Here is a 576,716-nt window from a genome sequence, read left to right on the forward strand (position 1 = left end):
TGCATTTAGATGGCCAAGTCTTAACTGCTGGGCCATCGTCAAAGTCTCCTTTGTTGTGCTAACATCTTGAGCAGAAGTGCTGGATTTAAACTCCCTAGATATCACCTACTGCATAATGTTGGGGGAATGTTTCCACTGCTAAGAATTTCTACATTTCTGATGGTGCCCTGGAGCTGCTGGAATGGTACAGATGGACAGATTAGTTCCTGTTCAGTCGCCCAGTCTTGTCCAACTCTTTGTGACCCCACGGAGGGCAGCGCGCCAGGCCTCTGTCCCTCACCATCTCCTGAAGTCCGCCCAAGTTCATGTTCATTGCATCGGTGATGCCATCCAGCCATCTCATCCTCTGACGCCCTCTTCTCCTCCAGCCCTCAATGGACTTTTCCAATGAGCCAACTGTTCGAATCAGCATACTGGAGGGTCAGCATCTGTCCTTCCAACAAGTTTTTAAGGTTGATTTCCCTTAAGACTGACTGGTTGGACCTCTCTGCAGTCCAAGGGTCTCTCAGGAGTCTTCTCCAGCACGTCAGTTCCAAAGGCATCAATTCTTCCGACAAATCCGTACTGGTGTATAAAAATTGAATATGCTTCACAGAATTAAACCGGGAGAGAGAAATATATCCTGGTTCATGGCTCTTCTCCCTGAAGATCATTGCAATATATCACATATGTATGACCATACACACACGTAGCATCTTCCCAGGGAGCAACGCGGCAAATCTCAACCCCATATGAAGCACAGAGTGAAGAGCATGGAGGAAGATTGCATCCAGTGATACACTTGGGTTGGATAAGACCAAACATACAACTCTGGTTGACTTTAGAAGGAAGAGCACTTCCTCTATTATTTCCTTTTCTTTCTTTTCCATGCATCATTTTTTTTTTAAGATTCTTTTGAAAAATTATGGACCATTTTTAAGCTCCTTACTGAATTTGTTACAATGTGGTTTCTCTCTTATGCTTTGGCTTTTCTGGCCTGCCAGGCATGTCCGCCAGGCATCTTAGCTCCACAAACAGGGATCAAACACTCACTCCCTCCAATGGAAGGAGGAGTCTTAACCGGTAGACCACCAGTGAAGTCCCCATGAGTCATGCTTATGACAATTACTAAACCAGCGCCATCGTGTTATCAGATAATTCTTGCAAAAGACCTGTTTGCTGGTAATAAATACAGTATTCTTGACTATAATACAGGGGGAGGCGGCAACCTAAAATTCTAAATAATGATCTTTAATATTCAACCTACTTATTCTTCCTCTTCTTTACTTCCTCTCTCTGATCAACCAGCAAGATCTATTCAAGTTGATTTGGGGTTTGTCGTCAGGCACAATACAGGAATAGTTTCTAAAACACAAAGATGATAGAATAATAGTATCAACCGGGTCTCATTCCCTGTTTTAACATGCAGTCACATCACAGACAGATATCTTTTCCTATTTTTTTTTCCTTTTTTTGACAGTCTCTTGACCATTTTCCTAGTTTTTAGCACTTCCATAAGGAGAAAGGAAGCGGAGCTGAAGCTATAACGTGTCAATCTGAGACACCGAGTCTTGTATTAGGCCCATCCGCACCTGGGAATGTTTAGATGATTCCTGCTCCCCTAGGATGGCTCAAAGTCCCCGGTCCCACAAAACCTGCATCCCCACAAAACAGCAGAGGATTTCGGCACGTGTGAGCCATGTCGTCATCTTCCTGTCTGACGGTCGGCATCACACACTTCACCCAAATATACACTATGAGAGAGTTACACCAGGTGGGTTAGATCACAGGATATTGGAAATTATGATGTGCTAATGGGAACGTTACCTTAAGAATAATAAGACACCGGAGTGGGGGCGGAGTTCCCTGGCGGTGCAGTGACAAAGGATCCATCTGCCGATGCAGGAGATACAGTTTGCATCCCTGATTCAGAAGGAACCCTCATGCCTCAGAACAAATAAGCCCGGATGCCACAACAACCGAAGCCCACGTACCCAAGCATCCTCGAGCCCGTGGTTTGCAAGAAGAGAAGACACCAAAATGAGGTGCCTGTGAACCACTAGAGACTACCCCCACTCTACTTGAAAAAGCCTTCACAGGAAGGAAGACCCAGTACAGTCAAAAATAAATAAATAAGACTTTTTTAAAAAGAACGTTAAGACACCAATTTACTTCACATAGGCTTCCTCTGTGGCTCAGCTGGATAAGAATCTGCCTGCAACACGGCAGACCTGGGTTCTATCTCTGGGTTGGGAAGATTCCCCTGGAGAAAGGAAAGGCCACCCACTCCAGTATTCTTGGGTTACCCTGGTGGGTCAGATGGTAGGGGTTCTGCCTGCAATGCAGGAGACCTGGGTTAGATCCCTGGGTTGGGAAGATCCCCTGGAGAAAGGAAAGGCCACCCACTCCAGTATTCTTGGGTTTCCCTGGTGGGTCAGATGGTAAGGGATCTGCCTGCAATGCAGGAGACCTGGGTTTGATCCCTGGGTTGGGAAGATATCCTGGAGAAGGGAAAGGCTACCCACTCCAGTATTCTGGCCTGGAGAATCCCATGGACTGAGTCCATGGGGTCGCAAAGAGTTGGACACGACTGAGCAACTTTCACTTTCACTTCGCATGACTTTAAATCTGAATGCAAATGATCTGCGATCATTCACCTTTCTTTTAGCTAGCATGGACTGAACATTCCAAAGGAAACGATGAATATAAGCCAGGGTGAGTTGATTCTTGGCTTTGGATAACCTGTGTCAATTTGGTAGCCATTTGATTCCCCAGAGTTAAATTACTAAAGAATCCCACGCATGTCAGAATTTATGGTCTGCCTAGAATTATCACAGCTTAAAGCGGACACGTAATACACGTCAACTCACTGAACAGGGGCTTCCCTGGTGGCTCAGACGGTAAAGCTTCCACCTGCAATATTGAACAAGAGAGCCAAGAATACTCAATGGATAGTTTCTATGATAAATGGTGATGAAAAAAATAGATAACCATGGGGAAAAAATGAAACTGGACCTCTATCTTATATCTTGAAATAGATTAAAATGTAAAATGTACAGCCTGAAACCACAAAACTCCTAGAAGAAAACACGGTGTAAATACTCTTTTCTTAAAGGATTTTTTTTGGTGTGAACCATTTTTGAAGTGTTTACTGTATTTTTTCCAATATTGCTTCCGGGTTTTGTTTTTGGTTCTTTGGACATGAGGCACGTGGGATTTTAGTTCTCCCATCTTAGTTCTCCAACCGGGGACTGAACTCACACCCCCTGCAATGGAAGATGAAGTCTCAACCAATGGACCACCAGGGAAGCCCCAGAAATACTTCTTGACACTGGTCTTGACAATGATTTTTCTGGCATAAACAACAACAACAGCAACAAAAAACCCACACAGGACTAAACCAAAGAGAAAACCTTCTGCACAGCAAGAGAAATGATCGATAAAATGAAAAGGCAGCATAACGAATGAGACAAAATATTTGCAAATCATATTATATGTGTTTCAGTTCAGTTCAGTCGCTCAGTCGTGTCTGACTCTTTGCCACCCCATGGACCGCAGCGCACCAGATCTTCCTGTCCATCACCAAGTCCCGGAGCTTACTCAAACTCATGTCCATCCAGTGGGTGATGCCACCCAACCTTCTCATCCTCTGTCGTCCCCTTCTCCCACCTTCAGTCCTTCCCAGCATCAGGGTCTTTTCCAGTGAGTTCATTCTTCTCATCAGGTGGTCGAAGGATTGGAGTTTCAGCTTCAGCCTCAGTCCTTTGAATGAATAATCAAGACTGCTTTCCTTTAGCATGGACTGGTTGGATCTCCTTGCAGTCCAAGGGACTCTCAAGAGTCTTCTCCAACACCACAGTTCAAAAGCATCAATTCTTCAGCACTCAGCTTTCTTTACAGTCCACCTCTCACATGCCTACATGACTACTGGAAAAACCATAGCCGTGACTAGACGGACCTTTGTTGGCAAGAGATTAATATTCAAAATATACAAGAAACTCATATAACTCAGTAGCAAAAGAACCTACAAATAATCTGGTTTGAAAACAGGCAAAGGACCCGCTGAGGCAGTTTTTGAAAGAAGATGTGCCAACAGCCAGCCGATCCATGAAGAGGTGCTGGAGATCTAGACGTCACTAACCATCAGTGAAATGCAAATGAAAACCACAGTGAGAAGGACTTCCCAGGTGGTCCAGGGGTGAAGACCCCATACTCCCAATTCAGGGAGCCTGAGTTTGATTTCCGATCAGTGAACAAGAGGCCAAACGCTGCAGCTAAAGGCCCTGCATGCCACAGCTAAGACCCAGTATGGCCAAATATATAAATTTAAAAAAAATACACAATAAATATAAAGTTGCACAATGGGAAATCACTTCCTGCCTGTTAGAACAGCCACCATCAAAGAGACAAGCGATAACAAATAGGGACAAGGATGCAGAGAAACAGGGAGCCTTGCGTGTTGTCGGTCAGAATGTAAACGGGTGCAACCAGTATGGAAAAGATTATGGAGTGTGCTCAGAAAACGAAAACTAGACTTACCAAATAATACAGCAATATCAGTCCTGGGTACATAGCTAAAGCAAAAGGGGTGTGTCTGTAGATTTATACATGGCTTTCCTGCTGGCTCAGATGGTAAAGAATCTAACGTAGGAGATGCAGGTTGGATCTCTGGGTCGGGGAGATCCCCTGGAGAAGGAAACAGCGACCCACTCCAGTATTCTTGCCTAGACAATTCCATGGACAGAGGTTACAGTCCATGGGGTCTCAAAGAGTCAGACACTGCTGAGTAACTAACACTTACACACACCCACACAGACACACACACACACACACACAATTATGAGCTTCCCAGGTGGCACAGTGATAAAGAATCCGCCTGCCAATGTAGGAGATGCTGGTTGGATCCCTGGGTTGGGAAGTCCCCCCCTGGAGAAGGAAATGGCAGCCCACTTCAGTATTCTTGCTTGGGAAATCCCATGGACAGGCAAGCCTGGCGGGGTCGCAAAGAGTTGGACAAGACTGACCATACACACAAATAATGACAATAAAGAGGAGTAACTATATGGATTAAGGCCACCTCTAAGAATCTTTGCTGTCAAGAGTTGATGTACAGGTTTTCTTTTCAGTCAGTTTATTTTACAAGTTTTTGCCAAATAACCAAGTAAGATGGTGCGAAAATTCTGCAAAGCACATAATTTTCTGAGGATGCCACCTCAATGACCAGGGTTAGTTAGGTTTCAAGACACCCAGTGCACTTTTACTGAGAACGATCTGCTTGAAGTCATCTTCCATTCAGGCTATTGTGAGTCATCACATTTCTTCAGTACAAAGTATTTTATGCCAACATTGTGGAAGAGCTGAAGGTGTCTATCACACTAAAACCCCAAATTTGCTGTTGTGGCTTATTCGCCAAGTCATGCCCGACTCTTTCGAGACCCAAAGGACTGTACCCTGCCTGGCTCCTCTGTCCATGGGATTCTCCAGGCGACAAGCCTGGAGTGGGTTGCCGTTTCTTTCTTCAGGGGATATTCCTGACCCAGGGAGCAAACCGTGTCTCCTACACTAGCAGGCACATTCTTTACCCCGGAGCCAGTTTTAAGTGGCCAAATTTACAACTGAATCAACAACAACAAAAAAGCTATGTGGCAAAAAGTTGGACTAAAATACATGTTTTGGGTTCATGGAATGAACCATTTTAACTTCAGATTCGACAGCGAAAAAGCTTTATTGGAAACACTCTGATGTTCTTATCATTGTGCCTATGCTTGGAAATTCCTAAGTCAAATAGTGAGTAACTCAAACTCAGCAGGAGAAAGAGAGAAGAAATAACAAGAGTAGCACTTTCCACTAAATAGGCTTCAGTTGATGGGAAAATTTTAAAACAATGTTTTCCACTAAACATCACCGACTCCTTCCCATTTTTTTTGGAAAACAATACCATGGCTAAACTCCTAAAATATATTTTAAAGTCTACTGGTGTGGCTGCTGGCAGAAATCCATGCTATTTTCTCATACTCATTTTGGATATATTTTGTGATATGGTCTATGCCTAGCGGGCATGAAATTTTAAATAGAAATATTTCCGAGCGCTGCAGCCAGGAGTGTTGGAATCATAAAGAATTACACTGTGTAACTGAGCTATATTATTCCAGAAACTAGTTCAGCCTGCTGAATGATACTGATGCTTAAGGGAAGTTTTGTAACCACATACTGCATTTTCCAAGCAGAAAGCAAAATGCAACCAGAGCCAAACATACACAGATGCTGCAGGAATTAGAGGGAAATTAACAAAAATTAAAAGATTTTTTAAAGGTACATGAGGTTAAAAGTTAATAAAAAAAAGACCTAGGGTGGCTTCTATAGGGACTTCCCTGGTAGATCAGGTGGTAGAGTCTGCCTGCAATGTGGGAGACCTGGGTTTGATCTCTGTGTCAGGAAGATCCCTTGGAGAATGGAATGGCAACCCACTCCAGTATTCCTGCCTGGAGAATCCCATGGACAGAGGAGCTTGAGGGGCTACAGTCCATGGGGTCACAAAGAGTCAGACACGACTGAGCAACTTACCTTTTAACTTTGATGGGTTCTTTGGAAAAGAAGAAATAGGGTGGATAAATGGTTTGCTATAATAAATGTAATAAAGTGTGCAGAGTCCATATGTATAAGAGATGATCAGAGAAAATCTTAGCTAAGAAGGATATTATTAAAGAATCAAAATCAACTTCTTTGGTCCAGTTGGCGCAAATGCATTGGAAAGCTTGAATGAGAGGGATGATTTCCTGTGCCTGCATTTTTCCACCAAGAAGACAGAGACATTGGAAACCAACTATATAATCCCAGAGAGCCCTAACTTCATTCCTGGCTTCACCCACTCACCTTCTCAAAGATAGCCTTTCCATATGACTTCACTCACAGTTTTCTTCTTTGAAATCACAACTAGAGAAAAGCTTGCATGCCCAGCAATGAAAATGTGGCACAGCCAAAAATAATATATAAGTATGAAAGACAATAAGATTCACTTGCTAATATTTACCCTGTTTTAGGGCACAGAAAAAGGGAAATAGCCCCACATTTTATTATGAAGCTAGCAAAGCACTTAGCAAGACTCAGTGAATATGAGACAAACAACAAATTGGTAAATTTTTTTTTTTTAAATTTTGACCACACGACGTGGCTCGCAGGATCTTAGCTCCCCAACCAGGGTGTGAACCTGCATCCCCAGCATTGGAAGTACCACATCTGAACCTGCTAGGGAAGTTCTGGTAGAACTGTTTTGAACTAGCAAATAGAATCCAGGTGATGTTTAAAGAGAAACTCACTGTGATGACTTGAGGGCTATTTTCAAGAACAAATGTAAATTCTTGTATCATTTGATTAAACCTACAACCATCACCACCATATATCTGAAATCGCTACAAGGGCTGAAAGGTATTGAATAAAGGTCATTTATTTTTCATTTAAGGAAAAACCCCAGTAGAAAAGAGCTTCCTTATATATAACATCCATCTGTAGAGAATGTTAAGATATACTGGCCATAGAGTCTGTTGGGGTTTTTCTGTAAGAGGTTATGGGGAAATCCCAATGAACTTTCTGGCCAATCCATGATTTCCTACACATATGTGTATTATGCATGGATTATCTAAACAAGGGCTTCCCTGGTGTCTCAGCTGGTAAAGAATCTGCCTGCAATTGCGGGAAACCTGGACTTGATCCCTGGGTTGGGAAGATCCCCTGGAGAAGGGAAAGCCTACCCATTCCGGTATTCTGGCCTGGAGAATTCCCCGAACTGCATAGTCCATGGGGTCGCAAAGAGTCGGACACGACTGAGCGACTTTCACTTTCACTTTATCTTGATTGAACGCAGGTCTCCCTCATTGCAAGCAGATATTTCACGGTCTGAGCCACCAGGGAAACCCGTTTATGGGACAGAAATTGGTCAAGTATACCTGCCTTACTAACCTCAGTTTTTCTGTAATGCCCATATTTTGGTGTAGATACAGAGTGGCACGAACATTTTTTAAAAGCTTTCTGAAATCTAATTTCAACATCGGTAAAATGATGATGTTAATGGCAAATTGCTGGGTTATATGAATCGGAAAGAATATGCATGTGTATCGTTCCAAGAACAGAGTAATAGCGAGAAAATACATTGATGCCAAAGCTCCAATCCTTTGGCCACCTGATGTGAAGAGCCGACTCACTGGAAAAGACCAGGATGCTGGGAAAGATGGAAGGGCAGAAGGAGAAGGGGGTGACAGAGGATGAGATGGTTGGATGGCATCACCGACTCAGTGGACATGAGTCTGAGTAGACGCAGGGAGTTGGTGATGGACAGGGAAGCCTGGTGTGCTGTGGTCCATGGGGTCGCAAAGGGTCAGACACAGCTGAGTGACTGAACTGAGCTGCCACAACTATTGAGCTCGTCCTCCAGAGCCCAGGAGCGGCAATTGCTGAAGCCCAAGTGTTGCAGCTACTGAAGCCTGGGCACCTAGAGTCTTTGCCCTGCAGCCAGAGAGGCCACTGCAGTGAGAAGCCCACCCACTAGAGATTAGCCCTTGCTTGCCACCGCTAGAAAAAAAAAGCCTGCACACAGCAACAAAGACCCAGCACGGCCGAAAATAAATAAATGAAATTGTAAAACGTGGTCCACGTCAAAAAAGGCGATCTTTAAAAAAGGCAGCAACCAAAGTACTGAAGTTGAAACACAGGTATTTCTATAAGTGTGCAAATGTAAAGAACATCATCGTATTTATGTGGGGAAAACAGACACCATATGTATGATGAATGTCTTCAACAGCACGTTCCTTTAAGTATAAATAAATGGGTCCCCCTTTCTCCTGCGTATCCAGGAAGGTGGGTGATGGAGGCTGACTTTTCTTCTTTTCCTCTGGGGTTTGTCACCATGCGCCCTCGAAAGGCACCAAGGAAGAAACGGTTTAACTAATCCCACGGGGAAGTACTCTCCCCTTGCCCAGTCATCTGTGCAGTTTTCGAGAAAGAATGTATCTTAACGCAGTTTCCAGTTAAGATGGAATTTTGTGACCCAAATAAATGAAACAGAAATTGGAAAGCCAATGCAAGTTTGATTTATGGTACTCATGGCTTAATATCATTGACTTCTATGAATAGAATGCCACTGAGGTGAAATGACCAGAACTGAATTTGCCACAGAATAAAGAAAGAGGAAAAATATGTAGTTTACTTTTTGTAGGAGTGGAATTCATGACAAAAACACCAATAGAGACATTAATGAGCAAGGGACAGATAGTAATTTCATCATTGCCCATGCATGCATACATGCTATGTTGCTTCCGTTGTGTTCGACTCTTTGGGACCCCATGGACTGTAGCCTGCCAGGCTCTTCTGTCCATGAGATCCTCCAGACAAGAACGCTGGAGTGGGTTGCCATGTCCTCCTCCAGGGGGTCTTCCTGAAAGGGATAGAAACCACATCCCTAAAGCCTCCTGGAGTGGCAGGCAGGTTCTTTATCACTAGCAAACCCTGGTTATCCCATTATTGCCCATACTTACTTTTTTTTTTTTTAATAAAATATGATGTGTTGTCAGTTCAAAACTGGCAGATGCACATGAAATAATTCTAAAGACTGAATAATGCACCTGGTTCAAATTGATCGACGCGCCATTTCTTAGAATTCCATTAAGGAATGATTAAGGGATTTTACCAGGCAAGGTGAAAATAAGAAATGACAATGTGAACAATTTCAGGGGGAAAAAATCAAACCTTCATGGAAAAACATGATTCTTAATGTAACAGGAACGAAACATCCGTTTAGACGTTTGCAAATAGCATAAGTTCCAATGGGCTTCCCAGGTGGCTCAATGGTAAAGAACACGCCTCCCAATGCAGGAGACGCAGGAGACGTGGGTTAGACTCCTGGGTCGGGAAGATCCCCTGGAAAAGGAAATGGCATCCCACTTCAGTATTCTTGCCTGGAGAATCCCACGGACAGAGGAGCCTGGTGGGGTATAGTCCCTGAGGCTGCAAAGAATTGGACAGGACTGAAAACTCACAGACACAATTTGTGTAAACAGCTGAAGAACACAAGAGCAACTCAAGCTTTTACTGAGAGAGGTTGAGGTGATACAACAGAAAAAATATTATGGTTTCCAAAAGCTCAATTCAATGAGTCTTTTTCCATAGCTCCATCGAAATAATGAAAAACGAAATAGAAAGAAGGCAGTCTCTTGAGAACGTCCATTCTGTACAGCTATGCATTGAACGTGCAGATTTCTGATTTAAAAGTAAAACCAGGCAAAGTTGTGTCAGTTTAGCTACTGGCTTATTTCTGCCCGTGTTTTTAGAAGAAATACGGGCTGGGGCGGTGGGGAGGGGGAGACACGAGATACATTATTAATGGGATGAACTGCTTCAGATGTATATATTTCTGATGAACTGAAGGTGTCTCAACCTGACCTCATTTCGAGAGGAATAAAGAACGAAAATAAAATATGCTCTTTCTCCTTCACATTTTTTTTTGGAGTCTGACACATTTTGTATTCCCAGAAATGGATATGATAGGATTAACAAAAAAGAGTAGAGACAGCTGGCGATGCTGAGATGGGATTTTTTTTTTTTTTAAGATGAATTGTAAAACCTACTTTGGAAAATAGAACAGAGTATATTTTGAAACCATTGTGCCTTACCTAGATATCTTACTATTCAGCAGATTTTCCCTCTCATCTGGGTGGTGGTGGTGTTCAGTCACTCAGTCGTGTCCAACTCTTTGTGACCCCATGAACTACAGCCCGCCAGGCTCCTCTGTCCATGGGATTCTCCAGGCAAGAATACTGGAGTGGGTTGCCATGCCCTCCTCCAGGGGATCTTCCCGACCCAGGGATCAAACCCATGTCTCCTGCATTGGCAGGTTATTTACCATTGAGCCACCAGGGAAGATATCTTATTTGGCTACCCCTAGACATATTTCCATGTGTTGAAGGTACTTTTATTTTTTATTTCTTTAACGGGACTGTGGGCTCATGGGACATTTTGAATATTGTCTTCTGAGGTCTGTTGGAACCCTGTGAAAACATGTGACTGAAATGATAGCTTCATAAAACTGTTCTGATTTCACAAAAGGGTGATAAGATGGGATGAGATTGGTAAAGTCTATACATTCAGTCAGAGGGAGCCTTGGCCTAATTCTAAGAAGTCTTCTTCAAAGAAGAGTTGGGCAGAACCAATAAAAGTGGACCTTAATACTTAGGTAAGACTCTACTATATAGATATAATTATCTATATCCACGGGGCTCTCTGCAACATAAATTCTAGAAATGACTCCACCAAGCTTGAGAAATGCGGCTTTGAGATTAAATGACTTCGTTTTTTAGGTAATGCATTAGCCTTTGTCTCTAGCCATTGCTCCTGATAAAAAAAATGGCTCAAGGTTTTATGTGGTTCTGTTGTATTAGCAAATTTCTTGCTATAAAAAAGTCCATCCTAAATTCACTTTTTCCCCTATCTCCTCCTTTCTCCTTTCTCTCCCCTCCCCCGCCCCATACACCAACAACAAGACAACACCTTCCAACTCAAAGTATTTGATCGCCTGACTGCGGGATGGTCTACTTGTTAGGTCAGGGTCCAGCTAACCATGGAAAGACCCTTCACGTACGTCCTGGTTAAAACCAGACAAAGGGACCACAGAAAAAGTACAGTGTGGACCTAATTAAACTTAATAGCTTTTGCACAGCAAAGGAAACCCTAAACAAGATAAAAAAAAAAAAAAGACAACCCCCAGAACAAGCAAAGGAAACCCTAAACAAGATCAAAAAAGACAACCCCCAGAGCAAGCAAAGGAAACCCTAAACAAGATCAAAAAAGACAACCCCCAGAACAGCAGAAAATATTTGCAAATGAAGCAACTGGCAAAGGATTAATCTCCAAAATACACAGACAGACATGCAACTCAGCAACAACAAACAAACATAGAACTCAACAATGAAAAAGAAGAAAAAGAAAAAAGGACACAACAGAAAAACTGGAAGAAAACCTCAATGCACATTTCTCCAAAGAAGACATATGGATGGGCAAGAAACACATGAAAAGACGCTCAACATCACTGATTACTAGAGAAATGCAAATCAAAACTACAATGAGGTATCACCTCACACCAGTCAAAACGGTCATCATTCAAGTCTACAGACAAAAAAATGCTAGAGAGGGTGTGGAGAAAAGGCAACCCTCCTACACCGTTGGTGGGAACGGAAATTGCTGCAGCCACTATGAAGAGAAGTATGCAGGTTCCTTAAGAAATTAAAAATAGTAACTGCCATTTGATCCTGCGATCCCAGTGCCTGGGCATAAATCCAGACAAAAGTATAATTTGAAAAGATACACGCACACCAATGTTCATTGCAGCTCTATCTGCAATAGCCAAGCCATGGATGCAACCTAAATGGTTATCTCAGATGAAGGGATAAAGAAGATGCAGTAAATATGTACAATGGAATATTACTCAGCCATACAAAAGGATGAAATAATGCCATTTGCAGACACATGGACGCACCTAGAGATGATCACACTAAGCAAAGTCAGTTGGGTAGATAAAGACAAAGATCATGTGATAGCACTTCTGTGTGGGATTTAAAAATACAAATGGACTCATAGAACAGAAACAGACTCACAGACATAGAAAATGGGCTTAGAATTATCAACAGAGAAGGAAAGGAAAGATAAATTAGGAGTTTGCAGTTAATAGCCACACACTAATATTACAAAGTAGATAAACAATGATATCATGTAGAGCCCAAGGAGCTATACTCAACACTATGTCATAACCCACTAAATATAACATAAAAGATATACAGCTGAATCACTTTGCTGTACATCTGACAATATTGCACATCAGCTACACTTCAACAGAAAATTGAGGGAATTATTCCTTAAAGTGACGAAGGCAGCACAGAATATACTGACTCAAAGGCGTTCCTTTTCATAGCTGTATAAAATTCCCCGGTATATATGTACCACTACTTTCTTATCCATTCATCTGTCAGTGGACATCTAGGTTGCTTCCATGTCCTGAAAGTGAAAGCCGCTCCATCTTGTCCGACTCTTTGCAACCCCATGGACCGCAGCACGCCAGGCCTCCCTGTCCATCACCAACTCCTGGAGTCCACCCAAACCCAAGTCCACTGAGTCAGTGATGCCACCCAACCATCTCATCCTCTGTTGTCCCCTTCTCCTCCTGCCTTCAATCTTTCCCAGCATCAGGGTCTTTTCAAATGAGTCAGCTCTTTGCATCAGGTGGCCAAAGTATTGACCTTTCAGCTTCAACATGAGTCCTTCCAATGAATATTCAGGACTGATCTCCTTTAGCATAGGCTGCAGGGGACATACGTATACCTGTGGCTGATTCACGTTTATGTATGGCAAAAACCAACACAATATTATACCGTAAGGCAATTATCCTCCAGTTAAAAATAAAAATCTTTTAAAAATCTAAGAGAAATGAGTAGTGATGTCTGCAATATACTGCACAGACCTAAAAGGTGAGAGGGGAGACATAAATAAAAGCAAACAGAAAAAAAATACCAAAATTTTCACCCATTTCAATTTACTTTTTGAATGATGGCTGCTGGTAGAATATTTTAAATTATACACCTGGCTCAGAGTTTTGGCTCACTGTACATTTCTCTGTAAATAATCTTGGAAGAGGCTATATACTTGAAGGCAATTGTAAACATTACAAGACAGACATGTCTAGACTAGCATTTTATTATTTGTTTTCAGTTCATCATACCTTTTATTCTTTGGATTGGGTCTATTTCAGTATTTCTTTGTAGGTGTATTATTGGCTTTCTGGGTCTACTTATTGTATTAATTGCTATTCAGTGGTTTCCAATATTCTAACGTATCACCTGTTGAGAGTCAAATTTGCTGGGCTATGTAAATTAGAAAGAATATGCATGTGTATAGTTCCATGAATAGACTAGTAACTAGAAAACACACTGAAGCTGAAACTCCAATCCTTTGGCCCCCTGATGTGAAGAGCTGACTCATTGGAAAAGACCCTGATGCTGGGAAAGATTGAGGGCGGGAGGAGAAGGGGACGCCAGAGGATGAGATGGCTGGATGGCATCACCGACTCGATGGACATGAATTTGAGTAAACTCCGGGAGTTGGTGATGGACAGGGAGGCCTGGCGTGCTGCGGTCCATGCGGTTGCAGAGAGTCGGACACGACTTGAGGACAACTCATCACCAGCAATTCTCAAACTGTCCAGGGCTTCAGTGATGGCTCAGCGCTAAAGAATCTGCCCTGCAAGGCAGGAGACGTGGGTTCGATCACTGAACTGGGAAGATGCCATGTGCCTCAGCAAAATTAAGCTGGTGCTCCACAGCTACGGAGCCTGCTTCCTACAGCCCAGACCCACAGTTACTGAAGCCCACGCGCCCTGGAGTCTGTGCCTCACAACAAGAGAAGCCCCTGGAATCAGAAGCCCTCACACTCCAACTAGAGGGTAGAGCCTACTCTCCAGAACTATAGAAAAGTCCCGAGCAGTGATGAAGACCCAGCACAGCCATAGGCACTTCAAATTCATCCATTTAAAATGTAGATTTCAGCAACTGTGATCATTTTTAATTACTTAAATCCAAAAAATAAAAAAATAAAAATAAAACAAATCCCTTTTATAGTCATTATAAAGTTCTTTCAAAAGAAACTAAGATTTTATCCATCATTGAGTCTTTATATAGCACAGGCTTCTTCAAAATATCGGACAAGAAAAGGCACAGGGCCTTAATACCTGCGTTACAGCATTTTGACCTCAACGGAAAAAGGTAGTTAATTTTGGTGGAATGTTTGATTGTATCTTGTTGCAAAGACTCTTCTGTCATTTTCCGCTATGTTTTCACCTAATGAAAGATGAAGAGTGGAGTATACTTTAATAATATAAGTGCTCATTATAAGCTATTTGGATTAAGAACTATTGCAGAGGTGTAAAGTTGTTATCAAATTAATGCAAAACATTTAAACTATTTTTTTTTTTTTTGCAAAACGCTTTATTTTTAAGCAATTTAAAATATATCTAGGATGAGATAAAAGTCCCTGTGCATCTATATTAGATGAGACTTCAAGGGCTGTACAGTCCATGGAATTCTCCAGGCCAGAATACTGGAGTGAGTTGCCATTCCCTCCTCCAGGGGATCTTCCCAACCCAGGGATTGAACCCAGGTCTCCTGCATTACAGGTGGATTCTTTACCAGCTGAGCCTCCAGGGAAGCCCATTTTCACAGTCGCTGTGGATTAGCAGTAATTGCTGAGAAGGCTTCTCTGTGTTTCTGGAAGCATTGACATGTACTCTTTGGGAAACCACAGTGCACAGAGGTCTTTGGACTGCCCTGAATCCCGTCTTATGTGGGTATAGCCTGTTCCCCACGCCTTCCTCATGATACCACGTGTTTAAGACCTGGCCATTTGCTTTCAAGTTAAGATCATTCTGAATTTCGCATAAGTGTCTTAATAGTCGGGTGTCATGTTTTCAATGGAGGGCAGTTCTTGATACTGTTCTAATTCAGAAAGCCAATTTGTAGTGTGCTTTTTCGTAGGTCGATAATATAAAACACTTTTAAGCAACAATGCTGTATTCTAATCCAGTTTCAAATTGCTGGGGTCTGATAGCATATCAATAAAAGTGTCTGCCAAGAGCTCATTTACAAACAGGAAAAAAAAATACTGCACAAATGTTGTTGATACTCAACATAGATGAGCCAATTCAGTCATCTTAATGTGAAAAGAGGATCAGTATGGTAACTGGATATAGGGCTTCCCTGGCAATCCAGGGTTTAAGAATCTGCCTTGCAATGGAGAAGACGCGGCTTCGATCCCTGGTTGGGGGACCAAGATCGCACATACTACTGGGGCAACTGAGCTTCGTGCACTGCCAACGACTGAGCCTGAACTCTGGAGCCCGCAGAACAAAACTCCTGAGCTACAGAACAAAAGAGATACCCGAGCGCCACTGAGCCCTAGCAGAAGAGATTTCGCCTCCTGCAAGAAAATTCCTATGAGCCACAGCTCAGATCTGACGCAGTCAAAACTCAAAGAGAAATACTTTAAACATTGGATAGATTTTTTTTTTTCCCCAGGGAGCGGATGAAAACATAAAATGAATACAGTGCAAGGTCACCTGTGTGAGCAAGTATATCTTTGTGGGCGGGAGCAGGTCTCAGAAGATCAGAGAGGAACAAGGCTGTCTATACTCAATGTCCACTCTCTGGGAAAGAAAGGACAGAGAATTAGCAGAGCGCAAAGAGAGAAGCAGAGAGACATAGGAGAGGGAAAAGGACAAAGGGAAGGGAGAAAGCCTAGAACTGACTCACTGGAAAAGACCCTGATGCTGGGAAGGATTGAGGGAGAGAGGAGGGGACGACAGAGGATGAGATGGTTGGATGGCATCACCAACTCCATGGACGTGAGTTTGAGGAAGATCTGGGAGTTGGTGATGGACAGGGAAGCCTGGCGTGCTGCGGTCCATGGGGTCGCAAAGAGTCGGACACGATGGAGCGACTGAACAGCCCCAAAAAGACAAAGGTGAGGGAGGAAGCGATGCCTGAACTTGAGTCTTGACACCCTCGGGGAGATGAGTGCAGACTTAGCAAAAGTGGTGATGCTGAAAACAAGAGTCTCTGGAGGCTACTCCTCACCCAGGGACCAGGGAAGCTGTGTTTGATCTTCCCAGAGGTACCTGGGTCCTCTCTCCAAGGGGGAGGCAAAAGACCCCCACAGGCATCCCACCTGGGGGACCCGAAAGCCTGATGCTGCCCTTGGGTCTATTTACTCAACAGGAGTCCTGCCAGTGAGACTAGCATGTCATGCAAGGCATCAGTGGGAACCCGTGGGAACCCATGGGAACGATAACAAGTAGCTTGCTCAGCCCTGAGGTGGTCGGGTGGGTTGCTTCCTTGAAGGGGGTGAGGGTGGCGTCCGATGGGTGTCTTGTGCAAGGTGCATGCCTAGGACCTTCTTTTGCTCCCGGCCCCTAAGAAGTAGCAGTTGGTTTGTAGCCCCTTTTGTGTCTTAATATTGTAAATGCGCCCCACCTGTGCAAGCATGCAGTTAATTTCAGACCCTTTTCGTCTCTTTGTTATCTGTTGCCCCAGGAGACGTTTGTCCAGGTGCCAGCACTATACCAAAGGGTCCCAGGTCTCAACCTGCCTACCCGACGCTCACTGCCCAACTGTAATCCTCAGAAGCAATCACCATATGGAGGAATTCTCCTCGCCCGCTCTCCACCCCAGAAATAAAAGCTCTGGAAACTCGGCTTCCACGATTAATAGACTCCTGCCTAAAAAGCTTAACACAATGAGCTCCTTGCTAATTCCTCCAGCTTCATATAATTACACATTTGTGTAATGAGGACCAAAAAAAAATAGATATTTCAAACTGCTCTGCTTTCATATTCAGAATGCTGAATCACTGGCATTTTAAGATCCATAATGAATGCACTGTGTGCGATCAGTATTTCAGAATAACAGAAGCTTTCCTAAACTTAATGTTCCATTGACATAACGTAAAGTGATTACAATGCAACAGACTTAGAAATTAAAGGCTACATCTCCTCACCTGTGTGTTTTGCTTTCAAGATACGTCATGTGCAAGGTCTGAACTTTAGCAAAAACAACTGTAATGATCGCTATCTCCTGCATTGTTTGTTTTCGTCTTTTACTTCTGCAGACTTACTTTCTGTGTATTTTTATTAACGCTCAAGGCAACTCTAATTGAGAAGAACAGGGAACCATATATGTTGTCATAGGTATTTGTCCACACAGTTAAGGGCTTCACAATGCTTTAAATCGTTGTTGCTATTGTTTAGTCACTAAGTCCTGTCCCACTGTTTGGTGACCCTGTGGACTGTAGCCCACCAGGCTCCTCTGTCCGTGGGATTTCCCCGGCACGGATATTACCAAAGTGGGTTCCCCTTTCCTTCTCCAGGGGCTGTCTTCTGAATTAAACTCCGTTGTTTTACAGTAGGCACGCGAGATGCTTTGAAAACATCCAAGTCCAATAAATGAAGGTGAAGGAATCCAAGAGATCAGCAAGGAGCCTATATTGCTGTTCTGCTTTGATTGACGTTAGGAAAAGGTGGGTGATGCTGGGTGCTGTGTTTCACAGATATGCGAAGGATCTTCCACATCCCAAAGTGCATGAAAATTATGCTGAGGAATGGACCTCACTGGGGTCACGACTTCGAAAGTCCACGGGGAGCCAGGTGGGAAGAAACACACAATGGAACCAGAGGATCCAGCCAAAGACCCTCAAAGTCTTGTCATCCCCCCTCAGTGCAAAGTCACTGATGGTACTTTTCAGATTGGGCCGCAGGTGCTGCTACTGGTAAAAAACCCACCTGCCAGTGCCGGAGACACAAGAGACTGGGATTCAATCCCTGGGGCAGAAAAATCCCCTGGAGGAGGGGATGGCGACCCACTCCAGTGTTCTTGCCTGGAGATTCCCATGGACAGAGGAGCCTGGCGGGCTGCAGTCCATGGGGTCTCAAAGAGTCAGTCGCGACTGAAGTGATTTAACATGCACACAGTGCAGTAATGCCATACAACCATCTCATTCTCTGCCATTCCCTTCTCCTCCCACCTTCATTTCCCAGCATCAGGGTCTTTTCCAGTGAGACAGGTCCTTGCATCAGGTAGCCAGAGTATCAGAGCTTCAGCTTCATCATGAGTCCTCCCAGTAAATATTCAGGACTGATTTCCTTTAGCATGGACTGGTTGGATCTCTTTGCAGTCCAAGGGACTCTCAAGAGTCTTCTCTAGTTCCACAGTTCAAAAGCACCCATTCTTTGGCACTCAGCTTTCTTTATAGTCCAACTCTCACATCCAGACATGACTACTGGAAAAACCATAGCCTTGACTAGATGGACCTTTGTTGGCAAAGTAATGTCTCTGCTTTTTAATATGCTGTCTAGGTTAGTCATAACTTTTCTTCCAAGGAGCAAGCGTGTTTTCATTTCATGGCTGCATAGAGAACTCTTCTAAAGAAAATGGTAATAATCACTTTGGTTTCCTGGGTAAATAGGGTAGAAATAAGAGGGGAGAGGGACTTCCCAGGTGGTCCAGGGATGAAGAATCTGCCTGCCAATGCAGGCATGGGTTCCACCCCTGGTCCAGGAAGATCCCACATTCTGCAGAGCAGCTAAGCCCCTACACCACAATTACTGGGCCCACCTACTGCATCTACTGAAGTCCACGAGCTTGGAGCCACTGCTCCGAAACAAGGGAAGCCCCGCTCTGCAGCTAGAGAACGTCCACACAGAAGTAAAGACCCATCGCATCCAAGAGTGAGTCAAACAAACGAAAAAGAGGAGAGAGAGTGGACACATCACAGTCACAACTTCACAAACTGCGGATCAACACTTGCACTGCTCGGTCAAAACAAGAAGCTACCCATTCTCAATGTGGGGCTGGCATCACGTACCAGGAAAACCTGGGTATCCTGGCAAGAAGCCGTGTCCTATTTTGTGACAGCCAGATACAAAGAAATAGGTGCAGGCTCTCAGTTATTCCTAAGTGGCCCACCTCTCAGCTCCCCACTTGTTCCACGCCTATGGAACACACCGCTCTGGGCACGCACTCGAGAAAATTCTGCTGCGATTTGTGAGATGAAGCTGCTTTGCTGGGTACACATACTGAAACTCAGATTTCTCAACTGTTTCATTAGGAGCCTGGTGGGCTACAGTCCATGGGGTTGCAAAGAGTCAGACACCACTGAGTGACAGACAGGACTGAATGACTAACACTTTCACTTTCATTAGGAAGAACTGGTTTTCATTTCTACACTACAATATGTCTCATACATGCAACTTGCAATGTTTTTGTTGCTTCCTGTTCAGAAAAGACCTAAACCCCAGAGGTCATTTCCTAGTGTTTAGATTCATTGCTTTGTTTGGGTCAAAAGAGCGATTCTATCTTCTGTAAATACAGTAGAATCTCATAGCTATAATATTCATGAGTATCTTTGATTCCTCTTGTTGCAAAAAAGACATACACCTAGAACATGTCATGTATGGATGTGAGAGCTGGACTATAAAGAAAGCTGAGCACGGAAGAATTGATGCTTTTGAACTGTGGAGTTGGAGAAGACTCTTGAGCGTCCCTTGGACTGCTAGGAGATCCAACCAGTCCATCCTGTAGGGAATCAGTCCTGAATATGCATTGGAAGGACTGAAGCTGAAGCTGAAGCTCCAATCCTTTCTTTGGCCACCTGAAGTGAAGAGCTGACTTACTGGGAGAGACCCTGATACTGGGAAAGATTGAAGGCAGGAGGAGAAGGGGACGACAGAGGGTGAGATGGTTGGATGGCATCACCGACTCAATGGACATGAGTTTGAGTAAGTCCAGGAGTCGGTGATGGACAGGCAGGCCTGGCGTACTGCAGTCCATGGGGTCACAAAGACTCGGACAGCATTGAGCGATGGAACTGAACTGAACAATTAAAACATCTCATTTTAATCAATGCAAGATTTTCATGATCATGTTCATAAGAGGTGTGAATGTGGGTATCAAACATTCAAACATAACTGAAAGATATTCTGAGCATGGGAAGGTAGATTTTCGCTGATATTTTTAAGATCATGTTTTTTTTTTTTTCACAAAGGATTTAAAAACATCTAGTTCTTACCATGCTTCTATGGTCAACGCACTAGAAATCATATGGTGACCTTCAAAGAAGCTATCTGTGGTCATACCCAAAGTGTGGCAGAGAGTACAAAATTTAAAAGGGATTTGTGAAAATACAGAGCAATTTGTCTTCAAGGTCCCTCACATTGAGGAGGCATCAGGGTTCCTCATCCCAGTTCTATCTTAGTATCTTTATGTGAGCAAGTCTGCCCAGGAGGAAGGGGTGAATTTGCTAACACATAAAAAATTCATTCCTTCTCTCAGTTCACAGTCAATGATTAATTGTCTCTCCTTCAGAGCATCCATTAGTTTCAGTTCAGTTCAGTTGCTCAGTCGTGTCGGACTCTTTGTGACACCATGGACTGCAGCACGCCAGGCTACCTCGTCCATCACCAACTCCCAGAGTCTACCCAAACCCACGTCCATTGAGTCGGTGATGCCATCCCACCATCTCATCCTCTGTCATCCCCTTCTCCTCCTGCCTTCAGTCTTTCCCAGCATCAGGGTCTCTCCCAGTAAGTCAGCTCTTCACATCAGGTGGCCAAAGGATTGGAGCTTCAACTTCAGCATCAGTTTTTCCAATGAATATTCAGGACTCACTTCCTTTAGGGTGGACTGGTTGGATCTCCTCGCAGTCCAAGGGACTCTCAAGAGTCTACTCCAACACCACAGTTCAAATGTTTCAGAGAAGTGTAACGCAAAGGAAAATAGTGAAGATTCTCTTCTCACTAGATCCCAAATTGAGGTATTTACCCAGGAAGGTCAGATACAGGTTCTTGGACAAAGTAGAGGGAAATAATAAACCTCGGGTCTAAGTGCTTCAGCCTCATAAGCTACCTCCTTCCAGGACTCCCCTGGTGATCCAGTTGTTAAGAACCCACACACCAATGCAGGGGACACAGGTTCCATCCCTGGTCCAGGAAGATCCCACATGCCTTGGGGGTGACTTAGCCTCTGCGCCACAACTACTGAAGCCTGTGCGCCTACAGCCCAAACACCACAAAAAGAGAAGCCACCGCAATGAAAAGCCCGCAAACCACAGCTAGCGACTTGCCCCCGCTAACGCCGTGTGTAGCTATGAAGACGCAGGGCCGCCAAGAATGCGTGAAAAGAGAAAACTCAGTTTTAAAAAGACTCTGAAAGAGTAAGTCAGTTCTCTGGGTCTCTTCCATGTACATGTGTTGTTAAACTTGGATTTTTCTCCTGTTCAAAAAAAGAGCATGAACGATGAGGATGGTATCAACTGTTTTCAGGACTAGCATGTGAAGATAAAAAACATGGTAAGTGTGACGATTTGCTTTTATGCCTATGTGACAATACAGAACATTACACTCACACACACACACACACACACACACACACACACACACACACACACTCTAGTGGCTAATGGGGATGGTGTAGTGAGAAGACACTCCTTAAAAGCCATGGTATGTCCTTTGGGGACGATGAAAATGCTTTGGAAGTAGTTAGTAGTTAATAGTTGTAACACATTATGACTTTACTGAAGGCCACTGAATCGTATACTCTCAAATAGTTAATGGTCAACCTTTATCTGAATTTTACGATATTAAAAAAGAAAAAAAAAACCCCTCTGTTTTAGCAGTTAAAACATAGTAACCTGTATCATTCTCCCTACCAGCACACCGTTAACCTGTCTGCATTTATTCCTTTCCTCTTGTTTTGAGGGGTAGAACACAAGAGCTTCTTAAAACGTTCAGACACACACACAAACTCAACACGCTGCATTCAAAGAAGAGTGCACTCAATATTTCATTTAAATTATGACCAACGCACTTCTCTCTCATCTCCCCTTAGTGACCCGCTGATGACATTGCCAAGCTCTGAGCACGCCTGCCAATTTTTTTATGAGGCAAACGACACATTGGAAGTGATGGGAGAAAAACGACCTTCAAAATCAGATTGTTCTCTCTACTTCGGGGCATAAGGATCTCATAATAATAAACAAGTTCTTTCCTGCCTCAGTGACTAGAGGGTACAAATGAAGGCTTAAAAAGCACTAATATGCTCAGTCCTATTTGGTTTTGCCCCCAACCAAAGTTGGGCTGTTGAAAGATGCGGGGGAAGATGCACAATGGAGATGAAGACCTGATAGCATCACCAATCAAGTCTTCTTCTGATGAACAGAGAAGCTGACTGTAGCCTATGTGACACTTGCTTCTCTCTTTGGATTTCCTTACTTACAACTGGAATCTAAAACACAAAGGAACTTACACTCATGCACAGGAACTTATACTCCAGTTTATCTTTAAGGTCAAGGACAGGGAGGTGGCTGACATTCAAGGTAAACTATGAACAGATGGGTATCCATTCCCAACAACACGAAGGTTGATGGAATATGAAGGTCAGAATCTTGTCCCACATGAAGGAAGAGGATGCTTCCTGAGGGGTGTGGCCGGTACGTGATGCTGCAAAAGTCATCCCCCTCCCTTTTTTTTTTGGCTCTACTGGGTCTTCAATGGACTTTCCTGGTGGCTCAGACGGCAAAGAACCTGTCTGCAGTGCGGCAGACCTGGGTTCCATCCCTGGGTTGGGCAGATCCCCTGGAGGAAGGCAATGATGACCCATTCCAGTATTCTTACCTGGAGACTCCCACGGACGAGGAGGCTGGCGGGCTACAGTCCACGGGGTCACAAAGAGTCAGACACGCCTGAGTGAATGAGACAGGATTTTCATTACTGTGCATAGGACTGCTTGCTAACTGCAATGCGTAGGCTTCTCACTGAGGTGTCGTCTCTTGCTGTGGAGTACAGATTCAGGAGGTGCAGCTCACGGGCTGAGTTGCTCCATGGGATGTGGGCTCTCCCTGGACCAGGGATGGAACCCATGTCCGCGGCACTGGCAGGCAGATTCTCAGCCACCGGACCACCAGGGGAGTCCTGCTGAGAAATCTTCTAGTCACACTTGCAGATGTGCTTGACGCGGTCACCCGTCTGCCTGCCCCAAAAGACTGAGCTAGATGGATTCCACCAGTGGGGCTCCTGCCTCTATGGTCTTGCTCAGATTTGGCCAAAGGGGCGCCCCACCAGGAGATCAGAGGGTCGGGTGAAAGGCATGTGGTTTGAGAGTATTCATTTTCTTGGCTTTCTCCCTGTGATGCTTCACAGGACGGTGGGGTCTCTCAGACTAAGATAACTCTTATCACGATGCTCCTTCTCCATAGGACCATCTCCTTTAGGTTTTGATAACTTCTGTCTTCTTCTCTCGATGCGCTTCTGAGCAGTAAGATCTCCACTGTTGCGATTACTTGCAGCCTCTTTGTGGTTCCCCTTAATCCAGCTACTCTCTTATATGCAGTCTCTGTGCATTTTAAGTGGCAACATGGACACCCCAAAATGAACCTTTCTAATCCCAGAACCTGAGAACATGCTGGGCTCCCCTCATAGCTCGGTTGGTAAAGAATCCGCCTGCAATGAAGGGGACCCCAGTTTGATTCCTGGGTCGGGAAGATCTGCTGGTGAATACGTTATGTTCCATTGCAAAGATAAATTTTGGGACGTCCTTGGTGGTCCACTGGTTGGGAATCTGTGCTACAATGCAGGGGACATGGGTTCGATCCCTGGTCTGGGAAGATCCCACGTGCCATGGGGCAACTAAGCCCACACACCACAACTACTGAAGCCCAGGTGCCCTAGAGCTCATTCTGTGCAAGAAGAGAAGCCTTGGCAATGAGAAGACCTCACACCACAACTAAAGAGTAGCCCCCACCACTTACCACAACTAGAGAAAGCCCACACACCGCCATGAAGATCCAGCATGGCCAAAAACAAATAAATAAAAATTTAAAAAAAAAAAAAAACTTTGATGATGCAACTAAACTACTTGATCTTAAAAGCAGGAGGATTTCACTAAGTCATGTCTCACTCTTTGCAACCCCATGGACTATAGCCTGGCTGGCTCCTTGGTCCATGAGGATTCTCCAGGCAAGAATACTGGAGTGTGTTGCTATTCCGTTCTCCAGGGTATCTTCCTCATCCAGGGATTGAACCAAAGTCTCCCGCATTGCAGGGAGATTCATTACTAACTGAGCTAAAAAGGAAGTTGCTTGTTTTAATCACAAAAGTCGTTATTAGAGGGAGGCAGGAAGACCAGAGTCAGAGATGAGATGGAAAGAAGGAAGAAGAAGCAGCGATGGGATTCCTGGCTTTGAAGATGGATGAAGGGGCCACATGTCAGGAAAACGGGCACCTACAGAAGTGGGGAAAGGAAAGGAGATGGATTCTCCCCCAGGGTCTCCAGACAGAATGAAGCCCTGCCTAAGACTTGATATTAGTCCTGAAAACTCCCTGTGTGATTTCTGACTTCCAGAATGACCACTTCTGAGCGTAAGATAATATATATGTGTGATTTCAAGACACCAAGATTGTAGTCATTTGTTACATAACCAGAAGAAAGTAACACACTGTGTAAACTTTTCATTGAAATGATGCAATTTGAGCATCATGGCCCTGAGTTGGGACCCTGAACGGATCAGTAAGTAATTGATGAAACTGGCTGAGATGGGTTAATACAGGATATCTGTTTTTCTTCTTCTGACTTACTCCGTTGTGTATGGCAAGCTAATGGCACCCCACTCCAGTACTCTTGCCTAGAAAATACCATGGACGGAGGAGCCTGGTGGGCTGCAGTCCATGGGGTCGCTGAGAGTCAGACACGACTGAGCGACTTCACTTTCACTTTTCACTTTCTTGCATTGGAAAAGGAAATGGCAACCCACTCCAGTGTTCTTGCCTGGAGAATCCCAGGGACAGGGGAGCCTGGTGGGCTGACATCTATGGGGTCACACAGAGTCGGACACGACTGAAGTGACTTAGCAGCAGGTCCATCCAAAGCTCTGCAAATGGCATTATTTTATTATTTTTTATGGCTGACTAATATTCCATTGTAAATATAATACAACATCTTCTTCATCCATTTCCTTTTTTTGGACATTGAGGTTGCTTCTGTGTCTTGGCTATTGTGAATAGTGCTGCAGTGAACATTAGGGTGCATGTATCTTTTGGAACTGTGGTTTTCTTGGGAAGGAAACTCAAAAAAGAGAGGATATATGTGCATATATAGCTGATTCCCTTTGGTGTTTAGCAGAAACTAACACAATATAAAGCAACTATTAAGTGAAGTGTTAATTGCTCAGTCGTGTCTGAGTCTTTGCGACCCTATGGACTGCAGCCTGCAAGGCTCCTCTGTCCATGGGATTCTCCAGGCAGGAATACTAGAGTGGGTTGACATTTCCTTCTTCAGGGGATCTTCCCAGCCCAGGGACTCAACCTGGGTCTCCTCCACTGGGGGCAGATTCTTCACCATGTAAACTACCAGGAAAGTAAAAATACTCCAATAAAAACAAACAAAAAAAACTACTCCAATAAATACTCCAATAAAAAGCATCTATACTCCAATAAAAACAATGGAAACTAACACAACAAACAACTACATGCCAATAAAAATAAAGAAAAAAAATTTGAGCATATATACAAGCTATTTTACAAACTCTGCATACAAACATATATGCAAACTCCAAAAAAATTAAGAAAAACCAAATTTGAACAAAGCCACAAAACTAACTCTGAAAAAAAATAGAAAGAAATGGATAGACAGGAATTAATTTTTTACAGTACTAGCATGCTACCGTCTGCAGAGTCCATAAAGGATAAGAACCATCTCACTGAATGGTTGCTCCCTGCCCCCACATTCAGGATCCTGCGAGGTGATGACTGCCTTTGTGACAGCATCATGACATCACCATTGTGGCATCCCGAGCTGTTACCATGGAGATGTGGAGATGCAGGCTGGGGAAGGCATTTGGGGGCTTAAGGGTGAGGCGGCAAGACTTGGAAGGAGGACAAGGGAACTGGGAGATGGTGTAACAATGTGTCAGCCAATCCAGGTGAGCTGTGGGGTCCCTGAGACCCCATGGAGAGGACTTGGGGAGGCAGGGCTGGGTGGTCAGTTTCTCAGGCCCCCTCCCTGGGAAGCAGTACACCTTGCTAAGACGACTCTCAACAGCGGAGTCAACCGTGGACTTGCTGATGCTGCAGAGGGTTGACAGCTCAGAAACAACAGTACATAAAAAAAAAAGGAAGAAGAAACAACAGTACTTCCCTAAAGCGATAGTCACCCAGTCATGTCCAATTCTTTGTGACCCCATGGGCTGTAGTCCACCAGGCTTCTCCTCTGTCCGTGGGATTCTCCAGGCAGGAATATTGGAGAGGGTTGCCATTCCCTTCTCCACGGGATCTTCCTGACCTAGGGATTCAAACCTGTGTCTCCTGAGTTGGCATGTGAATTCTTTAGCACTGCCACCTTGGAAGCCCAAAACAACTACACACCAATGGATACTTTACCAGCTGGGCCTCCAGGGCATCAAAATGTTATCCATGCTCTCAGAAAATAAAGGACTGGGGAGACCTAAATAGACATGTCTCCAAAGACATACAGCTGACCAACAGACACATGAAAAGATGCTCAACAATGCTAATTATTAGAGAAATGCGAATCAAAACTACAATGACCTACCAAATCACACCCATCAGAATGGCCATCATCAGAATGTCTACAAATAGCAAATGATGTACAGGATGTAGAGAAAAGGGAGCCTTCTTGCACTGTTGGTAGGAATGTGAATTGGTGCAGCCACTATGGAGAACAGTAGGGAAATTCCTTGGAAAACTAGGAATAAAACTACTCTATGACCTAGAAATCCCACAACTGAGCATATACCCTGAGAAAACCATGATTCAAAAAGCCACTTGTATCACAGTGTTCACTGCAGCACTATTTACAGTAGCCAGGACATGAAATTAACCTAGATGTCTGTCAACACATGAATGGTAAAGAAGATTGTGGTATATAGATATACAGTGGAATATTGCTCAACCATAAACAGGAGGTAGCTGAACTGAGGTGGATGAACTTTGAGCCTCTTATACAGAGTGAAGTAAGTCAGGAAGAGAAAACCAAACACTGCACGTTAATGCATATATATGCAATCTAGAAAAAATGGTAGAGATGAATCTGTTTGTAGGGCAGGATAGAGGAACAGACATAGAAAATGGACTTGCGGACATGGCAGGGGGTAGGGAAGAGGGAGGGTGAGATGGATTGAGAGAGTAGCCTGATATTCAGACACTGCTATGTGTGAAAGAGCTCGTGGAAAGTTGCTGTGTAGCCCAGGGAACTCAGCCTGGTGCTCTGTGATGACCTAGAGGGCTGGGATGGAGCTGGGCTGTGACCGAGGCTCAAGAGGGAGGGGACATATGTATACTTACAGAAGATTCACCTTGTTTGTTGTACGGCACAAACAAACACAAAAATGTAAAGCGATTATACTTCATAAAAAAAATAAAGGACTTCCCTCCTGCTGAAACCGCAACCCTAACATCATAACGCTGATAACCAACAGGCAACTGCTAACAAACGTCTGACTATGTTGCGGTCATTGTCGTGCCTCTAAGAGGTGGGTGGAAACATAATTTTTATCGATGAAGAAACGGAGGCCCATAGACATTGAACACCGTGTTCCAGGTCACAGAGTGAGTGAAAAACTCAGGAAAGCTGACTCTAGGGTCAATGAGCTTGCCCACCATGCTATTCTGTTTTGAGGATGGAGTTCCCCTTGCTCTGGTTGACAAAACCCACGGGAAGATGTCTTCCTGGCAGCCCACTGGCCTTATCTCTTCCAAGTATGGTTCCAGAGGAGACCTGTCAAGACGATTATCTCTGGAGCCTGTCTTTGAGCCTCCTTTGTCTTTCTTCCCCTCTAAGTTCTCTCCTGGGATAACTACACTCATTCGTAGGACTCCAAAGGGACCGATATCTGATGATGCCCTCAACCCGTGTGTCTAAGGACATACACTCTCCAAGATACCAACACAATCTTTCAACATTCCGATGGCCATCGTGTCTCTTCAAGTCAACTTGCTGTTCCCCTGTATTTGGAATCTCTGGGTTAATCTCCACCCCTGCTGCTTTGATGCAGGTCCTCATTACTGCACCTTCCAGCTCTGGATGTTAAGTGTTCAGTCGCTCAGTCGTGTCTGACTCTGCGACTCCGTGAACTGCAGCACGCCAGGCTTCCCCGTCCATCACCAACTCCTGGAGCTTGCTCAAATTTATGTCCATTGATTCCGTGATGCCACCCAGCCATCTTAACCAACAATCACATCTTTGGTGAGTGTTCCTGAATGTATCCTTTGGTCCAGTTTTTAATCCCATCAATTCTTCTGCAGGGCAGCTGCACAAACTCTAAAGGCCACTCTGATCAAGGTACTCACAGGATGGCAAGTATCTCGGTGCCCTCCTCCCCTAAAAAAATCTTCAGCAAGAAGCTCTTTCAATATTTACTGCTTCCTGGGACTTCTCTGGGGGCCCAGTGGCTAAGACTTTGTGCTCCCAATGCAGGGGGTCCCAGGTTCAATCCCGTGTCAAGGAACTAGACCCCATATGCTACATCTAAAAGCTCACATGCCACAGCTAAAGATCCTACATGCAACTAACACCCAGCACAACCAAATAAATAAGTGATTTTTTTTTCTTTGAAAAATAAAAGATGTGTCCCTTCCCTTCCCCTTAATTTTGCTTCCTTGCCATTTCTGCCAAGTATCTGTCATGCCGCGTCACAAACTGCAATTGTACTAAATTCTCTGCACCCCTCAGAACAGGACTCGTTACACTTTGCCACTGTTGAGCCAGCCATGTGGGATCAAACCCATACCCCCTGCAATGGAAAGAGACATCTATGGATCACCTGGGAAGACCTTCCCCAAGCATTTCTGAATAAATCTATGTGTCTAGAAGCTCAATAAGGGGCTAGGTCAATTTCTACAACTAAGGAAGAGTATAACTATTTTCTCTTTATTTGCCCAGAAGTGGTTGAAGAATCTGGGTGGGGGGAATGTACTAATAAACTTAGGAAGCCATTCGAGGGCGTAATATTTTGAATAACCCTCTGCTTATGGCATTTTAAATCTCACTCAAACCCTCTCCTTCCTGCAATAGTCTTAAAACCGTCCTTCAAAATTGATTGATGTGGCTCTCTTATTCCTAAAATTCATCAAGCAGTTAGGAACATATTTATAAATAGGTTCCATCGCAGGCCTTTTACTGCACACAATAAGTAAGATATCATCCATTTTCCACGCCCAGAGGGCTGAATGATCATTTGTGAAAGCAATCGCCCCTTGAATATGGCTTCTAATAATCCTGTCCATCAATCATGTATTTTTTTTTCTTAATTCATCCACACACCATTTTAAATGCAAACACAGTTCACCTTCCCAATATCTATGAAAATGAAATCCCATCACAGATGAAAATTTATAGCCCTGGCTCATAAGAGTTCAGAGAGCAATATTCCCAATAGTTAAATCTCTCCAACACAGTTAAATAAAGTGAAGTGAGAAGTCTAATTGGCTGTTTCCACTCAGCCAAGGAGTCTTCACGGCTCTTATTCACTGTCAAGTGAGAATCACCAGGTGCCCGCCTTGGCAGCCTAACGGATATTGAGCTAAGAACTGGGAATGACACAGAAAAGAAAGATTAATTCAAAAAGATGTGTGTGCGAGTGTTCACTGCAGCACTATTTACAATAACCAAGACATGGAAGCAACCTAAATGTCCATCGACAGAGGAATGGATAAAGATGTGGTGTGTGTGCATATTTATGTCTTCCATGGTGGCTTATATGGTGAAGAATCTGTTTGCAATGCAGGAGACCTGGGTTTGACTTCAGAGTTGGGAAGATCTCTTGGATCCCTTGGCATGGCAACCCACTCCAGCATCCTTGCCTGGAGAACCCCATGGACAGAGGAGCCTGGCTGGCTACAGTCCATGGGGTCGCAGAGCCTGGGAACGATCGAGCAAATATATATTCAGCAGAATGATTTCCAGGTGGCGCTAGTGCTAAAGAATTCACTTGCTGAAGCAGGAGACATGAGAGATGTGGGTTCAAGTCCTGGGTGGGGAAGATCCCCTGAAGGACACGGCAACCCACTCCAGCAATTTTGCCCAGAGAATTCCATGGACAGAGGAGCCTAGTGGGCTACAGCCCACAGGGTCGCAAAGAGGTGGACATGACTGAAGTGAGTCAGCAGATATGTTCATGGGGACATGTACATTCACACACACATGCACACACATATAGACTGCAGACGGTGATTGCAGCCGTGAAATTAAAAGAGGCTTGCTCCTTGGAAGGAAAGTTATGACCAAGCTAGACAGCATATTAGAAAGCAGAGACATTACTTTGCCAACAAAGGTCCATCTCGTCAAGGCTATGGTTTTTCCAGTAATCACATATGGATGTGAGAGTTGGACAGTGAAGAAAGCTGAGCGCTGAAGAATTGATGCTTTTGAACTGTGGTGTTGGAGAAGACTCGTGAGAGTCCCTTGGATGGCAAGGAGATCCAAGCAGTCCATCCTAAAGGAAATCGGTCGTGAGTGTTCATTGGAAAGACTGATGTTGAAGCTGAAACTCCAATACTTTGGCCACCTCATGCGAAGAGCTGACTCATTGGAAAAGACCCTGATGCTGGGAAAGATTGAGGGCAGGAGGAGAAGGGGACGACAGAGGATGAGATGGTTGGATGGCATCACTGACTCAATGGACATGAGTTTGAGTGAACTCTGGGAGTTGGTGATGGACAGGGAGGCCTGGCGTGCTGCAATTCATGGGGTCACAAAGAGTCAGACACGACTGAGCGACGGAACTGAACTGTTAACTGATTCACATTGCTGAATACCAGAAACTAACACAATATTGTAAATAAACTGTACTCCAGTAGATTAAAAAAGATCACTATAGAAAGAGATGTGAGATATACAAATATAAATATATGTGTATATATATAATGGAATATTAGTCATATAAAAGAATGACAAATGCCATTTGCAGCGACATGGATGGACGTAGAGATGATCATACCCAGTGAAATTAGAGAAACACGATATGGTACCGCTTGCAGGTGGAATCTAAAATGTGATATGAATGAACTTATCTATGAAATAGAGACAGAATCACAGACACAGAGGGGTTGGGGGAGGGTGAGATTGGAAGTCTGAGATTACAGAATGCAAACTAGTATATACAGATGGATAACCAAGGCTGTGTACAGCACAGCAAACTACATTCGATATCTTGTAATAACCTATAACGGAAAACTGAAAGTGAGTTGTGAAAGTGAAAGTCGCTCAGTGGTGTCTGACTCTTTGTGACAGTCCATGGGATTCTCCAGGCCAGAACACTGAAGTGGGTAGCCTTTCCCTTCTCCAGGGGATCTTTCCGAGCCAGGAATTGAACCAGGATCTCCCGCCTTGCAGGTGGATTCTTGAGCAACTGAGCTATCACGGAAGCCCTTAATGGAAAAGAATATGAAATATATCTATATAGATCTCTGTATATATGTGTGTGTGGTCTGCTGTGCTTCGTCGTTCAGTCATGTCTGACTCTCTGCGACCCCATGGGGTCGCAAAGAGTCGGGCACGACTGAACGATTAACACTTACCCACTGACAAGCATCCTCTGGGCGTGCAGAGATGGACGGGGGTGGATGTGTGCCTGTATCCCTGGGGAGGTGCGTGCAGTAGGCAGCAGGCAGACGGATGCATGCCGTTATTTTAACCCGATCCGCGTAATCACAGCTTGACAACCCAAGCTCCATCCAACCCTTTCTCCTAATGCCTTCGCAAACCCCAGGGTAATTCAGTCCCACCCACTCCCCTGCCTCCCCGGGGCCACCTCCATGGCAGTGATTACAGGTTTTGATGAAGATAAAGCATGTCTGGGTCTTTCTATTGAACAAGCTATCATTAGCCTGGCCACAAAGGTATCGCTCTCCCCAGAGCCAAAGGTCAGTGGACCTTGGGAGTGATGGATCTCTTTTCGCCTGGATGCAGGCGCTTGCTTGGCAAATATTAAATAGCTTCTCAGAGCCACTGAGAAGGTTTCTAATTGCAGGCAGGCTGTCTCTGAAGAATAATGTGCAAGGCAGAGAGAGCACAGAGACAGATTTTGTGCACAGCAAAATAATATACAGCAGGGGAAACCGCTAGTCAGACATTACCTAGCTCCACAAAGTATCAGTTCAGTTTAGTTCACTAGGCTCCGTCGTGTCTGACTGTTTGCAACCCCATGGAATGCAATACACCAGGCTTCCCCGTCCATCACCAACTCCCGGAGCTTGCTCGAACTTATGTCCATTGAGTCAGTGATGCCATCCAACCATCTCATCCTCTGTCGTCCCCTTCTCCTCCCACATTCAATCTTCCTATTTCGTAATTACCAGTGATGAAAACGGTTGTTATTTACAAGGTCATCTCACAGCTCCCTTCACAAATGTCTGTTCATGCAAAGGAAGTAATTGCACTCAAGTTAAACAGCTTAGCAGTGGATCGTGGTTTAACATGATACGACCCCATGTGCAGTAGGCAGCATCTTTTTCTTTTCCTTAAAACAATAAGCCAGCATTTCCCCGGTGGTCCAGTGGTTAAGACTGTCCTCTTCCACTGCAGGGAGCATGATATTTATTCTCTGATGGAGGAAGTTTCCCTTGCTGAGAGGGGCCGCAAAAAAAAAAAAAAAAAGCGAGAAACCTTTTATAAAAGGTACAGGACAATGCAATTATCTTAGATAATAAAGATAATGCAATTTTAAAAATATGAAGACTGTATAATAAAGCATAGATATAAAATAATGTATCTTTTCAGTGATTTTTTTTTTAAAGGAGGTTATTGAGAAGAGAAAATCTGATTTTTGTTATGGACAGGGTGTGAGGTGATTGCGTGACTCTGAGCATTCAGCTGCTCCAAAAAATATACTCTCAACTCTAAAATTCTAATATCCTCACTTATAAAACAATAGGCTTGAAATGAATGCTGGAAAGTTCTGTGATTTACGGGGAATTCAATGGGACCTGGGCACTACACTAAGAAATATAAATATGTTAGATATAGGTGTTCGTATAATGCCATTTGGTATATTGGGGCTTCCTTAGTGGCTTGGATGGTAAAAGCATCCACCTGCAATGTATGAGACCCGGCTTCGATCCCCGGGTCGGGAAGATCCCCCGGAGAAGGAAATAGCAACCCAATCCAGTATTCTTGCCCGGAGAATCCCATGGACAGAGGCGCCTGGCGGGCTGCAGTCCACGGGGTCGCAGAGTGGGACATGACTGAGCGACTGACACTTTCAGTTTCACAGGTCAGAGGTGAACCTATGCTGACACAAGAGAGGGTCCAGGTGTGCACGCTGGATTCCTGCGTAGGACGATGGGCGTGTGTGTGTGTGTGTGTGGCTGCGTTCATTTTCTGATACTATGCATAGATTCCTGGGTGTCCCACTGACCTTTCCATAAATCTGCTATTCTTCTCACATTCCCCTGCACAGACCTTTGATATATATATTTTTTGATGGCATTTCTAGAAGGGAGGCACGGAAATCTATGACATCTTCTTCCAGTTAACCTCCTACGTAAGGGATTTCCCCTCCTTTGCTTTCGGCACTAGGATAGCATTCTCTCAGCACACATCACGAAAGCATGTCATAGCTAAGTCACTTCCTTGAAGGTCTGTTACATATTCGGTGCTACTGAAGTTTCGTAGCTCTTTTTTAAATTTTTTTTTAAATGTGGACCAATTTAAAGTCTTTATTGAATTTTTTTACAATGTCATTTCTGTTTTGTGGGGGGGTTTTTGTTTTTTTGGGGTTTTTTTGGTCATGAGGCATGCAGGATCTGGTTCTCTGCTGCTGAATGAGATGGTGGGATGGCATCACGGACCCGATGGGCATAAGTCTGAGTAAGCTCCGGGAGCTGGTGACGGACAGGGAGGCCTGGCGTACTGCCGTCCATGGGGTTGCAAGTAGTCGGACAAGACTGAGCGAGTGAACTGACTGATATGAAGGCTGATGACCCCCCAACACAATCAGGTTCTTGGCTTTAAAAAAAAAAAAGATACAGGACTTCCCCTGGTGGTCCAGAGGTTAGGGCAGCACACTTTCAGTGCACAGGTGTGGGTTCAATTCCCTGGTTGGGGAACTAAGATCCCACATGTCATGAAGCATGACCAAACAGTTAAAAAAATTTTTTTTCTTTAGAAAATGCTGAATAATAGTTATTTCCTGCATCTACTTTTTGCATAATCATATCTATGGTAATATCAATAATATAATCACATCAATGGTAATAAATACCTATCACATGCACTGTCTTTTCTTCAAAAAAAAATTTTTTTTTTACTGAAGTATATCTGATTGACAATGTTGTGTTCAGTTCAGTTCTGTCGCTCAGTCGTGTCTGACTCTCTGTGACCCCAGGGACTGCAGCACGCCAGGCCTCCCTGTCCATCACCAGCTCCTGAAGCTTGCTCAAACGCATGTCCATCGAGTCGGTGACGCCATCCAGCCATCTCAGCCTGTGTTGTGTTAGTGTCTGTTATAATAGCAAAGTGATTCAGTTTTATATATAGGGCTTCCCTGATAGCTCGGATGGTAGAGAATCCGCCAGCAATGCTGGAGACCTGGGTTTGATCCCTGCATTGCGAAGATACCCTGGAGAAGGGAACGGCTATCTGCTCGAGTATTCTGGCCTGGAAAATCCCATGGACTGTATAGTATAGTTTTATATATATATATTTTTTATATATATTATTCACATATATTATTCATATATATATTATTCATATATATTATTACATATATATATTAATGGTTTTGTATGTATATTATTCTTTTCCAAATTGTTTTCCACTATGGTTTATTACAAAATATTGGATATAGTTCTCTGGGCTATACAGTAGCACCTTGTTTATCTATTTTACATATAGTGGCATGTATCTGATAATCCTAAACTCCTAATTTTATCCTGCCCTCTCTTTCCCCTTTGGGAGCCATAAGTTTATTTCCTCTGTCTGTGCATCTGTTTCAGTTTTGTAAATAAATTCATTTGTCTCATATTTTAGATCCCACATAGAAGTCATATCATAAAGACATCTCTCTGTCTCTGTCTGACTGACTTCACTCGGTATGATCATTTCTGGGTCCATCCACGTTGCTGCAAATGGCATTATTTCATTCTTTCTGTATGGCTGAGTAATATTCCATTGCATGTACATACCACATCTTCTTTATCCATTCCTCTGTCGGTGGACACTGAGGTTCTTTCCGTGTCCTGGGTACTGTAAGAGGTGCTGCTGTGAACATTGGGAGGTGTGTATCTTTTTCAATCAGAGTCAAACAGGCAATCCTATGTTGTTACATAACCATGTAGCGATTTAAGAGTGAAAGGGATGGAATATCAAAGCCCACGTTTTCATCTCAGCGCTTCTGTTGGACGACCCTCAAGACTTTGGACGGTTTTAGACAATTTGATGCTTCTGTGGCTCACTTTCCTCAGATATTAAAAGGGAAGGATGACAGGACTTTTCTTAAGATGTTACAAATGGCATAATACATATCGAATGCTTTGACTGTATTTTAAACACACGCGTCTTGTTTACGGGCTTCCCCGGTGACCCAGATGGTAAAGAGTCTGCCTCTGATGCAGGAGACCCAGGTTCGATCCGTGAGTGAGGACTACCCAAAGAGACTTAACACATATCTTGTTTATTATTTTTATAGAGGAGATCCTGACAGAGAGAGTTTCCATTGTTTGTCAGTTTTCTCAGGGACAAAAAACGAAAACTAAAACCAAAAAACGGCTACGTGGAAAGAGAGTAAATTCCTGCCATTGAGTCTCAGAGAATTCCTTGAAACCTTTAAAGGCAGAGAAGAGAGATAATATTGAACCCAACGGACTCACACTTGTTAGGGGCGATTATTCTTGCCAGATGCAATTTGAGTCCCTGTTATGATCAAATAATAGAAACCCTTTTTATTATTAAATTTTTACTCTGGATATAGTCCTCCCAAAAGGGGGGAAAATACCATTACAGAAGATAGCATTATCATTTAGATACAAAATAAAATACTATATACACGACTTGGCAATAAGCTCACAGCAGTTGTTATGCATTAAAATAAAAAGCAAAAAAAAAAAATCACTGTTTCCAAATAATGATTACTTGCAAAGTACAGTTTTGTGTTTTTTGCTTATTTTTTTTAAAGTAATTGTCCTTTTGAGAGAATGATTAAATTTAATCATGTTCCATACTTTGTAATGTTTCAACAAGGGATCAGGATTTCCCTAAAGGGCATATCTTGGGCTAAATTGTTTATCTATAATTTGTCCTCAAAATGATCTAACAAAGGAAAAATGTGTTCTGTTGAATTTCCTATTTAAATGACTCCTGAATTTCTTAGGGCAATGACATTATACTGAAGTTTCATTCTAGGATTCAGATGTGTACAGACACATGGGTAGGCATGCACAACGCTGGCCATTAAGTTAATTTTTAAACTATGTCTGACTTTCCTTTTAGACATCCTTTCACCACAGCTTTGAGGTGTCTCTCTCTTTCTCTTTTCTTGGCTGAGATGGGTCTTAGCTTTGGTACAGGAGCTCTTAACTCGTGGTGCGCAGACTCCCTAAGGCAGGCAGCTGCCCCGTAAGGCAAGGTCGGTACCTACCCCGTATGGGTTAGCTGCCCTCTAAGGCAGGGAGCTGCCCCCTAGCATGTGGGATCTTAGCTCCCCGACCAGGGATCCAACCCGCGTCCCCTGCACTGGAAGGGAAGCCCATGATGTCTCTTCAAAGCCCCCTTCCTCTTATCTCCACACTGAGCCATCACCGCACTTAAAACATCAATCATTCAGCAAAAGGGAAGGAGCCAAGGCATTGAAACGGGAAACTCTGTACTTAACGTTAGTTACTGTCGTGGTGATGGGATAATGCTATTTTTGTCTTCATGTTGTCGACATTTCAAAAGTGTTCCACTTTCGATTTACCTTTTAAAATAAAAAACCTATTTTCTTCCCCTTTTATACGCTGTCTTCATCCGGCAGTTACAGGATTTTTGCCATATTATGATCACTTAGCATTAATGCACGTTTTCCCTCGAATTCTTTAGAAAATATTAACTTATACTTACACAAAAAAATCAAGGGCTGTTTTTTCGCTAATGATAGAATATTCTGTATCAATTAATAACTGCTTTCTTAAACATATAATATCTATATCCTATAATACTATCTATCTATAACCTATATACACTATAACCTATATCTATATACTATATATAGTATCTATAACCTATAATAATGTATATAATATTATATACTGTTGTACAATGTTATATACCATAGTATATATACTATGGTATAATAACCTATAATGCTATATATAATATAATATCATAATGTATTTACAACCTGTGCATTTTTTTACCTAAACACATTTTGGCCACTAATTTCATTATAATTTTTAACGTTCGTGGCATTTTATTTTTTTAAATTTATATGGGAGTATAGTTAATTGACAATGTTACATTAGCTGCAGGCCTACAACAAAGTGATTCAGTTACACATATACATGTATCTACTATCTTTCAAAATATTTAACCACATAGGCTGCTACATAATATTTATCAGAGCTCCCTGTGTTATATAGCAGGTCCTGTTGGCTGTCCATTTTATGCACAGTGGCGTGTATATGTGATGTCCCAAGTGGACATCAAAGTGAATCCGCCACACATATACATGTATCTATTCTTTCTCAGATTCTTTTCCCATGGAGGTTATAACATAATAGTGAGCCGAGTTCCCTGTGCTATAGAGCAGGTCCTTGATAGCCACTGTATTTTGCAAAATAACCTCTTCTCTTGCTTTTTCTAGGTGCTTGGGAATACCTAACATAGAGTACAAACCATCTTTCCAAGAAATTATAAGTATTAATTAAAAGGAAACTGTCTCTTTCACGTACACTCTTTATTCAGGATATACCCTTTTGCCAGGCACCAAAAAGACTTTGTCTCTTCCGACTTTATGCTGAGAAGGTATACAGTGAGAAAGCAGGAGAGATGCCAGTAACATTTACCAAAAAAGTCAGAGAACCTGGTGCCAACATGCCTGGGAAGAATCCAGAATATGAATAAAAATTATTAGCTTTTTTGGGGGGAAAAATTAATAAGAAAATCTATACAAGTTTTGGTTCACAGCAAACCCTGGCTTCACCATACAACTTATAAAAATGATTGTGATCTTTTTTAACAAGGGTGCAGATAATCAGTGCTACTGGCTCTGGGGGCCAGATGGTCAGTTCTGAACTGATAAGATAAAAGCAGACGTTGGCCACTTCCCAGGTGGCACAGTAGTAAAGAATCTACCTGTCAATGCAGGCTATGTGGGTTCTATCCCTGGATCAGGAAGATCCCCTGGAGGAGGGAATGGCAACCCACTCTGGTATTCTTGCCTGGAGAATCCCATGGACAGAGGAGCCTGGCGGGTTACAGTCCATGGGATTGCAGAGAGTTGGATGCAACTGAGCAACTAACACAGATATTGGCCCCATTCAAAAGAATGTATCTGGATTTCACTAAAACTTTACAAAAACAGGTCAGAGGGCGTGTGTGTGTAGTTGATCAACCTCTTCAATAGATGCCACCTAAGAAGGGAGAGAGTTCCTTGCACTGCAAAGGCATCAAGCCAGTCCATCCTATAGGAAATCAACCCTGAATATTCATTGGCAGCACCAATGCTGAAGCTGAAGGTCCAATCCTTTGGCCACCTGATGCAAAGAGTTGACTCATTGGAAAAGACTCTGATGCTGGGAAAGGCTGAGGGCAGGAGGAGAAGGGGACGACAGAGGGTGAGATGGTTGGATGGCATCACCGACTCAATGGACATGAGTTTGAGCAAGGTCCCGGAGATGGTGAAGGACAGGGAAGCCTTGGTGTGCCGCTGTCCGTGGGGTCGCAAAGGGTCGGACACGACTGAGCGACTCAACAGCAACAACAAGGAAGAGCATCCCCGGAGAAGGGCATGGCAGTCCACTCCAGTATTCTGGCCTAGAAAATCCCACGGACAGAGGGGCCTGGTGGGTGACAGCGCACAGGGTCACAGACAGTCGGACCCGACTGAACGGCAAACACACACGCGAGAGTTGTGCAAACAGATTTCTCGCCATTTACGCAAAGCTGATGCTTCAGGTGAAAGCAACCACCACGATAAGAGGCCAACAAACCAAAAAAAAAAAAAACAAAAAAACTGAAAATATCTCCAACCTTCCAGAGGAGGACGGGGGTGGTTCTTAACCCCTGGGATCTCCCACCCATTCCTGTCTCTGCTTCCCCGTATCCAGGGAGAGCGTACAGATTCCAGGATGCTCGGTGCACAAGCGTGCAGAAAGCCATTGGTGGTGCAGAGTTTTCCCAAGAGAGAACTTCACTCTCGGTGGTACAGATGGATCTGCTTGCAGGGCAGGAATAGAGATGCAGAGAAGGGGTGTGTGGGCATAGTAGGAGAAGGAGAGGGTGGGATGGACAGAGAGAGTAACACTGACATATATACACAACCACGTGTAAAACAGGCAGCGAGACGGAAGCTGCTCTCTAACACAGGGAGCTCAGCTCGGGGCTCTGTGATGACCTAGAGGGGTGTGGGGTGGGAGCGAGGCTCAGGAGGATGGGGATACATGTCAGTGATTCTATGAATGTCGTATCATTATATGGTATGACTCTATGTCACATCGTTGATCCACCAGTCCATCCTAAAGGAAATCAACCCTGAATATTCACCAGAAGGACTGATGCTGAAGCTGAAGGTCCAATCCTTTGGCCGCCTGATGCAAAGAGTTGACTCACTGGAAAAGACCCTGATGCTGGGAAAGATTGAGGGCAGGAGGAGAAGGGGACGACAGAGGATGAGATGGTTGGATGGCATCACTGACTTGATGGGCATGGGTTTGAGCAACCGCCGGGAGACGATGAAGGACATGGGAAGCCTTGGAGTGCTGCAGTCAGTCCATGGGGTCCAAATGGTTGGACATGCATTAGTGATGGAACAGGATCCAATCTGGAGGACCCTGAAACATGGGCGTAAACTGAGGAGGAAAAAGCCATGGCTCATGGCTGAAGCAGCAGCAAGTTCAACAGCTGACCCTACATGAGCATCACTGACCTCCTGGATAAGTGTCCATGATCACCACAACTAAAGAGGCTGAAAGGTAAAGACCGAAATCCAGGTACAGTGTGATAAATCCATAGGTATGCCTTGGAATATGTTCACTAGATAGATCCAGAAACATTTAACGTGTTTTGTTTTTGCTTTTGTTACTGTATTGAGCAGTTTGTATAAGTTGCAATTCTTATCTCACATAAATAGCATGCTTTAAATATTGCTATTTGATGATTTGACTACGTGTGGTGTACGTGCTAAGTCATTTCAGTCGTGTCCAAGTCTGTGCGACCCCATGGACTGCAGCCCGCCAGGCTCCTCTGTCCATGGGATTCTCCAGGCAAGAATACTGGAGTGGGTTGCCATGCCCTCCTCCAGGGGATCTTCCAGACTCAGGGATCGAACCCGAGTCTCTTGAGTCTCCTGCGTTGGCAGGTGGGTTCTTTACCACTAGCATCACCTGGGAAGCCCTGAAATGACTATACTTCTTAATTATCCAGGTTGCCCCTGTGGAATCCAGCCCCGGGGTGCATTTTTGGAAGACAGCCTGTAACTAAGCAAGTGGGATGAAAGAAATCATAGAAACAGGTCAGGTTTTAAAAATTAAATTTTATTCTATGAGTTCAGGGAAGCTAAACCAGCACAAAATGAAATCCTAGGCCAAAAAAAAAAGAAAAAAAAGAATTGGAAAATGAGTTTTAGCCTCAGGGGAAATATCAGAAAATGACTAATGTGAGGAAGAAATCCACAGCTCAGATGGAGAGAGTGGGGCAAGGAAAAAAGGAACGGAAATCACTAATCAAAAACGTACGACCCAGTCTTCAATAATGAATAAACTGTAAACAGGAAACTACTGTCATCTGTGTATGTTGTGGTTAAAAATAAAAAAAGAGAGAGACAAGTATTGAAGAGTAAAAGGAAATAGATAATACAAGAGAGGTGATTGTATTTGTCAAGCTAGGTGAGATTTTGGCTACTTGGGAGAGACATGGAGAAGGTTCCTTTCATCGACCTCTGCCAGATGGTTCTATTACTTGTGGTTAAAGACAGTTTGGCTTTCCTAGGTGGCCCAGCAGTAAAGAATCCACCTGTCAATGCAGGATTCGTGGTTTCAATCTCTGGGCCACGAAGATCCCCTGGAGAAGGAAATGGCTACCCACTGCAGTCTTCTTGCCTGGAGAATCCCACGGACAGAGGAGCCTGGCGGGCTAAAGTCCATGGGGTCAGAAAGAGTCGGACACAACTGAGCATGCAGTCTTTTGCACCAGCAGTCTACTGGTCTCAACAAAGAACAAATACATCTCTTTTCCTTTTAGACAGTGAAAGTGAAAGTCAGTCGTGTCCAACTCTTTGCAACCCCATGAACTATATAGCTCATGGAATTCTCTGGGCCAGAATACTGGAGTGGGTAGCCTTTCCCTTCTCCAGGGGATCTTCCCAACCCAGGGATTGAATCCAGGCCTCCCACATTGCAGGCCGATTCTTTACCAGCTGAGCTATCAAGAAGTCCTCCTTTTAGACCGATGTCAAATAAATGGAAACAGTGACAGGTTTTATTTTCTTAGGCTCCAAAATCACCATGGATGGTGACCGCAGCCATGATATGAAACCATGCTTGCTTCTTGGAAGGAAAGCCAGGACAAACCTGGGCAGTGTATTAAAAAGCAGAACCATGACATTGCTAACAAAGGTCCGTCTAGCCAAAGCTGTGGTTTTTCCAGTAGTCACGTATGGATGTGAGAGCTGGACTATAAAGAAAGCTGAGTGCCAAAGAATTGATGCTTTGGAACTGTGGTGTTGGAGAAGACTCTTGAGAGTCCCTTGGACTGCAAGGAGATCCAACCAGTCCATCCTGAAGGACATAGTCATGACTATTCATTGGAAGGATGGATGCTGAAGCTGAAGCTCCACTACTCTGGCCATCTGATGTGAAGAGCCATTTCACTGGAAAAGACCTCGATGCTTGGAAGATTAAGGGAAGGATGAGAAGGGGGTGACAGAGGATGAGACGGTTGGATGGCCTCCCTGACTCAATGGAATGAGTCTGAGCAAACTTGGGGAGATGGTGAAGGACACGGAAGCCTGGTGTGTTGCAGTCAAACAGCTATAGGTTGCAAAGGGTCAAACAAAACTGAGGGACTGAACAACAACTCTTAGAACTGCCTTGCTATCCCACCTGAGAAATGGCCATCTGTCTTAGAACCTGCTATCTAGAAGAAGATTTTGGTAAGAGTAACATAAATCCAACCAAGTCTGTCCGCAGGGTTGCAAAGAGTCAGACACGAGCGAGCAACTAACATTCCACTTCATAGCTAGCTTTGACCAAAGATCGTTAAGACTTTCCTGTGCCTTGACACTCCTGGTGACCTTGCTGAATGTTCTGTATTCTTTTGATAACCAGGTGGTAAACATTTGGGAAAATGCTTCTAGTCCTTAGGGTTAATCCTTCAAACAGCCCAGGGTACACTAGAAAGACTTCTGAACTATTGAACGGGATAGCATTGGGAACAGTTTTGCACAGAACACTCGTGTTTCCTATTAGCTATTTGTACATTGCTACTCTTTCTTTGAGGGTCCAAAAAGGTGTATTTTATATCATCTGTGTTCATCTACTTTGCTTCTACCCTTCTGTTTGATAGTTGGACTATTTTTGTCTCTGTCTTCCATTCTCCGTGAATTCCTTCACATTCTATTTTTTTTTAACCATTCTCTTCCAATTTCCAGATTCTTTCTTAATCACTTCTAAACTATGTTTAATTCTGGTTATCAAAGTATACTGGACTTCTCTCATAGCTCGGTTGGTAAAGAATCCACCTGCAGTGCAGGAGACCCCAGTTCGATTCCTGGGTCAGGAAGATGCGCTGAAGAAGGGATAGGCTACCCACTCCAGGATTCTTGGGCTTCCCTTGTGGCTCAGCTGGTAAAGAATACACCTGCAATGTGGGAGACCTGGGTTCGATCCCTGGGTGAGGAAGATCCCCTGGAGACGGGAAAGGCTATCCAGTCCAGTATTCTGACCTGGAGAATTCCATGGATACAGTTCATGAGGTCATAAAGAGTCAGACATGACTTTTTTTTTTTTAAAAAAAACCAATTTCCAGATTCTTTCTTAGACACTTCTAAGCTATGTTTAATTCTGATTATCAAAGTATATATTAAAAAAATAAGATCTGTAGCTTTTCTTTCCAAGATATACATTTGGCTCCCTTTCAGATTTATTAATACCATCCATGAGTTCGCAAAGAGTCAGACATGACTTAGTGACTGAACAACAACATCATCTCAGTTTAATTCTTCCTCTTCTGTATTCATTTTTTTTTGATGAGCATATCATATTTTTAGCAATTAATCACTGTAATTACCATAGTGATTATCACCTTGTATTACAGAGTAAGGGTATGTGATGACACCAGTAAAGATCTTTCGAGCAGCTCACTCAGGTCTGATTTTGCACCTCAAGCATAAAACCTAATGGAAAGTTCTATGTGCAAACTTTTAATTTCCGCGTTTGATGCCTTGAGTCAGGCTATTATCACACACTGGAATCTCTTTGCTTCATTTTTTTTTTTTTAATTGAAACCTTCACTTGCCTCTCATCTTCAGATGAAATGCCCACACCCTGAAGAATTTATACCCACATCCTCCAAGGTTTAATTCATCGCTTCCTTTTTCCTTCATTGTATCTCGTATGTCTATTTCTTCTATTTTTTGGCCACACTGCACGACATCTCGGGATCTTGGTTCCCCCAACCAGGCATGGAACCCGTGTCCCCTGCAGTGGAAGCACAGCGTCTTAACCACTGGACTCCCAGGGAAGTCCCTTAGATGTCCATTTTTATAATTGGTTTGAACTCATCATTTATATATGACACTCTCGCTGAACACGGGCCAATCAGAGGAAGAAAGTACACAGGGGTGTTCTCCACCTGTCTGCTAAACACAAAACTTTCCACACAGCAGGAGTCTCCCGTGTTAGATGAATCGAATTCTAAGTCAAATAAATTCTTTTTGAAGTTGTTTAGGTATAATCTGAACCTTGGAGGATTTCAGTATTTTGAGTCGGAATTGGAAACAACAACAAAAAAAGAACACTATCTTTTTTGAGAGACATCTAAATATTTCTTCATCTAAATACATGACTAAAACAGATTAAATTATATATGTTTTGAAATATTCACACGGCAGAGACAAAGCTAGCATTTCCTTAAAAATTAAAGGAAGGAAGGGTGGGAAATGAATAATATAAAGAGATGGAAAATTATTATGTCATCAAATGAATTCATTTCAAGAAGCAAAACAACTCTATTGGAATTTTTAACACTTTACCCCCTCCTTGGTTTATATGATGGGATTGCCAGTGATGTGGGTTCACACCAAAGGCCATTTTACTTAGAAATTAGTATTGCCTTGTGCCAAAAAGGAAAATGTGCATGATGGAAATGAAAGCAAAAATAAACAAAAGGGACCTAATCAAACTTTCAAGCTTTGGCTCAGCAGAGGAAACCACAAACAAAGCGAAACAATCTGTGGACTGGGATAAAATATTAGCAACTTATGTGACCGAGTAGGGATTGATTTCCAGAATGCACAAACAGCTCACATAAAACTGAAGAACTAAAACAAAACAAAGCAATAGAAAAATTGGAGTTAAGACCTACACAGACATTTCTCTAAGGAAGACAGACAGATGGACAAGAGGCACATGAAAGATGCTCAACATGAGCAGAGAGAAATGCAAATCAAAACTATATTGAGACATCACCCCGCACTGGTCAGAATGGCCATCATCAAAAAGTCCACAAGTAGCAAATGCTGGAGAGGATTGGAGAAGAGAACCCTCCTGTCCTGCTGGGAGCAAGGGTAGAGCCACTGGGGAAAACAGAATGGATTTTTTTGTAAAATCTAGGTTTCCCTCATAGCTCAGTTGGTAAAGAATCTGCCTGTAATGCAGGAGACCCCGGTTCGATTTCTGAGTTGCTAAGATCCGCTGGAGAAGGGATAGGCTACCCACTCCAGTATTCTGGGGCTTCCTTCGTGGTTCAACTGGTAAAGAATCCGCCTGCAATGCGGGAGATCTGGGTTTGATCCCTGGGTTGGGAAGATCCCCTGGAGAAGGGAAAGGCTACCCACTCCAGTATTCTGACTTGGAGAAGTTCATGAACTATACAGTCCATGGGGTCGCAAAGAGTCAGACACGGTTGAGCGAACTTCATTTCACTTCACTGAAGATAGACCTACAATACTATCCTCTAATCCCACTCCTGAGTATATACCTGGACAAAATCTTAATTCAGAAAGACACATGCACCCCAGTGTTCACCGCAGCACTATTTACAATAGCCAGGACATGGATGAAAACTATCCACTGACAGATGAATGGATACAGATCTGCCCATGGGATTCTCCAGGCAAGAATGCTGGAAGGAGTTGACGTGCTTTCCTGCAGGGGATCTTCCCAATCCAGGGATGGAACGTGCATCTCTTAAGTCGCCTGCATTGGCAGGCGGGTTCTTTACCACTAGAGGCACCTGGGAAGCTATATCTCATGGACAGAGGAGCCTGGTGGCCTACAGTGCCTGGGGTTGCAAGAGTTAGACATGCCGGAGCTACTAAACCACCACCGTACACATACACACACAGACACACAGACACACACACACACTACTAAGCCATAAAAAACGGCCAAAAGGATGCCATTTGCAGCAACATGGATGAACCCAGAGATTAGCATACTAACTGAAGTAAGTCAGAGAAAGACAAACATCATATGATATCACTCGTATGTGAAATCTGAAAAGTGAAAGTCCCTTGGTCTTATCCAACTCTCCGAGACCCCATGGACTGTAGCCCGCCAGGCTCCTCTGTCCATGGGATTCTCCAGGCAAGAGTACTGGAGTGGGTTGCCATGCCCTCCTCCAGGGGATCTTCCTGACCCAGGGATTGAACCTTGGTCTCCCGCACTGCAGACAGATCCACTACCATCTGAGCCAGCAGGGAAGCCCAAATATGAATGGAACCTGAAATATGGTATAAATGAACCTGTCTGTAAATCAGAAACAGACTTACATAGAGAACAGATTCGTGGTTGCCAGGGAGAGAGGCAGGGATGGACTAGGGCTTTGGGATTAGAAGAAAGAAACTACTCTCTATAGGGTGGATAAACGAGGTCCTACTACAGAGCATAGCGAGCTATATTCAATATCCTGTGATAAACCATATGAGAAAAGAATTTTAATGAGAATATACACACACATACATAATAATCATTTGCTGTACTGTAGAGATCGGTACAAAGTTGCAAATCAGTTACACTACACTTCCATTAAAAATTTAAAAAGTTAACTATATATGACTTAAATGTGGAATCTAAAAAAGTAATACCAATGAAGTTATCTACCAAACAGAAACAGACTCAGAAAACAAAGTTAGGGCTACCAAACGGGAAGAGGGGAGGGGATAGGAGTATGTGATTAGCAGATACATACCGCTGTATATAAAGTAGGTGAGATACGCGCCACTGCATGTAAAATAGGTGAGATACATGTCACTGTAAATAAAATAGGTGAGATATAAACCACTGTATATAAAATAGGTGATACGTATCACTGTATATAAAACAGGTGGGATATGTGCCACTGCATATAAAATAGGTGAGACATGCCACTGCATATAAAATAGGTGAGATTCGTATCACTGCATATAAAATAGGTGGGATACATGCCACTGTATATAAAGTAGGTGGGCTACATACCACTGCATATAAAATAGGTGGGATATGCGCCACTGCATATAAAGTAGGTGAGATACATATCACTCTAAATAAAATAGGTGAGATATGTACCACTATATATAAAACAGATGATACATATCACTGTATATAAAATAGGTGGGATACATACCACTGTATATAAAATAGGTGGGCTACGTACCACTGTATATAAAATAGGTGGGATACATGCCACTGTATATAAAGTAGGTGGGCTACATACCACTGCATATAAAATAGGTGGGATATGCGCCACTGTATATAAAATAGGTGGGATACATGCCACTGTATATAAAGTAGGTGGGATATGCGCCACTGCATGTAAAGTGGGTGAGATACATATCACTGTAAATAAAATAGGTGAGATACGTATCACTGCATATAAAATAGGTGGGCTACGTACCACTGTATATAAAACAGGTGGGCTATATACCACTGTATATAAAATAGGTGGGATATGCGCCACTGCATATAAAGTAGGTGAGATATGTACCACTGTATATAAAACAGATGATACATATCACTGTATATAAAATAGGTGGGATATGTACCACTGTATATAAAATAGGTGGGATATGCGCCACTGCATATAAAGTAGGTGAGATATGTACCACTGTATATAAAACAGATGATACATATCACTGTATATAAAATAGGTGGGATATGTACCACTGTATATAAAATAGGTGGAATATGTGCCACTGTATATAAAATAGGTGGAATATGTGCCACTGCATGTAAAATAGGTGAGATATATACCACTGCATATAAAATAGGTGAGATATGCATCACTCTATATAAAATAGGTGAGATACATATCATTGTATATAAAGTAAGTGAGATACATATCACTGTATATAAAATAGGTGAGATACGTGGCACTGTATACAAGATAGGTGAGATATGTATCACTGTATATAAAATAGGTGAGATACGTGCCACCGTATATAAAATAGGAGATACGTGCCGCTGCACATAGAATAGGTGAGATATGTGCCACTGTATGTATAGTACAAGCAAGATACATGCTGCTGTCTATAAAATAGGTGAGACACACATCACTGTATATAAAATAGATAAACAATAAGGATTCACCATGTAGCCCAGGGAACTAGACTCAATATCCCGGGATAAGGCACAATGCAAAAAAGAACACGAAAATGAACATAGATATCCTTTAACAAGCACTGCGCTGTACCCCAGAAATTTACGCAATACCGCACACCAGCAAACTAATTCTTTGGAAAAACCCGAGTTTCTCTACATGTGGGTTTCCCGGCTGGCTCAGCTGGTAAGGAATCCGCCTGCAGTGCAGGAGATGGGGGTTCGATCCCTGGGTGGGGAAGATCCCCTGGAGAAGGGAAAGGCTACCCACTCCAGTATTCTGGCCTGGAGAATTCCACGGACTGCATATGCATGGGGTCGCAAAGAGTCAGACACGACTGAGCGACTTTCACTTTGTCCATGTATAAGACTCCCCCTGCACGAACCAAACTTTAATGAAAAGACTTGCCTCATTCGCTACATCGCTTTTGATTGATGACGCGGATAGAAGTAAAAAGGCATAAAATCATCGGGTTCCATCCATCTACCCTCCATGTCTTTTTCCTTTCTTTCTCGTTTCAACTTCTGCAGCAGTTGTTGATTCCCGAGTCTCAGTTCCTGACAGTGAGAGAAGATTCACAGGTCACATATCTTTGTGGTGCTCCACCTCTTTAATGGCAGAAAAATATTTTCTTTTCTTCTTTAACTTTATTTACGTGTTTGGCTCCACTGGGTCTTACCTGCGGCACACGGGATCTATTGGTCCGACCAGAGACGGAACCCAAGCCTCCTGCATTGGGAGTTCAGAGCCTTAGTCTCTGGAACACCAGGAAACTCTCTACTTTCTTTTTTTTTTTCCCCCTATTTATTTTTATTAATTGGAGGCTAATTACTTTACAATGTTGTAGTGGTTTTTGTCATACACTGACATGAATCAGACCTACTTTCTTTTAAATTATACAAATATTATTTAAGAAATGTCTGCAAGAAATAGCAGGAATCCCCCCGCCAGAAAAGAAACAGAATAAAACTTCCAATAGGAGCGTCTTATCGTTGTTGATTCTGAATACATAAATATCTAAGTGTGTGCTTTGATATATAAATATGCTTTTAAAAAATCAGATAGATAAGACATAATGTGCTTTAGGTTTGAAATGTTTGCATGGTCAACACACACACACACACACACACACACAGACACACACTCTTATTGTTGACATAAACTGAAAAACTAAAACTATTTGGATATATAGGCTCTGCTCCTTGCTCATATTTTAAAAAAACACCATGAAATCCATTGCTTTAGGAGGCAAAAGGGCTGTTGGGCGAAAGGTTCCATTACTGCTCTCTGCATGCGTAATTTCATACCCCGTGTCATTATCTATTTATGTACAGATTGTGGAATTGTCACTGGCTGGTCTTCCTACTTCAGTATGGAAATCTCCAAATCTCCATGACAGAGTTCAAAAGAGGTCTTTCTTATATGAAAACGTGCCTTAGAAGTGCTTTCTACCCAATTTGAAATATTCTTTTATTCACTATAAAAGGGCCATGGATTTCAAGGGCAGAAAATGCCATTCAGATCTGTCAGGGAGAAAAAGTCCCTGCAGAAATGATTTCTCTGCTATGTGTATTCATTTATGACATTTCAGGACAAAGGTCATTTAAATGTGTGGTTGTGGAATTTTTAAGTTCTCACGCCTGCAATTGGCAGAGGAACAGAAAAAGTGACTAATCAGACTGAGGTCATTCTCTGTGTGACCTAGGATCCTTAAAAAAATAATAATAATTGAAAGCTGATGAAGTGAACGCAGCTAAGGAAATCAACCCTGAATATTCATTGGAAGGACTGATGCTGAAGCAGAAACTCCAATCCTTTGGCCACCAGATGTGATGAGCTGACTCACTGGAAAAGACGCCGATGCTGGGAAAGATTGAAGGCGGGAGGAGAAGGGGGCAACAGAGGATGAGACGGCTGGATGGCTTCACCGACTCGATGGACCCGAGTTTGAGCAAATTCTGGGAGGTGGTGAAGGACAGGGAAGCCTGGTGTGCTGCAGTCCATGGAGTCGCACAGAGTCGAACACGGCTTGGTGACTGAACAACAAGAAGGTGGATTTATAATGGGACCCAGACTTCATTTTTAAGTCTCTGTCTGCGGGTGCAGATAGCATCAAACACTTTTGCGTCCTTTCAAGAATATAAATTGTTTCATTGCTGGCCATTCCCTGGGACTTGGTGACTCACTGTCAGGGGTCAGAGATACGTCGTGGGGCTGTGCGGCTGAGATGAGATGCGCATGTTCAGTGTTGATAAAAATCCCAGGCCCTTGGTATAACGACGGCCTCATCAAACAGCTCCCCGATACAAACAGCCTCCCAGGTTCTTTGGAATCAAACAACTTCGGTCTCTTAAGGGGACGTAATCGTTCTGCCTGACCTTCCTTCCAAGGTGCAGCCACGCTTCCAAATAGTATGCATCCAGCTTTCCTGGGCCCCCGGGGGAGGTTCAATTTCACACAGCTCCCTGGAAGCACCAAAGATTTTCAGGATTCCATGCTGGAATTCTGCCACACCTGTGATGCTCATATCAGGAAAAACGAAAGGAAACTCTTCATTGCTTCTTCCCAATCTAGCATGTGTAATAGACGTGGATGTCTGGAGAAAACGGATGGGTATGGGTTTCCTTTGAAATCATTTTACTCCACCCGCAATACAGGAGATGTGGGTTCGATCTCTGGGTCAGGAAGATTCCCCGGAGAAGGAAATGGCAACCCACTCACTCCAGTATTCTTGCCTGGAGAATTCCACGGACAGAGGAGCCTGGTGGGCTACAGTCCACGGGGTCGAAAAGAGTCAGACACGACTGAGTGACTAACAGTTGAGATTCCCAGGTGACGCTAGTGGTAAAGAACCCACCTGTCAATGCAGGAGACTTCAGAGACACAGGTTCGATCCCTGGGACGGGAAGATCCCCTGGGGGAGGGCGTGGCAACCCACTCCAGTACTCTTGCCTGGAGAATCCCATGGACAGAGGAGCCTGGCGGGCTACAATCCATGGGGTCGCAAAGAGTTGGACAGGACTGAAGCAGCTTAGCACGCACACACACACACACAAATATCAGGCTACATGCAGAGACGCAGATGGAATCTGGGCTAAACCACCCAACCAATGCAACCTGCAGACGTTTACTGCCCTACAATCCCATCTCCATCAAAAGTCTCACCTGCTGTAATCCCACCAAGCCCCGCCCCCCCAACATAGAAACGGGCCCACATCACTTATGTCGAGAGGGAATCAGCCACTGTTTGCTTTGGTCAGGTCCTCAGGCTCATCAACAGCGCTGGGGTAGGTTCCCTAATTTTTCCAAATTTGCAGAGTCTATCCCGTGAATAATCGGGCAAACCATGATAGTGTACGCCTACAGCAATTATGATGGGATATGTCAATTTATATCTCAAGTAAACAAACAAAAAAAAGAGTACAGGTACTGAAATCTAAATTAGAGCCTTCCAGCTCAATCTCTCTTCATTCAGAGAAATTCTAATGAGCTTCTCACGTATGCCATGTGCTTTGTTGAGTTCCATAGATGCATTAGATGACAAAAATTTCAACTGACCGTTTCCCAGCTATATTTGGGAAGACAGAAAGTAAGAAAGCAATTAGAATGTGGTTTAAGTTCTATGGTGGGAGAAGCCCTGACTTCGCAGAGGGCTACCAACTCATGCATTACCTGAGTAGATTGTTGGTGTTCCGTCGCTAAGCTGTGTCTGACGCTTTGCAACCCCATGGACTGCAGCACGTCCGGTTCCCCTGTTCTTCACTATCCCACGGAGTTAGCTCCAAGTCATGTCCATCGAGTCGGTGATGCCATCCAACCATCTCATCCTCTGCCTTCAATCTTTCCCAGCATCAGGGTCTTTTTAACGAGTCGGCTCTTCGCATCAGGTGGCCAAAGTACTGGAGTTTCAGCTTCAGCATCAGTCTTTCCAATGAATATTCAGGGTTGATGCCCTTCAGGATGGACTGGTTTGATCCACCTGAGTGGATAGAAGGGGGACATTATCATTTATGCCCACATACATTTATTCTAATCCGGGCACTCATCCCATTGTAGAGGACCCCTACCATGACTTTGTTTAAATCTAGCCATCCCTTCTATAATGAAATACCATTACATGGGGGGTTAGGGCCTCAACAATATGAATTTGAAGGGACAAATTCAGCCCATAACATGTATATATCTAGAAACATGCCAACATCTAGAAACATACATGCCATGTATACCTAGATAAATTGTCTTTACTCACATATATAGTATATTCATATAACTTTATATATAATATATATATTGACTCCACACTCCCAACGCCATTGCCATGGAGAAGCAACACTCTTCTGTAAGTCTGCAAAACTAAGATTTTCATTAATAAACGCCTAACATCTTCTTGTTGCATGAAAGGTAAGTTTAAGGTTGAATCCAATTTATAATTCTATCATTGATTAATTCTAGCTAATTATATGCCTTCTTGATCTTTGATACTCCAAACAGTAAAATAAGCATATTATATGAATAATTATATATATATTATGATGATCTATCAATCATCTATACAGTCATCTTTTATATCTATCCATCTATCTTCTTTATCATCTGTCTATAAATCCATCTATATCTATAGGTCCATCTATCTATCAATCAATCTATTTATATCGATCCATCTATCTACTTGTGTATATATCTATTCTAGGTGGCATGATGCTAAAGGATCCAACTGCCAGTGCTGGAGATATAAGAGGAGAGGGTTCGATCCCTGAGTTGGGGGGATCCCCTGGAGAAGGAAATGGCAAGCCACTCTAGCATTCCTGCCTGAAAGATCCCATGGACAGAGGAGCCTGGATGCATACAGTCTATGGGGTCACACAGAGTCGGACACGAGTGAAGCGACTGAGCACACGCATCCACCTATCCACCCAATGCCCCATCTTCTCTGTGTATCTAGGTATCTATCATGCATCCATTCAGTCTTATCTACCAGCCATACGCATACACACCAGCCACCTAAAGAAAATTCACTCTCAGAATGACTGTCTATTTCTTCAGCAGGTGAGTGGCCCAGGAAAGATTTCCACAAAACCTGAAGAGTGTTTTTGTAACATTCCGACCCAAACGACGGGGAACACGAAACACCAGAAGCAATCTGAGGCTTCTCGAGGGCCCCGCAGAACTCAACAGCCTTTGCAATCTGGACGGACAGGAAGAGAAGAGAGTCCACCTTCCAGTCAGGAGAAATGAACCCGTTTGAAGACTCCGGGCAGAGAAAAAACAGATAGGATTTCTTCTGATTGTATGTGCTATGCTGCATTTCAGCCCTGTCCAACTCTTTGCAGCCTCACGGATTGCAGAACGCCAGGCTCCTCTGTCCATGGGGATTCTCCAGGCAAGAATCCTGGAGTGGGTTGCCATGCCCTCCTCCAGGGGATCTTCCAGGGGATGTGCATTGCAGGGTCTCAGCTGGAAATAAAGCTCTGATTGGCAGGGCTGGTTCCTCTTCATGTCCTCCCTACACCGAGGCTGCCTTGGGGAAAGCGGCAGCTGGATTAATTTACGAGGAAGCAGTAAATGGTGTTCCCAGGCCACACTAGCACAGCCCAGATGCTCTGTAAATAAAATGCAGCCTTTGCTTGCCTCTTACCTCACAGGACTGACAGCTACCAGAGGCTCGAAGAGTATATTCCTCACAGGACCAACGGCTCTCTGGAGGCTGGCAGAGTTCTTACAAATTTCGACCATGAGGAAGTATATTCCAGATTTGAAGACAGGAAACTAGACTATTGTCCTCTTCAAACAATGGCCTAGATGACAAGAGTCGATGTTGTAACTCTGTCTCTTGTTGTTAGAAATAAAACCTCTTTCTCTTTCTGGCGGATTTCACTCTGTCCAATAGGCTCGAGGTGCATACACATCATGGGGACTGACTCAATGCACGTGTATAGCGTCTAGAGAGGTGGTACCCATGAGGTGGTACCCACGGTACATGTTCCTGGGCGGTGATGAAGATGCAGACGAAGAGAACAGACCTGTGGACCCACTGTTGGAGGGAGAGGGTGGGACGAATTGAAAGAGTAGCAGAGAAACATATACATCACCGTCTATAAAAAAGGTCAGTTCAGTTCAGTTCAGTCGCTCAGTCGTGTCCGACTCTTTGGGACCCCATGGACTGCAGCACGCCAGGCCTCCCTGTCCATCACCAACTCCCAGAGTCTACCCAGACTCATGTCCATTGAGTTGGTGATGCCATCCAACCATCTCATCCTCTGTCGTCCCCTTCTCCTCCCGACTTCAATCTTTCCCAGCATCAGGGTCTTTTCCAATGAGTCAGCTCTTTGCATCAGATGGCCAAAGCACTGGCGTTTCAGCTTCAACATCAGTCCTTCCAATGAACACTCAGGACCGACTTCCTTTAGGATTGACTGGTTGGATCTCCTTGCAGTTCAAGGGACTCTCAAATGTCTTCTCTAACACCAGAGTTCAAAAGCATCCATTCTTCGGTGCTCAGCTTTCTTTATAGTCCCACTCTCAGCTAGTGGGAATTTGCTATATGACTCAGGGAACTCAAACTGGAGCTCTGTGACAACCTAGAGAGGGTGGGATGGGGAGGGAGGTGGGGGGGGGGTTCAAGAGGAAAGGGACACATGGATACCCGTGGCCGATTCATGTTGAGGTATGGCAGAAACTGGCACAGTATTGGAAAGCCATTGTCTCCCAATTACAAAAAAAAAGAAAAAAATAAGAACATATAAAACCTCTTTCTCCAAATAAAGATATAATGGTATCAGATCAAATGTGGCAGAGGACAGACAGAAATATGCTGCTCCGGGGGCACTGACAAATGTGCACGAGAGGTTGTCTAGAATTTATAAACACAAAGGGCTTGCTTGGCACACAAATTTAGCCTGGCGGTCACTCCCGATGTCTGTGGATCTTTAAGGAGGCCGTGACCCTGGACATCAAGGCAGGAACCAAGATGACTTCAGCTCTCGTCTACTCTCCCATTAGAGATAGAGATGACTTAGGCATCGGGGAATTAAATCAGGGGGCGGGGGGCCCACAGGGGATGATGGATTGTGGACCTGGAGACCTCTTGCCGACAATCAAAGCAAACAAACGTTTCACCTCAGACCCTAAAACTAATTACTGAGTTGCCTCTCTGCAGAGAAGACTCTGGAGTTTCTGAATGTGAAAGAAACCGGGCCCAGATGTCAGACCTGGGGACACTCACATGTTCTCATGGGCGGCTCTATGCTCCTTCCTGGAGTTTTTAACCCATCTTATGAGAACACACACACGCACAATCGTGCATGTATTATATGAGAAGTAAAATATTGCCTGCCACAGTGGTAAACCAAGGATGCTGCAGACAGCAAGTCATCACATTTACAGCTGCCCAACACATAGCTATGAGGGAACTCAGGAGAGAAACGAAACTCCGTGGTGGCTCAGACTATAAAGAAACATAAGTGAAAATGAAAGTCGCTCAGTCGTGTCTGACGCTTTGTGACCGCATGGACTATACAGTCCGTGGAATTCTCCAGGCCAGAATACTGGAGTGGGTGTCGTGGACTTCTCCAGGGGATCTTCCCATCCCAGGGGTCAAGCCCAAGTCTCCCATATTGCAAGCGGATTCTTTACCAACTAAGCTACCAGGTAAGCCCAAAAGAGAGTATACTGGCCCCAAACAGCTGAGAGGCAGATCAGAGGAATGGTTTCGGTGAGCCCAGAGTTTTGCATCTTCTCGTACACAGAAAAGCACTAAATTCCTTAACTCGAGATGTGTGTTTTTGCTGACTCACTAAATCGTGTCTGCCCAACTCTTTGCAACCCCATGATCTGCAGCATGCCAGGCTTGCCTGTCGTCCACTCTTTCCTGGAGTTTCTGCAAACTCACGTCCATCAAGTCGGTGATGCCAACCAACCATCTCATCCTCTGTCGTCCCCTTCTCCTCCTGCGTTCAATCTTTCCCAGCATCAGGGTCTGTTTTCAATGAGTCAGCTCTTCGCATCAGGTGGCCAGAGTATTGGAGCTTCAGCACCAGTCCTTCCAATGAATATTCAGGGTTGATTTCCTTTCGATTGACTGGTTTGATCTCCTTGCTGTCAAGGGACTCTCAAGAGTCTTCTCCAGCAGCACGATTTGAAACCATCAATTCTTCGAGATGTCTGATTTTCTTAAAATTCACAGGAGAAGGGGATGACAGAGGATGAGACGGTGGGATGGCATCACCGACTCGATGGACATGAGTTTGAGCAAGCTCCAGGAGATGGTGATGGACAGGGAGGCCTGGCGTGCTGCAGTCCATGGGGTCACAAAGAGTTGGACAGGATTGAGCGACTGAACTGAACTGAACTGAACTGATGTGAGTACCTAGTACTTGAATTTAATAGGAAGAGATGATCAAGACATTTATTTGTGGGAAACAGTATAATTCTTTTGTGTGTGCTCAATCAGGTGTGTCTATTTGTGACCGTATGGAATGTAGCCCACCAGGCTCCTCTGTCTATTAGATTTCCCAGGCAAGAGTACTGGAGTGGCTTGCCATTTCCTTCTCCAGGGGATCTTCCTGACCCAGGGATGGAACCCAGGTCTCCTGCATTGCAGTCGGATTCTTTACCATCTGAGCACCAGGGAAGCCCATTCCTGATGGCCGTGCCTATTAAACGATGATGAAGAGAAGGAAGAAAGATATTGAAATACATTGTTCTCTTGGGCAGAATTCCTACCTTTGGGGCACCAGGGACCAGTTTCATGGAAGACAATCTTTTTCACTGACCACGGAGGGTGGGATGATTTCCGGATGATTCAAGCACATAGCGCTAACTGTGCACTTTATTTCTTTTATTATCCCATCATTTCCACCTCAGATCATCAGACATTAGATCCCAGAGTCTGGGGACCCCTTCCTAAGAGAAAGCACCTGATGTAAATAACTTATTCATACAAACCGGAAAGGAAGCCAGGGAAGCAAAAAGAAACAGGAAGAAGTCAAACAAAACTGTGCTTTGGGTGGGGGCTCTGCTGGTGAAATAGGGGAAGAATCCGCCTATCAATGCAGTAGATGTGAGTTTGATCCCTGGGTCAGGAAGATCCCCTGGAGGAGGGCATGGAAACCCACTCTAGTATTCTTGCCTGGAGAATCCCATGGACAGAGGAGCCTGGTGGGCTACAGTCCACGGGGTCACAAAGAGTCGTCGGCCACGAATTAGTGACTAAAGAAGAAAGGCTTCAGCTGGAGAGTTTATCCTACAGCGAGCTCTGGGGTGTGAAGGATGGAGATGCTTGTCAAGATCCTATAAAGCACCCAGCAGCCCCCACAGCCGAGAAAGATCCAGAATCAGGTGTCGACAGAAACTGAGTTGGAAAACTCTCCAAAGGACATTCTTCCGGAGAAGAATGAAGCTGTGTGCAATCAGTAGCCAACGTGCGTGGCAGCCAGCGTTTGTGTTTGTTGACCCCGTGAAGGAAATCCGGGAGGCTGACAAAAGTCCCCTCTACCGTTGAGCTGCCCGCATGGACAACTAATTCAGAAAGGGCACCAGGTTTCATATCGGTTTCAAATAAATGGCAAGGTCACAATTCTTTCAAACTCATGAACTTCGGTTTTCACTCAATGAGTGGCTTCCAAACACAGACAGCAATGTGATGGTAACCTAGGTGTCAACTACACACCAGCGCTTGCCATGGACACTTGCAGTCCACATCTCCAAGGATTAAATCAGGTGCTGCTGCAGCCACTGACCTTCAACACCCCCTGAAGGGAGTTGAGGGTGGAGAGCAGACAGGAGGCAGCCATGCTTCGGGAAAAGCTGGCAGGACCAGGTTTTCAGACAGTGAGATACTCTTAGGAGCTGCTTTTATGAGCCCAATTTTTGTATCTCCTCCCATCTAGAAAAGCTCTAAATTCCTTCATGGTGATGACTATTCCTCCTGATTAGTGAAAACTTCTGCAAAAAAAAAAGTGCTTGATTACATGTATTCCCCCTCACCAACATCCCATATATACTGACCTTCCTTTTTGTCTCTTGGGAGCCGTCTCAGAACTATCTGAGGTGCTGTCTCCCAGGCTATCGTCCTCATTTTGCCCCCGAAAAAAACACTTTACTCGCAACTCTCAGCGTTTTGCATTTTCTTTTTAGTAGCTGGAAACTTTGTTTTGCCAAGGCCTTTGTCCCAACCGCAGAATTAATGAACCCACTGCTGGGAAATTCGGATGGAGCTGACGTGCCTGCCGGAAGTGACTGCGGTGGACGGAGGTTTCTTTGCAAACTCTCGAAGTTTGATTCCCGTGGGATTCCATTAGCATAATTGAAGGTAGGATTTATTTTGTTCTCGTTAAGTGGAATGAAAGGGACTGATTATATGCTGCCCTTCTTGGGACATTAATTTAATCTTGAAATTCTTAAGAGCAGGGAGGGGCCACGCTTTAGTATTATACACAGTATATGTCCTGGGTTCCCTTGAGGAGGGGGACCACGGCTTTGGTCCACTTGAATTATTCATGAATCTGTGCCATATTTTTATGCATTTAGGTAGTGAGACGATTTTCCGTTTTTATCCGTGATGGATAAATCAGAAACACGAAGAAATAAAGCACAGAGTACCTCTTGAGACTCGTGCGACGACCGACAGCTGGCCCAAACAATATGATGTTCCATTTCTTTCTTGTGTGACTTGGAAAGTACACAGTAAGATGTAGACTAATACCTTTTTTTAAGGTATTAGTTTGGGAAACGGAGTTTGGGTAAATCACTCCTGATAATTTGTTATTTCGTTCATTTCTAAGCCAATATTTTAATTTTAAAATATATGGGAAAGGTACAATATAAAATATATTAAAATTAAACATATACATATACGTGGGGCTTCCCAGGTGGCTTAGCAGGTAGAGAATCCACCTGCCAATGCAGGAGATGCAGGCTTGCTCCCCGGGTTGGGAAGATTCCTTGGAGGAGGCATGGCAACCCACTCTTGTATTCTTGCCTGAGGAATCCCATGGACAGAGGAGCCTGGTGGGCTACAGTCCATGGGGTTGCAAGCAGTGGGATGTGACTGAAGCACCAAAATACGCATCCATGCATGCATGCAAACATATACATAAAAGCTAAAATTTGCCCTGCTTCTTAAGCAAAAACATATTGGCAGAAACACATTCGCTAAACAACTAAAATAGGATCTATTCTTCATGACTATTTTTCAAGAGTAAATAAGAAAAAATCAACGATACCTAGACTATCCAGTGAAGAGATTGTTGTGGCTGTTTAATCACAAAGTCATATCCGACTCTTTGTAACCTCATGAATTGCAGCACGCCAGGCTTCCCTGTCCTTCACTGTCTCCCAGACTTTGCTCAGATTCATATCCGTGAGACAATGATGCTATCTAAATATCTCATCCTCTGCCGCCCTCTTCCTCTTTTGCCTTCAGTCCTTCCCAGTATCAAGCTCTTTTACAAAGAGACCTTTCCAGTGAGCGACAGGCTTCAGTTTTAAAAATTTTTTTGCCTCACTGCACAGCATGTGGGTATTAGTTCCCCAACCAGAGATCAAACCCTTGCCTCCTTATTAAAACCAGGGAAGTCTTAACCACCAGACTGAGGAAGTCCCTAGAGATAGATGCTTCTTATAAAAGTGTTGAGGCAAACAAAGAAACAAAATTGCTTCTAATTTGATCATTTTTTGAAATGCCGAGAATCAAGTTGCTTGTGTCTCTGTGTGAGTGACCCGGCTCCTCTCGGAAGTCTAGCTATAAAAATGTTGAATTATGGCATGTCACTGCTAGGATGAGCTACTCCAGAAAAACTTCAGAGCAGCAGGAACGCACAAAATGTGATGTCACAGGGTTGCAGGAAGAAAAAGATAATGATTTAGAGGAACTGACAGGAGAAGGATCAGACCCAGATGAGGCTGAAAGATGTATGTTCCCTTAAAATGGAAAGGAAAAAAACCAACCAGGGAATGAACTACTCAACTTTTAGGAAGTCTTCCCAAGATAATCAATAATTTGATTTCAACAGGGGAATTATAACCTCCTGGTAGCTGAAAATAACTTGGGTCATTCAATCAGGTTTTGACACTTCTGGATGGATGTCACGCTTAAGAAGTGTTACTGAGTGTGGCTGGCATTTCAACCAAGCTGTGTGTGCAATTTGCTCAGCTGGGTCTGACTCTTTTGTGACCCCACGGACTGTAGCCCGCCAGGCTCCTCTGTCCATGGGAGTCTCCGGGCAAGCATACTGGAATGGGTTGCCATGCCCTCCTCCATCAGGCAATGTGTAAATAAAGTATAATAAACGGTCATCCTACCTTTGGGGATGGGTCTGAGTCCTGTCGCCCAGGTGTCAAGTCTAGAAAATTACTTTGTTGAAACCAGGTACAAAGACACCCACATCCAATGAGACGTGCTTACCATGAACCTTGGTCTTCAGGACTCCTATGGAGTTGAAATGGTCATCAAACCTCTGAGTAAAGAGAATAAAATCCAAACAAAATGAGTTACCACAGACACAAAGAATGGGTTTGGGGTTACCAAGGAGAAGCTGGGAATTGGAGGGATAGCCTGGGAGTTTGGGATTAGCAGATGCCAACTATTATATGTAGAATGGATCAACAAGGTAATACCCGAGAGCCCAGAGAACTCTATTCAATAACTTGGAGTAAGCCTGAGCCACTCAGTCGTGTCCGACTCTTTGTGACCCCATGGACTCTGGCCCTCCAGGCTCCTCTGTCCATGGGATTCTCCAGGCAAGAGGACTGGAGTGGGTTGCCCTTTCCTTCTCCAGCCTGGAGTAAGCTATAATGGAAAAGAATATGAAATATATATATTTTACATAGGCTTCCCAGGTGACTCAGTGGTAAAGACTCTGTCTGCCAATGGAGAAGACCTGGGTTCAATCCCTGAGTCGGGAAGATCCCCGGATAAAGGAAATGGCAACCCACTCCAGCATTCTTGCCTGGAGAATCCCATGGACGGAGAAGCCTGGCGGGCTACAGTCCATGGGGTTGCAGAGAGTCAGACAGGACTGAGCATGCAAGCCTGTGAGTGTAGCTGAGTCACCCAACTCTACAGTACTAATTAACACAATATTGTAGATCAACTATACTTCAATTTAAAAAAAAAAAGGCGTATGCATCTGTCATGTATCTTTATGCTCAGCTAGGGTGCAGGGCTTAAAGTCCATTATATAAATGTGTGAATAAGCAAATGAATGGTTAAAAGAGGATACGGTAGTGGAGGGCCCTTTAAAAACCTCTTCTCTGGGAGGCAAGTTCAAATCTTTGCCAGCCCCGTGCCTTGGCCACAGAGTAATAGCTACAGTTTATTGAATCGCTATGTCGTGCCAAGCATTTTCGCTTCATTAATTCGAATTCTCACAAAAGCCCCCCAAAATACATGCTCAGTCCCCTTGCCAAGAATCTAGAACTAAGAAGGGCCAGCCTGTATTAGACTTGGAATCCAAGACTATCTGACTGTTAAGTCTGGGGGATTATAATTCATAACTGGTTCTTTGGGGTGATAACAAAAATAATTTATATAGAAATGTATTCCTGGGCTTGCCTTGTGGTTCAGTGGTAGAGAACGTGCCTGCTAATGCAGGAGACACAGGTTCGATCCCTGGGTTGGGAAGATCCCCTGGAGAAGGAAATGGCGACCCATTCCGGTATTCTTGCCTGGAGAATCCCATGGACCAAGGAGCCTGGCGGGCTACAGCGTATGGGGTTGCAAAGAATCAGACATGACTTAGCAAGTGGTGTGTGCATGCCAAGTCGCTCCAGTCGTGTCTGACTCTTTGCAACCCATGGACTGTAGCCCGCCAGGCTCCTCTGTCCGTGGGATTCTCCAGGCAAGAATACTGGAGTGGGTTGCCATGCCCTCCTCCAGGGGATCTTCCCCACCCAGGGATAGAACCCGTGTCTCTTACATCTCCTGCATTGATAGGCTGGTTCCTTACCACCATCTCCAAAATATGAGGAACTTATAAGCCAGCCCTAAGGAATCAGTGGCCCTCTTGCTTCCTTTCAACCCCACCACTGGTTCAGATGTACATTTTCCCCACCTTATTAGTAGAGGTTACACTTTAAGTGATAAATCTAAATGGCTCTTGCAAAGTATGTGTGTTTCAAGGTCCAAATCTCTTTTCTCAACAGCCAACAGTAATGCCTTACACGACAATAGTGACAAGGAGATTAATTAGCCTCCCTTCTGCAAAACACTCTGTGCTTCTGTCGCCTGATATATTTTTTTCCTTGGATGTGTTTCCAGTGAGAGCAGGAAAAAAAAAAAAAAATGGAGAAGTCTGGGAACAATGCCTGGAATATTATTAAATTATCCTTGTCCTGTTCATTGATTTACAACCTGTGGGACTTCAGAGCCTCAGAGCATTTTGTGTTCTAATGATAGTCCCAAGCTTCCACCTTTGTGTCTGTTTCCCTTTGATTTAAAATGTGCTTGCTGAGTCTCTTCGGTGATGTCTGACTCTTTGCGACCCCGAGGACTGTAGCCCACCAGGCTCCTCGGTCCATGGGATTCTCCAGGCAAGAATGCTGGAGTGGATTGCCATGTCTTCCTCCAGGGGATTTTACCGCCCAAGAGACCAAGCCCACGTCTGCATTGGCCGGCAGCTTCTTTACTGCTAGAGCCAATTGGGAAGCCCATTCGTGGTAAAGTATTATTTCTTTAAAATCTGGAAGGAGCTGGAATCACCATGATGGCTCATTTTGCTTCTGAGTAAATTTAGGGGCCAACGCATGACATAATCAATGTGGCTGGAAGTTAAAAATCATGCCATCTGACATTATTCCATTTGTATTTTGAAGAGGGCAGTTATAATTTACTTCATATTTATCTCATGTTGTCATCATTCACTGGATTCTTTCATCTCACCCTTATTTTGCTGGGCTTTATTTATCTCCTATTAGAGTCGTTGGAATCATGAGGAAGTAAATCACACCACAGGTTATAATGAGCAGTTAATATTCTCCTATAAATTATCTTTATTTCTTCCAAAGTTTTACTCAAAGATATATACTATGTGCCACCAGTCAACAAAATGGGAAAAATGCTTTCCTGACACAGAAAATACAACTATGAGTAGCTTTTGGCATCCCACGTTAAAAAAAAAAAAAAAAAAGCCCAGTGGGTTCCATACCCATGTTAAAGTGCACCACGGTCGCTTCAAATTTGGGGTGATATTTCAGTCATTTCTTATTTTATTGGGAGCACCTTAAATTAACATGAATAATACATGTGGTTAACAGATTTATATAAGAAGCCAGAGATCTATGTTTACACCCTACGTATCTCAGAGTGAGTTGATGAAAAACTGAATCATTCGATTTTTTTTTTTTTTAATTTTATTTTATTAGTTGGAGGCCAATTACTTCACAACATTTCAGTGGGTTTTGTCATACATTAATTAAAAACTCACTGACTGATCTGAGCTACATTCTCTACGGCAAAAGCGGGAGATACAGCTTGCTTCTTTGCCTGTATTTAATCGCTTGCAAAGGCATGGCCTGATTCTCAAGCACTTTTTTAGAGATGATCAGTGTGCCTACTTATAGCATGATCGTGAAGTCACACATGTAATAAAAATTTGCATTTTTATTTATTTCTTCACTTTGGCTTCATCACATGGCATGTAGGATCCTGGTTACCCAACCCAGGATCAAACCCACGTCTCCTGCATTGGGAACATGAAGGGTAACCACTGGACCGCCAGGGAAGTCTGAAAATTTGTATTAATACATTAAAACCGCTATCCTTATATGTTCCCGTGTCTCCTAGTTTATATAGTCTATGTCAACTTGAATAGAACTTGCATTCTACTGTTACGTTAAGACTGTATAAATCTCAATTATGCTGAATAGGTTCATGGTACTTCTCAGGCCTACTATATACCCTTCTACTTTCCTGCTTACTCATTCTATCAATTTTTGAGAGTTTGATATCAAAACTCCAATGAAAAACTTTAATTCACCTACTCAAAAAATAATTGTAATATATAGTGGAACTATACGTAACTTGGTTCTGTATTTTTCCAATTCTTCTGCAAATGTGTTATCATCGTAGTTGCATAATTTAAAAAAAATAAAAAGGAAAGTGGAAAGCAAACAAAAAAGGATGAATGCACAAGAAACGAATAAAAGTGCTAAACTAACTTTGAAGAGAATTTGAGTGGAGGGGGACAAGTGTGGAAATAAAAAGTATATATAGGCTTCCCTATAGGGAAGTATAGTGTATATAGGGCTTCCCTGGGGGCTCAGATGGTAAAGAGTCTGCCTGCAATGCAGGAGACCTGGGTTTGATCCGTGGGTTGGGAAGATCCCCTGGAGAAGGAAATGGCAACCCACTCCAGTATTCTTGCCTGGAGAATCCCATGGGCAGAGGAGCCTGGTGGGCTGCAGTCCATGGAGTTGCAGAGTCAGACACAACTGAGTGAGTAAAAACACTATACGTGTGTAAAAAAGTCACCATCCTTATTAATGGCCAGAGTCTGTCATCTTTAGCCAGTGGGAGCCCATTCAAGTTGGCTCGTGCGTGTTTGTGACACCATCCTAGAAGTCTTAGGCAGCTTTGCTTTCTAGTAACTGCACAACTGATGGAAGGAATTCTTTATCGATGCATTTCAGGTGAAAAATTAAGAGAGATGGGCATAAGGAAAGAATCCCTACTTTTCAGCCCCTTGTGAGTGAATGGGTCTCAGTGATGGCCACCAAGGTCTTAAAGCATCTCCAAAAGAGAAGACCACGTTGACGCTGGTGGAGAAATTCAATAGAAGGAATGAAGCTGTATTGCTCCAAGCTTCCCTCTTTCAGTTCCCCAGGGGCTCCAGGCATCCCTGGGCTGGTGGCCGCCTCCCTCCCATCTCCACCTCTGTCTTCACGTGACTTTTCCTCTGTGTCCATGTCTTTCCTTTTCTGTGACTTATAAAGACCCGGCCATCGGATTTTGGGCCACCCCCATCCAGGAGGACCTCATTTCCAAATCCTTCGCTTTACATCTGCAAAGACCCTGTTTTCAAGTCAGGTCCTGTTCTGAGATCAAGGTGCCCCAGGGTTGATCCCCTCCAGAGTCTCCAGCGGAGGGTCCTTCCCACCTCTTCCAGCTTCTGGCGGCTCCAGGCATCCATCCCTAGGCTAGTGGCCGTCTCCCTCCCATCTCTGCCTCCGTCTCCATGTGGCTTCTCCTCTGTGTCCATGTCTCTCTTCTTCTGTGTCTTATAAGGACCCTGTCCCTGGGTTTAGGGCCACCCTTGTTCAGGAGGACCTCATCTCAGACCCTTCACTCCATCCCGTCTGCAGAGACCCCATTTCCAAATAACATGGCGTTGTGAGGTTCCAGCTGAACATGAATTTCTGAGGAACGTTAAGAGTATTGAAGCAGCTCGGCAATCTAGATCCGGCAGAGGTAGTTGCAACATAGGTTCAGCCTACCTCGTGGGGAGCTCTACGGCTAGGACGGCCTGAGTTCTCCCAAATTGAAGTAAGTGGCTCCCAGCTTATGGTCCTCCAGCAACCAATCAAGGGTCAAGGTCCTCTCCTTGGTGGGAGGCACAGACTTGAGGGTAGGCAATGCCTTGTAGTCCAGGGTTGTTCTCAGAAAGGGATGGAACTTGGAGCAGCCAAACTTCCAGCAGAGAGGGACTAGTACGCAGCTCTGAAAACAGGATCTGTCTCCCATGACACGCAGTCGCTCAGTCGTGTCTGACTCTGGGACTCCATGGACTGCAGCCCGCCAGGCTCCTCTGTCCATGGGATCCATCTTCCTTGAACCCACAGTAAGATCTTGATGTGAAGCTATCCCAAGTCTTTCATATTTCCCTAAATAACTCTCAGGGTCAGTCACTCCTTGGCAACCATTTCGGGCCAATTTAAGGATGCTCTAAATGCCACAGGTACAGAGTATAAGATACTAAGTCCAAGGGCATATTGATGTCTAGTTGCTAAGTCGTGTCTGACTCTTTCCTGACCCCACAGACTGTAGCCCACCAGGCTCCTCTGTCCATGGGATTCTCCAGGCAAGAATACTGGAGTGGGTTGCCATTCTCTTCTCCAAAGGGTCTTCCCAACCCAGGGATCGAACCCAGATCTCCTGTGTCTCCTGCATAGCCATGCATGTTCTTTACTGCCGAGTACCACCATTTTTCACATTAATAGGCTTTCTAGTTGAGTCTGAGTAAATAATTGCCTGTTCTCTGTGATGTATCCCAGGCCTGACATGACTCTGATTTTTCCTTCTTAGCTTTCTCTAATCAGGAAGGTTTCAACAATGCATCATGTCACCCTGCAGGTATCCATGACCAGGAGGGCACAGAAGGTTGTGAAAATACTCAAGAAACAGTGAATGTTGTTGTTATTGTATATTAAGTTATAACACACAACCTGATGTTGCTAGACCCATGAGCCTGTAAATATACTCTGAAAGTGAAAAATGAAAGTGAAGTCGCTCAGTCGTGTCTGACTCTTTGTGACCCCATGGACTGTAGCCCACCAGGCTCCTCCACTCATGGGATTTTCCGGGCAAGAACACTGGAATGGGCTGCCATTTCCTATTTCAAGCTGCTCAAAATAGTGGAAATATACATTTCCAAAAGCATATTTTAATGCAATTTCACTCTCCCATTGTGTAAACACAGACATTGTCAAAAAAAATCTATCCTGCACCAAAAAGCCCAAAGGGGGCGAAAAAAAATAACCTGCCTCTGTCTGCTACCTAGAGATAACTATTCTTTTTTTTTTTTGAACTATTAACATTTTACTTTATAAACTGCCAATCATTGTGGGTTGTAGCTGCGGTTTTGTTGCTCAGTCGTGTCCAGCTCTTTGTGACCCCGTGGACTGCAGCATACCAGGCCTCCCTGTGGTAACCAAATCCCAGAGCTAGCTCAACTCATGTCTATTGAGTCAGTGACGCCATCCAACCATCTCATCCTCTGTCGCCAGCTTCTCCTCCTGCCTTCAATCTTTCCAGAATCAGGGTCTTTTTCAAAGGAGTTGGCTCTTCACATCAGGTGACCAAAGTATTGGAGCTTCAACATCAGTCTTCCCAATGAATCTTCAGGGTTGATTTCCTTTAAGATTGAGTGGTTTAATCTCCTTACTGTCCAAAGGACTCTTATTATATTATATGGCGTTTTATCATAATATTTACATATTCTCACATTTTTTGAAAGATATATTTTTTCAATTGATAAATATTATAAAGAATTTTCCCTTTGCTATTACACACTTTTTGGTATTACCACAGTAATCCACAGAAAACATTTGCATATAGTACAAGTAATTTGTGCAGTGATCTACTGCTATATATTTAGAAAGCTGAAGTGTCCTGTTTATAAGCTATAATAGGTGATAGTGATAAATATTCTCATCAGAAAACTTAACTCTGGGACTTCCCTTGTGGTCCAGTGGCTAAGACTCCACGCTGTCAATGCAGGGGGTCCAGGTTCCATCCCTGGTCAGGGAAATACATCCCACACGCTGCAACTAAAATTTCCTGTTTGCTGCAACTAAGACCTGGTGCGGTTAAATAAGCCAATACAAACAAATAATCTATATACAATATATATGCATATAAAACCCTTAACACTCTGCCCGTCATTTTCCCAAAGAAAACTGCTAAAATAAATACACATCATCTTGCTTTAAAAATGAAAAAATCATGCTGAAACGTCTTCCAAAAAGGGCAAGCCACAAAAAACTGCACTGCAGCAGATCTCAGAGCTCGAGTCTTAGGGAAATAGATGCTTAAAAAAAATTGTGACATATGAGCAAACGCAATAGATCTTGACTCTTTTTTTGAATGGCAGCAGTATGCATTATTTTAGCTTCTTATTTCATGGAAGTTTGGAGAACATTAATGTGTAAAAATGGATGTATGGCATTCACAGTCTAGCTTTCCTGTGAACATTTAAAACGTTAAAGACCACTTACTATGTATGAGTTTCTCTATAATAGGAAATTAACCACTCACGCAATTAAGGCCTCTGCTTGAGGTTCTCCGTCTGACTTTGAAGTGCTAATAAGACAAAATTACCCAAATCCAGGAAAGAAATTAAGAAATGTGAAATGTTAATTAAATTCAGAGAGAGAACTACTAGGAAAAGCAATGTGAAATGGAAATTAAACAAGGAGAAATAAAAACATATATATATTTAGATAACAGGAGAAAATAAGGATTCAAATGAAGCACAGAATTAAAAAATAGATCTCTACAACTGCTTCAAGTGATTTTTTTTTAATGAATTCAGTGATGGCTTCTGAGAATATGTAATTCTTTGTAACCCTATGGCCTGTAACCCTGCAGACTCCTCTGTTCATATAATTTTCCAAATAAGAATACTGGAGTGAGTTGCCATTCCCATCTCCAGGGGATTTTCCTGACCCAGGGATCGAACCTGGGTCTCCTTTCCACCTGGGTCATGTCTGAGGGAAGCCCCCTGAAAAAGCAAATAAGCATCTAATTCCAATAATTGTGTGGATGTTTCCTTCACAAAACCAAAGATCTGAAACCACACGTAATTGAAACAGAAATTCCATTTATTGCAAGATGCCACAGAAATGCCTTTTTTTGGATGTAATTTGGTAACTAGGATTTTTTAATAATCCTGAGCTTCCTTTCCAAGTATGAACACAGTAATTCAAATGAAACAGAAGCCGAAAAGACAAGGTCTATGATATTATCCTCTCAAGGAATTCTAAACCAAATTTAGTTCCATAAATTTTCCAGGCAATTTGAGTTCTGACAAAAATTCAGTGGATTTGGGATCCTTCCAAACTGGCCCTGGGCACTGCAGTGAAATGGCATTTATCACACGTTTCCTGATTATAACATTGTTTTTCTGTCTTTACCTCTTTTAAACCAAATCTGTTTTTAACATTCTGGGTTGTCTTTTTTTTTTAATTAGTGCTTTTAACACTCAGCAAGCGGGAAGAAAATCCAAACACATTTTCGTAATACCACATATTTCTTTTTTTAAGAGTATGCAATAAATTTTCTTTTCCATATTAACTGTCCTTTGCTTTCTTTATCTATAGAAATTTTGAGGGCTTCCGTGATGGCTCAGCGGGTAAAGGATCTGCCTGCAATGCAGAAGACATGAGAGATGCAGGTTTGACCCCTGGGTCGAGAAGATCCCCTGGAGGAGGAAGTGGCAACCCCCTCCAGAATACTTGCCTTGTAAATCCAATGGACAGAGGAGCCTGGTGGGCTACAGTTCATGGGATCACGAAAGGGTTGGACAGAACTGAGTGACTGAGCATGCAATATACACTAATATATAACATATATAAATATATACAATTAGTACATATAATTTGCATATGTATGATTACAAATTATATATGTATATAGCATGCGGATATATGCTTATAATATTTATTTGTATATATATTTCATCATGCCATCATGATGTGTTTCCATCAGCAACTATAAAGATATAAGCATAATCCATTGTTTTATTTTCAAGTCCCCCGGAGGAGGAGGTGGCAACCCACTCCAGTATTCTTGCCTGGAGAACCCCATGGATGGAGGAGCCTGGTGGGTTACAGTCCATGGGGTCGCAAAGAGTCGGACATGACTGAGCGACTGAGTAAGCATGGAACCCGCTCCGTCTTCTTTTGTATTAACTGCATAAGGAGAGGAGTATTTCAAAAAGGAAGACGTTAGCACACCTGCACAAATTCTCTTCCGAAATGTGTGTATGAGGTCTTTCCTGCAGATTTATCATGGTAGACCAGTTACCAACACAGTTTTGGAGGGCCAGAAATAAAACGGACTTATTGGATTGTTCCTTGGAAGGACTGATGCTGAAGCTGAAACTCCAGTACTTGGCCACCTCATGTGAATAGTTGACTCACTGGAAAAGACCCTGATGCTGGGAGGGATTGGGGGCAGGAGGAGAAGGGGATGACAGAGGATGAGATGGCTGGGTGGCATCACGGACTCGATGGACATGAGTTTGAGTAAAGTCCAGGAGTTGGTGATGGACAGGGAGGCCTGGCGTGCTTCCATTCATGGGGTCGCAAAGAGTCAGACATGACTGAGTAATTGAACTGAACTGAACTGATTGAAGTTAACAGTCTCCATGGAAGTTGGTGAAAGAGGAAGGGTATAATGGACCTTCACTCTTTCTAAAGTGTATTATGACTTGAAACCCTCATCTAAAGTGATTCTCTAAGAGAAAAGCATGGGGGTGTGTAGAGGCATCTAATAAGATTTACAGATTTGCAAAGTCTACACAAGAATAATAAAATCTCTGCGATTGTATGCACAAAGGATCCTATTTTTCTGGCGTCCACATGCTTATGTAAATAGAATCTCCTCCTTCCTACTAAGTGTGGACATAACTTTTTGAGAAATAAATGGAAAAATTACTGAACGGTAATAGGTTTATATTACTTAGAGTAAAAATAAAACACAATTTTGTACTGAGCATTCTCATCTATATATTAAGTCGTTTGGCTAAAACAATTTATAAGATTCCTTTCACATAGGAAGATTTGTATCTGATGACAATAATTACCTGATTTGGCTGTAATTATTTTGTTCTCCAAGATAACACTTCTTTGGGCTTCCCAGTTGGCTCAGTGGTAAAAGGAAAAAAAAAATAAAAAATCGCCTGCTGAGGGAGGAGACACAAGAAACTTGGATTTGATCCCAGGGTCAGGAACATCCCCTGCAGGAGGAAATGGAAATCCACTCCAGTATTCTTGCCTGGGAAATCCTATGGAGAGAGGAGCCTGGCGGGATACAGTCCACGGAGTTGCAAAGAACTGAATACAACTGAGCATGCACACATAATAATAATTATACTCCTTTGCCACACTTTATCATTTATTAATTTGGAAATTTTATTTTTGATAATAGGATGTGTTATTTGACAATATCTATATATTACATACAATATACCCTTTTCCCATATGGTCTTACCTTCCTCCAAAGTGGTAAGAACATAAAGATGTGCATCCCTTAGAGTATCTTCTGTTGAATTTCAAAATCTATCATTAGAGCGGATTTTTTTTCAGCTGCAATTCATGCATGATGAACATATTCATATTTACAGAGGTCCTAAAAAGACGCAAGACTTTGAAATCTCCCATCCTTCTAGAAGTTGCAAAGAGAGCATCATTTTTTAATTTCAAGCTTGCTTCTGTTCTGGAAAAAGAAAACTGCTGAGAAAATGAAAATCTAATTAACTCTCGGGTTTGTAGGAGACACGTGTGAAATTTAAAAACTGTGAAAGGCAGCACTTATCTGTCTTCATTTATAACATGTCTTGTCATCCACCTGCAAGGTTAGTCATTTCTAAATATTTCACCTGGAAAATGCACATTGGTTGTCACAAAAGCAGGCAACGATGCTGAAAGTCATTTTAAGTGGCAGGAGTGGGTGAGGTTGGGAATGCTTCTTAGAAAAATTCAGAAAACAACTGGTGCTCATTCTTCATTCTACTGCAAGCAGCTTGCTTTGGGTTGCTAACAATTCTAATTCTGTAATATGCCACTGAACTCCAAAGCCATCTAGCAATTGCAATGTTTCTAAAAGGTTTTGGCAAACATTTAAGGACGGATATTAGAGGCAACCACCCACTGCAGTAAAAAGCATTAATATCCCAGATCTGCATGCAAGTGTTGTACTGTGTGATCTAGCCAGACTGGCCGTCTAATAACAAGGGGTTAAGAAGGAGTAAGTGATTAAATTAGAACCTCAAATGGCAACTGCATGACAATATTCATTTTGGTCTTATTCAAAATGGCCAAGATGCAGGAACAACCTACATGTCTGTGGATGGATGAATGGATAAAGCAAATGTGAGAAAGAGAGAGAGAAGGATGGAGGGAGAGATAGATAAAAGGATGGATGGGCAGATAGACAGATAGACAGATGGATAGATAGTGGAGATAATAGCAGAGATAGGTAGCTAGATATATAGACGATAGTAGACATAGTAGATGAGAGATAAGATAGCAGAGACAGATACATAGATAATAGATTAGAAGGATGGATAGATAGATAAAAGATGAATGGAGAAACAGATAGCAGAGATAGACACACAGACAAGGGAATTTTATCCGGTCTTGAAAAAGAAGTAAATTCAGCTATATAGGATGACATTGATGGACCCTGAGAACACCATGCTAAGTGAAATAAGGCAGACACAAGAAAGCAAATACTGCAAAATACCGCAAAAAGCAAATATCTCTCACTGGCTGTTTGTTGTTCATTGGATAAGTCGTGTCTGACTCTTTGTGACCCCATGGACTGCAGCATGCCAGGCTTCCCTGTCCTTCACCATCTCCTGGAGTTTGCTCAAACTCATGTCCACTGAGTCACTGATGCCATCCAAGCATCTCGTTGTCTGTCACCCTCTGCTCCTCCTGCCCTCAATCTTTCCCAGCATCGGGGTGTTGTTTTCCAGTGGTTTGGCTCTTGCATGTAGAATCTAAAAGAACGAACTCATGGAAGCAGAGAGGATAATGATGGTTTCCAGGGGTTGGGAGGTCTTCCCTAGTGGCTGAGCCAGTAAAGAGTCTGTCTGCAATGTGGGTGGCCCGGGTTCAATCTCTGGGTCAAGAAGATCCCCTGGAGAAGGAAATGGCAACCCACTCCAGTATTCTTGTCTGGAGAATCCCATGGACAGAGGAGCCTGGCGGGCTACACTCTGTGGGGTCACAAAGAGTCAGACACGACTGACTGACTAAATTTTCAGGGCTTGGGAGCTGGTAGAAATGGGAAGATACTGGTCAAGGGATTAAGAAGTTTCAGTTATGCAAGGAAAACATGTGGAAGCAATTTGATGTATCTAATTAATAATACTGTACTGTGTACTTGAAATTTGCTGATGCAGTAGATCATGTTTCTATCACAGGTGGAAAAATTGCAAGTATGTGAGGTGGTGAATACGTGCATTGCCTTGATTCTGGTCATCACTACAAGTAGATACATAACTCACATTATCAAGCTTTACATCTAAATATATAGGATTTTTACTTGTCAATTACACCTCAGTGAGGCTAGCAAAACAAACAAAAGAGTAAATTGCACCACATTATGCTAGCAGGATTGGTGTGTCGTAGAATTACATCGAAATCAGCACAGTGGACGATTCATAACAAAACACTCATACTCTTGTCTTCAGGGTCGTGTTAAGAGTCCTGTGCTGTGGAATCTAGAAAGATGGTACTGATGAACCTATGCACAGGGCAACGATGGAGACGCAGATATAGAGAAGAAAATTGTGGATGCAGTAGGGGAAGGAGATGGTTGGACGAACTGAGAGGTGAGCATGGAAAAATACACACTACCATGTGTAAAATAGATAAAACCAGTGGGAATCTGCTGTGTAACACTCAGGACGCCCAACCCAGGGCCCTGTGACAACTCCGAGGGGCGGAATGGGGTGGGAGGTGAGAGGGAGGACCAAGAGGAGGGGACATGTGTATACCTACGGCTGATTCATGTTCATGGATGGCAGAAACCACGCCACATTGTAAAGCAACGCTCCTCAAGTGAAAAATAAGATCACACACACACAAAAGCAAAGCCATGACAAGCAGAACAAATGGAACTTTTTAGAATTATCAGGAGGCCCTGATACGGTCTTCTGCCTTCTTTGAAGGCTTCGAGAACCATCAGTTGCTTATTTTGGATATGTTATTAACCTGGTAAGTGACTTCAGCAAACTCACGAAGCTCTAAGGGTCAGAAGATCATGGCTACAATTTGCCTGTCCTTCCATCAAATTGTGAATCCTATTCAGAGTATGCAAAGCAAATAAATGAGGCTTTTGAATTGTGGTGCTGGGAAAGAAGACTCTAGAGAGTCCCTTGGACTGCAAGGAGATCCAACCAGTCCATCCTAAAGAAAATCAGTCCTGCGTGTTCATTGGAAGGACTGATGCTGAAGCTGAAGCTCCATTACTCTGGCCACATGATGGGAAGGGCTGACTCCTTGGAAAAGACCCTGATGCTGGGAAAGATGGAAGGCGGGAGGAGAAGGGGACGACAGAGGAGGAGATGGTTGGATTGCATCACCAACTTAATGGACATGAGCTTGAGTAAACTCTGGGAGTTGGTGATGGACAGGGAGGCCTGGCGTGCTGCCGTCCATGGGGTAGCAAAGAGTCGGACAGAACTTAGCAAATGAACAACAACAGCCTGACCCTCTTCGGTCATGAAGACATGAACAGATATTATGTGAGGAGAGGATGGAACATTCCCAGCCCTGGTAGGGCTTACCCTTGAGATCCTGTGATATATGTCAGGGTCACCTCCTGACTGCAGGAGAGCTCGAGAAGAAATGCAGATAAAACACACCGATAACACACTACTTCCTGGTCTCTACTCACAGTCTGGGGCTGGGTGGCTCAGACTGGCCCCGTGACAACCTTTCCCCGTCCCCCCAGAATTCAGAAGTGAGGAGGTCAGGTTGCAAAGCTGTGACCAGCATAGAGTGTCTGTAAATGCTTCTGGAAGTCACCGTCACGGACATGCATTTTCAAGGGGTGGCATTTTCTCTTTCTACCTTGTACAACATGCTAACCATAGAGTGTCTATAAATGCTTCTGGAAGTCACCGTCACGGACACGCATTTTCAAGGGGTGGCATTTTCTCTTTCTACCTTGTACAACATGCTAACCTCTGCTTTTGCCCTAATGAGTGGTCACTTCAAAGCAGGCGAGCTCAGCGGTAACCATCTGTAATGGTGTTTCCAGGAAATCTTAATGAGCTAAATTAATGCATGCGCGAGTCATCTTGTAAATGCTCCAGCATGTATCCACCCTTTATAAATATCAGGTCTTAGGAAAGACAAGAGGCTTACACGTTCTCTGTGAGCAGTTAATTGATGTGAGCAGCTCACCCACACTTCCAGTGTTGCTCACGGCTTCAGAGTGGCGGCCAGCAAGGGCTGTCAGACTAATGTTGCTTTTAACTTCTTAACTTAAAATGTCACGAGATAGTCTGAAACGTAGTCTGAGTATGCAAGCGTGCGACCATGCTGTCCCCGCCTAGGTTTTCCCTGGACATAATCCCGTTTTCCAGCCAAGTGTTCCCTGGATTTGATGACCCTTTTCAAACAAGGATTCTTATTCTTCCCTGGCAGCCCAGTGCTTAAGACGCCGTACTTCCACTGCAGGAGGCGTGCGTTCAGTCTCTGGTAGGGGAACTAACATCCTCCACGGCACGTGGTGTGGCCCCCAATTAATCAATTAAAAAAAAAGAAATAAAGATGAGACCAGGCTCTCCCTGATCCACCCTCCATCCAAGTCCGGCTTCAACCGGGCAAAGGCCTGCAGTCAGCAACCCCGTCAATCCTTTCACTTACTTTGGAAGGCAGGATGTGTCCATACGAGAAAGCAAAGTGGAATTTCTCCAAGTACATCGCAGGAATCTCTCAATGGAACTCACGGTCCATGTAAATCATCCAGATCATGCACTTTAGAAATAACTATGTGTTTTATTTATTTTGGCCGCGCCTGTTCCCGGAGCAGGGATCGAACCTGCGTGTCGCTGCAGGCAGATTCTTTACCAGTGAGCCAGCAGGGAAGCCCCCATTTCATGCATTCTCGAACGGAGTGAGCTTCTCCCTTCAAGAGGATTTGCAAAGAGTCCTTGAACAAGCTACAGATGAATGGCTGACCTATTTGCCTTCCAAGGATGCCTGGGTAACTACATCACAATTTTAATAAATAAGTCTCAGATAGAAAGGCCAGAGAGAAGTTAGTGATGTATAGCGTTCCCTCGACCATCAGCCTGAGGATACGATGCTTCAGCTACCAGCCTATGAGTAAGACCACAGTTGGCAGCAAAGTCCAGCTTGCTTTCTCTGTTACCTGGGTACCACTCAGAGTCCATTGAAAACTGCACTTCCCTGTTGACTTACTCAGTTCAGTTTGGTTCATTTTAGGGGCTCAGTCGTGTCCGACTCTTTGCGACCTCATGAACTGCAAGCATGCCATGCCTCCCTGTTAACTTACTACTTGTTAATAAATGAAAGAGTAATGCAAACATAAAGCAGAGCAGCCCATGGTTGAGAGCTAAGGGTCATTTTGATGACCAACCTCCAGCCTTCAAGGGATTTTAGTTATCCTCATCAAAACGCTCCTATTGCTTTATTTTCTTTCTCATCACGAAATTTATTATTTTTTTCCCCGCCTAGAGGATAACTGCTTTACAATGTTGTGTGAGTTTCTGCCATACAACAAAGTGAGTCAGCCACGTGTATACACATAATTCCCTCCTTGGTGGACCTCCTTCCCACCTCATCCCACCGGTCTAGGTCATCACAGAGCACCAAGCTGAGCTCCCTGGGCGATACAACAGCTTCTGACTAGCTGTCTATTTCACACATGGTAATGTGTAATATATATTTGGGCTTCCCATGTGGCTCAGCTGGTAAAGAATTTGCCTGCAATGTGGGAGACCTGGGATCGATCCCTGGGTGAGGATGATCCCCCTGGAGAAGGGAAAGGCTACCCATTCCAGTATTCTGGCCTGAAGAATTCCATGGACTGTATAGTCCTTTGGGTTGCAAAGAGTCGGACACGAGTGAGCAACTGAACTGAACTGAGCTGATACACACACACACACACGCACGCACGCACGCACACATATAGTGGCACTTGTGGTAAAGAGCCTGCCTGCCAATGCAGGAGACGTAAGAGGTGCAGGTTTGATCCCTGGGTCGGGAAGACGCCCTGGAGGAGGCACAGCAACCCACTCCGGTATTCTTGCCTGGAGAATCCCAGGGACAGAGGAGCCTGGTGGGCTACAGTCCATGGGGTTGCAAAGAGTTGGACATGACTGAACGACGCACGTTTTCATTTCTTCACTGTGTAAAAACAAAATTGAAAAACATCTGGAATTCAGCTGGGAATGTCAGGAAAGTATGACACTGCACAGAAAAGACAGTGATTTGACCCCTGGTCTTGGGGAAAATGTCATTTTCCCTTTCCTAGTGTCTGAGCCTGGAGGGTGTCATTTCCACCTGCCTCTCCACAGAAAAGAACCTAGAGCCCCAAATTCCCAAGATTATCTTCTTCCACAGAAAATGCATAATACCCTTTATCTTCTTTCTACATGTGCGTCCTTTAATTTATAAAGTGAAGTATGCTTCTTCTCATCACTGTAAAAGCGTAATTATTTGAACGTTCTAATATGTGAGGTTACAAAGGACTGAATGCCTTCCTAAGATAGGAATTTTGTATAAAACCTAATTCATATAACTTTATAGAGACTTGAATGAGCAGGGATTACAAAATAGTCTGTGAAATGGAAGTGTCTATTGTGGGAAACCTGAGCGTCTTTCTTCTCCACCACTCGATCATATAATACTAAGTATGGATTAAAAAAAAAAGCTTTCCATGACTGGACCTTCCATATGCAATTGCTGGGCCTTACGTAATGTCAAAAATACAAAAGACGACACAGTAGATTCATAGGTACGGATTTATATATAAGGGTGCTGTGTGCTCAGCCATATCCGACTCTTTTCCACGCCACGGACTGTAGCCCCACCAGGCTGCTCTGTCCGTGGGATTCTCCAGTAAAGAGTATTGGAGTGGGTTGTCATTTCATCCTCCAAGGGGTCTTCTTGACCCAGGGATTGAACTCAAGTCTCCTGCATTGGCAGGCAGATTCTTCACCACCATGCCACCTTGGAAGCTTAAGTGCGAAACCATATATGTGAGTCCGCCCAAAGGGACTCTGTGTTTCTGACAATCTCTTTTATTTTCTCTACTAACCCAGCTTCCCTGACAAGGGCTTAATTGCCAAAATACATAGGCAGCTCAAGTAGCTCATTAGCAGAAGAAAATAAACAACTCAATTTTTTTAAAAAGTGGACAAAGGATCCAAGTTGACATTTCTCCAAAGACCAAGACAGCCAATGAACGCATGAAAAGATGCTCAATATTGCTAATTATTAGAGAAATGCAAAGCCAGATGACAGTGAGGTCTCACCTCACACCAGTCAGAAGAGTCAGCATCAAAAGACTACAGACAATGAATGCTGGAGAGGGTGTGGAGAAAAGGGAACCCTTCTACACTGTTGGTGGGAACGTAGATTGGTGAGGACCACGGTGAAAAATAGGATGGAAGTCCCTTTAAAAGCTAAAAAAATAGAGCTACCATATGAGCCAGCAATCGCCACTCTGGGACATATATGTGGAAAAGATGAAAACTCTACTTTGAAAAGGTACATGAACACTCATGCTCACTGCAGCACCATCCACAGTAGCCAAGACATGGAAATAACCTAAGTACTCATCAACAGGTGACTTTATAAAGGAGATGTGGCACGTATATTCAATGGAATATTACTCAGCCCTGAAAAACAGTGAATGGGGATGGACAGGGAAGTCTGGCCTGCTGCAGTCCGTGGGGTTGCAAAGAGCCAGACACAAGACTGAGCGACTGAACTGAACTGAAAAAAAAAAAACCAACAATGAAATGATGCCATTTGCAGTAACATGGATGGACCCGGAGATGATCATACTCAGTGAAGTAAGTCAGAGAAAGACAAATGCCATGTGAATTCACTTACACGTGGATTCTAAAAGATAATGCAAATGAACTTCTTTACAAAGCAGAAACAGGTTAATTGACTTCAAAAGCAAACTATGGTTATCAAAGGGGAAGAAGAAGGAGAGGTAAAATAGGAGTTTGAAATTAGCAGATACCCACCACTATATACAAAACAGATACACAAGGGACTTTCCCAATGGACCAGTGGTTAGGATACCACACGTTTACCGCTGAGGGCCCAAGTCTGATCCCTGGTTAGGGAACTAAGATTCTTCCAGTTGTGCAGTATGGTCAAAAAAAGAAAAAGAAAAATAGAGAAACAATAAGGATTTACCATATACCTCAGTGAACTATATTCAATATCTTGTAATAACCTGTAATAAAAAGAATTGGAAAAAGGATCTATCTATCCACCTATATCTGAATCCGTTTGCTATATATCTGAAACTAACATGAGATTGTAAATCAACCATGCACGTGTGTGTGCTCAGCTGTGTCCAATTCTTTACCACCCTACGGCCGGTAGCCCACCAGGCTCCTCTGTCCATGGTATTTCCCAGGCAAAACTCCTGGAGTGGGTTGCCTTTCCTTCCTCCAACGGGGGATCTTTCCAATCCAGGGATTGAACCCTCATTGGCAGGCAGATTCTTTATCACTGCGCCAATATATTTCAGTTTCAAAAAAGAGTGGGCATTTTGGTAGAGATACGGAAACTGCTAAAAGGAACTGCTCAGTCACTTAGGCGTGTCTGACTCTTTGCGACCCCATGGACTGTAGGCCCCCAGGCTCCTGTGTCCGTGGGATTCTCCAGGCGAGAATACTGGAGTGGGTTGCCTCATCACAAAGAAATACTGGAAATTTAAAACTATGGAATGATATATTCACTGGATTCACCCCACAAGAGAGCAAAACAGTAAAATGAAAAGTAGAGATAACTGTTCACAGAGGTAAGAACGGTATCCAAAATGATAATAATAAAAAAAAAATCTTAGGTAAAAGAGTGGAAAACAAACCAAACAGACCACCAGATATCTGATGGATGACATCGAAAGTTATAGCATACAAAAAGTATTTCAGGAAAAGATGAGACATCCAAAGGGGCAGAATAAATATTTAAAATCAAAATGGCCAAAAAAAAAAAAAAAAAATTCTAAAGTTGATAAAAGTACATCACCCAGATAAGATAAGGAGCTTGACGATCAGCAAGCAGAATAAATACATAGAGAAGTGGACCGGCTACAGTACAATCTGTTGAAAAATCAAAGAAAAGATAAATGTCAAAGGAGTCACAGAATAAAGACACATATTCAGGGAAGCGAGCAGAAGGATAAATGCTGGCAATTCTGTGTAAACAAAGGAGGTTGGAAGAAAACAGAATAAAAACGATGAGTTGCTGAATGAACTGCACTGGTGCAGACTTGAGAAACAAGAGCTGTTGATGATATCGCTTTCAAACGTAGGAAATAGTGCAGCGGGAAAAGATGGAGGGCAGAAGGAGAAGAGGGCGCATCAGAGGACGAGATGGCTGGATGGCATCACCAACTCAATGGACATGGACTTGGGCAAACCTCAGGAGATGGTGAGGGATAGGGACATCTGGTGTCCATGAGGTCACAAAGAGTCAGGCAAGACGGGGTGACTGAACAACAAAAAGTGCAAAAAAATAAATAAAGGGAGAAAATTCACTCACATCTTGCAGCACGGAGCAAACAAAAATTCTGTAAAAATATGGCAGACTTGCGATACATGACTAATAAAACTTTCCTCACTGACACATTTGTAACAGGATCTCAGAGAAGTTTGCCTTGTATCACGATTTTCAAGCGCACACAGACATTCGCTAAGATAAAGTGCTATGCCCTAAAAGAAACCTCAAAAATCACCAGTGGGTTGCAACTATGTGACGTATACTCAGAGACTAAAATGATATGAAATTAGATGTCATTAGCAATTGAGTGGGCTTCCCCAATGGCTCAGCGGGTTAAAGAATCTGCCTCTACAATGCCAGGAGCTTGTAGACACAGGAGCTGTGGGTTGGATCCTGGGGTCAGGAAGATTCCCTGGAGAAGGAAATGGCAGTTAAAGAGGAAAAATATCTCAAACACCCTAACAAAGCAAGTGGTACGTATACATGTTTTGTGTACATGTCTGAGACAGAGAGAAAATCCATGTATTTAGAAACTAAGAAGATATATATTTTTTTAAACCCAGAGAATGAACACGGAATTATAATACAGTTAGAAAATGTTGACATCCAAAGATGAAAAGAACAGGCAAGTCAATATGTATATGACGCAGCTAAACGGTGCTTGGATTTAAGGAAAAATAAAACATAAACTAAGATTTGACATGAACAAGCTAAAAATAAAAGGAGCAAAATGAAGCCAAAGTAAGTTGAAGAAGCTAAGTAGAAATTATAGAAATAGTAGAAATTGATATTTTAAAAAGCATGCAAAATAGAGATATCACGAGCATTAGGTGCTTTGTTCTGATTTGTTTTCTGAAAATTTAATAAAATTGATAAATGTGTCTGAAGAGTGATCAAGAAAATCACAGAAAACACAAATTGCTAAAGCCAGGAATGGTAAAAAGGCTAACAGATGTTAAAATGATGATTAGGGCACGCCATGAATAACTCTAGGGTAATAAATGCAATAACTTAGACAAAAATAAACATTGCCTAAAAAAGAAAAAAAAAAAAAAACACTTATCAAAAGTGACACAAGGAGAATTTAAATTCAAACAGATATAAAGCCAAAAAAATTAGCTTGAAAAATAATCATTTTCAACTACCATAAAGACACTCCCTGCAGGCCAATAGATGTACCGGTAAATTCTCTAAAACATTTAGAGGAGATGCGGCACCGATACCACAGGAACACTTTTGGAAAACAGAATGCACGCTTTCCCGCTTGCTCTGAAAGTCAGCATACCCTTGATGTGAAACCCTGATGAAACGAACAAGCAAGAGCAATACTGGATGGTAAGCTCTCGAATCTAGAGGTAAGAACGCCCCACAAAATATCAGGCAATGGAACCCAGCAACTCATAAAGAGGTGGTTACATGATGCCTTTGAAAAATGAGCACAAAGTGAGGATTTACACCCCCCCCAGATATCGGATGGCGTCACCGACTCCATGGATGGACACGAGTTTGAGCCAGCTCCAGGAGATGGTGAACGGCCGGGGACCCTGGCGGGCTGCAGTCCACGGGGTCACAGAGAGTCGGACAGGGCTGACAGACTGAAGGACAGCCAGTGACATACTCTAATATTACTTTCAGAATGCTGACATCGAGGCAGGAGCATGGATAAGGATACCACAGGAAGAAACAGAAGATTGAGGAGCAGACTCGAGTGTATGTAAACCGCTTTCAATAAATGATACTAGAATATTATATAGTAAACTGAAAAAAAAAAATCGAGAACCTAGATTTCTGTCTCACAATCAGCCAGTAAATAATTCTAGACGTGATATATGAGCCTTAGTTACGTTAGTCATATCTGACTCTTTGCGACACCACGGGCTGTAGCCTGCCAGGCTCCTCCCTCCACTGAATTTCCCAGGCAAGAATATTGGAGTGGATTGCCATTTCCCAACCTTAGAATGATAAAATTATATTGAATTCTATAATTTAATAGAATTAAATTTGTATATACTATATAAGGGCTACCCTGAGAGCCCAGTTGGTAAAGAAAACGCCTGCAATGCAAGAGACCCTGGTTCAATTCCTGGGTCGGGAAGATCCCCTGGAGAAAGGATAGGCTCCCCACTCCAGTATTCTTGGGCTTCGCTGGAGGCTTAGACGGTAAAGAATCCACCTGCAGTGTGGGAGACCTGGGTTTGATCCCTGGGTTGGGAAGATACCCTGGAGGGGGGCATGGCGACCCACTCCAGTATTCTTGCCTGGAGAATCCCACGGACTGTATAGTCCGTGGGGTCTCAAAAGAGTCAAATGCGACTGAGCGATTTTCACTTTCACTTTCCTACTACATAAAAAACTCCTACAAACAGACAATAAAGGATGAACAATGGAATAAAATGGGTTGGACTAAAATGTGTAATTCACAGTGTGCTATATTAAAATTACCAATAACCCTATGAACATCTGCTCAACATTAAATTCAAGCCATATCTACCAGAGCAGTCTAAATGATAAAGACTGGCAATTCCACAAATTGTGGTGACCACTTACAGCAACTGGAATTTTCAGACTTTGCCTGGGGACTACAAAATGGGAGAACTTCTTTGGAAAACTAGTAGTTTCTTAAAAGTATGTCAACACTCTAAAAAGCCCATCAACTCTGCAACTCAACAAGTCTCAACAACACGAAGTAAGTATGTCCATGCAAATGCATGCACAGGAATGTTTACAGAATCTATATTTGTAACAAGCCCAAACCTTGAAGCAACCTGAATGTCCAGCATCTGGAGAAAAGGTAAACCATCTGAATATTTGTCCAAGTCAGTACCGGCACTAACATGCAATAAAAATGAGTGATCATTGGTATACACAGCACCATGGTGAATCTCAGAAATGTTATACTGACTCTAAAAAACACAATATGTGGCTGATTCATGTCAATGTATGACAAAACCCACTACAATATTGTAAAGTAATTAGCCTCCAGCTAATAAAAATAAATGAAAAAGACACGCAATATACAACACTGTCTAATTTTTTTTAAAATAATAAGAACTGGGCAAACCTTCTCCGAGTGACAGAAGCTAGCCTCTGGTGGCGAGTTAATCAATGAGGAATGGTTACATATGGGGACAGTCAAGAATAACAGAAATATTCTGCGCAAATATCAGGGGATTATTATATGAATGCATAAATTGACGAAAAGCATCAAAATGAGTACTTAAAATCAGTGCATTTTCTGGGTGTCCAAAGGTATCTCAATAAAAAATGCCAAGCAATTGAAAGTGCCCAACATTCACTTTATTCTATTTTTTGGCCATCCTGAACAGCCTTTGGGATCTAAGATTCCCAACCAAGGACTGAATTTGAGGCCACAGCAGTTAAAACAACAAATCTTAACCTCCAGACTGCCAGTCTTCAATATCTTTTAATACAACCTGAAAGAAAGTTATCTCTTTCCAACACAAGCAATGAAAGACAAAAGGCTTAAAATCTAGCACAAATTCGCTTAAGAACCAAATGCAAATTGATGTAACTGCTGTGACATATCTGAGATTTTAGAATGAGAATTAGCCTGCAGTTAGGGGGAAAAAAAGTCCAGTTGGAGTCCTGCCAATACCTTTGGGGAAGTTTCCATTCTTCATTGTTTTATACTTTTCTTCCAATGACTTATCAAAAACACTTTCTTATCTACTGGCCTAATTTTATGTGTTTTAGGAGTAAATTCTTGGGTTTCCCTGGTGGCTCAGCAGAAGAGCATCCGCCTGCCAATGCAGGAGACATGGGTTTGATCCCGGTGTCAGGAAGATCCCCTGGAGGAGGAAATGGCAACCCACCCCAGTATTCCTGCCTGGAGAATCCCATGGACAGAGGAACCTGGCGAGGCTACAGTCCATGGGGTCGCAAAGAGCTGGACACGACTGAAGTGACTTAAGCATAGCACAGGAGAAAACAAAAGCAATAAAAGATTCTGTTCTATATGGGTCAATCTATAGCCAAAAGATGGGTGGAATTAGTGGGAAGTGGTGGGAAGAAGCTGAGCTCCAGATTCAAATTCTATCCCATTTTTATTCAAGCAATGTCAGCATCCTGCGTTTCATTGTGTTCTAATTTGTCGCTAAAACAAACCACAGGCTGTAAGTGGCTTCTTGTCGGGTGTGTGATGACAACCGTGATATCACTAATCATTTCTGGGTCAGCTGGGGTGTTCAGACTCCAGGGAGAATGAATTCCTGACCTCTCTCCAAGTGGAGGCTGCAGCTGATATAAATAACAGACCTGTTTACCAGTGGCAGACGAAAATGGAACTGCAGTCCTACTTACAAATGTCAGAGAAAAATCTATGGAGACAAGAGACCGGCAGCAGCGCAAAGATCATTAAGTTAAAAGGGTCTGTCACAATCTTCACCACACACGGCTTTGCTGAGAATGTGAGGCAAAGCATTTGGGTCTTATTTGGAAGCCTCGAAGTTTTCAGCTTTAGTGTGTACTGAGCGGTTAAAGAAAGAAAAAAAAAAATCCACCTTCATGAATTTTCATGAAATGAGTAGGCTTAAAAATGAACCACTACAGATTTAACCATCACATCACAGAATTCTCAGATTTAAAAGGCACTCAGGAGACCCACGCTGCTATATAATTTCTAAGGAGCTCAAAGCTTTGTATGCTTCTCCCCAAATAATTACATTTATCAGAGATATCTACCAAATGCAAAGATATTTTTTGAGCCTCTCAAGATGCTGTGTGCTCAGCCACGCAGTCGTGTCCAAGGCTATGGACCTTAGCCTGCCAGGCCCCTCTGTCCATGGGATTCTCCAGGCAAGGATACTGGAATGGGTTGCCATTTCCTTCTCCAGGGGATCTTCCTGACCCAGAGATAAAACCAGCATCTTTTGCATCTCCTGCATTGCAGGCAGATTGTTTCCTGCTGAGCCATCAGGGAAGCCCCCCATGATGTAGGTTATGGACAAAGAATATTAGTAAAAAAAAAAAAAAAAGGAAAAAAAGGATGTGTTGTCAGCAAGCCACCAGTCACTTCAGCCACTCCTAATGGTGCATCCTAAGGGGACTCATGGTGGAGGAAAACAGGATACTGGCCCAAGATAGTTAAGGGTTATATCAAAGGAATGATTTCAATGAGCCCGGACTCTTGCATTTTCCCATACATTTGTTCCTTGTTGCTTTTTACTTGCTAGGTCATGTCTGACTCTTCTGCTACCTCAGGGACTGTAGCCCTTCAGACTCCTCTGTCCATGGGATTCTCCAGGCAAGAATACTGGAGTGGGTTGCTATTCTCTTCTCCAGGGGATCTTCCAGATCTAGGGATCAAACCTGTATCTCCTGCATTGCAGGTGGATTCTTAACCAGTGAATCACCAGGCTTCGAAAGTGTTAAATTCATTAGCTTGAGATGTCTGGCATTTCTTTAAAGAATGCTAATCTCTTAAAAGTCTCAATTTAGCACCATTCCCTTCTCCAGGGGATCTTCCCGACCCAGGGAATAGACCCAGGTCTCCTGCATTGCAGGCAGATTCACAGTCAGTGAGTCACCACAGAAGCCCTGTATACTTCAAGTAGACATTGTTACCCTTGGTTCAATATTCTGAAACAGAACTTGGCAGCGTCTAAAATCCAACGTCAGCGCAACAGGAAGACGGTTGATCATTCTGGTACCCACCAGTAACCGCTGATACCAGATTCCACTGATATCAGAATATAGTGATATAGAGATATAGAATCCGATCATAATATAGAATATAGGGAGTCCTTTGGTATCAGACTCTAGCTTCGGTTTCTACCTAACAAACACTCAGCTTTAGAAAAGTGTGTTTGAGCATTCAGCATCGCCTATTATTCTTAGAACATCTCCGTGAACACTGAGGTCATGAAAACTTCTCACACCTGGAAATCATTTTACTTAAGGCAGAAGCATTCAGGAAATGCTGCTAACTTGTCATTTTCATTGTGAATCTTGGCTGGTAGTTCTCCCTTTCGATCCTTCTTCCTCCCAAATTAAGAAAGACAGCCTGTTCCGCCGAGGATAATTTACTTTCCGAAGGAGGCATTCTCAACCACTGATCCATAGGTGAGATGAAAATTCCTGAACGTGTGTTATGTGCAAAGGCAGCTGTGTGCATTTTTCCAGCCAAGGTCATCCATTTTGATCAGACACTTATAGGTGTCTGGGACTGAAGGAGTGTCAGTGATTGCTGCTTAAATAATAACATCATGTCTAACCCGGCTGATACCTTGAGAAATGTCAGAAAAAAAAAAAGCCATTTCTTGTAATTTAGGGAAACCATTTGCCACTTGTTAGAGACCAGAGATTTCTGCTTTCAGATGGCAGCAAAGGTTTATTTAAAAGCAACGTTTTCACCTTTTGATAAATCCTTTCAAGGTTCAGACTGTTCAAAAACTAAGAAGAAAAACTAAAGCAAACAAAAGCGTTCACTTGCTTTTGAATCCCCACAGTTGCACAACTGTGGTTTCATACTTCTGATCACAAAGAAGGTGCACGAAGTGCATTATAATGTGATTTTACACTGGAACAGAGTAGAAAAGTTCTATGTCTTCTTAGGAAAGTATAATGCAGTTTCATCAACTTTATAATTTTGCCAGAGAAGATTCTTGAGTATCCCTTGGACTGCAAGGAGATCAAACCAGTCAGTCCAACAGGAAATCAACCCTGGATATTCATTGGAAGGAAAATGATGCTGTGGCTGAAGCTCCAGTACTCTGACCACCTGATGCAAAGAACTCACTTATTGGAAAAGATCCCGATGCTGAGAAAGATTGAAGGCAGGAGGAGAAGGGGACGACAGAGGATGAGATGGTTGGATGGCATCATCGACTGGATGGACATGAGTTTGAGCAAGCTCCGGGAGTTGGTGATGGACAGGGAGGCCTGGCGTGCTGCAGTCCATGGGGTTGCAGAGAGTCAGACATGACTGAGCGACAGAAAGCATATACTTGGCAGGGGGTATTAAAATATTAAAAATCTCATGGATGGAGGAGACCCCAGGCTATAGTCTATGGGGTCTCAAAGAGTTGGATACGACTGAAGCAACTTCACTTTCAGTTTAATTTTATTTCTGAGAGCTGGTTTATTCTGTCAGTCCACTGATTTAGGATGGGGATGGTTAAGTCTCAATCTGGTCTTTGCAAAAATAACAAGTGAGAACATTTGGGATTGCAGATCTTATTTAAAGAACTGTATCACTTGAAGCTGAAATTAAATATGCAAATGTTAATCATTTATTTTACACAAACCAAACTCACATAAATAATTTCAGATTAACATATGTACAAGCAATTGGCTCTTATTGACCCTGATGAATTTATCAACTCTCATAAATGTTGAACCACTTATTGGACACACACAGTTTTCATGTTTTTAATCATGAAAGTGTAAGAGGTCTTTGATTAAATCCAATCTGGGCTGAAAGAAACAATAATATTAACACTGCATTTTAAAGTTTTCTGGCAAGGAAAAAATCATCTGAAAAGAGGCAAAATCTTGAATTCTTTGGTCCTGCAAACTCCAGCAAGAAAATAATGTATGTCTAATGCATCTCAAGAAAGAATGATGAGACCTTGGAAAATGGTTCAAAGCAACAATAGAAACGTTCTTGGATCAAAGAACAGGGTCGTGAATTTCCCAGGTGGCTCAGAGATAAAGAATCTGCCTGCCAATGCAGGAGATGCAGGTTCGATCCCTGTGTTGGAAAGATTCTCCTGGAGGAGGAAATGGCACCCCACTCCAGGATTCTTGCCTGGAGAATCCCATGGACAGAAGAGCATGGAGGGTTACAGTCTGTAGGGTTGCAAAGAGTCGGATGTAAATGAGCATAGTCTCAGGCTGGGTTCCTATCTGAGAAACACCAGAATTAGGGGGAAAAAATACCTTTCATTTGTCTGTTGAGAGTCACCGTCTGTTTTTCGCTATTCTCTGCGTGCTAAGTCGCTCCGGTCGACTCTACCCATGGGGATTCTCCAGGCAAGAATACTGGAGTGGGTTGCCTTGCCCTCCTCCAGCAGATCTTCCTGACCTGGGGATCAAACCCGCATCTATTAAATCTAACCTGCATTGGCAGGCGGGTTCTTTACGACTAGCCCCACCTGAGCAGTCTGTGCTCTGAGGCTAATCCATTTGGATGAAAATCACTGGGCTTCTGCGAGAGCTGCGAACCAGGATGACAATTCCAATAGGTTTCTCGATTCTGAAATCAGTCAAGTGGCCTTAGCCTGGCTTCTCCAAAGGTCACATCAGAGCTTCCCCTGCATGAAAAAGACCCTCCCTCTTTCTTCCTTTCTTTGGGGCGAGAGAGGCTGACAAGTGCTAGTGCGTTCTCCAGGGCTTCTTCCACAATGAGAAAGAGAAGTTTGCTACTTGATAAGAGAACTGACAATAGACTACATTTTCTGCCTTTCATTTCTTTTTTTTTTAAGATTTTTTTTTTCTAATGTGGACCATTTTTGAAGTCATTATTGAATTTGTGACAATATTGCTTCTGTTTCCTATGTTTTTCTTCTTCTTCTTCTTTTTTTTTTGACTTTGAGTCATGTCAGATCTCAGCTCCCCAAACACAGATGGAACCTGTGTCCCTTGCATCACAAGGCAAAGCCTTAACCACTGGACCCTTGGAGAGGTCCCTAGTTACAGTTTCTTGAGCTAAGGTTTTGTGTCTTCCCTATTGACACTCTGAAACTAAAAGTCTATCAGAAGGCCAGGATTGTGCATATCTTTATTTTGTTTTAGTCGCCCAGTCGTGTCTGACTCTTTTGTGACCCTGTGGACTGTAGCCCGTCAGGCTCCTCTGTCCTTGGGATTCTCTAGGCAAGAGTACTGGAGTGAGTTGCCATTTCCTTCTCCACAGTATCTTCCCTACCCAAGGGATCGAACCTGCATCTCTGTATGTGCATTTGGGCATTTTTCTAAAAGGTCTTTGACTTTTGGTTAAAAATAATTAAAGCGGTATATGTGCTGATTAAGGTCTTAGCCATAAGATGGAGATTGTATATTAATTTTTTGGGGAGGGTCACAGCACGCAATATCTTAGTTCCCTGTCCTGGGGTCAAATCTGTGCCCCTCCCCTGACAATGGAAGCACAGAGTCTGAACTGCCGGACTGCCAGGGAAGTCCCGTATTGCTTCTTAATAATGAATATCATGTACGATAAATATTTTAAACTCCTGGACGTGAGTTATATCGCCTTGGCAACTGGATTGGAGTCAGCTGTACTTGGAAATATTTGCTTAGAAATATTCTTGATTTGCTACCTTTAAACAAATGAATTTCTTGTTTTTATATCTCTGGAAATAATTCAGCTTAATGACCCAATTACTTACAATTTAAATGAGCCTTCTGAACTACTTATATCCACCACCTATAACTTAGAAATGGCACTTTGCTGGGTGTTGCAGAAAGAAATACTGCCATACATTTATAAGGAAAATGTGAAAGAGGATTAAGAGATTCTAATTCAGAGAAGCAACATTCAATATAAAACACCCATTAGAGGTTTAGAGCAAAGCGTAATAATTATGCTAGGGAAAATTTCTGGTCAAATAAGTCAAGTTGTAACGCTACGGGTAGGAAATTAAACATGCAGACAGCCCTATTTTGTAAGTAAACGAAGATTTAATTTTAGGTATTAGACCACGGCCAGCCACTCCAGTAGCCTTGCCTGGAGAATCCCATGGACAGATGGATCCTGGTGAACTATAGTCAATAGGGTCTCAAAGAGTCAGACACGACTGAAGTGACTTAGGATGCACGCTTGTAATAAAAGCAAAATACCAAATGAAGGCGGATTCTTTACCGTCTGAGCCACCGGGGAAGCCCAAATGTATACACTGCAGATTTAAAACCCATAAAAAAAAAAAAAACCCATACAACAAAATCTCAATCCTAATGTCAAGGGAAACCTTACAAAATGTAGCCAAAGAACTGAATTTAAAGTACTGTAAACGAATACGTTCATACAGCCAGAACTCAGCTGTGATGTGTGTTAGTTGCTCAGTGGTGTCTGACTCTTTGTGACCCCATGGACTGTAGCCTGCCAGGCTCCTCTGTCCATGGGATTCTCCAGGCAAGAACACTGGAGTGGATTGACATGCCCTCCTCCAGGGGATCCTCCCGACCCAAGGATTGACCCCAGGTCTCCTGCATCGCAGGTGGATTCTTTACCAGTTTATCCACCAGAGAAGCCCATAAATACTGGAGTGGGTAGCCTATACCTTCTCCAGGGGATCTTCCCGACCCAGGAATCGAACCGGGGACTCCTGCATTGCTGGTGGATTCTTGACCAGCTGAGCTGCCAGGGAAGCCCCTAGCTCTTGCATTAAAACAATGAAAGAAGAGAGGGGAAAAGCTGACTTAAAACTCAACATTCAAAAGGCAAAGATCAGGGCATCCGGTTCCATCACTTCAGGGCAAACAGATGGGGAAACAATGAAGACAGTGACAGAATTTATTTTCTTGGGCTCCAAAGTCACCACAGATGGTGACTGCAGCCACAAAATTAAAAGATGTTTGGTCCTTGGAAGAAAAGCTATGACCAACCTAGAGAACATATTAAGAAGCACTGACATTGCTTTGCCAACAAAGGTCCGCCTAGTCAAAGCTATTGTTTTTCCAGTAGTCACATAAGAATGTGAGAGTTGAATGACAAAGGCTGCTGAGTGCCAAAGAATTGATGCTTCTGAACTCTGGAGAAGACTCTTGAGAGACCCTTGCACCACAAGGAGATCCAACCAGTCCACCCTAAAGGAAATTAGTCCTGAATATTCATTGGAAGGACTGATGCTGAAGATGAAGTTCCAACACTTTGGCCACCTGATGTGAAGAACTGACACGTTGGGAAAGATTGAAGGCAGGAGGAGAATGGGATGACAGAGGATGAGATGGTTGGATGGCATCACTTACTTGATGGACATGGGTCTGAGTAAGTTCTGGGAGTTGGTGATGGACAGGGAGACCTGGTGTGCTGCAGTCCATGGGGTCACAAAGAGTCGGACAGGAGTGACTGATTGAACTGAACTGAAGGTCATTTTACAGAATAGAAATGCTGGCTAAGAGGGTGAGTGATAAGTGATTTTATAGGGTTTGGGAAAAAAATCACTTTTTAAGGGCATAGACATGAGGAATGCTTTCAAAGCTTTGTCTTGATCTTTTTTCTATTTTTATAGTATTCTAGAGACCAGCATAACAGTGGTACTTGAGGACTTACCAGCTGCAGTTACACATATAGACAAACACAGTAGAAAACAGCTGGAATTTATGTAACATGATAAATCTCAACTACTTCCAGGGCCATTCAATGTTGTGTGAATCAAATGAATGGGAAGTGGGTCTTCGAGACACTGTGTTGTATGTAAGTAAAACATTAACTCTCCCTCTCCTCAATGGAACTTCTGAAATTCCAAGCTGGAAAAAAAAAATCACTCTGTCCAACAAATTATTATTTTCTCAAGTCTTTGTCCCTAAGAACAAAAATTCTGTTAGACGAAAAAATTACTACTAGCTTTTCGGATACCAGCATTTGACAAGCACTGGTCAAGTTAAACTACTGGAACTGACTTTTATCTGGATAGCAATTGACAATCCTTTTTTTTTCCCTTAAAAGCGAGAGAGGAAACAAATGGGTGTTGTGGTGATTTGGTCACTAAGTCATGTCTGATTCTTGGGATCCCCTGAACTGTAGCCCATCAGGCTATTCCGTCCACGGGGTTTCCCAGGCAAGGATACTGGAGTGGATTGCCATTTCCTCCTCCAGGGGATCCTCCCAACCCAGGGATCGAAGTCTTATCTGTGGCCACCTTCTCGCAAAAACAGCAAAAAAAAAAAAAAAAAAAAAAAAAAAGTCGTAAAGTTTGCACTTAAATCCAAAAATATCTACTATCTCACCATTTAACAACAACAACAAAAAAGACTGCCAATTGCTATCCAGGTAGAAAGCAGTTATATTAGTGACTCGGTGGTGTCTGAATCTTTGGGACACCATGGACTGCGTGTCATGGAATGGCCTCCATAGACTGTAGCCCGCCAGGCTCCTCTGTCCATGGGATTCTCCAGGCAATAATACTGGATGAGTTGCCATTTCCTTTTCCAGGAGATCTTCCGGACCCAGGGATCGAACCCAGATATCCTTCATTGCTGTCAGATTCTTTACTGTCTGAGCCACCGATAAAAGGCATTGTGGTAATAATTTCTGGTCTGGTGGAATTTTTTGCTCTGAGGTACAAAGCCTTGAGAAATGAATGAATTAATTTATTGGACAGAGTGAGGTTTTTTGTTTTTTGAAGTCACATGTATGCATTGCAGATCACGTAGTCAGCATTCCCCTGAGTGCCTTCCCCTGGAGCTAAACTGCCCTTGCCTGTGAATAGAAGGGCTGATACTGGGGCAGAGATACAGGAGAGATGAGTCTAGCTTCCACCAAAGTCAGGGAGTTGCATTTCATGTGGATTTGAAGAAACATCCAAACATTCTCATGGGACTGTATTTTAGGCAGTAGAACGAGGCACCGGACTGAAATTCGGGAGAATCCTGAATGTCTCAGAGAGAATCTTAGGGGCCCGCTGTTTGGTAAACAGAGGAGATTGTGTTGAGTCCAACTGCAGACATTCCTGGTGATATTATTTCACCTGAGGGCGTGAGTGCCTGTGATGGATGTCAAAAGGTAGGGAAAAAACAAAGGCTACCCTACAGTTGGGGCCATCTCATGAATAACAAAGCTAATAAAATGACAGAGAACTACTAGTTCTATTTTTCCATGAAAAAATGATGGATGTGATACATGATTTCAAGCAAGAATGAACCACCCCACCCCCCACCCCTGTGGTCCAGTGGTTGAGCATCAGCCTGTCAATGCAGGAGACACAGGTTCGATCCCTGTTCCGAGAAGAGCCCACATGCTCTGGGGTAACGAAGTCCGTGTGCCACAAGTACTGAGCCTGTGCTCCAGAGCCTAGAAGCCGCGAGTACTGAAGTGTGCACGCCCCAGAGTCCACGGTCTGCAACAAGAGAAGATGCCGAAATGGGAAACCCGTGCACCCCAACCAGAGAGTAGACCCCAACTGCTGCAACCAGGCAAAGCTCCTGCAGAGCAATGAAGACCCAACATAGGCATGAATAAATACTCTAACAGATTAAAAAAATAATAATAAAAGGATTTTAAAAACACAAAATGAAATAAAGCAAGAATGAAAACTTGCATCTGTTTGGGAGACTGTCGTCCTTTCTCAGCTCGATCAAGGCTTGTATGTTAGTCCAGATACAGGGACAAACAGACAGGATAGAGTTGAATGCACAAAACATTTATGACAGGAATTCTGGTGAGAGGACACGGAGAGGGAGCCAGGAGGGGCTGGGGGCAGACATCAGACCGTGGTGAGTATCTGACCCCTGGAAGGAAGAAAGTGAGGTGGAGGTAAGGAAGCATCTTGTCTACCTTGCAGGGCGGTTCAAAGAAAATTCTGGAAGACGGTGGGAGGATTCTCAAAGTCTAAAGTCAGCGGCCAAAGGCATCATGTGACATCAAGAAAAAAAGAAAAAAGCCTGCCTTAGTCTCCCGGCTTCTTCCAGGCACTGGCAGGCTGAAATTTTGGTTCAAATGCAGTGACAAATTCCAGAGCTCAGCGACTGGGACCCTTAATGAATAATGCATTCAAACTTGCTTGATTTTTACAGCTTGCATAGCTTTCTGTCACTTGCTTTTGACTTCTCAGAGTTAGGCAACTAAATTTTAGATGCTGGAAGCATGCATTTTCGTCCGGATTAAAGTCAGCAGACGGTCTGGATGGTTTGTCAGATGACAACCACTGGTAGAGGTTTTTAAATCTGGCCAAGCCCACTCTTCACATACCTGCTGATTGGAGAAAGCCTCTGGGTCCTATCTTGGCTTTATTAGTAACTAAAGGAGAAACAGGGTTTCTCTCGTGGCTCAGTGGTGAAGAATCCACCTGCCAATGCAAGAGACCTGGGTTCTATCCATGGGTTGGGAAGATCCCCTGGAGAAGGGAATGGCAACCCACTCCAGTATTCTTGTCTGGAGAACTCCACGGAGGGAGGAACCTGGAGGGCTACCCAGTCCAGGAGGCTGCAAAGCGTTGGACACAATGCAGGATTAAAGAGTAGCCACTAGGCAAGCCCCAGGATAGTTTTGGTGCTGGAAAGAAAATACTTGGATGCCTCCCCCTGGGTTCCGAAAGCGTGTCACATAGGAGAAAGAGCTAGGGTGGGGGGCAGACTGGCGTCATCGTTACTGTTGCCAGGAGGAACTTCTCTAGAGTACAAATCAATCATTCACAATCTTCATCTGATAAAATTATTGCTAATGAGGTCTCTTCAATCAACGAGAGGAGCCATTCATTTGGGAGGCTGCGAGTACACTCCGGAACAAACTTATGCAAATAGTGGCTTCTGCTTTAATCAGATGTAGTCTGGTCGGCCGTGGTGCTCAATAAAACATTAGATATCTCCCGTCCTTTCTTTGATGTGTTAAGTCTCTTGTTCATTATTGCAATAACAAGCTCGAAGCGCTGACTACATGAAAATCATACAGAATTGAATTACGACGAACAGGCATAGCTCAGCTTTAGCTCATTAAATGGTGGGGGTGGGGGGGTGGACTCTGTTCTCATTTATGTTTCAGTAGGATCTATCTGTGGAGACCGCAGAAGTCATCACTGGCATTTAGCAAGAGGACAAGAAGAGATATTGGGGGACAGAAGAGAGCAGTTTCTTTCTGTGATTGCAAAAGGCAGAATGAGGAGAGGTGCTCTGACATTTCAACAGAAGTTAAACTGGATTTCATTGAACATTTAGCATTCAGAAGGGTGGCCAAGCCCTAGGAATCTTCATACGGCAGAATCAGCTGTAACCCTTTCCTTTCTGATCCCACAACAATAAACAAACAAACAAACAAACAAAATGAAAGGGGCATCATTTGTTACTCCTTAATAGAAATAGACATTGAGGGGCTTCCCTGCTGGTCCAGTGGTTAAGAATCCACCTACCAGTGCAGGGGACAGGGTTTAGTTTGCTGGTTCAGGCAGATCCCACATGCCACGGTGCAAGTAAGCCCGTGTTCCACCCTGAAGCACCGTCCCCGCTCGCTGCAACCAGAGAAAGCCCACACACAGCGATGAAGACCCTGCACAGTCAAAAAATAATAATAATAATTTTAAAAGTAAATAAAATTAAAAAAAGAAAGAAGTAGGTGCTGACAGATAATTCACTTCTCCAGCAGAAGGTTTTAGATTACAGAATGCAAATCTGGTAAACTGTAAGGGAAAGTTAGCTTATGTGACAAAGAGTGTATGTGAGTGAAATCGCTAAATGGGTCAAGTCCACGCATGTGATAGAAAGATGCTAAGCTAGAAAGCAATGGGAGAAGTCCATGTGAGATTTTTGTCTTCGAAATTCTGCAGCATAGAACAGGGCTTATGAGGTGCACATTCAGTTCCTCATGAAAGGATGATTTGTTAATCATGTCATGTCAGGCATCTGGGTCTTGCTGGTCAGAGAAGGGGGCTGGGGCAATGGTTTCTTTGGGGCTATACCCTAGTAGGGGCTTCCCAGGTGGTACTAGTGACAAAGAACCTGCCTGTCAATGCAGGAGACATGACAGACTCTGGTTTAATCCCTGGGTCCTGAAGATGTCCTGGAGGAGGGCACAGCACCCACTTCAGTTTTCTAGCCTGGAGAATTCTATGGGCAGAAGAGCCTGGTGGGCTCCAGTCCATAGATTGCAAAGAGTCAGACACGAATACAGCAACTTAACATGCATGCCCAAACTGCAAACAGTGCAGTCAAAAATACTCTGTAAAGAGTAACTAAGCTAAAGGAATCAGCCCACAGCCATGATAACAAAATAAAAGCGTTTTATAACACGTATTCTTTAGCGCATATACATTACTGGTAAAAACACGGACTGCACTGTTGGCATCTGTCCATGCTAAAACTGCAACAGAATATAGCATATGCTAATACCTCTGCTTTCCAGCCTACCCATGATCCAACAGTCATGCCAGTGTACAGCTTTAAAAAAAAAAGTTTGATTTGAAGGCATAGCAACCCACTCCAGTATTCTTGCCTGGAGAATCCCCATGGACAGAGGAACCTGGTGGGCTAAGTCCCTGGAGTTGCAAAGAGTTGGACTTGACTGAGCGACGCAGTACTCGCAGCCACCAGGACTGAAGAGGCATACACAGCTATATTTTACAACCGTCTTACAGGTGTTCCTATGTTATCACTATGCCCACGGAGTTCTCTCTATTCTCTCTACTCAGATCGGTCTGTCATCCCACCAAGAGAGACTTCAAAGGTAGGTTCGTTCAGCAGGCGAAATGCCAATAGCCCAGGAATCCCCTGGCAATCCAGTGGTCAAGACTACATGCTTCCACTGCAGGTGTCATGGGTTCGATCTCTGGTGGGGGAACCTAAGATCCGGCATACTGTGTGGCAGACAAAACAGAAAAAAAAAAGACAAATAGCCCAATTTAAAAAACTGAGAACTGAATAATCGTTCTCCAAATAAGAGGTAAAATGACTACTAAACACGTAGCAAGATGTCCCACATCATTGTCGTTGTTAACTTGTTCACTGGTGTCCGACTCTTTGTGACCCCGTGGACTGTAGCCCGCCAGGCTCCTCTGTCCATGGGATTCTCCAGGCAAGAACACTGGAGTGGGATTCCATGTCCTCCTCCAGGGGATCTTCCTGGCCCAGGGATCGAACCTGTATCCCTTGTTTCTCCTGCATCGGCTGGTGGATTCCTTACCACTGAGCTACTGGAAAAGGCTGATCAAAACCGCAGTGAGAAAAACAAAAAAACACAATGAGATACCACTGCAACCCCACAGTGGCTGAAATTTACTTTTAAAAAAAGATGAAGTGCAGAGAGGCTGTAGAGAAATCCGAACCTTGACAACAGCGCTGGTGGGAAGGTCAGATGGGGTAGCTGCTTCCGAAAGCAATTTCCCAGTTTCCCAAAATGTTGAATCCTGAAACCTCCCCCCTCTGCCTTCCTCATGGACATTGTGTGTCTTCATAAGTGTCTTCTAGGGGGCCAGAAACCATATGAAAAGATGCTCAACCTTGTTAATTCCTGCTGCTAAGTTGCTTCAGTCGTGTCCGACTCTGTGCGACCCCATAGATGGCAGCCCACCAGGCTCCCCCGTCCCTGGGATTTTCCAGGCACGAATACTGGAGTGGGTTGCCATGTCCTTCTCCAGTGCATGAAAGTGAAAAGTGAAAGTGAAGTCACTCAGTCCTGTCCGACTCTTAGTGACCCCATGGATTGCAGCCTACCAGGCTCCTCCATCCATGGGATTTTCCAGGCAAGAGTACTGGAGTGGGGTGGCATTGCCTTCTCCATGTTAATTCCTAGAGGAATGCAAATCAAACCTACAGTGAGGTATCACCTTCATCATCAAAAAGTCTATGAATAGTAAATACTGGAGAGAGTGTGGTGAAAGAGAGACCTCCTATGCTGTTGGTGGGAATGTAAGTTACTGCAACCGGTATGGAGAACAGTAAGGAGGTTCCTTAAAAAACTAAAAGCTGAGCCATCCATATGACCGAGCAATCCTGGGCATATAAGTGGAGAGAACTCTAACTTGAAGAGAAACATGCAACCATATATTTGTAGTAGCAACACTTGCAGTAGTCAAGACATGGAAACAAGATCAATGCCCATCAACAGATGAAAGGATAAAGAAGATTTGAAACATGTATAAATGGAATAGTATTCAGCCATGAAAAAGAATGAAATAATGCCGTTTGCAGGTGGTATCTGCACCTCTCCAACATAGGTGGAGCTAGAGATTATCATACTGAGTGAAATAAGTCAGACAGACAAGGGGAAATGTCATATGACATCACTTACATGTGGAACCTAAACTACAACACCAATGAACTGATTTACAAAACAGAAACAGACTCACACACATAGGAAACAAATTTACAGATATCACGGTGGGGGGAGAAGAGGGGATAAATTAGGAGTTTGAGATTAAGGTATATACACAGTTCAGTTCTGTTCAGTTGCTCAGTCGTGTCTGATTCTTTGGGGCCCCACGGAAGACTGATTTTTAAGAAAGCGCTTTTGGATGCAAATCGTTTAGCACTTGGAAACAGAGGACTCAGCTGTGAAAAGAAGGACATCTTATGACGGATCCTGAGCGTCGATATATTCTAATACAGAACGGGAATGTTTTGCTGGTGCCATGCAATACACTGCAAGGTGAAATATAGTTTTTGGTTAAATTTGCAGGGAAAACTGTTATAGAAACTAGGCATTAGAGCTTTTACAGAATATGGTCTAAACGATGCAAGACCCATCACCACCCAGTTTTACACCACATCACTCAGTTCTTTTAAGCAGCGTGATTGACAGTGATGTGTGTGTGTGCCTGCTCAGTCGCGTCCGAGTCTTTTCGACTCCGTGGACTGTAGCCCGTCCGGCTCCTCTGTCCATGGGATTCTCCAGGCAAGAATACTGGAGTGGGTGGCCATGCCCTCCTCCAGGAGATCTCCCCGATCCAGGGATCGAACCTGCATCTCTTGTTCCTTGGCAGGCAGATTCTTCACTAGTGCTACCCGGGAAGTGTGAGAATGAGACATTTCTGTACCTTTCTCTGCCCAAGCTTTTGAAATAGCTAGCATCCTTTCCTAGGTCTGATTTTACAAGAACCAAATACAAAAAGCAATCTCCAATTTGTGTATTTGAAGCAGTGGAGACTTCTCCAATTGAGATGTCACAAATTCCCAAAGTAATCATTCAGAGAAGTTTTAATTTTTTTTTTAAATGTTCAGAGGATATACTGGGAATTCAAGGGTGTTAATAAACTAGATGCTCACATTTTCCTATCAATAGCTCTACTTGGCTGCCAGTTGAGAGTAAAATATTGGTTGGGATTTTGCTTGAGACCTCCGGGAGGTGAATTGAAAAGAGTGCTCAGTGAGGTGGAAGGGAAGTCTATGAAGCCAGGGAATCTTGCTCTTATTTTCAAATGAGTTTGTCAACAGTCTTGAGGCTGCCTATGAAGGATGGTTGTGCCTTCACAGAGGTTTCCTGGGTGTTGAGGGGGAGCCTGGTCCCCTGGGTTGTATTTTCTCTGTGTGTGTCATACCACTGACCGTCTTTGTCTCATTTCCTTTTTTTCTCAACAATTTTTCTGTCTGTCCTGACACAGAACAGAGTGAGCAACCTACCAGGCCACTCCCAAGGCTTCATGGAGTGATGTTGCCTTCATCTGGGTTTTCTTTTTTCTCTTGCAAAATGTATATATATGTATTTTTTTTCTAGCAAATATCATATATTAATGCACATACGTGGAATCTAGAAAATGGTATAGATGAAGTTGTGTACAAAGCAGAAATAGAGACACAGACATAGAGAACAAACATATGGGCATCGAGTGGGGAAAAGGGGATGGGATAAATGGGGAGAATAGGATTGACCCATATACATGATTGATGTTGTGTATAAAATAGATAACGAATGAGAACCTTTATTTTGGGGGACTCCAAAATCACGGCAGATGGTGACAGCAGCCATGAAATTAAAAGATGCTTGCTCCTTGGAAGAAAAGCTATGACCAACCTAGACAGTGTATGAAAAAGCAGAGACATGTCTTTCCTGACAAAGGTCTGTCTAGTCAAAGCTATGGTTTTTTCCCCAGTAGTCATGTATGGATGTGAGAGTTGGACCATAAAGAAGGTTGAGCGCAGAAGAATCGATGCTTTTGCACTGTGGTGTTGGAGAAGACTCTTGAGAGTCCCTTGAGCTGCAAGGAGATCAAACCAGTCCATCCTAAAGGAAATCAGACCTGAATATTCATTGGAAGGACTGATGCTGAAGCTGAAACTCCAAACCTCTGGCCACCTGATGTGAAGAGCTGACTCATTGGAAAAAACCCTGATGCTGGGAAAGATTGAGGGCAGGAGGAGAAGGGGACGACAGAGGATGAGATGGTTGGATGGCATCACCAACTCGATGGACGTGAGTTTGAGCAAGCTCCGGGAGCTGGTGATGGACAGGGAGGCCTGGCGTGCTGCGATTCATGGGATCGCAAAGAGTCGGACACGAATGAGCGGCTGAACTGAACTGATCATATATCAACACACATACGTGGCATCTAGAAAATGGTATAGATGAATTTATGTGCAAAGCAGAAATAGAGACACAGACGTGCAAAACAAGCGTATGGATACCAAGTGGGGAAGAGGGGATGGGATAAATTAGGAGATGAGGTTTGTTCCGTATACATCATTGATGCTGTGTGTAAAATAGATAACGAATGAGAACCACCTATACAGCTCAGGGAACTATACTCAGGGCTCTGTGGTGACCTCAGAGGGAAGGAAATGAAAAAAAAAAAACAGGGCATACAAGTGTACTTAGAGCTGATTCACTTTGCCATACAGCAGAAAATAACATAGTATTGTAAAGCAACTATACTCCAAAAAAAAAAAAAAATCACTTGAAAAGAAATACAAATCCCTCTTGACCAAAAAAAGGTATAACTCAACAAATAGCCAAACGAGTGAAACTTTGTACTCATTGAAAATGTGGATCAATGCAGACAAGAAAGTGAACATATAAAAAACTTGCTAATAGGTAAACGCCATCATTTACAAAAATACTTTTATAGTGGCCAAAGCAACAGAACATAAAAAAGGCTGTAGAAGTTACTCATTCTTTTCCTAGGAATTTGCAATAAAGAACTGACTTTGAATAAATGAATATTTTGGAGAACTCCTGGGTGGTCCAGTGGGAATGACTCCGCCTGCCAACGTTGGGGACCCAGGTTCGATCCCAGGCCCGGGAAGATCCCACAGGCGCTGGGGCGATGAAGCCCGTGTCCAGCAACTACTGAAGCTCTCCTGCCCTAGAGCCCACGCTCCACAACAAGAGGAATCAAAACAACGAGAAGCTCGCATGCAGCAAAGACCACCGGCATGGTGAAAAATAAATTTCAAAAAAAAAATCTTTAAAAAAATGTTTATGTGCTTTTTCTGATGATGCCATTCCGATACATGCAGTAGAAAAAGAGGGAAACCTAAAAATATTTATAACAATCCTCCCATTTATTACTATGTGACATATTTATATTACCATCCTACAATTGTAGGAGGGAAGAAAGGGGAGAACCTGAGTCATGTGTCCAAGGGGAAATAGCTAGTCAGTGTGGGACCTGGGAACATACAGCTTGTGTTTTAGACACACACATGCACAGACACGCCCGTAACCTCACATAATACAGTGTACACACGTGCATTTGCCTACACCCTTAAAAACAATCTCTAAAGCACGAAGCAGAAGCTGGTCTCTGGTTGTCCTCCAGAGGATGACAGACATGTATATCCAAACGACCTGAGGAAAATTAAACTCGGACTCAGTGGACGTGAATGGGAGCCAAGCCCAGGAAATAGGGAAGGACAGGGAAGCTTGGCGGGCTGGAGTTCATGGGGTCGCAAAGAGTCGACATGCCTTAGCGACGGAAGAACAACAACAACGAACCTTAGTATTCTCATCTTTTTCTGTTTGCAAGGATAGTTTTTCCACTACTGCCGGGACAATACCACGCATATGAGAGATTTGGCCCTTGGGGTGTCCACTTATTCCTAAGCCGATCTTGCCTCTGTCTTTGGCGGAAGCATATAGTGACAGTATCTGGACTCCTAGGGTTCACACGGGGCTAACGTGATGAAACTAAGAAGCTGTCTCAAGAATCCTCTTTTGTCTTGGGAGTGTAGGTTTCAATTACTCTGAAGTGACGGGTACAGACTGTGTTTACCTTAAGATCGCTCATCAAATAGTTTAAGAAAAGTGACGATGGATGTTCCAGTACTGGGTGAAGCATGGATAAGAGTCAATCTGAAAAAAAATGTACCACTGGTTTGTTTCAGAAGGAAACTTAGTATGCTTTATAAACAACTTTGCTTTCCACAGGGAGTTATGAGTGTATATACATATACTGCATATGTATGTGTATGCAACATATACAGTATTTGTGTTTCTATATCATGTATAAAATATATTTCTATGTTTATACATAGTATATGTAGTATACATAATATGCATACATGTATATGGTATACCTATATGTACATGGTATACAGATATGTATATAGAATACATATATGTCCATAGTATACATATATGTTCCTACTGTATACATAATATACATAGTATGCTATATACATAGTATATAAAGTATAGTATACTATTCAATATATTAAATCAATGGACACAAATTTGAGCAAACTCCAAGAGACAGCAGAGGACGAGGAGCCTGGCGGGCTACAGTCCGTTGGGTCACAAAGAGTCGGACACAGCTTAGCAACTGAACAACAAGAATAATATACAGTGTACATATTATATACTTTGTATGTGTCAGTGTTTTTTGGTATTATAGATATATACAGCCATCCCATTATAATAAACTTATATATATGATATATATCGGGCTGGCCAAAGAGCTTATTTGGGTTTTTCCATAAAAATGAACTTTTTGGCCAATTCAGCACAAATATTTAATACTTCGTATAATGCTAGGATTATATATGTACATATATTATCCTAGGACATTCATATGTGCATATATGCATGTCTCTTATAATGTCTCACAAAATACTATCTTTCAACCAGAAGTGAATGTTACTTCTATAAGTTAAAAATGTACAATGTATGTTATGAAAGTGAAGGTGAAGTCGCTCAGTCGTGTCTGACTCTTTGCAACCCCATGGGCTGTTGCCTACCAGGCTCCTCCGTCCGTGGGATTCTCCAGGCAAGAGTACTGGAGTGGGTTTGCCATTTCCTTCTCCAGGGGTCTTCCCAACCCAGGGATCAAATCTGGGTCTCCTGCATTGCGGGCAGACGCTTTACCCTCTGAGCCGCCAGGGGAAGCCCCCAAATATCTATTATACCTGCTGCTAATACTACATATGGATATATAGTAATACTTGCCACTGATCCAGAAACACAGAGAAATTTCTCCAATAATTTATGATTCCATACAAATCTCGGGAAATTGCCCCCCATCATACTTTTCTCCACCGCATCCTGTCTCTTTAGGCCCTGAAGGGGATTATTAGGATTTCAACAACCTGACGCAGTGTGTGTGTGCAGAGGTGTGTGAAGATCATGAGGGATGAAATTTTAGTGCATTCTTTTTACCATCCACATCTCCTGCTTCCTCTGAGATCAAAAGCATCATGTCTGAGACACGCCCTGCCCCTGCCGACCTAAGCAACTTCCTCTCTGTTTTCTCTCCTCCCGTAAATACCAGTTGAATATTCTCTTCAAAATACTCTCTTTTTCCCCAACACTGCCGCCTCCTAAGGGAGATAAACAAAGCACGTCGCTTCTACGTCTCCTGTAGCTTCACAGGACCTGCTCGCGTGTTAGCCGTAAAGAAGCCGAACAAATGAAGGTGAAAGAAAAGAGAAATGATGCCAGGTTGCTGAGCAGAGTTCCTGAAAGTCAACAGGATCTGGTGACGCCTTTCTTCCAATATTTGGTGATGGTTTAGTCGCTCACTCCTGTCCGACTCTTTGTGACCCCACGGGCCCGCCAGGTTCCCCCGTCCTTGGAGTTCTCCCGGCAAGAACGCTGGAGTGGGTTTCCATGTCCTCCTGCGGGCATTATCCCAACTCAGGGATCAAATCTAGGTCTCCTGCACTGCAGGCAGATTCTTTAGCCTCTGGGCCACCAAGGAGGCCCCTTCTTCCATTAGTGCCTGGGAACAAACTTGAAAGAGGAGGCGACTACCAAGGACCCTTGGCGATGGGTATGCGTTGCTAACAACATTCTCAAATCTGCCATCTTGTTTTACCTTTAACTGGACAAACTCTCTGTCCAGAGGTGCAGACTCTGCCCCTGATCAGCAGAGCAACACAGAGAAACTAAGTGAACTGCTGAATGGCACTTGACTTTCCCTTGGCCGGTGGAGGAGGAACATGAAGCCCCCTTCCCCAAATGCCATTTTGGTCCCTGGCTCCTGGGTACCTCCCTCTTATTTAAATGCATGCCTTGCAAGTCAGAGGCTTCCCTGGAAGCTCAGACTGTAAAGAATCTGCCTGCAATGTGGGAGACTTGAGTTCCACACCCCTGGGTTGAGAAGATGCCCTGGAGAAGGGCAAGGCAACAACCCACTCCTGTATTCTTACCTGGAGAATCCCATGGACAGAGGAGCCTTTGTGGGCTACACTCCATGAGGTTGCAAAGAGTCGGACACGACTGACCAACCAAACACATAATGCTTATTCTAATTGTATGGTGTATTATATAAGAAAGTCAGTTTCTGGGGCTTCTTTGTAGAAATACTGGCGTTATGTGGTTCCAACATTTGTCTTACTGTAAACGAGCGTGAAAGCTTGTTAAGGTAAAAGAGAAAAACAGAAGGTACCCTTACGACTTTCGGCATAAACAAGAATTCAGCCATTTTATCCTGACTGTGTGGCTTCCACATGGATACCCTTTCTACTGAATTAGTTTTTGCCATAACTCCAAGACTCCAAAACTCCTGTGAGGAAAGAGGTGCATGCCTTCATTTTCATGACCCACCATGGAAGGTCACCTTTCCTTTAGATTGTGGACACCAAACACCCATAAAGATAGCGTGATCGTGATGTTGCAGACCACTTATCCAGCATCAGAGTACCACAAATTGTCCATTTCTCTCATAAGCCTCATACTGGAATGGTATCTCCAGGGACTATTTTGAACAGTAACAGTCATCCACTGTTTTTCGATATTTTCCTGTGGACCCTTTTCAAAGTCTTTATTGAATTTGTTACCATATCGCTGCTGCTGTCTATGTTGTGGTTTTCTGGCCAGAGGGCATGTCGGATCTCAGGCCCCCGACCAGGGATCCAACCTGCACCCTGTACATTGGAAGGCCAAGTCTTAACCATCAGCCTCCCAAGGGACGTCCTGGCTGTCTTTTCTATGAAGGGAATTTTCATCTGTTTGGCTAGCACACCCAGATCAGTCAATGCTCACAGCCTTTTGCACATACTCTTTGTAGAGGAGATACAGATTGCTACTTTTCCTGGTTACCCTGAGAACTGGTGCAGAATGCAGAATTTTAGCTCTCCACATTATATAAGCCCCCACACGGACACAGACACGTCTGAAAACATATTACAGTATTCCTGCTGGTACAACGGACGCATTTAAATGCAATTGAAAAGCAATTTGCAAGAACAAGATGAAATCTTATTGTGTGACGGGTAACATTTAGGTCTAGAATAACAACGGGACTCCACGTCCCTGCATGCGTGCATACTCGGTCATGTCGGACTCTTCTGCGACCCCATGAACTATAAGGGATCTCGCAGGGAAGTATACTGGAAGGAAACTGCCTTTTCCTTCTCCCGGGAATTTTCCTGATGCAGGGATCGAAACCCAAGTCTCATGAATCTTTTCTGTCCCCCGCACTGGCAGGCAGATTCTTTAACAACTAGCGCCACCTGGGAAGCCCGAAATGTTGACCATGCGAAAGTTAAAGTTGCTCAGTCGTGTCTGACTTTTTGCGACCCTGTGGAATTCTCTAGGCCAAAACACTGGAGTGGGTTGCCGTTCCCTTCTCCAGGGTGATCATCCCGACCCAGGGATCAAACCCAGGTCTCCCGCGTTGCAGGAGGATTCTTTAGCAGCTGAGCCACCAGGGAAGCCATAGGTCCTGTGAAATTCTTATCCTGTCGGAATCAAGCTGGCTCACAGAAGTTTGAGTCGCAGACGTAGTGAGGGGAAAACACTGCATAGAAATCGAGCAGAGATATTAAAGGTGGAAATATATTTCCTAAATGGCAGCGTTAAACAAAGGTGGGTATTTGCCCAGAACGTGGGATCCGGTCTCAGTCCCAGACTGCATTGTTCTTCCGATAATGTGAGAGGCACAGAAGGGGTTTTTCAAACAGACCTATGGGAATGGACACTGCAGGACAATCAGATAATGATGTTCCTGACACTGTGTCAGTCTACATTGGCCGCCTGATCTGAAGAGCTGACTCCCTGGAAAAGACCCTGATGCTGAGAAAGATCCAAGGCAGGAGGAGAAGGGGACGACAGAGGATGAGAGGGTTGGATGGCATCACCAGCTCAATGGACATGAGCTTGAGCAAGCTCCGGGAGTTGGTGATGGACAGGGAAGCCTGGCGCGCTGCGGTCCATGGGGTCGCAAAGAGTCGGACACGACTGAGCAACTCAATAACAACGACAAAGTCTGGGGAAATGGTGTTCCTCCTACAATCCCATCAGAATGACTCCAGTGTACCTGGGTTCACGGGGTTATCATAACACATACTCGCGGGATTATTATAACACATGCTCCACAAAGCACTGACTGAGGCCTCACAGGTAGGTGGAGGCTATAGGAGCGTCTTTGGCTGTGAACAGGGTACCTCTCTGCCTTCATGCCATTCAAATGTTGCACCTTTCCAAAGATGCTTTTAAAAGGCGTCCGGCAAACATGTAGCAGGCACACAGCTTCCTGTTGTATGTTATAAATTATTTGCAACGTCTCCTCGTGCGTCTCCTTAGACGCTGCAACCTTCATACACCAAATTTCTTGTTCTATCTTCACTTGTTCCGGCAAAAGGCAGTGATGGCCGGCATTTTAAAAAGCCATTTCAGCAAAAGTGAGATTGTGAAAGTTTGACGACCCCAAACGAGCCTCCAAATTGTGCATAAAAGAGCAGGGAAAAGCGATAAAAAAAATTGTGTTTTCGGATCAACCGACGTTCTACAAAATTCGATACGCACGCGCAATGCACCAGGGTGAGGGGTATGACTACATGAAAAGCATTTTAAAGTGTAAAGCTATCAGTTTTCTCAAGGTACAGAGACAAGATAGTGATCTTTTTCTTCTTTTTATTTTTTTAAGGGTTTTTCTTCTTTTTTTAAGAGTTTCCCCGGTGGCTCAGATGGTAAAGAATCTGCCTGCACTGCAGGAGATCTGGGTTCAGTTGCTGGGTCTGGAAGATCCCCTGAAGGAGGGCACCACTCCGGTATTCTTGCCTGGAGAAGCCCAAGGACAGAGGAGCCTGGCGGGCTACAGTCCACGGGGTCACAAAGAATCAGACATGACTTAGCATGCACGTATGTTATGTAAGTCCTGTGCACCTTTCATTTGGCAAATAACCCGAGTCCAACGTGTAAAAAAAAACTTCAGAGTTCGAATACACCAGTCACAGTCTTTGGTGCCTTCCTTTCTCTGATAATTAGCTCATGTCATCACGACATCCATGAACTTGAGTTAAAAGTCCAAGCTGCATTCCTTTACTGGTGAAGAGCCTGGACTACCAACATGCCACCTTCCTTGGAATCTAAGTTTTGCTGCTTCCTCGTTGCTTAACCTTCCTGCTTCTCAACACCTTTAATTTTAAAACAGAAATACTCTAGGCGCCTGTTCCCTTAGGCCTTTTGAGGATGGTAACACATCATTGACCCGGGGGTGGTTTGTGCAGAAACTAATGCTTGTGGCTGGTAATTTGTTATGTAAGTGAATACTGAACTGTCTCTGGTCAACAGTTTTCAAGTAACAAAAGATGTGTTAACACGTGTCCCGTCAATAAGTTGTTAAGATAAACAACGGCCAGGTGCAAGGCAAAGTGTGTTAGTCATTTAATCATGTCCGACTCTTTGTGACTCCAAGGACTTTAGCCTGCCAGGCTCCTCTGCCTGGAATTCTCCAGGCAGGAATATTGGAGTGGGTTGCCGTTCCCTTCTCCAGAGGATCTTCCTGACCCAGGGATCAAACTCAGGTCTTCTGAAATACAGGCAGATTCTTTACCGTCTGAGCCACCCGGGAAGGCCTGGTGCATGGGAAGCCTGGACAAATTTGCTCTGAAAGTATAGCAGTAATCTTTCACCTCCTGAGTTGTATTCAAATAAACTTCTTGCTGTCGGACATATACCCAAAGGAGGCTTTCAGATGGAAAGTTTTAAGACACGACAGCAAACAAAACCCAGCAAAACAAGAAGCTGAGGTCAAAGCAATAAACCCAAGCCATTTCATCTCAGGAAATACCCTTCTTGTTACCAATTTCACCGTTCGGAGCACCCGTGTTCAGCGTCAGGCCAGGAGAAATGTCCCTCTTGGGGACACAAAACGTGTTCCCCGGGACAAACCACAAGAAAGCGGTCCACATTCGACTGAGTTTACCAAGGATCATCTACATCAAATGTATCACTTAGCTCTGAAAGCGAGAAAGACGTGTGAAGCAGGGAAAATAAATACGACAGGCCGCCTCCAAAGAAAGAATGGACGCGTAATTATTTGCACAAAGCATTAGAAAATACTGTGATATTTTATTATTAAAAATGCTGCTGAAAAGTTTATACATATGTGTCCAGCCATATATATCTTCTATCATTACTTAAGGCAAAATCAAAAACAAAATCGCAAAATAATAATCCGAGAAACCATTAAACCCTGCGTGCCAGTGAAGTTCAAGAATAAAAGCCTAGGAAAGTTTTTTTTTTTTAACTTATTTTTTTTTCTCATTTTTCTCTTTTTTATAGATAGCAAGTATATTTTATTCTCATAGAACTCTATGAAGATTCTATAACTTCTTTCCATGTAGAAATAAGATATCATTTAAGGTGTATTAAATTGCTTTTGATCATAACCCTTTGTAAAAGCTAAAGTTATTCACTTAACAAGAACTCTTTTTTTTTTTTTTTCCTTATCCAAATGTCACAAGCCTGATACATTACTGTGCATATTGCTAGCAGAAGACGATTGGAAATACTAAACAAATACTGGAATTCACATTACAAACATACCGGTCCCACACGGCTGTCGAATGCCACTTCCTCTGCCGTTTTCTGGACAGCCTATGTGTCGCCTAGCTGGGGTCATAAATACATAGCTTGCAGAAACGGTCTGACAGGAGCTTTAAAACAGGATGAACAAAAAACCTTACCCATGACACCTCTTAGCTCCAAGAGTGTGAACCTCACTCTGTGCAAAGTTGGGATTAGGTACATATTCACGTACGTCTATACACAGACTCACTCTTAAAATCTGAACCAAGATGAACAGCAGAATTTACTGGGAGATTGGTCTGCACTGACTTCCTAAGAACTCTGCTTTTCCGGGGGTTGGGGAGGGGCGGGCATTTTCTAAGACTTTGAAAAAGTACTGCTACAGTTTTAGTCTAGGGGTTCCAATAATCAAAGATTGCACCAAGGGACAAAGAATTTGGACTGTCTTTCTTGAGAACGTGCACTTTAGCTGGGTGGCTCTGATAACCACGCCCCGAGACATCATCTTTGGCTACTATTTCCTGGCGCGGCAATAGGTTTTTGAAAGCCAAACCGTCAAGTCACCGTGGTTGCTACACTTTCCCTTGACAACACCTGCAAGAGATCCCTTAAGGAAAGCTGAAAGGACGATGAGAAAAATGACACGGTGTCAGAGGCGCCAAGATTCTCATCCCCACCTCCCCAGTGAAGAATGGCTGAATATTTCCGTGTGTTATCTTGACAGTCCAGCCATTCTGTTACTTCCTGGAAAACCCCACACAAAGCACTTGCAGTATTCTGTCCCCTTCCCCGGCTTCCTCTCTGTGATCGTCACGGATCAGGGACGGATACACAAAATGCACAGAAGAGAATCGCTTCAGACAAGCATATGCCTTACCCCATAAATGATAGAAAGAATTAAACAACAACAACAACAAAACCCGCTTACTGATCAATAAGGGGCCTTACCAGAAAGGAAAGACACATGCCCCCTCCTTCGATCTGATTAGCTAGGCTGAACAGGTATTTCTGCAGCTGCCGGGGAACAGAGTCCTATTGACTCAGCAGACCTCGGGCCCACCAAACACAAGCTCTCTTTCTCCCTTTGGGCAGGACCCGGGGGGTGGGAAGCGACTCTTGCTTAACAGATTCAAAGAGCCACGACTACAGAACTGAGAACCGCATTCTGTTCCCCGACCCCCTCCCCGCCCCTCCCCTCCCGGGGCCCTGTGATTTCTCTGCATGTGACTGTTTGTAATTCAACAAGCTTTTAAATAGACTCTGTGGAGCTGGGGATCCTTCTTCAGGGGTGGGCAGGGTGCAACGTCATGAAGCCTTTAACAACACAAAAAGAAAAGTTTGCCTTAAACAAAGAAAAAAAAAAAAACAGTCTCCTAAGAATGCCATCGCATGCACTTTCCAGCCCTAAAAACAAAAACAAAAATTAAAAAATAAAAAATGGGGAGAAAGCCCGGTCACAGGGACGGTCAGAGTCCGCCGTGTGACAACCGTATCCTCCTACAAATGAAACACCTTAGAAATTCCCATGTCTGTTGGCCACAAGGATTTAAGAAGAAGCCCCCCCTGTGTGTCTTGGAGGGAACAGAGGTGATATGACTAATGTATATACCGATTTATATACATACAGATCACAATGGAGAGTACAACCTTGCTAAAAGCTCTTTCAAACTGAAAACACCAATAAAAGCGCTTTTTTTGTTTTTTTTGTTTGTTTGTTTTGTTTTCTTTTTCTCTCCGTGTGTGTTTGTTTAAAACTCACAGCTATATACATTTTCTTTCTTTCTTTTTTTTTTTTTTTACAAAGTTTCTTAAATATAGTTCAGGCTGGCAAAACATCTCTTTGCACAGAACTCTAGGTATGTAACTGCATAGTCCGTTCGTTCATTTTAATAATAAAATTCTACTTTTCCTTGTTTTCTGGATTACTGCTCCGTATGCTAGGTAAAAGCCCATAGACTCTTTTTTTGTTGGTTTTTTTGTTTGTTTTTCACTTAAGGAGAGCCATCTGTCGTGTGGCACATAAAGAACTTTATTATTATTTTTTCAACTGTGATTTAAAAAAAAAAAAAATTGGTGTCCCTGGCTGAGTTCCAGAAGGGTGTCACGGGTGGAAACGCCCAGGTCCTCGAAATGTCGACGTCCTTGTCGCTGCGAGCTTGGATGGTGGTGGGTCTTCAAAGCAAGAACTGTTACCAGCGCATGGATAATAAGGTTTCACATTTCATAGGGCCGCAGGTTGATCTCGTGGTGCCGGGAAATGCCAGCATGGGAGGTCTGCAGAGACACGATGGTCGCCCTTTGGGGGTTTCTGTGTGTGTGTGTGTGAGAGCGTGTCTTAAGCCAGTGGGATGAAACACATTCCTTGTCTGGAGATGGTGCGTCTTGGCCGGTCTTCCAGTTGCAGGGGCCCTGGCGAGAGGGCGGGGAAGGGGGCCGGGAGGTCTGCAGAGCTATACCCTGGTGGTGGAGTGTCCGTGAGGGATGTTTGTGCTGTTCTGGCCCGCGCTGAAGGTGTTGAACGTGTGCAAAGGCTGCATGCCCGTGAGCGTGTTGGGGATCATGGTGATGGTGTTGGGGGTCATGAGCGGGATGTCGTCGGGAGAGCGGCGGAGCGTGAGCGTGTAGTCGGGCGGGCAGGTGAGCCTCAGCGTGTCGTGGGCCTGCAGCGACTCGCAGTCGTGGTCGTGTTCCAGCTGCTTCATCTGCAGGGACATGATCTCCTCGTTCTGGATGTGCGCGATGTCGTTGGCGGCGCTCCGCTGCGGGCTGGGGCGCCGGTGCGTCTCGTGGCGCCTCTTGTCCTTCTTGTAGTAGAGGGCGGCGAAGGCCAGGATGTTCAGGAAGAGCAGCGAGGCGCCCACGGCGATGGTGACGCTCAGCTCGGTGGAGTAATCCCTCTTGGTCTCGATGAGGACCGTGGTGTCCTCGGGGCCCGTCTTGTGGGGGTCCTTGGCATGCTTGGGGTGGCTGTTGGCGGGGGTGATGGCCGGGCGCTTGGTCGTGGGCCAGATCTTGGAGGGCGACCGCCGGGTCCCGTAGGGGAAGGAGGTCATGTCCGGAGGGGGCACCTTGGTGGTGGTGGACACGTACTGGAATATCTCGTTCAGGTTGTGCAGATGCGGCACCAACTCCAGCCAGAAGGCCACTTTGGTGGCTCGGTAGTGATCCCGCACGCGGGGCTTCAGGCCGATGTGCAGATAGAGCTGGTCTTTGGGGTTATACTTGGACCAGGCCACTTCCTCGAAGCGGTTGGGTTTCGTGTGAATGAACTTGGTGTCCTGCGGAACGGGCTGATTGGGGTCACTGAGGACAGAAGGGAGACAGAAAAAGAGGAGAAAACAAGGTCACGCTCTTCTGCATGTCACAGGTCAATGTTAATCATGCGAAATGAAATTGCAGTCAGATCATCTCACATGTTTATCCGTTCGCACAAAGTACCGAAGTGGCAATGAGTCTGCTCTGGTTTAATCCACATGTGCCTACCGTTCTGGCTTGGCTGTAAAATCCCCTCTGACCTTAACCTTTAAAATAATTCCCAATGAAAATATGGTACCTTTTCTATAACATTTCTGTATTTTTAATGCATCCACTTGTCTTCCAAGGTCAAGCAGGAAAACCTGGAAATTTTTTGGAAAACAAACGCGTGTCTTGGAAATACTTCACCATTTCAAATTTAAACTACTCTTGTTGGAATATTTTCAGCATTTCAGGCTGAACTACTTTTGGAGTCACTAACCTCAACCAGAGAGTGACCAGCCCCCACAAGGTGGGACAGTGGGCATTTGGCAATACCTGGAGATGTTTCAGGTTGTTACACATGAAGGATGGTGCCATGAATGAAGATAGATACCACAATGACTGTCAAATATTCTCCAGGGCACAGGACAGCCACCACCCCGCCCCCACAACAGCAAAGAAATTTTTCATCCCGGATGTCAACAGTATTAAAGTTGAAAAATCCTGATTTAGAGATTGTTGTCCAAAATGTATACCTTCTCTTTCTTCCTCAAGAACTGCTTCTTAGGTAGATGGATATATATTGCAGTTATAACAACTAGAATAGGTTAAAAATGCAAAAAAAAAAAAAATCTGGCTTCTGCCATTATAAAATGTTAATAAATAGAACTACGCATCCACTGTTTGTGCTCTATTGGAAATACACATATAACTTGAAAACCTTTTGAAGAGTGGGTCACGTGAGGATCCAATAACATTCCATTGATGTCGTAAGTTTGACAAGACAGTGTTTTTAGACATGCTGAAGTCAAGGACTTGAGGAGAAATATCACACGATGCAGTAAATTGTGGGTTTTTATAGATTTCAAGTATACTCGGCAGCTATGAACCTGATATCCCCTGTGATGTACATGAACGGCCACAGGCAGAAGGATAATCATTGATATTTAAAGATTCTCCACAAAACATGGTACTTGAAACATGGTTGCCATCCAACTTTTTTTTAAGGTAACAGAGAATATATATTCTCAAAGATATATTTCAATTTCTTCCAGTTTTTTCTTTAGGCTTGGTAAAGTGATCTGTAAAACAGATTGTGTCATGTTTGCTGGTTTGGAACATCTGAGATGGTGCATGATAAAAGGTCACCTCGTGGACACCAGTGAACTCTCAGAAGTGGTGTGCAGACCTAGCTTGCCCAGGTCTAGTGCTGTGGGTGCCCTCACCTCTACCTTCCCAGCAACACCTTCCTGGGAACACACTTACAAAGCCACTGCCTCTTTGCTTATGCGCCAGAAGGCTGGGGTACCGGAAGGTTCCACTGGAAGACCTAACGTCTGCAGACGTTCCCAGCTGGCGTGCAGGCTTCAGGTGATACCCTTGACCCACAGATGCAGGTATTGCCATAGGAACGGCTTTAGTCTTCAGTCTGACGCTGTCAACATCACGAACATACATTAAGCTCTCTCTCCCGCTTTACAAGTCGGGAGACCTCGAGCAAATTCTTAAGCCCCTCTTTGCCTGATCTATAAACTGGATATGAATATTGGGATTGGAATTAAGTGAGGAAGCCGTAATATTCCTGGTGTAAAGAAAGACCTCATCGATAAGTCAGAATACTTGCAAACTGGCAGGGAGAGGAGACTATATAAATAATATACAGATATATCCACAGTATAAGTCCCATGTGCTCACTCGCCCAGCCGTGACCAACCCTTTGCAACCCCACGGACTGCAGCCCACCAGGCTCCCCTTTCCATGGAATTTTTTCAGACGAGAATCCTGGAATGGGTTGCCATTTCCTCCTCCAGAGGATCTTCCCGACCCAGGGATCAAACCCACATATCTTCTCTACCCTGCATTGGCAGGTGAGTTCTTTAACACTGCACCACCTGGGAAGCCCACAGATCTTATACTGTATACTTTATACAGCATTTACTGCATAAAAGTATACTGTGTCCTAGCATATATGGTACACTATATACTGTACATAGTATCTGCTGCATAAAAATACTGCTTATATGATACACTGTAAACTGGATACAGTATATACTGTTTTAAGCCATATTGCGTATGTCATAGCATATATGCTACATCATATACTTCATATAGCTTATGCTGTGTCAAAGTGCACTGCATACAACAGTATATATGTGTTATATGGTATACTTTGTATATAGTATAGTATACTTTATATACTTATACAAAATTTTATACACTTATATAAACTATAAAGTGTATCTTGTACCATAGTATATACAGTATACTATTCACTCTGTATAGTACATACTATTACTATATGAAAGTATACTGTATACCACAGTATTTATGGTATATTATACAGTATATATGGGCTTTCCTGGTGGCTCAGATGTTAAAGCATCTGCCTGCAATAAGGGATGATCCCTGGATGGGGAAGATACCCTACAGAAGGGAATGGCAAGTCACTCAAGTACTCTTACCTGGGAAATCTCATGGACAGAGGAACCTGGCGGGCTGCAGTCCACGGTGCTGCAGAGTCGGACACGACTGAGCGACTAACTTCCTCTTCACTCTCACATACGCTGTATGCCACAGTATATGTGGTACTTTGTATGTTTATCATCAGAGATGGTTATTTAGCATCACTGACTCAGTGGACATGAATCTGAGCAGACTCTGGGGGATAGTGAAGGACAGGGAAGCCTGGTATGCTGCAATCCCTGGGGTTGCAAAGAGCCAAACGTGACTTAGCAACCAAACAACAACATAGTGTATACAGTATACAGTGTATAAAAGGATACTATGTATATCATAGCTTATATGGTTCACCATATACTGTATATAATATATGCTGTATCACACAGTATATGATATACACAGTATATCACTGTGCATGGTATATACAGGATATATTGTATAAAATTATACTGTATCCTGGGCTTCCCTGGAGGCTCAGACTGGAAAGAATCCACCTGTCATGCAGGAGACAGAGGAGACTTGGGTTTGATTCCCGGGTCGGGAAGATCCCCTGGAGAAGGGAATGGCAACCCACTCCAGCATTCGTGCCAGGAGAATCCCATGGACAGAGGAGCCTGGAGGGCTACAGTCCATGAGATTGCAGAGTTGGACACGACTGAGTGACTAACACTTTCCCTTTTCCCATACTCTATACTATAGCATTTCCTGCATACTATATATACACACATATAGATGCATAGATACATATATGACCTGCAGATATGGTTACATATGTGGCAAGCAAGATAAATAAATTGCAACTGCTGTGTTCCTGTTAGTGACATGAAAAAATATAATAAAAACTACACTATAAGCCTTCTTATCCATGTGTTCATGTATAACCGTTAACGTATTCTAAAATAATCTGCTTTTGTGCTTTTATTTTTACATGTTTTAGAAAAAATGTTGGATGCAATATAGCACCTCGCATTTTCTTGAGTCTTCTGAAATAAAGTGCTGGAAAATTCCTATTTAATTGGACCTGCCGTGGAGACATTTTTATAAAATAAAACTCAGAAAAAAAAAAAACAACTCAGAGGCTGAGAGTAAGAATTGATTTTTATTGTTCTAAAAGCAATGAAAGGGAGCGAGGATTCCTACTGTTTTTGAATTGATCTGATTTCACAGAATCAGGCCTTCCAACACTACTGACCTTTTATTAAAGAGACGGCATCTAGGAAAGAGTCTTCATGTTAAATCTTTGGCTATTTATATATATTTTTTTTGGCATTTGGTGTACATTTGAAAGGTAAGGAAAACAAGTTTATTTTGTTCTCACAGAATAAAGGATTTTGAAAATCTAGATAAGTACGCTTTAGCCCCAAAACAATCTGTTAAAATTCTTGGCGATGCACCGTCAGAAGCCTTAGACGTAGATAAACTCGAGGCGCTTATGGAAGGAAGCTCATCACTTTCCCGTGTCAAACACTCCAAAGAAAGCAAGATCTGTAGGTGGAGTACCAGGGCCTTGTTTTTTTAGACTTTCCTTCAGCACATGGTGTTGTTTAATTCTCACAGGCAAAACTAAAGATTAACATGATTAAAGAGAGAATGAAACAAACGTATCTTCTTTCTAAAGGTCCATTTCACCCGTCATATTTCACTTGTAGCATCATCTTGGCAGTTGACGGTTAAATGCAGGTTCGGGGTCTTGTGGATCATTTTATTTGGGAGAGACGGGTAACATTTCTTTACAAACACCAGTGACCCTTCTGACAGGCTCCTCTGGAAGTTGGTATGAGGTTTTCCTCACGCCTAAAACAAGGTCATGCTTGACTATTTTTCCTTAGACGTCTGAGAAGAAAATTACCCCCTACACCAAGAATCATGTGTTTTGGTCCATCCCGTACCGCAGGGAGTGATGTTCTCTCACTGAGCTTAAAATGCTTTGGGACAACAAAGGTCACTTTTAACATCAGACTTGGGCTGCAACTGTTTCAAAGCCATCTTCTCTGTTTCTTGAGGTTTGCAAAGATTGCTGCAAAAGCAGATGCAGAAACTGATCAGAGAATATGAGCAAAGTCAAGAGTAGAGATGGCATCTGAAAGCCAATACAAAGCATGTCATTCTACCCACTCGACCTATACCAGTATACTCAGACATACTGGAATATGTTTGCCTTTCCTACATCATATACATTGGCTTGTTGGCCAAGCTCCTTCCCAACTCTAAATTCCATGAGGCTCTGAGTCTTCAAGGTAGAATACTTGAAAATACCATTCACGGCTGTGACTCCTGTAGGGACTCTCATTCTGCCCTTTTTATCCAACACACAGAAGCCAAATTGCATTGGTCCTTGATGGACAAACACCTGATTTCTAGTGACTGGTTAGGACCAACCCCATCCCGTCTAAAGAGGGGGAATCCGTGACAAAGAGCTGCAATCTGTGTGATCATTCGTCAACCTTGGGATGAACTCTAACCTTTCCTTGACAGTACTTCTCATGTATCATGGAGCACTCCAAGGCGCTTAAAATACTTAAATTAAGCTCTAGCTTAATACTTAAATTCTAGCTTAATACTTAAATGTTCTGGTGTCACTTTTTTTTTTTTTCCCAGCACTGTTTCGTTTGAGTCTTCTCACCTGGATAATTGAAACGGTCTCCTAGCAACAAGAGCATCCTCTTCTGTCCTCCTTCCATCCTTCCCTCTTCTCTTTCCCTCCATCCTTCCCTACTTCCTTCTTCCTTCCCTGCTCCCCGGCCTTCCATGCTTGCTACACACACCATCCCCACATTGTTTTTCTGTGCTTAACAAAGAGTCTGTGCCGTACCAGAAGTGTGTAGGTTTATGCCTACAACTGAGGCCAGAGCTGTCAGCTGTGGTCAAATGCAGAGCAGCCAAGGCATTCACTTCATGTCAGCAGAGGGATGAGCAACTAGGAACACGGGATGCTGGTAGCAAGGTTCAGCAGATCTGAACTTCCACCCACTGATCACATCTAAACGTGCTCCAGTTCAGGACAATCCTTTCTTCTCAGCCACATGTTGAGACAGATGTGTGAGATGATATTCTTATAACCACAGGCTCTCCCTATGCCCATGGGAAGCGGAGGATGGTAGTCAAGTGTATTCAGTCATGTTCTGAGGATCACTGCCTCAAGATAAGGTGTGAGACCCCTCATGGCATCAGGGATGGTTTATCCATGGCTGCTCCCTGAGGGACATCAGATAAGGTGTGACACTCTCATGATATTAGAAATGGTTTATCCCATGGCAGCTTCCTGACTGACAATAGGTAAGGTGTGAGACCCCTCAGGACATCAGGGATGGTTTATCCATGGCTGCTCCCTGAGGGACATCAGAGAAGGTGTGAGATCCCCCAGGGCATCAGGGATGGTTTATCCATGGCTGCTCCCTGAGGGACATCAGAGAAGGTGTGAGATCCCCCAGGGCATCAGGGATGGTTTATCCCATGGCTGTTTCCTGAGGGACATCAGAGAAGGTGTGAGACCCCTCAGGGCATCAGGGATGGTTTATCCATGGCTGCTCCCTGAGGGACATCAGAGAAGGTGTGAGACCCCTCAGGGCATCAGGGATGGTTTATCCATGGCTGCTCCCTGAGGGACATCAGAGAAGGTGTGAGACCCCTCAGGGCATCAGGGATGGTTTATCCATGGCTGCTCCCTGAGGGACATCAGAGAAGGTGTGAGACCCCTCAGGGCATCAGGGATGGTTTATCCATGGCTGCTCCCTGAGGGACATCAGAGAAGGTGTGAGACCCCTCAGGGCATCAGGGATGGTTTATCCATGGCTGCTCCCTGAGGGACATCAGAGAAGGTATGAGATCCCCCAGGGCATCAGGGATGGTTTATCCATGGCTGCTCCCTGAGGGACATCAGAGAAGGTGTGAGATGCCTCATGACATCAGGGATGGTTTATCCCATGCTGCTCCCTGAGGGACATCAGAGAAGGCGTGAGACCCCTCAGGATATCAGGGATGGTTTATCCATGGCTGCTCCCTGAGGGACATCAGAGAAGGTGTGAGATCCCCCAGGGCATCAGGGATGGTTTATCCATGGCTGCTCCCTGAGGGACATCAGAGAAGGCGTGAGACCCCTCAGGATATCAGGGATGGTTTATCCATGGCTGCTCCCTGAGGGACATCAGAGAAGGTGTGAGATCCCCCAGGGCATCAGGGATGGTTTATCCATGGCTGCTCCCTGAGGGACATCAGAGAAGGTGTGAGACCCCTCAGGGCATCAGGGATGGTTTATCCATGGCTGCTCCCTGAGGGACATCAGAGAAGGCGTGACACCCCTCAGGATATCAGGGATGGTTTATCCATGGCTGCTCCCTGAGGGACATCAGAGAAGGTGTGAGATCCCCCAGGGCATCAGGGATGGTTTATCCCATGCTGCTCCCTGAGGGACATCAGAGAAGGTGTGAGACCCCTCAGGACATCAGGGATGGTTTATCCATGGCTGCTCCCTGAGGGACATCAGAGAAGGTGTGAGACCCCTCAGGGCATCAGGGATGGTTTATCCCATGCCTCTCCCTTTTTGCAACTATGGTGCCACATTCTCCATAGCAGGACCACTTTGGCAGCCCCCGAAGTGAAAAGGCCTCTTCCACACATGGCTGCTCACACCATTATCCTATTCTATGTAAACAGTTAAATAAATTGAAGTACTTTAGATAAATAACCAGTTGTATCATCCATTGGCAAACACCTCGATCACCATCTCTGCCATCCACTCAGTCTCCCGTTTTCTGGTTAACCACACCACTGAATAATGGTCCTCCCCTGACTTACATCTGAAATTGCACATTTGCAGTGTAGGTCAGACGAAGGTCTGAGTAACTTCCTTGTAAGATGACTCGAGTCACTCCCATGGCCTTTCAAACGAGTTGTGAAAACTCACTGCATTAACATCTCCAAGGATGATCTCAGCCACGTTCCACGCAGACCTCAGGAGCAAAAATAGCTCCTGCTTGGATAAAGTCCAGATTGTTGAGACTGACATCCAAGGCCATCCATCAATCTCACCTTGCTACCGCAAGTGACATCTCTACCTGAAGTTTTAGACTCTGGTCAGAAGATGGGGCTATTCCTCCAAGCTAGGTCCTTATTTCTTCTGCACCAGCGACTTTAGTGACTTTATGAAATCCTAAAGTATCCCAAACACACGCCACTAATGGCCAGAAGAGTAAACTGGAGCACTGATCAAGTCCAAGTTTTTTGCATCTCCAAGACTATGTTCCTCAGATGAGGGGCATGGACCACAGGCATCTGACCCAGTGATTTTAGGAAATGGAATTACAGCATCAAAAACCACTCAACACTTTACCCTGATATTCTGATTATAGTTAAAATAGATCTAGAAGATGAAACAAATTCCCTCCGATAAACACTTTCAATATATAGAAGCAATTCAATTTCCCTAAATGAATAAACAAACCAAACAAACAAAAAAAAGTCTTACATTAGAAAAAAAGAAAGCACTCAACATTTCAAACACTCAACATTTTCAAACACTCAACATTTTCAATCCTTAGTTGCTCAAAGATTCTGGTTAAAGTACCCATTTCGTGCAAGTATTTCTCTACCATCTCATGGCATTAATTAATTTCCTTTACCTTTTTCTTTCTTTTTCTTTTTTATAACAGTAAGAGAGAATTCATCTCAGAGCCTCTGGCAGGCGAGAACAGCTAATGAGAGTTTAATGGCTTTATTTGGATTTTTCAGTTTTCTTTAATGGCTCCGTTAAATGGATGATGAATGATCCTAGCTTTCCATTTAAGAAAGTCATGTAAAAACTTTTTTTTCCCCCAAAACACGTAAGAGAAATAGAAAGTGGGTGGCTCTCACAAAGGTAAGTCACAGTGTCATGGAGTTATGATGGGTTAGGGTGTTTCCATCATGGATGGGCATGGCCACAGTGCATGGAATGTTTGTGTGAATGTTCTTTGCTTCAAGGGAAGTCAAAACTTGCCAAGAGCAGCCGCGTATCTGAGTTCCCTGATATAACTGGGCATTTGTCCTGCCTTTAAAAGGAGCTATGTACAGAAATGCATCCCCATCAAATTAAGACATGCTTAAGTCTTAACCCCCAGGTCCTCGCAGGGTGATGTTCTTGCAAACAGGGTCACTGCAGACGTGCCCTCAATCAAGGGAAAACGAGGTTATACCAGGACTTCCACTGGTGAGGACTCTGTGTTTCCACCGCAGAGGGCCCAGGTTCGACTCCTGGTCAGAGAACTAAGATTCTGCAAGCCAAGGGGTGTGGCCAAAAATTTAAAAAAAAAAAGAAAAAAGATGAGGTCATATTGGAGGAGGGGTAGACTCCTAAACCCATATGATTGGTGACCTTATAAGAAGTTGGCCATTAACAAAAAAAAAAAAGTATGGAACAATGGCATCTGTGGCAATGTGGGGCATGGACCTATGTGGAGGTCATCGTATGAAGTGAAGTCACAAAGAGAGAGATAAATACCACATGATATCAGTTATATGTGGAATCTAAAATATGACACGAATGAACTTAGCTAGGAAACAGACTCATAGACATAAGAGGACAGACATGTGGTTGCCAAGGAGGAGGGGAATAGTGGGGAAAAGGATGTGGTCAGAGTTTGGGATTAGCAGATTGAAACCACTATATACAGGACGGATAATGCAGAGCTTAGGGAACTATACCCAATAAACTGCAATAAACCAGAATAAGGGTTTCCCTGCTGGCTCAGTGGGAAAGAATCCACCTGCTGATGCAGGAGATGCAGGTTTGATCCCTGGGTTGGGAAGATCTCCTGGAGGAAGAAATGGCCACCCACTCCAGCATTCTTGCCTGGAGAATCCCATGGACAGAGGAGCCTGGTAAACTACAGCCCACGGGGGTCGTAAAAGAATCAGACATGACTGAAGAGACTTGGCACACAGAAGATGTATTGAGCACTTCTGTCAACTAAAAAAGAAAAAAAACAGCTATACATGTGCTAAATGAGGAGGGCATGGCAACCCACTCCAGTACTCTTGCCTGGAGAATCTCAGGGACAGAGGACCCTGGCAGGCTACGATTCAGAGTCGCAAAGAATTGGATGTGAATGAGCAACGAAATAAGAAAAGCAAAAACAGAATGAAAAAGAAGATGAAAACCCATTAGTGTATATATAATATATATATATATATATATAATATATATAATTGAATTGCTTTGTTGTACAGCAGAAATTAACACAACATTGTAAACCAACTATATCTCAATAAAAAGAAGAGCTTGGCCATGTGAAGACAGACATGCTGACAGAGGACCAGTGATGAGAGACCCAGAGCTTGGAGAGATGTGGCTTTAAGTCAGGCTGAACCAAACAGTGCCAGCAAGCCCACCAGGAGCTGAGAATCATCACAGCAACACCCTCCGACAGGTCTTGGATGGAGGTCAGCCAGCCCCACCTTCAGCGTGGACTTCAAGCCTTGAGAACTGTGCGATAGTACATGCGTGTCGTCGGGAGGCCAACAGTTTTTGGTGCTGTGTTGCAGAAGCCCCAGAGATCTAACAAACAAGGCCACGTAAAAACATTGACCACTTCCCGACTTGACTCAAATCATCTCCCCCGCGGAAGACAGATCCTGGCGGTGACACATGAGCATCTCTACCTGCGGTGGCGGTCACCTTCGCTGCTTGCCCGCTGTCTTCCTTAGATCAAACTCCTAAACTGGGAGCACGTGAAGCGGGCCTTCACACACAACGCGTGCAGCTCAGAAAAAAAACTCGAGTCTTTTCCGAGGAACTTAAAACTGAGAAATCCCACTTCCCACCAGAGAATATTTGGAAACATGGAAAAGGAGGCTTCTCAGCTGACTCGGAAGGTAAAGAATCTGCCTGCATTGCAGGAGACGTGCGTTCTATCCTTGGGTGGGGAAGATGCCCTGGAGGAGGGCATGCAACCCACTCCAGTATTCTTGCCTGGAGAATCCCATGGACAGAGGATAATGCTGGGTTATGATCCACGGGGTCCCCAAATTTGCTAACCCTCTGCACCTCCCGTCATCCTCTCACCAGGGCTGGGTGAGGCTGCAGCGTGGGGGCCCAACTCGGCTCCCAACCCACCCCTCCTCCGCAACGGTGGTCAACAGGAAGATTTAGCATCTTCATTTTAAATTCAGAACCAGGAGCTCAAGGTTAATGACAGAAGCACACACAGGTAGAACACGAGGACACCTCATTATTTCCCACAATCAGGTTACTCGACAAGAGAAAATGAGGAGATTCCGTGATACTGGGAGCTGCTTGAGATGCTGGGGAGTGTTTTATTTCTCTGTCTTCAGAGAATCAGCCCCAGGGAACGTGGGTGGACCCCACTGCGTATGTAACTCTGGTGTATTTTCTGCTGCATTTAGCCAATGAGCTTTCTATATATGTACGTAGAGAGATATACAGATAAATCTAGGCAAATATATGAAATTTATATATAGTAATGAAATTAAAGCGCATACTTATATATAAATTAAATGAATACATTTGCAAATATACATGAAATAAATGTATAAATATTTATATTTATAGACAACATAAATAAAATATATTTGTAAATATATATAAATAAATCCCATAACTCATATGGAGAAATGTTATGTGAGTATATATATATATATATGTGTGTGTGTGTATATATATATATATATATTATATATGCACAAACAGGATTTCTCTACACTTATGAATTAAGTGGTGGCTCAGACAGTAAAGAATCCACCTGCAATGTGGGAAACCTGGGTTCAATCCATGGGTTGGAAAGATTTCCAAGAGAAGGGAATGGCTACCCACTCCAGTATTCCGGCCTGGAGAATCCCACAGACACGGGAGCCTGGTGGTTTATAGTCCACGGGGTTGCAAAGAGTCAGACACAACTGAGCGACTTTCACTATAGCCACCATTTTATGTGGAAAGACGTATATAATATATAGCTATATGATATATACAAACAGTATTTCTATGCATTCATTATCAGATTTATTTAACCCCTCAGCTATGCACTAAAGACAATTTCCCTGGGGCTCATGTGTTTTGATAACCAAACAACTGACCAAACAACTCAAGATCCTGTGTAGACTGAAACTCCAGTCTATGTTTAACGCAGTTTAACATTCGATAAAGCGTTTAACGTTGGATAAAACAGCCAAGTACGTCCAAATCTCCTACAAGATAAGGCACTAACTGGATTTAAAACTCCAACTCAACTTTGAACGGAACAACCAAGTATGTCTAAATCCCGAATAAGACAGGGTTGTACCTACCTTTGAAACTCCAACTCAACTCTGAGTGGAATAGCCAAGTGTGTCTAAACCCCCACCAGAGAAGGTCCAAGCCCGAGATTTGAAACTCCAGCTTGACCTTCACTAGAATAGCCCAGAATGTTTAACTCCTACCCCAGCATGGACCTCGTGGAGAATTTTCAACATGGGAGGGAGCACCGCAGTTAAAAAAAAAAAAAAATCTGGTTTTACAAGAAGGATTCAGGGGTAAAATAGAACTGAGGTCTCCTTCTATGTTGGGGGGGGGCGGGTGGTGGAAATGACTATTCTCATTACTGGGTGGCAGGTGCATGCCTGCCTGTGGACTGTGGTCGAGCTGGTCATGGAAACTACATGCATTAAGGAGGAACCAGACTGGGCAATAGCCTGATGGCGCGTGGGGAGGAGAAGCACGTACCCGGTCTTGGCGAAGTTGGTCCAATACGTCATGACCACCGCGCTGAGCATCACGTCGTTCTTGGAGAAGTTGCAGCTGAAGAGCTCGGTGGGGCCGATCATGGGGATGCCGAAGACGTAGGGGACCTCGTCGCCGTGGGCCGAGTCGGCCCAGCTGGGCTTCATCTCGCTCTGGCAGTGGTGGTAGAAGGCATAGAAGTAGGTGGGCGAGCCGTACTGGGCGTGCAGGTCCGCGGTGGCCACGGCGGGGGCCACCCACTGGTGGTCCGTGAAGAGGGCCACCAGGGTCTTGCGGCGCGTCTCCGGGTTCTCCTTGTCCGCCCAGTCCGTGTACATGAACTTGATGGTCTCCCGCAGCGTGTCTTTGCCCTCCGGGTAGCCGTACAGGTTGTCCACGAAGTTGGAGACGGAGAAGTCGAAGTCGTTGGGCGTCACGCCGTCCTCGTGGTCCACGATGCCGTCCACGAACTTGAGCCCCTCGCCCTGGTTGACGCCCAGCATGATGTCGTAGTTGAGGAACTCGCCCTGCTCCATGAGGATCTGGGGGTCGTCGGGGATGACGTCCCCGTCGATGACGGGCCCGAAGGAGATGTGGTAGGTGGCCGGCGTGATGGCCTGCTGGATGAGCTCGCGGTAGTTCTTGTTCCGCAGGCACTCCACCATGTCCGTGGTGTCCAGCATGTTGCAGCCCACCTTGTCGGCCAGGATACGCGTGTACTTGGCGGGCTGGTAGTTGACGGCCCAGCTGGACAAGGCCGTCCCGCTCTGGATGATGGCCTTCTGGAAGAGACCTGCAGGGGACGACATGGTGGACACGCAGATGGAAAACCCCGAGACACGGGAGGGCAGCCTTCCAGCCGGCCAAGAAGGCTCTGCCTGTCCCGCCGGGGCACGTGCGTTTCTGCATGCGGGAGCATTGCAGCCCTTTCACCACCTCTCTCTCTATCATCTCTCTCTGGTTCTTGGGCCCTCCGCTCCCTCCTCTCGCTGGACTTGAAGGCTGCTCTGTCGCAGACACACCACAATTTAGGAACCTGAAGCTGCATTTACACTCTGGAGGCGGTGGTCCAAAAGATACAGTCCCTCTCCTCTTCCCTGACTATGTACCGTACGGCTCCATCCTTAGATGTTATAAATAAAGCTTCACATGGTGATCACACCCCCTCCATCCCCTAAAACATGCTTTGTGGGTGTAAGAGGTCAAAGGCCGTATCGGGTACTACTTTATTGTGCAGAGGGTTTGGGGGGATTCCATCAACATCAGGTTCAGAGCATGACATTCTGGAATGCGTTTTTATTTCCACGCTCCATACACGGAAGTCGCTAAAAAATTTGCAATTAAAATAAATCCATTACATTAGTTATTCCTAAAGAAACCTCCACTCGAATGCCCCCACTAAAACATACTTTCTTTTCTGAAAAAAAAAAAAAAGTCATTAATCTCAAAATGGCATCCATTCAAAACCCAGACTTTGGTACAATTTATCCTGCTGCATTTTAAACATGTTCTCTGGTGAGAAACGTTTTGCAAACTTTTAGGCTGTTTCACGAGTAAAATTTTGTGTAGCTTAAAATTTACCATCCGATCAGTCTAGTAGTGAACGTCCAGAGATAAATAAAAGTATTTTTAAAAAATGTTTTTTTTTTTTTTTTTTTTTTTGATGTGGACTGTTTTTAAGTGAAAGTGTTAGTCACTTAGTCATGTCCAACTCTCTGTGACCCCATGGACTATTGCCCGCCAGGCTCCTCTGTCCATGACATTCTTCAGGCAAGAATCCTGGAGTGGGTTGCCATTCCCTTCTCCAGGGGATCTTCCCAAGCCAGGGATCAAACCTGGGTCTCATACATTGCGGGAGGATTCTTTACTATCTGAGTCACTGGGGAGAGTCTTGGTTGAATTTGTTACAGTATTGCTTCTGTTTTCTGGTTTTCCTGCTGTGAGACATGTGGGATCTCAGTTCCCTGATCAGATATAAAACTCATACCGCCTGCATTGGAAGGAGAAGTTTTAACGACTGGACTGCCAAGGAGTGTCCATTAAAGTCTGCTTTTTGCTACTCCAGTACAAGAGATGAAGGGCTATAAGATCACGGTATTCTATTCCTCATCCCTTCTTGCCTTTGCCCTGAACCCCCGCAGGATCTAATCCCAGTGCCTCACAAGTTGTTGGGAGAATAAAGCATTCAGCCTGGAGTCGACCCGCTCATGTCCTGTCCTTGTTTAGGGTCCTACGTGCAATCAAGGATGAAGGAAATATCACTGCCATCGGGAAAAATGCAATTCTAAAACTGGAGGGCTGCCCTCCGAAGACTGAAACATGAAATGGATCTGGCTTTGCCCAACACACCATCAAGCTCATCTGGTGGCCAATTTCCCAACATTTATCATTCCACTGGAAACAGGCAACTATTGACTTATACGTCTGCTTCTCAGGATAAATGTCTTAAAGCAGGGGTCCTCAACCTCTGGGATCTAACACCTGATGATCTGAGGTGGATCTTGATGCAATAAAAATAGGAATAAAGTGCGCCATAAATGTAATGAATGCTGTTTGAATCATTCCAAGACCATCCCCCAGCCTCTGGTCCTTGGAAAGACTGTCTTTCATGAAACTAGTCCCTGGTGCCAAAATAGGTTGGGGGACCGCTGCCTTAAAGCATCTCAAGGACACAGTGTCCATATTTGATCTAATAAACACAGTCATAAATCAAGACAACCGGAATTAGGAAAAATGCTGCTAGAAGGAATGTATTTTTTTTTTCTCTCTCTCTCTTACAACTGTTGGCTGTGACTGAGGTAGTGGTGTACGCATATATATTTGTCAAGGAAGCGATATTAATATAACCTGTGATAAAACTCAGAAAACTGGAGAAAATATCACCTATAGTTCATACTATAAAAAGGGGAGTTACTTTAATAATTTTAGTATCTTTCCTTCTTGGTGTTTTTCACCCCACAGGTCTGAACACAGTTACTTCTTGTTGTTGTTCAGTTGCTAAGTCGTGTCCAGCTCGTTGCGACCCCATGGACTGCAGCACGCCAGGCTTCCCTGTCCTTCACTATCTCTTATAGTTTGCTCAAATTCATGTTCATTGAGTCAGTGATGCCATCTAACCATCTGATTCTCTGCCACCCGCTTCACCTTTTGCCTTCAGTCTTTCCCAGCCAACGGAGTCTTTTCCAATTGTGTCTAATACCTGGATAGTACATTGGATGTCATAATTAAGAAACTCTGCCTGCTCCATCAGGGTCTGAGAAGTGCCTGGAGTGGCATCCTTGTCCGCAACAGGGTCAAAGGGAATGTGGTACCCGGTCAAGGTGATGGTTTGCTGAATGAGCCCTTCACACTGGGTGTGCCAGTCTAATGCGTTTTTTAAGCACAATCCTTGAAGCCAATTATCATTCCTTTGAGTAAACGCACATGTTTCTTATAACGTTATTATCTTTTCGGTTTTGTCGCTTTTTCTTTCATTCTTTGCTATGAGAATGCTGTGGTGGACGTTTCAATGAGAATACCTTTTTCCCTTCTGCATGTTGATTTCATTAAGCGCTGTCACTAGAAGTGAAATTTCAAGGTCAGCAGTCCGGGTATGTTTTGAATGGTAAATCCTGATTCTATAGAGCTGGATTATAACTGGAGAGCTGCTTTGTAGAAATGACCCATGCAAGGCACTACCATAATCACTTCTGATCTATTGATTTAAGTGATTAACACTCTTCCTCCATTAGTTTTGGCTGACCTGTGTTTGATTACTGCTGAGGCTGGACCTGACCGTTTTGTAAATCGAGAACTGTGATGACAGCCATTGACAAATGGGAAAGTATAATTATCTTCTGAAATGGTATAGGAATTGTTATCACTAATGACCTAACGTACTCATTTTTCTTTTCCTTGTTGAATAAAAGGTTAACAAAACATAAGCCTTTCATTCAACTCCTCCACAGTCATTTTAAAATAAGAATCAAGAAATTCAGATTTCATTTGCTTGACTGAGTATGAATAGAATGCTAGATTTCTAATTAAAAAAAAAAAAAGATAACCAACAAGTCACAGAGGTCTCCTGTATAGTGCAGGGAACTGTAGTCAATATGTTGTGATAACCTATAATGGAAAACGATACACATATACACATATGTGTATACACATACAAATGATATGCATATACACACATGTATAGTTGAATCACCTTGCTGTGTACCTTACATTGTAAGTCAACTATACTTCAATAAAATATGCATATTAAGAAAAAAAGACATTCAGACTTCAGAAGACTTAAAAATCATCATCAATCACACATTGCTAATGAAGCCATCAATGCAGAAACTTGGCCACAACTGTGCAGGTATCAAAAAAAAAAAAAAAAAAAAAAAAGATGCTGTCACACAACACAATTATACTTCCCCCCTTTTTTTAGCACGTTTATGTGGTACGTTTTTTTTTTTTCATTAAAGACACTTTATTGGCGTATGCTTGATGTCCAATGTTGCATCAGTTTCAAGTGTCCAGCAAAGCAAATCAGTTACACATATACATAATTCCACTCTTCTTTAGACTTTTCTCACATAGGTCTCTACAGAGTGTTAAGCAGGGTTCCCTGTGCTATACAGTAGGTTGTTAATTAGTTACCCATTTTATTAAGAGTAGTGTGGGCTAAATAAAAAATAAAAAATAAATAAATAAATAAAAAATAAAACAAACAAATAAATAAATAAATAAATAGTGTGGGTATATGTCAATTCCAGTCTGCCAATTTATTCCTCCCCATATATCTGCAAAGAAATGTCTTTATAAAGAAAGACACATATTTGTAAAGAAAGCTAGTAGTCGGTGCAGGAGATATAAAAGTGTCAGGTTTTACCCCTGGGTCAGGAAGATCCCCTGGGGGAGGAAATGGCAACCCACACCAGTATCCTTGCCTGGAAAATTCCATGGACAGAGAAGCCCGATGGGCTACAGTCCATGGGGTCGCAAAAGAATCAGACATGACTTAGCAACTAAATAGCACATATTTTTTAAAGAAAGATGCATCGTTTTAAAGAGAAATACATATTTTTAAAGAAAGATAGTGCTGGACTCTTTAAAGAATAATAATTCCCTTAAAGTTCAGGTGGTTTTGATATACATAGTTTCACCATAGATATGGTGAAATTCTTAAACCAGCCAATGACAGAGAAGGAAATATAACCCGACCCTGAAGATTCAGATTATGATTGTCAACGTTCACCTGCATTTGCAAAAGTATCCCAGGTCTACACTTTTTTATTTTGTTGTTCTTTTTGTTTCATTTTTGAAGGAAGTGTCAGGAAGATCCTGACACAGCAGTTATTACACTGCTTCCAGACCTCCTGCATCCAACTCCTGCTCATTTCTATTTTAAAAATCTCTTAAAAAAAATAAAAATCTCTTATGTGTCCAGCAACAATGGACCAGAGGGAATCACCTTGAGTTAAGTTTGTAACAAAGATCTGAGTCTATGAACATATGGCTGCAAGCTGCGTTTATCATGAAACCTACGAATCTGCAGCCATCATCCACATAGGAATTTCGTCTAACACTTCCTCTTCCAAGTTTAAAACTGAAGCTAATAACATTTAAAGTTAAGCAAATAAACTCAGTTAGGCAAATGCAGGGTGTAAGCATTTCTATAGAAGTCATTTTCCTCCAGTGGTGGTAAGCAACGGCTATCGGTCATAAGTCTAAGTGAAAAAAATATCTTGTTAAAATCGTTAATAATACTGTTTGTTGTGTTTTGGTTGCTCAGCTGTGTCTGACTCCTTGCGACCTCATGGGCTATAACCCACCAGGCGCCTCTGTCCATGGTATTCTCCAGGCAAGAACACTGGAGACAGTTCCCATTTCTTCCTCCAGGGGATCTTCCCAACCCAAAGCTGGGTTCCTGCTTTGGCAGGCAGATTCGTTACCACTAAGCCGCCAGGGAAGCCTATACTGCGTGTTTAAAAGTTGCCAAGAGAGGGGATCTTAAAATTCTGATGAGAAGGAAAAATAGTTTTTAACTCAATGGTGATGAATGTTAACTGGACTTATGGTGGTGGTTGCTTTGCACCATATACGAGGATCGAATTTTTACCTTGTACACTTGATAGCAATCATTATTTTAAATATATATTATTAAATATATATAATGCAAGTACAAGTGTTAGTCACTGTCATTTCTGATTCTTTGCGATCCCATGGAAGCCAGGATCTTCTGTCCACGGGATTTCTCAGGAAAGAATATTGGAGTGGGTTGCCATTTCCTTCTCCAGGAAATGTTTCTAATGGTATACATCAATTATACCTCAATTAGAAAAATCAGAAAGCAAGCCAAGTTAGAAAAGGATGTGGATACGCATCATCTGGGGCAATTTCTTCTTTTTTGTAATTAATTTATTTATTTGGCAGTATGGTGTTTCCCGGTGGCTCAGTTGGTATAGAGTCTGCCTCCCAGTGCAGGAGACCCGGGTTCAATCCCTGGGTGGGGAAGATCTGCTGGAGAAGGAAATGACAACCCACTCCAGTATCCTTGCCTGGAGAATCCCAGCGACAGAGGAGCCTGTTGGGCTACAGTCCATGGGATCATAAGGAGTCGGACACGACTGAGTGACTAACATGTTTTCCCTTCCCTGGGTCTGAGTTGTGGCATGCTGGATCTAGTTCAGAAATCCCTGGCTTCCTGCACTGGTTGTCTGGCGTTTTAACCACTGGACCACTAGGGAAGTCCTCTGGGGCATTTTCTACGGAGGTTTCAAGAGGCAACACAGCTCCCCCTGCATGCGTCTTGGATAAGAACTCCAAAGGTGTATATATATTCTCCAAAGTATACTCCAAAGTATACTCCAAAGGTATACATATATATACACTCCAAAGGTATATATATGTACCTACCCACAACTTCCTTGGTGGCTCAGATGGTAAAGCGTCTGCCTACAGCGCGGGAGACCCGGGTTCAAATCCCTGGGTCGGGAAGATCCCCTGGAGAAGGAAATGGCCAGCCACTCCAGTATTCTTGCCTGGAGAATGCCATGGATGGAGGAGCCTGGTAGGCAGCCCATGGGGTGGCAAAGAGTCGGACACGACTGCGAGCTTCCCTTTCTCTCACTTTCACCCGCCCGAAGCCCCCTGTCATCTCCTAGTCCACCCCATCCCTCTCGGTTATCACAGAACACTGCGCTGACTTCCAGATGTCACCCGGCAAATTCCTCCTTGCTGTCGGTCTCACATGTGGTCATGTATATGCCACAGAGGATGAGATGGCTGGGTGGCTTCCCCGATTCAACGCACAGTGAAGGTGGGCAAACCCCGGGAGATGGTGAGGGACAGGGAAGGCCGGCGTGCTGCGGTCCCCGGGGTCACGAAGGGTCGGACACGACTTAGTGACCGGATAGCAACAACAGCAATGAATCGGTAGGATCCCACGCTTCCATGCTATCCCGCATAGTATGCCTGGGGCTGACTTACGCTGAGGTATGCCAGGGGCCAACACAAAATTGTAAAGCAATTAAAAAAACAAAAATAGGTGTGACAGATCAGAATCAAAGCACAGGACAGAAGTCCGGCTTGGGAATTTCTTTGGAAGATCACTGCTTCCCATTATTTTAATTGCATGTTATCATATATATGTAATTGGAGAAGGAAATGGCAACCCTCTCTAGTATTCTTGCCTAGAGAATCCCATGGACGGAGGAGCCTGGTGGGCTGCTGTCCGTAGGGTCGCACAGAGTTGGACATGATTGAAACGACTTAGCGTCAGGAGCAGCAGCATATATATATATAATAAAATGAAATGATATCAATATTTTAAAAAAAGAACTCCGTGGGGTTCACAGAGGGGTTCCGCTCTTGACCCCGGGGTCCCCTGCTCTGCTTACCTTCTGAGTAGTGAGATAAGGTCAAGAGGCTGACGCAGGAGGCGCCCGCGCCCGAGCCGAAGATGGTGACCCTCTTGGGGTCTCCCCCGAAGGCCCCGACGTTCTCCTCGATCCAGCGTAAGGCCTGGATCTGATCCAGGAGCCCGTAGTTGCCTTTGGCCGCCTGGTCGCCGGTGCTCAGAAAGCCTGCAGAGGAACACAGGAGATTTGGGGGTCGTCACCTACAGGATATACGGCCACAGCCTCGCTGCTACTTGGAAAGATGTTTCATGGGACACTTTGTTTCTTGTTTGCTTTTTCTCTGTATATATAGAAGCAACAGAGTTGCACCTTTTCAGGGCAGAAAGGGTTATATGATATAAACGATAGTTACAATGGTTTTTGTTTCTATTGAAAAAGAAAGTGAAAGTCGCTCAGTCATGCCCGACTCTTTGCAACCCCACTGACTACAACAATCCATGGGATTCTCCAGGTCAGAATACTGGAGTGGGTAGCCCTTCCCTTCTCCAGGGGATCTTCCCCACCCAGGTCTCCTGCATTGCAGGCAGATTCTTTACCAACTGAGCTACCAGAAGCCCTGTTTCTTTTGACAGTATAATGAAATGTCTCACCGGGGCTTTGTATGGGGTTGATATATAAGGCAAAATGAAACTAAAATATTCACGATATGTGACAGTATGGGAAACCTATACATTTTAGAGGCTGGCAGTAAAGAGTCCACCTGCAATGCAAGAGATGCTGATTCAATCCCTAGGTTAGGAAGACTTCCTGGAAAAGGCAATAGTAACCCATGCCAGTATTCTTGCCTGGGAAATCCCAAGGACAGAGGATTCTGGTGAGCTACAGTCCCTGAGGCCGCAAAGAGTCAGACACGACTTAGCAATTAAACAACCACATTCATTTTAATAGATTCAAGTCATTACTCTTGTGTGTATCTAGCTTTTCCTTGGAAAAACAAAACAGACTTCAAAAAGAAAAAAAAAGCCTACTTTTTCAGGGAAAAATGTCTATGTGGCACCAGACTTTAAGATTGCGTACACTGTGTATAAAATTGTGTATAAGATTGTGTGCGCTGTGTATAAACACAGTACAGGTTACCTTTTGGCCATGGACATCCTCATAAACATTTCATTTAACTCCCATTCAACGCACAAATTTCAAAGGAAATTAGAACTATCATGACATGCCACTCTTACAAAGTTTGGAATGCATCTCTCCTTTTCTATATTAAAAAGGATATTACAGTTACATGCAGAAACTTACAATTTTTTAATCTCAGCCAAAAGGCAATGCATATTCAAACCTCCCCAACTGTCCCCCCAAAATAGCATGGACTGCGAAACTTTCTTTTAAAAACTAGGAGGATTTTAGTTTTTAGTTTTAATTTTAAAAAGTGTAGCTTAAGGAATGAGATATCACTCAAGGCATCAGATCCTAAATGCCACCTGAAAAGCTGCAAGGAAGACCATCTGGGCATTCTTTGTAGCAAAATGATCAGCTTTTTGATTTTTGAGATCACATGCCCTTTTGGGTTCACACTGCAGAAATATCTTGACCTGGAACCCTCTGCTTTCCTCTGATGCTGGAAGTCTTTGTATGGGACAGACAGATGGTCTCTCGCTCAGATTTAAAACTATGAATATTTTATGAAGCGTCCGCCGAGCTTAAAGACTAGCACAAACTTTAATCCAACTTTACATGCAAATCTGTCTTCAGTAAGCCTTCTGGGGGGCAGAAAAGAGTCATAAAAAGTTCTCCCCCCTCTACCTCCCTTTCTTAGATGACCCTACACAAAGTCCCAATGTATTTCCTCTGTGTTGTTGGTATTCAGTTGGAAGTTGTGTCCGACTCTCTGTGACCCCATGGACTGTAGCATACCAGGCTTCCCTGTCATTCACTATCTTCGGGAGTTTGCCCAAGTTCATGTCCATTGAATTGGTGATGCCATCTAACCATCTGATCCTCTGTCGTCCCCTTCTCCTCCTGTCCTCAATCTTTCCCAGCGTCAGGGTCTCTTCCAGTGAGTCAGTTATTCCCATCAGGTGGCCAAAGTATTGGATCTTCAGCTTCAGCATCGGTCCTTCCGATGAATATTCAGGACTGATCTCCTTTAGGATGGACTGGTTTGATCACCTTGCCATCCAAGGGACTCTCAAGTCTTCTCCAGCACCACAGTTCAAAAGCATCAATTCCTCGGCACTCAGCCTTCTCTATGGTCCGACTCTCACATCCGTACATGACTACTAGGAAAAGTACAGCTTTGACTACATGGACCTTTGTTGGCAGAGTGATTTCTCTGCTTTTTAATACACTGCTCAAGTTTGTCATAGCTTTCCTTCTTAGCAAGCATCTTCTAATTTCATGGCTGCAGTCACCATCTGCAGTGATTTTAGAGCCCAGGAAGAGAAAATCTGTCATCGCTTCCACTTTTCCCCCTTTATTTTCCTCTCTATTGCAAAGGCTATGATAGTGACATATTTCAGGGACTGCTTATTAAATACGCAGGGCCTGTAAGTACAGTGTTTCTATGAAGACAGACTATTTAGGACTGAAAATAACAGAAATGAGAACCAATGCCTTCAAAGACATCCCTAAGCAAACATGGAGGGCTTCCCAGGTGGTTCAGTGGTTAAGAGTTCAGCTGACAAGCAGGAGGTGTGGGTTTGATCCTTGGGTGGGAAGATCCCCTGGAGAAGGGAATGGCAACCCAACCCACTCCAGTATTCTTATCAGGGACACCCGCTGGACAGAGGAGCCTGGTGTGCTTCCTCTGGGGTCCCAAAGAGTCAGACACGACTGAGCAACTGAGCGTACAAGCAAAGCCGGCAGCAACCCAAGAAACCCCAGAGTACCAGCCTCTCAAAACCTAAAACAAAATCGTAAAGGATGAGCTTACACCAACCTATGGGAAGGAAGGAGTTTACCTCCCCATAGTTTGCCCATGTACTTATGCATAATGGGGTGTGTGAACCAGGAGGGGATTGGGAAATAATGGCCTGGTTTAAAAAAAGGCAGCAAGAATGGTTTCCTTTGCCATTGTTGCTCGGAAATTGCAATCATCTGGACTCCCAACCTCCTTGCCCGGGTGCATACAAGGATGTCAGCTGCCAGGATGCACATTTACGGAACGTCACACAAATCCCCTCCCCTTGAGAGTTCACGGGGGTGGCTTCTAGTTAAGTGAAAGAATGGGAGTGTGCAGACATTACCAGATGCTCCCTTATGTAATTAGCAATTCCTAATTAGTCTTTCCTGTTCTGGAACCCCCCCTGCCCCCTGCATTCATCCCTTCTGCATTTTACATGCCTTCTCATAAAATGAATCCCACTTTGCTCTGGGGGAAAAGCCCCTTTCAGCCGGTTTTATGGACGAAGCCGGCTGATAATGACAGTTTGGGTACCGGATAATAACCATAAAGGGAAAGCTTCTGTCCCTCCATTCAGCAAAGAGGTGATTCCTTCCTAAAGGCTCCAGGATTTTTCTGGCAGAACCGTTATGGTTTTAACCCATCACTCCCCCATCCGCCTCTCTCCTACGCTTTGCTCTCATGGAATGAGCTCCTCACTTATTTTCCTGGAGGTTAGACTGCGATTTGTAATGGATGGTAAACCACAAGTTCTTTAGGAAATCAGAGACCCTCGGTCCACAGTGAAACACGACCGTCTCTCCTACAGAACGTGACTGTCCAATAACCTCGATGATAGGAGGGACCTTTAACATTCTGCACCCTGGCAAATCCTACTTCTTCTAAAAGCATCCCATGGAAAGGTTTGATGTTGGCAATTCTAACCTCCTTCCAAAACGTCTGCAGGAAACAGCTTTCCATGTGTCTCTGAACTCCAGAAAGGGAACGTGGGGTGTTTTGAAGCTGGTGTTTCCAAACCATCTGACATGGAATCTTCCTTTACTGCTACAACCAGGGATAGGTTTTTTTCAGTTTTTTTTTTTCACCTTGTATTTTGTATTGGAGTATAACCGATTAAAAGTGTTGTGATAGATTCAGGTAGGCAGCGAAGGGACTCAGCCATACATATACAGGTATCCACTCTCCCCCAAACTCCCCTGCCATACCGACTGCCACGTGACATTGAGCAGACTTCCCTGTGCTGTCCAGCAGGTCCTTGCTGGTTCTCCATGTTAAACACAGCCGTGTGTCCATGTCCATCCCAGACTCCCTGACTGTCCCTTCCCCCTTCCTTCCCCCTGGTGACCATAAGGTTATCAGAGTATTGAGCAGAGTTCCCTGGGCTGTCCAGCAGGTCCTTGCTGGTTCTCCATGTTAAACACAGCAGTGTGTCCATGTCCATCCCAGACTCCCTGACTGTCCCTTCCCCCATCCTTCCCCCTGGTGACCATCAGGTTATTACAGAGTATTGAGCAGAGTTCCCTGTGCTGTCCAGCGGGTCCTTGCTGGTTCTCCATGTTAAACACAGCCGTGTGTCCATGTCCATCCCAGACTCCCTGACTATCCCTTCCCCATCTTCCCCCCTGGTGACCATCAGGTTATTACAGAGTATTGAGCAGAGTTCCCCGTGCTGTCCAGCAGGTCCTTGCTGGTTCTCCATGGTAAACAAAGCAGTGTGTCCATGTCCATCCCAGACTCCCTGACTATCCCTTCCCCCTTCCTTCCCCCTGGTGACCATGAGGTTATTACAGAGTATTGAGCAGAGTTCCCCGTGCTGTCCAGCAGGTCCTTGCTGGTTCTCCATGGTAAACAAAGCAGTGTGTCCATGTCCATCCCAGACTCCCTGGCTGTCCCTTCCCCCATCCTTCCTCCCTGGTGACCATCAAGTTATCACAGAGTATTGAGCAGAGTTCCCTGTGCTGTCCAGCAGGGCCTTGCTGGTTCTCCATGTTAAACACAGCAGTGTGTCCATGTCCATCCCAGACTCCCTGACTATCCCTTCCCCCATCCTTCCCCCTGGTGACCATAAGGTTATTACAGAGTATTGAGCAGAGTTCCCCGTGCTGTCCAGCAGGTCCTTGCTGGTTCTCCATGGTAAACACAGCAGTGTGTCCATGTCCATCCCAGATTCCCTGACTATCCCTTCCCCATCCTCCCCCCTGGTGACCATCAGGTTATTACAGAGTATTGAGCAGAGTTCCCCATGCTGTCCAGCAGGTCCTTGCTGGTTCTCCATGTTAAACACAGCCGTGTGTCCATGTCCATCCCAGACTCCCTGACTGTCCCTTCCCTGATCCTTCCCCTTTTTCGTTTGTTTTTTTCACTGTGTCAGAATTCCCGTTGCAGGACCAGAATGAATGCAAGTGATTTTATATTCCCTGTGAGAGCATACTGCTTTCCTAGCCTAACTGTCAAAATACAGCATGTGATGGATCTCCCTGGTGGTCCATTGGTTAGGACTTTACCTTCCAAAGCAGGGAGGGTGGGGGGTGCAGGTTCGATCCCTTGGCGGGCAAGTAAGATCCCACCATCTTGTGGCCAAAAAAAAAACCAAAACATAAAGCAGAAGCCACACTGCTTCACAAATGGAAGAAAGCCTTTAGAAATGTTTCACATCGGAAATTCTAAAAGCAAAATGAAACAAATTGCAGTGCTTGATATAATCCAGGCAGACCATGGGGTGGGGGTTTCCTAGCGTGGGATGGTATGAGCAACATGATAGCAGCTTGTCAAGTGGGAAATAATCACACACTTTACCAAAGATGGAAGGGTCTGAAGGGGTCAGTGTCCCAGATAAGCTCGCAACCTTCCTCATGTGCTAGAGATGAATTCACAGAAGCCAGTCCTTTGATTGGCCAAACCCGGTGATTTTAAACAAATGGCTCCTTTTCACTGACAAACACCCCTGGCTCCAAATCCTCTAAGCATCTCAGCTGATGAAACATTGGTTTTTGACACTGACTGTCTGAAGTGACACTTGTAAATCAGTAAGCCACCCCCAAGCCCCACCAACAACATTAAATGAATAAGGAGAGGTGCACAAAAGAAGTCACTTGAATTTAGACAGATTTATGACTAGACTGATACTGAGTTTCAATCAAAGCACTGGAAGGAATAAAATAAAAAATCACACACACACACATGAGATGTGCTAAGTGGCTGGGTGTTTATTTTAAAATGTGATTCATGGAAAAGATGCTTTAAGAACCTAAATCCCTTCTCTCATTGCACGTTGAATTCAATGAGTATTGTGTGCATTGTATTTGGTCTAAATATTGCCCTGGAACAGAAAGTTGAGGGTTTTAGGATAGCTAACCTGGATCTAAATGTTCCTCGTTCAACTGAACTGCAAGAGTTTAGGAGACTGGTTCCAGAACACGCAGCTTTCTGTCCACTTCAAGTTGGCTGTAAGAATCCCAGTGGGGTCAGATGTATTAATAACTAAACTTCAGTTGTTTACAACATGACTTTAATGACACAGATGATGTAATCCCTTGAGAAATAATTCATTACCTAAGCATGAAAGATTGAAGGCGGGAGGAGAAGGGGATGACAGAGGATGAGATGGTTGGATGGCATCACCGACTCAACAGATATGAGTTTGAGCAAGTTCTGGGAGATAGTGAAGGACAGGGAGGCCTGGCGTGCGGCAGTCCATGGGGTCACAAAGAGTCAGACACGACTGAGCCACTTAACAACAACAACCACAGTAGGCATTTTTTTTTTTCAATGATCATTAAACAGAAGATAACAACTGCAGCTGCTGCTGCTAAGTTGCTTCAGTTGTGTCTGACTCTGTGCGACCCCACAGATGGCAACCCACCAGGCTCCCCCGTTCCTGGGATTCCCCAGGGACGCTGGAGTGGGTTGCCAGTTCCTTCTCCAATGCGTGCGAGTGAAGTCGCTCAGTCGTGTCCGATTGTTTGCGACCCCATGGACTGCAGCCCACCAGGCTCCTCCATCCGTGGGATTTTCCAGGCAAGAGTACTGGAGTGGGTCGCCATTGCCTTCTCCAAAGTAAACATAGAAGAAAAGCATTTTCATTTTCAAGGTGTGTATTCTGTTTGAATTTAGAGAATTAATCTAGGGTCTCAACCACATTTCAAAAGGAGTTCTACATATGGGTGCATCTATATGTACCTGTTTGCAGAATGACCTAGATTGATGGTTTTGTTTCTTTAGAGTATCATGAGGATTTGCAAAATATAGAAAAACACTAGCTTTTATGATATCAGAATCCCTCATTCACATGTGTGTGTCTGTGTGTATATTTCTCTGTGTGTGTGTGTGTCTCTGTGTGTATATACATGGGTTTCCCTGGTGGCTCAGAGGTAAAGTTTCCCTGGAGAAAGCTGTGGCAACCCACTCCAGAATTCTTGCCTGGAGAATCCCATGGACAGAGAAGCCTGGCAGGCTACAGTCCATGGGGTCACAAAGAGTCAGATATGACTGAGTGACTAACACTTTTATTTTCTTTTATTCATGTACACATACACACACACATATATGCTTGCATTCGAGAGAGAATTCTGTATTTGTACACACAATATTTACTTCAGTGGAGTAAAAGCAAAAAGGAAATGTGTAAATGAAAACATTTCAATGAGAATAGACACAATTTACTTTAGGTTGCGTAGATTAGCTGGACCAGAAATCTGTGTAACGAGAATCAGAGCTAAGGTAGAAATACGAAGCAGGTCAATAATTGCCTGTTTGTGTTCTTTGATGCCTACAGAAAATCATTCACTGGGTGTGTTTCTTATGAGGTGAAACTGAAGCCTTCTTCCTTTGAAAAAAAATATTTCTTTCTTTATTTGGCCATGTGGGGTCTTAGGTGAGGCATGGGGGACCTAGGTTCCTGAGCAGGGATTGAATCCGGCCACCTGCCTTGGGAGAACAGACTCTTAGTCACTGGATCACCGAGGAACTTCCTGAATTTTTACTATTGGATTCATTTATGATTTAGCAAAAGTGCATAGTTTCTAACGAATGGGATGAAACTGGAAAAACATTTAAATTTGGTGGGCGGGATAGGCAAAGCTACTTGGATTGTGTCTGATTTTAGTTTTCATTTTGCTTAAATTTTGCCCAAGTCATAACTAAAGCTACTTCTATGATATTTCATTGTCATCTCAATATTGCACAGGGTCAGAGCAATTTCCCATGTCAGGAGAATAAATCTAAGAGAATGATGACGGACACATGATTTCTACAGCATGTGTTTCGGAACTTGAGGCCCATTACAGTATAAATGGGATTTCTCGCACTATTTTCATAAAGCATATTCTATCCCTGACTGACAATTAACACTGAGGCTACACGGATGTCTTAAACTATTTTAGCTGAAAATATTTGGATCTCCAAAACTAAAACTCATTAAGTTCTGGAAACAAAATACAAAGTGGCAAAACCCTGTTTATTATACAACGCTGATCAAAAGGTGAAGATCATTGACAAACATACTTCATGATGATAAGAATTTGGCAATAGGCAGTCTGGAGCCAAATCCCCTTTGAGCCAACAAGATTTTTTCTCTTTTTTTCTTAAATCAAAACCTCATCCTTGAATATTTATCCAGATTTGTTGATGAGAAGTCTGAGTGCCAAAAAACAGATCCTTTTGAAATGTGGTGCTGGAGAACACTCTTGAGAGTTCTTTGGGCAAGAAGGCAGCCAAACCAATCAATCCTAAAGGAAATTAACACTGAATATTCTTTGGAAGGACTGACGCTAAAGCTGAAGCTCCAATACTTTGGCCTCCTGATGTGAAGAACTGACTCACTGGAAAAGACCCTGATGCTGGGAATGATTGAGAGCAAGAGAAGGGGACGACAGAGGATGAGAGGGTTGGATGGCATCACCGACTCAATGGACATGAGTTTGAGCAAGCTCTGGGAGTTGGTGGCTGACAGGGAGGCCTGGCGTGCTGCAGTCCACGGGGTTGTAAAGAGTCAGACACGATTTAGTGACTGAACAACAAGAAACTCAAACTGGTTGTCAAATCCTTTTGATTTGATCTCTTGAATAGCTCATACACTTCATCACTCCTCAAGGTTGCATCTCAGTGTCCAAGAGGTCTGATTCGCTCACTCAACCTTGATGCTTCCAATCCATTTCTACACCATCCATATAATCATGGCGCTCCCCAATGTATACAAAAGGGCAAAACACATGAAAATCAAAACCTGAAGCCCTCTGACTCTGCAGTTCTATTTCCATAAATGCTTTCTGTAGAAATCTGTATTGGTACAGAAATAGCCACGCAAGGTTTTACAATGTTCTGTTGCTCAGAATTTTCCTCTTTTTTTGGCAAAGAACAACAAAATTTATTTTAAGAAAATGCTCAGAAATTGTTTTTAAAAATTATTTATTTTTTTTGGCTAAGCCTCATGGCATGTGGGATCTTAGTTCCTTGACCAGGTATTGAATCTGTGACCTCTGTGTTGGAAGCACAGAGTCTTAACCACTGACTGGCCAAGTGTGTACATATTGATTATAATTTTGAATGTAAGATGGTTCGACAGCATCACCAAGTTAATTGACATAAATTTGAGCGTACTCCTGGAGATAGTGGAGGACAGGGAAGCCAGGCAGGCTGTAGTTCACAGGGTCATGAAGAGTTGAACACAAATTAGCAACTCAACAATAAAAAACATCAATGACGGCAATCTCAAAATCCATGAATAGATTTGCTGCATGAATTCTGTTGGCTGAATCCATGTAACAGGAGGCTGTGTACATATATAAAATGATGCAGAGTATTTCTATGTGGAAACGCAAGATCACTGCTAAGGTGTCTTCAGAGAAAACGGAATACTTTGCCTTATAGATCCCATTTTTATGAACATAACATGAAGGGTGTGTGAAATATAAACTCTGCAAGGAAATCAAACAGTTCATAGTGTCTGCTTCTAGGAAGGGACTTCCCCTGCTGGCTCTGATGGTTAAAAATGTGCCTGCAAGGCAGGAGACCCAGGTTCGTCGGGAAGATCCCCTAGAGGAGGAAATGGAAAATCACTCCAGTATTCTTGCCATGAGAATCCCCATGGTCAGAGGAGTCTGGCAGGCCCATGGGGTTGCAAAGGGTGAGACACGACTGAGCGACTAACACTAGGAAGGTGGCTATAAGTGACTTTCACACTTACTTTTTAAAAACTATGCTTTCTTCCCATGTATAACTGCTTTTTTAAGCAATTGTACACCAACATGCATACGTATACACACAACACAGCAATCTTGTGTGAAAGTCAAATGTATTAGTGGGATGTCCAGGGCCATCCACTGTGGTACATCTCTACATCACTGGCCATGCTCGACACATGCCCTTTAGCGAACAAATCTACCACGTTCCACGTGACTGTCCCCTGGGAAACACCTTGCATCTCCATCTCTCTCTGCACACATTATCTTCCATCTCTTCCTGAAGGTGAAACCGAAAGTCGCTCAGTCGTGTCTGACTCTTTGTGACCCCATGGAGTGGGTTGCCCTTCTCCAGGGGATCTTCCCAACCCAGAGATTGAACCTAGGTCTCCTGCATTGCAGGTGGATTCTTTATCAGCTGAGCCATTTTCCTGACCTAGGAATCAAACTGGAGTCTCCTGCACTGCAGACAGATTCTTTATCAACTGAGCTACCTGGGAAACCCATCTCTTCCTAGGATGCCTTTTATATGCCTGCCAGGATCCTGTAAGGTCCCTTCCTCCTGTACATACAGCCTCACTTCAAAACTTATTATCTGATCATAGATCACAGTGCCACCCGGAGACCGACTCCATAACCTCTGTGGTCCATGCTATTATGCAGGAGTCAAACACAGATACAGGTAATGACACTTCATCTCTTACCCACCACCAAGGCAGGTCCCTTTTCAAGTTTCTCCTAAAGGACTCTGTTCTTTCAAGTCCGTTCACTGCATTAAGTGAGTTGCGATGATAGAACCTAGCACTTTCTATGACGGGTATCTGCTCCCAGGTCAGGAGCTTGTTAATATTTTGCACTGGAGTCATGCGGTAGGGGGCTTTCCAGATGGTCCTAATGGTAAAGAATCCCCCTGCCAAAGCAGGAGATGTGGGTTCAACCCCTGTGTCGGGACGAAGCCCTGGAGGAGGAAATGGCAACCCACTCCCGTATTCTTGCCTGGAGAATCCCATGGACAGGGGAGCCTGGCGGGCTGCCATCCATGGGATCACAAAGGGACAGAACTGCAGAAAAGTGCGCACACACGCACGCATACCCACACACAGAGGCAATCAGCTTTGGCTTTGAATCTACAGGAAAGCCTCATATTTCTCAGCTGTGAAGTTGACAAGAGTAGATCTTAGTCCAATAGCACAGCTTGAGAAACTAACTGGATGATGTACATTTGAAAGAATCATGCTTCTTGGAGAACCCATATACATTTTGCACTTATATGTTTTTCATGACACTGCAAATTGTATCTAAGACATAAAGATGATTTATATAAAACTCTATGCTGCAAATGTGATATCACAAATCCTTCCATTTATTTCTGTTTCGCTCAGAGAGAGCAAATAAAGAGAGGCATCTGTTGACAAATGAAGGAATGCCACAGGGAGAGTGGATAACTGGTCTACCTTGGTATACTCTATCTGTATTATGCAGATGATAGTATTGATGATAGCCGTGTATGCAAAGAGCTTAAAGGCCCATCTTTAGATGAATGTATAAAGAAGATGTGGTATATTATGCTAAAGCAAATATCTTGCAATAAAAATATTAAAAAGAAGATGTGGTATAGTGTGTGTTTCCGCAGCCCATACACTAAAACTGGAAGAATACAAAGATTAGCATGGCCCCTGAGAAAGCATGACACAAGAATTCATGGATTGCTCCATATTTTTTAGGATACATGTGTAATTATGGCTGATTTTTGATGTTGTATGACAGAATACAACATAGCAATGTAAAGCAATTTTTTCCAATTAATAAAAAAGAAAAAACAACACATTGTTGATTAAAAAAAATGATGCAATGCATGTACACACAGAGGAATATTATTCACCCACAAAAAAGGGAATGAAATCATGCCATTTACAGCAACACTGACGAGCCTAGAGATTTTCATACTAAGTGAAGTAAATCAGACAGAGGAAGACAGATATCCGATGAGAGCACATGTGAAATCCCAAAATATGACACCAGTGAACTTAACTACAAAAGAGAAACTGGCTCCCAGACAGAGAACAGTCTTGTGGCCCCCAAGGGGGATAGGGTGGAGGGAGGGGTGGGGTGGGAATTTGGGATTCCTAGATGCAAATTATTATACACAGGATGGATGAACAAGATCCCACCATAGACCACAGAGTAGAGCGAAGTATATTCAGTACCCTCTGATACACCATCACGCATGGAAAAGAACATGAAAAAGGATATATATATATGTATATAACCTAGTCACATTTCTGTCCAGCAGAAATTAAAACAACATTGTAAATCAGCCACACTTCCAAAAAAAACAGACTATGCAGACGATAAAGAAAGCTCATATGCTCCGACTGCAAAATGTTGTTGGTGAATAACTTTGCCTGAAGGTGATGCATATTTATTTGTTCAGTCTGCGTATTCAGTGTTTGTTATTTATTTCGTGTTTATTGGGTACTCAACGTCTAAAGAGAAAGGCAAGGTAAAAAATATATTACAGCTGCAGGCATGCTGAGAAAATGATGGAGGTCCTTATTCAACCGAATTTCTGATAAACATGCAATGACCCAACTAACGTGATAAAAGCTGAGGGGAAATGATACAAGAGTGGATTTTGACAGATAGTTTGAAACCTTACCGACAGCTTTATTTCATTTGTGAGCTACAATTCATTTTTAACACAAATATTTTAAAACTTATTAGGAAAGTCATATTTTTTTACCATCATAGTATGTTTATGAAACATGCATGACATACATATGTGTGTGTGTGTGTGTCTGTCTGTCTGTCTGCATGCTCAGTTGCTGAGTCGTGTGACACTTTTGTGAATCCATGGACTGCAGCCTGCCAGGCTTCTCTGTCCATAGGATTTCAGAGGATTGCAGCAAGAATACTGGAGTGGGATGTCATTTCCTCCTCCAAGGGATCTTCCCAACCCAGGGGATCAAAGCCCCTGTCTCCTGCACTGGCATTCAGGTTCCTTGCCACTAAGCCCCCAGGGAAGCCCATACAGATTTTGTATGTATGTGCTATTCATGGCACTACAAATTCAGACTTAAAGAAAGTAGGGAAAACCACTAGACCATTCAGGTATGACCTAAATCAAATCCCTTATGACTATACAGTGGAAGTGAGGAATAGATTTAAGGGACTCGATCTGACAGACAGAGAGCCTGATGAACTATGGACAGAGTTTTGCGACACTGTACAGGAGACAGGGATCAAGACCATCCCCATGGAAAAGAAATGCAAAAAGGCAAAATGGCTGTCTGAGGAGGCCTTACAAATAGCTGTGAAATGAGGAGTAGCAAAAAGCAAAGGAGAAAAGGAAAGATATTCCTATTTGAATGCAGAGTTCCAAAGAATAGCCAGGAAAGATAAGAAAGCCTTCCTCAGCGATCAATGCAAAGAAATAGAGGAAAACAACAGATTGGGAAAGACTAGAGATCTCTTCAAGAAAATTAGAGATATCTAAGGAACATTTCATGCAAAGATGGGTTTGATAAAGGACAGAAATGGTATGGACCTAACAGGAGCAGAAGATATTAAGAAGAGGTGGTAAGAAGACACAGAAGAACTGTACAAAAAAGATCTTCACGACCCGGATAACCACAATGATGTGATCACTCACCTAGAGCCAGATATCCTGGAATGTGAAGTCAAGTGGGCCTTAGAAAGCATCAGTACGAACAAAGCTAGTGGATGTGATGGAATTCCACTTGAGCTATTTCAAATCCTGAAAGATGATGCTGTGAAAGTGCTGCACTCAATATGCCAGCAAATTTGGAAAACTCAGCAGTGGCCACAGGCCTGGAAAAGTCAGTTATCATTCCAATCCCAAAGAAAGGCAATGCCAAAGAATGCTCAAACTACCACACAATTGCACTCATCTCTCACATGCTAGTAAAGTAATGGTCAAAATTCTCCAGGCCAGGCTTCAGCAATACGTGAACCATGAACTTCCAGTTGTTCAAGCTGGTTTTAGAAAAGGCAGAGGAACCAGAGATTAAATTGCCAACATCCACTGGATCATCAAAAAAGCAAGAGAGTTGCAGAAAAACGTCTATTTCTGCTTTATTGACTATGCCAAAACCTTTGACTGTGTGGATCACAATAAACTGTGGAAAATTCTGAAAGAGATGGGAATACCAGATCACCTGACCCACCTCTTGAGAAAACTATATGCAGGTCAGGAAGCAACAGTTAGAACTAGACATGGAACAACAGACTGGTTCTAAATAGGAAAAGGAGTACTTCAAGGCTATATATTGTCACCCTGCTTATTTAACTTATATGCAGAGTACATCATGAGAAATGCTGGGCTGGAAGACGCACAAACTGGAATCAAGACTGCCGGGAGAAATATTAATAATCTCAGATATGCAGATGACACCACCCTTATGGCAGAAAGTGAAGAGGAACTAAAAAGCCTCTTGATGAAAGTCAAAGAGGAGAGTAAAAAAGTTGACTTAAAGCTCAACATTCAGAAAACTAAGATCATGGCATCTGGTCTCATCACCTCATGGGAAATAGATGGGGAGACAGTGGAAACAGTGTCTGACTTTATTTTGGGGGACTCCAAACTCACTGCGGATGGTGACTGCAGCCATGAAATTAAAAGACGCTTACTCTTTGGAAGGAAATTTATGACCAACCTAGATGGCATATTAAAAAGCAGAGACATTACCTTGCCAACAATGGTCCATCTGGTCAAGGCTATGGTTTTTCCAGTGGCCATGTATGGATGTGAGAGTTGGACTGTGAAGAAAGCTGAGCACCAAAGAATTGATGCTTTTGAACTGTGGTGTTGGCGAAGACTCTTGAGAGTGCCTTGGACTGCAAGGAGATCCAACCAGTCCATCTTAAAGGAGGTCAGTTCTGGGTGTTCATCGGAAGGACTGACGCTGAAGCTGAAACTCCAGTACTTTGCCCACCTGATGCGAAGAGTTGACTCACTGGAAAAGACCCTGATGCTGGGAGGGATTGGGGGCAGGAGGAGAAGGAGACAAGAGGATGAGATGGCTGAATGGCATCACCGACTCGATGGACATGAGTTTGAGTAAACTCCGGGAGTTGGTGATGGACAAGGAGGCCTGGCGTGCTGCGATTCATGGGGTCGCAAAGAGTCAGACACGACTGAGGGACTGAACTGAACTGAACTGAACATGGCATTACAAACTGTATTTAAGAAATAAAGATGATTTATGTAACTCAACGTTACAAAGGTGAAACATAATTTTACTAGTTTCTTACAAAGTGCACAAATTCTAAACATGCTGATCTGCTTAGACACACCAAGTCTAAGTGAAAGTCGCTTAGTCGTGTCTGACTCTTCGCTTCCCCATGCACTATACAGTCCACGGAATTCTCCAGGTCAGAATACTGGAGTGGGTTGCCATTCCCTTCTCCAAGGGATCTTCCCAACCCAGGGATCCAACCCAGGTCTCCTGCATTGCAATGAATTCTTTACCAGCTGAGCCACCGGGGAAGCTCACCATTAGATACACTATTTCATCCTCAACTTCAGGACAAGCATGGCTGGCTGCTGGGTTTCCTAGTATTTATGACTGGATACTATCTAGGGGCAGATAAGAATTAGTCTGGTTTGTTATTTGTCCATAAAACGCTAACAACTAAAAAAAAAAAAAAAACAGACATTCTTCTTCATCTCTATCAAAATCTAGTCATGCTAACTCATGTAGTCTTAAATGTATACAGAAATATTCCCAAGCCTTCCGATACTGGTTTTCAATGGGAACCTTGGAACTTGGTTAGGAAGCCAGTTTAAGACTTCCTTAGCTGTGCAAAAGCTTATAAATTTGATGAGGTCACATTTGTTTCTTTTCACTTTTATTTCTATTGCCTTGGGAGAATGGGTAAAGATGTGGTACATACATACAGCGGAATACTACTCAGCCACAAGAAAAGAATGAAATAAGGCCATTTGCAGCAACATGGATTGATGCAGAGATGATCATACCAAGTGAAGTCAGTCAGAGAAAGACAAATATATGATATCACTTATACATGCAACCCCACGGACTATACAGTCTGTGGAATTTTCCAGGCCAGAATACTGGAATGGATAACCATTCCGTTCTCCAGGGGATCTTCCCAACCCAGGGATGGAACCCAGGTCTCCCGCCTTGCAGGAGGATTCTTTACCGGCTGAGCCACAAGGGAAGCCCAAGAATACTGGAGTGGGTAGCCTATCCTTTCTCCAGTGGATCTTCCAGACTCAGGGATCGAACTGGGGTCTCCTGCATTGCAGGCGGATTCTTTAACAACTGAGCTATCAGGGAAGCCCCTGAAACATGCCATTTAAAAAATACTACAAATTGACTTATTTACAAAATATAAACAGACTAACACAAAAAAACAACCTTTCGGTTACCAAAGAGGATACAAAGTGGTAGGAACTGCATGTTTGGGATTAAGATACACAGCCTGCTATACATAAACGATATAAACAAAAGGTCCTAGTGTATAGCAGAGTGAACTATATCTAATCAATATCTTGTAATAGCCAAGAATGGAAAATATTATCTATATCCATTTCATCTATCTGTCTGTTCATACGTCCATCAAACTGAATCACATTGCCGTTCACCTGAAACTTAACACAGTACTGGAGGAATAAAAGACTGACAAGATAAGACCCTGGGAAGGTCTGAGAGGAAACACAACACACATTAGCAACAGGTGAATGGCATGACCTGGGAAAGAGCTACTGGGCTAGACAGAAGGTTCGTTTGGGTTTTCTCACTAGATGCTATGGAAAAATCTGAACAAGCTTTTTGGCCAACCCAATGAAATCTCAATCGAAAGTTCAGTTTTGGGTACAGAAAGGTGGTTGTTGGAGAAGTAGGGATATTTCTCAGGACTGAGTGCATACATCCTCTGTGTAACACACACTCAAATTGCCCTTTTGGCTGCATAGTTTGACTATGCTGTCTTCCTGCTGAATTCTCAATTATTAAATATCCTCCTTGGAAGAAAGGCTAAGACAAACCTAGACCAGCGAATTAAAAAGCAGAGACATCACTAAGACGACGAATGTCCAAAGAGTCAAAGCTATGGTTTTCCCAGTAGCCATGTACGGATGCAAGAGAGGGATCATAAAGAAGGCTGAGTGCCAAAGAACTGATGCTTTCAAACTGTGGTGCTGGAGAAGACTCTTGAGAGTCCTGTGGACAGTGAGGAAATCAAACCAGTCCATCCTAAACGAAATCAGTCCTGAATATGCATTGGAAAGGCTGATGGTGAAGCTGAAGCTCCAATCCTTTGGCCTCCTGATGCAAAGAGCTGACTTACTAGGAAAGACCTGATGCTGGGAAAGATTGAAGGCATGAGGAGAAGGGGATGACAGAGGATGAGATGGTCGGATGGCATCACTGATTCAAAGGACATGAGTTTGAGGAAGCTCAGGGAGATGGTGAAGGACAGGGAGGCCTGGCGTGCTGCAGTCCATGGGGTCGCAAAGAGTTGGATACAACTGAGCCACGGAAATGACTGAACACGCCCTTGCTGACAAGGAGATTTGAAAGTCCATTTCTCCAGTGAAGAGTCTACTACAGTACTCAACTTGTAAGAATCCTTCATATTATTTTGGTCTCACTGTGGATGTATTTTTATAATGTAATTTACATAGGTAAAGCAACTGTGAAATGAATTTACTTTAAGAAGGGAAACAGCATGTGATGAAAAACAGAATACCTTTTACCTAATTATTCAAGATTTGTTTAAAAACCAACCAGTATTCCCCACTCGAGTGAGGCCTTGGATCAACCAACATGCTTCTAACCCCAGAGCAATTGGCTGTGGAACTGGAAATCATGGCTAACTTTCAACAGGATGACTATGGAATATTGCATAATGCTGTTTCCAAGAAAACTTCCATTATGCTGATCCTACTCATTTTTGCTGCATAGCTAAATTCTACACTCTTCCCTACTGAAATGCAAGGAACGAAATGGGGGAAGAAAATGTTTAATTGACCACCATAATTAAATACAAACTTCAAATAACACCTGACATTTTCATGCAAAACAACTTATAATTAACAAATTCATTTTGTGTTCCTGAATCTGAGCTTTCCTTTAATTACCAATATTGATGACTTCTAGAGTTATGTCTATGGCTAAACCGCCATGTTATTTTAAAAGCATAAACTGACACCAAACCGTTGATTAGTAATGAGTTATTTTTATGAGAAAATAGCTGATTATCATCTTTGCTGTTGTTGCTCAGTTGCTAAGTCATGTCTATGCATGACTTATCATGACTCTCTGCAACCCCATGGACCGCAGCACACGAGCCTTCCCTGTCCTGCACTATCTCCTGGAGTTTGCTCAAACTCATGTCCATTGAGTTGGTGATGCCAACCAACCATCTCTTCCTCTGTCGTCCCCTTCTCCTCCTGCCCTCAATCTTTGCCAGTGTCAGGGTCTTTTCCAGTGAGTCAGCTCTTCTCATCAGGTGGCCAAAGCACTGGAGTTTCAGCTTCAGCATCAATCCTTCCTATGAATATTCAGGGTTGATTTCCTTCTGGATTGACTGGTCTCATCTCCTTGCTGTCCAACACACTCCAAAGAGTCTTGTCCAGCACCATGGTCTGACAGCATCAATTCTTCAGTGCTCAACCTTCTCGGCGGTCCAGCTCTCAGATCCATACATGACTATTGGAAAAACAGTAGCTTTGACCATACACACCTTTGTTGGCAAAATGATGTCTCTGCTTTTTAATACACTGCCTAGATTCTCATGTAGATTTTTAAAGTCGCCCTCCTTGTCCAAATTGTATATCTGGTAAATTGCATATGTACAGCAGCTGTGTATATGTGAATGCCAAACTCCTAATGTGCAAGCAGGGATTTATAAAGAAAAATCATAAAGTGGGCATCTTGCTATAATTACAGAATGGAATAAATTAATTTTAAACATAGACTTATGTCAGCCTGTGATCATCAACCCTAGCACCAGGCAGAGTGCTGAAAAGTCAAATGAATGGAATAGAAATGAAATGTCATTTCTACCACCTCATGCCCAACTATTGAAGGGCGAAGAGTCTCTTTTGATCTCAAAGACTGATTCTTCGTAAGGTACATGACAGGTTTGGAAGAAACTCACCAGATGCTCTTCAATTTTTATGAAAAACCACATAATAGGCATACGATGTTGGTGGGAATGTAAACTGGGGCAGCCACTTTGGAAAACAGTATGAAGGTTCCTCAAAGTAACTAGAGTTCCCATATGATCCAGCAATTTCACTCTTGGGCATATATCCACACACACACACAAAATTCCTCTAATTAAAAAAGATATGCACACCCCCAGTGTTCACTGCAGCACTTTTTACAATAGCTAGGACATGGAAGAACCTAAATGCCATCAACAGATGAATGGATAAAGAAGGTGTTATACACACACACACACATACACACATAATGGAATATTACTCAGCCACACAAAAATAATGAAATAAAACCATTTCCAGCAACATGGATGGACTTAAAGTGTATTATACTAAGTGAAAAAAAGTCAGACAGAGAAAGATAAATACAGTATGATATTACTTATGTACAAAATCTACAAAGTACAACAAACTAATACGTATAACAAAAAAGAAGCAAAGGAAGAAGTGAAATGTATGAAGACATAACTAAGAGGAATTCATGCATAAACAAGCTACATCTTCAAATATCACCATGGCTGAACCCCCAAGTCACAGCCTTCCATGCAAAATGTCAGGTAAAGGTGAACATATGATTTAATTTACAGAAGATCAAAACCAGTCTACCCATAGCATAATTAATAGGGTCATGCTAGAGATGATTTTGTATAAATAAAATGTAGCAGAAGAAGGAAATGATAAACAAGATTTAGAGAGGTTATGACTCTTTGAGTAAGGCCAAAGGCATATAGTTTAAGAGGGGAAGAGAGAGGAATAAAAAAAAAAAAATTCATTGTGTTCTACTTTTATTTCAGATTATGCGTTACCAAGCTGCTTAATTATTCATGTCCATGGATGAAAACTTCTCTCATGTTAAAAATGATAAAAAAGATTACAACTGCCTTAAAAACTGGATTCAGGACTCCATGAAGTAGCTACAGATATTTAAAAAATAAAATTTTTTTTTTACCCCCCAGGTCAAATTCAGCAGTTCAACAACCAGCATAATCACCAACCCTAAATTTTCTAATGCAGAGAAGGCGCTGGCTTTACGCTCGTGGTCTTGTGTTAGATAAACGTTAAAAGAACAAGCATTTATCTGTAATGTAGACAATGACACGTGTTCTAATTCTTCCCTGGCTTGTGCCAAACGCTGTTTCACAGTATCGAGAACTAAGGAATGTAAAGAATTAAGTCTCAATTAGAATTTATGAAGGCATTTAGTAGAAATTTTCTTAAACCTGCTGTTCTGCTGTTCTAATTTGCCGCATCTGGGGAATGTGTTCTAACTTTTTAACAGGGGTTTCCAGACACAGCTGAACACCTGGGAGGTATTTTCAAAAAAGTTCCAGACTACACCTCCTGAGGATTCTGACCTATTGACTGTGCTCCTGGGATGGGAGGATAATAATTATTCAAATGGCAAGAACAGCTTTGAAAGAGATTCCGTCCTGTACTCAGAACTACGTTAACAAAGGCACAAGTTTATTATTATTTTGATGAGAAAGGCAAAGGCATCTTGGGGAGAGAAGTGAGTTACATTGTGTTCTTTCTTAAATCACACATGGCAGAAAGAGAATGCCGAAAGAATAGATTATAAAGGTGCTGGGCTGTGCCTAGTTGCTTCAGTCGTGTCTAACTGTCCATGGGATTGTCCAGGCAAGAATACTGGAGTGGGTTGCCATTTCCGCCTCCAGGGGATCTTCCCCAACCAGGGATCAAACCTGGGTCTCCCGCACTGGCAGGTGGGTTCTTTACCACTAGCGCCACCTGGGAAGCCCAGATTATAACTATGGCTCAGCAAATTGGCCAGTTTGATGAGTCAAAACATGCAGAACAAAATCCCTGGTTATAGGATGCCCAAAAGACGAATAGAGCTGAGAGATAGTCCATTTGAAAGGTTTAAGTTTGCATTATCACCGTAAAATGTTTCGAGTTTCTCCTCCAATCGTAAGTTAAATCTGATACATACTAAGATACAAAAAACACACAGGCCCACACCTATACGCACAGATGAGTGGATTTCTGCAGAAAGTGAGGGGCAGCTGGGTTTCTCAAGTTGGTACCCAATGTGGTAACGAAATCATCCATACACACAAGTAGAAATTGCTTTCAGAGATAACTATGTTACCATGCTCTGCAGGAAAGCTGAAGAAATGCTTGACTGCTGGTGGTTCAGATGGCAAACAATATACCTGCAATACAGGAGACCAAGCTTCTATCCCTGAGTAGGGAAGACCCACCAGAGATGGGAATGGCAACCCACTCTGCTTTTCTTGCCTGGAGAATTCCATGAACAGGTTGTGGAGTGCCAAAGGGGCTTCCTAGGTGGTTTAGCAGTGAAGAATCCACTTGCCAATGCAATAGATGCAGATTCCATCCCTGGGTGGAGAAGATCCCCTGGAGGAGGAAGTGGCAACCCACTCCAGTATTCTTGCCTGGACAATCCCATGGACAGAGGAGCCCGGTGGACTATGGTTCACAGGGTCCCAAAGAGTCAGACACAACTGAACGACTAAAATCTTCATTTTGATTAGCAGTTGGGACTTCAACATGGAGTGAGTCTTGGTTTTGACTGAGTTACTATCTGTCCACTACAAAAAAAAAAATGTCCATTCTGCTGGGCTGGGCATCGTGGTCCCTTTCGCTCCTGGCTGGGTCAAGATGCTATCTCTGGTTTTCAATTAATTATTTGCTGAAGGAATGGATTTTTCCAGGATGTGGACACCTACAGCTCTCTCTCCATCATACAATCATACAAGTCTGTAATTGGGAAGATCACAGGCGAAGCCATGTCTATTTCACCTTGAAATCTGTAGGAACAGGGTTTGACCATAAGCCCACAATGCCTAGATCTCTGGTGAATGAAACCTTTTGGAAAACTGTCTGTGAGTGTCTGAGTCTGCGATGTCTGTAAGGCTGTGGGTCTGCAAATTCCACACCCTCCCTCCACGACCCAGACACTCAATTGCCTATCCTGGGTTTAGGGACAGGTTTGGGCATCAGATTGGTCGCTGGTGGGTCAGGGTGGAGTTTCAAGTTTGCGTTTGGGTTAAGAGTCAGGTGAGAAAGGGAGGTGGAGAACAGAACTGGGTTTCTGTACAGGTGAAGGATTCAAAGTCAGGACTCAAGGAGTGAAAGGCAAAGGGTTGAAAACTGAAGGTCCAGGGTTAGGATACATTTTCAGTATGGATTCAGGTTCAGACAGATTAAGGCAAGGTCAAATTTCAGACAGACACGGTAGGGGCAGAAGTCAATGTTAACCTAAAGGGTTTGTAGTTCATGCTAGTGGCGGGGGTCAAAGGTCATGACTTAGCTCAAAGGCCACGGGATCAGGGTCTCTCCGTGAAAGTTGTCTTTGGTGTTTGGCTCAAGAGCCAACAGTCAAGGGTTCTGGTCAAAGGTCAAGGGTCAATTCAAAGGTTTACGATAGAGTTAGGGGTTGGGTCTGGGTTTTTTCAAGATTGGACAGAATTAGATTCGTTCTTAATTTATGCGGTGTTGGAGAAGACTCTTGAGAGTCCCTTGGATTGCAAGGAGATCAAACCAGTCAATCATAAAGGAAATCAGTCCTGAATGTTCATTGGAAGGACAGATGCTAAAGCTGAAACTCCAATACTTTGACCACCTGATGCAAAGAACTGACCCATTGGAAAAGACCCTGATGCTGGGAAAGATTGCAGGCAGGAGGAGAAGGGGACGACAGAGGATGAGATGGTTGGATGGCATCACTGATTCGATGGACATGAGTTTGAGCAAGCTCCGGGAGTTGGTGATGGACAGGGAGGCCTGGCATGCTGCAGTCCGTGGGATCACAAAGAGTCGGACACAACTGAACGCCTGAACTAAACTGAACTCAAAGGTTCATATTCAGCTTCCATTTGTATCAGGGCTCAAGGTCAGGTCCACATGCACTGTCATGAGTCAAATCAAAGGTCAGGAATCAAAAGGTCAAAGTCTCCAGCCTAGTTTTAAGGTTTCACTTCCTAGTGAGGGTTGGCGTCAGATTTCAATGTCAGACGAAGGTTCTGTTCAAGTTTCCATGTCAGTATTCATGTCAGGGGTCAAGAGTCAAAGGTCAAGTTTCCTATGGGAGGAGTTAGCATGAAGTGTCTAAGGCAAGAGGTAGAGTCAACACCCTGTAGTTGGTTTAGGGGGAGTGTTCACATCAGAGTTTGAATTCTTGCAGATCCAAGTTCAAACGCAATATATACGCTTTTAGTTGCAGTCAAATATCCATAACAGATAAGGATAGCGCTAAGTCAAGTCCAACTCTTGCCATCCCATGAAAAGTAGCCTGCCAGGCTTCTCTGTCCATGGGATTCTCCATAACAGAAACTCTGCGACTTTAACCATCTTAAAGATAGAAGTCAGTGGTATTAACATACTTATACAATGTTGTACTGACATGACCCCTAGAGCTATGACTTCTAGAAATTTTCGATCACCCTGAACACAAACTCCATATATTATATATATTAGATTTCTAGGTGTGTATATAATTACATTATCCGTACCTTCATTCTATTCAGATATAGAAATAAGATGTGTAAGTGAGCGCATATGAGTATCTGTACATAAGTACAAGCATACGTGTACATACATTGATTTATTTCATTGAACCACTTGTTAATTTATGGACAGGTTTTTGTTGTTGAGTCCCTAAGCTGTGTCCGACACTTTGTAACCCCACGGACTTGAGCCCACCAAGCTTTTCCATCTAGGGATCGCACAGGCAAGAATACGGGAGTGGGTTGCCATGGACACAATGCAAGGATAATAAATCACTATTTCTTCACTCAAAGACATCATTAGGGTTCTTAGTGTCCTGCTAATAAAAACTGGGTATAGGTCGATGTGAAGAGAATCTTTATTAATGCACTTCCAGCATTTACAATCCTGATACATCCTGGTATCAGGATTTATCTGAAAATACATAGAAGAATGTTTATAAGTGCCTTCAAACTGGGCTTCCCTCGTGGCTCAGGTGGGAAAGAATCTGCCTGTAATGCAGGAGACCCAAGTTAGATCCCTGGGTCGAGAAGGTCCGCTGGAGGAGGGAACGGTAACCCACTCCAGTATCCTTGCCTGGAGAATCCCCATGGATAGAGCAGCCTGGTGGGCTACAGTCCACGGGGTCGCAAAGAGTCGGACCCGACTTAGCGACTCACTCTTTCACTTTTCACTTTAAGGTACACTGCTAAAGAGTGAGGCTTTATGCACTTTATTCTCTCCCGAGAGCGGGATGATTCTACACCTGCGACATCGTCCCGGGGGGAATTCTCTTCCATGATGCCAAGTGTCTGACCTCAGAACTGGGACACCGTGGTTTACTGCCGGAACACACAGAGGAAGGCAATAGGAAAAGAGCGTGGAAGTCAGGGCGCGCTCGGGGCCTGCGGGATTTGCAGGACCGGAGAGGAAACTTGCAGAACACTGCTGATGGAGGAAGGGACCATTCAGAAATAGTTTATGAAAATACATAAGAACTTACATTTTTTAAAACTTCTACATTTGTATTCGGGGTATAGACGGTCAACAATGTTCTGATCGCTTAAGGTGGATTGCTTAAGGGACTCAGCCACACATACACATGTGTCCATGTGCCCCCCAAACTCCCCTCCCATCCCGGCTGCCACATGACATTGAGCAGAGTTCCCCGTGCTGTCCAGCAGGTCCTTGCTGGTTCTCCGTGTTAAACACAGCAGTGTGTCCATGTCCATCCCAGACTCCCTGACTATCCCTTCCCCCATCCTTCCCCCTGGTGACCATCAGGTTATTACAGAGTATTGAGCAGAGTTCCCTGTGCTGTCCAGCAGGTCCTTGCTGGTTCTCCATGGTAAACACAGCAGTGTGTCCATGCCCATCCCAGACTCCCTGACTATCCCTTCCCCATCCTTCCCCCTGGTGACCATCAGGTTATTACAGAGTATTGAGCAGGGTTCCCTGTGCTGTCCAGCAGGTCCTTGCTGGTTCTCCATGTTAAACACAGCAGGGTGTCCATGTCCATCCCAGACTCCCTGACTGTCCCTTCCCCCATCCTTCCCCCCTGGGAACCATCAGGTTATTACAGAGTATTGAGCAGAGTTCCCCGTGCTGTCCAGCAGGTCCTTGCTGGTTCTCCATGTTAAACACAGCCGTGTGTCCATGCCCATCCCAGACTCCCTGACTGTCCCTTCCCCCATCCTTCCCCCTGGTGACCATAAGGTTATTACAGAGTATTGAGCAGAGTTCCCCGTGCTGTCCAGCAGGTCCTTGCTGGTTCTCCATGTTAAATACAGCAGTGTGTCCATGTCCATCCCAGACTCCCTGACTATCCCTTCCCCCATCCTTCCCCCCGGGAACCATAAGGTTATTACAGAGTATTGAGCAGAGTTCCCTGAGCTGTCCAGCAGCTCCTTGCTGGTTCTCCATGTTAAACACAGCAGTGTCCATATTCATCCCAGACTCCCTGACTATCCCTTCCCCCATCCTTCCCCAAGGCAAACATAAGTCTGTTCTCTCAGTCTTGTGAGTCTGTTTCTGTCTTGTAAGTTCACGTGAATCATTTCATTTTAGACCCCACAGATGTGTAAATATGCACATGGAGGACTGCCAAAATATTTACAATAGCAATACTGTGAAAATCCTGACCACTGGAATGGAGAACACGTGTGCACCCATGAACACACACACACACACACAGGCTTACACAATCTCCATAACTGCCAATGGACTGAGCTAAGAAGAGGCTCTTGGCTAAAAGAAGGTCAGAATATCCATATTTCATCAAATCAGTTGGCTAAATTACTATGCTGATAGAACATCCTTTTCTGGTAACTTGTGTCCTCCAAAAATGAATTTAAAAACCTTTGAAGTATGCATTTTAAATAAAAACCTTTATGCAAAATTTATTTATTTAAGAAAACAAATCTAAAAACCTTAGACTTTAAAATAATCTTTCTCCTCCTACCACGCGGAATGATCTTATGCTTGATCTCTTTCAACATTTCTCTCTCCTCAATATCTACCTCAGCCAGTAAGTTTTCGTCTTTTCCATCTGCTTTCCTAATTGTGATTTTCCATCATGACGATGGATCTGATAAGGAAGCCCTGGGGTGTTCCAAAATTAAAATAACACAAGGGAAAAAAAAATGTCAGTGAGACACACCTAAAATAGTTGGGTTGACTTAGAAACGCAAAGCGTATAGAATGTGGTGCGTTGGCCAGCTCTCTTATTTTTAAATGCCTGGAGGCTCCTTCTGCTTGGATGCTAATTTTTTTTTAAAGTTTCCCTAGACACCTGCACTGGCTGCCCAGGTAAGACAGCTCTGAGAGACAGATGGAGGAGAACAGGCAAGTATGTTTGGAAAAATCCAGAATGTCACCTCATCACTTTCCCTACCTTGGCTGAGCCATCTGGAGGACGGCAAGACCACACTGTTTCAGGAAGAAATACACCAAAATACACTGCTCCTCATACACCTCTTCTATTCCAGACTGCATGTCACGTAAGGGAAAAAAACAACCTATGTCTAATGCACACTCAAATAGCGGGGCTAGAAAAGATTCTCAGCATCCCTTGTTGGACTGCAAGGAGATCCAACCAGTCCATCCTAAAGAACATCAACCCTGAATGCTCACTGGAAGGACTGATGCTGAGGCTGTTAACTCCAGTATTCTGGCCACCTGACGCGAAGAGGCGACTCACTGGAAAAGACATGGGTGCTGGGAAAGATTGAGGGCAGGAGAAGGGGATGACAGAGGATGAGATGGTTGGATGGCATCACCGCCTCAATGGACATGAATTTGAGCAAGCTCGGGGAGTTGGTGATGGACAGGGAAGCCTGGAGTGCTGCAGTCCATGGGGTCGCAAAGAGTCAGACACAACTAAGTGACTGAACAGCAACAACAGCAAAAAATACTCATTTGTAGAAATGAAGCTGCACTTTTCAGGGATTCAATCAGCGTCTATAACATTCTTTTAAATTTACTCAACTCTCTTATCACAGGGGTGAGATTTAAAAGTCACTTCCATATGTTATAACCACATTTTTTTTTAATTAAAATGTCTATTTTAGGCTAATTCTTAATTGAGCTGCAATTTAAGAGAGGATTTCTTAAGGGGTAAAGAGATGAGTCAAACCCTTTCTTAGAGCTCGCCTAGGATTCACTGTCTTGTAAGAAGCTAATTTTTGTTGCCTTTAGACAATGGCTTAATAGCTATTGTGCTGTGGAAAAAATGGGAGGAAATGGTGGAATCACATCCATGGGAGAACTGGGTGCTGTGGAATATTTTCCTTAGTGTTCAGGACACTAAGAGGAATATAAAACACAGTGGTACTGCTCGGTTCTATTTTCAAGGAAATAGCAGCTTCTCTTGTACAGGCGAGCAAAATGCAATCTACAATCAGAAATCATTTTAAACTACCTTCCTTCCACAGGCTCCAGTATGACCTACCCTGGTCCTGGAGAAGGTGATAAAATGTGATGACTCAATCTCTAAGTCAACAAGCCAGGCTCTTACGTACAACGTCTAAGACAACAAGGCAATGGAAATCTCAGCAGGATCCAAAGATAAAATGTTAGTCTGGAGGTTATGCGAACATTTTTATTAGTTTCTATACAGATCGACTCAATGAACATGAGTTTGGGTAAACTCTGAGAGTTGGTGATGGACAGGGAGGACTGGCGTGCTGGGATTCATAGGGTTGCAAAGAGTTGGACATGACTGAGCCACTCAACTGAACAGAGTACATTATGCAAAATGCTAGGCCAGATGAATCACAAGCTAGAATCAAGATTGCTGGGAGAAATATTAACAATGTCAGATATGCAGATGACACCACTTTAATGGCAGAAAGTGAAGAGGAACTAAAGAACCTCTTGGTGAGGGTGAAAGAGAAGGGTGAAAAAGCTGGCTTAAAATTCAACAATCAAAAAATGCAGATCATGGCATCTGGTTCCATCATTTAAGGGCAAATAGGGAAAAAGTGCAAACACTGACAGATTTTATTTTCTTGGGCTCCAAATTCACTGTGGACAGTGACTACAGCCATGAAATTAAGATGCCTGCTTCTTGGCAGAATAGCTATGACAAAGCTAAACAGCATATTCAAAAGCAGAGACATCACTTTGCCGGCAAAGGGCCATCTAGTCAAAGCTACGGTTTTCCCAGTAGTCACGTACGGACGTGAGTGCTGGACCATAAAGAAGGCTGAGCGCCGAAGGATTGATGCTTCTGAACTGTGGTGTTGGAGAAGACTCTTGAGAGTCCCTTGGACTGCAAGGATGTCAAGCCAGTCAATCCTAAAGGAAATCAGTCCTGAATATTCATTGGAAGGACTGATGCTGAAGCTGAAACTCCAATACTTTGGCCACCTGATGCCAAGAGCTGACTCACTGGAAAAGACCCTGATGCTGGCTGAGATTGAAGGTGGGAGAAGAAGGGGACGACAGAGGATGAGATGGTTGGATGCCATCACGACGGACGTGAATTTGAGCAAACTCTGGAAATACAGGGAAGCCTGGCGTGCTGTGACCCATGGGGTTGCAAAGAGTTGGACACGACTGAGTGACTGAAGAACAAGGAGAGGTGAAGAAAGACCATTTCTCGTCTAAAGACGGATTTCCTAAGAAATTACAGCTAATGTATGGGACATAACGCAAGGGAGAACCCAAACCAGCAAATGAATATAAGGGAAAATACATATCAGAAAAGTTGTGTAGGTCAGTTAGCTTTCCTTACAGAGCTGTCTCAGGCTGCAAAATGACCGTGAATAAGACAGGTAAGGATACAGATGCGAGATGCTGTGGCAACGACTTTGAACTGCAGGGAGGGAGCATGATAAATATAATGAACACATTCCTGATCAGAGATATATTATTGATATTGTGTCTTTTTCTTAACTGAACGCTATGGATCCAAGACATGCCAGTATGTTTTTGCAGAGTGATGCAATTAATATTCCCATGTGAAGTTGTCAGAGATTAGAATTGATCAAGGGTTCGTTACACAACTTATCTTTAAAATTTACTTATTTTCAATTGACAGATAAGCGCTTCACAATATTGTGTTGTACACCAACGTGGGTCAGCCATAAAAATGGGCATTTCACCTCCCTCTTGAATCTCCCTCCCACCTCCTGCTCCCTCCCAACCCTCTAGTTTGTATAACAGAGGACTGGTTTGAGCTCCCAAGCAAATTCCCACTGGCTCTATCTATTTGACACAAGGTATATGTTTCAAGGTTACTTTGTCCATTGGTAAGGCCTGTCTCTCTCCTGCCATTATACACCTGATGTCATCTTTCACGGTTTGCTCCATTAGGATTGTGTCCCAACTTTATGTTTACTACAAACACAAGTTTATCATTACAAAACTGTGGGAAATGATGCATCCTGAGATTCTGAGTGAAGGACAGGTTTTCAGTGAGTTTTATGCAGATACTTTCTTTCATTGTCTCAGTAACATATAGACCAGTGTCTCCGAAGGTGACACTTCTTCAGAACACAGCTCTGACTCAGAGGATGCAAAGAGTAGACGAAGAGAAAGACAAAAATTCTTAGTGCCTGATTCTGCTACGGAGAGTGGGCATGAAAACGGTGCTAGAGAACGCCCTGTTCCTTTTCCAGAAAAAAGCACTGCAGACAACAAATAGGTCACCAGCCCAGGCTGGATGCATGAGACAAGTGCTCGGGGCTGGAGCACTGGGAAGACCCAGAGGGATCGGGTGGAGAGGGCGGTGGGAGGGGGGATCGGGATGGGGAATACATGTAAATCCATGGCTGATTCAAGTCAATGTATGACAAAAACCACTACAATATTGTAAAGTAATTACAGCCTCCAACTAATAAAAATAAATGAAAAAAAAAAAAAATAAAAGCAAACAAATAAAAAAAAGAAAATTAGAAGGCTTCCCAGATATGTCAGGTGTAACACTGAATGTCACAACCCACAAAGGTTAGTACAAGTAAGAGGATTAGTATTTGACCGGTCAAAAGACACATCAGTGGCTGCAGGCATTAGTTTCTAGAAAAAATACCCCTGTCAATGATGAGTTAACCTTGCAGACATCTAGGGTCACAACCTGAGGGGGAAAAATGCATTGCAACTTTCTTCATAAGAACAGAAGACTTCCAAAGAACAGGGCTATCTCCCAAGATCTTTCCTTGTTCTCTGATGTGACTGCAAGCTGATGAAAACTGCAGAGGGTGTCAAAATGGCTGATGCACGAAAATATATCCACCTTTGGAGTCACGGCTGAAAACTGATGAAGGGAAAATTTTAAGACGGGATGATTCAAACGCATGGAGAAAACAAGTTGGGAGCCCTTGTATCAGATTCAAGAGTCCTCTGTACCAGAGTCCTTTAACCCTGGACAGAAATGGATAAATTGTTACCTCCACCATCATTAGATCCATCACGTGGGTGGATTTCAGGATGCTGCACTTTGAGAGAAAGGCAATAAACAGACAACAGAGTTAATTGGTGAGAGGAGTTTCCAGTGTGTAAAATAAGAAGGCAGAAATCACTGGGGCTGACTAGGACTCCAGGTTTCCCCTTCAGGGGCCGTGGGTTTGATAGTTGGTTCAGGGGCCAGCAGAGGATGAGATGGTTGGATGGCATCACCAACTCAATGGATGTGAATTTGAGCAAAAAGCCAAACATGACTTAGTGACTCAACATCACGTCCATCCCAAACTCCCCAACTATCCCTTCCTCCCATCCTTCCTTGAAATAACCGTAAGTACCTTGTCTAACTCTGTGAGTCAGCTGCTTTTAAGTTCAGCTGTATCATTTCTTTATAGATTCCACATATAAGAGGTGTCATATATTTCTCCATCTCTGTCTGATTTCCTTCACTCGGTATGACAACACCTAGGTCCATCCATGTTGCAGCAAATGACATACCTTCATTCTTTTTAATGGCTGAGTCAGATTCCACTGTATATACGTACCATGATGTCATTTGCTACAATACTATTTCTGTTTTATGGTTTGGTTTTTTGGCTGTAAAGCATATAAGATCTTAGCTCCCCGACCAGGGATCGTACCCAAATCCCCTGCAAAGCCTTAACCACTGGACTCAAGGGGAAGAACCAGATTAGTTTTGTTTTGTTTTTAATTAAACTGTGTGCTATTTGAAGCCACTGGATGTCGGGTCTTGGTTACAGCAGCCCTAGGAAATGGATGCAGGAAAATGCAGGCAGAGTTGATCTCAAGCGTGACCTTGACGTTGCAAAGGATGAGACTGGGAGACACAAATGTGGAAACACTCAGAAATGTATTTGCATGGAATCTGAGACTGTCAGTACCCACTGGGTGGTGAATTCTTCTGAATTAGAGTATTTAAATACTCAGAGCTACCAGGTCCTACTTGGTTGCCATGCCTTCCGAATAAGATGCCCACCCTGATTAAGAAATTACACGAGGACTTCCCTGGAAAGAGAGTGAAGAAGAATCCATCTGCCAATGCAGGGGACAGGGGTCCATGCCTGCTCTGGGAAGATTCCAGATGCCAAGGAACAACGAAGCCCTTGAGTCATGACTATCGAAGTCTGTGTGCCCTAGGGCCCGCCCACCTCAAACCCACGAGCAACGTGCTTCAACTACTAAAGCTGAGCACCCGAGACTCAGCAAGATGCAGCTACCGAGACCCGAGGCGAGCCCTAGGGCCCATGCTCTGCAACAACAGAAGTCGCCACAATGAGAAGCCCAGGGCACACAACTAGAGAGTAGACCCCGCCCACCACAAGAAAGAGAAAGCCCAGTGAAGCAAGATGCAGTGCAGTTAAACATAAATAAAGCAATATACACGTAAAAAAATATTTTTTTTAAAATATAAGAACATGAATATTGGCAGCTCACCATGCCTGTTTAAGGGGAGAACTGTCTCATTAGTAGATCTGTGTCTTACTCTTTGTGATCCGATGACTGTATAGCCCATCAGCCTCTGTCCAAGAATACTGGAGTGGGTGGCCGTTTCCTCCTCCAGGGGATCTTCCTGACCCAGGGATCGAACCCACAACTCCTGCATTGCAGGCTGATTTTTTATGACAGAGCTGCCGTGGAAGCCTATAGCAAAGCCTTTATTCGGTGGTTTTTACCTGCAGCTTCTGGGTGACTTACACTCTCATGCTGGCTTGTTAAGCACCATCCATGTGCTGAACTGTGCTTAGTCATTCATTTGTGTCGACCTCTCCGAAACCCCATGGACTGTAGCCCTCCAGGCCCCTCTGTCCATGGGATTATCCAGGCAAGAATACTGGAGTGGGTTGCCATTTCCTCCTCCAGGGGATCTTCCCCACCCAGGGATGGAACCCAGCTCTCCTCAGCCCTGGAAAGCTCTCCGGTCTAAAAGAGGAAATCCCACTGCAGGCGGATTCTTCACCACGTGAGCCACCAGAGAAGTCCGCCCTCCCAACTGATAAACCCAAGATAATATCTACAGGGCCTGGACTAGGCCAGGAGAATTCGAGATGAAAATGTACCTGCAGGAACCAACTCAGACCATAGATGGTTACAAATGCATTGACTCCATGTCTTCTCTACATGCCTGAGGTGACCCAGAAGTTCAGTGGAAAAAAAAAAAAACACTTACATTCCAGGAACTCCACCTTCAAGATTAACTTCCTCCAACCTTGAGTGAACAAGAGGAGCTGTTCACCTCTGACTCACCCAAGAAATTGCGATTTGGCTCCAAGACAAACAGTCACTCATGGTTAGTATAACCGAGAGTGGAACCTTCTTTCACACTGGCAGAATGCTCAGAGAGGAGTCTTCTGGAAAACCTTGAGACAATTAGATACTCTTTCACTTAGATGTTAAGTATCTGCCTGCAATACAGGAGACTTGGGTTTGATCCCTGGGTCGATGACAGAGGATGAGATGGTTGGATGGCATCCCCAACTCAATGGACATGGGTTTGGGCAAACTCCAGGCGTGGGTGATGGACAGGGAAGCCTGGCGTGCTGCAGGCCATGGGGTCGTAAGGAATCAGGCACGAATGAGTGACTGAAAGACAACCACATCTATTTTACATATGGTAATGTACAAGTTTCCATGCTACTCTGCATTTCCTCCACCCTCTCTTTCCCCCACTGTCTGTTCTCCACGTCTGGCAGGCAGATTCTTGACCCTTAGCCACCAGGGAAGCCCTCATGGTCCATTCTAAATGTAGCAGGACTGATTATTTTACAAACCCGTGTTGAAGGCAACGCTGATCATATTTCAAGAGCTTGATGTGACCCGCCACAGCCCTGATAGAGGCAGACATGAGTGACTGCCCAGCATCTCTTCTGAATGTCCAAGATGGAAGGGTCATGATAATTAATGATAAATCCCAAGTCGATGGGAAACAGAAGCAGGTAAAAAGCATGGCATCGCGATGAGAAGATCAGCGTAACACTAAACAGTTTCTAGGAAGGGCTGGAAGCAAAGGTGAGATTGATGGGTTAGGTCAGTGAGCATCTTATAAGAAATACCTCAGACGAAGGACTGAATGTACTAGAAACAGCAAATGCGTGCTGCGAGGCAAACCCCCAGAATAAAATAAAACGGCATCTGGTTCGGGAAGGAAAAATGACATATGATTCATTTGTCAAAGATCCCAGCAGAAGACAGCAGGCTGTTGAATGCCCTGCTGGTGCGCCTGGAGCGATTTTGATTTGGAGTTTCGGTGAGAGGGTGAAAAGCTCTTTGATATTCAAGTGTGAGCGTGTACACACAAACGTACCATTTCAGGGTCCAAGTCAGGAAACCCATGTCCCTGGGGAATTTCGAAGAGGCCGAAACTTCTGGGAAGTACCCTGCCCCGTATTCAAGTTCTGTGCTCCAAAGACAAAATGCGTAAGCACACGGGCAAAATATTACTTGCGAACAGCATAGAAAGTGAAAGTTGGCCAGTCGTGTCTGACTCTTGCGACCCCATGGGCTGTATCCCACCAGGCTCCTCTGTCCATGGCATTCTCCAGGCAAGAACACTGGAGTGGGTTGCCATTCCCTTCTCCAGGGATCTTCCCGACCCAGGGATTGAACCTAGGTCTCCTGCACTGCAGGCAGATCCTTTACCATGTGAGCCACGAGGGATAGCCTCAGTGAAATAAATATGTAGGTTAAGTACTTGGCAGGCAGAGAAAGACCGAGAAGGATTTGAAGGATATTTCTCAAATTTACCGGAATGTTCAGGAATAGTTGGGAACGAATTGAACAAAAAAGTAAGTAGACAGACGCAAAGTAATAAAAATGAAGGAAAACTAGTTGGAAACTCACTTTGAAAGAGAAGATAACTACATCCTTCAAGTTTCATAAACTGTTCTTTTCTCTGGGAATATGTTTTGCAAGATTCATAATGTAAAAATCGATCTCTGTATGACTCAAACAATGAAACAGGCATGGATTATACGAGAAAATTTAAATGGTGTTGACAATGTACACAGAAGCAGAATAAAAAGAAGCAAAATGATTCTATTATTATAATTGCATCCCTGACCTTTTACTATACAATGGAAATTATGCTAGACTGAGATTATAAATAACAGTGTACCTCTGAAATTCATGCTAACTATTATTTTATTGGGCTTCCCACGTGGTGAAGTGGTAAAGAATCTGCCTGCCAATGCAGGAGATGCAAGAGACGTGGGTTTGACCCCTGGGTGGGGAAGATGCTGGAAAAAGGACTGACAACTCACTCCAGTATTCCTGCCTCGAGAATCCCATGGACAGAGGAGCCTGGCGGGCTACGGTCCATGGGGTTGTGAGGAGTCGGACAGGACTAAGCAACTGAGCACTCATGCAAGGCTTATAAGCAGAGTGCTACCTTGAGAAGAATCTGCCTCTCGACTCAGATAAACTAAATGCTGCGATCGATGAGTTATGTCTGCCAGGAGCAAAGGCCAGTCTGTGAATTGAACACAGTGATTCATTCTTAAGGATTTATTCTTTAAATCCCTTTAAACACGGGAAACTTGAGATTTAGCACAGATGAGTGTGAGTCCCTCCAGCTGCCCAAAGTCATACATTATACATCAACTCACAGATGGTGTGTTGATCAAAAATAGAACTCAGCCCCCCCTCAAGTAATCATGGGTGTTCACACCTAGTCACTAATCATAACATTCAGCCAGACTGCTGTTTGAAATACTGTAGATTCATTTCAACAGTGGTAATGAGGATATAGATGGAATTTGGCATGCTTTCATGATTTTTTAAAAACATAGACAACAATATACACGTGTACCATCCGTTACACCGGCAGATGTGATTTTTCATGTACAAATCCAACATACTTGATGGAGTACTGGGTCTGGTATGTTTGAGTCCCCTTCTGTGCAGGACAGCTGGCTGGATTGTGAAGAAGGCAGGCACAGGGCATGTTATCATGGAGCTTAAGACCAAGGACTGAAGTCAGATACACAGTAACGATGAAAAGCATCAGAACAGATGTGAAGTTGAAGTGGAGGGACAAGGAAGTTTAGTCCAGAAAACCTAGAGTCCAGAGAAGCAAGGGGCGAAGGCTTGAGAAGAGGCAGAATGGCTTAGCAGGGCCCACTTTGAGTCTTCAAAATGACATGTAGTAATGAGAGTCCAATTGTAAAGGTGATTCAAACATATAAATGAGTCCTGATCATGCAATCCCGAGAAGGTTTCATGGTCTTCCTAGAAGGCACCTGATTTGGGGGGTCGGAGTGTATGTCAAGTAACCAATCAAGAGATGATGGCTGATGGAGAAGGGATTATTAATAATGGTGGGAATGTTCTGATTCTATTCCTGTGGTTTCCAAGATGGTAGCCATAACCACTATGGCTATGGAATCCTTCTGGTTCAGCTGTTAAAGAATCTGCCTGCAATGCAGGAGACCCCGGTTCAATTCCTGGGTTCAGGAAGATTCCCCTGGAGAAGGGATACCCACTCCAGTATTCTGGCCTGGAGAATTCCATGGACTGTGTAGTCCAAGGAGTTGCAAAGAGTCAGACACGGCTGAGTGACTTTCACTCTGGAGCCTTGGAATGTGGCTTGTCTGAATTGGGATGTGCTGTAAATGTAAAATGCACATTGGATAGCAAATACCTAGCAAAAAAAAAAAATTATGCAAAATATCTTAGCAATAATTTTCTCTGTATTACACGTTAATATTTTGGAAATACTTTGGCAAAGAAAATTCAGTCTTAATCTGTTTGTTTGTTTGTTTTTAACTCTCTTTAATGTCACTATTGGAAAATACAAAATTATGCATGTAGTTCCTGGAACAAATCTTTTTATTGTAATTTTTAAAAATTATTTTTTTTTGGCCACAGCAGTGTGGGATCTTAGTTCCTGGACCAGGGACTGAACACATGCCCAGTACAGAGTCTTAAGCACTGGATTGCCGGGGAAGTCCCCGCAGGACATGTCTATAGACACTGCTACCCTGGAGAAAACTGCGTTTCCGAGACGCCTTGCTTTTCTTGATTTGCATAGAATGCAGACGTACAGAGTGCCAAGAAGCCATGAACCGTGGAAGACACTGGGATGGGTCTGACCTGCCTTCTCTGTGTAACAACTCATCCTTCCATTCTTACGAGGAGGGATGGAGACACAAGACCCTCACCAAACGGGAGTTTGAGAAGGCTAGGATTGTGGGTATTCCCGCTCCGTTTTCTTCTTCTGGGAGCTCTGTCACCGCACATCAGAATATACTCAGAGAATGATAATTAACCCTCGATAATTAGCATTCTCTTATGCCCCAAATCATACATTTACTTCCCCCTTGATCATGAAGGGAGTTACAATGATTCACTGTGTTTTGCACTAACTATTCTTTTACAAAACGACGCTCACGCACTTAAGAGCGGTCTTAATTACCTGCCCCGAATTCTCAAGGATCAAGAACGTTCTATTTAATTACAGCTCCACCAAACAAGAAGGTCCAGAAAAAGATGGGAGGGCGTCATCGACGTTTGCAAAAACAAAAACAAAATCACAAGCACCTCTAGTCCAAGATGGCACCAGAGCTTGGCTCCTTACCTTTCCTGGTTTCTACTCCAGAGTCCCAAAGAAGTCCCGAGATTCGTTTTTCAGGCAAGTGAGCCATTTGAAAAATGATCAGAAGGACCAGGAAAATTAGAAAGAGAAAGCTGCATGTCTGTCGGACGTGGGGGCCAGAGGGGCATGAAACAAATCAAGCCCTACCTTCCTGAGTCTGTCTGTTGGGAAAACAGAGGATGACCCCCACACGCATCGAGGCATCTGTGGACTCTTCCATCTCCTTCCAATATTTCCTGCAGCAAAGTCTAACCTCAAACGTATCAAGGTTCTCTAGTCCAACCAGAGCAGATGGAATGAAGGCTGAGGATCCAGCAAGTGAAAACCCAATGGTGACCTGGGCCAGAGGCGTCTGACCCAGTGGTGAGGGAAATACAATGACGGGAGCAGGTTCAAGACAGAGTCAGGAAGACACTTCCCCGCTGGTCCAGGGGCTGACACTCTGGGCTCCCAGTGCAGGGGGACCCGGGTTCAATACCCGGTCACGGAACTAGATCCCGCATGGTGCAACCAAGAGTTTGCATGCCTCAACTAAAGGTCCTGCATGCCACAACTAAGCCCTGGCAAAACCAAAATTAAAAAAAAAAGAATTAAAAAAAATAGAGCCTATTATACAGAGTGAAGTAAGTCACAAAGAGGAAAACAAATATTGGATGCTAACACATATATATGGAATCTAGAAAGGTGGTATTGATGAAATGATCTGCAGGGCAGCAACGGAGATGCAGCCATGGAGAACAGGCTTATGGACACGGTGTGGGATGCTTGGAGAGAGGAACATGGAAACATCCATCACCGTTTATAAAACAGACAGCCGATGGGGGTTTGCTGAGTGACTCAGGGAGCTCAAACCGGGGCTCTGTGTCAACCTAGGGGGTGGGATGGGGAGGGAGGTGGGAGGGGGCTTCAAGTGGGAGGGAACATGGGTACACCTATGGCTGGTTCATGTGGACGTACGGCAGGAACCAGCACAATACCCTAAAACAATTATCCTTCGATTAAAAACACATTTTAAATAATTTTTTAAAAAGGAGAGGATAGGAAAAGAGGAATTGAGATGGTGATTGGGGGAGAATACTTCCAAGAGACTGATGCTATACAAACAAAAAATGGGGCATATTAGAAGACTAAAGTGTGGTTAAATATTTGCAAAAGGGATCAATCTGAGAACGTTTATGTCTTGGTAGGTGTGTCCAGGGGAGAGGAAGAAGAGAGGTGTGGTGAGTGGGGGCATCTTGACTGGGTGTGAGAAGGATGGGATTTCCAGCATAGGATGGCTTATGTTTGGGCCTTTCTTCCTCTGTGCATTGTCTATTTCTACACCTGATTGTTGTCACAGCACTTTTTGAGTCAATCTGAGCATCTGTATGATCAGGTAATGCCAGACAATGAGTTCTAATTTAACCTAAGTTGTTCCAACTTCTGTGAACACTATGAAATATGACTGGTAACACCAAGCTGTCTCAAAGTTCTCTGTGAACTGTATCAGACTGTATGGGGGAAGTTGATTAAAGTCACCCCTTTTAAGGACTTTATTGTTGGGGGCTCCAAAATCACTGCAGATGGTGACTGCAGCTGTGAAATTAAAAGACACTTGCTCCTTGGAAGAAAAATTATGAACAACCTAGACAGCATATTAAAAAGCAGAGATGTTACTTTGCCAACAAAGGTCAGTCTGGTCAAAGCTATGGTTTTTCCAGTACTCAGGTATGGATGTGAGAGTTGGACCATAAAGAAAGCTGAGCACCAAAGAATAGGTGCTTTTGAACTGTGGTGTTGGAGAAGACTCTTGAGAGTCCCTTGGACTGCAAGGAGATCCAACCAGTCCATCCTAAAGGAGATCAGTCCTGGGTGTTCATTGGAAGGACTGATGCTGAAGCTGAAAACTCCAGTACTTTGTCCACCTGATGGGAAGAATTGACTCATTGGAAAAGACCCTGATGTTGGGAAAGATTGAAGACAGGAGGAGAAGGGGACGACAGAGAATGAGATGGTTGGATGGCATCACCGACTCGATGGACATGAGTTTGAGTAAACTCCGGAAGTGGGTGATGGACAGGGAGGCTTGGTGTGCTGCAGTCCATGGATTCACAAAGAGTCGGACACGACTGAGCAACTGAACTGAACCGATCTTAAGGAATGTTGTCCTGCCACTGAGGGAGCTGGTAGGCTGGAAACTCAGGCAGCAGCTAACATTACTGAAGCAGAATTCTTTGTTTTCTGGGAAATCTCGGATTTTGTACTTAAAATCTCAACTGATGAGATGAGGCTCACCCACATGATGGTGGGTGATCTCCTTTACTGAAATCAACTGATTTTAGACATTAACCACATCCACAAGATCGCATACACTCCAACACCTAGATGATTAAATGACAAGGTACTATATGGTCTAACCAAGGTGTTCCAGACAGTTGAGCATCCTACAGGGGACAGAGGAAAATTCCGCTATCATAATGGAGCTGTCAGGCTCTAAGAACTTCTTGAGAATTATGAGTCAATATTACATAAAGGAAAGCCTGTTGGTTTTCACCTTGCACAAAAGGCACTCCAGGTGTGAGCAAAAGACCACACCATATGACTTCCCTAAAGAAAATCTGTATCCACCCCATATTCCATATTTAATTTGCACTGTTCTAATATTAAGCAATCCTAAAGGAAATCAACCCGGAAGGACTCTGCTGAAGCTGAAGCTCCAATCCTTTGGCCACCTGATGCGAAGAACTGACTCATTGGAAAAGACCCTGATGCCGGAAAGATTGAGGGCAGGAGGAGAAGGGGACGACAGAGGATGAGATGGCTGGATGGCATCGCTGATTCAATGGACATGAGTTTGAGCAAGCTCCAGGAAATAGTGAAGGACAAGGAAGGCTGGTGTGCTGCAGTCCATGGGGCCGCAAAGAGTCAGACAGTACTTAGCAATTGAACAACAATGTTAAGCAATGTGCCTGGGTTTCTGCCTATGGGTTTGCAAGGCAACAGACACAGCCTCAGTGTATCTGAGTAGATACCATAAGGTCCCTTCCGGTCAGTCATGAACTCAGATTAATGCCAATTCAAGAAGTCTTTTGGGGTGCCTCTTTCACCCCCAGATGTTTTTGAAAGCCCATTCATTGGGAGAACTCCATGAAGTCAAGACAAAGATAATACTGTCTTTATTGGAAGAGCAACTTATACAATTTAAAACTGAGAGTTTGCTACTTTAAAGTCCATGTACCAAACTCCGACGAATAGGTGGGAATATGGTTCTTCCCTCTTCCTACTTTGGAAACGACTTACGAGTCATTTTTCAGTTCAGTCGTTACACTGCGTCCAACTTTCTGCAACCTTTTTTACCCAGGGGGCAAAGGTACATTAGAACATTTGGCATGTCTTTACAAGGTAGTGGTACCTCCCAGGAGGCAGACTATAGGGTAGGTAGCTTCATCCTTCCATCATGGGATGGGAATCACAGTGAAAACGAAGGTGCCATCTTTGTCAACAACAAGGTGGGCCTGGGAGAGCCTCTGGTGGATTCTGGCCAGATGCACTCAACTGAATAAAGTCATAATTTATGCCTGCATCAAAGAGTCCACAGAAGAGGAGCGTCCTGGTATTTGGCTGGGGAGTCCTGGTCATGCAGACGGCTTATTGTGAAAACCCAAAAGCTGAATTCCATTTTCACTCAGTTATCTGGGAAATTTGGAGAGAAAACTCAATGTTTACGAGGAAATGCGAGGTATTTGGGGAAACAGAAAGGGCTGAAGAGTCAGTCCATAGCATTGGCTATGGATTCTCAGCTAAATTTCTTCCCTTCTCTCTGTTACCACTCTCCTCCACTGGAGGTCAACTTAAAAATAACAAAACTAAACAGAGAACTACTATATGACCCAGCAATTTCACAACCAGGCATAAACCCTGAGAAAACAATAAAAAAAAAAAATGCAAAAAACCCCACAAGTCCTCCAATGTTCACAGCAGCTATTTACCAGAGCCAAGATAGGAAAGCATCCTCAGTGTTCGTTAACCCATGAATGGCCACAGAAGCTGTGATAGATACTTTCAATGCAGTATTACTCAGCTACAAACAAGGGCAAAACTGGGTCATTTCTAGAGACACAGATGAACCCGGAGACTGTCATACAGGGGCAAGTTGGTCACAAAGAGAAAAACAAATATCGCATTTTCCCGGTAGCTCAGACGGAAACGAATCTGCTTGTGATGCAGGGAACCAGGGTCCAACCCCTGGGTTGACGAGTTCCCCTGGAGAAGGAAATGGCGATCCACTCCAGTATTCTTGCCTGGAGAATCCCATGGACAGAGGAGCCTGGTGGGCTGCAGCCCGTGGGGTCGCAAAGAGTCAGACACTGAGCAACTAACACACATAACGCGTTCATGTGAAATCTAGAAAAATGGTATGGATGATCTTATTTCCAAAAAAAAGAAATACAGACACTGTCCTAGGGAAGAAATACATGGACAACAGGAGGAGAAGCTGGGGTGGGAGGGTGGGATGAATCGGGAGGTTGGAATTGAGACGTGAACAGCACTGGCACTCTGGATGAAATAGATATTTAATGAAAACGTGCCGTACAGCTCAGGGAACTCTGTTCCCTGCTCTGTGGGGCCCTGAATGGGAAGGAAATCCAAAAGAGGGGGGATATGTGTATACATGTTGCTGACTCACTTTGCTGAAATCAGTACAAACAGTGACATAAAGACAACTCTGCAAACTGCTACATTGCTGTTAGTTGTGTCTGACTCTTTGCAAACCCCACGGACTGTGGCCCCCCAGGCTCCTCTGTCCATGAGCTTCTCCAGGCGAGAATACTAGAGTGGGCTTGCCATTTTGTCCTCCAGGGCATCTTCCCAACCCAGGGATCAAACAAGCATCTCCTGCATTGGAAGGTGGATTCTTAACCATCTGAGCCTCCACCAATAAAAATTTTAAAAAAAGAAAACAAAACAAATAGCAGTTGCGTGTGTCTAACTCAGAATCCAGGACTTCAAAGGGCCCTGGGGATCAACTGCCTTCTCTCCTTTCTCTCTTCAATTTAATACATATATGTTTTTAATCTTTTAGTTTCAGCAACACTTGCAATGATGACAAAGAGAGATTCAGCATCAGAGATCATTATCACAGCTAGTGTTTTTCAGATCCCGACCCGACTCTGTTTCTTAGATATCTTGTGAGTTGATTGTTTTGAACCATTAAAACCTAACGTAAGTCAAGACGCTCTCAAAATTGATGAGAGTGTCGACTGACTCGACCAGATACTTGAGAAATATGAAACTGTTCTAAAACAAAGTTAATCAGCTCGCAAAGTGGCATTGGGTTTTGCAAGCATCTAGAGTGGACCCTGGGCTTCCTTGGTGGCTCAGCTGTAAAAAATCCACCTGCCAATGCAGAAGAAGCAGGAGATGCAAGTTCAAACCCTGGGTCAGGAAGATCCCCTGGAGGAGGAACCCACTGCAGTATTCTTCCTGGAGAATCTCAAGGACACAGGAGCCTGGCAGGCTACAGTCCATACAGTGGCAAAGAGCTGGACACGACTGAAGCGACTGAGCAAAGTGGGCTCTAGCATGATCAGCTTCTTATCACGAAATTCTTATCCTTCAGCAACAACCTAAAGGTTTAGCTCTCAGTAACTAGGTTCAGTTCAGTTCAGTTCAGTTCAGTCGCTCAATCGTGTCCGACTTTTTGAGACCCCATGGACTGCAGCATGCCAGGCCTCCCTGTACATCACCAGCTCTGGGAGTTTACCCAAACTCATGTCCATCGAGTCGGTGATGCCATCCAACCCTCTCGTCCTCTGTCGTCCCCGTCTCCTCCCGCCTTCAATCTTTCCCAGCATCAATGTCTTTTCCAATGAGTCGGTTCTTCACATCAGGTGGCCAAAGGATTGGAGCTTCAACTTCAGCTTCAGTCCTTCCAATGTATCCAGATTGGGGAACAACAATCCACTTGGCACCAAAAGAGAAACTTTAACTTATTAATCAGTAACTGATAAATTATCAGTTCACTGACTAGCCACTGTAGGCTGGCATGTCAGCTAAGGAAAAATCAATGAATCTGTCACCAATGAGAGTCTCAAACCCTAATCTTGTACACGTGAATATATAAAGCCTCAGTTTCATTTAAAACAGATCTAATTCCACAGATATAAAGAACAGACTTTTGGACTCTGTGGGAAAAGGCGAGGGTGGGATGATTTGGGAGAATAGCACTGAAACGTGTATATTACCATATGTGAAATAGACGACCAGTCCAAGTTCAATGCATGAAACAGGGAACTCAACGCTGGTACACTGGGACAGCCCAGAGGGATGGGATGGGGAGGGAGGTGGGAGGAGGGTTCAGGATGAGGAACACATGTACACCCGTGGCTGATTCATCTCAATGTATGCCAAAAACCACTACAATATTGTAAAGTAATTAGCCTCCAATCAAAATAAATGAATTAATTAAAATAAGCAAATCTAATTCCAGAAGGAGGTATATTATTTAAGAAATAGAGTATTTGCTGAATCAGTAGAACACAATGGTAATTTCTATGCACATAAGAAAGAAAAAATGAGGCTCGAGCTTAATATGTCAGAGGGAACAAGGTTCTCCTTAAGCGGCCTAGTCCAATAGAAACAACTTCTGGAATGCTAGAGTCTAAAAGGGTTCTAAAATAATAATGTGACCGAATGTAATACAAAATAGCCAAATAATGACAGAAACATATTTAATTAGAATTTTTTAAAAAAACTTTCGTAAGTATTGTTTTTTCAGAAATGCGTGTTAAGACATTTACTTGCAAAACACCTCCAGTTTTTAATAAGACCATCATGAAAAGTCTGAAGTACTGTGATATTTATTAAATGAAAGCAAAAAGGAGGGATTTAAGACTAAGAACACACATTGAAAAGCAAGAGGGGATAGATGGCCACAGAGAAAAAGACAGAAACACTGACAGAGATATTAAAATGCAGGAATAGAAGTCACAGATGCTCTCAAAACTGATGAGTGCTGATGAATTCGATCGGGTACTTGAAAAATATTGAATTTTCCTAACGCAATTTTAGAGACACAGATGGAGAAAACACAGAGAAATCGATTGCTTCTACGACTGAGGGGTGAAGGGACACCTCATGACTATTTTCGCATACCTCCACAAGCATCTTGGCTTTATTAACCAAGGCCTGTTACTGATAAAAACCCAACACACTCTATAACCAGCTGACTTTCAAAGTGCCCGTAAGTAAAATATTAACCTGGGGTTAATCACTCCCTCCAGCCAAAGCTATGGTTTTTCCAGTGTTCATGTGTGGTTGTGAGAGTTGGACTGTAAAGAAAGCTGAGTGCCGAAGAATGGATGCTTTTGAACTGTGGTGTTGAGGAAGACTCTTGAGAGTCCCTTGGACTGCAAGGAGATCCAAACCGTCCATCCTAAAGGGAATCAGTCCTGGGTGTTCACGGGAAGGATGATGCTGAAGCTGAAACGCCAATCCTTTGGCCACCTGATGAGAAGAACCAACTCATTGGAAAAGACCCTGTTGCTAGGAAAGATTGAACCTGGGAGGAGAAGGGGACGACAGAGGGTGAGACGGTTGGATGGCATCACCGACTTGATGGACATGAGGTTGAGCAAGCTCTGGGGGTTGGTGATGGATAGGGAGGCCTGGCGTGCTGCAGTCCACGGGGTTGCAAAGAGTCAGACAGGACTGAGTGACTGAACTGAACTAATGACTCTCTCTCTTGAGACTGGATCCTCAATTTCAAGAGTTGCTTCCAGTGGCCACTTTTAGCATCATAACTGCAGGGAAATTAACAAGGAAGAGGAAAACCCAGGTTCAAGACTGATGAGGTATTTTTTTGCACACAAGTAGGCTTCACTCCTTATTAACTTTAACATAAAGGACATGAAGATATCCTTTCCATTGACAGGATCAGGATCCAAGCCCTCCCATTCAACATTGATTTATTTGGGAAGAAATTAAGTCATAATGTGAAATATTCATTCAACCATCCTTAATTCCACACACCCCTCCCTTTAGCCCTTTATCCTCGCATGTATACACCCAAGCAACTTTGGTCAGCTCTGACCAATTTCCAGGTCCTGTGAGTGGAACAAATAGAGCAAGGTACTGGGGAAGTAAAATTGCCCATCTTGCAAAGATTTCAGGATTCTGTAAATTTAACTGGAGGTCTGAAATCATCAGGAGAGCTAGTGACAAAGAGAAATGTGGATAAATTACAACTGACACTCAAAAAGCAATCCATGTTAACAACAGTGAGCAAACCATGCTGATTCCACTGTGCGAACTGTTTTCATTTTTTCTTAAACACAAAATGAGCTTAATTTCTTAGAATTTCACCTTCCCAAACACATTTAGGACTGATTTTTCCCTCTTGTTGGCAGAAAATAAGACGTTGGTTCTTCCTTTTTTTCTTCAAGTGAGCCTGTCTTAAATAATCTTTTCTTGGTTTTTATTACCACTGATTTAAGGCATTCTTATGTATAATGTTATATACAATTTTATACAATCTTATCATAAGATAACAACTTGGCATAATTTTTAACATTATTAATATAATATTTTAATATAACTTTTTGTCTTCTCTCCCACAAGAGATGGCTTCCATCAAGCAGACATGTGAAATGCAGTCAAATGGTAACTGCACTGGAACCCCCTCAAATGCAGGGTGTACTGATAGTATAGAGCACAGATAAGTGAGCGGAAATGTTTAGTGTTTCTATAGGAAGAAGATATACACATTTAAGAAGAGTGACGATAATTCCAGAACTTTTAAAGACTTCAGAACAAAGGTAAACTATTCAATGCCATACAGTGAGTTTCAGTTCAGTCGCTCAGTCGTGTCCGACCCTTTGTGACCCCATGTACTGCAGCACCCCAGGCCTCCCTGTCCATCACCAACTCCTGGAGTTTACTCAAACTCATGTCCATCAAGTCGGTGTTGCCATCCAACCATCTCATCCTCTTCTCCTCCCACCTTCAATCTTTCCCAGCATCGGGATTTTTTCAAATGAGGCAGTTCTTTGCAGCGGGTGGTCAAAGTGAGTTTAAATAGGTACTATCTTCCCTAAAATTAGTGCCATTCCTTGCCTGTCTATCCATCCATCCATCCATCCATCTGCCCATTCACTAACCCATCTGTTCATCCATCCATCCACCCACCCACCCACTCATCTTTTCATCCATCCATCCACACACTGACTTACTCATCCATCTATGCATCCACCCATCCATCCATCCAACCACCCAACCATCCATATATCCATCGATACATCCATCCATCCATGCAACCATCCACCCATCCATCCATCCAACCACTCAACCATCCATCTATCTATACATCCATCCATCCATCCAACCATCCACCCATCCATCCAACCACCCAACCATCCATCTATCTATCTATACATCCATCCATCCATCCAACCATCCACCCATCCATCCAACCATCCAACCATCCATCCATCCACCCAACCATCCGACCATCCATCCATCCATCCATCCATCAATCAGTCCATCCACCCATCCATCCACCCATCCATCCATCCATCCAATAATCAATCCATCATCCATCCATCCATCTATCCATCTATCCATCCATCCATCCATCCATCTACCCAACTATCCATGCATCCATCCATCCATCCACCTACCCACCCATTCTTTCACCCACCCATTCATCCATCCGTTGAGCTTTTCATACATTTATCCATCTACCCACTAACTCACTCCTCCACCTATCCATCCACCCATCCATCCATCCATCCAACTATGGATCTTTTCATCCATCCATCCATCCCCCACCAACTCACTCATTGATCTGCCCATCCATTCATCCACCCAACCACCCATCCACTCAACACATCCATCTATTCACCCACCCATCCTTTCCTCTAAGGATCCATCAGCCCATTCACCCATTAACTCACTCATCCTTTCATCCATCCTCCCAACCACTCTCTCATCCACCCATCCATCAGTCCAGCCATACACCCATCACCCTATTCACCTACCTGTCCACCCACCCACCCATTGATCCACCTATCCATCCACCCACAGTTCTTTTGTTCTCAGTTCAGTTCAGTTCAGTTGCTCAGTCATGTCTGACTCTTTGTGACGCCATGGATTGCAGCACTCCAGGCCTCCCTGTCCATCACCAACTCCCGGAGTTTACTCAAACTCATGTCCATTGAGTTGGTGATGCCATCCAACCATCTCATCCTCTGTCATCCCCTTCTCCTCCCACCCTCAATCTTTCCCAGCATCAGGGTCTTTTCAAATAAATCAGCTCTTCGCATCAGGTGGCCAAAGTATTGGAGTTTCAGCTTCAACATAAGTTTCGTTCTATCTAACATTAAATAGAGGCTGTAGAGATTTGGGAAAACAATGCAGAATGGCCTGACCTACAGAATTAATAGCAGTGCTTCTTCCCATCCTCCTGCTTAAATGGCATTAAGTGGTTAAATGGGTATTTTTTTGCTACCTGGGGTCTAAGGAATGATGCTAACACCACGGACTCTATGGCTTTGGCAGGTTACCTTGAATGCTTGACACCTCATTAGCACAACCTAAAACATGGCTTTCCAAAATAATTAAGCCTCCTAAATTTGTAATGGGACATGAGTATTTGTACCGTTTTGGCTCACATTCAATGCCACGGTCTTATCTGTTCCCTAAACGATCTCTCCACATAATTCTATTACTCAGCTCATTCCATCATGATTTATTTAACATCTGCCTGCAGCAAAGGTATGCACCATTTCCCTATACAGAAACGAGGTTGTGGAAAGCCAAGAGATACAGTATTGTGCAATTTTATGTAATCTGGCCGAGTTTCATTCTGTTTATCCCCGGGGGCGGCCTCGGGTCAGACCGTAAAGTCAGCGATGCAAAGCTCCCTAACTGGATTTGTTTATGCAAATGCATATTCATTTGGGTAACAGGAACACTGGGAAATGAAGAAGCTGGTGGAAAGTTATTGTTCCACTCCTGTAATTACCGAACCCACATCAGTCATATAGATGGCCATTTAGTACATGCCCACAGCAGGCACACAGAACAATTGGTGCCCTATGAACTTTCAGTAGGCACAACTGTGTCATGAAGCCCCCCTAACTCCCAAGTCTCCAAGGACAGCCCAAAAGGTGGCCCTTTAAGACTACAGTATGAAATGTGGAAGTCCTAGCCATGAAATCAGAGAAGAAAAAGAGGTAAGAGAAATCCAAATTGGAAACAAAGGAAGTAAACCTCTCACCGTTTGCAGACAACATGATAGTATAAATAGAAAACCACAAGGATCCCGTTGGAAACCTACTAGAGCTAATCAAGGGATTTAGTAAAGTAGCAGGATACAGAATCAATACATGGAAATCCCTTGCCTACCTATATGGTAACAATGAAAGATCAGAAAACAAAAATAAGCAACTAATCCCATTTACTGTTGCAACAGAAAGAATAAAATACCTAGGAATAAACCTACCTAAGGAGACAATAGACTATATGTACAAAACTATAAGACGTTGATGAAAGAAAACAAAGGTGATATGAAGAGATAGAGAGATACACCATCTTCTAGCACTGGAAGAATAAATATTGTGAAAATGACTATACTGACTAAAGCAATCTACAGATTCAAGGCAGATCAAATTACCAATGGCATTTTTCACAGAACTAAAACAAAAATTTTTACAATATGTATGGAGACACAAAAGACCTCAGAGGTGCAAAGCAATCTTAAGAAAAAAGGAGCTGGAGAAATCAACCTTCGTGACTTCAGACTATACTACAAAGCTATGGTCATCAAACAGTATGGTACTGGCACAAAAGCAGGGATATATATCAGTGGACTAGGATAGCAAGTCCAGACATAAACTCATGCACGTATGAGGAATTTTCCTTAGTTGGTGGGTTTGAACATGGCTGGAGGGCCTGCAAGTCATGGGCGTGGGGCAACGTCAAAGGTACACACAGGTCAATATTTGTACAAACCCATCAAGTGCATGATCACCTTCACTTGATCATGCAACTGGGCAGATGGCCTCTAAATATTTCAGTCAATCCATCTATCCTGAATATCTTTAATCTCCCCAAAGACAATCCATCCTTACATTTATCCCCAAATAACGAACAAGTCCATTCACAAATATAATGCATTTATGACATACTGCATACAAGCGGATAAGCTGAAGGACTAGCCTGTGAATTTTCTGATGGAGGGCTAGCAGATCACTCCTAGAGTGAGGACATGCCATCAAAGTAACTACAGTCCATAGCGTCACAAAGAGTCAGACACAACTGCAACGACTTAGCACACCCTCCTTTAAAGGGGTTTCCCTGGTAGCCCCACAGTGGTAAAGAACCCACCTGCAATGCACGAGACTTGGGTTCTGTCCCTGGGCTGGAAACATCCCCGGAGGAGACAAGGACAACCCACATCACTATTCTAGCCTGGACAATCCCATGGACAGAGGAGTATGGCAGGCTACAGTCCTTGGGGTAGCAAAACTGTCAGATACAACTTAGTCGATGAACACCAACAACATTCCAACATTCTCCTGAAAACAGCTTGGTATATACAGAATACCAAATTGCCTATTTTGTGTGTTTGTGTGTGTGTTAAGTTTTTCTAATGTGGCCTATTTTTAAAGTTCTTACTGAACATGTTACAATACTGCTTATGTTTTATGATTTTTTTTGGGGGGGTGGCAGCACAGCCAAGAGGCAACCAGGGGTTAAATCCACACCGCGTGCATTGGAAGGTGAAATTTTAATTACTGGACCACCAGAGAAGTCCCTCTTCTTTTTTGAAAAAAATTAGCTCAATTTTCCTTTCAGCTGTAACAAGTACCTCCAATTTCACATCTTAAAAACTAAAAGGCACACAAGGCAAGGTTGAAAAAAAGAAAACTGTCAGATTAAAAAACCCCAAGATGACAAATTTTAGGGGTTTAGGACTTCCCTGGTGGCTAAGACAGTAAAGAAGCTATCTGCAAAGCAGGAAAACTGAGTTCCATCCCAAAGTTGGGAAGATCCCCTGGAGAAAGGAAATGGCAACCCACTCCAGTATTCTTGCCTAGAGAATTCCATGGACAGAGGAGCCTGGCGGGCTACAGTCCATGGGGTCACAAAGAGTCAGATATGACTGAGCTACTCAGCACACACTAAGCATGTAAACTGACTGCCTTGCAAAAACAAGATTTTATAAAGTGATGAAATAACCAAAGGGTAACTCAAAGAATCAGTAGGGTATGTTTTTGAAAAGTAAGTACATATTTATTGCTATATATAAATTCTTATCCTCTCTGGCCAAGACATCATCTGAGCCTTGTCATATGGTCCAATAATTAGCTTATAATGCACATAAATGTTCTATCAAATTTGGCGAATTTATATTGTTTTGGGGTGTTTTCCATAACTTTGAAAATCATCTCAAAACTATTTCCTTTTGAAAATACTCAAATTTTTCACACTAGTAATAACCTTTAGACTTTAGGAGGGAGATTCTTACTGTATAAAAATGTACAGTAACAGTGGACAATTTCCTTTGTGTAAAAATAAGTTAAATTTTCCAATAACAATTTTTGTAGCAAGATGCTGGCTTTCAGAATCTAACAGTTATTTTGGTAGCCTTGTAAGATTGTAAAGCAGTAATTGCGATGGGAATCTTTTGAAGCTGTCAGTACAGACCTATTGTCACTCCATTAATAGAGTCTTTGACTTTTAAAGCATTCTTAGTGAAGTAAATTATAATAATTCCTTCAGAATTTCAACTCTGTTCTCAATGGGGATGGATGTGCTTTCACACCTGCTAAATTCCTGGCTTTGAAATTCACACACACAGAAAGCCTAGCACAGGCTCCCTAGTTGTCAACATCTATATTTTAACACCCTACCCCTTTAAGCTCTAAAAATGAGAATGTTAACTTGCTTTATATTAGGTTCCATGACATTTTCTGGAATATTCAATTCCATAAAAGTCAGCACAGCCATTTACATAAGACATGGGAGTTGAAACAGAAAAAAAGCTAATTCTGATTTACTAAAATGTCAATGTCAATTTGAAATCCTATGAAGGCTGGGATAGAAGTTCTTTGCCACGGATACTGAAAAGCATGAGTCATTGCAACCTTTAACCATGTTTCTACGTTTTTGTGTGTGTGAACCTCGGAGATATCTTCAGGAGGATTAACCGCGTGAATGTCTTATGACGTGAAACAGGATGAAAAACCACTGCAAGGTGATGTTTAAGAACCGGTTGATCTCAACTGTAGATACTCAAAGAGGTGGGTGTCACCTCTTCAAGGCGTGGGAGAAGCCAAACAAAGAGGAATCTCAAAAATCCTTCTTCCAATTCTACTCTACATCAAGATTCCTTGTCTCCATGTCCACGTAAACACGAACTGAAAACTCATCTTGAGTTTTTAGCAGGTGGAGTCTGAAAAAGGGGATGGACAGAGATCCCATTTTTGGCTGCTTCTCCAAATCATCCAATAAAATAATCCACACTACCTGACATCAGCTGTTTATATGTGAAAAGCAATGATTAACCTAGATAGCATATTACAATGTAGAGACATCACTTTGCCCCAAAAGGTCCATATAGTTAAGGCTACGGTTTTTCCATCAGGTCATGTACAGAGGTGAGAGTTGGACCATAAAAGGGCTGAGAGCCAAAGAACTGATGCCTTTGAATTGTGTTGCTGGAGAAGACTCTTGAGAGTCCCTTGGACTACAAGGAGATGAAATCAGTCAATCCTAAAGGATATCAACCCTGAATCCTCATTTCAAGGACTGATGCTGAAGCTGAAGCTCCAATACATTTGATGCACAGGGCTGACTCATTGGAAAAGACCCTGATGCTGGGAAAGATTGAGGGCAAGAGGAGAAGGGGACGACAGAATATGAGGCACTTGGTTGGCATCATGGACACATTAGACATGACTTTGAGCAAACTCTGGGAGACGGTGAAGTTCACATCCTGCTATGATGCAGTCTATGGGATTGCAGAGTCAGACGCAACTTAGTGATGGAATAACAACAACAAATCAATGTATGTTTCCAGACGGCCAACAAACACATGTAAAGATGCTTAGCATCGCTAAGCTAATAATGATTAGAGAAACACAAATCAAAACTACAATGAGGCATCACTTCACACCTGTTAGAATGGCCATCGTCAAAAAGATCTACAAAGAATAAGTGCTTCAGAGGGAGGAGGAAAAAGGGAACCCTTTTATGCTGTTGCTGGGGATGTAAATTGGTACAGCCACTGTAGAGAAGAGTATGCAGGATTCTTAAAAAGGAAAAAGAAAAAAACTAAAAACAGAACTACCATATGACTGAGCAGTCCTACTCCTGGGCATATGTACCCAGAGAAAATTATAATTCAAAAAGATACGTGCACTGTAATGTTCATAGCAGCAGTATTTATAATAGCCATTATGTGGAAGCAACCTAAATATCCATCTAGAGATGAATGAATGAAGAAGATGTAGTGTATATATATATGTGTGTGTGTATATATACACACAGTGGAATATTACTCAGCCACTAAAAAGAATGAAACTGGATAATCTGTAGAGACATGGATGGACAAAGAATGAAACTGGATAACCTGTAGAGCTGGGGATGGACCCAGAGTCTGTAATACAGAGTGAAGTACGTAAAAGCAGAAAAACAGGTATCATATATTAACGCGTGTAAGTGGAATCTGGAAAAATGGGATAGATGTTCCTATTTGCAAAGGAGAAACAAAGACAGAGGCATATAGAACAAACATATGGTAACCAAGCTGGAATGGGGTGGTGGTGGGATGAATTGGAAGATTGGCATTGATACATACGTATCTGTTGTAACTAATGAGAACATGCTCTACAGCAAACGTAACTCTCCTTAATGCTCCGTGGAGACCTAAATGGGAAAGAAATCCAAAAAAGACGGGATATATGTAGACATTTACCTGATTCACTTTGCTATACGGCAGAAATGACACAATATTCTAAAGCAACTAGACACCAATCAAAACTAATTTTTTTAAAAAGGATGCATGCTTCCAAAGAGGAAACGGAGACTCAAACGGATGACAATTAACCCCGAGTGGTGGGCTACAAGAATTCTTTACTCAAAGACATGCAAACTGATGGATCATGCCAAGGTAAGCTAGGTGGATAAATTAGGTAGGACCAGGGTCACTGCAGCTCAGAAGTGGCAGAACAGATGAGCCCCAGTATGTGCTCTGAGCCTGTGGATTGTTTCGAGCTGGTTTTACACAGAGGCAGGAGACCCTGAGGCTCTGAACACAGAGCAGAAGTTAGTCTTTGCTAAGTGGCAGTGATATTTATACAGGAACCCTCCATTTGTCATGGGGTCTCCCTCTCTGTTAGCAGGAATACGCACGGATGAATTTATACCAAAAGAAACTCTTGCTTCTTCCACAAGAAGCAACAAGGAATGCATGTTAGTCTGTTTAATGACCTTAACATTTGTTAGCCTTATTTTTCCTGGTCATCCCCCAGAAACTGGCCTCCACTGACTTCTGCTATTTCTGAAGATCTTTTTTTTTTTAATTTTTATTGAAATGTAGTTAATTAGCAATGTTGTGTTAGTTTCAAGTATACAGCAAAGTGATTCAGGTATATATATATGTGTGTGTGTGTATGTGTACATATATACATTGATTTTTATTGAAATTCAGTTGATTTACAATGCTATTACATTGTAAATTTACCTGCAAATTTATTTACAATGTTACTTTCAAGTATAGAGCAAAGTGATTCAGGCACATATATATGACCTGGGTCTGTGTGTGTATATATGCATTCTTTTTCAATTATTTTCATTATAGATTATTACAAGATATTGAATATAGTTCCTGGTGCTATACAGTGGAAACTTGTGGTTTATAACTTTTATATATAGTGGTGTGTATGCATTAATTCTAAACTCTTATCTCTCTCTTATCTCTCCACCCTTTTTTTTTTTTGGTAACTCTTTCTTTTTTGCTGTTTTCTATTTATGTGAGTCTGTTTAGGTTTTGCAAATAAGTTCATTTGTATCGTATTTTTAGATTCCACAAATAAATGATATCACATCTTTGTCTTTCTCTGACTCACTTCACTTAATGTGACCATCTCTAGGTCTAGTCATGTTGCTATAAATGGCATTGTTTCATTCTTTTTATGCCTGAGTAGTATTTCACTGGCTATACGTACTACATTGAAGATGCTATTTAAGCCTTAAATCTAAGCCATTTCTTGCAGGGTTACTCTAAGTGTATCTCTCATGTGCATAGGAGGCACATATGTTCAAAACCTTCTGGTTGATTTTCTCTTATTAATCTCTCTTAAGTTACACTGGCCCCAGTCAGGAACCTAGAAAATCAGAGAAACCATTTTCTTCTCCACACTCATTTTTGAAGACTCAAGTGACCAAGTTCTGAATACGGGATAAATTTCTCAAGATGACATAAAGTCAGAGATGAGACGGACTTGCCTGGTGGCCCAGGGGTTAAGAATTCGCTTGACAGCAGAGGGCACAGGTTTGATTTCTGGTCTGGGAAGATTCCACATGCCTAGGTCAACTAAGTCGGCATACCACAAGGACTCAGTTCATGTTCTACAGTTCGCGGGCAGCATCAAGAGAAGCCACCACAATAAGAAGCCTGGGCACCTCAACTAGAGAGTAGTCCCTGCTCACCACAGCTAGAAAAAACCAGTGTGCAGAACCAAAGACCCAGCATGCTCAGAACTACCAACAAATAAGGAATAAAAGAGTCTGAGATGACACTTTCGGAGAATTCAAAGCCGCACTTTGGCCAACACGTTATTAAGAACATGGAATATCATTGCATACATTGATTGTCTGAATAAAGGGGAACACCATTAAATTAAAAAGACTTCCCACGTGACCAACTGGTAAAGAATCCGCATGCAAGAGGCAGCAGAAACAAGAGATGCAAGTTTGACTTCCGGGTAGGGATGATCCCCTGGAGAAGGCAAAGGAAACCTACGCCTGTACTCTTGCCTGAAGAATTCAATAGACAGAGGAGCCTGGCGGGCTGCGGTCCACGGGGTCGCAGAAGAGTTGGACATGACCAGTAGACTGAGCATGGCACAGTTCAAGTTGTAGAAAAAACAACAACAACATACTTTTAATAAAGTTAAAGAGATGTGGGTTGGATCCCTGGGTCGGGAAGATTCCCTGGAGGAGGGCATGGCAACTCACTCCAGTATGCTTGCCTGGAGAATCCCATGGACAGAGGAGCCTGGCGGGCTACAGTCCATGGGGTCGCAGAAGAACTGGACATGACCAGTAGACTGAGCATAGCACAGTTCAAGTTGTAGAAAAAAAAAATACTTTTAATAAAGTTAAAGAGTTTGTGGATTTCCATATCTTCTTTGTAAAATCTCCTTGGCTCTACAACATATTTTTAATAAAGTTAAAGAGTTTGTGGATTTCCATATCTTCTTTGTAAAATCTCCTTGGCTCTCTAGTAAATATCTTTAAAAAAAAAAGAAAACTAGAATTTAAAAACAAAAATAAGATTGCATTTTATCTTAAGACCAATACAAATAAGTGCCTTTAATAGAGTGTGCAGGAAATATCATGTAGGCTGGTGGAAACGGGCAATGTGCTCAGTTCTGAATAACCTGCCTACCATGCAAAAATTAATGAGAGGAAATCCCTTCCCTGGAGGAATGCTTGATTTAGAGGGCTCGCAGCACATTTGGGTGATGGACTTGTCCAACACAAATCATTAAAATATAATGGAAAGTTACTAAAATGAGCCATTACAGTGGATGCAGAGAACGGTATAATTTATTCTAGTCCTAGGTACTCTAAAAGGATTGCAACTAAAATAAGAGTGGGCTGCCTCCCAAAGAGTGACAGAAGGAAGAAAAAAAAGGCAAGGTTGAATTGGCAAATTAATTTCTTCAAAGAACAATGCAGTCTCGCCAATTGCTTTTCATTTCAGACCTCGGTCTTTTCGACCAAAATGTAAGATGGTGGGAAGTCCCTAGTAGTCCAGTGACTACTCTTAATGAGTCTGCTTCCAAATACAATCCAGTATTCTTGCCTGGAGAGTCCCATGGACAGAGAAGCCTGGCAGGCTACAGTCCATGACACTGCAGAGTCAGACACTGGGGACCAACATGGTATATTTGTCCATCTGTCCTTCCCCTAATACTTTCTGTTTTATTACACGAGGGTCTCAGTCAAGGACCGCAATTCAGTTTTCATTTTAGACCTGGGTCTTTTCGACCAAAATCTAAGATGGCAGGACTTCCCTGATGGTTAAGAGTCTGCTTCCAAATGCAGGGGATCACCTGGAGAAGGGAATTACAACCCACTCCAGAGAATTGATGCTTTTGCACTGTGGTGTTGGAGAAGACTCTGGAGAGTCCCTTGGACTGCAAGGAGATCCAACCAGTGCATCCTAAAGAAAATCAGTCCTGAATATTCATTGGAAGGACTGATGCTGAAGCTGAAACTCCAATGCTTTGGCCACCTGATGAGAAGAGCTGACTCATTGGAAAGACCCTGATTCTGGGAAAGATTGAGGGCAGGAGGAGAAGGGAATGACAGAGGATGAGATGGTCAGATGGCATTACTGACATGATGGACATGAGTTTGGGTAAACTCCAGGAGATGGTGATGGGCAGGGAGGCCTGGGGTGGGCAATCCATGGGGTCACAAAGAGTTGGGCACAACTGAGCGACTGAACTGATCTGAAAAGTGCCACAGGCACAAGCGCGCAATGCATGATGTTTGGATGAGGGGGAAATTGTTAAAGCTGTAGGGGTGAGTGTGATTCCAATGCAGTCAACCGGAGCTCAGTTCGTCTGGGAAGCCTCACAATGCTCTCAGTGTCTGAAAGAAGGAGACTGAGTGAGGTATGGCTCATTTTCATCCAGCCCTCAACCCCGCTGGCGTTATTTCAGCTGCACTGCTAGGTGGTGCCTGCCCGAGCTGTGGTCTTCAACAGCTTCACACTGAACACCACAGGGATAGACCACCAGCATGACAACCAGAGGCAATGTTTGGAGCTGTCCACTGGCCCAGGTGCTGAAATCCAGCCAGTAGGAGATATGCATTAGGACATCTAGCTTGTTGGCCACATCTCTTCTCTTTTTTTCTTGCATTGAAAAAAGTGAACACGTTAGGTGTTCAGCAGAGTCCATCTCTTTGGGACCCCAGGGACTCTAGCCCACCAGGCTCCTCTGTCCATGGAATTTTCCTAGGCAAAAATACTGGAGTGGGTCACCATAACCATCTCCAGGGGATCTTTCCCACCCAGGGCGATCGAATCTGGGTCTCCCTCATTGTACGTAACTGATAAAACTGGACATATGACAAGGTAAGCCTCTGACCAATTACAATCTTTTTGGGAGGAAACCCCATTTCAAATGTCCTACAACTACATGAACCGATGACCCTCGCTATACAAACGTGTATTTGATGGTTTAAGCATCTCACAGTGTCACTCAGCTTGAATGGCAGGAAGATTGCATGTGTGTTGCCCAAACCCCATTAAAAAAATCCAAGAAGAGGCTTTAAGTACCAGTATCACTAGAGCAGATTTCACATCCTTTTCAGTTAATAAAATTTAATGCCTTATTGGCTTCAAGGAGCCCTGGGGGAAACGTGTCAGAGGCTGCAGAAGAACAAGACTCACTCTGAGATCCTCACAAATGTTACTGACAATTGATCAACCTCTCCAGAGAAACTGCAAAGGTATGACTTTGCAGCTTTCTTGATAGTGGTTTAAAAAATAAAAAGCGGCATCTAGCAACATCTGCTCATTGGAATTCTCGAAAGGTTAAATTGTGGTAAGTACTTTTATGCTCTGAGAACTGAGTCACTCAGTCGTGTCCGACTCTTTGCGACCCCATGGACTGTAGCCCACCAGGCTCCTCTGTCCATGGGATTCTCCACGCCAAGAATCTTGGAGTGGGTTGCCATTCCCTCCTCCAGGGGAGCTTCCCAACCTACAGACCAAACCCATGTCTGATGCATCTCTGGCATCATCAGGCAGATTCTTTACCACTAATGCCAGCTGGGAAGCCTGGTACATATTAATAGTTTTGTTGCTCTTTTAATATTCTATCACAAATTACTATAGATAGCTGGGAACTAAAGGAGCAGATTTGTATGTTACATGCTGAGTCATATGTCAGCTTAACTTAAATATTAACAGACACTTAGTGAATCAATCATTTTACTTTCCATGGATGCGGCTTCACTTTTCGTGGCATCCTTGGTGGCATCTTTACAAAGCTGATCTGTTCCTATACCGCACAGGTCCTGAAGATTCATGGAGAGATTTGCAGGATAATTCACAACTGTTATGTATAGAGCGTAAGTGGAACATCAAGCAAGGACTCTAAGACTCTGAAAAGGGGTGATTTCACCATATCTCATCACACTGCTTCATTACTATTAATAAAAAATATATTTGTTGCTGTTCAGTCACTCAGTCGTGTCTGAATCTTTGTGACCCCATGGACTGCAGCATGCCAGGCTTCCCTGTCCTTCACCATGTCCAGGAGTGTGCTCAAATGCATGTCCAATGAGTCGGTGATGCCATCCAAGCATCTCATCCTCTGTCGTCCCCTTCTCCTCCCGTCTTGAAACTTTCCAGCATCAGAGTTTTTTCCAATGAGTCGGCTCATCACATCAGGTGGCCAAAGGATTGGAGCTTCAGCATCAGTCCTTCCAATGAATATTCAGGGTTGATTTTCTTCAAGATTGAATGGCTTGATCTCCTTGCAGCCCAGGGAACTCTTATGGGCTTCTCTAGTGGTAAAGAATATGACTGCAATGCAGCAGATATGGGTTTGATCTCTGAGTCAAGATGATCTCCTGGAAAAGCAAATGGCTACCCACTCCAGTACTGTTGCTTAGAGAATTTCATGGACAGAGGAGCCTGGTGGGCTACAGACCACGGGGTCACAAAGATTCAGACATTCAGGGACATCCAAGAAGATAAAAGCCTGACAACTGTATACAGAATCTGAATTTGAAATGAACCCTTTAAGATGGGTTCGGTGGCTAACGAAGAATATCCAATATCTAGTAAAATGCCAACCAGTTTGTACAGAACCGCACAAAAGGGAACGAAGCTCATTTGGGAAGTTAGGAGTCAGCCAAGACACAAACTGGGAATGAAGAGACCGCTGTGAATCCTGAGGACTTAATACTTGGGAGGGTAAGCATCGCCGCGTCATGAAATCTCCTCCTGAAACTGGAAGAGAAGTCTGTAGGATCAGTTCCACTTTTCCCATTTCCATGAGACACGGTGTCACCGTGCATTCTTCATCACAACATTAAATGCAGCAGGCTGATGTCTGCGAAGGCACTAGAGCTGCCTAACAAACCGGGGAGAAATCCAGTCTGTCGTAGGAACAAAAGTTCCAGGGGACTCTGGCCGACAGAATGAGGTCACTCCGTCACGAGGGAGAAAGATTAGATATCACAGGTGAAGGGTACGCCTGATGCCTTTGGGGTTGTTCACGCATTCCTGTCTAGAGTCTTGATGCAGACTCAAATACCGATTTCTAAAGCAAAAGGTGTGGGGGATTCACTGTAAAAATATTAACCCAACCGCTGATGGTCCACAGAACATTGGAAAACATCTTCCCTTGCCCATTTCAGCTTTTAAAGAATCTACTGTCTAAAAGGACTCACAGGGACTTGTCTGCTGGCTCAGGGGTTAAGAATTTGCCTGCCAATGCAGGAGGTTGGGTTTCGATCCCTGATCCTCCAAGACCGCACACGCCTCGGGGGCAACCAAGCCCGTGGGCCACAAAGGGTGAGGCCACACTCTAGAGCCTGAGCTCTGGGCAACAAGAGATGTCACTGCAAAGAGAAGCTCACGCACCTCAACGACCCAGAAGGCCCCTGCAAGGGCCACTAGGAAAAACTAGGAAAACACCATGCAGACAAAAATAAACAAATAAATAAAGAGAAAAATAAAAGTACTAGCATGCTTCATAGTGGTGTAAATAAATAAATAAATAAATAATAAATTTAATAATTTATTAATAATAATAAATTATAAAAAATATATAAATAATTTTATATAAAAATGCATGATTAATAATTAATAAATTATAATGATAAATTTATAATAATAATGAATATATTAAAAATAAAAATTATTTGAAGGAAATAAATGAAAAGAAATAAAGTTAAAAGAAAATAACAAATAAATTTTTAAATAAATTAATTAAAATTAAAAGAATACATTAAATAAATTAACTAATTAAAAGAAATACAGTAAAATGAATTAATTAACTAAATTAAAAGAAACACTGAAGCACTCTCACACTTCCATAAGGGAAGTCTGAAGGATACAAGGATATCGAAGGATAGAAGATGCTTCCTTTTCCCTCTATGTCCCTGCCCCTGTCTGGATTTTCCCGTGTGTGTTTCAGCAAGCGGCACGCAACAGTGCCCCGATCAAAATGCAGAGGCCTAAAGCTGCAAAAAAAAAAAAAAAAAAAAAAACCCTCAAGGAAATTCGAAAGAAAAAAAAAAAATGACCATGAGTCACTGAGCTTCCGCTTGCCTTGTGGGCTGGAAGCTCCCTTGCCACCGGGCCTCGCTGAGCGAGTTAAATCTTGCAAACTGGGCAAGCAGTTCTAAGCAAAGGTTACTTTTCTCTGCGTCTCCAGGGCTGTGTGTGAGCGACACGCCCTGGAGAGGAGGCGTCCAGGGGACTGACTCTCCCCCCAACCTCAGAGACAAAGAAAGCCACATATTGGATACCTGGAAAAAGGAGGACCGTGAGCTTCATATCTGTTAGCCCTGGATGATCAGTCAGGACTTCACCTACCTCCTGCTCGTCCCTGGGGACTAAATGAGGTACGCTTAGCTAAAGAGTCAAGCCTGTATCCATCACACAGCATCATTCCCCCCCCAACTCCGGCCCCGTTCACTGCCTCCTCTTTATCCACTTAACTCCCAGCAGTTCTGACACTGACAGCCTTGAAACCCGATTTCCAATCTGGGTTGGACATCAAGGAGCATTCCATTTGCTGCTTACCTTCAGAAAAAAAAAAGGAAAGAAAGAAAATCCATTTATGGACAAGCCTCCCCACTGACTGTGACCTGAATCGAAGAAGCCACAACCTAAGTGGCTGATCAACATATATATATATATATATATATATTTATTCCCCCCTCCCAAAGGAGGAATCAATGAATCACATTGAAAGGAAAGTGGAAAATCCCAGGTGAGGAACTTTTATTCCAACTCTCAAAAGCACTGTACCCTTCCGTTCTAAATGTTTCATTCTTCTCTGAAAGAGATGGAAATGGTAATTGACAGTGGAAATAGACATGGTCATTTTTCAGCCGCTAAGTTCTGCCCTACTCTTTTGCCACCCCCACGGACTCTAGCCCACCAGGCTCCGCTATCCATGGGATTTCCCAGCCAAGAATACTGGAGTTGGTTGCCGTTTCCCTTGCCAAGGAAATCCCGACCCAGGGATCAAACCCACATCTCTTGCACTGGTAGGCGGGTTCTCTACCTCGGGGCCACCAGGACCGAAAATGAACTTGGTGAGAAGCTGATCTTTCTCCTCGCTTCCTCTATCAGTGTTGCAAAACTTTCAGCACGGCTTTGTGGATTTGCAATTTTTGTCCACACTCTGCTATCTAATTATTTTTTGTCTTGTTTGTGCCAACTGGATCAGCATGTATACAGTTTTATTGCGATACGCTTCAGGACATGATCCCTGAAAACACTGCACCCCTGCAGAGAATATTTTAAGCTGAAGGAGTTTGAGGAAAGCGTAGAAGCAGGAAGGGCCCCTGGACACCCCACCCATCTCCCCTAAAACAGGTCCTAAGACCCCTCAAGAGGAGAAGGCAATGGCAACCCACTCCAGTACTCTTGCCTGGAGAATCGCATGGGCGGAGGGGCCTGGTGGGCTGCATTCCATGGGGTCCCTAGGAGTCGGACACGACTGAGCGACCTCACTTTCACTTTTCACTTTCGTGCATTGGAGAAGGAAATGGCAACCCACTCCAGCGTTCTTGCCTGGAGAATCCCAGGGACGGGGGAGCCTGGTGCGCTGCCGTCTATGGGGTCACAGAGTCGGACACGACTGACGTGACTTAGCAGCAGCAGCAAGACCCTCAAGGAAGAGGTGCCCTCTTTATACCCAAGAAAAAGAAGCTTTGACATCTCTAAGACAAGGCGACATGAAAAGGCCCTGGTGGGCCTTGGTGATCTCCTCAAGCTGACCTCATTCACTGTACACCCCTTAACCTACCATATCCCCCCACGACTGTCCACTCGTAATCAAACCAGCTGTGAAATACCAGGTCCCCACGTCTCTGGGCCTTCCTTTCCTTAAGAAGGCTCCCAGGTCACATTAAACGTAAACTAAATCAATCTATTATGTCTTTCTCCTTTCACCATCTCTTTCTTTTTTTTTTTGGCCACACCCTGCGGCATGTGGGGGTCTTGTCTGACTCTGACCCTGAGGACTGCAGCCCGCCAGGCTCCTCTATCCATGGGATTCTCCAGGCAAGAATACTGGAGTGGGTTGCCATCTCCTTCACCAGAGGATCTTCTCCACCCAGGGATTCAACGCTGGGCATCTCACATGGCAGGCAGATTCTTTATCATCTGAGCCGCCCAGGGAGCCCCTTTAGTTCCCTGATGGAGATGCAAATGGCAACCCACTCCGGTACTCTTGCCTGAAAAATCCCATGGTCGGAGGAGCCTGGCGGGCTACACTCCAGGGGGTCACAAAGAGTCAGACACCACTGAGTGACTTCACTTTTTCAGGGATCAAACCTGTGCCCCTGCTCTAGAAGCACAGAGCCTTAACCACTGGACCACAAGGGAAGTCCTTGGGTCTTTATCAATTTCATCTTAAAACCCTAAGCAATCAAGGAAAATTTTTTCCCGTTAGAAGGCAGGGCCCTACCTGAACTCATATTTCAAATGAGAAAACAGGAGATAATGAGAACCGTGATGATGGGGAAGCGGGTGAGGAGGTCTGGGTCTTCAGAGGCTGGACTGAAAGCATCTTTCACGGCCAAGAACCACAACCTTAGTGCACTTCAAATCTTCCAAAAATGAGAATCCATTTTGCCCCATCCTGGTCACTCTTGGTCCGGCTGCTGTTTAGATGCCTTCGGCTATGAGGGTATCACTGTGACCTCGTGAGGCCCATCCCACGGCTGGAGAGCTCAGTTATAAGAAAACAATTGATAGCTGCTAGAAATATAATTATTGGAAACAAAATAATTATACGAAATCTAACTTTGATCATTCGAAATAATTATGGGAACTCCAATAGGCAAAGTTCCAGGTAAGGGGACTCACTCATCACTTCGCCCCTTGTCCAGTCCCCTGAAATCAAGGATAGATATTTCGAATGAATATGGGCTTCTCTAGTAGCTCAGTGGTAAAGAATCCATCTGCCAATGCAGGAGACTCGGATTTGATCTCTGGGTCGGGAAGATCCCCGGGAGGAGGAGATGGCAACCCACCCCAGTATTCTTGCCTGGAAAATTCCATGGACAAAGGAGCCTGGTGGGCTACAATCCGGAGGGTCACAAAGAGTCAGACATGACTGAGTGAGGAAGACAATGCAACATGCATTTCAGCTACAGCCGTCGCCAGAATAGAGCTTCTCAGCAGAGTAATAACAACCTATTTACGACGGGTAATTCCGGGGCTGGAGAACAGCAGCTTTCTCAAGGCACCCTCCATGCGACCAGCCCTGGGGCGGTTCTCTAAACGTAGGCATCCTCTGAGCTCGGTTCCACCCTTGGAAAGCTAGCTGCTGAAGTCCTACCAGTGTTCAGGGCAGATGGAATCAATAGCACAGGTCTGTTCCCAGATATTTGCGTTACAATGTTCTGTTCGTTTTGGCTGTAAAAACAACAGGAATCAGCCACAGTGCTAATCGCTCAGTCGTGTCCGAATCTGAGACCCCAGGGACTGTAGCCCACCAGGCTGCTCTGTCCATGGGGATTCTCCAGGCAAGAATCCTGGAGTGGGTTGCCAATCCCTTCTCCAGGGGAATCTGCCCGACCCAGGAATCGAACCCGCCTCTGTTGCGGCTCCTGAATTGCAGGCCAATCCTTTCCCACTGTGCCACCGGGGAAGCCCATACCCAGTGGAAATGTCTTACGCTCTTCTCCTGACTTTAACAGTCTTCGAGGTCTTCACAAACGCCTTGAGGTTATGTTGCCGCCATCGGCAGTGACTGTCTTCAGCTGCAGGAACCTCGCATTCACGGGCGTGAATCATCGAGTCCTCTGTGACTTTGAAAGGGTTCCCGAGGGAACGGTCAAGCCACGAGGGATCCGAGCTGAATGGGCTGTAATTTTTCCCTTCCCGGAAAGGCTTTCGGAAGATAGATGTTCATCTCGGCGGAGGCGAAGGGAGTGATGTCAACACTTGAGTCTTATCAGCCGCAGCTCCTTCAATGACACCCTCCCTTCCTGGAGAGGATGAGACACTTCTTTCATCAATTTCCTCTCAACGGCCTGCATCATCTGGGCGTGACTTGCACGATAACAGAGATAATGGGCTTTGGGGAAAAACATCTTATGCAGAATTGGGAATTCAATGCAGGCTCCCCGCTGTCTTTTCTCAGGATCTTGGGTCCTGGGTCAGAGAGGGTGAAACTAGTAATTGAATCATAACATGGGGCTGGAAGCAGAGACTGTTCTTGTCTAGGGTGTGGGGGTGGGAAGGTGAAGCAGGACACTAGCTCCTTAAGAGGACACCGTTCAGTTTTTCTTTTATGTTCGTGTTCATCTTTGGGCCAGACGCAAGCACATCCTTAAAGGCAATGAATTGATTTTTGCTCTGAAGGGAATGTGAGCCACCTTTTAGGTGATTGGCAATGTACCAGGATATTGTGTCAATAGACACTATCTAATGAAGGATAATGGTGCTTCAAGAGGGAAAGAATCGATGCCTGCATTGGGAAGATCCCCTGGAGGAGGAAATGGCAACCCACTCCAGTATTTCTTGCCTGGAGAATCCCATGGAGAGAGAAGCCTGGGGGGGCTACAGTCCAGAGGGTCTCAGAGAGTCGGACACGACTGAGCACACACGTATATAAGGAAGGATAAAGATGTTTCACGCACAGAAGCCATGTGAAACTTATCAGCCCGGATCCAGACTGGTGTATGTGTGGGTGTGTGTCCACATGCCTCACCCCCTTGATGGGATTCACTGCAAACCCTTCACACTTGAGGCACAAATGAAAAATACCAAATAAGGAGTGAATAACCTGGAACCCCATTTATCAAATGCACTTAACAAAAGGAGATAATTCTCCCAAATCTAGTTACTCTGTGACTTCCCAAATTCCTTCTGTAGTTTCATGTACTCATCAAAGACGGAACTTTGAAACACTAATTCTTTAGTGTTATCCTTCTTATGCACAAGATTTCTGTCTAAAAGTCAAAAAACCTGAACCTACCAGGTTCCTACTAGGAACCTACCCGGAGAAGCAGATGACAGAGGATGAGATGGTTGGATGGCATCACTGACTCGATGGACATGAGTTTGAGCAAGCTCCAGGAGTTGGTGATGGACAGGGAAGCTTGGCATGCTGCAGTCCATGCGGTGGCAAAGAGTCGGACACGACTTAGCAACTGAACTGAACTGACCAGGTATCTAAACAGCAATCCTTTACTAAACATAAAGAAAAAAAAAAAAAAAGAAATCTTTGCAAAGTATTACAATGAATGCAACATTAATAGTTACTAAAGAAGTTGTGTGTGTGTTAAGACACTCAGCCATGTCCGACTCTTTGCCACCCCACGGACTGTAGCCAGCGAGGCTCCTCTGTCCACGGAATTCTCCAGGCAAGAATGCGGGAGTGGGTGGCCATTTCCTTCTGCAGGGGAGCTTCCCGCCCTAGGGACTGAACCTGCATCTCTTCTATCTCCTGCACTGCAGGTAGATTCGTTACTAGCTGAGCCACTGGGCAAGCCCCAGATACAGGAAGGGATTCCCAGGTGGCACTAGAGGTGAAGAACCTGCCTGACAATGCAGGTAGACCTAAGATACGTGGGTTTGATCCCTGGGTCGGGAAGATGCCCTGGAGGAGGCCACAGCAACCCACTCCAGGATTCTTGGCTAGTGAACCCAGGGACGGAGGAGGCTGGCGGGCTACAGTCCACAAGGTCACAAAGAGTCATGACTGAAGTGACTGAGCATGTACGCACAGAATCACAGACACAGGAATAACTCCTTTTACTGCTCTTTACTTTATTCTGCTTTGAATATAATGCATTAAAGAAAAAAGAGGCGAGTGGCAGGTTTGGGGCAAGCTTGCATTGATTGAGTCAGTGCCGCCACTGTCCCACCATCATTGGCTCATTTCCTATCCTGGTGTCACATACTGGCAATTCTTGCAATATTTCAATCTTTTTCAATGTTATCTTTTCTATAGTGAAAAGAAATTTATTTCACATATTTATGTAATTCACCAGAAAGTGTTCTGTACACAATCTTTACATGATCTGGAGGAAAACGACTCTCTAATTTCTTTGCTTATTCTATCCTTATCAACTTTAAACCAAACTAAATTTGAAGGTAATATTAGATTTAAAAAAAATTTATTCAGGTATGCTTGATGTATAATGTAAGTTTCAAGTGTACAAAAGAGTGATTCATAACTTTAAAAAAAATTATACTGCGTCTACACTAATAGTTATTATATGTGTATATTAGTTGCTCAGCTGTGTCTCACACTTTGTGACCCCAGGGACTGTAGCCCGCCAGACTCCTCTGTCCAAGGCATTCTCCAGGCAAGGTGCTGGGATGGGTTTCCATGCCCTCCTCCAGCGGATCTTCCCCAGCCAAGGACGGAACCTGGGTCTCCTGTATTGCAGGCAGATTCTTTACCATCTGAGCAAACCAGGGAAGCCTTAACAGTTATTACAAAATATCGCCACAGTCCCTGTGTTATACAACATATCCTTGTGGCTTATTTATTTTATACAGAGCAGTTTGTATCTCTTAGCCCCCTCTCTGTAATCCCCATCTTGCTCCTCCCACTCTGTCCTCCCCCTGTTAAGCATTAGTTTGTTCCCTAGAGCTGAGTCGGCTTCTTTGCTGTTACACTCTCCACTTTCTTTAGTTTTTAGATTCCACAAATAAGACTCTTGCGATATTTCAAACTCTGTCATTGTGATTTTACTTGTGATCAGTGATCTGTGATGTTACTACTGTAACTCGTTGAAGGCTCAGGGGATGGCATTTCTTAGCAATAAAATCTTTTAAAAGTAAGGTCTCTAGGTTGTTTTCAGACATTATGCTATTGCACATTTAGCAGACTGCAGGGATCTATAAACACTGTTTTCATATGCATGGGAAACCAAAAGAAAAAAAAGTCACCTGATTCTCTCTGCTGCAGTCTGAGCACAGGTTATCTGCTGGGTGAGTCTCTGTTTCCCTGTATGCCTTTAGCTATATTGGATTTTTAGTCACAGGCACAATGAACGCTTCAGAAATAAAAACAAAACACATGGTGTGCTTAGCTGAAAAGTCGTTCAGATTTGCCTTTCTGAAGCACATTTGTGATGCAATGCAAGGAGCAAGCTTAAGAAATGGTACGTAAGAAGAAAAGACAAGTTAGGTCTCCAACTTTAGTTCTGCAATGCATGATGAAAGGAAACATAACATCTAGTGAGACTCAGGTAAAGCAGGAATGGACGAAAGAGAAAATATAAAAAGACAATGAACCCGTGAATTTTCCCTTCCCAAAATCATACTGATTGACATCAGGATAAATGGAAACTTCTTCTGCAGGATCACTGCAGATGGTGACTGCAACCATGAAATTAAAACATGGTTGCTCCTTGGAAGAAAAGCTATGACCTAGACAGCATATTAAAAAGAAGAGACATTACTTTGCTGACAAATGTCCATACAGACAAAGCTATAGTTTTTCCAGTAATCATATATGGATGTGAGAGTGGGACCATAAAGAAAGCTGAGCACTGAAGAATTGATGCTTTTGAACTGTGGTGTTGGAGAAGACTCTTGACAGTCCCTTGGACTGCAAGGAGATCCAACCAGTCCATCCTAAAAGAAATCAGACCTGAATACTCACTGGAAGGACTGATGCTGAAGCTGAAACTCCAATCCTTTGGCCACCTGATGTGAAGTGAAGAACTGACTTACTAGAAAAGACCCTGATGCTGGGAAAGATTGAAGGCAGGATGAGAAGGGGATGACAGAGGATGAGATGGTTGGATGGCATCACCCACTCGGTGGACATGAGTTTGAGTAAACTCTGGGAAGCCTGGCGTGCTGCAGTCTATGGGGTCGCAAAGAGTAAGACATGACTGAGTGACTGAAGTGTTATATCAAGAGTTGAAATGTGTACATGTCAAGGCTACTCTCTCAGCTCATCTCACCCATTCCTTCCCATCCTGTGTTCCACAAGTCCATTCTTGACATCTGCATCTCTATTCCTGCCCTGCAAATAGCTCATCTGTACCATTTTTCCAGATTTCATATATATATATATATATATGATAATATATGGTATTTGTTTCTCTTTCTGACTTCAAACAATGAGAAATTATAGGTTCATCATCCACATCACTGCAAATAGCCCAGTTTTGTCCCTTTTTTATGGCCATGTAATATTCCATTATATAAATGGGCCACACCTTCTTTCTCCACTCCTCTGTCCACGGACATCTAGGTTGCTTGTTCGACTGTGCGTCTTTGGAAGATGTGTATCTCATTTTTTATATTAGGACAAGACTCTAAGGGAAGCAACAAGAGCCTCCGAGCTGCAAAATCCCTCCCTCGTTATTGAGCCCACAAGCTGAAATGTCGCTTTTGGGAAGGTGTGTCGGCAAAGGAAAGAAGGCAGGGCAAATGAAAATTCCCATAAACAGAAAAGGCAGCATCAAGGATTATCACTGGATTTCCCAGCAAGAGCATCTTCTCGTAAGTTAGTAATGACATTTACAATAAGCATACCCTCTACTTTTATGATGTTATGTTAAAAAAATTTTATTGGAGTTGCTTTACGAAATTCCTGGTGGCTGAAACAGTAAAGATTCTGCCTGCAATGCCAGAGACCTGGGTTCGATCTCTGGGTTGGGAAGATCCCCTGGGGAGGACATGGCTACACATTCCAGTATTCTTGCCTGCAGAATCCCATGGACAGAAGAGCCTAGCGGACTATATAGTCCATGGAGTTGTGAAGAGTCAGCCACGACCGAGCCACTAATACAACATGCATGGTTGCTTTGCAGTGTTGCATTAGCTTGTATTATAGAGCAAAGTGAATCCACTATCCATATACCTATAGTCCCTCTTTTTTTAATTCTTTTCCCATACAGGTTACTTATACAATATTGAGCAGAGTTCCCTGTGTTACGGGCTTCCCTGATAACTCTGTTGGTAAAGAATCCGCCTGCAATGCAGGAGAGCCTAGTTTGATTGCTGGGTCGGTAAGATCCCCTGGAGAAGGGATAGGCTACCCACTCCAATATTTTTAGACTTCCCAGGTGCCAACAAAGGTCTGTCTAGTCAAAGCTATGTTTTTTTCCAGTAGTCATGTATTGACTATAAAGAAAACTGAGCACCAAAGAATTGATGCTTTTGAACTGTGGTGTTGAAGAAGACTCTTGAGCATCCCTTGGACTGCAAGGAGATCCAACCAGTCCATCCTAAAGGAAATCAGTCCTCAATATTCACTGGAAGGACTGATGGTGAAGTGGAAATTCCAATCCTTTGGCGCCCTGATGTGAAGAACTGACTCAGTTGAAAAGACCCTGGTGCTGGGAAAGACTGAATGCGGGAGGAGAAGGGGACAACAGAGGATGAGATGGTTGGATGGCATCACAAACTCAATGACCATGAGTCTGATTAAACTGCAGGAGCTGGCGAGGCCTGGCGTGCTGCAGTCCATGGGGTCGCAAAGAATCGGACACAACTGAGCGACTGAACTGATGGTTCAGCAGGTGAAGAACCCCCCTGCAATGCAGGAGACCTGGGTTCGATCCCCGGGTTGGAGAGATCCCCTGGAGGAGGGAAAGGCTACCCATTCCAGTATTCTGCCCTGGAGAATCCCATGGACTGTACAGTCCACAGGGTCACAAAGAGTCAGACACGACCGAGCGACTTTCGCTCACTGTCACATGATGCTATACTTTGACTTGCAAGCAAGCGTATGACTGTATTCCTTATGTGGACACAAAGAGACTGTCTCGTGCCGAGTTACGGAAGGCCACGATTATTAAGAATGGGAAGTCAAAAGCTGAGATAGGGATCTTCTAGCAAAGTGGGTGGAGAGAAGAAAAATTACTCATTCGGGACAGAGAGTCATATACACTGGAGCGTCTTACCCTCTAGTTCCTGTGTTTTTCTGCTCTCTTGCTGCTCACAAAGAATAAAATGAGGGATCCGCTTTCTTGCCTTGCTTCCTTATATCATAGCAGCCAAAAGCAAATGGAGCAATTCCAATCCCAGCATCCTTTAGTCTGGATCTCAGTAATGATTTTGAGTTGAAGATCTCTGCATGACTATGTTGAAGGTACTTCATTCTAAGTCCCCATCACCTTTTCAGAAAATAAAGAATGAAATCTGAACACTTTCCAGTGATCCACTGGTTAAGACTCTTAACCTTCACTGCAGAGAGCATCAGTTTGATCCCTGCTCGGGAATAAAACTAAAGTTCCATGTGCCACCGGACATAGCCTAAACCTTTTAGAAATCTATGTTGCCTGGCCCTCAGCTTCCATAGAGATAGGACCGATGGTAGAATGTTCTGGTCATACGTTTGTCTCATGATGGTAAAAAAAAGATGAACAATTTCATAAAAATACTGAAATTTTCCCCACTGGCCTATGGCACCCAAATCTTTTCTGAATGTGACAACATTTCCTCATTCATGAGCATTTCTCATGGATATGGCTGTTCATTAGCACATTTCAAGGCAGACTTACACATCTTTTTTCAAAATTAGTCCCATGTAGGTGAATAACAAATTCACATGCCTTTTCCTAAATCTATTTCTGTTCCACAACGCCATATAAATACTGAAGTAAAACTGCCTTTTTTAAGGGAAATAATCTAAGTTATTTTCTGTTTAATTATATGGGTCACACAGAAGAGAATGAGGTGAAAATAAAATTGTTTCCGTGTTGATTAGTTTATAGATGTGTCATGTCTCACGGTGAGAGTGGGCGCCAGGGAGAAATAAAGAAATACTGGCTGACTTTACACTTTAATGAAGCGGAGGAAAAAAATAAAAAATGAAACATTGGCAAGGGTATCACTACATATCCACTACTTACTGGGTAGGATTTCTTTTGTTTGTTTACTGAAAACATTAGATAAACAAATAGTTCCAAAATAATCTGGATGCTCTTGAACATTTTATAAGCAATCCCTAAAAAATTCACTGGCTTTGTCACATATTCTTACCCTTCAAACATTTCAACCTGTTAACAAACTTGTGAATCTATTTCACTGAAACCAATTGCAATGAATACTTGCAATTGGATTTAAAAAAATATTCAACAGCAAGAAAAAAAAACTCTCATGATTGAGTATACTATGAATACAAGGCTATAAATTTAATTTTCTGAATGATTTAAAAATGCTAACTAAATAGAACTTTGAAGGCTAAAAGTTTTTTACTGCATTTTTCAGATTTAGTATTTAAAATGTTTATGTATGTTTTAGTAGATTCTCTTCATGTTAATACTGCACATCATGCAATTTTAGGCTAGAAATAACCACTCATTCAACTCTTTCATTCAGTTTTCAATCCACTCATCTTGCACATATTTCATCAGGTTTAACACTATATAGTTTGTATATTTATATATGAAATTACCCTTCTGTGATGGATTGGAAATAACAAACAACCAAAAATAAATTTAAAAAAGCTAATTATCCATGACAGATACTTTAAAACTGTCCTGCTATGAGATTATGAGTCTTTTCTTGAGAAATAGTAATCTTTTGAAACTTCTTCACTTCTAAAGTATTTGCTAGCATTCTGATGACATCTACTTTGCTCTCGTTTCTGTTTTTCACTGAAAATCTGATAAAACTTCAATTCCTGTTCCCCCGAACTAGTCGATACATTTCCTGTGTTATATGTTGGTCCATGTTCATCTGGTGTGTGTGTCACAGTCATATGGACTGAAATTCACTGTTATTAAAACACACTCCATCAACAGATAAACAGATAAAGAAGATGTGATATGTATACACCACGGAATATTACTTGGCCATGAAAAATAATGAAACAATCCCATTTGCCGCTACATGGATAGATCTAGGGATGATCACACAAAGTCACACGGAGAAAGACGAATATTATATGATATCGTGTATAGGTGGAATCTAAAAATAATACAAATGCATGTATTTACAAAACAGACTCACAGACATAGAAAATAAACTTATGGCTGCGAAAGGGGAAAAGAAAGTGCAGGGGGAATGCATCAAGAGTTCTGGATTAGGAGATATACACACATATATATAGCTAAAACAAGGACCTAGGGTATACCACAGGGAACAACATTCAGTAACCTGTAATAACATAATGAAAAAGAATCCGAAAAAAGAATAGATGTATATGGATAACTGAATCTCTTTGCTGCATACCTAAAACTAACATGGCATTGTAAATCAACGGTACTTCAATTTTTAAAAGAAATTTTAAAGAAACTCTCAATACTGAAAAATTCTGGAAGTGGCTTTGCATTCCAAATCAGGCAACTAAGTTGTGAATGGATTCCAAACAGAGTCAAGTACTCAAAATTATGAATTATAAACATTCAAGTTATAAATATTCAAAAATATAAAAGCATAATTTGCACTTCTAGAAGAGGATGTGACTGTTGATATCCCAATAAATGTCACTTTGGCATAAAATACACCCTTATGCTTTTATGCTGTGCCTGGATTTCAAACATAAATTCACTACGATGAAACAGATCAGTAGATGTACAGTCACATTACTCATTGATTCTTTAATACATACAATGAGGCTTACTGAGTCCTCAGATATACACTGTTTCATTATTTCTCATAGCAATTCTGTGAATTAGCTGTTGTTGCTATTGCCATATGATAGATTTAACACGCACATACTCGTGAACAGCTGGAGGTATCTTCATCGTTAATCTTTAAGTTCAGTGACCTTACATAAAATTATGCAAACATGAATGAGAGCATTTTGATGAGTAATTTTTAATACCTGAATTTCAAATAAAACACTGGCTCCAGTAATTTCTATGCAAAACACCCACTAGTTTATTTCTATGATGGCTTTCATCATGCATTTCAAAAAGATCAAACGCTCTCCCAACAAACCAACAGAGCCAAACTCTTATTTCCCAGGAAACACTCAAATATTGATTGAAAAGTTGAAAGACACGTGTGAAAAACCAACAGTCTGATTCAGTGTTTCACAGAGAACTGTTAATGAAAATATCCTCTCATCCATAACTCTAGCAGTAACATAAATCGTAATTAAAACTCAACTTGCATGTGTTGTGTTGTGAAATGATGAATAACTGTCTGAAATTCCTTTGCAGTCTGAGGTGTTAGGAATAATATTACCTATTTAATGCTTGTAAAATGAAGAAGTCCTTTTCTGAATTCTGAGCTACTCTTAAGAGAATACAGCTTCAATATGGTATTTTGCATTATCTCTATAAACTGTTATCCCCTGTCTTATCATTTGTGTTAAAATTAGAATAAACCTGACATCTTCATGATGTAGTAACAGATTGCAAATTCAAACCAACCCCTTTGTGAGAAGAAGAGAAAATTTGCATGATTCAAAAAAAAAAAATTCTTTATAGAACTCTGAACGCTGAAATCACACTGGGGGCTCACTGGTAAAGAAGCTGCCTGCCAACACTGGAAAGTGTGCAATCTGATCAATTCCCCTCTAAGACTACTCCCTCTGTGAGATTCACTCTCAGGGCAAGTACGAAACACATGCAAACTCAGATTTACAGGGACTTGCAGCCCACTCCCACAACTTCTAAAAAAAAAAAAAAAAAAATCGAAGAATAGCAGGTCTTCATGAATTATAGAACTAATGTCCACAGGTAGTCAGTCCAGGAAGAACAAACCTCTAATCTGTACCAATTTATTACTATTTTCCTTTCCAATAAAATATTGGACATATTTAAAATAAAATACCCAATAAAATAAAATATTGGGGCTTCCCTGATAGCTCAGTTGGTAAAGAATCTGTCTGCAATGCAGGATGCGCTGATTTGATTCCTGGGTCGGGAAGATCCCCTGGAGAAGAGATAGGCTGCCCATTCCAGTATTCCTGGGCTTCCCTTGTGGCTCAGCTGGTAAAGAATCCGCCTGCAATGTGGGAGACCTGGGTGCAATTCTTGAGTTGGGAAGATCCCCTGGAGAAGGGAAAGGCTACCCACTCCAGTATTCTGGCCTGGAGAATCCCATGGACTGTAAGGTTGCAAAGGGTCGGACATGACTGGGCGACTTTCACTTCACTTTCCAATAAAATGATCACAAAGATGATCAAGCAGATAACAAAACAAGAAGCCACCGATAAAGATCCAGCAGAAGTAACAGTGACTGAAATGAGGTTCCCCTCGCCCAACTAATGAAGAGAGTGTAATTATCAGACATGGATGACAAGCCAACTTAAAAACAACATTCAAATAACCAAAAAAACTCTGAAAGGAGTGAGAAATGATTGAAAAGTTGGGTAAAAGATATCTTAAAAGACCTGGTGGGAATTTTAGATGAGAGTATCAGAAGAATAAAAAAAAAATTAATAGCTAATAGATCAGCTTAAGAGGTGAGTCCCCCAAAATTGAACTGTGGTGTTGGAGAAAAGTCTTGAAAGTCCCTTGGACTGCAAGGAGAGCCAACCAGTCCATCCTAAAGGACATCAGACCTGAATATTCATTGGAAGGACTGATGCTGAAGCTGAAGCTCCAATACTTTGGCCACCTGATGAGCAGAACTGACTCATTGAAAAAGACCCTGATGCTGGGAAAGATTGAAGGCGGGAGGAGAAGGGGACGACAGAGTAGATAGTTGGATGGCATCACCGACTCAAAGGACATGAGTCTGGGTAAACTCCAGGAGATGGTGATGGGCAGGGAAGCATTTCGTGCTGCAGTCCATGGAGTCGCAAAGAGTCAGACACGACTAAACGACTGAACTGAGCTGAACTGAAGAGAAGATGAGGTAAAATTGAAGAGAAAATGAATAAACTTGAGTAAAAAGAGAGGAGAAGTTATCCAGAATGTGTCATGAAAAGATTTTTCAAAGGAAGAGAATATAGGAAAGAGAGTTACAGACAGATAAAGCAAAATTAGACTTTGCAAGTTATGCATAGTCACGGTTCTTGGTGCATGAAAACGTTAGACAATGAGATCAACCCTGAAGGGAGAGAAACATATGCAGGGGTGAATGAGATAAAGCAAATACAAGATTCATAATTTAAAATAACTGGGGAAAAAACAGTCAAGGAAATAGGAAATTGAAAATTCCAAAAATGTGAAAAGTATAGGGAAGAACGAGAATTAAATTTAGCAGGGTAAAGAAAACATGTAACGAAATTGCAAGATTGGTGACATGGCTGACCCAACTCGTTAGGTACAGAAGAAAAGAGAATTGCTGAAATAAAATAAAGTACTGGAGAAAAAATAACGCAAAATAAAGTTTGGAAATAAAATTAGATGGAAATACAAAAATAACAGTAAAAATGGAGTTATGGAGATAAAAACAAAGAAATGTTTAATTAGGTTATCAAAGAAGAAAAGAAAAAAATATATATATATGTAGTTGCAACATTTGAGAAAGAGAGAACTAAGAATTGTCAGAAATTAAGTAAAACACCGTTCCAAAAGTTGAGATGATTAAGAAATCCTAATCGGGTAAATTAAAAGAACACCATTATCAGCCGCATCAGAGAAAACTGCAGAAATTTGAAGGCAAACACCCCTGAAATTGATATCTGCAGAAAGTGTCCTTTTTAAAGCAGTAACTTTTAAACAGGCAGCTAAGTTCTCTGTAGCAACAAGGGGACTGAGACCAGCAGAATGATATTTTTGATGACCAAAAGCAAATTTGCAGAGAAAACTGCAAGTTAAAATTGGGTGACCATGTTCTTCAAGAGCGGATATCAAAAAGAAATTTTTTACAAAATGTTTATTTATTTTTGTTTATTTGTCTGCACCAGGTCTTAGTTGGGCCACGTGGGATCCAGTTCCCTGATCAGGGATCGAACCCAGGCCCTGTGCATTAGGAATGTGGAATCTTAGCCACTGGACCCCCAGGGAAGCCCCTCAAAAAGAAATTTTTAAGCAAGTGAACTAGGGTTTTCAATGGCTCACATGCTCTGAAAATACGTCACTAGATTTTTTTTAAATTTTTGAACATTTAAAATTTAAAATTTTTTTAAATTAAAAAAAAATTTTCTCATAGAGAAAGTTGGAGGCATGTATGACCATAGAGATTATTATATTAAGCTAAGACAGAGAAAGACAAGTGTCATAAGGCATTGCTTATATGCGGAATCTTAGTAAATGATATCGAGGAACTCGGTTACAAAACAGAAACATATTCAGATATTGAAAACAAACATGTGGACAACAAAGGGCAAAGGTGGGGTGATAAATTAGCAGTTTGGGATTAGCAGATCTAAATTACTAAATAGAAAATAGAAAAATAGCAAGGATCTGCCATATAGCATTGGGGAACTACATTCAATATTTATATGACTATAATGAAAAAATTCGTATATATATATGTTTATATATATATGAATAATTCAATCATTTTGCCGCATGCAGGATATAAACACAACACTGGACATCAGCTATACTTCAATGAAGAAAATTTTTAAATGATTATCTCATTTGCTGTATCAGAGAATAACGTGCCCACTAATCCCAGCAGAGAACAGACTAATCAAATGAAACTATATTCACCAGCATATGAAAAACAGAAAAATTAATCACTATTATGTTGGATTGATTCCAACACACATAGTTATGTTCACATTTGCAATACACAAATATGTTCTCTTTATCTGTCTCAGTATTTGGGCTTCGCTGGTAGCTCAGATGGCAAAGAATCCATCTGCAATGCGGGAGACCTGGGTTCGATCCCTGGGTAGGGAAGATCCCCTGGAGAAGGGAAAGGCTACCCACTCCAGGATTCTGGCCTGGAGAATCCCATGGACCAAACAGTCCATGAGGTTGCAAAGAGTCAGATACCACTGAGAGACTTTCACTTTCACTAAAAAATGACTCAGTCAGTAATGAACCTGCCTGCAACACAGGAGACCCGGGTTCAATCCCTGGGTTAGGAAGATCCCCTGGAGAAGGGAATGGCAACCCACTCCAGTATTTTTGCCTGGAGAATCCCAGGGACAGAGGAGCCTGGTGGGCGACAGTCTATGATGAGTCTCAAGGAGTCAGACAGGAGTGAGTGATTAAAACGCACATATATACCTGCATCTCTAGTTTATATACTCTTAAATATCTATCTGTATAGATACATACAGAGAGATATAATATCAACCTAGTAAAAAATAATGTTTAAAAAATGACCAACTCATCACATTTAGAACAAAATATGTTAATAAAATCTAATATCCAGATACAAAGAGTTTAACTAACAAAGAATAGAAGGGAACTTCTCTATTTGATATAAGTCCTCAAGTAAAACCCTTTGGTGGACATAACACCCCAGGTGATTAAAGATAGGAAACACCGTCTTTGAAGCCAGAAGTAAAAAAAAAAAATACCCACATCTTTGTTTCTATTTAGGATTAAACTAGAGGCCTAACTGCAGGAAGGTGGAGACAAACACATATAAAGATCAAAGAGTAAGTATTAAGTTTGTTTTTACTCAGAGATGATATGTGTATATGCATAAAATCCCAAACAATATGAGAATTTAGTACATTTAGTGATTATCAAATTGAGAGAAATTAAACAGAAATTATATATTTTATTACTGCAACAATAATAGTCAGAAAAGGAAAGGCTTTAAAAGGTGATCTGAAAACACCAATTTCTATAAATCTGTTATACAAAATGTGTACAAAATCTCTATCCAGGAATACCATAAAATAGCACTAAGGAAAATTAAAAATTCTTAAACTAGTGTTAAGGATTCATCATTTTCATAAATTGGCTTTCTATTCAATATTGAAAGATGTCCAATAAACACAATCTGGTAAGATATTAATTAAATTCTTAATTAAAATCAGATGTTTATTTTCCAAGGGGAGACTCTAAAGTTTATACAAATATGGAAAGTTTAAAAAATAATGAAGACTTTTAAAATATCAACAAGAGAAAACTTGTGATAGCACATACTGTGAATTATTATAAAATATTATATTTAAGAGAATATAATATTGGCACAGAGACAGGTAAGAACTTTGGGGATATGAGATAATTTTTTTCAAGAAATGGCACTGTGTGATGTTGAATTATCTATACAGAAAAAATCAATTGTACTCACCAGAATCATAAAAAATAAAAACTCCATGTGGAATTATAACATAAAAAAGACATAAACAGGCTTTTTAGGACACTAAAGAAAGATAAGTTTACATCTCTGGGCCAAAAAAAATGTTTCAAGCAATATTCCAAAAGCGCTAATCCTAAAGTAAATGACTATACGGTCATTTAATGAATACCTTTAGCTCACTTGATGATGGTGACAGGCAATCCAGGAGATATGAAATATTTGCAGTATAAGTAACTGTTGAAACACACTCATCAATAAGAAAATGATTGGACAATGCAATAGAAAAATTGATAAATGGGACAATTCATCAAACAGGAAATAAAATGGCCAGTTGATCTATGGAAAAGTCTCAACCTCAGGAAGCCATAACTAAAAATACGTTGAGTTTCCGCATACACTCACTAGATTGGAGAAAGAAAATGAAATTCTGATAGTGCCAACTGTGGCATGGATTTCACACTGCTGATGAAAACACTTATTCCCATGTTGGAAAACAGTTCATTCCTATCAAAGCTAACAGCCCAGATTTCAGCCAACAGTTCCACCGTGGAAGCTGCACAGGCATTAAGAAATGAGAATGTATTTCCCCGAATTGTTAAAACACTAACGAGTCTAGTAGCTAAGACTGGAGATAATGCATTCATCTAGGAACAGTAAAATGGACAAATGCCTTCTGATGTAGTCATGTCATGGGGTGTCTATGTGTACTAACTTGCTCAGTTCGTGTCCGACTCTTTGCGACCTCATGGGCTGCAGCCCGCCAGGCTCCTCTGTCCATGGGATTCTCCAGGCAAGGATACTGGAGTGGGTTGCCATGCCCTCCCTCCAGGGGATCTTCCCGACCCAGGGATGGAACACACGTCCCTTACGTCTGCTGCACTGGCAGAAAGGTTCTTGACCACAAGCGCCACCTGGGAAGCCCCTCAAGGCAAGACTACAGAAGAATTGCAATCACAACAGGTTCACATAAAAACAACACATGTGTACTGTCAAAGCGCAATCATGGACTTCTCCCGTGGTCCAGTGGTTAAGAATCCACCTGCCAAGGCAGGGGGCACGTGTTTGATTGCTGGTCTGGGAAGATTCCCCCGGACACGGAGCAATTAAGCCTGACTGCTACAACAGCTAAGTCCCAATGCTAAAACCTAGTGAAGCCGGTTCGCCTAGAGCCCATGCTCGCTCTGCACCAAGAAACGCCACCGCAATGAGAAGTCTGCACACCACAAGCAGAGAGTCGCCCCCACGCAACCCGAGCAGACAAAAGCCTGTGTGCAGCCCAGAAAACTTGGCACAGCCACAAACAAATGAATTCCTTTAAGAAAAGAATAATTAAAAATAAGATCACAACCACGAGTGAAGACAACACATCGGAAGAGACAGCTGCATTCATCTCAAGTCCTGAAACACAAAACGTTTAATTCACGTAATGTGGGGATGTCTACATTGGTGGGGAAAAGAAAACAGGAACCAAGGAAGTGATTTGCATGACAGAATAATGCAAGAGATGCAGGGTTCCATCCCTGGGTCGGGAAGACCCCCTGGAGGAGGGAATGGCAACCCACTCCAGCATTCTCGCCTGGAGAATCCCACAGACAGAAGAGCCTGGAGGGCTACAGTCCACGGGGCCACAAAGAGTCAGAGATGACTGAGCCACTTAACACACAGATACATAGAATAAGGATTCCCACCTGAGTGCGGCAGGCTTTAAGAGAGGAAGAGAGAAATGCTTTTGTGAAGATGACAGCTTTCTCTTTCTTGACAGGGTGATAGTCACGGGAATATGTGCTCTTTCCTTTTCGACATTGTCCTGAAAATTGATGCTCTATGGACTTTTCTGCGTGTTGTATTTCAGATGGAGTTTTATTTTTCAGTTACTGTAGGTTGAATTGCAACATAAATAGTGACCGATTTACGTTCTACCAGGTTGGCCAAAAAAACAAACTGAACTAACATTTGGACCAACCCAATATATCAGTATCGATATATCTAATAGATATGTGTGTTCCGGCATTATTAGTAGCTTCTGATGGGGGCCTTTAAATGGTTCATCTTGCCACGGAAAGAGGTACCATTAGACACATGGACCCTTCACTGGAGAGACATTCATGCTAACGGGGAACATTTAAAGTGGCAACTCAGTCCTCCTCTTACAGATACACAGGAAAGGTTTGGGGAACACCCTCACTCCAAGTCCCTTCAGGCATGGCTAAGTTTACCCATTTTCCTACAAGACTAGCAGCTGGTTGAGAGCCTGAGTCTATTCATTCCCAGAAGTCAGAGTGAGTGAAGTCGCTCAGTCGTGTCCGACTCTTTGCGACCCCAGGGACTGTAGCCTTAAAGCTCCTCTGTCCATGGAATATTCCAGGCAAGAATACTGGAGTGGGTTGCCATTTCATCCTACAGGCGATCTTCCCGACCCAGGGACTGAACCGGGGTCTCCCGCATTGTACGCAGGTGCTTTACCATCTAAGCCAATTCATTTCACTTCCAGATGTCAAACACCAACATAAGCAGATCTGTTATTCCACACATCCCTTGGGTGTACTCACATCGTTACCAACATCAGAGGTTTATGGGAAAGTTATTTCTTCTGACTGCGTGTCTGCATGTGTGATGAGTTATTAGTGGTCTTAAAACAACCACAAAATTAAAATACACTTGCTCCTTGGAAGGAAACCTATGACAAACCTAGACAGCGTGTTAAAAGGCAGAGACATCCCCCTCTGACAACAGAGGTCCATCTAGTCAAAGTTATGGTTTTTCCAGCAGTCATGTATGGATAAGAAAGCTGGACCATGAAGAAGGTTGAGCAATAAAGACTTGATGCTTTTGGACTATGGTATTGGAGAAGACCCTCCAGAGTCCCCTGGACTGCAAGGAGATCAAACCAGTCAATCCTAAAGAAAATCAGTCCTGAATATTCATTGCAAGGACTGATGCTGAAGCTGAAGCTCCAATACTTTGGTCACCTGATGGGAAGAGCTGACTCATTGGAAAAGACCCTGAACTTGGGAAAGATTGAAGGCAGGAGGAGAAGGGGGTAGCAGAGGATGAGATGGTTGGATGGCATCACTGACTCAGTGGAGATGAATGTGAGAAAATTCCTAGAGATAGTGGAAGAAAGAGAAGGCTGGCGGGCTGCAGTCCATGGGGTGGCAGAGTTGGACATGACTTAACATCTAAACAACATCTTAAAAATCTACAAAAAGTAACTATTTTATCTTTAGCAATTTATCTAGCCACATGAAGTATTCAGAGTTATTTCTACAGAGAGGAAGTGATAAAATTTTTAATTATTCAGAGACATCTAAAAAAAATATTATTTTTGGCCACGCCACATGGCTTGCGAGACCTTAGTTCCCTGGCCAGGGATTGAACTCATGCCCTTGGGCAGTGAAAGCACAGAATCCTAAGCACTGAACCACCAGGGAATTCCTTCAAAGACATTTTCTTCCTTTGTTAGAAAAGGACCTAACTACACAGAAAACACATTACCTAAGTTTTAATTACAAGGATCAGGTACCATGATGGGTTACCGATGACTGTGCAACTGGCCAAAAGTGGGTTGAAGATACATGAAACAGTCAGGAAGCATTTTCATTAAACAGGCTTTTAAAGGTGAGGGTGCAAAATGAGCTTTCTAAAAATAGGCGGGATGCAAATCATAGCTCTGAATGAATGCCGTCCATCAGAATAGTCAATTTGGAGGTGGGTACGGGTGGCACTCAGGTGGCTCAGAGCATTTTGATTTTCTCTTTTCAGTGTGCCTCAGGAGTTAGCAGAATCAAGCTAACATTTATTTATAGCTGTACCTTGTTTTTGAATTAAAACTGCATCGTGCAACATGGTTACCGGCCATACTCAACAGAACCTTGGCTGCTTCCAAATATAAATCCCCCCCCCCTCCCCCCCCGCTTCAGGATTAAGAGCTGCCTCATAGCAAGATATTGAAAATAAATTACCAAGGGCTTTCAAGCAATTTAAAGCCAGTAGAAACGAAATAGGTTCCAGCAATCTTATTTTATTGCAATTAGAGTGCTGCCTCTGAAGTGACTCATTTATATATAATCACACTCCTTTGGTACAGTCTCTGATATGCTTACTAAATTGTATCAGCCTAATTGTGCAACAGTCAGCACTCATATATTTTCAATATTTTACTATTATTTATTAAAATATTTACTTACAGATATTGTCATCAGTAAGTGCTGGAGAAGACTCTTGAGACTCCCTTAGATGCCAAGGAGATCAAACCAGTCCATCCTAAAGGAAATCAACCCTGAATATTCGCTGGAAGGACTAATGCTGAAGCTGAAAGTCTAATATTTTGACCACCTGATGTCACGTGCCAACTCATGGGAAAAGACACTGATGCTGGGAAAGATTGAAGACAGGAGAAGGGGACAACAGAGGGCTGGATGGTTAGATAGCATCACTGACTCAATGGATATAAATTTGGGCAAATTCTGGGAGACAGCAGAGGACAGAGGAGCTTGGCCCGTTGCAGTCAATGGGGTAGCAAAGACTTGGACACAACTCAGCGACTGTCAACAACAAGGTGAATGGATTAATAAACCATGGTCCATCCAGGAAATGGAACATTATTCATTGCTAAAAAGAAAGAATGTGATAGCTTGACTATAAAGAAAGCTGAGCACCGAAAAATTGATGCTTCTGAAATGTGGTGTTGGAGAAGACTCTTGAGAGTCCCTTGGATGGCAAGGAGATCCAACCAGTCCATCCTAAAGAAGGTCAGTCCTGAATATTCATTGGAAGGACTGATGCTGAAGCTGAAACTCCAATACTTTGGCCACCTGATGTGAAGAGCTGACTCATTGGAAAAGACCTTGATGCTGGGAAAGACTGAAGGCAGGAGGAGAAGGGGACGACAGAGGATGAGATGGCTGGATGGCATCACGGACTGGATGGACATGAGTTTGAATAAACTCTGGGAGTTGGTGATTGATAAGGAAGCCTGGCATCCTGAAGTCCGTGGGGTGGCAAAGAGTCGGACATGACTGAGCGACTGAACTGAACTGAAGTGAAAAAGAAAGGAGCAGGCAAGTCATGGAAAGACTTGCAGGGACTATAAATTCACATTCTCCAGTCCAAGAAGCCAATCTGAAAAGGCCACATCCTGCGTGATTCTAACGATAGGACAAAACTGATAGCTTTTGGTCAACGATGTCAGATTCCCGCTCTCTGAAGAGGAAGATTTCGCTTCGGGACCAGGGACCAGACTTGATCACTCAAGCGCTTCTGTGTAGCAGAGTCTTATTAAAGTGTGAACAGGGACAGAGGAAAGCTTCTGACAGAGACATCAGAAGGGGCCTGGAGAATGCCCACCTCACTAGTCTTATCAAGGCCGTATATACTTTTACCAGACCTTCTCCCACAACATGCGTGCTAAACTAACAAGACTAGAACTAACAATAGTCAAGTCTTACCAGACACACTCTGGACAACATGAGTCTTAAAATAACAAGATTAGTCAGAAGGTTCTTGCTAAGGAGAAGCAAGTCCTCAAGCAAGATCCACTGTTGGTTTATGACCGGTTTGTCCTTTTCTCCTGAGAGCCTTGGACACCTTTCTCCTTCTTGGGGACCCCAGACTTCTTATCAACCTACCTAAGAATTGACTCGATAGTCAAAATGCGGAGATAGTCAGAGGATCTGTGGTTGCCAGGGGGGTTAGTGGACATAGAGGCGTGAATGGAGGATTGTTAGCATGCACGAGGGTGGTGAAGCCACATTGCAAGATACCATAATGATGGATACACCGTCTAAACCCATAGCGTGTGCAACAGCAAGAATCAGCCCTAATGCGAACCACGGCTGTGTGGTGGCGGTCATGTGTCAATGCAGGCACCCCCTCGGTCAGAAATGAGCTGGTCGGGTGGGTGATGTGGATCCTAGGGTAGGCTGTGCGTGGGAGGGGCTCAGGTTTTCCCAGAAATCTCTGTATCTTCTCCTCAATTTTGTTCTAACTCTTAAAAATGCTCTTAAAAAGGAAAGCCCTTTATGGATAAAGAAACACGAGTGGCCAATAAACACGCAGAAGCATTCTTCCGAAAAAATGTCCACACCTTAAAAAACAAAACACCTGAACAGTAAGTTTCGGAGGAAATGCAGACACGGGTAATCAGCAAAAAACTAATATTGAATATTATTGGAATAAGAAAAATGGTTAATCCATTAAAAAAAAAACTCTTAATGCCATAAAAACATACCAGAAATGCTATTGAAATGTTTTAAAAGAAATAGTGTTTTATTTCAATTTTTAAAATTATAATTGTTCAATTCAAGTATATACTAGTTGAAATTTTAAAAATTAAATAAAAAAATTATTTTCTTAGGGAGGGAGCAATATTAAAAACAAATAAAGATGATAAAATATGTAAGAAATAAAAATAGTTTAAATATCTGAGTTCTCAAATTTGAGAGTCTTTTCAAAGACAAGAGTATTAACAGCAGAAGGGAAGAAATAGCTAAGAAAAAAATAACAGACCAGAACACTTTCCAATACCCCAGGAAATAAACCTCCAAATGAATGTAAAAACCTAAAATCCTATGTGGAGTCACACCACACTGAAATTTCTGGATACCATAAGGTTAAGCCCAACATCACACATATTTCAAAAAAAGAGAAACTAGATGAATTAAAATAATGATTTATGAACAAAGAAAGAGAAACAGAACCAGAATGACACGTAAAAGCAGGTCAAGACAAATGGATAAGGAGTCTTTCTCACTTTTGTGAGATAGTTGATATCTCAAACAGTTTTGTCAATGAAGTATAGTTGATGCACAATATCATATGTTACAGGTGAACCACATTAGTGATTCACAATTGTAAGGATTATACTGCATTTATACTTATTATAAAATATCACCGTATCCCCTGCATTGTACAATACATTCTTGCAGCTTATTTATTTTATATATAGTAGTTTTTCTTAATCTTCACTCCTATACTGCCCCTTCTCTCTCTCCACTAATAACCACTGGTCTGTTCTCTATATCTGTGAGTCTGTTTTTTTTCTGTAATATTCACGAGTTTGTTGTACTTTTTTAAAAAAAGCTTTCACTGATAAGTGAGATTATACAATACGTGTCTTTCTCTATCTGACTTATTTCACTCAGCATCATGCCCTCCGCATTCATCCTGTTGCTTCAAGTGGGAAATAATCCCACGAATTAGAAAAGACACGTGCATGCCGATATTAATTGCAGCACTGCTCACAACAGCCAACACATGGAAGCAAGCTAAATGTCCATCAGCTGAGGGATGGATAAGGAAGAGGTAGCACACGTTTTCACAGAGGAATACTACTCAACCATAAAAAGCACGACATGCAACGATTCTTTTCTTCAACATGTTTTTGCCGAAGGCCTTCACGATTCCAAAAATTGATTTAGATGCCCAGGATAAGGCGAATACAAATGGACAGTCTGATTACAGACAATAGGCATGTTCACACGCAAACATCCTGCATCTCTCATAGGTACAGGGTAAGGGAGGAGAGCCTTCAGCCAACGAGGCGTCTGTGACCAGGTCTGTTAGAATTATGAACACCTTGGCCAGGGAACAGAGTCCCTGCCAGATGCACGGCTTATAGAATCTTTCCAGGACTGAATATCAGACTCTGCTGTTGCCTTTGGTCGGTGCGCAACATGCACAACTAGAAGCCTGAAGGTGTGCCTGTGTGCAGACTTTTAACTTTCTGAACTGCAAGAAGAGTGCCTCGATGTGGGTTGTTGCCTAGGTGGCCTACCCCCGAGACACTAAACCTAAATGAGCTGGCACCAGGAACACACATACATGGACCATCTCTTCCCTGTGAGACACTCGCCAGTGAGATTGGCTGGCATCCGGGTTGACAGGGAAGCCTGAAGAAAATGGAGATGGGCGTATATTTAACTGCTTCTTTTGCCAGAGAACCATATCCGGGGAGCCGCTGTTCTTTGTAGGGGACGGCATCCATCCTGTCTGCTTTCCTGATGACTTAGGGCAACCGTGCTGAGTTCTTCCATCTCCAAGGACAGAAAAGTGAGCAGAGAGTGCGGAAGCTTCTCACAAGCTGAGATTTTTTGTCCTAATTTCTAAAAGGAGAGGCAGGCTTGCACCACTCCCCACTCCCCACTGTTAACCGAGTCAAAACGCCCTCGGCTCACAGCATGACAGGCCAACAAAAATCACAGAATGAGGTGTCGAGGCAAGGCATCCGACTTTATTTGGAAAGCCAGCTGCCTGAGAAGACAACAGACTAACGTCTCAAAATAACCGACTTCTCGGGGTCTCAATGCCAGTTTTCCCTTTGTAGAACAGAATGGGGGGAGGTGAGGAGGAAAAGTAAAAAGGCCGTTAACCTGGCAATTTCTCCTGGAATGGCCAGCCAGCCTCGGGGAAGGGATGTGTTAACTGACTCCTTCCTGGGGCGACCCACATGTGGACCAGGTCCACAACAAAGGCATGCTGGTGTAACATTCAGGTGGAGGGGCAGGGTTTCTCTGAGGCGGGCCATTATGTACGGGCAACAATCTTTCAGTCAACAAAACCCACGGGAAGCAAAGATTAAAGTAAAAGCATCAGATCTAACTTGGGGGTCATAACCTCTCTTCCCTGTAAAAGCACGGTGCCAGAAGCTGACAGATGTAATGGGAGTTTCAGCGGGCTAGCGGAGTTCTCTATGAACAAGAAGGAAACAGGTGAGCTCTAGAAACCCACTTGGAGAAGGAAATGGCAACCCACTCCAGTGTTCTTGCCCAGAGAATCCTGTGGACAGAGGAGCCTGGTGGGCTGCTGTCCATAGGGTTGCATAGAGTTGGACACGACTGAAGTGACTTAGCATGCATGCATGCATTGGAGAAGGAAATGGCAACCTACTCCAGTGTTCTTGCCTGGAGAACCCCCGGGACGGGGGAGCCTGGTGGGCTGCCATCTATGGGGTCACACAGAGTTGGACACGACTGAAGTGACTTAGCAGCAGCAGCAGAAACCTGCTAGGAAATGAGATCTCTTCCTGGGAAGGCAGGAGTCAGAGGAAGACAGGGAGATCATAGCTGTTCCTTCTCATATCAGGAAACCCATGCACAAAGTCAGTTGTTGATGAGAAATCCTGACAAGACAGAACAATATCTCCTCCGGGCGGCCAATGCATTATAACTGAATTTCCTGATGAAGACGCTACTAATTGGACACCCAGTGAGAAGACAGGCTTCTCACTGCTTTATGTGACCTTCACTGAAAATTTGATTGTGTCTAACGAATTGGACAAGGTAAACAGACATGCAAAAAATCTCTAGGTGTCAGATTATCTGACGACAGATGGACTGCCTCTGGACAGAGGGAGGTTTGTGTGTGAGGGATCCTCATACACGCCTTCTCCTGCTTCCTCCATGTCCCAGAGCTGGAAACGGAGAGCTCTTGACAGAACCACACTTCCCAAGAGCTCACTCTTGGTCAGCTCAAAGTGGAAAAGTGAAAGTCGCTCAGTTGTGTCCAACTCTTTGTGACCCCATGGACTGTAGCGCTCCAGGCTCCTCTGTCCATGGAATGCTCCAGAAGAATACGGGAGTGGGTTGCCATTTCCTTCTCCAGGGGATCTTCCCAACCCAGGGATCAAAGCTGCATATCTTGCATTGGCAGGTGAATTATTTACCATCTGAGCCACCTGGAAAGTCCACACTTGGGAAAGGAGTGTTTCAGTATCCTTATCACACAACTATGGATATTTCCTTCCTGAGTATTACAGAAAATCCAAAATCAGGCGGAAATTTCTGGAAGGTTAGTTGTGATACAAAATTTGAAACCATATCGATGAATACTCCATGCTCTATTACATTAAAATTCATTGATCTATCTTACACTTTGAATGGGTTTTTTGCCCATGAAAGATTTTGTAACATCATTCACTGGTCATTTGAAAAACACTTCTTCTCTGAGTTATGCAGTTCTCCAAAAATTTGACAGATTTCCTGAAACAGTGTCAGAAAATCACACTTGTCATTATCACTACTGAGCTCACCAGAAAGTTTTTCAAATACTGGGATGCTGTCTTGCTTACGAGTCATGGTTCTTAATCTAGGAACTTAGTTGCTCAATGATGTCCAACGCATTGCAACCTCATGCACTGTAACTCTCCAGGCTCCTCTGTCCATTGGATTCTCCAGACAAGAATACTGGAGTGGGTTGCCAATCCCCTCTCCAGGGGATCTTCCCATCCCAGGGATCAAACCCTGGGTCTCCTGCATTGCAGGTGAATTCTTTACCAGCTGAGTTACCAGGTAAGCCCCAAAGTTCTTAATCAATGAGATGGTCCAAAGATGCAATCCAAAGATGCAATGCTGGCTTGCAGACTGGAGGCTGCATTTGCATCCTTACCTAGATCATTAGCCTCAGTCAGGTCTCATCAGGCAGAGAAAAGACTATGGAGGATTGAAGGAGCCAGAGGGTTTGTGGAGCGAAGACCCTGTGAACTGGGGTGGTGACTGACCTCCTACAAAGAAGTGTTCTGTGGTCATCTCAAAAGACCACTTGTAGAAACGATGTCAGTGCAAGAGGATAGGGGTAGGAGTTCAAGAGAAGAGTTGTGATCCAAGTGAAAGAAACGGTGGTGGGCAGGACCCACTACCAGACCTTGGAAACCAGAAAGGCCTTCTAAGCCAGGTTTGGCTCTGGCCAAACTCCCAGAAAGCAGCAGCGTTAGGTTTTTAACTTGGCATGTCAGAGTTTGCTTTTTCCTCTTATTTCTTGACTCCTCTTGACCAGAAAATGGACCAGCCTGATGCTGTTTTCTTACTGAATGGTTCTCCTGTCTGGGGGTTGGCCCAAGAAAGCAGAGTGAACAAGCTTTTCACCACAGGAGTCGCTGCTATTGACCGACCTGGATAATTACCATCTGTGAGTGGCCAGAATTGCTCTTGCCAGCTATTTCAAAGAGGAGGAAGAAGTATACAGAGTGGATGGTAGTGTAACCTGTAGAAAGGATAAACTCGCTTCCCATCGAAGCGACAATGAATAGCATTGGTCTGCCCCTTACTGGAACCCAATTCAGGTAATTTACTCATGAACAATCAGAAAGTTAATGACCTACTAGTGTGATAGCATATACAGATGCTTAGGAAGCTCTCAGGGCTGAAATAAGACAACCAATGGGGTCAGTTGTGTGTGCTACTCTCTTTTTAACTATCTTTTAAACATAGTGGAGGTAAAGGTTATCTTATATATCCCTCAACCAAAATAACATTGGTGGATGCATTCTGTCTTTGCCCATGGAGAACCTCTCCACCGGACCTACCTCTGAGACCCAGCCACGTAAGGATGATGTCCTTGTGTCCTGGATCCCTTTTCTGGCTCTTTGACAGCTTCTCAGGGAGCGTGATGCTCTCAGCTCAGGGAGAAGAGCCTCTGACATCCTGGTCCCATCCCGTAGAATGCAGTGGCCTCAACAAGACTTGAAAGCCACTTGTAAGCACCCCTGTTTTCTGCAACGTGAAAATCATGACCCTGGTTTTTGCAACATGAAAATCATGACCCCTGGGGTGGTGACTGATGTCCTACGAAGAAGTGTTCTGTGGTCATCTCGAAAGAAGACCGCTTTTAGAAACCACGTCAGTGCAAGAGAATGGCTATAGGAGTTCATGAGAAGAGAGGTGACCATCATCACCACCCCACTCATGGTGTGTCCTGACGTTGTTCCCATCCAATACTTTCATATTTTCTAGGTCCTTGAATGATCCTTCTCGAGGGACTTCCGTGGTGGTCCAGTGGTTAAGAATCCATCTGCCAATGTGGGGATGGGGGTGGGGGGTGTGCAAGTTTGATCCCTGATCTGGGAAGATGCCACATGCCTCCGGGCAACTAAGCCCGTGTGCAACCACTGAGCCTGCGTGCTGCAACTACTGAATCCCACATGCCTAGAACCCGAGCTTGACAAGAGAAACCATCACAAGGACCAGCCCACACACCACAACCAGACAGTAGCCCCAGCTCTTTGCAACTAGAGAAAAGTCTGCACAGCGACTGAAATTCAGCCAACAACCACACAAAAATAATAATAATAATAATAATCCTTCTTGATACCATCTCTTTGCCACTGCTCATCCAATGAAGAGGTGCATATTTTAAAACAATCCCTCTCAAGTTAGCTGCCTTTTTACAAGGCGTCCTCCACCTCAATGAAGTGAAGTAAACGCCTTGATGCTAGTGTGTGAATCCTCCTCAACAGCAAAAAAATGTTCCATGAAGGTACCCGGTCTCTTCTTTGCTTGAGGAACCTAGTGTGCAAACTTGTTTCCATGTGGAGAAGGCAGTCTGATGATAATAAAAAAAGAAGAGAGGTGTGCAGGAACCAGAAGATGAATTAGGGAGAAATCAGAAAGGAGGAAGGTTTGGGAAGCAACCCCTTTGATTGAGTTTCAGTCAAAGCATTTTGGGAATCAAAGCTTTTGGGTTTCAGTCAAAGCATTTGGGAAGCACCCCTTTGATTGAGTTTCGATCAAAGCATGCTGGTTATGTCCGATTCGTTTTTCATGTATAATCCAAAAACAAAACAAAACAAAAAACAGTGTAGCGCAATGACTGATGCATTTTGCAAAGCAGAAATGGAGTTGGGTCATGAGAAGCTACAGATGCCTGATCTCATTGTGGTAACATGTTGACCAACTGCAAGACTTTGTCAGAGTGTTCAAACTAAAGGATGGACTGGGTTTGCCTCAGGGTAACAGCCATTGCCAACAGAGGTCCGTACATTCAAAGCCATGGTTTTTCCAATAGTCACATATGGATGTGAGAGTTGGACTATGAACAAAGCTGAACGCCGAAGAATTCATGCTTTTGAACTGTGGTGTTGGAGAAGACTCTGGAGAGTCCCTTGCACTGCAAGGAGATCCAACCAGTCCATCCTAAAGGAAGTCAGTCCTGAATATTCATCGGAAGGACTGATGCTGAAGCTGAAACTCCAGTTCTTTGGCCATCTGATGCGAAGAGCTGACTCACTGGGAAAGACCCTGATGCTGGGAAACATCGCAGGCAGGAGGAAAAGCAGATGACAGAGGATGAGTTGGTCAGATGGCATCATCGACGCAATGGACATCAGTTTGAGCAAATTCCAGGAGATGTTAATGGACAGGAAAGCCTGGCGTGCTGCGGTCCATGGGGTCACAAGGAGTCAAACACAACTTTGTGAATGAAGAACAAAAAGAGGCCGGCTGTGTAGCCAGGTAGCAAATGATCTGATGCTGAAGACAAGAAGGCAGAGAGACAAATTTCAACAGCCCTGACGGTAGATTTCTGAGAAGCTCCACGAACACTAAAGCAACTCAACCTCAAACAAGCGACGTTTGACAGGTCATCCAGGAAGAGCTTTGTTCTTTGCTCCGTTATCCCTGACCTCAATTCCGGAAAAGTTAGGTGTAATCACTTATCCTATGATTGAGGAAGCAAATAAAAGAAAAAGAAAAGGAAGACTCCATCCAGATATGAAAAGATACTAAAAAAAAAAAAAATTAGAATGAGATTCTATTCTCAATAATGGAGCTCAAGGCTGATATTAATGCCAGGTTGAATTTCTGATGAAACCACTTTTTAAAAAATTGATCTACATTGACTGTTTCAATTCCATCTGATAATAAAGTGAGAACGGGGTGGGGGAAGGTCAGAGGGTCAGAGAATGCGCTGACATACGATTAATGGAAAGGATTTTTGAAAGGCAGGTGCAATTAAATGTTCACACTTACCTCTTTCCTGAGCACTTCCCGACCCCCATCCATGTACCCTTTCCAGGGGAGATTTAAGTAAAACAAAAATCTTAGGTATCTAATGCTAACTGTATGCCCAGTGCTATGTTTACAGCAGAGTTTCTCTTTCAAAAGGAAAATAAAATACGGCCTGTGGGATTCTAAAAAAAGAAGTTCATTCACAAGTAATTTACTGAATGGCAGTTAGCATCAGGCAGGGCTAAGATACTGGGTTAGGCTAAAATGGAAATAAAACGCTGTGTTCTTCTTTTATTAAATTTTATCTTTTACAATTAATTTATTTATTTGACTGTGTTGTGTCTTGGCCGGGGCACACTCACTGAAGTTGCGGTGTGAGGGCTTCGTTGGCATGTAGGATATGAAGTCTCCCGATCAGAGATGGAACACACATCCCATGAATTGCAAGGTCGATCTTTAACCACCGGACCGGAAGGGAAGTCCCCAGATTTCACTACAATTGGAGACTAATTCCTTCACAGCGTTGTGATGGCTTCTGCCACATATCGCCTTTGAACCAGCCAAAGGTACACACATGTCCCTTCGCTCTTGAACCTCCATACCACCTGCCACCCCATCCCGCCCTTTTGGTTGTCACAGAGCCCTGGGTTTGAGCTCTTGCATCACACAGCAAATTCGCAATGGTGACCTATTCTGCATATGGTAATGTGTATGTTTCCATGCGACTCTCTCAATTTGTCTCACCGTCTCCTTCCTCACACTGCGTCCACAAACTACGAGTTGAGTCTCCACTGCTACCCTACAAACAAGCTCATCAGTACCATCCTTCTAGACTCCATATATATGGGTTAATATACCCTATTTTACTCTTTCGGACTTACTTCCCTCTGTATAACAGGCTCTAGGCTCATCCACTTTGTTAGGACTGACTCAAAGCTGTTTTTTTTTTTATCAGTTCAGTTCAGTTCAGTTCGGTCACTCAGTCGTGTCCGACTATTGGCGACCCCATGAATCGCAGCACGCCAGGCCTCGCTGTCCATCACCAACTCCTGGAGTTTACTCAAACTCATGCCCATCGAGTCGGTGATGCCATCCAGCCATCTCATCCTCTGTCATCCCCTTCTCCTGCTGCCCTGAATCCCTCCTAGCATCAGGGTCTTTTCCAACGAGTCAACCCTTCACATGAGGTGGCCAGCGTATTGGAGTCTCAGCTTCATCATCAGCCCTCTCAATGAACACCCAGGACTGATCTCCTTTAGGATGGACTGGTTGGACCTCCTTGCAGTCCAAGGGACTCTCAAGAGTCCTCTCCAACACCACAGTTCAAAAGCATCAATTCTTCAGTGCTCAAATTTCTTTATAGTCCAACTCGCACATCCATACATGACCACTGGAAAAACCATATCCTTGACTAGACGGACCTTTGTTGGCAAAGTAATGTCTCTGCTTTTTAATATGCTGTCTAGGTTGGTCATAACTTTCCTTCCAAGGAGTAAGCATCTTTTAATTATAGCTGAGTAATATTCCGTTGTATACACATACCCCAAGTTCTGTATCCATTCCTCTGTCAGTGGATATCTAGCTCGCTTCTCTGTCCTAACTACTGCATAAAATGCTGGAACAGATATTGGGGTGCAGCACGTCTTTCATTTATGGTTTGTTGAGGGCACAGGGGCTTCCCACATGGTGCTACTGGCGAAGAATCCTTCTGCCAATGCTGGAGGTGCAAGAGATGTGAGTTTAGCTCTGAAACACGGTGTTCTTTGCACAGTAACAGTCCTGCCGACGTCCCCAACAACCGTACCCAGCTCAACTTGTCTCTGCTTATTTTCTGACATCTTGGCACCTAGCTCCTCACCACAGCAAAGGTCGATGGAACCAGCTATACACACAAACCCAGCAGGCAGCATCGTCAGTATGGCTGCATTTGGGACACGTGCTTCAACTTTTCATGAGCCTGGAACACGTCACATGGATGCAGATCTAAGTGTATCCTGTCACGGGTGAAGAATAGCTCTGCTGTGAAAGCAATTCCAGAGATGCTTCTTTTCAAAGGCTTTTTTTTTTTTTTTGGACAGATGACTCTACAAACAGGTTCTTAGTTTCCCGACCAGGAAGTGAACCCATGACTCCCTGCATTGGGAGTGCGGAGTCTTAACCATGGGACCACCAGGGAAGTCCTCAGAGATACTTCCGCAAGGACTGCCTCCAAAGAGGGAGTCAGTAGAGTCGTGTAAGACAGCGCTTCCACAGACATACAGAAAAGATCGGAAGATCAGAATAAAATAAAAAAAGCGACTCTCTGATGTCTGAAGGCGTTCCCAAAGCTTGGGGCTTGAGGCGGACTTTCAGGGGAGGCAGAATGCAGGCAGATTCTTTATAATCTGAGCCACCAGGGAAGCCTTATACACACACACACACACACACACACACACACACACACACACATATATGAATTTATGTATATTTAGCATGTGTATGTTTATATGGCATATCTGTAGCAAATGTGTACACATATTTGTGTATCTATAGATATAGATAGATATAGATGCAGATATAGATATAGCATCCCCAGTGACTCAGCAGTAAAGAACCTGGCTGCAATGCAGGAGACCCAGGTTCGGTCCCTGAGCTGGGAAAATCCCCTGGAGGAAGGCATGGCCACCCGCTCCAGTGTTCTTGCCTGGAGAATTCCATGGACAGAGGAGCCTGATGGGCTATAGTACATGGGGTCGCAGAGATTCAGACGTGAGTGTGTGACTGAGCACTCACTCACACCCACACACACACACACACACACACGTATTTTTATGTATTTGTTCATCTGTGTGTGTACCTAAGTTTCCAAGTATTCTGCCTGACCAACAGTTCCCTCCACAATCCCCGAAAGGTCCCCTAACATCCGCCACCCCTTTTTGTTAACCAGGAGGACATCGTGCACAAACTCTTCCTTTCCTTCCCTGCTCGTGGCTCTTGGCAGGTCTCCCACGCGGTGAGGAGGTGACAGCAGAGACTTCTGGAGCAGAAGGGCAAGGCAGGGCCCCGAGGTGGTGACCACGTGTGACTGGCAGGGCATCACCCCGCTGGACCAACACAGGACAGAGACCAGAGGGCTGCTTTGGGAGAACAACAGGAACCCAGACAGGGGATGTTGAGACTGGGCCACATGTGGGAAGGTGGCTGAGGGAGGAAGGGCAGAGAGGGGCCGGTCAGGCAGGGAGGGAGGCGGACGCAATGAGCACTCAGTCTAATGCCCACACCCAGGAAGGCTCCACCAAAGGGCGCGTGTTCACTCCAGTTCAGCTCAGTTCAGCCACTCACTCGTGTCCGCCTCTTTGCGACCCCACGGACTGCAGCACGCCAAGCCTCCCTGTCCATCACCTACTCCCAGAGTTTGCTCAAACTCACGTCCACTGAGTCGGTGACGCCATCCAACCATCTCATCCTCTGTCTTCCCCTTCTCCTCCCGCCTTCAATGTTTCCCAGCATCAGGGTCTTTTCCAAAGAGTCAGTTCTTCGCATCAGGTGGCCAAAGGATTGGAGTTTCACCCTCAGCAGCAATACTTCCAATGAATATTCAAAGAGAAGAGGTAGTCTTTAAAAAAATATTGTCATCTTTCTAATTACAGAGAACTTCCAAGAAGGACAGAAGTACAATCTTTACTCTCACCCAGAAATGTCACCTGTGACTATATGACTATCTACGTGATAGTCCTTTTTCACACATATTACTTGAAAGCTATGAAACTGAGAGAGATAAGAGGGGTATAAACAGAGAGGAATAAATTACAGGAGTTTAAGATTAATATATACATAATACACATAATATGTACGATATTTAGGACTGACTTCTCTGCTGGCTTAGACGGTAAAGAGTCTGCCTACAATGCAGGAGACCCTGGTTCGATCCCTGGGTCTGGAAGATCTCCTGGAGAAGGAAATGGCAACTGACTCCAGTATTCTTGCCTGGAAAATCCCAGGGATGGAGGAGCCTGGTAGGCCACAGTTCATGGGATCGCAAAGAGTCAGACACGACTGAGTGACTTCATTTCATACTACGATATATAAATCAGATAACCAGCAAAGACCTAACATATAGCACAGGAAATGCTACTCAATATTCTGCAATAACTTATGATGGAAAAGAATGTGAAAAACAATACAGTGGAAAAGACCCCGACATTGGGTAGGAGGAGACTGACTACCCAGGGCAAGGAGGAGAAGGGGGCGACAGAGGGTGAGATGGTTGGATGGCATCACCGACTCGATGGAGGTGAGTTTAATTCAAACCCGGGAGACAGTGAAGGACAGGGAAGCCTGGAGTGCTGCAGTCCAACTGATACCAGAAGACACTGCTTAGCGATTGAACGAGAAGACAACGTCTGTTCAGTCTTTCCATGTGGCTGGTGTTTTCACCTGCACCTTCTGATTCACTCACAAAGAATCGGACCAGCTCTCTGACTGTCTGCATCTCACAGAAGAAGAAATGGAGACCAGAGGGGTTAAGTCAACTTCTCAGCTTCACACAGCTCCTGAGGTCGTATTGCAGTGTTCATTTGGCCACGGGTAAAGACATACAGCAGGGGAAATACAAGTTCCGGCAACCTTAATCCTCCTTTGCTGAAGGCTGCACCCTGAAGGTTTTTACACCTCTTCTGATGATGATACCAAAGTTGCTTCTGCATTCTGTCACACTTCCCAGAGCAATTTTGAGAACACTGTCAGTCAGACACATTTCTCAATGTGAGCATCCTTTGGAAAGACCTCTTGGCTGACACGACCCCAAGATACGAGCGAAATCTTGTCTCACATTTATACCATGTTTTGTATCATGTGTCAGCAGCCTAGGAAAATGATTTGGTATCAAACATATGTTTAAAATGCTTGCAGAGTGTGTTGAAACGTGAGCGTCAGACTTTTCCCAACCATTCAGGCATACGAAGAAAGCATATTGGATTTTGTCTTCCAAGAGCGAAAATGGCACCCTTTAAAACTGCCCTAGCTCCGTTTCAATAAAGTACTGGGGAGGCTCGGCACGACAAGAATCTACCTGCAATGCCGGAGACGTGGGTTCCATCCCTGGGTCGGGAAGGTTCTCTGGAGAAGGAAATGGCAACCCACTCCAGTATTCTTGCCTGGAGAATCCCATGGACAGAGGAGCCTGGTGGGCTACAAGTTCACGGGGTTACAAACAGTTGGACATGACTTATCAATTAACCATCACCACATATATCCAGGTGAAATAGATTCTGTCAAAAAAATCTGCACAATTTGCCTACCCGTTACTAAAGAAATCGTAGGATCCCTGTGTCTTCTATCCATGAGTACTCTTCCTCATTATGGGGAATTCTTCTCAGCACCTTTTTCTAGCCCTGAGCTTTAAAAGCAGACATTCAAACAGGCACCAGGATGGAGCTGACCTCTCTCTGACTTCTCCCAGTGATCTCTGTTGGTTAACCAGGAGTGTTTGCTTCTGCAAGAGGACATAATCTGTATCTTTTCCTTTCTGGTCTTTCACCACTACTGAAATCTGCCCGCCAGCTCTGCCTGAAGCTTCAACATGCCTGTGCGTTTGTAAACACTCCCACCAATGGTTTAAAGGCCACGGGATTAATTACCAGCCTAAAGAAACCTGCAAGTAAAGTTCTGTATCTCAAAACCTTAAAGCGGCCCATCAGCTTCTTTGCTAACCTGATCGTCTTAAAAATCTTTAAAGAGAACTACCAAATGATCCAGGAATTTTACTCCTAAGTACATATCCTAAAAAACAAAAAGAGTGACTCAAAAAGATACACGCACCCCTGTGTTCATATCAGTACTACTTACAGGAGCCAGGACATGGAAAGAACCGAAGTGTCTACTGACAGAGGAATGCATAAAGAAGATGTGGTGTATATATATATACACACACACAATGGAATATTACTCTGCCATAAAAAGAATGACGCAATCCCGTTTGCAGTCACATAGAAGGACCTAGAGAATACTGCTGTGTTTAGTCGCTCAGTCACGTTCATCCCTTTGTGACCCCATGGACTGAAGTCCGCCAGGCTCCTCTGTCCATGGGGATTCTCCAAGCAAGAATACTGGAGTGGGTAGCCTTTCCCTTCTCCAGGAGAGAATACTATGTTTGGTGAAATAAGTCTGAGAGAGGAAGACAAATACTATCATGTTATCACTAACATGTGGGATCTAAAAAATAATACAAATGAATGCACACACAAAGGAGAAGCCAACCCAGGAATACAGAACAGATTCATGATCACCAGTGGGGAGGGATAAGATAAGAGGTGATCTGGACACAGATGTACAGAACAGAATTTTGGACTCTGTGGGAGAAGGCAAGGGTGGGATGTTTCAAGAGAACAGCATCGAAACATGTATATTATCTAGGGTGAAACAGATCACCAGCCCAGGTTGGATGCATGAGACAAGTGCTCGGGCCTGGTGCACTGGGAAGACCCAGAGGGATGGGGTAGAGAGGGAGGTGGGAGGGGGATCGGGATGGGGAATACATGTAAATCCATGGCTGATTCATGTCAATGTATGACAAAATCCACTACAATATTGTAAAGTAATTAGCCTCCAACTAATAAAAATAAATGGGGGGGGGAGGTGGTCTGGAGACTTGGGAATTGAGAGGGACAACCTATTAGGTAAGAAATGCATGACCTTCAGGGATGTGTTTGTACAGTCCAGGGAAACACAGCCATTATTTTGTGGTGACTTAATTTTGTTTCTGCCATGATGACTTTAAATGGAGTATAGAGACATAAAAATGTTGAATCACTGTGTTGTCCACTTGAAACTAATATGACATTGTAAATCAAAAATACTACTATAATTTTAAAAGGATAACAAATAAATCAATAGGACGTTATTGCCTTTCTGGAACCTTATCAGAAATGACCTGTTAAACATGAGTGGATCTAGAGAGTGTCCTATTGAGTGAAGTAAGTCAGAGAGAGAAGGAGAAATATCATATGACATCCCTTTATGTGGAATTAAAAAAAAAAATGATACAAAGGAACTTAAAAAATACAGACACTCACAGATTTAGAGAACAAACTTACGGTTACTGGGAAGGATGAGAGGGAAGGGTCAGTTGCGAAGAATGGACATGGACACACTGCTGTATTTAACATGGAGGACCAGCAAGGACCTGCTGGACAGCTCAGGGAACTCTGCTCAATACTCTGTAATAACCTGATGGTCACCAGGGGGAAGGATGGGGGAAGGGATAGTCAGGGAGTCTGGGATGGACATGGACACACTGCTGTGTTTAACATGGAGAACCAGCAAGGACCTGCTGGACAGCACGGGGAACTCTGCTCAATACTCTGTAATAACCTGATGGTTCCCAGGGAGAAGGATTGGGGGAAGGGACAGTCAGGGAGTCTGGGATGGACATGGACACACTGCTGTGTTTAACATGGAGAACCAGCAAGGACCTGCTGGACAGCCCAGGGAACTCTGCTCAATACTCTGTAATAACCTGATGGTCCCCAGGGGGAAGGATGGGGAAGGGATGATCAGGGAGTCTGGGATGGACATGGACACACTGCTGTATTTAACATGGAGAACCAGCAAGGACCCGCTGGACAGCCCGGGAAACTCTGCTCAATGTCACGTGGCAGCCTGGATGGGAGGGGAGTTTGGGGGAGAATGGATACATGTGTATGTATAACTGAGTCCCTTCCCCATTCACTTGCAACTATCACATCATTGTTAATTGGTTATACCCCAATACAAAATAAAAAGCTCCCCCCAAAATGAGACGCTCACCCATCAGAAGCAAGAAAACATAACCTGCACTTCTAGATACATAAAAAGTCTCTTTTTATTTCTTCTGGATCTCAAAACCTAGAATCCCTTACATTAGAAAACTCAGGTTGAAAGTGTACGAATTAAGGGCTTTATGACTGCCAACAGATTTAACCAGTATGCCTTTTGCACACATTTTCCTTTGGTCTTTGGTCCTTTACTTGAAACCTGAGAAGCAAGGTAAGTGAACAAATGTTCTCCTTGAGATTTCAGCTAGGTTATCCTCCCTGCATGTTGCAATCTTGCTGCCAACTCTTGGTGAATTTCAGTCTCTTCAGGTCCATCTGGCCTTACAGGTTATAGTTGTCATTGGAAGGAGAGAAGAATTAGGGGTCATAGATTGCCCTACGGAATTCAGGCGTGAAGGTCATATTATCTGCAGTTAATCGACTAGCACTGACAGACAAAGACCTAACCACAATTAGTCAAATTGGAGGGTTTAAAAAAAAAAAAAATGCAGTGTGGAGGAGTCTTTACCAGATACACAAAGTGTAACAATTCAACTAGAACTCTCAGACACTGGTGTTGACCAGCCCCACCCCAAGCAGGGGGAGTGATTGGGCTGTACACAGACCTCTCTCATCGTAAACATTTTCTCAACCTTAGAAGACAGACATCACCTGCTGACCAGCCACACAAGTGCCCCCCTGTATGCGAGCCCCGCGACTCCTGTTTATTTTTCCAGCTTCCTGAATCTCTGAAGAGTCTGATGAAGACTGAATCCCCCTAGGGAATGTCCCATTTTAGCAGCAAATAAAAACGCTGGCACTGTGGTTCGTGGTGGCTGAAGGTTAACAGTCGAGACTCCAGAAGACAGTCTCTGCTGAGAGACTTCTGCACTTGCTTTCTCAGGATTCAGAAATCCCGGTTATCCGGGAAAGAGCCTGACACCTGGGTCCTGGCCGGGTGTCCCCACTTCAGCCGGAGCGATCAACTAAGTCAGATCAAATACGTGCCTGAGATAGGAAACCACTGATCTGTCTGCAGAGGCAAAGACTTTTCATGAACTGTTCAGTTCAGCAGCTCAGTCGTGTCCGACTCTTTGCGACCCCATGGACTGCAGTACTCCAGGCCTCCCTGTCCATCACCAACTCCCGGAGTCCACCCAAACTCATGTCCATCGAGTCAGTGATGCCATCCAACCATCTCATCCTCTGTCATCCCCTTCTCCTCCCGCCGTCAATCTTTCTCAGCATCAGGGTCTCTTCAAATGAGTCAGCTCTTCACATCAGGTGGCCAAAGGATTGGACTATAAAGAAAGCTGAGCGCCAAAGAATGGATGCTTTTGAACTGTGGTGTTGGAGAAGACTCTGGAGAGTCCCTTGGACTGCAAAGAGATCCAACCAGTCCATCCTAAAGGAAATCAGTCCTGAGTGTTCATTGGAAGGACTGATGCTGAAGCTGAAACTCCAACACTTTGGCCACCTGATGCAAAGAGCTGACTCATTGGGAAAGACCCAGATGCTGGGAAAGATTGAGGGTAGGAGGAGAAGGGGACGACAGAGGATGAGATGGTTGGATGGCATCACATACTCAATGGGCATGAGTTTGAGTAAACTCTGGGAGTTGGTGATGGACAGGGGGGCCTGGCGTGCTGCGGTTCATGGGGTCGCAAACAGTTGGACACGACTGAGAGACTGAACTGAACTGACCTGAACTGTATGTGGCGGGGGCAAGGGGGCTGCCCTGGGTCTTTGTTGCTTCACATGGGATTTCTCTAGTTGTGGCAGGCAGTGGTTTTTCTCCAGTTGTGGAGCGTGGCTTCTCATTGCGGTGGCTTCTCTGGTCGTGGAACACGAGTTCTAAGCTCATGGTCTTTGTTAGTCGTGGTACAAGGACTCAGTTGCTCCATGACGAGTGGGATGTTCCTGGACCAGGGGTCAAAGCCGTGTCCTTGCACTGGCATGCAGATTCTTTAGGGCTCACCCCCCAGGGAAGTGCCTCTCTCACTGAGGTCAAGCTTCCTCTCAATATTTGGGCAGTTAATTTAATCAGAGAGTGTGGGCTCCAGAGCCCAGAGCTTCAGCGTCAACACTGTAGAACATGCTAGCTATCATATTGTTGAGATTAACACACACTCCACAGCTTCTATCACACAACCTCCACCACCTCTGCAGTTGTAAGGCCAATGGCCTGACGAAATAGAAAAGGGATATAAAAGCCTTGATGGTTGATAACTTTTTACCTAATGTCTGGATTGATATCCACTGCTCAAGCAAGATATGCTAATGGTTAACCGCGGGGCTCCAAAGCAGGATTCTCTAATAGGGAAGAACAAACCTGACTCTACATTTCTATCTGTTCCTCTTCCTTTAGTATCTGTGCTCGGCGTCTTGGGCTGAGTCACGCTTGCCCTGCGCCTTTTGTCAAAGAATGTTGCCTACAGCCTGAAATATACCTGATAGCCTTCTCTCATGCCTGACCTTTAAAGTTGTAACTTAAAAAAAAAAGAAGTTGTAACTTTAAAGCTGTAACTTTCCATTCACATGGAGATATAAAGTTGCAGAACAGAGAACAACATTTGTCCTGTCTGAGGTTTACAGGAAAAAAAATGACACCTGCCCTAAGTGGGCAGCTGCAAGAACCAAGGATTCCTGCACCAAGAAGGTGGCAACCACCAGCTACAGCCGTCCCGCCCCTTGCCTTTAAAAGTGCCTTTCTGAGACCTTTCAGGGAATTGAGCTTCCAAGTCTTTTAGAGGACAGCCACCCATCTCCTTGCATGGCCCTGCAATAAAGCTTTCTCTGATCCCAACGCCAAAGTTGCTTCACTGTGCCTTGGGGAACCAAAGGTGCATTCAGTAACCATGACAACCATATACCCTAAGATCACCGGCCACGTTGCTAATAGGAATCACTCAACACCTCCAAGAGTTGATAAAGAGACAAAAGCAGCATCTTTTCTTTAACTTGGCCTTACAGATTGAATGGGACATCACAAGCAACCATCTTTACGTCACAATTGGATGAAAGAGATGGAGACATCATTATAACGGTTACTCTTACTATTATGTGATGACAAAGTCCCCAAGACAGTAGATCTTATTTAGATTTCACTATGTAGCATAATGTTCAAGAAGGTAGAAAACATCAGAAATTAAAAGAGAAAAAAAAAACCCTTTGTCCTAAATAATTTAAGCATAAAAGCCAGCAAGAATCTTCCTAAAGAGATTAGTTTAATTGGACTGTTATAGAATATACACTCTAATGTTGCAATGCGCTGATTAAGAATATATGTAAAGTATTTTAAAAAAAAAAAAAAAAAAAGAATATATGTAAAGTATTTAAACTAACAAATCTTAATAAGCTTTCATATAAAGAATGCTGCAATAGTTATCGATGAATGGAAGGATTTTGGCCTTTTGTTTCGCTTCTGTTTTAAGGAAAGAAAAGTGAAGTCGCTCAGTGGTGTCTGACTCTTTGTGATCCCTTGGACTGTAGCCTACCAGGCTCCTCCATCCATGGGATTTTCCAGGTAAGAATACTTTGAGTGTCTTGCCACTTCCTTCTCAAGGAGATCTTCCCAACCCACGGACTGAACCCGGATCTCCCACATTGTAGTCAGACGTTTTACTGTCTGAGCCAGCAGGGAAGTCAATATTGAAATGGATAGCCTTTCCCTTCTCCAGGGGGATTTGCCCAACCCAGGGATCAAACCCAGATCTCCCTCATCACAGGCTGATTCTTTACCAGCTGAGCCACAAGGGAAGCCCAAGAATACTGGAGTGGGTAGCCTACCCCTTCTCCAGCATATCTTCCCGACCCAGGAATTGAACTGGGGTCTCCTGCATTGCAGGCGGATTCTTTACCAGCTGAGCTATGAAGGAAGCCCTCTGTTTTAACCTTTTAGAGATTCATTGGAATATTTCTCTATAAAAAAAACAGACATATATTTCAGAAATTCTAGCTTTTTAATTACTGTGCAATTTATAGTAAATCATAGTAATAAGAGTATGTTTTTTTTTTCATTCTTATCTACATAACCAAAGATCTCTAACAATGAGACAGGCTGGGACCTGGGATTCTTTGGGGGCAATCCTTGCTCCTGGGGCAGCAGATACAAAGAAACTATGAGGCATTGAGCTGGGGTAAATTATGAACAAGAAAGAGAAAGACCAAAACCACAACTACAACTTCTGAGGAGCTGGCAGCAAAAGCACAGTCCTTATGCATGATTGCTGCACACACACCACCAAGGAGATGGGAAGACCACTTAAGACACCCCTGGAACACAACCCACTGGACCCGCTCCCAGTCTCAACCCATATAAGGAACCCACTCACCCCAGCTCCCAGAGAACAAGCAAGGAACCTGTTCACTGGTTCTTGTGCCTCCTGCTGCAACGTTCAAGAGATGCAGTTTTCATCCCTAGGTCAGGACGATCTGCTGGAAGAGAAAATGGCAATCCACCCCACTGTATTCTTCCTTGGAGAATCCTACGGACAGAGGAGCCTGGCAGGTTACAGCCCATGGGGCCACAAAGAGCTGGACATGATGGGACACACATACAGTCTGCAACATAAGCCCCAACTAAGAGTCACCTGAACACCTTGTCTGGTGTCTAATCCATTTCTGTTGATGAGACAGTCCCAGGACCCGGATCAGTTATCAATAGCATCTGTCTGATTATGGCCAGTAAACAACGAGGTCAGCAAAATTTCTACCTTCTGCTCTTTTCCCCTCGTTAGGTCAGATGGACAGTTCTCAGACCAAAAGTCAATTCCACTTGGAAACAGCTTTGGTGACTACCAGTATCTATTCTTCATGCCCCTTCTCCGATATTCTACAAGTTGATGTGACGGATGGGGCAGAATGGAATGTGTCTGAAGAGCTATCCTTCACTACTTGGCAGGCCCTGGGCATTTAGTGAATATCAAGTGCACAATCAGATTCTATTTAAGGGCATCTCAGAGGAGGTTTGAGGGTGGGAAATTGCCTGCCACAGCCAGCCAGGATGTTACCTATGAAACAACGTCCACGGGAATCACCTTACCATTTACGGGCCAGAAAATGTTCTAAATCTGGCTTCTTAACCCCAGCAGGATTTCGGATGCAAAGAGAAAGCAGCAGGAGCCTTTTCCCATGCAAATGTTACTCTGTGAACTGTATTTATTGCTGCTGAAATAGGTTGAAATAGTCACTAAGTCTTGTCTGACTCCTACAACCCCATGGGATTCTCCAGGCAGGAATACTGGGGTCGGTTGTCATTTCCTTCTCCAGGGGATCTTCCTGACCTAGGGACTGAACCTGGGTCTCCAGCACTATAGTCAAATTCCTTACTGACTGAGCTAGCATGGAGCTGTAAAAACCATGTCAAATGCGAAGAAAAAAAAACAGAGCGTGTGGTTAACACAGAACCAGGGGAAATACATGGGGTTCACTTAACATACTTCACTTAACATCACTGGGGCTCCCCTGGTGGTCCAGAGGTTAAGATTTCCCCTTCCAGTGCAGGGAGCATGGGTTCTATCCCAGGTCTGGGAGTTAAGATCACTGTTTCCCAGCCAAAAAGAAAAAAGAAAACACAAGCTATAAACAGCTATAAAACAGAAGCTATATTGTAACAAACCCAATAAAGACTTTAAAAATGGCCCACATCAAGAAAAAAAAAAAATCTGCAAAAAGAAAAATGGTACAATTTACCTTTTGCAGGAACATGGATGGACCTAGGAATGATCCTACTGACAGAAATCAAAGACAAATAACATACAATAATCACTTACTTGTGAACTCTAGACTAAGACACCAGTGAACCCATCTACTAAACAGACTCACAGATGTAGTAAACACACTTCAGTTCAGTTCAGTCGCTCAGTTGTGTCTGACTCTTTGCGACCCCTTGGACCGCAGCACGCCAGTCCTCCCTGTCCATCACCAACTTCCGGAGTTCACTCAAACTCATGCCCATCGAGTGAGTGATGCCACCCAGCCATCTCATCCTCTGTCGTCCCCTTCTCCTCCTGCCCCCAATCCCTCCCAGCATCAGGGTCTTTTCCAAAGAGTCAACTCTTCGCATGAGGTGGCCAAAGTATCAGAGTTTCAGCTTCAGCATCAGTCCTTCCAATGAACACCCAGGACTGACTTACAGGTTACCAAACAAACTTATGTGTTACCAAAGGGGAAAGTGGGGGAGAGCTAAATTAGGAGTTTGGGATTGACGGATACATACACCAGTGTATACAAAATGGGTAAACAACAAGGGCCTACTGTGTAGCAGGGGGAGAAGGGGACGACAGAGGATGAGATGGTTGCCTGGCATCGCCGACTCGATGGACATGCGTTTGAGCAAGCTCCGGGAGTTGGTGATGGACAGGGAGGCTGGGTGTGCCGCGGTCCATGGGGTCGCAAAGAGTCGGATACGACGGAGCCGCTGAAGAACAGCAACAACTGTATACAGCGTGGGGACTATGGTTGGATATCTGATCATTAATCATAATGGAAAAGAACATGAAAAAGATGACATACACACATGCATAATATGTATATATATACACACACATACATATATACACACACACTCACATATATATGGAGTGCCATACACTTGATACTAACAGGACATTGGGAATCAACTACCCATCAATACAAATGATAAATCAATTTTTTAAAAGAGACGGAATAATTTAAAGATGCTCTCCGTTATGCCTAGAAAGGCCTGGGCTATATTTATGATAAAACAGTCCCAAATTTCTTACAGCAAACTGCTGATTCGTGAATCACGGTCACAGTTCTGAGAAGGTTTTTACCTGCAGGATGATGGCTCTGAGGAAAGGAACATGGGCCAGGTTTAGAAGTGAGAACAATGCTCAGGGGAAGAAAAAAAAGCATTTCATTAAAAAAAAAAATTCATTTGGGGTTAAAAAAAAAAACAAACCATTTCAGAACCAACTCGAATGAGCTTATCTCAGACAAGCTAATGCTTGCGTGTTGCGCTTGCCACCAAATCATGCCAGAGTTCAGGTTACGGATTCAGTTCAGGATGAGCCGAAAACCTATGAAAGAAATCAAGGACAAATCCAGGATCCAATACGTTGTTCTTGCCGTGGTTCAGTGACTAAAAGTCATGTCCGACTCTTTGCGACCCCATGGATGTCAGCACGCCAGGCTTCCCTGTCCTTCACCATCTCTGAGAGCTCGCTCAAACTCATGTCCATCGAGTCGGTGATGCCATCCAACCATCTCATCCTCTGTGGTCCCCTTCTCTTCATTTTCTTATAGCAGCAGCTCTCAGATTTTGTTTCTTTTAACCTTAGTTTTAATCAAAGGCAAATTTCTCACCTACCACTGGCCACTAGCTTCCAAAGGATGCAGAACATTTAAAAAAAAAAAATGGCTACAAACTTGTAAGATACTAATAGGAGCTGACTGTTTCTTTGTGGCAGTGTAGGGACAGAAAAGAGAAGGAAGATTTCCAGTGGTTAGAAAAGCAACAAGAAATATGAAAAAAAAAAAATCTAAACTCTAAATCTGAATGCCCAAAAACAATTTTACTAATGAAAATCATCTTTTCACTAAGACTCCCAAATTTCATTACAACCCAAGCAAAAGTAAATAACATCTTGGCATTTGGCTCAAAGCCTGAATAATTTGGGTACTGTGAAGAAGATATTAAGGAATCTTAGAAAACCACACCAAAGAGGGATCTCAAAAGACTTAATCATTCTGAAGACAAATTTCTTTCCCAAGTGATTTATATTTCAACCTTGTGCTATTTTCTTCTCCTCGCTTCAGCCTGGGGCTTAAGTATGCCTTTGTGATTAGAAATGATACGGCATTAATAAATAGCGAACAAATATAATTTCCCTTCTCTTTGTGAAAAGTCATCATTTTAACAGCTTACAATACAAACAGAAATGAATGACCACTGAATACTGAAAAGATGAGTTGACACACGCTCCTTTAAAGAATATTCCTTATTTTTAAAATTGTCACTAAGGGTGACAATGCATTTCTTTGCATCAGAAATAGCAACAATTATTCCACTGGTGGTGAATCCTCAATGGCTAAGTCACATCTGATTCTTTGCAGCCCCACAGGCTGTAGCCCTCCAGGCTCCTCTGTCCATGGGATTCTCCGTGGAGTGGGTTGCCATTTCCTCCTCCAGTGGATCTTTCTGAACCAGGGATCAAACCTGCATCTCTTGAATCTCCTACTTAGGCAGGTGGATTTTTCACCACTGCACCCCCTGGGAAGCCCACTCCATTGGTATATACTGATAAATATTTAAAATCACCACTTTAGCAAGTCTAAAGGTCATTTATATGTGCAACTTAAGTTGATAACGAGTTGCTATTGTTCTTTCAGAAGGAGATAAGTGAGAGGTGCTCAGTGTTAAATTTAAATCATAAGTGGTTTTTTTTTTTCCATCAGACTGAATGGTTTACATTTAAATGGACTCCAGCAATGAAATAAATTAAACCATACTTGCCAACAAAACAGTGGAGGTAACAGCAAAATGAAACATGTAGGTATGAGCCACAGAACCTTGTAACTTATGTGCGAATAACATAAGTTATATGCATTGCATGCTGTGCGTATCTTTAACACATAATTGATGAATGCAATGTGTATAACATACAATGCATATAATGAATGCAATATGTATAACATGCAATGCATATAGCATATTAATACACATAACATTCTGTGACTTTTCCATTTTGAGGAAAGGTCTTAAAATGAGGTCTTAAAAACCTGGTCAAAAGCATATAAATTCAAAGAGCAACTCTAGTTCTCTCTGAATTCAAGTTGAGACACTGGAGTTGTAAAAAGTCAAGTTGAGCCCCATTATAAAATGTGGTATGGGCCGACATGCTCCTTTGCTGGCTATTTGGTTTGTTGACGCAGTACTCTTGAGAAGTGTCTTTGAATTGAGCTGCTTTTACTCAGTTTTAAAGAGGGGAGCTCAGTGAGGCATACGCCAGCTGAAATGTTTTTATTTTTCTTGTACTGAGGTGGAAATATCATAACAGAGACAAATATCAAACTTCCTTGTGATACACTTAAAAGGATCATGATGTTAGCTGTCAATTGCATCTATATAAAACTGGAAAATCACTCTCTCAGTGTTGAGTCTCTCCAAGTCAATAAAGGAATATTAATGGATTCAGCGAGCAGTGACAGGAACTATTAGCAAGGTAGCCTCACTTATCCCCCTATGTTGAAGCCACTCATCTGGCCAGTCTGGGGAAAAGGAGAATATGATTGCTGGCCAAAAGGAAAGGAAGCTTATTTCCACTCAAGTGACTCTCTGCCAACAACTACCACCCACAATTCAGTGGGGATTAGGCGTGTTTGTTCCCCATCTTGTCCTGTTGTCATCCATCCTTTAAGTCAGGTCTCACTAGCCTGCAGGTGCCGACAATAGTGAGGACCACTCCTACATCTGAGATTCAGTAGGCAAAGGGCCCCAAATTCTTGAACACCTGGTGAAGGGTATGTGCAAGACACAGTCATTAGTCACCTGCGTCTAAAACCAGAAAAGAGTGTTCAAAGATCTCTTCAAAGTAACAGGGAAGCAAAGTAAAAAGCCACCACGCAAACACCAGCCTCCTGCAAACCAAAGATGCTTTGAAGGGTAATGGGTAAAGCCACTGAGTTTGAAAAGTAACAGTGAGGCTTGCAGAAGGCCACTCCTTTTTTGAAAAGTCTCAGTTCAGTTCGGTCGCTCAGTCTTGTCTGACTCTTGGCGACCCTGTGAATCGCAGCATGCCAGGCGTCCCTGTCCATCACCAACTCCTGGAGTTTACACAAACTCATATCCGTGGAGTCAGTGATTCCATCCAACCATCTCATCCTCTGTCGTCCGCTTCTCCTCCCGCTTTCACTCTTTCCCAGCATCAGGGTCTTTTACAAAGAGTCAGCTCTTCACATCAAGTGGCCAAAGTATTGGAGTTTCAGCTTTACCATCAGTCCTTCCAATGAACACCCAGGACTGGTTTCCTTTAGGATGAACTTGGTTGAATCTCCTTGCAGTCCAAGGGACGGACTCTCAGGAGTCTTCTTGAACATCACAGTTCAAAAACATCAGCTCTTTGGCACTCAGCTTTCTTGACAAGTCTGGCAGTCACCTGAAAACCTGAGATGTATTTAAAATCCCTTCTCAACACATTATTGACCAGAGATGTATTAATACATCTTTTGTTACCCAAATGTTATTGCTTGGAGACTTACCAATACGTTTTTAGAGACAGATACATTAACATCATTGTGTGAAGTTGTTACAGCTTAAAATTGATCAAGGGTTCCTTATACAACATATGATCCCTGTTGTCATTCACATTTCGCTCCACTAGGCATCTGCTCCTAACTTGTGTATGTTATAAACATGAAATGCATAAGATAATCTAAATTTAAAATAATATAAATTTAATTATATAAAAAATAAAAGTGACACATTGTCAAATGCTGAGTGCAGAAGAACTTTTCAGTGAACCTGATGCAGGAGCTGTCTCTATCCCAGTGACATGGATCCTCGTGTCTCAGAAGATGCCATTTCTTTCAAGATACAGGTCTGATTGGGAGGATGTGAATATTACATCAATGAAACGACAAAAGAAAACCTCAGTGACTGGCACAGAAAGTGCAAATGAAAATCATGGTACTTGAGACAGCTTTCTTCCTTCTGCAGAAGAAGGGATTAAATGCAGCATTTCATAAAGATTAGAAAACCTTACAGGTGTATTACTTGTGCCTGCTGAATGTCATAACCCCCAAACTGTTAGTGAAATAACAGATTTCATTTTTGGCCAGCCCCCTCTCCTCAACCCCCCCCCACACACACACAAAAATAAAAATAAAAAAATCACTGCTCATAAGAATTATTTTCTGAGAAAATTTCCCAGTCAATAATGAGTTAAAGATCCACATAATTTTTTTTTGGCTATTCTACTATAATATCTTTATTAAGCTAATAATTTCAATTGGAAGATAATGACTTAACCCAGACAGCATATTAAAAAGCAGAGACACTACTTTGCCAAGAAAGGTTCATCTAGTCAAAGCAGTGGTTTTTCCAGTGGTCATGTATGGATATGAGAGGTGGACTATAGAGAAGGCTGAGCACCGAAGAATTGATGCTTTTTAACTGTGGTGTTGGAGAAGACTCTTGAGAGTCCCTTGGACTGCAAGGAGATCCAACCAGTCCATCCTATAGGAGGTCAGTCCTGAGTGTTCATTGGAAGGATTGATGCTGAAGCTGAAACTCCAATACTTTGGCCACCTCATGCAAAGAGTTGACCTGTTGGAAAAGACCCTGATGCTGGGAGGGATTGTGGGCAGGAGGAGAAGGGGACGACAGAGGATGAGATGGTTGGATGGCATCACTGACTCAATGGTCATGAGTTTGAGCAAGCTCCAGGAGTTAGTGATGGACAGGGAAGCCTGGCCTGCTGCAGTCCATGGGGTCGCAAAGAGTCGGACACCACTGAGTGACTTTCACCTTTTCATCCACCTCCTTAGAACTGACTCAAATTCCATTGTGTGTTGTGTATGTACCACAGTTTCCTTATCCATCATCAGCCGTTGGAGACGTAGTTTGCTGATATTTCTTATATGATAATTTTCAGTAGACTCAACTTAAAAGATGGCATATGCCGTCTTTGAAACCCCCAGAGAGGGGATTAAGCAGTATCTGTAATTGGATTGGTGGAAGGAAAATAGAAAAGTGGCAGTTTTTCCTTTATATGTAGTTTAAGACTTCCCTAGTGGCTCAGACGGCAAAGTGTCTGCCTACAATATGGGAGACCCGGGTTCAATCCCTGGGTCAGGAAGATCTCCTGGAGAAGGAAATGGTAACTCACTCCAGTACTCTTCCCTGGAAAATCCCAGAGACGGAGGAACCTGGTAGGCTACAGTCCATGGGGTCGCAAAGAGTCGGACATGACTGAGTGACTTCACTTTTCTTTCTTGTAATTTAAGAAGAAAATGGGAGAGACAGCCCTATGCATTGCTGGAACAAAGGCATACATTTTGTAGCCCATAAGGAAAAATGCTTTTCCTTCTTTCAAAGCTAGCAGGTAAGTTTCAAAGGTTGAAAATGATCATGATTGATTAAAATATCCACGAAACAACTTGAACAGAAAAAAAGAAAAAAGCTCTCTTAGAGACTTGTACTGTTTTATTTTCATAACTATCAAAATTTGATGAAAATATAAAGACATGCAGATTGGAAACATTGTTTAAAACCTTTGGTTTTCATTCAAGCCCAAATCCATGCCTCAGACAAAACTGTCTCTATTCAAGCTAACCGACATGGAATGAAAATAAATTCTGCATGGATGACACTGCCATCCGTACGTGTTTCAAGGAAAACGAAACCTCCGGTATTCGAGAAAAAGCAACAGCTGCTGAGTGTGAGGAGTGGAAATAAACACAATTTCCATAAAATTAGGCATTCACGGATTTTGACAACCAGGAGTTCACTCATTCTGCAACTGAAAACAAATGTTGGAGTAAATATACTCGCTCCCTCGTGCATGAGCTTTCACTGTGCATTATGAAGTCCAGAACACTGCCAGGAGAAATCATCTGAAAGGTGTTCATGGTCTAGTAAATAAGCAGAATTAAAAAGCAGAGACACGTGTCTGCAGACAAACGTCCATCTAAGCTATCGTTCTAAGCCTAAAGGAAATTGATCCTGAATATTCATTGGAAGGACTGATGGCTGAAGCTCCAATAACTTTGGCCACCTGATGTGAAGAGCAGACTCACTGGAGAAGAGCCTGATGCTGGGAAAGATTGAGGGCAGGAGGAGAAGGGGACGACAGAGGATGAGATGGTTGGATGGCATCACTGACTCAATGGTCATGAGTTTGAGCAAGCTCCAGGAGTTAGTGATGGACAGGGAAGCCTGGCCTGCTGCAGTCCATGGGGTCGCAAAGAGTCGGACACCACTGAGTGACTTTCACCTTTTCATCCACCTCCTTAGAACTGACTCAAATTCCATTGTGTGTTGTGTATGTACCACAGTTTCCTTATCCATCATCAGCCGTTGGAGACGTAGTTTGCTGATATTTCTTATATGATAATTTTCAGTAGACTCAACTTAAAAGATGGCATATGCCGTCTTTGAAACCCCCAGAGAGGGGATTAAGCAGTATCTGTAATTGGATTGGTGGAAGGAAAATAGAAAAGTGGCAGTTTTTCCTTTATATGTAGTTTAAGACTTCCCTAGTGGCTCAGACGGCAAAGTGTCTGCCTACAATATGGGAGACCCGGGTTCAATCCCTGGGTCAGGAAGATCTCCTGGAGAAGGAAATGGTAACTCACTCCAGTACTCTTCCCTGGAAAATCCCAGAGACGGAGGAACCTGGTAGGCTACAGTCCATGGGGTCGCAAAGAGTCGGACATGACTGAGTGACTTCACTTTTCTTTCTTGTAATTTAAGAAGAAAATGGGAGAGACAGCCCTATGCATTGCTGGAACAAAGGCATACATTTTGTAGCCCATAAGGAAAAATGCTTTTCCTTCTTTCAAAGCTAGCAGGTAAGTTTCAAAGGTTGAAAATGATCATGATTGATTAAAATATCCACGAAACAACTTGAACAGAAAAAAAGAAAAAAGCTCTCTTAGAGACTTGTACTGTTTTATTTTCATAACTATCAAAATTTGATGAAAATATAAAGACATGCAGATTGGAAACATTGTTTAAAACCTTTGGTTTTCATTCAAGCCCAAATCCATGCCTCAGACAAAACTGTCTCTATTCAAGCTAACCGACATGGAATGAAAATAAATTCTGCATGGATGACACTGCCATCCGTACGTGTTTCAAGGAAAACGAAACCTCCGGTATTCGAGAAAAAGCAACAGCTGCTGAGTGTGAGGAGTGGAAATAAACACAATTTCCATAAAATTAGGCATTCACGGATTTTGACAACCAGGAGTTCACTCATTCTGCAACTGAAAACAAATGTTGGAGTAAATATACTCGCTCCCTCGTGCATGAGCTTTCACTGTGCATTATGAAGTCCAGAACACTGCCAGGAGAAATCATCTGAAAGGTGTTCATGGTCTAGTAAATAAGCAGAATTAAAAAGCAGAGACACGTGTCTGCAGACAAACGTCCATCTAAGCTATCGTTCTAAGCCTAAAGGAAATTGATCCTGAATATTCATTGGAAGGACTGATGGCTGAAGCTCCAATAACTTTGGCCACCTGATGTGAAGAGCAGACTCACTGGAGAAGAGCCTGATGCTGGGAAAGATTGAGGGCAGGAGGAGAAGGGGACGACAGAGGATGAGACGGTTGGATGGCATCACCGACTCAATGAACACGAGTCTGATTAAGCTCCAGGAGTTGGTGATGGAGAGGGAGGGCTGGCGTGCTGCAGTCCATGGGGTCGCAAAGGGTAAGACATGACAGAATGAATAACAAATGGTTACTCCAGTTGTCATGTACGGTTGTGTGAGCTGGACCATAATGAAAGTTGACCCCTGAAGAATTGATGATTTCGAATTGTGCTGCTGGAGAAGACTCTTGAGAGTCCCCTAGACAGTAAAGAGATCAAACCAGTCAATCCTAAAGAAAATCAACCCTGAATACTCATTAGAAGGACTGATGGCTGAAGCTCCAATAACTTTGGCCACCTGATGTGAAGAGCAGACTCACTGGAGAAGACCCTGATGCTGGGAAAGATTGAGGGCAGGAGGAGAAGGGGATGACAGAGGATGAGATGGTTGGATGGTATCACCGACTCAATGGACACGAGTTTGAGCAAATTCCGGGCGATAGCGAAGGGCAAGGAAGCCTGGCGTGCTGCAGTCCATGAAGTCGCAAGGAGTCAGACAGGGCTGAGAAACTAAACCACAGCAAACACTTAGAAGGGAAGCACAATCTGAGCTATGACCCACCCACCCCCCCCAAGCCCATAAGGAAGATTGGGTCCATCCTTCATGTGACGAAGCAAAGCCACACGCAACTGAGTGTGGCTTCTTCTCAATAAAGCGACAATGTGCCCCTTCGATCTCAGAGAACAGAGATACAGCAAAAGCAAAGCGGTTCTCCACCGGGTCCTTGCTTCCCACGCCCTCCCCAGCAGCAGACTCTTGGCAAATGCTTGGGCACTTGCGTGGTTGTCTTGACTGTGGGCTGGGAGATGTCCCTGGATGCCACAGGGCAAAGGTCAGGGATGCTGCTGAGACCCCACGGTCCACAACAGTGACCCCCCCCCACAAAGCAGGAAACATCCATTCCAAATGTCAGTAGTGCAGAGGTCCCGAAACCGTGAAATCTGTAATACACTCTGACGTATGTGTGTTCATTGCTCAGTCATATCTGACTCTTTATGACCCCTCAGACTGTAGCCCGCCAGGCTCCTCTGGCCATGGGGCTCTCCAGACAAGGATACTGGAGCGGGTTGCCATTTCCTCCTCCAGGGGGAATCTTACAACCCAGGGATCCTCCCTGTGTCTCTGATGTCGCCTGCATTGGCAGGTCGGTTCTTTACCACTAGCGTCACCTGGGAAGCCCAACAATACACTGGGAATTAGATGTCATTTCCTTTCCCAGAATGGAAAGTCAAGCAAATTAAAATAATAATAATAATAAGAGTAAAAGGCCTCAAAAAATACTATCAAGCCCAAAAGCATGAAAAATGGACTATATACCATGACCAAGTAGGGATTTACTGCAAGTTATGATGTCAGTTCAGAAGCCCAAAATTGATTAATGTAATACATCAAGAACAAAATCACATGGTAATACTCCAAAGAAAAAATAAATTAACTCAAAAGGAATCTGGTCTAAAACAATGTCTAAAACTGCAGAGCTCTGAACACATAATTGATTAAGGGATTTCTGCAGAAACTAAGGTCTGTGGCCACCGAATTTTTATGTAAGGTGAATATTGAAACATCTCCGTTCAATAACATGTGGATCATAGAAGGTATATGACCCACATATACATCTCTTGTCAATAAGTTGTTAAAAAATTAGGAATAAATAGGTGTGATCCTGGGTTATGGAAAGATTTCTTAAAGGAAAAAAAAGAGCAAAGGGCAAAGGCAGGAAGAGGTAAAAGAAATAAATTCAACTTGTTCAAAAATGAAAATCATTTGTTTTTCAAAGGGCACCATCAAAATGTGGGAAGAAAATAAAGTGAGAGTAAATACTTGCAAGTCCTATGACGGCTAAGGAACATGAATCCAGAACATGTCATCTAAAAAACAAACATTAAAAACCCTCTTTATAAATCAATACTTAAAACATTGCTACTTCTCTTTAGTTGCAAGGTCGTCCTCCGACTCAGCGTGACCCAACGGATTGAAGCCCGCCAGGCTCCTCAGTCCATAGGATTTCCCAAGCAAGAATACTGAAATGGGTTGCCATTTTCTTCTCTAACTAAAAAAGTCAATAGCTCAACAAAGTATGGGTAAATGGAGGATGTACAAATGGCCAAAATTTCAATATTCACACAAGAAGATGCTCAACAATATTAGCCATCAAGGGATGCACATAAAAAATGGCAAAGTATTATACCCACCAGGATGCCTATAGTCCAAAAGACAGACAAGACCCACTCTTGGCAAGGAAGTAGAGAAATTGGTAACTTAATATTGGACAGAATATAAACTAGTGCAGACACTTTAGAGAATAAATTGGAAGTTAGTCATATGATTAAAAAGCTAACATCCTATCATAGTACCCTGTAGGTATCCAAGAGAAGCAAATATGTATATCCACATGAAAATTTGTACGTAAATGTTTAGAGTGCAATTATTCATCACATTGAAAAAGTGGGGGAAAAAATAGAAATCAAAAGATGAATGGATAAATAAAACATTATATCCATGCAGTAGAATAATATTTACCCTTAAAAAAGTAACAAAGTCCTGAGGTATGCTACAATGAGGACAGGATCTTGAAAACATTATGTTCAGTGAAAGGCAGACACAAAATAGCACATTGTATTGAGTCGACTGAAACATTTGTTCCAGGTTTTACCATAACATCTTACCGGAAAACCCAAACAAATGTTTTCGCCTACCCAATATATGAATCCATTGACATAAAATGGTCAGAAAAGACAAATTCACAGTGAGAGATAATAGATTGATGATTGATTAAGTTTTGGGAACTTGGAAAGAATCAATATTGGGTTTCTCCTTGGATGGATGAAAATATTCAACAATTAGAGGGCGTTGATGGTGGTGCTTCCCAAAGACCATGGCTTTGTACCTTTAAATGAGCACCCTGTTTATAGACTGTTTTAAATAAAGGATATAGACACTGCAATGTAGGAGACGCGGCAATCCAGTGGCTCATTTACAAGAAGGTGAAGATGAGGGTGCAGGAAAGGCCATTAAAAGAATTCAGAGTATCCAAAAAAAAAAAAAAAATTACCCTCAAGAGAACTAAGTCCATGAACTGTTGCTACAATGGACAGAGGAGGCTAATTGGTATAAGAGGGGAAGAAACCCATACATATAACCGAAATAAATATAAGCAAAACATGAATAGCAAGGGGGCAAAAAGGAGATGCAGAAACAGATGAGGCCATTTGTACAAGATTCTTTTCTTCCGGAAAGATGTGAAAGGCCTGGTTTTATCAAAGAAGTATCCATGATGTAGAAAAAGATGGGTGATATATCAAATGACATTATAAGTTTAGGTTATATAGAAGGGAGAAGAGGACGACAGGTTAAAAGATAACTTAGAGGCTCAAAGATGGAGTGAAATAGGAATCTTTCTAGGGTGTCCTCCATGTGTTTTGAAAAGCATAGAATTGAGTTAAGAAACATACATGCGTTCGTATATCTATTAAATACATACACATTTATCTCTGGATTTTATATCTCTCTATACACAGATATATAACCATCTCTCTACAGTTGTCTATGTACTATATGTATAACTATCGCTATCTATATATAACAGATACACCTATCTCTTTAGTTTTATCTCTTCCTATATCTGTGTCTATCTGTTTATCTACCTAGCTACCTGTCTATCTACCTGTCCACCATCTATCTGGCTAGCTACCATCTAACTTTTCTGTTTTCCATCTCTATCTATCTATATGTTTTAACTATCTATGTGTCTATCTACCCAACTACCTGTCTACATACCTACCTATCACCTATCTATCTACTATCTATCTTTTCTATTTTATCGACGATCTATCTGCCAGATGGCTAAGAAAAAAGTCACAACTGAGCCATCTAAACCATCGTTGGGATATCTTATTAAAGACACAATGCCCACTCTGAGTGATGGAAAACATTTCTCAATGCAAACTGGAAATGTTTCCTTATTTCAAAGTCACTTCCGCAACTCCCGTACAAATCTTAGGTGTCTTCAGTAGAATGAGGGTGTCTCGCTGTGAAGTCATCTCATACCTCTGTCTATACTGAGGGCTTCCCTGGGGGCTCAGCTGGTAAAGAATCTGCCTGCAATGCACGAGACCCGGGTTCGATCCCTGGATCTGGAAGATCCCCTGGAGAAGGGAATGGCAACCCACTCCAGTATTCTTGCATGGAAAATCCCATGGACAGAGGAGCCTGACAGGCTATAGTCCACGGGGTCGCAGAGAGTCGGACACAACTGAACAACTAACTTTCACTTCACTTTTAGAATTGGTGGTGTCTCTTAATAAGGTTATCTCATACCTCTGTCTGTACTGAAATGTGTATCTTTATAACAATGCATGTATATCCTACCTACCTCTTTATGACAACCCCACTGCACAAGACCTAGATTTTTTTCTCCATAGTATCAGAACCTAGAATAAAAGCCATTGTGCTGAATGGAACAAAAATCAATGCCTGTGACCCCAATTAATGGCATAAAGAGTCTTCCAAATGATTTATTTGCACGAAGACCTCAGGTCATCCGTGACCAATGGGTTACGTCAAAGGGAGGCATTTAACATTCCAAAATACTTTTGAGCTTTTATGCTGAGAATCACACCCTTCTTGCACACAACTGTTATTATTATTATTTTTTAATCAAAGGAAAAACTGCCCAACTCATCAGAGGGGACTTATCCAGTCCATGTTACTATGGAATCTTATTTTAAAAAGATGATTCACGTTTCAGCTCCCTGTACTAAACAGTAAGACTTGCTCTTTACCTATTCTATATGCAATAGTTTGAACCTGTTAATCCCAAATTTCTAAACCCTCTGCCCCCTGACCCCTCCTAGGCAACCACAAGTGTGTTCTCAACGGCTGTGAATGTATTTCTGTCTGGTACGTAAAGTCGTTTGTGTTGTGGAGTCCACTTAGAAGTGAATTCATATGGTATTTGTCTTTCTCTTTCTGACTTACTTCACTTCACATTATGATCTCTGGGTTCATCGACGTTACTGCAAATGGCACTACTTCGTGCTTTTCTCTGGCTGCCAATTATTCTATTATACTGTATACACGCATCACATCTTCTTTACTGATTCATCTGTATCTGTTCATCAGACAACAGTTACGTTGTCTCCATGTCTTAGCTATTGTTAACAGTCCTATGGACATAAGGGTTCCTTGTATCTTTTTAAATGACAGTTCTGTTTGTGTATATACCCAGGAATGGGATTGCTGGATCACATGGCAACTCTTATTTTTGGTTTTTTGAGGCATCTCCATGTCATTTTCCATCGTGGCTTTGCCAATTTACATTCCCACGAACGCTGCAGGAGGTTTCCCTTTCCTCCACACCCCCTGCAGCGTTGGCTATTTGTAAACTTTTTCATGGTGGCCATTCTGACTGGTGTGAAGTGGTCCCTGGTTGTACTTTTGATTTGCATGTCTCTGATGATTGGCAATTTGGAGCATCTCTTCAATTCACACTGTTTCACGCTAATTTTCTATGTAAGTACATGTCTGTATATGCTTTGAAGGCACAGCCTTTGATTTTTCTATAATGCTGTGTAAAAAAAAAAAACAATAACCAATAAATATGGATTGAAATTTAAAAAAATATGTAACTTACATTTTTAAATGCAGTGTATCTGCCATTTCTGCACTACATTTTAACCCTTAAAATATTCTCTTTGATGACGTCCCTGGAGGTCCAGAGGTTAAGACTTCACTTTTCACTGCCGGGGGTGAGAGTTCAATCCCCTGCTCAGAAAGCTAAGATCCCACTAAGCTAAGATGCCTCAGGGCCAAGTAAGCAAAATATAAAACAGAAGCAATAAGGTAACAGAAGTCAATAAAGACTTTAAAAATGGTACACATCCAAAAATAGAAAAAGGTATTCTCTCTGATCCCGGTGTCCTCAAGGATTTATTTTCATAAAGGCCATGATCGAAAGTCCAATGTGTGAGGGGGAAAAAGAGAAAGAAAAATGGTCCACAGGCCAGAATGTGTACAGTCTTGGAGTGTTTCAGCCTCAAGGGTCCTTCAAGGTCACACTCCAATTGCCTTTTAGAGATTTTTCAACGATCTGCTCAAGACTAAGGACTAATTCTTTAAATACATCTGAGAGAGGAAGAAAAGGTACGCAGGAAGAAAGCAGGTATTTCTCTTACAGGTGTTGCTTAAAAATCATTTCTCCAATGGAATCATTGCCCAAAACTGAATTTCCGGCTCACCCCAATCAAGCAAATGTTGGAGGCTTTCAAATTCAATGCTACTCCTGGGACCTCATAAGTTTTTTTCTCACACTACACCATCTTCTACCCCAAGTCAAATACCAACCACATCTTTCTTTCAGTCCTGTCTTTTTTTTTTTATATCATGACTCAAAACATATTATTTTTTAAAATTTTTTTGGCTGTGCAGCATACAGAATCTTTGTTCCTCAATGAGGAAACTAAATTGGTGAACCCCTGCTCCATGCTGGGGGCACAGAATCTTAAACACTGGACCACGAGCGAAGTCTCACACGTTCCCTTTCACTTAGACTGATGTTTGTGTGTGTTTATCCCCATGAGGACAGAAACCACACTTTAATGAATGAAAATCGATCCGTCCTTCTTTTACTGTGTGCAAACCAAAAGGAAGAAAGTGCACACGGCAGAGAAACTGGTTTCTTTCTTTTAGAATGAGTCATCATCGGAGACTGTTTGCAAGGCAAACGTCCAGGAAACATCCAAGAAAAGGAGCACTGTTTAATGGAGGCCCTGGGTGATCAAATTAGCAGAAGTTCACGTGACACCCTAAAATCAGTTAACTGCAACGCATGGGCTTCCCTGGTGGCTCAGATGGTAAAGAATCCGCCTGCAATGTGGGAGATCTGGGTTCGATCCCGGGGTTGTGAAGATCCCCTGGAGGAGGGCATGGCAACCCTCTCCAGCATTCTCGTCTGGAGAATCCCATGGACAGAGGAGCCTGGAGGGCTGCAGTTTACGGGGTCGCAAAGAGTTGGACATGACTGAGTGACTAAGCATATACATGTGCTGTTTAAGATAATTAATGAATTTATGTATTTAATTTTGGCTGGGTCAAGTCTTAGTTGCAGAATGTGGGGTCTTTTGTTGAGGCGTGCGAGGATTTAGTTGCCCCATGGCATGTAGGATCTTAGTTCCTGGACCAGGGATTGAACCTGTGTCCCCTAAATCGGAATGTGGATTCCAAACCGCTGGACAGTCAGGGAAGACCCAACAGGTGCTTTTAGAATAGTCTTCTATCAAGCATGGCTGAACGCTGTGATTTCCAAAACAGACTGTGCATGCAAAAGTAACAAGGCAGCTTCTTTGAGGAAATTCTGAATCATTCATCAAGAGTTGGAGGAAATTCTCCATCATAACATAATCAATAATTTTGCGCATTTGAGATTGAACAAAGAAGTCTTTTCTACTGTAGCTTCTCATCACCCCTCAAATTCGTTGCCAACCCCTCACTGCCTTTATCTGCTGCAGAGTTTTACTTTTCTCTGTGACATCACGGACTCGATGGACATGAGTTTGAGCAAGATCCGGGAGCTGGTGATGGACAGGGAGGCCTGGCGTGCTGCAGTCCATGTGGTCACAAAAAGTCAGACACGCCTGAGCGACTGAACTGAAGCGACATCTATCTCATGACAGGTTCTTTATCCCACCCTAGAGGTTTCCCTATCTACTCTCCTCATGTGCTTCTATAAATCCCAGAAACAGAGCATTTACCCTCAACCTAACCTCCTCCTTATGTGCGGGGCAAATCAATGAATGCAGTGGGCATTTTCAGCCACCAGGAGGCAGAAGAGGAAAACCTAAGTCAATGAACATCCACGTGAAACCTGTTTTTTGTCCAAGGTCCTAGTACTTAATCAACACACCAGCAACAATGGAGAACAGACGACAGTTTCCCAGTGAGTATTAAAGGTACACAGAGCTACTGATGAAGATGACGAAAGACCTTCTGTTTGGCAGAGGGGAGGGGTAAGCATCTTTCTTTTTTTCCTTAATTGCATACCTTTTGGATCAGGGAGGGCTTGACAGATAGCGCAGTGTAAAGAACCCACCCGCCAATGGAGGAGACGAAATAGACGTGTTTGATCCCTGTGTTGGGAAGATCCCCTGGAGGAGGGCATGGCAATCCACTCCAGTATTCCTGCCTGGAGAATCCCCTGGATAGAGGAACCTGGCGGGCTACCGCCCATGGGGTCACAAAGAATGGGACACAACCAAGCGACTAACACTTCCTCTTTCTTTCCAGTATTCTTGCCTGGGAAATCCCAGGGACGGAGGAGCCTATAGCACATGGAGTCATGATGAGTTAAAGTTAACTGGGTGACTGAGTGCTTTGACTGGATCAAGGAAGGTTGACCTTCTACCCTGGTGCAGTATGTTCATCCTATATTACTGTGTCATCTAGACTCTAGTGGATACATGTTCCTCCACCCCCTACTCCATCTAGAACGACATCAGTGACCCCTGGAGACACACAGTCTGGAAGCCTCTTTGCAGACTGCACACCCACCATGGAGGGTCTTACTCTGAGGGCTTCCATCTTTTCATCCTCATCTGGCTTAGGGGTTGCGACTTGCTTTAGTTCAGTTGCTCAGTCGTGTCCGACTCTTTGCGACCCCACGGACTGCAGCACGCCCGGCCTCCCTGTCCATCACCAACTCCCCGACCTTGCTCCAACACAGGTCCATCAAGTCGGTGATGCCATCCAACCGCCTCATCCTCTGTCACCCCCTTCTCCTCCTGCCTTTGGTCTTGCCCAGCATCGGGAGTTGCGAGTGGTCTTACATAAAGTGTCTGGACACTCCCCGTTTTCTGAAACCTGCTGTATTTCTTCACTTTTGGTTGTCTTTCCCCTCAGGGCAATACCTCATATTCCCTCTATCCATTTAGCTTCTCCCATCACTGACTCGTGAAGACTTTCTCTCTTGAGGATGAGAAGGCAAGCTTTTCAAGGTGGAAATCTAACCAGAGGGAATCTGACAGGTGAGAGAAGAGAATGGACTTGGGAGGGAAGCATGAAGATCCCAGAAGGGAGAGATGGTGGTTTGCTTTTTTTTTTTCTTCTTTATAGATATGTTGATGAACTTTTGAGGCTTCCCAGGTGGCAGTGGGGGGAAAAGAATTCATCTGCTAATGCAGGAGACACAACATAATTACTGGGTAAAGAGATCACTGGGTTAGGAAGATCTCCTGGAGTAGCAAGTGGCAACCTATCCCAGTATTTTTTTTTCCCTCCCAGTCCAGTTAGTCTTTCCTGAAAAATTCAGTGGACAGAGAAGCCTGGAGGGCTACAATCCACGGGACTGCAAAGAGTTGAACTTGACTTAGCAACAGAGCGTGCAGGGGCATGCACACGCACACACACACAAACTTTTGACCTGATGAGGAAGATGTCTTGCATGAGAAACCCAAAAGAAAATCTGCAGAAAAAGAGAAAATCAAATAAAGAACAGAGATTTAGAGGAGGGAAATGGTCGAAGTACCAAACAGGAGGTGACGTCTTCAACTCTCTCAAGTGAAAGAGAAATGTACGTACCAGCTAAATAGGAAACTGACATTTTTCAGCAGATAAATATCCGGCATGTGCTAATAGAAGGAAACCAGTGAGTAGCCCAGATGGAAATTGCTTGTCTGCACGTGAAAAGTGAGCAGGTGTTTCTGATGTTCTGTGAATCCTTGAAAAGAGGCAGTTATATAAAACTATACGGGTGACATTTCATCAGACCACAAGATACTTGTCAGGTGAGAAATCTGATGAGGTCATTCTTTGGGTCAACGGTCTTAATTCCATGTACGGGTCAAAGACACTAAGAATGCAACTAAATGGGCTTCAGAGGTTAGACACTGGATGGGTGGACCAAGATCTATTGCAACAAGAGCCTGGCTTTTTCCAACATCATGGCTGGAGCCCATATCACATGAGCATGCATCACGGTGAATCATCAGTAGTGATTTTAAGGAAATTGCATCAGCAATCAAGGACCTGCTTTCAGGAATATAAAAATACACTGTAAGCCCAGCAGCATTATTAACATTTCCCAAGGAGTCCTAGATTAGATAATAAATTAGGTGCTCACTAGCTAAGAAAGGTTTGCGTGAGGCAGTTCTGATGAAAGAAAATATTCATTGTTTGAAAACCAAGTGTGGGGATCATCTCATTTATCTCCTATTACAAGCGCCTTATCCTTGTTTTTCAAAAGAATGATAAATGGAAATTTAGGTGGTATTGGATAGATACTACATTACGTTTTTGGCTAGTTGCAGGTTTTTTTCTTTTCTCCAGAGGCTCAACAGTGATGTTAATAAGATGTCCAAGGCTATTAATAACACTGGAAATTATTCGGTGACTGGACTTAATGGTCACTAGCATCACCGACTCAGTGGACATGAGCTTGACCAAACTCCGGGAGATGGTGAAGGACAAGGAAGCCTGGTGTGCTGGAGTCCATGGGGTAGCAGAGAGTCAATTGAGCGGCTGAACAACAGCAAACAATTCCTGGACTATGAAACCTCAGGTACACGAACCCACTGCATGGTTGTATGGTATGCACAATAACCTCCCAAGGGAGAGAGCGGAACCACCTTTCACAGAGATTCAGAAAGTGTTAGCTGGCTGTTCTCAGTGTCACATCACAGACAACCAATGCAGACAAAGTCCCACTTCATTTTTATCGCATGCCACTATGCTGCGTTCCTTCTGATCATCATTCATTTTTCAAAATTTCTCTGTGGGGGTAGGAAAACAGCATTTGTTACTCTGAAAAAAAAAGTAATATATGTATATATATTCTTTCTATAAAGAAAGCTGAGCACCGAAGAATTGATGCTTTTGCACTGTAGTGTTGGAGAAGACTCTTGAGAGTCCCTTGGACCGCAAGGAGGTCCAACCAGTCCGTCCTAAAGGAGATCAGTCCTGAATAATCATTGGAAGGACTGATGCTGAAACTCCAATCCTTTGGCCACATGATGTGAAGAGCTGACTCACTGGAAAAGACCCTGATGCTGGGAAAGATTGAGGGCAGGAGGAGAAGGGGACGACAGAGGATGAGATGGTTGGATGGCATCAACGGCTCCATGGACGTGAGTTTGAGTAAACTCCAGGAGCTGGTGACGGACAGGGAAGCCTGGAGTGCTGCAGTCCATGGGGTCGCAAAGAGTCGGACACGACTGAGCAAGTGAACTGAACTGAATAATCTCAAACAGTGCTCTTCCATCCCTTAGGCAGAAAAACAGCATTTTGGCATGTACGACTCTTTAAAAAAAAAAAGTTCAAATGATGATTTCTACGTTTTGGTAAAAAAAAATCCACTCCTGTCAAAAGCGTTAATACAGATGATCACCACAGCGCATGTTGAACCATTTCATTGAGTCATTAAAAAAAAAAAAAAACCTGCATGCCAATGGTTCGAAATATTTTCAGAGAATGATAATAGCAATTTTCCTTGCAAGCAAAGAAGTAAATGACCACCTCCCGGTTTTCCAAGCAAGAGGTCTGAGAAAGATTGACCGAGTCACGCTTGAATGAAATCTATCGCCCTGAACAAGCGGCCGAGCTGGCACAAGTTGGCGCCTTCAGATAAAGGGGGGTCTGTGGTACTGGGCTTCACGCGAACTCACTCGCGGAATGTAAATAGACTGTCTCGGGGATGCTAAATCGCTTCTTTCATTTCCTTGCCGGGCCTCTTGCAGCTTCTCGGTTACCCTCCCCAGGATTTGTTTCTTCTGACTCTCAGCAGCAGAAGGTAAACTTAAAATGGTTCAAATGAGGAAAGTTAGAAAAGGGAGCTTTTTTCTCTTTCTTTTTTAAAAAAAGGGGAAAAAAGAAAAAGAAAAGAAGGTGTGTGCAATTCCCACAAAATTGTTCCAGCTTTAAAAAAAAAAAAAAAAAAAACGGGCCAAACAGCTAAGAGATCACCGTGTAAAGCCTGCTTAATACCAGCTGGGCGTTAAAGAGGGGAGAGGCGATGATTCCTCTTGAAATCTAACCTTTTAAGTCACATCAGCGCCACGGTGAACGGGCAAGACAACGTTTTGCTATTCCTGCAAAGCGAGAGCTTTTTGCCCCAAACCAGCGGCAGCAGGAGCTGGTGAGGCTCCATACAGACCCCCACACTGCGCTCTTTGAAAGCGCTGCCAGGGGGCGTGCTGTGGTCCCGGCTTCCTCTGCCCACCTCGCCCTGAGAATGGACCTTTTGTGAGGGATCACGGAACACCACTTCCTGTCTCAAACACCAGTAGCCAAGGCAACTCCCCCAGAGGCTTCTGAAACAAACAAGCAAAAAAATACTCAGAGGGGCATGCGATCCGCGGTCTTCGAAATGAACGGAAATGACTCGAAAGATTTTGGCTCGGAGCACCCGTGTGAGAAAAGAAAGGGAAATAAAAATCACGAAACGAGAAGGCTCTAGACGCTTAGTGATGCTGTCTACCATCTCATCCTGTCGCCCACTTCTCCTCCCACCATCAGTCTTTCCCAGTGAGTCAGCTCTTCCCATCAGGCGGCCAAAGGATTGCAGTTTCAGCTTCCGCATCAGTCTTTCCAATGAACACCCAGGACTGATCTCCTTTAGGATAGACTGGTTGGATCTCCTTGCAGTCCAAGGGACTCTCAAGAGTCTTCTCCAAAACCACAGTTCAAAAGCATCAATTCTTTGGTGCCCAACCTTCTTTATGGTCCAACTTTCACATCCATGCATGACTGTTGGAGAAATCTAAATACCTTTGACTAGACGGACCTCTGTTGGCAAAGTAATGTCTCTGCTTTTTGATATGCTGACTAGTTTGGTCATAGCTTTTCTTCCAAGGAACACGTGTCTTTTAATTTCACGGCTGCAGTCACCATCTGCAGTGATTCTGGAGTCCAAGACAATAAGATAAATAAATAACGCCCGTCGCTGTTTCCATTTTAGAAACCTGAGATTTCAAGTGCTCTATGGATGTTCCAAGAGGGACAAGTGTGCAGACATCTTGCATTTTTCAATTAGAAAGTCACTTCAACAGCTGTCCCACTTCCCCGGGATCTTCTATATGTGAATGTTTCACTGGTGAATGAGACGAAACACTCACAAGAAAATTCAAACATCAAGTTGAAAATAAAATATTCTTGGTGATACTTGTGTATCTGCAGGAAACATTTTTGATGTTTTCTTGTTTGACACAATTCCATAAGTCCAGTTTTTTTGTTTGTTTGTTTGTTTTTTTACCATAACCATCTTATGACATACAGATTTCATTCTCAGGGCCACCCTGTTACAAATTCAATTTTCTGCACCATCTCAATGCTTTTCTTTTTCCTCTGTCTTGCTACCAGGCTTTTGCAGAATCTTAGTTCCCTGACCACGCATTGAACATGTACCCCTTGCAGTGGAATCTCAGAGTCTCAACCACTAGACCACCAGCGAAGCCCCCTGAATGCCTTTTTGCCTTGAAAATAAAATGCGGTTGCATAAACCATGGATATTATTCATGAACTGACCAAGAACAGGCAAAACCACAGAAGATAAGCCTCAAAATATTACCATCAAAATGCTATTTTTTTTTTTTTTCAACCATACTGTTGGTGAAAATGAATTTAAAACCAAAACAACAGACTGCTGCTCTTGAATTCCGATGCTCTTAGCCAAGGCCTTCTCACAGTAAATCGCAAAATTTACACTGAATGAAAAATCATCAAGTTACAGAATTCAAATAAGAGTATTTCAACACAGGAAAGTGCAACAGGCATGTGACCACCTATCGCCTCTCCTCTTCAAGATCGATTAGACACAGAATATCCATTAAGAGAGTAAGTGAAAGAGTTTCCAGCTCATGATCAACACAGCCACAAAATCACAAAAGCTCATATGTATGGTCCATTGTCCACCTTACCGAGTTATCACCTGTTACCAAACCCTTTATCAGACAGCACCCAACTGCGTTCACGCGACAAGCTTGTGTCAGCCAAGCCCAGAGAAGGAAAAGCACTTTGCATAACATCCCAAGTTCATTCCATGGCACAGGAGGCTGAATTGGTTAGAGGAGGGTTCAGGGAAACGAAACCACTGGATGAAAACATGAAAATTAAACGAAAGGAAAATGAATGGTGCTACTGGAAAGTCACGGAAGGAATGTATCTTGAAGCATGAAGTGAGTTTTGTAGCAGAAAATTCCTAGGCATTGGAGTAACGTCAGTGGAAGCAACAAACCCCACAAAACAAGACGCAAAATTTTGTCATGGACTCCCGTGTTGCTGATGGTCGAGGAGGATCCGAAGGAGTGAAGTCTCTGGGTGAAAATGTGAAAAGTAACAGAAACGAACAAAAAAGAAACGTGAAAGTTACGGAACAAATGTATCCTTGCATGATATAAAGAAAACTGATGGCACCACGTGAAAGTTAGGGAACAGATGCACCTTGGAGCGTGAAGTGAGGTTTGCAGCAGAAGTTCATAGGAGCTGCAATAACATGAGTGGAAGCAACGAGCCCCCCACCCCCCGACAGAAGAAGAAGCAGAACTTGCTCGGCCTCCACAGGCGCTCACTCACCCAGGATGCCCAGGCGGTAGTTGATGGTGATGACGATGACGTTGCCGTAGCTGGCCAGGATGCTGCCGTCGATCATGTTGCCCGTGCCCTCCATGTAGGACCCGCCGTGGATGTACACCATCACCGGCTTCTTGCTGTTCTGATCATGGATGTCTGCGAGAAAGAGCCAAGTAAGGGAAGAAAAAAAGAAGAAAAAAAAAATCACACTGATTAACCGAGACTGAACTGAAAGAGGTGAGTGACTTTCCCTAGTCTGGGGTGGGAATCCATGGCATGGCCCTTTCTTGAATTAGGGATACCTCGGTTAAGATGGTCAGAGGGCATCAGGGACTCGATGGACATGAATCTGAGCAAACTCTGGGAGGTGCGGAAGGACAGGGAGGCCTGGCGTGCTGCAGTCCACGGCGTCGCAGAGTCGGACACGACTGAGCGACTGAACAACATTTAAGATGGCTTCAGGATAAAGGTCGATGCTGTTATATTTTCTACTCAAAGAAATGATGTGGACGTTGGAATGAATTTGTATGCGTGGGTGTGTTTCCATATGTACCTATGACACTACATATTTAACCCCTGAGATGAATGAATCACTTCTTCCCTAGACGGTAGTCAAACACTAGAAGGGGATATGCTTTGAAGAAGCCCATGACGTCTGCTAGTGGTAAAGAATTTGTCTGCAATGCAGGAGACCCAGGTTTCATCCCCGGGTTGTCAAGAGCCCCTGGAGGAGGGAATGGCAACCCACTCCAGTATTCTTGCCTGGAGAATCCCATGGACACAGGAGCCGGGGTGGGCTACAATCCATAGACTCACAAAGAGTCCAGACACCAAAGAGTGACTAACACACATACATAGTATCTACTAAAACATATATTTTAATTATCTAAGCTAGTGCAAAGTCAGCTTCAAAATTATCACTTTTTGCCATAACTGCCCTCTTCAGTCAAAAGTGAGCTTAGAGATTCACTTTCGACCTAAAAATGAGAACATAATACTAGTGGTGAAACCTGAAGCTCTCCATATATTATGACAAGAAGAAAAAATGGTTAAAAATGATCAACAGAACAGAAACATGGAAAAACAAAGAAAGGTGCCCAAGGAAGTATCTTTTCTCTAAATGACTGTTTGCAACAAAATGCTAACTGAAGTGACCAAAAAAAAAGTGAAAGAGACGTGAGCTGAAATAAGATGGCACAAGACTGCAATCTCAAGATGAGATGGTTGCAATCCTGCTCATTTCCACATGGAATAAAAATTCCCATTGTGATCTATAACCAGAGTATCCTCAGTCATCATTTCTTTAACACTGATGTGAAAAGCCTCCTTTGCAATGGTCTGTGACAAGAGAAATTTGGACAGCATATGTCTGCTTTCTCAAAAGTTGTGGTCAGGTAACTTCTTTGGTGTTCACCGTCCCTTGAGCTTAAATGTAGTGTTTAAGAATCCTGCCTTGATTGTAATTCTTTCTGGGAACTTCTGTATGTATAAACAAATACAGGTGTGTCATTTAAATAGCTGCCTGTTATCAAATAGCAACCCACTCCAGTATTCTTGCCTGGAGAATCCCATGGATAGAGGAGCCTGGAAGGTCTACCGTCCATGGGGTCGCAGCCAGTCGGACATGACTGAGCCTGTGATGGATGCATGTTATGCAGAAAAAAAGCAAACATATCCATGTACGTGTATTTTCTTTTTTTTTTTTCTTAAAAACTTTCTTTTTTTTAGCCTAATTTATGGAGACATGTTTGAATGATCAGGAATGAATTTCAAGGAAATAAACCGACAGGTGGATGGAGGCTGCTCATAAAATGAATTATGAGCACCATCTGAAAACAGCCTCCTGGATGCTACCAGACACCCTCCAGGAGGCCAAAGAACGCTGTGGTCACAGTCAAGTACAGGAAAAAGTGTCAAGCTCCCCATCTGTCTGTAGATACTCAACCCACAGCAGACGAATACTATTTTCTCACGTAAACTTTAAGGAGGAAGTAAAAATCCTTTCTGAATCTTTCCCTCAATAGCGCTCAGCCGTGTCCGACTCTGCGTCCCCGTGGACCGTAGCCCGCCAGGCTCCTCCGTCCGTGGGATTCTCCAGGCAAGGATCCTGGAGTGGGTTGTCATGCCCTCCTCCGGAGCACCTTCCCGACCCAGGGACTGAACCTTCATCTCTTGCAATGGCAGGCATATTCTTCACCATGTAGCCCCCTGGGAGGCCCTCACTCATCATATGCGATGTGGAACTCTTTAACCAATCACTGTCCGTATACGGTGTGATATTTTACACCATCCACAAGTGTCTCTGGACACTGATTTGTTCTTTGAATTCTTATTTATGTTACCTTTCTTGGCTGCATTACGGGAAAGAAAAAAGTTGACATTTTTCCGACTGCTTTAAGGGATCCCCTCAGAAAAATGAATAAATAAATACGTTAGGTCAACGGCTTCCGAGACACACAGAAGAAGGTTCTTGTGAGCTTCGGGAAGGAATAATCAGATGTCATATTCATTCAACATTAGGGGAAAAATAACAGTTTCTTGGTATTTAAGGAAAAGGTGAAAGCGTTTTAATATAACAGGTAGCTGGCGGGATTGTGGAAACAGATGCCAGTGATAAAAAGAGAATAAGACGGTGAAAGGATACAAGGGTACAAGATGCAAATTACACCTGTGGTTGGTTGTGTAAGGATACGGATGAAATTACAGGTGGTCTGGGGCCGGGCAAGGACAGGGTAGCTGATGGCTCGGGGCAGCTGTCGTGGGGCCAAAGGCATCAGAGGAAACTTCTAAGGTGAATACTGAAAGCAAGGAGAACGCTGTGAACGCGGGTTCACGAAATATTAAATAACAGTCATATTGAGAGAACAGTGGGTGAGAAGGCAACCGTGGGAGAGCGATTCTCAGAGACCCGCTGATTTATGGAAGAAGCCTAAGAGGGTGGGAAAACCAACAAGTGATAAAAAGACGCTTTGAGGAAACTTTTGCTTCCCAGCAAGGATGGGTCTCGGGTCCACTTTAAATTGTGTTTCAGCTAGAGAACCACAGAACCATTGAGGGCGCTCATCCCTTTAAGTTAAATAGTCGTAAATCCACGCCAGTCTGCCCTGGGCTTTCTTGATAGTTTGGGGGGTAAAGAATCCTCTTGCCAATGGAATATATGAGGTTGGATCCCTGGGTCGGGAGGGGCCCCTGGAGAAGGAAATGGGAACCCACTCCAGTATTCTTGCCTGGACAGAATCCCATGGACAGAGGAGCCTGGCGGGCTACAGGCCATGGGGTCCCAAAGAGTCAGACACGATTGAGCTCCTAAACACACAGACGCAGACCAAATCTGCCCGAGCCTGCAAAGGCTGATTTTAAGCTCTTTGTTTCTTTTCTTCTAAACCATTTTTTTCCACTGAAGGAAGAAGATACCATGTGCTAACGATGGTTTAGATGCTGCGTTATCTCCCATCTTTAAAAAAGAAAAAACCATTCTACTTCTAGTGGGTAATCTGTCCAACAATTTGAGAGCCTTCAAAAAGGAACTCTCCATGGCAACTAAACATTTTTAGGAGGGGGAAAAAAAAAAGTTCTGAGAGCAGCCGTGGTGTGAAAACAGAGATGCAAAGATTTAGCTTTTCAGCCTTTTTTTTTTTTCAATTCTTTGCTATACCCTCTACCTTTTTTTTTCCTTTAAAGCTTCCAAAAGGCACTTCAGAGAGAAACAACAAATTCCCTTCAAGACACTTTTTCATGTCTTTTACTGTGAGCCAGAGAAGATGCTTTGAAAACCCTATTTTGGAATCAGTACATTTGGGGGAAACAATCGTAAAAACAAACAAAGATGGAAATGCGGGGCCCACCCAAAAAAAGTCCCACTGGGCTGTCTTTGGTGTCCACAGAAGACCCCAACAAGACCAAAGCCCCAAAATATAACATGAAATTACAAAATAACATTTGGAAGAAAGAAAAGAACGCATACATGCATGTTTTAAAATTTCACTTTATCTTCTTGTGATCAAGCCAAAAAAAAAAGAAAAACTTAGGAAAAAGAAAACGGTGAGCTTCCTTGTAAATGGTATTTTCTTACTCACTTCATATTGAGAAACATGGATATACATTCTTCCAGGGGCTTTACATCATCATTGTGATTAAAAATGATAGGAGTCCCCAAACAAGAAGAAAATAAGGAAGCCCACAGAATTGTACTCTCTTCAGATAAGGGGAGGAAAAACAGGTTGAAATGGAAAAAAAGGAAAAAAAAAGATATAAAATCATGCATCAAGATCGAGCTTTGTAAAAAACAAAAAATACCTTCATCTTCACCACGGTCATTACTGGTTATATCATCAGCGTTTTTCTTTGAGTTGGCTCCTGGGGTCATATTGAGAAGGAAAATAAAGGGGAAAAAAAAAGAGAATTCAAAAACAACAAGTTTGCAAAAAAATTCAGAAGAGAGATACTACGCAGTAAAAGAAAAAAAAAATGTCATACAAGAGGCTGAAATCTGTTACATTTGATTTCAAAAACATGAAATTGGGAGATGCAAAATGCATATAAACATAAATATGTCAAGAAGAACAAATTCAAAATGTTACTTGCAAAAAAAATTAGATACCCAGTGAAAATGCAGTTTGAGGATTAAAATGATACTACTGCAAAAAAAAAAAAAAAAAAGTAATGTGAGTTGTAAAAAAAAAGAAAAGAAAATTAGTTTTTAAAGGGTTTCCCAAATTTTAAAAAGAAATGCATATGAAATATTCCTCTAATTTCAACACATAATAATCTAGAAACATTTTTGAAATGTCAGTAATACACTGTGCTTAGGAAATTCTATAGATAAGAATCAACACATTAAACAGTAAACATGAAAGATGAATCAAAATATCTTAAAGTTGACATTAGTTTCATGCATAAGAACTTTAAAAAGCATACCATTCCTGATAAACATCAGTCACTAACTACAATTTATTTAAATCATGAATGCTCACTTGTCACTAGTAGCTAGAAAACAGTGCACATTATTGATTCCTTTGGTCTACTGTAAACTACCACTTTCAACAAGTGTTTCTGAAATCAAGACAAAACACTAAACATCATGTTTTTCTGTGTTTCGAATACTTAAATATTGCTTGAGGGTTATTGGTATTTGTTAAAAACAAAAAAAAGTAAGAAATAAATAAAGTCACCTACCTGGACAAAATGAAACCTAAGCAACCTTGAAATTTCCTTGTCAGCAAAATGAACAGAGAGGTTCCCTTAATGCCACCAAAAAACCCTCAAAAACAAACAAAAACCCAAAACAAAGCTCTCTGTATGCAGTGTGCCTTTTTGCTTTCTATATTTTTAAGATACAAGAAGCTAAAGCATTGAATATCACTGAATTATTCCATTCGCTCAACTGTCTTCTTTTTACAGACAGACCTGGCCCTCTAGGATGCATATGCTGGCTCTGGAAAATTTGAATGGCGGCAAACAGTGAAAAGTGGTCTTTACCCTCCTTCCTGGCTTCCCTGGTGTGTTGGAGGGTAAAGAACCTGCCCAACAATGTGGGAGACCCAGGTTTGATCCCTGGGTCGGGAACATCCCCTGGAGAAGGGAATAGCAACCTCCTCCAGTGTTTCTGCCTGGAGAATCCCATGGACAGAGGAGGCTGGTGGGCTACAGTCCATGGGGTCCCCCAGAGCTGGACACAACAGAGGCATTAACACTTGTCCTTTATGTTCCTTCCTGGATGTACCTGGTCACTATCACCCACAAGACGTGTAACAGAAAAAACAGCTACGGTTGTTCCGAACTCAGGGGGACAACATCATGTTTTGAAACCAAGATCTGAAGTTGCTGTTTTCGTCCCTCAAGAAGGGTTGAGTATTAGACATATCACATGGATTAAACAAGCAGAACTGGGAGGGAAGGTGGAAACCGGACCCCTTCTGCTTGCTGATTTTTTGAGATTCAAATACTCCCCACTGTAGACAATTTCAAGCTACCCACATAAAGTCACTGAGGAAAGCTGCAGACAACAGTGGCCCCCTTGAAACTCAAGCCTGTGAGCAGGCTTTCACCTTAACTACGTGAAGGTAGAATGGAGTCTTCTAGGAAATGTTCCAATGTTCATTGGAAGGACTGACGCTGAAGCTGAAACTCCGGTCCTTTGGCCACCTGAAGCGAAGAACTGACTCATTTGAAAAGACCCTGATGCTGGGAAAGATTGAGGGTGGGAGGGGAAGGGGACAACAGAGGATGAGATGGTTGGATGGCATCACCGACTCCATGGACATGAGTCTGAGTAAACTCTGGGAGTTGGTGATGGACAGAGAGGCCTGGTGTGCTGCAATATATGCGGTAGCAAAAAGTCGGGACACAACTGAGGGACTGAACTGATGACTCTGATGAGTCAACCTATTATAGCCATCAGCTTAACATGGAAGTCAATCCATGTCCAAGAATTCCCCTGCAATGAAATATCTTAAAACAAACTTAAATAAACAACTTCTTCAAAGAAGCCCCATTGTCTTCTGCATTGTTCTGTTCATAGTTTATCCGTATAAAACTTCTTCCAAAGCTATCTCATGGGCTGAATTTATGGCTACATGTTGTTAAGAAGACTGTAAGAGATACGTTGCTTTTTTGACTGCTCCGTGCACCTTACAGAATTTTAGTTCCTGAACCTGAGATGGAACCTGTGTCTCCTGCAGTGGAAGAACACAGCCCTAATGACTGAACCACCAGAGAAGTCTAAGAAATGCCTTTGTTACACACGTCGTCTATGTGGAGGCTAGAAATAAATCCCTTTGCATTTCTGATCAAAACTTCAGGTTTTTGAAGATCTTCTAAGTTTTAAAAAGAAAAAAAAAACACATCACCTCTTTCATTGAAAAAGAAAAGACACTGGAAAAATAAAGGTGTGGATTTCCCTGATGGCTCAGATGGTAAAGAATCTTCCTGCAATGCGGGAGACCTGGGTTCAATCCCTCGGTTGGGACGATCCCCTGGAGAAGGGAAAGGCTACCCACTCCACTATTCGGGCCTAAGGAATTCCTCAGACTGTATAGTCCCTGGGGTCGCAAAGAGTCGGACACGACTGAGCAACTTTCACTTTCAAGAGACGCGGAATGGATTAAGGGACTGAATGTGTTATCTGACGCCGCCAATTCCTTCCCAGAAAAATACGTTCCTCGTGCAGTCTGACTATCTCCCTTGAGCACAGGCAATGAGAAAGGTCTGTAAGTAGGACCCCACACCTGCCCTCTGTCTTTCCCATGAGTCTGCCCTTATATCCCTGCCTTCTTCTGGATTTTCTTCTTGTGAAGACGCCTTTGTCTTCCCAGCCACAGCTGAAACCTCAGGCGCACAGCCCCTGGCCTGGCTGAAACCCACACAGAGGCCGCTCTGCGAGGTCTGGGCTCAGTTAAATGGCAGAATTCCTTCTCAAGCTCCAGTTCTCAAAGTCTTCAGGCTCCCCGTCAGTGTGTGAAATTTCAGGAGTCTGGAATTCTTCCCTGGAGAAGGATGAGAGTCAGTATTGAAGGAAACTATCCCCACCCCCTCCACAAGGGTGGAGCAAAATGCTCTGAAGATTTGCAATGTTTTTAGAAGTCACACAACCTAGTTATATCACTGATTAAGTGGCAATCCAGGGTAGTGTCTTCGAGGCGTCAGCAAATTCCGATGATCACCCAAGTATGATTTCTAAGGGCTCTAGAGAGGTATAATTTTCAGTCATAAAATCAACTCACCAAGGTGTCAAACTGAAGGATTTGTGTCTGCGTGCGTGTGTGTACATATACATGGAGTTGTTCAACCAGCAACATACACTGGGCTTCCCAGGTGGCGCGAGTGGTAAAGAGCCCACCTGCCAATGCAAGAGACGTGAGCTCGATCCGTGGGTCGGGAAGATCTTTTGCGGGAGGAAATGGCAACCCACGGCAGGACTGTTGCCTGGGGAATCTCATGGACAGAGGAGCCCAATGGGCCGCAGTCCAAGATGTCACAACAAATCGGACACAGCTGAGCTACGGAACACAGGAGCCTATTGCACACGGCGTAATCTGATTTGAGGATGTTTCCATCACCCCAAAATGATCGCCTGCGTCCACTGCAGGTATCCAATATTGCTAACATCAGTCTCTCTGAGTCAACGAATGACATAGTGGAGATTTGCCATTTTGGCGCATTTCCTGTAAGTGTTTTCGCAGAATGTGTATTCCTTTCTGTCTGGCTTCGTGCACTTGGGGTATCATTTTCGAAGTCCATTCATGTGGCATCGTGCAGCAAAATTTCATTCCTAGTTTGTACGGACGAGTAAGAGTCTACTCTGTGGATGCACCATGTCCTGTTTACTCATTCCTCTGTCGACTACCGCTTGTCCTGGTTCCACGCGGTGGCCAGTCTGAATTACGCGGCTACGAACAGTTGCTGGTGGTGGTTTAGTTGCTAAGCCACGTCCAACACTTTGCAATACCAAGGGCTGTAGTCTACCAGGGTCCTCTGTCCAAGGGATTCCCCAGGAAAGAATACCAGAGCGGGCTGCCATTTCCTGCTATAGAAGATCTTCCCAACGCAGGGATCAAACCTGCACCTCTTGGATTACCAGGCAGTTCAGGCAGTTTTTCTTTTTTAACCCCTAAGCTACTAGGGAAGCTCATGAACCATTTACTTGCAATATTTTTACGGATGCATATTTTAATTTTTCTTAAGTGGATATGGAGGAGCGGAACTGCTACGTCTCAGGACTCATTCATGTTCAACAGTCTAAAAACTAGATTGTTTTCCAAATCAGCTGAATCACGGTATATTCCCATCAGCAGTGTACGTGGATTCCAATTCCTCCACCTCTTAACCAAGACCTGCTATTATCTGTTTGATGGTAGGCATCCTAGTGGGGGTGAGGCGGTACCTCACTGCGGTCTTAATTTGCATTTAGAGAATGACTTAATCGTGTCAAGTATCTTCTCCTGCACAATCTTTTTCGGTGGGTGACTGTGCAAAGTGAAAGTGCAAGTCGCTCAGTCGTGTCTGACTCTTTGTGACCGCATGGACTATACAGTCCATGGGTTTCTCCAGGTCAGAATACTGGAGTGGGTAGCCTTTCCCTTCTCCAGGGCATCTTCCTGACCCAGGGATAGAACCCAGGTCTCCCACACTGCAGAAGGACTCTTTACTAGCTGATCAATGCAAATATTTTGCCCATTTTAAAAATTGGTGTCTTGGCTCATCATTCCTGTAAGAGTCCTTTACATTTTGTAGAGACAGATCTTTTACTGGAAAGTTAACGTGCAAATCTTTTCTTCTGATCTGCCGCTTCTCTTTGGGTTTTCTCAAAGGTGACTTTTTTTAAGCATGCACTTATTTTTACTTTGGGCTGATCCGGGTCTCGGTTTTGGTGCTGGCTTTTCCCTAGCTGCTTCTTGCAAGGGCTACACTCAAGTGCGCGGGTTTCTCTTGTAGAACAGCACAGGCTTTTGGGGGTGGGTGCAATACTCCTGTCTCACGGGCTCAGCTGCTCGGAGGCGTGTGGGGTATCGAAGCTGCTTGTCCTGCAGTGGCAGGTGGATTCTTTACAACCAAGACACCAGGGAAAGCTGTCAGGTTTCATTTGAAATGTAGGAGGACGAACGGCATTGGAAACCCAGGTGGAAGGCAATGCGAGCCACCCATCAAGGGCTCAGTGGGATGGGCCAAAGCCCCATTAGAGGCAGATCTGAGTGACTACACAGCATATTGCTTCACTGTCCAACGTGCAAACCATGGTCACGGATGACACGTGCCAATTTGACGGAAAACAGAGGCGTGTGCAAGGCATGGCGCTGCAACACAGAGATCCATGTGGCACTAAACAGCCCATAGAAAAGACTACGGGCAGTGCCAAGACTGAAGAGCCAGCTCAGCCAGCATCCTTAAGGACACCCCTCAGAGGAAAGACCACTAACAGACTGGACAGAACAGACGCAAGGCATGATGCTGAGACAGTCAGTTCCTAGGCAGGTTGATAAGACGTACAGGGTCTCCAAGGAGGACAGAAGGGTCTGGGGCTCTCAAAAAAGAGACAGAGGTCTGGAATTCTCAAGGAGCAGGAAAGGACAAATGCCTTTTTTTTTCCCCCTCGCTGCACTCCTTAGTATTAGTCACATAAAACATTTTTTTCTTTAAGTATGGAAATGACGAGTAAAGAACAAACAACTCAGTTTAAACTCTGTACTAAGGATTATATAACAACAATGTATCCCGCTTGCAGGCAGTTTCTCCTTCCTGAAAACCTTCCGGCTAATCTTGTTATCTTAAAATGTATATTATGGGAGTGGGTCTGGTAAGATCTTTCTGTTGTTAGTTCTAACTCTGTCATCTTCAAATGTAAATTACAGGAGTGGGCCTGGTAAGACCTTTAGGACTTTGAGACATTCCTTTGATTAATTGTAACAACCAGTTGAAAAAGTATACAGCTCCCTTGCTAAGACTAGCTAGGCGGTGCTCTCTCCATCCCTCTTCTGATGTCTCTGTTAGAAGATGTCTTGTCCGTTATCATACTTTAATAAGACTCAGGTACACAAAAGCTCTTGAGGGATCAAGCCTGTTCCCGGGTCCCGAAATCTTTTTCTTCGGAGATCATGAATCTGACACCGTTCACCACTAAGCTATCAGTGCGAACTCCCAGAATAGAGCAAAATGGCATCAGCTTCTGTTAAAGTGCAAAGGTTTTAAATTTCAAAGAAGTCTAACTTATCGATTGGATTCTTTTTTGTTTTTTAAAGCTTGGGCTTTAGATATCATATCTGAGAAATCCTTGCCTAACTGAGAACCCGGAAGATTTTATGTTTTTTCCTAGATGTTTGAAGTCTTCCTGTAATGTCCACCTTTCATTTATTTTTCCGTGAATGCTGGCACATGGTATGAAGTGCATCTCTTATTCAGTTGTCTCAGCACCACTGATTTAACACACTCTCCTCAGTGAAGAGTTGTGACACTATTCTTACAAGTCAACTGCCTAAGAATGCAAGGGCTTATTCCTGGACTCTAATTATATCTCCTTCTAGATTTCTGTCCAGGTGAGTACCTTACTGTCTGAGGTTTAGAGTATGTTTGGAAAGAGAGAAAGACAAGTCTGCCAATCTTCCTCTGATTTTTCAACACAGGTAGCTTTTTCTCCGTACAGACGAGATGGTTCAAATGAGCTTGTCAATGGAAGCAAGAAACACCCGCTGAGATTCTGATGGAAATTATTTGCCAAACCACAATTTTAAATTAATTTGATATAGCAGTCTGACCCAGAAACATAATGAGATGTCGCCCGTAACGTTCTATGTATATTTGACTTCCCACCCTTTTGTTCTTTTCTGGTAAGCTGCTGCAATATTTGTTCTCTCAAATATAACTAATTAAATGGCCTAAAAAGCCACCCGAGTTCTCTTGAGTATCTCATTTAGTTACAGTCACGAACTATGTCAATACAAGGATTAGAGGACACAGGGAAAACCAGTCTGCTGGAATTTAGTCCGGAATAGACCTATTCCATGCCTACTGAAAAGCTGCTTCAAGGTCCAGCAACTTTCCTCAGAAGGCCAGAATCGTAGTCCTTTACATCTAATAATTAGCATCTCCAGCAAACCTCGTGGGGAGATGGCTCTAAATATTAAAGCGAATATTTAACTTCAAATAACTTCAAACAAATGTATGGCCATTCCTTCATTAAAATTTCAATGTGATTTTAAAAATGAAATATCTCAATGTCCCAAGTCCTGAAGCATGTCTTTTTTTTTTTTTCTTTTTTTTACACCTGCTCTTCTGATGTTTCCTTTTAGTACTATATCTACATCATTTTCAAAGTCAAACTATTTTACATAGTGAAACTTACAGTTGTTCTGTCCTGTACAATTCTTTACGAAGCTATGGACTGTACCCCATCAGGCACCTTTGTCCATGGAATTCTCCAGGCAAGAATCCTGGAGTGGGTAGCCTTTCCCCTCTCCAGGGGATCTTCCTGACCCAGGTCTCCTGCATTTCAGGAGGATTCTTTACCATCAGAGCCACCACTTTATCTCATGAATGTAATAAAAACTCTTTGTAGAGAATATGGAACAGTTAGACCAACCAGAGTCAATGAGAAAATACAAGAATATGGAAAGTCTATAGGTGTTGCAATTACAATTTGGAGGCAGAAAAAGTACATGTCTTTTTTTTTTTATTATACATTACATGTCTTTTACATGTCTTTTTTTTTTTATTATACATTACGATATGTCACCACCAATTACAGAAATCATCATATAAACTCACCAAGGGTACCATGAAATCACATTATCTACATTAGATAAACGAAAATGACAGAACCCCCAAAAAACCCTTTGAATGATGGTTCTTCATGTGATGTACCATGTTAAAAATGTATTCATCAGTTAACGTTAGTTTTTTTATGAATAAAACTATTTTTATTTTATCCTATATTGTAGACTACTTTTTTTTGCTTTTTATCTATTTTACAAGATTTTTTTTATTGCAGTATAGTCACTTTACAATGTTGTATTAGTTTGTGAGTGCAGCAAAGTGAATCAGATGAATATATATATATATATCTCCCATCTTTTTTGGATTTCTTTCCCAATTAGGTCATCACAGAGCACTGATCAGAGTTCTCCGAGCTATACTGTAGGTTCTCATTAGGTATCTGTTTTACACAGAGTATCAATAGTTTATATGTCAATCCCAATCTCCCAATTCAACCCCGTTCTCCCTCTCCAGTTGGAATCCTTCTGTTTGTTCTCTATGTCTGTCTCTATTTCTGCTTTGTGAATACCATCATCTAGACTAACTTTTTAAGAGTCCACATATATGCATTAAAATTCCATGTCTGTTTTTCTCTTTGCGACTCACTTCAGAAAGAGCAAAACATCATACCGCATATTAAAGAAAAAAAACTTTTTTTTTTCCTGTCCCTGGCAAGGGCAAATTCTAAGCATTACCTATTCATGTTAGCTTAAGTAAGGACCTTAAAAAGTGTAGTTCTTTGGCTAAATGCACTGTTCTCCATACAGAGGAAGTTGTATACTGGGTTATGGGACAGTAACAGAGGATGAGATGGTGGGATGGCATCACAGACTCGATGGACATGAGTTGGAGCAAGCTCCGGAAGATGCTAAAGGACAGGGAAGCCTGGCGTGCTGCTGTCCATGGGGTCACAAAGAGTCAGACACGACTGAGCGACGGAACAGCAACAAGTGGGGGAAACGGATGTTTTCTTGGCGATCAGAGGTGTGTCACTGCTCAGGTAGTCACTAGGCAACAGGGGACTAGTCTATCATCTTCTAATCAATAAGGGACTAAAGCTCTTGTTGCTGTTCCCTCTCTATGTTCAACTCTTTGCAACCCCCATGGACTGAATGAAGCAGGCATGGCTTCCCTGTCCTTCACCATCTGCAAGAGTTTGCTCAAACTCACGTCCATCGACTTGATGCTATCACACATCTCATCCCCTGTCACCCCCTTCTCCTGCTGCCCTCAGTCTTTCCCTGCATCAGGGTCTTTTCCAATGAACTGGCTCTTTGCATCAGGTGCCCAGAGTACTGGAGCTTCAGCTTCAGCATCAGTTCCTTGCAATGAATATTCAGGACTGATTTCCTTCAGGATTCACTGATTTGATCTGCAGTCCAGGGGATTCTCAAGACAGATGAGATTAAGGGACTGCAAGCTCTGCTGACACCCCAGTCTTGTCCAAGACCCCACTTCTGACCTGACTGCTATAAAAAAAAAAAAAAGAAAAAAACCCTAATCAAGTTCTCTGGGGTGGAGACACGCAGTTTTTCAAGGCAGAAGTTCCAGAGTGTCTCTCTTTATTGGCAAAGCAATAAAACTAGCCTTTTCTACTGCATGCAGCACTCTGCCTCTGAGACATGAATTGGCACCGGTGTGCTGAGAGGATGAGCTTTCAGTAACGCTAGGGTGAGGACTCACTTTCGAGAAGCAAAGGAAGTGGACTGCTCTGACGGAGGAGGTTTAGAGGGGGGCCAGGGGCAATTGAGACTGTGGGAGATGGTAGGATGGCAGGAATGCTCCCCCAGGACAAGTCTTCCGTGACCCCCACATCTGCATGATTGGCTATAAAGGGATCAACACCTGTGGATCACGAAGGATGCCTGCCCCACCAAGAAACAAAGGAAGCTGTAAGAAATCAAGTCAGCAGCTACAGGTACCCTGAGGGGATTCAGGATGGGGAAAAAGAGGATGCTGGCCCCAGAGAGCTGACATGCGTATCAAAGGAATCATTTCTATGAGCCCAGACTCTTGCAACTCTCCATTCAAAGAAAAAATAAAGGCTACATTCATTCATTAGAGGTCACTGGTTTTGATTAAGTAGCTGTCATGTTCTGATGTCCTCAAAACCTGGTCTTTGCTGCGAAATATCCTATAGATCCTAGATCTTCGCTGACCGTCTTTGCACCAGTCCGTCAGAATCATCCTAGAGCCTGCCTCCCAAGCTTAAGTCCTCAGAAAGGCCACCAGATAAAACAAAATTCTCAACTTTTAGGTTGCGTAAGTTTTTCTTTTTTTCCATTTCACACACTCCACACATGAATCAAAACACATGTTCTAACCTCTGAGTAAATGTTACAATGAGCACAGAGAATTTCAGAGATAACATGAAACATTTTATCTGTGGGTCTGCCCAATGCAAGCGCCTCCCTGAAAAATGCTTTCATCTTGTGAAATTACATATTTCCTGCCATATGCATAAACAAGGATGTCACAGCCATCAAGGATTCTGCAATATCCCGGCCCTCCAAATGTGAATTTCTGACCCCAGCAAGAACAAGGCCTTCTAACTGGCAGCGACCCTCTAAGCTGCCATGGAGAGCTGTGGCCACTCCCTATGGTGAGCAAGGAACTAGAGGATGCTCACATCCCCGCCTCAGGATGGTCCTCCTAGATAACTGAGATGCATATGGAAGGAGGGATTTCAGTGAGCCCAGACTCTGGAGTTTTCCCCTGCATAGAAAAGCGTAAATTCCTTAACTTGAGATACCTACTGCTTCCTTCATTAACAGCAATGTTTTAGGACTTCCCCTGGGGGCTCAGTGGTACAGAATCCGCCTGCCAATACAGTAGACATGGGTTTGACCCCTGGCCGCGGAAGATCCGACATGCCTGGGAGAAACTCAGTCTGAGACACACAGCTATTGCGTCTTTGCTCTAGGGCCCATGAGCCAAAAGTACTGAAGCCTGGATACCCTGGAAGCCGTGCCCCACAAGAGAAGCCAAAGCAATGAGAAGCCTGTGCATTGCAATGAAGAGTAGTCACGCTCCCCGCAACTAGAAAAATCCCAAATGCAGCAACAAAGACCCAGCGGAGTCAATGAAAGAAATAAAATTATTTAAAAAATAACAGTCTTTTAATGTGCAGACTACCTTGCCCTTTGCTGCAAACTTCTAGATAACCCGATTCCACCCCCACGCCCAGCTCCTCACACCCTCAAAACTCTTCGCTCGGGGTTACTTGAGCTTCTGTCAATTTTCAGGTGACGTCCTGAAAATTCTCACTGAATAAAACATAACTCTCAACTTGTAGGTTGTGAGTGGCTGTTCAGTCGCAGTCTGACTCTGTGACCCATGGACTGCAGGACGCCACGCTTCCCTGTCCATAACCAACTCCCGGAGCTTGCTCTAATTCATGTCCATTGAGGCGATGATGCCATCCAACCATCTCATCCTCTGTCACCCCCTTCTCCTCCCGCCTTCAATGTTTCTCAGCATCGTGTTGGACTACTGATTTATTAATAAGTTGACAATATATATTAACTGAATTACTTTGTTGTGCACTTGAAAGTAACAATACTGTAAATGAACTACACTTTAGTTTAATAAAGAAAAAAAAAGAATTCTGCCACTTAATATAGTCCTTGGGTTGTCATTGCAGGAAAATTAAAGGCATATGTTTGTGATCACAGTAAAAACAGATCTAATTCTTTCTAATATTCTGGCATCTGGTCCCATCACTTCATGGCAAATAGATAGGGAACCAGTGGAGACAGTGTCAGACTTTATTTTTGGGGGTTCCAAAATCACTGCAGATGGTGATTGCAGCCATGAAATTAAAAGACCCTTGCTCCTTGGGAGAAAAGCTATGACCAACCTAGACAGCATATTAAAAAGCAGAGACATTACTTTGCCAACAAAGGTTCATCTAGTCAAGACTATGGTTTTTCCAGTGGTCATGTATGGATGTGAGAAATGGGCTGTGAAGAAAGCTGAGTGCAGAAGAATGGATGCTTTTGAACTGTGGTGTTGGAGAAGACTCTTGAGAGTCCCTTGGACTGCATGGAGATCCAACCAGTCCATCATAAAAGAGATCAGTCCTGGGTGTTCATTGGAAGGACTGATGCTGAAGCTGAAACTCCAGTACTTTGGCTACCTCATGAGAAGAGTTGACTCATTGGAAAAGACCCTGATGCTGGGAAAGATTGAGGGCAGGAGGAGAAGGGGGCGACAGAGGATTAGATGGTTTGATGGCATCACCGACTAGATGGACATGAGTTTCAGCAAGCTCCGGGAGTTGGTGATGGACAGGGAGGCCTGCCGTGCGATTCATGGGATCACAAAGACTCGGACACAACTGAGCGACTGAACTGAACTAAACTGAACTGAATGTTCTGGGAGTTTAAAATGTCTCACTGCAATAATGGAAATAATAAGAGAGGGTTCTTCCTTTTTTTTGGTGGGGGGGGGGTAGTATGTTTTCTTTTCCTCTGACTGCCTGTGGAAGGCAGAATGAGAGAAAAATATGAATAACAATTTTGCTTTCTAGTTTTGTTGGAATTCAGAAACACTTACTTCACACTTTGGTAGGATTTCAAAATAAATCTAAAACTTTACAGGTCTCTGATGCATGTCAATGCTTCTTATTAAAACCTCAGGGCATTACAGACTTTCTTAAGTTTTCTTGTTGTTGTTATGAATTTTGTTACTGAAATACTTCTATCCACAGGAATAAGAGACAAATCCAATTAGATTCAGATCACTGTCACCGATTTTTATTAGCACTTTCACCTGATGGAATACATTACCTCCTTTAACAATTCCCCTAATTACCTCCCCTAACAACAGTGAGAAACTTTATTTTCTTGGGCTCCAAAATCACTGCAGATGGTGACAGCAGCCATGAAATTAAAAGACACTTGCTCCTTGGAAGGAAAGTTATGAACCACCTAGACAGCATATTAAAAAGCAGAGACATTACCTTGCCAACAAAGGTCTGTCTAGTCAAGGCTATGGTTTGCCCAGTGATCATGTATGGATGTGAGAGTTGGACTGTGAACAAAGCTGAGGGCCGAAGAATTGATGCTTTTGAACTGTGGTGTTGGAGAAGACTCTTGAGAGTCCCTTGGACTGCAAGGAGATCCAACCAGTCCATCCTAAAGGAAATCAGTCCTGAGTGTTCATTGGAAGGACTGGTGTTGAAGCTGAAACTCGAACACTTTGGCCACCTGAGGTGAAGAGCTGACCCACTGGAAAAGACCCTGATGCTGGGAAAGATTGAAGGCGGGAGGAGAAGGGGACGACAGAGGATGAGATGGTTGGATGGCATCACCAAGTCAATGGGCATGAGTTTGAGTAAACTCCGGGAGTTGGTGATGGACAGGGAGGCCTGGCGTGCTGCAGCCCATGGGGTCACATAGAGTCAGACATCATCGAGCGACCGAACTGACTGACTAAACATCTCCATGAGCTTGTGAGTGAATGACAACATAATTAACAACTGAAGCTAATTTAGTATTGAATTATGCTTGCTATTTTCTATGCATCAAGCCAATTACACAGTCTTTGGTTTGCCCTGAGACACTTCTTAAAATGTTGTATTAAAAAAATATATATACATAAAGTATATATACATATATGGATGTGTACACACACACACACACACACACACACATTATTCTTGCCAGGAGATTCTGGAAGATTCTCAGTTCCATTTCCTAGTGTTAACTGTGATCAAAAGCTTCTTGAAATAGTCAGAATACACACCACTGAAGACTGGGTGAAATCTCTATGTGATTTTTGGTGTGAAAGTGAAAGTCGCTTAGTCCTATCTGAGTCTTGGTGACCGCAACGGACTATACAGTCCATGGAATTCTCCAGGCCAGAATACTGGAGTAGGTAGCGGTTACCTTCTCCAGGGGATCTTCCCGACCTAGGAATTGAACTGGGGTCTCCTGCATTGATTGCAGGCAGATTCTTTACCCAACTCAGCGATCAGGAAAGCCCTTGTTTGTTGGTGTTCAGGGCAAGAATGATGGAGAGCTAGAACCCTTGGCATATTCTTGGTTTGCTGTTGATGCAAAAAAATAAGTGGGGAAAAACAGATATATATGTATGTACATACAGTTTCCTGTATGCCTAAAATGAACACAACGTTGTAAATCAGCTATCCTGTAATAAAATAGACAGATAAATAAAAGACTAGACTGTCTGCCTCTAAAAGTGGCTTCTCTGTCTTTACCAGGCAAATCAGTCAAGATGTCTTTCGTTTACCGAGTCTGTGTCTGGCACACAGGACAATTTCCTCGAAATGAAATTAAGTCTAGATTATACAAAATCATCCCACTCTTCAAAGCCTGAGTTTGTCAGGCGAGGAGATGCCAATTAAATGACCTCAGGTAGCAGCTGTAAAAATGATACATGTATATACATTTATGCATTAGGTATAAATTAATGTGCATATTATATATTAACATGTATTGACATGCATATACTAACATACATTTTTTCTTTATATATATATTCTTTTAATATATATTTTCTTTTTTCTTGTTTTAAGAATTTCAAGGTCATGGGAATTCCCTGGCAGTCCAGCAGTTAGGAGCTTTCACTGTCGAGACCCTGGGTTCGATATCTGGTTGTGGAACTAAGATCTCTCAAGTCTTGCTGCGAGGAGAGAAAGATAAAGAGACAGGAAGGAAGAAAGAAAAAAGAACCATAAGACAGCCCAAGTCTTTGGAACACAGGACCACTTTTATTGAAGATAAGAACTTTAGACACGTTATCCACTGTAGACCTTAGCTGACTGGCCACCGTATTCCTTGTTCTGCTTGGCTAGGAACGTTTTGTTTCGGCTAGAAATGAAAGGATGTATTGATGTAAACAAGAGAGATGAGAAAATAAACTCAAGGGGAAATGACTCGCAACCCTTTTTCAGTCTGATTGATTATATTCCCTCAACACAGTCTGCATAAAGGGTTTTATCGTTTATTCAAAATACTGCCCACAAGCGTCCCTGGGGGAACCATCACCTAGCCCAGCTGCTACTAAGATTCCTGGCCAAAAAAACATGAATGAAAGAGACTCATGCCACTACGGCACTAAATCACTATGAGCTGATCCATCCACGGCGATTTTACCCTCCAGCACTGCATTCGGGGAAAACACGCTGACCAAAACCGCCCACCCCGGCCAGGCAGCATAGTGACCACCCGCGTGATGGTACGACAATTTTATTTTACGACAGGGGGTCCTGATGAGGAATGAGGAACCAACGAGCCGTCACCGACAGGGAGAATTCAGCCAAGGTCAGAAGGAGACACCACGCGTCCTTCCACCGTCCAGAATTCTTCTCGCTGGCATCACAGTTTGGCTGGGCAACCTGTGAGCCACCAGGAAGGAGCCTGAAGTCAGAGTCATGGACAGGAGACAGCCAGGAGACTAATCCCATCACCATAAAACCCGAGACTGTGAACCAAAAGGCAGGGCAGTCCTCCTGGGTTCCCTGACGCTCCTGCTCTCTGCCCGGGGGACACCTTCCCATTACAGTCTATTGCTTTTCCAGCACCTGTGTCTCCTTGGACAGCTCATTTCCGAGTGTTGGATGAGAGCCCACTCTTGGATCCTGAAAGGGGTCCCCCTTCCTGAAACATCACCAGTTCAGTACCTCCCAGATGGGAACTTCCCCTTCAAGCCTTGGTCTTGGAAAGAAGAGGGTGTAGAAAACAGCTGGTCAGCCTGAAATGGACACAGACTTCATAAAAGAGAAGGAAGCCTCCGCTATTGCAAGCTGCTGAAACGTTTAACGTCTTTGTTACAGCAGAAAAGCTTAACCTAAGATGACTGGTTGTAACATGAGGCACGCTCTCTCTCACACTCACAGATAGATCTGCACAGATTCAGCCACATGCATACACCTCCTAACATCCCAAAATGTACCTCCATGAAAGATATCACTTTAGATCAGAAATGTGTCTTCTTCCCCAGCATGCTTGATGTTTGTGAACCAAAGCCAATCTGGTACTTTTCCTTAAAAAGTGCATGCCTCCTTTTCCTGTTAGCACCACCCTTTTTGCTTCCACATTATAGAAAATTAACATTTCTGTGCCTAGCATGAAGCCCCACATATGACTATGTGCCGTGTGCTAAGCTGCTTCAGTCATGTCCAACTCTTTGAAATCCCATGGACCGTAGCCCGCTCGAGTCCGCTGTCCATGGGATTCTCCAGGCAAGAATACTGGAGTGGGTTTGCCATGCCCTCCTGCAGGGGACCTTCCCAACCCAGGAATTGAACGTGGCTCTCCCGTGAGCAGCAGCACCCCAGGCTTCCGTGTCCTTCACTATCTCCTGGAGTTTGCTCAAATTCATATCCAGTGAGTTGGTGATGACATTGAACCACCTCATCCTTTATCATCCCCTTCTCCTCCTGCCTAGAACTATCTTTCCTAGCATCCTGGCGTTTTCCACTGAGGCGACTCTTGGCATCAGAGGGCCAAAGTACTGGAGCTTCAGCACCAGTCTTTCCAATGAATATTCAGGACTGATTTCCATTGTCACGTTATGTTCCCCACATTCTGCAAGGAGAGCAGGTGCATCTGAAGTGGAGCAGGACCATATGTCCTCTGCCTGCCTTTTGTTTGTGACAAACTTTAGCCAAAGCCTGAGTTTAATCAGAGGAGTGAGAACATGCAGGGACAGAAGAATAATAAAAAGACCAAATAATAATAATAATGCCCTCATCAAGCAAAGGCAGGGCATCTCTGATGACTCAGCTGGTAAGGAATCCGCCTGCCATAAGGGAGACCTGGGTTCCACCCTTGGGTTTGGAATATCCCCTGGAGAAAGGAAAGGCTACCAACTCCAGTACTGGGGCCAGCAAAATTCCCTGGACTGTACAGTCCATGGGGCCGCAAAGAGTGGGACACAGCTGAGCAACTTTCACACACTTTCACTTTAAGCAAAGTCAAGGACCTTTAGTTCCTCCTGAAGAGGTATAGTTAATACTGAGTCATGTTCTGTGAGCTGTCTTATAGACACGGAAACCCCCAGCTTGTGGAGAAGCTAACTACGTGATGAGCAGACTGCAGTCATGACATAAGAAAGAAAGTCAAGCTGCTCCGTCGTGTCCGACTCTTTGCAACCCCATGGACTGTAGCCTACCAGGCTCCTCCATCCATGGAACTTTCCAGGCAAGACTTCTGGAGTGGGTTAGTCATGCCCTTCTCCAGGGGATCTTCCCGACCAAGGGATCAAACCCGGGACTCCCACATTGCAGGCTGGTGCTTTACCCTCTGAGCTTCCAGGGAAGTCCAGTCATGACATAAGCTGCCACAATTCAGAGCTGGCTTCAAGTAAATGGGAATAAACCCACCCTGGAAGTAAAAATTAAATGTACCTACAATTGCGGAAGTGACCCTAAACAGACCACCAATGACGGATTTCAAGATGACAGTCGGATTTGACTGTGCCGCTTCTGCATGGACCCCCTTCCCTCTTTCTATAAAAGCTCTTGCCCCCTGATTGTCAGACTGAAGGCAGTCAGCCTTTGGAGAGGACTCCACCTACCTTCAGTGGCCACCATTCAAAATAAAGCAGACTTTCCTTCCCACAAGCCAGAACTCTAATGGTTAAGCACCAAGCAGCCACACATGGGTTCAGCATACTGTATCGGTGTTTATCTTTCTGGCTTACTTCACTCTATATAAATACATATAAGTTCTTTCAACAACGAGGTGGGGCAGTGCTAAAGAATTCACCTGCCAACGCAGGAGACGAAGGTTCTACCCTTCGGTCAGGAAGATCCCCTGAAAAAGGAAATGGAAAATCACTCCCGTATTCTTGCCTGGGAAACCCCAGGGGCAGAGGAGCCGGGTGGGCTACAGTCCACGGGGCCACAAAGAATCAGACCTGTGGAATCAAAACCACTTGGCAGAGACAGACTGAACACGGAGCTACCAACACAGTCCTTGCTGGTTACCGTGAAGCGAATTATATCCACTTCTTATCCAGATCACTCAACGCCGGTTATGTTGACAGCAAGATTGGGGGAAAAAAAAAAAAATCCCACTTGGATTTTAAACGCAAGACACTTTGAAAACATCTGCGTGGATATCAAACATTGGGATGTTCAAAGCATCCTCGGGAATTAGAGGGGAAGGTTGGGTATCTGTATTTTTTGTTGTTGCTCCTTTTTGTCATAAGCTTAGATTTTAGGACAGTTTCGAACGTGAAAAACAACCCAAAACACGTCAAGACAGTGTATACTGTTGTCCTATGTCTCATATCCTGCTTGCTCTATTGTTAACATCTGAACTGGTCCATGTGTTATAACGAATGATTCAATTGTGAAATATTACAAGTAAGTAAAGAGCATACTCGATTTAGGTTTCTTTCATTTTGACCATATATCCTTTCTTTTTTCAGTCACAGGATCTTGAATTCCATTTTAGTTTTTATGTCTGCTTAGACTCCTCTTAGCCATGATAGCTTCTCAGACTTTTCCTCTTTCTTCTGACTTGACACTTTTGAAGAGCTCTCACCAGGCATTTTTGCAGAATTTCCAACAATTGGCCTTTTTTTTTTTTTCTTTTGTGGATTTTTCATGAGTAGACGGGGATTATGATTTTGGAAAGGAAGCTCGGGAATGAAATGTGCTTCTCGTCACATATCAAGGGCGTGTGCTCTCAACATGAGTTATAAGCTGGAAGTGGACCTCCAGCCCCTGGCCAAGATCACGGTTGTTAGGTTTCTCTGTTGTCAAGTTCCTCCTCCTTGAGTTTTAGACTGCTTGGATGGAAAGCAGCAGGCAGAGCCAAACTCAAGCAGAGGCGTGCTCCAATGCGTCAAGGGATGGAATCTTCAAAAATTATCCAGACTACTTCTGCATAGGAGCTTGGCTTCTTCTCCCCATGGTAGGGAGAATCAGGTCACGCCTTCCTCAAGAGATCCGTGCCCTGCTCCCCAGAACCTGAGAAGATGATACGATGCGTGGCAAGAGGGATTTAAATTTGCAGATGCAATTAAGGATGATAATCACTTGCCCTTAACATAAAGAAATTATCCTGGATTATCAGTTGGGTCCCAGTGTACTCACAAGCGTCCTTTATAATGAACGACGGAGGCAGAAAGAGAGAAGTTATACACTGGAAAATGCTATGCTGCCGGGAGTTTTGTATTCTGTATTGCTTTTTGAGGATTAAAGAGGGCACCTTGAGAGAAAGAACATAAGTGGCTTCTATCTATTAAAAAAAAATTCAAGAAAGAAGTTTTCCTTAGCTCCATCGAAAGGATTCAATCCTATGTACACCTTGATTTTACCCAGTGAGAACCGTTTGTGCTTTTGACCTCCAAAACTAAAAGTCAGATATGTGTTGCTAAAAGCCAGCAAGTCATTTGTTACAGCAGCGATACACGGCTCATACTTCCGTTTTTATTTTTTCATTCATTTCTGACCACATGAGACTGTAGGTATGTATTTAAGCACACCAGGATTTAATGTTATTCCTCAAGCTGTTCTAGCCTTGGCCAGTGAGAACTCTTACTTACCTTACCTTCGTTGGTTTAGGTGCTATGTTTATTAACTCATTCATGCCTGACTCTTTGAGACCCCATGGACTGTAGCCCGCCAGGCTCCTCTGTCCATGGGGATTCTCCAGGCAAGAATACTGGAGTGGGTTGCCACGTCTTCCTCCAGGGGAAATCCCTGCCCCAGGTCACCCACATTGCAGGCAGATGTTTTACCATCTAAGCCACCAGGAAAGTCCAAGGATATGGGAGCAGGTAGCGTATCAATTCTCCAAGGAACCTTCCCAACCAAGGAACCAAACCAGGGTCCCCTGCATTATAAGCACATTCTTTACAAGCTGAACTATCAGGGAAGCCCTATACCCCTTCAATAAACCCCCATCACTGTGGTTATTTTTCATTGACTTTTTTCTTTTCATTAATTTATTTTAACTGGAGGCTAATTACTTTACATTGTTTGGTTTTTGCCATGCATTGACATGAATCAGCCATGGGTGTACATGTGTCCCCATCCTGAACCCCCCTCCCGCCTCCCTCCCCATCCCATCCCTCAGGGTCATCCCAGTGCACCAGCCCTGAGCACCCAGTCTCAAGCATCGAACCTGGACCGGCGATCTGTTTCACGTATGATAATATATATGTTTCAATGCTATTCTATCAAATCATCCCACCCTTGCCTTCTCGCAGAGTCCAAAAGACTCTTCTGTACATCTGTGTCTCTTTTGCTGTCTTGCATATAGGGTTATCATTACCATCTTTCTAAATTCCATATATATGCGTTGGTACACTATATTGGTGTTATTCTTTCTTTCCTTGACTTTTAAACACTGCCTTGCTTCCTGGCACTATCAGATACTTTGGGATTGGCTGGTACATTTTATACCCCCTGTCAAGAATCAGTCATTTCTCCAAGGAGTTCTGGTTCCTTCAACTGGACATCTCTCTGTTGTAAGTCAAGAAGCTGAACGAGGTCACATGAGGATGTCTTCTTTAATAGATGCGAGAACGAGTCGGTGACCTAGCGAATATTTACATGACAGGCTTTACAGTGTACAGCTGGGTCCACAAAACATGCAAGCCAGTGACACAGCAAAAATGATCACTCGTTTTTTCCCTCATCCAGCTGATCTTCCTATTACGACAATGGTTATTTTATTATGACACTACGATTGCCCAAATTACCGGGCTGGCTTAGAACCTGCAGGACGCTGGTCCATCTACTTTGTAACCATCTGAAAACTTGTCAGAAACTATTTTTGCCCCCACTGTACAGATGAGACAGTGGAAGCCAAAAGCAGTTAAGTAATTTGTTCCAGGAGATCAACTTGCCACAGTCGGCAGAGTGAAAACCATGGCCCAAACGCATGTGGACAACACGGCATCACCATCTGACAAAGGGTGAAGGGTATTTTATGAGACGTGGTGGGTTCATCTCTGGGGAATGTGGTTTTGTTTTGGCCCCCCAAGTGAATTGATGCATCACAGAAGAATAGCAAATGATGACATCCTAGGACCACTGGTGTAATAAAGAAAATGAAAATTCTACCTAAATAACTATTGAGAAGGACAGTCTGTTGGACTGTAAGGAGATCAGACCAGTCGATCTCAGAGGAAATCAACCCTGAATATTCATTGTTGAGGCTGAAGCTCCAATACTTTGGCCACCTGATGCAAAGAGCTGACTCATTGAAAAAGACCCTGATGCTGGGAAAGACTGAAGGCAGGAGGAGAAGGGGGCAACAGAGGATGAGATGGTTGGATGGCATCACTGATTCAGTGGAGATGAGTTTGAGCAAGCTCTGGGAGATGGTGGAAGACAGGGAAGCCTGGCGTGCAGCAGTCCGGGGTGTCACAAAGAGTGGAACACAACTTGGGAACAGAGCCACAACAACAAGATCGATGAATACGAAGGGAAACACTTGTTCAGAGAACCGTAACAAGCAGATGTCAGAAACTGCGCTTCAAAGAGCGAGATGGGGAAGAAAAAAGTGCATGCAAAGAGACCTTTTTCACAAAAGGTAGATGTGTTCATCATCAGAATATTGTTTAGAAAGAAAAGCCATTCTTCAGGCGAGAATGTGGCACTGAGCTTGCGGGGAAATAAAAATTATGTTTTGGATATAGTCCTACCTGTTAGTGATAGAGATCCATAAGCTATTCAAGTCACTGTCCACAGAGAGTGAGAATCCTCACAAGATGGTGTGATCACAAAATATGACCCTGTCTTACTAAACACATTCTGATGATTTCTAATTGACTTCCATCTTGATATTCCTGAAGCTACTGCCTCAGAAACTAAAACGGAGACCAGGATGGGATTTTCATTAATACAACCATTTAATCCCATAGGCTTAAAGGACTCTAAGGCAATCAATCCATTGTATTGTAAATCCGTAAAGCATTTGCCTTGGGCCAAGATGTAAGCTTAATATCTCTCTAGGTGTTTAGAAGTTTATGCAAAATGGGTTCCAGCTTTGAAAGCATGTTATTTTGAGAACCAGAGACAAATTCACTGTGAGCTTGATGATTTGGTCTCCTTGGTAATTATATGCAGTTTCAGGTATTGATGGAAATCTCTCAAGGTTATGGATTTGGGTCGTTCTTCTTCTTATTTTCAGTTGAAGAAATAGGGGATGACTAAGTCCCGCTCAAAATGTTGATCACCATAAAGTCAACAAGAAGACCGTTAATAGTGTTGAAATACATTCAATTGCTGGTCCTTCAGCAAGAAAAGTTGCTCCCATGGTTAGAACTGGTGACTAGTCATTATCCCAACCAGCTTTCAAGACTCCCATGAACTTTTTCAGCAGGACTCTCTTAAGAAGCGACTTCTTGATGCTGTGTTCAGAGGCATTCTTGGATGCAAACTTCCCAACTAAAACACTCAGGAAAACAAAAAAAGAAGATGTGAACCTCTTAGCAAACCCCAAACAGAGGAAAATCTCAGGCTGCATCTGGTAGGTTTCTGTGAATCCCAAAAAAATGCTAAAGAGAGTTCAGTCTAGTGAGGGATTTTCTGAAGGCATTAAGACAATGGGAATCAGTCTATGATCATGTACACACTGCTGTATTTAACTTGGAGAATCAGCAAGGACCTGCTGGACAGCACAGGGAACTCTGCTCAATGTCATGTGGCAGCCTGGATGGGAGGGGAGTTTGATGGAGAGAGGGAAACGTGTATATGTATGGCTGAATCCCTCATTTGTATACCACAATACAAAATGAACTTAAAACAAAGAAAGCCTTACAAAAATCAATCCGTATACCATTGGGATCTCCTCTCCTAGTAAATTCAGTCACCTGTTCCTAACAATAGTGCCTCTATCTCTACAAGCAAGGCTTTCTAAGTGGCTCAGTGGTAAAGAATCCGGCTACCAATGCAGAAGATGTAAGAGACACAGGTTCCGTGGCTGGGTTGGGAAGATCCCCTGGAGAAGGGAATGGCAACCCATCCCAGTGTTCTTGCCTGGAGATCCCCATGGACAGAGGAGCCTGGTGGGCTGCAGTCCATGAGGTCACAAAAGGGTCATAAGCGGCTGAGTATGCACACTGTACAAAGCTACAAAACAGAGAGACATACCCCCTTGGACATTATTTCAGGAAACCTCCCGACTCCAACATCTCAAAGCATACCTTGAAATTAAACCAATTTTAAACCAACTGGAAGAAAACAGGTAAGACGCAGGGTGGGTGCATGGAAATGCCCAGTCACTGTCAGCTGCAGAAATTAACAACTCAGAACAAATCTGAGAAGTCCACTCAAGTTCTTCACACACTCAGCAAATACAGAGAGTTTGAGTGTTAAGAAATATGTAGACTGTTTTGGTAAGGGGCCCAGGCTGCCTGGAGGTGAATGCTTCATTAGAAACTGAATTTGAAAAAGACTTAACTGGAAATACCGCTGCCAAAGGACTCGGGAGGCTGAACCAGTAACAGGAGGCTGACCCAGTAACAACAACCACCACTACATTTGTTAGGAACGCCCAGGCATGTGTGATGGTGGTTTGTGACCACGCCATTGACCTCTGGGCCCTTGGTAAAGGAAAGGCGCTTTCGTTCATTCTTACACATATTCTTATATATTCCTCCCTTCAGTTGGCTGACACCTTATCTGAGTAACTCTTAACTTGCTCTATGATAAGAAAGAAGAAATAAAGAAAGACAGTGTATGTTTTGTCGGGGAATAAAAGCAGCACAGAACAAAAGATAACCGCAGACTTTGAAAGACTCCACGGGGATGTTTCAGATAACTGTTTGCCATTTTTCATGGAGTAGAATAAGATGTCGCTTCCTTGGTTCAGAGGCATGAAACGGGACCAGTCTAAGAAAAACTAAGGTGACAAATGTTCATGGGAAGAAACAGCAAGTTTAGTGGATGGAACTGGGCTTATCTGGAGGCTCAGATGGTAAAGAATCCACCTTTAATCCAGGAGACGCGGATTCGAGCCCTGGGTCTAGAAGATTCCCCAGAGAAGGAAATGGCAACCCACTCCAGTATTCAGGCCTGGAGAATCCCATGGACAGAGGAGCCTGGCGGGCTACAGTCCATGGGGCCACAAAAGAGTTGGGCCTGATTGAACAATTCAGCAGAAGCATATTAACTCTTTAAGGGATAACTCAGAATATGCTACATTTATACATTTGAGGGTCACAATGCCAGGATGAGTTCCAAGAGCTCTACCATCAGGAGATGAGAATTTCACTAGGGAAAAAAAAAATCAACAAAAACAAACAAAACCTTGCATGTCAACTGCTAGGTATTACTTCAGATATCAAGTCTCCAAACAGAGAATTCTATCAGACTTTTTTTTCCTTCTCTGCCCAAAAGGTGGGGTTTCCCAACTGGTTCACTGGTAAAGAACACGCCTGCCAATGCCGGAGATGCAGGTTCGATCCCTGGGTCGGGAACATCCCCTGGAGAAGGAAAGGGCAACCCACTGGAGGATTCTTGCCTGAGGAATCCCGTGGACACAGGGGTCTGGAAGGCTACAGTCCATGGAGTCGCAAAGAGGCGGACAGGAGTAGTCATTGAACAGGCACTCTGTTCAAACGGCAACATTAAACTATAAAGCTCAGGTTATGGAGTCCTGACACATTCTCCTCAAGCGAAACACTTTGATGGATACTATAAACGCTAAGCTTTCAAAAAGAAAGAAAATTATCTCAAGATCCCATGAGGAAATGACTTTAAGAATGCTGATGGCAGATCAAAGGGAAGAAAGGAGGTTTGTTGCTTGGCATCAATAGGGGAACGAGAAAAGACAAGTGAAAAGCAACGGGCTTCTCTGCTGACTCAGCTGGTAAAGAATCTGCCCGCAACGTTGGAGACCTCGGTTTGATCCCTAGGTTGGGAAAATCCCAAGGAGGAGGGAAGGCTACCCACTCCAGTGTTCTGGCCTGGAGAATTCCAAGCACTGTGTAGTTAAATGGGGTCGCAAAGAGTCAGACACCACTGAGTGACTTTCACTTTCAAGCAATGGAATGGTCAGAGGAGAAAACACGTTGGGAAAACGGAAAATAGCATTTGATACAATTAATACAGTCAATGAAATGATTAGAGGCTCTGTAGTATTTGTTTTGACAGGGAACCCTTTTTTCATCCAACTCATAAAGGGCTGATGGATCAGCGCAGACAACACGCTTTGGAAAAGGCTGAATTATATGACAATGTTAAAAGGAGTGACTCCCGGTGATCTGTGTCTAACCAGAGAAAAACAATTTGTGTCACCAACTAAATAACACAGAATGGGTGACTTATTACTTCTAAATATATGAACTGCTGCTACTAAGTCATGTCAGTCATGTCCGACTCTGTGCGACCCCATAGACGGCAGCCCACCAGGCTCCTCCGTCCCTGGGATTCTCCAGGCAAGAGCACTGGAGTGGGTTGCCATTGCCTTTTCCAATGCATGAAAGTGAAAAGTGAAAGTGAAGTTGTCCGACTCTTCACGACCCCATGGACTGCAGCCCACCAGGCTCCTCCGTCCATGGGATTTTCCAGGCAAGCGTACTGGAGTGGGCTGCCATGCCCTCCTCCAGGGGATCTTCCCGACCCAGGGATCGAACTTGGGTCTCCCGCACTGTAGGCAGATTCTTCATTAACTGTCCGATCAGGCCAACCCCACGCCTTCCCTGTATTGCCAGGTAAATGGGGATTCTGGGAGCGACCCCAGGCCAGCAGGACTTGAAGGCGGGCCAGGGGACACCAGCCACCATCTGGACCCAGTTGGGTGCTGGGGTGTTGGTCCTGCCTGTAGCCTGGATACAGCCCCAGACCGAGCATCCCCGACTGTTAACATCTCACACCGCGGGCGCCAACTCCACGTCCGGCGGCTGAAGAGCCGGGTGCCTGCTTCTCAATAGGAAGTGAAGAATGCTGCGTTTTGTCCCCGTCTGTAGCCGTTGCTTCTCAATTCATAACAAATGAGGGGCAGAGCCACCGTGAAGAGCTCTGTGAGCAAAGGCATAAATTCCCGGTGAGCCAGCGAGACGACGCAGCTGAAAGATGGAAGCTGCGCCTGGATCGGGCCCGAGTTTTCCTGGTGGCTTCGAAAACCCTGCGTGCTGTGACCTGCTTCTTTCTCTTTGCCTTTTTCCCTTTTCTCCTTCACTTGTCATCATCACAATCTAAGAACCTCACCCTCCATGAGCCATTATATGGATAACTCCTGAACGTCCACGTGAGATGAACTATCAAGGCTGGTTATCACACAGGGAACTACACTCAATATCTTGTAATCATCTGTAAAGAAAATAATTCAAAAATAATACATCTGTACGTATATATATATATATGTGAAATCACAAAAAAATTCTACATTTTGAAATTCAGTACTGTTTATCTTTTTGCCAGTTTTTCTGAATGCCCTATGGAATATAAACATACGAGATACAAAATCTGAAATGTATTTGTGTAGGGTATAAGATTAATAAGCGTGTGTGAAAGTTGCTCAGTCATGTCTGGCTCTTTTCGACCCTATGGACTGAAGCCCGCCAGGCTCCTCTGTCCATGGGATTCTCCAGGCAAGAATGCTGGAATGGGTTGCCATTTCCTCCTCCAGGGGATCTTCCTGACCCAGGGATCGAACCTGGCTCTCCTGCATTGCAGGCTGATTTTGTTTATGGTCTGAGCCACCAGGGAAGCACAAGATGAATACACTTTAATATACAAATAAATCAATTTTATTTAGGCCCCTCTGTCCATGGGATTCTCCAGCCAAGAGTGCTGGAATGGGTTGCCATTTCCTTCTCCAGGTTATCTTCCTCACCCAGGGATCAAACCCAGGTCTCCTGCATTGCAGGCAGATTCTTTAATGCTCTGAGCCATCAGGGAAGCCCAAGATTAATCTACATTGATATGCAAATAAATCAATTTTATTTAGATCATTAATGACATGAAAAAATATGTTTATGCTTTCTGCACTGAGCAAAATACTCTAAGAGAAACATTAATATGTCTCCCTGTGATTATCTATTTTTTTCTTCTCCCTTATATTTCTTCTCATTTTCACTGTATGTATGTATCTTTTTTTTTTCATTTATTTTTATTAGTTGGAGGCTAATTACTTTACTCTGTATGTATCTTTGTCTGTCTGTTGTTTGGTGTCTAATGGTTTATGATGTCTGTCATCTTTGTAGACTATACCTTTTATCATGAAAAATATTCCACTTTGGTTCATTTTAAAAAATAAGTTTTAAAAAAATAAATAATAAATAATAAAAAAGAATTAAAAAAAAATTATCAAGGCTGGAAAACCCAGAACACAGCTCAAGAAAGCCAGGAAAAGTCCCAGGACCCTGCGTGCTTCCTCACCTGCCAAGCACCCCCCTCGCCCTCTTGGTGCGTGAACACAGGCATGGGCGCTGAGACAGGCCGGTTCATTAAGGATGGCGCCGTTCTCAGCATCCTCCCGGGGGTCGGAGGCAGAGCAAGCCTTCCCGTGGGCAGCAGGAATTCCGAGGGACCACAAATCAGCCACGCGGCAGCCTGCGGGCAATTCGGGGGGAGCGTGGCTGTCCCCTTGCTGGTCGAGCTGCAGACGGGAAGTCGGTCGCCCGCGGGGCCAGGGAACCGCAGAGCTGCCGCCAGCATCGATGGGCACGCACCAGTGGAACCAGGCCAGCCGCTTCCCCGGCACTCGGATGGCACAGAACCATCGCGTCAGTGAAGGGGGAGAGCGGGCTCTGTTTTTATCTTATTTTAAAGGTCAAGTCCCTGTATTTACAGGCATATGACTCGAGAGAGAGACATGGGAACCCCTCTGATGGACAGAATAATCCCATCGCCATGGAGGTCGTTGAGGAAACACCAGCACCACCTCCAACAGCGCCCTGAAAACACGGCCCAGGCAGACCCCGGCTCCCCACAAAAGCATCTCTCAGCTTCTGGCACCCCACTTCACGGAAGACGCGTTCCCAAACACAGGGAGCTAAATAAGCCATTTTAAGGCAGAAACATCCTATTTGCCATGGATTCACTCAGGGCTATTCAAAGGGAGCCTCGGAAAAGAACGGTTCCAGCCATGAATCCCTGTTGTTCTTGTTTTACATTTCACCAGGAATGCAGTCTCTCTTTTATCATGACTCTGCAATGGACCAGCTCTGTATGATAATGCAGTTTGCAAACCAAATGTGTGTGTGTGTGTGTTTGCGTGTGTGTGTGCTCAGCCATGTCCAGCTCTTTGCAGCCCCATGGACTGTGGCCCACCAGGCTCCTCTGTCCATGGGATGCTCCAGGCAAGAATACTGGAGTGGGTTGCTGTTCCCTTTCCCAGGGGATCTTCCCGACCCAGGATCAAACCTGGGTCTCCTATCCTGCAGGCTGACTCTTTACCGCTGAGCTACCGGGGATGCTGTCCCCAAATAATCTACATTTAAGGGAAACACAGAAGTTCCTGGGCTTCCCTGACAGCTCAGTTGGTAAAGAACCGTAACCAGACAAACTCATGCTTTGGAAAGACGGATAAGTGAGACATGGGAGGTAACTTAGCCTCCGAGATTTAAGAAGACGCAAAGTTCAGAGTCATTTATAATTTTTTAAAGATTATTACTGATTTATACTTGATTTATAATACAATGTCCTTTTAGTTTCTGGTGTACTTTGTAGCACAGATAACTCTACACAATATCATTCAAAAAACTAATGGAAGAGAATCTAGGGAACTTCTCGGGTGGACCAGTGGCTAAGATTCTCTGCTGTCAAGGTAGGGGACCCGGGTTCTGTCCCTGGTCTGGGGATTAGCTACCACATATCGCAGCAAGCAATTCGCATGCTTCAAATCAAGTTTCCGCATGGCGCGACGGAGAACCAAATAAAGAAATAAATATTTTCTTAAAAGAACCTAAAAAGGGATATATATTTATACACTTATATACACACACATTGGCATAGGAAATGGCAACCCATTCCAGTATTCTTGCCTGGAGAATTCCATGGACAGACGAGCCTGGCGGGCCACAGTCTTTGGGGTCGCAGAGAGTCAGACACAGCTGAACAGATAACACACATACACGTTCATACATATATTTAAAATGTAGGAGACAGTGAAGGATAGAAGACCCTGGCTTGCAGTATTCCATGGGGTCGCAGCGAGTCAGACACGACTTAGCAACAAGTATGGATGTATACACTTACATACACACACACAGGCTTCCCTGGTAGCTCAGCTGTTAAAGAATCTGCCTGCAATGCGGGAGACCTGGGTCCAACCGCTCGGTTGGGAAGATGCCCTGGAGAAGGGAAAGGCTACCGACTCCAGTATTCTGGCCTGGAGAATTCCACGGACTGCATAGTCCATGGGGTCTCAAAGAGTCGGACACGACTGACCGACTTTCACTTTCATAGATATACACACACATATACAGGCACATACACACGAAACTGAATCACGTTGATGTGCATCGTGTAAGCTTTCGGCTTTGTTTGCTTTGGGCCGAAGGAAGAAGAGTCAGCCTGTCTATCAGAATGGCCAGGGAACAGGCGTTAATTGGACAGAGACGTGATCACGCGTAACATGGACTATCGCCTTGAAACCAAACAATTAGGCAGAGATGACTGGACGTGGCCCAACAACGCATTAGCATCTTTTTAGCCAGATATTACGAGGTGACAGGCTGCGCGGAACAGACCAGACTGGGATCAGTCCAGTGTGAAGATGAATTCTATTAATAAATCTAACAGGCGCCGCTCTGGATACATGGAACATTTCCCCTGTCACCAAGGAAAGGGGGTTATTGACAAAAGAGCAGCAGGAAGAGACGCACAACCTTCCAAACTCCAGCATCTGCCAACGGTAGTTGGATCACTCCGGAGAGGAACACATTCCTTAGCTACTGGGGAGTGACTTCAGCGATGGCTGTGAATATTTTTAATGATACAGATCTAATGCAGTGAAGCTGCAAGAGAAAACAAAAATCACGGTACTCGACACTTAGCGTTCATCGGTGGCGCTGATTTCAACCACTCTGGTTATTTGAATGAACAGATAATGTCACGTCATCAGAAACAACGAAGCTTGCCAAAGCTAAGGTGCCTAATGTTGACTGGGTACATTGCAAATGTGGTGCGTTTTTTCCTTAGACCAAACAGAGGTGTTTCGGCAGCTTTGGAAGAAGGGATTCAGGAACCCCATCACAGCAAACAGGGTTAGGTTGGTTGCGGAGAGAGTTGGATTCTGCAGAATCAGGTTCAAGCAGTGAGGGGGTCACAGGATGGCAGACGATTCTCAAGCGTACTGGAATTCCCTGGTGGCTCAGATGGTAAAGCGTCTGCCTACAATGCGGGAGACCTGGGTTCGATCCCTGGGTCGGGAAGATCCCCTGGAGAAGGAAATGGCAACTCACTCCAGTATTCTGGCCTGGAAAATCCCGTGGACAGAGGAGCCTGGTAGGCTACAGTCCATGGAGTCGCAAAGAGTCGGACACGACTGAGTTACTTCACTTCACTTCACTTCACTCAAGCATACCAAAGTCAGGATGCCTAGACAGACACTCAGAGGAAAGAAACAGTCCATAAGAAAACCATTAAGAGGCTCTGAATTATTCAGAAGAAGAATTAGTAAACCCCTTATTGACAGTTCTACAAGAAGACAAAATCACAAAGTGCATAAATGGATGGATAGAAAGATTAGGTAGACAGAAAGAAGAATGGATGACTGGATCAGTTGATAGATGGATGGATGGATATATAGTGAAAAAGAAAAAGATTAACTTGTTCATATTTCCAGATCAGTAACACGCCCAGGTCTATATGTAGATCACAGATTTTATGAACATGAGATCACTGCTACAGACCACCAGGCTAATTTAACATAGGTTCAGTGTTTCTAGTTTTAAAACAAACTACTTAAGTCATCCTGTAATTAACAACATGATGTGAACTAACAGATGTTTCATAAATTGACACAATCACAGAGAAGATGTTACTTACAAATTAGTAGGATGGATAGTGATAGTACAAAAAAAAAAAAAAAAAAAAAAGGGCCTCCAGAGAAGACAGAAGTAACTCCGCTACACACTTGCTGTAAGATTTTAGTCATACTAAATCAAGTCCCTACTTAAAAAGTTCCTAATGTAACAGATCTGAACAACTCATCATGACAAAACAAAGCTTGCATATGTGGGAAAAGGTATGTAAATACCTTTATTTTTACAGGTATATAAATACCATACCTGTAAGGTATGGGTTAATCTCTAACTTTGAAATATCACAGATACACTGAAAACTGGTCTAACAGGACACAGAATCTTAGCATAGAATTTTCGTTGTTGGAGGAAAAAATGAAAAGGAAAAAAAAGAAGTCTTCATTTTACTAAAAATGAACTAAAGGACATTAAAAATGTATATGTGAATATGCGGGTACACATACATACATGTAATAATTGAAGTACAGACAGCTTGAACATGGAAAGCATTGCAACTTTAACGTCTAAAACAAATTTCCAACAATCACCAAACGCTGAAGTCAACCAAATCCATAAACACAAAATACATTGCAACGTGTTGCAAGGTATTCAACTATAAAACTAAAGGAAACATAATGATACCAATCAACTTATTTACGAAACAAAAACAGAATCACAGACGGAGAATACAAACTCACATTTACTAAAAGGGAAAAGATGAGAGGGACAAATTCCAGTAGGCATTAACAGATATAAAAAATTTGGAGTTGGAATTAACAGATACACACCACTCTATATAAAATAGATAAGTAATAAGAACCTGCTGTATAATGCAGATTACTCAGTATCTTGTACTAAATCATAATGGAAAAGAATATATATAGATGTATATCTGTATATATTTGTTATTGCTCAGTTGCTCAGTTGTGTCCAACTTTTTGTAACCCCATGGACTGCAGCACACCAGGCCTCCCTGTCCATCACCAACCCCTGGACTTTGCTCAAATTCATGTCCATTGAGTCAGTGACGCCATCCAACCATCTCATCCTCTGTCGTCCCCTTCTCCTCCAGCCTTCAATCTTTCCCAGCATCAGGGTCTTTCCAAATGAATCAGCTCTTCGCATCAGGTGGTAAAAATATTGGAGCTTCAGCTTCAGCATCAGTCCTTCCAATGAATATTGAGGGTTGATTTCCTTTAGGATGGACTGGTTGGATCTCCTTGCAGTCCAAGGGACTCTCAAGAGTCTTCTCCAGCACCGCAGTTTGAAAGCATCAATTCTTCAGCACTCAGCTTTCTTTATAGTCCAACTCTCACATCCATACGTGACGACTGGAAAAACCATCGCTTTGACCATGCAGACCTCTGTTGGCAAAGTAATATCTCCGCTTTTTAATACACCAAGTTTGTCATAGCTTTCCTTCCAAGGAGCAAGCGTCTTTAAATTTCATGGCTGCAGTCACCATCTGCAGTGATTTTAGAGCTCAAGAAAATAAAGTTTTCACTGCTTCCATTGTTTCCCCACCTATTTGCCATGAAGTGATGGGACCAGATGCCATGATTCTATTTTTCTGAACTCAGCGTGAGTTGTAAGCCAGTTTTTTCACTCTCTTTCACTTTCAACAAGAGGCTCTTTAGTTCTTCTTCACTTTCTCCCATAAGGGTGGTGTCATCTTCATATTTGAGGTTATTGATATTTCTCCCAGAAATGTTGATTCCAGCTTGAGTTTCATCCACCCTGGCATTTCTCATGATGTCCTCTGCACAGAAGTTAAATAAGCAGGGTGACAACATACAGCCTTGATGTACTCCCTTCCCCAACCGGAACCAGTCTGTTGTTCCACATCTGGTTCTAACTGTTGTTTCTTGACCTGCATACAGGTTTTTCAGGAGGAGGGTAAGCTGGTCTGATGTGCCCATCTCTTTAACAATTTTACATAGCCCGTTGTGAGCCTCACAATCAAAGCCTTTAAAGCAGTCAATGAAGCAGAAGTCGATGTTTTTCTGGAATTCTCTTGCTTTTCCTATGATCCAATGGATGTTGGCAATCTGATCGGTAAATGTGGACCTTCTTGGATCACATACTGTTGAAGCCTAGCTTGAAGGATCTAGAGCATGATCTTGCTAACATGTAAAATGATTGCTACTGTGGTGTAGTGCAATTGGAGGGCAATTGTCCAATTGTAGAGCAATTGTGGTATAGTTATACATATATACATGTATAAATACATATATATACAGACATATGTATAACTGAATCACTTTCCTGTACACCAACCACTAAGACAATATTGAAAGTCAACTATACCTCAATTTAAAAAAATAATTTAAGAATAAAGTAAAATAGAAAAAGAAAATGAACCCACTGTAGTATTCTTGCCTGTGGACAGAGTAGCCTGGTGGGCTACCGCCCATCGGGTCGCAAAGGAGTTGATGACGATTTTGTGAGTAAAGAGCAACTCGGTTACTATCAACAGATCATTAAAAACTCCGTGAACATTAACTATTTGATCAAGAAAATATTTTGCTGAAATTCTATTTCCGAACGACCCATGTGCGTACGTTGCACATTTACAAACTTTACTCACTCATTGTCAGGAATTCTTATTGTTGGTATATGATAGACAAGGGGATTGGGGAGGGAGGTGGGAGGGCAGTTCAGGATGCGGAACACATGTACACCCATAGCTGATTCTTGTCAGTGTGTGGCGAAAACCACTACCATATTGTAAAGCAGTTAGCCTCCAATTAAAAAAAAATAAATGAAAAAAAAAATAAAAATAACCTCAAGACCATAGATAATAGTAAAAAGGAGTATAATAATTAAGAAATGATAAAGTAAATAACTAGTAAGAACCTACTGTATAGTACATGGAGCCTTAATCAATACTCTGTAATGACCTATATGGAAAAAGAATCTAAAAGAGCAGATATATGTATGCATATATATGTATGACTGAGTCACATTGATGTATAATAGAAACTAACCCAACAGTGTAAATCAACCATATTCCAATAAAAGTTAATTTTCAAAAAGAAAAAAAAACCCATAATAAATTAAAAGTGATTTCAAGCAAAGGGCTGATACTGGAGAATGTAACATAAATATTTTTTTCCTTATAATTAAACATTAAATTTAAATGTATAAGAAAAACTGTGAGCACTGTACTTTTATATCAGATATTTTGCCCATTTGAGGTTCTCTGCCAACTGCATAAGCTGCTCAAAAATAATAAAAGACAAGTAAGAATATACAACCAAACGTGCTATGGGTTCAATATGATGGATGTGTCTACCTCAAGTGAAGATGAATCATTGAAGATTGAGGATAAGTATAAACCCCAATTCTCTGACCTCTGGTCGATTGAAAGATTAATCACAGGGATATTTGACAGAGAAGGAAACACAGAATTCAAACGAGACTGTTGATCAAAGTGAATTACATTTTGGAATTGGCTTGAAAACACGCATTAGACCTCCATGGACCTCAGAATGCATTCGGGCATTTTCCAGAAAAGCGGCATGATTTGATTCTGTTGGGAATTCTCCTTTGCCCACCAGAGAAATGGAAATTCATGACCCACGTGTGTATGCGTGAATGAATCCCTCCAGTTACGATGGGAACCAGCTCTCTGATAAAGTGAGAGAAGATAAGAAACTTGCCTTCAGAGCAATAATATCAAATTCAGCTAACACTGGTTAGACGGTTACAACGTCAGAGAAACACCACCTTCTCCAGCTAACAATTTCAGCCCACGGGGAGAGGTTTCCTTCAATTTTCCATTATTGTCTAAAACCCACCATCACCACCTTAAAATATCAGTGCCTCTTCATTCTCTAATTATGTACCCCGTACCAGCTTGGCGGTTAATTGCACATTCTCTTATTCCCTAATTGCAGCCTTGTCGGTTTTCCCAGCAAGAATTTACACTTCTCGTGAACTGCATGGAAGCCTGTGCTCCTCTCTGAAGCAACTGTCTTTACCTGCCCGGCACAATAATACCGTCAACAAAGATTCTCTGCTAAACATCAATCCAATGTCACAACGCTCAAAGAGGTGTGACAGAGGCCAACTTGAGCTGAGACCTAGAGAAGAGGTCTGGAGGAAAAACAATGAGAATTTAAGCCAGCCACCTATTGCACTGAGAACATGTATTTTCTGCGACTCTCTGCCTCCACGATATATAGTGTGGCTGTCATATTCTGGTTAGTCCCTCATCGCAGCGAGTAATGTTGTGTTTTGTTATTTTTTTTTCCCCAAGATGGCACGAAGACTCTTTCATGAGTCAGGAGATGTCCACACATGATCTAACAGTTTCTCAGGCACCTAACTGATGATGCAGCTGCCTTCAAACCACTGCTCTTGGGCAGAAACTGGACACATGAGAAATTTCTGCTGCTGCTGTGAAGTAACACGGGGGGTGCCACTCTCTGAATATGGAAAATACGAAAATGTCTCATCAATATGTTCTCTCCTTTAATGCTTTTTTTCCCCAAGAATCCGTACGGTTCCCATTACAGAGCAAAACCCCGAAGATGCTCAGACTCACACGAGGAGAATTATAAAGGAAACAGGCAACCTAGGAACTCTTTCCAGAAGGCTACCAAATGGTAAATACATTTCTTTCCTTCTTTTGTCATTTCCAAAAAGAGGAGATTAAGATTTGGTATTTCCTCCTTCAACTTGAGAAGTCATAACCTTGCATAAACGTCAGTTCCAACACATCACTCTCTCCAATCTTCATTTTTTGTTTGTTTGTTTGTTTAGCAAAGTCCTAAACCTGATACAACTTGACTTTCCCATCTAGGGCACACCCGTATTTTTGCCGGTGAGCAGAGATGAAGGAATTTGTAGGCCCATCCTGACTGGTCTCACTTTCAATGGCTGACCACAAATTTGCAGTATATTCAAGGTGGAGATGGTAAATTTCCTTCAGAGTTTTCTTTAATCACTAACACCTGCTTCCTGCCTCCTCTGTTTTCAGATACATCTGTTCCCATCATTACGGTCGGCGTATGAACTTGTCTCCAACTGTATTGAAAAAAAAAATCGGACTAATTTGAAGAAAATTTCCATATATCTCCAAGAACCCAGTTGCCCAAGTATCGCTAATTACCCCAGTTGCTGTGATTGCTCCTTGCCTTTCAGACGGGAAGAGCCAACTCACTGGAAAAGACCCTGATGCTGGGAAAGACGGAAGGCAGGAGGAGAATGGGGCGGTAGAGGATGAGATGGTTGGATGGCATCACCGACTCAACAGACTGAGCAAACTCCAAGAGAGAGGAGAGGGAAGCCTGGCGTGCTGCAGTCCATGGGGTCGTAGAGAGTCAGAGATGACTGAGCAAGTGAACAACAGAAAAAGATGCCAGTAAACCTCCTAGTTGCTAGGTGGCAAACTTGTTTTTCTCATTTCTCTATGTTCAGAACTCTGCTCATGACCTCACTCAATCTCATGACTTCACACAGTCTCATGACTTTGTGATATTTAAATACCATCTACGCTGAGAATTCCCTGAGGGTCTGGTTACTAGGGCTTGGCACTCACACGGCCATGGCCCCTAGGTTCAACCCCTGGTCTGGAAACTAAGATTCTGCAAGATGCATGGTGCAACCAAAGGAAAAAAGGTGTGTGTGTGTGCACGCGCATGTGTGTGTGTATAAACACAACCTGCGTTGACTAGTTCAACATTCTTCTCTTTAAACAGCTCTTTCCCTTGAGAGTTAGACTTTGACATCCTTCATCTATGGAATGCCAATTACGTGATGCCCCCAAAACATTTCCAACTCAAACTTTCAAACCTCACGGAATCCTCCCGATTCTTTCCACCAGCTGTTTTTTCCAGATTCTTTTGTGGCCATCCTGGGCTTGAGTCAGAAACACTAGAGACCTTTCCTTCCCCTACACTCCACATGCAAACACTGGAGACGTTTCCTTCCCCTACACTCCATATCCAAATCATTTGCATTTTTTTAAAATCCATCAATGGGACTTTGCTGGTGCTCCAGTGGTTCAAAACTCGTCTTGCAACACAAGGGATGGAGGTTTGATTCTTGTTCGGGGAACAAAGACCTCATATGCCATGAAGCAAATAAGTCTGTGCTCCACAACTATGGAGAGGCTGCAACTGCCAAACCCCACAAGTCACTACCAAGAGTCCACGCGCTGGATAAATTATCCGCATGATGCAGCAAAGACCCCACACAGCCCAAACAAACAATACCAAAATATCAGCTCAGTTCAGATGCTCAGTCATGTCCAACTGTTTGCAACACCATGGACTGCAGCACACCAGGCCTCCCAGTCCATCACTAACTCCCGGAGTTTACTCAAACTCATGTCCATCGAGTCGGTGATGCCATCCAACCATCTCATCCTCTGTCACCCCCTTCTCCTCCCGCCCTCAACCTTCCCCAGCATATGGGTCTTTTCCAATGAACACTCAGGACTGACCTCCTCTAGGATGGACTGGTTGGATCTCCTTGCAGTCCAAGGGACTCTCAAGAGTCTTCTCCAACACCACAGTTCAAAAGCATCACATCTTCACCGCTCAGCCTTCTTTATGTTCCAACTCTCACATCCGTACATGACTACTAGAAAAACCATAGCTTTGACTACATGGACCTTTGTCAGCAATGCGATGGCTCTGCTTTTTAATACACTGTCTAGGTGAAAGCTGTCTAGGTAAAACATAAAAATGCTTAAAACTTTTAGAGACAAAAGTCTTTTGAAAAGACGAATTTTTGGGTTAGTTGAGAGACAGAATTGTTGAAGGGCAAATCAAGAAAAGGTGCAGACTGTGCCTCACCAGATATAGAAATACCTGAGAAGTCCTTCCAAGGTCACTGAACCATGAGTAAGACGGCTGCTTCCAGGGCTGCAGGAGGCTCTGTTTAATTTGCTCATTCGGCTTGTTTTTGTCACACATGAACCTATATTTCCTATTGCTTCTTCCCTATGTCTGTCCTATTTTTAGACATCATCAGTGAATTTATATTTCCTCTGCACAAACATCTGAGAAGTCGATGAAGTGTGCGTATCCTCTGGTTTTCTAACGATTGTTATTTATTTCTGTCACCTCCAGCCCCATCTTGTGCCTACCTCCCCATAACTTCTCTCTCCGGATGTTCTTAACTTTTTACTGACCGGAGGATTTTTGCAGAAACTAACAGGCGGCTGTTTTTCTTTGGACAGGATAACAAATTCATTCCGTGATTTCACCAATCTTGGCGGGCTATTCCAATCAGCAGCTACACCTGATACACCTGTAAAGTCTTCTCCAGCTCCACGAGCTTTATTTTCACTTTCCAGATCAGAGACCGTCACACTAAGGGTTTCTATCTTTCTCTTGGCCTCATAGTCACATCATCTGAATCAGAACTACATCCCAAAGAACTATCTATCATCTTCTGAGCCGCAAGTCTGCATGTCACTGGCACAATCAGAGAAAGTATCTGCGTCAAAATCACTGGAAGATTCTTCTTCACTCAAAAGTTCGAATTATGTACTTTCCGAACATTTTACGATAATAAACTTGCATTCGTAATACATAGAAGGTTGAAACAAAAACCTGATGGAGCAAAATATGAATGAGGACAGCAACCTTAAGTTGTATAATGAACCCTTGATCACTTTTGGGTTCTTACAGCTTCACATGGCGATCTTAACTGTATCACTTTCTAAAAATGTATTGATGTGTCTCTGGTCAATAAAGTTCAGGGTTTCCACAATGGCTCAGCAGTAAAAAAAAAATTTGCCTACAGTGCAGGAGATGTGGGATCGACCCCCTGGATCAGGAAGATCCCCTGGAGAAGGAAATGGCAACCCACTTCAGTATTCTTGCCTGGAGAATCCCACGGACAGAGGAGCCTGACGGGCTACAGTCCATGGGGGTCGCAAAAGAGTCAGACATCACCTGCTGGCTAAACAACAACAACAAAGAAAAAATGTGTTAATACGCCTTCAGTTAATAATACGGAGTCCTAAAGGGCTGTTGCTGCAAAGCAGGGTTCTCGTTTGCCAAGATTTGATGCCATATTTACTCTGCTTTCCTGCAGAATGGGAATGGAGGTGCACATTGGGGGAAGCTGTCTGGATAATGATGTCCAGGTGAAACACGGGAGTGAGTGAAAGTCACTCAGTAGTGTCCAACTCTGTGAGGCCATGGAATGCATACAGTCCATGGAATTCTCCAGGCCAGAATGCTGGAGTGGGTTAGAACTTGTGATGCTGCCCACCATTTCTAGAAGAGATGTTCTGACTCTCTCCTGGGAGCCTTTCCATTCCAGGAAACACATGTATCATTATCTCATCTTCACACCATGTAGGGAGGAGCACGCTGTGAGGTCCAAACAGACCGTGAGCACAGAGACAGAAGCAGCATCTTGAGGTGAGGTGTCTGCGGATTTGTGGGAACAAACGTGGAAACAGGGGCCAATAGTGTATTACTCCACAAGGCTACGGTATGCAAAGGAGGCAGGAAATCAAAAGACGGGTGAAAACTACCCAGAGATGAGTCAATCAGCAAAGAGGGAAAAAGTCGTCATGGCTTCCAATTCAAAGGTGCCTACGTTTTAACTCAAAACGTCAGGAAATACAGAGAAATTAGAAGAGGAATGACAACAGGAAACTCTCTTGCACACGATGACTCAGTTCAGTTCAGTCGCTCAGTCGTGTCCGACTATGTGACCCCATGGACCGCAGCACGCCAGGCCTCCCTGTCCATCACCAACTCCCGGAGTTTACTCAACCTCATATGCATTGAGTTGGTCATGCCGTCCAACCATCTCATCCTCTGCCGTCCCCTTCTCCTCCTGCCCTCAACCGTTCCCAGCATCAGGGTCTTTTCCAATGAGTCAGCTCGTTGCATCAGGTGGCCAAAGTATTGGAGTCTCAGCTTCAACACAATGATCACCTTTTACTGAAAAAATTTTTCTTTTGGCTACATCACACATCTTGCAGGGTCTTAATTCCCCAACCGAGGATTGAAAACTGTGTCCTCGGTAGAAGTGCTGAATTCTAAACAATGCACCACCAGGGATGGCTTTTATCATATTTTATTGTCCAATATTTTGGGGGGTTGAGGGTGGAAGACTTAGACGTGCATTCCTCTTTTCTTTTTTTAATTTTCAAATTTGTTTTTTATTGGAGTATAGTTGTGTTCCAATGTTGTGTTAGTTTCTGATGAGCAGCAAAGTGAATCAGAGATATATATACATATATCTGCTCTTTCTTGGATTTCCTTCACATTTGCAGGTGGGATGGACAGGGAGATGGAATGGACACATATACACTACCTTACGGAATAGCTAACTAATGAGAAGACACTGTATCACAGAGGGAAGTCTATTCAATGCTCCGTGGTGACCTAAATGGCTTCCTCTTTACAGCCGATTTCCACATGTAACCTGAAATTTAGCTTTGGTGCAGTAAAAATAGAACTGATTCTTTCCTTTAGAGGAAAAAAAATTTCCCCATCCAAAGTCACATAAGCTAGGTCAGAAAATATGTCATCAATGATTTGGTGCCTAAAATTTTCTCTTGCACTTCCTGACACGAAGATTATTTGCTTTAACAATGTTTTTTTTTTATGAACTACATTTCTAATTTGAAAATGTCAACAACAAAACACAGCAAAACAGCAAAATATTTTGCACCGTCTAATTAGATTAAATGTTTGCCAGGGAAATAGAGTAGAAGGTTTCAACAAATTATAATATTCTTAAAATGGATTATTAAGTAGAATAGTCAGTTTTTAAAAAGACAGTACCTAGACCAGGTTTAATATTCAGTGTCCTGCCAGATCATTAGAGGTTGTAGTAAATGATCTATGTTATTTTTTTTAGAAAAAGTACCCATTTATTTGGCTTAGTTGCAAATAAAGGTCTTGGTTGCAGCCTTTGGGCTCTGTAGTTGTGGCCCAAGAGTTTAGTTTCCCCGAGGAGTGTGGGAATTTTAGTTCCCTGACGACAGATTAAACCCACAAGCATTGCATTAGAAAGCGTATTCTTGACCACTGGACCAGCAGGGATGCGTTGAATCAGGTGTGATGTTCACTGTTTGCACCCAGAGTTGCTCTGCTCCGAGCTGCAAGTTCTTGCGTTTTTCATTCTGAGTGATTTCGTTTCCTTATGAACTTTGTCCACTTTTGAGACGCTCAGCGTCCTGCCAAACGTTTATCACTTGCTGGTCTTCTCTTGTCTTCCTCTACCCATAACTTTGATTTTCGTCTCAAACCCTGGACAATTCTTTCTTTCTCCTCTGCACATCCTCTTTGGAACCATTGGTGGTTTTCTCCCACATGGATCTACCCTGGTCACATTCCGTTTCACTGTTTAAATAGGGGTCAAGACCAGAAGCAAGCAAATGCCTTAAACTGTGGCCAAGTCAAGTTCTCAGGAGACGTGTGAAGTGACAACCAGCCTCAGAGTTCTCGCTGCCCATCCTCAAATGGACGTGGCTCTCTACAGATTTCTGGGCTCCTTGGTTCATGGAGATGGCCTGCCATGAACTTGTGGTCCTCATACCCTTCAGGGATGCATGCCTATTCTTTCCCAGCTTCCGATTCTTCTATCTCTTCCATCCTGCTTTGACTATTCTTTCTCTTCCCTTTTCGACACCACTGCTTTTCATATAATTGGGTTTCCCTGGTACCTTGAGTCTGAGAGAAGACACATATGCACACACACACACATATACACGGACAACTGTGCTTATAACAAAGGCTGTGTCTTCGTAGACACCTTCATAGCAATGTGACACTTGCAGTGAGCTCCCTGGAGTGGGCTTGCATGGCGATATTGCGTGTTCCTTCACAACCCAGTGACTCAGCAGGTCATCTCTCCAAGCACATGACCGTGTAGACTAGGTCCCCAGAGTCCAGTTGCCCTGCAGCATAGACCCCTGCCCACTCACAGGGGCCACAGACGGAGAATCTGGGATGATCCGCATCTCACGTTATTACTTTTAATCACTTACATCAATGGCTAACAGTCATTCTTGTTTATTAAAAAAAAAGAGAGAAATGGATACTGATGGCAAACACACTTGGATGGAAATCGCTCGCTGAAATTAACACTGCAGTGAGGATCCTCCTCCTTGTTTAGCTAGATTCTGTTCCTCTAAAGACATAAAGGGAGGGGAGACTGTCTTCTGGATCCATTTGTTTTGCTTAATAACAAAAACAAAAGGAATGTCCTTTTTCGAATGCTCCCCACAGCCATCCACATCTTGATGGCATTTTGCCCTCACTCTGATGCACATTTTGAAATGCAGATTCTTTGTGCTTACATTTTTAAGTCAGTACATAATATTTTATTTCTGATGAAGGCTCTGATAATTGTGGTTAAAAAGTGTTGCTATTCATTCATTAAGCTGCATCCGATTCTTTGCTAAGTCCTGTCTGACCCTTTGCTAAGTTGGGTCTGACTCTTAGTGCTAAGTTGAGTCCGACACTCTGCCACCCCGTGGACTTGAGCACGTCAGGCTTTTCTGTCCTTTACCATCTCCCGGAGTCTCCTGTAGGTTGTATGTATTGGAAAACTCAGAGGAATTTTATAAAAGAAGAAGGAAACATTTATTTTTTACGCAATAAGGCGGCCAACGAGATATCTTTATGGAGCAGGTATTCCACTGTGTCAGCAGGACCTGAGGTCATCTCCATCTTGCTAACAACAGCACCATGTTCAGTGTTAAGTTTTCATCTTGTCTTCATACTTGTAGCTCCTGACAGAAGATGGCCCTGTAAGTCACCTATGTACACACACAGGGAAGGGAGGTCATTGCTGCAAGCTACCTGGGTCTCTTTCATCAGAAGAGAGGAAGCTTGAGAAGAAATAGTCCCCACAAGAGTCCATAAGACTCCTTCCTTGTCTTATGTGTGCAGTTCAACTAATTATTTGACACTGTTGTGTTAATTTCTGCTGTAACCATCAAAGTGACTTGCGTATATGGAAATGGCAGCCCACTCCAGTCTTCTTGCCTGGAGAATCCCATGGACAGAGGAGCCTGGCGGGCTGCAGCTTGTGCAATCACAAAGAGTCACACAAAAGAGAGCAACGCTCATTCTTATTCTGTGTGTGTGTGTGTGTGTGTGTGTGTGTGTGTGTGTGTGTGTGTGTGTGTTAGCTGCTCATTCGTGTCTGACACTTTGCGACCCCGTGGACTGCAGCCCGCCAGGCTCCTCTGTCCATGGGATTCTCCAGGCAAGAACACTGGAGTGGGTCGCCATGCCCTTCTCCACACTCTCACTACACACACATATGCATTCATATAGACATATATATGCATGTATACACATGTGTTCATGTAATGGCATGCTGCAGTGTAAATCAATTAATAGAACTAGACACATAAGATGTCTTTTTGACACCCTTCATCTCTGATCCCCTCCCTGCCTACATACAGCTTGTGGGAGTGCATTAAGACAGTCGACCAAGGTGTGTCTAGTTCTAAGAACTGTTTTACTCTCAACGGGAATGTCACTGAACTTGAGGATTCGATCACTGTTCCAATTCCTTCATCTGAAAGCAACAAGTTGGCAGAAAGTTCCGGCTTTTCCATAAGATGTTACGGAAAAACCTGAATGAACATTTTTCGCCAAACCAATAAGTGAACACTCCGTCAAAAAGAATAAAGTCAGATGACACAGATGTACCTAGCATCTAGGAGGGAAGCCTGGCCTGCCTACATGCTAAAAGAAAGATACTTCTGGTGCTGAGTCATGAAGGGACAAGACTTATGAAAGCCAAACGCTGAATAAACATTAAATACCAACAAAAATTCAGACCAGGAAATATTACAAGGAATATTATGAGGATATTAACAAATGTCAAAACTAATTGCTCTTCCAAAGAAAGGTGAATGATGACTAAATTCATATCAGTACACTTTTCTTGTAGATTTCAAACTTCAAAGATAAATGCTACACAAAGTAAAACTGAAAAATTAAGTGAAGCACCAACAGTTCAAAAAAAAAAAATCACCTGGCAATATATCTAATGAGCCAGCAGCTCATCCAGAAATAGAATCTATAAACAATCTTTAATTACCTCAGAGAAGATGACTTCCATTAGACAGATGCTACTTGTGACCGACACAGGACATGCCCTTTAGAGAAGTAAGAAGTGTCATTGTGAGAATTTATCATAATTTTACCATATATCAAACTGAAATGCAAAATAGAGAAAAATTTCCTGGGCGCCTGATACAAGATAATTGAAGTGATTGAACAGAATTCTAGCTTCCACTGATGGAAAATAACAAGGTAGGGATGAAAGATGTATGAATTCAATACAATAAAAAAGTCACTATAATCATCAACAAATAGAAATATAATAATGAGATTTTTTTCACGCTGGGTTCCTGACACCACACTATTTGTTAAAATAAGGGATGGTCCAGATTCTTGAGATGCTTCCCGATTAGCAGGACAGGTAAAGAGCAAAAACAATACCAGCATTAACAAAGAAACAAAAGTGTATATAACCTTTAAAACGAAGCACATGGACGATTCTAGAAACACAGCTATGTAAACTGGTGGCTTTACTGAAAATTCAGCTATTTCCCGAAAGTTTAATTTTTATAGTGCTTGTTTTTTCCCACTTAATACAGATTTCCCAAGAGCTTGTACAGAGAAACAGTACCTTTGATAGAAAACCCTACATTGCATGCATATGATGCACAGGTTTTATCTTACCTGATAAAATCATTCCATGAGACAGTAAGAAACCCCTTAGAACCAAAAGCAACATGTCTTCATGACCATTAGGAAGGTAATACAGTCAAGGCATGAAAGCAACCTAAAAGTCCTTCGACTGAGGAATGAATAAAGAAGATTTGGTATACAATGGAATACCACTCAGCCCTAAGAAAGAAAATAATGACATTTGCAGCTTCGCACTAAATGAAGTAAGTCAGAAAGAAAAAGACCAATAGATGATATCATTTATAAAATGCAGAAGCTAAAATACGACACAGAGCAAGTTACCTACAAAACAGAAACAGAACTCACAGACAGCAGACAGACTTGTGATGGCCGAGGGTGAGGGGGGTGGGGGAGGAAAGGATCCGGAGTTTAGGGTGAGCAGATACAAACTGTTCTATGCACAATCGATGAACAACCAGGTCCTACTCTATTAGCACTAGTGTTAAAGAACCTGCCTGCCAAAGCAGGAGATGTAAGAGACCTGAGTTCGATCTCCGGGTCGGGAAGATCCCCCAGAGGGGGAAATGGCAACTCACTCCAGGATGCTTGCCTGGAGAATCCCATGCACAGAGGAGCCTGGAGGGCTACAGTCAAAGGGGTCTCAAAAGAGTCAGACACCACTAAGCCACTAAAACAGCATCGGCTGCAGCGTCCTAATTCTAGACACAGCCAGCTGCTCTGCTCCTTGACATCACTGACATGCATCATGTGTTTCACGGTGGCTGGAGGAGTGTCTAAATGTCAGCTGAAACCCTGTTCTTGTTGGTGCACAAGCAAGATCAGAATTTAAGGACAGCCGCCAAGGCTTCTTACGCAGCATCATTAAGGAAGATACTTGGAGAGTGCTTTATACATGACAGTCTGGATGCTTGAGAGCATGCAAACAGCACCCAGGGAGCCTTCAGAGAAGCGCAAGGATTAGGCTTGTCGATGGGACGCCGCCTCGATAAGTTCAGCACCACGGACAGCTGATGACTCCTCAACAGATCACAGACACGTCTACAACAAATGCATGTTTTCTTTTCCCCTGCTTTTCGCGATGAGCTGACACAGGTTATTGGTCCAAGGGATGGTGGGGAAGCTGTGTGTGTCCTTTCATTCTCTGAGACTGCAAGAGAGAGCCAGAGACAGACTTCCATGAAGCGTGGGGGAGGTCTGACTTCCTGAATAGCACAATGTCAGGGAGATTTATTTCCATCTTGTCTTTAGTCTTTATTTTTTCCACTTCTTTCCCACTCAAACAAAGGGAACCACTTGTGAGCAGAGCTGTGAGATTCTGAATTGGGACTAAAAGCTTTGAACTGCTCCATTTCTAGGGAACGCCTCCATTTTCATTCTAGCCTTCAGGTTAGCTTTACAACAAATGGCCTATTATCGGTGGATCCCAGAGAGTCCCAGTCCAAGGGACTCTCAAGGGCCTTCTCCAACACCACATCTCAAAAGCATCAATTCTTTGGCACTCAGCTTTCTTTATGGTCCAACTCTCACATGCATACGTGACTACTGGAAAAACCATAGCTGTGACTAGACGGACCTTTCATTGTACTCTGGGTTCATTCCCAAATCTGGCTACAGGTTCATCTTCTGCTCCATCTATGAACATACTCTGCTTTAGATTATCAAGACCCCTTGGGACTTCCCAGGTGGTCCAGTGGTTAGGACTTTGCCTTTCAATGTAGGGGGTAATGGGTTCAACCCCTGGTCAGGGACCCACATGCCTCATGGCCAAAATATAAAGCAAGCAATGTTTTAACAAGTTCAATAAAGACTTTAAAAATAGTCCACATCCAAAAAAAATTTTTTTTTAAAGAAGAAGACACCTTGTTGTTCTCAGATTATGACAAACCCATATTGTATTTCTCTTACAACACAAAGTGATTTTTCCATATTTTTTCCCCAGTGTTACCAATGGCACTGCAGTTAATATATCTGGAGCACAATAAATGTTTGCTGTTGGAATGAATTAATGCCTCACATCAAATGTCAACAATAGCATTGAGGGTATATATTTTAAAATTAATATAAATTAGACCTAGACCTAAGATTGACGGTGGGTTTGAGGACTGTTCTAGATGGTAAAACGTACTCAAAGGACCTATGTTATCTTTACAGAATTTGTGCCACTGTGTATAAACAAAAATAGGATGGAGGCTCATGCAAGAGGACTTATTGTGCCCTCATGATATTTTGTTTTGAAGATGAAAGACGTGTAAGGCCAGATCTCTGTCCTCAGGGATGGAGGGGGATGAAGCAGAGAAGAAAAATACACAGGGGTGAGATGAAGGGGGGTGGTTATCAGACAACAGATAAGAAACTAAATCATCAACTAGGAAAGAGTAAAATGATGAGACAGCGTTCCAAGTGCAGGATGAGAGAAGATCAAGGAAGAGTAACGAGAATATTGCAAGAAGTCAAAGTTGGGCTTAGTTTCATACGTGATTCTTGAGAAAGAACTCAAGGGTTTCCCAAATAGGGAAGAGATGTTGGAGAGGAAGCAAATTGTTAGAACAATATTCTGTGACCGAGCTTCCCTGGCAGCTCGGACGGTAAAGCTCCTCCTGCAGTGCAGGAGACCCAGGTTCAATCCCTGGGTCGATAAGATAACGCTGGAGAAGGGAATGGCAACCCACTCCAGCATTCTTGCCTGGAGAATCCCATGGACAGAGGAGCCTGGTGGGCTGCAGTCCATGGGGTCGCAAAACATCAGACATGACTGAGCAACTAACAGACTTTCTTTGACAAGAGCTCTGTTTTGTGACCTTGAATAGCTGTGGTTCAGTCGCTACATCGTGTCCGACTCTTTGCGACCCCATTTATTTTGCCATGTCCTTCACTATGTCCCCGAAGTTTGCTCATGTCCAACAAGTCATGGGATGCCATCCAGCCGTCTCATCCTCTGTCGTCCCCTTCTCCTCCCGCCCTCAATCTTTCCCAGCATCAGAGTGATCCTGAATGCCCAGCGGAGTTTCACGGAAGCAAACACCTTTGGTGTGTAGAATATCCAGTCTGGCTCATCTCTCAGCGGACAAGGTTGGTCCATCTCTCATGCAGTAAGTGCTCGGGGGTCAGAGTGAGGACGCTGTCTTCACCAACCCCCGGACAAATTCCATGTGAAACTTTAATGCTCAGTACACTCTGCCGTGGGACCTAAAGAAAGCTGCAGCTGAAAATGCTGTGTGCATTTAACCACAGGCATCATCTCTCCACTGAAAGAACTCACCAATTAATTAGACTAACTCTACGGGTCTTTCCTATTTCCTCGACACAGGAAAACGAGAAGATAGGAAATGCTTTTCTGCTAATTCTCTTTGCTTCTTTATGCTATTTCTTTTCAGTAATTAACATTTATTTCCAAAGAATGCAAAAAAAAAAAAAAAAGAAAGAAAGAAAAGAACTATTTCTAGCACTGCCTGTGATCAGACCCTAAAAGAACAAAGCCCTAAAAAATATTTGATACATCCAACATGTTCTTTCTTCAAAATTCTATGTTAAATACTGTTAAATTTAGCGTTTTGGAAACTGCTTCTTTCACTCCCACATAATTCTTAAATATAAAAAGTGATGTGCCACCTGCCATTTGCACAGGTGTTTGTTTTAAAATGTTTATGTTCAAATTTTGGTAACGAAAGCCTAGAGAGAAAGTTGCATCATATGGTTCAAGTATATATATTTTACATGATCTTATTTCACAGTTCACCATAGCGTCAACATTACATTCAGACATTTTCTAGTTTTAAGCACCAGTATTACCTCTTTCCTCCTTAAAATGTTTTCCAATCAACCTTTTTCACCCTTCCTACTTTCTTTAAAATACTCTTTCTGACTGCACTGCACAAAAATTAAGTGTGTAGAATCTTAGTTCCCTGATCAGAGATGGATCCCACATCCCTTGCAGTGGAAGCTCTGATTCTTAATCACCAGATCACCAGGCAAGTCTCGTTTTTTTTTTTTTTTTTTATCCTGGCATTAAATAGAAATTGACTTTTTCTTTTTCTCTCATTTACCTTTCTCTTACACCAAAAACATCAAGCTAATCATCCAACCACCCAGTGACTCAACCGAAATGGAAACGAATACAGAAGTTGAACATCAGAAAAGACAAGGATTTGCAGAAAGACACTGCTTTTTCGCCACGTTCAGGACATGTTTCCTTGCTTGGCAAACGATAAGACGTTCTCGGTCAGAGCCTGTCGCCAGCTTTCGAATGTGCAAATGGGATTTCCAGCAAAGCACCTTTTGTAAATCCCACAAGCCACGGAGAAAGCTGAGTTCCCTGGAGTGTGATCCTGAACTCCCACCGCTCAAGTTTATTAAATTTCAGCAAACTTGCAAGGCTCTTTCACGGGGTGAAAAGACAAACGTGGAGCCCAGAGTCTCCGTCTGGATTCCATCTGCCCTGTTCTTTCCATTGTGATTTGATCTGTTCTTTGCCTGAATTTCTCATCCTCTGAGAGGCCCTCCCCAATCATGCAATATTAAGTAGCACCACTACATGGGAGTTACTCTGGGTTCCTTCACAGATCTCATTACAATCTGAAAGCCTGTTTTTCCTCAAATTTTCATTAAAAAAAAAAAACTTTATGTGGAGTTGTTTGTGATGTTGTTAGCTTTTGGTATACAGCAAAGTGAATCAGTTTTATACACACACACACACATATTTTTTCTTAACATTGTTTTCCATTATGATTTATAACAGGATATTGAATATAGTTCGCTTCCTGAGCAATCCCATCTTATATGTAATAGTTTGCACCTGTTAATTCCGAACTTCTAATATTACACATCCCTGCTTCCCAGTTGGTGCTAGTGGTAAAGAACCCACCTGCCAGTGCCGGAGACATAACAGATGTGGGTTTGATCCCTGGGCCAGGAAGATCCCCGGGAAGAGGAAATGGCAGCCCACTCCAGTATTCTGGCCTGGAGAATCCCATGGATAGAGGAGCCTGGCAGGCTTACAGTCCACAGGGTCGCAAAGAGTCAGACACGATAGTGACGAACACTTCCACTTTCATTGCCGTTTCCCCTTTGCTAACCCTAGGTTTGTTTTCCTTGTCTGTGGGTCTCTTTCTGTTTTGGAAAAAAAGTTCATTTGTACTTTTTATTTTTTTAGATTCTGCACATAAGCGATTTCTTATGATATCTGTCTTCCTCTGTCTGGCTTACTTCACTTAGTATGGTCATCTCTGGGTCCATCCATGTTACGGCAAATGGCATCATTTCATCCTTTTTTCATAGCTGAGTAGTATTTCATTGTATACATGCACCACAGCTTCCTTATACATCCCTCTGTTGCTGGACGTCTAGATTTCTTCCAAGTCCTGGCTATTGTCAATGGTTTTGCAGTGAACAGTGGAGTCCATGCGTCCTTTTCAGTTACATTTTTCTCAGAGGATATGCCCAGGGGTGGGGTTGCTGGATCATACGGTAGCTTTACTTCTAGTTTCTATAAGCAATCTCCATACTGTTCTCCATGGTTACCGCACCAAACCTACATTCCCACCAAGAGTGTAGGAGGGTCAGTTTTCTCCACACCCTACCCAGTCTGTCTGCAGACTTTTTGATGATGGCCATTGCGACTGGTGTGAGGTGATACCTCACTGTAGCTTTGATTTGCAAGAGTGAATGAAGGAGAAGGCAATGGCAGCCCACTCAGTACTCTTGCCTGGAAAATCCCATAGACGGAGGAGCCTGGTGGGCTGCAGTTCATGGGTTCTCGAAGAGTCGGACACGACTGAGCGACTTCACTTTCACTTTTCACTTTCATGCACTGGAGAAGGAAATGGCAACCCACTCCAGTGTTCTTGCCTGGAGAATCCCAGGGACGGCGGAGCCTGGTGGGCTGCTGTCTATGGGGTTGTATAGAGTCAGACACAACTGAAGTGACTTAGCAGCAAGAGTGAGTGATGTTGAGCACCTTTTCATGTGTTTATTAGCCCTCTGTATGTCTTCTAAGAGAAATGTCTGTTTAGATCTTCTATTTCCCCACCGCCTTTCTTTTTCCATTGGGTTGGTTGGTTTAATCAGTGGAGAGGCTCCACAGGGCTCATTTAACGTGCTCCCAAGCACCTGTGTTTATAAGGTACTCCGCTGGTCCTTCTCCACAACTTCTGATCTCTTTTGACTCCTAATATCTCACTATTGAGTATGTCCATCCCCTGGCAAGCTTGCTGTGATGGGAGAGATGAAGGCACAGGGTTGTTTCCATGGCAACTCAGCATCGCGGCTCTAATTATACGCTCGCAGCGACTCTAATTATATGCTCCCGGCAGTGGATCATCCCCAATGTCTACCACGTAATCCGACGAGCCCAGCCCCTGAGATGAAATTCACCACTTTCTAATTAATAACAAGCTACAAGTGCAGGGTGGAGGCTTTTTAAATTACATTGAAACCCCTGAGAAGTGTTTTCCTGTGGCTCCCTGACTAACGCTTTGGGGACAGCTGAATGAGGTGACTAAATGGTGGACATGCCCTCATAAATAGAGCTGAGATGAGCTCTGGTCTTATCTTCTGGCTGATGAGCAGGATGAACCCAGCTGATTGAGAGTCTAGCAATAAAGGCTTTTAGCCCTAGTCCTTACCTGAAGACTGCCAAGTTCTCTCATAGCCCTAATTTTCCATTTCCATATCTGTAAAATGCAGTCAACGAATAATACCATCTCCTGGCCCTACTATGAAAAGTCACATCAGGTTGCTTTTCATTGTCTACTTATTTTCACGGTTTCACCATGGTTTTTCCCGTCGTCATAGGTGGATATGAGAGTTGGACCCTAAAGAACGCTGAGTGCCAGAGAATTGATGCTTTCCAATTGTGGTGCTGGAGAAGACCCTTGAGAGTCCCTTGGACTGCAAAGAGATCCAACCAGTCCATCCTAAAGGAAATCCACCCTGGATATTCACTGGAAGGACTGATGCTGAAGCTCCAATACTTTGGCCACCTGATGTGAAGAACCGACTCATTGGAAAAGACCCTGATGCTGGGAAAGATTGAAGGCAGGAGGAGAAGGGGGCTACAGAGGATGAGATGGTTAGATGGCATCACCGACATGATGGACATGAGTTCGAGCAAACTCCGGGAGATGGTGAAGGACAGGGAAGGCTGGCGTGCTGCAGTCCACAAGGCTGCAAAGAGTCGGACACGACTGAGCAACTGAACACCAATAATAAACAGTTGTCAGCTGGAGCATGTGGGATCTTTAGTTTCAGCATGTGGCATCTAGTTCCCTGACCAGGTACTGAACCTGGGGATGCAGCATCTTAAGATACTGGACCATGAGGGAAGTCCCAAATCAAATGCCACCTAGCAACGGTGCCCACCCAAAAGCTCCTGATTTAATCTAAGTCCAGCCTCAAGTCCTGTCAACCTCCATCCCACCTTAGGAATCACAGGAGTCTCTTATGACCACATGTACCGCTTTATATTCCCGAGTCTAATGGATCAGGTTCATCTTCCCACTTGAGAACATGGAAGCCAAGACAACGAGGAGCCATTGTAGCTAAAGAAAACTCCGTCACAGCAACGGAGATGCAGACACAGAGAAGAGGCGGATGGACACGGCTGGGGGCCGGGGAAGGAGAGGGTGGGAGGGATGGAGAGAGGAACATGGAACCATACATTGCCATCCTTAAACTAGAGAGCCAATGAGAGTGACTCAGGGAATTTAAAATACACAGCCAATGGGCATTTGTGGTATGACTCAGGGAACTCAACCTGAGACTCAGAAACAAACAACATGGGTGGGATGGGGCGGGAGGTGAGAGAGAGCTTCAGGTCGGAGGGGACAGGGGTCAGCCTATGGCTGATCCGTGTTGATGTTTGGCAGAAACAAACAGTACTGTAAAGCAATCGTTCGTCAGTGAAAAATAAATAAAGTTCAGGATGGGGGCCGCATGTACCCCCAAGGCTGACTCATGTCAATGTATGGCAAAAACCACTACAATACTGCAAAGCAATTAGCCTCCAATGAAAATAAATTAATCAATTTACCAAGATAAATAAATAAAGCTTTAGCATTTTAATTAAAAGAGAGAAGCAAAAACGATGCCTCTGTCTTCAGGCTTCGGCACGGAGTAGCAACTACATGAACACCTGTTTCGTAGGGCATCAGGGTCATAACAGACTGGATTGTACCTGACACGTGGTGAACAGTCAATGTGAGTCGCATTTACGTGGGTAAAATGTTAACCAGGCCCTTTGCAGAGATGTGGGTGGACGTCAAGACTGTCACACAGAGCAAAGAAGTCAGAGAAGAACAAATATCCTGTGTTAAGACATTTGTGTGGAATCTAGAAAACCTGTGTCCATAATCTTGTCTGCAAGGCAGAAATAGAGACACGGATGCGGAGAACCAATGTGTGGTCCCAAAGAGGGGAAAGGGAGATGGATAACTAGGGAGATTCAGGTTGACCTACATACTACGGATACTGTGTATAAAATAGATAACCAGTGAGATCCTACTATAAAGCACAAGGAATGCCGGCCACACCCAAAGAGGTCTTATTATTCCAGTATTCCAGACAGTGGCATTAACTCAGCCGGGATTTTAAAGGTGACACTTCAAACAAGATCCAGCTTACTCACACGTACCCTTTCAAGTCACCTTCTCTACCAGGAGTTGAGTAAGGCACACAAATCCCCCTGTCTTCTGAAGGGAATGACTCTATTTAGGAAGGGATAGAATGCAAATGTAGGAAAAATATAGGATGAGTCCTGGGAACGTGACAGTATTTGACATTTTTAGGTCCAAGCAAATGTCAGTCCCATATGGTTCCCTCTCACAGGTGCTAAGAAGAGATTCTTCAGTTTCGAGTGAGCGGTCCTGACATTCAGAATCTATGTCAGAGATGCTTCCTCTTTTCTGGGTCACAGCCCTCTCCGAGGAGGTATACCTTTCCATGGAAAATATATTCTCCCGTATTCACTCAAGTCCCATAAAGATTGGCGGGGAGGAGTTTCCCCAAGATTCATGGGGCTTAGCTGAGAATATCTACATCCAAGGAAGCAAAATCATCTTCATCTCGACAGAAAAAGGTGATATATATGAAAGGTTCATGGAGTCAGAGTTCTAGAACTAACTGGAAATTTGAAATTCAAATGAAATGATTAAGAGGCAGAAATTCAGCTGTAAAACACTCACGGAATTGTAACATACAGCACAGGGGATCCAGTCAGTAATACTGTGACAACTCTGCAGTGTGTATAATGTATAAATGATACCAAATTGCTACATTGTATTCCTGAAACTACCAGGGTAAGTCAACTAGACTCCGACAAAAGTAAAGAAAACACTGCATCTTTCTTTTCCTCAAGGGACTGGCGTGTTTACTGACAGCCATTCGGGCCATAAAGACTGAAAGCAAACTTTCTATTATTTGGGAGGAATGTATTTAGCCTGGACACTCTCCCAAGGAAAATAACAACCATATGCCTTTCTTTAGGAAAGGAACTGACCTGGTTGAGACAAGATGATAGTATTTAATGTAACAGTCGAGATCTGACAAACAATTGTCTGGGCGTATCAAATTTCACAGACAGAGAAAGTGACTGTGCAGTAGATGGAAAGATGCGAAGATCTCGGGCCAGGATTTCAAACCAGAGACTTGTCATTAATCCTTCTCGCTCCGGCTGCTGACTACTCATTTGTCTACAGGTAAGAGTCACATCTTTATAGTTAGGTTTAGACTACAGGATCCTATATGAGGGGACTGGAAACCACAGTCCATAGTCAGGGACACACAGACCTACATCACTTTTAAGGTTATCACTTCTTAAGAAGCCTTCTTCACTTGGTAGGAATTTAAGCTGCAGTAGCTTCTGTGGAAAACAGTACAGAGGTTCCTTAAAAAAAACTAAAAACAGAGCTAACCTATGATCCAGCAGTCCCACTCCTGGGCATATATCCAGAGAAAACTACAATTGGAAAAGTTACATTCTCCCCGATATTCACAGCGGCGCTATTTACAACAGCAAAGACAACCTAAATGCCCATGAAGAGAGGAACGGATAATGAGGTGCTTTTTACATATATACAGTGGAATAGAAGTCAGCCGAAAAGGAGATTACCAAACTCAGTGAATGAAGTCACACAGAAGGAAAACAAATGTCATATGGTTTCACTTACATGTGGAATCCAAAACATTGTACAAATGAGCTAATATACAAAGCAGACATAGAGTCTCAGACAGGGAAAACAAACTTATGGTCACCAAATGGAATGGGGGGGTATAAATTAGGAGTTTGGGATTAAAATGTACACACTACTATATATAAAACAGATAACCAACAAGGACCTACTGTAGACCAGAGATAATTTTACTCAGTCTTTTATATTAACCTATAAGGGAAGAGAATTTGAAAGAAAAAAAAAACACATAGATAACATATGTAAGTATAACTGAATCACTTCACTATACACTTGAAACGACCAAAACAATTGTAAATCAACTATACTTCAATTTAAAAAGAATAAATAAGAAGGCTGAGAAAAGGTTGTTTCAAAAAAGTATACATAGTACCAGTCACAAACAAAGAAAAAGTCGTCTGATATTATGGTACGAGATAACAGAAGGCTGTGAAGGTAACAGAAATTCTCTGCACCGAATGGCTACATGCAGACTTTCACAAGCAGTGTGTACGTTGTCTGCAATCAATTTTCCTTTCTGGTAGGTTATATGTGTTCTGATTGCCTACACTGAAATGCAATTAGGTGTCTGTTGACTCTAATGAAAACATTCAGCTTTTTTTTTTTAAGCCATCTTATAAACATTTTCCATAAAATAAAAACATTGTTACCAAGTAATACGGTAAAAACGCTCTGTGCTTAGACCATTGGGATAAAAACTTTTAAACTATTATGGTATGTACAATTTTACTTAATCAGTATGGCTGTCAGAGTTTCATAAATCTCTTTCTTTACCAACCAAAACAAAATATAAGGTGAGCAAAGTAGCAAAAAAGTCAACTTGTCTACCTCATGGTGGGAAGCAGCAAATGACAAACCGCCTGCCTGATAGTGAAAGAGAAAGTCCCTCAGTTGTGTCCACCTCTTTGCAACCCCATACACGATACAGTCCATGGAATTCTCCAGGCCAGAATACTGGAGTGGGTAGACTTTCCCTTCTCCAGGGGATCGTCCCAACCCAGGGATTGAACCCAAGTTTCTCACATTGCAGGCAGATTCTCTACCATCTGAGTCACCAGGGAAGCCCAAGAAAACTGGAGTGCGTAGTGTATCCCTTCCTCCAGGAGATTTTCCCGACCCAGGTGTCAAACTGGGCTGTCCTGCATTACAGAGGGACTCTTTACCAGCTGAGCTATACCAGAAAAGCCCAAAGCAGTGAACAAGACAACTGGTCTACCTTTTTGCAGCCGGGTCGCTAAAGTTGGTTACCTTCTAATGCTAAGGGCCCCGTGATATCATTCCCTTGGAAGGTTCAAGAATCACTCCAGATTGGTAAAGTGCAAGCAAAGGGGTGAGAAGGTATGTCTTCCCAGTCAGCTGGACAATGTGGCCCCGACAAGAGGAAAAATATTTCCTTCCCTGGGGAAGGAGGCTGGGAAACATCCCAGAAGCAAACCAATCAAGGAAAAACACAGGGTCAGGGCAGAAAAAGACACGGGGAGTCTGGAACGCATGACAACATCTCTCTAGAGCAAGTATCCTCCCTCCATCATTCACTCCACCTCCTGCCTACATCCAGAAACCAAACACCTAGAATAGTAAACCCATGAGTAGTCAAACTCTGGGAGTTGGTGATGGACAGGGAGGCCTGGCGTGTTGCAGTCCACGGGGGGTCACAAACAGTCGGACACGACTGAGGGACTGAACTGAACTGAACTGAACTGAGGAGTCAAAATGCAAGCTGAGGCAAGATAAGTGAAGAAATACATGATCTCATTTTCCAACACTGCAATGATGGTGCCAACATAGAGTTGTGTCCACCGGAACTACTCTTATCAAAGATTGAAAAGGAAAACCAAGAGACCCCCATGTTTCTCTACCTCTGCTCTGATGCATAAAGGCTGGAATGATTCGTATCTCCATCTCCTAAACTGCCAACACTTTAGACAAATGCACATTTTAAATAACTCACTGAATAATTTTCAAAAATAAACTAAGTCCACCCTCTTTGTTTTAACCAGAACTCACTGGCGGAGAACCTGTAATTTGGTTTAAAAAAATAGAAAAGAACTCATCTCTCACAGGCATTTGTCAATCCAAAAAATTATTGGCTAGGAAATATTTGTTTTCCTCACAGTTCAGTTGGTAAAGGATCTGGTGCAAATCTCCTACAGTGCAGGAGACCAGGGTTCTATGACTGAGTCGGGAAGATCCCCTGGAGAAGGAAATGACAATTCACTCCAGCATTCTTGCCTGGAGAATCCCATGGACAGAGAAACCTGGCAGGCTACAGTCCATGGGGTTACAAGAGTGGAACACGACTCAGCAACTAAAGAGAGAGAGAAAAAGAAATATTTGGGGAAAAAAAATGAGCTTAAGCATTAGAAATACAATGATAGAGGACTTCCCTGGTCATCCATTGGCTAAGACTTCTTGCTCCCCATGCAAAGAGCCCAAGTTCGATCCCTCATCTCAGCACTAGAGTGAACATGCCCCTACTCAAAGTTGACATGCTGCAACTGAAGACCCCTTTTCCAGTACTCGTGCATGGATGTGAGAGTTGGACTATAAAGAAAGCTGAGCGCCAAAGAATGGATGCTTTTGAACTGTGGTGTAGGAGAAGACTCTTGAGAGTCCCTTGGACAGCAAGTAGATCCAACCAGTCCATCCTAAACGAAATCAGTCCTGAATATTCACTGGAAAGACTGATGCTGAAGCTGAAGCTCCAATACTTTGGCCACCTAATGCGAAGAGCTGACTCACTGGAAAAGACCCTGATGCTGGGAAAGATTGAGGGCAGGAGGAGAAGGGGATGACAGAGGATGAGATGGCTGGATGGCATCACTGACTCAATGGACAAGAATTTGGGTAAACTCCTGGAGTTGGTGATGGACAGGGAGGCCTGGCGGGCTGCGGTTCACGGGGTCACAAAGAGTCGGACACGACTGAGCCGCTGAACTGAACTGAAGATCCCCACAAGCCGCAACGAAGATGGAAGAGCCTGTCTGCTGCAACTAAGACCCAGTGCAGCCGACTATGTAGAGAAATATTTTAAAACCCACAATGATACCTGAAAATACACACTCTCTCAGAAAGATTCTATCCATTTTCCTTTCGCTGTCTATAAATAAAGAGAGAGAGAGGTGGGGTGTGGGGGAATAAAAACCTTTTTACTGGATGTAATAAAAGCCCGGGACTTTCCCAGATGGAGAATGGGGGGGCGGGGGTCATCTGAGTGTACAGCTCAACAGAAGGAAGGCTCAGGGGCGGATGCAAGAGCAGACTGTACCCGGGTGGCCTGCGAGCTGTGTGCTCCAAGGCAGGAGAACACACCATGCCAGGCAGAAGTGGAGGGAAGGCGAGCGGAAACGGGAGACCCGGGCGTATCGTCAAGATTCTTGCATCACATGCAAGGGATCTTCCAAGTGGTACCCAGGGAGCCACGGCCAGGATCGGTCTCCAAGCAGGAGATGGTGTCATCAGCTCTGAATGGCAGGAAGATGTTCATGATGGCAGCATGGAGGGTGGATGGGCGTTGGTGGGGGGCAGGATGATTAACAAGTGAACAGGCCATTCAACGGAGATCATTCAAGCCAGAAGAAGAGGGACTTCCCTGGTGGCTCCGTGGCTAAGACTCTGACCCACGCTCCCAAGGCAGGGATCCTGGGGCTGTGATCCTTGGCGGGGAGACTAGACCCCTCATGTTGCAACTAAGACCCTGCATGTCACAAATAAGACCAGGAATGTTGAGTTTTAAGCCAGCTTTTCCAGGCTCCTCTTTCAACCTCATCAAGAGGCTCTTTAGTTGCTGTTGGCTTTCTCTGCCATGCCGGCTGCAGACTGAATATCTGTGTCCTCTCTGAACTGCTATGTTCAAGTCTAACCCCTGCTGAGATGTCTTAGGAAGGTGATCGGGTCTTGAGGTTGGAGCTTGCATGAATGAAATCAGTGTCCTTAGGAAAAGGACCACCTCCACTCAAACCCTCTTCACCATGTGAGGTTCCGGTGAAAAGACGGTATCTCTGAACCAGGAAACGGGTTCTCACCAGATACCGTATCTGTTGACACCTTGATCCTGGACTTCCGGCCTCCAGAAATGCGACAAATAAATGTCTCCTTTTTAAACCCCTCCTCACCCCACACCACCCACCGCCAATCAGAAGCATTTTTGTTATAGCAGCTCCAAGGAACTAAGACAGTGTATCTTTGCTCTCAATTATACAGGAAAGGCTTCCCTTGTGGCTCAGCTGGTAAAGAATCCCCCTGCGATGTGTGAGACCTGGGTTCAATCCCTGGGTTGGGAAGATCCCCTGGAGAAGGGAAAGGCTACCCACTCCAGTATTCTGACCTGGAGAATCCCATGGACTGTAGAGTCCATGGGGTTACAAAGAGCGGACATGACTGAGGGACTTTCATATAGGAAAGGTTTTCAGAAGAGTTCTGCTACAGAGAGAAGCAGTTATCTTATGACATTTTTATATATAACACCTAATTTCTTTCAAAATTCTCCATCAATTCAGCAAAGTGTGAGAATGTTCCTTTGACCATGTCCACAGATAAATGCATTTAGCTTTCTCATGAAGCTAGGCAAGAGTATAATAGCATAAAGGAAAATAATATGTATTTGCCTGTCTCTATAGACTTCTCCAGTGGCTCAGCTGGTAAAGAATCCACATGCAATACGGGAGACCTGGGTTCACTCTGTGGGTTGAGAAGATCCCCTGGAGAAGGGAAAGCCCACCCACTCCAGTATCCTGGCCTGGAGAATTCCATGGACAGTCCATGGAGTGGCAAAGACCAAGCAACTTTCACTTTCACTTTCAAATAAAGTGATGCAAAATATTATAAAATTCATCACCCTATCTCTAAACATGAACAGGGTTGGGCATTTCTATTGATGGAGTTTTAGACATTATACTTCCTCAACTATGAGCTTGCTAATAGTTTTGACAGCATCCTTTGCAAGTTGTTCCTCTCTTTTCCATTTTAGCCCATTTCTTCCTTTCATTCTCCATTTGCTCTTCTTACCTACACACAATTCCCATATCTTCCCAGTGCATTTCTCTGCCCACGATTCACAGGGGAGCAGGCATTTTTTCATTTACAGAAGCCCAAATTTGCAAATCCATGAGAGGGGAAAGGGGAAAAACGGTCCCCTTTGGAAATTGGCCAAAAATGCCGACGGAAGCAGTTTCATTTTCTAGGTGGCATTTCTCATGCTCATGCATGGAGTGTTTTAAATTGCACATGTGACCTTTTTAGCAATAGCAGCAAATGCCGACAGAAAATGCAGCCGTCTTCACTTTATACCCTGGGCCCGTGCAGAAGCCGTTCTTCACGGTCTGTGCCAGAGTTTCCGATAAGAGCGTCAAGATGCCTGAAACCAGCCATTTATATACGAACGGTTCTCCACCCCGGGTGGGTGCAGTCACACGTCTGTCACCATGTGCAGGAGCCTGCTTTCCTCTGCTTTTATTCAGGGATGGTGCGGCGTGATGCCACATGCCTGGAACCCCGATAAAAAGAAAGTCAGCTCTTAGTATGCTGTCGTGTAGTCTAGGCCAGGAAAATCCCTCCATCGCTACCGAAACTAGAGACTTTTTCTACATCATCAGGTGACTAAAGAGGGCTTGTGCAAGGCTTTCATCAACGACCCTCAAGGATTAAATTTGGAAAGGAAAAATAATCAGCTTCCACTTTCTCCGTCTAAGCACCGTATCTACTATTTTGCACGTGGCTTTTTCACCAAAGTAACAGTAAACACTGCTGAATTATGAACATGTCTGATGGTAAGATAAAAAAAATAATATAATGAAATATAATAATATAATATAAAATATGTGTGTGTGTGTGTGTATACAGAGTTGTTCAAAAAACCTTCATCTGGATTTTCCTGCAAGATGTTATGGAAAAACCCAAAGGAACTTTTTGACAATATTACACACACACACATATATAATGCCATATTCATATAGATCATTATTCTAAATTAATAAAAGCATCTCTTCATAAATGTCAGGAAGTAGAATTCACACCATATAATGAAGAAAAAGATTACTTACAGCCATTAACATCTGAGTACATTTAACAATGGAAGAAAAATAATTTAACTTTAGAAACTGTTATGACTTAAGAATTAACGACTTAAAAAGAAATATTAAGAAATGTCTCTCAATTATTTGATCAACTTTTCCTTTAAGGTCAATAGATGTCTCATTATATGTATTTAGGATTGAAATGATGTTAATGACTTTTCCAGAATCTTAAAAAAAAATAACATGGATGATGCAATCTCAGCAGTGAATTTTCATGTGAAATGAAGAAAAACACAACAATTTACAATTTTCTTCTTAAGTTTTCTAGGAAAATGCTTTTTGACAATCATTTTATTCCCAAAATTTCTATCAAGGGACTAAATCCCGCATGTCACCACCAAAAAAAAAATCTAAGAGCTTGCATGCCACAGTCAAGAGTTCACATTTCACAACTAAAGATCCCATGGGCCATAGCTGAGAACCAGCACAGCCAGATTAAATAAGAAAATAAAAATATAGAAAAATTAAATGCTTCAAGTACCTTCACTTGTTCATTTCTGACAGCACGAAGATCACGTGCTGACATGACATATGACATGACGTATATGACATGACAGGAGGAAAGGCACTGTCTTGCCCAAATCTACTCTTTGCATTCAGGACCCACCATCCTGCCCCCATCGAGAACAGCGTACCATCCTGGGTTTGCCCAAGACCATCACAGGTACCACGCCCCGCGGGTCTGCTTGCCCACTGTTTTGCCCACTGAACTCTTTCTTCACTGCCTTCGACAAAACACCCTTTAGGCATCAAATCTGAAAAGATAACGCGGAGCTTTCTGCTTGTTCCCACAAGCCTGTTAACACAGATTCACTACACACGGTATGCAGAAATAAAAACAAAAGTATTAGTCACTCAGCCCTGTCTGACTCTCTGCAACCCCATGGACTGCAGCCCGCCAGGCTCCTCTGCCCATGGGATTCTCCAGGCACGAACACTGGAGTGATGCCATTTCCTTCTCCAGGGGATCTTCTCGACCCAGGAGAAGATCTTCCCATCTCCTGTGACTCCTGCATCGCAGGTGATTTCTTTACCCGCTGTGCCATCAGGGGATCTGTCCACACCAGGATCTCAGCCGCAAGAACCGTCTCAGTCTGTCTTACGATCAAACTCTCTGTCCTATCCCGTCCTGGTACCCAGAAAGCAACACACACGTGTCTGTTGCCTTGACTTTATCATAGGAATTAGAGGTGAGATTAAAACAAAATTACTAAACCGCCCTTTGCTTGCAATCAACATGCTTTGTTTAGGGATTTCCCTGGTGGTCCAGAGGTTCAGACTTTGCCTTCCAAAGCAGAGGGTACGGACTTGATCCCTGGTTGGGTCAGTAAGATCCCACAGGCCTTGTGGCCAAAATACCAAAACGAGGAACAGCATTGTGACAACTTCAATAAAGACTTTAAAATGGACCATATTTAAAAAAATTTTTTTAATGACTTTCTTATATAGCTAGGAAGTAGGTAAACTATTTCCTTTAAGAATAAAATCGAGGGAACAGTTCCGTCTTTAAATGTTCCCTGGGTGACAATGATTCTTTCACACGGCATCGGGGTCCCAGTCATCCGAGACAAGGATGTAACCCATGGCAACACCACCCAGACATCAAGGGATATTAGTGATGGAGAGGGGTGGACATTTAGCTTTATCATCTGACCAGTCACTGAATCACTCACATCTCCATGAAAAATCCATTCTACCTCCTTTATCTTAATTCTTATTTTACCGTGTCAAAGCTTGCATGTAGCTGTCTTTGTTGTATCCTAAAAAATACAGTAGCACTCCTAAAAGTTAAACAAGCAAAAACACGAAGTCTACGTACTGTGTTTTATTATTTTCTCTTAACTGTTACCCGCTTAATTGTGAGGTCGGCCACAAAGTTCATTCAGCTCTTTCATCAGATGTTACGGAAAAACCCGAACAAACCTTTTGGTCTGCCCAATGGTATATGCTCAACTATTATTGTTCTGTAAAACAATAATAATTATACATAATAATATTCTTCCTGTTATTTCACTGTCAACATATAAATCGATAGATAACCAGATGGGTAGATAAACAGGCACATAGGGTCCACTAGTAATATAGATTCTATAATCCACTATGAATATATTCAGAGAAACACTAATTAAAATTATTTTCATCTGGGACTCGCCTGGTGCGTCAGTGGTTAAGAATCCACTTTGCGATGCAGGGCACGCGGGTTCAATCCTTGGGCAGGGAAGTAAGATCCCATGTGCCCCTGTATGCCACAATTAGAGATCTCCCCTGATGCAATGAAGATCCTTCATGCTGCAGATCAGACCTGATGCAGCCAAATAAATAAAGACTTAAAAATTTATTTCTGTAAAAAAATTTCTTTTTAATTATTTTTGTCTTAAGAGTCTCAAGAAGCTACCAGGAATAATGGGGAATAAAGTCAGTACCGCATACCTGACGTGGAAAACAAGCAAGTTAATTGTAATGCCCTATCTGTATCTTTCTATTTACACTTGTCCTTGCTTTTGCTCCTAGCACAACCTCTTTTTCAGACATGTAAAAGTGGTTAATATAATTAGATTTGGGTGCATGCTCATTCCCATAAAACTCCAACTGAGGAGGTATAAAAACAACAGTTATCATTTCCCTTTTCCCCATCAAGAGTGGAAATGAGACTCAATCCAAGAGCACTTGATAAAAAACACCAGCATGTTATAAAACTGCCCCCTTCAACGGAGTGAACTGCACTCTCAACTCATGAAAGAGACGAAGGAGGATTTCCACAACAGGTGGAATATTTTAGAGAAAGGGGCTCTGTGATTTTCGCCCCAGAGAGGACAGGTCAGTATGTGTAGAAACTATTGGTTTTCATACCTTGGTGGAGAGTACTACTGGGTTCAAGTAGGTAGCAGAAAGGGTTGATGCTACATTTCTGAAGATGGACAAGAAGGGTCACACACACAGGCACACACACACCAAAAAAAAAAAAAGAAATATCCAGGCTGAAAGGTCAGTAGAGGCAAGGTTGAGAAATCTAGTATTATACGGAAGAGATGGGGAGAAACAAAGGGAAAAGGAATAAAGGAAGGGCTGGCAGAAAGGCTTAAGGAAGAATTAGATAAAGAGAGGATGCTGACATGGATGGCGGGAATTTAAGACATCCACAGAAACAACTTGCTATCACGACAGGAGGTTGGTTATGTGCAAAAACAGATCATTGATTCCCACAAGTAACCGAAAACCAGACATTTTCATCTCCATTTAACTGCAAGAACTGTAATGCCTTGTTGCAGGTATTGGACTGCAACAGGTATGGGACAGGTATTGGACTTGTTGAAGGTAAGGATTAATGCTGAAGTTGAAGCTCCAATACTTTGGCCACCTGATGAGAAGAACTGACGCGTTGGAAAACACCCTGATGCTGGGAAAGATTGAAGGCAGGAGGAGAAGGGGACGACAGAGGATGAGATGGTTGGATGGCATCACCGACTCCATGGACATGAGTTTAAGTTAACTCCGGGAGGCCTGGCATGCTGTAGTCCATGGGGTCGCAAAGAGTCAGACAAGGCTGAGTCACTGAACTGAACTGAAGTGAGATCATTGCTTTGCCCCAAACACCGCAGGTTCAAAGTGTCTACTTCCTGGAGACCTTCTATTTACATGAAGTCAAGAATGAGGGACTTGCCTGGTGGCCCGGCGGTTAGGAATCCGCTTTCCAAAGCAGAGGAAGTGGGTTCATTCCCTGGTCAGCAAACCATGAACCCACATACCACAAGGTGGCGAAGGCCTCCTCTTAGAACTAGAGAGAAGCTGGCATGTGGCAATAAAGTTTCCACGTACTGCAACCAAGACCCAACACAGCCAGATGAATGCATCTATTTCTAAAGAATGCAAGTCAGTGACGTGACATATTCGCTACTGTAAGACCCCGTCTAATGTCACCTGTCTGAGTTTCCAGAAAACAGAACCGTCACAAAAGGAACATAACATTTTCATGCTCGCCAAGTCGCTTCAGCTGTGTCCGACTCTTTGCAAGCCCATGGACTGCAGCCCACCAGGCTCCTCTGGCCATGTGATTCTCCAAGGCAAGAATCCTGGAGCGGGTTGCCATTTCCTCTTCCCACACGTGTTCATACCTGAATGCAAAAGTCTGGCTTCTAAAAACAGTGCCCTTCCCTTACAGGATATGGAAACAGATTCTGTTAACGGCCGAGCAGCTGCCTCAAGAACTGAGGACTGTGGAAAATCAGTAATCGGTACGGGATGGGTTTCACGCACACAAAAAATGGAATTACCCTTTTAATGCTATTTGTTCCTCTCATCCTCCTATTTAAGATTAGGACCCATCATTACAACATGGAGCTCTCTTCCTGCCAACTGTTTAATACCATGAAATCCCTTTTCATGAAAGCTATTGTCTCGTGGATCTGTGTTATAGGGTAAGAGATAGTCCAGTTCTCTCGGGGTGGGGGGGAATACTGGCTCATAGAGGAAGAGCCTATGAGAACTAGTTTTGACAGCTAGCTAAGGTCAGTATTGTTATTCTTTTTTCCATCCTCCGAGCTTTGCTTATTCCCACACTTCCATCCCTCCCTCCCTTGTTCCAGCCTTTCTTCCTCTCTCCCTATTTCTTTCTCTTTATTTCTTCATCTGGAGAAAGTTTCTGAAATGAAAAGCTTCCCCTTACATCATCGGGAGATATAGCATGATACAGAATCCTCAGATACAACCTCCCTCTCTAGAACAATCGAATCTGGATAAGACATGCGGTTGGGGTTAACCAGATAGGACAGGGGTAAAGAATCCATCTGCAACGCAGGAGACCTGAGTTCGATCCCTGGGTCAGGAAGATTCCCTGGAGAAGGAAATGGCAACCCAATCCAGTATTCTTGCTGTAGGAACCCACCGCTGCTTCCACCAGACCTAAAATTAGAGCAACCGTTATGACCGGCTCTGCTTGGGATGGAGGTGTTTCCTGAGTCAGGGGCCCTTGGTTCTCAGATGGGAAGCGTTATTTGCTCAGCCGTGCCCGACTCTGTGCGACTCCACGGGCTGCAGCCCGCCAGGCTCCTCTGTCCATGGGATTCTCCAGACAAGAATACTGGAGTGGGTTGCCATTTCCTCCTCCAGGGGATCTTCCCAACGCAGGGATCGAACTCAGGTCTCCTGCACTGAAAACCTGAAGATTCTTTACCATCTGAGCCGCCAGGGAAGCCCATGTACAAAGATCGCAGAGTACTGAATTCAGGATATAAATTCAGTCATTTCTCTTTCTGGTCAGGGGTCTTGAACACATAACTCTTTTGTCTCTTGTCTCTTGTCATTTGCCAAGAGAGGTGTCAACAGATAATCTCGTAGTGGAAAGGGGAATCAGTACAGACTCTGTGGAAAGAAATCAGGCAATATCCACACAAGTTTAAAATGTCATGCCAAGATTAGGACTTTCCCATAAAATCGTTGTTGCTCAGTTGCTAAGTTATGTCCAACTCTTTGCAAGTCCGCGGATGGCAGCACTCCAGGCCCCTCTGTCCTTCACTGTATCCCAGAGTTTGCTCAAACTCATGACCATTGAGTCAGTGATGCCATCCAACCATCTCATCCTCTGTCGTCCCCTTCTCCTCCTCTCTTCAATCTTTCCCAGCATCAGGGTCTTGTCCAATGAGTCAGCTCTTGGAATCAGGTGGCCCAAGTATTGGAGCTTCAGCTTCACCATCAGTCCTTCCGATGAAATTTCAGGTTTGACTTCCTAAAGGGTTGACTGGTTGGATCTCCTTGCAGTCCAGGGGACTCTCAAGAGTCTTCTCCAACACCACATTTCAAAACCATCAATTCTTCAGTGCTCAGCCTTCTTTATGGACCAACTCTCACATCCATACATGATTACTGCAAAAATTATAGCTTAGACTATTACCGAGTATGAACTAAGTGGAAAATACTCATAAAATATGACCGACTGCAAAAGAAGATGACAAATGTTATATATCTTCCAGCACAGACAGAAGTGAAGTTTCACAGCAAAATGCAGATTCTGGATGCTTGGGATTTTACTACTGAAAACTCAACCTGGTGGCCATTTGGAGAGGGGAGAGTTCAACAAGCCATGAATCTAACGCAGAGAAAGCCCGTCCAACGGCACATCCATCAATCTCCCTCACATTTCTCTCTGGTGTTGTCAGGGTCCATTGACAGGGGTGCTTCCCGACTCTTGCCTGTGTCTCAGGGCCAGCCTCACCCAGGGATTAGTGACCACTCTGGAGTGGGAAGGCATAAACAATAATCTCATTATTTGAAATCACTGACATCAACAATCCACTCTGGAGTGCCCCCTGGTTCAGCGTCAACCTTTACTTTACAGTGTCATGCTCAGAATTAATCTTTAGAATATGCATTTAAAAATATATATATATACATCAAGGCTGTAAGGTAAAACCAGTCCTTACTGCATGAACAATGCAAATGAAATTCTGTTTTGCAAGGGAAGACGACTGTGTCCCTAGACGCCCAAAATGCCTCTCCTAGAAGAATGGACAGTGTAAGCCATTATGCGAGGAATTCAAGGTCACAGATGTTAATCTGCTGAGAGCCTCTGGCTGTTTGACATTAAGATCTCATGAGCAGAAGCAAGCACACACAACCACGAGTGCGTATTGCCGCGAGAAAGAAAATGTTTCAGAAATGTTTGGCTAAAATCAACCATTTCAACCCCAGCAAAAGGAGATTTGCAAATCAAGTTAAAAATAATCAATGAAACCACCCTAATAGATTGCAGGCAGGAGGAGAAGGGGACGACAGAGGATGAGATGGTTGGATGGCATCACCAACTCGATGGACCTGAGTTTGAGCAAACTCCAGGAGATGGTGAAGGACAGGGAGGCCTGGCGTGCTGCAGTCCATGGGGTCGCAAAGAGTCGGACATGACTGAGCGACTCAACTGAACTGACCCTAATAGCTATTTAAATACATCTGAAGAGTGCTTTCCTTATTCCCAAACAGCTAGACTCCTGTAAAGGACGGAAAGACACTGGGATATCTGAGGTGTCAGTGGATTAACTAGACCTCACATGAGTCACTCAACTCACCCGTGGGCGGGTCACCTATTAATGATGGATTAACGCTATCTGTGGGTCTTCCCTCGTGGTTCAGTGGGAAAGAATCTGCCTGCCAATGCAGGACATGAGCGTTTGATCTCTGGGATGGGAAGATCCCCTGGAGAAGCAAATGCAACCTCCCTCCACTATTCCTGCCTGGGAGATCGCATGGACGGAGGAGCCTGGTGGGCTACAGTCCATGGGGTCACAAAGAGTCAGACATGACTTAGCAACTAAACCACAGCAACAATGCTGTCCATCTGACGTGAAGTGAGTAATACCACCAAAACACTTATGTGGCAGTTTAGACATTGAAAAGTCCGACAAAAATGTGAGCAAATGTGATATAACTGAACAGAATTATAAAATGCTGATTTGAAAGACAGCATTGCTCTTTCAGTCTATTCAGTTCAGTTCAGTTCAGTTGCTCAGTCGCGTCTGACTCTTTGAGACCCCATGGACTGCAGCACGCCAGGCTTCCCTGTCCATCACCAACTCCCAGAGCTTGCTCAGACTCATGTCCATTGGTGAAGCCATCTTTTAGTATGTGAAGCTGTGTAAAATGGGACCTTCAAAAATGATTGCAGTTGGTTGAGTGAAAAAAGAAAAAAAAGAAAAGAACTAATCCCTAGTTAAAACATGACATACCCTTGATCCATAAGCAATAAGAGAAGACAGCATACATTTGAAGATTCAGTTTCTTCCTTTAAGAAAGGACGATTGTGAAAAGAGAACCTGAGACCGGGAGAAAACTTTTGCAGATGATACATCTGGCAAAGGCTTAATTTCCAAAATACAAAGCCAGCTCATACAACTCTATATTTAGAAAACAAACACTCATTCGAAAAATGAGCAGAAGACCTATACAGACATTTCTCCAAGAAAACTATACAGATGGCCCACAGGCAAAGGCAGAGACGCTCAGTATTACTCATTGTTAGAGAAACGGAAATCAGAATTACCATGAAGTATCACCTTTCACTGGTCAGAAAAATCATCCAAAAGTCTACAAACGACAACAGCTGGAGAAGGCAGGGAGAGAAAGGAACCCTGCCGCACTGTGGGTGAGAAAGGAGACGGGCACAACCACCATGGAAAACAGCATACGAGGTCTCTTAAAAGAATAAAAATAGAGCCGCCGTACGATACGGCAGCCCCACTCACGTGCATACACTCAAACAAGACTGCAATCCAAAAAGACACAGGCTCACCAGTGTTCACTGCAGCCCTGGGCACAAGAGTCAAGACACGGAAGCAAGCTAAATATCCATCCACTGAGTAATGGATAAAGAAGATGTGAGACACCCAGACAGAGGAATATTACACAGCCATGAAAGACAAGGAAATTATGCCATTTGCAGCAAGACAGGTTGGCCTAGGGATGATCACACCAAGGGAAGTCAGAGATAGAAAACCAAGTATCATATGATATGACCTGTATGTGGCCTCTGAAGAACATTACAAATGAACTTACTTGCAAGAGAGAAAAACACTCCTGAACATAAGGAAAAAGAAAACAAACTTAAGGGTCACCAAAGAGGAAAGGGAAGTGGAGGGACAAATTAAAGTGGAGGGATAAATTAGGAATCTTGGATTAATAAATTCACACAGTTATGTATAAAACAGATAAGCAAAGATTTACTATACAGCACAAGGAACTCTGTTCAATATCCCATGATAAACAATAGTGGGAAAGAATAACAACAACAAGAGAAAAAGAATGTATCGTATATATGTGTGTATGTGTGTAAAATTACTTTGCTATATACTTGAAACTAACACAACATTGTAAATGAACTCTACTTGAGTGAAATGTGTTTCTTATGAAATCACCAGTTTGAATGCAGAAGAAAAGAGTGTCAAGGGTTAACGAAGAGCTAGGTGGAGAGACAAAAAATAAGTCAATTAAAACCCGTGAAAAGAATGTTCTAGCAAAGTATAGAAACCATACAACATATAAAAAGAAAAAAAATCTATACAAATGGATGTATAGTGAATTTGACCTTTTGCTATGAAAATGAAAAAACAATTTATAAGATAGGTTTCAATGAGGACTATTAAATATTAAATACATAACCATTAAGCAGGTATTAATATTTCAGAAGAGACAAATTCAGTAGTAACATTCATACACTGGCTTTTCAAATTTTATATCATCTTTGGATTTTATAAAAGATAAGATTTTTAATTTTAAAAGTATTTTTAATTTTATTTTCATCAGCAGGAATAATATGACTCTGTATGTCTCAGAATTTCAGTTATACTGTATGGAAACATCTTGATATAGAAATATTTTTAATAGAAGCTGGCAAGATTTCTACATTAAAATGGACAAGCTTGCTCAAAAAATTAAGAGGATTCAAATAACAGAGCACTAAATCATGTTAATGAATTGGAAGACTCGGTACTCTTAAAAGTTGTCAAATTATTTATAGAATCCTAACCATTTTAATTAAAAGAATCCCCAAATCTGATTTCTTTGTTATAATAATACACATTCTATTAGTCTATATGGTGTTTCACAAATTAACTTCCTAATATTTTCACCTTTAAAGGTTGCTATGGTTAGTGGTTTACGGTCAGTTTTACTCGACTACAGAGGATGAGAAGGTTGGATGGCATCACCGACTCCATGGACATGAGTGTGAGCTAGCTCTGGCAGTTGGTGATGGACAGGGAAGCCTGGCGTGCTGCGGTCCATGGGGTTGCAGAGTCGGGCACGACTGAGCGACTGAACTGAACTGAGAGTGATATACAAATGTGTCTGTCTTTAAATCTGAGATCTTGATAAAATCACTTGTGTTTTACCACTCTGTAAATTCTTTAGAAGTCCCTACATAACCAAGCATGTCATCTGCATGTAAAGACAGTTCTTCCATTCCAAATACATATACATAATTCCTTTATTTTAAAACCCTCCTGCCCTTGTGAAGACCTCCAAGTTTCTACTAGACAGAGGTGGGGAGAGCAGACAACTTTGTCTTTGTTTCAGATCTTATTGCAAAAGGAAAGCAATTATCAGCCTATGTTTTTGTTGGTTATCCTCTTGAAAATGCTTTGAGTAGTGTTTCAAAATGTAAGCCACAGGAGAAATAAAATCTAATAAGCAACTCTTAATGATACTGCTGTGATTGTTTTTTTTAAAAAAAAGGGGTTTCTGGAGATTCCCTCATCCTAACTCCAGCCAGCTAGCCCTCCTTTTGTGACCCCAGAGAAAAGAAAAATTACAGAACCCCCAACATGGTTTAACAAGCTGGGGGAGAAGTCAGGAAAAGCTAAAAACAAAGAGACAGACATTCATCTCGGAGATTTGGCAGCAAATACGCCCCGTGGCCTTCAGGTGCTCTAAGATGATGACTTTATAAAGGGCATTCTCAACTTGAAAACGGGAGTTTTTCAAAGACTCCGCGTCACGCATCAGTTGACAGATCCACCCATACGCAAGAGCTGAAGGATCACGGACAATTCAAATCAGCTCAACATCAGGCTTCAAACAAAAAGTGCCAGAAGCCCTCAAATCAGAGCTCTTTGCAACAAGCCACTTGAAGAATCAACGTCTAGCATTTCAGGGGCATGAGTGACAAGGATTCCTTGTTTGCCCTCTGACTTTGGAAATGGGAAAAAAAGAGAGAGAGAGAGAAAAATAAACACCTCCACAGTGAGGACTCAGTGGCTTGGACCTAAAATGTGGGAAGCAAAGAACCCAGTGGAAAGCTAGGAGAGCATAAGGGATGGCCATGAAATTACAGACATCTGAGACCCATGGGGTAGCCGGGCCAAGGTCTTCTGAGAACACCGACTCCCTTCCCCAGGCACCATATTTTATCTTTGTTTGCACGCCCAGGGTCTGTCATTGGCTTAGATGGGAGTAGACAGCAAGTCCATACGGTCAAAGTTATGGTTTTTCCAGTGGTCGCGCTTGGCTGTGAGAGCTGGACCATAAAGAAAGCTGAGCGCTGAAGAATGGATGCTCTTGAACTGTGGTGTTGGAGAAGGATCTTGAGAGTCCCTTGGACAGCAAGGAGATTAAACCAGTCCATCCTAAAGGAAATCAGTCCTGAGTGTTCAATGGAAGGACTGATGCTGAAGCTGAAACTCCAATAACTTGGCCACCTCATGCGAAGAGTTGACTCATTGGAAAAGACCCTGATGCTGGGAGGGATTGGGGGCAGGAGGAGAAGGGGACGACAGAGGATGAGATGGCTGGATGGCATCACTGACTCGATGGGCATGAGTTTGAGCAAACGGGTGAAGGACAGGGAGGGCCTGGCTGCAGTCCATGGGGGTCACAGAGTCAGACACGATTCAGCAACTCAACAACAGTAATAAAAAACAGCAAAAAATGTGGATCCAAATGCTGAACATTGTTACAGGAGGGAGGACAGGAGTCCAGAAAATCGAATCTGTGCCCCACATTATGAATGGCTGGAGAAATCCACAAATCTGACTCCTCCCTGCTCTTCTATATACTTTCCGCCTGGTCCATCTCTACCTTTACCCTTGAGATGCCCTGGTACCTTGAGATCCTGGATTATGCCAGCCCCTCTCTGACCCCAGGGTGTTTGTACGTTCCTCTCTCTCTGCCACCGAGACTTGCTTCACTGATAACCCACCTCGATCTTTTGGGGTCCTTGTCCTCACGATCCATGTGTCTCCTGGTGATGAGACCCGTGAAATCAGTGACAACAGGACCAAGTACTTGTTAAAGAGTGTAATTATCCCTGGGATAAGAAGGTGGGTTGCTTTTCCTCCAAAAGTATAGAGTTTCTCAGACTCGCTGGGCGTTGTTGATATTTTCTCCGATAATTCTCTGCTTTCAATCTTAATGCATTACAGTTGATTTACAATGTTGTGTCAATTTATGATGAATAGCAAAGTACTCTTGTTATATATGTACATATACATACATTTTTTAAAATATTCTTTTCCATTATGGCTTATTACATGATATTGAATCGAGCTCCCTGTCCTGTACAGTAGGACCTCATTGTTTATCCATCCTATATGTAATCGTTTCTATCTGCTAAGCTGAATTTTTCAGTCTATTTCTGTCCCTGCCCCTTCCCCCTTGACAACCAGAAACGTATTCTCTGTCTAAGAGTCTCTTTCTGTTTCAGAGAAGTTTACCTGGGTCACATTTTACCTTCCACATATAAGCGATATCATATGATATCTGTCTTTCTCTGTCTGACTGGCTTCACTCAGTATGATAATCTTCAGGTCCATCGATGTTGCTGCAAATGGTATTTATTTCGTTCCTTTTTCATGGCTGAGTAGTACTCCGCTCTGTCTTCATACTGTGTCTTCTTTATGAGTTGAATACTGATTCTCGTGAGACTGATCTCGTGCTCAGAGCCACCTTTGGCATCTATTCACTACACGTCGTGAGTAAATCCCAGTCACAATGATCCAAACTGCCCTAAGATATGGTCAAGTGTCCGCTGGGGGCAAAATCACCGCTGGATGGCAACCACGGATCTTGGAGAGGGTGTGGAGAAAAGGGAACCCTCTTATACTGTTGGTGGGAATGCAAACTAGTACAGCCGCTATGGAGAACAGTGTGGAGATTCCTTAAAAAACGAAATAGAACTGCCATATGACCCAGCAATACCGCTCCTGGGCATACACACCGAGGAAACCAGATCTGAAAGAGACACGTGCACCCCAATGTTCATCGCAGCACTGTTAATAATAGCCAGGACATGGAAGCAACCTAAGGTACGAAACTATTTTGTTCAACGTTCTAGTTTCAGGGTGTAGTTCCCCAGAGAACATGTAGGAGGCCCCGATGACATTTTGGCGTGAATGAATCAATCGACACTAACGGTGGGTTAATTTCGGATTTCATGATAACTGGTGGAATATTCTGAGAGGCACAACTCAAATCAGCAAGTCTGATTTATCAATTTCTACCCAGATCTGAACTCTCGGGTGACTTTGAAGAAGATATAAAAACACTTGAGAGCCTGGCTTCTTTCCCCCTATGACCTCTGTGGTTGTCAGTATAATCCTGCTTTTCCCTCCCTCTCTAGTTGGTTTCTGAGGTAACCGATCGCAGACACATGTCTTCACTCCCTCAGCTGCTTCGTGCCACGTGTGCATCACCAGGCACCTGCCGTTCAAATAGGATGGGGACAAGAGCTCTTCTGCCCGCTGTGATGTCAGCAGTTAGTACTGACATCATCGTGTTCTGTGTAGACCAAGTACTCAACCAATACTCTGGAAATACTGCCACTGGATTGAATTATCTACTGTATATTAATCAGCATTATTCGGGACTTCCCTGGTGCCTCAGCTGGTAAAGAATCCGCCTGCAATGCAGAAAACCCCAGTTCCATTCCTGGGTCAGGAAGAATCCCTGGAGAAGGGAATGACAACCCACTCCATTATGCTTGCCTGGAGAATCCCATGGACAGAGGAGCCTGGCAGGTTATAGTCCATGGGGTCTCAGAGTCAGAACACCAGTGTTGAACTGGTGTTGAACACCAGTGAGTGACTTACAGACACAACACACACACAGAGATAGAGGGATATAGATATCTATAAAAATAAGTATCTATTATCTCTATATCTCTTATCTACAGTCCATGGGGTCAGAAAGAGTCAGACACCTCTGAGTAACTCAAACACACAATACACACACAGTATCTATCTATCTATCTATCTATCTGTCCATCCATCTCTGTATTTCTGTACCTCTATCTACAGTCCATGGGGTCTCAGAGTCAGACACAACTGGGTGACCGACACCTTGACCTCACTTTCAGTGTGATTTAAGCCTTCAGCCTGGAGGAACGAGCCGATGCCAGAAAAATGATCAGGCGGCGCTGGGATGCAGTCAGTGTGAAGCCAAGAGCCCTGTCTTTGCTTCCTTGTTGGGAACAAGACCGTGAACCCTCCATCTCGGTTTTGTCTTCCTCACCATTTAAGCAAGGCGTATGCCTTCCCTGCCTAGATCAGCACATGTCATGCAAAATCGCTGTGAACGGCACAGAGGAAACACACAAGAGATGAATACCCTCAGATATAACCCTCCAGACTCAGCTAAGGACGCATGCATAGCTAGAGATGGTCCACCTGTAAAGGTAGGTACCTGGAGGAGGAGATGGCCATCCACTCCAGTATTCTTGTCGGGAGAACCCCGTGGACAGAGGAGCCTGGCGGGCTGCAGTCCATGGGGTCCCAAAGAGTCGGATGCAACTGAGCGACTGAACTGAACTGATATTTCAGTAAAGTAAATTTTTTTAAAAAGTACACAGATAATATGTCATGATTTTCTTTCCAACTGCAAACCACTTTTATCTCTAAACATCAACACGTCACAGTTCAGCACGACAGGGAAAATCCACACCGTCTTTACAGTATGTGAACCATTAGGGTGCTGCTTCCCAAACCATGAGGCCGGTAGGTTACACTTGTTCCAAAAGTCAGTGCCTGCAGCAGACAAAAGCCACAGAGTACGCGCCTGTGAGGGGCACGTGTGTGTCTCTGTGTGTGGTGTGAATGTGTGTGAGGGCTATCTTGAGGCATAAGTGGAATGGGTGATTCAATGTGGTGTCTGTGTATGCAGGGGTACGTGCGCATGTATTTGTTCATGAGTGCTATATACATCCATATACACACCCATATATATACACACACCCATCTCTATATATATATACACATGCATATATATACACCCATATATATATACACACCCATGTATATAGACATCCATATATATATACACACCCATATATATACATGCACCCATCTATATATATATATACACATGCATATATATACACCCATATATATATACACACCCATATATATATAAACACCCATATACATATATACACACCCATATATATATACACACCCATATATATACATGCATCCATCTATATATATGCACATGCATATATATACACCCATATATATATACACACCCACATATATAAAAACACCCATATATATAGACACCCATATATATATACACACCCATATATATACATGCACCCATCTATATATATACACACATGCATATATATACACCCATATATATATACACACCCATATATATATACACACCCATATATATATATACACCCATATACATATATATATATACACACCCATATATATACACGCACCCATCTATATATATATACACATGCATATATAGACACCCATATATATATACACACCCATATATATATATAAACACCCATATACATATATATACACCCATATATATATATATACACACCCATATATATACATGCACCCATCTATATATATATATACACATACATATATATATACACCCATATATATATACACACCCATATATATATAAACACCCATATACATATATATACACCCATAAATATATATATATACACACCCATATATATACATGCACCCATCTATATATATATACACATACATATACATATAAACCCATATATATATACACACCCATATATATATAAACACCCATATACATATATATACACCCATATATATATATATATATATACACACCCATATATATACATGCACCCATCTATATATATATATACACATGCATATATATACACCCATATATATACACACACCCATCTCTCTATATATATACACATGCATATATATACACACCCATATATAGACACACCCATATATATACATGCACCCATCTATATATATATATATATACATGCATATATATACACCCATATATATATACACTCACATATATATAAACACCCATATACATATATATACACCCATATATATATACACACCCATATATATACATGCACCCATCTATATATATATATACACATGCATATATATATACACCCATATATATATATATAAACACCCATATATATACATATACACACACATATATATATAAACACCCATATACATATATATATACACCCATATATATATACACACCCATATATATAAACACCCATATATAGACACTCATATATATACACCCATATATATATATACACACACATATATATATACCCATTTATATATACACACTCATATATATATACACATGCCCATATATATATATACACCCATATATATACACCCATATGTATACATACACTCATATATATACACACCCATATATATATATACACACACACATATATATACACACCCATGTATATACACCCATATACATATATATACCCACATATATATATACACACACATATATATTACCCATTTATATACACACACCCATATATATACACACCCACATGTATACATATACACCCATATATATACACACACCTACATATATATACACACACTCATATATATATACACACACATATATATTACACACTCATATATATATACACACCCATGTGTATATACACCCATATACATATATATACCCACACATTTATATACACACACATATATATATACACATTTATATACATACACCCATATATATACATACACACACCCGTATATATACACACACCCACATATATATACACACACTCATATATACACACCCATACATATTCACCCATATATATATATACACACCCATATATATATATATATACACACACACACACCCATATATATATATATACGCCATATATATATGTGAGAGATGGACTATAAAGAAAGCTGAGCGCCAAAGAATTGATGCTTTTGAACCGTGGTGTTGGACAAGACTCTTACGCGTCCCTTGGCCTGCAAGGAGATCCAGCCAGTCCATGCTAAAGGACATCAGTCCTAAATATGCATTGGAAGGACTGATGTTGCGAAGAACTGACCCATCTGAAAAGACCCTGATGCTGAGAAAGATTGAAGGCAGGAGGAGAAGGGGACGACAGAGGATGAGATGGTTGGATGGCATCACCGACTCGATGGACATGCGTCTGGGTAGACTCCGGGAGTTGGTGATAGACAGGGAGGCCTGGCGTGCTGCAGTCCATGGGTCGCGAAGAGTCGGACACGACTGAGCGACTGAACTGAACTGAATATAATACGTGCTCAACACACCCATATATATATACACACCCACATATATATATATGCATCCATATACATATACACCCATATATATATATATCTACACAAACTCCTACTCACTTTAAAATCTAACCAGGGAGCAGGATGGGGTGGGATAGCCTGGGCATATGGGGTTAGCAGATATAAACGACCACATACAGGACAGATGCACAACGAGGTCCTAATGTAGACCACAGGGAACTCCATTCAATACTCCATGGAGTATTGAATAAACCATCCTGGAAAAGCATACGAAAAATCATGGATAGATAACTGAGTCACAAAGCCACACCGCAGGAACTAACAGAACAGCGGAAATCAAGTATGGGCGTCCCTCATAGCTTAGTCTGTATATAGCAAATCAACTATACTTCAATACAGTGAATACTTTTAATGTAAATGTGTACTATGTCAGGGTTTTACTTCAAAACGTGGCCCCATGTTATTTTTAAAACATCGACCCATCACGGTTCAGCGCTGCAGGGAAATCCACACCACATTTACAGTATGTGTACAGTACATTACAGAAATCCACACAACACATTTACATTACATAACAGTAAAACGCTAGGGTGCTACTAACCAAACCATGACGTGGGTATATTACACTTGTTCCAAAATTCGGAGCCGACCACAAGCAACAGCTACAGAGGACATGTGTCTGGGGAGTGTGGACGTGTGTGTATCGTGTGACTGTGGGTGAGGGATGCCTTTGTGCATGAGGGGAATGGATGTGTGATCGCGGTGTGTAGGTATGTATGTGGTATGTGTATACGTATTTGTGAGTGAATGCTGTGTGTGTGTGTATATATATATATATATATACATACTCTTGAAAATGAAAAAGTGAAAGTCAATCCAATCCAATCATTCATGTCCAATTCTTTTCGAACCCATGGACTATACAGTCCAGGGAATTCTCCAGGCCAGAACACTGGAGTGGGTAGCCTTTCCCTTCTCCAGGGGATCGTCCCAACCCAGGGATCAAACCCAGGTCTCCCGCATTGCAGACGGATATCTTTATCAGCTGAGCTAGCAGGGGGGCCCAAGAATACTGGAGTGGGTAGCCTATCCCTTCTCCAGCAGACCTTCCCCAGCCCAGGAATCGGACCGGGGTCTCTGGCATTGCAGGCGGATTCTTCACCAGCTGAGCCACCAGGGAAGCCCCATATACACTCTTAACTCACTTTAAAATCTACACAAACTGCCATATGACCCAGCAATACCACTTCTGGGCATACACACTGAGGAATCCAGATCTGAAAGAGACACGTGCACCCCAATGTTCATCACAGCACTGTTTATAATAGCCAGGACATGGAAGCAACCTAGACGCCCATCAGCAGATGAATGGATAAGGAAGCTGTGGTACATATACACCATGGAATATTACTCAGCCGTTAAAAAGAATTCATTTGAATCAGTTCTAATGAGATGGATGAAACTGGAGCCCATTATACAGAGTGAAGTAAGCCAGAAAGATAAAGACCAATACAGTATACTAACACATATATATGGAATTTAGATAGATGGTGGCGATAACCCTATATGCAAAACAGAAAAAGAGACACAGAAGTACAGAACAGACTTTTGAACTCTGGGGGAGAAGGTGAGGGTGGGATGTTTTGAAAGAACAGCATGTATATTATCTGTGGTGAAACGGACCACCAGCCCAGGTGGGATGCATGAGTCAGGTGCTCGGGCCTGGTGCACTGGGAGGACCCTGAGGAGTCGGGTGGAGAGGGAGGTGGGAGGGGGGATCGGGATGGGGAATACGTGTAACTATATGGCTGATTCATGTCAATGTATGACAAAACCCACTGAAATGTTGTGAAGTGATTGGCCTCCAACTAATAAAATAATATTAAAAAAAAAATAAAAAAAATAAATAAATAAAATCTACACAAGGAAGGCGGGAGCCATGGACTGTCACCAGAGGCAAAGTACCGCATAGGATGGATCAAGAACAAGGTCCGGCCGCACAACACAGGAAACTGTACTTCACATACCGTGATAAAATATAATGGAAAAGAATAGAAAAAAAGAAAATGCATATACCCGTATAATCCAATCACTCGGCTGTAAAGAGGACACGAACGCAACATCGCAGCATTGTCAATCAACGACACGTCAATAAAACGAATTAATTTTAAAAGCGACTCAGTATGTCTCAGAAACCGCACAGATCTCCATTTCAGATTTCAAAATGGCTAACGTTTATTGTCAAAGTCACTTCTTGAGCCAGCTTTCATGATTGCTCATTTATTTCCTACTCATTCTTAAGCGGCCTGTACGCATTCTCGGAACAGCAGGCGCTGACACGTTTCTACAAATACGAATTTCTAGAAAGAAGCCTTGTATTTCATGATATATGTTTATGCATGGCTGAGTCGCTCTGCTATGCAGCTGAAACAATCATAAGACGGTTAATTGGCTGTACTCTGATGGAAAATAAAAAGTGAGAGGAAAAAAAAACACGCATTAAATGTAAAAAGAAATAAAAGTTAAGTGATTGCAGAGCTGTCAAAGCTATCGCTGTCTCTGCCGTATTCACTGAGGGCTTCACACAGTATTGCATATGGAGACATACTTATGCAGCGTATTTCTGGAAGCCAACTTTGTGCTCAGTCGGTCAGTCACGTCCCACTCCTGTGACCCCATGGACCGTAGCCCGCCAGGCTCTTCTGTCCACGGGGTTCTCCCGGCAAGAACACTGGAGTGGGTGGCCACCTCCTCCTCCAGGTACCTGCCGTTACAGGTTGGACCATCTCTAACTAAGCCTGCGCTCTTAACTGAGTCTGGAGGGTTTTATCTGAGGATACTCATCTCTTGTGTGTTTCCTTCCTCATCTTCTCTGACTTGCATCCTGAAGGCCTTTCTGAGAAAACAAAGAAAAATACCCATAGGAAGGCCTCCAGGACCTAGTTTTGCTCTGGGAGTGTTTACGTGATGAGAGAAGCGTTAGAATGAGTAGAGAGAAAGCATGCATAAGTACAGGATGATGGATGACAGACAATCTGGACAGACCCAGACTTCCCGTCTCCCCTCTGTGTATTTCTGGGGGACACACACCGTTGTTGGTAACTAGACACATGTGGGCTTTCCTATTGGCTCAGTTGGTGAGGAATCTGCCTGCAGTGCAGAAGATGCAGGAGACCTGGGTTCTATCCCTGGTGAGGAAGATCCCCTGGAGGAGGAAATGGCAAGCCACTCCAGTATTCTGGCCTGGAGAGTCCCATGGACAGAGGAGCCTGGCGGGCGGCAGTCCATGGGGTTGCAAAGAGTCAGACAGGACTGAGCAATTTAGCACGCGGGGGGACACTTCTGAGCCACATGCACGGTGGATGAGGGGCAAATATCAGCTTATATCATGAAGATGGAGGTGAGCAAAAAGAACCTCAAGCATCAAACCAAACAGAACTGACAAATGTAGTGCAGGAATGGACAAGAGTTGTTCAGTCACTCAGTTGTGTCCGACTCTTTGCAACCCCCATGGATGGCAGCCCGCCAGGCCTCCCTGTCCATCACCAACTCCCGGAGCTTGCTCAAACTCATGTCCGTCGAGTCGGTGATGCCATCCAACCATCTCGTCCTCTGCCATCCCCTTCAAGGTAGGGATGGAAACGAAATTGCTAGATATCTGTCCTGCTTGAGCTAGAAGAATAATGTGTGTGTGCGTGTGTGTGGGAGCAGAAATCAGATTAGCAAAACCAAATCACTTTAGAGCATTTAATCAACGTTATTTTTACAGATGTCTGCAAGTGTCTGTCTCGGGTTTTTAGGACCTTAACTCGCAGCCCAGTATGTGTGTGTGTGTGCGTGTGTTCAAAGAAAACTTGGAATACGGAATAAAATGCTTAAACTGGGTGTGAAAAGGGAGCCAAACCGTGAACCCAAAGACGGTGCCTGCCAAAAGTCTGGCATGAAGGCTGTGTATGGGCAAGTCTAAAACAGGCGAAACGGGGACTTCCCTGGCGATCCAGTATAGGGGGCATTCTACACTGCTCCTATGTAGCGGGCATCAGCTTGACTCCTGGTCAGGGAAGTCAGACTTGCACGCTACGAAGTATAGTCGAGAGATTAAATAAATAGCATAAGGACCTCAAACTCCTCCATACTCCTCCTCTCCACCCCCACTCTAAAATTCCGGGCATCCACGGGTCTGTTTACTGTCATCATAGTGTTTTGCCTTCTGAGGCTGGCTTCTCACACTCACGTCGTACGCATTGAAGATTCGTCCGTGTCTCTTCACGGCTGGACAGCACGTTTCTCTGGAGCAAAGCCTCACATCGCACAGGGTGGAGGGACCGCTGTTGATCCATTCACTTACAGAGGGCCATTCTTGATGGCCCTCAAGTTGTTGTTGTGGTTGTCTTTTAATGTATTTTTTAATTGAAGGATAATTGCTTTACAGATTTTTCTTCTTTTCTGTCAAACCAGCCATAGGTACACATATGTCCCCTCCCTATAGAACCTCCCTCCCTATCCCACCCCTCTAGGTTGATACAGAGGTCCTGTTTGAGTTTCCTGAGACATACAGCCAATTCCCATTAGGCAATCTATATTACATATGGTCATGTAAGTTTCCATGTTACCCTCTCCATATATCTCACCCTCTCCTCCCCTCTTGCCAAGCCCATAAGTCTGTTCTCTATGTCTGTTTCTCCACTGTTGCTCTGTGAATAAATTCTTCAGTACCACTTTTCTAGATTCCATACATATGCATTAGAATACGAGATTTATCTTCCTCTGACTGACTTCAGTCTGTATAATAGGCTCTAGATTCACCCACCTAATAGAACTGACTCAGAGGCGTTCCTTTTTATGGCTGAGTAATATTCCATTGTGTATGTGTACCACACATCTTTATCCATTCATCTGCAGGCAGACATCTAGATTGCGTCCACGTTCTAGCTATTGCAAACAGTGCTGTAATGAACAAAGGGATACACGTGTCTTTTTCCATTTTGGTTTCCTCAGGGCATATGCCTAGGAGTGGGATTGCTGGGTCACAGGCTGGTTTTATTCTTCGTCACTCCCAAGTTTCAACAGTTACGAATGAAAAGCGGTGATAAGCATGGGTGGGGTGGGTTTACACGCAGACCTAAGTGTTCAGTTTATCTGCAAAAACTCTAAGGACTCTTGAATCCTCTTGAAAGTGAAAGTGAAGTCGCTCAGTCCCGTCCGACTCTTTGCGACCCCGTGGACTGTAGCCCACCAGATTCCTCCATCCATGGGATTGTCCAGGCAAGAATACTGGAGTGGGTTGCCATTTCCTTCTCCAGGAGATCTTCCCGACCCAGGGATGGAACCCGGGTCTCCCGCGTTGTAGGCAGACACTACCGTCTGAGCCACCAGGGAAGCTCGAATCCTCTTACTTTATTAAAAAATTTTTATTGGAGTACAGTTGCTTTACAAAGCTGTGAGTGGTTTCTGCCATCCAGAAAAGTGAACCAGCTGTAGGTATACAAGGATCCCCTCTTTTTTGCATTCCATTCCCATTTAGGTCACCCATGCCGTACTGAGTAAACTTCCCTGTGTGGTATAGCAGTTTTCATGAGCCATCTTATTTTACGCATAGCATCCTAGTGTATATGTCAATCCCAACCTCTCAACTCATCCCACCCACCTTTTACTAAAACGCTTTGTCTACATACCTACACTCCTTACATCAGTGTCTCTACCTCTGCCGTCCAAATGGGTCCATCTGGAACCATTTTTCTAGATTCCAGATATATGTGTAAATATATGCTATTTTTCTCTGACTTCACTAATCTGTGCTATTTTCTCTTGGATGTGTCTTTTGTAACCATCATAAAACTTGGTCTCTGTAAAAGGTGGTCGGTGGAGAGACACATGATGTAGCATACAGGGCAAAATATTAATTGTAGAATCTAGGTAGTAGCTATAGGAATGTAAGTCATAGAATTCTGTTATTTTCTCTTGATATGTTCGAAAAGCTTCGCAACAAATGTTGGGGGAGAAGTGAAAAACAATCACAAAAATAAATACATTTTAAAAATACACTAAGGGGTCGGATGTGAACAGATGCTCGGTTCAGTTCAGTTCAGTTGCTCAGTCGTGTCCGACTCTTTGCGACCCCATAGGCTGCAGCACGCCAGGCCTCCCTGTCCATCACCAGCTCCTCGAGTTTACCCAAACTCACGCCCATCGAGTCAGGGATGCTACCCAACCATCTCATCCTCTGTCGTCCCCTTCTTTGGTCTTCGATCTTTCCCAGCATCAATGTTTTTTTCCAATGAGTCAGCTCAAGTAATGGATACCACCTTTATTTTTAGCATCTTCTCTAGACACCACCCAAATGCAAGTCTTCAGAGGTGAGGGACAGAGACAATTCACCTGCTATCATATGGAAAACACTGAATATGACTTCTTGCCACAGACACTGCCTAAAGTCCAGGCTACATTGCCTTTCTCTGCACATCTCATACCCACACTTGACCACCAACCACCAAGACTCCGAATAACATCTTTGGTATGTTGGGTCTGCCGAAGGGGATCAGAAAACACTTGAGAAGGAAGATGCTTTGTGGAAAGGGAGGGAATTTAGAAATGTTACACGTTTTAAAATCATTTCTTAGCTCTTGTGTTTTCTCACTTTATTTTTTATTTTATATCCGAGTACAGTTGATTTGGACTTCCCTGGCGGCTCAGTGCTAAAGAATTCGCCTGCTAATGTAGGATACGTGGGTTCAATCCCTGGGTCAGAAGATCCCCTGGAGAAAGAAACGGCAGCCCTCTCCAATATCCTTGCCTGGACAATCCTCTGGACAGAGGATACAGTCCATGGGGTCGCAAAGAGTTGGACATGACTTAGCACACACAGGATTTAAAGAATCTTCCATTCAGATTAAAACAACAGAGAGAAAGTAAGTTTTTCTTAAAAAAAAAAAAAGAAAGAAAGAAAAAAACACAGAGAGAAGAAATATAATGCTTAGTTGGAGAAATCCCTTTTCCATAGCATTCAATGCCCTGGACTACAGAATTCAGTGTGTGGGTTTTCACGGCCTCCCTTCTTATCTTTCAGGTTTTGGCCAAAATGTGCTTCTTCCAGGAAGTCCTCCAGGCTGTGTCCAAGATCAGCTCAGATGTGGTTTCTAGCTGTTCCCAAATGTATCATTTCTCTTAAAAGGAGCACGAGAGTAACTTTGTTTTAGGCTAGTATTTATTTCTTGTCTCTCTTCCCTTCCATCAAGAGCTCTTAACACCCTATGCATCACACTGACAATGTTGTAAACCTTCTGAAATCAAGTTAACACCTGGATATACACTGTACATGTGGCTTGAACACTGAATCACATAAAAGAGCGGTCCCCGACTTCCATGCCGCTGACTGGCACCTCCACTCAGAGTGGCAGCAGCACGTCCCATTAAGAATAAAGTGCCCGATAAAAGGAATGCGCTCGGATCATCAGGAAACTACCGCCAACCTCTGGTCCACGGAAACGTTATCCTCCACAAAAACGGTCGCTGGGGCCAAAAAGCTTGGGGTCTGCTGACATAGACAAGAGTGATGTAAGGGTGAACCCATTAAGGGGAAAGAAAGAAATACAGAAGGATGGGGTTAAGCAGGAGGACATGACCCAACTCTCATTATTCTGGGATGTATCGACACGTTTGCCTGTATCTGTTGACTCGCTAAGGCTAATGAACAAAAACCGTGTCCGTTATCGATTTGTGGACCCGTTCTTCTCTTAAATCTCCTGATCTCTAACCTTTGGGCACATTAATCATAAACCCAGGGTTCTGACGGCAGCAAATATCAGACATGTGTTTACCATACATGCATTTTGGGTTTATTCTCTGAGCAGTCTGGGTGAGAAAAGAAACAAGAACAAAAAACTCTGAAGCAAGTAAAAAATGAGACTATGCAAACACCATGGCTGAATTTACTGTCTACTTCCCTTTTGAGAGGAATGCTTTCTCTTGGGACTGCAAAGCCTTCGCAGACCCGCTGGTGACAGGTTCCCTAATTAGAGCAATGAAACCAGAAAACGGAAAAGTTTCAGAAACAAGCCAGGCAAGATTCCAGCACGCCCTAACGGGTACCTGAGTCCCGGAGCTCGAAGGTCAAGAAGCAGACAATAACTGTTCTGAAGCAGAAAAGAAACACTAAAAGCTTTCACTCGATTGGAGGAAGGGGAGATATCCACACCCTCATCTGCCAAGCCACCTGCGGAGCATCACAGTCCCACGGAACAGACCCGGAGCCATTGAGAAGTTACAGCAACGTCTCCATTAGCAAAGAGGCGGCACAGGATGAGATGGTTAGGTAGCATCGGCCACTCAACGCACATGAGTTTTAGCAAACTCCAGGAGACAGTGAAGGACAGGGAAGCCTGGCGTGCTGCCGTCCATGGGGTTGCAAAGAGTCAGACACGACCGAATGACTGAACAAAAGCGAGAAAATATCAAAGCATCATAGAAGAGCGTCGTCTTTAACGCCGGGGTTCTATAGAGGCAAGCGGAGACAGAGGTACAAGGCTCACGGGGAACAGCGCATTTGGGTGAAGATGCCCTGGAGGAGGGCGTGGCCACCCGCTCCAGCATTCCTGCCTGGAGCATCCATGGGCAGAGGAGCCTGGCGGGCTGCAGTCCACGGGGTCTCACAGAGTCGGACACCACTGCACTGACTTAACACCCATGCACACTTCAATACAATGAAGAAGGAAAAAAAATGCACATGACCTTGGAGGTGCTTGTGAGATCCACCTAAGAGAAACGGAATTCATTTCCTTTGCAAGCCCGCATTCATTTACTGAGGACTCTAGCATGCTTAGTTAAAATCAAAATATATCATACATATTATAAAGTCAAAGTATATGATATATATTATACAGTCAAAATACATGATATATATTATAAATTCAAAATATATGATATATATTATAAAGTCAAAATATGATATATATTATAAAGGCAAAATACATGATATATTATATATATCTTCCTAACATATATATATACACATAATATATAAATAAAAATGTTTCAGTTCTAGATTATTTCCTAAACCCAGTTGTAGAAAACTAACACAATATTGGATTCTAAACCAAAGATTCAAAGATCTATTGACTCCATATTGGCAGAAGTAAATGACCGAATAAATAAATGAACAGGGGAAGACAGGCAAACCTCCCATGCAAAAATAACCTTCAAATGATGTAGAGGAAAAACAGAAAGAAAGCAGTGAGCCCAGTTCCTGAAGTGAGGCACACACAGTAACGGCTTCTTTCAAAGAGGACGGTAGCCAAAGGCAGACAGTCCCTCTGCGGAGGAGGACCGGAGGAAGGCGACCTTGGCCAGGCGATCAAGGTCACACCATCGGCGATGAGGGCACAGCCTTTTTGCCACCACGCGAGCAGATGCGCACTGCGCCTCTGTCGGTTTCAGCACCCAACCCACACCTCCAGCCACACAAACCCTGATGCAGGGACATTCCACACGATACCCCATCAGCCCTCTTCCAAACCGTCAGGGTCCCAAAAGACATGCAAAGGCAGAGAGAAGGTCACAGACAAGAGCTGCCCAAGGAGCTCTAAGGAAGAAAGGCATTAGATCGTGGGATCCTGGATCAGACCCACACAAAGGATGAACACTGAGGCGACCTGGAATGTGTGTGAACTGTGGTTAGTTAACACCGCACACAGACAGATTGCTTATTTGTATCAGATGTATGTTAGTAACAGAAGATGCTAATCAGAAGGGAATCCAGGGTGGTATACGGACCCCAGGAGATTCCAAGGAGACTCGACATCCCCTCCAACAGTTTGCAAAGCATAAACTAAACCAGGGCTTTCCTAGCAGTCCAGTGGTTGGGACTTCGCCTTCCAATGCAGGGGATACAGGTTCAATCCCAGGCTGGGAAGCTAAGATCCCACCTGGTTTGCAGACAAAAAAAAAGTAAAAACAAAATAGAAGGGAAATTGCAGCAAATTCAGTAAAGGCTTTAAGGTCCACAGCAAAAACAAAAACAAACAAACAAAAAAAACACCTCTTTATAAAAAAAAAAATAAGACTAGGGTTAAAAGTACAGTGTAAAAGCAAATTTTGATAATTTTTTCTCAAGAATGTAAAAATCCTACATACCATGTTCTCAAGGGAGTAATTCACATACTGATAAACTTAAAAGAAAGACATTAAAATGTACATTTCAATTTATATATAACATATTTCTTTTATACTTTAAACTTGAGTAAAAATATCTAAAAATGCAAAGTAGTAGAAAAACCTTTTAATGAAAAGAAATAAGTAGTTGATATTTTTTTAGACTTACTAAGTATTACAGAAAAAAAGAAAGCCTGGAGTGATTTACAATTCAATAAGTCCCAAATTCAGAAAGAATTAAGAAGTCCCAGATTTATAATATCTAGCATCATCACAAAGAACTGCCTCACTAGAAAAGAGCCTGATGCTGGGAAAGATAGAGGGCAGTAGGAGAAAGAGACAACAGAGGATGAGATGGTTGGATGGCAACAGCGACTCGATGGATATGAGTCTGAGCGAGCTCCGGGAGTTGGTGACGGACAGGGAGGCCTGGGGTGCTGCAGTCCATGGGGTTGCAGAATCAGACATGACTGAGTGACTGAACTAAATGCAGGATCATTCTGGTCCTTTTGAAGGACCTGGCTGTGAGCAGGATACTAAGGGTTAATTCAGGTTGGGACATCCTTCATTCTCAAAAATACATATGATACGATAAACAGATAGACATGAACAGTCAACTCATGTCTGAGCTACTGTAGATATTCACAGAATTGAACTGCTTCTTTAAAACCTATGAATCTTAAATTAGTCTGCATTTTCATTTTCCCTGTGTTTCTTCTCCCCATCTCATAACCACAGATTTAAAGCTTCAGAGACTTAAAGCCGCTCTTGGCAAAGAGCGTGCAGGAAGGAATAGTCTTAGAAGGATATTTGTCAGTTTTATTTATTACGTGTACCCTGGCGGCTCAGTGATAGAGAATCCACCTGCAGTGCAGAAGAACCAGGTTTGATCCCTGGAGGAGGGCATGGCAACCCACTCCGGTATTCTTACCTGCAAAATCCCATGGGCAGTATTCTTACCTGCAAAATCCCATGGGCAGTATTCTTACCTGCAAAATCCCATGGGCAGAGGAGCCTGACAAGCTACAGTCCATGGGGTCGCAGAGTTGGACACGGCCGAGCGACCATCACTTTCACTTTCACTTCATGCATCCCCTGATGGAACTAATTATTGAGACAAATCCCAACATTCAGCTCTTGTTTATAACCAGAGATAAAAGCATCACGTGCACACACTCCCATGCGGGTCACTAGCACGTGCCAATACCTTTTAAGCCACAATCTCCCATTGCCCCTGACTAACGCGCATCATCAATGTTGAAACCAAGCTGAAGTTCTAATGTAATGGACAGCTCTTCACAAGTCCTGAAAGTCAAAGTCACTCAGTCGTGTCCGACTCTTTGCGACCCTATGGACGATACAGTCCATGGAATTCTCCAGGCCAGAATACTGGAGTGGGTAGCCTTTCCCTTCTCCAGGGGGATCTTCCCAACGCGGCGGTCGAACCCAGGTCTCCCGCATTGCAGGCGGATTCTTGACCAGCTGAGCCACCAGGGAAGATCTAGCATCTGTAAAATCTCTTCCTCTAGAACTGGCAAGGGGGCGTTAGCGGCCAAAGATGGAGATGGATTCAATCCAAGCGTCAGGAAGAGCCCCTGCAGAAGGGAATGACTACCCACTCCAGTGTTCTTGCCTGGAGAATCCAAGGGACAGAGGAGCCTGGTGGGCTACAGTCCATGGGGTCCCAAAGAGTCAGAAATGACTAAACAGCCAAAGCAATCCAGCTGGCAAAAACACACCCCCCACTGTCTCTCCCTGCAACACCTGATAACCTTATCTAAACCTTAAGTATAATTTTTGCTCTTCATTACTGACTCATCTTCCTTGCCGCTGTAGTTATCAGAGTCAGGGAAACTAAACATCAAATCACAGAACATTTTCCTTCACACATGCAAATATTAAAATGAAGGTACCCCGGTACAGTGGTCAGGGGGTGAGTGCAGGTATAAAATTTACCTGTGAGTCTGTGAATCATTTCAACCTACAGGAAAGAAGTTCAGTAAACCTCCTTGCCCATTTTCTAATGTCTGCTGAGTTAATTTAGTCACTTAAGTCATGTCTGAGTCTTGAGACCCCACGGACTGTAGCCCACCAGGCTCCTCTGTCCATGGGATTTCCCAGGCAAGAACACTGGATCGGGTTGCCATTTCCTTTTAAACATCTGCATTCTCAGAAAGCATCACTTTCATCTCGCAAACCATCCAAAGCCCGTGGATAACCTGCAACACGAAAGGGTCTCTCTTTCATTCAGTCCAGAGAAACAATCCCCGACAGATACAGACAACACCAGTCGCCACGTGCTCGATTCTTGCCATCGGTGACCTAGTTTTAAAGATCAACCCATCTCCTTAAGTGGGTCTTCATCTCTAAGTGGCTTTTGGGAAGAAAAGAAAAGAAAAAAAAAAAAAAAGACTCTGTGATGAAAGAAGTGTGCTCTTTAATGAGGGAGTGGCCGAGACAATCATTTAATAATTCAGATCAGGAATTCCAGAACTCACTAATCGCTCAGAGGCGTGGGGAGCTGGGAGGAGAAGATGATGAATTTTACATGATCGCAGCAGCACAAAGCAGAACAAAATCACATCATATCTTGAGAATGCCGAAGAGCAAATATTCTGTTACTCTACGACATCTAAAAAGTGAAATGAAGGTATATAATTAAACAGAAAGAGACTCACAGACTCAGAGGACAAACTGGCAGTTATCACTGGGCAGGAGAGTAAGAGGCACATTATGTGAAAAATTAATTAGTTACAAGGATGTATCATGCAATGCCAAGAATGGATGCTTTCAAACTGCGGTGTTGGAGAAGACTCTTGAGTGTGCCTTGGACTGCGAGGAGATCCAACCAGTCCATCCTAAAGGAAATCAGTCCTGAATATTCACTGGAAGGACTGATGCTGAAGCTCAAACTCCAATCCTCTGGCCACCTAATGCAAAGAACGGACTCATTGGAAAAGACCCTGATGCTGGGAAATATTGAGGGCAGAAGGAGAAGGGGACGACAGAGGATGAGATGGTTGGATGGCATCACTGACTCAATGGACATCAGTTTGAGTAAACTCCGGGAGTTGGTGATGGACAGGGAGGCCTGGCGGGCTACAGTCCATGAGGTCACAAAGAGTCGGACACAACTGAGCGACTGAACTGAACTGAACATCACTAACCAATCGGGCAGGAAGCATCCTAGCCTTTCCCCTCCCTGACCTTTCTTGAGCCTGCCCACATGAGGTTTCCCAATGCATCCTTCTGGAAGGTTCCTTCCACCTCTTGCCCTTCCCCCTTGCTGGGCACCTGAGCAGGATGCAGACTTATTTCCATCACCTGTCACTCCACAGTCTGTCTGGTCAATCCTTTTACTAATGGTCTGTTCCACGCTCTCTGTCTCAGCCCCTCCACAGCCCCGCTCTCAGGGATAGATGGGAGAAAGCACATGCAATCAGAAGAATACTCCTCCAAAGTTCCCACCAGCCCAGCCTCCTGCATCTCAACCAAGAGTCCCCGTCACCCTGAGCTTCTCAGGCACGCGTGGACAGGTCCCGTCTTTCTGAGCTCCCCACTCCAAGAGAGCATCCAGCCCACTGAACTCAACAAGATCACCCTGCAGCTGTCTCTCTCACCCTGTATCTTTTGTTTTCCCCTTTGGCTGGACCACACAACACGTGGCATCTCAGTTCCCCAAGCAGGCATGGAAGTCTCGCCCCCTGCAGTGGAAGTGCTGGACCAGGGGACCATCGGGCGAGTCTCCCATCCTGTATCTATCTATACCCCCTCTCTTCACTTCATCCCACACACCTGCTCTAATCTTCTACACCTGGAAAAATCCTGCGCCTTTCACACCTTTCCCTCCTCCCACCCACAATTACAGATGGCCCCACCCGCGTGCTGCTATTTACACGGCACAATTCCTTGAGCGGAGTCTCTTCCATTGGTTTTCTTGACTCTTTGGAGACCTCTTCAAAGCAGCTTTAGCCACGACAAATCAAGGTCACCATGACCTTCAAGCGACAGTCACAGGGGTCAGTCACCCACGATCTCTGGATCATTACTCTCATCCCCTGTGTTTAGCACAGTCAATTCTTAATTTTGTTTTTTTCCCCCTGAAACACTGCATGCATTGCGTGCCTGCTGCAATGCATCTCCTGTTTCGTCTCCATCAACAGCCACTGGCAGGGTCCTTGCAGCGTGGAGCCAGAGGTTTGAGCGTGGACACTGATAGCTTACAGTGAATGGTATTGGATTCGTGGTCTCTAGGAGAAGATTTAGCTTCGGGATAAACCAGGTACCAGGCTTGACCACTCAAGAGCTTTTGTGTAGCAGAGTTTCATTAAAGTATAAAAGAGGGCAGACAAAGCTTCTGACATCAACATCAGAAAGGGGACAGAGAGTGCCCCCTTGCTAGTCTTAGCAAGGGAGCTAGATCCTTTTTAAATTGGCTATTACAATATATCGAAAGAATGTCTCAAGGTTGTAAAGATCTTACTAGAGGCACTCCCACCATTTGCATTTTAAGATGAGAGAATTAGAACTAACAGTAGAAAGATCTTACCAGGCCCACTCCCATAATATACATTTTAAGATGACAGGATTAGTCAGAAGGTTCTCAAGAAGGAGAAACAGTCCTCAAGCAGGCTACCTTGCTGTTACATAATCCTTTGTACAGAGTTGGAACTGAGTTGGCTTGTTCTGTAATTACCAGCTTCAAGAAAAAAATGTTTTATGTGACTAGGATTAGAAAGAAAGTGGAAAAAGTCGCTCAGTCGTGTCCAACTCTTTGCAACCCCGTGGACTGTATAGTCCATGGAATTCTCCAGGCCAGGATACTGGAATGGGTAGCCTTTCCCTTCTCCGGGGAGATCTTCCCAACCCGGGGATCGAACCCAGGTCTTCTGCATTGCAGGAGAATTCCTAACCAGCTGAGCCACAAGACTAAGACTGAGGAATGTTGAAAAATACCTTTGTCCTTCTCTGCTCCTTGAGAATTCCAGACACCTGATCTCCTCCTCGAGAGCCCCAGACCCCTCTCTCCTCAGGGACTCTGGCCGTCTTATCAATGTGCCTAGAAGTTGAATGTCTCAAATGCCACATCCCACACCTTAGCAGAAGCCTGAAGGACCACTGCGAATTTCTCCCGTGCGGTCAAGCCTGGTCTCCTGGGCCCCCTCGGCTTGGATTCTAGAATGAGGATGACGTGGCAAGAAAGCAGGGCAGAGACCAACCCAACACCGGAAGGAAGAGAAACCACTCCTGTTGCAAAAAACTGCCAGGTTGGTTTTGGAGTATAGAAATTACTTCCTCTCCTTCTTTCCTCCCCTTCCTCTTAAACTTTTCAGCAACCACACTTGCTTCTCTACATACAATAGTTTCTCTTGAAAGTCTGACTCAGTCTCATAACTTTAAAACCCTTTAATGTCTGAGGTCTCCTCTATGAGCATCTCCATGCTACACCCTCCATTTCCAGCCAACACTCCGATCCACAGCTACCAAGCCAATATTTACCATCCTGCCAATGAAAGAGACTTGGGTTTAGTCCCTGAGTTGGGATGATCCCCCTGGAAGAGGGCATGGCAACCCACTCCAGTATTCTTGCTTGGAGAATCCCATGGACAGAGGAGCCCGGCTGACTGCAGTCTGTGGGGTCGCAAAGAGTTGGACACGACTAAATTGACAAAACCACAAAGAAAACAAGAGCCCACTGTACTGCTCTGTCTCAACAAAGAGGAGCTTCCCAAAGTCAATCTGGGTCTTCGAGACTGTCAACAGGTCACCAAGTGCAGGCCACGTGGACCTGTCGTGAGAAATAGACACCCTGAGAAGACAGCTGCTCCATCTTCTAAGAGGACCACTGGCTGGCAATCCAAAAGTTCCAGAATGCCGCAGGTTGGCTGGCTCACAGGTTAAGAACAACGGATGGAGGCGCAGGCAGATGTTGTGAGAGACTTCTCAGAGCCAGCATCAATTATTTTAAGAGCTCTGGAAACTGCTTCTTTTGATCGACAGACAGAAACAAGCGTCGCTCCAGAAGCACTTCAGTCACAGAACCTTCCGCACCATCTTCTCAACGAGCCACCTCGATTCCTTTCTCTGTTCCTGTGACCCAACTCCTTACCTCGTCTGAGATCAGTACAAAAATTGAAAACAGCTTGAGAGTTATAACCAACCCAGAGAGCATATTAAAAAACAGAGACGTTACTTTGCCAACAAAGGTCTTGTCTACTCAAGGCTATAGCTTTTCCAGTAGTTATGTATGGATGTGAGAGTTGGACTAAAAAGAAAGCTGAGCATCGAAGAATGGATGCTTTTGAACTGTGGTGTTGGAGAAGACTCTTGAGAGTCCTTTGGACTGCAAGGAGATCCAACCAGTCCATCCTAAAGGAGATCAGTCCTGAATATTCATTGGAAGGACTGATGCTGAAGCTGAAACTTGAATACTTTGGCCATCTGATGCGAAGAGCTTGGAAAAGACCCTGATGCCTCAAAGATTGAAGGCAGGAGGAGAAGGGGATGACAGAGGATGAGATGGTTGGATGGCATCACTGACTCACTGGACATGGGTTTCGGTGGACTCCAGGAGTTGGTGATGGACACGGAGGCCTGGCGGGCTGCGGTCCATGGGGTCGCAAAGATTCGGACACGACTGAGCGACTGAACTGAGCTGAACTGAACTGGAGAAATAAACAGTAGTTGTGTTCCATGGTGACAATAACGGGGGTGTCCTAGGACCTGAGCCACCCAGGTGAGAGAGATGGGTGAGCTTTCAGACTGAGCTGAGTGCTAACCTTTCCCTCACTGGCTAGAGGTGTTACTGAGTCCAGACTCACTCTGCTCACTGCAGGGAAGGCCAGTGAATCCGAGACAAGGTGGTGGAACTTGATTCTGGAAGCTGTGTTCGTGTGTTACTGCCTCAGATGACTATTGTATTTTGAAAGCAAAGCCTTTGCCATTTCCCTAACATTGTTTAGTGATCATGTTTCCACTTGGTTCCTGTCCCTAGTTATTTTAGAATCTATATGACAGAATGCCAGATGATCGTATTTCAACATTCTAATTTAAAAAAGGAATGGGCTTCCCAGGTGGAACTAGCGGTAAAGCACCCAGCTGCCAATGCAGGAGACGTAAGAGACGCGGGTTCGATCCCTGGGTGGGGAAGATCCCCTGGAGGAGGGCATGTCAACCCGCTGCAGTATTCTTGCCTGGAGAATCCCATGGACAGAGGAGCCTGGGGGTGCTACCGCCCGTGGGATCACAAAGACTTGGACACGACTGAAGTGACTTTGGACAGCACAATAAAAAAAAAAGTGCAGGCACTCAGTCGTGTCAAACTTTCTGCGACTCCATGGACCGTAGCCCACCAGGCTCCTCTGTCCGTGGGATTCTCCAGGCAAGAATACTGGAGCGGGTTGGCGTTCTCTTATTCAGGGGGTCTTCCTGACCCAGGGATCGAACCTGCATCTCCAGAATCTCCTGCACTGACAGTTGGGTTCTTTACCACTGAGTCGCCTTGGAACACCCATTCAGGAGGGACTCAGAATAACCATCTTGCAGTGGGCTGGTTGCCAGGTTCTCTTATGGATCGGAGAGGAGGGGGAGGTGAAGAAACAAAGTAATAAGACTTTTCAGTTCTTGCTAACATCCCCCACGATGGCAAGCCTCAGGCAGGGGGGACACGTTAGTCCCGCCTTCTTAAGAGTCTTTCACAGGTGGGTGGCTACATTTATCTCCCTGAGGCAGGCCATTAGGTACACATAATCATGTATCTATTACATCAACAATAGCCTGCAATAACAAAAGCAGCAAGATGCGGGCTACAGTCACAGAAGCAGACCTAGCATTTTGCTGTTCTTCAGTAGCTAAGGCATATCTGACTCTTCGCCACCCCATGGACGGCAGCACGCCAGGCCTCCCTGCCCATCACCAACTTCCAGAGTTTGCTCAAACCCATGTCCATTGAGTCGGTGATGCCATCCAACCATCTCATCCTCTGTCGTCCCCTTCTCCTCCCACCTTCAATCTCTCCCAGCATCAGGGTCTTTTCCATTGAGTCGGTTCTTCTTATCAGGTGGCCCAAGGACTGGAGTTTCAGCTTCAGCATCAGTCCTTCCAATGAATATTCAAGATTGATTTCCTTTAGGGTAGACTGGTTGGATCTCCTTGCTGTCCAAGATACACTTATGGAGTCTTCTCCAGCACCATATCAGCTAAAATTCACAATTAACCCTTGCTGGTTACAAGGGGATCATGGTGTTTCCCATCACCAGGATTCTGAATCAGGGACTTCACGGTACAGACCTGGGAAAACCCAAGGTCCCCGGGTTCCTGGGGACTCCACAGAGGTCTGGCTTCCCACTGGAGGCGTAATCAAACAGGACCCCAAGAGGTCTTTGCAAAATTCACCCTCACCCCTGTCCTACCCCTGTGTTGCTTCTGTACAAAAACTTTAGTCCAAGCATGCATTTAATCAGACATGTGAGGAACTGTAGAAGGAAAGGAAAACAGTCAAGCAAGACAACAATAAAAATACTTTAGCCACTAAACACAGTCAAGGGCCTTTAGTTCCTCCTCACGGGATACAGGGGCTTCCCACGTGGTACTAGTGGTAAAAAAAACCCACCTGCCCACCAATTCAGGGGACGTAAGAGACATTGAGCTCAATCCCTGGGTCAGGAAGATCCCCTGGAGGTTGGAATGGCAACCCACTCCAGTATTCTTCCTTGGAGACCCCCATGGACAGAGAAGCCTCGTGGGCTACAGCCCATGGGGTCTCCAAGAGTCAGACAGGGCTGAAACAAGCTAGCACACATGCAACCGAGTGCTACAGATAATACTCTGGGCCAAGTCTTTGCGCTGTGTAGCAGTTATTAAAGCCTGCTTGGTGGGATAAGTGAACTTCATGCTGCCCGCAAGCACAGAGTGCAGACCAAAGTTGAGGATGCTGACTTGCGATCACTTCATCACCAGCTCGTCAGAAGGATGTTTGTGAGCTGACCACGCCCTGCTTCTTGAACGTTACAAGACTCCTTTCTATCCCTTCGAAGCAGAACAGACAATCTTGAGGGCATCAGCCCACAGTGGCCGCCCCCCTCTGCCTGGCAAAGCTAGAAAGCTACCTCTACTTCTCCCAAAACTGTCTCTAAGATATAATGCAGCATCCAGACACAGAGGACAAGCTTCAGCAAGAGTGAGGATTCTGTGATGGTGGAAAAGTCAGGCTGATGAAATACTGGGGCATCTCCTCCCTCCCTCCTCCATGCAGCAGGCCGTGTATGTACAACTCAACCTTGTAGATTTCTCCGAGAAGAGCCTGCCTGTGGAGGGAGGGGTCGGGACAGCGGGGAAAAAAGGCATAAAGACTTTGGTTGAGGAGCCAGAAAGTTCTATAGACCCTTTGAGGGAGATCCACAGCCCCCCTCCAATATTCCCAGGGGCATCAAGCTGAGAGCAGGGTTTCTGAGCAGAGAATGGACATAAATCATCTGCCAGGGTTATCTGCTGGCCCCAAGGAAACAGAGCAAGTCGCCCACATACGAGCCTTCAAGTTGCAAACCATCAGAGATGCGAACGTGTGTGTTCGCGTGTCCAGTCGGGTAACCTAGCTCACGTATCTTGCGTACGTTGTCACATATTTCCTCTATGAGTGGTTGTGCTTTTGTATGCCTTACTGGACCTTACTGGATAGAATACAGGAATACAGTATCTTTATTTCAAGCGCAGGACATCCAGAAAGCAAGATTTAAAGCAGCAGTACTGAGCCAACTGCGTTAGTTGGGCACCTAGGCTAACTTTGTTGGGACTTTTCAACAACTCTGATGTCATAATAGACTCTCCGAAGTAAACTCATTCGTATGTAGGGGACTTACTCTTCCTGATAAACTCATTGGAAATACGGTAAAGTCAGTTACGAAACACGAACAGATAGATGGGATCCAACAAACGTGACAGATCTGTTTATCAGAACGATGGATGACTGGCATACACATAAGGCTTCACTCTAAGGATATTAACTATCCTCCCCCAGTGGAAGGCAACAGACACAGGAACAGTTTTGAAGGGGGTCGTGAGAGTTGCGGGGCAAGAAAAATAGGATGGTGGGACTGCCAAATTCAAAGAACCGGTTGAAATGAAAAAAATTCACCCAACGATGACAATGTGTATGCCAAAAGATGAAGCCATTTTCCCAGAAGGATCTGGGATTGGAAGAATGGGAAAAAGAAATGCCTTACATCACGAAATATGGAAGACAAAGGTTGAATACGTATGTCATCTCAGAGGAGAACCATCAAAAGACAACACAGGTTAAAAGGCTGAAAGTCGCTCAGTCGTGTCCGACTCTTTGTGATCCCATGGACCTGGCAAGAATACCGGAGTGGGTAGCCTTTCCCTTCTCCAGGGGATCTTTCCAATCCAGGGATCGAACCCGGGTCTCCTGCATTGCAGGCGGATTCTTTACCAGCTGAGCCACAAGGGACTCCCAAAAAGGTTGAGGGGAAATCTATTCAAAATAATGGCTGACACTCAACTGTACCCCTTCTAAATGATTACTGTTGTTCTCGTTTAGTAGCTCAGTTGTGTCCGACTCTTTGCAACCCCATGGACTGTATCCCACCAGGCTCCTCTGTCCATGGGATTCTCCAGGCAAAAATACTAGAGTGGGTTGCCATTTCCTCCTCCGGGAGATCTTCCCGACCCAGGGATCAAACCAGTGTCTCCTGTATTGGCAGAAAGATTCTTAATCATTGAGCCAATAGCTAAGCTCCCTTTGAAATGATTAAAATGACAAATTTTATGTTACATGAATTTTATCTCAATAAAGAAAAAAAATAAAAACCAAAAAAAAAAAAAGGGAGAGAGGAATAGAAGAATGTCTGAGACTGTCCAAGCAGTTAAGAAAAATGTATGCTTAGCACAGAAAATTCACAAGCTAAAGAACAAGCTTATTTTAAAAACCAAACCAAAGAATCAATTTCTGGACCACATACCATGATTTCTTTAGGAACATTAAGGACATACAGAATACTTTTCAAGCTTCCGGTGAGGGAAAAAAAGAGCAAATGAAGCGAAATCATTGTAATCAGAGGTTTTCACAGCAAGTCAAGATAGAAAAAGCAACACAGTGTATATGTGGAATATTCTTTGCAACAAAGTTAAAGGCAAGGAAGTGTGGGACTTTATATGCAGTGAATCTATCTGTTAAATGAAAATGAGAAACCAAATTTGCAAGTCTGATAAAAGTGACTGCATTAAGCTTTCAGGAAAATGCTCTTGGAATGATTTGTTTCTGCCAAGAGAGAGACGGAACTAGAAGAAAGCGACACAACAGAAGTAAGCTTACGGCATGAGCAGTCTCAGAAAACAGTCATTTAGAGCGCACGTTCCCTTCCCATCCAGCCTGGGGTTGAGAAGAGAGACAGGCAAAACGCCTACTAGATGCTTATCCTGTTCTCCAAATATCCAAACACTGAATAGATATGCTAAGAATAGATATGCGTCTTACTGTAAAATGTTATTACAGATGCTGACGTTCAAGGGATGGGAGGACACCTTGATGAATCCATCCTATAGGAAGATGGAAGAAAGCAAACCTCAGGAGAAGACCATATGACAATAAAAATAGCGATAATAACGCAAGAGTTCTACAATTTCCCTTTGGAAGAAAATGCAAAGTAAATAAAAATCAAGCAAGCATGGCAAATAGACTACACCAGAACAGTAGCATAAATTATAAGGGTTTCCCTGATAGCTCAGTTGGTAAAGAATCCGCCTGTGATGTGGGAGACCCAGGTTCGATCCCTGGGTCGGGAAGATCTTCTGAAGAAGGGATGGGTGACCCATTCCAGTCTTCTTGGGCTTCCCTGGTTGCTCAGCTGGTAAAGAATCTGCCTGCAATGTGGGTGTGATCCCTGGGTTGGAAAGATCCCCTGGAGAAGGGAAAGGCTACCCACCCCAGTATTCAGGCCTGGAGAATTCCACGGACTGTATAGTCCATGGGGAAGCAAAGAATCAGTCATGACTGAGCGACTTTCACTTAGACTCTAGAAGAAATTTAACTGCAGAAATACAAGTGGGGGAAAATGATACATTACAACTACAAGTAGCTTTATCAATATGCTGTTGAGAGTAGATATATTTAAAATTCAGGGCTAAGTAAACTTGAAATAGAAGAGACTAAAAAGATAAAGCAGAATATAAACTGAAAACATTTCTGGGATGCAAATTTAATCTTAGACAAAAAGTCATAAACGTCATAATGATTTACTAAACTCTGGGAAAGGAGTAAAAGACGGAAAAGATATAACATATTTATGTAACTCCTTCATAACAAAGATTCAAAGTGTATAAAAAAAGTAATGTATATTGTACATTTATATGAAGAACATGTAAAGCATCCTATTAAATAGTAATGTGTATAATACATATGTATTATTCAGAAATACTATATTTATAGTATGATGATAATTGCAATTATAATTATATATTTAGATATGCAAACTGTAATCTATTTATATATTCAATAATATTCACCTAGTCAAAAAGCTAATTTGGGTTTTTCTGCAATATGGTATAGAAAAAAAAGAACAAACTTTCTGACCAACCCAATATGTAAATAACGCACTTTTATAAATATTACATTGAATATTATATACTATACAATGTCGCCTTCCCTGATGGCTCAGAGGGTAAAGAATTTGCCTACAATGCAGGTGACCTGGGTGAGATCCCTGGGTCGGGAAGATCCCTTGCAGGAGGAAATGGCAACCCACTCCAGCATTCTTGTCTGGAGAATACCATGGACAGAGGAACCTGGGAGTTTATGGACCACAGGGTCACGAAGAGTCAGAAACGACTGAGGAACTTTCACTTTCACCGTATAAAGCAAAATGTGTTATTATATATTAATATATAATGCTAACCTATAACGTTTAAGATGAAAGAAATGTAAGAAAAAATATAAGAAATTAAAACAGCATCTTCTTGGAACTGATCAAACTAGGAGATAAAATGTGATCTGATAGCGATATATGGAAATCTATGCCCCTCAAAGTACACACTCATGTTTGTAAATGTGTATATGCGGAAACAGAGGTGTGTGTGTCTGTGAGTGTGTGTGTGAGTGTGTGTGTACAAATTTCAAGCACACACAGAATATTAACAAAATGTCCCAATCTCAAGTGATACTTTGAAGCAGCAGCATCATAAGCCGATATATTCTTTGATACATAATTCATCAGAATTAGCAGTCAATACCTTAAAACATCCCATAGGAAATGGCAACCCACTCCAGTATTCTTGCCTGGAGAATCTCATGGATGGAGGAGCCTGGCGGGCTACAGTCCATGGGGTCGCAAAGAGATGGACATGGCTGAGCCACTAACACACCCAACTGAACACATACAAAAGGTGTTAGGAGATTGGACCTGTCTGAGAATAAACTTTAAAGCTACAGTAAAGATACAATATACTCGGAATTCAATGATAATCAAGGCATCACATGTACAAATTTGACAGAGCCAAAGAAAACGCTTTCAGAGATGATTAAAACGTTGAAATACCTTTCCAAGATGACAAGAAAGATTGGAAATAAATGAGCCAGGGAAACAAACAGAAAACCTAAAATAAAAGAAACAGAATAAATGCAAGTAAATAGCAAAATAATGTCTGATAGAGACAAGAGTAGAAATCTGTGAAACAGGGAACAGGAAAACAGTTGAGACAATTAGCAACATGAAATCTAATTTACTGAAAAGCTTAGTCATCTAAGCAAACATCTGGTAAGACGGTTGAAGCGAGATCAAAACATGATGAAAGGAAATGAACAAAAGGGAGATTTCATTGGAAGGAATCCTATATATGTTGCAGGGGAAAAGCCAATTCTAACTCCAAGCTGGAAACTGTCTGACTTGCTTTTGTTATTATCATCATACTCAATGGTTGCCTGGAGGACCTGCTCCTCTGCTGGACTGTCAATTAGAGAGCCTTTGTTCAGCTCAAGGAGAGAGGGTTTGTCCCTGCCCACCTGTGAATAGATGAGATTAACACACCCCTTGCCAAGGTTGTCTATTCCCCTGGAGACGTTTTGCAAGACTGAAGACCCTTGCCTTTTACTTTGCAACTTTCTCTCCCTCTCCATTCTGCCTGCTGACCTTCGAACCACATTGCTTCTCTCTGATCTATAAAGACCCCAATCAGATGGTTATTTTGAGGTGCCAGCCAGTTGTCTTATAGGCTGGCTAGCTCCCCAATTGAAGTCTCTTCCCTGCCTCAACACCTCAACTCTGGGATTCACTGGCCTGTCGTGAGATGAACAGACTGAGCTTGGACTCAGTAACCGATAAAAATAGAAAAATAATAACCTTTTAATGATGTTATCGCTGATGCTAAAAAAAGCTTAAATTGAAATAAATATTTGCGAAAAAATAACAAATGTTTGCTGTTCATTCTCTCATAAATAAACATTTGGGAAAAAATAAGAAAAGTTGGCCGTTGTTCAGTTGCTCAGCCATATCCAACTCCTTGCGACCCCGAGGACAGCAGCATGCCAGGCTTTCCTGTCCATCACCATCCTAAACACAGATGAAGGCGGGAGGAGAAGTGGACGACAGAGGATGAGATGGTTGGACGGCATCACTGACTCGATGGCCCTGAGTTTGAGCAAGCTCCAGGAGACGGTGAAGGACAGGGAAGCCTGGCGTGCTGCAGTCCATGTGGTTGCAAAGAGTCGACACGAATGAGCGACTGAACTGAACTGTAACTGAAGACTATTATAAACAAACAAACAAAAAAATCCAGATTCCCACATAAAACTCTCCAATCAAGATAATTTTCAGGCAACTGCTAACAATCCTTTGTGTTGACAATTTGTTCAGAAAAGATGAAAGGAGGCAGCCAACATATTTTTGTAAGAATAACTTTAACTTCTAACTTCCCTGGTGGCTCAGATGGTAAAGAGTCTGCCTGCAATGCAGGAGACCCGGGTTCGATCCCTCAATCAGGAAGATCCCGTAGAAAAGGGAATGACAACCCGTTTCAGTGTTCCCACCTGGGAAATCTCAGTCCAGGAGGTCGCAAAAGAGTCGAACTGGATTCAGTGACCAAACAACAACAAAAAAATTTTTTTTTCAGTTGCCAAAAGTAAATCAAATTCAAATGCAATTTTAAATCAAATTCACTTATGCATGTACCGACGCACACATCCTAAGTGAAACACTGAGAAACCAAACTTAGTGGAGCACTCACAATTTTTTAAAAGTCCACATCATGATCAACACGGTGCTATTTTCAAAATACATTAATAGGGAAAAACGAATTGTTAAACCAGGTAAAGAAAAAAAAAAAAAAAAAAAACCAGGAAAAGAGAAAATAATAGAAAGATGTCATGTAATCAACTGTAGATATGCCAAGACTTTTACTTTATTTTGTTTTTACAATATTCAAAATAAAGTGTGGAAATGATAAAAAGAAAAAAAAGACTCCTTTGTGAGTGAAAAAAAATAATTCCTATTCATAGTTTAGAAAAAAATTATAATAATAACTTACTAAAACACTGCAAATTGCAGGTAATCTCTTTTATCTGGTAATAGCCATTTGCAAAAAAATAAAAATAAAAACCCCTCTAGTCACCATCACACTTTTAAAAAATCTATTTATTACGTATTTATTTTTGTATTTGGCTACACGGGGTCTTTGCTGCTGTGTGTGGGCTTTCTCTACAAAAAAAGACCACAGTGTGGAATGGGGGCTACTATCTAGTTCTAATGCTCTGGCTTCTCATTGCGGTGGCTTCTCTTGCTAACTCTAGGCTATATGGGCTTCCTTAGCCGCCAGCACTTTAATTGGTAAGGCACTACAAACAGCAGACGACTCTAAAAGCTTGCTCAATATATAATCAACGTTGCCAAGAGCCAAGACATCATTTTGTATCAGAAGCAGCAGGTGACACAGGAAATAAGATCACATTTACCCCCAACACAAGTGATCTACTATATCATTTTAACACAGCTAAAATAAGAATTCAGTACATGCTGCACTCTGCCAGTTTATGCATGGGGACTTGAAGAATTTGGAAAAGTATCTGTTTTTATTTTATTTCTTTAAAAAAAAAAAAAATCCTTCAATCCAATACAGCTTTCAACAAAGCCAACAGAATTTTGCAGATTTTGACACACAGATTCTCAAGTGTATATATAGGGAAGAATAAACATCTTCAAAGAAGGAAGAGAACGGGTGAAGAAGAGAAACACAGATTATTTGTTCTGTTTGAGTCCTAGTTTAGTTTACTGGGCTCCTCTGGTGGTTCAGACAGTAAAGAATCTGTCTGCCATGCAGGAGACCCTAGTTTGATCCCTGGGTCGGGAAGATCCCCTGGAGAAGGGAATGGCAACCCACTCCAGTATTCTTGCCCGGAGAATCCCATGGACATGGGAGCCTGGTGGGCTACCGTCCGTGGGGTCTCAAAGAGTCAGACACAGCTAAAGCAACAGAATGCACAAAGACACACACACACACACACCTTTCAAAACACCCCTTTGCATCTGTGCTATCTGTCCCTATCTGGACCCCAAGGTGACACTATAAATCACTGGCTAAAGATACACTGTTTATCTTCTATCTTGAAAACACTTGTTCACCATTTGGAGGGAGATAACATCAGATCCCTACCTCACACCGTACGTGCAAATAAAATCCGCATAGATAGAACGCATGAATGAACTCCAGCATTCCCAAACTACTATGTAAGACAAAACTTTCGTGACCTTGAAATAGATTAGCATTTCTTCAATATGTCCTTCACAAAAAGATTTAAGGGAGGGGGGAAAAAATGTTGAGGGATGATGGATAAATGAAAAATATTCAATTTTGCTTCCGATGTGGCAGGGAATGGGGAGAAGACACAAATGTTTAAACAAATTTTACGGCTGATTTTTTTTAAACCAGAGCATGATGACTTCTGTGTCTGGCGCCCTGAGCCAAGACATGGGGTCCCTAAAGGGGATGAACCCTGAAGGATGAAGAAAGCCGGCAGGATCTTCTATTGACACCACTGTAAATATTCTCAATATCCACTGTGTCAGCCTGTCCTTCTCCTCTCTTCTTGTCATAATAAGAAATAAAACTGAGACTCTCCAGAATAGATTATACAAGGCAACTTAAAAACACTGCAAGTGCAATGGAAGAAATTAACACGATTAAGATGCTTTTGACGTAACAACACAGTCTGTTTCCACAATGTCACTACATATTACTGTATAATGGCTTTTTAATGGCTGATATCCCACGCTTATATTGTATCTCTAATTGCATAACAAATTCTAGACTGTGAAAAACGGTGCATCCATTTTTTTCCCCCTTTTTGCCATCTCAAGCGCTCAGCTATGAAAATGCCTTATACCTGCGTCTTTCTGCACATGTCCAAATTCTTCTGGAAGATAAAACTCCCGTGTCGTGTGACGTGTTCCTAGCATTTGCTGTGCTGTCTCCTGAGAAGACCAGGACAATTTGCAAACCCTCCAGCATTGTATGGGTGGGCATTTCACCCCATCCCGCAGCTCGGGGAGTTTAGGAGAACGGAGAGGAATGGACGCTGGGAAGTACAGAAGCTGCAGAGAAAATGAAGTCCTCCCTTCAAAGAGAGAGAGAAAACTCGAGTCTAATATTTAGGCAGAAACCTATGTCCATTTAACGGGTAATAAGCCTCAGCTATACTTTGAATGTCCCCTTCATCGGCAATTTGGGACTCTTGGAGAGGAATACAGTCCTGTTACTAGAGTCCTGCTTGCGGTGGATTTAGAAAGAAAGCAGGTCATCTGATAAACAGATGCTTTGCAAATCAGAGAAAAGCTGCTATGACAGACAAGAGGGAGCTTTGAGGTCAGAGTGAAGATGAAGGCATTCTGGAAACAAGCGTCGTTGAACCCACGGATTGACGCCTGGTTTTACCTGTCTACATTTACGAGCTACATAGACAAGCAGGCTTCCCTAAGTATAATCACCACTCCAAAATGTTAAATTCACAGATGGCTGGATATTTTCTGGCAAGCTCTTTACCTTGTCCTTATTTTTTGCAAAATGTCTCCCTTTCCATTAAAAGAGAACAGGTGTCATGTGTAGGAGGTCACATCTTTGCGCTTAGAAGGCCTGCTACTTGCTTCTTGTCTCAAACAAAGGCGAGCGAAAAGTCAAGAAATCTGTCTGTGGGTGCACCTCCTGCCAAAAATGTATTTCAATCCTCCATGCCTGTGTGTTCAGTTGTATCTGATTCTCTGTGACCCCGCGGGTCTGTAGCCCACCAGACTTCTCTGTGCATGGGATTTCCCAGGCAAGAACACTGGAGTGGGTTCCCATTTCCTCCTCCAGTTAACCTCCCAAGATTCAGTGAAAAGGTCCCTTCCCTCCCTCTCAACAGCAACAAATCACAAAGCAAATACAAAGTCAGGCCAAGCACCCAAGAATGACAACTTTTTTAAACTAAAATATCTATAAAAATCTACTTGCAGAAGAAACCCAAGTGCCCATCAAAAGATGAATGGATAAAGAAGATGTGGTACATATATATACAGTGGATTATTGCTGAGCCATGAAAAAGAATGAAATAATACCGTCTGCAGGAACATAGACCTAGAGATGATCATCCTAAGTGAAGTAAATCTTACAGAAAAAGACAAATACCATGTCATATCACTTGTATGTGGAATCTAAAATATTAAAAAAAAAATAAAGAAAGCTATTCATAGAACAGAAACAGACTCAAAGACATACAAAAGGAACAGTTACCAAAAGGGAAGGAGGGGAGAAATAAATTAGGAGTCTGCAATTAACACACTACTGTACATAAAATAGAAAACCAAGAGACACCTATTGTATACCACAGGGAACTATATCCAGTGTCTCATAATGACCTATAATGAAAAAGCATCTGAAAGAAATACACCTGAAAGTGTACAATATTGTAAATCAACTATAATTCAATTTAAAAAATCTATTTGTCTATCCAATGCATGGTTGTCCATTTCTGTACCAATTGTGGAAAAAAAAAAGGGGAGGTTTCTAATTCTGAAAATAGGCCTGATGCCACATTTCTTCCTACAAATGTCCATCACACCGTTGGATTTTCCCTCAGTCCCTCTGATCACAGAGTCATTATATTATCCCATATGGAAAGTCCACGAGAAATCTGAAATGGAGAGAAGTCCTCAGTGTGAATTCACTATTGTTGTCGTTAAAAATGGGCTTCCCTTGTGGCTGTTAAAGAGTCCCCTGGGAAAAAATTTGCCCACAACGCGGGAGACTTGGGTTCGATCCCTGGGTGGGGAAGATCCCCTGGAGAAGGGAAAGGCTGCCCGCTCCAGTATTTGGCCTGGAGAATTCCATGGACTATGTAGCCCAGGGGATCGCAAAGAGTAAAAAGAGGCATCTACAAGGCCAGTGTGTGTGTGCTAAGCCACTTCAGTGGTTGGCAACTCTTTATGGATTTAGCCCGCCAGGCTCCTCTGTCCATGGGATTCTCCAGGCAGGAATACTGGAGTGGGTTGCCATGCCCTTCTCCTGGGGATCTACCCAGCCCAGGGATGGAACCCAAGTCTATTTCATCTCTTGCACTAGCAACCAGCTTCCCTACCTCCAGCGCCACCTGGAGAAGCCCCCACGGAGGCCAGACGCGTACCCAAAGCAGAGATGTCTTTGCGACTAGGCTCTCTTTTCATTTTTAAGATTTTGTGCTTCAGCGTCTTCCCATTAAACTCTGGCTGCTGGTGGCATTAATTCTGTTTCACGCATCCCACATAAATCATGGCAGCTTCACACTCCTAGCTCTTCCGTAAATCTGGCAACAATGATGTTAATTGTGCGTGAAAAATATATTAAAACTGTAAATCACGGCTATTTTCGAGGAGGATGGGAAAAAACGGATCTAAAGTAACAAACCAAACCCTCTTCCCTTTGTCTGTATCTGGCCAGTGGCCATTATATTAAAAGCACAAAATTATAGCCTGTTTTTCATCAATTAGGCCTTATTGTTCATTTCTTGAATCTAATCAGGACCAAATAAAATGTACCACAAATGCCACGATAATGCCCACTGGCTAATTTTGCTAATGGTGATGGTGGAACATTCTCTTCAAAGGGTGTGCTCTTTATAGAGTGGTTGCATATGGGGACGTTTTTATCCCAGTTGTATATACAAAGGGCAGAGAATTTCTTTCTGGTATTTCATTCTAGCTATCATCACTGCAACAAGGGAAGGAGCTCTGAGATAATTGTCTGTCATTTCATAATTTGTTGTCGTTCAGTCGGCCCCATCGACTGTGGTAAGCGAGGCTTTCCTGTCCTTCACCATCTCCTGGAGATGTTGAACTCACATTCATGTCCACTGAGTCAGTGATGCTATCAGACCATCTCATTCTCTGCCGCCCCCCTCTCCTCCTGCCCTAAGTTTTTCCCAGCATCAGGGTCTTGTCCGGTGAGTCAGCTTCTACTTTATGTTCCATGCAATAGTAACTAGATCATTTCTTCTACCATGAAGGAAGAGTCATCTTTTCTTTTTAAATGTACCTGTGAGCATTCCCTTTGAATCTTTCTACACTAGTACGCCACTTGGACGAGAGTGACCAAAAGAAGTTCATAACCTAACGTGGGAAGCAGAACCAACCACGTATAACTTCTGCCAGCAGACTTTTCCATGCGAAAATTAAACAAAAAGGAACTTAAACAACTGGTCCTGAAATGCTCCATTTCTTGATAAAGAAGCTCAGCAAACTGACCATCGGATAAACTAAGCCCTCAGTCAGCTTGTTGAGGGAGGGTGGGGAAACCTGAGCCATTCTACCTTCTCTGATGGGCCCTGGAAACGAGACGCCTCGGTGGACACAATTAAGTCTTCCCTTGGCCAGACATTCAGGCCTCGAGTCAAGACAATGGAGGGAAAGATGAGCTCTCTGCAGAAGAAACCAAATAACACCATCAAGATGCTGGCCCAGGGAACACGGAGTGGGCCTTCTGAGCCCACAATCTACAAATGCAAACCAGAGCGTTCCATCTGAGCGCTTAAGACACGTTCTTTGGTGAGACGTCCTGCTGTCGATAAGATAATTCCCAAAGAGAATAAATGAGCTCATAACGCGCAGGGTGCCCACGGTAGCGGCTGGCATTTCCCCAAGTGGTCAAGAAACGTTGGCCCTCTCTTGCCGTCTCTGCCGCACTGGAGATCTGTTGCAATTGGGCTCCAATGTACCTCCCTGGGAATTTACCCCAGGGGTCACACAGATCCTCTGCCTTCCGTGTTTCCCGAGCACTCGAGCACTCGGCGTCAGGGGGAGGGTGTTGGGGATAGGGGAGCCCTTGGAGACGGCTGACCATTCACACTGCACAGGACAGAAGATCACGAGAAATGAGATCACCGTCATCATCCCCGAGAAATGACAACAGCGTGAGAAAAGTGACTGAAGGCTGAGATCACCATCGCTTTGCATCACTAACATTTTAGGAATGCATATGTTTATCCACGAGGAATACAGTCCTGCTAAAAATACCGGACATCCTTATATACTAAAGAATCAGTACATATCTATACATATGTAATATACACATATGCAATATGTAATATGTATACATGTATGTAATATGCTGAAGCTGAAGCCCCAATACTCTGGCTACCTGATGCGAAGAGCCGACTCACTGGAAAAGACCCTGACGCTGGGAAAGATTGAGGGCAGGAGGAGAAGGGGATGACAGAGGATGAGATGGTTGGATGGCATCACCGACTTGATGGACATGAATTTGAGCAAACTTGGGGAGAGACTGGAGAACAGAGAAGCCTGGTGGACTATAGTTCATAGGGTCACAAAGAGTAAGAAACAACAGCCATTGAACAACAACTACAATATTTATATATATGTATATGTATCGGTGAACCAATGAAGTTGCTCGGTCGTGTCCGACTCTTTGCGATCCCATGGACTGTCGCTTAGCAGGCTCATCCATCCACGGAATTTTCCAGGCAAGAGTACTGGAGTGGATTGCCATTTCCCTCTCCAGGGGATCTTCCCGACCCGAGGACCGAACCCAGGTCTCCCGCATTATAGGCAGACGCTTTCCCGTCTGAGCTGTACATTCAGGGTTTTTTGATGTTGTTCCTTGTTCTGCCATGAAGTTACATGAACAATTCTTGCAAACACAGATGACAAGAATGTGCCCCACCAAGACTTGTGTGAAGTCAGGGTCCTATGCCAAGCTGAGGCAGTCCCACATTAGTGGTCCAGCCCCCTGTCTGTGGAAAGGACTGCAAGTGAAACGGGAGACACATATTGATACAATCAGATCTCCCTGCACCAGACGTTAACCAGAGTATGGAGGACGCAGAGATCTCCAAACTGTGAAAGAATGCTGCCCACTGAAGATCCTGTTGTCCTGACTCTGCATCCAACATGCCAGCCCTGGGTTCATGCCTAAAGATTGCACTTCAGCATCTGACGTGTATTACTGAGTCAGATCAAACCAGTCCATCCTAAAGGAAATCAATCCTGAATATCTATTGCAAGGACTGCTGCTGAAGCTGAAACCCCAATACTTTGGCCACCTGATGTGATGAGCCGACTCACTGGAAAAGACCCTGATGCCGGGAAAGATTGAGGGCAAAAGGAGAAGTGGGCGACAGAGGATGAGATGGCTGGATGGCATCCCCAACTCAATGGACATGACTCTGAGCAAACTCAGGAAGACAGTGAGGGGCAGGGAAGCCTGGTGTGCTGCTGTCCATGGGATTGCAAAGAGGCAGTCACAACTAGCAGGTGAATGACAACAAATCATTTAGAACCTAAAGATGATATTTCTGAGTGAGTGTGGATAAGGGGCGTTACAGGACATGGGAAGATGATGGAATGGGCCGGTCATCGGTCCGTGGTATGTCACAGGACACCCAGCTACCGATGCCTGAGGCAGGTTCTGAACCCAGACCTCAGTTCCCGGGTACCTTCACGGTCAAGGAGTTCTAAGGAGACCCTGTGTGTCAACTGTCAAGAGTGGGTGCGACCCCAACGATCACTGTCCATTTTCCATAACTCCCACTGGTCACCTGCCACGTTCTTTATCTGCACACATAGGAATCTGCTGGTTAGACTCCCTCGCTCATGTGCTAGGCACAGAAGGGCTCTTTGATTGGCTGTAAAGAAATACGGGAAGCTGTGGTCCAAAAGGAAGAAGCATTGCAAGCAGATCAGCTCTGCTGTTTGCCCTCAACTCTGGTTACAGCTAACTAGTCCCCGTACCTGAGATATTATTCATAAGCACGTCCTCAAACACAGTAAATGAAAGCAGGCTACACAGTATTTCATTCCATGAGGAGATCATCAATGACCTCTCATTTTGCTTTATTTATCTTTTATTTCTCCTATAGTAAACATAAATTCTTAGCCACAAATTTGAAGGAGCACTTTTTAAAAATTACTTTGTAAAAACAAGACCGAGGTATTGATCCAAAAGTGATGGACATTTTTCATTCTTTTCACACATACTGCTATGTTGGGTTTCCAAAAGCATGTTTTTCCATGTACCGATTCACAAAAATGCCTGCCAAGAAAAGCCACACGCACACCATAAGAACCCTAGAAAAGAACATAGGCAAAACATTCTCCGACATAAATCGTAGCCACGTTTTCTTACCTCAGTTTCCCAAGGCAAAAGAAGTAAAAGCAAAAGCAAGGAAATGGGAACTAATCAAACTTAAAAAGCTTTTGCATGGCAAAGGAAGTCATCAACAAAACAGAATGATCACCTATGGAGTAGGAGAAAATATTTGCAAATAATGCAATCAACAAAGGGCTAATATCTAAACCGTACAAACACCTCACAAAAGTCTATTTTCAAAAAAAGCTTGTTTGTTTGTTTTTTCTAATGGGCAGAAGACCTAAGTAGACATTTTTGCAAAGGCGTCATACAGGTAGCCAGTAGGCACATGAAAAGATGCTCAACATTGTTAATTCCCCACAGGATCTTCCTAACCCAGGGCCTGAACCCAGATCTCCTGCATTGCAGGACGACTCTTTACCATCTGAGCCACCAGGGAAACCCTAATCTAAATTAGAGAGATGCAAATCAGAAGTACAATGAGGTACGATCTCACACTAGTCAGAATGGCCCTCATCAACAAGTCTACAGATAAGAAACGCTGGAGAGGGTATGAAGAAAAGGAAAACTCCCTCCAACACCGTTAATGAGAAAGTAAAGTCGGTGCAGTCACTATTGGGCCTCCCTGGTGGCTCAGCTAGTAAAAAATCCACCTGCAATGTGGGAGACTCCGGTTCGATTCCTGGGTCAGGAAGATCCCCTGGAGAAGGCATAGGCTACCCACTCCAGTATTCTTGGGCTCTCTTCTGGCTCAGCTGGTAAAGAATCTGCCTGCAATTTGGGAAACCTGTGTTCGATCCCTGGATTGGGAAGATCCCCTTGAGAAGGAAAGGCTACTCACGCCAGTATTCTGGCCTGGAAAATTCCATGGACTGCATAGTCCATGGGGTCGCAGAGAGTCAGACACGACTGAGCCACTTTCTCTTTCACTATGGAGAACAAAAAAACTAAAAGCAGAACAACCATATGATCCAGCAATTCCACTCCTGCGTATATATCCAGAAAAGGAAAAACTTTAATTCATGCACCCCAATTCTCATAGCAGTACTATTTACAGCAGCCAAGACATGGAAACAAACCAAGTGCCAATGAAGATATGATTGCTTTTAAAAGGTGTAGTGTGTATATATAAACATACACACACAGATGCATATATCACAATAGCATATTACTCAGACACAAAGAAGGAAATAGCACCACTGGCAGAAATAGAGATGGACCTAGAGATAATCATACTCAGTGAATTAAGCCAGAAAAAGACAAGTATTGAATCACATCATCACTGGAATGTATAAAAAAATTGTACAAATGAACTTATTTACAAAAGCGAAACAGACTCATGAACACAGGCAGCAAACTTATGGTTACCAAAGGGGAAAGGAGGGAGGAATACTCTCTCACTATCATTATTTTTATCATCAGAGTCATCTTCACCACAACCACCCCAGAAATCATCATCAGAAAAGTTATCATCTTCAGTGCCATCATCATCACCACCATTGTCACCATCGCCATCTTCATTGTGATCACCAACACCATCATCAATATTATCAATGTCATCACCACCACCATCATCATGATCATGACCGTCACCACCATCAGCAACACCGTCATCATCATCTTTGTTATCACAGCCCCATCACCAGTATCACCACCATCATCATGATCATGACCAGCAAAACCACCAGCAACACATCATCATCATCATCATCCTTGTTATCACAGAGCCAGCATGAGTGTCATCATCTCCATTATCACCACCATCATCATGATCACGACCATCACCACCGTCATCACTGTCATCTTCCTTGTTACCACAGCATCATCATCAGTATCATCATCCCCATTATCACTACCATCATCATGATCATTACCTTCACCACCACCACTAGCAACACCATTGTCGTCTTCGTTGCTATCACAGCCCCATCACCAGTATCACCACCATTATCACCACCATCATCATGATCATGACCAGCAACACCACCAGCAACACATCATCATCATCATCATCATCATCCTTGTTATCACAGAGCCAGCATGAGTATCATCATCCCCATTATCACCACCACCATCATGATCATGACCATCACCACCACTAGGAACACCATCATCATCATCTTCCTTGCACTGCCTTCCTTGTTATCACCCCACCATCATCAGTATCATGACCACCAGCATTATGAGCATGACCATCATCACCACCAGCAACACCATCATCAGTATCAACCTCATCATCACCAGCCTCATCATGATCACGACCATCACCACCACTAGCAACACCATCATCAGTATCAACCTCCTCATCACCAACCTCATCATGATCACGACCATCACCACCATTAACAACACCATCACCAGTATCAACCTCATCATCACCACCATCATCATGATCATGACCAGCAACACCACCAGCAACACATCATCATCATCATCATCATCATCCTTGTTATCACAGAGCCAGCATGAGTATCATCATCCCCATTATCACCACCACCATCATGATCATGACCATCACCACCACTAGGAACACCATCATCATCATCTTCCTTGCACTGCCTTCCTTGTTATCACCCCACCATCATCAGTATCATGACCACCAGCATTATGAGCATGACCATCATCACCACCAGCAACACCATCATCAGTATCAACCTCCTCATCACCAACCTCATCATGATCACGACCATCACCACCACTAGCAACACCATCATCAGTATCAACCTCCTCATCACCAACCTCATCATGATCACGACCATCACCACCATTAACAACACCATCACCAGTATCAACCTCATCATCACCACCATCATCATGATCATGACCATCACCACCACTAGCAACACCATCATCAGTATCAACCTCCTCATCACCAACCTCATCATGATCACGACCATCACCACCACTAGCAACACCATCACCAGTATCAACCTCCTCATCACCAACCTCATCATGATCACGACCATCACCACCATTAACAACACCATCACCAGTATCAACCTCATCATCACCACCATCATCATGATCATGACCATCACCACCACTAGCAACACCATCATCAGTATCAACCTCCTCATCACCAACCTCATCATGATCACGACCATCACCACCATTAACAACACCATCACCAGTATCAACCTCATCATCACCACCATCATCATGATCATGACCAGCAACACCACCAGCAACACATCATCATCATCATCATCATCATCCTTGTTATCACAGAGCCAGCATGAGTATCATCATCCCCATTATCACCACCACCATCATGATCATGACCATCACCACCACTAGGAACACCATCATCATCATCTTCCTTGCACTGCCTTCCTTGTTATCACCCCACCATCATCAGTATCATGACCACCAGCATTATGAGCATGACCATCATCACCACCAGCAACACCATCATCAGTATCAACCTCATCATCACCAGCCTCATCATGATCACGACCATCACCACCACTAGCAACACCATCATCAGTATCAACCTCCTCATCACCAACCTCATCATGATCACGACCATCACCACCATTAACAACACCATCACCAGTATCAACCTCATCATCACCACCATCATCATGATCATGACCAGCAACACCACCAGCAACACATCATCATCATCATCATCATCATCCTTGTTATCACAGAGCCAGCATGAGTATCATCATCCCCATTATCACCACCACCATCATGATCATGACCATCACCACCACTAGGAACACCATCATCATCATCTTCCTTGCACTGCCTTCCTTGTTATCACCCCACCATCATCAGTATCATGACCACCAGCATTATGAGCATGACCATCATCACCACCAGCAACACCATCATCAGTATCAACCTCCTCATCACCAACCTCATCATGATCACGACCATCACCACCACTAGCAACACCATCATCAGTATCAACCTCCTCATCACCAACCTCATCATGATCACGACCATCACCACCATTAACAACACCATCACCAGTATCAACCTCATCATCACCACCATCATCATGATCATGACCATCACCACCACTAGCAACACCATCATCAGTATCAACCTCCTCATCACCAACCTCATCATGATCACGACCATCACCACCACTAGCAACACCATCACCAGTATCAACCTCATCATCACCAACCTCATCATGATCATGACCATCACCACCACCAGTATCAACCTCATTATCACCAACATAATCATGATCACGACCATCACCACCATCATCACTGTCATCTTCCTTGTTACCACAGCACCATCATCACTATCATCATCCCCATTATCACCACCATCACCATGATCATTACCTTCACCACCACCGCCAACAGCACCATTGTCATCTTCCTTGTTATCACAGCCCCATCATTAGTATCACCACCATTATCACCACCATCATCATGATCATGACCATCACCACCATCAGCAACACCATCATCGTCTTCCTTGTTATCACAGCACCATCATCATTATCACCACCATTATCACCACCATCATCATGATCATGACCATCACCACCATTAGCAACACCATCATCATTGTCTTCCTTGTTATCACAGCCCCATCATCATTATCACCACCATTATCACCACCATCATCATGATCATGACCATCACCACCAGTAGCAACACCATCATCGTCTTCCTTGTTATCACAGCACCATCATCATTATCACCACCATTATCACCACCATCATCATGATCATGACCATCACCACCATCAGCAACACCATCATCATTGTCTTCCTTGTTATCACAGCCCCATCATCATTATCACTACCATCATCAAGACCATCATTAATACTAGCAATGCCATCATCAGTATCATCAACCCCATCACCAACATCACCATCATCATGACCATCACCACCACCAGCAATACCATCATCATTGTCATCATCCTTGTTATCACAGAACCATCAGGGGTACCATCAAAATCATCATCACTACCATCACCACTATCGCTGTTCCCCTCATCACTCATGACCATCACATTCTTCATTTCTATCACCAACATCACAAAAATCACCTACTAGTACTATACTGATTAATCTACGGGCTGGTTGTGCATTTTACTACTGGGATGTGAGAGTTGTGTATCAGTTTAGTTCAGTCACTCAGTCGTGTCTAACTCTTTGCAGCCCCATGAACCACAGCATGCCAGGCCTCCTTATCACCAACTCACGGAGTTTACCCAAACCCATGTCCATTTTGTCAGTGGTGCCATCCAACCATCTCATCCTCTGTTGTCCCCTTTTCCTCCTGCCCTCAATCTTTCCCAGCATCAGGGTCTTTTCAAATGAGTCAGCTCTTCGCATCAGGTGGCCAAAGGATTGGAGTTTCAGCTTCAGCATCAGTCCTTCCAATGAACACCCAGGACTGGTCTCCTTTAGGATGGACTGGTTGGATCTCCTTGCAATCCAAAGGACTCTCAAGAGTCTTCTCTAACACCACAGTTCAAAAGCATCAGTTCTTTGGCGCTCAGCTTTCTTTATAGTTCAACTCTCACATCCATACGTGACTAGTGGAAAAACCATAGCCTTGACTAGACGGGCCTTTGTTGGCAAAGTAATGTCTCTGCTTTTTAATATGCTATCTAGGTTGGTCATAACTTTCCTTCCAAGGAGTAAGCGTCTTTTAATTTCATGGTGGCAGTCACCATCCGCAGTGATTTTGGAGTTGTGTTTAAAATGACTTAATTTCAAAGATCTATTCTAATAATCCCTTGTGGCATATCCATTCATTAAACTGCCTACAGATTTAATACACAATTAGACCTTCTTGGAGGTTACTGTATATAGACCATTTTTTCCTATTTTGCCCTAATGGCAGAAAGGAGTAACTGTTTATCCTTGGCTTAAGGATGTATCAAGTCCAGATGACTGGATAAAGAAATTGTGGTACATACAAACAATGGACGGTTACTCAGCCATAAAAAAGAATTTGAGTCAGTTCTAGTGAGGTGCATGAACCTATAGCCTGTCATACAGAATGAAGTAAGTCAGAAAGAGAAAAACAACTAATGTCTATTAACATATATATAGAGAGAATCTAGAAAAATGATACTGATGAACTATTTGCAGGGAAAGAATGGAGATGAAGATATAGAGAACGGACTTGGGAACACACTGTTGGAAAGAGAGAGTGGGGTGGATGCAAAAAGTGGCATCAACATATATACACTATCAACTCTAAGATGGACAGCCGGTGAGAAGCTGCCGGTAGCACAGGGAGCCAGACTAGTGCTCTGTGATGACCTGGAGGGGTGGGATGGGGGCAAAGGAAGGCTCAGGGGTCACTGGATGTATGTATAATTACAGCTGACTCACACTATTGTGTGGGAGAAACCAACGTAATATCCAGCCCCCCCCCAAAAAAAATTTTTTTTTTTAATTTTAAAAATCTCTGAAAAAAGAAAAAGAGCCAGGTTGAACTTTGTGAGGTCTTGTTTGTGCCGATTCTTCATATAATTAGTCCCATCATGAAACATGGTATTCATAAAGTCATCGGCGCAGTTCAGTCGCTCAGTCGTGTCCGACTCTTTGCGACCCCAAGGCCTGCAGGCCTCCCTGTCCATCACCAACTCCCGGAGTTTTTATACACAAACACATCTTGTTTATGACTATTACAGAAAAGATCTTTGCCAGCGTGACCTTCGGGGTCATTAAAACACAGCTCCTTGGGGCCCGTGCATGCTAAGTCGCTTCAGTCGTGTCTGACTCTTTGTGACCCCCACGCCCCGTAGCCCCCCAGGCTCCTCTGTCCCTGGAATTGCCCAGGCAAGAATACCGGAGCGGGTGGCCCTTTCCTTCTCCGGGGGAATCTTCCTGACCCAGGGGTTGAACCAGCATCTCCTGCAGCGGCAGGCGGATTCTTTACCACTGAGCCACCAGGGTCCATCCTCCCTAAATGAGTAAGCCAACAGGGACACGGATATAGTCCCACGCATATTGAAAAAGCAACAGTTAGTTTGGGAGCGAGTCTTCCAGAACACGAACCTCTGGGTTCTGTCCTTCACCTCTGTGTCTCACGAGAAGATGCCCAAATGACTTCATGGACATATGCCTTCACGTCCAGGGGCCGCCAACGTTTTCTACGAAGAACGGCATTTTCCATTCTCAAGCTACATGGTGTCTGCTTTATCTATTCAACCCCACCACTGCAGTGCGACGGCAGCGACAGAAAATAGGCCAATTCATGGGCATGGCCGTATTCCATTCGCTTTTTATTTGTTTGTTGTGCAACGGCAGGGCGGATCCAGCCTGACTTCTCCTGCCCACTCCTGCTTCACATCTCCGCAACGCAGGAGGGGGGCCTCTTTCAGTTCAATACCTGTCCGTGTTGGGCTTCTCAGTTTTTGCTAAAAGCACATCTGTCAATATTCTCTTTAGCTCAGCTGATGCCGGGAACACACTGACCTGCAATTCACTGACCACAGCGGCCGCACTTCAGTTCCTCGGCTGAGCAAACACTTCCAATGCACTCGCTCGGTCTCTTAAACGATGGCGCTCATCTAAGAAAATCGATTTGAACCGTCGGCCTCTGAGCTCCATCGCTGAAGCCGTGATTCAAGCTCTCAGCGGTACCCCTCCCCACAGCAACGGGGTCAATTGCTTGTCCTTCAAGTTCCTCCCGAGTGGATTCTGGCCCTGCGTGGAGAAGTCTGTGTCTCTCTGAGTATCCGCGTCTCTCCCCACCTTGTGACACTGTCGTGTTCATTATACTAACAGATTATTCCAGGGAGTTGTCTGGTTTATCCCGTGTGGTTACGAGGACAGGGGTAGGGACCATACTGAGCCAAGTGGACTGAAAATAGAAGCTGGCCAGTGGGTGTTCTTGAGAGTCCCTCGGACAGCGAGGAGATCTAACAAGTCAATCCTAGAGGATGTCAATCCTGAATACTCACTGGAAGGAACGATGCTGAAGCTTAAGCTTCCAATACTTTGGCCACCGGATGCAAAGAGCTGACTCATTGAAAAAGAGCCTGATCCCGACTCGTTGGAAAAGACCCTGATCCCGAGAAAGATAGAGGGCAGGAGGAGAGGGGGACGACAGAGGATGACATGGTTGGATGGCATCACCAACTCAATGGACATGAAATTAAGCAAATTCTGGGGAATGGTGAAGGACAGGGAAGCCTCTCCTTGGAGTCAGAAAGAGTTAGACACGACTGGGTGACTGAACAACAACAAATAAGTATTCACGGAATGAATGAATACAAGTTGAAAAACTCTGACTTTGTTCATGTCAGGGCCCACAGAATAGAAAAGGTTAACAACCAAGCCAAAGAAAGTCAGGGAAGCAAGGTTACCAGTGGCGCCCCCTGGATTTACAGAGCTGCAGGACAAGGGAAGACCAGGAATGACCTCCATCCTGAGAACCCACCCACCTGAGACACTTAACAGAAAGCCCAGGGATGGCACAGTGGATAAGAAGACCCTGCCTGTCAATGCAGGGCACGTGGGTTCAATCCCTGCTCCGGGAAGATTCCGTAAGCTTCAGAGCAACTAAGCCCGTGACCCACAGCTGCTGAGACCCCGAGCCTCAACGACTGGAGCCCACACGCGTCGAGCCCATGCTCCACAGCAAGAGAAGTCATTGCAGTGAGAAGCCCGGCTACCACAATGAGAGAGGAGCCCCCTGCTCATTGCACCCAGAATAAAGCCCACGCCCAGCAAGCAAGACCCTGCACAACCAAGATACAAAGAGCCCAGTAAGCAGAAAGCAGCAACCAACCATGACCACTGTGCCTCGTGCAGAGTCCACTAAATAGAGAAACTGAGGAAACGAACTTGTCAGCCAGTGTCTCCACCTCCCAGCAGAGTATGCTGAAAAGGCATGCAAACACAATCTCGTCTCTTGGGGGAATGGGAAGACAAGACATTCTTCTCTGGTGAGCAGAGGGGAAGAAGACTGTGAAGGTCTCAGGAGGGTGTCCCAAAGAGAGAGAGATGGTTTTAGGAGGTGTGAAGGTGGGGGATGGTTGTTCTAGCTTCTTCTGGCCTCAGCAGGAGGTGCAGGTTGAAAATACACATTCCAGGTTGTATTAAGTTTCCTAGCACAGTTGATATTTAACATGGAGAACCAGCAAGGACCTGCTGGACTGCACGGGGAACTCTGCTCAATACTCTGTAATAACCTGATGGTCACCAGGGGGAAGGATGGGGGAAGGGACAGTCAGGGGGTCTGGGATGGACGTGGACACACTGCTGTGTTTAACATGGAGAACCAGCAAGGACCTGCTGGACAGCATGGGGAACTCTGCTCAATACTCTGTAATAACCTTATGGTCACCAGGGGGAAGGATGGGGGAAGGGATGGTCAGGGAGTCTGGGATGGACATGGACACACAGCTGTGTTTAACATGGAGAACCAGCGAGGACTTGCTGGACAGCCCAGGGAACTCTGTTCCATGTCATGTGGCAGCCTGGATGCGAGCAGAGTTTGGGAGAGAGTGGATACATGTATGTGTATGGCTGAGTGCCTTTGCTGTCCCACTGAAACCATCACGACATTGTTAACTGTCTATACCTCAATGCAAAATGCTCTGGGTGTTAAAAAAGAAAAAGATTACCAGCGCAATTGGAAGAGACAACCACCAACTCAAAGCGAAGTCGCTCAGTCGTGTCCGACTCTTTGCGACCCCATGGACTGTAGCTTCCTCCGTCCATGGGATTCTCCAGGCAAGAATACTGGAGTGGGCTGCCGTTTCCTTCTCCAGGAGATCTTCCCGGCCCAGGGATGGAACCCGGGTCTCCTGCATTGTAGGCAGACGCTTTAACCATCTGAGCCACCAGGGAAGTCTCACCAACGTGCTGGCTTTATTTAAGCAACAAGGATGTGACGGTCGCACGGTTCTGCAGGACAGACGTGCAGTAGTCAGAAGTTCACAGGGTGGGTCCCTTCTCTAGGTTGTGAGGGAAGCTCTGATCCATGTGTCTCCCTCAGCTCAGAGCTGTGGGTGTTGGTCCTCAGTCCTTGGTGGGTTTTGGCTTGGAGATGCACCCCTTCCATCTCTGAGTCTCTGCCTCCATCATCATAGCCCTTTTCCCTCTGAATCTCTGCAGGCTTCATCCTGTTATCTCCTCCCCGAAACCCACCTCCGTTGACCTCTTCTCTCTTCCTCTTATTTCTCCTCCATCTTCCTCCTTCTCCTTCTCCTCCTTCTCCCAATGTAAGGGCTCAATAGCTGTTTATTAAATTCATGATCTGCTCATACGGAACGTATGAACACTTCTGCTAAGATTTTGTTTTGTTTTGTTTTGTTAAGACCCGCTCTCCATATTGAAGAACCTTTTGTCCAAGAGAGAACAAAGACCAAGCGTTGCTGGTGATGTGTTTGACTCTCTTCCCTCCTATATTAGTTCCTTTCTGAAATGCTGAAGCAAATGCTTCACTTGGACGTCATGGGCAAAGCTCGCAGAGACGGGATGGCTTCCCATAAGCTAGTTTTTGTTTCTTTTTATACTCCTGGTGTTGACTTGCAGTTCCTTGATAATTAAAGATGTTGAGCATCTTTTCAAGTACCTACTGACCTTGTGTTATGGCTTCTTCGGAAAACGCCTGTTCTGATTTTCTGCCCATTTTTACCATAAGTAGAAATTTTTGAACGAATACACTAACTCTTCTTATAAAGACACCAGTTATAACAGATTTAGGGAATCTGCTGAAACAGCATGACCTCACTTTTACCTTGATGGCATTTGTAAAAGCCCTGTTTCCGGATAAGGTGACATTCATACATACTGGGGGGCTGCTAAAAGTTCAACATATCTTGGAGGGAAGGAGACACAGTTCAACCTATAACTCGGGTAAACTCACAACATGTGACAAGAAAAAAGTCTGAAGAATGCATAGCCAAGGCATGGCCTCAAAAAGTCTTTAAAAGATTCCAACTGACATTCTGTGTGTGCCCAGTCACTTCAGTCATGTCCAAGTCTTTGTGACCCCATGGACTGTAGCCCGCCATGATCCTCTGTCCATGGGGGTTCTCCAGGCAGGAATACTGGAGTGGGTTGCCATTTCAATCTCCAGGGGATCTTCCCATCCCTGGGCTAGAGCCCACATCTATTATGAATCCTGCATTGGCGGGTGGGATCTTTACCACTGCAGCAGCAGGAAATCCCAATAAGCATTTATATACCCCCAGACTATACCAACCCCCCACCCCACATCTGCTGTGCCCCCAGACACCTCATGCTACCTTCTCATAGCTTACCTACTTTAAACCATGACCATAGGAATTATAATAATAAGGGGCCTCCCCGGGGGGCTCAGAGATGAGGGGAGTCCTCCTGCCAATGCAGGAGACCAGAGCTCAATCCCTGGTCTGCAGAGATCCCACATGCCGCAGCGTAACTAAGCCCATGCAACCCAAGTACTTTGCCCGTGCTCCACAACAAGAGAAACCGCGGCAGGAAGACCAAGCCCAGCAACTAGCGAAAACCTGTGTGCAGCCCTAAATAAATAACGTAAATAACAACAAAGAAAAGTAACAATAATAATGGGCTTTTGAGGTAGCATTAGTGATAAAAACCTGCTTGCCAATGCAGGCGACATAAGAGACCCGGGTTGCATCCCTGAGTCAGGAAGATCCCCTGGAGAAGGGCATGGCAGCCCACTCCAGTATCCTTGCCCGGAAAACCCCATGGACAGAGGAACCTGGCGGGCTGCAGTCCATGGGGTCACAAAGAGTTGGACATGGCTGAGTGGCTAACACACACGCAATAATAATAATAATAACAATTGCACAACCTTAATTTAAAGACAAGGCTGGAGGAAGCGCATTTTCCCCTAAGTCTAGAGAAAGCCCTCTGAGATGTTCAGCTCAACTCCTTTTTTTCCTACCTGTGAACTTTAATTAATTCCTCAGAAACGATTCCATCTCCATGAAATCAAATTATAGATGACTGCACTTAAAGCCGGGCAACCCACTGCTTTCCCCGAAACGCAAGCGCCTTAGTGCGTTGGCCGCTCCGTCACAATTTTCTGCTTCCTTCCCCTGGAACACCTCTGGGGTTTGGTATTTTGGAGAAACACGCAGCCTCAGAAAGACTGAAGCTGGTAATTGTCGTGCAGAGGGTTCCCTGTGGGGAAATCGAAGTCTCAGCTGCAAAATGCCTCCTCTTGGAACACGTGATCTGCTTGTTACAGGAAGCCGAGGGAATCTTATTTTCTTTCTTATTCTATAATTTGTATTGGAATCTATACCACTTTAAAAAAAAAAAAAGTATGAAAACATTTCAGGTTCAATATGGATGAGCCAAGAACTATATGCATTTGCAAAAAAAGGAAAAAACGAAAAAGTGACATATATACATACACCGAAATTGAACATGCTAGTCGCTCAGTCGTGTCTGACTCTTGGCGACCCCCATGGACTGTAGCCCGCCAGGCTCCTCTCTCCATGGGACTTTCCCGGCAAGAACACTGGAGTGGGTTGCCATGCCCTCCTCCAGGGGATCTTCCCGGCCCAGGGATCGAGCCCGCCTCTCCTGCAGTGCAGGCAGATTCTTTACCATCTGAGCCTCCAGGGAAGCCCATCCACACACAGCACCACGTGTAAAACAGACAGCTTAGTGGGAAGCTAGGAGGGATATAGCACAAGGACCTCAGCTCGGCGCTCGTGATGACCTAGAGGGGTGGGTAGGGGGTGGATGGGGGGCTCAAGAGGGAGAAGGTGCATGTATGCATATGGCCGATTCACATTGCTGAGCAGCAGAAAGTAACACATTGTAAAGCAACTATCCACCAATGAAAAAAAAAAATAGGACGGCCACACACATGTCATGATGAATGAGAGCAAATGCATGCCTACTGGTTGACACTGGGTGCGCCAGTTGGTACCAAGGCAGCCAGCTAAGGTCAGATAATTAACAGACAGTCTATCCACAGCAGCCTAGGGAGGACCTCTTAATTCTGTGATTCACGTGTTAATCGACTTCCCCGTCACTCCCTGGTCTGATTGTCAATCTACTAAAATCCCTTTCTTTGGAAGGCAGAAAAGAAGGAAAGCAAACATCCTTATACATTATGCTAATCTCATTACCTGACTTAAACTCAAAAGGAAATATCGAACTGAGCTTTATTATGTTTTTATAGATTTAATTTTCTTAAGGAAGAGACAATTTCCTCTCTACAACTTACTATATTTTTTAAACTTAAACTTTTAAAAATAAATTTTTGGATGCACCCCGCTGCATGTGGGACTTTATTTCCTTACGAGGGATCAAGCCCACGCCTCCTGCATTGCAAAGTGGAGTCTTAACCGCTGGAACCACCAGGGAAGTCCCTAAGCTATTTGTCAAAATGTAGGAAATTAATATGACGTGATATCAAAAGATTTCAGGATTCTAAAATGCAGCATTATGAAAGCATTTCACTAGGTAAAGATTTGGGAGGAGCAGCAAAGCTTTTAATGATTTTTTTTTCTAATTTCAGGAGATTAGTATATTTGAATGCGGTAAGAAAGGAATCTTGTGCTCTTTGACATAAATTTTATTGCACAGTCTGTTGAGAAGAAAAATAGGCATTAGCATTCCTTTGGATGTAATTCCATTTATGAAGCCTCCAATGTCAAAAATAGAGCGATGCAAAAAAAAAAACCCCAGTGAGTACTCTGCATGTTGAATTGCACCATCAAAGCACCTCCCTATAGTTCTGTCATGGTTTTTATCTCTCCCTCTCTCACCATTTTCTACTGTTTTATGTCTTGGTCCATCCAGAGAAGCAACAAACAAGAAGCTTAGCTTTTGGAAGCTCAGAGCTTCTTCATCTCACGGTAAAGGAGTGTATGTTTGGACAGTCACCTCAAAACTGATGGTAACATTTCCCATCATGGATCCTCAATAGAAATGATAACTTTCAAATTCTTTCTTGCTTTTTTTCCCCGTGGAAACTTAAAGCCCTCCCTGCTTGAATTCACTGTGCCTACTGATGCCTTTCTGAAACTTTTTGCTGAGAGTCACTTATTTTCCCATCATAGGGCTTGTATTTCCTTGCATCATCTTTTTTGCTGTTTCAGTGGCTCAGTCATGTCTGAGTCTTTGCGACCCCATGGACTACAGCTCTCCGGGCCTCCCTGTCCATCATCAACTCCTGGAGTCCACCCAAACCCACGTCCATTGAGTTGGTGATGCCATCCAACCATCTCATCCTCTGTCATCCCCTTCTCCTCCCGCCTTCAATCTTTCCCAGCATCAGGGTCTTTTCAAATGAGTCAGCTCTTTGCATCAGGTGGCCAAAGGATTGGAGTTTCAGGTTCAGCATCAGTCCTTCCAATGAATATTCAGGACTGATTTCCTTTAGGATGGACTGGTTGGATCTCCTCGCAGCCCAAGGGACTCTCAAGAGTCTTCTCCAACACCACAGTTCAAAAGCATCCATTCTTCGGTGCTCAGCTTTCTTGATAGTCACACTCTCACATCCATACATGACCACTGGAAAAACCACAGCTTTGACTAGACGGGCCTTTGTTGGATTCACCCAAAGCCTTGCATATACTAAGGACAAACAGTGATTCATCAGTATTTCTCAATGAACCATCCAAGAAGACTGCAAGGAGAATAAGAAATGGAGGAGAGAAGAAAAAACACACAAAAATTCACCATTGGGCTCTAGAGGCCCACAGAGGATCTGGCTCAAGTTAGAACTACAGTGAAGACACAGCATGTGAGGTGAAACATGTCGGCTTTCGGACGGAATAATGGATTATGTTGCATCATAAAACAGAACACAACACAGCTCAAAGCACCCGTCTTAAGGCAAAGAAAGGGACGGGAGTGCTCGGGGACATGTCATTTTCAGAACTCGTGGAAACGGACTGCAAAAGCTCCTTGGCTTCAGACAAATCAATACCCTCACTTTTCCTCCTTTTCAGAAGCGCACACACCCTCTTCCCCAGGGAAAATGTCAGCAGTGTACATGGGACCGCAGTCACGTCAGACAAGACAGTGTCCTGATGAAGGGACAATTCAAAGGGCCTGGGCACTCAGACAGGAAGGCAATTTGGCTTTTTCCAGAGAATCGGAACGCATGGGATCTTGAGGGGATTGTGGGTGGCTTTTCTATGTGGATTTTCCCTCCAAAATCATACCCCCACAGAGACACTGACTCACACACACACAGAACAATCTATACACCAACCTCCATCATCACCACCCCAAATCATCAGACATGTGAAATCTACCAAGAATTTTTTTTTTTTTTTTTGCATTTTTAAAAGATCTGTTTCCCGTTGTAGAAACTTACTTTCCCAGGCCTACGTAGAATATTCAACTGAATTAATGAGACAGAGACGACGTTGTGTCTCAGCTTCGTTTCAGCCTAACAGGGGGTCAGGGCGTGAACAGACAGCTCTTTTTCACACTTGCTGTCTGCGAGCTCCCCAGTGATTTGTAGGTCTGATTTATTGATGCAGGGCTGTTGTTTTGCACGCCTCACAAACTCTCTGTGGTCCTGATAGCCGAATGGAATGGAGTATCCACTTTTGTTCGCTTTTTCTGAGGGCTGTGTGTCCGCTGCACCCAGCATAAGGAGAAAACACGCAACTAATTCCTTACAGAAACAGCCTCATTGGCCATAGAGGAGGTAAAACAGGAAACAAAGTCATGTTTCACCATAAAGGGGAGAACATGAAACTCATTCATTACAGAATCATCCTGGTTAACCATAAAGGGAGTGAAACATGAACTTAATTCATTATAGAATCATCCTGGTTAACCATAAAGGGAATAAAACATGAAATTAATTCATTACAGAATCATCCTGGTTAACCACAAAAGGAGTAAAACTTGAAGTTAATTCATTACAGAATCATCCTGGTTAACCACAAAGGGAGTAAAACATGAAATTAATTCATTACAGAATCATCCTCGTTAACCACAAAGGGAGTAAAACATGAAGTTAACTCATTACAGAATCATCCTGGTTAACCACAAAAGGAGTAAAACATGAAGTTAATTCATTACAGAATCATCCTGGTTAACCATAAAGGGAGCAAAACATGAAATTAATTCATGTTTAACGATAAAGGAGAAAATAAGAAACTAATTCATTACAGAATCATCCTGGTTAACCACAAAGGGAGTGAAACATGAAATTAATTCATTACAGAATCATCCGGGTTAACCATAAAGGGAGTAAAACATGAAGCTATAAAGGAAAGAACATGAAACTAATTCATTACACCAACAGCCTGGCTAAGCATAAAGGAGAAAGCCTGACAGGAATTCATTGCACCAACATTAACGAATGTAATTCATTATACAAACAGCCTGGTTCAGGAAAAGCAAACAAGAGATCAGACAGACAGGAATCTACTCCCCCTTCAAAACATTGAAGAAGCTTAATCCTCCCGTAACAGATACGGTAATGAGACACACACCGTACGGCCATGAAATTGAAGTTACAGGGACGTACCCATGTTTTCTATTTTGTAATTATTTATTATACAGTAGCTTAGACCCAAATCACTATAATATGAAAAGACATTCACAGGAGATAGAATACTATGGGGTTTCCCTGGTAGCTCAGTAAAGAATCCGTCTGCAATGCAGGAGACCTGGGTTCGATGCCAGGGTCGGGAAGATCCCCTGGAGAAAGGCAATGCAACCCACTCCAGTATTCTGGCCTCAAGAATCCCATGGACAGAGGAGCCTGGAGGGTTGCAATCCATGAGGTGGCAAAGAGTCTGACACAATTGAGCAAGTACACCCACATAAACACAATATTATTATTATTCGTAAGTGAGGTCACTAAACACTAACGAGGTTGACGGCTTCACCAAGACAGTAGGCAAAATAAACAACAGAGTCCAAGTCAGCAGTGTCTCTGGCAGCTAATGAAGCTATTACATGTCCTGGGGGTGGGATGAAAGAAAGTGAAAGTTGCTAGGTCCTGTCTGCCTCTTTGTGACCAGTTGGACTATACAGTCCGTGGAATTCTCCAGGCCAGAATACTGGAGTGAGTAGCCTTTCCCTTCTCCAGGGGATCCTCCCAACCCAAGGATCAAACCCAGGTCTCTCTTTACCAGCTGAGCCACAAGGGAAGCCCAAGAATACTGGAGTGGGTAGCCTATCACTTCTGCAGCAGATCTTCCCTAACCTGGAATTGAAACAGGGTCTCCTGCATTGCAGGCAGATTCTTTATACCAGCTGAGCCACAAGGGAAGCCCAAAAATACTGGAGTGGGTAGCTTATCCCTTCTCCAGGCATCTTTCCAACCCAGGGATCAAACCCAGGTCTCCCACATTGCAGGCAGATTCTTTACCAGCTGAGCCACAACGGACGCCCTTGTGGGTGGTGGGATACTGAACAAATAATGAGCAAATTTTCAGACACGCACACATTTTCTAGCAGACTCACTTGCACCTAACAGTTTCTTTTTTAATATTGCTAATAAATATGCATACATAGGAAGCGTGGTTTTTAATACATCCTAAGTGACTTGGATGAGATGGGTAGGTAGCATTACCGACACAATGGATATGAATTGGAGCAAACTCTGCGGCCTGGAGTGCTACAGTCCATGGGGTCACAAAGAGTCACACATGACTGAGCGTCTTAACAACAATGCTGTCACTGGGACTTGTTCTAGCCGTGGAAAAAACTTACAAACTGCCAACTGAGCTAAAACTCATATTCTGGAAGATGACAAATGCAATGGAAAATTCTCTTCCTTAGAGAACAGGTTTTTAACTTGTAAGGCCTGCTAAGCAAACAGGATCATTCGAAACATGGATAATTTCTAAACCCTCCACAGGATCATTCTTCTATTGGAGAATTTCTTAAGCTGAGAGAGAAACATGCATTGCCAGAAATCCACTCTCATTTAACCGTGTTCACAAAATACTAAATTCTTTTCAATTAGTCCTTGTCAGGGAGATATTTATCTAATAATCTTTCCTAATTATCTCCACTTACAAGCCATGTCTACACAACGTCAAACATCCCCCTGACATGAAAATGGGAAGCAATTAGTGACTCTCACGGAGCTTCATGCCAATGTGGACTGGCTAAAACACTGGTCTCATCGTGTTAACTTACACAGCTTTAAGTTTTTCACCTAGATTTTCTTGCCCTCTGCATACACCTGAACTATTTGTGACTTGATGAGAAGAGAAAGGCACTTAATTTTTCCTTTATCTGACATTAAAAAAAAAAAAATTGTGCTATTGTCTTTGGATGTTCTGAGAGCCTGTTCCAAGAAATGAATTTTAATGCTTCTTTGATGATTAATTTCTGTAAGTCAAATGGGATGCTAAAAACCCAGTTGACAACTCAGGCTGAAAAAGACAGAGCTTAGGAATAAACCAGAAGGTAATACTCTGCTCTTTGTTTAAAAAAAAAAAAATGCCATTCTTGATATACTGTCATTTGCAGCGACGTGGATGGACTGAGAGATGATGATACGAAGTGAAGTGATTCAGAAACAGAAAGACAAATAGCATGTGATATCACTTATATGTGGATTCTAACATAGGACCCAGAGGAACTCATCTACTAAAGAAAAAGGGGGAGGGATGGAATAGGACTTTGGGGTTAGCAGATGGAAACCACTGTATTTAGAATAGATAAGAAAGTCCCTCCCTATTGTTAAAGCCATATTAGGAACTGTCAGAAGTGATAGACTTTAAGTCCCATTTCCTAAGCTGACCCTTCCATTATGATGTATAAATACTTATGCTACATTCAGTCTACATTGATGATGTACTGATTATAGTAGACAAATACATATGTACAAATCAGCTGAAAAGTTCTGGTTCTGCGGGATTCCCTGGTAGCTCAGACGATCAACATTCTGCCCGTAATGCAGGAGAACCGGGTTTGATCACTGGGTCGGGAAGACAGACCCCCTAGAGCAGGAAATGGCAACCCACTGCGGTATTCTTGCCTGGAGAATCCCATGGACAGAGGAGCCTGGTGGGCTACAGTCCATGGGGACACAAAGAGTCAGACACGACTGAGTGAGTAACATCTTCAGGATCTCTGTTATTGTATTAACTACGCCTCACAAATATCGGATTAGGGGTTGGATATGTGTACAAGGAAATCTCCCAGCTCATCTCTACTTTATAGCCAAGGAAACTGAGGCACGCACTAGCAGAAGAACTCATAATCTTATAAACTAGCCCATAAAACAGCTCATAATCACTCAACGGGCAGAGGCACAGGCTGGCATTTGCACGCTGGCAGGCGTGTTCTTAGCCAGTCCATGCTGCAAGCTCAGCGGAAGGACCGAACCAAGCTGACAGTCGGAAGGATTCAGAAAAGTTGTCCGCACCTCTCTGCTCACAGCAGGACTGCATACAAGAGTCAAGGCACGGGAACAACCAGGGCAACCAGGTACACACAGGTGGATAGACAAGGTGGGGTGTAGGTGTAGGTGTGCAGTGGAATTAGCTCAGCTGTTAAAAACGAAATCCCTACCGTTTGTGACAGAGTGAGTGGGCCTCGATGGGATTACGCTAAGTGAGATTGGTTTTAAAAAACACAAACTCTGTATTCACATCTATATGGAATCTAAACATCATACTGCATCACTTATATGTAGAATCTAAAAAAAAAAATAGTACAAGGGAACCTCTTTTACCAAACAGAAAAACAGATGTAGAGAACCGAGTTATGGTTTCCAAGGGGTGAAGGGGGGGGGCAGGGATAAATTGGGAGGTTGGGATTGACAAATACACATCCCTCTATTAAAAAAAATAGATAACTGGTAGAAACCTACTGCATAGGACTGGGAACTCTATTCAACACTCTGTCGTTTGCTACGCCAGGAAAGAATCTGAAAAAGAGGGGATCTGTGTATATGTGTAGCAGATTCACTTTGCTGTAGAGCTGAAATGAACACATCATTGTCTATCATCTATACTCCAATAAAAAATATGTTTTTAAGAAGCATCAAACTCACAGAAGAAGAGATCAGATTGCTGCAGCCAGAAGTGGGATGGGGGGAGTAGGTGTGGGGTTTGGATGAAAGTGATCAAAATGTACAGGCTCCCAGTTCTAAGATAAACAAGCACCAGAGGTGTAATGTACCGGGTTGACGGCTGTCGTGAGCACTGCTCGAAGAGACACAGGGAACTTGGAGATCGCGCCAGTGCAGGCTCGATGCATGAGACAGGACGCTCGGGGCTGGTGCTCTGGGATGACCCAGAGGGATGGGATGGGGAGGGAGGCGGGAGAGGGGTTCAGGATGGGGAACACCTGTACACCCAAGGCTGATTCATGTCACTGTGCGGCAAAAACCACCACAATATTGTAAACTAATCAGCCTCCAAATAAAACAAATAAATTGAAAAAAAAAAAAGTACAGCCTAACAGTTCTCATCACTAGGAAAAAAAAAAACTTTCCTTTTTTTTCTTTTTCTTTTTCTTATATGAGATGTGTGGTGGTAGGTGGTATACTTGCTCTGCTGTATCTGACTCTTTGCAACCCCATGGACTGTAGCCCGCCAGGCTCCTCTGTCCACGGGATTCCCCAGGCAAGAATACTGGAGTGGGTTGCTGTGCCCTCCCCTCCAGGGAACCTTTCCAACCCAGGGGTCGAACGCATGTCTCCTGCAGGCAGACTCTCGACAGACTGAGCCTCCAGGGAAGCCCCTGAGAAGACGGATGTTAGCTGAAACTATTGCAGTGATCATGTTCATGGAAGTCAAACAGTCATGCTGTCTGCCTTCAACCTGCATGGTAGCGTCCCTCAAAGACATCTCACTAAGTCCGGGAGGGGAGAGAATTAACTGTCATCCTCTCAAATACATTCACCAGTCAGTTGTTTTTCAAAAGGGGAGAGAATCCACCTCACCCAGAAGAGATCAGATCTTGAGGTCTTGACAAAAAGAACAAGGAGCTGAAAAGATTATGCTAACAGGAGAAGAAGCCATTCAGAGGTACAGCTGCTTCTAAATGTCAGATGAGGGAAGAGAACCATTTGGGTGTTTTCCTTGATGCCATTCACTTACACCCACTCTGGGCATCTGGAGATTTTTTAAAGCGCCTTCATTATGTTCCCTTTCATTCGATCCCTGGGCTCGGAAGATCCCCTGCAGGAGGAAATGGCAACCCACCCCAGCATTCTTGCCTGGAGAATCCCATGCACACAGGAGCCTGGAGGGCTACAGTCCACGGGGCTGTAGAGTCAGACACGAACGAGCGACTGACATTTTCACTACGCTCCTGTGTAAAATCAGCATCGCCTTTGAATACTAGTAAGGTTTGCTGTAAACCTCTTTTAACACCGCCAACCAAAAGTTGGGTTTCTACTTTGTAGAGTTTAAACCTCACATCTTCAAAATCCCCACCCAGACATCACAACTAACGTTGACTCCTTGATACATATAACAGAAAGCAGCAAATTTTCAACTACCCAGCATTAAAATGACTGCTTGGTAAAAAGCAAGGTATTCTGGCGTTACATAGGTAAACAAAGGAATTACCAGCTCAGAATGAGTAGTAACGGAGAAAGTTCACATTAACTGTTTAGTGGTATGTGGGCTCTGTTTTCAATCAGGCAAGTAGTTTATGATAAATTTCAAACTGTGATAAAAGCTGCCCAAATTCTGTAGGAGGTTTCTGTTGCTGCCGTAACAAATTGCCACGGATGTTGCGGCTTCAAGGGGCAGCTATTGATGCTCTTAGAGTTCTGAAGCTCAGAGTTCCCCCAGGCTAAAATTGAGGGGTGGTCAGGGCTTTCTGGAGGCTCAAGGGGAGGCTCAAGGACAAGCCTCTTGTCTTTTGCAGATTTGAGAAGCCACCAAATCCCTCGACTTCTGGCTCCGCCTTTTCCTCAAAGGCAGCAATGGCCGCTGTAGCTTTTTCCTGTTGCTTTCCTCTGGCCCTGATCACCTTTTCTCTCACCCTCATTCACAATTAACAGTCTCTGCAATCACATCTGGACCCACCCAGATAAGCCAGAGTGTATTCTCTGCATCTTAAAGTCAACGGATAAGCAGGTATTAATTTTAGATGCAACCTCCTCTGCTTAGCACTCTAAGATGATAATAGTCAATGTCTCCCGGGTTTAGGACTTGCCCTTCCCTCCGCCTGCAGCCGTGCATGCCTGCTAAGTAACTTCAGTCGTGTCCGACTCTTTGCAACCCCATGGGCTTTAACTGGCCAGGCTCCTCTGTCCACGGGATTTCCCAGGCACAAATACTGGAGTTGTGTTGCCGTTTCCTCCGCCAGGGGATCTTCCTGACCCAAGGATCAAACCCACACCTCCTGCGGTGCAGGCAGGTTCTTTACCACGGAGCCACGTGGGAAGCCCGCCCTTCTCTGGGGAAGCCACTATTCTGCTTACAATAAATGTGTGTCTATGGAAATTAAGAATGGCCGTCTCTGTTGCCATGCCAACGTGTAAAGCTTAGCTGGAACATGATTGGTAGTGAGGTCACAAGGATCCATGGCTGATTCATGTCAATGTATGACAAAAACCACTACAATATTGTAAAGTAATTAGCCTCCAACTAATAAAAATAAATGAAAAAAAAAAAAAAAACCCCGAGTGCCAAAGTGGAATTTTGAATTCCAAATAGCTGGTATCACCATACATCCATTTAATCAAAGGCACAGTTACAAATTTCGATATGCCCTAAAGGAAGTGCTTTGCAGGGACCAGCATGAAGCCATAATTTTCATGTGTCATTATAGAAGTACGGTTTCTTCATTTAGGAATAACCAGTAATTAAACATCTAAGCTTCCACGTTCATTGTCAAATAGACAGGAGTTATCTTTTTTTAGACGGCACAGAACTTCTGACCCAATAGGCTGTGATTTTCTGTTTCTGGAAACACACAGGCATGTGGCTTCACTCACTAGCGAAAATGCATTATTTATATCTTATAGGGAGATCAATTTTAGCTATTCAGCCCGTATTATATTTCTGATTGTCCCGTCAAGATGGTGTGAGATATGGCGTGCAAAAGTGCTATAAAAATACCCAGGAGTCAACAAGTAGCACCGCCTTTATTCTTAAATTTAGATTGCTTCTCTGTTAGGCAGCATTTTTCACATGTTTTTTCCCCCTAATTTCTATTGAATACTGAACCACAAAGAAATGGCCGAATTGCTTATGGTTCCCATCCATGCAACTGCACACTCATGAGCCTGCCATCAAGGAAGCTATTGACTTTTCTTCCTGGATGGTCTAATTGCGCTCTACCTCTCAAGGCTCAGACTGTAAAGAACCTGCCTGCAACGCGGGAGACCCGAGTTAGATCCCTGGGTTGGGAAGGTCCCTTGAAGAAGGCCATGGCAACCCACTCCAGTATTCTTGCCTAGAGAATCCCGAGGACAGAGAAGCCTGGCGGGCTACAGTCCACGGGGTCGCAAAGGGCGGGACATGTCTGAGGGACTAACACTTTCACTTTTTCAAAAGGAGGCATCCTCTTTGAAGCGCGTTTCTTATTTGGCAGGGCAGCGCTCTCAAGTTAACCGTTCATAAACACCAGCATGTCAAATTTACTGTGAAGGCAATTTTAATCTTTTACCTGGGTTTGTTCCCTCTACCCTGCCTCCCCTTCCATCTTTGTTTTAATTCCTTGTGTGGACAGCTCATGATGAGAAAGTCCAGGACTTAGGTGGCTTTGAAAGGCAAACCCTTAATTCGCTTGGGGTGGGATTATCCATCCTTGTCGATGCACCAAGGAGGTACTAGGAGCTGCCACATGCAAGAACAGCTCAGGGCAGGGCACAGAAGTAAGGCGTCCGGAGTCAGTTTAACCCCTTGAACCCCATTCAGCCCTAGACTAGGCAAGGTGATTGGTTCGTCTGTCTCCATAGCAACAAGGAGGCTGTCTCCATGCCAACCTCTGCTGATATGATGAAGCCCAACCCGTCCGTATCTTTCCCTGGACATCCTCTGTCATCTCCCTAACAGACGCCTGTGGCCTGGTTTCTCCTGAACAGTCCTCACACCATCTCCCTGCGTCCGCCCTGAGAAAGAAACACAAGGCGGATGCGATGCAATTCTGGATATCCCTGAGTAACGTCATTGCTTGTGGCCAGACTCTCAGTTGAGTATCATGGACAAATATCTCTCAAGGATTAAAGGGGGTGAGGGGGGGAGGAAGACAAAGGTGTGCGTGAAAGTTACCAAGGAAATGGATGCACTTTGGTTTTCAGAGTAGACGAGGATGGCTACTATGACGCCTCTAAATTCTAAATTCCAGGAAGACGGCAATCTACCCTTTTCCTTCTCCTTGTATGAAAATAGCACATGTAAATAAGAAATGAAAAAGTGGGCTTATAGGCTTACACTGTTAGCCAGACTTTGGTCTGGTTGGTCTTTATCAAACAGTTTAATTCAAAATCTTCACGAACAAGGAGATAGCCAAGTTCCACTAGCGTGGGATTAAGTTATAATAATATATGGAACGTGATGGCTTTCACAGACTTTCTCTGCTGTGTTATCCCAACAAAAGAACAGGGTCATTTTGTTTTAGCGAGAACATAATTTTTCTCGTGGATCTAGCCGACTTCAGTCTGGTTGGCATTTTGAAGTCTACACAAACAAGGAGATACCCAAGTTTTACAAGCACTGGATTTAGATGGAACATTAGTGTTTCCAAGACTTTCACTGCTGAGTTATCCAAAAGGAAAGGGGGCATTGGGTCCCAAGCAAGAGCATTATTTTTCTGACACAGCTAGAGTGTTCCAAAGACACACATCTGCCGTTTGCCGGTATTGACTACTGGAAGGAAATGACGTCCAAGTTAACGGCGACGACGTGGCTTCTAAACAATCAAGTCCAATCGTCGTACGAACGATCCCTCGCTTGTGTATTTAAAACACCTGGTGGTTCCCCTTCAGACTCAAAAGGAAAAGCGCTAGCGTCTTAAGACGTTAAAGCCAAAGGCACTATTCCCGATACGATATTCATTGGGTCACTGAAGGCTGATCAGGTTAATTCTATCAGTTTCTTTAGAGTCACCTTTTACAGGTGATCCCAGCGTAACCTACAAGACTATAAGCTCGCATGGCTTCTCACCTGCGAATAAGGGTGACAGGTATACCATAAAGGCAATGTAGGAAAGAACTAAGCCATTCAATACAGGGCTGTCCAGCTGCGTTTAAATACACACTGCACAACGTCACTCGTGGTAACCGCTCTGGGAATATGAAAGGTAATAACTGGGTCACAGAGATGAGTGTGCTCAGGTCATGATAAAAGGCTGGCGGCACACGGCGGGAGGCCGACCCAGCAGGTGCGCCGGCCCTAGACGGGCACTCACCGTCCTCCGTGGGCACGTAGATGTTCAGGTAGAGGCAGTCTTCATTCTGGTCCTGCACATAGGTCATCAGGGTGTCCAGGTTGGCCGTGAACCACACGGGCAGCATGTCGTGCAGCAGCGACCTCTCGTCCAGGTGCTGGGGGCAGACGGCGGCGAACTGCGTGGCGTTGCGGACCCCGGTCCAGGAGGACGGGGGCTCCGGGGGCTGGAAGCGCCTCTCCCCGGTGGGGGGCGAGGCGTAAGGGACGCCCAGGTACTGCTCCACCGGGCCCAGGATCTCATTGGGCAGCGGCGTCCTCAAGCCTCGGATCTTGCCGTAGTTGGTGCCGACCACGGGGTACTGGGCCTGGCTGTCGATGAGCGTGAACTTGACGGCCAGGGCGGTGATCCACAGCAGGACGTTGGAGTTGACCAGGACGCAGACGGGGGTGAAGGCCAGCGGGAGCCAAAACAGTCCCTGGGGTCTCGACATGGCTCACCCGCACATCCAGGGTTGGGGACGTAAGGGTGGGGTGGGTGGGCAGGTGTCCAGGGGAGGGAAATCTGAGAAGATGAGGATGGGGAGTGGGGGGGCCCTCGGGGAGGGAGAGGGGCTTCCAAGGACCGAGAGCTGGGAGAGGCGAAGGGCTTCCTGCGGACGCACTCCCGATGGGGCATAGACAGAGCCCACGGTCAACAGCCAGCCCGCCGGTCGTCCTGGCCGCCCATTGCAAGACCGCTGCGCTGCCTTAATCCTCAGACCGGATTCCCGCCGCTACAGGGCTCCAAAGAGGCCGGGGCCGTCCAGAACCTCCCAGCGACCGCGATCCTTTATCAGAACGCCGACGCAGAGCGGGCGGCCTAAAGGGAAGGAAAAAGCAGACACGGATGATGGACGGGAGCTTCCAGGAAACCCTGCACATCACTCCAGAAAATCCTTTCTCACCAATCAGTCTAGTGCAACACCTCTCCAGGCGGTAGACTCCAGCCAGACGGTGTCCTGACTTAGGTTCCACGGTGAACTCCACCACAGACTACAAAATATTCTAGGAACCCTCAAGACTTCCTTACATGAACCAGCATGTCAGCACAACATGTATTCACAACGATGCAGACAACTGTATGGATGTCTCATTTGATTCTTGGGCTTTCCTGGGTGGCTCAGTGGAAAAGAACCCGCCTGCCAATGCAAGAGACGTGGGTTCCATCCCTGGGTTGGGAAGATCCCCTGGAGGAGGGCATGGCAACCCACTCCAGTATTCTTGCCTGGAAGAATCCCATGAACAGAGGAGCCTGGCGGGCTACGGTCCACAGGGTCACACAAGTTCCTAAGCGTACCAACTAAACAACAACTACAATTTCACTGTTTTTGATATGAGCCCGTCAATGGACAGGCACAACCAAATCACTGTCTCTCGGATGTTTAAGAAAACTGTCAGTTTACATATAAAACAGATAAACAGGAACCTACCGTACACCTCAGGGAGCTATGCCCAATATTTGATAACAAGCTTTACGGGAAAAGAATCAGAAACACATATACACACTCACACACATGTCTAGCTGAATCACATCACCGTACACCTGGAACTCACACAACACTGGAAATCAACTATACTTCAATAAAAAAAAATAAATATTTTTTTTAAAAAAGGCATCACTACGCCCTAAGATATTATGAGTGGAACTCTGAAAGTCTTCTAAGATAGGTGTGCATCCAGACCAGATAGGCTTCATGCCGCGTGGATGTTTATCAGCCAATACAAAGGCATGCCAAGGGGCTTCCGACGTGTCCGACTCTTTGCGACCCCATGGACTGTAGCCTACCAGGCTCCTCTGTCCATGGAATTTTCCAGGCAAGGATACTGGAATGGGTTGCCATTTTCCTTCTCCAGGGGGATCTTCCACACCCAGGGATGGAACCCACATCTCTGAAGTCTCCTGCATTGGCAGACAAGTTCTTCACCACGAGTAACCACTTAAGAGCCCCAACACAAAGGGAGCATCAAATTGAAAGAGTCTGCTAACACCAAAGACGTAAGAGACACAGATTTGATCCTTGGGCCAGGAAGATCCTCTAGAAGAGGAAATGGCAACCCACTCCACTATTCTGGTCTAGTGAATCCCATGGACAGAGGAGCCTGGAGGGCTACCGTCTATAGGGTCTCAAAGAGTCGGAACACGACTGAAGTGACTAAGCATGCATGCAGACAATGAATACTTATCGGTCTTGGGCAGCTCAATAGCAAGCATCTAGGCTCCAGATATCGTTGCCCTGAACCTTAGCTTCCTTGAAAGAGACAGAACAACGTGGTACCTCTCCAGTACCATCAAGTCATGCAGCCTTAGTGGTATCAAGCCATCATTCATCATCAAGAGCGTTGGTGCAGCGATCCTGATTTTTCTCGTCAAATACTGCCCGCCTTCGAGAGGAAAGCCTGCAGCCTATGGAAGAAGCTGATGACACATCTAACCTCTCTACCTGTGGAGTTTGGGAGGAGCCCACTTTGAAAGAGTGACATCCTTGGGAATGAATTCCCTGGCGGTCCAGTGATCAGGTCTCCACGCCCTCACTGCCAAGGACCCGGGTTCAATCTCTGATTGTGGAACTAAACATCCTGCAAGCCACCTGCTTCCCCTCCACCTCCCCTCAAAAAAAAGAAAGCAAAAACTGACCATCTCAATGTGTCTCACTGTGGATCCCATGACTCTCAACAGATAAGGGATGACACACCTGAGTATTACAAATAATGCATTAGAGGACAGAAAATATTTCAAGTGATGATACAAGGATGTTACTTTTTAAAATCAACATTTTCTACTGAAGTGTATAGTTGATTATGAGCTTCACAGGGGGCTCAGTGGTAAAGAATCTGCCTCCAACGCAGTAGACTTGGGTTCGATTGCGGCGTTGGGAAGAATCCCCGGAGGAGGGAATGGCAACCCACTCCAGTATTCCTGCCTGGAGAATCCCACGGACAGAGGAGCCTGGTGGGCTACAGTCCATGGGGTCGCAAGAGCCGGACACGACTTAGGTGACTAAACAATATAACTGATTATACTGTTGTGTTAATTTCGGCCTTACAGCAAAGTGATTCAGTTGTAACTTGACATACTTTAATAATCCTTTTCATGATAGTTTATCATAGAATACTGAATACAGGTCCCTGTGCTATACGGGAGGATCCTGCTGTCTCTCCATTCTGTATATAAAAGCTCACATCTGCTAACCCTAACTTCCAACTCCATCCTTCCCTCCACCTCCCCACCGTTGGCAACCACCAGTCTTTTCTCCATCAGCTGCTCAGTCGCTCAGTTGTGTCCAACACTCCTTGTGACCCCCATGAACTGTAACCCACGAGGCTCCTCTATCCATGGGATTCTCCAGCCAAGAATAATGGAGTGGGTGACCATTCCCTTCTACAACTGTCCATCAGACCCTGCCTTTGAAAACATAGCACTCTGCAACCCAGAATACACGAATGTGTTTCTAAGGACACAGTGGGTTATTCAAGAGTCTTTCTGGACCAGAATGTAATTATGCATCTCATTTCAGGGAACAGGGCTGAGCAAAATATGTCAAACAGATAATTTACTTTTTAATGAAACGTAGCTGAGCCAGATCTGTCTATCGGGGAGCTAGAATATCCCTGGGGGAAGCTCCACCATCCGTGACATCCCGGGCCGAGCTAATCAGAGCTGGATGAAAACACACGAGACGCCGGGTGGTAGATCAACAGGGAAAACTCCACATCGCACCCAAGAGCTGATTGCTGTGTCTGCGTCTATGTTTGCACTGGAGACCACACTTGGATTCCTGCCATGCGGTGATCCAACTGCTGAATAATTCAGGGACAGAAAAGAATAGGGCAGAGGTGTTGAGTTGCTTGGACACTCTGATCCTGAAAATCCTTTCTGGTTTAGAACCAGCCTCGGCAGGTCCTTCTCAACCCTGTCTCACGGTCATAGGAGGTGTCAGTCATATCCGATTCTGATAGACTTGGGTGGCCAGATGCTACCCCTGTGTAGCGGGGAGATGTGACTCAACCTCTCTGAGCTTTATGTGGATGGCATGTCATGCCTTCTTCAGGGGACTGGGGTGAGCCAAAGGGTCGGGGTTTAGAAAATGTCCCCTCAATATCAGGAGATGCTGGTATATAGTTGCTTTAGAATGTTCAACTACTTGAACATTGAGCAAGGGTCAATGAGTGAGCCTTGACCCTTTGGTTTGATTGCTTTAGAAGGTTCAACTACTTTCTACTCTTTAGCAAAGTGAATCAACTGTACATGCGGATAGATCCCCTCTTATCTGCATCTCCTTCCCGTTTAGATCAACACAGAGCACCGACTAGATATCCTTGCACTGGACAGTAGATTCTCATTGAAAAGTGAAAGTGCTGGTCGCTCAGTCGTGTCCAACTCTCTGTGACCCCGTGGACTGTAGCCCACCAGGCTCCTCTGTGCATGGGATTCTCCAGGCAAGGATGCTGAAGAGCGTAGCCTTTCCCTTCTCCAGGGGATCTTCCCAACCCAGAGATTGAACCCAGGTCTCCTGCATTACAGGCAGATTCTTTTCCATCTGAACTACCAGGCAAGCCCAACAATACTGGAGTGGGTAGCCTATCCCTTCTCTTGGGGAACTTCGCAACCCAGAGATTGAACCTGGATCTCTTGATTTAGAGGTGGATTATTTAGTGTCTGACCCACCAGGGAAGCCCAGGTTCTCATTAATTATCTATTTTATAGATAATATCAATAGTGTATGCACATCAATCCCAACCTCCCAATTCATCCGACCTTCTCTTTCCCTCTTGGCATGCATACATCTGTTCTCTACGACTGTGTCCCGATTTCTTCCTTGCAAGCAATATCATCTGTACCATTTTTCGGCATTTCACATATGCGTGTTAATATGCAGTATTTTCTTTATGTCTTCCTGGCTTGACATGCAGGGAGTTTGTACACACAGCTGCTCAAAAGGCTCCTGAACACAGAGATAAAATGCACTGAGGTCAGCCCCCTGTTGGTATGAAGCACATATAGAGACAGAGCGAGGATTTTAAATTATTTGAGCCTCGTTCATTTCCTTGCTTCTAACTCTTTGTGGGGGCGGTAACTGAGTTAGCTTACACAAGGCACCACACCGTCCCTGGAAGGCAGCATTCCATACAAGGAGGATTCAGCTGATGCTTTCAAACTGTCTTGCTGGAGAAGACTCTTGAGAGTCCCTTGGGCTGCAAGGAGATCAAACTAAAGGAAATCAGCCCTGAATATTCACTGGAAGGGCTGACGATGAGGCTGAAGCTCCAATACTTTAGCCACCTGATGCGAAGAGGCGACTTACTAGAAAAGACCCTGATGGTGGGAAAGATTGAAGGCAGGAAGAGAAGGGGGCGACAGAGGATGAGATGGTTGGATGACATCACCGACTCGATGGACATGAGTGTGAGTAAACTCTGGGAGATGGTGAAGGACAGGGATGCCTGGCATGCTGCAGTCCATGGGGCCGCAAAGAACTGGACACAGCCTAAAGACTGAATAACAACGAAAAGCACCCAGGCAGGGAATCGGTCCCAGGACTGACAAGGTGTGCGCCTCGATCAAGGCTGGTCCACTCCATCATCCCTTTAGCTCCACATATGAGAACACCTCTGAGAGACACGTTGTTTAGGACTGAGCCAGTGGGGTCACACGGAGCCTTCACGCTTGACTCCTATGCTCAAGACAACCTCCCCACAAGGAGCCGGGGGGCCACAGAGAGAACAAGAACCAGCAGGACGTTGGAGGAGGAGCCCGGCGTTGGCGTGGGGTGGGGCATTACCCGGACAGTCATGACGTCCAGGCTAGGCAGTCCCAATAACCATAGGTTCCCAGCTGCCCTATGTCCTCACGGTCTAGAATCTGGCAATTTGCACGAAATGGAGAGCCATCAGCCTCCAGCACTACCTCTCAGAGTCCGCACTGCCGACACTTCGGACCCCACCGTTCTTCAAGTTGCCAAATATTTGAAGGTGACGCGTGTACGTATGCACACAAACATTTATCTGGCGGCACTGGTAATGCTCAGCTCTTCCCATCAGGTGGCCAAAGGATTGGAGCTGCAGCTTCAGCATCAGTCCTTCCAGTGAATATTCAGGGTTGATCCCATTTACCATGGACTGGTTTGATCTCCCTGCCATCCAAGGAGGTCTCAAGAGTCTCAGTTTTGTCTCAGTCTTGCTTACTATACCAAGTAGATTTAGCAATTCAGGTTTCAAAATCAAGATTGTCTCCAGACATTGTTAAGAGGCCCACAGGGGGCAAAGTCATCTCAAGGTAAGAACTGCTGGTATACATCATCAAATTTATGATTTTTGGCGGCCGTCTAAATGACTAAGCATCTCTAATTAAGTGTGAGAATTATCAGTGGCACCAGATATATGTTTGTGTGTATATATATGTGTGGCCACATTCAAATACTTGGCAACCTTAAATGTTTTAACATTTCAGACAACAAAGATTTTTAAAATAAACCTTTGAAACAGTCATCCTCCTCATCACTTAAAAATCACAATAAGTGTGTGTGTGTTTGTACACGATCAGTCGTGTCTGACTCTTTGCCACCCCACTGTAGCCCGCCAGGCTCCTCTGTCCATGGGCTTTCCCAGGCAAGAATACTGGAGCAGGTTGCCATTTCCTTCTCCACGGAAGAAATTTAACCAACCAAAACATTTGAGAGAAGTGAAGCAGCTCAATCGTGTCCGACTCTTTGCAACCCCGTGGACTGCAGCCCACCAGGCTCCTCCATCCATGGGATTTTCCAGGCAAGAGTACTAGAGTGGGTTGCCATTTCCTTCTCCAGGGGATCTTCCCAATCCAGGGATGGAACCCAGGTCTCCTGCATTGCAGACAGATGCTTTACTGTCTGAGCCAGCAAGGAAGCCCTTCAAATGCATTTGAAGACAAGAAAAAGAAAAAAAGACTTCCCATGTAAATTTCACACTGAAAATAACTCCACAGGGAGTGGAACGTTCCAGCTACACATAATATATGTGTATACTCAGAAAATATTAATAGTACACATATTTATATTTTTTCTCTCTATAAGATGTATTTACAGAGCTTTCAAATGTTTCCAAAATAAAAACAAGATGCTACAAAAAAGAAATTCCTGAATAAAATATTTTCATGAACAAAGTTAAAAACCAAACTTTACTGCCTACATAAAACTGGGGAGTTTGGAGGGTCTTAACAGCCTATCTTTTCCACAAAAGTTGCACAAAGAGTAATATCTCTGAGTGGCATTTCAACTTGTTTTATAGCTCGACTGGGTGTTTTTTAAGGGCACTGTGCTTTCTTTTCATATAATTTTATTTCAGTTCGGTTCACTCAGTCGTGTCCGACTCTTTGCGACCCCATGGACCGCAGCACGCCAGGCCTCCCTGTCCATCACCAACTCCCAGAGCTGGCAGATGCCATCCAACCATCTCACCCTCTGTTGTCCCCTTCTCCTCCTGCCTTCAATCTTTCCCAGCATCAGGGTCTTTTCCAATGAGTCAGTTCTTTGCATCAGGTGGCCAAAGGTTTGGAGTTTCAGCTTCAGCATCAGTCCTTCCAATGAACACCCAGGACTGATTGCCTTTAGGATGGACTGGTTGGATCTCCTTGCAGTCCAAGGGACTCTCAAGAGTCTTCTCCAACACCACAGTTCAAAAGCACCCATTCTTCGGTGCTCAGCTTGCTTTATGGTCCAACTCTCACATCCATACATGACGTAAAGTACATAATTTGATTTGTTTATATATTTATCCATTTTTGGCTGTGCTGGGTCTTTGGGGGAAGCACGGGCTTTCTCTGGTTTTGGCGAGCGGAGATGACTCTCTCACTGGGGACCAGGGGTTCTCGGATGTATGGGCCCAGTGGTTGCAACTTGCGGGCTTTTAGAGCTTGGGCTCAGGAGTTGCGTACCCTGGGCTTAGCTGCTCCACAGCACGTGGGATCTTCCCGGATCAAACCTGTGTGTCCTGTACTGACAGGTGGAAATCCCAAACGCTGGATTACCAGGGAGACCCCTGACTGAGTATCTGCAAAAGATTTCTGTAGGACCGTCACTCTGCCTGAGATTGTCATTAAGGCAAGGCTCCACCCAACTCAGATCTGTCAGTCTAGAAACAATGCAGAATAAAACCGCAGTGGACTTCCTCCCAAAATGAACATCACTCAGACTGAGACTGGTTTAATTTTGAAACATATATATATTTAATTTAGGAGTGGTGGTGGTGGTGAAGTCACTCAATCATGTCTGAGTCTTTGCAACCCCATGGACTGTAGCCCACCAGGCTCCTCTGTCCATGGGATTCTCCAGGCCAGAATATTGGGGTGGGCTGCCATGTCCTCCTCCAGGGGATCTTCCCGACCCAAGGATCAAAGTCAGGTCTCCTGCATTTGCATGCAGATTCTTTACCGACTGAGCTCTGAGGAAAGCCCTAATTCAGGGGAAGCCTGGTCAAATTTACCTTGGTGTTTTGGCCTTTAAAGGAGTAAAATCACATCTCCAGGGTGTTCACAGCCTCAGAATTCTGTGGTCACAAACTATATTACATGTTACAAGTTTGAGGATGCATCTCCCAGAAAAAAAAAAAGAAGGAAAAACGTTAAAAAGAGAGAGAATTAATCAGGTAGAAACAGCCCTCCTCTGGTGTTACCCTCAGCTCCCAGGAACGTCTGGGATTTGCTATCTGCTGCCAGGAGGCTGCCAACAAGAGGCACTCGGAAGATGCACTTTCATCTCGCACCAGGAAGCATCAGGAAAAGAAGACCCACAGATCCTGGTCCTTGTCCAAATGAAGGCCCTTGTACAACAGGCCTACCACACTGTGGACTAGAAAGTCTGCAATAGCCGTTCCCCAAACTGCAGAGTCTGTATACCTCCCAAGATCTACTATTTTGTCTTTTGATTCTGGGGAGGACACTCCAGTGTTTTATGGTACCCAAGTGGATTCGATCTCTGGGTCAGGAAGATCTCTTACAGAGCGGAATAGCAACCCACTCCAGTATTCTTGCCAGGAGAATCCCCATGGACAGAGGAGCCTGGCGGGCTATGGTCCACGTCGTCACAGAGTCAGACACGACTTGGTCTTTCTAACACTTTCACACTTGCAATTTTTCAAGTGGTGTGTGGTTCGTCTTTTACCTTAGAACACATATCTCTGTTGTGAGATAGCCCAGGGCACCAGTTATGAATGTCTAAAACTTCCACACCTCTCCCTGGCTTACAACACACACACACACACACACTCACTCACTCACTCACTGGCTTACAACACACACACCCAATCCTTATTCAAGACACTCCCGGCCAGCGTTCAGTCAATTAGTATATTTTTGTGTTTCCTTAAAAAAAGAAAAAACAACTCTGGCTTTGATTTTTATCTCCCAGATGGACAAGAATACTACTCTGTCTTTTGTCAAATCTGACAGTTCTCTGTACACCCAGCCATGTGGTTGAACTTCTAAAAAGCAGAGCCCATCAAAATCCGCACTTTTGAACCATGAGGCTCACATGTAAATAATCAAAGAGGAAAGATGCCATAGGAACTGCCTTCCAGGTGGATTGGTGCCCAGTGAATGGCTCCTAAAGATCACCTCCATCATCGTTTCTATTCTTCTGCTCAAGTTTAATGGGTCAGGAACACATCTGGGGCACAGCTGTACGAAGTGGACTTTGCAAAGAGAGACAGAACACAGAATAAATCCATGAAAAAGGGGCAATTGGCTCACAGGTGGTGAACTCAAGATGGATTGGATAGCCTGAACATGTATCCGGGCTAAACCGTCAATCAGACACATGACCCTTATGTTCACTGCAGCAATATTCACAACAGAAGTCATGGAAGCAATCTAAACGTCTATCAACAGATGAATGCATAAAGACATGATATACACACAGTGGAATATTACTCAGCCACAAAAAAGAATGAGAATGTCATATGAAGTGAAGTAAGTCAGACAGAAAGACAATTATCATGTCACTTATATGTGGATTTAAAAAAAAACCGATACGAGTGAATTTATACACAAAAGAGAAACAGACCCACAGACACAGAAAACAAAGTCATGTTTACCAAAAGGGAAACAGTAAGGGGTGGGGGAGATAAACTATGAGTTTGGTATTAACACATGCACGCTGCGACATATTAACTAAACTACAAGGACCCATGGTGTAGCAAAGGAAATTATATTCAATATTTTGTAAGGACATACACGGTACAAGATTCTGAAACAGATTCTTGTGCATATGTATGTATGTATATGCATAACAGAATCACTTTGCAGTACACTTCAAACCAACACAACATTTTAGGTCAACTACATTCCAACAAAAAAATAAGTTTCAAAGAAATCTATTCATCCTGAAGGAAGTTGTGCCACATACACACAATGGAGTATTTACTCAGCTATAAAAAAAAAAAGGAACACATTTGAGTCAGTTCTAATGAGGTGGATGAAACTGGAGCCTATTATGCTGAGTGAAGTAAGTCAGAAAGAGAAACACCGTTACAGTATATTAACGCATATATATGGAATTTAAAAAGATGGTAACGATGACCCTGTATGTGAGACAACGAGAGAGACACAGATGAACAGAACAGACTTTTGGACTATGTGAAGGAGGGGAGGGTGGGATGGTTTGAGAGAACAGCATTGAAACACATATATTATCATATGTGAAACAGATCGCCAGTCCAAGGTCAACGCCTGAAACAGGGTACTCGAAGCCGGTGCAGTGGGGTGACCCTGAGGGATGGGATGGGGAAGGAGGTGGGAGGGGGTTTCAGGATGGGGACACATGTACACCCGTGGCTGATTCATGTGGATGTATGGCAAAACCACCACAATATTGTAAAAAAATTATCCTTCAATTAAAATAAATTAATTTAAAATATCTATCCATCTTATTAATCACTGCAGCCCTAGGACAAACAAAAGTGTTCAACATTTAACAGAAAATTTAATAAACATGTGTTTAATTTTTTAAAAAACAAATGATTACCTATTACCAAGCACGATTTCCAAATACAAGCCAAGCTACTTGCAGACATCTCCAGGGTTTGTATGGAGCTCTCCCATCAGACTCAGTCAGAGATCATGGTCAAAGTGTCAGGCCTTCAAGACATCTTGTCTCTGAAAAAATTCCCATTTCTGTGCTCTTCAAACTGCCTTCATAACTTTTGTTCCACACTCCAGTAACTAGGACCATGTTTCTTCTAAATACTTAGATAAAATCAGGACTTCTCCTGGTGGCTCAGATGGTAAAGAGTCTGCCTGCAATGTGGGAGACCCGGGTTCGATCACTGGTGGAGAAGATCCCCTGGAGAAGAGAGAATGGCAACCCACTCCAGTATTCTTGCCTGGAGAATCCCCTGGACAGAGGAGCCTGACAGACTATATGGTCCATGGGGTCACAAAGAGTCAGACACGACTGAGCGACTAACACTTTCACTTTCTTTCATCAAACAGTGCAAATTTCCATTAGGAGATGTGTATCTCTATAGGTTTCTCCCCAAAATTGATCTTCCAAAGCACTTTAAAAATATCTGAAATTTTAAAAGAAAATTTAGGTTGATGCATGGGGGAAAAAATTATGATATTGTAAAGTAATTCTTTTCCAATTAAAATAAATTAATTAAAAATCAGAAAATAAGAGAGAAAGAAAAATATCAACGCCAAGGTTACATTCCAAGCCCAAGGAGATAGACCAGCTGCCCACACAATCCAGAAAAAGCAGCAGAGGCTGACGGCATCGTTCACACAGAGTCAGGTCACCCAAGACTGCTGTTGCCTTGGTCACCAATTAGCCAGCAGACCTCTGAAACATCACACTGCGCCCAGGGCTTCTGCTTCCTGGACCGAGCCACGAGGACTTGGATGAAGTGACCTCATCAGTCACCTTCAGCCAGAGGGTCCTCAGAAACCTGACTGTTACCTTCAAGGCAGAGTGTACGTGGGCTTCCCAGGGTGGCAAGGTGGTAAAGAATCCGCCTGCAATGCAGTCACCCGGGTTTGATCACTGGGTCGGGAAGATTCCCCTGGAGAAGGGAATGGCAACCCACTCCAGTATTCTTCCCTGAGAAATCCCATGGACAGAGGAGACTGGTGGGCTACAGTCCATGGGGTCACAAGAGTCAGACACAACTTAGCGACTAAACCAACGCCCAGAGTGTACATGAAATATGAAAGTCGTGGGGACAGAAAGGTCTCCAGTGAAGCAGGAAGTCACAGTTCAGAGGAGACCCCTGGTACTGAAGAACATGGGAAGATTAGTGGTGTCAGAAGCAGATAAGGCAGCCTTACAACCCTGTTCTTAATGGATGTACTTTTTCAAGACCACAAACCCTCTATAAGCAGGATTAAAATGTCACTAGAGGTTCAAGCACCTGAGGTCTACAGCCAGATTCAGAATGAATACTAGTTTTCTTTACCCCTAATGTTCATGGAGTCCTTGTACTCACTGTCCAATACAAAGAATCTATTGCCTTCTTCCCATATTTGACCACACTGGGTTATTTCACAGAGTCTGGAAAGATTGAAGGCAGGAGGAGAAGGGGACAACAGAGGACGAGATGGTTGGATGGCATCACCAACTCGATGGACATGAGTTTGAGCAAAGTCTGGGAGTTGGTGATGGACAGGGAGGCCTGGCGTGCTGCAGTCCATGGGATCACAAAGAGTCTGACATGACTGAGTGACTGAACTGAACTATACTAGAAATTATATATACATATGTGTAGTTACACGTATAGAGTTTCAAAATACAGCCTTCCCTGTTGACCCAGTGGTAAAGAATCTGCCTGTCAATGCAGGAGATCTGGGTACAATTCCTGGGTCAGGAAGATCCCCTGGAGGAGGACATGGCAACCCACTCCAGTATTCTTGGCTGGAGAATCCCATGGCCAGAGGAGCCTGGTGGGCTACAGTCCATGGGGTCACAAAGAGTCAGATACATCCGAGTGACTAGACAACAAATTTTAAAATATACATTCATCTACATCTAAGCCAATAATATATGAAATGTGAATGTATGTGTATGTTTGTATGTCTATCTTTAAACCAACCCACTGAGGAATTAAGTTCCCTGGGCTCAGAAGTATACCATCTCCATTCTTTGGAAACCTCTACAACACCTTGATCAATGCTCCTTGTGTTGCAGATGATCGATAAAATACATGTGATGGTGACTACCCATTTCTAGATAGATGGGTCAAGCGTGAGCAATCTGAAACACAGGCTCCAATATGCACCACTGGGCATCAGAACATTGTCTCATCCAGGGATTAAACATCTGGTAGGAGTATGGGCCGAGGGTTAGGAACATACCTCCTGAACTTGGCCAACCCATTAGCAACCACAGAGAAGGTTGTTGGCCATCAATGCCGCCACGTTTTTTCCGCCCCCACCCCCAAAATCTTAAATAATGTAAATGCAACCCCAAGAGGGAAGAAGGGATGAAAATAAATTTGTTTGAAAGTATTGACTAAAATTTCTAAATGTGATGAAAAGTATAAATCAAGAGATCCAATACACATGATGAAATATGCATGAATGTCTCCATGTCCTTATTTGCACAATGAGCATAGAATAGAATGACACTTATGCATATTACTGCACGGAGGTATATGGGAATACATGTGTGTGAGACTGTATATATATATTCTCTTATATATATAAATATACACGCATGTGTGAAAGTTATTAGTCACTCAGTCATGTCCAACTCTTTGTCATCCTGAGGACTGTAGCTGGCCAGGCTCCTCTGTCCATGGGATTTCCCACATAAAATACTGGTGTGAGTTGCCATTTCCTTCTCCAAGGGATCTTCCCGACCCAGGTATCGAACTTGGGTCTCCCGCATTGCAGGCACGTTCTTTACCATCTGAGCCACCTCAACTTTCATTTTCACTTACGTGTATGTAAACATATGTACATTTAGTACAAGACATGTCCCCTAGAGAAAGGAGAGCTAGCTGTAATTACTTATTAAGGTGCTAGTCAGTGGTTCCACTGTGAAACCCACTTTGATCAATAAGAAGATACATTCATCCAACCTCCATCTGAAGACAGTCTACATTCCAGAAGATGAGGTCAAGCCTAGGTATAAATTAGTACAGTTGAGCAAATGCTCGGTCCACTTCCTCCCCTCCCCTCCTGTGGGACCCTGGAATTGTGCAGGCTGCAATTTGCGATGGCGCGTCTGGAAGATGTGTTTGAACATCTTAGATACGGAGACAGAGCTGAGTCCACGGTGTTCGGTCACACGGTAAAAGAGGAGTGAAGGACTTGAATTTCAAGCCTGTGGATACAAGCCTACAAGGGCTTATGGACAGCGGGAAGCATCCAGGAACACACATTATGTCAGAGTCAGTTCCTCCAGGTTGACGTTCATTGCCAGACGATGAGCAACTGAAGGTCAAAGACCACAGATGATTAATACTGACTCTGGGGAAACGGCAGGTCCTCAGCAGAGGTTATTCCATGAAAAGGAAGAGACGAGATTCGGGGAGAAGTCAGAAAGCACCCGGATGAGGAAGGCCAGGTCAGCATTCAAAGCTTCTCTGCTTAGCTCATCTCCTCTGGGTAGCTGGTAAACCTCTGCCTTTCTGACAACTCCATTCATACTCCAGATATAAACCTCCTTTGAGCCCCATGATCCAGCCTCTGTTTTATTATTATTATTATTAATTTTTAAAGTCTTTATTGATTTTGTTACCATATTGCTTCTGTTTTATGTTTTTGCTCCCTTGGCCACGAGGCATGTGGGATCCTCACTCCCAGACCAGGGATGGAACCTTCAGCCCCTGCGTTGGAAGGTGAAGTCTTATTAACCACTGGACCACAAGGAAGTCCCAGCCTCTATGCTTCCTGTCAGCAGAAATTTCATCCTAAAGAGGGCCTCTAGCGTTTGCCCTTTAACACAGGAAATCAGCAGTGCTAGAATCTTTGGCACTTGACAACTTTCAACCAGTCTCAATGGAATCTAACCTTAAAAACAAAGCAGTGTGTACATGTCACTGCCAAAGTCCCTAAGCGTATACTCCAATACCAAATAGTACACATATAGTTAGGACTGGTTTGCATTGTACAGCAGAAACCAACACACTGAGAAGCAATTAATCCTTCCATTAATAAAGCAAAGTGGAAAAAAAAATCACCTAAGGCTCAGATCTAGTTTTGAGGATCTACTTGTGTGACCTCTGCAAGCCAAGTAAGGAATGCCCTGTGTCAAGAATGCTCTGTGCCAAGTTCCCCCTACTAACACAAGTGTTGTACATCAACTATACTCAAAAAACAAAACAAAACAAATGCCATTGGGTGCTATGTACCCAGATGGAGTTGCCACTCATTAAAGCTGTGGAGGAGCAATCCAGGGAGAAACAGGACTGAAGGTGGCGTGTATAAACCCACTGCTCTCGGCCGTGTCTCCCACCTGTTTCCTGTGATCCATGTCTAAGACAAAAGACACAGAAAGCCTCAGTGTTATAGAAGCTCCCAAGTGTTTACTGGAGAAATCCTGAAACCCTAAAGATAACTCTATCCTTTCTGACATGTAATCTGTGGCATCTCCCCTTTCGAAACTCAGAACTCTTTCTTGCTTTTCTTATATGTGTATCAGATGGCAAAGAATCCACCTGCAATGCAAGAGACCAGAGTTCGATCCCTGGATGGGGAAGATCCCCTGGAGGAGGACATGGCAACCCACTCCAGTATTCTTGCCTGGAGAATCCCATGGACAGAGGAGCCTGGTGGGCTACAATCCAGAGGGTAGCAAAGAGTCGGTCACTACTGAGTGACTGACACTTTCAGATTTTGCACTTTTCACACACACACACACGTACACACATATATATGGAAAGATTTCTTTCTCCCCTTCACCTCCTTCTGCACGGAGCAGGATATAAAAAGGTAGATTTTCTTTTGCACTACAGTCATCAGATGTCACAGCTTTTTTTCTTTTTTGCAATGAATGCTTTCCTTGGTTATTTTCAGACCTCCTATTAAGAGCTATTCTTTCCTTCTGGCCTATTCCTCTTAACCCAATTAAACCCAATTAAATCCTCTGCATGACGGTTCTATTTCCCCCACCTTTAATTATCTGTTAGCACATCTCTGTTACTGCCTGTTCTTTTCCACTGGCCCACACCCCCGGCGGTATCACTCAGAGTGCATGATACACACGCAGATAAAACCTTCATGTTAGATTTTCACCTGGCAGACTCCCCACCAAGTGGGAATTCACCAACACGACACTGCCGTTTTAAGACTGAATTCTGAAGGAGCTTCAGATACTGGAGGAGGGCAGGGTGATCATGTCCAAGAGGTTTTAAAACAACCACATACAAAACATCTAGCCTCTGTTGGGGTTGCCTTTGAATTAATTTGGTCATTAGGAAAACACACTGAATTTATGACACTCCAGGTAACTGCCTTCCATACGTACTTATAAACTTCACTTGTCTGTGTCTATGGGGAGGGAGTGGAATTGCTTATACAAGACTTCTACAGGTGAGCTTCAAATATGTGAACCCCCAAAGAGACCCCGGTTCGATTCCTGGGTCGGGAAGATCCCCTGGAGAAAGAAATGGCAACCCACTCCAGTACTCTTGCCTGGAAAATCCCATGGACAGAGGAGTCTGGTCAGCTATAGGTCTTTGGGTTACAAAGACTCAGGCAGGACTGCATGGCTAACACTTGACTTCACTTTATTAGAGGTACTTCCTTGGTGGCTTAGACAGTAAAGAATCTACCTGCCATTTAAGAAGCCTGGGTTCGATCCCTGGGTTGGGAAGAGCCACTGGAGAAGGGAAAAGCTACCCACACTCCAGTATTCTGGCCTGGAGAATCCCATGGGTCCATGGGGTCGCAAAGAATTGGACACAACTGAGCGACTTTCACTTTCACCCTCTTTCAAGGAGACCCATTTAGATGCTTGATTTTACTTCCCAAATGAAGAGCTTTTAAAAATACACTCAGTATTCCGTTGTGTGTCTGTACCACAGATCCTTGATCCATTCATGCTGGTGGACTTCCAGGCTGCAGAATATTAGCCATTAAAAGGGAACAGAATTGAGTCTGTTTTGGTGAGGTGGAGAAACGCAGATTCTGTCATAAAAAGGAAAGGAAGTGAAAAAGAGAAAAGCAAACATCGAATGTTAAAGCATATATATATGGAATATAGAAAGATGGTCCTGAGGAACCTATTTAGGCTAGGGTGGAATACGGATGCAGACATAGAAAACAGACTCATGGACAGAGAGGGGGAAGGAGAGGGCGGGATGAATTAAGAGAGCAGCGCCGACACATATACACGACCACGTGTAAAACAGACAGCGAGTGGGAAGTCGCTACATAACACAGGGAGCTCAGCTCAGGGCTCCGTGATGACCTAGAGGGGTTGGGTGAGGTGTGAATCAAGAGGGAGGGGATCTATATACATATAGCTGATTCACACGGTGGGACGGCAGAAACGTACACAACATTGTATACCAATTATCCTCCAATTTACACACACACACACACACACACACTCAAGAACATCAGAAATTCACTGGTTTTAACAAGACTGTGGCTCCGTGGTAAAGAATCTGCCCGCCAATGCAGAAGGTGCAGGAGACCTGTGTTTGATCCCTGGATGGGGAAGATCTCCTGGAGGAGGAAATGGCAACCCACTCCAGTATTCTTGCCTGGAGTGGCTCACGGACAGAGGAGCCTGGAGGGCTACAGTCCATGGGGTCGCAAAGAGTCGGACATGACCAAGCGACTGAACACACCACACAAGAGTTAAGTTAGGAAGGCAAAGCTCTTTAAAGAAAATGGTGAAGATGGATCACAAGAGGCAGGAAGGAGAGACAGCTCGCAATCCACGGAGAAGAGCTTTCTAGATCATAGGAAGGGACCTCCAGGCAAGAGGAAACCCAGCTGCCTGCACTGGGGAATAAGTGAGTTCCAGCAACATCCACCATCTGAGAAAGAGACCCAAGGATCAGATCGGGTCACAATGCCAGCTCAACATGCCAGCCCCCCACATGGATTTCGTGAGCGGGTTCCTGCTCAGAAGAAAGCAACTCCTTAAAAATAAATAGTCTCTTTTAAAAATAAACAGAAGGGAGCTGAGTCCCTCACTTCTCATCTCATAATACAGACACCTACCTGCACACCATCAGAGTATTTACCGGGTATAAAGTGTATTGAAGAAATGCAGGCTATACCAGCTGCAGAAGGTAAAGCGTGCTATTGATAGTGGCCAGTGACCGACTCCCAGTCGGGAGAGGGGTCAGTACTTCTCACTGTAGAAGCTCAGTTCAGTTCAGTCGCTCAGTCGGGTCCTGACTCTCTGCGATCCCATGGACTGCAGCACGCCGGGCCTCTCTGCCCATCACCATCTATCTCCTGGAGTTTGCGCAAACTCATGTCCATTGAGTTGGTGACGCCATCCAACCATCTCATCCTCTGTCATCCCCTTCTCCTCCTGCCCTCAATCTTTCCCAACATCAAGGTAGAAGCTCAGAAAAAGCCAAATTATGGTGAAAGGAAAACCTGGCTTCCACACAGGCATGCTCGACCACTGGACAAATTTCTACAACAGGTAATAATGTCATGAAAGGACCTCATGGAATTAAGACCCGCAGGATTCAGAGAGCTCCTCCAAGGAGCCACTTAGAAGGATGGACTTCCCCAGGAAACGCAAACTGAGATAATTGTGTTTAATTTAACCTCATGCAATGTTCCAGAAACAGGAAAGAAAAAGGGGGGAATGATGAAATGGCAGTGGTGCCTCTGAACTGGCCCGATGGGCCTCCCGTAGGACGGACAAAAAGCCCTCTGCCACGAGGACATTCTGTGACTTTGGTTTTTAAAGAAAAGACAAGGAAAACAACCCCAAGAGTGAAAGGCTTTCTGAAAGGGGCATTATGTCACTTATCAGCCACGGCTGCCTTTCTGGAAAGAACACATCCGATAATAAGGGGAAAAAAGAAAAAAACAAACCGACTAATGAAGCTGGCTTGCGGTACACCCTCATTTTTGTTTTTGTTTTTTTTAGGTTTAAAATGATGTAATCTTTACAGTAACCCTAAATACAGTCATACTTAACCCTCCTTTTAACAGGTGAAAAAATTGAAGAAAAGAGAGATTTAATGAATCAGTATTATATAGTTAATAAGGTGTAAATCCAAGATTTAAACTAAGGCTTTGGATTTTAAGCCCCTCTCTCTTTCTTTGCTCTTTAATGTATTTCTTTTGTTTTTTTAATTAACTTTTTTATTGAAGGACAATTGCTTTACGGAGTTTTGCTGCTTTCTGTCAAATCTCAACATGAATCAGCCATCGGTATACATATACCCCCTCCCTTTTGAACCTCCCACCCCATCCCACCCCTCTAGTTAGATACAGAGCCTAGAGTTTGAGTTCCCTGAGACACACAGCAAATTCCCGTTGACTGTCTTAAAAAACTCTCCTTTTTGGAATGACCAGTTTTAACCGGAGACAGTTTAACAGCCTCAGAACTCACAACTCATGTTTGCTGTGAACCTATTGTTCATTTTTCTAAATGCTTTCCCTCCAAACAACAAAAAAAAACCAAAATGTTATGCCCATCTCGAGGACTGTCTTCACCAGAAGCTCTCCTCTCAGGACAGGCATGCTTGTGAGGGAGGGGGTGGACCCCGGGGCAGGAATTAGCTGTTTGAGGTTGCTGTTGGACCTTAAAAAATACTAGTAGTTTGGCTTTGAAGACAACGTGGGGAACTTCCGTGATGGTCCAACGATTAAGAACCCACCTGCCAATGCAACAGACACGGGTTCGATCCCTGGTCCGGGAAGATCCCATATGCCTTGAGGCAAGAAAGCCCATGTGCTACAGTTATTGAGCCTGTGCTCCATAAAAAGAGACTCCATCGATTTCTTAAAAAACTGGAATCAGACCTGCCATATGACCCAGCAAGCCCACTCCTGGGCATACACACCGAGGAAACCAGATCTGAAAGAGACACGTGCACCCCAATGTTCATCGCAGCACTGTTTATAATAGCCAGGACATGGAAGCAGCCTAGATGTCCATCAGCAGATGAATGGATAAGGAAGCTGTGGTACATATACACCATGGAATATTACTCAGCCGTTAAAAAGAATTCATTTGAATCAGTTCTAATGAGATGGGTGAAACTGGAGCCCATTATACAGAGTGAAGTAAGTCAGAAAGATAAAGACCAATACAGTATACTAACACATATATATGGAGTTTAGAAAGATGGTAATGATAACCCTATATGCAAAACAGAAAAAGAGACACAGATGTACAGAACAGAGTTTTGGACTCTGTGGGAGAAGGTGAGGGTGGGATGTTTCGAGAGAACAGCATCGAAACATGTATATTATCTAGGGTGAAACAGATCACCAGCCCAGGTTGGATGCATGAGACAAGTGCTCGGGCCTGGTGCACTGGGCAGACCCAGGGATCAAACTTGCATCTTGTGGGTCTCCTGCAATGACAGGTGAACTCTCTGGCAACCGCACCACCTGGGAAGCCTCCTCTAAGCCATTTATGCCTCTTTTGGACTTCCCTGGTGGCTCAGATGGTAAAAAATCCGCCTGCCAATTCAGGAGAGATGGGATCCCCGGGTCAGGAAGATCCCCTGGAGGAGGAAATGGCAACCCACTCCAGTATTCTTGTCGGGGAAGGCCCATGGACAAAGGAGCCTGGTGGGCTACAGACCGTGGGGTCGCAAAGAGTTGGACATGACTAAAGGACTCAACAATAATCAAAGCAGAAGAATGCCTTATAGCTGCTTTGCAGCCATGCCAGAAACTGTTCAGAATGACGGACAATCTCCTACCCTTTTGTCTTCTATACAAAACACATCGGCAATATATGACAATTTCCATATTCTTGGATTTGCCAAAGAAACCCCAATAGCTTATCTAAACAGTACTGTGGGATTAACTTTCCAATTTCAGGATTAGATATACAGTAAATTAAATCCAACCATTTTCCCCAGGAGAGAAGCTTTGGTGGAGAAAGTCTCTGATAATGTGGGAAAAAAAATTTGCAATTTACAGAAGAGAAGAGAGAGAACAGGGAATCAGATGTAACTTTGTGGAGCATCAGTGATATATTAGATTTGTCTAATTCTTTTAAGTTCTCAGAGGTAGAGGTTTGCTACCGAAGCATGGCTGTTTATGAAGGTAGATCCGTCTCATATACGAACCTTGTCCAAGGGACTGGCGTCAGTGAGTTGATCTGGGGAGACATTGTTCACTCGCTAAGCCGTGTTTGACTCTTTGTGACCCCGTGGACTGCAGCACGCCAGGCTTCCCTGTCCTTCACTATCTCCTGGAGTTTGCTCAAACTCATGTCCATTGAGTTGGTGATGCCATCCAACCATCTCATCCTCTGTCATCCCCTCCTCCTCCTGCCCTCAATCTTTCCCAGCAGCAGGGTCTTGTTCAGTGAGCTGGCTCCTCACATCAGGTGGCCAGCATATTGGAGCTTCAGCTTCAGCATCAGTCCCACCAATGAATATCCAGGTTTGATTTCCTTTAGGATGGGCTGGCCCGTGGAGAAGTGGGCATTTTCAAATGCTTCCTCCCTTTGCTTGCTTCCCCTGCCAGAAACGCTATGCTAAAAATAGGTGTGATTAATCCCTTTGGCAAACACATCACCACTGAATTTGGAAGCCTAATTATGCCAAGTGTGTTGTCATTCCCGAGGCATACCACTGTTTTGGTATTCAAGAAGAAAATCCAGAGTCTTCCCTTGCATGGGATGTGACAAATATAGTAGATTCCAGCAATCACACTCCTGAGTAATTACCCAAAGGAGCTGAAAACTTGTAGCCACACAAAAATCCACACGTGGATGTTTCTAGTATCTCTAGCGAGTATGGTCGAAACTTGGAAGAAACCGAGATATTCCCAAGCAGCCAGATGGATAAATAAACTACGGTCGATCCAGATAACCACAAGAGTATTCAATGACAAAGAAGAACTCAGCTACTGGGCTATAAAAAAGATATGGATGAACCGTCAATGCATGGATTTCACTCCGTGACAAGCTGATCCGAAAAGGCTATAGAATGTGTGATTTCAAGCAGGTGATGTTCTGGTAAAGGCACCGTTGTAGAGACAGTAAAAGCATCAGTGGTTGCCAGGTGATGTACAGAACCTTAAGGACATTGAAAAGACTCCTTACAACACTCCAACGATGGATCCATGTCGTTACATGCTTGTCCACACCCATAGGATGTAGAAGACCCAGAGTCAACTCTAATGCAAAGAATGGCCTTTGGGTGGTGACCACATGACAATGTTGGTTATTCCTTAGTTAAATATATATGTATATACACATACCCCACTCTGGGGGTGGAGGTGAGAGGTGTTCATAATAGTGGGACTGGAACATGAACAGGGGCAGGGAGTGAATGGAAACTGTCTGTACCTTCCTCTCATCTTTGCTGTGAATCTAAAACAGTTCTGAGAAAGAAGTCTGAATTTAATCACATCATGGCAAACGGGAGGGGAAAAAGTGGAAGCAGTGACAGATTTTATTTTCTTGGGCTCCAAAATCACTGCAGACAGCAAAGGCAGCTGTAAGATAAATAGACACTTGCTCCTTGGAAAGAAACATGTGACAGACCTAGGCAGCTTATTAAAAAGCGGAGACATCACTTTGCCGACAACGTCCGTCTAGTCAAAGCTGTGGTTTTTCCAGTAGTCATGTACGGATGTGAGAGCTGGACCATAAAGAAGGCTGAGTGCCAAAGAATTGATGCTTTCAAACTTTGGTCCCGGAGAAGACTCTTGAGAGCCATGAAATCACTCCATCCTAAAGGGAATGAGTCCTGAATATTCATTGGAAGGACTGATGTTGAAGCTGAAATTCCAATCCTTTGGCCACGTGATGCGAAGAACTGACTCATTTAAAAAGACCCTGATGCTGGGAAAGATTGAAGGCAGGAGGAGAAGGGGACGACAGAGGATGAGATGGTTGAATGGCATCACCAACTTCATGGACACGAACGTATGCAAGCTCCAGGAGACAGTGGGAGATGGGGAAAGCTGGCGTGCTGCAGTCCCTGGGGTCCCTAAGAGTCAGACATGACTTAGCAACTGAAGAATGACAAATTCAGAAAATGGTCATATCATTGCAAAAAATAATTTAAAAAATAAATAAACTATTTTGTCCGCGTGAAATCACTCTTTGAGAGGCACCAACTGAATGTCAACAGAGGTCCAGGTTGCATGCCAGGCTCTCTCTCACCCCACACACAGTGATGAAAGCAAATGTTCTCAACCCACTTTACAGAGAAGAAGGTGGATGCTCTCGAGAACTTGAAACTTGTCTAAGTAGAGGTGATATCAGAAGTCACACTATGTTTTTGTTTTTTTTTTTCTTTCCAAATTCTGTATTTACAACCACTAGGATACAAAGTCTCTTCAGTATTATAACATTCTACTCAGCAGGACCGAAACGATGAAACAATAAATCCGCTTCGTGTTGATCGAGCTTTAAATTTCCTGGTGCCCCTTACCTCCGTTCTAAGTTCAAGATATCTGGCATCACTAATATAAAGCATTAATATAAAGTGGTTCCCTTTAAGTCAGTCCCTCCATAGTTTGAGTTCCTAAATCCACCGCCAGCATGGAAGGCTTTCAATGCAGCTATGATCTTGAAAATGGAAGGTGGTACTGAGGAGGTTGCCATTCGCTTTGTGGAAAGACGTTTTGCCAGTCTGTGCAACCACGAAGCTCACTGATGACGCTGTGATAGAAACGTTTGCAAAAATGAAAGGAGTGGGTACCTGATGCCCTACACATCCCCAGTCTGGATCATCATCAGAGATCTTGTTGGTGATAATTAAGGTAAATCTGCTACATCACTTATACAGAAAAGAGTCACGCTTGTAGGTGGGTGTGGTGTGTCTGTGTGTGTACACGCATGTGTGTGCACGCTGAAATAGCTGACTGATTGAAATGCCAGAGGCTAACTAAAATCCAGGAGATGTGGATGTGACAGTTGGACTATAAAGAAAGCTGAGCGCTGAAGAACTGATGCTTTTGAATTGTGGTGTTGGAGAAGACTCTTGAGAGTCAATCAGACTGCAAGGAGATCCAACCAGTCCATCCTGAAGGAAACCAGTCCTGAACATTCACTGGAAGAACTGATGCTGAAGCCAAAGCTCCATTAGTTTGGCCACCTGATGCGAAGAACTGACTCTTCGGAAAAGACCCTGATGCTGGGAAAGATTGAAAGCAGAAGGAGAAGGGGACAACAGAGGATGAGATGGTTGGAAGGCATTACCGACTCGATGGACATGGGTTTGAGCAAATTCCAGGAGATGATGATGGACAGGGAAGCCTGGCATGCTGCAGTCCATGGGGTCGCAAAGAGTTGCACAAACTGGAGCAACTAACAACAACAAGAATGGCAGAATCCTAAATTCCATGGGATTGGCAACGATAGAATATCAACTTGACCTTCTGGAGTTCTGAGCTAACAAAACTCCCCTGTGCTAATAACTAAAAAAAATAAATCAAACCACTGATTATAGCATGACAAAGAAGAAAAAAGGCAGGCTTTGCTCACCAAGGTTCTAAAACAATCATACAGCCAAGGGTAAAAGCAGGAGGCTTCGGGTCATGTTATCTTAGCAAAAGCATCATCCAGACATGCGGGAAAGGAGTACGCCTAAGGTCAACCATCTCCTGTGAGCATCCGTGACTCTGCAGTTATCTTTTAAAACACGGTAGCAGGACTTCCCCGGTGGTCCAGTGGTTGAGAATCCGCCTGCCAACGCAGGGGACATGGGTGCCATCTCTGGTCCAAGAAGATCCCACAAGCCATGCAGCGATTAAGCCCGTGCGTTATGACTACCCAGTCTGTGGTAAGCCCAGGAGATGTTACTACTGAGCCCCGAGCCATAATTACCAAAACAAGAGAAGCCAGCACAAAGAGAAGCCCACGCTCCGCAAGTCAAGAGCAACCCCTGATCACCGCAACCTAGAGAAAAGCCTGTGGACGGCAGCAAAAACCCAGTGCAGCCAAAAATTGATTCATATTTTAAAAAATTGTTAGATAAAAGGTGACAGTAGGCTAAAATTGAGAGAAGAGCCATTTGCATAAATCATGGGGCATTCCTCTACGAGGAGAGAAATCCCCTGGTCTACACGAGGGGCACCGTGGTCTGATAACTGGGTGTGAGCACTCTGACCTGGATGTCCCAACGCGATCACGGCCGGGTTCACAGAATATTTCAGCATGGTCACCGTTGGCAGATTTAGCCAGCGTGACCTCTGGGCCCTTGAGGACTCAACTGTCCAACAGTTTGAGGGAGCAAGTGCTTGTCTCCCGAGACCAAAAAGCAATTATAAGACCCAGGGAGGCCAGCAAAGTTCGGGTTCAAAGAAGGTAAAGCAAGAGATGGCGTGTTGCTCCCTTGCAAGGCTGGGATGTGCGTGCCCTCTCAACCTTTCCGCCTTCCCAAAGCCATTTCCTTCTTTCTCTCTGTCACCTAAGAGTTGAGCTTCCCAGGTGGCGCTGGGGAAAAGAGCCAGGGGTTCTCCCCAGGGGTAAAAGAACCTGCCTGCCAATGCAGGAGACCCAAGTTGGACCCCTGAGTCTGGAAGATCCCCTGGAGGAAGGCACAGCAACCCACCCCAGTATTCGTGCCTGGAGAACCCCATGAACAGAGGAGCGTTGGAAGCTACAGTCCATGGGGTTGCAAAGAGTCAAAGGACTGAAGCGACTTAGGACGCACATATCTAATGACTAAAATGCCGCAGGCAGCTACCTTCCCGCAGGAAATGACAAGTTACTCAGGACACTAAAAGCCTTTCCCGTTTTAAGCAAAGTTAGCTCCTTTTGTCTTACAAAATTAAATATGTAGCTTTAGAGAGTACATCCCCTTTAGAAATTAAAACAAGAGCCCCTGGACAGAACAAAGCAACCGATTTCCACAACAGAGAGAGCCTTCAACTCAACCTTCCTTGATAAAACTCCACCAGTGCACAAATCAAGAGGAACAGGTTCCATCCTATTGTGTCCGTTGATTGCAATTAACATCGGGTGTGTTTCTCTGTTTATAAATATAGAAAGAAGCAACAGAACTGGGTTAAAAAAAAGAGAGAGAAAAAAAAATAAATCTTTGGCTAGGCCATTTCTCAAGAAAAAAAAAAAAAAATATATATATATATATATATATGGGATCAGAGTGGCAATAACTCCAGTTAAGCAATTCTCCCCGTGACCTTGAGAAGGTCTAAATCGCTGACAGCATTTTTTTTTTCTTAACGTTCACCTTCATCTCTCAGTGTTGTTTTGAAAACATTACTCTTTAGTAGCTACCCTGGAGCAGAGTCCTGCCCCCCGCCCTCCTGCAAACAAGGTTATCAGTTCATTTTCACCGGCGCGGCCAACATTTTTCTTTTAAGTGAAGGCTGAGCACCTCTTGGAGTAAAACAATATTACATCAGAAGACAGCAATATTTAGCCTGTCTCTTCCGAGAGACAGAGACAGATGTTCTGTGTGCTCGGGAGGGAACTTTATTTTCACCTGCATCCGTAGATCAAGAAGGCTCGGGGACATTAGGTCTGACCGAGTAGAAGGGGGACCGCTGGGTCACCGGGGACATTGGCCATCTTCTGCCAACTCCGTGCAGATGGAATGCATTCTACCAGGCGGCACAGTGAACTGTCAGGGATCCCTGAGCCCTTCAGCCACCCATTCTGACTTTGTCATTGTTCTTTAGTCGACTCTCTTGTGATCCTTTGGACTGTAGCCTGCTAGGCTCCACGGGATTCTCCAGGCAAGAACACTGGAATGGGTGGCCACTTTCTTCTCCAGGGGATCTTCCCGACCCAGGGATCGAACCCGTGGCTCCTGTGTCTACTCGCTGGCAGGCGGGTTCATGACCACGAGTGCCGCCAGGGAAACCCCATCATCACTTACACAGACGTTCCCTCATAGCTCAGACAGCAGAGAATCAGCTTGCCACGCGGGAGACCTGGGTTCGATCCCTGGGTCGGGAAGATCCCCTGGAGGAGGGCATGGCAACCCACTCCAGTAATCTTGCCTGCAGAATCCCATGGACAGAGGAGCCTGGCAGGCTCCAGTCCATGGGGTCGCAAGAGCTGGACTCGACTTAGCAATGAAACCACCACCAAACGTACACATACTATGGAAATGAACATGAACAAGAAAATCAGAGAGACTGACAGTAAAGTAGGGAGATATACCTCTAAACCTGGGGTCCCCAACATGTGGGGTCTAATGTCTCATGATCTGAGCTGGAGCTCATGTAATAATAATAAAGAACAAAATTAAGGCAGTACACTTGAATCATTCCATTACCACCCCCGACTCCTGGTCTCTGGGAAAACTGTCTTCTATGAAACCGGAGCTCGGAACCAAAAAGCCGAGGACCACTGCTTTAGACGTGGCCTTCACTGCTACTAACGCATATTTTTACGGCAACATGATTATAATTTATTATAATTACGTTACAAGCTTATAATATAATATATAAGCTTATCATAATTTATCATAACATTAATTCTATTTAAAAAAGCTTTGACTGTGCATAAGCACTGTCTGAGATGACGTGGTGGTTATAGTAACACAAAATGTTTCCGATACGCGAATGTTTAGTCTGGGAGAGAAGTGAGACGTTCCGGTAAACAGGAAGGGCTCCAGTTAGCGTGAGATGCTGTGAAATAAGGAATTTTACAGGCGGAGGAAGGCTTCCCCGAGAAGGGATGTGTGGGTGGAATGGAGTCAGAAGGCTGAACGGGATTTTTTTTCCTAGCTCCCCAGAAAGGTCGGCAAAGGAAGGAAAAATGAAAGCGTTAGTCACTCAGTCATGTCCAACTCTATGCAAACCCATAGACAATAGCCTAAACAGCGCATTAGAAAGCAGAGACATCACTTTGCTGACAAAGGTCCATCTACGGGAAGCTATGATTTTTCCAGTAGTCATGTATGGATGTGAGAGTTGGACCATTAAGAAAGCTGAGCGCTGAAGAATTGATGCTTTCCAATTGTGAAGCTGGAGAAGACTCTTGAGAGTCCCCTGGACTGTAAGGAGATTGAACCACTCAAGCCTAAAGGAAATTAACCCTGAGCATTCATTGGAAGGATGGATGCTGAAACTCCAATCCTTTGGCCACCTGATGCAAAGAGCTGACTCACTGGAAAAGACCCTGATGCTAGGAAAGATTGAGGGCAGGAGGAGAAGGAAACAACAGAGGATGAGATGGTTGGATGGCATTGCTGACTCAGTGGGCATGAGTTTGAGTGGAATCCGGGAGTTGGTGATGGACAGGGAGGCCTGGCATGCTGCAGTTCATGGGGTCGCAAAGAGTCGAAGCGAAGGAAGGGGTGGGAGCAGGTGGAATGGAAGTGAAGAGGATGCTAAGAAGGAAGGGCAAAAAAAAGGAACAAGAATGTTATACAAGAGATGCAGGAGGAGACTTCTCTGGGGCTCCAGGGGTGAGGACCCCAGGCTTCCACTGCAGCGGGCAGAGGTTCCATCCCTGACTCAGGAACTGAGATCTCACATGACAGGAGGTGCGGCCCAAATGACAGAGAGAGAGAGAGATAGATGGAGGAGACATCATGCCAGAGAAGGAGATGAGTGTGGAAGACATCACTGAAGGTGAGACTTGAGAGTCACCTCCTGACACTCCTAGGAGTGCAGCTTTCAACGTGTGGTAGGTTGAATGACTCCAGTTCAGTCCAGTTCAGTCGCTCAGTCGTGTCCGACTCTTTGCGACCCCATGGACTGCAGCACGCCAGGCCTCCCTGTCCATCACCAACTCCTGGAGTCCACCGAAACCCATATCCACTGGGTCAGTGACGCCATCCAACCATCTCATCCTCTGTCGTCCCCTTCTCCTCCTGCCTTCAATCTCTCCCAGCATCAGGGTCTTTCCCAATGAGTCAGCTCTTCACATCAGATGACCAAAGGATTGGAGCTTCAGCTTAAGCATCAGTCCTTCCAATGAACACCCAGGACTGACCTCCTTTAGGATGGACTGACTCGATCTCCTTGCAGTACCAGGGACTCTCAAGAGTCTTCTCCAACACCACAGTTCAAAAGCATCAATTGATGCTTTTTTTTTTAACGACTCCACCCCCAGCCAAACATACACATACACACCACAAAGCCATCCACTTCTGTACTTCCAGAATTCCTGAGAACACACAGCTTTCCCTGGCAGAGAACTTTATGTGGACAACGCAGACGTGATCAAACGAAGGGTCCTGGGATGAGGAGATGTCCCCGGTTCATCCGGGTGAGGCCAGAGGAATTATAAGGTCCCTAAAAGGAGGAGGGGGCCTCCTTCAGCAGGTGGCTCAATGGGAAAAAATCAGCCAGCCAACACGGGGGATGAAGGTCCAATCCCTGGGTCGGGACGATCCCCCTGGAGGAGGGCATGGCAACCCACTCCAGTCTTCTTGCCTGGAGCATCCCCAAGGACAGAGGAGCCTGGCGGGCTACAGTCCTTGGGGTAGCAGAAGATTGGTACGGGACTGAGTGACTAAACAACTGAAAGGAAAAAGTGGGGGTCAGAGTGAGAGGTGATGAAGGAGACAGAGGAGGTGATGGGACGAGGGAGCAGGAATCAAGGAGGGGCAGAACCAGGAGAAGGCAAGGCAGTGGATCCTCCCTCCCCTAGACCTTCCAGAAGGAACTAACCCTGCGGACCCTGGCTTTTGCCCCAGACACCTGAGCTGCAGCACTGACCTTCTCCCTGTGTCCTGCTCACACCAACTTTGTGATCATCTGTTCAGCGGCAGGAGGAAATAAACACGTTGCAAAAGCAGTGGGAAGTGACGCAAATGCTTTTCCATGACCCCTTTCTTCAAGAGGGCTTCACTGATGGCTCAGCTGGTAAAGAATCAACCTGTAACGCAGGAGACCCTGGTGTGATTCCTGGGTGGGGAAGATCCGCTGGAGAAGGGACAGGCTACCCACTCCAGTATTCTTCAGCTTCCCTGGTGGTTCAGCTGGTGAGGAATCCGCCTGCAATGCAGGAGACCCGGGTTCGATCCCTGGGTTGGGAAGATCCCCTGGAGAAGGGAAAGGCTACCCACTCCGGTATTCTGGCCTGGAGAATTCCATGGACTGTACAGTCCCTGGGGCTGCAAAGAGTCGGACACGGCTGAGCAACTTTCACTCTCTTTTCTTCAAGAAGACTGGCTGAGAACAGGGAATTCTGCTCAATGTCGCGTGGCAGCCTGGATGGGAGGGGAGTTCGGGGAGAATGGATACGTGTATATGTATGACTGAGGGTCTTCATGGTGTACCTGAAACTATCACATTGCTAATCAGCTATACCCCGATACAAAATAAAGTTAAAAAAAAAAGACTAGCTGAGAAAAATACAGCGCACATAATGGTGAGACTTAAAGACGGTGCCTTTCAGGCAGATTGCAATGGCTGATGTAGCATCTCCCAACAGAATGGCCTGAGAAAGAAATGAATTGGAAAGCTTCTCAACCAGCAGCTGGCAGAAAACAGGCACACCATCAGAGCTCCAGAGGGTTCTCTCCAAGCCCTGAAATGTCACTCACGCACGATGACACTTCTTTCCAAAGCCCTCTAGCCATTTCAACACAAGCATCCCTTCCAGTTTATCCTGAAGGCGTAAGATCAATTCATGAACCTTCAGAAGTGTGAAAGCAAGATGACGCCATGGTGGGAAACGACTTCTATCCTCAAATCAATTCCCTTTGAGTCAGATGTTCCCGAATCCTTACTCATTCACACTGCCACTTTACTGCTTTCAGAAAAATATATATATATATATTTTTTAGGGACTTCCCTGTGGTTCAGTGAGTAAAAGTCTGCTCCCAATGCAGGGGACCTGGATTTGACCTCTAGTCTCAGAACTAGCTCCCATAAGCCTCAATTAAGGGTTTGCATGCTGCAACTAAAATAACCCACATGCCTAAAAGTAAAGAATTAACCTAAAAAACATTGCTTTTTAAAAAAATGGTTCATGGCACATCACTTTCAGAGATCTGTTCTAAGACTTAGCCACAGAAAACCGAATGATCTGAAAACGCTTGAGAAGATTACACTACCGGCATTGTAAAATGCTTCAACTCAAATCTGACGTTCTCAACCATAAAATAACAAATGACCAACCATGATTCCGAATTCGGCCTCAGTTCCCCTCATCCATCGATTTTTGAGGAAGTCCGTGGTTTCAACATTTAAAAAAATTAAGCCTACAATGTCAAGAGAATTCAGTCAGTGGAGATGTTTAATAGATTATAATAGACTCAAGGGATTTTCCTGGTGGCTCAGTGTTAAAGAATCCGCCTGAGACGCAAGAGACTCCGGAGACGTGGGTTGGACCTGGGTCGGCAAGATCTCCCAGAGAAGTGAAGGGCAACCCACCCCAGTACTTTTGCTGGGAGAATCCCCATGGACAGAGGAGCCTGGTGGGCTACAGTCCATGGGGTCACAAAGAGTCGGACATGCCTGACCAGCAAAACACCAACAAAAAATTTAAAAACCCATGCAAATGCCAGTGACACAGAGACCAAAGGCACACCTGTTAGGAAAACTGAAACTCTGTCGCTGACATACGCTCCTTTTTCAAGTCACCCTCCCTGATGAATCTGCAACTGGGGGGAGGTGAGAAATTAATGAGGACACACATCCAGGACAGACAGCCCTTCACTCAACCGACGCCACCTGCTTCTCACCTTGCCAGGTTTTATTTGTTAACCTTCTTCCCGGAACAGCCTAATTTGAACAAGCCAATCAATTACCATTAAAAGGACAAGTGAAAGACTCCACATCCCCTCCAAGGAAGCCTTAAATTTTCTAAGTAATTGAGAGGAAAACACAGCAGCTGAAATCGTAGTCCGTTTAGAAGACTTAATTACAGATAAGTCAATGCTAAATAATTTATAGTCTCCCGTGCATATGAACCAGACCAGAACAAATAGCGGGGAAATAAAAGTTCTCTACAATCGAGGCTCCATTGTGGTGGTGGTTGCTGAGTCGTTGGGTCGTGTTTGACTCTTTGTGAACCCCACGGACTGCAGCCCCACCAGGCTCCTCCATCCATGGACATTGTCCAGACAAGAATACTGGAGTGGGTTGCCATGCCCTCCTCCAGGGGATCTGCCCGACCCAGGGATCAAACACGAGTCTTCTGCATCGGCAGGCGGATTCTTTTATCCACTGAACCATCAGAGGAGTCCCACCCCTGGGGTGAAAAGATGTTTGGTCTCCTGAAACACAACAAACATGGGCGGGAATGACTTTGCTTTCCTCCATCTGATATTAAAGGATTGAAGAAGGATTGTCTGCACAATGGGAAAGAGCCTCGCTCACTCGGACGCCGGGCAGAAAAGCTTCAGGCACAGGACGGGACCTTTTATCCCTGGATAAAAGTGCATCCGCCAGGCTGATTCCTTCACTGGTCAGCAGACGACACAGAAAGGAGGTCAAAGGGCTAGTGTCCTCGACTTGCTCCCCTGAGCCACTCAGCCGGGACTAGACCTTACAGCCACTGGTTTCCAGAAAGCACATACCCCTGTGAAACCAGAAGTCAAGCGTGCTGACCTGCATTCACCCGTCATTTACTGAGAACCTTCTGAATGGCCTTGTGCTGTGATGGGAACACGGAAGACTGAATCTCCTGGACTTCAATCGCCAGGACTTCGCGCGTGGTCCAGCGGTTAAGACTCCACCTGCCAACGCAGGGCACACGGGTTCGATCCCTCGTCTGGGAAGATTCCCCCAGGCCACGGGGCAGCTAACCCCACGTGCTTCAGCAACTCCTGAGCCCACGAGCTGCAACTACGGAAGCCAGTACACCTTCGAGAACACGCTCTGCAAGAAGAGAAGTCACCGCGATGAAAAGCCCACATGCCACAGCGAGAGAGTAAACCTCCGCTCCTCGTCACAGCTAGTGGAAAAGGCACACCAAGCAATGAAGACCCAGGACAGTCAAAAAAAAAAAAAAAGAAATTCCAACCGCCTGCCAAGAAGGATTCCCGGAAGGTTCCAGTAGCAGAACGGGACCACGTCTCCAGTTCCGTTTGCTAACGGTGCTCATGAGGTTATGTTACGTGATACATCACTGAGGTTCGAACTGTTCCATTCCCCATGACCCCATGTCACGTTTCAATAAATATCGAGGAACACAGAGGAAAATCTGATTTCAGCAGTCACCACGGAAAGGGAATGAGGCAGGACACCTTAGAGGCACATGCTTACATTCCATCAGTCGGTACGTTTCAGTCGTTCAGTCGTGTCTGACTCTTTGAGACCCCACAGACTGCAGCACGCCAGGCCTCCCTGTCTATCATCAACTCCCGGAGTTTACCCAAAGCCACGTCCATTGAGTCGGTGATGCCATCCACCCATCTCACCCTCTGTCGTCCCCTTCTCCTCCCGCCTTCAATCTTTCCCAGCATCAGGGTCTTTTCCACCAAGTCAGCTCTTCACACGAGGTGGCCAAAGTATTGGAGCTTCAGCTTCAGCATCAGTCCTTCCAATGAATATTCAGGACTGACCTCCCTTAGGATGGCCTGGTTGGATCTCCTTGCTGTCTTACATATTCACCAACATGCAGTACTTATTTTTCTCTTCCTAAGTTGCCCTGAATGACAGGCTCTAGGATCATCTGCGTCCTAACAACTGACTCAAATTCAGTCTCTGTAGTGGCTGTGTAGTATTCTACCGTGCATACGTACCACAGTTTCCTTGTCTATTTGTGTGTTGGTGGACATCTAGGTGGCTCCCAGGTCGAGGCTGCCAACACTGGGGTGCTTTCTATCTTTCTGAGTTACAGTCCGGACTGTGAGCTCTTTGCTATGAAGCTGTTTGTAGGGCAGGCATTGAGACACAGATGTAGAAAACAGGCTCATGGGCGCATGGGCAGAAGGAAAGGGCGGGATGAACTGAGAGTAACACTGACTTACATACACAGTGAAATGAAGGGCAAGTCACTCAGCCATCTCCGACTCTCAGCGACCCCACGGACTATACAGTCGATGGGATTCTCCAGGCCAGAAGACTGGAGTGAGTAGCCTTTCCCTTCTCCAGGGGACCTTCTCCACTCAGCAATCGAACCCAGGTCTCCTGCATTGCAGGCGGATTCTTTACCAGCTGAACCACCAGGGAAGCCCAAGAATCCTGGAGTGGGTGGCGTTATCCCTTCTCCAAGGGATCTTCCCAACCCAGGAATCGAACCGGGGTCTCCTGCATGGTAGGTGGATTCTTTACCAACTGAGCTGGTAAACTGGCTAGCTAGTGGGAAGTTGGCATATAGCAGAGGGTGTTCAGCTCGGGGCTCTGTGATGACCTAGAAGGTTGGGAGGGAGGCTCATAAAAGAGGCGATATATGCACGTATATAACTGAGTCACACTCTTGCACAGCAGAAAACACAACTCTCTAAAGCAACTAGGCTCCAATTAAAAAAAAAACTGAGAAAAAGGCATATGTTTATGCAAAAGATCCCAAATCACATACAACAAAAATACTTTTTCTTAATACTTTATTGTAGGTCCCCAGCACGCCCAGGCGTGGTGTCCCGACAACCCGCCAGAGAAAAGAGAAAACGAGTCCATTCCATCGTGATGTTAATCAGCCACTTCCCAGAAGCCTGCTGAGTCACATCACCTGGTTCTCTCAGACACGCACATATGGGATCTCTCAACTGCCTGCTTTGAACCCTGCAAATGCCCTTCGTTAAATCGTTCAGGGGAGCAGAATACAAAAGTCGTGATGACTGAAGGCGCTTCCTCAAGCAGTCCTTTCCTCTCGACTCTGATCATGACGGACGGGGGACAACAGCCGACGAGGAACTGACCCGCCCTCATCAGGGCGGCGGTATCACACACACTTTTCTGTGGATGTCCGTCGATTCTCTCCCTGGGGCAGGTCACTTTCAGACATGAAACTCCAGGGAGCTCCCAGACATTCCTGAGCAAACTCCGGGAGCTGGTGATGGACGGGGAAGCCCATGGGGTCGCAAAGAGTCAGACACGACCGGGCCACTCAACAACAACAACCCAGATTCAGGCTTGCATGCACCCCAAGTTTCAGCTGACAAACACGTGCTGTATGGTTAACAGATTGTAGTGGGTGCATCCACAAAATTCCTAATGATGAAAGCATACACCTATAGTATCCATAATTTAACTTAGTACCCATAATTTGTTATATATTAATGTGCATGCATGCTCAGCCATGTCTGACTCTTTGCAACTGCATAGACTGAAGCCCACCAGGCTTCTCTGTCCATGGGAATTTCCCAAAGCAAGAATACTGGAGTGGGTTGCCATGTCCTCCTCCAGCAGAATCTTCCTGACCCAAGGATGGAACCCGAGTCTCGAATGTCGCCTGCATTGGCGGGCAGGTTCTTTACCACTAGCGGCACCTGGGAAGCCCTTCACTGGTACACTATATATCATGCTCCTTTTTGGGTTTCGTGGTCTGCAGTGAAGTAGAAGTCACTCAGTCGTGTCCAGCTCTCTGCGACCCCATGGACTATACAGTCCATGGAATTCTCCAGGTCAGAGTACTGGAGTGGGCAGCGGTTCCCTCCTCCAGGGGAATCTTCCCAAGCCGGGAATCGAACCCAGGTCTCCCGCATTGCAGGCGGATTCTTTACTAGCTGGTCCACAGGGGAAGCCCATATTCAGAGCTGTGTGGTCTGGAGCTCTAACTCCAGACCTACTAACCACGGCCCATCCTGAGAACCAGGACGGCCTGTGTAATCGCCTGACTGCTCCTTGCAGGGCAGCTGCTGACATGAGGACAAGCACAGGTGTTGTTCTCCGGGTTGGTGGCGTGAGAAGGAAGACACGTCTGGGGCTGGCCATGGAGTTCCTTGCAGGTTCCAACTTTTCGGCCAACCCAATACTTGTGCAACTTCACGCCCTGGTTACATATGTCCAATGTTCCTCCAAAAAGAAAATGACAATACCAAAAAAAAAAAAAGGTTTCGGAATTCACAAGAGAAACGGATTTGATTAATGTGATGGTATTGATCGCTGAGCTGTATATCCTGATGAGAAATGTGTGTGCACACAACTCCTTTGGTAAAATAGGTACGTCTACACAAGATAACAAAAGCAAGCTGCGATTCATTTGTTTTCTCACCCGATATCTTTCACATTTGCATGTTAACCGCAAAACCGGGGGCGGCATTAGTCTGTCTTTATTCATTACAAATTAGCTTTTCGGGGAAGTCAAAAACAAAAAACAAAAAACAGCCTAGCATTTCTTTATGGCAGGATATAGGAAGAGGACTTTGGAAATCTAGTTTTGTTGATAGCAGGAGTCCAGTGAAGGACATGATTGTGACAATCACCTAAAATCTCGGAAAGCCACTGAAGTTTGTTAGAGTGAAGACTGGGAAATTAAGGGGTTAAACAGTAAAGACACTTAAAAGCCAGAGTTGGATACGACTTACTGACCGAGCAAGCAGAAACAATAATCACATATATATAAGCAGGGCTTGAATGGACAGCTGACTCATGAACAACCTTAGCTATTTATTTGAAATACATTAAGGCATACTCTTTTTAGTATATTGAGATACTTTTAAAGGGCTTCCCCGGTGGCTTAGATGGTAAAGAATCTGCCTGCAATACGGGAGACCTGGGTTCAATCCCTGGGTGGGGCAGATCCCCTGGAGGAGGGCATGGCAACCCACTCCAGGATTCTTGCCTGGAGAACCCCACCGACAGGATCCCGGTGGGCTACTGTCCACGGGGTTGCAAAAGAGCTGGACACGACTGAGCGACTAAACGTGCATGCATTCTTTTTAAATTTTAAGTATGCGGCGGTGGGGGGCGGGGGGCAGGCGTGTCGATTTTGACTTGTAAAGCGTCTTCACTAATGTGAGCTCACAACCATCAAAGGATTATGCCCATTTCCCCTTCTTCGCGCTGTGCTGTATTTCTGATAAAGAGAAGGATCCCGGGGCCTCAGTGGGCCCCCAGCCTGCATTAAAAGGACATCTGATATTTTGTATTCCACTCCTCAGCGCCTCACACAAGAATGGTACCAGGATACTCTGAGGCCATTCAAAGACCTCAGTAGCTTGAGATGCTGCCTGCGGGATAAAGTGGGATGGGGGTCCATTTCAGGAGAAATATACCCAAGTTGAGTCAGAGGATTGACTCTTCTGTCTCATTAATGAGATAGCCTCTGCACTGTGGCTATTTGCAGAAACAAATGATTACTACGAAATCCTAAATTCACAAGGCATGCCAGTTGTACGGGCCGAAGGAGGCTGAAATCACTGCTCTGCACTGTGGTGAATTTGAAATAAATCTTTTTTTTAAAAAAAAGAAAAGAAAAGGAAACCATTTTCCCCAGCAAAGTAATTTGAAGGCAGTGCCAGATGTGAATTAACCAGGCAGTAAACGCTTCGAGAAAATAAACCAGCGGAGATCAATGTTTACTTTTTTCATACTTACCATTACATTGTCCTTCTAAGAAGATGCTTTTAAAAATGCCTCCATGAAAATCTACTTGATTGCTTTTCCATCTCAGCACATTTTCCCCTGTTACCATAAAACAGAGACACAGAGAAGGAGAGAGAAAAATCCACTCAGTGAAAGAGATGGTATCATTGTGTCAAAACCAATATAACATTTCCTCTAAGCCTTCTTTTCTGTGATTACAAAAACTAGGAGGTAGAGACATCGAGTAATTCCGAACTGATTTCCTAAATTCAAGCAACCAATCGAGAAGGGACACCCAAACAGTGATTACGGCAAATTGTAGCTTTTCTATCTGACCACATGAGTCCACAGCGATTTGAAAATTCAGAATAAATTGAGATCATTGGAGGTCAGCAATGTATTAATACTCACCACTTGCACTCCTAGGGCCACCATTAAATTTTCATTGAAAATGAATAATCAGTTTAGTTCATGTCTATGTTTGATCTCGTTTGTTTAACTTAAGGATTTAAACTCTTTGCCTGGGCTTCCCTGGTGGTTCAGGAGTAAAGAATCCGCCTGCAATTCAGGAGACTACGGTTCGTTCCCTGGGTTGGGAAGACCCCCCGGAGGAGGAAATGGCAACCCACTCCAGTCTTCTTGCCTGGAGAATCCCATGGACAGAGGAGCCTGGCGGGCTACCGTCCATAGGGTCGCAAAGAATCGGACACGACTGAGGAGACTAAACAACAAGCTCCTTGCACAATTGGATCTGTGGAAGTCCAACAACACGTTAGGCATCATTTAGTTGACAGACTAATTCTTAGCCTGCAGAGATATTTTTTTTCTCCAACAAGAGTATGTCAGACGGGCGAGATTCAAGCGGTCCATGCCTCTTGGCTCTCCTGTGGCAAAACCAGACTGTCTGGTCAGTAACCATCCTGGGACCACTTGGCGCTTTCCTCGACACCTCATGCTGGAGTCTTCGCTTTACAGGACGACTCTCAACAATCCCACTTCTTCCCACTTCTAACTGAGGATCACCACAAAGCAGGCGACTCCCCGTGAGTATATTTGGGCAGACTACCCACTTGTCACTGAGAGTCATCACTTTACTTCAGCAAGAAGACAGCAAGTGGGAAGAGAGGATAAACCTTTCGACCCTCAATTTAATGCATTTAAACCCTAGGGGAATATCAGTATTGAGTACACCAGGTGTTTGGCTTTCAAAGCTGACGACTCAGCCCAATCTTCGGTTGTTTTTGGTTTTTTTTGGGATCACTCATAACACCTAGCCACCATTAGGTACTATGTCATAAATATCACTGATGCAAGCATATTTGTGAAAATGAATTTGCATGAAACAATCTTAGTTGCATGCATTATTCTTGACCCCTCTACAGCCGTGTAGGACAGTTATCATCACACTGATTTTAAACACTTTCAGGAAAAATGATATTCAGATGTTAGGTCTCACGACCCACAAGCTGTTAAGACAGAGTCGGACCTATGTCTACCTTGAGTTCAGAGAGCACATCCTTTTCACGGAATCAAGCTGCCTCTTTGTTCAAACGTAATAGGAATTGTTACGGTAGGTGACGCATCTATGGTGGGTCAACATTAAACGTGTGTGGTTCGTGTGTCCGACTCTTTGCGACCCCATGGACTGTGGCCCACCAGGCTCCTCTGTCCATGGGATTCTCCAGGCAAGAATACTGGAGTGGGTTGCCATGCCCTCCTCCAGGGGATCTTCCCAACCCGTCGAAGCCGAGTCTCCTGCATCTCCTGCATCGGCAGGAGAATTCTTTACCACTGAGTCACCTAGGAAGCCCAGGTATGTGGTGGGTCAACCTTAAACGCACTTCTTTACGCACGGACTCTTTTCCATGTTTGGCCGTTCGGATCTTACTTCCCTGACCAAGGATGGAACCCGGGGTCCTGGTGATGAAAGCACCCAGTCCTAAGCACTGGAACACCAGGGAATTCCCATTTGGACTCTTTTTATCCTCTCAATGAGCACAAAAGGCAGCATTATCTCCTTTTATTGGAAAAAAATAAAAACAAATGAAGGAGGTATTAGGGAACTAACCCTAGATGGCAGAGCGGTTAATGGTGGTGAAGGGCTCAAAGTGAGAACTCAGACTATCAAGACACAATGTTTTGGGTGGAGCTATTAATACCTTCGCTTTGCCGGATGCCTTGGTCCCCAGTCTAGGAGAATCTCGGCCTGACAGGCTTCCATCAAAGGGTACTTTGTATCAGGACCAGACTCAGTGCACCAGTGATGCACATAGTAACAGCAAGCATCCTTGGACTAGGAGGTCTTATAACATAGCGGGCTTACGTACCACAACTTAGAAACTGGCTCTATTTCTCTTTCACTTGATCAGAGGTCCTGCCTTGGTTCACACCCACAGCTCACTGTCCATTTCACAACTAGGAAGTCAACTATAGACGTGTGTGTCAGGAAAGAACTACCAAAATGATAAAACACTTATTGGGGGAAAAAAACAAACAAAAACAAAAAAACTCATCAATGTGTCTATTACATTTGTGCTGGCGGACCTATTACAGATGTCCCGAAAACAGACAAATATGACAACAAATTGCTGCTTAACTGTAAACTAATAAGAAATTACATTTTATTATGCAGTTTCACTATATAGCGTATAAAATTAAATGCTACCATAGCGGTAACATCTATAAAAGACTTACACTGTAATTATTATGTTATTGACTCATCTGTGAAAGTTTGTGAAAGCTGAACTTCCTTGGTGGTCCCGTGGTTAAGAATCTACCTGCCAATGCTGGGGACGTGGGTTCAATCCCTGGTTGGGGAACTTGGATGCCACGTGCTGAGGGCAGTAAGCCCATGCACCACAACTAGTAAACCCGAGTACCACAACTAGTAAACCCATGTACCACAACTACTAAGCCTGCATTCCACAATGAAGAACTAGTGCAGATTAAAAAAAAAAAAACCCTTGTGATGACTGATATTAAATTCTCAAGACACACCAGTATTGATGAGTCACTGATATATTAGCAAAGACTGGCATAAACATCTTATGTCACGTTGCTTGCATCTTAGGGTGCAGTGAACACATGAGTCAAAGCATACAGACCTCTGGCAGAATACTCGAGGCAGCAGCTGAGAACGGTCTACGCCACTCTATGACAACGATTCAAGGAAGCTTCTCCAAAGAATTTCATCTTTACGACCGAAGACCTGGGGTTTCGCAGAGATGTTCACAGCCATTCCAAATGGCCCTGGGCAGCAGGTCAAGCAGATACCTGGAACATAAGGTAACAGGGACATAAGTACTTGCATAAAAGATGGCATTGGTGGAGCTGGGACTTTTCAAGAGGGTACGAATATGATTTTATTCCCTGGTAGCTAAGTAATGTGAGCTCCCCTGGTGGAGGAGTGGTGAAGCATTCACAAGCCAATGCAGGAGAGGCGGGTTCGATCCCTGGGTTGGGACGTTCCCCTGGAGGAGGGAATGGCAACCCACCCCAGTATTCTGGCCTGGAGAATCCACATGGACAGAGGAGCCTGGTGGGCTACAGTCCACGGGGTCACAAAGAGTCACACACGACTGAGTGACTAAACAACAGCAACAAATGATGCACAGTAAACACTGCCTAGAAATTCTCAGTTATTTCATTTCAGAAGTGTTTATTGAACACAGACTTTGCATATGATTTGAAGATGGTAGAAAAGCAATATCAGGGCCTCTCCCGGTGGTCCAATGGCTAAGACCCTGCATTCCAAACTCAGCAGCCCTGGTTCCATCCCTGATCGGGGAACTAAATGCCACGTGCAATGACTAAAGACCCCACAAGTTGCAACTAAGAGTTCCAGGGCCACAACAAAGGCTGAAGGGTCCATGTATTAAGTTAAATTAAGTGACATGAAAGTCACTCAGTCGTGTCCGGCTCTTTGCGACCCCACGGACTGCAGCCCTTCAGGTTCCTCTATCCATGGGGTTCCCCGGGCAAGAACACTAGAGTGGGTTGTCATTCCCTTCTCCAGGGGATCTTCCCCATCCAGGGATCGAATCCACGTTTCCTGCACTGCAGGCAGATTCTTCACTGACTGAGCCAGCAGGGAAGCCCTCAAGAAGTCTGAGCCACGATTACAGCTAAGGGGGCCTGAGGTTTCCACAGTCACTCATGACCAATGTCTGCATGTAGTCCAGCACATGCATAGACAAAATGGGAAAATATAAATGGATACTTAAAACCTAAAATATTGCAGAGAGATTTATGAAAAAACAAAAAACAAAACACCTCTAGTGTCCATAAGTTTGTTTACTAAGTCTGTGAATCTCTATTTCCTAAGTTCATTTGTACCATATCTTTTTAGATTTGTTATGGTTGCTGAGTAGGGGAAGGGATAGTCAGGGAGTCTGGGATGGACATGGACACACTGCTGTGTTTACCATGGAGAACCAGCAAGGACCTGCTGGACAGCCCAGGGAACTCTGCTCAATACTCTGTAATAACCTTATGGTCACCAGGGGGAAGGGTGGGGGAAGGGATAGTCAGGGAGTCTGGGATGGACATGGACACACTGCTGTGTTTAACATGGAGAACCAGCAAGGACCTGCTGGACAGCCCAGGGAACTCTGCTCAATACTCTGTAATAACCTGATGGTCACCAGTGGGAAGGATGTGGGAAGGGATAGTCAGGGACTCTGGGATGGACATGGACACACGGCTGTATTTACCATGGAGAATCAGCAAGGACCTGCTGGACAGCACAGGGAACTCTGCTCAATACTCTGTAATAACCTGATGGTCACCAGGGGGAAGGATGGGGGAAGGGATAGTCAGGGAGTCTGGGATGGACATGGACACGCTGCTGTATTTAACATGGAGAACCAGCAAGGACCTGCTGGACAGCACAGGGAACTCTGCTCAATACTCTGTAATAACCTTATGGTTCCCGGGGGGAAGGATGGGGGAAGGGATAGTCAGGGAGTCTGGGATGGACATGGACACACTGCTGTGTTTAACATGGAGAACCAGCAAGGACCTGCTGGACAGCTCAGGGAACTCTGCTCAATACTCTGTAATAACCTGATGGTCACCAGGGGGAAGGATGGGGGAAGGGATAGTCAGGGAGTCTGGGATGGACATGGACACACTGCTGTGTTTAACATGGAGAACCAGCAAGGACCTGCTGGACAGCTCAGGGAACTCTGCTCAATACTCTGTAATAACCTTATGGTCACCAGGGGGAAGGATGGGGGAAGGGATAGTCAGGGAGTCTGGGATGGACATGGACACACGGCTGTGTTTAACATGGAGAACCAGCAAGGACCTGCTGGACAGCACAGGGAACTCTGCTCAATACTCTGTAATAACCTTATGGTCACCAGGGGGAAGGATGGGGGAAGGGACAGTCAGGGAGTCTGGGATGGACATGGACACACGGCTGTGTTTCATGTGAAGAACCAGCAAGGACCTGCTGTCCAGCACAGGGAACTCTGCTCAATACTCTGTAATAACCTGATGGTCACCAGGGGGAAGGATGGGGGAAGGGATAGTCAGGGAGTCTGGGATGGATATGGACACACGGCTGTGTTTACCATGGAGAACCAGCAAGGACCTGCTGGACAGCACGGGGAACTCTGCTCAATACTCTGTAATAACCTTATGGTCACCAGGGGGAAGGATGGGGAAAGGGACAGTCAGGGAGTCTGGGATGGACATGGACACACGACTGTGTTTACCATGGAGAACCAGCAAGGACCTGCTGGACAGCACGGGGAACTCTGCTCAATGTCATGTGGCAGCCGGGATGGGAGGGGAGTTTCGGGGAGAAGGGATACATGTGTATGTATGGCTGAGACCCTTCACCTGAAACTATCACAACACTGTTAATTAGCTATACCCCAATACAAAAGAAAAAAGTTCAGAAGAAAAGAAAAATCTAGCATCAGTCATCATTTATTGTCTTCTTGCACACACATACACAAAAACAGGAAAATATAAAATTGTCTTTAAAACCTCAAGATATTTCAGAGATATTTTTAAATTAAAAAAAAAAACTAGTATCATTCATCATTTAACTGTCTTTTGAGTCTCAGTGACCTGCTGAATTTCTAAAGAAAAATGGGAGAAGTTGAATTTTGGTAGACTTTCATGAGTAGCCAAAAAAATTAAGTAAAATGCATGCTCAGATGAGAATAGTACTTATTGAGAGGTTTTAGCAGGGTGTCCCAGACACGTCTGAAGGTGCAGATAAATGTTCCAATTAACATAAATCATCTTAATTTGCACCCTAATGTATCTAACCCAGACTTTATCTCCTTTCTGTCACAATCTTCCAAACCACAGCCAGTTTTGAAAAGATGCGTATTTAATAAAACATGTGTTTCTGTCTTGGATTTGCTCCCAACTTTAGGCAATGCTTGAATTGTTTCATTTTTAGCATTGGGAAAACCCAGCGAGGAGAAGCGGAGAAAAATTTTCCTTAGCATTCCAAGAGTAACTGAAAATACAGATAATCAATTGTACACAGTTCTAACTCTGCCCAAAACATCCCAGAATTCTGACGATTCTCAAGAAATTCATTTTGTATTCACTTTGCTGACTTTGAACCAGATCTTTACCACAAAATTAAAAAGTACTAGAGTCGTTATCCAGCAAATGGCACAAGGAAAGAGTGCTGCAATGTATATTTATACCTTTCACATAAGCCTTAAAAGGATTAAAGTCAGAAATCCTTAAGGTTCCTAAACTGTATCCCTCTAAATTTTCTAGGTGTGGACTAGAATGGGAAGTTTGATAAAGCTTTTCTATGACAGTGTCTTTAAGATAATACAGAAAAAGAAACTAAAAAATCAAAGATAAGGAGATATTTAGAGATAAATTACAGAAGGATGTGATCCATGAATGTATTAAAGTGATGGTTGCTCATTCGTGTCTGATTCTTTTCACCCCATGGACTGTAGCCTGCCAGGCTCTTCTGTCCAAGGAATTGTCCAGACCAGAATACTGGAGTGGGTTGCCATTCCATTCTCCAGGGGATCATCCAGACCCAGGGATCGAACCTAGGTCTCCCACAGTGCAGGCGGATTCTTTACCATCTGAGCCAGCAGGGAAACCATATATTTTAGTAAATCATGTTGATCTATAAAGAAGCTGAACCATCAAAGAAGACCCACCTTGCCTCATTTGAAAGGCCACCTTCTCCAACCATAAACTGATTCAGTGACCAGAGGTGGTTTCTCCAGCCTCTCTGATTCACCCACAAGTCCAACAGTGATGCCTTGGTTGTTAACACTTACTAACGGGCAACATTTGATGCCGTCATTCTCTCAGTGAATACGTATAGGGTGCCTGACAATCGCTCTTTTCTTCGACGCAGAGCCAATGAACACCCCCTTTGGAAGGCAAAGTAGAAAAACATTTCAACCCACACATGTAGCCAAAAAGTGAAAATGCCTTCGAGTTTGGGCGAGCTCAGAAAAGGAAGCAAGCAGGAGATGAAATATGGAAACAACCAGGGGGGTTCCCTGGTGCTCCAGCTGTTTACAATCCGCCAGCCAATGAGGGGACATGGGTTCCATCCTTGGTCAGGGAAGCTTCCACGTGTCACAGAGCAGCCAAGCCCATGAGCCACAAGTATTGAGCCTTCGGTCCACAACAAGAGAAGCCAACCCAATGGGAAGCCTGCGCTCTGCAACCAGAGAAAGCCTGTGAAGCAACAAAGACCCAGCACAGTCAGAAATAGATCAGTTAATATTTTTAAGAAAGAAAGCAGCAGTGTGCAGTCCACATCTTGTGGGAAGAAAGCAGGGGGAGTGGCCATGTGTTAATTTTGCTCAGTTGGACCACAAAACCTAAAGACAACTGGTATACCAGCAGTGATGTCCTCAGAGAACCCTATGGGACGGAGCTTGTAGACAGGAAAAGAAGCTCCTTCTGCAAAGCCAAATAGGTCACGGGAAGGAATCTGTGGTTCGTCCTAAGTGTCATTCATACACAACCCTTCTGTGTGATCTATTTTAGGCTGAGAAGGAGGAACACAAGGTCAGAGATAAGTAATAAGAAAAACCTGCCTCTGGTGTTTACTATGTGCTTCTATTTCAACGAACTTTCACTGATTCCTTGACCTATTTTGCAACCATCTCTACAAGCAGGGACTCTCATACAAGCCTCTTTGAGGAGGAGAGAACCGAAACATGAAAAATCAGCTATTGCAATTCACACACCTGGGAAGTGTCAGAGGTGGCCTGGCTATGGAGGTAGAAACGGATGAGTTGTCAACAGTGCCCATCGGAGAGAGGGGAAGGTGTCAGAGGGACAGAACCGCAGCCTCGTGTGATGGACAAAGGATGCCTCCATGTGAAATGGCGAAAATACACATGTAACTCTCTGCCCCTGGTTTCGGGTACAAAGCTGCTAACTGTGGGTGTTATTCACTCAGTCGTGTCAGACTCTTTGTGACCCCACGGACTGTAGCCCACCAGGCTCCTCTGTCCATGGGATGCTCCAGGCAAGAGAATCCCACTGGAGCGGGTTGCCATGCCCTCCTCCAGGGGATCTTGCTGACTCAGGGATCGAAGCCAAGTCTCTTTAGCCTCCTGCATAGGTAGTCGTGTCTGACTCTTTGACACCCCATGGACCATAGCCCGCCAGGCTCCTCTGTCCATGGGATGCTCCAGGCAAGAATATTGGAGTGGGTTGCCATTTCCTCCTCCAGGGTTCTTTACCACTAGCACCACCCAGGAAGGTAAAGGAACCTTTGATTTATAGGGAAGCTGAAGCAAAGCTGAGGGTCATCGGCTTGCAACCTACTGCAAGGACCTACTGCCTGCAACTGGCAGAAGAATTGGGGGTCGGGGAGAAGCCTCCTGGGCTTGAGTCTTTCCCCTGCGGGGTCTGTGCTGACTCCAGTTAGAGACACGCCGAACTGAATCGTGGGACACCTGGCTGGTGTCACAGACGATGACTTGGTGGGGGTGCAAGTCCCACACGTCTGGGGTCAGAAGTTGAGTGTGTGAGCAGAGCTTTTCCCAAACGATATGGGAGAGGGGAAAACGAGGGTGGTCCAGGTTGAAGGAGGGGCCGGGAAGAATCCACAGCAACAGGAAATGCACAAACAAAGAACAAGAGCAGCGGATGTCTGAGCTTCTCAGCTCGGGTGGATGGCGAAGCTCCAAGAAGGGATGACTGAAGCTGGGGGGTTGGGGGATTGGGGGTGGGATGGGTGATGGAAGATATCTGTGCTCATGGGTGGTTTCTGAACTGGGTAATCATTCTACTCAATCAATTATTGGCAAAAATGGAGCAAGAATAGTGCAAAAAAAAAAAAATAGACTGGAGAGGATGCCACCTCTATGCGGAATCTGAAAAAAAAAAAAATTTGTAGAGAGGATCTTATTGAGAAAAGAGAAATAGACACAGACGTAGAGAACAGATGTTATGGATGCCACGGGGGACAGGTGAGTGGGACGAACTGGGAGATATGTCTTTGACACAGACACCACTGATACTGCGAAAGTTGCTCAGTCGTGTCCGACTCTTTGCGACCCCATGGACCATACAGCCCATGGGATTCTCCAGGATAGAATACTGGAGAGGGTATTCTTTCCCTTCTCCAGGGGATCTTCCCAACCCAGGGATCGAACCCAGGTCTCCCGCATTGCAGGCTGATTCTTTGCCGGCTGAGCCACCAGGGAAGCCCATACACTATTGATACCAGGTATTAAACAGATCAATAATGGGAATTTGCCGTGTAGCACAGGGGACTCTGCTTGATATTCTAGAATAGCCTAAATGGACAAAGTAGTGTAGTGGCTCAGTCGTGTCCGACTCTTTGCGGTGGACTGTAGACCCCCAGCCTCCTCTGTCCATGAAACTCTCCAGGCGAGAATACGGGAGCGGGTTGCCATTGCCTTCTCCAAAATGCAGAAAAGATTCCAAAAAAGAATAGATGATACATGTACACATATGACTGAATCACTGCTGCTGTACGCCAGAAACGAATGTAACACTGTAATAAACTATAATTCTAGAACAAAAAAATTTTTAAAAGCTTACCAAAAAAAAAGTCACAGTCAAGGTGAGGGGCCAAGAGGGGGAGATACCAACCACAGGGAAATAGAATGCAGAGAACAGAGCAAGTCAAGTGACAAAGGTGATGGGCCAATTGTGGACACAGGGAACGTGAGTTTTTGGAAAAGCACACAGGATAAGGTGTCTAATCGGGGACGATAAGGGCGGGATGGAGCTTGAGAGGTAATTGAAAGCTAAGAGTAGAGACGCGCAGGTCTCCTGGGTGAAAGGCAGTATTAACACACTACAGACCAGAAACATGTGACGGCCATGAGTGTGTGCCAAGTCGATTCAGTCGTGTCTGACTCTTTGACACCCCACGGACCATAGCCCGCCAGGCTCCTCTGTCCATGGGATGCTGGAGTGTGTGGCCATGCCCTTCTCCCGGGGATCTTCCTGACCCAGGGATCGAACATGCATCTCTTACATCTCCTACATTGGCAGGCGGGTTCTTTACCCCCTTGAACCCCCCTGGGAAGGCTTGGAGTCATTCTTTTAAGCAGCCATAGCAAGTACGGAACTGCGTCAACTCAGGTAGGGAGCAAGACTCCACAGTAGTGGGAAGTGAGGCTCTGTGTCCCCAAGGTCTGTGTGTTTCCCTTCCTCAGAGAATACAGGACGTGCCTGCCTTCCTGTGTGGCTGTTTTCATGGGTTATTTTGTCCTGTCTGTGAAGGCTGTGATCCCACTGGGATAAGGGGTTGAATCCTACCTGCGTTTCGAGGCTCTGCGGTTATCCAGCAAAGTGATTTTCTCAAAATAGGATGTGAATACAGAGCTATAGGGAGCGGGGCTGTCCTGGTGGGTGAGGGGCAAAGAAGCGTCCTGCCAACGCAGGGGACACGGGTTTGATCCCTGGTCCAGGGAGATCGCAGATGCCACTGGGCAAGCAAGCCCGTGCATCCCAACTACTGAAGCCCGCCACCCCTCGAGTCCGTGTTCCAGAACAAGAGGAGCAACTGCGATTAGAAGCCCGTGAACCACAATTTGGAGAAGAGCCTCACTTCGCCGTAACTAAAGAAAAACCCACACAGCCACAAAGACCCAGCACAGCCAAAACATCATCATCATCATCATAAAATTTAAAAAAGAGAAATTTACAACTTTCAGAGAAACACATGAATGAAGGGATGGATGCATGAACATCTAGTGAGGTTCCCGTTGTCTGAAGGAGGAAAAGGTCCACGCTGCCGACCAGCACCAGACCCCTGAGACAGAAATTGCTCCCAGATCCCTGAAACGAGGAACGGCGGGGCTGCCTTCAACTCACTCTAAGGGGTGTGAATTACGAGCCAAGCGCCGGGAGGCCCCGGAGGAATAAGTAACATCTCGCCTATTGATGAGGTTTGATGGTTGGTTATTATAAATCTCTGTATCGCAAATGGTCCACAGCACATATCAGACACCCAGTAAATACACATCGACACGAATGGACTGGGAACCAGAGGAGCTAAAGATAAACCAGAAATCTGCAGAGTAGGACTGACATGCATACGTGTAAGTCGCTTCAGCCCTGTCCGACTCTTTGTGACCCCACAGACTATAGCCCGCCAGGCTCCTCTGTCCATGGGATTCTCCAGGCAGGGAGACTGGAGTGGGTTGCCATGCCCTCCTCCAGGGGATCTTGCCGACCCAGGGATCAAACCCATATCTCTCTTGCATCTCCTGCATTCACGGGTGGATTCTTTACCACGGGCGCCGCCTGGGAAGCGAACACAGCAGAGGCAACTATTTCTGGGGATAACGTTATCGATGTATGTGTGTGGGTGTGAGTCGCTCAGTCGTGTCTGACTCTTTGCAACCCCAAGGACGGTAGCCCGCCAGGCTCCTCTGTCCATGGGATTCTCCAGGCCAGAATACCAGAGTGGGTTGCCACGCCCTTCTCCAGGGGATCTTCCCGGCCCAGGGATCGAACCCAGGTCTCCCACACAGCAGGCGGATTCTTTACCATCTGAGCCACCAGGGCAGCCCTCCAACTCTTCCATCGGCCATCAGTAACTCTTCCATCTTCCATCTCTTCAACACCTGCTCTAAACTCTACTGATCCCGTGTTCCCATCGTTCACGATCTGTTCAAGACCCTCCCAGTGCAGAGGTGTCCGTTCTTTAGGAAAGTGTCCTGTGAACTCAATCTAAAGAAACATTCCCCCTCCTGGCCGTTCTCCCCTAGGGCGGTAAACACGGCGGTCACCCTGATTCAAGGAATGACATCTCCTGCAGGTATATCAGCCTCTGAGTCCTCCCACAGACCACAAGACTCCAAGATCAAGCCGGTGTCTCCCGCTTATCTAGCAATCCCCACGGCAAGTTCAGTGCCCGCCCAGGACTGTCCGGCATGTTAAAACACACAACTGCGCTTCTAGAGGTTCTGACATTCACGGCGATTGGGAGATTGTTTTCCAGCTTCCCATCCATCCTGTTGGTCAAGGTCATGACCAACTGTCCTTGGGGAGCAGAGAAGAGAGAAGGCGTGAAGGGCTGGGCAGCAAGTCACCTCGTGCACTCACACATAAGACAAAAGGTTTGCTACTTGCGTAGCTGTTTACAATCCGTGAGCTGCAAGTGGGAAATACACGGGGGCAAACCGATGTGGCACCTTCTGCTTGCTTAGCGTCAGATGCGGCAGCAGGAGAGAGAGGTGAAGATGAGATATGACAAGCCCTGGGTTTCCCAGGTGGCTCAGATGGTAAAGAGTCTGCCTGCAGTGCAGGAGACCCAGGTTGGATCCCTGGATCACTAAGATCCCCTGGATCACTAAGATCCCTGGATCACTAAGAGCCCCTGCATGGCAACCCACTCCACGATTCTTGGCTGGAGAATTCCATGGACAGAGGAGCCTGGCGGGCTACAGTCCGTGGGGTCGCAGAGAGTCGGCCACCACAGAGCAACTAACGTCTCTCTTGTCCAGGGTTGATTTCAGGGCCGTTTCGATTTTCTGACATGAAGGCCACCCTGAGCTTTAAGAATCCAGGCTCCGGATGGGCTGGCTGTCACTTAAGATGCCCGGCCTCCTGCGTTCGATTTCAGTGACACATTTCAAATCGCAAACCGCATCCCCCACCCCCAGCCCCGCCCTTTTCCCAATCTATCTGTGATGTCTCATGCGGTCTCCAACACCCCGAGTGAAATCCCCGCAGCGTGTGGTCTGGATAATCACGGTGTCCGACGAGCCCTATTCACATGGAGAGTCTTAATTACAATGATCACGGCTCTCGAATCAGGCAGAATTAAGGGCTGGAGAGGACCTGGGGATGGGTCCAACCCACTCATTTCACAGTCGAGGGGGCGGGAGGCTGCCTCCCTTGTGAGCAGTGTGATTAAAAAAAGGCCGCCCATCCCCACCCCGGGGGGATGTGTGATGCTGTTTTAGGATGGAGCGGCATCCTCGCAACCTTCAGGAGGGCTTCCCTGGCGACGATGCGGCGGGTAAGAATCCGCCTGCCCATGCAGGGGGGACACGGGTTCCATCCCGGGTCCAGGAAGATCCCACGTGGCGTCAGAGCAACTAAACCCACGCGCTCCCTGGAGCCCCGCTACCAGAGAAACCCACCGCAGTGAGGAGCGTAGACTCCACTCTCTCTGCAACTAGGGAAAGCCCAGGTGCGGCAATAAAGACCAGCCGAAAATAAAATAAAAATAAAACGAGAAAGGGGATGTATGCAGACATCTGGCTGATTCACACTGCTGCACAGAAGAAAGTAACAGGATATTGTAACACAAACTAGACTCCAATTAAAAATGTTCGGTGAGCAAGTATACATATATATTTTTAATTTTAAAAAAATAATAAAAACAATGGGAACTCTTGATTCTGGAAGCCAGAAGTCCTAAAGTCAAGGTGTCCCAAGCGTCCTCCCTGCCTTTCAAGACTCCCTGGGAGGGTGCTGCCTGCAGTGATCTAGAATCAGGGGGCTGCTGGCCAGGCTGGGCGCTCCCTGACTTGGAGCCGTGACCAGGCGCTCACATCACCCCCTTCTCCTCGCGCGTCATCTGCCTTGGCGGTGTCTGCACGTGGTGCGTCTGCCCCTCTTAAAGGGATGTTAGATCACAGCCCGCTCCGATGACCTCACCTTTCAAGACATCTGCAAAGCCCGCACTTTCAAACAAGGTCACCCTTTGAGGTCATGGGAGATGGGAACTCATCGAATCTTTTGGAGAAGGACAATTCGACTCACCGGGCCGGGTTTATCTGTATAATGAGATGGTCGGGCTTCTGAATTTTTGGCCTTTAATGTCTAAGTGTTAATCCTGGAAAGAAATAGAAGAAAATTGATCCAGGGGTGTGTGTGTGTGTAATCCTGGAAAGAAATAGAATGTGTGTGTGTGTGTGTGTGTGTGTGTGTGTGTGTGTGTGTGTGTGTGTAATCTTGGAAAGAAATAGAAGAAAATTGATCCGGAGTGTGTGTGTGCATGTGTGTGTGTGAGACAGACACACATATTTGGAACTTGGAATCCTGGAACCAGAACATTCTAACCACTGGCTGGATGGTTTGCATTCAACCAGGTATTCTATTTGCATTTTTTCTTTATACAAAAAAAGCCACCTGCTACGCATTTGCATGAAGCCAGGAGGTGGGTTACCTGCAGAAGCCACATGCACACAGGACCAGACACGTGAGGAGAATGGTAACCACATGGTCCCTGGGAACAATCTGCCTGTGAGCATCCGAAGCTCTTTCCCAGGAATGGCCCTGGCGGTTCAGTGGTTAAGGATCCGCCTGCCAGTGCAAGGGACACCGGTTTGATTCTTGGTCCTGGAAGATCTGACTTGCCACAGGAGAACTAAGCCCGTTCACCATCTGACAGGCCACAGGAAAACTAAGCCCCTGAACCACAAGTACTGAGTCCGTGAGTCCGCCTGGAGCCCGGGAATCACAATGACAGAAGCCACCACAGTAAGAAGTCCGTGAACCGCAACTAGAGAAAGCCGGTACAGCAAGGAAGACCCAGTACATCCAAAACTAACAATATAAACTAAATGATGCAATAATCCAAAAATAAATAATATAAAACAAACAAATAAAAACTGATGATAAAGGAATTGCTGGAGATGACAACCACCTCTCAAAGCATAGCAAGACAAAATAATCTCAAAATAAAAAAAAAAAGCTCTTTGCCATCACCACGCAATACACTGACTTATCCTCGCCTCTATTTTCCCGGAGCCCAGATTCTTCACCTCTTTCCTTGAGGTTCAGACACTCATTTTAAATCTGCTCTAGTCATTAATTTACACATTGTTGCCATGGCATCAACACTTCGAACATGTAAGGGAGAGTCTTAAAAAGACAGACGAGGAAAAGTAAAACATTCCTGTTTACGGACTACAAACTGAATACGATGAAATACTTCTCCGTTGTAGCAAACGTACAGACGAAAGAAATGTTTGCAGCAGAAAAAAAAACCAGCAAACGTCAGGATCCAATTTTACAGAGACAAACTGTTAAGTATTACTTAGGGTGTCTCATCGAGGTTGTTAGGGACCATTATGCAGTTGGTATCCGCAGTTTAAATGAAGCATGGCAATGTACTGTTATTTTATTACCACCTGAATGAAAATCACTGTTTCTGCATAATCCTTTTATCATTAAAAAAAGGGAGAAGGTGCCCCTGTTTCATAGAAATTAAAAATGATAATACAAAGTAAGTTATTGTGCGGTCACTTATCACGGATCTCACACTGCCTTCTTTGGGGTCAGCGATATATTAAATCTGAACCTCTGAGGTTAACAATAGTAAGTCTCAAAAACACATTTTCCCCCACACAAATCCATCTTGTGATCACTCACAGAATATTAACACTTCTTATTTTGCTGAAGAATCTAATTTTAACCCATCAATGCAACACCGTACAGAACGCAACAGCATTTTCAAGGAGTCAGAAAGTCTGCAAAGAACGTCTCCATGGTTTCCACTGATGCCAATAACTTCTCAACGACGGGCAGCTCTCACCCATTCGTGCTCATCTATAGAAGCGCAAACTGTATTCCCGGCATCGAATGTTCAAACCCTGTCTCCACCCTCATCTACCGAGCTTTCCAATTGCCACGCGATTTCGCCCAGTTTTAGATAAGCTAGCTGCATTTTGCTTGGCACTTTGTTCTCAAACATAGTCACAGACATTTTCCCGTTTGTGTTTTCACTTTTTATTTGCTCTGAAGCACTCCCTTAAACAAATCAACTCCATCTTCCTTTACGGTCAAGAACATAATAATGGCGAGCTCCAACATCATCCACCTTTGCATTACAACCAACATAATCCAAAAAAAAAAAAAAAGCCTAGTTAGTATGAAACATAGCTTCCAAAATAATACAGTTACTACCTCTCATGGCAAATAGCTTCCCCAGTTTTTCTGATCATGCGCGGCATGCCTACTGGGCTAACCAACTCTCAACTGCATGAACTCAGTAGCGTCTGACTCTTTGCGACCACATGGACCATAGCCCACCAGGCTCCTCTGTGCATGGGATTCTCCAGGCTAGAATACTGGAGTGGGTTGCCATGCCCTCCTCCAGGGGATCTTCCAGACCCAGGGACTGAACCCTGGTGTTCTGCATTGGCAGGTGGATTCTTTACCACTCTACCAAGACAACCAAATTCCCTTTAACTTGTCAATCTCAATGATAATAACATCATCCTTTTTCTTTTACTCTACAAGTGACAAATTCAATAGGTATTATTTTTCTCAAATATGGAGCCACTGACTGAAAGGGTCTATGCCATTGTGCTGAAGCATGAGATAAACTTAGAACCAGAGTGTACCGCGGGGATTGTCAGGAGCTGGGGGATGGAGGAAATGCGGAGCCAAAGGGTGCTCAACACAAATAAGAAACAGCAATTCTGTGGCATAACAGGGCTGTTGGCTAATATCACAGTGGCAATTATTCTACAATATATACGGGTATCAAATCATCAGAGTGGACACCTTCCACTTTGTGACCCCATGGACTGGAGCCTACCAGGATCCTCCGTCCATGGGATTTTTCCAGGCAAGAGTCCTGGAGTGGGTTGCCATTTCCTTCTCCAGGGGATCTTCCCGACCCAGGAATTGAACCCGGGTCTCCCGCATTGTAGGCAGATGCTGTACCCTCTGAATCACCAGGGAATTTACCTTCCACTTACAATGTATCAACCATGTCTGAGAAAAGCGGTGGTGGGGAGAAAGGATGAGACAGACCAACAGCGATGAGAAACTCCCTCGGTTAGCCAACTGACCTTCAACTGTCTTAACCAGGCGCCCCATAAGACTGATGAAAGAGAAAGTCATGTCCAACTCTTTGCGACCCCATGGACTATACGGTCCAGGGACTTCTCCAGGCCAGAACACTGGAGTGGGTAGCCTTTCCCTTCTCCAGGGGATCTTCCCGACCCAGGGATCGAACCCGGGTCTCCCGTGTTGCAGGAGGATTCTTTCCCAGCTGGGCCACCAGGGAAGCCCTGTAACTGGGTAGCTTAGGTTGCCAGTGTTTCGTCTTTATTTTTGTATACGTGATACACAGCATGGACTATTAACCAAACTGGTAAGATCTGGCCTTCTCGGGCGGAACAGTGGGTAAGCATCCACCTGTCAGTGCAGGGGACGTGGGTTTCATCGCTGGTCCGGGAACTAAGACCCCCACAGGCAACTAAGCCCGTGCCCCACCACTACTGACCCCGCACGCAGTAGGTTTAGGAACCGCGAGCCCCAAGTACCGAAGCGCACTTGCCCTAGAGCCTGCTCTCTGCAACTAGAGAGCAAAACCCACCTCCGCCCCCCCCCACCGAAATCCATTGCTGCAACGAGAAAAAGCCCCAGGGTAGCAATGAAGACTCGGCAACACAGCCAAAACTCAGTCAACACCTTTCTTCTTTAAAAAAAAAAAGGTGATAAAATTGCATTAAATCTGAGCTACCAGCAGTTCCCTGGTGGCTCAGCTGATAAGGAATCTGCCTGAGATGCAGAAGACCCCGGTTCGATTCCTGGGTCGGGAAGAAGGGATAGGCTACCCACTCCAGTATTCTTGGGCTTCCCTGGTGAAGATGTGTATATGTGGATGCCTTTGTCATGACGGGGCAAAGTCTACCATCCAAGTCCCTCCATCTCTGCCTCTCCTTTGGGTACCAGAGAAAACGGGTGATCCCAGCAGGGACCCAGTCACTCACAAAGCTTTCCTTCTAAGAAGAACAATGACTCGGGTGAGGCAGATTTCCTCCCTAAGGAGGTGGTAAGCGAAGACTTGAGTATCACAGGAAATACTCCGGTTCTTTCAAAAATAACTTGAGGACTACTTTTTGCTGACTCTATAACCTACTTTCACACAGGATACAAAGAGCGGTTCCTTCAACAAGAATTTGCAAGAAAAAGAAAAAAATGCAGAGGGCCGGAGACACACGAAACTCAAAAGACACATCAACTTACTGCAATGCACAGACCTTGGGTGAGTTAGCAAGCTAGTAAAAAAGGAAAAAAAAAAATCATAATCCTCTGACTCTTACGACTTCATTGTTGGTGATACTGAGAAACTGTTGATAATTTTTAGAGGCAGTAAAGATACAACTGTTACATATGGGGAACAAATGAGATCTTTTTCATCTTAAAGCAATGGACTAACATGTCATGAGATGAATCGCACGTCCCCGTAATGAGATTTGGTTGGGGGGGGTGCGTGGTGTTATATAGGAACACTTAGATCAGGCATTCATAATTGTTAAGGCTGAGTGATGGGGTACTTGGGATTCATTATTCCATTTTCTTTCTTTCTTTTTTTTTTTTTCTTGCAAGTGGAAACCTTCAACAGTAAAATAATCCCTATGATTTCAAGCACATAAGTTTAAAAAACACACACAATCTACAGAACAATCTACAGAACAAAAGTATACATCAATCTACATCAATCTACAGAACAAAATAAGTAATGCCCCTCTGGTAAAGCATGTGGGATTTATATGGATGGATTTGAAAATAAGTTATAGGTGCAAGACTACATAAAAGCTCTACCAGTCAAAAAATAAAGGCATTGCATATAAATCAATGAAGTTAGAACACTCTTTCATACCACATATAAAACTAAACTCATGGGCTGAAAGACTTCATTATAACACATGACGCCATAAAACTCCCAGGAGAAAACCCAGGCACACCATTCTCTGACACAGATTGCAGCGATGTTTTCTTAGGTCAGTCTCCAAAGGCAAGCAGATAAGAGCAAAAAATAAACAAACTGGACCTAATCAAACTGCAAAGCTTTTTGCACAGCAAAGGAAGTCACAAACGAAATGAAAAGGCAACCTACAGAATGAAAGAAAATACGTCCAAGAGCCATGACGGACAAGGGCTTAATTTCCAAAATAAACAAACAGCTCATACAACCCAAGGACAGAAACACACAAACAACCCCATCCGAACACGGGCAGAAGCTCTAAAGAGACATTTCTCCCAGGAAGACACACAGGTGGTCAACAGATGCTGAAAGATGCTCAACATCGCTAATTATAAAAGAGATGCAAGTCAAAACTGCAAGGAGGGATCGCCTCACACCGGTCAGAACGGCCGTCAAAAAAAAAAAAATCTACAATTAATGCCGAAGAAGGCGTGGAGAAAAGGTTCCTTCCTTCACAGTTGGCGGGAGTGTAAGTTGGTGCAGCCACCAAGAAGAGCCATAGGGGTTCCTTAAAAAAACTAAAATTAGAGCTACCATATGACCCATCAAGCCTACCTCCTGGGCATACATCTGCACAAGGCAAAAACTCTTTGAAACAATACAGGCACTGTAATGTTCATAGCAGCACAATTCACAGTAGCAAAGACGTGGACCCACCTAAATGCCCACCAACGGATGAATGTATAAAGAAGATGCGCTCCATACATACAATGGAATACAATTCAGCTGTAACAAAGGCTGAAATAATGCCATTTGCAGCAACGCGTGGAGAAACCCAGAGGTGATCACACCGAGTGAATTTAGTCAAAGGCAAACACACTATATCAATTACAAATTGAGTCTAAAAATAATAGTACAAATGCACTTATTTACAAACCAGATACCGAGTCACAGACACATGAAACATACTTAACGGTTACCCAAAGGGAAAGGTAGGGAGGGGTATTGGGAGGGATACTGCACCCGTGACTTATTTTCAAAGTCATACATATAAATCCCATACGCTTTACCAGAGGGGCATTACTTCTTTTGTTTTGCAGATTGATGTATACTGTTTTGATTTGTAAACTTGTTTATCTTTGGTGTGTCTGTGTTTTTAAACTTATGTGCTTGAAGACTTAGGAATTATTTTACTGTGGAAGGTTTCAAGTCCTTGGGTTAGCAGAGACAAACTACTATATATAAAATAAACAAGGACTTGCTATGGTACGTTCAATATCTTATAATAACCTGTGGTCAATATCTTATAATGCCCTGTAATAGAAAAGAAAGCGAGTGCTTAGGATGTAACCTCCTGAGAGAATTAATCACAGAAAATAACACTTATGGACATGTTGGGAGACATTTGCGATAATCTTAAACAGGCTTTTGCAACGATACTTTGGGAAATGTAGAGTTCAGAATGGCACAGATTTAAATATATGAAGAAAACAAATGTGTCAGTCGCTCAGTCATCTCTGACTCTTTCCGATACCGTAGACTATAGCCCGCCAGGATCCTCTGTCCACGGGATTCTCCAGGCAGGAATATTGGAGTGGGTTGCCCTGCCCTCCTCCAGGGGATCTTCCCCACCCAGGGATTGAACCCAGGTCTCCTGCAGGGCAGACTCTTTACCACCTTAGCCACCGGGGAAGCTCCAATAAATGCACAATATGTATATAAATAAAGATATAGCTAGAGATATGAGTGTGGACATAATTCAGACATAAACCCAGGTGGGAGCAACATGACATAGTGTGGTCATTGATATGATGTGGGTATGACATAGGTTGATACAGATAATGAGACGGATATATAGATCCTAATGAAACATGCATGCAGACATGCATACAAAGACATTTACATACACATGTACAGCTAAAAGGGGCTTCCCAGGTGGTGCTGGTGGTAAAGAACCTGCCTGCCAATGCAGGAGACATAAAAAACACAGCTTTGATCCCTGGGTTGGGAAGATCCCCTGGAGAAGGAAATGGCACCCCACTCCAGTATTCCGGCCTGGAGAATCCCTTGGACAGAGGAGCCTGGCGGGCTACGGTCCATGAGGTCGCAGAGTCAGACATGAATGAAGCAACTTAGCACGCAAGCATACAGATAAAGATGTTCACACACATAAACAACTAAATTATTAAAATATTCAGGCAATTAAAATAGTAAAATGTATGGAAGATTCAGAGAGAGATCATACAAGTTGTTTAGTGTTTAACCAGCGGCTTATAGACTGAGGATTGATGCTAACATTTGTTTCAGAACTTTTACATTCCTATAAGATGCCTCTCATCCCTTCTTTGCGAAGAAAATCACAGTCCTTAAAATCTCCTTGAAAAGGTTTTGGCATGCTTCTATGATGTATTCATAAAGTGGACTCATAGAATTCCAAACAGAAGGCTTCTCAAGATATGCTGAAATGATAATCACCTGCGTGCATATGGTAATTTCATACTAACTCCCACAGCCATAATGTCAAGAGGACAAGCTCAGGTTTTACAGTATTGATCAAGGTGAAAAGGTGACCCCGTGCCTACGAGCATTTCAAAATCTACCCTGCCTGGGGTACCGGTGGAAAAAAGGTCTGGAGTCTGTTCCCTCAAATTTGTGCCTCTTGATAAAAAAATGTCTAATCCCTTGAATTTATTCATCACCTCCACTTTATAATCATAAGGGGTTTGATGTAGGTTATACCTGAATGGCCTAGTGGTTTTCCCTACTTTACTCAATTTAAGCCTGAATTTTGCAATAAGGAGCTCAAGATCTGAGCCACAGTCAGCTCCAGGTTTTATTTTCGTGACTGTATAGGAGATCCAACCAGTCCATCCTAGAGGGAATCAGTCCTGAATATTCATTGGAAGGACTGATGCTGAAGCTGAAACTCCAGTACTTTGGCCACCTGATGCAAAGCACCAACTCATTGGCAAAGACTGATGCTGGGAAAGACTGAAGGTGGAAGGAGAAGGGGACGACTGAGGATGAGATGGTTGGATGGCATCACCGACTCCATGGACATGAGTTGGAGCAAAGTCCGGGAGTTGGTGATGGACAGGGAGGCCTGGCGTGCTGCAGTCCACGGGACTGCAAAGAGTCAGACATGATTAGCGACTGAACAACAGCAAGCAGAAATAGAAAAATATTTGGATGAACCGTGAGAAGGAGTGAGCCCTGGGCCACTCTGAAATTTGCTGCCCAGGAGGGTTGCAGATTACTGCAATGAGGGACCGTAAACAGCACTGTGAACTTTGCCAGTTCACTGAGGTGGAAGGTGGTATATTTGCAAGTTGAGCTCCCCCGGGTCAGTGTGCTGAGCTGAGCTGACCCGCAAGATCGAGAGTCCCAAGGAAACACCAGATACTGGTCCAGATCTCCCAAGAACAGAATCCTCCTCCCAGGTCCAAACCCCGGATCGGAGTCTGCCTCCAGGGGTTCTACAACCGACGATGGCTTCCCTGGTGGCCCAGCAGTCAAGCAGCAGGAGACCCGAGTTCCATCCCACTCCAGGGTTCTTGCCTGGAGGATTTCATGGACAGAGCAGCCTAGTGGGCTCCAGTCCACGGGGTCGCCAAGAGTCAGACACGCCTGAGCCACTGACACTTTCAGCGTCACACGCTAAATATCCACTCCTCCCTACAGATATGAAGAAATGACTGACGATCAATGAACAAATGACGGAGGAAGCACGGAGTTCCGTTACAGAGAAATTCTAAATAATCCAAGTCAATACTCTATCATCCAAGATGACCAGCGGACACCCCATCTCCTTCCTCTGTGTAGTTTTAAGTGCCTAGATTCCGAAGCGTGGTCTAGGAAAATGTGAGCCGGGGTGTGACTTGAACGTGGGGAAAATCCACTTCCTGCCTCCGCCAGGTTTTTGAAGGTCAACCTCAGCCGGTGGGTAGGCGATTGCCCTTGACAGAGTTGAGAAACGCAACTGACTTTTCTGGGTTTCCTCGCCCAGACACGAATCCCAGACGACAGCATCACTCAAACTCCAACTGGGAGGGAGGGGGACTCTGTACCTAATATCACGAGGCTATTAATAAAATCATGGGAGATAAGGTCATAGACGAGAGGAGATGAAGGAGACGGGACAGACTAATGAACCCAGCCTGGTGGGCTGCAGGGGGCCCTGGGACAGAAAAGCTGGATTAGGTGAAAACTGGAAGAATCCACACAGTCTGGTGTTTAGCTAACAGCACTGTACCAATGTTGCCTCCTTATTTTGCAGATGTCCCGGGGTAAAATAAGACATTACTTAGATGTGGGCTAAACAAGCGGTCTCTGTACCATCTTTACAGGTTTTTTTTGGGGGGGACGTAAATCTGGTTATTTTTTATTTGGGGGGGTTGTGCTGCGTCTTCACGTGCCTGCAGGCTTTCTCTAGCTGCGGCAAGGGGCGGGCACTACTCCTAGCTGTGGCTTCTCACCAGTGGCTTCTCTTGTTGCAGGAGCCCGGGTTCTAGGGCACGTGCATCTCGGGAGTCGTGACTCGCGCGCTGGAGAACACAGACTCAGTAGCTATGTTGCACAAGCTTCGTCTGCCCTGCGGCGTCTGGGATCTTCCCAGACACAGTGCAAGCAGCTCAGTCCTGTCCGACTCTTTGCGACCCCGTGGACCACACAGCCCACGGAATTCTCCAGCCCAGAATACTGGAGTGGGCAGCCCTTTCTCTTCTCCAGGGGATCTTCCCAACCCAGGGATTGAACCCAGGTCTCCAGCATTGCAGGCAGATTCTTTTCCAGCTGAGCCACCAGGGAAGCGGGGGGATCTTCCCAGGCCAAGGATCAAACTCACGTCTCCTGCACTGGACAGTGGATTCTTTACCTCTGGGCCCCAGGGAAGTTCCCACTTTATTTTTTAAAGATGAAAACGGTGCGTGCATACCTTGGAATAATGCAGGTATGGTTCCATTCCGTTTACATGAAATTGGTGAGAAAAATGCCTTGGGTTCCCACTGCGTGTACAAGTGATGCTTATATAGACTGCAGTCTAGTAAGTGAGCAATAGCATTACGTGTTCATAAAGAATGTCCAGGGACATTCAAGCCGGTCCAGTGCCTAAGACTCCGTGCCCAGGTTCAGTCCTCAGTGATGGAACCACATGCTGCAACTTGCTCCGCATGTCACAACTAGGACCTCGCATGACCACAGAAATAAACAAATATAAAAAAAAGAGAGAGAGAGAGAGAGAGAGAGTTTCCATCTGGGATAAAACTACCCTTCAAGGCTTATAGGAAGAGAAGAGACAGCATTCCTAAAATAGTTTCATCTCCTCCTAGCCATGAAACACGGCAAGGTGTAATAAACAAGTGCAATTAATTAACGTTTCAAAAAAAAAATAAGAGACAGAGGCATTGGATTCTTACAGAGAATAATTAAGAATCAAGAGAAAAGGGAGATGAGAGGCAGGTAAGCTGCTTTCATAGCAATTCAGGAAAAAAAAAAAAGAATGGAGTTCCAGGTAACAGGTTTTACTTTCAATTTTGGAGACTTTTTTTTCCCCCCTGCGTGCTCCCCTAGTTCTTTTCATTAAAAAGATTTGCCTTTTTCAATCGCTGTGACACAAAATAAAGTCAGCTTTGAAAACGAAATCACGTCCTTCGTTTTAGTAACCTGTTTTTCTTCTTTTTAAATAATTTGTACTTCCTTTATTATTTTTTTAATTGATGTGTTTTTAGTTTCTATTATTTTTTTGGCCACACCAATCGGCTTGTGGGGGCATATGGGATCTTAGCTCCCCAACCAGGGACTGAACCCCAACTCCCTGAATTGCAAGAGCAGAGTCTTAAGCACTAGACCACCACGGAAGTCCCTTAGTGACCTGTTTGATGAAGTGTCTGCTTTCTTAAGATTCTCACAAAACGGGCAAAAATAGAGATACCAAACCCTGAAATTTTCAGGGCTTCCCTGGTAGCTCAGATGGTGAAGAATCTGCCTGCAATGCAGGAGACATGAGTTCGATCCCTGGGTCAGGAAGATCCCCTGGAGAAGGGAATGGTAACCCATTCCATGATTGTTGCCTGGAGAATCCCAAGGACAAAGAGGAGCCTGGCGGGCGACCACCCATGGGGTCACAGAGTTGGAGAGATTGAGGCACGAGAGCTTTCACTTTCAATCTTCATTTCAAGAAGAGTGTTTGAAAGGGCTGACCACTGGTGTGGTCAGAGATGAATGAATCACTGGCTCTCTCTGTCTATGACTTAAGTTTCCTTCTGTGTAAATGAGCAAAGACAAATGGTTACTCAGTCTCCTAGAAGTTCTCATAACCCGCAATTCTCAAGTATTATCTTATTTTCTCACAAATATCCCAAATGACTGTACAGTTGACATGGGTGATTCAATCATGATCTAAGCTCATTTTCACATTCCTGGAATTAAAGGTCGACTCAAATGCACACTCTCGTAGAATTATTACACCTGTCATCTCCCCACGCCCAAAAGTGAAACAGCCTAGAAAGGATAATGCATACTTGAACAGCCTTTTAAAAAAAATTTATTTAAGTATTTATTTACTTGGCTGCATTAGATCTTATTTGTGGCAGTTCAGTTCAGTCACTCAGTCGTGTCTGACTCTTTGCGACCTCATGGACTGCAGCACGCCAGGCTTCCCTGTCCATCACCATCTCCCAGAGCTTGCTCAAACCCATGTCCACCGAGTCAGTGATGCCATCCAACCATCTCATTTCAGTTGTGGCACTCAGGTTCAACTCCCTCATGGCGTGTGAGATCTTAGTTCCCCGACCAGGGATCGAACCTGCGTCCCCTGCCTCGGAAGGCAGATTCTTAACCACTGGGCCACCAGGGAAGTCCCTTGAACAGCGTTCTTAATTTGAAGAGAGGATTTGTTTTTCCTACTGAGTACGTCTGGAAGGAAATCAGAGCGGAGGAGGAGGACAGAGGAAAGACGGCTGCATTTCATTCTGATCTCCTCTGATAAGACTCAGAGGTCCAGCCAGACCCAGAGGGCACCCCTGATCCCTCATCCTGGCGAAGATACCTTTAGGACCACCTGGGAAATTAATTCCCTCTGAAGAAAGTCCACCGATGCGTATCAAGAGAAGCCAGAAGAAGCAAGGATGACAGCTTGGGAAGAAACAGCTCTTTCAACAGCAGGTAATCCGGGGAAGACCCCTAGCTGTGACTAAACCCTCCTCCCTGGGCTCAGCCCCACGCTCCAGGGATGTCTGAGGTCTTCGTAGATCACAAAGAGTTTGAGGCTGTTCTGTGATTTCTCTAAATCAACAGCATGCAGATAGTGGAAGACGGGAGATACAGTTCACAGTTAAATATGATATTTCAAGCTTTTTTCCCCTTTGGCTTTTTCCTTCAGCGACCTTCAAAGAGAGAAAAGGTAAATATACACATTGGAACGACTTAGCAATAGAACCGTTACCAGTCAGACTTTGTCCATCTCATTAACACATTCGTCTCTTTCCAGCTGATTCTGTTATGGTTTTACACAACGCAGAGCAACTATTCTCTGTCTGCGTGTGAACACGGGGCCTCCCAGGTGGCCCAGGGGTAAAGAATCTGCCTGCCAATGCAGGAGACTGCAAGAGCCGTGAGTTCGATCCCTGGGTCGGGAAGATTCCCTAGGGGAGGAAACGGCAACCCACTCCAGTATTCTTTCCCAGAGAATGACATGGATGCAGGAATCTGACGGGCTGCAGCCCATGGGGTCACAGAGAGTCAGACACGACTAAAGCAACTGATCGCCCACACAAACACATCCAAGTGAACGAGATGGGGTGGGAGGCAGGCTCACGAGGGAGCGGATATATGGATACATACGGCTGATTCACGCTGTTGTGCAGCGGAAACCAACATAATATGATAAAGCAACTATTTTCCAATTTTTCAAAAAATGTGAATAAAAGAACCAGATATCGGTTGTCTCTCCAACATGTATCCTGACAATTCAGACATATATTCATAGAATTAAGCAATTTCTTATCAATTTCGATGGGACCAGAATCAATACTCCCCCTCCCCCAACTCGTGAAATTAAAACACAGGCTTCTTTGTGTCATTTTCATGTAATTTTGATAACTGTTAATAGCGGATCCCTGTTGTTCATTAGAGAGACTTTTCCATCAATAAAAATCATCACATATACTCACAGACATCGCTTTATCTGTGAAATTGCTTTAGCAGAATCAATGGAAAACCTTCCCACAAATTGTAAATGAAGCAAGGTGTGAATTACATGTTCATTCCCATAAGATGCTGCTGTTTGATTTCCACTACCACCCGAAATTGTCATAAGATGCAGGCTGAGATGGGGATTTTCCCAGGATGGCCACTATATTAACATCTCTCCTCCATCTTTCTGTTTTTATAAAGATTGGGTCTTCCCTAGTGGCCCAGACAGTAGAAAAATATGCCTGCCATGAGGAGACCCAGGTTCGATTCCTGAGTCAGGAAGATCCCCTGGAGAAGGGAATGGCAACCCACTCCAGTATTCCTGCCTGGAGAATGCCATGGACGGAGCAGGTGGTTTCTTTACCGCTGAGACACCAGGGAAGCCGTGGGTTCGCAAACAGTGAATTAATGCAGACAGACCTAGATGGCTAGCTCAGGGTTGGGATGCGGATAGCATCCTCAGCCTGCGCAAGGACAGGCAGACTGCTTTTCCCGGAGGACCCCGGTTAACTCCTTGCTTCTTTAGCAAATCAGGTCTCTGCGTGTTAACCCCAGCAGCCTGTGCTGTTGAAGAAGATACAATTTAACAGGGCGGGAGGAGAAGGGGGTGACAGAGGCTGAGATGGTTGGGTGGCATCACTGACTCGAAGGACATGAGTTTGAGCAAACTCTGAGAGTTGGTGATGGACAGGGAGGCCTGGCGTGCTGCAGTCCATGGGGTCGCAGAGAGTCGGACACAACTGAGCGACTGAACAACATCATCTGTATCTGAAAAGTATAGAATTACTGACCTTCTAATATTTCAGCTATAAGGCCCTAATGACCTTGACTTTAACCCTTGGAAAATTATTGATGAACACTGAATGAAGTTGCCATTTTCCTTATTGTTGGCCGTAGGACATGAGGAATTAGACACACGCGCGTGCGTGCACACACACACACACACACACACATGCACGCACTCACCAGGAAGGAGATTCTGCTATAAAACCTCCTTGCTCTTAGTCTTGAGTCTGGTTCCTATTTTTGTGCCCAACTCACCCATCCTCCACCCACTATTTTTGTTGGTGAGCCTGTCGCATGGATCATATAAGAAAGTTGAACAAGTTGGTCCTCTTCAGTCATGTCCCAGCCCTCAATACGTGCTGAATAGATGCGAGAAAGGGGAAAAAAAGATACCAATATCATTCATGTCCCTAGGCTGCCCTGGCAACTGAAACACTTCCAAGCCACCTTACACCCTGTTAGCTCTGTGTCAATAAAATACCACAGAAGCCTTCAATGTTATCCCAGTTCCATAATTTAGGGAACACTCGCTGCAGAGAATCTCAAGTTAGGTGGCGTCTCCTGAATCCATCAGCGTGGGGTTTCTCAAATCCTCAGGGTGCCCGTTCTCAGCGTAAAATTCAAGACACAAGTATGACGCGTGAAGTTTTCCAGAATTATGTGATGTGGGAGTCTCCTTACAAGAGAATCCCTTAAAGATGCGGATGCAGTGGAATACTCCTCAACCATAGACAAGAATGAAATCATGCCATCTGCGGTCACAAGGATGAACCTAGACAGGACCGTACAAAGTGAAGTAAGCCAGAGAAGCATCCCAGGATATCACTTATATGTGGAATCTAAAATACGACACAAATGAACTTATCTATGAAACAGACTCACAAAGATGACAGATATGTGGTTGCCGATGGGGAGAGGGTAGGGGCTTCCCCTGGTGGCTCAGATGGTTAAAAAAAAAAAAAGGAAAAATCCACCTGCAATGTGGGAGAGACCTGGGTTCCATCCCTGAGTGGGGAAGATCCCCTGGAGGAGGTCATGGCAACCCACTCCAATATTCTTGCCTGGAGAATCCCCATGGACAGAGGAGCCTGGTGGGCTACAGTCCATGGGGTCTCAGACAGTCGGACATGACTGACCATACAGAGGGCAAGGAAAGGATTGGCTAGGAGTTTGCAATTAGCCGAAAAAACGAGTAGATATGGATAAACAACAAGGTCCTACTTGAAGAGCACAAGGAACTATACCCAATAGCCTGTGATAAACCATCATGGAAAAGAATATGAAAAGCAATATATATCTATTTATTTATTTAAAATATATATATATATATATAAACTGAATCAATTTTCTGCAGAGCAGAAATTAACACAACACTGCAGATTCACTATATTCCAAGAAAATAAATTTTAAAAAACGGAGTCCCTGCTTTGGGACCTCTTATCAAAGACCTTAAACAGATGAAACATACATGAGAGGTGATAGAGTTTGAGAAAACTATCTGTGATTTTGTAATCTTTGAGACTCTGTTACCTCAGGATCCATGGTATTTTTCACGCCCACAAAACTGCTGAAATATGTAATTCTTGCCTATCAATTGTTATAGTGACTATAGGAAACAGTCATTTATTAATGAGGTTAGACTCACTACTTTATGTTTAAAAAAACACAGTATTTTATGGGCCCTCAATTCTTTGTTGAATCAAAACAATCTGTTTTATATATGTATTCACTCACATGATGTACTAAAACGAAAAATCAATGTTTCAAAAATATATGGTTTGACAACTTTGAAAGCTCCAAGCAGCTAAACAAACAGGGCATGTGAAGGATTCTATTACACTGTCACGGAAAATCTTCTTAGCCGTTTCATTTTGCTCCTCTTTCCTGACTAATGGAAAGAATTATCCTCTATCTAATTACCTTCATTGGTCCTTTAATCCTTTAAGGACCTCTGAGTCCTCATTACTCAGCCAAGCAGAAGAAAGACAAGGAGGAAAAGGAAGGAGAAAAGAAGAAATAAAAGAAGGAAAATCCACGGTACATACGGAGCAATGGGAAGCACTGATACACACATGAATTAAATATCTTAACAACATTCTCATGATCATTTACACACCCAGGCAAGCTTTTCTGAGGAAACGTCATGTTGGGAAAGGCTCTTGAGAGTCCCTTGGACTGCAAGGAGACTCAACCAGTCAATCCGAAAGAAAATCAGTCCTGAATGTTCATTGCAAGGACTGATGCTGAAGCTGAAGCTCCAATCCTTTGACCACCTGATGCGAAGATCTGACTCACTGGAAAAGACCCTGATGCTGGGAAAGATTGAAGGCGGGAGCAGACAAGGACGACAGAGGATGAGATGGCTGGATGGCATCACCGACTCGATGGACATGAGTTTGAGTAAACTCTGGGAGTTGGTGATGGACAGGGAGGCCTGGCGTGCTGCAGTCCATGGGGTCGCAGAGAGTCGGACAGGACTGAGGCGACTGAACTGAACTGATGCCTGATTCCCCTCTACAATAGAAGGACTAAGTTTTCTTCCAGACTTGCACCTTGGACGTGCTCAACAAAAGTGGTGAAGGGAAGAAGGAAAAGGCATGGAAAAGAAACCAGTTTCTAGGGGAAAAGATGCATACTTGTTAATCACCCAATTTCTTTTCCTGCCAGTGCCTTCAGATCTCCATTCCTCAGCCACCATACTGACTTCCCACCTGGAAGAAGACCCCAAAAGACACTTCGCCAAGAGAAGCTACTCAGATTGAGAGCCACCAGCATCGTCCCGGATCCGCAGGGCCCAGCAGTGATCTCCTGTGGCTTCTGTCCAGGCTGACACAGACTCTGGGTCTTGCATTCTAAAGGCAGAAGATGCCTATCACGCTTGACTTGATACATATGTTCCCTCTGACATGAGCTTGCCCATTAAGTATCAGTTAGTTATGTTTCCGCGAGGGCTGTAATAAGCCTGTTCCCATAGCAACACTCCTCAACTTCACTTGAGTGGGAAGTGGGAAGTTTCTGGGGACCATTAAATATGGATTCTGGGGACCAGCCTGGAAACGGACTGGCCACATATGACACAGTTTCTCCTGGAAAATGCCCATCAAACTATCTATCCATGCACCCATCTCTCTCTATAATCCATGTCAATTTTGTATATTTATATTAATTCCTTATATAGGCTAAATTTCATTTACATTATATAATACAGCTATATTTCTAAAATACATTGTTTAGTTTTTAAGTCATGTTAGACTCTTGTGATCCCAGGGATTAAAAGTCCATGGAGTTTTCTAGGCATGAATACTGGAATGGGTTGACATTTCCTTCTCTCCATAATACATTATGTAGCTAAATGAAATTTACTCATTATGTGTAAAAAAGACTTTCCAATAGATGTTGAAATAAAGCATGTTTTGATGAGTTTTTCTTATCAGTTATATAAACTATATACAAATTCAATTTTACATATGCGTAACACAGACTATATATAAAGGAGGCAACCAATGAGGATCTACTGTATAGCGTGGAGAACTCTCCTTAATGTTTTGTAGTAACTTAACAGGGAAAAGAATCTGAAAAGGTAAATATATATGTGTGTGTGTGTGTACACACACACATACCTACATGTATGCATGGATGCTAAGTCGCTTCAGTCATATCCCACACTTTGGAGCCCCACGGCCTGCAGCGCACGCCAGGATCCTCTGTCCCGCATTATCTCCTGGAGTTTACCCAAGTTCACGTATATGCATGAGTGCTCACTCGCTTCAGCCGTGTCTGACTCTCTGCGACCCCATGGACTGCAGCCCGCCAGGCTCCTCCGTCCATGGGATTCTCCAGGCAAGAATACTGGAGTGGGTTGCCATTCCCTTCTCCAGGGGATCTTCCCGACCCAGGGATCAAACCTGGATCTCCTGCACTGCAGACGGATTCTTCACCATCTGAGTCACAGGAGAAGCCCTAAGTTCATGCACACATACGTATGGGTGTATATATATATATATATACAGACATATGTATGTATATATATAAGTTCATTTACACATATATATACACACACCCATATATATGTATATAAAAGCATATGTACATCTGAATCTCTTAGCTGTATACACTAATGCAACATTGCAAATCAACCAAACAAATTTAAAAATGCCCTGTATAAATATAATTATATAAATATATGAACGCAACACAGCAGTAATTATAGACACATATACTCAAATTAACTTTAGCTAGTTTACTGGATGAAGGCTTTCTAGATCCGATTTGCCAGTGGAATGATTTTGTACGAGAGATGGCTCTGTGATGTCGTCTGTAGCTATCCTGAGACCCCCCCTGTACCCACCTGGCAATGGACAGACACGTCAGGGACTTAAGTCTATTTAAGTCTATTTGCTATTTTGGTCTTTGCTATATATATATATATATATGTAGCTATATGCGTCTTTGCTATATATATATATATGCAGCTATATGCTATACAGCTATTTATATATTTGCTATATAAGTCTATCTGCTATTATGTGCAGTCCGATTTCCAAAGAACCCGCCGCTGGCGGCCCAGTGACAACCTGGGTCTGGAAACCCTGCGGCGTTAATTCAGCGCTGCCCTGGCTTTCCCAGGGCCTGGGGTGCCGTCCACGCTTCTCCGTAGGTGCGCTGCGGGTGAGCGGAACTGGGACGCATGGGAACGGCAGGAAGGCAGGGACCCCAAGGCCACAAAGAGATTCTCATGAGCTGTTCCACTCTGGGGACTTGCAGCTTCTCAGGGTTTGGGGAACATGAACCTCGGCTTTGTCCGGGGTGCTGATACAAAGCTCCTCGGACCGTGCCAGTCGAAGTGAATGGCCACAGCCTCTCATCAGAGCCCTTGCGCACGAAGACACAAAGGCTGGCATCTCCTACCAGGCAGATAAAAGGGCTATTTAGTTTTGTCTTTAAAAAAAATCAAAAAGAGTGTCTGGTTTGATCCCCGGGGGAAAAAAACAAAAAGTCAGTTTCTGCATCCCAGTTATGCAAGCTGGCGGAATATGGAAAAACACGAAGGGGCTGTCTGATTTCACTCCTACCACACAGGGGGGCTCACCCTGGGTGTGGATAATGATACCCTGTCGCGAAACGTTGCTCACATCGGAAGAGAAGGCTTCCTGGAAAATTAGAGAAAAGTACACGTGTGCCCCTCAACGTACACTCGCAGACTCTTTAGGTTTCATGACGGAGGTCTCAGCATCCCGTAATAAATCCTAACAGCAAGGCACATGAAACAGAATCTGCATGTGCATAAACGGATCACTGTGTTGTACACTTGAAAGGAACACCACATTGTAAATCAACAAAATCCCAATAAAATAAATAGGTACACGTGTATGTATAGGTGGATCACTCTGGTGTATACTTAAAACTCACGTAACATTGTAAACCAACAAAACTCCAATAAAAAATAGATCCATGTACACATATAGCTGAATCCCTCTGAAGCTGTCCCTCTGAAGCTGTCCCTCTGAAGCTGTCCCTCTGAAGCTAATGCGACATTGTAAATCAGCTACACTTGAATAAAACACATAGATACAGGTATATGAAAGACGCCTCCTCCCGGGAAGAAAAATTAGGACAAACCTAGACAGCAAGACGGAGGGTCCATACGACAAACACGCTACCCTCCTACAAGTGCCTCCTGCACGCACAGAAAAAGAGCCCCGATGCCAGAAACTAAGAGAAATGCAGATCACAGCCACAGTGAGATATCAACTCCAAAGGGTCATCAAAAAGTCCTGCAAACGGTAACAGGCGTGGGGAGAAGGGAGCTCTCCCACACTGCTGGACGGAATGTGCATTGCTACAGTCCCGATAGCGAACAGGAAAGAGGTTTCTCAGAAAACTTAAAAAAAAGAACCACCATATGACCCAGCAGTTGCACTCCTGGGCATATACTCAGAAAAGACAAAAACTTTTAATTCAAAAAGAGACACGCATCATCCGCTTGCCACAATATTCACCGCAGCACTATTTACAGAAGTCAAGATATGGAAACAGCCTAGGTGTTCATCGACGGCTGAAGGGGTAAAGAAGACGCAGTGTATACACATGTATACACACATAGACATATACACACACAAGGGAATACGACTCAGCCATCAAAAAAGAATGAAACAAGGCCATTTGCAACAACGTGGCCCTAGAGATAACCATGCCAAGCGAGGTCAGGGAGAGACAGAAAGGCAAATATCATGACATCACTTACACGTGGGACAGAAAGAAAGGGCACAGATGAACTCATCTGAAAAACAGACTCACAGACGTAGAAAACCAACAGGTACGCTTTGCTATAGACCTCAAACTACCACAACTCGGTAAACCCACTATGAAGCTGCAAGTGTGAGTCACTCAGCTGGGTCCAGCTCTCTGCAACCCCACGGAATGAGGCTCCTCTGTCCATGGGATTCTCCAGGCAAGAATAACCGAGTGGGTAGCCTTTCCCTTCTCCAGGGGATCTTCCCGGCCCAGGGATCGAACCAAGGTCTCCTGCATTGCAGGGAGATTTTTTTACCATCTGAGCCACCTGTAAGCAGGTAAATCAACTATACTTCAAAATTTTTTTTTAAGAGGGATAAACTGCTGTTTATTAAAGACATAAGGATATACTGACCAGCACATGGGCCTATGCTGCATTAATGTGTAAACATACTGAATCACTGTGTTGTCCATGGGAAACTAGGAAAATTATGCAAATCAACCTAAATTTCTTTAAAAACGTGCTTATGCTTTCCCACCATCCAGCGCATTCACAGAGGATGCTCGTGAAGGAAAAAAACCTGAAAACAATGCAGCTACCCAACCTCAGTGGGTTCTGGGCTCCTCAGCCACTAATCACCAGCCCCATCCCCCAGTCCGTTGGTGGAGACCACAGTCTGACGCCACAGGCTGAGGATTCAAAGCTGGCAGACCATCAAGGTAACCCAATCCATGTCCCCAGCCGTGACTGTGGACCAAACACTGGTGATCCTGACAAACGAGACCTGGAAAATGACACCACGTTCCAATCCCATCACCGCTGTAACAACACAAGCAAGGAATTCTTTTCCTTGCTTTGCAAAAATAATCACGGGTGCACACCTCTCATCGCTGCCAATCACAGTTCCTGTCACCCTGATTCTTTTTTTCTTAAGGATTCCAAAGCTTAAGCAGGTTTACTTTTTAATGTGAGAAAAATCAGAAGTGAAATTCCACATTTGCAAGGACTGCACTTGGCAGAATATGATTTCTTTCCCCCATCATCGACCTTCGCAAAAAAATTAAAAGTTGTACTAATCAGCCAAACAGAAACAAAAATGGTTAGCAGAGGGGAAAGGGGATGGGGGTAAATTGGAAGTTTGGGATTAACAGATAACACTCTAAAGTGAAAATTGCTCAACCATGTCTGACTCTTTTCAACCCCATGAAGTAGCCTTTCCCTTCTCCAGGGGATCTTCCCAACCCAAGGATCGAACCTGGGTCTCCTGCATTGCAGGCAGATTCTTTACCATCTGAGCCACCGGGGAAGCCCAGCAAATTGACCATATTTCAAATCGAACCCAGGTCTCCCCCATTGCAGGCAGATTCTTTCCCAGCTGACCACAAGGGAAGCCCCATAAATACACACTACTATATATAAAATAGATAAACAACAAGATAGATAGATAAACAAGGATAGATAAACAACTTGCTACTGACAAGTGCATGGAACTATACTCAATTATTTTGTAATCATCTGCAAAAGATTAAATATATGTATATAAATATATGTATGTATGCATAACTGAATCACTTTGATGTACACTTGAAACACAACTTTGTAAATCAACTAGGAAAGTGAAAAGCGAAAGTGTTAGTCGCTTCAGTCTTGCCTGATTCTCTGTGATCCCCTGGACTGTAGCCCTCCAAGCTCCTCTGTCCATGGGATTCTCCAGGCAAGAATACTGGAGTGGGTGGCCTTTCCCTTCTCCAGGGGATCTTCCCCACCCGGGGATTGAACCCAGGTCTCCTGCATTGCATGTAGATTCTTTACCGTCCAAGCCACCAGGGAAGCCATACAAATGAACCATATTTCAATTTTTTAAAAAAGAGGAAGATGAGTCAGGATGAAGCACCCATCCCCCATCCTCACTCTTCTTCCTCTTTTTTAGGGGGGGTGGCCAGGGGGAAATGGCAAGTAATGAATCAATAGTCATAAACTTTAGGTCAAGCATTCTTGCCTAGAGAATCCCATGGACAGAAGAGCCTGGCGGACTATGCTCCATAGGGTTGCAAAGAGTCAGACATGACTGGGTGACTAACACTTTCTCTTTTAAAGCAAGGTGACTACATTCTAGACCTGCTGTGTAATATTGTAGCTATAAGCCCACAGGGCCGTACAATACCCTGAAACCTGAGCTAAAAGGGAACATCTGTATTCACATGTTCTTACTACGGTGCTAGAAGATGAAAAGGTCTTTCCCTGGTGGCTCAGACGGTAAAGAATCTGCCCCCAATGTGGGAGACTTGGGCTCTAAGCCTGGGTTGGGAAGATCTCCTGGAGAAAGGCATGGCAACCCACTCCAGTATTCTTGCCTGGAAAATCCCAGGGACAGAGGAGCCTGGTGGGCTACAGTCCATGGGGTCACAAAGAGTCATACACAACTGAGCTACTAACAGTTTCCTAAGATTAAAAAGATAGGCCTGGGGTGGTGGCTTCAAGATCAAAAATAATGACTTCATCACCCAATGGGATATCAGCCACCGGAAACCAAAATGTTCACCAATATCGACATGTCAAACCAAGAAGTTCCAACTGTCACCCAAAACACTGTCATCTGTTAATGGGAAACCACTAGACACAACGCACATTTTAAAGAAAAGCAGCAGACAGAGCTCTGGGTTCTTTGCCCTCATTTCTGAAGACTTGTAAAAGCAGTTTGCCATTTCCTGAACACCATTCTGAAATATGGGCTTCCCCGGTGGCTCAGACAATAAAGAATCCGCCTGCAATGCAGGAGATCTGAGTTCGATCCCTGGATTGGGAAGATGCCCTGGAGAAGGAAATGGCTTCCCACTGCAGTATTCTGGCCTGGAGAATCCCATGGACAGAGGAGCCTGGCGGGCTACAGTCCACGGGGTCGCAAAGAGTCAGATGCAACGAGGCAAGTAAGCAGAGCACATCCTGAGATCAAGACTTGCCTCTCTGAGATGTCTTCCAATGAGGCCCTACGGGGTTTATTCCTTCTCATGCCGTTCCCAAGACAGTTACTCTCTCTCTCCTGGAATCAAGTCAATAATACCTCATCTTAACTGTGTATTTTATGTTTGCTGAGGTTTGGTGTGTGTTCTGTCAGGCATCCCTTCTGGGGAGCACGGAGGGGAAGGTTGGACCAGGTTCAGTTCAATTTAGTCGCTCATTCGTGTCCGATTCTTTGCGACCCCATGGACTGCAGCACGCCAGGCCTCCGTGTCCAACACCAACTCCGGGAGTCTACTCAAACTCATGTCCATTGAGTCGGTGATGCCATCCAGCCATCTCATCCTCTGTCGTCCCCTTCTCTCCTGCCCCCAATCCCTCCCAGCATCAGGGTCTTTTCAAATGAGCCAGTTCCTTGCATCAGGTGGCCAGAGTATCAGGGGTTTGAGCTTCAGCATCAGTCCCTCCAATGAATATTCGGAACTGATTTAGAGCCTCATTCTGGAAACCGATTGGCCCGTTTCCACAGGCAGAGGGCGCTCCAGGGTTCCTCACACCCAGGTCAGGTGCTCTCCACAGTGAATGTCTGAAGTTTGAAACTAGAGCCCCAAGTGGCCCGGATATATTCTCCACTCGTGCACCGATTTTACGAGCCTTTTGTTTCATTTTTGTGTCATATGCCCACCGCAGACATAAATCCTTCTCACAGCCTAGATCTTTGTTCGCAGCCTATAAATTGCTAACTTCTTTCCTTGGGCTTCAAAAATCACTGCGGATGGTGACTGCAGCCACGAAACTAAAAGATGCTCGCTCCTTGGAAGGAAATCTATGACAAACCTACGCGCCACATTAAAAGGCAGAGACATCCCTTTTCTGACAAAGGTCCATATACTCAAAGCTATGGTTTTTCCAGTAGTCATGTATGGATGTGAGAGCTAAACCATGAGGAAGGCTGAGCACCAGAGAATTGATGTTTTTGAACTGTGGTGTTGGAGAAGATTCTTTAGAGTCCCTTGGACTGCAAGGAGATCAAACCAGTCAATCTTAAAGAAAATCAACTCTGAATACTCATTAGAAGGACTGCTGCTGAAGGTCCAATACTTTGGCCACCTGATGTGAAGAGCTAACTCGCTGGAAAAGATCCTGATGCTGGGAAACAATGAAGGCGGGAGGAGAAGGGTGTGACAGAGGATGAGATGGTTGGATGGCATCGCTGACTCGATGGACATGAGTTTGAGAAAGTTCTGGGAGATGGTGATGGTGTGCTGCAGTCTGTGGGGTCGCAGAGTCGGGCACGACTTAGCAAATAAACAACAACCACCACCACTTTTCCCCCCCTCTCCTTTATTCATCTGTGCTAATCTGCCCCTCTCCAAGAAAAAAAGAGGAAGGATTTCCCATCCTGCCGTCCACTGAACAAAGAACAGAAGAGGCTTTGAAAGGCCAAATGTAGGTTGTTTAGAGAGAAGAAAAAAAAATGACAAAACTGGAAAATATTCATGCCATGAATGGCCCATGAATGGTTTACAGGCCACAACAGATGACCTAATTGCCTACAACCACGTGGGCTCAATTTTGAGAGCCTCACTGTCTCCCCATCTCTGCGCACAAGCTGAATATTTTATCTGAAACTGGTAGCTGATACGCTGAAGAAATCAGCTGTGGCTACATTAGAAGGCATAGTCTGTCTCAGAATTTTTTGAAAGTCCTTAAGCAGATGATGAAGTGTCACTTCTGAAAAGATAATGGCATCCAGAATTTTTTTTTAATTGAGCAACTGATTTAAAGCCAAACATATTCCTCTCATTTGAAAATAAAGGCATGCTGGGAAAGATGGAGAACATAGAGAAAGAATACAGTGGTGGTTGATAGATTAAAAATCTGGTCCTTGCCCTTGACTTTCACATACAAAAAAAAAAAAAAAAAATCAACTGTCATCAAGTTTGGGATTTAAATCTGCTTTCATCAGAGAAGCCTGTCTTCAGAGTGAGGGCATTTAAAGTATTTTCACAGGGTCGCTTCATTTGAATCACATAAATTCTGCCAACAGGTTGTACCGTGGACAATACCCAGCCCGTAACAAAGGTTGAGAATCTGGAGTACCAATTAAAACGGAAGAGCGGCGAGCCCCCTGCCAGATTCCATGCGCTTGAATATTTACTTTTGTGAGAACCGTCTCTGGGTTTTTGTTCTGTGGTCCAGGCATCAAAGCCCAATATTCTAAAGAGTTCTTACAGAGTTGCCTGCGCATTCTGAGAGCAACAAAATGTGTATAGACAGGAAACACTCTTGTCTTTGTACGGAAACCAGAAGCTTTCCACAAATTACCGCAAAGAAAAAAAAAAAAATGAAAAGGCCAAGTTCAAAAATAAAAGAAAAACAGCCATATACTTGCTCTTGGTCTACATTCCAGGCCAGAGAAATAGCTTGACAATTCTGCACATGCATTCACTTGTGAATTTCATAGGATCATACTCGCTTTACGCTTCTTATGGAACAATTCCTCACTTATCAAGCACGTTATCTATTCTTAAGACTGGGATAAAAAATTACCTGGATAGCTGGATTTAGGGCTAAATGTACATTCAGCATTCTTTTATTAAGGGGGGAAAAGATTACAAAGGAATGTAACAATTCTTCCACCAAAGAAAAACATGTCAAAACACCTTGCAAAGGGCATCACAACACAGCTGTCATCATGAAAATGCAATGATCATTACCTCCCCGCTCGAAATCATACTGGTTTCCAAAAAATTTAACGTGTCATTTTAATCCAGTGATTTAAAACTGATGAAGTAATTTTCCACTTGCTACGTCCTGGCCCTCATTTTTTTTTTTTTCCCTTCCCTGTCAAGGAAAATACTCTTTAAAACGGTCAATTACATTTCTTTGGGTACTAGAATACTGAGGTTCTCATCTTGGGGGGAAAAATATAATTACTTGCAGAGACCTCTGTGAGATGTTTCTGTTTTTAATTTAGGGGCACGGTTTCTGAAATGCATTTTTTTTTTAAAAATCTGGACATAAAGGATGAATGCGACCATGTGTCATAAACGCCCGCCTTCCCACACAGAGAACACAGCTTGTGCCGCATTCAAACGCGGGGACCAACCCTGAGCACTTTCGAGACGGCTGGTAACCTCTCCCCAACGCGGAGGAGAGGCCTGCAACCTGTCCCCTACCCCACCCACAACGAGTCCTCCACACACATGCAGATTTAGGGGCCATCACACCCATCTCCCCTGGCTCCGAGGGAAAAACGCTAAAGCATCTCCATGCGAAGCACGCCGCTCTCCCGAGCAGCTGAGGTTGCTTTGTTCGGCCGGGAAGTCGGGTCTCCACACCCCGGCCGGGTCCTTTCATTTCTAGCCGAAGGAGGTGCCCGCCAGACGGTGCCCGACGCCTGCGCTTCTGGTCTGGCCTGCAGGAGACCCCCACGGCCTGGAAATTCGGCCCCGTGGGGATCTCTAAGTCTCCCCCAAACTTTTTTTCTTCCTTTTTTCCCGTCCTCCCCCCAGCCCACCTCCTTCTGCGTCCTGCTCCTCGAACCAAGGGACGAGCCTGGCTCCGAAAAGAAGCCAGGTCGGCGGCACCTCGCATCGAGACTCGGGGAAAATGGGACGCGCTCAGAAGGTGGAAGCCGGGCCGGCCAGTGGACCCTTCCCAAAACTGTAGGCTATCACAGAAAGCTATTTCACCCCACTGACCACATCGAAGGGAAAAAGGAAAAAGAAAGCAAACCAAAATGAAAGGAAGAATGCATACTACCACCTTGTGGATCCTGCTGGCAAGGACAGTACCTGCTTACTTCCATACCTCCCCCCACCGCCCCCGACTCCCCTCACCCCAAATTTCTTAAGTTGGGCCCACCTGGAAGACGGGCTCGCCCCAGGACCCGCCCGCGCCCCGGGTTTCATTCATTACGCGCGCACCCGGCGCGCGCGCGAGATGCTAGCCTCAGCCCCAGGTTATTGGGGGGGGAAGGTCCATCCTCTCCCCGGACCCCCCGAGACGCTGCTTGCTGCCCCCTCCCCCCACGCCATCCCCGAAATAGCAGCCTGCTGGCTCCAGAAATAAATTTAAAAAAAAAAAAATTGAAAAAGAGGCCCACACCTGCTGGTCGGTTCCGAGGGATGAGTCCGAAGCCGAGGAAACCCGCAGCAAAAAAAAAAAAAAAAAAAAAAAAAACCCGCTAAGAAAAGGGGGGACGGGAGAGATGCAGAGGACGTTGTCCGAGCGCCCCTCGCCCTCCGGGCCGGACGTCCGTTCCCAGGGTGGTCCCCCGGTGGGAGGCCCGTGGCGCGCTGGTCGGGGCAGGGGGGGCCCGGGACCCCGCCGATCGGGGAAGATGTGTGTGTGTGTGTGCGTGTGTGTGTGTGTGTGTGTGTGTGTGTGAGAGAGAGAGAGAGAGAGAGAGGCGCCGGAATGGTGCGCCCGGGCCCAGGGCTGCGCGGGGCACCCGCGCCCGGATCTGGGGGTGCAACCTCCCCCCGCAACCCGGGAAGGCCGCCCGGGAGGATGCGAGGGGAGAAAGCGAGCTTCCCGGGTTCTCGGCGGGAGGAAAAGAGCCGGGGGGTCCAGGTCCGGGGTTGGGGTGGGGGCAGAGGGGCGCGTCTGGGAGACGGGAGGATGCGTGCGCGCCGGGAGCAGGCGGCGGGCGTCCTGGGGAGCCGGAGGGGGGCAGGCAACAGTCGTGGCTGGGGGCTGGCGGGGAGGGGGGGGGCGGTTTGCAGCCGGGGAACCTCAGCCTCTCCTCCTTCCTCGAGCTCGCGACCCCCCCGCACCGTCTGCAGCCGACCGGCACACACCACCACCACCAACACCTCCCCAGCGCGGGTCCCCACCCCGCGCGCCCGCAGGTCCGGCCACGCAGGCCCGTGGTGGTGGTGGGGGGCCGCCCGCCGCCGCCGCCGCCTTGGGGAGGGGGCTGGCTTTTGCCAGGCTCTCCCAGCCCCTCACCCACCTCCGGGTACCCCCCTCCCCGCCGCCCCATCTCCAGCCCCCCTCCCCCCACAGGCGGCGGATCTCGGCCACCAGTTCCGTCCGCTGGAGGTGGCGGCGGAACCAGGCCGAGGCGCGCGGGAAAGCCTTGGTGGGGCTGGGGGGGATGTTGCAGGGCGCGGAGGAGGGGGGTGGGGGGGTGGTCCGGACGGGATCGCAGAGAAAGCGTGCGGAGGGGAGGGCGGGAGGAGAGCAGCCGGCTTTTAGGACGGGGTGTGGGGCGCTTCTGAGGGCCCCAGGCTGTGGGGGTGGTCCTCAGATCCCACAGACCCCCCACCTGGGACGAAAGGGCTGGCCCGCCGCGCGCCCAGCGGTGGAGACGGTGGTGCTGATGGGGGGCGCGGGGGGAGGCTCTGCTCTCGAGAATCGGGGTCCTCCAAGCGGCACGGACGGGGTCCGTCCGCACCCCCCGCCCCGAGACCCCGGCCCGGGGCGCCCCGCGCGGGTGCCCGCCGCTAAAGCAACTTTTGTGGATCCTGGGGCCAAGCGGGCAGCCTTGGGGATCGTGCGCGCGCGGGAGCCGCGTGCCCCTCGCGCAGGTCCAGGCCAGACCCCCCCCCCGCCCCGCGACCCCGCTCCCCGAAGCAGCGAAACCAGCTCCCCCCCCACTAGCCGCCCCCGACTCGCTTCCCCCCAACACCCCCCACCTCGCGCCGCTGGCTTTTTCTCCCAGCCCACACGCACGGGAAGAGGAAGATTGGGGGGTGCAGGTCGCCCGCCCCCCCTCTTCCCCCACCCCCACCCCCAGCTAGGCAGAAACCGCGCGGAGCTAACCATCAATCCGTCTTCACCCCGGGGTCTCCAGCGCGCCCCGGGTCGCTGCCCAGCAAACCCCAGCCCGGTCCTAATCAGTCACGTGCGTTATCCAGTGCATCACACAAGCCCGTCATCTGCTCCCAAGGCCAGCAGAGGAACGAGGGGAGGAAAAAAAAATAAAAAAAGGAAAATCGGTTAATGCAAACCCAGCCAAGCCTGTTTTTTTTTTTTTCCTCTCCCTGGTTAACCCAAAAAAAAAAAAAAAAAATGCACCCCAGGAGGTAGCAGCTGACAGTTTTCCTTAAAGAAGGAGGGAGGGGGAAAAAAATAAAAAAAGGCCGCGGTTGCTCACAGTTTCCATAACTGCTCAGGCTCCCTCGCCAGTCCCGCTTTGCAGGGAGCTGGCGCTTCGGTCTTTCTCTCCCTGTACTGCAGATATATATATTTTTTTCTCCCCCTTCCTCTCTCGGCCACACTCTTCTGTTTATTTGTATGTAACAGAGAGCTACTTTGTAAACACCCAAACGCGGCCCCGGCGCCGTTCAAAGAGCTGATTGCAGCCAAAAGGCTTCCAGCCCCGCGGTGGTATATCGCGATTTTTCTAAGTCAAAAGAAAAAAATAATAATAATGTAACGTTTGTGTCGAGATATGCACGGAGCTGGCAGACCACACGCATGTCCACACTCCCACCCACACCGAAGAAATGGAGCGACAGATGAAAAGTCCTACTCGAATTTTCAAAATTAGTAAAAAAATAATCATTTTTTTAAAATGTCGGATGTAGTGAAGCGCAAACGTTAGCAATCAGGCTTATTAGCATCTTTTGCTGGGAAGCACACACGAGTCCAATCGCTAAATTAAAAAAAAAAAAAAAAAAAAAAAAGAGGCTTTAAATGAAAAATAACCCAGAGACGTATATCTTAAAACGGCACCTACCTCAGCCGTGGAGAAGCCGCATCGGTCATGAGCGTTCCTGTTGGACATCCAGATTTTTCCAGGGAACCCTGACCGCTGGTTATGATTCAGGAGGATGTGTATAAGTCCCGCCGCCCGGGGTTTTGTCGAATTCCAGCCAGATTGGCACAGCGTCCCCCACCCCCAACCCCCGCCCCCGAAGGAATGCGAGGACCACCGACCGACCCCGGCCGTCGGCAGGAAAATTCGGCGCGTTCCTGGCGCAAACAGTCTGATGGGGAGGAAGAAACCGGGGACGCAGGCGGAGCTCGAAGGGCGACGTGAGGTCTGAATAAGCGCTCTGTGCGGAGAGACAGAGACCCGGGCTGCAAGAAAGGGAGAGAGACGGAAGCGAAAGGTCCCGAAGGCTCCCCGCTCGCCCTCTGCTATTGGACCAAACTGAATGAAATTTACAAACCCAGCAGCCAATGGGTCTCCGCAGTCGGCCCCGTCACTACAGAAACCACATCCGCGGCCGCGAAGCGCTTGCAAAGAGCAGCTAATCCCACTGCAAACCGGCTGGAAAGGAGAGGTTCCCCGGGTGTGCCTGGGGGGGGCGGGGTGGTGGAACAGGTGAGCCGCGTCTCCCCGGGCCCCCAGTGCCCGAAGCGCCGGGATTGGGGGTTGGGGGCGGAGGTGAGAGCTTGCTGCGCTCCTAGGGGCACCCTTCGGAGGTAGAAAACGTGTCACCGTATTTGCAAACAGCTTTAACCCTTTACTGCCGGGCTAGGCGCCAGCGCGAGCGCCGGCGGTGGGAGCGATGCCCTGGGCGTCGGGCCGACAAACGTGTTCCTGTTTCCTGACTGATGGTAAGGGAAGCGGTGACAGGTAGAGAGATACATGCATGCATACACATGGATGCATACACATGGTCACAGATAGATACATAGATTAGCATATAGATACATACCCGTAGATACACAGATGCGCAGGCAGGGAGACTGACAAGTGTGTTACCGTTTCTGCCTGGTACTGGGAAGCAATGACATATAGATAGATACACAGATAGATATCTGGGTAGGAAAACAGACTGACAAAGCCGGTCACTGTTTCTGGATGGTGTTGGGTTTGTCTTTCTCTCTTTCTCTTTAGTCGCTAAGTCGTGTCCGGCTCTTGCGACCCCATGGATTGTAGCCCGCCAGCCTCCTCTGTCCATGGGATCCTACAAGGCCAGAATACTGGAGTGGGTTGCCATTTCCTTCTCCAGGAGATCTTCCCCACCCAGGGATCGAACCCAGGTCTCCTGCATTTGCAGGCAGATTCTTTATCGACTGAGCTACCGGGAAGCAGTGACATGTAGATAGAAGCATGGATAGATAACACATAGGAGGATGGATGGATGATAGAAGGATGGATGGATGATAGAAGGATGGATGGATGATAGAAGCATGGATGGATAATAGAAGCATGGGTGGAAAGATGGAAGGTTGGGTAGATGGATGGATTGATGCATGGATGGATAGATAGATACCTACACACACCCAGTGATACACAGATGGATACATAGATAGCTATCTGTATCTATCTATGTAACAAGATGACAATGAAGGCCCATAAAGGACAGAACCTCTTTTCTACCCAGGTGATGAGCTAATACTAATCCCTTTTGGGGTTGGTTTGTTTCTTATGTGTAAGAAAGTGTGGTTTTAATGAACAAAATACGTGATGGTTCTGATGAATAAAATACTGAGAACATTGGTGGCGTCTGTCAGTTACTCTGAAACGTCCCTCTTCACGTTTGCGGCCCACGAGTTCATCTTTTCCGGCCAACTCCACATGTGGTGAGAGGACCTGGTTTTCGTCACTGGGTTGGGGTGAGTTGGCTGCCCACTGGGGGATAGCTGAGGCTTCCTGCCCACAAAGTGGAGAAAGCTGTAGAGTGTTGTGGCAAAAAGCTGCACACAGATTCTCAAACTTGATTCCTTGGGTTCCAGTGGCCTGTGATCTCTGGGGTGTGTGCGCTGAGATGCTCTGTCTGGATTTCTGCCTCTGCGATGTGGAGCCGATGAAAGTAATCATGTCGTGATATCCTTGTGATGTGATAAGTGATGCAGGGTTCAGGCATGGAAGATGCTGTAAATAAATGTCTGCTTCTATTAGTAACCTGCTTTTGTAGACCTACGGCTTTATGTCTTGGAGGAAAAAGATGATGTCTCCTAGACATAGGCCGTGCTCACAAGTGCTCCCGAATCCCATCTGCTGTCATATTTGGTGTGATGGCATAGTTAGGGATTCCTCACAAGTTTTAAGAGAAAGACATTTTGGGGACATAGCCAATAGAGAGGAAGGTGATGTACACGGACTCAGGGGACCCGGTTTAAGATCAAGTATCTGATCTGTGCTCGCTTTGACCTACTGGGAAGTCTGCTAGGGTCTGTGAACTTTAGGGAATAGATCCTTTAAACAGAGATTAAAATAGCTCTCCTGTGGGTCCCTTGGGATGGCTAAATGAGATAATACGCATGAAACACCCTTTACCAAAAAGAGCTGTACATATATATCACATGCATAGATATAAAGAGGTTACTATTTTAATCACTGCTATATATACATTCTATGTACACGAAATAGATACACAATCTAATAATAGAAGAAACTTACATATGGTTTATATAAATATTTATTATCTTCTATCACTGAATAGATACTTAAGTTCCACTAACATAACAGTATCACTAATAATAGCTTTCCTTCAAAAGGAGTAAAACATGGAACTTCAGATACGAAAGGCTTCCGTTGCGGCTCAGCTGGTAAAGAATCCGCCTGCGATGTGGGAGACTTGGGTTTGATCCCCGGGTTGGGAAGATTCCCCTGGAGAAGGGAAAGGCTGCCTACTCCAGTATCCTGGCCTGGAGAATTCCACGGACTGTATGGTCCATGGGGAAGCAAAGAGCTGGACATGACTGAGCCACTTTCACTTTCAGATACAAAAATATAGATATATACAGAGGTATAGTTATAAACAAGGAGTGCATGGCAACCCACCCCAGTATTCTTGCCTGGAGAATCCCATGGACAGAGGAGCCTGGCGGGGGCTAAAGTCCACGGGGTCGCAAAGAGTCGGACACGACTAAGCGTGCACGCACACCGGCTTAGATATAAACGTACATCCTTCCTAAAGTGAAGTTTAGAAGCAGAGCCTCAAGGTAAACACAAAACTTACAGCAGGCCAGAAAGTCATTGGCTTTGCCAAGAAAGTGTGAATTAACTGATTTGTTTATAAATTTATCAAGCGTATCCTGAGCACAGGCCTAAGGAAAAATGCATGTGTGAGTAACACCCATTCATTTATTTCAGAGGACACAAACAGTCCAGTGGATAAGGGAGCCAACAGCATAAGAAATGTAAAAAAAAAAAAAAAAAAAAAAAAAAAAAATGAGTAGCTGAAGTTGTGGAAATACCTCTGATGCATAAATTTACAGGGATCCATGGAGGTGGAAATGAAGGAGAAAGACGGGAAGGAGCTGCAGCAGACTAGAACAGGCCTGACTCCAGGTTGAATCTAATCCTCCGGGTTTAATCTCTGTGGTCTAGTTCCTGGGCTCTGTCGGCGGACTCCGGTGAAAGAATCCTGCCTGGCACCTGAAATATACACGACAGGGCATCCGCAAGCCTCTGCCTTCCAGGCCTGAACCTTTAAAGGTATCATCAAAGTTGCAGAATGGAAACTTTTGCATATAATAAAATATGGAAACTTTTGCATATCATCAAAGTTGCGGAATGGGAGCAGGGGTGGGGAGTTGCTGGCAGTCTAGTGGTGAGGACTGGGCGCTTTCAAGGCTGCTGAAGGACTCCATCCCTAGTTTGGGGAAACTGAGATCCCGTGAGCTGTGCCGGGGGATCGAAAGGGACAGAGAGAGGAAGGAAGGAAAAAAGAAAAAAAAACAACAACAATTGTCTTGTTGGAATTTGGTAGGAACACTGACCAGGCCTGCTTACTTGGACAGCTCTACGAAACAAGGATGCTATCACCAAAAAGTCTGCAAGAAGCAGGAACAGCCCGCCCTCATTTAGTAGAACACATATAGATATAGGTAGAGAGAGCTAGTGGGACGCTGCTCTATGCCACAAGGAGCTCAGCTGATGCTCTGTGATGACCTGGAGGGGTGGGATGGGGGGAGGAGAGGGAGGAGACACATGTGTGTGTGTGTGTATACGTATATGACTGGTAGGACTTCCCTGGGGGCTCAGACACTACAGAATCTGCCTGCAGTGCGGGAGACCCGGGTTCCATCCCTGGGTCAGGAAGATCCCCTGCGAGAAGGGAATGGCAACCCACTCTAGTATTCTGGCCTGGAGAATCCCATGGACAGAGGAGTCTGGAGGGCTACAGCCCGTGGGGTCACAAAGAGTTGAACATGCTAAAGCATGCACACACATACTATATTGTATAATATAATGTTATAATATTATATAATAGAGAGGGTTATATATTATGTATGTTTGTATTTTAACATATAAATATTTATAATTTTAATATATTTATATAATGGCAATGATTATATATAATATAATATATAGGCATTCAGTTTGGTTTACTCGCTCAGTCAGGTCTGACTCTTTGTGACCCCATGGACTGCAGCGCGCCAGGCCTCCCTGTCCATCACCAACGCCCGGAGTTTACCCAAACTCGTGTCCATCGAGTCAGTGATGCCAGCCAACTATCTCATCCTCTGTCGTCCCCTTTTCCTCCTGCCTGCAGTCTTTCCCAGCATCATACCTCAGACATATTGCAGGTTCCATTCCAGACCGCCAGCATGAAGTGAATTTCTACATAAAGTCAAGAGGTTGTTTGGATTTTTTTTTCCACAGAAAAGTTATGTTTACCTTTGAGTATTGTCTATTAAGTATGCAATAGCATTATGTCTTTAAAATGTCCATCTTTTCATTAAAAAATACTTGAGTCTAAAAAGTGCTCACTAGCCTCTGAGCCTTCAGAGTGACATTAATGATCATGAATCACAGCTACTGTCACAAATATAATAGCAGTGAAAAGGTAAGAAATACTCCAAGAAGGACCAACTGCAGAGGATGAGATGGTTGGATGGCATCGCCGACTCGATGGACATGAGTTTAAGCAACCTCCGGGAGGAGTGACGGACAGGGAGGCCTGGCGTGCTGCAGTCCATGGGGTCGCAAAGAGTCGGACAAGGCTGAGCGACTGAACTGAACTGAAGAAGTACCAAAATGGGCCCTGAAATGAGCAAATACTGTTGGAAAAATGCCGCTGATAGATATTCTTGAAGCAGGGTTGCCACAAACCTCCAGTTTGTTAAAAAAAAGAAAAAGAAAAAAAGCAATATGTATGAAGTAAAATGAAGCAAAGTGCAATAAAATGAGGTATGTCTATACAGCATTATATATGACATATATAGAGTGATGCATATATACGGACATGAGTTTGAGCAAACTCCAGGAGACAGTGAAGGAAAGGGAAGCCTGGCGTGCTGCAGTCCATGGGGTCACAAAAAGTCAGGCATGACTTAGTGAGCGACGAAAAACAGGACGGAACATATCTGTGTTATGTATCAGTTCAGTTCAGTCATGAGCTACTGAACGGAAAAGATGACATCATTATTATGCTATATAATCCCTCCCTATTGTACACTATATAAATATGTATACATCATATATATGTATGTATACTATACATTGTGGACAGATGTTTATATTTCCATAAAAGTTGGTTGATTGCTGATTCCGTCCTTGTATTCTTGTTCGGTGTATACACACGACCTCGCTTTCTAATTTATACCCTACACTTCAGGTGTGCTGAGCTATGTTTAGTCACTGAGTCCTGTCCGACTCTTTGCAACCCCATGGACTGCAGTCCGCCAGGCTCCTCTGGCCATGGGACTCTCCAGGCAAGAATATTGTGGTGGGTTGCCATGCCCTTCTCCAAGGGATCTTCCCAACCCAGAGATTGAACCCAGGTCTCCCGCACTGCAGGCAGATTCTTGACCATCTGAGCCAGCAGGGAAGCCCAAGAATACTGGAGTGGGTAGCCTCTCCCTTCTCCAGGGGATCTTCCCACCCCAGAAATCGAACCAGGGTCTCCTGCATTGCAGGTGGATTCTTTTCCAGCTGAGCCACCCGGAAAGCCCATGCTTCAGAGTCATGTTAAAAAAGAAAGAAGTTTAGCACTGAGGGGAAAAATTAAAAAGTGGCCTAGATGTGCCTTATTCATTGACACAGAGAGCCTCCTATCTCATTATGACCTGTTCCCACTATGCCAGTAGGGAAATGGAACAACTCTGTTGGATGCAATATGGTTTAAAACGTTATTGTTAATAAAATGAGGTTGACCACAAAATCATCAGTACCATTGCTCTCTTGTACCCTTTCAACCTCAAGGTTCATTATGGAATCTTTTCTTTAAAGTAATCATTTCCTTTTTTAATCCTTCCTTGGGAAGGGGAGGGAGGTATTCCAAATTGTGCTTCGCATGTGTGGTGGTTTAGCCGCTAAGTTCTGTCCGACTTTGCGACCCCAGGGACTGTAGCCCGCCAGGCTCCTCTGTCCGTGGGATTCTCAAGAACACTGGAGTGGGTTGGCATCTCATCCTCCAGGAAATCTCTCTGACGCAGGGATTGAGCTCATGTCTCCTGCAATGGCAGGTGGATTGTTTACCACCGAGCCACAAGGGAAGTCATCAGCGAAGCTTTGCACGGGACTTGCACACAGAAGTGGACGTGCACGCCTGTGGAATCAAAGCAAGAAGATGTATACTTACACCAATGGAGTAGTTTTAAAAGAGGGACCAGCTTCTGCTCTAAGACACTGGTACATGAATAATAAGGTGGTATTCTCCTGGAACAGTCGTGACCCGAATTACACAGAAGACAGCCCAACGTGTGAAATAGCTTCATGTCAAGAAACCGATGCAAAATATGGTACAAATGAACATACCTACAAAGCAGAAACAGGCTCACATAGCGATCAGACTTGTAGCTTACAAGGAGGAGGTGGGTGGGTAGGGGAGGCAAGGCCTGGGGGTTTGGGATTAACATATGCAAACTATTATATATGGAATGGATGAAAAACGTCCTACCGTACAGCAGAGGGAAGTCTATTCAATGTCCTGTGATCAGCCATCATGGGAAAGAATACAAAAAAGAATGGATGTGCCTGTATAACTGACTCGCCATGCTATAGAGCAGAAAAGGACACAAGATTGTAAATTTAAAAAAAATTAATGATAATTAAGTAAGAAAAGAAAATAAAAAGATTGTTAAAGCAACTATGCTTCAATTAAGAAAAGAGAGAGAGCGAGAAACTGATGTTGCTTTTTGGCTAAATCCTGGTGGAGAGAGGAAATGCTCTGTCCGACAGCCTGTGACGAACTGAATGCCCACGCACAGAACTGCGAGTGTGGGTCCTTCCCCCACTGAGTTCTGCGCTGAGATTCCAGCCTCAACTGTTACCCAGATCGCAGCCTACGAGCACAGCCTCGCACCAGGGGACCCCGCCAAGGTATGCTCTGATTGTCTCCAGGGTGCGGCCCAGCCTCCGCAGCTGCGAATTTGTTACCCTGTGACAGACAGCCGAGTTGTTTCAACACAGAGGGCTGCCTGAACATGGGCAAGGATGGATAAGGAGGTGGAGGGCAGTCAACAAGCCGCAGCAAACAGGGATTGTAAAAGAATGCTGAGCGGGGCTTCCCTGGGGGAGCCAGTGGTCAGAGATTCCTCCTTGCAATGCAGCGGACGCAGGTTCGCTTCGCAGTCCGGGAAGATCCCCCACGTGGTGCAGGGCGGCTGAAGCCCGTCGGCCACAACCGCTGAGCCCGAACTCTAGAGCCCACGAGCCGCAGCCACCAAGTCCACGTGCCATCAGGGAAATGGAACAACTCTGGCAAATGCAAAGTGGTTTAAATCTTTATTGTTAATGAAAATGAGGTTGACCATAAAATTATTAGTACGATTGCTCTCTTGTACACTTTTCAACCTCAAGGTTCTGAAGCGGGGGACTTCAGCCACCACTGAAGCCTGTGTGCCTAAAACCCATGCCTTGCAACAAGAGAAGTCACCGCAATGAGAAGCCCATGTCCCTCACCTAGAGAAAAGCCCATGCAGCAAAGGAGACCGATTACCACCCAAAAAACAAATAAACATAATTATTTTTTTCAAAAGAATGTTGACCAAGTCAAACCAGGATACTAAAGATTTCACAGCTTGCAGCATGATGGGGGTGGCTCTTTTAAGGGACAGCGCAGATGAACGCACCAGATGAAGAAGTATATCATCTGCTCGTGAAGCCTGCCAAAAGGTTACCAAATTAGGGCGAGGCGGAACCTGACGAGGAGATCTGTAATTCCTGCAACCGGCAGAATAGACGGTGTGCGCTCCAGTTGAGAGTTGTTTTAATCCTCATCTGTTCACCACGGTCCATCGCATCATGGGATGATGGAGGACCCCACCCTCTGTTCGGTCAGGTCTGTGTGCTAACCAGCGTGTTGAGGCCTTGGGGATATTTTTCAGTGTCAAAGGATGCGTAGTTTCTTGATAGAATCACTCACTCCCCTCTCCCCCACATCTTCCTGTACAAAAAACTCACCATTCTACCTCCTCCGCTTTCAACGTAGGTGGACCCTCTGCTAGCTCGTAAACCACCAGCTTCTGGGGGCATCTAGAAAGTACGTGTGTGCGTGTGTTTCTGTGTGTGTGTATCTTGTCCCCTGTAGGCTGCATTTAGAAGTCTATCCCTAATGGCTCACTTTAAAAATGCATGCTACTTTTTAGAGCTATCAATGGCGATCCAGGAGTCCCACTCCTGAGCATCTATCCAGAAAAGAGAAAAACTGTAAAAAGAGAAAAGACGGGTGCACCCGTGTTCACAGAAGCTCTAGGTACAGTCACTAAGGCCTGGGAGCAACCTACATGTCCAGGGACAGAAGAATGGATAAAGAAGACGTCGTGGTACATATACACAGTGGAATATTACTCAGCCATGAAAAAGGAATGAAATGCTGTCATGCGCAGCAACATGCAAGGACCTAGAGATGATCACATTGAACGAAGTAAGTCAGGCAGAGAAAGAGAAATGTCAGATGATGTCACTTACATGTGTGGAGCCTAAAAATGATACAGTTACGTTTACTTACAAAATAGAAATATGCCCGCAGACTTAGAGAACAAATCTATGATTACCCAAGGGGAAATGGGAAGGGATGAATCAGGAGTTTGTGGTGAGCAAATCTGAACTACTGCAGAGCATAGAGAACTGTATTCAACATCTTATAAAAAACCTAAAGAATCTGAAAAACCATATATGTATGCATATGAAAGTGAAAGTCGCTCAGTCGTGTCTGACTCTTTGTGACCCCATGGACTATACAGTCCATGGAATTCTCCAGGCAAGAATACTGGCGTGGGTAGCCTTTCCCTTCTCCAGGGGAATCTTCCTAACCCAGGGATCGAAGCTCACTGCAGGCAGATTCTTTACTGTCTTTGAAACAAGGGAAGCCCATGTGTGTGTGTGTGTGTGTGTGTGTGTGTGTACATATGTATGTGTGTCTGTGTATATAGTTGAATCACTTTTGTGTACACCTAAAGCTAACACGACATTGTCAACCTGTTGTAAACCAACTCTGTTGCTCTTGTCCAATCACTAAGTCCTGTCTGACTCTTGGCAACCCCGTGGACGGCGGCACGCCAGGCTTCCGTGTCCTTCACCATCTCCCGGAGTTTGCTCAGACTCATGTCCATTGAGTCGGTGATGCTATCTAGCCATTTCATTCTCTGCCGCCCCCTTCTCCTTTTGCCTTCAATCTTTCCCAGTGTCAGAGTCTATAGTTCAGTTTAAAAAAAAGTTCTGTTATGTTTTGACTTTAGCTCCATCTTTTCCAGTTAGCTTTCATTTCATAGATTGGACAGATTCTTCCAAAAACCTCAGTGGATATCTACTGGGAAGGATGGATGTTACTCTGTCTTCCAGGAGGGTTGAGGTTTCTATCTCCTTGGGTGAACCACAGTGAAGTCATCTGCCAGACTGATCTCATCCTATCTTATAGTCATGAGCCTTCTGATATGAGGGGAAATCACACGACTTTATTAATAACGCGAAAGGGTTGAAGTCTTGGGTGGAGATGCAGTCTTGCCCACCTCATTGCCCATCTGTAGTCAACCTCAAACGTAACTAGCATCATCAAGGTGTCTGTCCCTGGTTCCTAGACCGTGATTGTAAACAAGTCCTCTCTGAAAGCCACTGGGGATCAACAGTCTTTAACGGGAGCACCCAGCCCGTGGGCTTTGGGACTCCACAGCCATACATGTATCCCAAGTTGGCCGGTTTAAAGACCGTAAAGATTACTTACAGGTCGTTATTTTTGAAGTTTCTTCTCTGGACCATTTTTAAAGTCTTGGCTGAATCTGTTTTCTGTTTTGTTGGCTTTTTTTTCTTGGTCTCAAGGCATGTGCGTTCTTATCTTCCCAAGCATGGACTGAACCCACGCTCTCTGCATTGGGAGGCGAGGTCTTAACCACCGGACCATCAGGGAAGTCCCTGGATCATCTTTTTAAAAATAAGTGCGCTCTTTCTTTCTGGCTGTGCTGGGTCTTTGCTGCTGCGTGGGTTTGTCCCTGGTTGTGCTGAGCTGGGGGGGCGGGAGCGGGGGGCTAATGTCTCGTTATGGCGTCCTGGCTTGTCACTGTGGCAGCGGCTTCCCTTTTGTGGAGCAGGGGTTTTATTTGCTCCATGGCATGAGGGATCGTCCAGGACCAGTGACTGAACCTGTTATCTCCTGCATCAGCGGGTGGATTTCTTCATCACTGAGCTACCTGGGAAGCCCACCTCAGCTGTATCTTTCTTAACTCACATGAGAAGCGAGTTGCATCGTACTCAGGGCAAAGGATCGCTCTGTTGCGTTCTCTCTCTGTCTCTCTCTCAGTCACACACACACACACACACACACACACACACACGCACGCACGCACGCACGCACATGCGCGCACACACACGCGCGCACACACACACACGCTTACACGCACACCTCACAGGTCCTCCTGGGTTTCAGGCTGAATCACCTTCTGCCCTTGAGAACCGCAAGCATCCTCAGTCCTCTGCCTCCCCCAGTCCCGTCCACGTGTCCACGGGCACCCGGAGCCGTCCCCTCCCAGGAAAGCCTTCCCTTAACCAGTCTCCAGGCCTCCGCAACACCCCCCTATAAAAAGCTGGGGAGTAGGAGACTCAGAGGTTGAGGAGACCCCCAGCCTGAGACGTTTTGGCCCCAAAACAATCAGTGTCCTGTGTTTCTCTCTTCTGTGGCTGAGAATATTATTTCAATGTGTATAAATTTATGTTTAAAGATTCCATGATCCTTATAAACTATTCCTTTAGTCTCTCTTCTTTCGCTTTTACAGATAGCAGGAGCCTCAAACAATGGAGATATTTTTTAGCCTCGGATGCCCTCGGGTCATTCTGACTGGCTGGTCCCCCCAGGGCTTTGAGACAGTACTTCTAACATTTGCAGAAAGACTGCCCCAGACAAATTTCCCCTTTCATCTGTCTGCTCTGTAAGAGCAGGACCAGGCAGCCACTTGCAGCCCACAAGATTCCAGCTAGTATGCACAGGGCACTTGAAATGAGAGGGGCAGAGACATCACTTTGTTGACCAAGGTCAGCATTTTCACAGCTGTGGTTTTTCCAGGAGTCATGTACCGATGTCAGAGTTGGACTGTAAAGAAAGCCGAGCGCTGAAGAATTGATGCTTTTGAACTGTGGTGTTGGAGAAGGCTCTTGAGAGTTCTGGGACTGCAAGGAGATCGAACCAGTTCATCCTAAAGGAAATCAACCCTGAATATTCGTTGGAAGGACTGATGCTGAAGCTCCAATACTTCGGCCACCTGATGCGATGAGCCGACTCGTTGGAAAAGACCCTGATGCTGGGAAAGATTGAAGGCAGGAGGAAAAGGGGATGACAGAGAATGAGATGGTTGGATGGCATCACTGACTGAATGGTCATGAGTTTGAGCAAACTCCAGGAGTTGGTGATGGACAGGGAAGCCTGGCGTGCTGCAGTCCACGGGGTCGCAAAGAGTCGGGCACGACTGAGCGACGGAACAGCAAGGGACGCGGCCTTCCTGGGGCTCATCAGCGTGCCCCGCGATTGCCTTGTCAGAGTGGCAGAGACGTCTTTCCTCCAGTCCTCATTCCTCAATCACGTGGTTTCTTTCAAGCCACTTTCCTCTCTTTATAAAGAACATGCCCTTTCATATCTCACCGAAATCGAACGCCCGAGGGATGGCTTGGAAGCGACGCAAGACGGTTGGAGAATTCCTAGAGAAAACAGAAAACTTTTCTTGGCTCATTTCTTAAACTTGCCAGCTCTCCACCATACATTTGATTTCAGTTTATTTCCACGGTCAGGGCTTTTGTTACCTTCTGTTAGACAGTGTTTGCTGTCTGTGTGCTAGGTCACTCAGTCCTGTCCAAATGTGCAACCCCACGACCTGTAGACCCGCCAAGCTCCTCTGTCCGTGGGATTCTCCAGGGAAGAACACTGAGTGGGATGCCACAGGGGGGCTTCAGTTCACGGGGTCCCAAAGAGTCGGGCACGACTGAGCAACTAACCGTACAGTGAATGAGAAAACTGGTGACTTCTCCCGGCTTAGAAAAACAGGAACCGGAACGATTCAAATGACGTCTCTGCTTTGCGTTTCCTATCCTATTAAACCTGGCTTTTTGTGTCTATAGCCTGTACCACCTGATGCTCAGTAAACCCCTGTATCTTCCACTTGGGTTATAATCGCTCAGTGCTTAAACCCTTACTGCAAATGCCCCCAAAAATAACCAAAAAGAGAAACAAAACAAACAAAAAAAAACTTGGCAGGACAGACAGTAGGAAGAACACGATTTCTTCTTTCATACATTGAGCTCCAAGGATGATCCTGAGCACTCAGGATACTCAAATCTGAGCTGATACAACTTTATAACAAAAAGCTGATACAACTCAATTGAAAAATGGGCAGATCTAAACAGACGTCTCTCCAAACATAACATACAGATGGCCCACAGGCACAGGAAAAGATGTTCATTGTGGCTAATTATTAAAGAAATGCAAATCAAAGCTACCACGACGTATCAGCTTACATTGGGCAGAATGGCCATCATCAAAAAGTCTACAGTTATGGAGAACGGGCTTCGCTAATAGCTCAGCTGGTAAAGAATCCGCCTGCAATGCAGGAGACCCTGGTTCGATTCCTGGATGGGGACGATCTCCTGGAGAAGGGATAGGCTTCCTACTCCAGTATTCCTGGGCTTCCGTGGTGGCTCAGATGGTAAAGGATCCTCCTGTATTGTGGGAGACCTGAGTTCGATCCCCTGGAGCAGGGAAGGGCTGCCCACTCCAGTATTCTGGCCATGTCTCTTACGTCTTCTGCATTGGCAGGTGGATTCTTCACCACTAGAGACCCCTGGGAATCCCTAGCCGAGACATAGAAGCAGCCTAGGCGTCCACTGACAAGACAAATGGGCAGAGATCATGTGGTACACAGTGGAATACGGCTCAGGCATAAAAGAATAAAGCAAAGCCGTTTGCAGCAGCAGGAAGGGACCTAGAGATGATCGTACTAAGGGATGCTGAGTGAAGCAAGTCAGACAGAGAAAGACAAAGGCCACAGGATATCACTCATACGTGGAATCTAAACCATGACGCAAGGATCCATCGATAAGACAGAAGACTCACAGACAGACGTCTGGTGGTCAAGGGCGAGCCACGGAGTGCGGATTTGGGGTTAGCGGATGAGAACTATCGCACATAGGATGGATACACAGCAAGGACCTATCGTAGAGGACAGGAAACTACATCCAGTATCCTGTGATAAACCATCATGGACAAGGACAAGACAATGCGTGTGTGTGTGTGTGTGAGTGTGTGTGTGTGTGTGTGTGAGTGTGTGTGTGACTCTTCAGCCATGCGTGACTCTTTGTGACCCCATGGACTGTAACCCACTTGGCTCCTCTGTCCATGGAATTCTCTAAGCAATGATACTACAGTATACATACATATATATACACACATGTATATATATATATACACACATGTACATATATAGCTAAATCACTTTGCTGCACCGCAGAAATCAGAAATTAGCACACTACTCTAAATCAAGTACACTTCAATCACTTCCAAAAAAAGTGAACGTGTCTTGCAAATGAAACTTCGCCAAACCTGCCGTGGGAACACGCACATTGGTATTTAAATAAAAACACAGACCTGGTTAGAAAACAATTGCGGCCTGGTTCCTGTTCTCTGCTGAGGGCTCCTTTTCCAAAGGAGATGGGGGCCAAGTTCTTATCATCTGGGGGTTGGGGGTGAGGATGATATCCCTGCAAGAGAAACCAAGGCATGGGACTTTATTAATAGGTTTACGGGACAGGTATTAAAGTCGGTGGCATTCATACTTTGATGTATTAGAGAATATCTTCCTATAACTAATAGAGAACAGTCTTCCTTTTTACTGATAACGTTTGATGATTTTATAAGAGCCTGCTTCAGAAATTTTATACATCTTATATATTCTTGTCCTAGCCCAGTGGACAGAATGCAAGCCATACCTGTTCTAGACACACATCCAAGCTCCCTGCTTAATGAAGATTCCAGCAACAGTCCTTCACCCAGGAACCTTATACAAGAACCGGAAAAACCTGACCTGCCTCTCTCCGACCAGACGTGAACCAGGCTCACTTGCATTAGATATTCTGACTCAGATGGAGTCATCAGGAAAAGATGCTTCATCTGTCAGTCTGATTTGAGGATTAGCAAATGTTTCGTTTTTAATTACAAGCCCATGCTCTTTAAGGATAAAGAACAAAGAATTAAAAGCAATTTTTTTTTCTGTGCAATGGCGGAGATTTGTTTTGTTGACAGGGTGGAACTCAAACACTATATCTCACACTCTGAGTACGTGTGTGCTAAGCTGCTTGAGTCGTGTCTGACTCTTTGTGACCTCGTGGACTGTATCCCTCCAGGCTCCTCTGTCCATGGGATCCTCCAGGCAAGAATCCTGGAGTGAGTTGCCATACCCTCCTCCAGGGGATCTTCCCGACCCCGGAATTGAACCCAGGTCTCCTGTGATGGATGGCAGGCGGATTCTTCAGCACTAGCACCACCTCGGAAGCCCATCTCCCACCCTAAATGGATTAGTAACGGCTACACAAATTTCAGTCGATTTTAGTAGATTTTGTGAGATTCACTTCTTCTTATGTCTCCTGCTTTCTCTTCTTGAAGTAGACATTTCAGTAAAAGTAATATAGTGATTGAACATGAACATTTGCAATAGATGAATATTTCATCTTATGAAAAAAAAAAGAAAAGAGGAGCAGGAGACATTTGGTGAGTCTAACTATAGGAATGCACTAGATTTGATTTCTTCCATTCAGTGATGCAGAGTTAAATCGTAGGAGGCTTTCACAGAGAAGACCAATGCTGTTACACAGATCACAAAATTTTCCTTCTGAAAACTCACTCATATTTACGTTCACAGAGTGGCAGTTGAAATGTTTCGCTGGTCAAGGTTGATGTTTTAAAAACACTTATGGACACGCTGTTAGATTTTCCTTTTTTTTTTTTTTTTTTTTAAAGCTGCCCCAAAGCCCTTGGTTTGTCAACTGGAGATGTTTCTGCGAAAGCAAATAACTGATATCAAAGATCTTTCTGCTGGTTTTAATGGCTACCTTGAAACTGTTAGTCGCTCAGTCGTGTCTGACCCTTTGTGACCCTGTGGACTGCAGCCCGCCAGGCTCCTCTGTCCATCGAATTCTTCAGAAAAGCACACTGGAGTGGGTTGCCATGCCCTCCTCCACGGGATCATCCCAACCCAGGGATGGAACCCAGAACTCCTGCGTTGCAGGCAGCTTCTTTACCGTCTGAGCCACCGGAGAAGTCTTGATACTTCTTTAAATGTGTTCTCCCTTATGTGGGACTCACGGGGCACGGCTAACAATTTCCCCAGTGGTTAGGTTCAGAGAGCTACAGTTAAGATACTATGTGTTTACAAAAGATATGCTAGAGGTCACTTTGCCCGTCTCTCTGCAACAATGAAGAACCGCAGTGAATTATAAATATGTGTTGATACTGTGATAAAGTGCATGAAGCTGCAGGAGCAAATTATGTGTTAGGAACAGGGAGGTAATGTGCAGTGTGTGTTTCTTTTGGGGGTGTGGATAACCTTTCTGGAACAGCATTCTGAGGCTGTCCAGGTGGTTCAGTGGTAAAGAATCTGCCTACAAAATGCAGGAGACACAAGAGGTTCAGTCCAGGTTCAGTCCCTGGGTTGGGAAGATCCCCTGGAGAAGTGAACGGTAACCCATCCCAGTATTCTTGCCTGGAGAATCCCATGGACAGAGGAGCCTGGCGGGCTACAGTCGTAAAGTCAGACACCAGTGAGTGACAGATCATGTAGACACAGCATTTTTCCAGCAAAAGAATCAATCAAGACATAATTCCACTGCTTCCCAAATGCTGAAACCCTTGGTTTAGTGGTGGTGGTTTACTTGTTAAGTTGTGTCTGACTCTTGTAACCTCATGGACTGTAGCCCTGCCAGGCTCCTCTGTCCATGGAATTCTTCAGGCAAGAATACTGGAGTGAGTTGCCACTTCCTTCTCCAGGGGATCTTCCCAACCCGGGGATCAAACCCGGGTCTCTTGCATTGCAGGCAGATTCATTACCATCTGAGCCACCAGGGAAGCTTGCTCAAGGCTTTAACTATCTTGGAATAATGAGCTTCTTGTTATAAAATTGTGTCCATGTCCCTCTCAAACTCCCTGACTATCCCTTTCCCACTATCTCGGCTTCATTTTTAATGTTTGCAAATCAGATGAGGGTTGGCCACATTGCTCTATGAATTTTCATGGGGCCTTTTCCTATTGAGATAAACAAAATATATAGCTTCCTATAGCCAGCTGGAAGAGTGTCTTCCCTTGAGATTTGGAAAATAAGGAAGAGAGAGCAAATGACCTCTTACAGTCCTGTTTCACACTCAGCTGAGTCTTCTGGCTAAACCATGGGTTGAAAGAGTCAAGTGCTTAATTCCCAAACAAATCCATATATAGCCCATAGAAATATGGCCATAAAAGACAGTACTGTGGATTTACCCACAGAAAACCTGCAGAAAAAGGCAGTTGATTCTGCCTCTGGGTAAGTCAGAGCTCACACAAAGCTGAAAATAAGTTCTTTTTTTTTTTTTTTTTTTTAAGAAGTGGATCGGCTGTCCTAATAGGTCTGTAGTCATCTGGATAAAAGACACACTCAATTTATTTTGGTAGACCTTGAAATTGAACGACCAATTTGGTCTGGCCATTAAGTCAGTTTTGATTTGATCTGGGCATTAAAGAAAGCTTCTACCAGTTTGAATGATTTAAAAAAGAAAAAAAGAAAAAAACTTTTAAAGTCAGTGGTGAGCTTCATTTAGAAAAAGTTTTTGCTTTTCATAACATAAAGAGAATGATAAAGCAGATTATAGCTTTTCCTCCTGAAACTCAAATATGAAAATTGTGTGATGACTTCCATTTAGGAATGCTTACCTTTGCTTTGAGGTCATGGGACTTCCCACCCTATTTTTTAAACTTTTCCTCCCCCCATTTCACTGTTTTAAAAGTTAGAGGCAAAACAGAAGAAATCTCTCCCATAGTTAGGCCTTAAACCTTAAACAAAGAAGTCATTTACTTAATGAGGGTTATCTTTGTTAAGCGAGATAAGACTATTGTATGTATAGACTGCTCTGAATACGCCACCTGTTTCATTCTGCAGACAAAACATTCAGCATGAGAAATGGAACACCCCATCCTTCATTCTCCGTAATTAACATGCATTTCCTGGAAGCAAGGAAGTGCTAAGTGCCATAAATTCCCACATGCAGGGTCAGTATCCCCAGAGTCATTTGCAGGAGTTCAGTCAGTGATGTATGTGCCTAAAATATCTAGGCAAGTCAACTGTGAGATTGGGAAGATTTTTTTTTTTCCCTTCAGCCAAAAGACAAAAGGGAAATGGGGGAGGGTTTTTTTTTTTTTTTTTACTTAGTAAAAAAAGGGAATAATTTAAAACAAAAATAACAGAGGTTGAGCCTGTAAACTTTCAAAATCATGGTTTTATGCTTAAACCCTGGGTTGCCCATTAGAAGAAGGAAGCTGGCAAGCAGGATTTTTTCTGAAGTCAAGGACAGAGGAAGAGGGAGAAATCTCGAAGGCAATTCTAGGTCCTTCAAGCAGCCCTTTAGCACACAGCCTAAAAGTTAAAAATTATGTTTTGCTCAGTGGACCTGCAGAGTACCTAAGCCAGGAAGGTGGCCCCTCGAATAGCTCCAAGGGACTGCTCTGAGAGGGTGAGGGAGGGGTCAGCTTGTATAGGAGTTCTTGCAAAAAAGATCAGGTATCTGGAATATCAAAGGATTATTATTAAAAAACAGGCATTTCGAGGTAATGACTTGAGAAGTTTTCTATGTATGGGAAAATGCAGGAACCTGGGCTCCCTGAAATCATTCCTGGGCTTCCCAGACAGCTCAGCTGTTAAAAAAAAAAAAAGAAAAAAATCCACCTGCCAATGCAGGAAGACACCAGGGACGTGAGTTCAATCCCTGGGTCAGGTAGATCCCTTTCGGAGAAGGGAATGAAACCCTTCCTCTGATACACACCTCAGCTCTTCTCCAGGGCCAAGGAGGTTTTCTCCACCCTGAATCCCCTCAGGGTGCACAGTCAGGGGTGTAGTGAGATGGAATTATCTCTGGCCAGTATCAGTAAACATGCATGGAATAGCCAACAGCCATTGCAAACCTCCAGAAGTGAATGGGGGCTCCCAAAAGGGAATACAATGATGAAGATCCAGTCTGAGAAATCAAAACAACAACAACAACAACAACAACAGGATTTGGCCCCAGATAGCTGAAAGGAATGAATTTGTTGAGCCCAGAGGCTTGCAGCATCCTCCCATGTTAGAGCCAAACGCTCTGGAAAACCAACTCGCTCAGGACAGCCTACAGTTTATTACACCGGCAGGTCTGAGACAGAGTATCCTTTTTAGCCAGGGACCCTGACCAACTTTTGTGAAAATCTTATGTACCCTAAGTATCCGACGTGCTCAAGCCCACACCCACAGATTCCTTAAACCTAGCCTGGAACATGTTAAAATGTTAAAGGGAGATGCCAGGACTCATAATCAGAAGCGTCAGCTGGTTCTACGTTGCAACTGACTCCAGTGGATGCCGTTAAGATCACAGAAAGGTGACTGACCCATAGGGGACTGTTACAGTCCTTCTGGTGGAGGGAAATCTTGGTATGGAATTTGGTGTCTGTCAGTCCGGGAGGGCTGTTTGGCTGTAGGTGCGTGATCTCCATGGCTACCAGGCACATCATCCAAAGTTCACTGGGAATGTTAAGATGGAGTTTGCTTCTTTTTCAAGATGAAGTCAGCTTCGGCCTGTTGCTTTCCTCCTTCACCCAAACACAGCAGAACACTAAATTCTTTTCCTGGATATCTCATTTCCCTTTTGTTGTTAAGTCACTCAGTCGCGACTCCGTGCAACCCCGTGGACCGCAGCACGCCAGGCTCTCCCCGTCCATCACCGACTCCCGCAGTTTGCTCAGCCTCATGTCCATCGAGTCGGCGGTGCCATCCAACCATCTCATCCTCTGTCGTCGTCCCCTTCTCCTCCTGCCCTCCATCTTTCCCAGCATCAGGGTCTTCCTCACCTCAGAAGAGTCTCTGATGTTCAGGCCGCCTGCTCCCTTTGTTGCAAGCGTGTAAACAGACTGACTCCCCAGCAGTGTTCTCAGAGCTACTGAGATGCTGCCTCCAGGGGCTCGGGGGTCCTAAATGGTCCCCCCAAGTGAGATAACCCTCTACTTTCAGCGCGAGCCTGCTAAGTCGCATCAGTCGTGTCTGACTCTGCAGATCATGACGAATATAGGTAGTTGCAATGGCTTGATGACTGGGATATCCTTTCTTATTGGTATAGCAGGTGATTTTTTTTTTTTTTTGGTCCACAGTTTGAAGTCAGTGTGGACAGGGTTGCAGGAAGATGGAGCTATGTAAGGTGTACCCCACCCCCAAATGTTGACTGCCCGAGTCTGCAAGGCTCCCGGACCCCATGAAGATGGTCAAGGGCCACCGAGGCAGAATCTGAAATGCGCCCTGGGTCTCTTAAGAGCTGCTATTACAAGGGAACCTCCGAAGACAGGAGGATTGGATTTAGGGTCAGGCCTGTGGGTGACGCTCCGTTACCTTCTGCAGTTAACAGAGTGGAAAGTACTCAGGTATACGACCTGCATGATGACAATTACCACCCAATCTCTTCCAATTATTAACTTTAATTCGACCTAGCCTCTTAGCTATTAGATGTTTGGGATGCGGACGCCTAGAAATATGCTCTCCAAGCATATTTTTGGATACAGAAAGGAGATAGGAAAAGAAAAAAAATTATCGTGTTTTTGAAAAGTGCCAAATGGATTCTGAGGAAAATCTTATTTCGGAGAAAATAATTAAGTGAATGTTGTTTTCTCTTTAATTGCTTCCTGCTTTAAAACCAAACGTGCTTGGGTTAACACTTTTCAACTTCTAATTGAATCTTCACAGTTCCTTTTATTATGAGATGGGGTTATAAGAAGAGGTGCTGACTTTAATGTGATTATTACTATTGTCACACGGAATTATGCCAGCAAAGATTATGTTGCAACTGTAGTTCTTTACCCTTTTCTCTCTCTTCTCCTCGTGGAATTTCACTCAATACAGCAATGGCTTCAGATGGAAGATGATGTATCCTTAAGGGCCAGTAGTCAATTTCTATTTCCCAGGTATAAACAAGGGAATATTTAAATATTTTTAAAATAAAATATTTAAAATATTTTTTAAAAAATATTTATTTTAATTAATTACTTTGACTGCACTGGGTCTTATTTGCAGAGATCAGGCAGTCTAGCTGTTGCGTGCAAACTCTTGGTTGTGGCATGCAAAATCAGGCCCTTGCGTTGGGAGCTGAGGGTCTTAGCCATCAGTCAACCAGGGAAATCCCCATAAACAACTCTTTAAAGAGTTAAACTGCAGCTACAGAGTTCGAGAAAAATAAAGTGAGAAATGTATCTTCTATATGTACCCACTCAACTATTCAATGGGCAGTTTTAAAAAGGACATTTATAACATATCTGTATATAATGACATATGTTTCTACAGACTTATCTATAGTTTTTCTATACTTATCTTTCTACAGATTTATCTATAGTTTTATTTGATGAATTGCAGGTTTTTTCCCCCTCTTGGACATTTCTTTAAACCGTTTGTCACATGAGGATGGTTTTGAAAAATGTGCACCTGAAATTTCAGCGTCAACATAAAAAAAAAAAAATCCCAATTAGTGAACTCATCTTATTTTTCGTTTTCATGTCATTTCTTTTTTTCACGCTTCATCTCCTGCCTGGATGTCTCAGGGAAACTGCAAATCAATATATTTCCAGGTACCATATGGTTTCTCTAGATTCTCAGACCATGTTTCAATTGCCCAAAAATGTGTTTCTAAGATGAATGCTTGTTTTGAAAAGGAAGATTCTACAGGTAGACTTGTGAGAAACACAGTCGTCAAGGGTGAATGCTTCTATCATGGAGAAAAAAAGAATCAATAATATGAGTAGGGCTTCTTTGATAAAGAATCCTCCTGCCAGCGCAGGAGAAGGGAGTTCGATCCCTGGTCCGAGAAGATTCCACATGCCTTGGAGCAACAAAACCCCAGCACTGCATCTAGAGAAAAGTTCAAACTGCAAGGAAGACCCAAAACAGCGAAAAATAAATAAGGAAGCAATTAACAAATCATAGTCATGGAAGTAGACCCTGAGTCTGGGAAAGACCGAAGGCGGGAGGAGAAGGGGACGACAGAGGATGAGATGGTGGGATGGCATCACCGACTCGACGGACATGACTTTGAGCAAACTCTGGGAGTTGGTGAAGGACAGGGAGGCCTGGTGTGCTGCGGTTCATGGGGTCGCAAAGAGTCGGACACGATTGAGCAACTGAACTGAACTGATTACTCTTGGCTAAAGCATATCTTTCCACGCTGTTTTTATTAAGAATTTTTGGGCAAAACTATTGTGGAGCCCTCTATGCATGAAGAGTGTCTTGGTGTCTCTTATTAACGGTTGCATCATCAACAGCTGTGACTGGTGTTTCATATTCTCAGAGGTCATCCTCAGACATGTAAAACACACTGTGGATGACACCATGTCTGGCACGTGACCCCCAAGGATTCCTGCTTCCTGGTATTCGTCACTTTGTGTAACCTCCTTCCACAGTGTCCTCGCGGGACAGCAGACCTGTTTCTAGACAGGGAACATATGAAGGCAGACTACGCGCGGTTCCACCTTCGTTGACTTTGAGTTCATGGACAAGAAGGCTACTTTGGGTGGGTCTGACTTAACCCAAAGAAGGTTTCTTTTCATGTTTGTTTATATTTTTCATATTTGTGAATTTCTTTCATTTTTGGCTGCACTGGGTCTTTCTGCGCGGGCTTTCTGTATTAGTCACGAGTGGGAGCTGAATAGTTCCCAGTGAATAGCGGAATAGCTCTAGTTATGGTGTTGGGGCTTCTCATCGCAGGGGCTTCTCTTGTTGCAGAGAAAGGCTCTGGAATGCAGGTTCAGTAGTCTTGGCACAGTTTCCCGGCAGCACGTGGGGTCCTCCCAGACCGGGGATCAAAGCAGTGTCCCTTGCACAGCAAGGGGGATTCTCAACTTGCAGACCAATCAGGGAGGCCCCTTAATCTGATGACGCCTTGAAAGAGGGGCTGGGTCCTCCCTGAGATAAAGGCTGTCCCCGTGGGTTGACGCAGTGTAAGCCTGTGCTGGAGACACGCGGGGCTCCGTCTATGCTGGATCCATTGCGAGCCGATGCCAGTGACCCCCACCTTCTGATTTGCCAGCTTGTGTGTGTCCCTCTCCTCCGGCATGCCCAGGATCTCAGGGTGGACGTCCATTCCCTGTTTCCCGAGTGCTTAGCCACTCAGTTGTGTCCGACTCTTTGCAACCCCACGGACTGCAGCCCGCCAGGCTCCTCGGCCCATGGGGAGTCTCCAGGCAAGAATGCTGGAGTGGGTTGCCACGCCCTCCTCCAGGGGATCTCCCCGACCCAGGGATCGACCCCAAGCCTCTCATTGTCGGGTGGGTTCTTTACCACTAGCGCCACCTGGGAAGCCCCCTGTTCCCCGACGCCACAGAAATCTCCATCCTGCTGGCAGACTCTTAGGAACATTCTCATGCAGATGCTAAAGAGGTAGGGGTCGTATTGCAAGGCCCACCCAGTGAGCTAAAGAGATTGGCCTCCAGGGTATGAACTCTGCCGGCAAGTCAGAAATGGCCAGAGTATTCAGTTCTGTGATCACGAGGAACTGCAGTGGATTCTTCACGAGGAACTGCAGTGGATTCTTCTCTGGAAGCTCCAAATGAAAACACAGCTGGTCACAGACGAATCTGCTCCCTTATAAGACTGTAAACACCAGATCCACCTAAGCTGTGAGCAGATGCCAGACCTGCAACCACGTTGTGATCACAGCTGATTTCGTTTGATAAATGCTTTAAGATGCTGTGTGCCGAGGTGACTGTTACACCTTTAGCAGTAGCTAAGAAACTTCGTGAGAGACATGCTGGGCCTCCCTGGAGAAAGGAACTATATTAATAAATTAGAAGAAGACCCAAATTTGAAAGGTCTACATGGACCCTACTGGAAGTTGACACAATAGAACAGTAGTCTCTAAAAGAAAACCAGGCTCTTTAGATAGGAATCTAAATTTGCTTTCCCCAGCAAGACTTTATTGTTTTCTGGAAGACACAATTATGGGGGGTTTCCCAGATAGCTCAGTGGAAAAGAATCCGCCAGCAATGCAGGGGACCCAGGAGATGTGGATTTGATTCCTGGGTTGGAAAGATGCCTTGGAGGAGGAAATGGCAACCCACTCCAGTATTCTGGCCTGGAGAATTCCACGGACTGTAAAAAAAAAATTCCACTGGGGTTGCAAAGAGTCAAGCCCTGTGAGAGGGACCTAAAAAAAAAAAAATATATATATATATATATATATATATATATATACACACACACATATATATAATAAAGCTATCACTGTTATTTTTGTTGTACTGATTCTTTTCCCAGGAACTGAATGTGCAGAAAGGTGAATGTTGCTCAGCTAGTATTACATTTTTTTTTTGCTGCTTCTCAAATCTGGTAGGAATCCTGTTCAGAGAGGAAGGGCTTGCCTGAAGAGCCATTCGTTCCAGAACACAGGACCCTCTCTGGGTTGTGTGACAGGTTTAAATATCAGGCCTCTCCTCTCGCAAGGCCTCTGTAATTATCTGCCTGCTATGCTCATTCCCAAACCTCAACAAGCTATTGATGTTTGAGGTGAGCACATTGATTTTTCTCTCTCTCTCTTGTATTACAATGCCAAGAGCCTTTAATACGTGGGGGGGGGGGGGGACCGGGGGTGGCCTTCATGTGAGCTCAGTCAAGTCTCCCTGACGGAGCGTCTGCTAAGATACCCTGCAGACGTCTAAGCTGATCACCGATACGGCCTGGCTGTTGGATCATTGCTCAACTCTGCTTGGACTGCAATCTCCAACCAAAATCCAAACCGTAAAGCTCTCCCCTAGTTATGTAACTCTTCACATCATACTTTAAAAAAAAAAATATTCTAATTGCTTGTGTGTGACAAGTCTTTGTGATTTGTGACCGTTTCTTACAGGCTCAGGCTACTTGATTTAGTAAAAGGAAATCTCAACTTCTGCTTATGCAAAGTGGGGCAGTCACTGTGGGGAAGAGGATGGAAGATTCTGAAAAAAATAAAAATGCAAATACCACATGATCCAGTACTTCTATTCCTGGCTACTCATTGAAACAAACAAACAAAAATTGCTAATTTTATTGGATTATTTTTTGCCCGCAGTGCATGGCTTGTGGGATCTTAGTACCCCCAAAACGGATTGAACTCACGCCCTCAGTAGTGAAAGTGCAGAGTCCTAACCAGTGGACCACCACAGAATCCCCCTCAAACACTCATTTTAAAAGATGCACGCACTCTGGAATTCACAGCGTCCGTGTTCATGACAGCCGAGATATAGAAGGAACCCAAGTGTCCATCCACAGGTGAATGGATAAAGAAGATGTGGTTCATATACACAATGGAATATTACTCAGCCATGAAAAAGACCAAGGTAACGGCATTCACAGCAACATGGATGGGCTTAGACAGTGTTATGCTAAGTGAAATGTCAGAGAAACACGGATACTATATGACCTCACGTATATAGCAAGTCTAAAAAATATCACAAACTAGGGAATATAACAAAAAAGCGGCAGACTCACAGATACAGAGAATAAAGCAGTGATTATCAGTGGGGAGAGGGAAGATGGGGAGGGGAGAAATACAGGCAGGAGACCCAGAAGTACAAACTACAAGGTATAAAATGAGCTACAAGGATAAATGGTGCAACATGGAAAATGTAGCCAACATCTTATAAAAGCTATAGACAGAGTATAATCTTTAAAAATAATGAATCACTATATTGCACACATGTACTAATATAATAACACTGAATGTCAACTATGAAGTGAAAGTAAAGTCGCTCAGTCGTGTCCGACTCTTCTGCGACCCCATGGACTGTAACTCGCCAGGCTCCTCTCTCCGTGGGATTCTCCAGGCAAGGATACTGGAGTGGGTTGCCATTTCCTTCTCCAGAGGATCTTCCCGACCCAGCGATCAAATGTGGATCTCCTGAATTACTGGCAGATTCTTTAATGTCTGAGCCAATAGAGAAGCCTCCATACTTCGTTATTTTTTTTTTTTTAAAAAAGATCTTTAATGTGGATGAAATCAAACAACAAAAGGGAAACAAAAGTCTAGGTCTATGGACTAGAAAATGTTTCTGGTCCTGTTTATCTCTAACCTCTTAGGACACTTACCAATGATACCGTCATAGGTTACCGACTGGAAAAAGAAAATAATAATAGACATCTTTGCTGCTTAGTGTGGCGGCTCTAGGAACATACAGCTATGACCACCACGAAAAATGTGGGCAGTCCAGTGTGAGAAGCTGTGAGTATGACAGAGTCAGCAGATTTCAAAGACAGAACAAGTCCCTCCAAAAAGACACTGTGGTGTTATTTGTATACAAACTGCACGTGGAAATGATAGAGTCTTCTCTATAGTGGGTTACGTGAATTGTATTACTAAAGTGAACTTCATCTGTTTCAATTTACTTATTTTAAAGTGGGGAGAGGAGGAGTCACACGGTACGAAGGGAATTTGAGGTCTGGTGAAAGACGTCAGGCAAAAGGAGAAGGGGACGACAGAGGATGAGATGGTTGGATGGCATCACCGATTCGATGGACATGAGTTTGAGCAAGCTCTGGGAGATGGTGATGGACAGGGAGACCTTACTGACTACGCCAAAGCCTTTGACTCTGTAGATCACAACAAGCTGGAAAATACTTCAAGAGACGGGAATACCAGACCACCTGACCTGCCTCCTGAGAAATCTGTCTGCAGGTCAAGAAGCAACAGTTAGAACCTGACATGGAAGGACAAAAACGGCACCCCACTGCGGTATTGTCGCCTGGAGAATCTCATGGACAGAGGAGCCTGGCGGGCTACTGTCCAAGGGGTCGCAAAGGGTCGGACAGGACTGAGCGACTAAATAACAACAAAGATCATGAGTCCAACTCTGCTTCATTGTAACGTCCACCTTGGAAACTTTTCCCTTTTTACTGTAGCACAATTAAATAGATGTCAAGCAGGTTCTTCTTAGCACATTTCCCACGTGTCTTCTTAGCAATTACAGGCTGTTTCCTCAGCACCAGCATTGACGATTGTCGGCACTCGAGAATGTTTTAAGTTTGCCGTGCTTCCTGGCAGAATGTTCAGAACCAGGATTAAAAACCTGCAAGGCTAAGCTCTCAAGTTTTCCTCTTAATCGTTTTTTCCTGCAAGTTTTATGGTTCATATTTATATTACTACTAATGATTCCTTCCGTATCTCTAGGCAGAAAACACAGGTTGAAAGGTGTCCTCAGAAATTAAATCAATAGTTACATAACTGTCGCGGTGAGCACGGCAAATTTTAACCCCCAGACCTCAAAATGGATCATTTCTTATGTAAAAGGTAAACTTGAGATGACTGATCTTAATAACTGGCTGCTTCAAAGATACATCAAACCTTCAGTGAAAGGTTGACGTTTGCTTTGTCCAGACATGAACTTGTGATTAATCTTCATCTAACAAGGAGCTGTATGTGAAGCAGCATTTGGTTTCAAACGACTACTTCAGCAGAGAAAGATGTAAATGAGCCGAATCCACCTACAGAATCCAGTGTTTAACAAGCCTCTTGTGCAAAGCGTCCACTGTCATAGAAAGTCCATGACTGATAAAAACAGAAGCCTAGAAAACAAAAAGAAAAAGAAAAAAAGAAAAGGAAACAACAGCAAATAAAAACAGAACCCTATCTAACATCATCTTAAGAGAAGTGAAGGAATTCAAGAATATTTAACCGGTGACTTTTCACTGATAGCCAGAGCACATGTGGAAACTTTAAAAGCGCGAGAACGCATAGAGTTCCACGAGCAAGAATCAACCATTCCTGGACAGCGGATTCAGAGTCACCATTTCCTAGAGGCTGGTACAATGTTCTCTTTTAACCTTCTGCAAATAGTATGGTTTAGTACAAGGTACACCCGTGTACCCCCGCACGCACACAGGCCCATGCATGCAATCCTTTTCACGGCTGCCTAATATTCCACTTACAAATGGCTGTCATTACGCTTTTGTCAACGATGACTTCAGCATTTTTCTGTACTATCTCAAAGCAACTTTGGGGTATATGCACCCTATCACCCAGATCTGTCTGACATAATGGCGCTCGTATACCTGAGGGCACCCCTATATGGAAGTCATGCTGGGTCACAGGCCGTGTGCGTTTTAAGTGTGGATCACCTCTGCCAAAGTTCCCCCTTAGGGAGCTGCCTGACTGACGCTGGTATCATCAAAACTTACTGGGTGTGCTCAAGCTTTTAGATCTCTACTGGAAGGTTTAAAAATATGGGTTCCCATCCATGTTTGTATTTCTTTACTTTTGAGGAAAAAATGATTTCCCACTTGTTTAAATTTATTTTATAAACTTAATATATATTATACATAAACTTAAAATATATATTAAGTTAATATATATAAATACATATAATTTATGTATTAACTTAATATATATTTATATATAAAAATTTTATATATCTAATACATTTAAATAAGTGGGAATTTATGTATATAAATAACTTATTATATATATAAAATAAGGTTTTTGTATATATCTATAAATTTAAATAAGTGGGAATTTATATATATAAATAACATATATATAAAATAAGGCTTTTGTATATATAAATTTAAATAAGTGGGAATTTATATATGTAAATAACATATATATAAAATAAGGCTTTTGCATATATCTATAAATTTAAATAAGTGGGAATTTATATATATAAATAACTCATATATATAAAATAAAGCTTTTGTATATATCTATAAATTTAAATAAGTGGGAATTTATATATGTAAATAACATATATATAAAATAAGGCTTTTGTATACATCTATAAATTTAAATAAGTGGGAATTTATATATATAAATAACTCATATATATAAAATAAGGTTTTTGTATATATCTATAAATTTAAATAAGTGGGAATTTATATATGTAAATAACATATATATAAAATAAGGCTTTTGTATATATCTATAAATTTAAATAAGTGGGAATTTATATATGTAAATAACATATATATAAAATAAGGCTTTTGTATATATCTATAAATTTAAGTAAGTGGGAATTTATATATGTAAATAACATATATATAAAATAAGGCTTTTGTATATATCTATAAATTTAAATAAGTGGGAATTTATATATATAAATAACATACATATAAAATAAGGCTTTTGTGTATATCTATAAATTTAAATAAGTGGAAATTTATATATGTAAATAACATATATATAAAATAAGGCTTTTGTATATATCTATAAATTTAAATAAGTGGGAATTTATCTATATAAATAACATACATATAAAATAAGGCTTTTGTGTATATCTATAAATTTAAATAAGTGGAAATTTATATATATAAATAACATATATATAAAATAAGGCATTTATATATATCTATAAATTTAAATAAGTGGGAATTTATATATATAAATAACATTATCTATATAAAATAAGGCTTTTATATATATCTATAAATTTAAATAAGTGGGAAATTTATATAGACTCAGACAGTAAAGATTCTGCTTGCAACTGGGGAGACCCAAGTTCGATCCCTGGGTCGGGAAGATCCCCTGGAGATGGGAATGGACTCCAGTATCCTTGCCTGGAGAATCCCATGGACGGAGGAGCCTGGCGGGCTGCAGTCCACGGGGTTGCAAAGAGTCAGAGAGGCCTGTGTGACTAACACTAATGTTATATATATATGTGTATATTTGTTTCTCTCAAACTCTGTTGTGTTTATTGTTTGGGGTGGATATTCTGGACGTTCTTTAAGCTCGGTAGCCCACAGTCTGTCAGCTCTTCTAACGGTTAGTCTTAGGTGTGGCCTTAGTCTGCAAGGCTTGTCGTACCGAAGACGCCAGACCGGGCGGCTTGGAGGAAAGGCATTCCCCTCTCGAAGTCCTGCAGGCTGGGCCTGGAGATCAGCCGGTCAGCAGGGCTGGCCTCTCTCCCGGGTGTGGAGACAGCCGTCTCCTCCACGAGTGCTCGCGTGGCCGTCCGTCCACGTGGGTCTGAGTCCTGACCTCCTCTTCTTATAAGGACCCCAGCCCTGTGGGGTCAGGGACGGCCCCCTCCCCCGTGACCTCATTTGACCTTCATCCCCTTTTTACAGACCATCATCTCCAAATAAAGCGCATTCTGAGGTCCTGGGGGGTCAGCGCGTGAACGGCGCTGGGGGTGGGAAGACAATTCCGTCTGGAACTTGTCGGCTGGGTTAGGCTATAGTGCCCGGAAGCTTAATCAAACACTGGTTTACATGTGGCCGTGACGGTATTTGGTCAGTGTGGTTAGCATCCACCATCAGCAGACTTTAAGAAAAGTAGTGGAGTGGGGAGAGAGGAACTGGGAGGTTGGGATGAACTTGTACACATTCCTACACCTAAAATAGATGACCAGTTAGGACCTCTCTATTCAGTGCTCTGTGATGACCTGTATGGGTAAAGAATCTAAAAGTGCATACATATACATGCATAATTGGATAAAACGTAGTTTGTCCTTCATAATGAAAGGGGGTCTTTCCTGGTTAGATGAAAAGCCTTTATATCAGAACTGAGATTTCCCACCAAAAAAAAGGAAATTCTGTCTCAGGACTGAAACGTCAACTCCCGCCTAACTTTCAAGTCTCTGTTACAGATTTTGAATGTGACAGTACCTTCCCTTCCAAAGCCCAAATCGTGGGAGCCAATTCCTTGAAATAAATCATATGGGTCATTTATTTAAAAAAAAAAAAGTGAATCCAACACAGTACATGATATACTTAAACACACCTGTAATATAAATAGATGTAAATTCAGGAGATGCAAGAAATATGGGTCAAGAAGATACCTTGGAAGAGGAAAGGGCAACCCACGCCAGTATTCTTGCCTGGAGAATGCCATGGACAGAGGAGCCTGGCGGGCTACGGTCCATGAGGTTGCAAAGAGTCGGACATGACTGAGCAACTACACACAACATCCCTCCACACACAATGTCCCGGGCGTTCTGGAGTGTGTAAAGTGGAGCTGTTAGTTGCTCGGTCTGGTGAGTGACAGGTATACAAATCTTTAGCTCGACTGATAGACCTCCCACATAGACATGAACCATGTATTATAGAAGATACAGATCAAGGTGCCCTTGGGGTTCCTTCCCTGTCCAGGCTGGGAAGGAAGAATCACTTCCAGACCTCTCCCTTGGCCTTTGCATGGACGTCTGGTCCCCCTGCCTTCTTCACCTGGCCTTCTCCCTGAGTCTGTGCCTCTGACCCAAATTTCCCCCTTTTCTAAGGACACTGGTCTATCAGATCGGCGCCCACTGGGCAGGGATTCATCCCAGCTCATCTGCCTCTTCAAATAAGGTCCCATTCCGACATGCCGAGAGTGACGACTTCAAACCATCAATGGGAGGGTCAGGGTCCAACTCAGACCAGGAGGGACGGTGGTCCTTTTTTATCAGCACGAAGAAAATATCACCTCCTGTTTCTTTTGTGTGTGTGTGTGTGTGTATGTGTGTGGCTAAAAGCTGAAAGGCAAGCGGGGCAGAGAGAGAGGCTTCTCTGAGCTGCCCCCAGTGCTCAGAAAGGATGACAGCTCTGAAATGACGTGCAGAGCGTTTTACAAATCCAAAGGGCTGTTCTGAAGACCAGAAAAGAGAGCGTGCAGGCTTCAAACTAGGTGGAGGGTGGGAGGGGGAATTCAGAGCGGGTTATGAGATGGGGGGGCATTTCAGGACAAGGTGAGAAGCCTCTTCTGAGAAGAGTTATTAGCACAGAGGGGGCCACCTTTGCCTGACAGCAGACGTAGAACAGGGGAAAAATAGCAGAGGAGGGCACGGGGCAGGAAGCTGGGTTTTGAAAACCCAATCCTTGTCACTGCAGACATCTGGAAGAGGTTTGCAGAGATCTTTCTGGTTCACGTCTCGACTTTTTATATTCAGGGTGTCGGAACGGGTGACACGTTTTATTACTTGGCCACTCAAAGTTCCCTTCATGGAAAAGGTCTGCAACTCACATCCACGGTAAATGGATAGCTCCTTTTTTTAATTTCCTTTTTCATTTTTGTAAATTTGCAGCAGGACAAGTTAAAAATTACTATGAGATATGATTGGACTATGGAAGTTCTGTTGCCCGCTGGCTCAGTGGTAAAGAATCTGCCTGTCAAGAAGGAGAGCAAGTTCGATCCCTGCGTCGGGAAGATCCCCTGGAGAAGGAAACGGTAACCCACTCCAGTATTCTTAGCTGGAGAATCCCATGAACAGAGGATCCTGGCGGGCTACATACAGCCCAAAGGGTTGGAAAGAGCTAGACATGACTGAAAAGGCTTGGCAGGCATGCAGGCACATATATATCCATACATGAAAGTGAAAGTCAAAGTGTTGCTCAGCTCTATCCAACTCTTTGAGACCCATACAGTCCATGGAATTCTCCAGGCCAGAATACTGGAGTGGGTAGCCTTTCCCTTCTCCAGGGGATCTTTCCAACCCAGGGATTAAACCCAGGTCTCCCGCATTGGAGGCAGATTCTTTATCAGCTGAGCCACCAGGGAAACCCATACATACATATCTTTAATTTTTATTTCTTGGCTGCAACATATGACATGTGGGATGGTAATTCCATGACCAGGGGTTGAACCTGTGCCCCTGGCGTGAAAACCATGGAATCTTAACCACTGGACCATCGGGGAAGTCCTCATAGCTATATTTTGCCCATTTATTTAAGATATGTCCCAAAGGGGTTTCCCTCACAAGCAGATGGAGTATTCCCCATATTTTATAAATTCAGTGTGATAAGTACAACAGAATAGCATCTCTTTCTCTTATTTCAAACATAGTTTCAAATATTCATTTGGCCAGGCTGGATCTTAGTGTCAGCGCAAAGGATCTCTGACCTTCATTCTAGCAGGCAGGGTCGTGACTTTGGGCGTGGAGTTCCCCGACCAGAGATTGAACCTGGGTCCCCGCTGCACTGGGAGCTCGGGGCCTTACCCACTGGACTACCTGGGAAGTCTCCATCTCTTTCTTATTCACGGGCTCACAGCTATATTTTTCTGCAAGCCTGTCTTTTTAAGATATGCCCTGAAGGGCTTTCCTCACGGGCAGATGGAGTATTTCCCGTATTTTAGAAATTCAAGAACAACCAAAGCGGCAAAACTACAAATTGCAGCCCCAAAGCAGAAAGAAATGCCACCATGCATGAAGTCAGAAGAGAAGCAAGCAGACTGGCTTACAAAATTGGCTAAAAGTTCGGCAAGTATTTCCTATTTTCTGCACGATATCTCACTCAAATACAAAGTCAATTTGCTTATTCCGGGGGCGGGGGTGGGGGGGGCGGAATTCTCAAATGGATAGAAAGACTTCTCTGGCTGAACACACCAGAGTGAGCTTCCTGACTGTAAGGGAGCTTCTGGGCTGTGAGCTTGTGGGTCTATTGCTTGTTCCTACTGCCAAGCCCTGGGACACCCAGTACCGCTGCGGAGAATTTTGAAGGGAAGATCTGCAGGACTAGGGGGTTCCTGACAGCTGCTAAGACTTTCCCCGGAAATTGCCCCAAATTCCTGCAAGCAACAAGGCCCGCTCAGCTGGTTTCACCAACATTTGTCACCGACTCCATCCTCACCCCCAGATGGGCCAACGCCTCAAGAGACGAGGTATCCAGGCACAGAATTGTAGATGCATTTGTAGACTGAGAAGACGGTGGACTCAGGTATGTTCCAAAAAACCATCTTTTTCCAGTTAGCATTCTGGTTTTTTAAAAAAAAATTTATATATAGATTTTTTTGTTGTTGTGCACCATTACAATATTGCTTCTGTTGGTTATGCTGTGGGTTTTCTGTTTGTTTGTTTGTTTTGGCCGTGAGGCATTGAGATCCTAGCTCACTGACCAAGATGGAAACCACACCCCTCTGATTTAGAGTGCTAGTCGTTCAGTCCTGCCTGATTCTTTGCAACTCCATGGACTGCAGCCCTCCAGGCTCCTCTGTCCACGGGATTCTCCAGGCAAGAATACCAGAGTGGGTAGCCATTCCCTCCTCCAGGGGCTATTCCTGACCCAGGCATCATCTGGGACTCCTGAATCACATAGGTAGATTCTTTACCGTGTGAGCCACCATGGAAGCTCCTTGCGTTAGAGGGTGAGGTCTTAACCGCTGGAATCAGGGAGGTCTCCTGGCTCTTTTATACTAAAAAGGGAGAGGGTAAGACCTTGCTTCCGGCCAGACTCCACAGGGGACGTGTTAATCCCTCCCTTCCTGCACTCGTTCACAAGTGGCCCTGGGCAGGATATTTATCATGAGCTCAACAGCAGCATTTTTTTACCTTAATGCTCATTACCTGGGAGGCAGGGTTCCCGGACATGGGCCATGGTATGTCACTTATGCTTACAGGCAACAACCCTTTTAGTGATGGACTTGGAACACGAAGGTCCTTCCCTGTTACACTCTGCCTGGGTGATGTCACTCGGCCTGATGGCCTCTGGGTTCATCGTTGTGGTCACATAGGGCAGGCCCTCCTTCTCTTTAAGACTGGTTACCCTCCCGCGGTATGGACATGCCGCTTTTCATTATCCCTGCATCCTTGACTCGTCCGTGTGTCAGTGGACAGCCGAGTGTGGTTTGCACACCTTGTTTGTTGTGGATAACGGCGCAGTGGACAGGGGAGCGTGCGTTTCTCCTGGAGGTCCTGATATCCCTTTTTCTGGATTCACATGAGGAAATCCTAATAAAGAGAACAGCTTTAGCTCAGTGCTAGTGGTAAAGAACTCGCCTGCCAATTCAAGAGACAGCATTTCTGTTTTCTTGGATATTTCTCGTGTATACAGAGGTACACGTGTTACTAAACTTCTGCTCGTTTTTCTCCAGTTAATCTGTCTTTTGGGCTTCTCTGGTGGGTCAGTGGTAAATAATCCGCCTGCCAAGCAGGAGATGCGGGTTTCATCCCTGCATTGGGAAGATCCCCTGGAGGAGGAATTGTAACCCACTCCACTATTCTTGCTTGGAGAATCCCATGGATGGAGGAGCCTGGCGGGCTACAGTCCATGGGGTCACAAAGAGTCAGACACGATTGAGCGACTGATCACATCACACAGCATTCTCAGAGCCCCCTGGGGGCAAGCGGATCTCCCCAGTGCTACGGGCTTCTTCCTCTCAGGACCTACAAGGCAAAAGCCTGCACGCCCAGGCAGAGAAGGAAGTCTGTGTGGCATTCCCAGCCCGACGGAGAAAAAGGGCTTCTTCGGCCTCTGGAATCAGAGGAGGGAACCAGTTGCCACAAAAGTCCTCTGGGAATTCTGCCTGCAATGCAGGAGATGCAGGTTAGATCCCTGGGTTTGGAAGATCCACTGGAGGAGGAGGTCATGGCAACCCGCTCCAGGATTCTTGCCTGGAGAATCCCGCAGACAGAGGAGCCTGGCGGGCTACAGCCCGCGGGGTCGCACAGAGTCGGACACGACTGCAGTGACTGACACAGGTTTGTCGGGCAGCACACCGCCTTATGTAAAATAGACAGCCGGTGGGGACTTGCCTGTGACTCTGGGAGCTCAGACCGGGGCTCTGTGATAGCCTAGAGGGGGTGGGAGGTGGCAGGGAGGCTCAAGTGGGAGGGGACATATGTACACCTGTGGCTGACCCATGCCGATGGATGGCAGAAACCAATGCAATATTGTAAAGCAATTGTCCCTCAACTTAACATCAATAAATTTAATTTTTAAAAAATTACTCTGGGAGTCTTCCCGCGTCCCGTTCAGGAGCTATCGTTTGCCAGCAGCTATTGCTCCTTGGCATCGTGTTCACCATGAAACTTGCCTCCTTGTGTGATGTGAGATCACCACTCCCACCAGCGGAGTTAGTTTTCCCATAACATTTTTATTAGGGGACACAGTGGAGTCTTTTCCCCATCGCATCCTAAAAGGGAACGGTGGCCACAAAACGGCTATGTTGACTAGCTCCTGCCCGACGGCTGGCTGAAAAAGGAAGCCAGGCTAGAGATTTGGACCAGGCTAGAGACCTTCACACAGAGTGAAGTCAGTCCGAAAGAGAAAAACAAATATCCTATATGAACATATATATGTGGACTCTGAAAAAAAACTGGTATGGATGATCACATTGGCGAAGCGGAAATAGACACACAGATGTAGAGAGCAAATGTAGATAACCAAGGGGATGAACTGGGAGATTGTGTCTGATGTCTATAAACTATTGATCCTATGCGTAAAACACATTGGAGGAGGAAATGGCAACCCACTGCAGGATTCTTGCCTGGAGAATCCATGGACAGAGGAGCCTGGTGGGCTGAGTCCGTGGGGCCGTAAGAGTCACTGGTTTATGACTAAACCACCACCAACCACCACCATAAAATAGATTACTCATGAGAATCCATTGTACAGAGCCGGGAATCTCTACTCTATGCTCTGTGGTGACCTGACTTGGAAGGAAATTCAAAAAAAGAGGGGATGTGTACATGTATATACAAAGTTGGTTCACTTTGTGGTACAGCAGAAACCATCACTGTAAAGCAACTATACTAAAAAAAAAAATATTTAACAAAACGAAGGAAAGAAATCAGGCTTGTCTCCAAAGAAAGAAGGCTTCGGGAGAAGAAAAAAACACAGGCCGGACAAAACAAAATTGAAACCTGTACTGATATTTATAGGTCCCAATCCGACCTGTATATTCATCAGAAGGACTGATGCTGAAAGGGAAACTCCAATCCTTTGGCCACCTGGTGTGAAGAGCTGACTCATTGGAAAAGACCCTGATGCTGGGAGAGATTGAAGGCGGGAGGAGAAGGGGATGACAGAGGATGAGATGGCTGGATGGCATCACCGACTCAATGGACGTGAGTTTGAGTAGGCTCTGGGAGTTGGTGATGGACAGGGAGGCCTGGCGTGCTGCAGTCCATGGGGTCGCAAAGAGTTGGACACGACTGAGCAATGGAAGTGAACTGACCTTATCTTGAGAAGAGGGACTGCCAGGCAGGTAGAAAAACTTGCAAACAGGAGCGCTGGTTAAGCATGCATGCAAGAGAAGACAGGTCCTGGGGACCCCAAAAGGGTGATGAGAAACACTTTTGGAAATTATGGGCAGTCTGAATCAGCAACATCTGCTTCTGAGAGTGACTCCCAAGCTCAAAATGAAGATGTGAGAACTAGATGATGTTTGCTTTGCCGATTGTCAGCTATGAAATTCTATGGTGGAGTTAACCCTCTGCAAGGCCGTTCTCCGTGAAGGGGAAGCACCTCCAGCTCCTTACTGAGCTCTGGTGGGTTACAGGGAAGCTAGGCGCGCATGGTTAATTTAATTCTTTCCCTGGTTGCTTTTCACACCGTGGAAATGATTCTAAAAATAGCCTACAGAATTATGTAACTCGCTTTGCTGTGATACTCTTGATTTCTTTCTTTCTTTCCTTTTTTCTTTTTTTCTTTTCTTTTTTCCCCTCGTTTTAAAAGAACTTCTAGACAGATCCACCATAAGCGGCTGTAGCTGGAAGCGACAGAAAAGATGTGTGTCTCCGTGGATCTTTCTTCTTCATTAAGTTCTCGCGTCACTCTGCTCCCGGGTACGATGATTTAATCTCTGCAGTCTCGCTAGTGCCCGTTGAAGCAGTGGGTTAAGTTGCAAAATCCGTGTTTGGACATTTAGAGCTCTAAATGTTTTCACTTCATTTCCACAGCCCAGATTCTCCAAGACAGTAAAAAACAAACAAACAAACAAATAAAAAACCACAAGGGGATGGGATGAGATAGCGAGGTCCTTGTGTTGGGGATGTTTTAGACCAAGCTGGGTTCACAGAAGAAAAACTGCTTGGGGGGAAAGCACCCACCACCACCACCGAAGCTAATGGGGTTTGAGAATTTTGGAGGGACTGCTGTCTTTTCAAGTCTACTCTTTAATACCCACTGGTATTAAATCCAGACTTTGGGGGGTACTGAATGGCTTGGAAATCAAGACAGAGTTTCCCTCACCACAGTTTGTTTTATTTCAAAAAAGGTTTTCTTTCGTTCCTTTAATGAAAGGAAAGTACTCAAACGCATCTTATTACGACAAGGCAATCTCAAATTGCCATTCAAATATACTCTGAGGTACACTGTACTGTGGATCTGAGTCATTAATAGAACCAGAATGGGCTGGAAAAAGCAACGAGAAGCCCCCAGGAGTACCTTGAGAGTTACAAACAAGATAATTTACCTTCTCTATTTTTCGGGGATGGGAGGCGCTTGGATTCATCGTGAATTCCTTTTAAACTCTCCATGAAATGCTCTAGTGAAAACAGGGCTTTAGTTCGTAGACAGCTGATTTATGATTTCTGTGGTTTCTCAGTCTTACTTATCATTGGAATTAAATAATTCAATGCAATATATTTGGCTTGGTGAGAATCAAAAAAATAGGTGGGGATAAAAACACATGCTATATTTGAAATCTGTCTTTCCTAACACTTTAGACTCTAAAGTCCCTGAACAGATCTTGCAGAGGGTTTTGTAATAAAAAATATCCCCATCTATATTTAATGTCTGTTTTTAATGTAAATTCATTGAGGGCAGAACTGGATCTTCTTTCACCGATTAAAAAACCAGATTACTGTCATGTTCCTTCTTGAGCAAACCGTGAGAGCAATCGAATTACGTTGACCCAGGTACACACAATTCATGCAGAGTTCAGTGTAAGGGGTTAGATGAAAGGGGGGTATGTTTTCCTTACTCATCAATGGGCAAAACAATCTTTTAGAAGTCTTAACTTCAAGAACATGTATTCCAGCGTGATGTACATGTGAAGAGACACTGGATAGCACTGAAAAATCTGGCCACGTTGATTCAGAGCCAAAACTGACAACATATGCAAAGCCACCTGGTTTCAATTCTTCCTGTAAGTATTGAAAGATGGGGTTTTTGCTGTCAAATTCCTATTTGTCTTATAACTGGGAGTGACGCTGGTAACTTAGATTAAGGTAGCACCCTGTCCAGGCCTTTCTTGGCTCAGCTGGCAAAGAATTTGCCTGTGATACAGGAGACCCTGGTTCGATTCCTAGGTGGGGAAGGTCCCCCGGAGAAGCGAAAGGCTACCCACTCCAGTGTTGTGGGGCTTCCCTGAAGGCTCAGCTGGTAAAGAACACACCTGCAGTGCGGGAGACCTGGGTTTGATCCCTGGGTTGGGAAGATGCCCGGGAAGAGGGAATGGCTACCCTCTCCAGTATTCTGGCCTGGAGACTTCCATGGACTCTATCCAAGGAGTCACAGAGAGTCAGATCCAACTGAGCGACTTTCACACTTTCACTGGCCGGGTCTGGTCTAACCTTGACCAGTTATGCTGCAGAATTTTGTTCCTGACACACAGCGAAATCAAAGGGAAATGTTAAGGGTCAGAACATTTGAAACTCTTTCCAAAATCAGGGCCAGTTTTCTATGTATTTAATCCACAGAGTCTATTACCACGCTTGGCATCAGTGATGTTCTCAGTATACAGCTGGTCCTTGAACAACACAAGTTTGAACTCTGGGAGTTCAATTATATATTAAAAAAAAAAACCCAAAAAACAATAAATAATTCACTTCAGTTGCTCAGTCGTGTCCGACTCTTTGCAACCCCGTGAACCACAGCACGCCAGGCCTCCCTGTCCATCACCAACTCCTGGAGTTCACCCAAACCCATGTCCATTGAGTCAGTGATGCCATCCAACCACCTCATCTTCTGTTGTTCCCTTCTCCTCCCGCCTTCAATCTTTCTTAGCATCAGGGTCTTTTACAGTCAACTCTTTGCATCAGGTGGCCAAAGTATTGGAGTTTCAGCTTCAACATCAGTCCTTCCAATGAACACCCAGGACTGATCTCTTTCAAGATGGACTGGTTGGATCTCCTTGCAGTCCAAGGGACTCTCAAGAGTCTTCTCCAACACCACAGTTTAAAAGTATCAAATATTGGGTTGCCAAAAATGTCTGTAAGACTTTATGGAAAAACCCAAACAAAGTTTTTGGGCAACCCAATGTAAAGTTCTAAGTAGTACAAGGTTGCTTGAATTCCAGGATGCAACAGAAAATGCAGAGGTTCAACTATATGTTATATGAAGCGTCTCAACTGTGCAGGTCACTGCCCCTAGCATTGTTCGAGGATCAACCCTATAGTTATCTGACAGGTGGCTGAATGAATGATTCTGGTGAAAGTCGCTCAGTCGTGTCCGACTCTTTGCGCCCCCATGGACTATACTGTCCATGGAATTCTCCAGGCCAGAATACTGGAGTGGGTAACCTTTCCCTTCTCCAGGGGATCTTCCCAACCTAGGGACTGAACCCAGGTCTCCCACATTGCAGGCAGATTGATAAGATGATTGAATGAAGGATTCTAATCTATATGCAAAATACTGTGTCCTGTAATTTGAGAAGGAACTTAGTCCTTAAGACCAGAAACAGAAAGAGTCCTCCATCTCTACTGAAATCCCCCCTCATAGCAGAGAGCTCATTGCCTGTGGCCTTTCTGAATGAGAGTAATGAAAATAAGAAAAACAACAGGCTGTATGAATACAATGCCCCAGATTCATCTTGCTTTCCAGAGAACCACGATGGAGGCTTGGCTACAGTTGATTAATACTGCTCCTCAAACAAAGGGAACCCTCCTATACTGCTGGTGGGAATGAAAATTAGTACAACCATGATGAAGATAATATGGACATTCCTTAAAAAAAAAAAAACACTAAAAACAGAACCACCATATGACCCAGCAGTTTCATTCCTGGGCACATATCTGGAGAAAATCATAATCCAAAAATGATATATACACACCAATGTTCAATGAAGCTCAGTATACAGGAACCAAGACATGGGGTCAACCTAAGTGCCTATTGTCAGAGGAACGGATCAAGAAGGGGTGGTCTATACCTACAATGGAATATTACATAGCCATAAAAAGAAATGAAATCATGCCACTTACAGCAACATCAGTGGTCCTAGAGATTATTATCCTGGTGAAGTAAGTCAGACAGAGAAAGGCAAACATCACAAGATATCACTCATATGTGGAATCTAAGGTTTTAAAAAGAATATACAAATGAACTTATTTACAAAACAGAAACAGACAAACAGATACTGAAAACTTATGGTTACCAAAGAGGAAATGTGGAGGGAGGGGATAAATCAGGAGTTTACAATGAACATAATCACACCACTATACATAAAATTGATAACCAATAATAAGGACCTGCTGTATATAGCACAGGGAACTCTACTCAATAATCTGCAATGACCTATATGAGAAAAGAATCTAAAAAGAATGGAGATATATATATACACACACACATATGTATATATATATTTATGTGTATATGTGTGTATGTATGTATGTGTGTATATATATGTGTGTGTGTGTATATATATTTGCATGTTGTATATGTTTATATATGTATATATAGCTGACTCACTTTGTTGTACACCAGAAAGAAAATACTGTAAATCCACTATATGCCAATAAAATTTAAATTAAAGAAGAGATCCGTTATACAACATGATGCCTAGAATTAACAATATTGTGCAGCACATTTGCTAAGAGGGCAGATTTCATGTTAAGTGTTCTTACCGAGAGAGTCAGTCCCTAGGCAGCTTGATGAGTCTGGGGTCCCCTAGGAGGAGCGAGTGGTCTGGGGCTCTCGAGAAGGATATAGGGCTCTGGAATTCTCAAGGAGGAGGAAAGGACAAACTTTTTTTTTCTACATTCCTTAGTCACGTAAAACATTTTTTTTTTGTTGTTGTTGTTGTTGTCTTTTCTTTAAGCCCAGAGTTGGTGATTACATAACAAAACAACTCAGTTTAAACTCTGTACTAAGGATTAGTACTAAGGATTAGTACAGACATTACAAGCAGAGACATCACTTTACCAACAAAGGTCTGTCTGGTCAAGGCTATGGTTTTTCCAGTAGTCATGTATGGATGTGAGAGCTGGACTGTAAAGAAAGCTGAGTGCCAAAGAATGGATGCTTTTGAACTGTGGTGTTGGAGAAGACTCTTGAGAATCCCTTGGACTGCAGGGAGATCCAACCAGTCCATCCTAAAGGAAATCAGTCCTGGGTGTTCATTGGAAGGCCTGATGTTGAAGCTGAAACTCCAATACTTTGGCCACCTGATGGGAAGAACTGACTCATTGGAAAAGACCCTGATGCTGGGAAAGATTGATGGCAGGAGGAGAAGGGGACGACAGAGGATGAGATGGTTGGATGGCATCACTGACTCAATGGATGTGATTTTGGGTTAACTCCGGGAATTGGTGTTGGAAGGGAGGCCTGGTGTGCTGCAGTCCCTGGGGTCACAAAGAGTCAGACCCAACTGAGTGAGTGAACTGAACTGAACTGATCAAGCCTGGTCCTGGTCCTAAAGCTAAATCTTTTTCTTCGGAGATCAGGAATCCAACACTATTCACTGTAAGCTATCATTACCACAATAAATAAAAACACACACGTAAAATGTTAAAAATTTGCTGCTCCTTAATACTTGTGGGGAGAAAGAAAACGAATCAGATCACATTGCTCAAGCTCCTGGGATGTGGAGAACAAAATCTGGTGCTTTCCACGGAGCGTCTCCATCGCCTCTTCTGGTTAATCAACTCTCTGTGAAGTTTGCCTATCTTGCCCCATCCCAATAAAGAAGCTGAGAGTGAAGAAGCTTAAGCATGTTGGCAGTCTCAGGTACTTGATAAATGGAAGCACCAGTGTTGTAACCCTTATCTTCCACGCTCAGGTCCAGAGTTGTTCCCTCTTTACTGATAGCCGTTGAAAAGACATGAATTAGTTCATGCCATAGTTGTCTTCGTTTGAGAGATTTCTCTGGCATCAGGGAGTGTTTGACAACAAGTTGACGTGCTTTGCAGAATGCAAAGCCATTTGTTTCCAACATGTGACTTCTCCCTTCTCTCCTTCTTGAAATCGTCCTTCCCACAATCCACTCATGATGCATGATTACCATCCCCTGTGTTCAGGGTTCATACTGAAGTGAGTCTAGAGCAGTGAGCAGACGGCTCTGTCTTCTCTGAGAGAGACGGTGGCATAGCCCAAACTTAATGTGCATTCCTGATCTCATAGTTTGTGGGAGTCGGGAGTTCAGGCACACATGGATTCTCCTTGTAGAGGTTGGTGAGGCTTCCACAGAGGAGCCGGACTGGCCTGAGGCCTCATTTGAAGGACTGACTGGGGAAGAACACACTCCTAAGCTCAGGTGGGTCACTGCAAGATTTTTAAAGACCTCTGTAAGATCTTTTATGAAAAGATTGCTTACTGTTTTAGCATTCAGTTCAGTTCAGTCTCTCAGTCGTGTCTGACTCTTTGTGACCCCATGGACTGCAGCACTCCAGGCTTCCCTGTCCATCACCAACTCCCAGAGCTTGCTCAAACTCTTGTCCATTGAGTCGGTGATGCCATCCAACCCTCTCATCCTCTGTCACCCCCTTCTCTCCCTGCCCTCAATCTTTCCCCAGCATCAGGGTCTTTTCCAATGAGTCAGTTCTTCCCATCAGGTGGCCAGAGTATCGGAGTTTCAGCTTCAGCATCTGTCCTTCCAATGAACACTCAGGACTGGTTTAGAATTGTTTGCTGTGAAAGGGCTTCCCTGGTGACTCAGATAGTAAAGAACCTGCCTGAAATGTGACATACCCGGGTTTGATCCCTGGATCAGGAAGATCCCCTGGAGAATGGAATGGCAACCCACTTCAGTATTCTTGCCTGGAGAATCCCCATGGACGGAGGAGCCAGGTGGGCTAAATAGCTCACGGGGGTCACAAAGAGTCGGACATGAGTCAGCGACCAACACTTCCAGTTTCACTTATTGGTAAAAGTGTTAAAATTAATTGTGTCCTTGGTAAAAGGCTGGAAAATAGAACTAAGATTTTAAGTGGTGACCAAGTGATTATACATCCCCTCATCCTTTTGCTGTAGGGAAGAGTAGATAAAGATGAAACAGCAAAGTCATATCCGAGAATCAAGTTGCACAATTAAGGGCTGATGTTTCCTCAGTGAAAAAAAGCAGGTCTCAATAAAAATATAAATAAATGAAAAATGTAGGTCTCAACCTCATCCTACTCTTACAGTTAATTTCTGATAACTTGAGACACACACTGATAATATAATAACACCCTCTGCATTCAGCAGTCACATACTCCCTACCGCCGTTGTATTCTCTGTGGTTTCATTTCCACACTCCACTAAATATATCAAGGGACTCTGGAGCTCCAGGGTGGTGTGAGCAACACGCAGACCCTTCCCAGACCGTGAGTGTGTAAGTCTGTCCGTGAGTTCTAGGTTTCTTGATTCAGCCTCTAAGCTCATCAAGAGAAATAGGCAGAGCATGTTCACCAATGTGTTATGGCTTCCTCCAAACTCAACTTTGGATTCTCCGACTCAAAATTTTGTCAGAGTGCAAGTAGATCGAATATTCACTGGAAGGGCTGATATGGAAGCTGAGATGCCAATCCTTTGGCCTCCTGATGCGAAGAGCTGGCTCACTGGAAAAGACCCTGATGCTGGGAAAGATTGAGGGCAGGAGGAGAAGGGGACGACAGAGGGTGAGATGGTTGTGTGGCATCACCGACTCCATGGATGTGACTCTGAGCAAACTCTGATGAATGGTGAAGGACAGGGAAGCCTGGCATGCTGCAGTCCATGGGGTCGCGAAGAGTCGGACTCGACTGAGCGACTTAACAAAAACAACAATAGCAAAGAGCTGTTCAACTCTAGAAAACTGCCTGGTTGAAAAAACCCTTCGACTTTATCCATCTATTATTTTGGGAGGCCTTCCTTAAAGACTCATAAAAACAGAACAGTATCTGAGTGGCTGGAAATGGCAGAAAATAACAGATAGCCAAGTAGACAAAATTTTAATCAAGTGTTTTGGTGTCTGGATAGGAAAACAAATTGTAAATCATTTAAAGGTTTATTTCTAAAAACATTTAGATGTAAACGGTTCTCTTCGGAGACCATTCATATTTAATTTTCATGTTTTATAAAACAGAACCATGTTGTCATTAGCGATACAAACACGGATGAAAACAGTTTTCGCGTGGAGAAACTCCAATTCATTTCGCTTGGTGATGGTGCAGTGCCAACTTACAAACCCCTAGTTCTAGGCACAAAGAGGGAATGTGGACTTTTCTTAGGGGGGATTTTTTTTTGGACATAGCTGAAAACTGTGGAAATTTTTATAGGCCTTGAGTGAATTCCTACAGGGCAGGTATTATAATGCTTAGAGTAGCCAGGTTTGACTCTTTTCCTCAAGTAGTAATCTGGAAACAGTGTTCACCAATTAGGCGGCCCTTACCAAGTTAAATGCATGCACCTAACATATCTATGCTGAAAAAGACTGCAAATATATATTAATATGTAAAGAGTGGGGCACAACTGAACTACTAACACACAACATCTTTGGGCTTCCCTGGTGACTCAGAACGTTAAGAACTGTCTGCGATTAGGAAGACCCGGGCTTGATCCCTGGGTCGGGAAGATCCCCTGGAGGAGGGCATGGAAACCCACTCCAGTGTTCTTGCCTGGAGAATCCCATGGGCGGAGGACCCTGGAGGGCTATAGTCCATAGGGTCCTGAAAACTGGACACAATTGAGTGACTAACACACACATATATTTACATGCAAATATCTGTGCGTGGCAGAAGCTGGTTAGATGCTGTGTCTACTGGTCTTCACAGGAACACAGCGAGGCCTTGTATTCAAGAGATGCAGAGAGCTTTGCTTGTAACATTGCTGTTCAGCATCTTTGTTCATGGGCTGCAGCATCAGTATTGTGCGGGAGATTGCTAATAAACAAGGTTTTCTAAGTACCTCATAAAAGTGGAATCGTACCGTGTACGTCCTTTTGTGACGGACGTAGCATAACAGTCCCAAGCTTCATGCTCATTGTAGACCTGTCAGAATCTCCCTCCCTTTTTAAGACTGGCTCACGGGTAAAGAAGCTGTCAGTCTGTGCAGGAGACCGCGGGTTCGATCCTTGGGTCGGGAAGATCCGCTGGAGGAGAAAATGGCAACCCACTCCAGTATTCTTGCCTGGAGAATCCCACAGACAGAGGAGCTTGGTCCATGAGGTTGCAAAGAGTCAGGCATGACTTAGGGACTAAAAACAACAACAGTCCGTTGTCTTTGTAAACCAAATTTAATTCTCCATTCATCTGTCAATACACACTTGGGTTGCTTCCACCTTCTGGCAACGGTAAATAATGCTGCTATAAACATGATTATACAAATATTCTGCTTGACATTCTTTTAGGGGTACACCCACAAATGGAATTCCTGGATCACATAAAATTTTTACCAACTCCCCACCCCCCCTAAAAAAAAAGCAGAATCTCAAGCTCATATGAGACCTGCTCCAAGTTTCCATTGCAACAAAATCCTTGCCGTGACTCCCGTGCACGTGATCACACAAGAAGCTGCGTGCAGGGAAAAATGGCAGACACATTTGCATCCAGGGAGAATCAGCGTTGGGTGGGTCGAGTCCCTGAGCGGTGGAGATCTTTGATACAACAACTGGTGTTAATCACACTCACCGATACTCCGTGGAAGTCATACCGTCACGTGACCCATTAATTCTATACCAGTGTTGGGACAAAGACACTTGGGTTTGGGGTGCTTTATTAGTGAAGAATCAAAGCAGAGTTTGGGAGCTCAGAGTCTTAGCCACTGGACCACGAGGGAAGCCCCCAAGCCATTATATAAATAACTTTTGATTCAAATAAATCAGTAAGCCGGGTTATATGAGTGTGGGTCCAAAAGCACACATTCACACACACACTAAATCCTTTTTCCCTTTAGCTGACCTGGCGCTTTGTCTGGATGCATTTTTACCATCCTTATCCACCCCGATGCTGGGAAAGACTGAGGGCAGGAGGAGAAGGGGACGACAGAGGATGAGATGGTTGGATGGCATCACCGACGCAACGGACGTGAGTTTTCAGTAAACTCCAGGAGCTGGTGGAGGACAGGGAAGCCTGGTGCATTGCAGTCCGTGGGGTCGCAAAGAGTCGGACACGACTGAGTGGCTGACAGCAAGAGCAACGCACGCCTTCTCCAAGAGAACCAAAGAGAAACCCTTGATTCTTTTGAAGTTCTGCAACATAGCACTCATGTCTGTCAGATTTAGAAAGGATGGAGTGTTCATTGCCACGAAGGGAGGCATCCTTTCTGAAGGTCCTATGAGGGTTCATCCATAAAGTCTCAGATCACTTCAGCGAGAGGCAGTTTCACCTTTCCTAAATTTTTAGGGAGCAGGCAGGAAGCCACATATTCTACGTTAGCAGTGTCCATCACTTTTCATCTGGGGAACAATCCGACCTTCTTAGAAATGACTAAGGATGGTAAAAATGCATCCAGACAAAGCGCCAGGTCAGCTAAAGGGAAAAAGGATTTAGTGTGTGTGTGAATGTGTGCTTTTGGACCCACACTCATATAACCCGGCATACTGATTTATTTGAATCAAAAGTTATTTATATAATGGCTTGAGGGCTTCCCTCGTGGTCCAGTGGCTAAGGCTCTGAGCTCCCAAACTCTGCTTTGATTCTTCACTAATAAAGCACCCCAAACCCAAGTGTCTTTGTCCCAGCACCGGTATAGAATTGATGGGTCACGTGCCGGTATGACTTCCACGGAGTATCGGTGAGTGTGATTAACACCAGTTCAGTTCAGTCACTCAGTCCCGTCTGACCCTTTGCGACCCCATGAACTGCAAATCAGGCTTCCCTGTCCATCACCAACTCCCAGAGCTTGCTCAAATTCATGTCAGTTGAGTCAGTGATGCCATCCAGCCATCTCACCCTCTGTCGTCCCCTTCTCCTCCTGCTTTCAATCTTTCCCAGCATCAGGGTCTTTTCCAATGAGTCACTTCTTCGCATCAGATGACCAAAGGATAGGAGTGTCAGCTTCAGCATCAGTCTTTCCAATGAATATTCAGGACTGATTTCCTTTAGGATTCACTGGTTTGATCTCCTTGCAGTCCAAGGGACTCTCAGGAATCCTCTCCAACACCACAGTTCTAAAACATCAATTCTTTGGCACTCGGCTTTCTTGACGGCCCGACTCTCACTTCCATTTTTAAAACAATTATTTATTTGGCCGTATTAGGTCTTTTCAGAGACGGAAATGGCAGCCCGCTCCAGTGTTCTTGCCTGGAGAATCCCAGGGACGGGGGAGCCTGGTAGGCTGCGGTCCATGGGGTCGCTGAGAGTCAGACACGACTGAGCGACTTCACTTTCACTTTTCACTTTCATGCATTGGAGAAGGAAATGGCAACCCACTCCAGCTTTCTTGCCTGGAGAATCCCAGGGACGGGGAAGCCTGGTGGGCTGCCGTCTATGGGGTCGCACAGAGTCGGACACGACTGAAGCGACTTAGCAGCAGCATGAGGTCTTTTGCGGTCTTTCGTTGCTGCTGGGCTCCTCTCTAGTTACGGCGTACAGGCTTAGTTGCCATGTGACAGGTGGGATCTTAGTTCCCTGAGCAGGGATCGAACCTGTGTCCCCTGCAGTGGAAACTCGGATGTCTAACCAGTGGATCACCAGGGACGTCCCTCAGAGCACATTTTTCCCGTCCATTATATTTATCCATACTTCTGAAAGTAGAAATGAAATGAAATGAGAACCCAGACACACTAAAAAGGATTGACTCGTCCGTCTTTTTTATGCTGTAGCCCACCAGGCTCCTATGTCCATGGGATTCTCCCGGCAAGAACACTGGAGTCCCTTCCTCCGTGGGTCTTCCCGACCCAGGGATCGAACCTGGGTCTCCTGCACTGTGGGCAGATTCCTTACTGATTGAGGCCCCAGGGAAGCCCAGAAACGTATATAATAAAGCTTTTCTGTGCTAATTAAAACCACATTTTTTTTCCATTAAAAAGGACCCTGCTTTTAAAAATTGCGATTAGGGACCTACTGCTTCATGTTTGCGCAAATCTCCCAACTGAGCTTGAAAGAAGACAGCTGAAGCTCTTGTCTGCTTTTGCATTCAATCTGTTATAATACCACGTGGCCTGCAGCCACTGGGATGCTTTCCCATAAAGTTACGAGGGAAGGAGAGGTGGAGACAAGGCGATCGTGTCTGAGAGTGAGTGTGTGAAGGGTTTTGTCCCCGGGACTCCCTGGAAGGGTCACGCAGGAGGTCAGGGTTTCCTGGGCATGTATGGGTACACGTGCGCTTGAGCTGGTAGGATGGTGGGAACTCGTAGAACCCCCTCGGTCAGCTCCACCATTCTCAGGGATCAGGGCAAAAGACGGAAATGTAGAGGTTGTTCATCAAACGCCGTCATGCATTTCAAGATGGCCACAGCAGAACGTGAACCCAAGTGGGGAGCCTTCTAAGAATACGCCTGCCAAGTCACTTTCATCGTGTCTGACTCTCTGCGACCCCGTGGACTGTAGCCCTCCAGGCTCCTCTGTCCATGGGATTCTCCAGGTGAGAATACTGGAGTGGGTTGCCATTTCCTCCTCCAGGGGATCTTCCCAACCCAGGCATCAACCCTGTCTCTTAGGTCTCCTGCATTGGCAGGTGGTTTTTTTTTTTTTTTTTTTTTTTACCACAAGCGCCACCGAGTAACAAATGAAGCTGGACCAGGTACAGATGGAAATAAACTGTATTTTCCTCTGTAACTTTGGGGTTGGCTGGATCTGGGTTTGACATAACTTCAGGGCACTCAACAAGAATCAGATCCGTCTGGTGGTGGAGACTGCATTCTGTGCTTAGGGAGCGATCAAAGACACTGAGTGGCTTTCTCGTCGTTTCTGGTCTATCTTCAGCTTTCGACTTCCCTACCCTCCTTTCCCTTTGAGGGTATATCTTTGCCCTCATTCAGTCGCTCAGTTGGGTCCGACTCTTTACAACCCCATAAACTGCAGCACGCCAGGCTTCCCTGTCCTTTACTGTCTTCCAGAGTTTGCTCATATTCATGTCCGTCGAGTCGGTGATGCCATGCAACCATCTCATCCTCTGTCGCCCCCTTCTCCTCCTGCCCTCAGCCTTTCCCAGCATCAGGGTCTTTCCCAGTGAGTTGGTTCTTCGCATCAGGTGGTCAAAGTCCTGGAGAGCTCTGCAGTAATTAAATGAAAGACAAGCATAGAGCACATTATTCAATAATGAGTATTATAGTTATTTTCAGGAATTCATGAAGCTAATCAACATATGCTTTACAGAATCACCCAGTGGTTTCCAGGGGCGGGGGAGAAGGAGGAGAGAAAAGGGTTAGATGTGAAGCGAAGCCAGGATTCGTTTCCATCCCCTGCCGTGTGATGTCTTAAACAGCGACAGAATGATGCAGGGTTGAGTGCTAGCAATTAACTAAATGTCTATTATTAAAATGGCCGCTGATTTTCCTCCATTGATTTTTTTTAGCCTCGGGAAATGCCAAGCTCACGGCCCCGTCTGCATCTCCTGTGTGAAGGACTTGGGATGAGGAGTGCGGTTTTAACGCTCTGAACACTGTTGATGGGACCAGGGGAGGCAGTCCCCCGAGAGGAAAGGAGAGTTTGGATACCTTGGATGTGGGCTTCCCTGGTGGATCAGCGGGTCAAAGAACATGCCTGGTGATGGGGGAGACACACCGAGGCTTGGGTTCAATCCCTGGGTGGGGAAGATGCCCTGGAGAAGGGCATGGCAACCCACTCCAGTATTCTTGCCTTGGGAATGCCATGGACAGATGAGCCTGGCAGGCTGCAGTCCACGGGGGGTTGCAAAGAGTCAGACACGACGGACCACACCTACCTCAGATGTGGGATGGTGTGCAGGGGTGGACCTGGCCAGAAATAACGTCCTTTTCAGAAATCTCAACTGGACAGCTGTTTGCAAATGAGATCTGCAGGGATGGCAGCTGGGTCTGCAAGAATGTCGAAGGAGCAGGAAAGGGTTGATGGCACGCAGGACGGTGAGAAAGGCCAGGTGTAGCAGTTGGCAGGAAGACCGGAGGGCGGACATGAGAAAGGAAAGGAGAGAGAAAGGAAACGGGACTGGTAACCAGGCAGGAAATGACCAGCGGTGAGACAGAAGCGCAGGATCCGGCAGCGTCAGAAGGAATGAAGAAGTGGGCATGGGTGCATCGTGTTAGATCCGTGACGTCCTGACACCCCCGGGTCCAACTTCCCTTCTAGGCGTGAACACCTCGAAAGGAACGTGATTTTCATTTTTATTTCATTATTTCTTTGATGCGGGCCATTTTAAAGTCTTCACTGAACCTGATACAATATTGTGCCTGTTTTGTCTTTTGTCTTGCTCTTGGGCCGTGAGACACGTGGGAGCTTCGCTCGCCAACCAGGGATCGAACCTGCAACCCCCTCATCGGAAGACTGTCTTAACCACTGGACCGCCAGGGAAGTCCTCAGTTCAGTTCAGTTCAGTCGCTCAGTCGTGTCCGACTCTTTGCGACCCCCTGAACCGCAGCACGCCAGGCCTCCCTGTCCATCACCTCTCCCGCAGTTGACTCAAACTCATGTCCATGGAGTCAGTGATGCCATCCAACCCTCTCATCCTCTGTCATCCCCTTCTCCTCCTGCCCTCAATCCCTCCCAGCATCAGGGTCCTTTCCAATGGATCAGCTCTTGGAGGTTCAGCTTCAGCATCAGTCCTTCCAACAAATATTCAGGACTGATCTCCTTTAGGATGGGCTGGTTGGATCTCCTTGCAGTCCAAGGGACTCTCAAGAGTCTTCTCCAACACCACAGTTCAAAACCATCAGTAGGGATCTTTCTTTTGAAGGCCATAGGAGCACCTATGAACCGCTGATAAATAAAGCATAAGTAAATCAAATATTAAGTTCTGTTTTCCTGTATTAAATGAATACAGGCCAAATGTGGAAAGCTTTACATTTCAGTTAACTAAGGTGGTGTGGGGGGAAGCATCATGGTAAGTCTCCGTGAATCAAACAACTAATACATCATGTCTGTTTTTTATCCCACTGCATTTGCAAGCCCATATGGATATATGGTCATACTTATAATTGAATGTAATATTTACTATAGTATTTATATTTTCTGACTTTGTATATGTTTTTTATTTTTCGTATATATAGCCCTTTGAGTTGATGTGATTTATTTCAATGTGAACCAACAGGCAACATTTAAATTACTGACCTTTTTTTTCACCCTCACTTTGTTTTACTTTCAAAGACGAACTGAAAATACAAGTGGCCCTCCACAACCATTTTCCTTCAAGACTCTACATTATTTTTAAATTATCTTACGGCATTTGTTGAGGGGAAAAAAAAATAAACCTTAGGATAATCTGTTTTTTTCTTTCCAGGTTTTTAGATTATGTGTGTTTCCTGCTCAAATGCATACAGACAATTCTTGCCTTTTCCATGAAATTCCTGGTAAGCCTTCTTAAGTCACTAAACTCAACTATTTTGTCCGCTTAAATGGCTGACTCATGTGAATGTATGGCCAAAACTACCACAATATTGTAAAGCAATTAGCCTCCAAATAAAATAAATTAAAAAATTTAAAAAAATTATTTTGTCAACTTAGGAAAATGTCTTCTATGGTGCATTCAATATTTTCCCGTCTTCCCTTGGTCTTTATTTTCCTAAGTGTCAACTGTATTATTTGGAGTTTAAAGTGATGGTTCTGGAGGGCTCTTTAGCCTAAAGAAATCTACTAAATTCCTTTCATGTCACTAAAAAAAGAAAAAGAAAAAAAAACTGATCCCATTTCTTTGCTTTCACATGAACCGTCTCCAAGTGTCTTCCACATCTCTGAGTTTTCTCCAACTTTCGCTGTCTCTTTTCAACTACTTCAAAGCAGATCTTCACGTTGGTGGAGCATTTCTGAATTTTGCAAAATCTCTCCCTCCTTGTGCTATTCAACCATCCCAGCCTACCCCTTCCTTGCCTGTTGCTATTTTGATGCCTCGTAAGCAATCCGATTCTATATTTAACACCTCAGAGCAGTCATTCAACAACAGTCTCTCTCTCTTTGTGGCTCCAGTTCACTCTGGAAAAAAGCTTGCCCACATTCTTCTGCAGATTGCAACCTTTGCTTAACACGGCAGAGTTTTATCCTAACCTTCATGCAACCCTCTGACCCCCCAACGGTGACTCCTTCACCGTTGATCTCTCCAGGTTCACCTTCTGGAGTCCTCCCTTCACACTTTAGGTGTTTTAACTACTTATACTTAGAAAACACATCAGTCATTTATGAGACCGTCTTCCCCCCCAACAGGAAGACCTCAGAAAAAGTGGCAGGATCTTCCTCACTTGTACTTACCTCCTTCATATCCAGCCAACTCTTTTATCAGTTGCTCAACAAACTTCATTAAACCCGCAAATGAAGGAATATGTGACCGAGGGCAGAACCCGCACTGACATTAAGTTACCGTTCGCTAGTCAAGAGTTCTAAGCCCTATAACCAATGGAGGCTTTCCTGGTGTCTCAGCAGTAACAAATCCGCCTGCAATGCAGGAGATGCTCTGGAGACATGGGTTTGAGCCCTGGGTCAGGAAGATCCCCTGGGAGAAGGAAATGGCAACCCACTCCAGGAATTCTGGAGAATCCCACGGACAGAGGAGCCTGGTGGGCTTCAGTTAATGGGGGTTGCAAAGAGTTGGACGCGAGTGAACAGATGACATACACAACCAATAAGGAGGGTGATTCGAGTGGGACTGCCCAACTAGGAAGCAGTGAAGCTAATACATAATCTCAGGGCCTCTCAGAGGCTTTTCTAAGTGCATCACAGTAATAGTTCCTTAGTAATGATTATGGACTTTCCTGGTGGCTCAGATGGTAAAGCGTCTGCCTATAAGGTGGGAGACCCGGGTTCAATCCCTGGGTTGGGAAGATCTCCTGGAGGAGGAGATGGCAACCCACTCCAGTATTCTTGCCTGGAGAATCCCACCGAGGGAGGAGGCTGGTAGGCTATAGTCCATGGGGTCGCAAAGAGTCGGACAGGACTGAGTGAATTCACTGACTTACTTAATAATGATTATGGGGCTTCCACAGTGGCTCAGTGGTCAAGAATCCACCTACCACTGCAGGAGACTGAATGCGGGCTCCATCTCTGGTTTGGGAAAAGACCATATGCCTTGGAGCAGCTGAGCCCACACATTGCAACTACTGGGCCTCAGCTCTCGAGCCCATGAGAGGCAACTACTGAGCCCCCGGGCCACAACTACCGAAGCCTGTGTGCCCCGGGGCCCACGCTCCACGACAAAGAGCAGCCCTTGCTGGGGACAGCTGGACAAAGCCCGCACACAGCAGTGAAGACCCAGGGCGACCGAAAGCAAAGAAACGACTGTTAACGGGGAAAAGAGGGCAGCGGGAAGTAATGAGCAGAAAAGAGAATAATGATTATGGATGGAAACAATCCAAGTGTCCACTGATGGATGAATAAAGGAAAGGCATATATATATACATATAGTGCGTGTGTGTGTGTGTGAACTCGGTCCAGAAAATAATGAGTCAAAAAAAGAATGATGATTATGGATGGAAAACCCAAGTGTCCACTGATGGAGGAATAAAAGAAATGCATATATATATATATATATATATATATATATAGTGCATGCGTGTGTGTGTGTATATTCAATCCAGAAAACATTGAGTAGGAAAAAGAATAATGATTATGGATGGAAAACCCAAGTGTCCACTGATGGATGAATAAAGGAAATGCATAAATATATATATATATATATAGTGCATGCGCGCATGTGTGTGTGTGTGTGCTTGTGTGTGAATTCGGTCCGGAAAATAATGAGTCAAAAAAAGAATGATGATTATGGATGGAAAACCCAAGTGTCCACTGATGGATGAATAAAGGAGATGCATATATAAATAAGTGCATATGTGTGTGTGTGTGTGTGTGTACCCAGTCCAGAAAATAATGAGTAGAAAAAAGAATAATGATTATGGATGGAAAACCCAAGTGTCCACTGATGGATGAATAAAGGAGATGCATATATATATATAGTGCATGCGTGTGTGTGTGTGTGTGTGTGTGTGTGTGTGTGAACTCGGTCCGGAAAATAATGAGTCGAAAAAAGAATGATGATCATGGATGGAAAAGCCAAGTGTCCACTGATGGATGAATAAAGGAAATGCATAAATATATATATATATATATATATAGTGCATGCGCGCATGTGTGTGTGTGTGTGCTTGTGTGTGAATTCGGTCTGGAAAATAATGAGTCAAAAAAAGAATGATGATTATGGATGGAAAACCCAAGTGTCCACTGATGGATGAATAAAGGAGATGCACATATAAATAAGTGCATATGTGTGTGTGTGTGTGTGTACCCAGTCCAGAAAATAATGAGTAGAAAAAAGAATAATGATTATGGATGGAAAACCCAAGTGTCCACTGATGGATGAATAAAGGAGATGCATATATATATATAGTGCATGCGTGTGTGTGTGTGTGTGTGTGTGTGTGTGTGTGTGAACTCGGTCCGGAAAATAATGAGTCGAAAAAAGAATGATGATTATGGATGGAAAACCCAAGTGTCCACTGATGGATGAATAAAGGAAATGCATAAATATATATATATATATATATATAGTGCATGCGCGCATGTGTGTGTGTGTGTGCTTGTGTGTGAATTCGGTCTGGAAAATAATGAGTCAAAAAAAGAATGATGATTATGGATGGAAAACCCAAGTGTCCACTGATGGATGAATAAAGGAGATGCATATATAAATAAGTGCATATGTGTGTGTGTGTGTGTGTACCCAGTCCAGAAAATAATGAGTAGAAAAAAGAATAATGATTATGGATGGAAAACCCAAGTGTCCACTGATGGATGAATAAAGGAAATGCATATATATATATAGTGCATGCGTGTGTGTGTGTGTGTGTGTGTGTGTGTGTGTGAACTCGGTCCGGAAAATAATGAGTCGAAAAAAGAATGATGATTATGGATGGAAAACCCAAGTGCCCACTGATGGATGAATAAAGGAAAGGCACATATATATATATAGTGCATGCATGTGTGTGTGTGTGTGTGAACTCAGTCCAGAAAACAATGAGTAGAGAAAAGAATAATGCTTATGGATGGAAAACCCAAGTGTCCAGTGACAGATGAATGGATATCCTTTATACACACATACATATATTTATATGTATATATACAGTGTGTGTGTGTGTGCTCAATCATGTCCAACTCTTTGTGACCCCATGGACTGTAGCCCTCCAGGCCCCTCTGTCCAGGGGATTCTCCAGGCAAGGATACTGGAGTGGGTTGCCATGCCCTCCTCCAGGGGATCTTCCTCACCCAGGGATCGAACCCGGGTCTCTTGCCTTTCCTGCCTTGCAGGCAGATTGTTTTTACCTCTGAGTTACCAGGGAGGCCACACACACACACACACACACACACATACACACACACACACAGAGCACATAACACACACACACAGGTATATCACTCATGACAAAGAAGAACCACTTCCACTTGAGACTATATGGATGGAAGCTCAGGGCCATATGCTAAGTGAAATTGGGTTGGATGGACAAAGACATCTACAGTGGATGAAGGGGGCTGAAGGGACACACTTTCGGTCATAAAATAAGCCAGTCCTGCTGAGAGAAAGCATGCACAAGTGATGGGGCCGACAAGGGCTTCACTTCCAAATATATACAAACATCTCATACAGCCCAACAACGGCAGCAACAACAGAAACAGCGCAATTGAAAAAAGGGCAGAAGAAGACAGGGGCAGATGGTCAGCGGGCACACGTGAATATGCTCAGACCTTGCAAATTATTAGAGAAAGGCAAACCAAAACTACGGTGAGGTGTCAACTCACAGTGGTGAAAACGGCCGTCGTCGAAAAGGCTAGAAATGACAAATGCTAGAGAAGGTGTGGAGCAAAGGGGGCCCTCCTCCACCGTCGGTGGGAAAGAAATGGGTGCGGCCACCGTGGAGAAGAGCATGGAGGGTCCTTAAGAAACTAAGAGAGAGAGCTACCGTATGATCCAGCAGGGGCTTCCCGGGTGGTGCAAAGGTAAAGAACCCGCCTGCCGATGCAGGAGACACAGGAGACGTGGGTTGGATCCCTGGGTGGGGAAGATCCCCTGGAAGAGGGCGTGGCAACCCACTCCAGCATTCTTGCCTGGAAAATCCCATGGACAGAGGAGCCTGGCGGGCTACAGTCCACGGAGTTGCAAAGAGTCGGACACAACTGAAGCCTCTGAGTGTGCAAACACATCATTCAGCAAGCCCACTCCTGAACAAATATCCTGAAAAAAATCATAGTTCACAAAGATACATTACCCCTAAGTTCACAGCACTGCTATGCGCAACAGCCAGGATACCGAGATAGGGAAGCAAGCTAAATGTCCATCCCCAGAGACGTGAGTAAAGAGATGTGGTATCTATAAATATGGTATACCTATACAATGGAATACTGCTCACCCATACAAAAGGAATGAAATGTCATTTGTAGCAGCACAAATGGACCTAGAGGTGATCGTCCTAAGTGAACTAAGTCAGACAAAGACAAACAGCATACAGCATCATTTATGTGTAGACTGTAAAATACGACACAAATGAACTTATCTGTGACCTAGGCCATACCTAGCCATTGTTTTATGACTGGCAAAGAGTCGTTGATTTCCGTAGGTGGTTGTGTTTCAGCCAAAGGAAAAAATATACAGAAGATCTTTCCAAAATTCACTCTCGCCCATGACATCCCTAACGTAATGCATGCCATCAGATCTTAAATTCATCAAGCATAAAGTATCGTATGCTGGGGATCTGCAGAAATCTACCCATGTCTCAAATATAACACAGTGAACTCACCTACAAAACAGAAAACAGGCTGTGTATCAGACATAGAGAATTGACTTGCGTTGGCCAAGCGGATGAGAGTCAGGAGATGGAATAACGGGGGGTTTGGGGTCAGGAAATGCAAACAATTATACACAATATGGATAAACAATAAGGTCCTACTGTACAGTTCAGGGAACCATATTCAATCTGTGATAAATCACAATGGAAAAGAATATTAAAAATTATATTTATTGTAACTATATATATATATGAGTCACTTTGCTGCAGAACAGATTTAAAACAACATTGTAAATCTAGTGTCCTTCAACTAAACAAAATTTAAAACACTTCGTAAATTAAAAAAAACTAGTCCTGGAGGTGAACTATATAGAGCATGGAGGGAACCGTGAACAAGATAATTCTGTATCTGAAAGTTGCTAAGACAGGAAGATCATAAAACTTGCCATCACAAGAAAAAGAAAATTTCTAACTATGTGAGGTGATGGATGCTCACTAGACCTCTTGTGGTGACAATGTCAGAATATATGTACTTTGTCACTCAGTCGTGTCCGATTCTTTGCGACCCCAAGGACTGTAGCCCGCCAGGCTCCTCCCTCCATGGGGATTCTCCAGCTAGAATACTGGAGTGGGTTGCCATGCCCTCCTCCAGGGGATCTTCCCAACCTGGGGATCGAGCCCAGGTCTCTGACATTGCAGGCAGATTCTTTACCGTCTGAGCCACCAGGGAAGCCTGTCACAATATATACACATATCAGATCATCGTGGGAACTTCCGTGGTGGGCTCGTGGCAAAGAGTCTGCACTCACAATGCAGGGGACCTGGGTTCGATGCTTGGTCTGGGAATCAGTTTCCACATGCCACAACTAAATGTTTGCATGCCACAGCTAAGATCTGGTGGATAGAAATCTGTTGTTCAATCACTCATTTGCGTCCGACTCTTTGCGACCCCACAGACTATAGCACGTTAGGGTCTTCCTTGTCCATCACCATCTCCCAGAGCTTGCTCAAACTCATCTCCACTGAGTCAATGATGCCATCCACTCATCTCATCCTCTGTCATCCCCTTCTCCTCCTGCCCTCAATTTTTCACAGCATCAGGGTAAATACAAACAAGAAATCCTTAAAAAAAATTATGTTGTAGACCTGATACATTTACAATATGGTGATTATTCCTTGAATTGGAAAAAAAAAAAAACGAAGACAATATGTTGACTATACCTTGAGCTGAAGTGAAAGAAGAAATTCACCCTTTAACATTTTAATCCTGAACATCTGGCTTCCAGAATTGTGAGAAAATGAGTATCTGTTATTTAAGCTGAAAAAGAAAACAAGAGCAAGGTTCCTTCCATCTAAAGCTTTGGTCCATCTTGCTTTACCATCCGTGTCCGTCAAGACCAGCTCTCTTTTTACAGATGTATCGTTCCTCACGAGACACCTTCCCGCTTATCCTAAGGGGATGTTCCTTAAAGGTGTCTACACCTTTAAGCATGCCACCGATACGGTTTTAGCTCTTCAAAGGCAGAGAAAGCAAGTCGTGATCTTCATCCTGTTTACACACTGCCGAGAGCGTTATCTCAGTGCATTCCAAGCAAGAATGATTCAACGTTTCTCTTGCAGACATAAATTATTGAAGAACATCCCCTCGGAGGGAGGGAAGATCTTCAGTGAGGTAAGAGCTATAAAAGCCTGATGTCTGCAGAGAGGGTATCAACGCAGAGCCTCATCACGGGGCAAGAAGGTCCGGTTTCAAATCCAATTAGCATCAAAAAAGTACCTGACGCGGTTGCTAAGAATAGGATCAAAGCACATCAGCGTTTCCGAACCGAGTTGCAGGGGGTGCGGGGAAAGAAAACACTTGTACTTGCTGAGCCCGTTGGGGGTGAATCGGAAGCTTCTCAAACGCAGGCCATTTCAACCTTGAGAAATGACCTCTAGGGCTTCCCTGGAGGCTCAGGGAAAGAATCCACCTGCCAGTGCAGGAGACAGGAGTTGGATCCCTGGTCCGGGAAGATCCCACATGCCTTGGAGCAGCTCAACCCGTGGGCCACAACTATTAAGCTCGTGTTGTAGAGTCCAGGAGTCACGACTACTGAAGCCCGCGAGCCCTGGAACTTGTGCTCTGCAACCAGAGAAATCATCTCAGTAAGAAGCCCGCATTCCACAATGAGAGCAGCACCACCCCCTACCCCCAACCGCCCTCAACCCCCCAAACCCCCAGCCCCCAGCTCGCTGCAGCTAGAGACAAGCCCGTGCACCACTGAAGACCCAGCACAGCCAAAGAATAAAAAGAAAGAAAATGATGAACAAGGTAATAACTTGTAAGGGCTTCCCTCATAGCTCAGTCAGTAACGAATCTGCCTGCAATGCAGGAGAGCTGGGTTCGATCCCTGGGTGGGGAAGATGCCCTGGAGAAGGGAATGGCCACCCACTCCAGTATCCTTGCCTTGGAGAATCCCATAGACAGAGGAGCCTGGTGTGCATTCATGGGGTCGCCAAGAATGGGACACGACTTAGCGACTAAACCAGCAATCATCTGTAAAGAAGACATGCCTGGTTCCGTTTTTGGAAAGAAGGAAAGTGAACAATGGGAGAGGTCACCCAGTTGCTTGAGTCCCCTTGCTCTGAGTTACTGGGTGCTGTTTGAATTAGTTAGGTTGGGAGCCCAGACTTTGCACCTCCGTGAAAAGTGGGGGTTGCAGTTTTTAAAGGAGCTTTCCTTGATTCTGACCACGGTGCGTGCCTTACTGTCTCTCCCTGCTGGAGTTACCGCATCCTTCCAGGCTGTGACTGATCTGAAAGCAATTACCTTCAGAATGCAAATAAAATCCCACTTTCCCTGTCTCCCTTCATTATGGAGGAGAACATTCCTTCCAGAGGTTGGTTCTTCTGCGTGGAGTGGTACCCACATCACTTCCAACACCCCATGTCTCTCTAAGAATTATCCCGTACAGACTTACAAGTATTCATCTCAGCCCGTGCAGTTTGAGCAAAATTCACCTGGAATGAATGAGCCTCTTTGCAGTGAATAACTATGATGCCAGAGAGAACAAGAACAGGAACGTTGCTCCCTTTAATACTCCTTAAATGTTGCACTCTGGTCCCATCTTTATCACAACTATACAGGTTCTGTTCAATCTGGGCTTCCCTTGTAGCTCTGTCAGTAAAGACTCTACCTGCAATGCAGGAGACCCGGGCTTGATTCCTGGGTCTGGGCGATCCCCCGGAGAAGGAAATGACAAACCACTCCAGTATTCTTGCCTGGAGAATCCCCATGGACAGGGGAGCCTGGCGGGGCTGCAGTCCATGGGGTTGCAAGAATCGGACATGACTTAGCAACTAAGCGATGACGACAGAGAAACATGGAGAATGTGCATTGCGAGGTGGAAACGGTTTTCTCCGTGAACTGGGTGCTCATAAGCAATTCCAGAAACAAGACTTCCAGGGACTGCGGTCTTATGTTGGCAGCTGAATCAAGAACAACGCATCACCTGTAGTCAGCTGACGTGTCAACACGGCTGCGGATATAAAACTCATGTAGTTGTACAGGTGACGGTCAGGGGTCTCCAACTCACACGGCAGAAATGCTGTCTGCTTTCCGCTTAGGGTTGAGCTCGGTGACCTCTGCCTTTGCCCTAATTCCTGATCCCTTCTCAGTTCATAGTGACCGTTTGATCAGACCAGTCCATCCTAAAGGAAATCAGTCCCGAATATTCACCGGAAAGACTGATACTGAAGCTGAAACTCCAATACTTTGGCCAGCTGATGGGAAGAGCTGACTCATTGCAAAAGACCTTGATGCTGGGAAAGATTGAAGGCAGGAGGAGAAGGGGACGACGGAGGAAGAGATGGTTGGATGGCATCACCGACTCGACGGACATGACTTTGAGCAAACTCTGGGAGTTGATGATGGACAGGGAAGCCTGGTGTGCTGCGGTCCACGTGGTCACAAAGAGTCAGACACGACTGAACGACTGAACTGAACTGATCGGACCCTTCTCATCTCTTAGGGGCTTCCCTGGTAGCTCAGAATGTAAAGAATCTGCCTGCAGTGCAGGAGATCCTGGTTCGACCCCTGGGTTGGGAAGATGCCCTGGAGAAGGGAATGGCTATGCACTCCAGTATCCTTGCCTGGAGAATTTAGTGGACAGGGGAGCCTGGTGGGCTACAGTCCATGGGGTCACAGAGTCGGACAGGCCTGAGTGACAAACACTTTACTTTCTTATCCCTTAATGTTTCAGAGTTGACTTATTGGCTGGCAAAGTCTGGTGACATCAATCTCTCTCTCTCTCTAGACACACACACACACACACACACACACACATATGGATTTCTTTGGTGGTCTAGTGGTTAAAACTCTGCACTTCCAATTCAGGGGCCCAGGTTCAATCCCCTGGTCAGGGAAGTGGATCTCACATGCTACAAATACATGCCACAACTAAAGATCCTATGTGCTACAAGTAAGCCTGGGTATAGTTAAATGAAATATATATATATATACCTCCATGAAAATTCTTTCCTTAACAGAAGCTTTGTGCTGCAAAATAGTTACTAATAATTAGTGCATTTAGCTTTGAATCAGTAATCTACAAATAATGAACTGAACATCTCACCACTTAGTTCTTTGGTGACCTACGGACAAAACGCTTTGGCTCGATACGACCCCTAGAGTGTGAGGAAGAGGAGATATTTACCAAGAGACACCAAAGGGCTTAGAACACAGAAAATGCGAGTGTGTCGCCCCACGACTTCCTCCTTGGTACAGCGTAGCTCCCAGCATGGTCATTTAGTAAATAGAGTCACTGTCTTGCTTTACATTTTTTTTTTTTCTTTTCTTTTTAAAACACATGCATTTGACACCATCGAGAGAATGATGCTTTCCGAAACACAGTCACTGTAAGTTGCACGGCTCAGCAAATAGACAAGGTCACCTGAGTTATCTTTCCTATCACTCAGCTCGGAGATTCGTTCCAATAAAAAGGGGGCCTACGCTCCCAGAGGTCTGGCCCGTGCCAGGAATCTAGACTTTTGAAAGCACTGTTTTTAATGAGTTCTTGAGTTTGTGCAAAATGCCTTTGCTCATACGGGTTTGGTTGACGAGCATTTATTAAGTTTCTGGTCAAAGGTGGCTGAGCAAAACACACATTTCCTGGACCCTCCTTCCTTAAAATTTGCCATAAAAAGACTTGAAATGATGAAAAGCTAGACGGAAGAAGTAACCTCTAGCTTTCATATAAGAAGCTTTCCACAGACCCTTGTCTGCAGACTGAACGTGAAACCTGGATTTACCAAGAAATGACAGATCCCCTTGTCCTGGGAGAAGGAAGCCTAGGAATGCTAAGGAAATTTTCCAGGGTTGTAAGGCTGGCAAGAGGGGGTCGTCACGGAGTTTGATGCCAGCAAGTAGGTGGGGAGAAGGGAGTGGAAAATAAACCACTGAAGACATGGAAGCCACAAAGCGGACTCACGCCAGCAGACAGGGTCAAGATTCTTTCCCATGCAGAGAGAACCAGAACACATTTTTGTCATTTCTTTCTGCAGCTTCCCCAGTTTTCATGTCATTGCATGTCTACCCTGCCTGTCTCGAGTCTTTGAGAGACCACCTTTTATTTATTCCCTTTTGTGGTGGCCAAGAATAGTAATGCTTGATGCTACTGTAGAATTGCTATCAAACAGAACACGTAGGGGAAAGAAATAAAATGTTTACCTATTATAACAACAGGAGGTGAAGTCATTATTTTTGGATAAGTTAGTTTTATAACAAAAACTTAAGAGAATTAACTGGAAAATTTTAAAAAGGTGATAGCAAGACAACAAGAGAACATGAATTTAGCACAGAAATTCAGTATTTCCCCCATATATGACTAATAATACATTAGAAAATAAAGTGACAGGAAGGTAACTCATTACCAAATAACTAAATAATAAAGCACCTCAAAATTAACTTAATGAGCCATGTACAATATATACAGAGAAAGATGTTGAAACTTTATTGACATAAATAAGAATTAAACAAGTGGAAAAGCCTGTTATTTCTCCCTTGGCAAAGAAGACTCAGGATTACAATGACGTCCATCTCCCTAAATTAATTTGTAAATTGAAGGCGATCTCAGTGTAAGTGCCAATAGGATTTCTCGGCAACTAGAAAAGCTGCGTCTCAGATTAATGAGGAAGGGCCAGCCCCTCAAGACATTCAGATGTATGATAAAGCTGCATTTATGAGAGCCACTTGGCATTGGCACATGAGTATACACAGAGAGCAACAGACTGGACAGAGGACATAAGTAGAGGCACATACAGAATAGAACTGAGTACATGACAAAGAAAACATCCTAAATCAGTGAGGAAGGGAGGGGACACTTAGCAAGTACTTGTGAGATAGTCACATGGCCATCAAGGGAAAATATCTACGTGAATACGTACATACATATATATGAGTGTATATATAGACACATATAAAACTATATTTGTGAGTGTATATGATAACCCGTGCTTTTCAACTGTGGCGTTGGAGAAGACTCTTGACAGTCCCTAGGACTGCAAGGAGATCCAACCAGTTCATCCGAAAGGAAATCAGTCCTGAATATTCATTGGAAGGACTGGTGCTGAAGCTGAAACTCTAGTTCTTTGGCCACCTGATGCGAAGAACTGACTCATTGGAAAAGACCCTGATGATGGGAAGGATTGAAGGCAGGAGGAGAAGGGGACAACAGAGGATGAGATGGTTGGATGGCATCACTAACTCGATGGTCATGAGTTTGAGTAAACTCTGGGAGTTGGTGATGGACAGGGAGGCCTGGCGTGCTGCAGTCAGTCCATGGGGTCACAAAGAGTTGGACACAACTGAGCGACTGAACTGAACTGAAGTGATGACTACATGTAGGCTTTAGGCATGGGCTTTCCTGGTGGCTCAGATTGTAAAGAAGCTGCCTGCAATGCAGGAGACCTGGGTTTGATCCCTGGGTCAAGAAGATCCCCTGGAGGCAACGCACTTCAGTGTTCTTGCCTGGAAAATCCCATGGAAAGAAGAGCCTGGCGGGATACAGTCCATGGAGTGGCTAACTCTTCACTACATAAAGACAGACTCCACGTTAAATGGAGCTCAGCTTTCCCTGATGGCTCAGACGGTAAAGAATCTGCCTGCAATGCAGGAGACGCAGGTTTGATCCAGGTTTGAGAAGGAAATGGCAACCCACTCCAGGATTCTTGCCTGGAGAATCCTCTGGACAGATGATCCTATCGGGCTACAGTCCATGGGGTCACAAAGAGTCGGACACGACTGACGACTAACATATACTAAATAGTATCTGTGTATATTCAGAGAGATGATAGATAGATGGCAGATATTTACATTTCCATTTATTTACCTATGGCTTATATTTTCCTTATAGAGATTTAAGTAGGAGGGTAGAAATTCTATAATAGAAGGGAGCAGGGCTCATTTTACAAGTACAGGACTGGAGTGGAGACGGCTTTCAAACTAAGGACGAATCCCAGGCACCATACTGACTTACTGATTTGGCCGTTCCAGATTTACGATTTGTGCCCTCGAAAATGATCCATAAGGGAAATCAGAGGAGAAATTTTAACAAGACGCATCTCTCAGCCTAGTGATAGTGTATTAGAGGGTGAGGATGCTTCTGTGAGTTCGTTTCCTCATCAAAAGCCCTCAGCACAGCAGGCGGAATAAACAATCACTCTCTACACATACGATCATCAATTCATCATGTGACTCAACTCCATACTCTCAAACAGGAAATTTTCCCTCTACATCCAAGCAGGAAAATAATTGATTCACTTATCCCAAAAAAGGAAAAGAGGCTAAAGTTTCCTAGATTTGTCCTCTGTCTCAGCTTAGTGTAAGCTGCATGCTAGAAGAGGAAAAATTAAACACTGGGAATGAAATCAAGTATAAGAAGTGAGCCAAGCTACTCTGACTTCCATTACGTTTTTGTCTGAGGGTTCTTTTTTTATGATAACATCTCTACTGAGATATTAACTCTCAGATGTGTCCGCCTCTTGCGATCCCATGGACTACAGAGTCCGTGGAATTCTCCAGCCTAGAAAACTCGAGTGGGTAGCCTTTCCCTTCTCCAGGGAATCTTCCCAACTCAGGGATCAAATCCAGGTTTCCCACATTGCACACAGATTCCTTACCAGCTGAGCCACAAAGGAAACCGTTGGAGATATAATTATTGAGATATAATCTGCATGCCACACAATTCACCCATTTCAAGTACAAATCAATGATTTCTAGTACATCAGAAGAATTGCTCAATCATCTTCAACATCTTCAAAAGAACACCTATAACCTTTGGCTGGAATTCCTCATTACCCCTCTCCCCAGCCCTAGGCAATCACAAATACACTGCACATGTCTATGGATTTCCACCCTCTAGACAATTCCTATCAATAGAATCCCACCATATGTGGTTTTTGGTGACCAGTTTCTTCATTTAGCAGAATGTTGCAAAGAATCATCCAGAGTCACATGAGATAATTCTTCCTTTATTTTTATGGCTGAATAGTATTCCACTGCTTGTAGAGACCACGAGCTTCTCAGATGGTACCAGTGGTAAAGAGCCCGCCTGCTAATGCAGGAGATGTAAGAGATGCAGTTTCATCCCTGGGTTGGGAAGATCTCCTGGAGATGACAACCACTCCGGTATTCTTGCCTGGAGAATCCCCATGGACAGAGGAGCCTGGTGGGCTACAATCCATGGGGTCGCAAAAAGCTGGACATGACTGAGCAACTTACCATGCCTTCAGGGGCCACACTTGCTTGCCTGTTTGTCTACTGATGGACACACGAGGCCTCCAGCTTTGTTCTTCTTTTTCAGGAATGTTTTATCTATCCTGGCTCCTTACAATTCCAGAGGAATTTTAGAATCAAGCTTTCTATTTCTGAAATGAACCTTTGGGATTTTGAAGGGGGGTTTCAATGAATCTGCGGATCACTTTGGTGAGTACTATATCGATAATATGAAATCTTCTAAATAATGAACACAGATGTCTTTCCACCTACTGGGGTCTTCTTCACCTTCCATCACCAATGTTTTGTCGTTTTCAGGTTATAAAGTGTATGTTTTCTATTGCAAATTATTCCTAGACACTTCATTATTTTTGATGATATAGTAAATGGAAATTGCTTTCCTAAGTTTATGTTTTGCTGCAAATGTATAGAAATTTGAGATTTTATGTTGATTTAATATCCTTAGGATTTTCTATATATGAGATCATGATATCTGAAAAAAAAATCATCTTTTACTTCTTTCTTTCATAGCCTGCATGACTTTCATTTTATTTTCTGTCTTAATTTTGCCCAGGCTGAAATATTCAGTACAGTGTTAAATACAACTGGCAAAAAAACCTGTCATATTTCTGACCCTGGGGGAAGAATCCAGAATTTCACCATTAAGTGAAATGTTACCTCTTGTGTTTTTGTAAATGTCCTGCAGAGAATTTTCTATACATGTAAGAGGAGTACTAAATTTGAGTTAATGATCCATGTTCAAATTTTGACATATATACACCCACTCATTCTTACAAAATATAGCCACTGTTTTGTTTAACAAGTGATCTTAAACTTCCATTAATAAAGTGCAGAAAAATTCCCAGAGAGCATTAGTAGAATTTGATATGTACCAAAATTCAAATTGCATATTAATACTTTCTCCAAACAAATAAAACAAAATAAAAAACTATATAAGATAAAAACAGACATACGATATATCCCATCTATCCAAATACAAATTCTAATCATGATATGTGTTAGTAATAGCAATGCTAAAAACATAACTGGTCATCTTAAAAATTACTGAAAATGGGCTGAGAAAAATGTATTTAAAAATTGTACTAAGTAGCTTAATTCACTTGTCAGTTTCAGTTTGAAAATAATAATGCCACTTTGGAAATATAAATCACTTTTTACAAAGTATTTTCATAACCTTTACCTCATTGTAACTCTCAATCTTTTTTTTTTAATTAAAAAAATTTTAGTTTTAATTTCAGACTTCTGGTTTAGTTAGGTCTATAAGTGGATATTAAATTAGGACTCAATACTAGTTTCTAGAAAACCAAGATAATTTTTTTTAGCCAATGTCTCCATGTCCCCAGAAAAGGATGAATATCACCAGGACTTGCAAAAGAGGAACCAGAGGTGATCTGAAATGCATTTTGTATTTCTCGGCTCCTCACCTACATCAAGTATATTAAAGAGTTGGCACAGAAACGTCCAAGTTTGAGGTGGTGGAGGGGGAGGGAGAGATTTTAACAGAAAGCAAATTGTCAGCTTTCAAGAAGGCTTGTTTGGTTCAAGCGCAATCGATTTACGACGCTGTGTTAATTTCTGCCGACCAGCAACGTGAGTCCTTTGTAGACGTGTATGCCTTCTTTCTCATATTCGTTTCCACTGATGGCTGGAATCCTGAATCCTGGATCAGGATTCTGGATCCTGAATATCGCTCCTCGCTCGCAACATGAGAACCGCGGTGTGGATCCATCCTGCATAGGATAGCTGGCATGTGCTAATCCCAACCTCCCATGCCATCGATGCCTCATGGCAACCACAAGTCTGTTCTTTCTCTGTGAGCTCTCAGTTATGAGATGAGCATAATACATCTTCATCCAAGGAATGAGGAACCTGTGTAACACTGATATCCACCAGTCAGCGAGGACAGCGTTTTACTGGCAACGTCCGCCCTAGGAATTAAATTTCATCATTCCATTCCCACAGTTCTCATCTCTTTAATGCCCCCTCACTTGACCTGCCATTGGCATAATTGCTCATCAACCTCAGCACCCCCTGAAGTTTTCATCGGCCAGCAAAAATGGGAAAAGTTGAATCTGTTAAGAAAAAAAAAAGTATATTAAAAGACTGTGACTCAAAAGAGCGCTCAACAAAAAATAAAAGCCGCATTTAAAAATATGATTATGGGCTGTTGGCACTAATGAATGTTAATTTATTTTCTGCTATTCAGGTGCTTCACTGCTGGGGGGAGTTAATGGATGTGGGATACTGGTTCAGAACTTTTCAAAATGTGTATTTCAGGTTAAAAAAATTGCTCAGACTTGCAGGGTGAGATTCTCTTTTCTCAATAGGTGGAAATCAACAATGCATAATTAAATCAATTGAAAATGTTTAAAGAGAAAGTTGTCAACTCGAGGGAGGATATAGTACATTGTTCTGTGTCTTTACTTTCAAGGTAACTAGATCATCTTCCCAAACTCTAAGATACTAAAAAAAAAAAAAAGAAAGGAGAGATAGAGAACATTCTCTTTTTTTCCTGAGAATTTTCCTAGGTCTAAAAAAGGAACACATTTGAGTCAGTTCTAATGAGATGGCTGAAACTAGAGTCTATGACACAGAGTGAAGTAGGTCGGAAGGAGAAAAACAAATATCGTGTATTAACCCAATACATATGGAATCTATAGAGATGGTGCAGACGAATCCACTTGCAGGGTAATCAGGGAGCTGCAGACATAAGAGAATACACTTGTGGACATAGTGGGGGAAGGAGCGGGTGAGAGGAATAGAGACAGTGGTATTGAAATATAGATGCGTTACCGTATGTTAAATAGAGAGCTAGTGGAAATTCGCTGGTTGACTCAGGCCCTCAAACCTGGTGCTCTGTGACAACCTAGAGCGGTGGGGTGGGGTGGGGTGGGAGGGAGCTTTAAGACGGAGGGGACACATGCGTACTTCTGGCTGGTTCATGCTGGTATATCTCAGAAAGCCCCACAGGCTGCCGACGTTCCTACCATTTAAAACTAAACACAAAGAGGGAATGTCATGAGTCGCCAGGAGCTATCGAGTGAAAACGATCCATCTGGTCAATACACCGGGTTTAAAAGATGGACTCTTTTATCCATCCATGATGGAAGGATTTTCAGCCTGAGGTCCAGGAGGCAATTTCTCAAGGACATGTTCTTGAGAACACCTGCTGTTCTCAAGGACACCTGCTGGTTAACAAAACGGGGAATGATGGCTTTGCACGCTCCGTGACAATCTCTTAAGTCTCGTTTCTTATCACATGCACCCCACACGTCTCATCATCTTCCCAACCCAGGGACCGAACCTGCATCTCCTGCGTCGGCAGGCAGGTTCTTCACCACTGAGCCACTAGAGAAGCCCCCATACTATGCTTGATCTTAGCCAAAAGGCCAAGAAGTAATATACATAATATATATATTAGTTGGATATTTAAATATAGGAGAGAATGGGCTTCCTGAGTGGTGCTGGTGGTAAAGAATCTGCCTGCCAATGCAGGAGACGTAAGAGACGCGGGTTTGATCCCTGAGTCGGGAAGATCACCTGGAGGAGGGAATGGCAACCCACTCCAGTATTCTTGCCTGCAGTATCCCATAGACAGAGGAGCCTGAAGGGCTACAGTCCATGGGGTTGCAAAGAGTTGGATACGACTGAAGTGACTCAGCACACAGGCTCACACAAGAGAGAATATTCTAATATATGCAATTCTCTCCTATATTTATCTATATATCCAATTAGTACACTATATTGACCAATAAATACTGGTGTCATTCAGGGAAAATAAGCATGCTTGACAACTTCTGACTAGAAGTTATCTGTTACCAAACTTTCCAGAAAGAAACTAACGGTAAAAGCTTGAAGCAAATGGAATGTCCTTTGACCTAGCAATTCCATCTGAAGAAACGCATCTTCAGCACATAGTCATTGATGAGGGCAAATATTTCATCGTGTGTTCCTCAAAGTTTTGAAGCTAAGTACCCCAAAATGAAGAACAGCTAAAATATTGTGCAAAGGAGTTGAATTTCAAGGCACTTATTTAATGACTGTTTCAGGACACCTAACCATGCGAATGAAAGGTAGAGTGTGTGAGTTAACAGAATAAGTTAAAACTATTGGATGGATACAAATACAGAGATACAGACAGAGATACACAGATACAGAGAAAAAACTAAAAGCATATATACTCAATAGGTAACAGCGGCACAATTAAAGCTAATGCAACTTTGTTCTTTGCATCTTTCTGTATCAAATATATTATGAAACAAACAGCAGTAACTTTACAGCTGTTCAGTCGCTCAGTCCTGTCTGACTCTTTGCGACCCCTTGGACCGCAGCACACCAGACTTCCCTGTCCTTCACCACCTCCTGGTGTTTGCTCAGACTCATGACCATTGAGTCGGTGAGGCCATCCAACCATCTCATCCCCTGCCACTCCCTTCTCCATTTGCCTTCAGTCTTCCCAGCATCAGGGATAAACCTAACATGCCATCTCAGCAGGTGATGCAGTTTAACAGCATCCGTGGCATCATGTTGATGCAATGTATCCTTCCTAGCCTGTGATGAAAACTGGAGCTACCTATCTTTCTGGCAAACCCTTCCACCCTGGTTGCAACACGAGACAAATCCCAGTTGAGGGATAGTCTATAACATATCCGAGCAGTCCTTCTCCAAAGTATCAGCAGTAGTAGCGTTAGTCGCTCAAGCGTGCCTGACTCTGCAACCCCATGGACTGTAGCCCGCCAGGCTCCTCTGTCCATGGGATTCTCCAGGCAAGAATACTGGAGTGGGTTGCCTTGCCCTCCTTTAGGAGATCTCCCCAACCCAAGGATGGAACCCAGGTCTCCGGCTTTGCAGGCAGATTCTTTACCAGCTGGGCTCCCCAGGTGGAACCCACTCCAGTTCAGAGTTCATCTCCATACCCGAAGGCTTTGTGTGGGTCCTGACCACTCACAATCTAATCTGCGTACATGATTGTTAACCCAGCCCACATGTTTTCCCTGTTTCCTTTGTTTTTATACCTGACATCCCTTGTCTGTCCCAGCGTCTATTTAGGACACCCCGTGCCAATCCACCCTCGATCACCTTAGGCTCCCGTTGGCTGCGACAGTCTCCTATGATATCCAAACTAGGATGAGACAGGGAGTTGGACACGCTGAGTCTGTTTTCTGATGAGAGGGGATCTTCCAGCTTCAACCTTTTCACCCGCATCTCCCCACCCTTCCTCGAAGTCTGATGACAGATGGGACATGGGACTGTCCCCTTTGACACTAAGATCCGTAACAGAACCCAGTATAAACATCTTTGATGAGCCTCCAGGCTGGAGCATGTCAATTCCTGGACCAGCCTCCGTCCTCACAGTTTCTCTTCATCCCCCTCCCTTTCAGGGTACCCAAGGACGTCCAACGCCAGCCCTGGGAGGACACGGATGGGCTACACTCCCCGCATCCCAGGATGATCACCTTCTGTAACAGGTCCCCAGTGCAGATGAGCCGACACCTGTCCTCAGGTGAGCTGGCTGGGGCAGGACACCAGGCTGGCAGGCCCAGCCCTTCAGGTCTCCACTGGAGCAAGTCCCAGAGCTCCGTGATGTCACGGGGCCGTGGTTCTGCCTGTCTGTGACGTCACAAAGGTTGTCCAGGAGATGGGCCGTGATGCTCACAGTTAGGGGGGTGGGCACCTTGGCGCATCTGCAGTGTGGAGCACTGCAGGCTGCTGGCTCTGCACTTAGCAACAGCGGTCAGGGCGCTTTTTCTCTTCCTCCTTTTTCTTTCTCTCCTTGTCTCCTCTTCTCCTCTTGCCTGTCCCGCTCCACCTCCCACTTCGGCTTCTTCTTCTAACTTCCTTTTTTCTCACGCCGAATCTGTAAACTGCCTTCTTGGAGACTTGGATCACTCTGGTTTGGCTTAGAAGGTCTTACATTCCAGAGAAGGTTTTTTCTGGTTGATCTAGGAGAAGGGGGCTTTGGGGTACAGCCCACACAGCAAATGTGGGCCACACTGGGCGGGTCTACAGGGGAAAGGAGAAGGCAGTCAGATGTGAGATAATGGAAAAAATATATATATCAGAGTGTGTTTCAGGGCAAAGGACTCCAACCCTTGCAGTGTCTTATCCTTTTTTTTTTTTTTTTTTTATTGGAGTATAGTTGCTTTATAATGCTGTGTTAATTTCTGTTGTATAGCAAAATGAATCAGCTACCTGCTCAGTCGCTCAGTCGTGTCTGACTCTGCGACCCCACAGACTGTAGCCCAGCAGGTTCCTCTGTCCAGGGGATGCTCCAGGCCAGAACACTGGAGTGGGTGGCCATTCCCTCGCTAGGGAATCTTCCCCACCCAGGGATGGAACCCGGGTCCCTTGCACTGCAGGCAGATCCTTTCCCATCTGAGGCACCAGGGAAGCCCATAAATATGTTAATATATGATATTTGTTTTTCCTCTGCCTGATTTAACTTCCTTCTGTATGAAGGTCTCAACCCTTGCGCCTCAATGATATTTTCGGACCAGTAGCCCCGGGTTTTGGCTCTACGACTGATTTCACCAAGATGCCAGAGACTGGCCCCCTGCCTAAGACAGACTAAGCCATATTAAGTTGAAAAGGCTGTGTAATGGCCTTATCATGGGATTTGGATAATCTGCTCAGTATCCGGGCCTTAAATCTTGATTGAGTGAGAGACGATTGGTCGGAACCTGTGACGAGAAAGGAAGGATTCATGACACGTGGGGGTTGCGGGGGGATGACTGAGCTGTGACTTATGTACTCTTTGATCAAAAAAGGAATTTTCAAATCTTCTGTCCAGCGCTTCCTCTGTGAGGAGCTGAGGGCACATGGAAGGATGAGGAGAGACGGGAGGGAAAAGAAGAGAGGGAGAAAGCGATCCACGGTGTGGAAATGACAGAACGGGACTAAGAGCAGGGCGGTTGGGTCCGAAGAGTAGGACGTCCTTAGCTCTGATGGGAGGGCAGAAGGACTCACACATGCAACAACGATTGGGCTGGATCTTACGGACGTTCTTTCAGGTGAAAAGGTGGGTCAGAGGCTTTCTGGTCCATCACTACGTTCATATTCACCATCTGTAAGCTTCAGAGTAGACTCCCTGAAGAGGCTGTAGGGCTTGAAGGTCAACCAGAAGGGTGGGTCAGATCAGAAAGGAGAGAGCATAAGATACGGAAGAATTTAAGTGAGGCTTTGAAGGTAATGTAGGATTTAAGTGTCCTATGCTTCCCTGGTGGTCACAGGTAAAAGAGCCTCCTGCCAATACAGGAGATGCAGTGTGATCCCTGGATCAAGAAGGTTCCCTGGAGAAGGAAACGGCATCCCACTCCAGTATTCTTGCCCGCGAAATCCCATGGACAGAGGATCCTGGTGGGCTACAGGCCATGGGGTAGCAAAGACTCAGAAACAACTTTCTTCAGTTCAGTCCAGTCGCTCAGTCGTGTCCGACTCTTTGCGACCCCGTGGACTGCAGCACGCCAGGCCTCCCTGTTCATCACCAACTCTTGGAGTTTACTCAAGCTCATGTCCATCGAGTCGGTGATGCCATCCAGCCATCTCATCCTCTGGGGTCCCCTTCTCCTCCCGCCTTCAATCTTTCCCAGCATCAGGGTCTTTTCAAATCAGTGAGTTCTTCACATCAGGTGGCCAGAGTGTTGGAGTTTCAGCCTCAACAACAGTCCTTCCAATGAATATTCAGGACTGATCTCCTTTAGGATGGACCAGTTGGAACTCTCACATCCATACATGACTCCTGGAAAAACCATAGCCTTGACTAGACAGGGCTTTGTTGGCAAAGTAATGTCTCTGCTTTTTAATATGTTGTCTAGTTTTAGAAACTGCTTAGGCAGCTTAACAACAGCAACAACCTAGAATGATTAGAATTTTATTAAGATTCTCACATAAATGTGGAGGATAAGGAAGACCAAGGCTGCAGAGGAGCTGGATATTAAAAATCTATCAGTAGAGGAGAAGTCAGCAATGTGAAGAGTTCCTATTCCGCTGATAGCATGATGAGCATGTTGGGCTCAATGAAAATAGCACAGCTTCAATCGGCTTTACAGGCATATCTGAGAGACCCTGTGGGCTTAGTTCTAGACCATGGCGATAAGGAGAGTCACATAGATGCTTTTGTTTCTCATAGAACTTACAGTTACACCGGACCGCAGTCTATTAAGTGTGCCGAACCATTGTGCCTAAAAGAAAAAAAATGTACAGACTTTAATTACAAATGTATAGTGTATATTTTTCTATATACCCAAGGGCATATTAATCACCTATAAAAAAAGAAATAATGCCATTTGCAACATCACTCACGGACCCAGAGATTGTCATACGGAGTGAAGTCAGTCTGAAAGAGAAAGACAAACATCATAGGATAACTCATGCATGTGGAAATTAGAAAGAAAAAAGTAGTTCAAATGAGCTTATTTACCAAACAGGTTCACAGACACAGGAAAAAAAATTATGGTTGCCAGAAGGGGAACATGGGGAGGGATAAATTAGGAGTTTGGGATTAGCAGATACAAAGTACTCATATCTAATTGTAGGCAAACAGCAAGGAACTACTGTTTAGCAGAGGGAAGTATATTCAATACCTTGTAATAACCTAGAATGGAAAAGAATCTGAATAAGAATGTGTGTGTGTGTACACTAGATATAAAACAATATTATGACTATTATAAATCAACTATAATTCTATTAAAAATATACATATACACATCTGTCTGTGTGTGTATATATAGAGAAAGAAAGAAAGAAAGTGCAAGTCACTCAGTCTTGTCCAACTCTTTGCAGCCCCATGGACTGTATAGTCCATGGAGTTCTCCAGGCCAGAATATTGGAGTAGGTAATTTAGTCGCTCAGATGTATCCAACTCTTGCAACCCAACGGAATGTAGCCCGCCAGGCTCCTCTGTCCATGGGATTCTCCAGGCAAGAATACTGGAGTGGGCTGCCATTGCCTTCTCCAGGAGATCTTCCTGACCCAGGGATTGAACCCAGGTCTCCCACATTACAGGCAGACACTTTGCCCTCTAAGCCACCAGGGAAGTCCAGATATATTTATTTACTTACATATACAGGGCTTCCATTGTAGTTCAGCTCTTAAAGAACCCACCTGCAATGTGGGAAAACCTGGGTTCAATCCCTGGGTTGGGAAGATCCCCTGGAGAAGGGAACAGCTATCCACTCTAGCATTCTGGCCTGGAGAATTCCATGGACTGTATGGTCCATGGGGTCACAAAGAGTTGGACACGACTGAGCGACTTTCACGTTCACACATATATACAAGAGTCAGTTTACAGAGGGGTGACTAAAACGCTGTAAGGATATACATGAAAATGTTAACAACGGTTATATTTGAGTCATGTCAAATAACTTAAGTTTTGAAAGTGAAAAGTGAAAGTGAAATTTGCTCGGTCGGGTCTGATTCTTTGCGACCCCATGGACTGTATAGTCCATGGAATTCTCCAGGCCAGAATACTGGAGTGGATAGCCTTTCCATTCTCCAGGGCATCTTCCTAACCCAAGGATTGAACCCAAGTCTTCCACATTGCAGGCGGATTTTTTACCAGCTGAGCCACAAAGGAAGCCAAAAACTATGGGAGTGTGTAGCCTATTCCTTCTCCAGGGGATCTTCCTGACTCAGGAATTGAACTGGGGTCTCCTGCATTGCAGGCAGATTCTTTACCAACTGACCTATCAGAGGAGCCCAACTTAAGTTTTAATTGCTATTTATCTTTCTCATATATTCTCCCATGATCATGGCGACAACGTAATAAACCCTAAAGATAAGACTGAAGAGAAACGAAGGCAGTGTCTTCTCAGCAGCCTCTTTCCTATCCAAAGTGGAAAGAAGGAAAAGAAGGCGGCTGCATGATTTTGCCGACTGGCTGTTTCATGGATCTAGCAGACACCGCTTATGAAGACAGAAGCCAGCAAAAACACATCGCTGAGCTGACGGAAGCGACCTCACGGTCTGCTGAAGCCTACCCCGTCCTACCAGAACCTGTTGGGGAAAGGACGAGATGCAAGATGTGACCGTGTCTCATTCCTTCCTAAGACTGCCTCCTCACATTTTAGTTCATGGCAGCAGGAAGATGGTCACCCCAGAGACATCCAGGCCCTGATTCCTAAAACCTGTGACGATGCAACTTCGTGTGGCAAAAGATACTGCGATTCTGATGACAGTTCAGGATCTTGAGTTGGAGGGAGTATGTTGGATTATGCAGGTAAGAGGGAGGGCAAAGGGGTGACTCACGGTGGAAGCTTCTAATGCTGGTTGTGAAAATGAAGGCAGGTTCCCCTGAGCTTCTTTAGAAACTGGGAAAGACAAGAGCTGTCAAACCTCCTTGTTGTTGTATTTAGTCCGAAGTCGTGTCCGACTCTTTTGCGACCCCTTGGACTGTAATCATCCAGGCTCCTCTGTCCATGGAATTCTCCAGGCGAGAATACTGGAGTGGGTTGCCATTCCCTCCTCCGGGGGATCTTCCCTACCCAGGGATCGGACTCGTGTCTCCTGCACTGGCAAATGGATTCTTTACCTTTGAGGTACCAGGGAAGTCCAAAATCTCCCTTAGAGACATCAAAATGAATAGTCTCACCAGCACCTTGATTTTTAGTCCGATGAGACCAAGGTCAGAATCTCGACCTCCAGAAAGGTAAGATCATACAGCTGTGTTGTTTGAAGCCAGTAGGTTCATGAACAGTTTCTATCCCTGCTACAAGAAAACTCCCTTTCCTGTAGACAAACATAACTCTAGAAACCAGTCCTGATAACGATGGGCCATGTCCAGATAACCAGATAAATGGCATCAGGCATGTCCTGACCACGATTGTTCTGAAACTTTTTTTTGGATACAGCCCCTGCTTTGAATTTCCCCTGGAGCCAACAGATGTAAGAACTGATTGTCCTCATGGTACCCTGGCTGATACTAGATTTCTTCATTGCAAATGGAATATTTTAATACCAAAAGTGGCACATTAGAAGGGGCAACATCCATTCATTCTATTCTTTAAAAAAAACTGTTTTTGTTTATTTGACTGCATTGGGTACTGGGACTTTCCAAGTGGCACTATTGGTAAAGAATCCATCTGCCAATGGAGGAGGCGTAAAAGACACAGGTTCGATCCCTGAGTGGGGAAGAATCCCTGGAGTAGGAAATGACAACCCACTCCAGTATTTTTGCCTGGAGAATCCCATGGACAGAAGAGCCTGGCAGGCTACAGTCCATAGCGTAGCAAGAGTCAGACACCACTGAAACAACTCAGCGCATGCGTAAAGACCACACTTGTTTACCTACTTATCCGTTTATTATCTATTTATGGGGTATCAGTTGCAGCAAGCAGCATCTTCAATCTTCACTGTGGCTTATGAACTCTTAATTGCAGCATGTGAGATTTAGTTCCCTGACCAGGAATGGAACCTGGGCCCCCTGCATTGGAAGCTTGGAGTTTTAGTCATTGCACCACGAGGAAAGTCCCTCAGTTGTTTTAATATGCAATTGAATCATAACCACCTTTTTCCTAAATGACTACAAATCCTCTGAAAAATTTTCTATGAGTTCTTTCTTCGATAAACACCCTTAGCTATCAATTTATCATACAAGAGCAGGAAGGAGAAAATTAAGAACTTCTCATTGGTAACTAAGTCCTGCAAACACACACACACACACACACACACACACACACACACACTCTTAATAAGAACATTCTAAATAATCAATTGAAGACATCGTGATATAAACAGGAGCTTCCCGGACGGCTCAGAGGTAAAGAATCCACCTGCAATGCTAGGAGACCTGGGTTTCATCCCTGGGGTGGGAAGATTCCCCTGGAGAAGGGAAAGACTACCCACCCCAGTATTCTGACCTGGAGAATTCCATGGACTGTATCGTCCACGGGGAAGCAAAGAGTCGACACGACGGAGCGACTTTCACTTCACCTCATCACAGACTCATTGAGCGAAAGTCAAAGAATTGAGAGGTGGAAGGAACCGTGGCTGTTAACACACAGTGGTGTGACTCCTTGAAAAATAAGGCTCAAATGCGTCATCCACAGTTTAGATGGTGTCATGCCAGTAAAAGAGGAGGAGGAGGAGGGGACGACAGAGGGTGAGATGGTTGGACGGCATCATGAGCTCAATGGACATGAGTGTGAGCAAACTCCGGGAGATGTCGGAGGACAGAGGAGCCTGGCGTGCTGCCGTCCACGGTTTGGACACGACCTAATGACTCTGCAACAGCAACATGCCAGCAAAGTGAAAATTAGTACCCAGTCTTTGATTTTCAAATCTTACAAAAATTTCCATCCCCCAAGAATGGGTGCCAACTTAGAATCACATTTCTCTTTACCTTTTAAAAAGAAAAGCTAGATAGTTTAAAAATGTACGCATCACAGGTTATTTGCTCTTTGTGGACCTTGATGAAAAATAAAGGATAATTGTGCTTAGTAGCTCAGTCGTGTCTGACTCTTTGCGACCCCGTGGACTGTGGTCCACCAGGCTCCTCCGCCCATGGGATTTTCCAGGCAAGAATACTGGAGTGGGTTGCCATTTCCTTCTTCAGGGGATCTTCCCAACCCAGGGATTGAACCCAAGTCTCCCGCATTGCAGGCAGATTCTTTACCAGTTGAGCCACCAAGGAAGCCCAAAGGATACTTAATGAACAATATCCTCCATCGAATTACCCTTTCACAGACTTAAATACTGTCACCATTTCTTAAAGAAACATCTTTTTTTTCCTTTCTTTCTATCTTGTGTTTACTGCCAACTGCTTGCAAAATAAAACAGAAATTATGGGACTCATGGAAGTATAATTACATTTTCAAAGAAAAAAAATGATGAAGAACTTTCATATTAAAAAAAAGGCATTTTTAGGAGTTACTTTAAAATTTTCGTTTTGAATTTAAATCACGGACAGATTACAGAAGCAGCCTGGATTGGGTCTGTTTTCATTCTTAATCTGTTGTCTTGTTTCTAAATGTCACTATTGTTTGCGAATTTGCTGCATCTTTTGTCTTTTACAAACCATAGTTGTTTGTCCCCCCCCCCCTTGCTTTTCCAAGGCCAATCTGTTGCTTTTTTCTTATGCTTTCAGCCGCTAATTTGTTTCATGTCAAAATAAGTTGACTTCATAATTCAGGCTCTCAACATGGCTCCCACTTTGAATTAATGGGACAATTGCCAAATTTCCATTTCACTTCGGGGTGTCAGGATGTCACTAAAGAGGGTTTCAAGATCAAATGGGTTCTGTGACCGTTTCTTTTAAGCTTTAGTCTTGAGAATTCTGCACGGAGATAGGTAGATAAATTGGCTCCTTAATTGAAGAAAACAGGTACGCATTTTACCATCACTTACGAACAAAACTTTGCCATGCACATCTGAGTCAGCTGCAGAAGAAGTGAAGAATATTCCAGCTCATCATCGCAATCACAGATGCTTTATTCCAAAGTCAATGAGAAAAGCTTTAAAACACTCCTAAAAGCAGTGCCCCCCCAACACTGGCAAATAAATATGTCCTGAAGATACTACTTATAATATAATTTAGTCACCATAAGTGTTAGTCGCTCAGTTGTGTTGAACCCTTTGTGACCCCATGGACTGTAGCCTGCCAGGCTCCTCTGTCCATGGGAGTCCCCAAGTAAGAATTTTGGAGTGGGTTGCCATCCCAACCTCCGGGGTATCTTCCTGACCCAGGGATCGAACTCAGGTCTCCTGAACGGCAGGTAGATTCTTTACAGTCTGAGCCACCAGGGAAGACCCATATGCCTCACTTAAAAAGAAATACATTTAATATTTATTTATTTGACAATGCTGGGTATTAGCTGTGGCATGTGGGATCTAGTTCCTGGACCAGGGATCAAACCCTGGGCCCCCTGCATTGGAAGCATGGATTCTTAGCTACTGGACCACCAGGAAAAAATCTCTCCATGGCCTTTCAGGCCTTCCTCTTAAGGAGTATGCTTCCTGGAGTAGTTGCATTTCATTGCCTGGGACCTCATAGGAGAAGCAGAATCTTGAGAGCTGTCTTCCATCTGTCATAGAACACGCATTTGGACAAGCTTTCCATCTATTGCAGAATCTGTATTTCGACTTGCATATCCAGTAAAATTGGAGAAAGTGTGTGTTAGTCGCTCAGTCGTGTCTGACTCTTTGTGACCCCGTGGGCCGTAGCCCGTCAGGCTCCTCCTTCCATGGGATTCTCCAGGCCAGAGTACTGGAGTGGGTTGCCATTTCCTCCTCCAGGGGATCTTGTCGACCCAGGAATCGAACTGGAGTCTCCTGCTTTGCAGGTGGGTTCTTTTCCAGCTGAGCTACAAGGGAACCCTACTTAAAAGTGCAACTATGCTCTGAAACCCGGAAGACTTGGAGATTCCATCCTAAAACCTCTGACGTGGGTATTCGGGTCTGGTAAGAACCGCTGCGGTATGAAAACGTCATCTATCTTTGGTGTCAGGGCAAATGAGAAGTGTTATCGGAGACGAAAGCTTTGGACTAAAAGCTGCCAGAACACCAAGGGGAAGAAAGAGATGGTGGCAGGACAGGGAAGCCTGGCGTGCTACAGTCCACGGGGTCGCAAAGAGTCGGACAGGACTCCGCAACTGGCTGATAACAACAATTGAAATGATCACCCTAGCCCTTCCCATATGTGGAGGATACCATCACGGTTGAGGAATCCTGCCATTCTGCCTCTGGTCCTTGGAGAGACACAATACAAATTCAATTTCAGGCTGCTCTACAATCAATGGCAAAGGGCAGATCTAAGAACTTGTGCTCCCTCCAACCCCCCTAAACGTTGAGTTTCTGGACACTAACCTCATTCATTCATGAGATCACTCATCTCCCTTTTAAGGACATGCCCATCCTCTTTCCATACAAATACACACAAAGGGGAAAAAAAAAAAAAACCTCTCTGTTTTTTTCTTTCTTTTCTTTTCTTTTGTTAGTAACTCGCTGGAGGGCTGGTAATCACTCTATGTATTTAGGAGCAAGTATCATTAGAATTCCGAATTAAAAAATAAGATTAATGATTTAATTTCCATGTTGTCAAGATGACCCATTTAAAAAAAAATACTGATGTGATATAATGCTATGAAAGATTTAAGCATAATTTATTGATAAATCCATTACAACTGGAATGAGAGTGCTATTTGTCTACATAATGGTTTCTGAAATTACAGATAGCACTTTCCCATTATTTCGCTGCAACATTTATAATTCCTTTTTGGATTTACCATTTATTTATATTTTTTTTTAACAACCACATGTGGTATGGTGCCAGCCACGGTTTCACATGTCTTCCAAACAGGGGTTCACAATGGCCTTCCACGTTACTGGTAGTCTTACATTAAGTATCAAGAAATTTAGGTGTGGGAAGTTCTGATACATTCCCCAGCAGAACACAGTCGCTGAGTCTGAGGGCCATGATACAAACCCATAGATTCTGGTTCTTGACTTGAGCATTCTAAACCCCACTCTCCATTCCTGCTCCCAGAGCAGGGGAAGCTTAGCGTGAAGATAGTAGCAAAGATATCTTTGCATTTGAGAAAATAGCCAGGTGCCAATATTATCGGTGTAAAAAAGAAATGTTCTCAAATAGAGAAGTTCAATAATCCTCACAGTTGGATCAAATGTTATACAGGTCTTCTCATAACAAGGAGTTAAATAATTTTAGGCGTAGAAAATTAAGACTTCGACTACATTTAAAAAAATTATTATTATTTATATTGGGGTACAGCTGATTAACAATTTTGTGATGGTTTCAGTACAGCAAAGGGACTCAGCTCTACATATGCATGTATCCATTCTCCCGAAAACTCCCCTCCCATCCAGGCTGCCACATGACATTGAGCAGAGTTCCCTGTGCTGTCCAGCAGGTCCTTGCTGGTTCCCCATGTTAAACACAGCAGTGTGTCCATGTCCATCCCAGACTCCCTAGCTGTCCCTTCCTCTCATCCTTTTTTCCAGTAACCACAAGTTCCTTCTCTAAGTCTGTAAGTCTCTATCTGTTTTGCACATAAGTTTATTTGCACAGTTTCTTTTTAGATTCCACATATAAGGGATAAGATTTCCACTACTTTTTTTGTTATTGTTGTTTTGCCTGTGTTACCTAGCCTAGAGGATCTTAGTTCCCTGACCAGGAAGCGAACCCAAAGCCCTTGCATTTGAAATGCATAGTTTTAACCACTGGACTACTACGGAGGTCCCCAAGACTGCTACTTCTTGGAGAGTTACCTTAGCAACAGGAAAAGTAGAACCATGGTTGTCAAGACACTGAGTTTCAAAGAATGGATGACCGTGGCTCCAGAAAGACGGGGAATAAATGAGATTAGCTCTGTGACTCTACAGCTGCTGCAACTGAGCGGAATTCAAGGTCATGGTTCAAGGAGAGGATCTAGGCAGAACCCAGCAGATGCCTTCATCTGAAGTGAGGGTTTAAGAGATAACACGGCAAGGAAAGCTTTCAGGCTCGAGTCTGCAGGACAAGGGAAACCTGCACAGAGGATCCCAAAGAATTACAGAGTTCATGCCTAAGTGTCTAGCAGATGAGTAAAGAGCACTCAGATATGACTAATGCAGTGCGCATGCATATGACCCACGGATGGGGATGGGCTGTGTGCTGTGTTTAGTTGGTCAGTCATCTCCGGCGTTTTGTGACCCCATGGACGGTAGCCCACCAGGCTCCTCGGTCCATGGGATCCTCCAGGCAAGCATACTGGAGTGGGTTGCCATGCCCTCCTCCAGGAGAGCTTCCCAACCCAGGGATGGAACCTGGGTCTCCCACACTGCAAGCAGATTCTCTATCATCTGAGCCACCAGGGAAGCCTGTTGGGGATATACCCATCCAAAAGGATTCCTCTCAGACCTCCGAGAGGACCACAAAGAGTGCCTGTTCCTCCTCAGTCAGAAAGCAATGAAATTTCACAGTACATGAGACACCGCAGAGTGTTGAGGAAGGTTCAGCCTTCGTAAGGAGGAAATTGTTCACCATAGGCTGAGCACGGCTCAGAGTCTGCTTGCCAAACCTCATAAACCAGGCTCCAGGAGACCAGTCTCCCTCCTAAGAGCTCACCTGCATCCCAGAATAAAACCTAAGACTTTCACAGGAATAATTCTCAAACTCAAAGTGGTAAAATTCACAGTGTTCTACATTTAATTTGAAGCACAGCCACAGAAAAATACCCAAAATGAAATAGAGCTGAACCTTGAACAATGAGTTTGAACTGTTTGGGGGCCACTTATATGTGGATTTTGTTATTTTTTCCCAAAAAAATACTACAGTACTACATGATGAGTGATGGACTGAATCTGGATGCAGGACCATGGATATGGAAGAGCAATTATTGATACAAAGTAATGTGGGGTTATCCAGGAGTCAGTTTCCCTAACTCCCAAGTTCTTTAAGGGTCTACCGGACACAGAGGGGGAAAAAAGCATAAATTCACTGCAGTACAACATCAAGTATCCTAACATATGGGTGACTGGCATACTCAGAGGACAGGAGAGAGAAGAGGACTGAAAAATCATTTGAAGAAATAATGGGCAGGAATTTTCAAAACTTAAGGAAAGCTAGGAGACTATAGATTCAAGAATCTCAACAAACTCCAAGTGCAAGAGATGAATACAATTTTACCATCATAATCAAATTGCTCAAAATCAGTGACAGAGAGTAAATTTTCACAAGCCCCAGAGGAAAGAAACATGTTTTAAACAGAGGACAAAGATCAGAATAACTTTAGACTTCTTGTCACTAGCAAACATATTCAAGATACTAATTAAACACACACACACACACACACACACACACACACACACACACACACACACACACCCCAGAATAAAACTGGTCACCTATGGTTCTAAGCCAAGAAAAAATATCTTTAAGTTAAACAACAGTATAGAAAAGACATGCATACAAATCTGGAAAAAAAATCATGACCAGAAGACCAGTATTATAATAAATTTCCAAACAATCTTTCAGATATAAGAAAAATGATATGAGATGGATATCTGCTTTAACATAAGAATGAAGAACACCACATGAGCTCCTTGATAAATCTATATCCTTCTTATTTAAATATCTTTAAACATAACTGATGGGTTAAACAAAATTATAGGACTGAAACTGTGAAATTTATAATATATGTAAAATTGAAACATGACAATAATTGTATATGCTGTCATATATGACTGGAAAAGTGAAATTGAACTGTTGTACAAAATCAGACAGAGATAGCACAAGAACAGAAAACTACAAGCCAATATTCCTCATAAACATAGGGTTGGAAAGTCTAAACTCATGCCTTGAAAACTGTATTAAAATAGTCTAAAAAGGATAATATATCATGACCAAGGAGGACCATTTCAAGGATGTAAGCTTGCTTTATTATTCAAAAATCAGTATGCCAGTGGCCAGTTAAAAAGGAAAAAAAAAAAAAGATCATCTTAATACATGCAAAAGAATTATTGAAATTCAATATACATTCCTGATCTTTTTTAAAGTGTGATAAAAAAAGAAGTGAGAAAAGAGAGACTTCCTCCATATCCTAAAAGGCATCTACATAAAATCTACAACCATTAGCATTTTTTTTCAGGGTAAATTCTTCACTGCTAAAATCAGAAACAAGGCAAGTATGTATGCTCTCAGCACTTCTGCTTACCATTGTACTGAAGACTCTAGACAGTAAGATATGGAAAAATAGTTTTTAAACCTTCAGATTAGAAGAGAAGATTTAAAACTGTATTTACACATAACAAGATCATCTGTGTAGAAAAAATACAATGGTATATACACAACAAGTACTAGAACTATTAAGTGCATTTGGCATGGTTGTAAGATTACTTAGAAAGCAATCTCAATTATAGTAACATCAAATGGATGAAACACTTTGGGATGATTCTGGCAAAGATGTGCGATACCTGTGTACTGAAAACTACAAAAAATTGCTGACAGAATTTGAAGACCATCTAAATAAATGAAAAGGTTACTTTGTTTATGGTTTAAAACACTATTGCCAAGATGTTAACTCTCCTCAAATCAGTCTATAGGTTCAACACAATCCTAGCCAAAACCTCAGCAGGATGACTTTTTGTCAAAATTGATTGATAAACCTATTCTAAAATTCATATGCAAATTTAAATAACACAGAAGAGCCAAAAACAAACAAAAAATCTTGAAAAAGAATGAATCTGAAGGTATCACACGATTTCAAGACATACTGAAGCTATAGAAATCAGGACAATATAATATTGGTGTTTAGATAGATAAACGGATCAACTGAACAGAATCAGAACTTGAGAAATAGACCTACACATTATATAGCAAACTTGCCTTTTAAACACACACACACAAACACAGCCAAGTTGACATTTGAGAGCCACCAGGAGCAGGTGTTTGGGACACTCTTCTGGTTCCCATGCAGACTAAAAGATCAATACTGCTTCCAACTAGGCCTCCATTCCTTCTCAGCAAAGAATTCAATGGAGCTGCTTCTACCTGAATGACAGCTCCGGCCGCCATCTTGGATGCTGCCCAGCCCGCCATCTTGGATGCTATCCAGCCCGCCATCTTGGATGCTAACCAGCCCGCCATCTTGGATGCTGCCCAGCCCGCCATCTTGGATGCTGCCCAGCCCGCCATCTTGGATGCTGACCTGCCCACATCGCGTTTCGCAGGTGAGAACACGGGCCAATGGCGATTGGGGGTGATTAGAGACTGATTCAGAACAAGAAAGCCATTCCCTTGATTCCAACAAAGCATCCCATAAATGACAGGACAGAATAATTCAAAACTTAGCGTGTTAAGTGGAGAAGGCAATGGCACCCCACTCCAGTACTCTTGCCTGGAAAATCCCATGGACGGAGGAGCCTGGTAGGCTGTGGTCCATGACGTCGCTAAGAGTTGGAGACGACTGAACGACTTCACTTTCGCTTTTCACTGTCGTGCATTTGAGAAGGAAATGCAACCCACTCCAGTGTTCTTGCCTGGAGAATCCCAGGGATGGGGAGGCCTGGTAGGCTGACGTCTATGGGGTCGCACAGAGTCGGACACGACTGAAGCGACTTGGCAGCAGCAGTGTGTTACGTGCAGAACATGGGTGCAGATAAATATAAATAGCAAAACTGTTCAAAATTAGATTGGTAGCATAGGACAGTTTTATTCGAGCTATATTTGTATCTGATGACTTAAGACGTTTATTATCTAATTGCAACTTTAACAAGAATGAAACTGGAAAGGCTAGTCATATTTTATCTGAGAAAGACACCCAATTGAAAATGTGCTCTTTTATATTTATTGGCTTATTATATTGAGCTGGCCAAGAAGTTCGTTCGGGCTTTTCTGCAAGCCGTTATAGAAAAACCGGAATGAACTTTTTGGCCAACTCGCTCTAACTAAAACAATTTTCTAATTCTCTAAGTCATAAGCTCAAGAGTCACTTGTTATTACAAGAGTATTTTTTTTCTGACTGAACAACTACATGCCACTAATATATGTTCAAATCATGTGTCTAAATCGAATACACTTAATATTCTACAAAAGAAATTAAGATATAAAATGAAGATATGGCCATTCTATGTGTGGTGACAATTCTCCAGTGATTTATAGCCACTAGCAATGTTTTTACAGAAAAGAAATGGACACGACTAGGGAAAAGGACAAAATACTTTTTTTTAGGTGTGATTTTTTTAAATCCCTAAAATAGTTCCTCTTTCCTCATAAATCTCATTAAATAAAAAGAAAATATTTCAGTGTTTGACTAGTGGCATTCCATTACTCAGGATTTTACTGTATTTTTGCATTTCTAATCATTCCTAAAGGAAGTCAACCCTGAGTATTCATTGGAAGGACTGATGCTGAAGCTGAAGCTCCAATATTTTTGCCACCTGATGCAAAGCGCAGACTCATTGGTAAAGATTCTGATGCTGGGAAAGATTGAAGGCAGGAGGAGAAGGGGACAACAGAGGATGAGATGGTTTGCTGGCATCACCGACTCAGTGGACATGAGTTTGAGCAAAATCCCAGAGATAATGAAGGACAGGGAGGCCTGGCATGCTGCAGTCCATGGGGCTGCAAAGAGTCACACATGACTGAGCGATTGAACATCAACAACAATCATTGTCAACAGAAAACTTGTCAGAAAGCTTTTAATGATTCACTGACTGGGACAATTGAAAAAATAAGAATTAAAACACCTTAATTGCAAAGGGATTTTCAAAATTGTCTACTAACAATCTCTTACAATTATACCTATGGTAATAAACTTGGTAATAAGCTAATGGGAGCTTTTAAAACAGCGCATTTTGCAGTAAAAAGAAACATACTCCAAACATCTCTTACACAATTAGAAATTCTTGTGAAATGTCTGGTCTAGACATATGGGCTACTTGGAGACAGAATGTTTGGCTAAAAATGTACTTCTTCATTACAGTCAGATGAGGCTATTATTTGATATGACAATACTTACACACTGGCAAGAAGGGGCTAAAGGAGGCAGTGTCCCTCCTCCCAAGATTAATTGAACATTAAATTACCTTGGTTTGACAGTGCAATAGAGTGTCAGTTGGACTTATAATTCTCCATCATCAGGTCTTCATCGGTTTGTAAAAGACAACACTGAAGTGTTTCCTTCTGAGACCCTAATGCTCATTCTGTTCAATTACAGAGGAGATTTAGCAGCCTGTGTCATCAGTAATGAAGATATCAAGGCGACCTTGTTCCTTTTTACAAGGCAAATACAGAACATGGGTGTGTATTCCCGTCGACGTACACAAACGCATCCCGAAGTACTGAAGAGTCTGGATTGAAATGTGCTTGGGTGGGCTGACACCTCTAAAGTGATTTTTTTTAAAACTCCCAAATTCTATGGAAGCTTTACACCTAAAGGGTCTCACCAATTTTGATTCTTTTCATTAAGAAAAGCACATTTCATCCAATCACCATGAGGGGAAAAAATGGAGGTTCCTCAAAAACTTAAAAAGATGTCTGCCATGTGATGCAGCAGTTACAGTACTTGGGGATATACTGAAAGGAAATGAGAACAGTATGTGTATAAATGAGATAACTAATGTGAACCCACTGTGCAGGACAGGGAACTCTATCCAGTGCTTTGTGGTGACTGAGCTGGGGAGGAAATCCAGAAAAGAGGGCAAATGTGTATACATACGGCTGATTCACTTTACTGTATGGCAGAAACTGACACCATTGTAAAGCTAGTCTATGCCAGTAAAAGTTAGGGAAAAACAAAGACATAAGTGGACTCCCATACTTACTGTGGCATTTTTCACAACAAGCAAGATACGGAAATCACCTATCTGTCCCTCCATAGACAACTGAATGAAAAAGGAGCTGGTATAGATGAACCATGGGATGTGGTTCAGCCATGAGGAAACAAGATCTATCCGGCCATCTGCGGCATCACAGGTGGACTCTGAGCACGCTACACTCTCACACAGAGAAAGACAAGCACTGTATGATTAACCTCACACATGAAACCTAATGTCAAGCTAACACAAGTCAGTGAGTAGACCGGCGGTTACCAGGGGACCAGGGTGGGGGATAAGACTGATGTCACTGAAAGGTTATGAACCTGCTGTGAGCAGTAAATAAGTCACAGATAGACATCTAATGTACAGTATAATAGCTGTAGACAATAACACTGTATTATAATCATGGAACGTGATAAATGTCACTACTACGGCAATCACTGGAGAAGGAAATGACAACCCACTCCAGTATTCTTGTCTGGAAAACCCCATGGATGGAGGAGCTACAGTCTGGACTGGCAGGCTACAGTCCGTGGGGTCTCAAAGAGTCGGACACGACTGAGCAACTTCACTTTTCATGGCAATCATGGTAAAAAATGTGCCTGCAATGCAGGAGACCCAAGTTCTATCCCTGAGTTGGGACGACTCCTTGGAGAAGGGAATGGCAACCCACTCTAGTATTTTTCCCTGAAGAATTCTATGGACAGACTATGGGACAGACCAACTCACATAGAGTTGGACACAACTGAGCGATTAACATTTTTACAGCAATCAATCATGGTACATCATAAAGTAACAAGTTGCACACCTTAAATGTACACAGTGTTACATGTCAAATATATTAAATAAAAAGTGTTGCAGGGGGAGTGCATTTTATTTATTTATTTATTTATTTGACATTCTCCATGTTTATTGTGGAATTACAGGAAATCTCAGTGTCATTAAGTAGGGTGAGTAGAAATAACTGGTTCAAGGCAACAACAGTTCTATGTGCGTATACACATTTATACTGCGCATGGACATGGGACAGACGCTACAGGGGAGGGGAGCGCGGGGCTTTAATCGGTCACTTTGAGCTGGAGTTGTGGTTTCCTGCCCCCGAAATCAAGAAGGCGGACACACGAGGCTCTAAAAACACCACGGATGTAAACAATGGCTTCAGGGCTGAGCCAGCCCCTGGACGTTCTCAGAGAGACACACACGCCCCCGCCACGCCCTCTGCTCGCAACCCCACGTGTGGTGATCCTGGAGTGCATTTTATATCGAAAAGGAAGGCCTGTGAGGGGAATCTAGTCGCCCTGAATTTTAGAATATACACCAAACTGGCTTCTCTGGTGCCATAGTGGATAAGAAGCCACCTGCCCATGCAGGGGACACAGGTTGGATGCCTGTTCCCATGGGGCAGCTAAACCTGCGCTTGACAGCTACTCAGCCCATGGTCTATGGCCGGTGAGGCGCAGTTCCTGAAGCCTGTGTGCCTAGAGCCCGTGCTCTCCAACAAGAGAAGCCAGCGCAAGGAGGAGCCTGTGACCCACAATGGGCACAATGAACAGGAGCCCCCGCTCACCACAACTAGAAAGATACAGCACAGGCAGCCAAAAAAAAAAAAAAAACAAAACAAACCCACAACAAAGTCTGTACAATAATGACTATGTTGATCTGGTAGAAAAAGAGAATGGAATGGAATAGAAAGTCGACAAAGACACCCAAAGATACACAGAAGCTCAATGAATATTCCTTAAATAAGTTAGGACTGTGAAACTAATAAAATTTATATAGAATCTAGATTTATGTGAAGTTGAATTGAAACACGCACACCATAAAATGAACTGGTCTTCAGTAATGTTAGCATGCAATTTTTAAAGCGTATGTCTATGAAGGAACCTCTATTTCCACATTATCATACGAATAAGAGTCAGAGCTAAGAGTGCCTGTACAAAGGTCTGTCTCATCAAAGCTGTGGTTTTTCCAGTGGTCATGTGTGGATGTGAGAGTTGGACTATAAAGAAAGCTGAGTGCCGAAGAATTGATGCTTTTGAACTGTGGTGTTGGAGAAGACTCTTGAGAGTCTATTCAACAGTAAGGAGATCCAACCAGTCAATCCTAAAGGAAATCAGTCCTGAATATTCAGCAGAAGGACTGATGCTGAAACTGAAACTCCAATACTTTGGCCACCTGATGCAAAAAACTGACTCTCTGGAGAAGACCCTCATGCTGGGAAAGATTGAAGTTGGGAGGAGAAGGGATGAGGATGAGATGGTTGGATGGCATCACCGACTTGGATGGACATGAGTTTGAGCAAGCTTCGGGAGGTGGTGATGGACAGGAAGGCCTGGCATGCTGCAGTCCATGGGATCAGAAAGAGTCAGACACAACTGAGCAACTGAACTGAACTGAACTTATCTTTCCGAGTTACAGACCTCAGAGTCTGTGATGCTCTGAGAAAGGAATGCGTTGAGATCTGAACTCCGTGTGGGGAGGGAAGACACAGCACTGATCGGAGTCCCTTTTACTGCAGGTTACTTTTCCTGGTTTTATATCAGACCTCATATTTAGGGCAGAGAAGGCAATGGCACCCCACTCCAGTACTCTTGCCTGGAAAATCCCATGGATGGAGGAGCCTGGTGGGCTGCAGTCCATGGGGTCGCTAAGAGTTGGACACAACTGAGCGACTTCACTTTCACTTTTCACTTTCATGCATTGGAGAAGGAAATGGCAACCCACTCCAGTATTCTTGCCTGGAGAATCCCAGGGGTGGGGGAACCTGGTGGTCTGCTGTCTATGGGGTCGCACAGAGTCGGACATGACTAAAGTGACTTAGCAGCAGCAGCATATTTAGGGGGTGGTCAAGAGTATGTGAGCATTACTAACAAAGAAAGATGATGGAAGTGCTATCTCAAGATGACCATCAACGTCATCATGGAATGTTCTATTACAGTCTTAATTTATCATCACCAGAGGCTCTGCTCATCACTGGACCCACCCTTTGACTGGTTCTCTCTCTCTTTTGCCATTATCACTTTAGTAAAATATTGGCAAACATGATGAGACTTACCCAGGCCCCCGGGACTTCTAAACGCTTGGTAGAGCTGAAGGTGCAGGGGGAAAGAATTGCGGTCTTCAAGGTTCACTACAGGACTTTCTAAAGAGAGAAAGAAAGAGACAAACTGGAATGGAACTAGGCATATGATAGAGTGAGAAATAGACAGAAGAAATTGGAATTAGTCATATGGAAAAATTCTATGAGTATCAATCACATATCACCAAGAGTTCATTCAGAGATGCACAATAAAGGAAGTACAATAACTTCACAGTCTTCTTGAACTCTCTCTCATAAAACATTTTGCAAATAGCCAACATCTCCTTTTCAAGACTTCTGCAACTGTGACATTAATTGTCTGATAAGTGTTAGTGGAATGGAGGAAGATTTCCCGTTACCTACTTTTAAACTTGTTTGGCTAAAATCACAGGACAG

At 44.1% G+C, this 576,716-nt stretch overlaps 1 protein-coding gene and 1 pseudogene across 4 annotated transcripts; one reads left to right on the forward strand and one right to left on the reverse strand.

The window, feature by feature from the left end:
* Positions 1-109,071: 109,071 nt before the first annotated feature.
* NLGN4X (neuroligin 4 X-linked) lies at positions 109,072-484,867 on the reverse strand. Of its 4 annotated transcripts, none has more exons than XM_065916276.1 (8): positions 484,735-484,867; positions 443,844-444,012; positions 440,752-440,838; positions 403,282-404,121; positions 262,138-262,290; positions 132,985-133,170; positions 125,117-125,906; positions 109,072-112,812 (listed from the first exon to the last, which is right to left on the reverse strand). In XM_065916276.1, exons 4-8 carry the CDS (start codon positions 403,751-403,753, stop codon positions 111,960-111,962), a joined length of 2,454 nt encoding a protein of 817 aa, XP_065772348.1. In that variant the 5' UTR covers positions 403,754-404,121; positions 440,752-440,838; positions 443,844-444,012; positions 484,735-484,867; the 3' UTR covers positions 109,072-111,959. The 4 variants fall into 4 exon arrangements, with proteins under 4 accessions (XP_065772348.1, XP_065772349.1, XP_065772350.1 ...); XM_065916277.1 differs by lacking the exon at positions 484,735-484,867 and adding an exon at positions 483,816-483,874; XM_065916278.1 differs by lacking the exon at positions 484,735-484,867 and adding an exon at positions 482,154-482,193.
* LOC136154920 (U6 spliceosomal RNA) lies at positions 144,650-144,749 on the forward strand (annotated as a pseudogene).
* Positions 484,868-576,716: the final 91,849 nt, after the last annotated feature.

This window comes from Muntiacus reevesi, chromosome X (genome assembly GCF_963930625.1).
Source record: "Muntiacus reevesi chromosome X, mMunRee1.1, whole genome shotgun sequence".
In the NCBI taxonomy this organism is placed as follows: domain Eukaryota; kingdom Metazoa; phylum Chordata; class Mammalia; order Artiodactyla; family Cervidae; genus Muntiacus; species Muntiacus reevesi.

Coding starts and splice junctions, on each gene's coding strand:
- NLGN4X (XM_065916280.1), bottom strand. CDS start 403,753: ATGTCGAGACCCCAGGGACTGTTTTGGCTCCCGCTGGCCTTCACCCCC. Junction 133,171..262,137: donor CTACCGCCTGGGCATCCTGG/GTGAGTGAGCGC, acceptor GTTCCTCTGCAG/GCTTTCTGAGCACCGGCGAC. Junction 112,813..125,116: donor ACCAACTTCGCCAAGACCGG/GTACGTGCTTCT, acceptor TTCTGTCCTCAG/TGACCCCAATCAGCCCGTTC.